This window comes from Pipistrellus hanaki, assembly GCF_964339955.1.
Source record: "Pipistrellus hanaki genome assembly, chromosome: 3".
In the NCBI taxonomy this organism is placed as follows: Eukaryota; Metazoa; Chordata; class Mammalia; order Chiroptera; family Vespertilionidae; genus Pipistrellus; species Pipistrellus hanaki.
In genome coordinates, this window is record NC_140505.1 from 21,782,138 (window position 1) to 22,358,853 (window position 576,716).

Sequence of the window (576,716 nt, forward strand, 5' to 3'; positions counted from 1 at the left end):
TTCAGAAACCCTTAATCAATTGGGTCATACCCCAGGGAGAAAGTCCCCAGTAGCAGGCAGCTGGGAAGAGGCACCCTGACATTCACTGCTTTATGGTCAATATGCAATTACAAAACAAAACTGCAAGATATTGATAGTTTGGTTGAAAGTGGATTCTTAATCCCAAGTCAGATTTCTCATGGAGGAGCACAGTCCTATAAGTCAGCATTTTTGAGTTAGATCAGCTGGGCTATGTGGCCATCCAAACTTATTCAGTGGTAAAGAACTGATCTCAGAGGGCATGTGGTTTCTTAGCATTGCACATTAAATTTATGAAAACAGCATCTTTTTTATAGTTGGTTAAAAATCAAGTCACTGCTCCTTTAAAGGCGCCATTCTCTACCTGTTTCAGCTCTTCTTGGTTCTAGCATCACTCTCTCTTCATCCCTTTAGGCTTAAGGATGTTCTGTAGCTAGTCCCAAATTACTGTACCAATACTTAAAGATGCTATACACCTACACAGAGCATGTGTACAATCTATTTATAGTCTTAATATTTTTATTTGAAAACTAGAGGCCCAGTGCATGAAATTCATGCATTTTGTGGGGAGGAATACCTCAGCCCAGCCTGCACCCTCTCACAGTCAAGGAGCCTTTGGGTGATATCTGATTGATGCAGGGAACAGGCCTAAGCTATCAGTCGGATATCCTTAGCTCTGCCACAGAGGCCGAAAAGGTTCTCGCCACCACCGCTGCACCTGCCAGCCCTGAGCCCGGCTTCTGGCTGAGCGGCGCTCCCTCTGTGGGACTGCACTGACCACCAGGGGGCAGCTCCTGCGTTGAGCGTCTACCCCCTGGTGGTCAGTGCACATCATAGCAACTGGTCATTCTGCTGTTTGGTCAATTTGTATATTAGCCTTTTATTATATAGGATGCCATCTATTATTGGATGCTGACTGATATACCTACAGAGATGTACTCTGTTCAGGATAGCAATGTGATGATCTTAAAACCCAAACCAAAAAAATCAGCTTACCGGACTCCATTGCAGCCAGGAGGGGTCATGTGACATACCTGAGACCAATGAGAGGCAACTAAAAGTTGGGAGGAGTTGGGAGACTTCTGGAAATGTTTCACATGTGTGTGTGTGTGTTTGTGTGTGTGTGTGTGTGTTTTTAATAAAGGATGGCTTGGTTTGCCTCTGTTTCATCAGCCCTTTACTTACCTTCTTCTTTCATGGACAGTGGATGTCATGCCCACATTTTGAGTATAAATATGAAAGCCCACATACTAGGGATGGAGGAGCAGAAAATTGAATTTAGAAACCTTGAGGCATTGACATGGTCCCAGGACCCGCTATGGACTTCCAATTTCCAAATTACTTGCTATATAAGAAAAATAAATACGTTTTTGGAAGAGTCACCATGATTGGGTGACTGTCCCATGCAACATGCAAACTTTAGCATTTTTATCCTGTTCTGCTTGCTTTATTCTGGTTGTTTATGTAATCTTCGTGATTTTCTTCTGCTCCGATGTCTCATGTTTGAAACTGGGTTTTTCCAACCTTTGACAACAATCTTTTCTGCTTTGTATTTCCAGATACCCTGACCTCATACCCACCTAGAAACTAGACCCTTTTATTGACTTTGGAATACTTCCTGATAACCTTTCTTTGCGTTCAGTCCTCTGAAACAACCCCAGAAGTTTAAACGGTAAAAAGAAAATAGTCCATGGCAAGTTTATATTATAGAATTTTCTTTGGAGTTGGAGTCAGACCATGTTGGGTTATTTCTCTATTACTTTCTGCTTTGTGACCAGAGGCAAATTAGTGATATCTCTTAGGGTCAGATTTTGTCATTAGAAAGATTGGATAAATTGGATTACTTATGCAATAGAGTTGCTATGAGATTCAAAATCAAATAAAAATGCTTACCAGTTTAAAAACACACACACAACAACAACCATTCTATAGTCAGCATATTAATTTAGGGATTATTATCATTGGAATCCTGGAGAGTTAGTGCTAGTGCATTGGGTAGGGGCCAGCTATGAGCCTAAAGGAGTCTGGAAACCTTGAGGCATTGACATGGTATTTAGAGGCTTCCAGTAGCAATATAGATATTGCTGTATCATCTGCCAGATTTTAGAATATTCCCTACATCAAGTAAGGCTGTTACATGGGCACTTGATTATTTATTTATTTATTTTACTGTTGAGAAATTATCTAGAGGCACCACTGAAAATGAAGGAACCATAAATAAATTAGTTCAGAAACTGTCTCCTTATTACCAAGATAGGAGGATATGGATATTTGTTGCAAAGCAGTTTGTTTTCTCCTCTGGGGCTGAAAGACTGAAACAATTGGCAGATATTTTCTTTTGTCTAAATCTGGCTTTCTCTCCATTTCATTTGGCATTGTCTCTTTCGACCAGTCATGGATAATTAACCTCCATCTACTAACTCACTAAAGCCCTCTGCAGTATTTCCTCAGAAATTAATTTGAAAATGAATCTCCATCTAGATTTTCCTGCAAATTGCCCACCATGAGGACTTAGCAAAAGGGAATATTGCACATGAACCTAGTATTTCCAGCACCTAAAACAGTCTGGTTCATGTGAAAGGTGGTATGTAAGCAGTTTTAGAGTGTAGTCCTGCAGCTGGACGGCCTGGGTTTGAATCCCATCTCTGCCATTTCTAATTGCCATGACCTTGGGTAAGTTATTTAGTCTTCTCAGCCCTCAATTTTCTTTTCTAAATAAAAAGACTGATAAGAGCACCTCTGTCATAAATTTGTTGTAAGGGTTACATTCCATTATAGGCAAAATGCTTAGAAAAGTCAAGGTAGGAATATGGGCCCAATGTTCTAGATCACATGTGTCAAACACAAGGCCCGCGGGCCAAATCCAGCCCGCCAGGCCTTGTAATGTGGCCCGCACCGCGCTGTCATCACTGCACTCCGCTGCCAGTTTATGACATTGTCAGTTTATGACTGTTCAGTAAACCATTCGGCCCGCGATTTAGGCTGGATTTTAGATTTTGGCCCCTTCTCTGATTGAGTTCGACACCCCTATTCTAGATGATTCAATCATTTAAGAAAAGTGAGAAATTCGATTTCATTGTGATTGTAAATGTTAGGGCTTAATTTAAAAGCCTATACCTCTGTAGATTCACCAAACAGTATATGGTTGAGGACTGAATTCAGCCCTGAGCCCTCTAATTTATGATCTCTGAATTAGAAAAGCCTACATTAGGTGTAAAAATTCATATAATAATTCCCAAGTTATGGGTGCCTCATACTTGGCACAGTTGGCTTGAGCCAGGGCTACACCTAGATCTTGAATGTAATAAGTTGGCAAGGGAAATATGAAAGCAAGCACCCATTATAACAAGGTGCTATTACTGTGCTGACACTTGAAAAATATAATTTTACTACTTTCTCACAATAAAGTGAAGAGTAGTGTGAATTGTGATTTATTATATATTTGGTGTTCATCTTTTTTTCTCCTGTTACATAACTCCTAAAACCTTTGAAATCCCCTAAGTCAGCGTTTTTCAACCGCTGTTCCGCGGCACACTAGTGTGCCGCGAGATGTTGCCTGGTGTGCCGTAGGTGCAGACAAGACAAGAATTTTATAATTTTTCACTATTTTGTTTACTTAATATTTCATAATAAAGTAATTATAAAATACTTTCTTTGTGTTTATTTGATTCCTATTCAAGAGAATTACTTTATATATAGTCAATATAGGCACAGAGCTAAATTTTTTTAACATTTTCTAATGGTGGTGTGCCTCGTGATTTTTTTCATGAAACAAGTGTGCCTTTGCCCAAAAAAGGTTGAAAAACACTGCCCTAAGTGTTGAGAGCCAGAAAGGTGTCTTGTTATGTTAATGAGGTGGCTTTTGGGAAGCACCCAAAGATGGGGGCTAGCTGCCAAGAGAGTCATACATGTGATTAGAGGGTTGGAATTTTTAGTATCCTACCCTACCCCAACTCTGGGGAGGAAAGAGGAGTTGGAGATTTAATTCAATCACCAATAGCAAAGATTTAATAAGTCATGTTTATATAATGAAGCCTCCATTGGAATCTAAAAAAAAAACAGAGTTCAGACAGCTTTTGGACTGGTGAATATGTGACAATGTTAGAAAAGTGGTGCAACCAAAGATGTCACAGAAGCTTTGAACCTTTCCACATTCCTTGCCCCATCCATCTCTTTATCTGGCTGTTGATTCAGATTGTTTAGTATCTTTTGCAATAAATCAGTAATTTAATGAATAAAGGAGTTTCCTGATTTCTGTGAACTATTCTAGTAAATTAATTAAACCCAAAGGAGGAACAAGCTCCGATTTATGGCCAGTTGGGTAGAAGCACAGGTGCAATTGGACTTGCAATTGAAGTCTGAAGGGAGGGGGGCTGTATCAGGGAGGGAAGAGGCAGTCCTGTGGGACTGAGCCTTTAACCTGTGGAATCTGATGCCATCTCTAGGTACACAGTGTCAGAATTTATTTGAATTGTAGGACACCAGCTGGTGTCTGAGAATTAGTGGAATGGGCAATGAAACCCTGCAGACATTGGAATTGGGACTAGAATCCATAGGTGGGCATTGTCATCTTCCTTTACAGATGAGAGAACTGAGAGTCAGAACCGGATTAAGAAACTTGCCCAAGATTGGCAGAATAAGGATTCAAGCTCACATCTATAGGACACCAAACCAAAGCCCATGTTCTTTTTTTTAAAAAATATATTTTATTAATTTTTCACAGAGAGGAAGAGAGAGGGATAGAGTTAGAAACATCGATGAGAGAGAATCATCAATCAGCTGCCTCTTGCACGCCCCCTACTGGGGACGTGCCAGCAACCAAGGTATATGCCCTTGACCAGAATCGAACCCAGGACCTTTCAGTCCACAGGCCGACGCTCTATCCACTGAGCCAAACCGGTTTTGGCAAAGCCCATGTTCTTGATCACTTTAAAAAACTCCTGTCAAGCCAAAGAAATGAAAGTGATGTTCACCGCCGAGACTGGTTTGGCTCAATGGATAGAGCGTCGGCTTGGGGACTGAAAGGTCCCGGTTCGATTCCGGTCAAGGGCATGTACCTTGGTTGCGGGCATATCCCCAGTAGAGGGTGTGCAAGAGGCGGCTGATCGATGACTCTCTCTCATCAATGTTTCTAGCTCTCTATCTCTCTCCCTTCCTCTCTGTACAAAATCAATAAAATATTATATATTAAAAAAAAAAAAGAAAAAAAAAAAAGAAAGTGATGTTCACCACTAAAATATTAGATAAATACCAAAATCTCATTGGCATACCCCAATAGAAAATTATTTCTCAGTCATGAAACAATCAAAAGGATGTATCTATCTGATCAGTAGACATCTATCCAATCATTCAGAGACCTTGATCCTTCTATCTTCAATCTCATCCCTATTTATTTATAATTTCGAAGGAGTAGAGTGTGGAGAGAGGAAATTGAATTAAAGATATTTATGGACAGGACTTGAAAATATGGACATTACTTTCAATAACACACTATGTCTTAGCATCCAATCACATGACAATACAAAGCAAAGGAGGAGTCTCAGACATGTAATCTGTTTATGGCCCAGAAGGAAGAGGAACCTGGTTTGGAAACATCGGGAATCTATGCTACATAGGTTTGGCTGTCAACATTCCAACCTGAGATGTGGTCATTGTTTTAGCCATCTAGATCCAGTGTGTCCTTCCTTGGTAGTGGTAGTGGGGAAGCTGGGGGACTTTTAAAATTAGATGACAGAACTTTAGTATATTTTGTCCATAAGATGATGATAAAGTCTCATAAACAGCTACTTTCTCAAGACCTTGATAAGCTTCCTCTGCACGTGGGCATTACAGAGGCCATTTTGTTCTGGTAGTTTATAGCCTTTAAAAAGTTACGATGTGGACATTCCTTTAAGTCCCATAATCCATCATCAAAAATGGTATGATGTAGTAAAACCCACTTACAAATTGAATTTTAGTGCTCTCCATTATCAGTTCACTAGAGAGAAGAGACAAATAATTTTATGGCATAAGAGTGGCAGACAGATGAGTTCAACAAAAATGAGGCCTGGTATCAGTAGGGGTAAAAAAAATGTGTAGCCTTCAAATTAAGGGTATTTGCTCTCCCTCTTTCTAATTGCATAATCTAGCATCACTCCGGGTCATTCTCTCCTTCTTTTTAGATGAGCAACAGGATATGTCTTCCCCTTTGCCTTTGTTTCTGGCTGTTCCATGTTTGTTTGAGAACAGTGGGTACAGGGACTTTGGAAATAAAAAGTCTTTGCTTCAAGGTATGAACCAATTTCTCACTCTCATTTAAAAGGAAGATATTTTAAGGCACCTAATTTTTCTCTCCCATGAGATTTTTCTTTCTCTTTAAACTCTCCAAAGAAGAATAGCACTTTAGCCTCAATTTATTGGAAAGATTTGTAAATGCATCTGGGATTTGGCTTCTGCACACAATGTCTTTTTTTTTTTTTTAATGCATATGACATTTTCATAGGATATTGTTTGCATGCAGCACTGCTGCTTCGCATTAACTACAGTAGGAAAGAGGGACCGGATGGCTGTTTTATGTAACCTCCATTCTGGGCTTCTGTAAAAAGAAGAAGCGGGTAACAACATAATAGCAATTTATCCTTGGTTTCTATGGTAGGAGTAAGTCCCTACCTAAAAACAGCACATCTGCTCCATCTACTCCAAGCTTGTTATTCCTTAACCTCTAAATACTCTAGCCACTATGCAGGGAAAAAGAATTTAATTAAGAGTCAAGAAAAACAAATGGCATAATCTGTTTAGCAATAGGAAGTAAAGAAATTGCAAGTTCTCTGTGCCTGCAAATCTCATAAGAAACTGTTCTCTGCATCACTTTCAGTCACTAGAGAGAGGTTACAATTCCATCTGAGGTTCCGAGATCTGTGACACCACAATTTCACTATATCCTCTATCAGAAAATCAAGCCACTCACCTACTCCAAAACACCCCGGATATTAAACATCTTTCTCTGCTGCTACCCTTACCCTAAGAAGGTCCAGCACTCTGGCTCCTGGCAATGTTGTAACAGAGTTCACAGAACCCAAGGGGGAAAGTCTACTTCCTCATCCAACAGTTAAATACACTGAGTGGCCAGATTATTATGATCTCTGAATGCATAAGCTGGCCACTCAGTGTATATCTTATATAATAAAAGGCTAATATGCAAATTGTCCTTTTGACTAGGAGTTTGACCAGCAGGCAGGCTGGCCAACCACTCTGTCTCTCCTCCTACTAGCCAAGCTGGCTGGACTCCATCCATGCACGAATTCAGGCACCATGCCTCTAATATATATGATTCATGCTAGAATGGGCTTTCCTTTCCCTGGCTGCCAACACTGCCTTTCTACTCCAGCCCAGCCCCTTTCCACTCAGGTCCCAGAGCCACCTGTTTCCACTCAGCCCCACCTTCCTATGCTGCCCGGAGGCCCTGAGAGACTAGGGGTGGGGCAGAATGCCTGCATCATCACCATGGCAATGACGCAAGCATCCCCTCACCCCCATTACATGGCGCCTGTGTATGCAAAATAACTGCCATCTTTGTTGGCTTAATTTTCATATCACTTCTGATTGGCTGGTGGCATAGCAGAGGTATGGTCAGTTTACATGTTTGTCTATTATTATGTAAGATATAAACTGAGTGGCCCGATTATTATGCATTCCGAGATCATAATAATCTGGCCGCTCAGTGTATACTTTAAACACACCTGCTCCTCCAAGAGACTCTACTCTCTCTCACTCTTAAGAACAACTAGGCTAGGAAGGCTGAAATCAGAGAGCCTGTATGCCCAGGTTCTGGTGAAAGACTCAGTCCCCTTTTACAGACAGCCATCTTCTTGCTGTGTCCTCTGGTGGTAATAAAGACTCCATCTCATGACCCAATTGTCTGCTAAACGTCCCACCTCCAAATATCATCACATTGGAATTAGAGGAATTTGGGGGGAACCAAACTTGCAGTCCGTACAGCAAATTAAAACCACAACGAGATATAAATTTACAACCTGTAGAATAGCTGTAATTGAAAAGTTAAAAACAAAAGAAGTTTTGGCAAAGAAATAGAGAAATGGGAACCCTTCTACCCCTTATACATTGTTACTGGGAATTTAAAATGGTGCAGCTGCTGTGGGAAAAATTTGGCAGTATTTTAAAACACTAAGCATAAAACTATTATTTGACCCAGCAATGACCCACCTTGGTATATACCCCACCCCTAAGTTGAAAACAAGCACTCAAAGAAAATATTCCTATATGGATATTCAAAGCATCATAATTCACAATAGACAGAAGTGGTAACAACCCAAATCTCCATAAGTGGATGAATGGATAAACAAAATATGCTACATACACAAAATGGAATGTTATCCAGCCATAAAAAGAAATGAAGTTCCTATACCTGTTGCCACACAGATAAAATTTAAAAACACTATGTTCAGTGCAAGAGGTTAGACACAGAAGGCAACATATTGTATAATTCCATTTATATAAAATACATGATAGGTAAATCCATAGAAACAGAATTCACAGTGCTGGCTGCCAGGTGCTCTGGGTAGGAGTAATGAGACTTGATGTTTTAATGAGTATGGAGTTTGATTTGGAGTTAATGAAAACATTTTGTAACTAAACAGAGTTGGTGGTAGCACAATATTAATGTTAGAAATACTACTAAATCATAAGTTTTTAAATAGTTAATTTTATGTTATGCAAATTTTACCTTGATAGAAATAAGATAAGCTCTGTACATACTCTTGAATCCATGGGAATATCCATTCTGCTGACATATGACCAGAGCTCCTGGCACTTAAACTGTGTATTCTCTCACTTTGCCCTGTGTTATAGACTGAATGCTTGTGTCTCCACAGAATTTATGTGTTAAAATTCTAACCCCCAATATCATGGTTTTAGTAGTTAATGCAGTCATGGAAGAGGACCTTGAATAAAAAGTACTATTCTGGCCGAAACTGGTTTGGCTTAGTAGATAGAACGTCAGCCTGCAGACTGAAAGGTCCCAGGTTCGATTCCGGATAAGGGCATATCATATATCGGGTCTAGTAATAATTAATGTCGTTTTTTAAACATTTGTTTAAAATCTTGCTTGGTGTTGACTTGTATTGACATAACCTTCAAACACGTGGTATCTACAGAAGGTGTGAAGTGCAATTAACAAGTTTTGCTTGAAAAAGTTTGTGTTTGGTTTGGTTTTTGTTGCAAAACTAGGGCTAAGAAGATGGCGGATGAAGAGCATATTCGGCACTGCATGCTTTACGAGTTCCAATTAGGAAGAAAAGCAAGTGAGGCTGCAAAAAACATCTGTAGTGCTCTTGGTCAAGATGCAGTTAGCGCCAGAAAATGCCAGCACTGGTTTGAGAAATTTCGCAAGGGAAATTTTTCTTTAGATGACAAGAGTGGTCGAGGCCGTGTGTCCAATTTTGATCAAGAAGCTCTTCAAGCTCTTTTGGTGCAAAATCCTCAAATTACCCAACAAAAAACAATTTCCAATCAATTGCGTGCACTTGGGAAAGTCCAAAAGTTTGGAAAATGGGTTCCTCATGAGTTGACCGACAACAACCGTAATCAAAGAGTCACAATTTGCAGTTCGCTCCTCTCTCGTCAAAACCGTTTGCCGTTTTTAGAGCAAATTGTTACTGGAGATGAAGAATGGGTGCTGTATGTTAATTTGAAAAGGCGGCCTCAATGGTTGGACAAAAATGAGGCTCCGCAGCCCACGCCAAAACCTGACTTGCATGCGAAAAAAGTGATGTTGTGTGTTTGATGGAATTTTAAAGGAATTCTTATTATGAACTTTTACCATCTACCCAAACCATTACAAGTGCAGTGTATAGTGCCCAATTGGAAAGGTTAGCCCAAGCTTTAAGAGAAAAAGAACCCGCGCTGATTAATCGGAAGGGCGTAATTCTTCACCACGATAACGCACGACCGCATACTGCAAGAATCACTGCTGAAAAACTGCTCCAGTTCTCCCTCAACCTGCATATTCTCCTGATATTGCCCCTTCTGATTACCATTTGTTTCGTTCTTTGCAAAACTTTCTTCTTGGAAAAAAATTTAATAATGAAGAATGCCTCAAAAATGCATTGACCGAATTTTTTGCATCAAAATCACAATAATTTTACAACAGAGGGATTAAAATGCTTCCTGAGCATTGGGCACAAGTAGTAGAAAACAACGGCAACTATATTGTTGATTAAATTTTGTTGTATTGTTTAAATAAATTCGATTTAAAAAAGTATTAGAAAACGACATTAATTATTACTAGACCTAATACCTTGGTTGTGGGCACATCTCCAATAGGAGGTGTGCAGGAGACAGCTGATTGATGTTTCTAATTCTCATCTCTTTCCCTTCCTCTCTGTAAAAAATCAATAAAATATGTATTTTTTTAAGTGCTCTTCTGGGCTCTCTTGCACTCCCTGGTCTCTCCACCATGTGAGGATCGAGGAGAAAGAGAAACTCAGAAAAAAAGCTCTCAGCAGAACTCAACCATGCTGGCACCTTACCTCAGATACAGCTTCTAAACTATGAGAAATACATGGTGGCTGTTGATAAACCACTTGACTCAGTCTACAGTGTTCTGTTATAGCAGTCAGAATAGACCAAGACACCTGCTGATTCACCGCCATCCTACCAGTCTCAGTCTCCCTGGAGAAATGCACCAGGTGCAAGAGGCTAAATTATCTGCTCAGTTTTACAAACATGATCCATCACTGACCTAGTCTACAGGCTGTGGGCATGCTAGAGGCAGGACAGTTCAGCAATGCCATTGGTTGCCAAATCGGTTCACAATGATAAGTAGCTAAAGATAGCCAGAGTAGGCATAATGTTTCTAAATAGAAATGGGATACACTTGCAAGTGGGCATGAAGCAGAATGTGGCAGCTCCCCAGAAAGACACCAGATGGGTGGTTTACACACAGCTGCTGTTGCTGAAGGGAGAGACTTGCTGATTACCATAGAGATGGGGGCATTGAGGATTTATTTGGGGAGAACATTTCAAGGGCATAAAGAATGTAAATAGTCATTTTCCACCCATAACTCAACAAAGCGATAACAACATCAGATTTGGGGTGATGGAGTGGAAATTAAAATCTGATAAAATGCATAGCTTTTAGCTTTGGGAAGATTGGAATGTCAAACACTGAGAATCCCACAGTGCTGAGCACGCCCCTAAGGTAATGACTGACACCACTGTAGAATCTGAAAGGGCTTGAGACAGAAGTTTACATGCTAGAGCTAGTATTGCATTGTTTTAAACATGTGGAACAGACTATTTAAATTAGTCACTTTCAAGCTATCTTTATTATGTCAGGCCCATCTTTCTCTCCAAACTTTTAGGGGGGACCTTTGCATCATCCAGTAGGGGGAGGAGCCAAGTCTACACCTGTCCTCTGCCTTCCACTATAGCACATGTGTCAAACACAAGGCCCGTGGGCCAAATCCAGCCCGCCAGGCCTTGCAATGTGGCCCGCACCGCGCTGTCATGACTGCACTCCGCTGTCAGTTTATGACATTGTCAGTTTATGACTGTTCAGTAAACCATTTGGCCCGCGATTTAGGCTGGATTTTAGATTTTGGCCCCTTCTCTGATTGAGTTCGACACCCCTACACTATAGCATCTACCGAGATGCAACTCACTACATCTGATCTTTGTTCACCTGTAAATTTTGTTTAGACTATTAGCAACTCCATGGATTCTGTAATATACTTAAAATTACATCAGCCTAAACAGTGTGATATAATTTGTGTGTTAATTAAAACTATATTATAGGGTAGGCGGTTGCTTTGTTCTGGAACTCACACTCCTATCATTGTAGGCTGGCACACTATAGGGGTAACTTCTTTTGTTTAAACTGAAAAAAAGTATAGTGTTGACTTTATGCCAGGCACTGGGCTACATGCTTTGAGCACACTAAGTTATTTTAACACATGAATTATAAATATAGATACTTCAGCTAACTTCATCTGCCATCAATATCAGAGACTTAGGAATTAGCATGATGGGTTTTCATAGATAAGGCTAGTGCTATTCAAAATGTGTGGTGTGGCTAGAATCTTGTAGAGACACCCTCATTTTCCATGGGAAGTTCTTTTCTACAGAATAACATGGAGACTTGATCTCTGCATAGTCCCATCACCAGCTTTAGGATCTGAGGATTCTGATTGTGATACTCTACAGATAAGAATCCCTTCTTTCGAATATTATTCCACCTGCAGTAAATGAGCTTTTAATCTAGGATTGGTTTTATGTGACTTAAGGACAGAAAGCTGAAATTCAGCATACTGCTTTATGTCTACTTGCTAACAAATGTGTAGTTAGTAAATGTCTGAGTGACTTGTTTTTACTATAATCTCATAACAGGATACAGCTCGCTGTTACTCAGCTCAAACTTTTTGGTGACTACCATTACCTACTGGAAAAAAAACCAATCTGGCTTTAGGAGCATCACAATACCAGATCTATAGCTGGCTTCCAGCATGGACCCAGACAAGAGTTCGATAAAGGCCTGGGAAGGGGTGGGAGTGTGGAGGAGGGACTCAATGGGGAGGGGGGGACATCAGTAATACTTTCAACAATAAAGACATATTTTAAAAAATGAATAATCTTCACACCATCTGTTGCTATATTCTCTCACCACAACCGTGAGATTGCCTAGGGCCCTCTGCTTCTCAGAATTCTAGCATCGCCTGTCTCAGACACATGGGCAATGATTCCACAGCACCCCATGGGCATGTGGGACCTTATTTGTAGAGGTTTTTTCATTCTTCCTCACTATAGTGGCAGGAGCGGTGCTGCTATGCTTGCTGCTTTCTCATGGTCTGGGGGGAATGGTCATTTCTCCTTTAACAGCTTTTAGCCTCCGATGCCCTGAACAACCTCTGTGAAGCTACTACTACCCCATCCCCACCTTCAGTGTGGTAACCAAATTCTGAGATGGTCCCATGATCTCTGACTCCTGGTACTCAGCTCACAGATCAAGGTTGGTTTGTGCAACCCAGAGAAACACAACAAAATTAATGGTATGTCCCTTCCATGATTTGGTAATAAAAGACACAGTGGCTTCCATTTTGGTTTTCTTTCTCATGTCCATGGCTGGGCCATAAGAAGCATCAAGAGAAAAAATAAATTACCTATAATGCAAGTGTGGGAGAGTCTTGACCCCAAGGGAAGTATTGTAAAGTGACATTTTTTTTTTGAAAAGCCACCCAGGGAGCCTGCTGGTTAGGGACCCCTTAAGATCCAATATTTATCCAGATGGAACAAATTAGAAATCCAGGTGCCTGATGGCCATTCTCACAATATTTTCCCTTTTCCCAAAAAGAGAGATTATCTGAGTGGCAGAAATATAACAAATTTATTAATTCGCAAACTCACTAATTATTGTGCTGCCCACAAGTAGCCCAAAGTTTTCAGATGTGTGGGAAGGTTGGGTGGTAGCATTAGGATCTTAGAATTAGGGTTGGGATTAGGGACAAGTGCTATTGTGTCATGGGAAGAGTTCTTGCCCTTATGGGTTCCTGGCCTGGGTCTGGTCATTTACTGTATGACATTGTGAAAGTCATAGAGACTCTGCAAATCTTAGCTTTATTATATGCAAAATATAAATAATAATCCATGCTCTCCATACTCCATAGAGTTTTTAGGAGAATAAAATGAGTTAACATTACATGAAAGTGTTTTGGGTAAACTATAAAATGTCATATAACTATGAAGGATTATTATTACTCACCCTTACCAATTCAAAAAGCCCAAATGTAAATTTATAAATTAAAAAGTCATTATGTGCTAAAAATATTGTCCCAAATCTAATTAAATTAGAACAATGGTTCATTTATCAATTTATATGCTAAGTATCCAAATAGCAATGCTATGGAATGTAACTAATGAACAGGAACAGTCCAAAATAATAGGTTCGTTATATAGCTACAGCAACTACCTATATGTTAGCCAAGTTTTAATAACAATCATATTTAGAAATAGTTTTTGGAAAGACTGGAAATCAGTGCTTTAGTAACACCTGTATTGCTTGAATCCCTTATAAACTGTGAAAATGCTTACAACTGCTTAATAGTTTCCACAGTGTTTTTAATGCATTTTCTCATTTGATTATCATAAAATAATTTGAAGCTAACTAAAATGCTTGTCCCAATTGTACACATAAGGAAAGAAACTGAGCTTTAGGTAGTTTGAATATCATTCCAAAGTCATACAATTATCATGTACTATTACTACACCTGGAGTGCACATCCAGGTTTTTTCACTTACATTTCCATATACTTTCTAATATACCACAGGTACGGTGAACTCTATGCAGGGGCAATCTTGACTGTACAGCTTCTCTTCCCACCCCTGGCCTCTCAAGCAAATATACAATCATCATCCCCTTTCTCAGCAAATTAGCATGAATGATCACTTTATTTTGGCCCCAGGGGAAATATCCACTAAGTCCCCTTTGTCCATCTCTGAGCTGGATGGATACCTTTGCAAATCACACTTACTTCTTTCCTTTGTTTCTTTTTAACAGAAGTGAAACTTTCTAGTGTCCCCAATCTTTGTATACAAGTACTCTTGTATTCCATGGGGACTTGTGTGAAAATGAATTTAGCTTCAGGAGCTCTGAGGAGCTGTGGGCCCTGATTTGCACACAAAAAAATATAGTTGGAGATGGCAAAAGTGATTCTGCACACATACAATGAGACCAAAGAGGGTAGGTAGCAAGGAATACATTCTTGCCATCTATCTCCTTGAGGGACTCACTTACAAGGAGAGGAGCTGAACTTCCTTTTCCTTTCTTTCTTAGTTTTAATGATGTGGTATATTTTAATATGTGCATTTTTAACAGCATGCCCTTCTTCAAGCCTCCCCTTGAATCTCTTTGAAGGTTTAAATTTGGAGACTGCTGATTCTACTGGGGTATTTTCCTCACTGCATCAGCCAAGTGGTGAGTTAGGAGGTTCGTGGTGTGTTGACATGCACTGAGGTCCCGCACTAGCTTCCCTGGCGTGGGTTTTATCCCCCTAATTGTGAGTATAATCAGGAAATAACATCATGGGCCCTCTTCTTCCTTATTTCTCTTTTGTTGCTTTTTAAGAAAGAAAAGAAATATAGCTTCAGTGATTCTATTTACTCCACACAATAGAGATAAAGCCCATGGGCGACACAGCAGATTTCTTCAGAGAATATAATGGGCTGCGAGTAGAAGGTGCTGCTGGAGGCATTTATTTCTGGCAAACAATTTTTCATTTGATAAAGGATAGGCAGCAATGGAAATAAGTGAATATATTCACATGAGGCTTTTAAAAAAAATAATGATTGGAGGATTATGCTCCTGAAAGAGTGGGTATTCATTTTGTGGGACAGCAAGGGGATTTGGGAGGTGTTGAATAAACACACACACACACACACACACACACACACACACACACACGACCAGCAGTCCTAAACTTAAAAATGAACCTCTGAGACGCCATTTATTTGGAACAAGTTTTCAGAGAAACAATTTTTGCTCCACAGCATGGTCAGATGGCTTGCCCAAATCATAAAGGCCTATTTAGCCTACAGGTTCTTAAACACTATGTTCTTTAAGAATTGTAATAGTCCTAGCTGGGTAGCTCACTTTGTTAATGTTCTGTCCTTATATGTGAAGGCTATAGGTTTGGTCCTGGTCATTGTACATACAAGAATCAAATAGTGAATGCATAAATAAGAAGAACAACAAATTGATGAGTTTTTTGTTTGTTTGTTTTTAATTTCTCTCTCTTTTCCTTCCTCTCTCAAATATAAATAAACTAGAGGCCTGGTGCATAAAAATTCATGCACCCAGGGGCAGGAGGGTCCCTCAGCTGGGCCTTTACCCTGTCGCAGTCTGGGACCCTTTGGGGGATGTCCACCTGCCTGCTTAGGCCCGCTGCCCAGGGGGTTGGGCCTGTGCTCACAGTCAGCCATCCCTCTGGCAGTCCAGAAGCCCTCAGAAGATGGCTTAGACTCCCTTACCACAGGAAGCAGGCATAAGCTGCAGTAGAACATCCTTAGTGCTGCCAGGAAGTCGGGAGTGGTTCCCGCCATCATCACTGCTCTCCCAGCTGTCAGCCTGGCTTGTGGCTGAGCAAGATCCCCTGTGTGAGCCAACTGACCACCAAGGGGCAGCTCCTGCATTGAGGGTCTTCCCCCTGGTGGTCAGTGCATATCATAGCAATCAGTTGTTCTGGTAATTCCATCATTAGGGTCATTTTGCATATTACCCTTTTATTAATTGGATATATATTTTAAATGTAATATATTAAAAATTTTCCTTAATGTCCCTAAGGGAAAATGACCAGCTTTCTAAGTTTGGAAGTCCTTGTTTTTGTTTTGTTTATTTGTTTGTTTTTAGAGATTTAAAAGCACAAGTAGTGCTTGACAAATTTTGTATTCAAATTCAATTTATTCCAATAAATTCTTATTGGACCATATGTCATTATAAATTGGGCTTAGCCTGTCCTCCCATCTCCATGATTCTCAGCTCAGACTTCAACCAAGGCCGGTTTCAGGTGGATGTCAGGAAAAGGTATACGACTTCATAGATATGGATGCTATGTTCATTGTGAGGACTTTTTGTCTCATTTTAGACCTTTCCAGGTCCCAAGATGGTTCCTAACATCAGGTTCCCTTGGACAAGAAGGTACTGTTTTATGTGTCCCTATGCCTTTCCCCTGGGTTGATACCATCCTGCACTTGCATTATAGGCTATTTACTTTCCTCTGTCTGAGCTGTGCGGCCCAGCCATTGAAGAGTACTCTCTCGGTTCGTGTCCTAGTTAGTTATCTGAAGTATATTCATCAGCTGCCTGACTTAGTTGTACCAATGCCACCATGAAGCTCTTCACTTATCTCCTAAGGTAAAGTGAGCATCTGGGCTGCATCCTTTATTCGTCTCCTGCAGATGCCTACCTCCTCTGTATCAAGACTGGAGACCCCAACAGGGATTTCAGGAAGATCAGAGACATGTCATGCATTTAGCCTGAAGGTCATTTCTAATTCTAGCTCATCCACACGTGATTAGCTCACCTATAGCCCAGGAAATGATCAGTCCTCAGTTCCTTAGGATTCAATTAGGTAGACCTCTACCCAGCCCAGAGCATTTAAAATAATCTTTATTATGAATTAACAGAGATTATTTTAATCAAAGGGGGAGGTGGTAATTTCTTCAAAGAAGATAGACATCATGAGGCTCTAGCAGGACATTGATGTGAAGTGTGACCAAATCTTATTAACCAATGTCACTCCAATAAATTTAATAAAGTTAAATAAAACAGAAGCATGACTGTAGCTAAAGCATCACTCTGTAAATAAACACAGGTCTCAGTCTGAGGGGAAAACATTCAGTTGTGTTCACAAGACAGAGCTTCTAAACATGATTGACCCCAAGCTAGCAACCAGTCAGATTGTGAGTCTAAGTATCTGTTTCCTCTCAAATCTGTCAAAAGTCCCTCAGAATCTCACAGTGAGAGTGAAAGTAAATGTAAATGTGCTTTTAAAAAGTGAGAACTGGGATATAAATATCAAGCGTTGTTGTTTATACTTAAATCTAGTTCTACAGCTTCAATGAAATCCACTGATATATTTTGCCATCCACAGTTACAGCTTTTTTTATATATCACTTTATATATGTGGCTGTGTGTCCAAAAGCAGACATAAACATATTCATAAAGAAAGATGGCTGTGATTGTGGTTATAAATGAGCTTTTAGCTATTTTTTCTCCCTACTGCAGATGACTGTGTTTTTAAACCCTCTAGTGAGCTATGTTTTGCCTTAAAAAGCTGGTGATCCAAAAATAAGGCTTGGGCTGAGTCATCAAGCCCCGGGCTAGGGAAGAGATGTGGTGGAGGAGGAGGCAAGGAGGTTATTTTAGCAAAGAGGCACTGAGCAAAGTGGGACGACTTTCTCCCCAGGATTGGCAACCCATGGCCCACAGGTTAAATTCACACCTCTGCCTGTTAGTAAATAAACTTTTATTGGAACACAGCCACATTCATTCATTTGGCTATTGTCCATGGCTGCTTTTGCGCCACAATGGCAGAGTAATTGCAACAAAAACTAAATTTGGTCTGAAAACCTAAAATATTGATCATCTGGTGCTTCAGAAAAAAATTCATGGATCCTTGTTTTGTTCTAATATCTACAAACTTGTCATATTTCTTACATTTTTCTATATTTCAATTTATCTTAACAGCATAGCATTCTATGAAGCAATTGTGGTTTGTGTCTTTATGCCCTATTTTCTGGTGAGAAAAATGAAGCTCAGAGAAGCCATATGCCCCAATTCCATCATCTAGAAGTAGCCAGGAGGGACTTGAACTAAAATTTCTCAATGTTAGTCTGATCTTCTGTGCATCCTCCACCATGCCAACTTCTGAGTGGGAGCCTTCCTATGGGGTCTGCTTGAAGATGAATACTCTATCTATCTATCATCTATCATCTATATGTCTATCTACCTATATGTCATCGATCTATTCAGGTTTATGGATGTATGTAGAGATGAAGAATTAAAATTCAATTTATTAGACCTGCCTTCCTTAAACAAAACACTCAATTAAATTAGATTATAAAAAACATTGGGGGGAAATGGGAACATCTGTAATACTGTTAACAATAAAAAAATGAAACTAACCCGAAAATAACCCCTGACCCGCACATTTTGATGAATCAACATATTAAAGGACACACCTGACAAACTAATGAATATTCTGTTAAGACCCTCCCCTGAGACCTCATCTAGGATTCCTGCTGGCTAAAGAGAGACCGAAAGCATAAAAAAAAAGGACCTACAGTGTACTTAAACTAGAGCATGCCCATGTCTTGTATTACTGTTCTTGCTCCTAAACTTCATGGGTTACCACAAGACTTGCAGTCAGGGAGCAGCGGGTAGTGGCAGCTCATCCCAGGCTTGCCCCCTGGACCTGTCTCCAAGGCCCCCCTTTTCTCTGACTTCACAGGAGCTCACTTCTGTCACTGTGACTTTAGTTTCTCAGTGAGGTAAAGCAGCCTCACCTAGGCTCTTTCCTGTTGCTTCTTCTACAATAAGCCCTTTCTTTGTTTAACTGTCCCAGGCTTTAATAAACATACTGTCAATTTTTTTCAATAATAAAAGAAAACAACAACAAAAAATAATACACAAAACAAAAACAAAAAAACCCACACTGGTTTGGAATCCCACTTTCTTGTTCTGCCCCTAGCAAGCTAAGGGATTTGGGACAAATCACTTAAATCTTATGGGTCTGGGTTCTCCATTTGCAATATAAGTTGATAAGTGAAAAGCAAATCTCTAAATCAATGACAACACAAACTTTCTGCAAATTATGTCTTTCCTTCCCAAACCACAAATTGTAACATTTCTAGACAGTCCCAGGTAGCATCAGCAGGCCGAGGTACCCTACCATGGCAGGTGAGTAGTAGAGATGGCTGGGAGACAGCTGACAGCAAGAGGGAGACAGTGGTCCTAAGTTCTTCTGTCCCTGGCTTTGTATATTCCTCCCTGGAGTCCTCTCACCATAACTCCTGCTTGTCCCTTCCATTTCCTGGAAAACTGCAACTCTGCAAAGAGTCTGGCGAGGGGGCTGGTGTCTGTGTAAAAAAGAAACAGAGAACAGCCAATTATTTTGTTACCAAAGAGTCTTTCTTTTCCCCCCTGTTAGTGGAAAGTGCTATTTTTAAGTCCCCGTCAGCCTGCAAGTGCATGTGCAGCAATTGCCCTGAACACATTTGAATAAATGTCCCGGGCATCCTTCTGTGATGTGGTGCAGAACGGCAACTTTGTACTTTGCATTTTTATTGTGATGAAGATATTTTCTGACGGTATTTGAATCTCAACAAAAATTTCCCTGAAAACAAGTCATTTCTAGGCCACATATACAGAAGGAAGGTGGCCCAGACCATTACCCTCTTGGACAAATTGGGGAAGGGGAGGTCTGATCTCCATGGAAATAAGCAATCCTAGGCAACTTCTAGAAGTCAGCAACCATTATACTTGCAGCCCCAAATGGTCCCATTCAGTCTCCTGCATTAGAGTCAACCTGGAGACAAAATGTGCAATTTCAAAGTCAGCTTCATTGCCCTGCAATCTTTTTATTTATTCTTCTTCTCTGCACTCTCACCTTTTCGTTTCCCAATGCTAGTTGAATGCGCCTTTGGTTCCAGTCAATAGAAACATTTTATTATGGGGAAATAGTTCCAAGATACTGGAGGAGCTGCAAGTTCAAAGAGGAATGGTAAGGTAACCAGGAGATTTAGCAAGTGCAGGAAACTGCTGTCATCTCTAGAGCTGGAGAAACAGGGAGGAGATGGTGTTAGCAGATCTTAGGAGCCGGTGGAAACTGGGCCTGTGTTATGACTGCACATAGAAGGTGGATCCACAGAGGGGAGTGTGTGAAGGGCGCTGGTACCATGGAGGCAGGAGACAGTTATTTCTAGAGATACAGCTCAAAGCTGAGGGCTGGGGGAGAGAAATTCCCTGGCCTCTTCCTCCCGTCTACTCCCCACTCTCCTGCCAATGACTCCTATGATCTGCATTCAACCTACTAGCAAGAGAGCCTAGAAAATAAAGTTTTTATGGGTCAGCTTCTTGTAATACAAGCCAGAGTAGAAAAAAGTGGTGAATTAATTTGAGGGAAACAGGCATTAAAAAAAAAAGTACTGTGGACAACACGTCACGGTCTATTTCTATTACTCTTAATGAGTCTCCATTGTCCTAGGAAGATTTCCTTCTGCATTTAGGGCATGCCTATGACTGGAGGTGACAGAATGAAACCAGGGAAAACAGATGTGACTGCAGACCTGGATGTAGGCAGTGGATGAGTGTAGTGAAGAGCTGGAGTCACATGGATATGTATGGATGTCTGATAGTAAACACTGGTGGTATTGGTTGAAAAGAAGCTGCACCAGAAATGACAATTAAAGGAGATCCTTGTGATCAGATACTATGGCTGCATTATGGTTCCTGAAGGCCGGCTCATTTTAGGGCTGGATTCCAGCTAGCAGCTAGTGGCTTAAGGAGCAGGCTTCCTGAGGGAGGAATTGGCAAGCTGTGAGCCCAAGGTTTAGGCTCCCATCAATCAGAACAAGACTTAGGCCTTGACCCCTGGCCCAGCAATGCCACCTCTAACATGGTCCTTTACACACAGAACCAACACATTCAAACATCTTAACCTTCAGGTTCACAAAAGCCAGTTTCAAACAGTAAGCTGCCACCCAGGTTGCCTACTTATCCAAATTGTCCCTAACCTATTTTTCATGATCTTCATGTTCTGATTCCAAAAAGATTAGACTATTATACCCACCTCTAGCTATTTCTCTATTCACCTCTGACTGTCTTTCTCTATTGCTCTGACTTAGTCTTCTCTTACTATCTTGGGAAGAACTCCTTACCCTGGCTCCTGATCTTATAGAATGCTCCCTCCACCCCTGCTCTAATTCTTTTCCTCTGCCTGCCACGGCAGCCCTCATTCTGTATGAGGGCACATACTGAAAAGCAGAGAAGCAATGAGTCAAACAGGGATAGGATAGAGTTTCTGTTGAATAGACTGGAAAAATTTGGTAGGGGCCAGGATGAATGAGGTTCCTAATAAGCTCATCCTAGGCCAGTCAGGGAAATGTGGTTGTCAAGAGCTTAACCTGGTACCTCTTTTTGCACATATCACAGATTTTCTCTTTGGCCAGAAACATATGTGCTCCTTTATCTGCCCATAGAAATTCCAAGCGAATCTGCCATCATTTTAAAAATGTGGACCGCTTCCTCTGTTTTCAGAATTTTCTTTGTTGATTTATTTATTTGTTAAGAGACAATAAGTTAGACTTTCTTTCTTTCTTTTTAATATATTTTTATTGATTTTTTACAGAGAGGAAGGGAGAGAGATAGAGAGCTAGAAACATCGATGAGAGAGAAACACCAACCAGCTGCCTTCTGCATACCCCCTACTGGGGATGTGCCCACAACCAATGCACATGCTCTTGACTGGAATCGAACCTGGGACCCTTCAGTCCGCAGACTGATGCTCTACCACTGAGCCAAACCAGTTTCGGCAGGTTAGACTTTCTTATTGCATAACTGTTTCAGCTTTGACCAACCCTCTGACTTCACAAATAATTTAAGCTTTCTAAGTCTCAAATCCTACATCTATAAAGAGATATAATGTTAGTGTATCCCTTATAGGGTTGCTTTGAAAAATTAAATTGAGTTCTATTAAAAATTAATATAATACATATTCAATGAATCATGTCTGATATCATCATCATCATCATCATCATCATCATCAACATCATCATCATCATTGGCTGAGCAGCAGAAATGGTCTTTCTGGCTTTCCACTTCTTTTATACCTCCCACAATAACATTATTAGCTTGGTTTTTTTTGTTTGTTTGTTTTTTTAATATATTTTATTGATTTTTCACAGAGAGGAAGGGAAAAGGATAGAGATCTAGAAACGTCGATGAGAGAGAAACATCGACCAGCTGCCTCCTGCACACCCCCTACCGGGTTCATGCCCTTGACCTGAATCAAACCTGGGACCTTCCAGTCCGCAGGCCGATGCTCTATCCACTGAGCCAAACCTGTTTCAGCTATTAGCTTGTTTTTATGGTTTTTCCTACCAATTGCTATCAGACAAAAGATAGCAGGTACCATATATGTCATATTTTAAGAAATCCTCATTCTCATTGTCCATGGGTAATTATTCCTAAATAATTTATTACTTTTGGGACTAAGTAAACTTCTTGGCCTTCTATCTTTATCTAGAAACATCAGAACCTCCTGGTTCTCCTTCTAGTTAATTCACATTTGGGATTCCTTAAGTTTCACCCTGTAGATGATCTTTTACCCCCTAGGCCTCTATCCTTTTCCTATGAACTCAGCTTCCAAAAATTTTCAAAAAGAATAAAACTTTCCTTTACAGGAGTTTGAAGCTAGGAATGAAGCTATTATTTATAAAAATTTCAAACATGGCTAGTCTTCTGAAACTGGCTGTCAGCTGAGTCACACCATGGTTGATTTCTAGGCACATGTCCTTGGTTTTACCAGATCAGACCTTGGAAATGTGGGTAATGAATTGTCAAAGGAAATATTTGTTTATATCTGGGTAATGTTGCATCTCTTATTGATAGTGGGTTCAGAATCCAGACTCAGTCCAGTGGATTTCTTATTCAGCATACTCACACAAAAATTTTAAACCTCAATATTTTATAAATGATTTTAAATGGATTATAAGGAGAAGAGAATAGAGAGAAATGAAATTTATACTTGTGGCTGTGGCCCGAGTATGATCCTGTAGTTAAGAACTAAGTGGCCATGTGACCTAAATTCAAATTATAACTCCAATTCTTATTAATTGCATTACTTAGAGCAAGTTTCTTAATAGTCCATGCCTAGTTTCCTTAAATGCAAAATAGAGAGAACAGTATCTACTTTATAAGATTCAGAGGATGGTTAGATGAATTAATACATGTTAAATGCTTAGAAAGATTCTTGACTCACTCAGGAAATAAGCAACCTGACATAAATAATCACAGAAACTTTAATGGCATGCAGATATTTGTGGATCCACTGGGGAAACTCATTGGGGGTGCTACTCCATATTCCCCTCATCTTCCTTGAGCCAGTGAGTTAGGCAAGGATATTCTTCTGTTCCTATGGCAGAAACACCAGAGGTCAAGCACAAATTAGCAAGCACACTTAACCCTTGTGTCTTTCTCATCTAGTGACATCTTGTTGGCCAAATATGATAAGTCATGTGAGTAAGCCTAACATCAAGGAACACTGAATTATATTATATCTTTGTTGGAGGGACTGCTGCACAGTTAGATGGCTAAGGACATGGATTTGAAAGGGAGAGAGAATAAAGAATTTTGACCGATAAGTTAGTCTATTGCATTGGCATATATTAAAAGTTTACTTAGTATTATCTATTTACAGCAGTACTATCCCTAGACACTCTTGAAAGAAGATTCTCCTTTCTGACTATTTCCAGTTGATACCCTCTTTGACTTCCTGAGCACTGCCTTTACATGCTCTCACTACTCACTGTTCTGCAGTGACTCTTGATGGCACCCCTCACTTAGGGCCTATACATCATGCCACATGCAGGCTCTCAATAGCAATACAATTCCTCATATCAACTTCTTCCATTATAAAATTTAATTATCTAGAGCCAATTTCTCCTCATTCTGAGGCAGTTGCAGTTTGACAGGGAATCTGAAGAAAATCTGAGTGCTTTGTACAGAAACACTGCAATTAGTACATTTATTATAATAAAGGTCTCTTAAAAGTTTTAATAGAAAATAAGGAGACCATATGATTGGCTTGTAAGTCTAGGGGATCTTTGAAACATGAAACATAAATGCTCTTATCAAAGAATTCCCAAGAGAACATCAAATTGACTTTGATCCTTGTGTAGTGAATGATGACCTCCCAGAGATGTCTCTGTATTAATCTCTGGAACATGTGAATATGTCACCTGATATGGCAAAAGGGACTTTGCAATTGTGAGTAAGAGAAGAATCTCAAGATGGGGAGAATTTTAGATTTTCCTGGTTGGTCCAATGTAATCACAAGGATCTTTCTAAGAGGAAGATTGTAAAGTTAGAGTCAGACAGAAGGCAATGTGATGATGGATGTAAAAGAACACAGAGAGATTGGAAGATGCCACACTACTGGTTTTGAAGATGAAGAATGGGGCCACAGCTAAGAGATGCAGGAAGCCTCTAAAAAGGTAGAAAATACAAGGAAATAGAGTCCTCCCTAGGGTCAGAAAAAACATATCCCCGATGATGTATTTTAGGGCTTCTGACTTTCCAAAGTGCAAGAGAAGAAATATATATTATTTATAACCACTAATTGTGGCAATTTGTTATAGCAGTGATAGGGTACTGAGAACTTTTGGAAAAATGAAACAGGCCATAGTTTATATTCTCATACTACCGTGTTTCCCCGAAAATAAGACATCTTATGAAAATAAGACCTACTTACAGGTTTCCTTCTGAGTGAAATATAAGGCATCCTCCAAAAATAAAGCCCCCCTATGCTAAACATGAGAGATTTGGTCCACTGATTCTGAAAGAAATAGAGTCACAAGAAATTCACCAGGAAATTCAGGAATTGGATTGTTATGATGATGTTCCAGAAGATGATGACATGATTGTCATTGAATAAATGAGTAAATTCTTGATACTTTAGGATTCACAGTTGTCTGGTTTGTGTTGACAACTACCGTACTACCGTACCGTATACAGGTAATAAATTTCCTTTATTTTCATTTAACAATAAATGTGTACCGTATTCTTCTTCATGGAAAAATAAGACCTAGCGCATCTTTGGGAGCAAAAATTAATATAAGACACTATCTTATTTTCGGGGAAACAGGGTAGAGGCCTGGTGCACAAAATATGTGCATGAGGGGGCATGTCTCTCAGCCCAGCCAGCACCCTCTCGATTCTGGAACCTCTTGGGGGATGTCCACAGGGATCGGGCCTAAACCAGCAGTCAGACATCTGTCTCACAATCCAGGACTGCTGGCTCCTAACCACTCACCTGCCTGCCTGCCTGATTGCCCCTTTACCACTTCCGCCTGCCAGCCTGATCACCCCCTAACTGCTCCCCTGCCAACCTGATCACCCCAAACTGCCCTACCCTGCTGGCCCGACCACCCTCAAGCTGTCTTCCCCTGTTGGCCTGGTTGCCCCAAACTACCCTCCCCTGCTGGCCTGGTTGCCCCAACTGCCCTCTCCTGCCAGCCTGGTTGCCCCTAACTGCCTTTTCCTGCTGGCCTAATGGCCCTAAACTGCCGTCCCCTGCAGGCCCAGTTGCTCCCAACTTCCTTCCCCTGCCAGCCTGATCTCTCCTCCAACTGCCCTCCCCTACTGGTCTGATCGCCCACAACTGCCCTCCCCTGCCAGCCATCTTGTGGTGACCATCTTGTGGTGGCCATCTTGTGAAGACATCACTCGAGGGTGTCACAAGATGCCACCTAGGCTTTATTATATAGAATGGTCATAACTAAAACTGGAAAAGCCCATAAATGTTCTCTCTGCTAGGCAATAGTACTTACACTTAGTCACTAAAACTGATACTGTGCTTTGCTAAGACAGACAACTAAGGAACCAAGCATCTGAGATCTCTAGAATTAGCAAGCTAGCTCAAATTCAATTGATTCAAATGTCTGTCTTATGTGTACTTGAACTCAGCCTTTCAACAATTATGCTGCACAGCAGGCCCTAAAGGGCCTGTGTTGTTTCAGGGATTTGTTTCCTGGTTTCTTCTAAATCTAGGGTTTTAGAATCTCTACTTTTATTTATTTATTTATTTTTTTAAATATATATTTGATTGATTTTGTACAGAGAGGAAGGGAGAGAGATAGAGAGTTAGAAACATCGATGAGAGAGAGTCATCGATCAGCCGCTTCTTGCACACCCCCTACTGGGGATATGCCCACAACCAAGGTACATGCCCAAGACCGGAATCGAACCCTGGACCTTTCAGTCCCCAAGCCGAGGCTCTATCCATTCAGCCAAACCGGTTTCGGCTAGAATCTCTACTTTTAGAGCTCAGGGACTTCCCACCACTAAAAGTTCTGTGACTACCTAGGTCTGCTTTATGGATAAGCAATATAAGCAAGCAACAACTTTTAAAGCATGAAAGGTGGGCTCAACCCTGGTACTGGAGAGGATTTGACTAATCGAAAGATAATGGAAAACACAAGTGGCTTAAATAAATGAATGAATTTCTATTTTAAATAAAACAAAAATAATAATTAAAAACAAAAACAAAACTGACACCAGATAAGGAAGGTTGATGTAGTATGGTTAGGAAAGAGAAAGCCTCCGTCTATATTTCTGCTCCACAATCTAGAGCAAAGCTTCATGATTAAGGCTGATTTGTTGTCCAAGTTGATTGGCAGAGGTCCAGCCATTATCTCCATGTTTTTGGCAGGAAGAAGGAAAAATAGGGAATGCAAAAGAGCACACTTCCCAGAAGAATCATCTCCCTTTAATGAGCTTTTCTAGAAAGCCCCCAGGGTTACCACTTTATATTTTATTTGTCACTTCTACCTAGCTTTAAGGGAACTTAGTATAATTAATCTCTCTTTTTTTTTTTTTTTTTTTTGAGAGGAACATTTTCTCAAAGAACATTTTAGTTCCTTCCAGTCTTATTAGAAAAAAGAAAAAAGGGGGCGGGGTAGAATGGATATTGATTAGGCAATAGTTTGCCCATTCACTGCCCAATGTCCATGAGAACTATGTATAGAATATATTCACCACCTCCCTAAAAGAGTTAATTACAAATTCTTATATCTTATATAATTAAATTAGCAAATTATATCCAGCTCAATTTTCAGGACATCTGGGTGATGTGAAGCTCTATCATATTCAGATGTTTCTTCCTTTGAAACGCAAATTCAAAAGCAAGTTATCTTCTTCAAAACAACCATGATAGAGAAGAAATGGGATAATTGCAATACAAGCAAACACACACAAAAAAAACAGAAGATATTAGAATAAGTTTAATCAATTTATCAGTCACTGTTTTATCAATGTTGTTTTTATATCATGTTTTTGTTGTTTTTCTACCATGACTTTATTGTTGTTATATCATGCTGTTATTGTTTATTTATTAGTCAATTTACATACTATATTCATATACAGTTTACTAATTTTCTTTTATCTCTGACACTTCTATTATAGAGAAAGGGGGAATAGCAATATTAAAATATTTCTTCTAATTAATTTCCTTCCAATGTGTAGGAATCCGTGCACCAGGCAAATAGTAATAATAATAGTACCAGCTTCCTCAGTTTCATTCCCATGTGTGTGGAACAAAAACATCCATTCAGAGATCAAATGCTCCCTCTTGTCTTTAATCCAATGTTGCAGAATTAATGTGGTGACTTCAGCTAATAATGAATAAATTGGTCTCCTTAAAATTAAAAAAAAAAAAACACAAAAAACTCTTTGCATTTGGAAAAGTGGAGAATGAGAAACATTGATTCACAGAAATCATCAAATCATTTTCTAAAATAATAGCAAGGACTCCTAGCCATGTCAGTGGAGTATGTAATGAGTTAGTTTACCAGGCAGCCTCAGTTCTGTTCCCTGGGAGGCACTCCCTTCTTCATCATTTCCCTTCTGTTGCCCTTCATCTTGAAGGCTAGAACTCTTGTCAATCCTCATTATCTGTCATAACCACACCTAAAGTAGATACTGGAGAGTACTTGCTTGGGGGGCTGCATATCTCTCATAATCCACTTGCTGCTGTGAAATTTCCAGGCCCAAGAATTGCTTTGAAGGTAGAAAAATCTTAGGCTACTAATGACCAGGTTTAGGTTTATTATGATTATTATCTTGTTTCCTCTAAAGTGTACCACACTCCCAGTCTTTTTGCTTCTGTTCTGTCTTATGCAAAGTAACAGTAGGTTAAAGAGATCTTTCAAGCAGAAAGGGCCTCATCTTTGGCCCCTATGCTCTGCTTAGCCTTGTTTTCTCAAATGAATGGTCACTTACTGGACTCATCTAAGACAATGTACTTGGATAAAATGTAATGCCTTTACTCCTATATTTGTCAGCAGGTTCCTAACATCCAATGAAAGAATATCAGTCTTATAAAAACAGCAATTTATCACCACTACTTATAACTGATTCAGGTTGAGGCACAAAAGCATTTGGCTTTTCAACTCTGTAAGACCTAAATTATGAAACTCCTATTTAACTCAGATTGTAAGATGTGGACAAGAATATCTCCATCTGTGCAGATAGGGTGGCTGGCTCTCATATGAGCTTCTTTCTTTCCTGTAGGACTCTACAGAGAGCAACAAGAATAGGCTAGAATATACCAAAAATTTTAGCTTTTTTTGTTTTGTTTTGTTTTGTTTTTCCTTTTCTTTCCCTTCCATTTCTAACACTTCAATTTTGGTCAGCAGGCAATCTGATTTCCAAGGTACAATAGGCAATAGATTGACAAAATGTTTCCCCACTGTAGTAACAAAGACAATTACAATATCTGAATCCTTAATATCTACCTCTCTATTTCCTCCATTCAGATGAGTCTCCACTGCCCTACTTTTAAGAACCAAAGAACCTAAATCTGTAACAGTTAGAATTTGTTTCAGCCAAACATAGCAGAAAACTCCCAAACACGTGATCTAAACAAGTCAGAGGTTCACTTCTCTCTCACATAAAGTAACTAGGTGGTCTAGGATTGGCGTAGTAGCTCTATAGATTTCCGGAGACTTGGTAGCTCCTACCAACGTTCTCAAGGTGACCTCATTTTCCAAAATGTTTGATGACTCTCCAGCCATCATGTTCAGATTCCAAGCAAGAGAAAGGAGAAGGGAGAAGGGGTGCTGAGCAAAAACTGAAGCCTATCAGCTGAGTCAGCTTGATTTGAAATTCTTTCCTTTGCTTCTTCCAGTGATTGTTATATCACTTTCAGGGATGTCACCATATGGGTTATACTGCATGGGAGCCTGGGAAATGTAGTCCATTAGCTGAGCATATAACCACTCAAAATAAAATTGGAAGAGAAAAAAGAATATTGAGCAGGAATATCAGTCTCTTCCACATTCTCCAGAAATCTGTTGTGCCCTGCCTTATGCTACCAGGAGTGTGACCAATGCCTCATTTGCAATATAGCTGACTGCCAAAAGACTTAAGATAAATATTTCATGGGGATAGAAGTAGGAAACAATGATTATGAGTCATCTACTCCTTAATGCCAACAAATGTCATGTCATTTCCTGACAGCGGTACAATATAAGGAGGTGAAGGAGAGGCTATAATAAGGGCACTTGGCATTAGAGGAGAGAAGAGGATAGAAATGGACCCTAGAGACAATTTCATTAGATTTTCTGGAATGGGCCATCCCACTTCCAGAATCTCTCACAAGGAATTCCCACAGGGCATCTGTTGCAATTGAATCACAGCCCAACTTCTCCTTCCATCTCAATCTGCTTTATTTATTTTTATTTTATTATTTTATTTTGTTTTATTTTATTTTATTTTATTTGTGAAAGTATTTCTGTAGTAAAACTTCCACACACAAATCTAAGTCTTAGGGGAAAACTGACCTGCAATTGCCTATTAGAAAGCAAAGTAGAAAGTGCCTTTCTGGGCCATAGGCTGCCTGGTCCAGAGTCATCCATTTAATGGCAGTCCCTGGGTTTATAGTAACCTCTACTGATAATAGCTCTGGAGGCTACAGCTGACCTCCAAGTTCCATTGTTCCCTTTAATAATCTATAAAGATTGATTGAGACATTTGTGTACCAAATATAATTTTAACATGTATCACCTACTTAGGGAATTGATTTTATAATTTAACTTATTAGAAAGATTATTGAAGCATTTTTTTTTAATTGAAACCACCTTTAAAATCTGTGTATCCTCTGCTCATAGAGAATTACTAATAATGCCCTGTATTCTATGTTATAGGTAACATATAGGTATTTTTTTCATAAAACACACCACGTTGTTCACACTGAAGTTTATCAGCCTTCTAGCACAATAGTATGTTGTTAGTGTGGGAAGAATGTCTGAGATGTCCCCTAAGACCTTGGAGGTAAGAGAAATAAAATTAGCCTTCATGGGTTCAACTAATAAAATCCACACACAATGTTTAGAATTTTAAATGAGTAAATAATTCTGAATCTGTAAGTATGTGACCAGAGGATTTGCATGACCTCCAATTCCACACAAGGTGATCTGGGTCTCAGAGAGGCAGGACAGGGATGCAGTAAATATCTAGTAAACAAAAGCCTAATCATATTGTAATGTGTGGGCATAAAGGGATAATTTGAATCACAGAAAGTATAGCTCAATAAAAAAAAAAATTGGCAGTGTTCTTCCAGCATTGTTCAAGCTAAGAAGACACTGAATCTGCAAAACAACCTTAATTTAATTACTGGAGAAGTGTTCTGTAACACAGGGGAAGAATGATTCACAATGCCATGACCTGGATAAAAATCTCCCAAGCTCTTCACCCGCCTTTGCTCTAATGTTACACTTACTATGCTGTTCCCAGCTGGAGAAATGAGAATGTCTTCCATTGGATCAACATAACTTCCATTGTGCACCAATAAGCTTGCATTCTCCTGATTCACTTTGATTTAAATTTGGTTAGTGTGAGTCAGTGTCCCTGTTTTCATATGACTCTGGGACTATGACTAAATTTGGATCTCCTAAGCACTGTGAATTCACCACCCTAACATCTCCTTGTGAGACAACTTGGAAAACAGCCATCTGGTTTCCAGTTCAAGACCCCTCATCTCTCAATGTGCATAGAGATTTTTTGGAGAGTGTCTGTGTCTGTCTGTTTGACATTTTATGTCCAGGAAATGCTGAAATGCTGAATGTCATTCACAACTTTGGGGATTTGCCCTACGAATCGCTCATAAAAACAAATCCCAGTTAAGTTCCACTTCAGTAGTTGAGTGGAGCTCTCTGGTGCTACCAGCTGAGCTTCTTGTAAAGAAATGACCTTCAAAGAGATGAGTGATTGACCACTCCAGCCTCTCTGAGAGGCTAACACGGCTTGACATCATGACAAAGGTCTCTCCTTATATGGGATGAAACAAATTGCCTGGTGGCTCCCTGATGCATCCATGCCACTCTCAGACCATGGAACATAAGTAGCAGATCTGTTCAATAAATAGCCACAGCTCTGCAGCCTTGCTGCTAACATTACTCTAGGGAGGTGGGGTGATCCATAGTTGGAACCCTAGCAGATACTATGGCAGGTGACAAAGAGCAAAGTGTATAGAAAATAGAGGAGCAAACTCACCACCGCTCTCAAGGTGCTTACAGTGCAGTGGGGAGGGAGATCAGCAGTGAGCCAGTTGCAGCACAATGAGATGAGGGCTGAAATAAAATTTCTACTAAGGGTTCCCAGGGATGAAAGGAAGGAGTACCTGCCCGCTTATGCTGAGATTTAGAGAACAAGTAGGTTTTATTAAGTGAGAAGAAGGTATTTTGGATGCTCTAGGAAGGTGAGCAACATGGCCATGATAAAGCACTTTGGTGTGAGGGAGTGTGGGACATGCCAAAGCCACACATAAGCCATCTGCATTGTAAAGGAAAGATTGCAATGGTCAAAGTATGCTTAGAAATTCACCAGGAGACTGATGTATCATTTCTCTCTAAATCCAAAGGAGATTATTTCTCAATATTGAAAGAAGATTCTGTCTCTCCATTTAAGCAGCAGGTAAAGGAGTTGGCTTGAATTTTGGAGTGATGTTCAATAAAATGTGTTTACCTTCAAACTGTAGGCTTTGCTACACTCACACTGAAAGAGACCAGGAGTGAAGAGCAGAAGCAGGGGGACGGTGGAGCTGGCTGGTTTACAGCTCCCCTCTCTCAGTGTGTCTCAGGACAAATGCTCATCCAGGACAACAAGAGATAGGAACACCATCCATTTAAGTTACTGCTTCCTCTATCTACTCCAGTGTCTATAATGCCAAGACCATATCACTAAATCTCCCTGTGATGTGACCAAAAATAGCCAGTCTGCAGAGTTTACACATGGCCTGAAGGTTGGCAGCTAGGAGCAGAGGGAGAGGATTGTAGAGAGAGGGATTCAGGGAAGTGTCATTTTGTGATGCATCTTGGCTTTGGACATTGTCTTTTAAGGAGTGGGGACCTGAGAAAGGCTCTGTACCATCCTGTTGGAGGGATAGAAGATGCACTGAAGAGGGGGGAAGCAGAGAAATCATTTTGCATGCAGCTAAGAAACCCAAATAAGCAATAATTAAGACAATCACCAGGAATACAAAGGAAATTAACACTTCCAGAAATATTGGGTAGCATATCTGACAGGAAGGGAATTAGGGGCACAAGAGTGGGTTGATTAAATGACTACTAGATTCTTTATTTTAGGATCAGGAGAGATATTGACTCTGAATTAGTTAGAATTCACAGAGGAAACAGATGACCTATCAAATTAGGATAATCTGAGGAAGGTGTGTGTGTGTGTGTGTGTGTGTGTGTATGTGCTGTGTACACAGTGTATAACTACAAAGATACTGGCAGGGTGCAAAGCAAACCATGAAGACTGTGCAATAGGATCTCCCCAAAGCATGCATGAGAGGATTTTTTTGCTGGTCAATCTTGGGGCTAGGTTCAAAGTGACAGGGAAGGGAACCATTATCAGAATCAAGAGGGCAAGTCCTGTGGAGCAGACCACATTGAGAGGAGCATTGTGCTTCTGAGAAGGGATACTGCCAGCCCAAGTTGACCTCCCAGGGAAAGAGCAAATACCCTGAGCTCTCCCTCTCACCTCCCTCTGATATTCTGTCAGGATCCCTATTGGCACCCCCAACTGGAAACCAAGTGCACGTGGGCCTATTGATGTCATCTTTACTGGCAAGTATCCATGGATAGACAGCACAGAGGAAAAGTGTGGAAAAGAAAAAGGAGTAAACTCAAGATCTCCAATCCATGTGCTTTCATATGGATAAGGAGTTAGGGAGGAAGAGCAGGCATGAGGGACAAAATGACACATTTAGTTCCTACAAGGTAAAGATTTGGAGATTCAGATACAGGATCCAAGAAGTGCCAGGAAGTCCACATTGAACAAATACCTAGTATATGTCAGATCCTGCTCTACATGTTTTCTGTCACCTCCTTCATTTAAGTCTTATTGCTTACTATGCCTCAAAGATGCACAATCATCTCCATTTTATAGGGAAGGAAGTTGGGGCTTGAGGAAAATGTGATAATTCTAAAATCACAGCACTTAGTATTAAGAGGCAGGATCTGAATCCAGCCCTGCCTGGCTCAGAACAATGTGCTATTTCCCACCTGAAAGTTAATTAAAGTGGCTCAAGAAACAAGAGAGGATAGAAGCTCTAATGTCCCACTTCAGTGCCTGCAATTATCCAGACGATTTACAAACCATTCACACACTTCATCTCCACATTAGGATCAATGTCTGTTTTCTATGGCTTTTCCTATAGTGGTTCATTTACCCACCAGTTCCCTGTAGACTTGGGAGGCCTGTGTGATTATGATATTTGGGGTTTCTGAAACTTTGGGGTCCAATTATAACAGAGGAAGTAAGAAGGCAGAGATGGGGTGAAATGAAAGAAATGGCCTTGTGACAAGCATCCTGCAGAGAGAACAGAGCACAGCCCTGGGCTGGCAGGCAAGGTTAGGATCTTGCAGATGGCTTTGTATTCTTGGCACCCATGCAGTGTCTCCTCTCGATGCCAGTGGCTACGGCAAGTGGCAAGGTGACCTGCATGTTCCTTGGAGCTGATCCTTCATGAGGCAGAAACCCAGACTCGATGGTAAACAGATGTTCGGCATATGCTTTGCTTGCTCTATCAGCCTGTGGAGGGGCGGAGGACCAGTTCCAATTCTATCTGGCTACTAGTTATGATCCTTCCTAAATGTTTTTTTTCTCCTCAGATTAAAAACTTAATGGTTTCAGTTAAGCAACTCTCTGTTCTCTTTCACTTACTTTCTTACCTATTTCTTCCTTTACCCTCCTTTTCTCCCTCCCACATCCTTACCCTACCCTCTCCCTGCTTTGTCTCTTCCTTTTCTCTCTCTTCTTCTTTTTTCCCTTCCTCTTTTTCCTGTTTCCCATTTTCATCTCACTCTATTTGACTTACTGGGTCAGCGCAATAAAATATATAGATATATAATATAAAATATATAATATTCCAAGCACTTTGCCCAAACCCACTGAATTTCTCAGTTCTTTGGGCACCTGAGAAAGGAGAATGCAGATTACTGTCCCTAGCTGGCAGCCCCAGGCTGCAGAGACTGGCAATGAGGGTAGCTGAATTAAATAATTTGTAAACCAAAAAGACAGAGACTGTAAGCTTTCAGAGGTTAGGAATATCACTCCAGTAAGGAGAAACTGCAAGGACAATAGAGACTCCTGGGAGGATATAAAAAGGGTTTAGCATCAGGGAACAGCATCAGTTAGGCACTGGGAGATCACTCTATGGTCCATAGACTCTTGACAGTGGCAGCCATAGGACCTCCTATGGCTTGCTGAGAGGATTTCCTGCTCAGTCATAAAACTTAAGGCATGTTAGGTAGCCAGCAAACCTGGGGTGGAAGGTGCTAGTATCCCAGTGGCAGGGTGGTGGTGAGTGAGGGCTAAGTTCTTTGGGGGCCCTGAGAGCTGGCAAGCTGAAAACTGAAGCTGGTGCATTGCTGGGCTTCACATGCCCACCTGAGAAGGACTATGTTATCCAGGGAGATGGGCAAGGTAAATAGGTTCCATAGCCACATTTAACTAGGAATGATCAGTTTCTATTTGCAGCCTATACATTTGGCATTTGGAGTAGCATTTTCTCTTCATTGCGCTTCTTAATATTTCATTGTGGTGAAAGTGCTTGTCCATAGTTCAGATAGTCTCAGGAGTGCAGAGATAGGAGTGAGGAACACTCCCTGGTAATAGTCCATGAAACCAATCACCTAGAGAAATGCATGCCACACAGTTACTGATTAGGATGTTAGACACTTCCTGAATGTTTAAGGAGGAAGAGAAGAGAAAGGTCTCTCTTCCTTAAACTGTAAACCTCTTGTATAAAATGCAACCCTTTTTCAAAATATAATTTCCAAACCAGTTTAGTGGGTTTGGGTGTGTAAGAAGAGAATTTCTAGAAAAATCAACATTGCTAGATTGGTTCATTTATTATCTACCACCTTACACCAGATGTTCACTTTGCAGACAGTATTTAAGATCCAGGAACAAATGGAAGTCAACTTTCTCCCGGGAAGCTACAAGTCACGAGTCCTTTGTCATTGGAAATTATATGCAAGCACATTTTGTTCTCAGCCACACAAGTAAGATGTGGTATGTTCCTGACACTTAATATTTTTCTCATGTCAGCCAGGTTGCAGAATATAGGTTGTTCTACCCCATTACCCTTACTACTTTCAGTCTCACAGGGTTTTGTCTGTGAAGATATATTTGACAAGCCTCCCAACAGGTGTCACAGAATCTCACCCTCTGAATGGCTAGATCTCTTGCCTGGTTTGAGAGAAGGTCCTTCCTGGCCTACATCTGACAGCCCTTGTCAGATGATGATTCCAGATTGAATGCCGAGGGTGCTGGAACAGAAACCAGAATGCCTCTGATGATCTGCAAGAGAAGCCCGCTCCCTCTCTGTGCTCAGCCAGGTGACTATGAGCTTTTACATGTTTCTCCCCACGTCCTACTCCCTCCAGTCTGGCATCCTCACAGCCATGCCTCTCATAAATACACACTTGATAGATCAGAGGCCTTCACTAGAGCTGTACTTGTCTTGGCTCATACTTACCTCATTTCTGACTTCTCCCCATAAGTTTCTCAGTCCTGACTTCTGTCTTCCCAGAGCTCAATCCATCCATCTAGGCTGTCCTCCCAGCCTTTTTCCCATATTTCATATATCCAGACTCTTGCTTCTCTTTCAAAATGTTCCTGTGTATTACTTTCCCAATGCTACAGCAACAAATCACCACAAATTTAGCTAAAGACAACACACATGTATTATGTCTTAGTTCTGTAGGTTCGAAGTCCAGCACAAGTTTCATTGGCTGAAATTGCAACGCTGGCAGGAATGAGTGCCTGTCCTAAGGTTCCAAGGAAGAATCTGCTTCCCTGCATTTTCCAGCTTCTAGAGACACCCACACCCCTTGGCTCAGGGCTGCCTCCTGACTCTGCAAAGTGAGCAATGGCAGGTTGTGCCCTCCTCACCTCACATTGCTCCTACCTTGCTTGGTCATCATGTCTCATTCGCTGCCTCATTCCTCCACTTTTAAGACGTATATGATTTCACTCCGTCCACCTGAATAGTCCAGGGAAATTTCCCCAGCTAAAGTTTCTTATTTTAATGACATCTGCAAAGTCTCTTTTTCCATGTAAACTAACATATATGCACAGTGTCAGGGATTCAGATGTAAACATTTTTGGGGTGCCTGACATTATTATGCATATCACACCCTTCCTGACCCCATTCCCTCTGATTTTTTTTATATACCTAACATTAATTTGATATACTACTTCATGATCAGGAATAAATGGAGATTTATATCTTCCCGCAAGACACACACACACACACACACACACACACACACACACACACACATTGTGCTTCTCTTTTAGCTGCTGCTTTCAATCCTTAGCCCTGGGTAGTCTATCATGTGAACGTCTGAGGTATTATGGTGGTCCCCATCCCCCAAGGAGGTGTCATTTCTGTTTGGGGTAAACGAATGTTCTAGCTCTTCATACAGCAATGAATCTGCTAGTGCTGCCTGAAGTCAGATATGTATCTCACAAAACCTTTTTCACAAAATATAGTTTTGGGGTCCAGAGTGAGCGCCATAACCTGGCCTGAGCAGCATCACTGGGAACCAAGTCATGCTATTTGCCTGCTCCAAGTGCCTGCTGCAGGAAGTCACTAGAGCAAAGGAGTTTTCCCATATGCCATTCATTTGGAAGGAAGAATAAATGGTCCTGCACTTTGCTCCTCCTCTGGTAGGTTAAGTTCCCTGAGGGTAAAGGAAGGTAGATGTTATTCATCTTACTACATTTCAAAAATAGGTGCATGTGCATACACACACACACACACACACACACACACACACACACACGCTCATTCATACAAACCTGTACCTCTGTAAACATACACATGCACATGCCATGGGAGTGACACAGCAATGAGCACAAGCCACTCACATTTGGTAAATTTAGGACCACCTTCTCCTTTTCTGCCCCAAGTATCTTGGAGAGAGCATGCACAGACTGGGAAGCAATGGGGCGGGGGTGTAAAAAGTGTGAACCTTTGAAGAAAGTTTACAGACAAGGTGAGGCTATTGATTGCTGCATGAAGGGAAAATGAAGAAGGATGTGACACATTTGGCAATATTGATCCAACCTATTAGCAACAGTGGCAGGTCACTCTATCCTTCCAAATTCTCTCTAAATTCTATGCAAGTATGTTTGTTGCATGGAACTGTGTGTGTGTGTGTGTGTGTGTGTGTGTGTGTGTGTGTGTGAGACAGAGAGAGTATGGGAAAGAGAAAGAGCTACTGAGAGGCATATTTACAATGAGATAGACTAAGCATTGATCAGCTTTAAACCAGGAAAACAGGTAGTTCAGTGTGGACCTGCCAAGATGTTAAGGTCATAAAGTTTTGATAACTTTAATTGAAGAATAAGTTGTAGTCTATATAAACAGTATAAAGAGACAGAGCAATCTTTCAGGGACATAGATATTGGCCTTCACAGCTAGATATCAGGAGCTTCTGAAGTCTCTGTTCTTTCCCTCAACAACTGCCAGACAAGAACATTCACCATTAGAGATTCACTGTGGGAAGGGGAATGGGCTTCACCTTTGCAGAAAGGTCCTGTTTTTAGAAAAGAAATAGTATATCATGGTTGATACACTTAGTTTTTCTGTGGTATTAATGTTATCAGAGCTGTTTTTAAATGAGAAGTGAGAAGGTAGAGATTTTGGACAATGAGAAATAGATAGTGATGATTGCAGAGAGAATGAGGAAAGAGAAAGATAGAATAGGAGGCTGGCTAGGAAACTAGATTAGAATAAAAGCTTTGTAATAAAGATCAGGATTTGTGTCTTGGTTCTGCCTCCTGCAAGCTATATCTGATAACAAATGCTTTAAGCTCCCGGAGACGTTGCTATGTCACTCCTTGTCCTGAAAATTAGAGACAGAGCAGAGCACTGGATTGTTGTGAAGGTTAGAATTAATGTTTATAAAGTACAGTGCCTGTGCCTTGCAATGCCAAGTAACTAGCTGTTCCTGTCCTGGAGAGGGGATACTTAGAATCTTAACTCATGTTCATGCTGTGAGCTCTAAAAGCCAGGTGGGAAGTTGGGAATGTTGAGGCTGGGTGAAAGGCCTTACATAATGGAGGGTGCCACACAGTCTCCTCTTTCTCCTGCAGTCTCCAAAAGAGCCTTCAGAGATGGCAAGAAAATTCTGACCCCATTTTTAAGAAGAAACATGAGCCAAGACAAGAAATCACACAAATGATTTCTCCCCCCTTTTTCCAGAGTCATTCATTGTTTCCCTCCACTCGATCCTTCCCAATCACCATGGAAATATGCTGCTATTTATCCATCTCAAAAATAATTTCTCTTGACATTTATTTCTTTTCCACTTTCTTTCTCATTATTATGCTCCTTTTTGCAACAAAACTCTTAAAAAAGAATTGTTTATCATGCTGTAAGAAATCTTCTCCATGAGAGCCATTCCCATTAGGTGTTTGTCCCTACCATTTCATTGCATAGCTCTTGTAAAGGGCATCAATAACTTCCATGTTTTGAAATCTAAGAGTCTGTTCTCAGCTCCCATCTCACTTGATACATCAACTGCATTGGATACAGTTGCTCACACCCTCTCCCTTGATAGATGTTTTTCTCTTGGCTGCCAGGATTCCATGCTTTCTGCTGTCCTGCCTGTCCTATATAATAAAAACCTAGGTGATGTGTGACATCGTCACAAGATTACTGTCCCATGTTATAAGAAGATGGCCACCACAAGATGGCTGCCACAAGATGGCCGCCCCAAATCATCATAAGATGGTCGCTACAAGATGGCCACCACAAGATAGCTGGCAGGAGAGGGCAGTTGTGGGTGATCAGGCTGGTAGGGGAGGGCAGTTAGGGGGTGACCAGGCCTGTAGGGGAGGGCAGCTGGGGATAACAAGGACTACAGGGGAGGGAAGTTGGGGGTGACCAGGCCTGAAAGGAAGGACAGTTGGGTGTGAACAAGCAGTCAGGGGAGAGTGGTTAGGGGCAACCAGGCTGTAGGGGAGGGAATTAGGGGCCATCAGGCCAGCAGGGAAGGGTAGTTGGGAGTGACCAGGTCAGCAGGAGAGGACAGTTGGGGGCAACCAGGCTGGCAGAGGAAGGCAGTTGGGGGTGATTGGGCCAGCAGGGGAGTGGTTAGGGGAGTGATCAACCAGGCAGACAGGCAGGCAAGAGGTTAGGAGCCAGCAGTTCTGGACTGTGAGAGGGATGTTTGACTGCCGGGGGATCAGGCCTAAACCGACAGTTGGACATTCCTCTTTCCAAGGAGTCCCAGATTGGAAAGGGTGCAGGCCAGGCTGAGGGGCACCCCCCATGCACGAATGTCATACACCAGGCCTCTAGTTTGTGTATATTTACTTGTAGCCTTCTTTGCTAGTTCTTTCTCTTTTCCCAAACTTCTTAATGATGTAATCCTTGGGTTCAGTTATTTGTACTTAGCTTCTCACTATTTAGTTTCATTCCTTAAAGATCTTATCTAGCCTCAGGCTTTATACATCATCTTTGCTGGTGATTCTCCACCTCCTCTCATACCCCAGATCCATTCTGCTTCAGACTTTGTCCTGCTTTGTGTCTCAGAAGGCTGACTCCTGCAGTCTATATTCCCAGGTTCACTTCTTACTAGATGGCTTCTGACTGGCTGATAGGAGGTAACTGCAGGAAATGGAGTTTTCTATAGCTCTACTTTTCACTGGTTTCAGGCACACTGTTCCCTTCCTGTTTCTCTTTTAGGACTAGTTTTAATGGTTTGCCATCTTTGCTGCTCCCTTGATGCCCACCACCCCTTGTAAATCCCTTTAGTCCTGCCAAAACCTCAGTAAATAGCTCCTTTATTAAATCCTTTCTAGCAAAGGGTTTTTAATGTGTCACCGTTTTCTGCAGGAACTTTTCTAATAACTTCTGAATCTAGACCTCTAGCTCAGGCTTCTCTCCTAAACTCCAGATCCATATACCAAATGACATACTTCAAAATTTCATTTGGATGTCTCATAGTTACTTCAAATTTAACATGTTTCCTTTTTCACTTTATTATCTAATATTGACCCCAAATCTGCTGATTTTATTGTTTTTCCATCTCAGCTGAGACATCCTTAAAGATGCTAATCTCCATATTGCTGGAATCAGCTTTAATTCCTCTTCTCTTGCATCCCTTAAGCTAAATGCAGAATATGGATGATTTTCTTTCCACTCCAATTACTCCTACCTCATGTCAACCCACCATTCTCTTTCACTTGGATACTTTGATAGTTTCATCAGATTGTGTCTCCCTGCTTCTGCTCCTGCCTCTTTACAATCTATTGTCAACATGACAGCCAGAGTCATCCTTTTAAAAAGCAAGGTCAGGGTGTATCACTCCTCTGCTTAAAAGCCTGCATTGACTCCCCATTTTCCATCAAGTAAGAGCCGAGGTCCCTACAACAGTCTAAGAGGCCCTTCATAACTCAAATGCCCATTGTGCTCTGACATCACTTTATTCCAGCCACTCCAGCCACTCTGGCACCTGTTATTTTTCAAATGTCCCAGGTAAGGTCTAGTTTTTGAGGCGTTTACACTGCCCAGATACTCTGCCTAGTATTTTTTACTCTGATATTTGTTTGGTTAACTCCTCCACTTTCTTCAAGTTTTTAAAATCAAATATCACCTTCTCAAAAAATCTGAGGCCAACCTGATCAACATATTTACAATCACCAAGCAGCTTCCTCCCACGTTACCAGTGTACCTTCATTATACCTTTTTCTCCTCAAAGAACTTATACTTCTTAGCAAACAGTATAATTTTCTTTCTATTAGGTTTGTTTTTATATTTTTTTACAAATTGTAATTTTTATAATTTATAATAATACTTTTACATATCTGCCTGTTTTGTTCATTAAAATAGTGTTTGGGGCATAAAAGATATTGTACAAAAATTTTTTTAATAAATAAAAGATAAATGAATTGGAAAAGTTTATTAAAGGCAGATCTGCCCCAAGGAGCCTGATCTTCTCCCACCCTTGTGTTTCCTCAGCTTTACTATGTACTCACATGCAGTATAAACTTAACTACATACTCTATGTACAATATAGTCCTCAACACCAGAGCAATCTGCTTAAGGGGTAGAATCTATAGTCAGACTAAAAGAGTCTAGATCTCAGTCACATTACTCACTTGCTTTGTGACTGGATAAGTTAACCTCTCTAACATTCATTTTGGTCATCCATAAAATGAAGTAACTGTGCTAAGGCCTAGGGTTATCATGAGGAATAAATCAGAAATATGCAGATGCATGCACACACATGTTGCAGTTAGCAGAGTACCTGGATCAGAGTAAATATTATGAAGTATACAGAGGAGAAATGTTGCAAGTGTGGAAGTTGTAATTCCATCCTGTACACATTACTAGGCTTCTAAAGATGAGGTAATCATATCTAAACCTTAAAGTCACACCATTTCTTTGATACTTGACCCTTAGAAGTTATTTCTGGGATCAGCAAATATCTTCCAAACAGTTTAAATAATTTATAAAGCTCTGTTCTTGGAGATCATCCATTTATTCTCTTCTTAGCCAGGGAAATAGGAACAGTTGTTTAAGTTCTAAGACAATTCTTCCTATATCCTGAGACATTTTGAATGTATTGAAAAGAATTTTAAGTTAAGCAGTTTCTCTCCCACAGAACCAACAGTGGACTTTGGTCAGCTGCTCTAAATGTGGGTTGTGGTCCATGATGAACCCTAAACATCTTGGTATCCATTGGTTCTGTGGTCCTAATACATTCCATCCACATGCTGGTTACTCCAGTACTGGGCTTTGCCTTGAACCAGGGCTGAGTGATGGAGTCTGGATACCTGCCTAACTCTTGCAAGTGCCTCTATTGGGCATCCTGCTCTCTTAAAGTCCTAATACAGGCTAGACTGTTTTCCAAATGAGGAGTCCACACTGAACCACCACCACTATCTTTTCCTGAGAGCCCTGTGGCAGCACCTTAGACATACTATATAACAGTTCCATTATGGGTTATTGTTTATGACCTGTGACACTGAGACTGGTATTTAGAACTTAACCCAAGCCCCAAACTTTCCTCTCTTACCCTCTTTCCTGCTCATATTCAACATCCACTTAGATTGGATTAAGAAAGAAGGGATGGGTACCCACTGATCATGCCAATCTGAAAAAGACATTTAAAAAGCACTGCAGTAAGTAGATATTGTGATGTCAATTAATTCAGGTTTCCACAGGGACTTATTATGTAACTGGTGAAATGTTAATTTGTCCTGACTTTCAGAGCGTGCTCAAAAGTAAATTAAAATTAAAAATTATAAATTAAATACTTGCATGTTGCAAGTGCAAATCTAAGATAAATCAGATGCTAGTCCTCTGAAATTGGCATTCAAAATCTAAATTCCAAATTAGGATAGAGCATGTCATAATTCTGTTTACTAAGCTTCCTTCACAGCATGAAGTTGGCTTCAAATAGTATAAAGCAATTATTAGGTAAATCTTTCCTGAATGTTTAATTGAAATATTAATTGAATAAGTTTCCAAATAAATACTTCACCAAATAAATGCCATAGTACAGATAATGTATAAACGTTTAAAGAAAATGAATTTGAATGGCCTGAGATCACTTTTCCATTTACATTGCCCACAGGTCTGTCCAGTGTTATTTTCACCATGCCCAGGGGTAAGAAGTGTTCCCAAGTTGAAGCCCATATCTTCCACTGTACTAGTTAAAAATGTAAAGGGCTGGCCCCATCTGACACTACCAAATCAGAAGAAAAATCTAGGAACCTACATTTTAACAAGTAACCATAGTTATTCTTAGGAAGACTCCTAATATCAAGGGTAATTTAATTAATAAGTAAAGGGCTATTAAAGGTAAAGGAAGAGGGAAGAGAAATGAATGAATGTGCATGAATGAATGAATGACAAAATCTGAAATGCCACTTTTCTTTCTGGTAGACAGGTTTAAGTAGTGTTCTTCCCTTCCAGGTGAATCACTGCTCCCCCTCCCCCTTTTAATTCCCCCCTGCAATTGGAGTGGACCTCATTCTGGGGTGTGGAAGTTACTTAGCCAGGGGCAGTGGCAGTTCTCATCAAGCAGCCCTTGGACTCTCATTTATCTCTCCTGGTAATTAATTCTAATATAGCTTCATTTAATACAAAGGAGAGAAAGCCTTTAGGGCACGGTTTTACAAGATATTGCAAAGCCTAATTGAAATTCTTCACCTTATTTTGAAAAACAACCTTTCCCAAAAGGATTTAGAAATATTTGAAAGTGATAAAAAGGCAGTTTAACAAAACTAGCTTTTGGCTGTGGGATGTTCCCAAGATGAGTTCCTGTCTATAGAAGTATTTTTTAATTCCCTAACTATCTTAACATGGGCTAAAGAATCATGCTAAGTGCTGGGCCTCGGATTACAGATTTTCATAAAATTAGAGCCTGGCTAAAATTACCCAACCTTTCACATGATGCTCACTATAGACAGGCACTATTCTGGGCACTCTGAAGTCCCTAAATTCTTTTTATAGGCATGAAACATAAAGCACATGAAGGGTAACTAATTCCCACCAAAGACAGAGAGGAGGTTAAGCCAGGATGTGAATGAGGGTAATTTACCCTTAACTACTACACTGCCTCACCCTCAGAGACTCTCCCCACTCACTTAGTTTCCAAGTGAATAAATCAAATCCAAGGCCATGTGTTGGAGTGCAAGGTCACATGATCAGGAAGCAGCTGAGGAGAAGTAACATTGGGCTCCCCAGTTCATCTTACAGCTTTGCCCCTGTGGACACAGGAGCACAGGATTCCAAAGGTGGAAAGCAAAGCCTGGAGCTCACTGAGTTTTGCTCCTCCCTTCTCATGTCCACTGTTCTTCTTTCTTGGACAGTGAAGTGGTTCTAGTTTTCAGCTGAGTGAGAAGGGAGAAAGGCCTTTTCTTTAGACATTTTCTGAATTTCTCAAGGCATATCTAAGGACCAACCCTTTGGTTGCTTCTATCTAGCATTAAAACAACTTTTCCCCCTTGGCTTAGAAAAACTGTCCATGAGATCCTTCTCATATATTTGGGAAATGCCCACTCCACTAATTAAGGAACTAGAAACTCACCAGTGGGGACTGCCTACGTCACTTTCTCTCAATCAGGTTTTGCTGGAACCATCCTTTTCTCAGCTTCTGACAGCAGGAAGGTGACTGTCAGAAGCTGACCAGTCACCAAAGTTGCTTTCTGAGGCTTTCTCCACCCCAGCACTGTGCGCCAAGCCTTACAGTCCTCATGGCTCCCAGATACCTAGCAAACTCAGATGATTTCACTCCCTGTAATGTGTCTGTCCTTTCACTTTTAATTTATTAGAATGAGATCCTCATACTTTCCGTTGGATTTTGAACATAATATTCTTTGAGCTTTTGCTAAGGCCCTCCTATAAGACTGTCAAGTTTAATTCCTTACAGCTAATAGCAAAGTCATCAGCTAGAAAGTCACCAAATATTTCTTCATTTCAAGAGAAGTCATCTAGCTTATTAACCATAGCTGGTTATTTGTGTCATAAAAGAATTCCAAACATTTTACCATCTATACAGTATTTATTTATTGCTTTAGGTCAAGTCTTATTGCTAAGAACTCCAAAGACCTTCCCATCCTCTTTAGTGTAAAGTGACTTTTGCTGGGGATGAATGTTGCTTTAAAAATAATGAGCTGTCAAATGGAGCTTAGAAATCATTTAGTTATGTAGAAATTTTCACTGCAACAGCTATCCAAATTCAAGAAACACTTCTTTGATATGCAAATGCATTTAGTTAATTCCAGCCTTATACTTTGCCCTTTTCCAGAGATGAATTCTTATCTTTGTCTCTCCTCACTCTATACACTTTCTTGGGTAATCTCATTCAACAATGACCTCATCATGCACCTGGGCGTTATATCACCTCCAGATGCTGATAACATCCAAATATATATCTTTAACCCAAGTTCTTTCCTTAGCTTCAATCTCATATGTTTTACTGCCTATTTGACATCGTCACATGGATGTGCCTCATTCCCTTCAAAACTTATCGGCCCCAACCTGTTTATCTTCCTTTATTTCTTATCCTGATGAAACTATCTAATCACCCAGTTCAGTAAACCTGAGAATTGTATGGTATTTCCTTCCACTTGCCCATACCAGAACAATTACTGACTGTATTGAAAAATGTTGAATGGTTACTGCACATCTACTTTCTCTTCTTCAATTTCTAGAAAACTCATAATTTTGTTCAGATCCCCCCACACACAGCATACTTGCTTTCAGGAAAGTGAATCCCATTATATTGTGGAAGCTTGTTTGTGATGTTTGTTCTTCTATCATTTGCTTAAAAAAATCTCCCTAAATGATTCATCAAGTCTTATCAATATCTAATGTTCATCTTCCCATCATCATCTTCATTCCAGCTTTCACCATTCTTTCCTTGATTAATAAAACAATCTTTGTAACTGGTGCTGCTCTCTCGAACCTCAATGTATAGCAATGCTGGGGGAGTAATTATTTGGAGGAGGTAGGGGAGCGGGGAGGGAGACAGAAGGTAGAGGGAGGAGAAAGGAAAAGAAAAAGAAGAGGGGAAATCTGCTTATATCAGACTCCTGTTCAAAATCTCTCCAGAATTTTGTTTATTCTTATTTATTTTTTAGCCACCACTTAAAGCAAAATCACTTTATGATTTACATTTATTTGGAAAGCATTAAAAAAAAGTGGAATTAGAGAAAGATGAAGGGAAAAGCATTGTTACAGGTCAAGACAGAGGTTGAGACAGAAGGCCAGAGACCAGAAGGCACAGTAGTCCCTTTGAATGCCTCTGGTCCAACTTGAGTAAGTCTCTCAATCAGAATGTGTCGACATAGGCTAAGGCATATTGGCCCACAGGGTTATTTTCAAGGTCAAGATCAAAGCCTGTTCTAATCTAAAGCTTGCTGCCAACATTGAAGACTTAGGGGGTACTTAGCATCTTATTCTTTCCATGAGCTCCCTAAAAGTGGACCATGCAAGTCAAATCATCCAGAACAAACAGAATGCCAGAGAAATATAAGAGTTGAAGATACATGGGTTGGCCAAATGATAAAATTGTATTGCCTATAGAAAATTGGTAGTCCTTAATATATTATTTAACTTGATTCATGATAGTACCCTATACATTTTTTCAGTAATAATGGACACTTTTTGTTTTAGTTTCCTAGCACCTCAATAACCACCTACCCCTTTCTTTGAATAATCACTCCTTCCTGTTACTATCAAATTATCAACAGGAGTTTCCATGTTCATACAGAATCCTGATGCCCAGCCTTTATAGTTTCTGTAAATTGTTTCAGAGATGCATCTCTGACTCAAGTTGGGGCAATTAGAGGACCTCCTTGGAACTTTTGAACTAGAACCAAGAGAGTGAATCAGTCTCTATTTAGACATCTAAACTGTATTTGGTAAAGCTGTGAGAGGAAGAGATACAGATGATACAGATAGAAATATATAGAGATGAGATATATTGAGAAATTCAGAGAAAACATGAAATGAGAAGGTATAGAAATGCCTTTCAGGGATTAAGTTTTAGCCTTTTATTTTTCATTTTTTTAAAAATGTTACCATAGTTAAAAGTTGCTTGTTTTTTTGTTTTGTTTTTTTACTGAAAATTTTGGATAAAGAATCAAACTCAATTTATGGCACTCCATTTCCCCCCTTCTTTTTAATTTTTCCTTTTTTTTCCCCCCCACAACCTCTTCCTCCCCCCCCCCTTTTTTTTTTCTTCCTGATTATAGTTACTCTAACACCTGGACACATTACTAATCTTAGGATCACTGAGGTACGACAGTTCCTTATAATAAACTAGTTGCCTGGTGCATAAAATTCGTGCATGGGGGAGGGGGAGAGGGGTGTTGCTCAGCCTGGCATGCACCCTCTCTAATCCGGGGATGTCCGACTGCCGGTTTGGTTTAGGTCTGATCCTATAGTGATAGGGCTTAAATTGGCAGTCAGATACCCCTCTCACAATCCGGGACTGGTGGCTCCTAACTAGGATCACCAGCATGTCTTTCTTTATTTTTATTTCTTTAATTATTTTAGGACAAAAGTCTATGATTTTTAATTAAAACTGAAAAACTGTCAGGGACAAGAATGACAGAGGACCCATCCTAGGTGGATGGTATCCTGGGGATGGGGAGTGGGGAACACTGTTGACACAGTTGTCAGAATACAAATGGGGTCTGTGGATTGAACCTTAATACCATTTGAATGGAGGTTTCCTTACGTGGTTGGGTGGAAAATTGTTATGTAGGAGTGTCTACTTTTGGGAAATACACAAGAGAGTATCCAGGCATCCTGTCATGTGTAGAGCATGCTCTTAAACATCTCAGAAAGGGGGAGAATCCAAGATGGTTGCTCGGGTAGACACCTAGCCGCAGCCGCACGCAACTATTTCAATAAAATACAACTAAAATATAAAATAGACATTACCCAGAACTACAGGAAAGTCAACTGACTGGAAATTCTACAACGAGAAGCAAGGAGAAAACCAGAAGGAAGCGTGGAGGAGCTGTAAAAGCCCAAGGTACGGAGACACGCAGCGCGCGCGGAGAGGACGGAGCCGGAGAGGAGGGAGGCCGAGTGCCTGGCTGGCGTTCCCTAGCAGGAAGGAGATAAACACTCCGACTGTGCTGGGCCCCCAACTGCTCTGAACCCCCGTTCTAGGCCAGACCCCAGGGACCCAGGCTCATCCAGAGGGAGCTGGGCTGTAAGGCGGTACCCGGGGAAGCCGCGAAAGGAGGTCCCAGAGGCGCGCACACTGCGCGCAGAGAAGGGCCGGCCGGCTGTGCCGTAGGACTGCCCTGGCGGGAAGGAGACAGGGGCTCCAGACTGCTCTGAACGCCACCTCCAACTCCACTTCCAACTGAACTGAACCCCAGTTTCGGGCCCATTGCGGGAGAGCTTACACTGTTTGGTAGCAGGCGAAAATCGAGGGCACCTTTCTCTCAGAGGTGCTTGCAACAAGTACTGAAGGACCCTGAGACTCAGGAGTCACATAAGGCGGGGCTGACGGAAGCCGAGGCTGTAGGCTCCACCCTTAAACCCCGCCCCATCAGGAAAGCTGCCTGCGAAGATGCCTAAACCAAATAGATCACAAACGAAAGAAATGGAGGACAAAAAGCGACTGGATATAGAGTTCAAAACCACACTTATAAGGTTTTTCAAGAGACTCCTAGAAAAGGCCGATAAAATAAATGAGACCTATGAGGATATGAAAAGGGATCAACAAGAAATAAAGAATACATTGTCTGAAATAAAAAAATATTATACAGAGTCCTAAAAACAGAATAGAAGATCGCAAGAATCAAGTCAAAGATTTGGAACATAAAGAGCCAGAAGACACTCCTCTGCAGAAGGTAGAAGGCAAGAGAATCCAGAAAATTGAAGATAATGTAAGAAACCTCTGGGACAACTTCAAACGATCCAACATCAGAATCATGGGGGTCCCAGAAGATGAGAGAGAGCAAGATATCGAAAACATACTGAAAGAAATAGTGACAGAAAACTTCCCCCACCTGGGGAAAGAATTGGACTTACAAGTCCAGGAAGCACACAGAACTCCAAATAAGAGGAATCCAAAGAGGACCACACCAAGACAAATCATAATTAAGATTCCAAGAGCAAAGGACAAAGAGAGAATATTAAAAGCAGCAAGAGCTAAGCAGGTGGTTACCTATAAAGGAGCACCTATACGATTGTCAGCTGATTTCTCAACAGAAACCATGCAGGCCAGACGGGAATGGCAAGAAATATTCAAGGTGATGAATAGCAAGAACCTACAGCCAAAAATACTCTACCCAGCAAAGCTATCACTCAGAATCGAAGGTCAGATAAAGAGCTTCACTAATAAAAAAAAACTAAAGGAGTTCATCACCACCAAACCAGAATTATATGAATTGCTGAAGGGGGTTCTTTCAGAAGAGAAAGTAAATAAAGATAAAAATTATGAACAACAAATACGTAACTATCAACAAGTGAATCTAAAAACCAAGGAAATTAAAAAAAAAAATCTGATGAACAATATTAACTGTTGAATATAATAGAATCAGAGGTATGGAAGGGGAGTGAACTGATGATTCTTGGGGAAAAGGGGAGAAGGGAATGTGGGAAGAGACTGAACATAAACTGTGCACCTATGGATGAGGACAATGGGGAGTGGGGAAAGGGCAGAGGGTGGGGTGGGAAGGGGGGGGGGAAAGGAGCACTTGTAATAATATGAACAATAAAAATTTATTTAAAAAAAAAAAACATCTCAGAAAAAGACTGGGGGAAATGGGCATATATGTGTATAAATGCACACACTCACACAGAGACTAATCCTGCTTTTTTTTTAATTTTAATTTAATTTTATTGATTTTTTACAGAGAGGAAGGGAGAGGGAGAGAGAGTTAGAAACGTCGATGAGAGCGAAACATCGAGCAGCTGCCTCTTGCACACCCCCTACCGGGGATGTGCCCACAACCAATGTACATGCCCTTGACCGGAATCGAACCTGGGACCTTTCAGTCCACAGACTGACGCTCTACCACTAAGCCAAACAGGTTTCGACTAATCTTGCTATTTTCGACTCCACTTTGTGCACCTGTCTACTTGCTAAGATCCATAACTCCAGAATCAAGGCTTGCAGAGCTTCCTTGGCCATTGGGCCACAGCCAGGGTGCAGGAACCCTGAGATAGCCCTTGGGCACAGTCCCAGCTGAGGTCCAACAGGTGTCACTCTTTTCTTGTTTCTGCTCCAGTATTTGAACTGGGGTCTGTTTCACGACGTGTTCCATTGGGGCTTTGGCATTTCTGTGCTTCCTGGTGGTGACTGGCTGTGTGGGATGGCCAAGCTGGTGCTCCAGGGGCTGCCGATTCCCTGAGCCTGAGAAGACCGTGTGGTAAAATATGGAGAAAAGATTGTGTCCTAAGCACATTCAGGCTGTCCCATTTCAACCTTAAGGAATCAACAGCACCCATGACATATGGTGTCTTTCAATGGAAACACAGAGAGCACTGCCCTGAGCATGCACTGTGCTGGCTCACAGGGGCCCACAGATCAACAGCAATGGCCACTTGCAGGTGACGCCGTGAAGCTGTGATGCCGAGGCGACACCGAGGCGATGCCAGGGGTGAGTTCGGCTGCCAAGGCCACGTCCTGGCCCAAGTCCAGGCCTATACCCCACAATGAGTCCTGCGGTCAGGCACCGACAGGCACTTGGAGAATGGACATAGCAATGTAGGTACCACCGCAGTTTCTTTCTTTCTCTTTCTTTCTTTCTTTCTTTCTTTCTTTCTTTCTTTCTTTCTTTCTTTCTTTCTTTCTTTCTTTCTTCCTTTCTTCCTTCCTTCCTTCCTTCCTTCCTTCCTTCCTTTCTTTCTTTCTTTCTTTCTTTCTTTCTTTCTTTCTTTCTTTCTTTCTTTCTCTCTCTCTCTCTCTCTCTCTCTCTCTCTCTCTCTCTCTCTCTCTCTCTTTCTTCCTTCCTTTCTTTCTTTTTCTTAATATATTTTATTGATTTTTTACAAAGAGGAAGAGAGAGGGATAGAGAGAGACATCGATGAGAGAGAATCATCGATCATCTGCTTCTGCACACCCCTTACTAGGGATGTGTCCACAACCAAGGTACATGCCCCTGACCGGAATCAAACAAGGGACCTTTCACTCCACAGGCTGATGCTCTATCCACTGAGCCAAACCGGTTTTCAGCTGCCACAGTTTCTTGATGCACGTTTAAACCATCCACGTTCTTCCGGAAAGAAGGGCTTTTTCTCTAACTCTGGATGGCCGTGCTTCCCCAGCAGCACCCGAGGACTTGGGACCTACCTGGTACCCAGCCTCACTGATCCCGCAGGCCCCTGCCCCAACAGCTCTGTACCTTTATGGCTCTCCACACAGCCTGCTGGTGCCATCAGCACAGTCCGTCCAGCATGGTCTGTCTATCTGCACGGTCCCCCAAGGCCGCCCAGCCACACGTGCTTGGGCCACTCCCACCCAGATCTGCTTTCCTGCTCCTGGAGACAGGCCTAGTGCACTTGTGAAACAACAGCCTGGACAGGTCATCCATCTGGTCATGATGGCCCTAGTCTATTATTAGTATGATAATTGTCCTCTTCCTTCTTCTCCACCCCCTCCTTCTTGCTTAGGCTATTTCTAGTTGGCATTTACAACACTTGATGCCAAAATAGTGCCAACTAATATACCAATCTCTTCTCTCACCATTTAATTCTGTGCAGCCCATGCCCTGGCCTATGAGGCTATAGTTCTGTAGATGTCCCCAGCTAGCTAATGAAGCTGATTTCCCCTCATGCCTCTATCCATATCTTAGCCCACAATTTCTCTTAAGTTCTTTTCCTGGAAGTCCCATGTCCCCATTTGTCACTTTACTTCTGAAATCCTTTATTATACCTCTGGCTCAAGTTCTCAGACCATGTTCTCACATTACCCTGTGAATAGCTCTCCCATCATTCTTAAGACACTCCACGATAAATGCTATGCTGTGCCACTCACTCAGATGCTCAAGTCTTTGTAGGGCACAGGATTCCTTAAATCTCTCTTTCTCCAGATCCTCAAAATGCACCCATTTGATAAATGAATGAATCAATCAATTGATAAAAAATGTTATATAGCAACCTGAGAGCATTTTACAACCTAGCAAATTAGCAAAAAACATTTAAAACCAATAAATAAAAGATGGTCAGATCCCTGGAAATCTAGCATACACAGTATACTGTTGGTGACATTGCAAATTGATACTTCCTTTTTGAAAATCAATATATAATGTACATGAAGTGCCATAAAAATGTTCACATCTTCAGTTCAAAATGAAAATGTTTCCTAAGGAAACAATTCTGTAAAGTAACAAAAAAGGCATAAATATATATTATAATAACAAAAAAGAGAAATTGTCCCCAAAATTATTGTTCATCAAGGTGATAAAATATTAGTTATATAAAATAAGAAATGAAAGCTAGAAATAAGGAAATTTTTATTATATATTAAAATTTAAAGAGCAAAATTACAAAAGAGAAACTCATAATGGCTTTAAATGTTTTGAGCATAGTTTTTAAGCTTAGAAAGTAAATAGGAAAAAAAATATTAAATTTTTGAGTAATGGGACTACCATATTGTAGTCTCTTTATCAAAATTCTATTAGAATTAAAAATTTTGTTATCCAATATTTGTTAGCCAGGGGGAAATTTTAGTTCTGTGCTCCATGCTGTGAGTTATGCCAAGTAATTCCTGTAAGACATTCTTCTAGATAAGGTATGGGTACAGCTACCTAAAAAATCCCTGACACAAGGAATTCAGTACATTCAATTGAGAACCATTATATCAACACAGTCCCAGTCCCAAATTTGCATAATGATTTATGGGCATTTACCCTAACAATTGTGTGCAGGACTCTGAAGCAGCTGTTCACAAGTTCGGCTTTGGCTTCCCTAACAAGAGGCAGACAGCTGTGGTTAATAAAAAACAATTGCTAATAGATAATTCTAATTTAGCCTTGAAGTGCATTTTAATATCCTCAGTATGGAGTAACTTAACTACAGATCTAGCACCTCATGCCTGCTTCACCCCTTGCTCTCCTCAGACTTTGTCGTCCTGGCTGGACACTGTAGGGAGATAGTTCCAGCAGGAAATCTGAGAGCATGGTGTATGGAAGGGGGCTGGATTCTGTTCTGGATGATGGCAATAAAAATATAAACCCAATAATAGTAGCGTTTATAAGGAGTCAGGACGGAGAGAACCAGCATCAGAATAGAGCTGTGATCATTATATTGCTGATTATCTCTTCTTCACGGTTCCACCAGCCTAAAACATTAAGAGCCTGCTAAAACAATAAGGCCCTCCTAAAACATGAAGGCCTTCCTTATGGGCCTTTTAGAAAATGAATGTCACTCAAGAACACAAGTAGGAAGCCAACAGACCCTGGGAAAGTGTGAAGACAGCCTAGGCACAGGAACCGAGTTCCTACCCTTTCGTTGTGGAATGGATTATCCTCTTTGGACCTTAGTTTGTTCCTCTATTAGGGAAAAAGTTTGAAAGATCTCAGAGGTTCCTTCCAGCTTTGTGATTCTCTAAGTAGCAGCTGGGATTGGTATAATTTTAATCAAGACAGACCGTCTTTAGGTTAGCTGAAATTCATTTAGGGTGTATTTGTGGTTGATGAAGCCTTTGGTTCTTTCTTCTGAGTTTGAGTGCAAATTTGGGATGACAATGGGGCTGAAATTAGAAACTAGGTAATTGATTAACTGTGTAAATATTTTTAATATATTGCAAGCTTTAGTTCATATAGCACAACTTAATTGGATTTGCCCTAAAGTCCTTCAATTAAAATAGTGCAGAAACTAGCATTTTCAAGATAAAGTGGAACCTTGACCAAACTCCAAGAAAACAAAATGGTAAGTTTTTTAAAGGTTAATGCCATTTTTCTAATCAAAGCAATAATAGAGCTGGAGAGGCTATTTTCTTTATAGAGTGTACAAGAGAATTTTGACATTTTTGTCCCAAGGTTCCCTGAGACTCAGAAATTCAGGGAAGACATGAACTGTCTTTGAAACCATTGGTAGAGTAGGACCACCTTTGACAGAGGTTGTGACTCAGTCTACTTATCTCGCATTAGCACAGATCACAAGGATCTGCACAGCCTGGCCCTCACCTCCTCTCCACCCTTATGCTTGCTTCTCAGGGTTTCTTGTCCTTTTCCATCACGATGTCCTGAATCCCCTGCCTTTTCTTGTGCTCATCTCTTGGACTGAATTGGTATTTCTTTCCAGACCTCACCCTCCTACCTTTTCCCTGCCTGTGAAACTTCTTCCTCCCAATCCTTTGAGAGCCAGGTCATCTGACTATGTCCCAGTAAACCTCCTACTTCTACTGCTTATTATTTGGGTAACTTGAGCCCAGTCTTTTAGATAAAGGACTCACATTCTAGTGAATGACAAAGACATGGGTCAGCTGTGAGCTGATTCTTCAAAGATGCAGAGGAGTTTGCCACTTGCAAACAAGTAAATGGCATTCTAAGAAAAGGCAAGAACATGGATAAGACATGGAGGTGTGGAAAGAATGGAAAAGTTCACATAACACACTGACCATAACACAAGATTAGGGGAGGAAGAATGGATTTAGAGATGAGAAGGGAAAGTAGGCAGGAAGCAGAGAATGAGGGACCTTTTGTGGCATACTAAGTTTTAAATACCTTTAAGAAATGAAAATACGTTGAAGGAGTCTATTCTGAAGAGCCCTCAGTTACTGCTCCTAGCTCTGTAATATTTGGAGGGAGGTTTTCTGCTTAAAAATTCTCACTCCAATATGGCACTGATTCTGCTGTTTTTCTTTGGGGACAATTGATGCATGTTCAGGTAACTGTTCATCTTGGTTTCCCTGGAACAGTCCTAATTTGACCTGATATCCTGTTTTAATTATCAATGGTGCTCCCCTTTTATTCTCAAAAGTGTGCCAGATTGGCACTGCATTTTACTCTCATCACCTCAAGAGTGTATATATGAAGAAATTCAAAATTATTCTTTAAAAGGTTAATGGCATAATTTTGAAAATGAAGTCAGAATCATTCCTACAAGAAGCTAAGAGATATCCGATCACTGAAGGTTATGCCTAGAAGGATGATTACATGGTAGAGAGAGAGATGAGTAGCATAGGGCAGTGTTTCCCAACCTTCTCTCATGATGAGAATCACCTGGTGGAGTTGTTAAAACACAGATTCCTGAATCCCAACTAAGAAGTGCTAAACTAGGATTTTTGGGAACATATAGGTAAAATTGTATACTTAACTAGTGCTCTAAGACAGATGTTATATACAGAGCACTAAGTTAGGTATGCAATTTTACCTATATGCTCTCAAAAATCCTAGTTTAGCACTTCTTAGTTGGGATTCAGGAATCTGTGTTTTAACAACTCCACCAGGTGATTCTCATCATGAGAGAAGGTTGGGAAACACTGGCATAGGGGGTTCAGGAAGAGTGTGTAGTCAAACTCATAGTGCTCAGATGCTGGCCATATGCATGCTTTCCTGTGTGTCCTTGGCTTAAGTATTTAACCTCTCTGTGCTATAATTTCTCACCTGTAAAATGAGGAAGACATTAGTAGAGTTACCTTAACTTCCCCCGTGAGGCTTATAAGAATTAACATCCGTAAAATGCTTTGAAAAGCTTTACATGGAACATGAAGATGATAGATGTCAGTATTTATTATCAGCTTGGTAGCTGAATGTGGTTTTACCATGGATGAGATACAATATATTTTGGTACTGCTGATCCTCTCTGAGTAGCCCGCTCTGCACAGATCTATCTGGGATATCACTTAAAAAAACAAAAACAAAAACAAAAAAAAACAACCTATCAGGACCCTTATAATTATTTGCCTGAAGTTTTCAAGTAAGCAAATAAACAAAGACAAAGATCTCTTTAGAAATAAAACTTCATTAGGGAGAATGGAAGAAGAATACTTTATCACATTACTAAACTTGTTTCTTGGTACCCTGTCTTCCCCACTAGGAGGCTTCATTGAGCACAAGGACTGTTTTACCCAATTTCATATATTTGTACCTGACCCCATAATAAGAACTGAGTATGTATTTTTTTGAGAGATATTAAAATTATTTTCCAACTAAAACAAAGCTGTATGCTGAAACATAGCTGTTAGGCCATGATACAATGGCTTTTATGGTTCACGTTTTTTGAGCTTCCTCACACTGCATTCGGTAGGTCTTGACCTATAGTAGCTGACATTCTTTTGTTGGGAGACATAGAACAGACCAAGTTAGCAGTCTGTATAGGAAACTTTAAGCACCGAGCCTAGAGTAAAGTTAAGGTTAGATTTTAGTTGGAGAAAGATAGAAAACAGCAGCAATGTACTTGGCAGATAGGGAGAGATTATTTTTAAAGATGACATTAACTCTGCAACCCAAGGTTTTATTTTTTCCTTTAGAGGCAGTAGATTGAGCGGTTATAAAACCCAAAGGCTGGGAACAGGCTCCTGGGCTCTCATCCCGGTACTGGCACTGATTGGCTCTGAGCCCTGGAGGAAGTATTTGTCTCAGCCGGGCCACTAGAACCCAGAGCATAAGGCACATGGCTGTGTGCTCATGCTATACAAGGGAGAGCAATCCACTGAAACCTGAATAAAGGAAAAGGGAAGTGAGACAGGGACAGAGACCAAATCCAAGGCACTGTGGGAAAGGGCTGATCACAGCTCCTTGACACTCTGATTTCTCAGCCTTGCTAATCCTTTCAAAGCAACACTGTGAAATTACTCCCAGAGGGTAGAAAAGACCTTATCTGAAGATTATCTTCCATTGATCCAAGTCCACTCCTATGGGAGTTAACTCCCTTGAGCCTCTAGCTTGCTTATGCAGTGTTGACCAGCAGATTTCACTTTACCCCTTAGAGGCCACAGGGAACTCCAGATAGGAGCTGAGAGACAGGTAGCAGATGGAGGCAGGAATGCTCAGAGCACCTGGAAGGGCTGGAGAAGTTTCTACAGGTGATTCCTTGGCCTCCAGGTCTGGAAACAACAGCATCTGTGACCTGGTTCTGCAATGCTGAGAGCCATGATGGCCATTGCCAGAGCAGTTCTCCTCGGCCAGGGCTGGGATCTCCAGTGATGCACTGGCCGAATCCAGTGCATTGCCTGACCCCTATGCGCCTCAGCATCCTCACCTTTAAAATGGGAATCACAACTACTTCCCTCCCTCACAGGCTATTGTGATGATTGGGTAAGTTACTACATGAAAGGTACTGAGGACAATGCCTGGCACACAGGAAACATCACGAAGTATTAGCTATCAGTATTGCTAGAAAAGTTTTGCCAGTTCTTATGGATATCCAATTCTGCCCTTTCCTGGCAGCCTAGTCTTTTATGTTTCTGCTTAGGAATATACACTGAGTAGGCAGATTATTATGATCTCTGAATGCATAATAATCTGGCCACTTAGTGTATATCCTATAGAATAAAAGGCTAATATGCAAATTGTCCCCTCGACCAGGAGTTCGACCAGCAGGCAGGCTGGGCAACCACCCATGTCCCCTCCCCCTGGCCAGGCTGGCTGGACCTCACCCATGCATGAATTCATGAACTGGGCCTCTAATATATAAATATAGTATATATATACACTGAGTGACCAGATTATTATGTGTTCAGAGATCATAATAATCTAGTCACTCAGTATATTCAAAGGTGGAGCTATAAGGAATAAATTGGGTATGAAATGATGTCTCAAGCACTCATGCCCTGTGTCTTGCGCCTGTCATACCAATTGATATGAAGTTCAAGAAAGAGGCAGAGACAAAGCAAGTCCCACCAAATACCTATCAAACTCATCTCCGACTTGGTCCCAAGGATGCTCTGGGAACAGTGAATAAAGCCCACATGTTCTCATCTGGGCAGATACACTCGTGAGCCTGACTGGTCTTTCTCCAATGGAGTCACTGTTGTTCAGAGAAGTATCTACTAGAACTTCTAAGCCAGCGGTGAAAGTGCAGTAAGAGCTTAAAGCAGACCCCCCATACTTGGAGGCTCTCTGGGCAAATCTAGTTTGCAGGGCTGTTCTGTTTGAACTTCACAATGTCAGTAAAAGTATTTCAATTTGAGCTTTCAGTAGTGAGTCCCCAACAAGAGGCTAGCAAGGAGCTGCTATCTGTCCCAATCAGTAGAAGTGAAGATTTAAATTCATTGAAACCAACATTTTAAACCATAAATCCTCCATAAAAGTCTTTACTTCCTACTTTTCTTTAAAAAGAAACCAGAAGTTAGATAACCTTGGGCCTGAAGTACCACTTCAGGTGACATTAATGAGCTGGAGCAGAATAGTGACTTTCCAATTCAGACAGAACATATTCACCATTGTCCTCACCACTCCATATTGCCTCACCTGGCCAGTGTCAACATAAAAAATAAAAAGGCCTTTCAAAATGAAAGAAAAACAAGCATTTATTTGAGGCATTTATTTGAGGCCAATAACAATAACTATTCAGGAATCATTAATTCATGCTGAAGCCCAAGTAATGTTCAAAATACGAGAAAAAAGGCCGTGGGTATTTCTGAGAAATACAATTATATCAATAGAAGGAAGGCATTTCTACAGGTGCAGATAACCTCACAAAGTGATGTTAACTTTAAACAATGATTTTAATTTTCAGTCCAGGAATGATAATAATTTCTTTCTTTCTATCTCTGTACACAGTGCTTGGGAAAGAAATGCTGCCTTAGGCCCAAAGCCCTGAGGTTATTCTCTGGTTTAACATTCTGAGGTTTGAGGTATATGACAGTTAGTTCCTCTGGCATGGCAGCTCTGACTCCATTCTTAAGTGGCCCCGTTTATTATTTTTTGACACTGGTTTCACTCCTCTATATTGCTTTTTATTACAGACATTTCAGTTTTCAACCCTGGACCTAAACCTTTCTGGGATAGGCTGGACATTTATCATGGAAACATAGGATCTTGGCCTGAAAAGGCATTTGGAAGATGACTTGGTCAAATCCCTGTGGCCCCCCACACGCCCCCAAACTTGCTCATTAAATATTCATTTGGTTTGGTTTCCTAAAAGTGGGATGGCTTTTTGAACTTGTTAACATTGTCATACATTTTCTTTGTTAATAAAAAAACAAGACATTGAGAATGGAATGATGGAATAGGAAAATAAAGAAAACAGGCACATGATTACACTGGAAATTTCGATATTATGTGTGGCAGGCACTACAGAAATGGCTTACTAAACTCCATGCAAACTGAAGGAAGTTTTACTTCAGTTTAGAAGCTAGAGATGTAAATTGCATGTTTCTCAGACTCTTGTAAACATAACCTCTTGCCTGCCTGTCTGCCCGCTTGATCACTCTCCTAACCACTCCCCTGCTGGCCCAGCTTGAAGTCTGGAAGGTAGAAATGGCAGTGGGGGTGCTGGTGCTGCCTCTCCCTCTGCAGTGTCTAGGGACAGCAGCACAGTTGTTGAGTCACTAAAGGAGTGACCCAGGGTACATGTGTGTTTGGTCTATGCTGTGTACAAAGCATGGTGTTGCTGGTCTGACGGCAGCGGAAGGGGTGGGTCCTGAGCCAGCCATGCTAGTGGCAGCTTCCCCATCTAACAGTGGATTCTTCAAACTTCCAGTGTGCGTGTTTTATAAAAGTGGCTGCCTTTTTTTATAAGTACTGCAGGCATCATTTTAAATTCAACTTATGTTAAAATAATTTTTGTTTCATATATATTTGTAATACAGAGAGATTCTATGTACTTACCTTTGTCTTGGTTTCAAGCACCTTGACTTTATTCAGATGTTCTGTGTTTTACTTGTACTCGTGTGTGTGTGTGTGTGTGTGTGTGTGTGTGTGTGTAGAACTATGCAACTTTATCACATATGTAGCTGCATGTACCCATCACTATAGTCAAGGTCAAAGTACAGAACCCTGCCTGCTGCACAAGAATTCCTCATATTGCCTTTTTATAACTATAACCACAACCACTTCCCTCCCAACCTCCTATCTAGTTTCTAATTCCTGCAGTCACTAATATGTTCTCCAGTTCCATAATATGACTTCAAGAACGCTTAATATGAATAGTATCATACAGTATTTAGTTTTGAGAAGTTATTTTTTCACTCAACATAATGCTCTACTAATTTATCTGAATTGTTGTGTATATCAGTAGTTCATTCCCTTTTCTCCTCTGCTGTGGCATGAATGTCCAAATTTTAACTATTCATCCTTTGAAGACATGTGGGTCATTTCCAGTGTTGATTATTATAAGCAAAGCTGCTGGAACATTCATATATAGATTTCTGTGTAAATGTAAGTTTCCATTTCTCTGGGATAAAAGCCTTGGGGTGTAATGACTGGTTCATATGGGAATTGCATATTGAGTTTTATAAGAAACTGCCAATCTGTTTTCCAGAGTGGCTGTACCAATTTCCTTCCTGCCAGTTTCTCTGCACACTTGCCAGCATTTGGTATTATCATTTCAAAAATAATTTAGCCATTCTTATGAGTGTGTACAGCAAGTATGTCAAACTCAAGGCCCGAAGGCCGCATGTGGCCCACAACAAATATTTTTACGGCCCAGCCAATATAACGGTATGTAAGAAATGATTTAATAAAAATTTAATAACTTAATTTTTACAGTATCCTATAATATCCTGTAATTATTAATAACAAACTAAAACATTCACTAATGACTGATTACTATAATTGTGTTGCATTCATTTCCCTTATGCACAGGCACACCATTTCTCTCCACTAATACTAGCAACAAATATTTTAGCAGCCGATTGCCATGTCATTAGTCTTGTGCTGCCTTGTTTGGTCTATGCAACAGGAAATATTTCACTTTTGAAGAAAAAGAAAAATGGGCTTATTAGCATTATGCTTATTAATGTGTGCAGTTATTCAGTGTCTGCTAAGTTAATGTTCAAGAAAAATATTAATTTTTGTTAAAATGTTCTATTATTTTGTTAACAATTACATTTATTTCAGCCCTTTGTATTCAGCAAGTCTCAATTGAAATAAACCTAAATTTCCATGAAAATTGAAGCTTTTGTTTTCTTTGCAGCCCACATAAACTTAAACCTTGTTTATTTGGCTTGTGTTAACCTTTGAGTTTGACATGCTTGGTGTACAGGTATCTTATTGTGCAGTAAGATTATTTGATTTTGTGTCAATTTATATAGCAGCACATTATAATTTCAGTGATGTATAGAATGTTTTATATCATTATGTTCAGAATTTATATCCCCTAGTATAGAGTTTTATTTCCATAGCAATTTTTTACACATTTTATCACATTTAATTACTACTTCATGGCTTCTAATTATCACCATTCTCTTTTCTATATGAGTAAATGGAGAAAGTGGGAATAAATAAATTATGCAACATCACTTAGAGAAATAAAAATATGTTTTTTGAGCAACTAGTATATGCTAAGCACATTATATCATTTTATTTGATTGGGCCAATGCTACTGCAAGTATACTAGTATTCCTCTTTGAAAGGGGTAGGAAAACTGGTACTTCTAGATGTAGTATGTGACTGAAATGAAATTGTTATACATTTTCTTTGTCAAGAAAATACAGAGAGACAGATATAAAGAAAAATAAATCCACATATTAGCTATAAACTATAGATAATGTTGTTAATATATTATACATAATATATATCTGTATATAATGTCTCTAATAAGGTAAGTCTACTACAAATTTATATATTTATTTTCACAAATTTCATGCACTGAGCCTCATATATATATGTATATATATGAGCCTCATATATCGTATATATGTATATACGAGGCTCAGTGCACGAAATTTGTGAATGAGGGTATTCCTCAGCCTGGCCTGTGTCCTCTTATAATCCGGAACTCCTTGGGTAGGGCCCCTAGGCCTGTCCGGCCATCAGGGCCTATTGAAATTTTCCTCCCCCGCTCCCCTAAGCTGGCAACTGGCCCTGCCCCCACTACTGCCACTGCTTGCCATCTGTGTGGTGCTGCCCCCAGCCCCTGCCACTGGTCACCACCCTCTGAGAGTGACCAGTGTGGGGCAATCGCTTGGCCATCCTAGGCCTCCCTCAGCGGGGTGATTGCTGGCCAGACCCACACACCTGCACAGTGTCGCTGGCCAGTTACCTGAGCCTCCCTCTGTGGGGCAACATATCATGTGGCTCCCAGATCAATCATTCTACAGAGGGAAGCCCCACCCACTCGCCATAGTGCTGCCAGCCAAGTGACCTGGGCCTCCCTCTGCAGGGTGATTGATTGGCTTGCAGAGGGAGGCCCTGTCCACCCACCACAGGCCACTGGCTGATAACCTGGGCTATCCTCTTTGCGGGGATCGTGGGGCAATGGTGGGGTTCCCCCAATCAATCACATCGCACCCACCTTGGCTGGCGAGGTGTCAGTGCGTGTTATAGAATGGTCATCCAGGAGGTCATGCAGATAGTCAGTCGTTCTGCTGTTTGGTTGTTCCGTCCATTTGTATATTATACTTTTATAATTATAGATATTTATGGAAGGTACTACAGAATGGCTCACTAGCTCTATTTGAACTCCATACCCAAGACCTTTTCTGCTATGCTATATTGCTAGGCTAGCAAATGAAAAAGCTAAGACTAGAACCTCAGTATCTGATGCCATGCCTGGTATGCTCACCACCACAGCATTATCACCTCTCCTTTTAACTTGAGAAGATAAAACAAACAAATGAACTCACGAACAAAACAACACCAAAGTGAAAGTCTCAGGGGATATTCTAGTATTTTATTTCAATTGAGTGAAGTGTTTTCACTGGAATGTTCCATTGTTTACATCTCTTGGGCGCACACTGTCTCCCAGTTCAAGGCTTTACAATAGGATTAGTGGACATCTCAGGGAGCCTTTGTTTGACTGCACCTCATCACTTCACACAGTCTAGGACGCTGGGAGTGAACTAGAAGACTGAACTGAGAATAGGGGGCTTTAGGTTCAAGAATTAATCAGGCTTGGGCAAATCACATGACCACATTTTTAAAGTGCAACAGTTGAACCAGAGCATCTTCCAGGTCCCTTCCAACTTTGTCATTGACTTTAGTTTGTGTTTTGATTGTATCACTTGCTCTATTTTTGAGCCTTCAATAAACAAGGATGAGTTGGAAAGCATCAGCATCCAGGTCTTTTCAAGGCTTCCAATGCCTTGGACCCATCTCAGAGATTAGATGTTCAGAGAAGTAAAAATCTAGCTTTGCATATATAAAACAATCTGATTATTTCCTATAGAATATGATTTTAAACAAAAGCACATATAAGCAAGTGCATTCTCAGGTCAAGATTTAAAATAAACAAAGATAAAGCAGTATAACACCAATCTGGTATTTCAGTTCTAATTATGAGAAGTGACTTCCCCTGAGATGGCTAACATGGTACTGGTTAGGAAGATTAATTTGCTGCTTATCTGCATCAGACTTGTCCATGACACATGAGCTGGATGGGAAAGCAGACAGGGAGTCTGTAAATGGGACTCTATAATACAATACTGTTTGTCCCCCATAATCTTTCCTGGTTTTCTCATTCTCTCTGTCCTTCACCAAGGGACAGAGGCAGGGATTCAGAAGAGCATTTAATTACCAGCCTCATCTATGTCATGCCACTACAATGATCCTATATAATAAAGAGCTAATACACTAATTAATCTGAGCAGTGGAATGACAGTCCGTCTGACAACCTTCCGACAAAGCCCGGGGCTGTGAGAGCCAGCCAAAGCTGAGAGGGGCTGCGAGGGCCCAGCCCCTTGCACAAATTTTGTGCATCGGGCCTCTAGTTAATAAATAATTGTGAGAGCTACAACTTGTTTTGCCAACATGGAACTTTCCAGAGTCAGTTTTTATCCAATCATTGTCACATCTCTTAATTAGGGGGCCGACATCTGTTGAATGATAAGCCTTAATTTGAAAGCACATGGTGAAAAATTAAACCAAGCCTTAGCTGGCCTTCACTTCTTACAATAATGTTCCAGCCAAGTGGGACTTGGAGATCATTTGGTGTAACACATTCATCTCAGAGACAAGTAAATGGAGGTTCAGAGACTGACAGCTGATTAGCAGGAAAGCCAGGCTGGATGGAGATCAGGATTCTCAGCTGCACTATATCTCTGAATCTCACTGCATTTGATGCTGGGGCAGCTGCTAACGCCAGGGCTGCTGTAATGGAACAGTCTGCTTCGGTTTTGTCTTGTTTGTGGCAATGAGATGGTGGTGCTTTGGGACAGTAAATGGGGTTGGTTGTAGGGGGAGATTTACCTATTAACTCCTCCGATCCTAAGTCATCAGATCCTAATTATTAGCAAATGGCAACATAGTAAAACTGCAGAGGTGTGTCTCCATCTCTGGCCCAGCTGTGATTTTCAAAGTTCCAGATATAATATTTTAAAAATATGGATCAAAATAATGATTCTACCACCTGGGACTCCTTCTGTTTAGTGTGCAAAGTCAAGATAACTCTAAGAAAAAATACATTGGAATTATATCATGGGTTGCCTACTAGGGAGAAAATTTGTCCAGACACAGCACCTCAAGTGGTTTGGAATCTTGTTAAGATTGTTGCTTCTAACATATGGGACAAAATTAAAACAATTTACGACAGGCTAGGGTTGGGCGGCATAATAAAACAGTAAAACACTGGAAATGCACAGGAGTGAGGAATATGACTGTGTTGCTCATGGTTTTATTTCTAGGACCCAGTATCGTTCCTGGCATGTGGTAAGCCCTTATTAAATACAATAGTCCATCTAATCTAAGATAGTATTGCTGTAAAAAAAAAAACAAAAAACATTATATTTCGTACCCTTAAGAAAAATTACAGTATCGATTGAACACGTCTTACCAATGTCAGAGATGTTAACATTAAAAAAAAAACAAAAAAAACCCCAAACATATCTTAAAATCAACAAGATGCAGTATTTGTGAAAGAATAAATGAATGTCACCCAGGTTAGAATTCTGGGGCAGTAGCTCACTGCACATGTAACCATGAGCAAATCATTTAAAGTTTCATTATCTTCAAATTAGAAACAAACAAACAAAAATACAACCACAGCCACATTGTTTTTCATAATGATTAAAATGCTATATAATTTGTGATAAGCATTTTGTAAACTCAAAGTTTTAATAATCTAAGTTTCAAAATTTACTTATATGCAACAGCTTGATAGAAAAGGATTTGTGTGAAGAAAACATCATAAAAGTCTTATTGGAAATTGCAGGACAGGTATTGTGTTTTGAATAATGGAGACAATTTGGACCAGTAGGGCATTTTCACATTGCTTTTAATTGTCAATAGGTACAACTCTTTGGTGAAAGCCAAAGGCCAACAAATCGCTTCTAACCCAGCAGAAGTAGGCAACTCTGGAGCAGACATAAACATTCTACTCCAGGGCTGACCTTCTTGGGTGAGTTCTGTGTCACCGATGTTGACAATCCCAGTTAGCTGAAGTTCCAAACAAAACAATGCAGGTGGTAATGTGGCTTACAACATTAAATGATTCTTTCTAATTACATATGCTTTAGATCATTAATATGTGTCCCAAGAACTTGTCTGCTCTTAAAAATAATGAATGTAAACTGGAGAGCAAAGAATTATGGGAAACTAAAAACATTTTACAAAATGTGTGTTTTTTGTGTGTTTCCGTGAATAATAATTCTGTTTTAGCAAATTAGTAAACAGGAAAGTGTCTTTTAAAACCTGGTCTTAAATTGTGTCAAGATATGTATTAACAGAGATCTCTTTGTATCCTCCTCTACTAAATAAACAGTGAAAAATAAGTAAGAAATATTATTTTGAAGGCATTTTCCTGTCTAGGGTACCTGTGAGCGTTTACCTAGTCCTGAGGAGAACTGAGCCTTAATCTTCATACATGACTGGAGAAATGTTCCTTCTGCTCCCTGTACTCAGGAAAGAGGTAAAATAAACATCCAAAAATATAGATTTCTCCCAAGCCACTTTTCCTTTTCTAGCAATTATCCTTTCTGGAAGCATTTTAGTTTTGCTTGACACAGTGATGTAGTCCAAGGACAATTCAGGAAAAACTGGCATTAGTACTATTTAATGAGTAGGCATTGAATTCATAATGTGGTGCCGCCCCCTTTTATTCACCTGACATTTGAGATGAGGAGTGCAATGCAGTAATCTCTGCCATGGAGTTTCCCCCAAGAAGAATCATGGGGGTTTTACATCCACAAGCCCTCTACTCCTGAGAAACAATCCAGAGAAGAATTGGCCAGTGAGGTTCTCTAGAGTTGCCAGTTCCTATTTCCTCTGCCATGGCTTTTGTCCTGTTTTTCCTGTTTCCTTAGCTGTGTGACTAGCATATCTGTCTCTAGCATGGTCCTTGGAAGGCACCCCTCTGCCATCATTCTAACCATCTGCCATTCTCAGGCCCATAGGACCTTGCTTGCCTCCTCCTGGGTCTCATCTCTCTTTCCTTTTCCATCACAGCCATGTTGCACGAAACAGTGGTGAGAGAAGACTATCTCCCCACTTGGTTATGCTAGAGGCATGTTTGTTTCCTAGAGCTACTGTAACAAATTACCATAAACTGAGATTTATTCTGTCATAGTTTTGAAGGCAAGAAGTTCAAAATCAAGGTATTAGTAATAGCTATGCTCCTTCTGGAGGCTCCAGAGGAGAATCCTTTCTTGCATCTTCCAGCTTCTGCTGGTGCCAGGTGTTCTTGGCTTGTGGCTGCATAACTAATTTCTGACTTCTCCTGTACCTCTCCTCTATGTGTTTCTCTTATAAAGACACTTGCCTTCAGATTAGGGTCTACCCAGATAATTCAGGAGGATCTCACCTTGAAATCTGTAGCTTAATTACATCTGCAAAAACCCTTTTTACAAATAAGGTCACCCCCACAGGTTCTGGGGAGTAAGACATGGACATGTCTTTAAAGGGTTGGGGCATGATTTAACCTACCAAAAGGCATAAAAAGTTTTTGTTTGTTTGTTTGTTTGTTTAAATATCTAACATTTCCATTGTGGTAACTATAATTTGGCTCATTTTTTAGTTTCCCACAATTAAGGTGTAACAAGTATTGAATTACAAGTTGGCAACAACTTGTAAATATAAGTAAAAACAAATTGTGCCTTACTGAAACATATTTTTCTCAACTTGACCTCTTTTCAGAAAGGTGCTGTATTAGGTATGACAGAATGCTTCATCTGATATCATTTGATATGTGACCATGATCTGAGGATCAGGGAATGGGTACTGCATTGGGCATAGATACAATATACCTGCTGGCCCACCCACTTGAGGATGAGAAAGAAATTCCACAACTATTACCAAATCCAATGTCTGTAGCTGTATCTAAAGAGGCCTGTGGGAACCATCTGTACTTTTGATCTTGGCTATCTTGAGGCTAACTGAAAAATCTCTCTGCTATCTTCATTATTCTCCAAAATATTAGCTCCTCGGGTCATATAAAACGTTTTCTTTACACTTATCTCAAAAAATTTAGCATACTTTCTCTTTCTAAATCCAGTGTCCTGCTGCTCCCCTGCCTCTAAGACTCACCTCTGGAATGCACATTGTAAGAAAGTAACCTTTATCAGTAATTCTGTTCCCACACTTCTGGTTAACAGTCCCTATATTTGTGGATCACCAGAAATTCTAAATATTACTTAAAAATGCATGCTGATTTCTTATTCTAGACCTTTTGAATTAGAAGAATAAGCTGAGGCCACAGGACCTCTGTCTTTAAAAACTCTTTATAATCCATTAATGAATTTGACTATTATTTATGGGCCATAATCAACATCCCTTGGGGAGAATAAGTACAACTAATGGGAAATAAAAACAAAATATTTAGAATGCCTCGACTTGGAGTTGGCAGGAGAACTCCAGTAATGTGAAATCTAAATTTAAACTTCAAATCTTTTTAATGAAAAGAAACTTCAAGTCATATTTGTTTCAGATTCCTAGAAAAGGATTGCTCTGGGGAGAGATTTCTACCATACTCGCTATTAACTTTTTATTTAAAGAGCATTTTATATTTTTCAGAGACACTTCACATTAGGTGGTTCCACAAGGGACTTATCTGCAGACAATATAGATTTTTTTCATAAAAGTGAGATCAACAAAAGAAAGGCTCAGGAATAGACAACTTATTTGGAAACAAGCACTCAATCTCATTTTCTCACCTTAAACATTTTATGTTTACCTTGACCTACCCATTAAGAATTGATGTTAGTCCACTTGTGTGGCTCAGTGGTTGAACATCCATCTATGCATGAGGAGGCACAGTTTGATTCCTGGTCAGGGCTCATGCCCACATTGCAGGCTCAGCGCCCAGTAGGGGGCTTGCAGGAGGCAGCCTATCAGTGATTCTGTTTCATCATTAATGTTTCTTTCTATCTCCTTCTTTCTTCCTCTCTCTGAAATCATTTTTTATTTTATTTTTAAAGATGTTTTAAGACTTAATGTTAAAAAACAAGTTCTCCCAAATTTCCAACATTGTCTTAAGTCTGGAGTCATTCTTGCCACATCTTGCATCTGGGGATCTCCTGATACAAGATTCACAGTTTGCTCAGCATTACACTATTTATTTAGAAGATTATTTCCTCCATTGATTTTAATTTTTTGCAGAAGATTCTCTCTCTCTCTCTCTCTCTCTCTCTCTCTCTCTCTCTCTCTCTCTCTCTCTCTTTCTCACTCTCTCCCTCTCACTCTCTCTCCCTCCCTTTCCTTCTTCCTCTCACTTTTTCCTTCTACCTTTCTTAACTCTGTTCCCCTTCTTTTTCTTTCTCATTGCTGTTTAAGTTTCAAATAATGTTTTTCCTTTATTGCCTTAAAGTTGAAATACAAACTTATTTCACTTTCTGGATGAAGGGTATATGGATTAATTTACCACTTGCTAAAGCCTGGAGCTTTCATAATAAAAATGAGAAGTACATAATGTGAATCCACAGGAAATATTTTATAATTCAACTGTTCTTCTGAAAGTCAAAACCTACTAGCAATGAAAATCACCAGAAGACAATTTTTTTTGTTGTCAGCTGAGAATCCACTTCCTCCTTGTTTTAAATCTCCCTCGAACTACTGGAAATGAAATTCAGAGGTGTCTATTTCCATTAAACATCTCTTACTGAAGACTGTTGACTTTCAGAACTGATTCAGTTCCTGCTGCTCCATGAATTGTTATGACCAAGGCAGCCCACAGTGACCACTGAGTGTTTACCCTGGGTTCCTTATTTCTTCCCTGTTCATTCATCTTTCCAAAGTTTTCATAATCTCCCAGAAGAAAGGAGTATGTCTCAGCAGAGATAGCTACAGTGCAGTAAAAGAACTCTGGATTTGGAGTCCAAAGTCTTGAAGAAAGCAGAAAATGTGTTGTGAAAGTTGCTTCCCATGGTTTCCAAGATTTTGTTCACTTTTTTATTTTTCTGCACCAATCAGATGAAAAATAAAACAAAACACCACACACAAAGAAAATAAGAGTTTACAGAAGGTTTTGAACAGGGAAATGAGCCAATAAATATTTAAATGGAGATTTGAAACCATCTTTGTCAGCTAGCTGGTTCTGTCATTAATGAGCCTCATAAATTTTTAACACATGTTCTTTTTTTTAAGAAAGTGTGTGTGTGTGTGTGTGTGTGTGTGTGTGTGTGTGTTTAAATTTAATATATATATATATATATATATATATATATATATATATATATATATATATATATATATCAGAGAGGAATAGAGAGGGAGACAGAGATAGAAATGTCATCAATGACAGAGAATCATTGATGGGCTGCCTCCTGCACCTGCCCTACTAAGAATCAAGTCTGAAACCTGGGCAAGTGCCCTGATCAGGAATTGAATTGTGACCTCCTAGTTCATAGATCCATGCTCAACCTATAAGCCACACGGGCTGGATAACACATGTTCTTTTATATTTGCATTAGAAATATGATTTTTAACTGTTTGAAATTATATTTGGCAATTTTGGATGTCATACTGAGATGTCCAATTGGCTTACATTCTATAGCTAATTAAACTTAGTTGCCTGAGAGTTGCCCCTCCTGGGTTATTTAGGCCTAAACTTGTCTTGACTTCTAAGATGAATCCTCAGAGGCAATGAGAGTATGTTTTTGTTGCCTCTCAATCCTTTTCCTTCCTTCTTTCCTTCCTCCCTTCCTTCCTTCCTTCCTTCCTTCCTTCCTTCCTTCCTTCCTTCCTTCCTTCCTTCCTTCCTTCCTTCCTTCTAAACTCTGTATTTGTCTTTGCTTCTGGTACTTGGCTGCAATGGGCCCATGTTCTGATGTGCTCATTGTTGCACTGGTGGCAATAATAACTGGTGAGTGGGTTGGTTTTTATGGTTTGATCATTAGGTAAACTCTGTCAGATAGACACAGGTTCTAGTCATACAGAGAATTTTGTTTCTTCAATTGATTTTTGTTGTTGTTGTATAGTGTTTGCCTCTTAGCTTCTTATTTTTATGTATTATGGAGTGGCTATATCCCTGAGTAATGTTAACAAAAGTATTCCTTTTCAGTACTTTAAAAAGGTAAAAAAAAAAAAAAAAAAAAAGGTGTGAAATAGTTATTTTCAGCTGCAAAGTCATGTCATGTATGTAAAGAGTATCACAGGTCTGTTAAAATGCTTGCATATGATGGTTGTCACCTACCTCCTAGTTCTTTCTGTAAATTAGAGGTTTCATACTTTGCTAAAAGTTGTAATTAGCATACATGAATGAGAAGCTATTAGAAGCAATAATAGCATAGAGGTGCAACTTAACATGCAAGGTCATTAGATGTGTTTTTTGTTTTCTTAGGTGAAAAAAGAGGATAGCTTTGTTTAAAATTAAGTGACTGATTTTTTTAAAATGTGAAAGAGGATAGTGAAGAACAAAATATGAATTCCTTTTGCAGAAGGGTTTTTTATTTTTCTTAAACTTTTTGTAAATAAGGAATCTGAAAAGAAGCAACAAAATGTGTTAACATTTTGCCAATGGTGGTTTACTTTTGATACACTTATTCAAAGACTTTTTAAAAGAGCTATGAATTCTTTAGTATCAAATAGCATATGGATGCAAAACTACAACTGGGTTTTCTCTCTGTTAAAATGACAAATCTGTCTTGGAATATTGTTTTTTTTTTCTCCTTTACTTTCTATGATACCTGGTGAGAAAACTGGGTTAGTACCTATTGAAAGCAGAGGCTTAAAGTAGGGATTGGCAAACTATGGCCTGTGAGCTAACTCCAGTTCTTCAACATCTCTGTAAATAATGTTTTATTAGAATAGAATCACACACATTTATTTGCATATTGATTATGATGCTTTTGCACTACAACAACAGAATCAAATAGTTGCAACTTAGATTCTCAAAGTCTAATATATTTATAATATGGCCCATTAGAGAAAGTTTCCTGACCCCTGGTTTAAAGCTTCCAATCCTTCTAGGTAGTAAGAAAGGTTATTTCCTGGATGACCAAGAACCGTAAGGAAGAGATATTCTATATAATAAAGAGGTAATATGCAAATTGACTGTCACACCCTCACACAAGATGACCACCTCCATGTGATCACAAGATGGCCATCATAAGATGGCTGGCAGGTGAGGGCAGTAGTGGGTGATCAGGCCAGCAGGGCTGGGCATTTGTGGGTGATTAGGCCAGCAGATGAGGGCAGTTGGGGGGAATTGGGCCTGCAGGGGAGGGAGGGTAGTTGGGGGGCACCAGGCCTGCAGGGGAGGGCAGTTGGGGGTGGCCAGGATGGCAGGGGAGGGTAGTTATGGGCAACAGGGCCAGCAGGGGAGGGCAGTTGCAGACAACTGGGCTGGCAGGGGAGCAGTTAGGTGTTGATTAGGTTGGCAGGGGAGTGGTTAGGGGGTGATCAGGCTAGAAGGCAGAAGTGGTTAGGGTCAATCAGGCAGGCAGGCAAGTGGTTGGGAGCCAGCAGTCCCAAGTTGTGAGAAGGATATCCAACTGCCCAGGAATTGGGCCTAAACCAGCAGTCAGTCATCCCCTGAGGGTACAAGATTAGAGAGGGTGCAGGCTGGGCTGGGAGATAGCACCCCTCCTCCCCCAGTGTACAAATTTCATGCACTGGACCTCTAGTATATATATATATATATATATATATATATATATATATATATATATATATATATATAAACCCAATTTATAGACATTGCAGATAAAATGAAGAGATAAATATCTTGGGTTTGATTCCTTAGCCTCAAATTAGAAGAAAACAAAAATAATGAAAAAAAAATCTCTAAAAGAGTAGAAAATATTCCATTTTTCAGGACCAAAGTTAATGTTCTGGGCTTACAATTGCTTAACAGCACAGGACTCTAGATTTGCTGACAGTATTAAAAGGTTGTTAGAAAGTGTAAATGAAGACTTCTTACCACTACAATGTAAGTGAATTAGACTCAAACACAATGAGGTCAGCTTTGTTGTGATCAAGAGTAATCTTTAGAGATTATGGTCAAAGGGGCAACTTAAGAAAAATATCCAAACCATAAAAATAGACCAAAGGATCTGAATGTTGTTTCAGTGTATTTCTGCCGGATTTCTGGCAGGCTCCTCTGTGGATTGCCTGGCTCTCCACATCAGAGATCTGTACTATGACTACAGGTCAAACACAGCAGAATAAATAAAATTTACAGAAGAGTCATGCTCATTTTTTTTTCTATGGTTACTTTCATTAGTAGAGATGAGTAGTACACCAGAGATCATATGGCTTACAAAGCCCAAAATATTTACTATCTGGTTCTTTATAGAAAAAGTGTGCCAAGTTTTCCTCTTGAAAAATTATTTCTTTGTTTAACTTGTTATTTACTATTGACTAGGGTAGTTTACAACTCTGTAAATATAGATAATAACTTAAAAAAAAACAACTTATAACATTGCAAATGATTCTTGACTAATAGGAATGTAAATACAAGTTGTTTGGTAGAGATGCAAAAGATTTCTGTATAACATGAAAGATAATTCTGCAAATTTGAGTTTTATTGCACTGTAGGAAATTACTTTTCTAGAGAAGTTAGCCATTTCATCCAAGCATCAGCCACTATAAATTCCTCACTCTCTCTAATTCTCTGTGAAGAGCCTTGCCATTTTGTTGGTTGATTTCTCATTAATTATTTGATAATGCTATTAGGTGGTCACTTTAAAATAGAAGATGATTAATATGTAATATATATACATTACATATTAATATATATTATATATATAACAATATATATAATATATATTATATAGATGTTGTTTTCAGAGGAAATATTGATCAAATCTTTATGATGTACTTATGATATCAACATTATTATTGATCATAAAAATGTAAGTTGAAACCACACAAGAGAAAGAATTTCACAGTCATCAATGTTGGTAATCAGTAAAGTCTGGTGATATTAAGTTTTGGGTAATTGATGGAATACTATACTTATTCATCATTTATGTACATTAGTGATACCACACTTTAATTAACAAGATGAACTTATTAGTAAATAGGAAATTGCAGATGAACAATGGTAGACTCTTTTTCCAGGTATAATCCCTAAAAAACCTGTGCAAATGTGCATCAGGACACATGTGCAAGTATGCTCATATTAGCACTATTTCTGGTATCAAGCAAACAAATCTAGATAGAAAATGTCTACCAACAGCAGAAAAAACAACAACTCATAGTATATGCATATAACATAAAAACAAATGGATTTAGCTACATGCAATAATATGAAAGAATACTACATTATAGCTGCATGCAATAATATGAAAGAAAACTACCCTTGTCAATAGTAAATAACAAGTCAATACAGGCTTGAGTTTAAAAAAAAAAAGTCAAGAAAAAATATATACACTCTGGTGGTATTTATATAAATTTAAAGATGGTCCAAAACTACAATAAAGTATTTAGAAATATTAACATATAATCCTATGTAATAAAAGAGTAATATGCAAATTGACCTTATCTCCATTATATCAACAAGCCATACCCATCAGCCAATCAGGCACAAGTATGCAAATTAACCTAACCAAGATGGCTACAGACATGAAGTGAGCTAGAGGCCTGGGGTTCCCTGGCAGTGGAGGAAGCCAAACTTACCCAAGCACTCTGGTGGGCCTTGGACTCCATTCAAGGCTACAAAGTTTCAATTATAGAAAATAAATAAATTCCAACAAAAATGGCTGTGGCCCCAGAGCAAGCAGGAGGCTTAGGTTTCCCTGGAGATGGAGAAAAACAAGTTCCTGGCCTGCCCTGGTCTCCACTGAAGGCTACAAAGTTTCATTTATAGAATACAAATAAATCCCAGATACCAGGGCCTCCATTTGGGTCTCCAGAGGGCGTGACTGGCCTGCAAACCACCACAGGCCCCTAGCCCAGGCCGCCCCACACCCCAAGGGAACCCCCACCCTGATCTAGGACACCCTTCAGGATAAATCAGCTGACCCCCACTTATGCACCAGGCCTCTACCCTATCTAATAAAAGAGTAATATGCAAATTGAGTATCACTCCAACACCCAAGATGGCTGCCCCCATGTGGTCAAAGATGGCTGCCTCCATGTGGACACAAGATGGCCAGCAGGAGAGGGCAGTTGGGAGGGACCCAGTCTGCAGGGGAGGGCAGTTAGGGGTGACTAGGCCATCAGAAGAGGGAAGTTGGGGGCGACTAGTCATGCAGGGAAGGGCACTTTAAGGGGACCCAGGCCTGCAGGGGAGTGCATTGGGGGGGAGGGGGGTTAACCAGGCCTGCAGGGGAGGGCAGTTAGGGACAATCAGGCTGGCAAGGGAGCAGTTAGGCATCAATCAGGCTGGCAGAGTACTGCTTAGGGGGTGATTGGCTGGCAGGCAGAAGTGATTAGGGGCAATCAGGAAGGTAGGCAGGTGAGCAGTTGGGAGTTAGCAGTCCTGGATTGTGAGAGGGATGTTCAACTGCCTAAATAGGCAGTCAGATATCCCTTGAGGAGTCCCAGTTTAGAGAGGGTGCAGGCTGGGCTGAGGGACAGCCCCCTCCCCCCCCCCCCCCCCCTGCACATATTTCATGTACCAGGCCTCTAGTAAAAGTATAAAAAGCAAGGGTATCTAATATAAAATTTAAGATACAGGCTACTTCTGGAGTAGAAAAAGTTTAGAATCTAGGAGAGACTATTGAGAACTATAAACAATCATGTTTTCTTTCTTAAACTTGATGGCAAATAATTGGGAGTTTTAATTATAGTTATTATTTAAATCTTGCAAATTTCCTTTTAATATCCTCAACGTTTAACAAAACGAAATTTTAGGAAACAGTCTTCAGGACAACTAAGATGTACTATAAAAATAAGGAATTTGAGGTGGGAAGAAATTCATGTATTAGCCAAGATTCTTTAGGTTGCAAATAAACAATAGTAAAGAAGAAAAAAAAAGTTTGAACAAAAAGGGAAATGTATTGGCTTAAAAAAACATAAAGTCTAGGGCCATAGCCATAGCTTGTGGAGGAGGACCGGATGGGCAGTGGGAGTGTGGTCAAACTATGTCATCAGATCCTGATTTCTCTGAGCTCTGCTTCCTTTTTTCTGGATCCATCATGAGATACCTTTACTTCAGCAGATGGTTGCATCAGCTTCTATTACCACATTTTCTAAATTCATTCCTTCAAGAGCAGTGGGAAAAAAAAAAAAAATATATATATATATATATATATATATATATATATATATATATATGCCTAATTTACTAGTCCTAGCAAGAATTTATGCTGTGTCACATTGGCTCAAGTTTGGATCATGTGACCATCTTTAAGTGGCCACTAGTCAGGGCCTACAGAGTGTTCTGATTGGCTGAAGCCAAACAACATGTTCACTTCTTAAGCTTGATCTGGAATGAACTTCATTGGGCCTGCATAACCAGGAACAGAGAAGAGATAATTGTCAGAAAGAAATTAGGATTCTTTTTCCAAAGGAAGGCAAATCCAACCTGGTGACCAAAATTAAAATATCTAACCAGCCATAGAATCTAACTCATTCTCTCAGTGAGCTTAACCAGAAAAACCTAATGCTGCTTAACTGAAAGAAGGATAAATGGCCCAGAAGATGAGCACTGGTCCATGCCCTGGTTTCCCAGGAAGCTGAGCCTAAAGCAGAGGCTTTCAATTCATTAGGGTACTTCATAGAACAACAGAGAGGCTTAAGGAAGGCTTAAGGAGAATGAAGCAGGGAAAGAGGGAGAGGCAATCCAAACTACATTGATGAAAATTGTCACCAGGAACACAATCTGTGGCTTTTCCTTGGTGGAGGACCATCCTCCACAATGTGCTATAAATTGCCTAGGTCACACAAGCAATGGGGCTGAGCAGAGAAGCCTGGAAATGGGGAGCAAGAGATAACGGCCATAGGGGTAAAGTGAGATGCTGCTGTACCTGTATGGCTGCTACAACACCAGCTAGAATAAAGATCAGGTGAGACAGAGCAGATCTGATATTAATCATTGAGTAGGGAGACTTATGGGCACAGAATTCATGAGTACTTACTTTACACCATAGAGTTCCTCATAGTCTGGCAGCCCAGGGTCAAAGTTCCCTTCCCTGCAGTGATCTCTATCAATAGGATTTCCTCTCTCCTGCCTCTGATGGTTCAGGCCTCCATCAGTTCAGTTGTTGTCTCTCCTACTCTGTCTGGTGGTGCACTGGGAAGGATTGGGAGGGGAGGCATCTGCTCTTAATTACATCTCCTGCTTGCAAATGATCTGCTAAATTGATTGCCTAACACCTGAAATAAATTTCAGCAAGTACTCAACATCAAGCCCAGGTTCTTGTGCGACCCCTCTCACTTTGCCCTAACCCCAAAACTAAGAGCAAAAGTGGGGAGCCAGGGGGAAATGAGGACCATATAGGGGGAATAGTAAAAGATTGAAGGCTTTGGGGTAATTCCACTGAAGGAAGCAGAGAGCACTTCTAGAATATGTGACTTGCAGATGTTCTGGAGAATGGTATTCACAATAAAGGGACTGTTTTCCTGTTGTGTGAATTGTTATAGCTCCTGAAGGTTAACTTTTCATGTAGCATTCTGCACTGCTCTGATGTGTAATTGGTTTCTGGGAGGTCAACAGTGTCATGAAAAAAGCCCATTTGAAAAAAAAATCAATCGGAAACATTAAAGTGGAAATAATTCCATGCTTAGCTACAGAAACTACAAAAACACATTTCATTGATGAAAAGCTTTTAAAAAAATAATATAAGCCTTCATTTCCAAATCCATAAAATGAGGGGGTTGGATTAGGTGATCTTGAAGGTCATTTGTTTGTCTTGGTTGCTAGGAAGCTTAAAACTCGAGTTGCTATAGATTTTAAAGAGGAGTTTGGGGTTTGAGTTTATGTCCCTATGGCTCTTTTTTTGTTCTGTCCCTTTCACCTTCTTAGTCTGTGCTAACAGTATATATTATATGGGTCTCTCTGTTTGTGGTGAGCTGTTGCAAATCCCTCTGATAAGCCTACAAAACCTGTAAGATCTCTTCTATTTCTGATACTCTGTGATTCTAATAACCCCTACTCTCGTTTTTCCCATATGGAAAATAAAAGGAATAAGGACTGCAGCTTTGCCCAAATGCTGACTCTTGGGTACACTGAAGCATTGATGTAAATAACAATTACGAAAGGTTTCAAGGTGCTCCGTGCCAGAGAGCTCAGACTTTGACTCTGGAGTCAGAGCTCTGACCTTGACTGAGACAATCCTGGAATGCCCAAGCAATTCCTCTGTCTGCCTTTCATCATTACCTAGACTCCCTCCCGAAGCACCAGTTCCAGCTCTGCTACCTACTATGAGGTTTAGTCACACAAGGTATGTGTAACTTGCTTACACTCAGCCTCCTACATCATTGACAGGAAGACATCTGGGGCACTGAGGTATTTCTAGCCGGAGTCTATTCAGACCCCTCAGGGAAGTCAGGCAGGTTTAGCAGCAGCACACTGAGTCACCTCTCAGGATAGCCAGGTCCTTTCTGGGTGCTCTCTCTCCATTTCAGAGCAGATCACCTCAGTAAGAGGCTAGAAAAGTACAAAGAGATTTCACTTGGCCCAACTCCTTGACTCTGCCTTTCCTGTCATTCTCCCTTTGCCACTGTGCTATTTTATCTGCCTCCGTGGACCTGAACTCTTTTTTGGAACATCCTGCTTTAGTTGCTGTCCTTGAGTTTTCCTTTGTTTTCTTTTCCTTTAGTCTATATTTTTTTCTTCTCTTATCAAATGCCTTTTTCCCTTCAGGAATAACTTACATGCTACTTTATATTCTACAGCTTAGGCCCATATTTATAAACAGGGGAAGTGACTTTCATACATTCTCCTTTGAGCTTATTGTGGTGGTTTGGAAGAAATGAGCTAGATCTGCAACTTATCACACATATAAATCCTGGGCTTGTGCCTTTCAGAGATGGTTATTGGTCTTTGTGACTGTACAGTTTGAAGGCTCCACATTAATACACCTTTTCTTCTTGCCACCTCAGGTGGAAAATCCATTTTTGGCTACAATTGTGAGCTGGAGGCATAAAATCCTCAGCAGGGTCCTGGCAGGCATATCCTCATTGGCCCTGATAAATTGGTGCGTGTGTGTGTGTGTGTGTGTATGTGTGTGTGTGTGTGTGTGTGTGTGTGTGTGTGTGTGTGTTGGGGGAGTAGGGGTCACTCTCTACACAGACATCAGATGAGGGAGAGTAAGCTGTGCAGATAAAGGATGGAAAACCAACATTTTCATGCCTCTAATATGTACCAGATGCCTTCCTATGGTCATCAGTTGTCATTTTATTCTAACAACCAACTAGGAAATTATTGTTAAACCATTATATGGATGAATAAACTAGGGGTGTAGGAGATAAGGCCTTTCTCAAGGTCATGCTGCCAGTAGGTGGTCTAGCCAGGATTATTACCCAGGTTTGTCTGACTGTAAAGCCAATGCACTTTTACCCAGCACTGTGCAAAATGCTTTACATATATTCTTTCAAGTAATATAATAACCCTTTAAGGGTTGATAACATCCCTCTAAGATGGGCATTCACATTCACAATTTACAAATAAGAAAACAGAGACTCAGAAATGTTCACTCAAAACTTGCTCTCTATAAAGTAGAAGAAGGCACTCCTACCCAATCTTGCTTCAGAGTGCACCTCTGTAAGTACCTCACTCAACAGCCAAAGCACTTAATCCCAAGGAGAGTGGCACAATGTGTTCAACACCGGAGGCAGGTTTGGGCCTGAAGCAGAGAAGACTTCTCAGACATCCTGTGTGGCTTCCATCAATACCTACTTAAGCCTCAGGGAGTTTCCCAGACAAACAGTGTGCTGCTCTGCCCAGGACAGGCACCATTTGCCCTGCACACCCACTTCCCTCAGCTCTGGGTGTGCCGCTCTGCTGGGGCAGCTGCACCATTAGCTGCCCATATGGCGGAGCTGCAGCCCACTTATGCATAAAGAATGCACCAAAGAACCTGACAAAGGAAGCAGCTTTGCTGAAAGTGGATGATTCTATTTGGAAACCAAAGCAGGGGGCCAGGAGTCCTGCCATCACTACACAGCAGGCCCAGCCAACCCTGGCAGCAGGAACCAATTACCAGGGGACATATTGGCTAACTTTGATGCATAAGAATTGCTAACCAGATTTTCAGTCATCTTCCACTCCCCTCAAGCAAAACAGCTCAACCAGCACCCCTACTCTGAAGTAGGACATATCTATGGAGACGGAAGCAAATAGAAAAACTCACACAACTATGCTGGGCTCCTCCTGATGGACTAGAATTTCTATTTTAGGATGGAACCTCTTCTTCTCCTGTTACCTCATTCCCCTGTAAGTGTTGCACTCCCCTCCACTACTTTGTGTTTATTCAATTTTCTTCAAAGAAGCAATGGCAAAACCATAAAGCACATGCTGGATTAAAAAAAATATTGGGAATGAGGGAACCAGCCTAAGAGTGGGCTTTGCCATGGGGGCCTTTTCAGAGGCCCAGCCCTGAGAGTAAAGGAGTTACCAAGTAAAGGAGCTCAGAAATCCCTGTGTAACTCAGAAGGAAGCCTGGATATCTGGGAAATTGTGAAGCACACATTAACATTTTCCCAACATGGCAAACGGTCTGGCTTTAAGATGGGCTGCCTGTAGTTCATCCTCATATGAACTGGGCCTATGCTCATAGCTCTGTCCAGGGGGAGTCAGCTCTGAGTGAGAGCAGGAAGTGTTTCCTCCTGTGTAAAGGAAGGAACAGTGGTGACAGTGAAAAGGAATGAGTGGACAGGGAAAAGGCTGGGCTTTGGGCATGTGGAGATGGGGAAACAGGAGGGCTCATACATACTAGTAAGCTCCAGGCATTCTTAGCTGCTAAGCTTCAGTGTTAACTGAGTAAGGGGATGGATCTCAAAATAATGGTGTGTTTTGATCTTAGAGTGAAGCCTGCATTTATGGAAAACTAGAGGCCCGGTGCACAAAATTCATGCACAGGGCAGGGTTCCCTCAGCCCAGCCTACACCCTCTCCAATGTGGGACCCTGGCAGTGGGACATCCCTTTCACAATCCTGGACCACTGGCTCCTAATCGGTCACCTGCCTGCCTGTCTGATGGCACCCTCCCCTCTTCTGGCCTGGTTGCCCCTAACTGCCCACCCCACTTGGTCACCCCACACAGCCTGCTGTTCAGTCATTTGGTTGTCCCTCACTAACCTCCCTGCAGGCCTGGTTGTATGCAGCCATCTTGTGAGGGTATAAAGGTTAATTTGCATATTACATCTTTATTATATAGGGTATCCTGTCCCTTGGGATAATATGCTGTTTCTCAAAGACACAATGAAACTTGACTGGTAACAAAAGGGGAAAGAAAAAAAGAATAAGATAAAAAAAAAGTAACTGCTTGGGAACCTATGAGAAATATATTCACAGTTTTCCACAGGGAGGCCCTAAGATATATTACAGGAGGTCATGTTTATTCCCAAATCAGCAATCTTTAAGGTGGGGGATGCCCCTGAAACAAAAACAGCCTGACATTTGAAACTGAGGAAAGTGTTCTTTTCACAAATGCATAACTCCCTGTCTCCCAGGTGGGCCTGGTCAATAAGAAGCCCATTATCCCTCCCAGTTGGGGACCACCACAAGAGGAGCACCAGCCAAGGGCTCCAGGTGGGAACTCAGACAGAGCTTCCAAAGAGCAGGCTCATATATGGATATTAATTTCAGGTGCCCGTACACCATACTTAATTAGTAGTTCAGAGGATCAGACTTATGAAGTTATGATTACTTCCACAATCGAGTATGACAGAAAAGAACTCATGTAACAAGCCTCAAAAGGCCATACTGCTTCCACTTGATTCTGTTGGGGAAGCTCTCCCTCTCAGAACCCAGGGACTATTCTGTAAGAAGCTCGAGCCACTTGGAGATGCCATGCGTAGGTATTTCAAGACTTCAATTAATGCCAGCCTAGGTACCAGACATGTGAGTAAGGAAGACCCTGTTGATTCCAAACCCCAGCTATAAAGGCAGTCTAGCAAAAGACTAAGACATCACAAAGTAAAGACAAGACATTCCTGCTGTACTTTGTCTGAACTTCTGTGCTCTTCTGAGCACAATAAAATGGTTATTGTTTTATGTCATTAAGTTAGGGGTAGTTAGCTATTTAACAATAATAACTGGGGACACTTACTGACATTAACATAGTCAATTCACAACAGTATGTATTCCTTTAGAGACCATGTGCTGTATATTCTAAGTATTAAAAACTAATTGGGCATTAGAAATTTGCTTGAAAACTGAGGAAGAGAAGATTGGTAGTCTCAAGGGGTATTTTCTAGCCACTGTGATAGGGTATAATGACACATCTTCCTTCTCTATTTCAGGTCAACAGTCCTATTTTCATATTTTGAGGAAATACTAAGAGTTAGGTACTGTACTAAATACTGAGTATATAAATATGAATTATAGAAATCATATTTGCTAGTTTTTATTTTAGAAGAGGATATAGACATATAAACTAACACAACAAAATATATTAAAGTCTATGAGAGATGTAGGAGCAAGGTGCAATAGTGACCACTGAGCTGAATCTGGAGGATAAATAGGTGTCTGTGAAAAAAAGGCACAGAGGTTACTTTTTGCAGAGAGAACTATATACACAAGACATGGAGGAAGAAAAATCACATCGTATGTATAAAGAGCCATAGATCTTTGGTTCTTCATTGTGTAAATTGTAAATATGGGGAACAGGGGAGAAGGCCATGCAAGGAATCTGTGAAGTGCCTAGATGCTTGGTTTCACAATGAGGATGACTCAAACCCAGGGAATATTTACAATTAGAAAATGATTTGGTCAAATTGTGCTTTAGATGCATCACTCTGGTGATTGTATCAATGATGTAACTCAGAGGGCAAGTATCTAGTCATGGAAACTCACTAGGTAGTCATTTCCAAAGTCCCAGAGAAAACTACAAAAGACTAAATATGAATATTGATACTGAGGAATTGAGGAAAAGAATAGATTCCAGAATATTTTGTAGGTAAAATCTTTAGGATTTTGTAATCAATTAGATGTAGGTTGAAGATTAGAGAAGGATCAATATTGTGAGCTTGAGGTGCTTATGAAATACCTAAATGGAAATGCTCAGAAGAATTTAAATATTTTAATCCAAAGACAAGGGAAATGAAAATTTGGAAATTATGTAAAAAGTTACAAAAGTAGATAAACTCTCCCAAGAAAAGTATGTGGAATAAAGACAATAATAAAGAAAACTTGCCATGCCATGGAATACTACATAACCATGAAGATGAATATTACAGCCACTTGTAACAAAACAGCTAACTCTTATAAAACTAAGAGAAAATACAAGTATTGGAAAATACACAATATAAACAATACAAAGTTAAATATTCCAAAAAATCAGAAAATTGATGAAGAATACATATAGGTGAGTAAAACTGCAATGCATAGAAAGAGAATAACAAATAAAATAATCAGAATAGTGGAGCCCCAAGTGGGTAAGAGAGATGCCATTGTGGACAGATACACAGCGCCTCCAATGGTAACACTCTATCTCTTAAGATGGTTGAAGCCTTCACAGATATTAACACTTATAGCTCCATGTATATTACAGATGTTGTTTTTGAATATTTGAAATAATTTATACTAATATTTTTAAATGAACCAAAATGTCACTAGGAGATAAGGAAATCAAGATAGGAAATATAAATTACTCTTTTAAGCAGCTTGACTGGGGTTTAGATTACAAGAAGATATAAAATTGAGAATGCATTTAGTATCAGAGTGATATGAGTGTGTAGATTCAAGGGACTGGGCATTTAGGAAAGAGAACAATGAGTGACTCAGTGATCCTGGAAAATCTAAGAAGAGGAATATATATATTAGAGGCCTGGTGCACAAAATTCATGCATGGGATGTGTGTCCCTCAGCCTAGCCTGCACCCTCTCCAATCTGGGATACTTCTCACAATCCAGGACTGCTGGCTCCCAACTGTTTGTCTGCTTACCTTCCTGATTGCCCCTAACCACTTCTGCCTGCAAGCCTGATCACCCCTAAGCACTCGTTGCCTGATTGATGCCTAACTGTTCCTCTGACAGCCTGATTTCCCCTAACTGCCCTCCCCTGCAGGCCCAGTCACCCCTAACTGCCCTCCCCTGAAGGCCTGGTCACACCTAACTACCCTCCCCTGCACGCCTGGTCACCCTTAACGGCCCTCCCCCACCAACTGCTCTCCTCTACAGGCCTGGTCCCCCCCAACTGCTCTACCTTACTGGCCTGATCACCCACAAATGCTCTCCCCTGCTGACCATCTTGTGGTGGCCATCTTGTGTCCACATGGAGGCAGCCATCTTGTGTGTTGGAGTGATGGTCAATTTTCATATTACTCTTTTATTAGATAGGATAGAGGCCTGGTGCATGAGTGGAGGCTGGCTGGTTGTCCTGAAGGGTGTCTCAGATCAGAGTAGGGATTCCCTTGGAGTGTGGGGTGGCCTGGGCGAGGGGCCTGTGGTGGTTTGCAGGCCAGCCACGCCCCATGTTGACCCCAGTGGAGGCCCTGGTACCTGGGATTTATTTAGCTTCTATAATTGAAACTTTGTAGCCTTGAGTGGAGGCCAGGGCCAGCAGAGCGAGCAGGAAGCTTGGCTTCCTCCATCATTGGGGGCAACCCAAGCCTCTGGCTGCCTCTGCCATCTTTGCTGGATTAATTTGCATACTTTATTCTGATTGGCTGGTGGGCATGGCTTGTGGGTGTAGCAGAGGTATGGTCAATTTGCATGTTTCTCTTTTATTAGATAGGATATATATTTCAACATTACCAATTGGCCCAGGGAACATTCTGTTTTTAAATAGATTAATTTTCAGAAGGAAACCTTTTTCTGGGATAGCACCTCAGGTGTCCCTCTACCATCCTTCCAGTAGTCATTTGTGTAACCATGACCTCTGAGCCCCCCAGCATGAGGTATGCCTGAGTACACAGAATGAGAGTGACAGACACTCTACTGAAATCAGGCAAAAATTTTTTTTCTCAAAGACTTCAGGGAAAAAACATAAACCATTGGTAGGCGATCATATTACCAAATTAAGTATTACTGTATTACACAATTAAAAACTATATATATATACAATATATATATATATATATATATATATATATATATATATATATATATATTTCAGAGAGGAAAGGATAAAGAGAGAGATATAAACATCAGTGATGAAAGAGAATAATTGAAAGCCTGTCTTCTGCAGGACCCCACTGGGAATTGAGTCTCCAACCCAGGCATGTGCCCTGACTGGGAATTGAACCATGACCCATGACCTCCTGGTTCATAGGCAGATGCTCAACCACTGAGCCATATCAGCAGGGTCAAATGCACAAATTTACTTGAGACTTTGACTAATCTAAGTCATGCTGAAATGATGACATTTTGGCTTTAAGTTTCCAATTTCTTCTTGCTAGGATGTTGGGAATAGTCATCTCACTGTAAATGACTTGGAGTTCCACTTCTATTTCTGCTTCCTTATGAGATTATTTGTCATCTGCCCCTGACCTTGTCATAGATGGCAGACTCCACTACTCTTATTAGCTATCCAGTCATTGTATTATAGAAGCTTTCCCAGGTTCAGTTGGGGAGCAACTACTTTGTACCTTTGGCTTCTTTTCTTAATTAGTTAAGGTTAATACTAATTTTATTCTCTGGACCCCATTTACTGTTCTCTCTTGGTTTCTTGGTTTCTTTTAACTATAGTTTGCAAAAGCATAAAATGCTCAGTCTTCCTTGTGTTTGAGCCCAAAGCTCACCTATGTATGCCCATATCTGGAAATCTTGAATTATTGGCTTAGTGGTCAGGTTACAAAAATAAAAGAAAGAAAAAAAGGAAGATTAACCACCATTTTTATTTTGGAAAACACCACCAGCCACTTGAGGTTTGAAGGTAAGCCCCTAAAAAGATGGATTGGAATAAGACCAAAAAATAGCTGCAAGAGGTAGTTAATCCTCTTAGCATAAAATGAGAGTTATACTTATGGTATAAAGGCATAAGCCCCTAGCAGACTAACCCACCCCACAGATGACTATGAACATTGGACAAAATGTAAATATCAACCCCAAAAAAGCCCTGGAGAATAAACCAAAGCAGAGAGCTTTTGAAAGTGAAATGAAAAGCAGTTGTCCTTCTACACTGAAGAACAAAGGAAAAGGCAGTCATCGTTCCAGCCACAGAAAAGTGAAGAGGGAACCCTGGGAATTAGAAAGCTGCAAAAGAGAGCCCCACATTATGTAAATTAACTTTATCTGAGTTTCTGGGTATCCCCTGGCAAGTGCACAGTGAGCACACTCAAAACAGCTTTTAGCCAAGGCTAAGAGATGCAATCTAAGCTCTGAGCAGAGCCCACCGAGAAAGGGGGTAAATCAAAATCTAATTAGATTAGTTGTTTGCTAATGTCTATGTCTATGTCTATGTCTATGTCTATGTCTATGTCTATGACTATGCCTATATCCTAATACATAAAAACCCAGGGTCCATAATGACCAAAGGCTCTACTGAATACAGGAAGTCAGTCCCGCAGTCAGTGATGGGTTGCCTTGATGACCCAACACTGACTGCCACCACTGTGGGCATAGAAACTCAGCACTGACTGCTGAGGGGGCTATGTATCAGGCCTGAAGAGAGGCCTAGAGTGAAAGGCAGGGTCTCATTTGTAGCCTCCATGGCAGCTGTTGATCAGCCCTTGCTTCTCTCTTTCTCTCTGGGCTTTGCCAGCAGCCAAGCCTCTCTTTCTCTCTGGGGTGATAATCAGCCCTACTTCTCTGATCAGGCCCAGAGATAGGCCTGGAGACACTGATTGGCATAGAAACTGACCAATCAGAACCAAATCTGGGTGAACTTCAAAGGCAGAACATAAGGTGGGGGCTGAGAAAGGGTTTTAAGGGCAACAGCTGTTTGGTGTAAGGTGTAAGAAAGTGGTACCATTTTTTAATGACCAGTGTGGCAGTATAGTGCATATGGCTGGCTACCAGTCCAGATATAAGGATTATTATTTTTATTTTTGTCTGCCAAGAGCATCTCCTCCTGCTGAAAAAGGCCCCCCCATTTAAGCAATTATATCCTATATAATCTATCAATACTAAAAAAATAAGGTAATATGCTAATTAGACTGGGTCGACTAGCAATCTTCCAGATGTTCAACTTCCTTCCAGATAAAGCCATGGTGGTGGCAGCTGAGGCAGAGGCAGTTAGGACAGCAGGGGAGGGCAGTTGGAAGTGAGATAAGGCCAGCTGGGAAGGTTACTTGGGGCAATTAGGCAGGCAGAGGCAGTTAGGGGCTATTAGGCAGGCAGGCTGGTGAGTGGAGCCAACAGTCCCAGATTGCGAGAGGTATGTCTGACTGCCTGTGGGATTTGGTCTAAACCAGCAGTTGGACAACCCCCAAGGGGTCCCTGATTGGAGACAGTGCAGTCTGGGCTGAGGGATGAGGGACCCCTCCCCCGCCCGCCACCATGCATTAATTTCATGCGCTGGCCACTAATATATATATATATATATATATATATATACACACACACACACACACACACACACACACACACACACACACACTGACTGGCCAGATTATTATAACCACCTGACATTTGTAGGCAAATTAGCCATACACTACATTGTATGGGATATAGAAGCCAGAGGCTTGTTTGAACACCTTTACTGTCTGCAGTTACCAAGATAAAATATCTCCAATTTGCACAGGAACACAAGGATTGGACAGTCGAGCATTGGAAAAAAGTCATGAGGTCTGATGAATCACGTTTCCAGTTGCATCATGCAGATGGCAGAGTGAGAATTTTGTGGAAACAGCATGAAAGCATGCACCCCACATGCATGAGTCCAACCCTTCAAGCTGGTGGGGGCAGTGTTATGGTGGGGCATGTTTCCTGGCATGATTTGGGCCCCTTAATTCATGTGGAACATCGTCTAAATAGCACAAGGTAGCACAACATACTTTGTTGTTGATTAAGTTCATCCTACTATGTTGATGGTGTATCCCAATGGAGTGGCTTCTTCCAACAAGACAATGTGCATGACACAGTGCTTGGAATGTGCAAGAGTGGTTTCAAGAACATGAGGTAGACTTTACCTTGCTTAGCTGGCCCCCACAATCACCAGATCTCCATCCAATTGAGCATTTATGGGACGAAGTTAAAAGAGCCATCAAGCAGCTGGTTCCACAACTATCAAATCTCACAGAACTGGACAGTGCTATTCATCAGGCATGGTGTCAGATTCCTCACATCACTTTTCCACATCTCATGAAGTCAATGCCAAGAAGAATCGCTGCAGTATTGAAGGCAAAATGTGGCCCAAAAAAGTACTGATGGGGTGTTCATAATAATCTGGCCACTCTGTGTGTGTGTGTGTGTGTCTGTGTGTGTGTGTGTGTGTGTGTGTGTGTACAAAATCTTCAAGAAAAAAAATAACAGAATCCAAAGTTACCATAAATAACTTTCATAATGCCCAGCACACTGTAAAATTTATCTCGAAGGAACTAAGAAAATAGGACCCAGTCTCAAGGGAAAAACGTGGAACAGAGGCCAGTTTTGCGAAGACCCACTTATTGGAATTATCTGATAAGGGTTTTTAAAGCACTGTTACACATGTCCAGTTAGATAAAGGCAAATACACTTGTACTGAATACAAAACAGGGACTCTTAGCAAAGAGATAGAAAATACACAAGAGAATCAAATGGAAATTCTAGAATTGAAAAATAAAACATTATTCTACTACATATGCATTTGAATCATAAAACAACAAATAAAACAAACCTGACAGCACCAATCCCCTGGATGTAGCATCTTTAATACAGTGCTAATGGTGTTGCAAACTGTGCAACCACACTGGCAGTTTCTTAAGTGATGCATAAACCAATCATACGGACTCGTCATTTTGCTATGAGGTATTTACAGAAAGTAAATAAAAACATCTTTCCATATAAAGACTTGTACACAAATGTTTCAGCAGCTTTATTTGTAATAGTTCTGAACTGGAAAAAACACAAGTGTTTATCATGAGGTGAGTGGGTAGACAGGTGTGGTGCATCCATGCCATGGGCTACTACTCATTAATAAAAAGGGATATGTGTGGGTGAATCTCAAAATTATTACACTGAGAGAAGCCAGACACAAAAGAGGAACACACACTAGTAAATACCATGATTCTATTTATATAAAATTTAATAAAATTCTAGAAAATGCAAACTAATCTATAATGACTGTTCATGTAGGGATTGCATTTGGCTGGAGAGGGAGAGAGGTTAGATTGCAAAAAAGCATGAGGAAATGTTCATGGGTGTTGTAAACATTCTTCATTTTGGTTGTGGCAGTGGTTTCACTGTGTATGCAATTGTTGAAACTCATTGAATTGTCTACTTTAAATGAATCCAGTTTGGTTCATGTGAAGTAAACGAACGGATGTTAAAGCAGGAGTCAGTTAGAGGAAGGCAGAGAAAAGAGGCAGGTTAAAATCGTGGAAAGCCAGTGGAGTCCAGCAGGCAATGAAGGCTATCACTTCTTGAGATCAGACATGTGTAATATTCAGTCAGAACCCATTTGGCTTCCTGCAACATAACCCCATTCCATCTTCTACAAAACTTCTTTAATTCTCAGAAATGCACAACAGTCTGTGAGTGGCTTTTCATAAGAATTAAGGACAGGGACTTAGCCATACATATGGCTTGATGGAGTATAGAAAGCATGAAAAAAGGCAAAGAAAGAAGCCATAAACTGGGTCTTTCAGCAGAAACTGGAGCTTGGGGACAAAGGTTACCAGGCAAATATAACACCCTCAAGGTGGAAGGGATCACAATGAGGCATTGGTCTTTCCATGAGATTTGGACTGGAGATTTGAGTATCCCAATCTTTTTTTTAAATATATTTTATTGATATTTTTACAGAGAGGAGGAAGGGAGAGATAGCGAGCTAGAAACGTCGATGAGAGAGAAACATCGACCAGCTGCCTCTTGCACGCCCCCTACTGGGGATGTGCCTGCAACCAAGGTACATGCCCTTGACCAGAATCGAACCTGGGACCTTTCAGTACGCAGACTGACACTCTGCCACTGAGCCAAACCGGTTTCGGCTGTATCCCAATCTTAAAGAGCAGCATATGTCCAGCTAATAATCTGGGTGATATCAATAAAAACTCTGCATGTTAAACTTTCCCTTTGGACATCTCTGTGTATGGATATGAATGCAGAACCCCTCTGTTTTCATGATAGTAATCCTTATCAGTGGGACACATTAGAATTTCCTCTTTAAAAATCCCAACCCAATTCAGCTAAGTCATTATCTCCAGGTACGTGTTGTTTAAATTGCTCTAAGGAAGTCAGCACTGGCCTCTGGGCCACAGAGAAAGGCTGCATGGTTCACATTTTTATCCAGATGTGACTGACTATTTTAACTATGCAGGTTTCTGACCCCACTGGAACCACACATCTCAGTGGCAAGCTGGCTAAATCTTCTGGTGACACAGCCTCAGTCACCCCCTGATAAGAAACTAGGCTTTAACACAGAAATCCAGGGGCAGAGAAAAGACTTCCAGGTATGCCAGAAAGCTAGTCTGTAAGCAACAAAGTTACTCAGTTTTTATAAAGTGCTCCTTGGAACTTTACTCTGAAACGGTCTCTCTTTTGAATTCTGAGCAAGGAACAGAAAGGTCAGCCTTCTCAATGTGCCAGCTCTGCAGCTGCTGTCCTTATTTTTAAAAAAATGACTTTACACACTTTCAACTTCCAACTCCTCTCTGTCCACAAAATGAACCATACAGATACCTGGAATGAGATATTGATGGAAGGAAAACAGAAAGAACACATGTGAAATAATGTACAATAACCATCTACATTTTTTACAATTGAATTTAATTTTTAAATTTGTAAAATTAAAGAGAACTATTATTCATTTTGGAAAAAAGATAGTGTGTGTTTTTAATCTTTATATTTTATATGATCCTAAGATAGATATAATAAATATATTTTTTCTTAGCTAACACTACTTTGATTCTTTCTACATATCAAGTATTGTTCTAACATTTTATATACACTGAGTGGCCAGATTATTATGATCTCTGAACGCATAATAATCTGGCCACTCAGTGTATACACTATATAATAAAAGGTTAATATGCAAATTGTTCCCTCCAGCAGGCAGGCCGACTAACTGCCCATGTCCTCTCCCCCTGGCCAGGCTGACTGGTCCCCACCCATGCATGAATTCATGCACCAGGCCTCTAATATATATATATATATATATATATATATATATATATATATATATATATATATATATAATCTCGAGTAGCCAGATTATTATGTGTTCAGAGATCATAATAATCTGGCCATTCAGTGTATATTAAGTGGTGTAATCATCATAGCTCCATGAGTTATGTAGTACTTTTATCCTTATTTTACACAAAGGAAACTGAGACATAAAGAGCTTAACCAACTTTCCAAAGATCACACATGTATTAGGTGGAGGAGCAGAGGGTTCAGTCCCATCATCTGGATCCACAGACATTGCTCTCTCTCTAAATCACTATGCTTTGTTCACTCTCAGGGCTTTGAACACTTCTTCTCTATCTATTATTCCTCCCGGAGCATGTTTTCCATGTAGTGGAATTTGAAAATGGCCATAGAAATAGCTGGAGTTATTCATTAATTTTAACTGACTACAGTGTATATTATAGAGATAATATTATTAAACATACATTTTGTTACATTGTCCAGTGTCCCCATGACTTGACAATAAGTTATCTAAAAAAACAAAACAAGCCGAAACTGGTTTGGCTCAGTGGATAGAGTGTCAGTCTGCATACTCAAGGGTCCCAGGTTTGATTCCGGTTAAGGGCATGTACATTGGTTACGGGCACATCCCTGGTGGGGGGGGTGTGCAGAAGAGAGCTGGTCGATGTATCTCTCTCATCGATGTTTCTAGCTCTCAATCCCTCTCCCTTCCTCTTTGAGAAAAATCAATAAAATATATTTAAAAAGTAAATAAAATTAAAAACAAAACAAAAAACTAAGCAATATAGATCATCAAAGCTCAAGAATAAGGAAAATTTTTGTTCAACAGTAAAAAGAAAACACTTGTGCACTGTGTATTTTCCTAAGCTCTTATATTTTCGCTTGAGCCACCAAGAAACTCAGAACTTAATTTCTAAACCAACATTTTAAATTATGGACACTTTTGCCATTTTTCTTTCTTATTGGCCCTCCTTTCTCATTTTTTCTGTTTTTCATTGATCTGACTTTTTATCTTATCTATTTCACTGAATTCACATATATTTCATGTTGCTTTAGATCAAGGTAATTCAAGGTATTAAGCATAAAAATGGAAATACTTATTTTTAAAAGAAATTATAGAAGACTTAAAGCCTTTAGGTTTAATAGAAAGAAATATTGTTATTAAATATTAAATTGAAAAAAAAAATCTAAAGCCATAGACAGTCTCTTCTTAAGGATTTCTTCTCTCTTCATATTTCTCTCCCCATTTTCCTTTGTACCATTTACTCCTTTCCTTATTCCTTCCTCCTGTTAAAAATAACACAACTATTTTACTGTTGCACACTCTTTGCATGTGTGTGCAATATCTTCAGCATAAGATCTTTATATATAAAAACCCAAGCCACTGTTAGACCATTTGACCAGTCCCTATGACATGCACTGACCACCAGGGGGCAGACTCTCAATGCAGGAGCTTCCTCCTGGTGGTCAGTGCACTCCCACAGGGGAAGCATTGCTCAGCTGACTGAAGGGTGCCAGACCCAGGCTCCTGGCTTTGCTATCCTCTCTCACAAACACTCACCTGTGCATCCCTCCCCCATCCATACCTGGACCATGATCAGAACTAGCATTGGAACGACTGAGAATGAGCCCACAGCTGCTTCTCCGTCATGGGCGTGCTGGTATCATCTTAGGACTGGTGGGTGGAGATGGCAATGGAGTGGCAGGGAGCTTACCAAGCAGCAGCGGGTAGGTGGCAGCAGGCAGCAGGCGGCAGGCACAGGGGGGTGGGGTGAGGATGAGCAGGAGTGGCATAGTGCCAGATCTGGGCTCAAGCTCCTCCCTGCTGCCTGCAGCTTCACACACTACTACTTCCCTTGGGGGATGTTGAACTGCTGGTTTCGGCCTGATCCCCACAGGCCACGCAGAGCAACCCTACTGTGCATGAATCCATGCACCGGGCCTCTAGTGTGTATGTGTGTGTGTGTGTGTGTGTGTGTGTGTGTGTGTGTGTGTAAAATTAATCTTTTACTAATATATGGTAAATATTTTCCAGGTTGCCACTGTTTTATAATGTTTTTTAACTTTGACTTGTAAGAAATCAATGGTATTCTTTCTTTCATGGTTTTCAGATTTATTTTTTATGGTTAGAAAGGTCTTTCATACTGCAATTATATAAGGAAACCCATCTATATTTACTTCCATCTTTTTACTTTCAGATCTTTAGTGAATCTGCCACTAATTTTTTTCTAAAGGATAACAGTTGTGTTTACATCATTTGAATGATATATCATCCACTCACTGCTACATTTGTCATCCACAAAATCTTCATTTATATTAGGGTCTAAGTTTTGCTAGTGCATTACAATGATTGATCTATTTATCCATGTATTACTGGCCAATATAAATATAAAATTTCAGTATGCTTAAATTACTGGTAAATATTATTTTACCATTTTATTCATCTTTTTAAAAGACAATACGGTTATTCTTGCATGTTACTTTTAAAATATAATTTTATCAAGTCCCCCTGAAACCCATGTTATTTTTTGACTGAAATAGAAAATTTATAGATTAATTTAGAGAATCTGTATAAAGAAATTTACATTAGTGAACTTTCTTATTTTGACATTTATGTCTATTTTGTCAATATTATTTTTATTGTTACTGAATTTTATTACAATTTAACATGTTTTCTGTAACAACCAAAGTAGTGTAAACATTTAGTAAAATAAGCAAATTAATCTCCCTCCAGTTCATTCAAATCCCTAGAGTACTGTAAAAACAATGTTGTATGTAGCTTTCTGTGCCTATGGACATTCCAAATCAAAGCTTATATACATCTATACATGCATGCTATACCCATTACTCAGCAGTTTGATTTTTTCATTTAACAGTGAGATTTATAGACTTCTCTTCAGACCAGTAGATCTAACTTCTTGTTTCCTATACCTGTCTGGGTGCATCATAGTTGATTTGATATTTTCTCTGCTGATGGACCTTCAAGTTTCTTTGTTTGTTTTTATTTTTTTATATTTTTCCAATGTTATTACATTTTCAATTCTAGTTTACATTCAATATTTTTAAAAATATATTTTATTGAATTTTTACAGAGAGGAAAGGAGAGGGATAGAGAGTCAGAAACATCGATGAGAGAGAGAGACATCGATCAGCTGCCTCCTGCACACCCCACTGGGATATGCCTGAAACCAAGGTACATGCCCTTGACCAGAATCAAACCTAGGACCCTTCAGTCCACAGGCTGACGTTCTATCCACTGAGCCAAACAGGTTTCGGCACATTCAATATTATTTTGTATTTGTTTCAGGTGTACAGCATAGTGGTTAGATTCACTATTATTTTATGATCTTTAGTAGAATTTAAAGTTTTTATATATTAGTCATCTATATTCCTTATTAACTTAATTCCAAGATACTTCACCTACTTTTGATGTTGCCATGCTAAATGGCATCTTATTTTTCTATTATATGGATATCTGCTTTTGCATATTAATTTTGTAACCAGCCTCCTTATTAAACTTTGTTCTAGATATTAATATTTGAATAACTATTGCCAGGGTGTTATCCACATCTGAAAGGGTTCAGGAATCTGGAGAATGGGCTGCGAGTAAATTAAATAAACTAGACATGAAATATAAATTTGGGAGGCGTTTGCGGGGAGCCGAGGAGGCTTAGCTTTTAGTAGCTGAGTTCTCCAAGTCTCTAGATCCCTCACTTTTTATTAACACATTTTGTCCTATAGCAAAGCAGATATACATATCAAAGGTAAGATTTGATTATCAGGTTGGAGGAAATGCCCTCAGATGTCTGGCTGCAGGCAATAATACATGCAGATTTTTAGGTTTGGGGAAATGCTTTCAGCTATCCCAGCAGCAGGTAATATGATACGGCCCTGCTGAAGCCTCAAGTTCCATTAACCTTTTGATGAAATTCTTGCATTATTATGACATGCTGGAATTAGGCTCCAGCAAACTATCATGAATTTTCTAGGTACACCATCACATCATCTGCAAATAGGAACTTTCTCTCTAACAATTGTATTTATTTCTCTTCTCCATACATTAGATAACATTTCAGAATGTTATTAAAGTTGTGTTGATAATAGATGCCTTTATCTTGCTTCTAACTTTAGTGGAGAACTCTATTGTATTTTCATCAAGTCTGACACTGGCTTTTGTATGTTAAATCATGTCAAGAAAATATTTTAATATCATTAATACTTTTTTCTTAATCCCTTTTTCTTTTTTATTCAGTTTCTTTTTTATTAGTAAAAGCATTAGGTTTTATTAAGTGTTTTTGAAATATCTCTTGAAATAATACATTATTATTTCCTTTTACTTGTGCAATATAGTTGTTTCATAGCTGTCTTGACTTAGTGGTAAAACCTTGGCTAAAGCCAATCAGTTCCCTTTCTTGAGCAGCTAAGTTCACATCCCCACCATCTTCCATGGTGGCTTTCACACTCTGGTCCACCATATGCCTGCCCTAATCATCCTAGGCCAGGCACCTGACACCCAGGCACAGTCCTTAAACTCCAGCCATATGAGATTATTCAAAGTAGCCAATCCTAAACCTGCTTGCCCTGCCTTACTCCTCCTTCTACAAGAAGTCACAATAAAGACACTTGCCACAGCCCCTCAGCCTCTGCCTCCTGACCAAGCCTGAGCTCCCCCTATAGCCAGGGAGTATGCTGTATTCTCCCAGGGAACTATAGGTAATAAAACTATAAAGCTTGTTCTGGTCTCTCTCTTCATCTTCATTCAACTTCACCATACCTCATCCCAGGTAATAGGGTAAAAATAACATATTGACACGTTGAATAGTATTGATAGATAGTATGATAGTCAAACCTTGACATTCTTTGATGTAATATATTAATCTTCTAATATGCTTTGTGATTCTACACACCAGTGTTTTATTTTAGAGTGTTAGATTTTTATAATAAGTGCACAGCAATATGCTAGATTGATATGTGTAATAAGGGAAACAAGTCACAATCAACAATCAACCCAAAAGAACTTCTTCCTGTTGCAGATTGGACTGTTAAAATGTCATGTTGAAAACATTAATCATCTGTGGTCTCATAAAATAAATGTCATTCTGCCATCAGGGACAGTTTGGAAAAAGCACAGGACATGTGAGGGGTCCTTCTCATCCTTCATCCATTGCCTTCTGACTTAGGAGAGACCATAAATAGTTTACACATTCTGAGGAAATCTTTAAAAATACAAGGGTCAACTTAGAGAGATATGAGGCTATCCAGAAAGTGCCACTCAGGTCTTTCAGAGAGTGCAGTCAAGTTCAGCCAGAACTATGGGACAGAGCTCCTTATAGGAGAAGAAAATAATTTCTCCTAACTCCACAAATAAGTCCCATCTTCAGCTTTAGCCTCAAAGAGGCACTTATATCTTCCAAGGTCATGTTCTTATTCTCTCCTGAATTCTGTGTGAGCTCTTCAGTGAAACAATTGTTCTTTTATGTCTCTGCCTTCATAGCCTTTCCTGAGAAATTGATTTTTAGGATACCCAAAAAAATTCTTATATGCCTTCTTTGGACAAGTACCCATGTGAAAATGAAAAAAAAATAAAACTCAAACTGCAAGTCAGAAGAACCAAATTGTGTTTCTGGCTCTGGGAATTGCTACCTGAGTGACCTTGGACTTTGTCAGTCTCTTGAGCTGGCCTAAGTATGCTCACTTATTCAATGAAGGTATATTTCACTAATTCAAGCAGAAAACATTTTCTGAGTATCTTAAGTGTGTCAAACACAATAAAAATACTGGGAAAATGAAGGTGAAGATCCAGTCCTGACCTCCAGGCAGCTCATGGTGTTTTGCTATAGTATCGTCACTATAAGTAGCTAGATATTAACACAAAAGGAAACAAAGGAAATCAACATGGTTAAGCATGATCAACTGAGGGGCATGAGCCTGCTTATTTCACCAAGAAATTATAGTTTCACACAGTTTCCAGGGAACCACCATTAGTTCCCGAAGATCACTGGGAGAAGGAATAGAAAGATAAAGAGGGAGGTAAAACATGCATAATAGAAGTCAGAATGGGGTTGGGGGGATAGGATGGATGCTTGACTACAGAGGCCTGTCAATCTAATTTGGGAAAGGGGTCAATTGGCCAGGGGCCATCAGAAGCCCGAAAAAGCATGGGAAGTTGACTAGTTATTTTAAAAAAGCTCCTGGTCCTTCCCCAAAACTGAAGTAATATAATCCCAGAGGAAGCAAACAAACAAAAAAAAAAGAGCTTTCTCTCACTAGGTGACCTGTGCTGGCCCCATGAGTTCACGTGTTCTCTCTCCATAGCCATGTGACCTTAGCAGCTGTGGGACAGATATCTGAGGGGGACTCCAAATTCAAGCTCCAGGCAGGAGTCTGAGTACAGCTCAGCTACAGATGAAAGATGGGAACACAGCTACGCTAGCTAGATGGTGAGAAAGGTTGAACTGGACTAAACTTCAACATGGCACAGAAACTCTGGACACTGGTCTTTGTTTTAGCCTTGATGAAGATAAGTTTGGACTTTTTCCATGGCTGGATGGATGGAGATTGGACATTGGAAATCCAGGGACACTGGGAGCCTTCTGTTTCCACCTGAATAAATCTTGCCACACCACAATCTCCCATGCATGGGTCAGTGGAATGCTTCCCTTTCTGTCCCATGAAAGAACAGAATTTCCACAGATAACACATTATAGTTGAGATCAGGGTAATGATTTGCTTTTGGAAGAGCATACAAGAATTCAGAATAGATAATCCCCAAAGACCCTTTATTTAGGTGTAACTTTCAAAAATATTTTACAGAGGGTAATGGATTTCACTGCCAAGTCCAAAGGTATGCCAGCATTTATGCATCAGCCTTCTACCAGCTCTGCCTAAATGGTCATAGCTAACACTGTTATTTACCTCTGTTTCCTCTTTGTCAACAGTGCTCAGTTGTTCAGCTGACAATGTACCAGGTCTCTCTGGTTTCTCTCTCTCTCTCTCTCTCTCTCTCTCTCTCTCTCTCTCTCTCTCTCTCTCTCAACCAATTCTTATATTAGGACAAAGTCTATGAAGAGCTAATATCTGGGGTTGAACTAGCCATTTGACATTACAGAATTGTCAAGAAAATCTCACATATATCCACCAGCTCTAGACCAGAGCTGCTGTACTAATCTAGAAATCACCTGCCTGTAGATTTATTATTAAGTACAAAATACATGTGTCATATGGTTTGTCACTCTTAGTCAAATTTTCTGTTTTAGGTTACTTAATGCATTCCTAATTCATACAATGATATAATAATTTTTGCCACTGGATTTCCTATTTTTGAGCAAGAGAACTTTATACAAAGTGAAGATTGTAACAGTCTTTCAGCCATTCCTAGCTCAGAGGTTCCCTTGGGATGGAATACTTGGATGATTAAGCTTCTTTAAAATCAGTATAAGAGAACTCCTTTTCCTTTCTAGGAAGCAAGCCATTCTGGCAAATTTTCCAATCCAGAAATATTCTAGAGGTGTGGTTCTGTTACATTCTATGAAAATGTGATGTCAGAGACCATCCTCCTCGTTGTTCACAGGTGGGATTTCCAGGCTCAGCCAGGAACAAAGGTGGTATAGCAGGACATAGTTCTTTGTCCCCCTCATTGTCCCTTTCATCTTCTCATTTCTGTCCTATTTAGACCTTGTGGAAAAGATATCATCTGAAATAATAGCATGTTTACAGCTATGCTGATAGATGGTAAATATCCTACAAAAATTTTTAAGTGTGTATTACTCAAAATGTAGAAGATCTGTAAGTAACAAGATAAGTTGGGTGAAATCTTCTTCAGGATATTGGGTTGATAGAAATTGGATAAGCCATAAAAACTATGCTCGAATTACCCAAAACATAATGCTTATAATTTATGATATGAAGGGGGTGAGATGGGGGGAATACAATAGGTTTCAGGGGATAAGGGATTTACATACAACAGGGAATTGTTATTGGGAAGGGGGGAATCAAATCCCGGGTTCGATTCCGGTCAAGGGCATGTACCTTGGTTGCGGTCACATCCCCAGTGGGGGTGGTGCAAGAGGCAGCTGATCGATGTCTCTCTCATCTATGTTTCTGACTCTCTATCCCTCTCTCTTCTTCTCTGTAAAAAATCAATAAAATATATTTAAAAAAATAAAAAATAAAAAAAAAACCAGACTCAAAACAAATATGACACCACAGCTGAAGATACAGGGTCCTATACAGAAATCAGCATAATTGTCTCAGAGGTTAAAAAATGCAGTTGAGAGGCAAGTTGCAAGGTGGTGTATGACATGAAAGTCCTGAAACTTCAGTTACTGCTTGCTCTGGAGTAGTTTTTTGGCAGATTAGAAACTGCTGAGAAAGCGTGTACTACAGTATTGACCACCTGGCAGAAAAAGAATGAAAGGACTCCCAGTTTTTGATGAGGTTAGAAATATTTTTAGATATGACATTGGAGAGGAGGGATGTCATGAGGTGAAATAAATTTTATGAGCTTTAAGCAAGTGCTGGTGGAAATTCTGTAAATCCCAGCTCTCCTAACCAACCTTATGCATTTTGAGAGAGCTAAAGGATCCAGCCTGTTAGTTCAATGTTTTTATTGATTTTTTAAATATATTTTATTAATTTTTCACAGAGAGGAAGAGAAAGAGATAGTTAGAAACATCAATAAGAGAGAATCATCGATCAGCTGCCTCTTGCACACCCCCTACTGGGGATGTGCCCTCAACCAAGGTACATGCCCTTGCCCGGAATCGAACCCGGAACCTTTCAGTCCACAGGCTGACGCTCTATCCACTGAGCTAAACCATTCCGGCCTGTTAGTTTAATTGACTCAGGTGGAAGAGAAGAATGAGAAGCAGCCCACAGTCAGGGAAACAAGCAGCCTGGGGTGCCTGGATTGAGGGGAGAGACAGAGAAAATTGTAAAGGAGCCAATTTACAAGTTTCCCCCCTCATGAATAAAGAGTGATTTCTAGGCATATTCATCAATTTACCTCACCATCTTTGACTTCTAAGTGAGTGAGAAAGCACTATAGGCAGTTGGTGTTGTGGAAATATTCAGAATCCAAGTGCAGTCAGACAAAGGGCCTGGGACACATGTGAGAACTAGCCAATCTCAAGGAGCTCTCTGCTTTGCTCCATGTGTCTGCGCCAAGGCCATTCCATCCAAAGGGAATTCAGTCCTTTCTCCATGAAGATAGTAGTGCCACATATGAACAGAGGAGGTGGTATGCAAAGCCATGCTGGACAGCAAACATTAAGTATTTGCACATACCAATTATCTAAGAATGATGTTATTTAGCTACATTCAATGGGTACCCTATGGTCCAAGCCTGGAAAACTATCTTATCTGGTTCTTTCCTTCCATTTACTTTCATAAAAATACTGCATCTAATAAAATCCTTGCGGGTTTATGTTTGTTTGCTTGCTTGCTTTATTAATTTGTGGTTGATTTTTTTTTTTTTTTTTAGAGCGGAATGAGGAGAGGGAAAGAGAAAGAAATATTGATGTGTTAGCTTCCTGCATGCCCTCTACTGGCAACCCAGGCATGTGCCTTAATTGAGACTAGAACCACCAATTTTTTGGTGCACTGGATGACATTCCACCAGGTGAGCACCCAGCTAGAAATAAAATCACTGCCTGTTTAACCTGACCTAGTATCTGCTTCTCAGAAGACCCAGACTACTATATCCTCTAATTTATACAGGGATTTTCTGGAACATGCATTCTCAATGCAGATTATATCAACCCCAAAGAAATGAAAATTGGTTCTTGGGTGCACAATAAAACTTTGATATTATCATTGTTTGTGGGCCACAGTACATAAAGAATTATACTGTATATGGCAGTAAAATTTCATGGAGGAGGGGCAATTAAGAAAAAAAAATCTTTGGGGGGCAATAATTAAAAACCATTGAGAAGTTGTTCTAGATGAATCATTCTGTCAAAAAGCAATAATTTCAGAGCTCAAGTCAAGGATCTCTTTGAAAATTGCATTACAGCCAAGCCTTTGAATCAGCATGCCTCTCTAATTGTGAAGCATGGATTAAAACTGGTTCTCAACCTGTCTAATGCCACGACCCTTTAATACAGTTCCTCATGTTGTGATGACCCCCAACCTTAAAATTATTTTTGTTGCTACTTCATAACTGTAATTTTGCTACTGTTATGAATCGCAATGTAAATATCTGTATTTTCCAATGGTCTTAGGTGACCCACAGAGTGAGAACCACTGGATTAAATGATACTGAACAGATAACTATGACTGACTCATATAGCCTACTTCAAGTTCAGGAGGTTTTAGAAATTCAGTGAGTATCTTATGGTTCTCAACATTAGACCTAAGTATTAAGAACTTCCTGACATTTGTATTCCACTCATCATTCCCAGACACTTCTCACTACAATGCTCTAGAGAGCTCTCCTTTGCTGGAGATCAGCACAATCCCATGTCAGAAACAATTGTCATCTGGTTAGCCAGCAGTACCTTGAAAAACTATTGGTAGACAATTCTCTCTGGAGGTTTTGCACTTCAGTATATCTGTGATAAGGAATGGACAGCTTTTTCTAGACAATCTTAAAAGGCTGCTTGCAGAACAAATAGCCTTTGAAGAAAGAAATAGTGTCTCCTTCCAAGGAAAAGGGAGTATTATATAGCATGTGTATGCTATGTTTATAAATTTTAAAACTTCATTTTTTAAAAAGAAGGGTGGGAAGGTAAAAGAGAAAATGAAGAATTTCTTCTCAATATACAGAGAAAAGTTGGCATTACTTTTGTTGGAAGAAAGTCTAATAATCCAAGAGAGACAGATCTGGTTTAATGCCATCTTCTCACCCACATCTATGTATTATTATTTGTTCCTACATTTTCTTGCAGCTCTTTGAGACCTAATAACATCAACTCTCTTTTATTCAGTCTGTCAAGGGAAGACAGAAAGCAGGGATGATTAGCAGCAACCAGAGAGGGGATTCTGGAGGCTCCCCTTTATCCCTGTGGCCACTGCAGCACAGTCCTGCATCCTCATGAATCCTGCCACAGGAAGCCATGGGTGCTCACTGATGGGCGTGCCACCTCCTATAAAGAAAGCTCTTTTTCAGTCATAGTGGACTGGTGTCTCCATTATCCCTCCTTGGCTGTCTGCCAGTTGCATAGAGAACGATATCTCCTGGACATGTATATTCAGTGTTTATTTGAACAAGCTGATGTTTCTTGGTTAAAATGTAACCCCTCACTCATCAGACTCTTCCTCGGCCTCCAAAGCTTTCTTCGGGTGTAAACCTTCCGACCATTATTCACTGGGCCTTGTGCCTGAGGATAAAGAGTTCCCTTCTTAAATATTGACTTCATACAAAAGCCAAAGCCCTTGGTATAACTTCAGAGCCCTTCATCATCCATCCTCAATTTATAATTTCAGCTTTACCCAACTCATCTGACCATTCAGTTTTACCAGGCTAATACCAGCTGCCTGACTTCCCAATGTGTGTTTTTTTTTTTTAGATCTTTATTTTTGCTTTTTTGCTTTCTCCTCTACCAAGAATATAGTCCCTTTATATTGTCATTCACTTGGAAAATTTCTACTCATCCATCTACACCTGATATTCTTAGCTCTCTCCCAGATCCAAAGAGCAAACCTCTTGTCCTTCAGGTTCTCACAGAATCTTGTACCTATATATGGACTATCATATTCCCTTCTAACTTGTGGTTTATTTGTCTTCTTATATCTCTAGACTTCGTGATTTGCAAAGGAAAATTATTTGTTCATCCCTGTGTTCCCAATAGCCAATCCCATAGTCGCTGTTCTCAAAATTGTTGGTGAATAAATAAACGATTTCTTCTGCCAGGTTTTCAAATACTGTGAGTGTGCATCCATGAGTGGAGTTGTGATTTTTTTAGGGGGAGGGTGTTAAAATATCTTCCACTATGACTTAATTGTTCTGTTCTTATGTTCTATTTAAGAAAACAAGTGACAAAAAAGAAAACAAATGACTGTAAATGTGAGCAAATAAATAAATTCATGTAAGTATATGACATTTCATCAACAATCAAATATACATTGAAACCTTATTTGAGGACAGCTCTGTATTTGACACTGGGGAGACACATACCTTGCCAAGAAAGAGAAGGAGCATATGGTCTAAGTGGGGCAATAAAGCTTAGACAACTTAGACCTGTATTTATTTTGGTTAATTAAGACTAATAATGGGTCTGATTTACATTAGATTGCGGTAGTGCCTTTCAGTAAGTGCATTGGTTCAGGGATAGAAGATATCAACATGCACAGGAATACCAAGAGAAAATCAAGGAGGAAAGCAGGGCCAGAGCTGCTCCCTGAACGACCTTCCCATGTGCCTGTGTGCAGACCCCTGAGTGCGCCCATGCTTCAGAAGGAGAGCAAGCCTTTGTTTTCTCTATGAGATGTTGCCTTTAGCATATCAAGGATTACTTATGCTCAGCAAATTGATTCTCTATAGCAGGTTGTTTCTTAACCTCAGCACTATTGACATGTTAGACGAGGTAATTCATATATATATATATACATATATATATATATATATATATATATATATATATATATATATATATATGTGTGTGTGTGTGTGTGTGTGTGTGTGTGTGTGTGTGTGTGTGTTTTATTGATTTTTTACAGAGAGGAATAGAAAGTTAGAAACATCAATGAGAGAGAATCATCAATCAGCTGCCTCTTGCACACTCCCTACTGGGATGTGCCCGCGACCAAGATACATGCCCTTGACTGGAATCGAACCTGGGACTTTTCAGTCCGCAGGCCGACACTCTATCCACTGAGCCAAACCAGTTTCAGCAGATGAGGTAATTCTTTGCTATGGAAACAGTCCTGTGCATTTAGAATGTTTACCAGCATCTTTGGTTTCTATCTACTAAACGACATGGCAACCTATCCCCTGCCCCAACCATGACAACCAAAGGTGTCTCCAAACATTGCTAATTATAATCTGGGGGACAGAACCTCTAAGGGTTCACATAGTAAATGTGATTCAGACTTGCTTCATAGGAGCATTCTTATGTTTTTGTTAGGGTACTTTAAGAGAGAGAGAAAGACAGAGAAATCACATGGGGTACCAGGAAAACAACTCCTGAAGATCAGTGTTTTTGCTTTGTTTTGTAAATGGCTAATATTAGGAAAATACACACTATTCACTATCCATTTCCTAGTGTTTATTACTTAGCCAAGATGAATTGATAATACTCCAATGATATGAAATTGGTGCCCAAGGCCATTGAATATGACACTGAATTAAGCTTTGGAAATATTCCTAGCAACACATTTAATTAACTAGGATACTTAGTTTATATTAAATCCACATCAACTAATATTAAAAACATATATATTGAGGCTTAACAGCTTCAGGAGGGCTCAGCGTATGATTGTGGTGTTATTCAGTTTCAATATACAGGTTCATTGAATCTCTCTAAATTGAGCATTGGGGACTGGAACATTACCACTGATTTGGAAAGCAAAGTGGGGAAAATTAAATTCTTGTGTAACAATGTTTATTTTCCTGAGCAATGTTTGTAATGTGCTATAAAAAGATATTGGGTGACTTTGCTTTATTGCTTGTGTATTCTTCTTTCTACCTCAAAATATTTGGGCCTCACCAGTTTGTGTAAATATAATACAACAACAATGATTTTATCACTATGATATTTACTGTAACCATCCCCATTTATAGAAGGAAATCTTGACCCTCTGGCAAACGTTAGCTTAATGTCCAAGATATTCACCAAGCTACCCTTTGTTTAACCTGAGCTTGGAGGAAGCAAAATAGACCAGGATCTGGAAGCAATTTATTCCTGCCTAACTGAGATGAGGTAGGTATTAATAGTGGGATTTGAGAGATAACCATGACAGTGAAGATGATAGTAGTTGCACAGAAATGGCAAAAGAAGGTTCACTTAAAGTTTCATCTATAAATATGATAGATTATGTTGTATAAATACAATGTAATCCGATGCATAAGGTTCAATTTCATGGTATAAACCCTCTTACAACAGAATTCTTTAACATTTTGCTTAACTGTATAACTTTAGGTATCTTATCACATATGTTGTCATCAACTGCTCAGTAATAGTTTCTTGTGTGTTAGTTATGTTGTCCCTAAAACATTATAAAATTCCAAATGACTGACTTATAGAGGGAAGCAGAGCTGATGAAAAAGGAAATCTCAGCCACCAAATTCCTTTCTAAGCTTCATGCTTCATTACCAGGAATCTATTGATCTGCACCATGAGAATTTCCATGAACTTCCCACCTCAACAAATGGGCCTCACAGTTGCTACTGGAGTCTCATTCTTCAGCCTATGCTGGTTATAAAGCCCCACTTCTTGGTCTGTACCCACCTGCCTCAATCTGAGAATGTCAAAATACTTCGATTTAGCAAAGACCTGACATCCTTCTCCACACTCACTCCCATCAGTATCTCTCTCCAACTCTCTCCATGGATGACAGCAGGACAATTTCCTAGACCTAGACCATTCTTAAGACTCTGACAAACTACAGTTATTTTTAAAAACAACAACGGCAGTTGTGGGATTTTTCTGCTGATTATAAAAGACAAAACATTTTTTTGTGTCAATAAATTCCTATGAACCACAAGACTTACCTGCATTTATTTTCCAGAGTGATGCTGCCACTTCCCTACACATGAATTGGTTCTGAGTCAGTAGACTCTGAATAGGATCAATTCAGCTATGTGCAGGCTTGGCTGCTTCACCAACATATCCAAACATGTAAGCATCTTTTTCCTTGTCTGTCAATCAGAAGAGAGGACCTGGACACACTTATATTTCTTTATTTCCCCTTTTTAAAAATAGAATTAATCAATACTTTAGATTTAATGTGATTTGAGTGTGCTGGCAGAAAAGTGGAGAAGGAAAAGCAGAAAAAAAGGAGGAATATTAAAGGCATTTAACAAAACAAACAAACAAAAATTACATCCTAACAAATAAGACAAATGTGCCCAATGTGGGATTCTGAGAGGTTCCTCTCCATTTAAAATCTGGTTTTAGCCAAGACTCATCTCTGTTATTTATTTCTTCAACTTGATGTGTTTTTTTTTTTTTTACCTTTGTATAGAAATCAAAATAGCCACCTTATCAAGTGGAGTCATAGTTTTACCTTTCAGCTCTGGTTCTCTGATGCAAAGCTCAGTAAAAAGTGGTGCCCTCAATCTTTGTCCCTGAAACATGCTTTAGAATGAGCCCTGGAGTCGAGACAACACCGGACAGAAAGGTGGGATTACTGAGAGTGGAACAGGTTCATGGATGGGGACAGCCCATAGGAAAAGCTGCAGAGCAGGTAGGTAGTGTCTCTCACTTTCTCTGCCCACCTTTCCTTTTCACTCTCCAAAATATATTACACCATCCCATGACCTTCAGATGCTCACAGTTCTAACAAAATGGGAAGCTCCAGGCAGGATGTGCTGTTTGCATCCTGACAGGATTTCATGCTGGAAGGGTAGTCATTTTACTGTTGGTGGCCGACTAATAATCCCATCTCATGGGTTGCTAGAAGCAGAGCTTCCACTTCTGCCCTCTCTCTCACTAAAAGGGACCTCAAGACTTCACACACAAAAAAGATGATTCACATATGACAGGCACAAATATCTCTCTTTTCTCTCCTCTCAATTAATCTAATTTCCTAGGCATGAACATTGGGTTTATTCAAACAAGCAATATGCACTCAAAGACGGAGACAGAAAACTACCATCAAAAGAGGTGCATTTAATTTTCTGTGCCCATTTCAACACCCACTCATTGGAACTAGGAAAAGTCAATTAAAAGGGAAATTCCTTTTATAAAGTGAAAGAACGTGACCTTGAATTTGACTAGATGGTGCACTACAGTACCCTGTATATGCCAGGTCATTTCAGGCTTCTGTGTGTTCTTTCTGGAAGATTCCCCCACCTTTAGCCACCCAGTGAAAGGATAAGCATCTACATGTCTTCTAGGCCACTAAGTCTGAGAGCACAAAAAGGCTTACACACTAGTAACTGGGCAGGAGTTTATGTCTGGCCAGGAGCAGATTTACAACCTTGCTTTCCCATGTCCTATCACTGTACCTCTTAACCCCATCCTCTATTGTTGTAGGTGAGGCCTGGCTGAATCCCAGTTTCTACAGAAAAAATATTGTCCACTTCTGACAGGAAAGTATTCCTCTGTAGGTGTTGGCTGGCAGGGTCCCTCAGCACTGACTAGTCTGCAGAGCATTAGTGCCTAAGAGACCTTGGAGGTCCCTTCTGTGCTGGCACAGAGTCCTTTCTCTCTGTTCCTCCTTCACTCTTATTTCCCTCTGGGTGATGTCCTTACCATGGAGCTGCTCCGAGACTACCAAGACCAGCCCCCAAACTCCTTTCTCTAGGTCCCATGAACTGAGTTCCCCTCTCCTCTATAGCTTTGATTAAGGTAGATGCTGTCTGCCTATAGTTGTGTCTCCCCCAACTATGACCATGAGCTTTAGAAAATAATATTATTCATTCTTGTATATATCTAACAGACTGCCTCACATTTCCATTCGGGTATCTAACAGAACTCTCAAAGGTAACATGTACAACATTGAACTCCTGACTTTCTTCCCAAATGTTGCTTAATTCAATAAGTGAAAGCCCTCTTCTCCAGCTGCTCAGGCCAACAGCTCTAGAGCCATCCCTGACTCTGATTATTCTTGCATAACCCATGTTCAGTACAAGGGAAATTACCATCTGTTCAATCTTTAAAATACTAACAGAATCTGATCACTTCTCAGGGCCTCCAACACAACCACCGAGCTCAAGTCACCACCATCTTTTGCCTGGGCTATTTCACTAGCCTTTAAAATAAACCCTATAACATTTGCCCCTGAAGTCTATAATCCATGGTGCAGGCTATAGAGAGCCAGATGACAGTCTACAAATAACTATGTGCCTATCTGCTCTCCAGAACTTGTGAATGAGACCTCATGTGGAGTAAGATATAAAATTGAGCTAAGGATCTAGAAATAAAAAATCGTGGATTATCAGGAATGCCCTAAAACCCAATGAGAAGTGTTTTTGTTGTTGTTTTTAATAGAAGTTACCCAGAGGAGAGACATAGGGAGAAGAAATTGTGATGTGAAGACCAAGGCAGAGATTTAAGAGTTACAACCACAAAAAGGCAATAGCCACCAGAATCTAAAAGAGGAAATGATAACCCTAGAATCTTCAGAGGAAGTGCAGCTCTGATTACACCTTGACACCAGACTTCTGACCTCAAGAACTAAGATAATACCTTTCTGTTCTTTTTAGCCACCAAATCTGTGGAATTTATTTTGGCAGCACTAAATAAACAAACAGAGCCCAAGGGACACCTTGCAGTATCAGGCCATGTATTCTCTGCCAATGTCCTCCATCCCAACCTTAAAGGTATTTTTCATCAAGCTTCCTTTTTCAGAGGTTGAGAAAAATTCATTCTTTAAGAGAGCCCAGTATTCACTATATATAGCAGTGACAGGTGCTTTCTACCCCTTTCCACAGGCAACATCAGCATTGGCATGGGTACCAGCTGCATATCAGCTATTCAAAGAGCAGGCCAACCATGGCAGCCAGAGAGTGACAAGACCAGCCTCAGATGTTTCAGAGGCAATGCCAGCAGTGCAGACACAGTAAATGGCAGGGCAAAGGGCATTGGTGTGGCAACAGGATAAGGGCAGCAGGCTTTGCTCCAGTGATTCTGCTGGTGATACTCATGTCATTGCATGTGCTTCTTGAAGATGTTTCCTCAGGTTGTGCAGACCAGGAAACTAGGGGAACCAAGGATTTCACTCTGCATGCACAAAGCCCTTTATTTTATTTATTTATTTATTTATTTTATTTGAACTGAACAAAAACTTGGGGAAAATGATAGAAACGCTTTTTGTTTTGTTTATTTGTTTTTGCTTATTTTTGTTTCAAACTTATTTTTTTTAAGGCTTTTTAAGGCCTTATTTTTGGATGGAAAAAAAAAAAAAACAGATAGCTTGAGATACTCAGAATCAAGCTACCATTTGGTTGTGCTGTTGTTCTGGGTCAATTAAAAATTTAATACTAAAGTTGAGTACATTGCCAAAACCGGTTTGGCTCAGCCGTAGAGCTTTGGTCTGTGGACTGAAAGGTCCCAGGTTCGATTCTGGTCAAGGGCACGTACGTTGGTTGCGGGCACATCCTCGTTTAGGGGGTGTGCAAGAGGCAGCTAGTCAATGTTTCTCTCATTGACATTTCTAGCTCTCTCTCTCTCTCCCTTTCTCTCTGTAAAAAATCAATAAAATATATTTAAAAAAATAAAATTGAGTACATTTTTGACATTTAGCAGAAATCCTAAATTTCCACTTGGAAAAGATAACACTGACTTCCAGAGACAACGACATAGGATACATCTATTATGGCCAAATTAGGAGACTTTTTTGTTGTGAATCTGATTGCACAATTTTGCTCATTAATCTAAAGGTGAAAATGCATTTGGAAGGAAAGATTTAAAAAAATATTAACTGCAAATGATGTGCAACTTTTAGCAGAGAACACACAATCAAACATGCCTATATATTGCTCATTTTTAAACCTCTGAGTAGGGAGTGGAGGGAGGAAGGGTAGGAAACTACCATGTTGAAATTATTCTATGTTGTAGTCTTAGTGCATAGTAGCCTTGCTTTTCAGGTCATTAGTTTACTTTATTCTCACCACAATCTACATGGTTGGCTACCTATCACTTGTTTTACAGTTTAAAAACAAAACCAACCAAACAAACAAAAAAACAGGAAGAGGTTCAGTATCTTATTCAAAGTCATGTAGTTTATAAATGAGCGGAAACATTTTGAAATAAGCTGCAATCACATATAACTTCCCTTCAACTTGGATGCAGATGGACCTTCTATGGAACATCAGGGGAAATATGAGTTTCTCCTAAGGAGTCTTATTTAAGTTATCTCTATAGGAAGTACTTTTTCACAGATGGGATGACCTGTCATTGTTATTGAGCAAACACCAGCAGCATCTACTCCCAGAGAAATGTCTGTGGGAGCTGAGAATGTGTCAGCTTCCTTCCTTAACACCATTCCCAACAGGGTTCTTCATCAACCTGCCAATAAAACCACTTATGGAGATCCCTGCTGTTTTAGGACATTTTGTCCAGGACACTTTGGTCATTTGCATTCCTGGAAGTGAAATCTGAGACCTCCCTCTCACCAATTGTGCCTTAATATGGGCTTTTTCTGATGCTTGCATAGTACCACATTTACTCATGTTTTAACTCATTCAATACCTGTGACAATTCTAAGGCATATATGAGTATTTTCACTTTTCAGGTTAGTAAACTGAAATCCGGAGAATTTTAGTAATTTTCACAGAGTGTCATAAATAATAAAGAGTAGAGATAGGACTTGAGCTCATGTCTTTGATCTTCATTATGGTCTCCTTCCCTGTATTTATCCATAAAATGCCTGAGGCCCTCAAATATTATAGCAACATTGGAATGTAGGCACAGTATTCTGTAGAGGACCCTACAAGCTATCCAAAAGGAAAATGAGGAGGGCACACATCTTATGGGGCCAAGTTCAGTGCTAGACCTTGCGACCTATTCATTCCTTCACAATATTTGAGCCTACTTTTACTCACTGCCAAATTAAATAACTCTAAAACTGAGTAATCCCAATTATTTTCTATAGTTCCCCAACAGAAACCTGTATTGGCTGTGAAATGGGAGTTCAGATCTTTTCTTTTGACTTTTCATCAGAAGATGTCCAGTACCCTGGGAACTGAGAATCCTGTCTCACACTCCTCAAATCTGAAGGTATCTATATGTCTCCATACTTCCCTATTTACAACGTATTAGATCCTTTATATGTTTTTATATATATATTAAGCCTATCTTATTAATAAGGACTGAGAATCCCTAGAGAATAAGCTAAGGACCCATTGTTCTAACTCTATGTTGAAAAGTAGCTTCTCCATTAAATGGCAAATCCTACAGCTCAGAGGCTGAATAGTACAGCACTTAAAAAAGACTTCCAGCTGGTTACATTTAAGGGGCTGGGAAAAAGGCCATTCCCAGAATATCTACTGGCCTGAGGCTGTGATATATTTTTGCTTGATATTGAATTGGAAACATTTCACTTGTTCTCTATTCCTGCCCCATGGGATTTGTCCTTGTGGAAGCTGGCAGGTAAGCATGAAAGTGACCATGGCTGCAGTGCCCTGCCATAATGATTCCGCCAAACTATCATTTGTTCCTTATCATGGCCAGACAGGGAAGGCCTCCTGCTCAACCCCCTGTCTGAGGATAAACATACAAGACCAAAGGCTGTTTTTCTACATGATTCTATAATCACAAACTCTTTCCCCAGAAAGGGTTGCAGGAATGGGAAAGAACCATCCCACCAGGGCAGAGCAGAGCAGGTTTGACTGTCTCTTCAATACCTCTTTAGGATTCAATACCTCCGACCACCCATAGCTGCAGTCTTTCTCAGCTCCCTCACGTGGCTCTGTCTGTCTCCTCCCATGGTTCCTTCTTTTCCACTTCCTCCTTTTTTTATCCTCACCTGAAGGTATGTTTTTATTGATTTTTAGAGAGATAGGAAGGGAGTGAAAGAGCAAGAAAGAAAGAAATATGGATGTGAGAAAGAAACATTGATAGGTTTCCTCCTGTATGCTTCCAGACTGGGGATCAAATCAGAAACCTAGGTATGTGTCTTGATCAGGCAGAAATCAAACCCACAAACTTTTGGTATATGGAACATGCTCTAACCAACCAAGACACCCAGACATGGCTACTCCTTCTTTTTATGACTTTGATGTTAGACTTTCTTGACTTTCAGAATTTTAATCTCTGCTTATATTTTTTTAATCTCTTTTTCTCAAAAAATTATTGAGGTAGAAATAGTTCTTTCTTCTCTCCCAAATATAGCTGCTTTTGATCAGTGTCTTATTTTTAAAAAGATAATAAGAACTGAAACGATTTATGATGCAAAGTTTTGCTATTAGTGTTTCCTACTGACTCATTTGTCTGTATGTATCTGACCCTTACTTTAGCAGTAACCATAATGATGTGTTTATCTATGTTGATAACTCCAAAGTCTGGATGTCTAATTCTGACCACCTTTGTCAGCTTCAAAATCTTTGTTGTACCATTTCCCTAACATGTCGAGTTGTATATCATGCTTTTATTATTAACTGTCACAAAGGGAAGTTCCAAGAAAACATCCAGTGAATTGGTTCTGATACCAACAAAGACTGATGACAACCAGACGAGAAAGAAAGGCTAATTATCTCTGAAAAGGAAAAGCATCTCGAATTTCATACTCTGAGGGCTAATGTAAACTCCAGTCATTTCAAACTGGTGTCCATTGTACAGGGGCCCACGTAGTTAGGGACAGAGGATTAAGTGGCAAGAGTTCTTAGTATCAAGAAGATACCAGGTGCCTTGGCTGGTGTTGCTCAGTGATAAAAGCATCCACCTGCACACCAAAAGTTTGCAGATTTGATTCCTGGTCAAGGGCACATACCTGGGTTGCAGGCTCCATCTCTGGCCTTAGTCGAGGAGCATGTGGGAGAAACACATCTGTCTCTCTCTCTCTCTCTCTCTCTCTCTCTCTCTCTCTCTCTCTCTCTCTCTTTGTCTCTCTCATACTCCCTACACTCTCTCCCTTCTACTGTCTCTAAAAATCAATACCAAAAAATGGTCATAAATTTCTACTACCATTTTCTCAGACAACTCAACTGGAAAGTTTGTTAGGTTTGACTTTCCATCTTTCCCTTCCTTATACCTAAGCTGTCATTAAATCCTAATAATTATGCCTCCATGTTATTGATTAGTACCTTTACTATCACCCTTAAGTCTTTTTGCAGCCATGCTAGCTAAACTCCTGTTGTTTCAACAGATCAATAATCCCCTTAACAGTTTCTCTTTCTCCAGGTTCTTTCTCATCAATTCAGTCTGTATAGTACAGATTAATTTTCTTAAAATATAAAAAATCTCCATATATTTTTACCATACACTCCCTTTTTAAACAATCCTCAAGGACTTTGCATTATCTATAGAATAAAGTCCAAATTATTTTTAAAAATATATGTATTTTTTATTGATTTTTTACCGGGAGGAAGAGAGAGGGATAGAGAGCCAGAAACATCAATGAAAGAGAATCATCAATCAGCTGCCTCCTGCACACACCCCCAACGGGGATGTGCCAGCAACCACGGCACATGCCCCTGACCAGAATCGAACCCAGGACCCTTCAGTCTGCAGGCCGATGCTCCATCCACTGAGCCAAACCGGTTTAGGCAAATCCAAATTCTTGAACTCACCTTTCAAGCCATTCCATCATCTGGTCCCCATGAAATTTTCTCTCACTCAGTCTTAACCAAACTATTTCCATTGAGATTGGTCTATCTACTATAAGTCAGTCCTGATAATTTTCAACCTACAACTTCTGTCCATGCTGTGCCCATTGCTCCAGCAGTGTTTCCTTACCTGTACTCTTCTTCATTGTACTCCCATCAACCTACCTCACCAAGGTCATTAACCATCCCAGCCCACAAGGAGCTTTCCTAGCATTTGCTGCTTATTCTCTATTTTGGTTCTTTTTATGTCCACTTCTCTAGTTAATTAATATTCCATGTTTTCATACTGTATCCTGGTAGCTGAACATCAATGGGGATACTATTTGTGTTAATAGATTTTACCTGAGCATGTACCTCCACAAAAGGTGAATAATAAATATTCTCTCAATTAATAAATCTTCTTAATGATGTCTGCAAACAGTTATGCCTGTTATTACACTGAATACATGCAATACATTAGTCCACATGTGTCAAACACAAGGCCCACGGGCCAAATCCAGCCCGCCAGGCCTTGCAATGTGGCCCGCACCGCGCTGTCATCACTGCACTCCGCTGTCAGTTTATGACATTGTCAGTTTATGACTGTTCAGTAAACCATTCGGCCCGCGATTTAGGCTGGATTTTAGATTTTGGCCCCTTCTCTGATTGAGTTCGACACCCCTACATTAGTCAGTTCTATTTTTCTTATACACAGGACATACTTGAAGCTGCATTCCTTTTGGCGGGAATGAATTTGTGTGGATGCATTTACACAGCTTCATGACATTTTCCCCTGAGACTAATAAAGTGACTTTGTGAGATGGCCTCCCAAGGTCATAACTTACCAAAAGAGGTTTTAATTTCTATAGCGATAACGAAACATAAAGGACTTTGAACTGGCATCTTTGACCTATTTAACAAAATGTACTAACCATCAGGGGCATAAGGGTCCCACTTCAGTTTGGTACAGTTATTTTCAATATAAATCAGTCCAATGGATATAAACGAACTCATATTGGGGCATTCAAGCCTATAGATACACATCTCTCTTTCTACCCCAGTCCTATCTTATTATATTCCACCTAAGAGTTTGATCCCCAAATTTATATAGATTCTTGAGATCCTGAACACCTAAATGTGATATTCTTTTATGAGGTATGGCAATAAGTAACATATTTTTTCTCTGTCTTAGTTCTGAACAAATTAGGCAGTTAGTCAAAGGGAAATAACTGCCAGATAGTCACCTTTTTACTGATAAAGTCTAGATGGAAAGATATGACTTCCATAGGTGGGCATTTAATTTCCCTAATATTTTAGCTTGAATCAGGCCAACTTACACATCTGGCAATGGCCATGCTAGGCCAGGGTAGCCACACCCACACCCCTGGGAGAGCAGAGAACATCCTTGAAAGGCAACAGCAGATGGAATACAGGAGGAGATGAAGCGAGCAAGGTAACTGCTTCTTCCCAAAGTGTCAAGTCAGATTAGTCACTCTATCTCCCCAGAGGCAGAGATGTGAAGGAGCAGGAAGAATCCAGGAACATTATACTCCCTAAGCTTTCCCTCATGGAAGGGAACATCAGGTGTGGGGAAGAGACACCACACTCCACATCAAGAGATATTCTTGTGCCAGCCCCAAATTGGCCACAGTGAGATTCGGAATACTTCTAAGTTACTTTTTCCTCATCTCTCCAGCAATTTGTTACTCACCTAATCAAGGTTGAAGCAACATTCAATCTAGGATAAGAGTTCTAAAGAGAACATAAGTACTGGATTCCAAAATGGGGACTAAACAAAACATTAATGATACAACTGTTCCATTCCAATTTCTGGAAAGCAGCTTAAGCAAACACTGGAAGTAGCTCAATGATATCACTTAAAATTTGAATCCTGCACTCATGTATGCAGAGCAGCAGAGGGTTGGTGGGCACTAATTTTAAGGAGTGAAGTTATACTATCTTGCTGTTTCAACTTCAGGCTGTGACTTAGTGCTAGATAAGGATTTTAAGTTTATCATCTAAAGGCTAAAGTTTTCTAAATTAGTTATAGTAAGTAAGAAATAGAGTATGGATAACTATTTGTTCATTTTTAATCATCTATATGCTCATATATCCTGCCACAAATGTGGACTTTTTATTCTTAGAGACTGAGCCCCTTTGAAGTGGCAAACATTGTGCTGGAGGATATATCTATATTAATTCACTTAATCTTTATAAGAAAACTCATGAAAAATGGGGACAATTTCCAACTAGCATCATTAAGGAATTCCATCAAAGTCACAGAGCTAGCATGTTCTGGAGTTAGGACTTAGGCAAAAGTCATACTGGTCCCCAAACCTGCTTTTTTCCCCACTAAGTGAGACTCCAACCCCTAGAATATATGAGAGAGGGGTTGGCTATTTGAATCCCACCTTGTTTTTAATCTAATGAATCAAGCAGGTCTGGTCACTTCCTGTTAGAGTCCAATTTCTTTTTGTGTAAAATACCTGCTTCACTGGACTGTGGTGAGGAATAAAGGAACCTATTTATGTGAAAGTGTGATTGAAATTATAAAGAAGAGATTCTATTAATTTTCTTCACTTCTTGATCCATGCCTTGGGGATTTGGTCTGCTTGGCAAAGTCACTAGGGCTTAACCTTCGTTCTCTATTGGACCTTATCACCTCACTCCTATTTGTTCTTTACTTCCAGCTCTGTGTGCCCCGCTCTTCTCATTTTTCTTTATTTCTTCTCTTGGTGTTGGCAAAGGAGGTCGGGATAGACTTGGCAATTGACAAATGTTTGACATATGGAGGTAGTGAGTGAAAGCAAAGATTCAGTATAAACAAATGACTTTAACTTTCCTGTGGGAAGCAGGTGATGTGGGCAGTGGGAGATCAGATTGGGAAATAACTCAGGGAGATATGACACCCAGGGTAATGAATCCATTGTCCTTATATGGATAAAGCAAATGTGAAATTGCTCTTGCCTTGGGTGTTGGTCAAGTTACTCCTACGCTTGCCTTTCTCTTTGCTTGTGGGTGCATTTCCTTGGATTAATTTATTTTCCAGTGGGGTCTTAAATAACATGTTTCTGATCCTAAAAGCCCAGGAGAGAAAGAATTCATTTTGAAAGAAAAAGAACCCATGCAATAATAAATACAAAATGCCAGGATTTCAACAACAAAATGCCTACTGAATAGCACTAGGGAAGCAATGTCATCTAGGGAAACTGGAAATTTCCCTGAGAGGAGGCCAAGGACCTGAGCGTGAAGCAAGAGGGACCATGAGGCAGGTGGCATGGAACTTCCCAGCAGCACAGGCTCAAGTGCAAAGAAAAGACTATGAGTTGAAAACCTTAAAATCAGAGAGTTCCTAAATAGCTGAGCTTGAGTTTCCTGCCTGCTTGGTGGCATGAAAGTTGTGAGCCTACATTAAACTGATATTTTAATTTAAAAAATGGAATATTTTTTGCACACCTGAGTTTGAGAAGTGAGATTCCTATCCACTACATGATCAAATTGAAAAATCAAAAGTCTCACAATGATTTTAAAATGGAAATGAACTTATATGAATATAGTTGTTTTTCCCAATATGAAAAGAAAATCAATTTTTATGTAAATGAAGGCAGGGATGAAAAAAAATTGCTTTAAGACAGAAAACTCCCAAATATGGTTGTAAACAAGGCAGGTATTGAGAGTGGTAGCTGGGGTTTTTTTCCAGGAAGTTTAGCTTGATCCAATTTTGCCCAGTTACTGGGTTCACCCTATGTTTTCTCACCTTGGGGTTAGGCTGCATAATGGAGCAAAAAGGCCTCTGGGGTGGCAGCAAAATGAGCTTGGATCTATGAGCTGCTCTAACCTAAGGACCAGCAAGACATGGTTTAGGTTAATTCTCTTCCAGCAACTGTACCTCAAGGGGACTACAGAAACAGGCCATTCCAGTGGGCGGGATATTTCCTCACTGGTGTTGTTTAGAATTACTGGTGCATGGATAATAATGAGCTGACTGACTGTTATTCCACTTTTATTGTTTGCAAGTTATTTCCAGATAACGTACTTTGTAACTGCCCACCCATGGAGAGGGAGGATCAGAGCATTCCCTATGTCCCTTCTCCATCCAGCACCTGCTGGGTAGTGTTTTTCAGTTCCTCAAATCTGCAATTTTTCTTTTTCTCATCAACATTTAAAGGTTTGTCTGTTTCTCCCCTATTTTCCTGCTGGTCCGGGATTGATAACAAACCAGGACTGTGTTGGGTTACCAGCAAACACATGATCTTGCAAATTGGCAGGAAAGGGGCATGCTTTAACCTGCCAAATGGTGAGTGTTATTGAAAGATGTAAAATACTCCATGACTTTGATAATGTGGAGAAATGGCTTGACAGGAGCTCTAACTGCCAGCCAGACAGAGAAAGTGACAGCTGATCCATTAGCTTCCTTAGTTTCCAGGCATGAAGGCTCTTGTTGGTCCCCTGTGGCTTATTCAGAATCTGGCCTGAAGTATTAATTTGCAACCTGCTAAAAGCACTGTGAACTTGGATAAATATCAATAAATACAAGTCAACTTGTTTTGAAAATGCTCTTTTCCTTATTTTGTTGATTTCCCTCTGATGGGTATAGTATTTCCTAAGAGCTCTGATGGCTGTATCTTTCTATAATTCCTCATGCATGACATTCCCTAGCCCTGTGGCCATGACAACCCTGAGTGCTTAGGGGCAGCACACTTAAGCCTGAGCTGCCGAGGCTACAGAGAATAGGACTGAAGTAGTCCAAGGACAGAAAACCTCAAAGGTGAGCAATCTCATATCAGCTACAACCACTATTCACCTTTTCTCTGGCCTACCCCTGACTTTGGAAATGACTTCCTCAGGGGAAGAGAAGATGAAGGGACCCACTCAGAGGGAAATACTCCCTCTCATCTTAGGAAATAAGTCTGAGCTACCATGGGAACTTGGAATACCAGGATTTTCTGTGGAATTTAACTGATAAAAAACTTTTTGAGCACTGAACTATTAAGATCTCCAGGATTGCCGAAACCGGTTTAGCTCAAGTGGATAGAGTATCGGCCTGTGGACTGAAGGGTCCCGGGTTTGATTCCTGTCAAGGGCATGTACCTTGGTTGTGGGCACATCCCCAGTAGGGGGCGTGTTCAGGAGGCAGCTGATCAATGTTTCTCCCTCATCGATGTTTCTAGCTCTTTATCCCTCTCTCTTCCTCTCTGTAAAATAAATAAATAAATAAATAAAATCTATATATCTATATCTATATCTATATCTATATCTATATCTATATCTATATCTATATCTATATCTATATCTATATCTATCTATATAGATAGGATGCTATCCAGGATGCTATCCTTTAAAGAACAAACAGTTGTTTGGGGCAAGTCTTTATAGGCAAAGAATCTTTAAACAAGATAGAAAGCTTTTATTGACCTGCCATGAGGTGGCAGGCACCATATTGGGAAAAGAATGAACATGATGGACAAGATCCCTGCTTACATGAAGCTTATATTCTAGTGCAGAAGACAGTTCTACAGGCCATTAACTACAAATGTGATGCACAGTTGAAAACAGAAGCTACAACAGTATTTGGTAGCGCATATTGTTGAAGAGAATCTTGACCTTGTTAGAAAAATCAAGAAAAATAATGTCCCTCACGTGGAAGCATGAGGTAGAGGAGCAAAGGGATCTAAAGCAGATATCCTGCTGCTGCCAGAGGCCAGGCTTGCCTGGGCCAACTGCTGGCCTGTCCAGATTAGGGTGCTACTTTCATTGTATGTAACTTCAACCTGAGATGCCTCTGTTGATACCCACACATTCCCATTTATAAGAGGCACCTGCATCTAATTCAACCCAGAGCAGTGCCAACTCTCACAAGATCATAAAGCAGTGTTTCCCAAACTTCTCTCATGATGAGAATCACCTGGTGGAGTTGTTAAAATACAGATTCCTGAATCCCAACTAAGAAGTGCTAAACTAGAATTTTTGGGAACATATAGTGCTCTAAGCTTGTCAGGCTTGCCCACTAGACAATAAAATAAGCTCAGAGCACTAGTTAACTATACAATTTTACCTATATGTTCCCAAAAATTCTAGTTTAGCACTTCTTAGTTGGGATTCAGGAATCTGTATTTTAACAACTCCACCAGGTGATTCTCATCATGAGAGAAGTTTGGGAAACACTGATCTAAAGGGTAGAGGCTGAAGGAAACCAACTGCCTACAAACTAATTTTTCAAAAAAAAAATCACTGTAAGCCAAGTTTGCTGTATTGTTTCAAACAAAGTGTTCCATTAATCCATGGCAGATGATTAAGGAAGGACAGAATCCTAGAATGTCAGAGTCCAAGGGGTCTTTAGGGAGAATTTAGCCTAGTAGTTCTCCCCTGGTTCAGGTTGCCAGGCAAAAATATTTCCCAAATCTTAAATCTGTCAGTGTGAATTATTCAAAATGGTTGGATTTCCTGCTAATTCTTATCACCTCCCCATCCACCCACCCGCTGCCCCACCCCAGTTCTGAAACATTTGGGGTGCTGTGGGGAAGGAGTATGGCATTTTACATAGAATATGATCCTCAGTAGATTCCACATGTTTCAGGTAGTTTCCTCCACCCCTGCTCCCCTGAAGTACATAGGGGAGCTGATCTAAGCTGGTTTCTCATTTTATAGACTGTCCAGAACAAGAGAGGTTAAGTGACTGACGCACTTGCTTTAGTAGTAAAGCTGGAACTGGAGTACAAGCTCATAATATTTTATTATTTTCCATTCTTTGGGATCTTAAAGCAGGATTAGCTTTGAGGGCTGCCACTTCCTGCCCCTGCCAGGCTTAATTGCCAGTTTATGTTTCTAGTCACAGCAGCCAACAAATGGTATATGTACCCTTGTCCTCTGGAGTGGCCTAGACCCAGGTACAGGAAGGACATGTCCCTCAAATCCTGGCTTGCCTTAATGCTGCCAAAGCCATGGGTCTTTACAGCTGAGGTGGTGGAGGGGCTCTGCCTCAGTCTCAGGAGTCCCTCAGTGCAGACATGCACACAGGACAAGCCTTGCAAGTCTGGCTGTGCAAACAGGGAAAAGAGACAACCTCTTGGCCTTTCAGAAAGAACACTGGAGCAGAACTGAAGACACCAGCAACAAGGTCGGTCACTTTTCTGAAACAGGATGTCAGTGAAGGACCCCTTTTCTTTTGACCTGCTTTATGAGGAAATGTCAGAGACTGGAAAAAGCCAAGAGTATGCAAGGGGAATGTGACATCACCCTTCATACTTTCAACTCAGTATTCAATTCAAAAACAATTTGCACTTTAAAGAAGAAGATATTTCCCAAGTAAAGAAGAAGTCTTAAATCTGTCAGTGTGAATTATTCAAAATGGATGGATTTTTCTACTAATTTTTAGTTACCATCACCCCATTCCCTATCCCTTACACTAGGGAAATCAGGATACATCGGGGGCAGAAAAGGCAGATTTGTGGGTGCATCACTATGAAGGATCCCAGTAGCCTAAGAACCTGTGTGAATTCTCCCAAAACCCAGAATAAAGAATAAAAGTCTGAGAAGAGAGGAGGATAGAAAAGAAACACAGGGCAGAAGGCAGCAGGGCTGTAAACAGATATTGTTTCCAAGACTTCCATGAGTACCAAAATCCACAAATTTCAAGTCTCATACAAAATGGCATAGGTTTTACATATAACCTATGCACATGCTTCTATGTACATAAAATAGTCTCTCATCCTATCTAATAAAAAAGAAACATGCAAATTGACCATACCTCTACTATGCCCACAAGCCACTCCCACCAGCCAACCAGGAGCAAGTATGCAAATTAACCCAACAAATATGGCAGCAGCCATGGAGCTAGAGCCAGCCAGAGGCTTGGGTTGCCCCTGGCAATGGAGGAAGACAAGCTTCCAGCCCACCCTGGCCTTCCCTGGCCTCTGCTCAAGGCTACAAAGTTTCAATTATAGAAGATAAATAAATCCCAGATACTAGGACTCTGGGGGGCATGGCTAGACTGAAAATCACCACAGGCCCCTTGCCCAGGCTGTCCCATGTCCCAAGGGAACCCCTACCCTGATCTGGGATTCCATTAAGGGCAAACCAGCTGGCCCCCACACCCACCCGTGCACTTGGCCTCTATCCTATCTAATAAAAGAGCAATATGCAAATTGACTATCACTCCAACACACAAGATGGCTGCCTCCATGTGGCCAAAGATGGCTTCCCCCATGTGGACACAAGATGGCCACCACAAGATGGCCAGCAGGGGGAGGACAGCTGGGAGAAACCAGTCCTGCAAGGGAGGGCAGTTGGGGGCAATCAAGCCTGCAGGGGAGGTCAGTTAGGGATAACCAGGCCTATAGGGGAGGGCAGTTAGGGGCAATCAGGCTGCCAGGGGAGAAGTTAGGCATCAATCAGGCTGGCAGGGGAGTGGTTAGGAGGTGATCAGGATGTCAGGAAGAAGCGGTTTGGGGCAATCAGGAAGGAGGCAGGTGAGCAGTTGGGAGCCAGCAGTCCTGAATTGAGAGAGGAATGTCTGACTGCCCGTTGGACATCCCTCAAGGATTTCCAGATTGGAGATGGTGCAGGCTGGGCTGAGGAACACATAAACCCCATGCACAAATTTATATACCAGGCCTCTAGTTTACTTATAATACAAAAAAAAAAAAAAAGGTACATACTATGTAAATAGTTATTATACTGTATTGTTTAGGGAATAATTACCAATAAAAAATCTGTACATGTTCAGCAAAGTCACAACCATCATAGACCCATTCACACATTAAACGTCAGCAACAACATAGCATTGTTTTCTAATATTTTTGATTCATGGTTCATTAAACTCATGGATATGGAACATTTGCATAGTTTGCCTGAGGCTCTTATAGTGTCCAAATTATCTAAAAAGTCCTACTCTGGTCAGTGATTTAAGGGAGGAGGTCAGGAAATTATGGCCCAGAGCACAAATCTGGTTAACCAACTTTTTTGTACAACTTACAAAGTTTTTACATTTTTAAAGGTTGAAAAATATCATAATGTATCATGATATGTGAAAATGATATGGAATTCACATTTCAGACTTCATAAATAAAGTTTTATTGAGCACAGCACTTATGTATTGAATGTTGCTGTTTTGTTTTTTTGTGCTGTAACAGCAGAACTAAGGAGTTGCCAAGAGACTGAATGAGCCATGCATTATATTTACTATCTGATAAAAAAAGTTTGATAGAAAAAAGTTTTGTGGCCTCTGATTTAGGGGTTGAAAGTAAGAGAAAAGGTATAATGGGAGGATTTGTCTCCACCTCTCCTTAGCAAATCCTTCATGTCCAAGTCTGTGTGTCTTCTTTCATGTCACCAATATCAAACTCTGTTCTACATGCTCCTTCCAACTGACAAGAGGTGGTGACATCAAATTTTACTACTGAAATGAAACAGAAAAGAAGGCTGCCCTAATGCTTATAGAAAGATTAAGCCCTCCATCTCAGAATCAGGAAACAGCCCAACCTGCACAGGAGAAAGTCTTAGCAGGCCAATGAATTTGAGTAGACCCACTGACTAATTAACTCCACTTCATCTCCAGTTCTGACCCCCTAACCAATCCTCAAATCATCCACAAACTTCTAGATTAGGACTCCCATAACACATGGTTTAGATGACATCAAGTAGAATTGGATGAGCATGGGATTGGAAAAAAAGAAGATACACATTGATAATAACTCTCTCTGTGTCCTTGAAAAATAAAACCTGCAATTATAATTGATATTCTTTGTTGAATGTTCACTAGGTCATTTATTATCCCATAAGAACCCTATAAAACAAAAAGTATCAGGAATCTCCCTTTAGAGATAAGAAAGCAGACTGAATCATTGACTCCACTGCCCAAAGTCACTTCCCTAATAAGTGATGGAATCCAGGTTAATTCTATTCTGAGGACGACACTCTTATTATGATTAAAAAAAAAATGCTTCCTCTCTGCTCCTCAGTATCTTTATCTACAAAATGATGTTGTATTAAATTTACTTCAAGACTCTGTCAGCAAAATAAATTTGATTTGGTCACTTAGGTAGAAAAGCATCAAGGTGTATGTATTTCCTGCAGGTTGAAAAAGTCTACATAGGCCCTAGGCAAAGAACAATAACTTAGACACTGTTGCTGCCTTTACAGAAATTTTAGTCTATTTTAAACTGGGTTTCTCCCTCTCTGTTGAATTGAGATTTCAGAGAATTTTCTGGAATAAATGCAATAGAAAGAAGATGTTTATTTGAAAGCAAGTGAAAAGATTCATGAAAGAATAGATTATTCTAAAATTCTACTTCTCCTCACTCAAAGAATATGGTCAGTCCTGTGTATTTTCTGAGCTTTCAGTTGGATATCATGCCAGATAGGACTGGATCTTATTAGGAACACAGAAAACCAGAAACAAAGAAAGGAGGGGCCAAGTAGTAAATGACAAGGAAAGCAAAGGCACCAGGGCCCAGGTAGGGAGCTGGTCTTGGAGAACCAAGCTTAATTGGACACAGATGAAGACAATATCTTGCTGTTGTTTTTTTTTTTTAAAAAAAGTAATATTCATGTACCTATTCATTCAACAAACAATTAAGCATCTATTAGGTATCAGATATATGCCTAGGAACTAGGCAGATTGTTTTATAAAGCATGCTTCAGGCGTTGTTATATTTTACTAGAGGGGGTGGTTGTATATTTATTTCAACTTTCAATACATATTTGTTGAATGGTTGCTGTGTCTAATAAACTATAAATGACAAATGCAGAGAGACGATTTTTTTATTTCAACACTTGTTTTACCCCTTCCTTCCTTTCTATTGCAACAATCTTTAAAAAGTCAATTTACAGTCTCTCTGGAGATAGTAAAATTGGTGCATGCTCTTATGTTGAGCAAAATACAGAAGAAGCTTTAAGGTGCAGTCACTTGGCCATGTAGACTCATTACCCTTAATATGTGTCTCTTCCTAAGAGCAGGGAGCCTTGGCAACCAGGAGGGCAAAGGCCACCCCTCTAATGTGAAGGTACTGTCCCTGTGGTGTCCAGGACCTTTTTACTCTTTCATCTTCCCCTAGCCTTACCCACATTCCTGGGAATTAGTTCCTGTTTCTGAGTGCATCCTTCCCAGAAATCAAATTCTTAGTAATGTCCAACATGGAAAATAAATAAATGAGAATGTCTTGCACCTTGAAACATTAAGAATGTACTAAAAATTGGTGGAGATAAAAAGGACAATGAAAGAAATACACCTTTGAAACTGCAGTCTTTCATTTCTATATCTTGCAAAAAATTATAGAATATTTTAATTTTATAGAAATAAATGTAACTTTCCATGGGCAGATAACTGTAGAGTATGTACTATGAATTTCACTATAAACAACTGTCAAACAGAACTTTCTGCAATGATGAAAATGTGTTATTATGTCTGTAGTGGCTATTAAACACTTGAAATGTAGCTAGTCCAACTAAGGAACACATTTTTAAGTTTATTTAATTTTATTTAATCTATAGCTGCGTGGGGCTATTGGTCACTGTATTGAACAATGCATGTTCAGAGGGTACACATTAGACAAACACATACCAGGCACCAAAATTTTGGCTAAGGCTTCTAAACTTCAATACATCCTTCTGCTTGAGATATAACATGCAAATTCAAATAGGTAAAAGCCATGGAGGTAAGAAATTTTATTCTTTTTGAGGGCAAACAATAGTCCCTAATTGCTCTTTCCCCATTTAAGAATGAATAGCACTAAAAAGAAAAAGAAAAAGAAAAAACACATTGCACCCAAGAACATATCTTGAGACATAAAAGGGTGAACTCATATTTTTCATCATTTAGTTCAGGAAACAAAAATATATTTTTAAATCTGTTGCTTCTTGTTGCTTAGATTCTCAATAATACTCAAGAATAGAAACAATCTAAAAAGGGAAGTTGAAAGATTAGTTTTTGAGACAACAAATTGAGATGGAAAAACAGGTAGTTGGAAACCAGGAAGAGATTAAAAAAAGTTATTAGAGAAAATAAGAAAAAAATATAGACAATTGAAATGCAATAATAGATCTGAAATCTGCATCAGAAGTCCCAGAAGACAGAATCAATATTAGGGGGGAAAAATCAAAGGAACAATCTGGAGGATGAGTCTTCAAAACTCCACTCAAGTGCAAATAAAATGTAAAAAATGCAGAGAAGCAAACAACTAAACTCAAGGTTAATCAATGGAACAGAAACAATAATCAGGTACATCATCAGAGAAAAATATTCATGAATATGATGACACACCCAAGACACAGAATAACAGAGGTCATTTAAAGGCAGTAAATGACCAGTGAAAAGAATCCAAGGACCAGATTGTTATCTATACTAATAAAAGGGTAATATGCTAATTAGACCAGGAGATCTTCCAGGAGACCTTCTGGAAATCCTTCTGGATAAAGCCATGGTGGCCGGGCTGAGGCAGAAGCAGTTAAGGGTGATCAGGCCAGGAGGGGAGGGTAGTGGGGGTGAGCAGGCTGGTGGGGTAGGGCCAGTTGGAGGCAAACAGGCTGGCAGGCAAAGTGGTTAAGGGCGATCAGGCAGGCAGGCAGGTGAGTGGCTAGGAGCCAGCAGTCCTGGATTGCAAGAGGGATGTCCCAGATTGGAGAGGGTTCAGGCTGGGCTGAGGGACAACCCCCACCCCCTCTGTGCACAAATTTTGTGCACAGGGCCACTAGTATCCTAATAACAAGTTTGCACTTCAAATATTGTTCAATGCCTCCAAGAATTTTCAGACAAACCTATCTCTCTTCCATCAAACCCCCAACCAGTGAATGGTCTATGAAGGAATAACAAAGGTTAATATTTCTGTAAAGTACCTTCATATCACACTTGATATTTAACTGTGTAGGTGCATATCCTGGCCACGGAGCTTTCGCTCATCTCCAATCTTTTACTGGGTATGTGGACCAGAATCATTTTCAAAATAATAAATGTTTTAAAATTAAATTTACTGAGGTAATTGAAATAGTAATATGTTTGAAAAGGTATGAATGTTTTTTTTTTTCTCATTACCGAGTATTTGATCAATAATATCAGTTTTTCCCATATTTGAATATGAATGATAGTGCCTCTCCAGCATTTTTTCACAGATTATTCAAGGTAATTATATTTTTGAACACTTCATGAAACTACATTTTTAACATTATTCAGAAATTGGTTTAAAATTGGCTATAATTTTTCATAGTTACATCTTTTATGACTGTTAAACTTTTATGTTTCATGATAAAACTAGATAGAAGACTCTTAAAGTCTAATCCTTTGTTTTAATATCACTTAGAGTCCACACTTAGTAAAAGCTTAATAATAATATTAATATACCTTGATAACCTGCATTTTCAAAGTACGAAGCACTGCAAGACATAGAATTCTGTTTATATTCATTTTTTTCCCCCCATGAAAGTTCCGAATTTGTTAGTTCTGGTACTGCAACTCCTTTACATTAGTGACAATCCCTAAGCACTTTTTAAGCTGTCTCCATGATTTGCACAGATCCCACCTCCTGAACCTCAGAAAACAGGAGCTATTATAGCCAGGCCTGGCCAGTCCTCACCTGAACACTTTATAAAAATATAAAGAGTGTGTGTGTGTGTGTGTGTGTGTGTGTGTGTGTGTGTGTGTGTGTGTTGGCTGGAGGTGGGGACAAGGGGAGACATCTGTAATACTTTCAACAATAAAGATAAATTATATATATGTAGAAACTTTGCTGGGGCTGGCTATTAACAGCCAACTTGTCTTCCTGCCCTGCTGTCCCCATGAAGACATCCTGTCTGCAGTGTGCAACAAGCAGAGAGGCATATGGATGAAGAAAGCTGGGGGAGGGCCTTGAGTGCCACCCCTCTGAGCCCAGGCCTGGCTTCTCGATGGGAATTTCTTCTTCTCAGTCCTGATGCTCAAGAAGTTCTCTTTTTGATTATGTTTATTTGAATTATAGAGGCCTGGTGCACAAAATTTATTTCACCCGGTTTCCAGCACTGGCTTCTCTCTGGCACCCGGGACCCAGGCTTCCCTCTCAGCTCTGGCTTAGCCCAGAAGGAGGCTCAGAAGGACATCTGTTCTAATGAGTGTATTATGCTTTTATTATTATAGATATTTCTGCCACTGAAAGAGTCCTGACTAGAAATTCCATAAATAAGTTAAATTGAAAAAGAGTATCATAAATTCAGATTAAGTTTTTTGTTAGTTGGTTAGAAAGATGTACCTTTATTGTTGTTGTTTAATTTACTATTTATTCTACTAGGTACATAGCACTGCATTTTCATGTTATTTTATAATTGTATATATAGACATCTCTCTTGATAACCCATTTCTGCGAAGCCAATTATTCCAATGCTATGTGGCTCAAAATGATCATTTTATTTTATCTCATAATATAACGGGTCAGAAATTCAGACAGGGCTTGCTGAGCAAATCCTTTGTTCTGTGTGGTATCCATGGAGGCACTTGGTAGTATTCCACTGGCAGCTGGTCTGGTCTGGCAAGTCCAGACAGTTTCGCTCCCATGTCTGAACTTCAGGGGGATGATGGGAAGGTTGGACTCTTCTGAGCTTATTTGTATCCCTATATTTTGTTTTGTTTTGTTTTTGTTTTTTATCAGAAAATTGCATGGATTGTTCTTTTCCTTTGCCAGTGGGAGTGGAGTTCTTAGAGTACTATTGGAATAAGAATTTTCGGTGGCCCCCACAGGAAGATGGGATGTGGTAGAAAGCTTTATTTGCATGGAATTATATCCCTCAGTTTGCAAAGTCCAGAGTGCTCACATTTGCAGAGTCCTTTTCAGAAGAGCAGTCCAACTCTCATGGGGTGGCCCAGAGCCTCTGTGAGAGAAAGGAACTGGGAACTGCCCGTCTGTGAGATCTGGACCCTAAACAGGCATTGTATTGTGACTGGTATTTCCAGTAATCAAAGCCAACTCAGATTCAAGAAGACGGACAATGTCAAAGAATCAGTGTCCTTGTTTATCTTTTGTACCTAGTTGAGCAGCTTGAGAGCAAGAAATGTGCCTTATTGATCTATACATCCCTAAATCAAAAATCAGGCCAGAAACCTAAATAGGAAAGCTAGAGAATGGCAGACAGAATTTGGATTTTAGCATCCATGAAAAGCTGTCCCAGTTTTGGACTGCCCACCTCTCAACTTTTGTTACATAAAGAACAACTGAGTGTTTAAAATACTGTCAATTAAAAAAATCTGACTAACTTGTCTTTCTCTACATCAGATCTCAGAATACAGTTGAACAATGTTCACAGTAGGATTTTTCTTGGAGAGGGTTAAGAGGGTGAAACAATTTTGTTCTAAAGCATGCTGATTTCTAAAATTCATATTAGGGAGATTAAATACTGCTTAAATTTTTAGATAAAAAATTAAGAAAACATGTCTTTGGTTGTATTCTTAGAAAAACTTAAAGGTAACCATTATAAAATTTATATTTATTTAAATTTTTAAAATTTACTTATAAGTCAGAGAATATAAGGGTAACATCTGTGCTGAAACCGGTTTGGCCCAGTGGATAGAGTGTCAACCTGTGGACTGAAAGGTCCTAGGTTTGATTCCAGTCAAGGGCATTACCTTGATTGCAGGCACATCCCCAGTAGGGTGTGTGCAAGAGGCAGCAGATTGGTGTTTCTCTCTCATTGATGTTTCTAACTCTCTATATCTCTCTCTTCCTCTCTGTAAAAAATCAATAAAACATATGTATTAAAAAAAAAAAGGAAACATCTGCATTCACCTCTGTTTGGTCAGCTCAGAAGATGGAGGAGTTGATGAAGAATCCTATCTAATAAAGAGGGAATATGCTAATTGACCCTTACACCATTACAAAGATGGTGGTATTCACAGCCAATAAGGAGGAAACATACTCATTGACTGCCCCACCCTCAAAGATGTCAGTGCCCACAGCCAATAAAGAGGGAATATGCTAATTGACTGCCATGCTTTCAAAGAAAGCAGCACCCACAGTCAATAAGGTGGGAATATGCTAATTGATTGTCACATCCTTGAAGATGGGAGCACCCACAGCTACAAGATGGTGGCACACAGTCCCCTCAGCCCCACCAGGGCAGAGGGTGCATGGCAAGGCCGGGCCCACCCAGAGGCCTGGATGCTCCACTTCTGAATGGGCCCGGCCACTCCACAAGCCTCTGGAATGCCCCAGTCCCCTCAGACTCCCAGCCACCCAGGGCCAGCCCGAGGCACAGGCAAGCCTCAGATTGTGGCTGCCCAGCTGCCCAGGGCCACATGAGACTTAGGGTAACCAGGGCTGGCTAAGGCTTGTGCTGCTGGCAGTGGCAGCAGCAGAGATGTGATGGGATGTTGCCTTCCCCTGATCACCAGGTCATCTCCTGCCCCTGAAGACTCCTGGACTGTGAGAGGGGGCAGGCTGGCCTGAGGGATCCCCATCTCCCCGCCATCTCCAATGCATGAATTTTCATGCACCAGGCCTCTAGTTTTTTATAAATGAGGGGAAGGGCTACAGAAAAGATGCTCCTGCAAGCCCATGGTAGCCCATTGGTTTAAAGCCACTGTAAGCTGAGTAATTCACCTGCCACACTTTTAGGATCATCACTATATCATATACAGTGTCCTCAGAACTGCTGCTTCCTAGGAAAAGATGCCAGATATAACATGCACATAGGCAAGGGGGAGAAGGCTATAGCTGATGTAGAATCTGTGGAGGATAGTTTCTTTCTCCATTTCATTGGAAATATACCTGGTACATTTACTGTAGGTTAAACCCTCTTATTGTTGGTTAGTGATTACAAACATTTTGGAGCCATGTGCATTCTTCTGGGTTTCTCTTTGGGGTGCATAAAGCACTCTCAGGTCCTGACTTGGCAATGTCTCCTTTCTTTGCCTCCTAGTACTCAGCTGTATAGTGGTACTCTAAGACCTCTGCAGCTGGATGGGAGTAGGGTTGTCACAAGGACCATGTTGTGGAGGATGCTGGAACCTGCCAAAAAGCCTCCCTTTCTCTCATTCATTTTTAAGAGACTCTGGCCAAATTCAGTGGGCATGTGTTTGCTATGGTTTTGTTAATTACTTCTCACCATCTATCCTCTGTATTCCGTGTCTGATGGCCATCATGTTTCCAAGACGACAATCACATTCTGCCCAGCAACAAATAGAGGGAGGTAACCACTTCTGTGCCTTCAGCCTCTTATAGAAATCACATTAGCTACTTTTAGAGGAGGATTAATGAGGTCTATCTAATTTTCTTTTGCCAAAGTTACTATATTTAACAGACTTTCCTCACAGAAAGAGTACATGGATGATGGGTAGCTTTCTGCAAATGTGCAAAGAATTAACTCATTGTTCCAGACATTACAAAAATGATTAAAGCCTTAGATACTTAGGGTATTGCTGACTCTTATTGATGGCTTTAACTGGCTTGGAATACTTCACAAAGTATCAGAGAAAACATGACAAGTTTTTTTTTTTTGTTTTATTTCGTTTTGTTTTTTGTTTTTTTTGTTTTTTTTGCAAACAGCAGAACACATTGGTCTTCGATCAAATAGAAAGCCTTCATTTGTATATTTGAGAACTTCACATTACTCTAGCACAGCTCTGTTGGCCCCTCAGCACAATTAGCAAATGCATTTCTAATTAGAACTTTAATTTTGTTACAGTCAAACACATCTTTCTCCCTAACATCTAGATTGATTCTGAACTGTATTTCTAGCCTCTGAAATACATTGAAATAAGACCTACAATAGCACTGAATGTTACCCACAAAATAAACCTCTTTTGTATATTAACTTGAGCGTTGACAAAAGATTCTAAGTCAGCTCCTGTAGGTGGCCATTACCCACCTGTCCTAGGGCAGTCCTTGCTAGGACATTGTTTGTTTACCAGCAGCTTTGTGCCCACTGAGGCAGATCCTGCAGTTCTTGCATCATTCTAGTATCTTGGCTTCTGAGCATCTTGGTGAAGCTCACCATCCTGCCAATATGGACCTGAGCAGACATCTGCCATCTTCCCTGTCACAAGCTTTTGTGGAATTGGTCCTCTAAGTCCCAGGGGCAAAACTCTGAAACACATAGAGAAGTCAGAAGTAAAATTGCAGCAGCATCCAATCTTCTGGAACAATTTTGTGGCTGTTTTGGGAAGCTGGTGCCCCTCTTTGAGTGGCACTCTGTCTCCTTGGAGCTGCTTCTTGGTGCCTCCCATCAGGTTCTGTGCTTCATGCTGTTTTCTGCCTTCCTGTCCTACATAATCTCCTGTGTATCCAATCTCGGTTCTCAGCCTTGCTCAGCTCCTGCTCAGTCTGGGCCTGACAAGTCACCTAGTCCCCTGCTTCCGGCTCCAGAGTCACCTGAAGTAGGCCTCCTTTTTGGTGTCCTCCCTCAAGTACCAGCCAAGGAGTCAGGCCCACCCCAGAGAGCTCACCCGTTATCTGGTCCAGATCTTGAAATGTTTTTTTACCTGGTGACTGGGTCCTAGTCCCTCACTTTCCAGCCTCCCCCTGGGAACTTTGACCTGCTATGAGATCTTTTTTCAAATATCCATTTCAAATATCCATTTCAAATATCCATATGCCTTACCACTGAATAGAACATTTTTCCTAAGGATACTTGAGTCTGAAAGGGCTTCTGGAAACTGCACAATAGCCCTTCAAGCAATTCTTACTGTAACAAGCCCTTGTCATCCCATCAATCTCTTTCATCTCTGCCCAGACTCTGCTGCTTCCTCATTGTGGCTGAGATGTGATGCTGAGGTCCCTGGGTGCCCAGGAGGGCACCTGAGAGGTGTTGACTCTCATCATGCCAAGGCAGACCAGCAACAGGGACCAGAGGTTATCTCAGCATCCCCTTTCTTTTATCTTTCTTTAAAAAAAATATATATTTGATTGATTTTTTTTACAAAGAGAAAGGGAAAAGGATAAAGTGTTAGAAACATTGATGAGAGAGAAACATCAATCAGCTGTCTTCTGCACACCCCCCACTGGGGATGTGCCCGCAACCAAGGTACATGCCCTTGACCAGACTCGAACCTAGGACCCTTGAGTCCACAGGCCGATGCTCTATCCACTGAGCCAAACCAGTTTTGGCAGCACCCCTTTCTTAAAAGAGCTTGCGCATTTCTAAAAATGTGTACACTTGGAATAGGAAGTTAGGCTCCAGGAGAGTTGAGCTATTCCTCTCAGTTTGTTTTGCAGAGAAAATGGGGCTCCTCCATTTGAAGTTTGTTTGTTTGTTTTTTTTGTTTGTTTGTTTGTTTGTTGGTCATATCCAGGGGATAGTGAGCAGCCTGGCTGGAATGAAGTGAGCAGAGCAGGGACCTTATGGAGCATCCCATTCCGATCCTACATGGTTTGGGCAGGGACAGCGAGGCTAGAGAGGCCTTTCCCAGAGTCTCAGAGTTGGTAGCAGAACTGAATACAGAACTCTGAGCCTTTTTATAAACCTTGCAGGCAGGTGGTACCTCACAGGTGTCCCCAGTTTAGGTGACACTGGTCAAGTGCCATTCTCATCTTGTCTTTTTTAGACTAGTATAAATGGCTTCAGAAATTTCTGAAATCTCATATACTTTTCTCTTTCCTGAAGCTGATTTTGCCTGAATTCTACTTTCTCACCCCCTTTCTTTTCTCCCCCAACAATAGAACCTTTATGTGGCTACAGCATTTTTGCAATTGCAGCCCCTTCCTCCCCACTCCGGTCCATGAAGTAGAAACTAATTCAGTGCCGTTATATTCCTAGGCAACATTGTTATCATCCGATATGCCAATGTGATAATGGGCAGTTTGCCAATCTTGTCAGTTTTAGAAACAAATTGGCGTAAGTAATCACCTAAACATCTTCTTCCAAGGAACTTTTCTTTCCCTCAGAGGAGACGGCACCTATTATTTCTCCTGTGAAGAACAGAGAAAATATTTCCCCTGCTAAGTGATACAAGGGATTTGTTTGTTTGAAGCCTTCACAGGCCTTCCGTTTAAATAAAGCTCCTTTTTTAATAAATGAAAATTCAATGCACGCTCAGAAGATTTCAGTGTTGTCAAATATTCGATTTAAACTCTTCCTGTTATTTACATTCTCCATCCTAACAACCATTATTACACAAGAGATATTTTTTTCCCCCCGCTGAGAGCATTCATGCGACAACGACATGGTGCTGGTGTTATTGCCAGAGCAATTCTTGTCTCCTGTATGCTGTGTTCCTTATCTCATGGTGCCCTTTGACCCCCCAGCACAAGTGGGCATCTTCCACCAGAGCAGACAGCATCTCACAAGTCAGTCTGATTTGAAGGGGGTTGATTGGAGTCAGGCCCAAAAGTCCAAGGGTAGGAAAAGCTCCAGGTGCTCTCACTGCAGCTTCTGATAGGACAAGTGACCATTCCTGCCTATTCTGTGTCTCATACGGGCATTTCCTAGTGTACCTAAAACCACACTAAAGAATGCTGACCCCTTCCTTCTCAAGGGCTCGCTGGTGTGTGCTGTTTCTGACTCCAGCCGGGGAGCAGTGTCAGAACTCTGTTGGGGCTGCGGCAGGCAGTAATGGGATGACTGTTGGAAATGATGGATGGCACTCCAGATCTGCCTTTCCGGTGGCACGTACGCAGCAGAATAGGTGACTGTCGCTGTGACTGGAATGAGACTTTTCTTCCTGCTGCTCTTGAGCTGCACGTTGATTTGATCTTGGATTCAATGTTCTTTCTCCCATTGTTTTGTTGAAATTATTTGTCATATTTGGTTATAAAATTATGTGGCTTTCTCACTGTAAGCTGAAACCAGAGACATTCTGGACAATTGCCTGTTCTAGAAAATTAAGAATAATGAGTCAGAGCCAGCTCCTATGAGAGGTAAATGGAGACAGGTGGTAAGGGCATTTAGTACAATGCCAGAAACCCTCTGGACATCTTTCAGAGTTTATGATCGTGCAATATTCTGGCGAAGTACTTGCAAACTCCATTTATGATGCAGGTGACATCAGTGCTACCTTCATGTGATCAAATCATCTTAATTTTTCTGAGTCATTTTAATTCTCTTAATAATCTTTCAGAAGAAGGTATTACCCAAGAGTAAAAATGCATAGTCCCTTTCTTTTATATCTCACTGACTTCTTATTTTATACATGAACTGGATCCATCCAGTCCTTACCCACCCCTTCGTTTTACCCAAAAAACCTCGGCCCAGACAGGAGGAGGTAGCTTGCTTAATAAAAGCCCAAATATCTCTCCTGGCAGAGCACACCTAAAATTCCATCTTCCTAAACTTCAGCTCCCTTCTTGCTACTGCAACTTGCTTCCTAATTCATAGAGTTTCATGATTATTTCTTTAACTTCTTCAGATAACTGAACCAAAACTGTTTTTTTTTTGTTTTTTGTTTTGTTTTTTTTAATGTGTGCAGGCCATATAAGCACAGGTCTCCTTTTATCCCCAACGGTCAATACCATCAAGGTCCCATCCACCACAGATGAGAAAATGCACAGGAAGAGGGTTGTGAAATAAGACTGGCTGACTCAGGAAGCCAGCCAGGAGTGCAGCACACATCTCTTTAAGGGAGGAGTCCATAGTATGTGATACCAAGACTGAGGTGCAATAAACATGATTTCTATCTAGGGACCAAGTTCCATGATTGGGGACCAAGGAGCCAGGTTCTGGGCAGAGCAGTCAGTAACTAGACACACATTGAGAGCTATACAGAGAGACTGAAGCCTAATATTGTTTGAGTAACTAGTCCAAACTAGACAGAACTCTCATTGGCTCGGGAAGTGGGTCAGGTGGAACTCCTCAATCTATCATGTCCCTAACAGGGCAGGGCAGGAGTAAGCCAGCTCCAACCCCACTGGAACTCACTCATCCACCCCCAGAGATGAGGCTTCTGGCTGTGCACCAACACATTACCTGCACCTCTAGCATCCATGAAGTGGAGAGCATGAATCATAGGGCAGACTTCTGAGAAAACATATAGGGGATATTCTAAACAGCTAACAAAGAACTCTTCAGGGTGCCAAGGGGCAGATATATTTTGAGTTTTGGGTGCTTTGGTCTTCACATTTATTTGCAGTCAGCTGACTTGCTGGAGTGGGGGGCTCACATGCTGATTTATGTAGTGAGTTTGGCTCCAGCTCACAATGTTTATGAGTCAGCAATGTCTGTCTGACATTTATTACCACTCAAGCAGACTGGCAGTCATAAATCCAGCTTCATTTTTACAGTTAAATGGCTACTATCATGGAACAAAGGAACAAGGGGGAATAACCCACAGCTGTGCCATTCATCCTGCATCTTATGAAAAAATAGAACAAAGTGTAGGAATGAATAGGTCATATTGCAATAGATCCATATTTATGTGCATACATGCATGGATACTATGTACAAATACCAGATAAAAACATATGCTGAATTCTGTTCTCCATGTAGGAAATATGTTGAGGAGCCCCAGGTCATATCCTGCCATGTTAGAGCAAAAGAGATCTCAAGCTCTCCTCACTAGCTCCAAGTGTGGGTCCTTGTCCTAAGCAAAAGCCCCACAGGCTGATTGAGCTATCAGGGCGAAAATGTCTCAGGGAGCGGGAACTGGTCGAGCTGCTGAGCCTGGATTGGAGGTCGGGGAGTGCAGAGGAAATGAGACTGAGTCTTGATAGAGGGGCTGCTTGGGAATTTACAATGTCAGCAGCTGGAACATTCTGGGCCCTGTTTTGCTGGGAAGCTATACTAGCAGTAACTCTCTCCCAGGTAAAATTCTATGTTCTCATGTAGTTTTAAAAGTGAGAATGATCAAAATAAAAGAGACGGGCAAGGAAGTCTTAAAGATCCCTCCAGCTCTCACATTGAATTAATTCTTTTTTATATTGCAAGAATATTAGCTATTGGATCATAGAAAAGGAGAATAAGAAATGCATACAGTTAATTTCTTTAATTTTTACAACTCTATAAGAAAGATATCATCAGCCCACGTTAAACAATGAAAAACAAAAGCTCAATAAACGTACATAACTTGCCCAAGATCATAGAGCAAATAAATGACAGAACCATATTCCAGATCCAGCATTTTAAAAAAATATCCTGTATCATTTACCCTATAGCATATCCTTTGTCTGGAATTTTGTATTCCATCCATAATTACTAAATTAATTTATGCATACATGATAAACATAACACATACAACCTCATTTACAGTATTTGTTAACAACTGGATTACCAGAATTGCATAAAGTAATAAATTGATTTTGTTTTTGTTTTGTTTTTCCCCCTTTCAGGGATACCTACCTCTATTCTCAGAAAAACTTTGGCTGACAAAGATATTTGCAAAGGGAAATGACTTATTCTCTGAAAATTCAAGCAATAAGTCAGGTAATAAAAGTAGGGACTATATTCTGTCTTGCATTCAACATCTATAGAGATAAGGCCCTTTAGGAACCATGACACGTATTCTTATACAAAAATATATAAGGGCTGAGTTCAAGTCCACCCAGAGACAGGCCCATTATTAATCTGAAAATATGGGCAGTTTCTGAACCAGTGAGTGACTGAAAAAAACTCAAGTATTTAATTTATTTATACCTCAACACTATCTAAGAAGTCAATAGCTGGTGCAATCACCCAGGTGGAAAACCCACTTTATTACATACCCACATGGGCAGCTTGCAAAGGGTACTTGATTAACTTTCATTACAATTAAACTCTCTACATCTAAAGGACACTGAGAATTGGTAGCTCATATAAAAGAGGTAGGAGATGAGTTTGTAATTGGCCTTAAATTAAATGGTAAAAAGAAGAAAATGAAGACAAAGCCTTTAAAAAGCATATCTAGTCAAAATTAGGTTGGCTTTTTAGAAAAGCTGTATCCAACATGGAAAATATTACCATACATGGACTGTAGTTTCTGCTACTAGCCACTTTTTTAATAGCAGCATGCTCCAGTTAAGCAGAAAGAGTGGTGGAGAAAGAGGACAAGCCACTTTAAAGTTCTAAACATATGGTCCTCGTAGCCAAATCATCATGGAAGCCACGAAGTAAGTCTAACAAGAGACAAGAAGAATTAATTAAAAAGAAGAAAGAAGGGGAATTTTAAGCTAGTTATTAATGCTTCTAAACCCAGTGTGGACATGTAGAGGGCAGGGGCTGTCTCTTCTCTGCAGGTATCTCCCTGATGTTCAGACAGTTCTGGATAGAAAAAGAGCTGCTCTGGATTCTCTTCCTTGCAAGGTGACCTCCCTTTATCCCATTATTATCAAGCTCAACCAAAGAGATCATATTTTTGACAAGAAAGAAAAACGCCCCTATTACCTGTCTTACACATATGCAACATTAATAATTTTCTTGGCACTAATATTTGGGAAGGCTAATCACATCCTCCCATTCTGAGTTTCTTGGAGATTACATACTGCCAGAGTAGCGAACTAATGGGACATGGGGTTGATCCAACATGGCAACTCTTTGGATTCTTAGTACCAAAATCATTAGCACTAATGCTGTTATGTACAGATTAATACTCCACCATCTGAAGACAATTTCAAGAAATATGAGCACATACACTAAGATATTGCTTTCAAAGTAGAACATATGGTCACCAAGTTGCCACCATAAGGAAACTTCTTGCTCATCATTTGTGGTCTTACACTCAGAACTTTTAATCATTTGAAGGGTAACAATTCAAGTAAAAATGTGCTGAGAGTTCTCAAAAATAGCAAGAATAAAAGAGGGGATTCAATATTGTATATAACAATTTCACTTTTTTTGGCATAAATTTAGCAGCCAAATGTACTACATTGTACATTACTCAAACTTTCTGAAGTTAAGTCAGCCTTTGCTAATCCTACTGACCATCTATGGAATGAGGGAACTTGAGCCTAGACTTGAAACAACCACAGTTGAGGTGAAAGTTTGACACATGACAATAGTTTGACTGTAACCTGTTAATGATAGCTGAAGGTGAAGGGGCAGGTAAGATTAGATCTTTTTCCCTTCAGTCATATAATTTGAAGATTATGGAATGCGAATTTTAAAGGTCAGAATAAATTGCTAATTAAGTTGAGGTATTTAAAATTAGCAAATAAAAATGCAGTTCAGAACAGTGACTAAGGAATAATTAATCATATGGGGGGAAATGACAGAGAAGTAGAGCCAGCAGTAAAATTATTTTTTAGCTAGTTGTTATAGAGCCTTCATATGCCATTATTAAGAACTATTAGACATTAATTCTTTTCTCCTTCGGCTATATCTTAAACACACACACACACAACAGTGTTCAACATCATTATAGGAATACACAAATCAAGGCAAAATCAAGGTAGATAGTCATCTGTAAAACTCCTCTTGAAGGTATTTAGAATATATATATATATATATATATATATATATATATATATATATTCTTAAACCCACTCTAATTGATTTCAAATATAAATCACAAAAGCCAATTTTTGGCATTTTAACTGTTACAATGCAAATCTATACACTCCCAACAGACACACCTTTTAGGATATCTCCTTTAACATCTGCTTAAGAAAACATTTTGCCTCCAGGTACTTTTTTTCCCCCTTAGAAACTACACTTGGGTTTGATCCTCTCAATCCATGCTCAGGATTTCATTTGACCTTAAGATATTTGCATATTAAACTTAAAAACCAATTGATCAACATGGATATTACAATGAAATATTCAGAGAGTTAATTTGACATGCATATCTTCAACTAGAAAACAAAGACAGCATTTTTATAGCACTTGACATTTATTACTTAGCTCATCCACACCACATACCTATGAGGTAGTTTAGCATGACTTTAGTATGAATAAATTAGGTAAGAAGCAGAAAAAAAGATCTGTTCTCACAAAAGAACAGCAATTCTGGTCACAAAAGAACAACAATCAATTTTTTTTTTTTTTTTTTTGTATAAGCTGGTTAAACAAGCAATGCATATTTAGTGTGGATGGAATGTAGAGAGGGTGGTTATTTTATTTCCCGACAATTTAGAAATGTTCTAATATGCTGTGCTCACAGTGGCCTGCCAAAAATACCTCACTTAAAAGATCAGCTTTGCAGGAGGTGTGCCCTCCCTCAATCCCCAGGGCTCAAATTTCCCTATGGGAGTATTTGCATTTTTTCATCTATTTCATATTTTTCTTCTCTTAGTCTGATAAGTCTAATAAAGTCACTTGAATAGAAAGGTATAAAGACTCTTGCAGTTCCAATTTATGTCTATATGTCATGTAAGAGGCAGACGAAAAACAAATCTTATTGGTCTTTGTAGTCAAGCAATCGCAGATGAGGGTTTTATTGCCACTTTGATCCGCAGGAGGGATCACTGCAGTCATCTCCACTTAGCAGATTGCTTTATGATCACATTTATTAGTGCACTTGGCTGTGAAGACTATGTATAAAGAAAACTCATTAATTTGGGTTTCACAGCCATGGCCTGTGTGGCCACTGGCATCAGTGCTAACCCGAAGCTCACCTCTGTGCTTGAAGGAGAACTCGTTAGAAAGTTAAGTGAATTGCATGACCGGGACTGTAGGAGTATATTATCTCTGTAAGAAGACATAGGCTATTTCAACCACTTAGCAAGGGTTTCTTTAAACACAAAAATTTTTACTCTACTATAAGGATGCCGTTAGGCTTGTGTGTTAGGTTCATTTTGAATGCGTAGTAGTGGGTCAGTGTAGTTGCCGTTCTCACATGTACTCTGGAACTTTAAATATTGAACATTTGGGTTCACCTCTAGTTCTCCCGCATTGAGGTTTTTACAGGAAATCCTTGGACCTGACTTCGTCTCTCCTGGAATCTCTGCTGAAACTCGTCGGCCCTGCCAGAGAAGCTCCACAGGGTCAGGTCTGCAAGGCGCTCTCTGCGCCAGCTTTAATTTGGCTCTTTGAAAACATTTACCTCTCACTCCCATTCGTTCATAGTGAAAGTGAAATGCAAGACACTGCCTAATGAAACAAATATAACCACCACAAGATAAAAGGACAATAATGACGACAAACAGCTAGCTTCCCACACAAGGGTGTTTCCATTTAAGAGGGCCCAAAATATAAAAATATTCACAGGCTCTTCCTCTTTAAAGCTGAGCACGTCACCTCTATGGTTTGCTGGAATGGTAACTTCCCTTCTCTGTACAGGCAAAAATAAGGAAGGAGATTTCAAAACAAACAAAGTCTCGTCTCTGGCAGGGTATTCACTTTCATTTGACAGGTTGCCAAGGAGCAATGGCACTTAGATGAGGGATTCTGAAATAATCAGGTTATTATATCTGGAAGCTGATTTATCAAGGTTGGCAGAGACTCTCTGTAAAGCAAACGAGATCTATGTTCATAGACTCGTCTGCAGTATATTGGGTTATTAAAAACAAAAACAAAAACAAAAACACCTGAGGGCATGAGCTCACTCACTAAACACAAAGAGAAACAAAGACTTTTTTCTTTTTTTTTTACTTGGACAGTTGCTTATGTTACAGCAGAGTTGACAAATAAAGCTTCATTTTACACATTTGAACAGAAGTCATCATAGGAGGTTTGCAGTTTGGTTGTGTGCTTTCCAAAACAGCAAAATGAAGGTTCCCCCATCAAACCTTCCTTCTTTCCAACAGGGCAGCTGTGGCTGGGGTGGCTGTTCTTTCTGTAGTCATGGACACTGGCCACCGTGGTCCCTCCTGAGTGGGTCCTCCTCCAGGAAACGGTGCCAAATCTCAAATAAGGACACTGTGCAGTTTTTAAGTCATTTCATTTATTGCTCACTGAGTTGTAACCGCCTTGGCTCTCTGTGGAAAAACAATAGGTGACAGAAAACCTGACACCAGCAGATCAATTGCCTGTGGTCATAGCATACAAAGGGCAGCCCCAGCCAGACATTGAGAAGCTTCAGGAGTAAAAGCTAAAAGCCCGGCTTTGCAATCAGCCTGCAGATCACCAAATCCAGTCTGATGGAGAAGATGGAACCTGGAGAACGAGCCTTGTAATTTGCACTCAGAGACACTCTGTTCCCCAGCAGAGTAACAGGGTTCCAGTCTGTCATACTGGCCACTGGTGTTTTTCCCAAAGTGATGGAATCTTGGCTCAGTGAGAGCACTTCAGTGAGAAACAGAGGAATAGGGGACCTCATTATATCCAAGGCTGTCATTCTTCAGAATTCGCCCACTTATTTCCAAATCACAGTACCCCACATCGAAGCCCATAAGTCAGGCCAACTTCATAAGAAATATTCATTTACTTCTCTGCTGTCCTGGGATTTATAATTCTTCTTTTGGATGCCTTTGGGAAAACATTTCATCAAGGTCAACTGCTGTGAAGACATTTTTTGCCTAAGAGGATCATCATGCAGGCAAACTAATTCTTTTCCTAAGCTATTATTTTGGCAGCTTGCAAAGAGGATTTGGCTTAACCTTGAGAAACTTTTTTTTTTTTTTTTAGTGATCAGAAAACAGAGATGATGATTTTTCTTTTGTTTACCCTCCTCATTCTCGCTGTTCAGATGCAAGGCTGGTTCACACTTTGTAAGGTGAGATGAGAAGGACCAGTGATTCCTTCCCCTTGAGGGCATGTTGCCACAGTCATGTTCCACATGATGAAAAAATAGTGTTTCTTTCTTGATAGAGGTGCTTTACATAACAATCATCCAGGATTTAATAGAATAATTTTATATGTTAAAGAAATCTAGAATAAACTGGAGATTTACATTTTTCCATTGTCTTTAAGTTTAAATGATGCTCTCACTGTTTTGTATAGGATTATAATTTAGAACATGTGCTAAATATATTATCCAAAAAGAATTGAAAAATCCATCCAAACATCACAACTTACCACAAAATTAAAAATAAATAAATAAAGCTCATTTACTTTCCAAAACTGAGAATAGTCACATGTTAATCTGTGAATCCTCATAAGAAATGTTCATTGTTCAAGAAAGATTTCTCCTCTGGTGGTTGATAAGCAATTCTCCATGGCAGAGAAATCCTGATATTTTTTCTCATCTTGATTGATGTTTTCACTATTTATTCTTCAGGCTATAAAACAGAAGAGAACATAGTCTTACCTTCTTTCTTAATTACATATTTCTCTCTCTTCTCTCTCTCTCTCCCTCTCTCCCTCTCTCTCTTATTTCCTTTCTCCCTCCCTTCCTTTCTATCCCCTACCCCCACGTCACTTTATCCATCAAATTAAAAATAAAGCTGAATTTATATAAATCCTTTAAGTTCTAAATAATCTGTGTACATAATAATTCAATTACTAATGTCATCTCCATGTGTGTAGAAAAAAAAAATATATCTTTGTAATGTCAATCCAGACACTAACTTCATTCTGAAAGTAGTTAAAATGAAAATAATAATTTAGTGTTTATTTATGACATATTGCATATACCAATCATAAATTTCAGGTATCACTATTTATAGAAACCTCTTGTTGGGAGGGGAGAGCAACTTAGTAGCATTTAGATTTCAAATTATTATAAACTTCATTCTCTATTCATCAAGAATTTTCTCTGTTAGGTAAATAGAAAAATATTTCTGGTTTTATTGTCAAGAAGTATTGATATAAATCAAATAGATAACTAATTTTTAAAGGTTTGTTAGTTTTGTTTTGCTTTATGGTAAACAGATACTACCATTGATTGCATGCCTACTATATGTCAAGAATTTCCCATTTATTTTACATGTTAATTTAATCCCCACGCTGCCTTTTATATGGATATTATTTCTCCCCATTTTAAAGGTGAAAACAGTGAGATTTAAACTGACTATGTTAATGGCACAAGGTCATAGGGCTATTCAGGGATAAGAGCTGAACTCTGGGAAAGATCAGAATCAGAAGGCAAAGAGCTTGTTGACATAAGTGTAAAGTTTCCCTCATTATATTGGTGGTGTCCTCTGGCTGCATCAAGACTGCCAAACAGTATGTTGTAATAGTTGATTATTAACCCTAAAGCAATATTCTGGGGAGGGAGGGTGCAAATGTTCTTGAGCAGATCAGAATCCCTGTGTAGACATGCCTCCCTCATCACTAAGATCTAAATATCTTAGTGTAAAGCTGCTAAATGAAAATTCACAAGTGACTAAGGAAAATTCTATCACTAACATGGAAGCACACAGCTTGTCTTGAAATGTTATTTTCCAAAACATAAAAAAAACACATATGCTGAATAGAGTAGGTCTTAATAAAATATTCTTAAGAGACAAATAAGAATTTGGATATTATTGGTATAATGTAGACCAAAAGAAAACAGAGACATTATTTTTTAATTAGCTTTGAAAGTTTGCCTCAGAATGACCCTAGCAATCACAGCTACTTTTACATAATTATACAACAAAACTTCCTATTTTAGAATCTCATAATCAGTTCCTGCTACCATGACCTCTGAAAATTCTATAGTTGTTGCCACATGAATTCATGTGACATAAAGTTGGGAAGTTCTCACTAGACAAACAAATATGATCTCATTTTTATAACCTGAAAAGATAAATATTTTTTCAGATTAAAATGAGCTTGAAGTGCAGTACCCCATGTAATAATAAGAAGACCAACATCCGTGGCTGAGAAGTCTTCAGTCATAATGACATCTTTAGAGGAAACCAGAAGAGAGTTGTTTATTTAACTTCCAGTACAAGTGTTCTATTAAGAACTTAATTTCATAATGAGAAAGAACATCACACCCTTCCTTTTTATGATCAATAAAACTATCCAGGTCCTTTCTGAACACATTGAAGTAATAACAAATTAAAATGCTTTCAATTCCAAGTAGCTTTCATAATTATTCATCCATTTCTGATATTGCTGGAAAGCCTCCTTCATGTTATAATTTGTATCCTATTTGACACAAAAGAACATGGAAAATTTTATTGCTATTAATATGGAGCCACCCAAACCAAGAAGAAACTTCTTTTTCATCTGAAAGATAAGCTGCGTAATTCATGTATTTTTAGAAATTTCTTTAAATAGAAAATTGAAGAAAGGCATAAGAAAAAAATTATTATATAGTTTTCATCTTTGGTGAAAATAGTCTTTGTTTTCAGAATGCTTTAAATTTGATTTGAGTTGAAGAGATAATTTCCATTTAATTGTACACATACCATGTACACTCATAGAGCTCACTTTATTTTCTTTTTCTTTTTTTAGATTCATTTTTATTGTTGACACTATTACAGATGTCCCCATTTCCCCCACCTTTGCCCAGTTCTACCCAGCCTCTAACTCCCCCTTATTTTCAACACATATCTGGAAAACATACCCTCTGTTTCACTTAAAAAAAAAAAAGTAACAAAATTATGAGGGACTTTTCTCGGGGTCATGGAGTGCAGTGAGAAAACCTTAGAACAATTTGGATGGGTACCTCCACCTCCACCTTCGAAAAGAAGTTTCCATGTCAGAGAACTGTAAAAAGTTTTCATGTCTAACTTTGTGAGTTCTAGCCCAAAGGGCTCCTGCCATACAGAGGGATGTGAAGGCCTTGCAAGACATGTATTGCATTTCAGGACTCCAACCCAAATGAGAATCACAATTGCAGGACCAGTTAAATGAAAAGGCTTCTCTTTTTACTAGTCACTTCTTCCCCCATTCTGACTTAGAAGGTTCAGGGAGAGGAGATGCTATAAACTGTGTATCAGATAGTAGTCTTGTGTAGATTGGTAAGAACTTCTTAATACCTAAAAAGGAGTGTTAAATACCCTGTTTCCCCGAAAATAAGACAGTGTCTTATACTAATTTTTGCTCCCAAAGATTATTTTCGGAGGATGTCTTATTTTCAGGGAAACACGGTACTACAACTAAGCTTTTCTCACCATTAAAAATTACCAGACATTTTTTTAAAGTGAAGGGATTAAGAAGTACAAATTTGTATTAAAAATAGTTTGGGGAATGTAAAGTACAGCATAGGGAATATAATCAATAATATAGTAATAACTATGTATGGTGCGATGTGGGTACTAAACTGGGGGATCATTTCATAAATTATATAAATGTCTGACCACTATGCTATACTCATGAAATGAATATAAAATACTACTAAATGTCAACTGCACTTGAAAATAAATTTAAGAAATCTGAGTAAACCCAATGGTTACATTAACTACTGAAACACTGGGTGTATTCATTAGAATTAAATAAAGAAAATAAAATAAAAATGACCTGAAATGTATTCAGTCTTTTTTTTTTTTTTTAATTTTTTTTTATTAAATTATTATCTGTGTACATATTTTAACATTGCCCCCCCCCATACATACCCTCCCTCCCCAGAGTTTTGTGTCCATTGGTTGTACTTATATGCATGTATACAAGTCCTTTGGTTGATCTCTTATCTCCCCCAGATCTCCCTACTCTCCCCGCTGTAATTTTACAGTCTACTTGTTGCTTTACTGTCTCTATATCTATCTTTTGGTTTGTCAGTTTATAATGTTTTTTAATATCCATAAATGAGTGAGGCCATGTGGTATTTCTCTTTCATTGACAGGCTTATTTCACTCAGCATGATGTTCTCTAGTTCTATCCAGGTTGCTGCAAATGATGAGAATTCCTTCTTTTTTATGGCAGCATAGTATTCCATTGTGTAGATGTACCATAGTTTTTGGATCCAATCATCTGCTGACGGGCACCTAGGCAGGTATTCAGTCTTTTTGAAATATTACCAAGGTATGGGAGGGGGGGTGGATAAAGCATCTGACCAAGCATGTCTGAAGGTGGTGACTAGAGAAAAATCTACTGATTCATTTGTCCCATGCTAAATTTATACTGTGATACACCAATTAAAAAGCAAAGCAGAAAATCCTCAGCCATTATCAAGTCTCATTTCTGATAGCCAGGGAACAAGTTTACAGTGACATGAGAAATTATATTGTGGACTATGGCTTATAGGCAATGATATGGCCAGGACTTGTCACACCCCCCACCCCCTTAAGCACTCTAAGCTCCATCACAGAATTACTTGAGGTTTTGCCCTGCTCCCACGTGCTTTTATGGTTTGCAGAGGCTCTTCCTTCTGCCTGAAACTCATCCCCCAATGCTTTACTTGCCCAGCTTTACACATCCAGCTTAGTGAAATCATACTTCCTTATGATATCCTTTCCTGAACTCTGGCCCAACATTTAAAATATATTTGTAAATTTTTTTTTGAACAGCCACTTAGAAATAGAGAACAAAACTTGAAGGATATATCCGAGCTACAGGAAGTGATACCCAGTAAACTGTTGCGCCTAAGACAGGAATGACTGATAGCTAGGGAGCAAGTTTACAGTGACATGAAAAATGAAATTGTGGACAATGGCTTATAGGCAATGATATGGCCAGACTTGTTAGATAAAAGAGGGGTTATGTCCCCAGACATTTTTCACAAATATGTTGCTGAACAGTCTGGCAGGGGAATTGGGGGTAGGGAGAAGAGAAAGGGGAGAAGAGAAAGAGGATGTGGGAACAGGGGGTGAGGCATGGAGACAGTAGAACCAGAAACAAGGCTTTATTGTGTGCATGATGTTATTGCTCAATGATGTCCAAATCTTTGATAAAAGTCTAAATAAATAAGATACTTGAAAATGTTAATTATTAGTGGAAGTCTATGTAGTCTGACTGATAAGAGGGAGGGAAGCATTCAAAGTTATAGGAGAGAAAGATGCAGGAAGACCATAAGACATTGGGAGATACAAACATAGGCGGGGCTTTGAATTCCAACAGACTATTAAAAACTTTGCTGGGAGTCCTATGCCAATCCAAGGTAACTGGAAGTGGGATGGAGTTCAGCCAACATCTCTAACATATGGGTAATATAAGATGAATTTACTCAAATCCTTCTGAGGAAAACAAATCCTGTCTGCCATAACCATTGAATGAAGAAATAATATAAGAAAATTCAGGCTGATTCAAAGAACAATCAAATATTGTGAACATTCAAGAAACCAAATATTCAAAAGCATAGAATATTTCAAATGAATGCAACTCTATCACTTCATAATAAATGTAGAGTAAGAAAAAAGCCTTCTCTCCTCCATATAGGATTTGCATTGTTTATATGCAAATTAGTGTTCCTGATATGCTTGAAAACAATTTATTTCCTTAAGAAGGCAAACATTCTCTTTATAATCTTGTTTACACTATTCATTTGCTTTGCAAAGCATTTTTCATAAAACTGCAAAATAATGAAATGTTAGAGGCAGAAGGAAACCCAGGGATCACAGGGAAGTCCAAAATCCTCACTTTACATATAAGAAACTTGATAAAGGCCCTGACACATTATATCCCCTCAGCATGCCAACACCTATACCCTCACACCTGAGCCCCTTTGTCTGGAGGATTCCATTTTTCCCACCTTGGGGTTCTAGTCACAGCTGAGGAAAATGCAAACAAATCAAAGAATATCAGTCTCCTAGACAGATGCAAGAGAGTGCAGTCCCCCTGTTCAATGCACTTATAGAACTGGAGGTCTGCTGGTTTCAGAGCATCCACTATCATTTTATCTCCTGCAGGAAAGCTTTGCTGATTTCCTCGTCTTTCTATCCTGTCCTATTTAGGATCCCATCCCCAGTGCTTTCCTCTATTATTTTTCCAGCCACATCATATTGACATCTTTTGTTTACTGACCATCTCCCCTTTAAAAAAGCCTGGGCCTGTGTCTTCGTCTGTGTATTCAGTTCTTGCATGAGGCCTGACACAGAATCAATGCATAACCTTCCCCAAATAAACACAGAAAGAAAAGTAGAGAGGAATTCTATTGCCATATTGGGAAGAAGCCTAACTCCCAGATACTCACAGTCCTCATTTCCTGTTCTATCCTGGGCAAGTCCATTCTCATCCTGCATTTTCAGAGAACAAAAACAAATAAGTTTTCAAAGGATCGTGACCTCTATTATTATCTTCTACTCTTCTTATAACCTATCTATCTATCTATCTATCTATCTATCTATCTATCTATCTATCTATATAAAAGGCCAGCAACCAGAATGGTGGGATGACCAGAACAACCAATGGCTATGACACACTGTGGCAGCCAACCAGCCTGATCTGGGCCTGGATTGGGGGCAGGGCCATCCAGCCACCCATAGCCTCTCCTCCCCACTGGCTCAGCCCCATAGGCCCCCATCGGGTCAGGCAGGCCAGACCCACCCATGCACAAATTTGTGCACTGGGCCTCTAGTAAAAAGATAAAGAGGTGATGATGTAAAGTTAGAAAACTTGGCTTTAAACTCCAACACCAATTGTTACTAGCTCTATATCCATGTACATTATTTATAATTTCACTTAGTCTCAGTTTATCCATGTGTAAAACAAATACATCAATAATTATCTTCTACAAAGGAGAGTGTCATGAGGCTAAATGAGATAATGTACATGAATGTGGCAAGTAAACTACAGGAAAGCCATCACAATCAGTGGGGGCTTTCCTCTCCTCACCTTTTGTCTGTCCTGTGAGAAAGAATTCCAACAAATTACAGAAGCAGTGTTGAGGCAAAGCAAGTTAATTATTAAGAATATACTTGGCATAAAGCACAAGCAGGCAACTAAGCTAATCTGAGTGCCCCACTTGGTAGATGTTCAAGGGTTTTATAGTTTTCCCCTCTATAGGTTTCAATGTCCCCCTTTTACAATGTTGTGGCTTTTCTCAGAATTTATGAAAATATCTGGTGACTAATCTTGGCAAGTCCCTAGACTGCTGACTTCTTTGTTCAGTGGGTAAGAAAAACTCGCCTTTTTCTCCCTTTCCCCTTCTCCTTCCCTAACAGCTATATGCCTATCTAACATTCCTCCTTCAAGTGAAACCATCCAAATGCTTTTGGGGTTTTTGTTATTTGTCCCTAGACTTCATTTGTCCTTGGGTTTAGCTGCACAAATGACTTTAATTGGGTCTTTGTTCTCTATTTTCCCAGGCCAGGGAGATGTAAGCTATGCATTGTCTGTATAAACCATTTGCTCTAGAATATCCTTGGTTGGGGACAATAAGCTCTTATGATTCACAAGCTAGTTATAAGTTACCCAAGCTGCTTGGCTTTAATTTTCTTGTCTCAGTTTCTTCATTTCTCTTGCCAATAATTTTTCCTAGCTTCTTACTATCCTGCTACATAACCACAAAAAATTTAGAGGTTCTTATGATATTATCCTTTCTCTTAATCACTTGAAAGGAAATTATCTAAGGACTAACCATGAATCACTTCATTAACATAAACTACCTGGGCCCACCATGAATAACAAAGATACTCCAAGCAGTTCAGGACTTTCACCCAAAGACATGAGACAAAAACCAGATGAAGTCTTTATTATATACAGCTATTTAAGAAAAATTTCTTTCAAGTGATTAAGATGGGACTAGCAATGCTGTAAAGACCCGCCATGGAATTAGAGGGATTAGACTCTAGCCTAATAGTAATAGCTTACCTCTGGAGAGGGGGGAAAGGATGGAGAAAGCCAATGATTCAATTGATCAGGCCTAAGTACCAAAATCCCAATCAAAATGCTGGACAATGAAGCACGATTGAGCTTTCTGCTCGGTGAACATATCAATGTACCTGGAGAGTGAGTGGTGCTTCCTGACTCTACAAGAAGAGGGCATGGAAACTCTGTACTTAGGGTTCTCCCAGGCCCCTCCCCATGCATTTTATCTAATCCTGATTTCTACCTATTGTAATAAAGCTATAATAATAAGTCTAGCACTATCCTGAATGTCACAATTCCTTCTAATACATTGTTGAACTTGAATGAGAAACCTGGAATTTATAGCCACTTGGTCAGATATATAGATAGCTTGGAATCCCAAAAGATTGTAACTGGTGTCTAAAGGAGGATGATCTTAGAAAGAACTGTGCCCTTATCTGTTAAAGTCTATTAACTCCAGGAAGTTAGTGCCAAATTGCATTGCATTATTGCAGTAGCAAACCTATCTGCTTCTGCTTCTGTGGCAGTGGACAGAGCCCACCACTAGTTCCATGTGGCGCAGGCACTGGGAAGGCTCAAGATGCTAGACCAGGAACTTCTCTGCAGTGTAGCATATGGCAGAAGCAGTTCAGTAGTGAGTGTCAGAGAGTGAGTTTTACCATCAGATGCTGAGCCCCAAACCCCAAAGCTCTGTGGCTATTATCTTAGTTTCCTCCTCTATAAGATGGGAATGATGTAACAATAACACAGATTTCAAATGGCTGTTATAAAATTAAATAAGTTGATACATGAAATTATCACATACCTTATACATATGGGACAAAAAATAAATGCTGCATTTTATTATTACTAGTATTAGAATTATTTACTCATCACCTGCCCTCTGCTTCAGGCAAAGTCAATTATGTCTGGTGCCCAGCTGGCTTGCTAGTGGTAAAAATACAACTGACATGATAATACAATTTTTATAATAAATTATTTGACAATTATTATCAAAACCCCAAAACATTATGTGATGGATTGAATAAACTCAGAATCAGCATTAAATTAGTATCTATAGAGTGTCGGCTATCAGACTGAAGGATCCCAGGTTCAATTCAGGTCAAGGGCATGTACCTTGGTTACAGGTTCCCCGGCCCTGGTAGGGGTGCATGCAGGAGGCAACCAATTGATGTGTCTCTCTCACATTGATGTTTCTCTCTGTCTCACCCTTTCCCTTCCATTTTATCTAGAAAGCAATGGAAAATATCCTCAGATGAACATTAACAAAAAAACAAAAAACAAAAACATTTAACATGTAGGCCTGGATTTACCACAAACTGGCTACACTATAAGTGTCATTTCATTTTCCCAAGCCTCAATGTCCTCATCTATTTAACGAAGAGATAGACCATGTCATTCCCTGGGCCCCTTCACCTCTGACATGCTGAAACCCTGTAGCTGGGCCAAGGTCACTGAAACAGAGATAGACACAATCCTTTAAGTCTTTCAATTCCAAGTTCAGCAGTTTTATGTCAGCCCCATCTCAATTATTATAAACTCCAAAATGACAAATTGACACACAGAGAGGATTCTATACTTTCTTTTTTCCCCTTTTACCCTTCAGGCTCAGAGCTCATGTTCTAACTAGAACTATAAACACAGCCAAACTTTCAGCAGATGTCCAGATCCACTCCTGAAAGCTATCAACACCTATTTTTCAAAGAGTCAAACTCTGTGTTATAAATGTGTTGATTGGTCAATGAAAGGATTAAGAAAGTCAGCATGTCCTCAAGGGAAAATTTCTGAGAGATGATGGTTTGGTGCAACATCCTTCAGGGCATCCAACTCTGGACCAAAACAAAACAAGACACATACTACAAAGGGCAATAATGTCCGCAGTGTCTGTGGTAGGTAAACTCAATGATGTGGAGACAATTCAGTCACATCTAGGAATCATCTTAGTAAAAATTGACTGTGATGTCTCACTTTAAAGAACTCTACCTTCCACAGTTTCCCAGTAGGACATTTATGATACAGTGTGAAGTATACTGCATTGGCATGGAGTCTGGGATCCTGGGGTCAGTTGACACAACCTGAGTCATATAATTAATAAAAATGACTATCTATCTGAGCCCCAGGTCCCTAGTCTCTAATTTGAGCATAAGATATCTGCTGGATATGATTTTTGTGAGGAATAAATGGGTTGTGAACCCCTTTGTACATGGTAAAAGGAGTGGCAAAGCTATTGAAATATAAATAATTACAATGATAACTTTATATATTGATATGACTTTGTTAATCTTTAAAGGCTATTTTATGTATTTTAATTGAGATAATGTAGTGGGAATAATATACTAGCTAACTACAACATCATCATTGGTTTGTTTATGTGAAAAGTCTCTGTTACCATGGACTTTCAAATTGTCCATGGATTTGACTCTAATATACTTAAGCTCTTGGAAATAAGATGTGTGTAAGGCTGGGGCTGATGAAAACTTGGCCTAAACTATGAAGGGCAATGAATGGAGTAGTGGAGTGAAAGAAAGGAACAGAAGAATCCACCAGGAGGATTTGCATTTATGTATGGGAGGGGCTGTTGAAATATATTTCCATGTCACAACTTGGTCTTTATCAGCATTAATGAACTTTGTGATTTAGCTGAGGAGATTTTCAATCTTTGGTTAAGGTGCCATTTTGTTTTTTTCTTGCTATTATGTTAGCTAGGAAGTTAGACATGAGTGGCTGGGGTGGGATCTGCCCTGAGGTCCTGACAGGTGTCAGACCAACATCGCCTTCAGACCCCTTCACTATGGGCAGCCCAGCAGCCAGCAGACCACCAATGGGCAAGTTCAGAACCATCTGGTTCTTGGCGTGAGCACATAGGAAAATGACATGACCTCAATGTGACCTTACTAGGGCTCTGGGCTAATTCTAATAAAATTTGCATTACAATTTTGATCCCCCTCCCCATGAGGTTTTCTGTATGCACTATGGGCAAGAGTATGCTCAGAAGAAATATGGTTATATAACACTTTTCTGTCAGTCATCCCTGGATGCAAATGAAAATCTCTATCTAGAAAATTCCTCATTTAAACCATATAACCCAGAAGCTCAGGGCCACTGTTTCTCTGGACTGCCCTGCTCCTCACTGGGAGTGTATTTGCAATAAATCTCACTTGGCTTTACTTTCATTTTTGTTGGCCTTAAAATCTTTTCTGTGTCGCTGAGGAGAACCGAGGTCCCAATCAGTAACATTTAGAATAAACTGCAGGAGTAATAAATTGTAGGAAGAACTGTTAAACAGAAAGGAAGCAAGGCTTGATTTTTGAAAATTCTCAGTCTCTCTGGAACAACAGAAGATGCTAAAATTAAGGCACAGCTTCTAACTATTACCAGGAAAAGGTGATCTAGAGATAAAGCTAACCAAGACTGCATCACTCTGACATTATAAAGGCAAAAGGATCAGACTGTTCCTAGGTTCCACACAGGAGTCTTTAAAGAGATTAAGGGTGTCCCTGGATGGAACAATAAGGCTTCTAAGAAGTGTAAGGGCCTTGTCCTTTAGCCTTCTTAACAGGACCCAAAGCCAGAGTAAGTGTGGGTGTGACTCTTTTTCGTGGTGCAGTGAACACCAATAAGATTCACAGAAATTCTGGAGATTTTGAGAAAATTATCTACTCCTTTCAGTCTAAAATGATAAAATGATATCTGAAAGGAATAGAAACAGCACAAAATGAAAAGAGGCCGGTAGACCCAGAAATTCTACTGACAGGAAGCAGGCCAAGTGAAGTATTTTGGTGTAAAAATGTGCCAACTTTCATGAAAAAGGAAAGATGACTCTGAGGGCAGACCAAGATGAGCTGCTTCTGAGATGGCTAAGAAGCATCCTCGTTGCCATGCCATGGTGTGATGCTCACCTCTTAAGTGTGTGGGCCTGATCTAGAGAATTATTTCCTACAAATGCAATATGAATAGTATTATTTCAGGATGAAGTTATAAAAGCTGTGATTTTCATCTTGTCCCCACACTGTTTCTTGGCCCTGGCTTGCTTGCACAGGTAATTGTGAGCTGCCCAAGCTCTTAAATGCTTCTTCCAGTGACCGACAAACTCATTAGTCAACAGAGCCAAATATCAACAGTACAACGATTGAAATTTCCTTTGAGAGCCAAAATTTTTAAACTTAAACTTCTAATGCCACTTCTTCAAAATAGACTCGCCCAGGCCATGGTGTTTTGTGGAAGAGCCACACTCAAGGGGCCAAAGAGCCACATGTGGCTTGTGAGCCACAGTTTGCCGACCACGGCTCTAACCAATAGTTTGTGAGGAAGAGAGACTCTGATTCCAACAACTTACAAGGAACCAGATCTGCCAATAATGATCTGAATGAAATTAGAAGCAGATTCACTCCTCCTGTAGCCTTGACTGAAGCCCTGGGAGAAACCTGGAGCCAGAGAGCACAGTTAAGTCCTATCTGGATTCTGTGAGGCAATAAATGTAGGTGTTTTGACCCACCAAATCTAAGTATAATTTGTTAAGCAACAGTAGATAAGTAATGAATAGCATTGTGCATTGAATTGGGTCTACCCAACCCCACAATTTATGTATATGTGAAATTCTAACATCCAGGACCTCAGAATGTGACCTTCTTTGGAAATAGAGTTGCTACAGATGTTAAGATGAAGTCAAACTGCAGTAGGGTGGGTCTTTAACCCAATATGACCAGTGTCCTTATAAAAAGGGAAATTTAGACACAAATATAAGTATACAGGGAGAATGCCTTGAGAGGACCGGGGTTATGCTTGCCATAAGCCAAGAACTATCAGAAGCTGGAAGAGAGTCATGGGACAGATGCTGCCCTAAAAGGATCTGGGAACATGGTTCTGCCCACACCTTAATCTCAGTCTTCCAGTCTCCAAAACAAATTGTGGCTGTTCAAGCCACTCAGTTGTGGCACTTTGTTGTGGCAGCCCTAGGAAATGAATAGTTATTAAATGGGAGATAAAGTGCTATTATGGAGTATCAAGCAGGAGAAAAACAACCAAAGAATTATTTACTCTGATCCCAATAGTCTCCTGAAATGCCAAGACACCCTTACCAAAGCCTAGGGGCAGAGGTGGGGGGGGGGGGGGGGAGAGGGGAAATCTGTGTCCCTATTCAAATGCCATCACCACCATGTCAGGAAGATATAGGGCCAAGTCAATGATTCATCCAGGTGGGCATGCCCCTTGCATCATGACCTCCTTCACACACCTCAAAAGGTAAGTGGGGAGAGTAAGCAAAGCAGAGCAAACCCCAAGGCACAGTACAAAGGAAGGTCAATGGAAGAAGAATCTGTGTGCCTCTCACCTCCTAAATAGATTTGCTCCTTAAACACACACACACACACACACACACAACTAACTCCCTTTTGTGTAAATTAATTTACAGCACTAGGTGACCCATTTAAAGAATCACAAAGTGAATCATTTTAACATGAAAAAAATCATCTTCTAATGTACCTCTTACACAAGGTCACGCTCTGTGGAGAAATACCCTCCTACTCAGCTCCAAATGTAACAGAGTGGTCTCCCAGGTGTCAAGAACCATCAAGTTTCAAACTCTATACATATTCACTTTTAATTATTAGACAAAAAGAAATTGATTATGGAAAGTCCAGGGCTGAAATGCAGACACTCTGATTAAAATTCATGCTGACTGCTCTCATCTAGTGCTGGCAAGTCCTGCTGGGGAAGAAAATCCTTTTTTTGTTGTTGACTTTTTTAATACTGGAGAAGAAAGAATGCAGAACGGAATTGCATTCCAATGGTCCTCAGAGGGAAGCATGGATTCCTGAGGCAGCATGATTATCTGCTTCCAGCCCGTGACCTTTACTCCTTGATGATTGACAGAGAGAGAAGGAAGAAGGAAGCAGGGGCTCTCCAAGGCTCGTAGGAGCTGCAAGTGCTAGGAAGTCCTCTGCTCCCAGCTGATTGCTACAGAAATGTAGGCTGTGTGCAGAGCATAGAGCCACACTAAAATGTGGCTCACTACTACTGCTTCTGCCAGGTCCTCAGAACAAACTCAGTCACATCCTGCCACTGGGGCCTTGTCTGAGTAGAGAACATTTAAAAAAATAGTTTTTAATGATTTTTTACAGAGAGTAAGGAAGAGGGATAGAGAATTAGAAACATCAATGGGAGAGAAACATCGATCAGCTGCCTCCAGCACCCCCGCCCCCAACTGGGGATGTGCCCACAACCAAGGTACATGCCCTTGACTAGAATTGAACCTGGGACCTTTTGGTCCACAGGACAATGCTCTATCCACTGAGCCAAACCAGTCAGGGCTAGAGGACACATTTTAAAAACATTTCACACACACACACACACATACACACACACAAACTAACATGAAAAACTATGAAAATGTGATCATGACAAAGAGTGACATTTCTCAAGGTGCATCCTTTGTGGTATTTTGATTAACTCCCATGTGTAAATAATAAAACATCCTATGTTACTAAACAGAAAACCCAGGTTAGACAGCTGCTTTGGCCATCTAAATGGAACTCTATCTAGCCCCTGTGTGTCACCTGTTTTCCCACAGTTTGTGGGTGTGATCCAACTGGGTGTCAGAAAAATGGTCTCTAGTGATCTTCTGGCACTCCTAACGCTTAACTCCTGTGACTATACAAACCCCCACAGTTTTATTGCTGATCTCTTGGCCTCTCACACTGGTCCCTCACTTCCTGACCAAAATCCAGAGTTTAAGAAGCAGAAATTCCCTGTATGGCAGCCATTCCTGGTTACATGACAGTATTGAAGATGGCCATTTGGAAAGAAAGGAAAGCACAATGTGGTGAAAAGGACATGTGTAGATCTTGGGCCAGACAGATCAGCATTTGAAGTTAAGCCTTGCCATTTGCAGATCATGTGACTTTGGAAATTGTTGCAGCTTTCTCAAGCCAGTCACCTCATCTGACTGGGGATGTTAACATTTACCCCTTAAGAGCAAAGCACTACTATCCTGTACCAAGGGCACAGCAGAAAACCTAAGTATCAAAACCATGCCTTATATTTTAATAAAGAAACACCAGCAATGAATAAGAATAAATAAACTACCAGGTATGTTGGAAGGTATTAAGGAATATGAAGAAAAATAATCAGGTTAGGGGATATGACAAATGTGACAATAGGAGGTGCAATTTTTAAGAGTTGTCAGAAAACACACCATTTGCATGTAGTAAAAAAAAAAAAAAAGTCACCAGTCAACATGGTTGTTGGGGAAAGAGCGGGTAGGGAAACAATAAGTACAAATTTTCAGAGGCAAGGACCCCCTAGAGAGCTCCAAGGAGTAGCATCAGTGAGGCTGGAACTGAGGGAAGAAAGAAGGAAAGAAGTGGGAGGAGGGCCAAGCGGTAACTGGAGTGGGAAGGTTTAGTGTGGGTAGGGCCCTGCAGTTATTGTGCAGGCTTAGATTTTTATGGTGAACAAGATGGAAAACCATTAGTATGTTTGCATCAAGGAGCAACCTGATTGTGCAGGATTCAGTGAATTAAAAGATGAAGACAAAGATGAAGAAGAGGAGCAAGGGAGGGGTGGGGAGGTGAGGAGGAGGAAAAGGAAAGGGCAGGAGAAATGATATAAATGGACAGGTACTTTAAAAATGCTATTTTGAAGTCCTTTTCATACTCCCCAAGACTCTTCCCATTTGCCCAAGTCTGATTTTTGTGTATGATTTTGGATAGAAATGTTTATGTTTCCTGAATCGACATCATGAAACTTAAATAATGGGGAAAAAATATGGGATCAAAGCATGATGTTCTACTAGAGACTCTGAGGATTTCTGTGGCTGACTGCCACCTTGCTGGGTTAAGGAAGTCAGATAATGTTTCACCATTCATCCATCATCAGTTGTCGAGAGATAAGAGTGCTCTTGAACAGCATCTGCAAAGTCACTCCACACATCTGCATGGAGAGTACAAGGATGTGTTCTCCCAAATGAACAGAGAAAAATAAAGACAGGGAAGGATGTGACTAATAGAGTTACGTGTCCATTTGGTGAGGAATTCATTTTGCAATCTCATGATCTTGTATTAATTTCATTAATCTCTGGCTGTTGTTTTTTGTGTTTGTTTTTTTCTTTGCTGATTTCTGCTACATATTGAAAGGTCAAAAGAGATACAGAGATACATACAAGAGATACAACTTCACAAATATAAGACTTGAGGTGGTTGGCAGACTCCAAAGGTTACAGAAGTGTCTCCTGGGGAAGAAAGGCTCACAGCTTCCTGGATTGCCTCAGGACCACTATAGTCACAGTGAGGCTGTCCATTGCTCCAGGCTGAGAGGAAAGATGAAAAAAAAAAAAAGGCATTGTCTAAGGCAGTTGGTGCATTATTTTAGGAGAACTGCATGCAGCTCAATAAGGCTGATGCAATTTGTCATTTGCAAAAACTTATTTTTCCCCCCAAACCAGTGTCTTTTCAGGCAGTCTTTAGCTTAGGCAATTTCTCCACTGTCTAGGTGCAAGCCAGAAACCTGGGAATCAAAGACACCTCACACACAATTGGTGATCAAGTGATGTTAATTCTACTTCTCACACTTCTGAGTTTCTGCAGTTCCAGTGTCACTGTGATAGGTCATAAAATAAGTTGTTCCAACTTCTCTCTCTGTTTCTTATCACATTTCTGATAAAGCCACTCATTTATTTGGAGGGGGAAGGGGGGACCTGATGAATCCCCTTCTCTACTCAAACTTCCCAATGTCCTCTTGTTGCCTAAATCCCTTCAGTTTACACATTATACTGTGCCATTTGGCTAGTAGACATCTCTGCTATTGTTTCACAGTACCTTCCCTTTTCACTTTCTCATTATCCAAACCAAAATGCATCTACACTTCAGCCATATGGAGCATGGAGTTCCCCTAAAATGCACCAACTGCCTTAGGCAAAGCCTTTGTTTAATCTGCCCTCTCAGCCTGGGGTGCTGGCTTCACTGCTGTGAATGTGCCTCACAGACCTGCACCTACAGGGAGTGTAGTCAAGCAAGGGTGCCACCTGCTGAGCTCTGCCTGCTCCTTAGAGCTCCTCCCAGACCATGACTTTAGGAGCCGAGATGCAAAGGCACATCTTTCTTGGAAGGCATGGCATTCTGAGGCAGACAATGGTGTCATCTCTCAATAGCCCTACACAGTAGTCAAGAGACTTCCACCAAACTTCCCTTCCTGCCCTGCTTCACTCTGGGTCAGACGTGTGGTCTGACAGCTTGACCAGTTTCTCTTGAATCCCTCTACATTTTCTCCCACAATTTACCCTAATAATGTTCTTGTACAGTGAATCTTCTCTTAGCACCTGTCTCTCAGAGGACTAGGTCCCAAACTAACACAGTGACCATATGGTGAAAGCCTACTTTTTTTTTGATACTAGAGGCCTGGTGCATGAAAATTCATGCACTGAACAGGGGAGAGGGGGTCTCGTCAGCCTGGCCTGCCCCCTCTCACAATCTAGGAGCCCTCAGGAGTGGGAGGCGACCCGGCAATCAGGGTAAGGCGATGCTCCCATCATACTTCTGCTGCTGCCACTGGCGGTGGCACAAGCCTTGGCCGACCCTGCTTATCTGAACCTCAGGCAGCCCTGGGCAGCTGGGCAGCCACAATCTGAGGCTTGCCTGTGCCTCAGGCCAGCCCTGAGCGGCTAGGAGGCTAAGGGAAGGTCTGGCTGCACCATGCACCTGCCGCTCCCCGACTCCAGGCAGGGCTGAAAGGACTGGGGGACTCTGGTGGAGCTGAGGAGACTGGGTGATGCCATCTTGTGGCTACAGGCACTGCCATCTTGTGGCTGTAGGCACCACCATATTTGTGACAGTATGACAGTCAATTTGCATATTTCCTCTTTATTAGATAGGATGTCACTCCTCCACATGTACCTTAAGACCCCTAGCTAAAACATGATAATATAACTAATAATAGTAGTATATTATAACTAATAATAGCACTATTCATATTAGAGATGTCCACTGTGTCCTATATAAAATATAATCACACTTTCTATTACACTGCATTTGCTCATCATAGTGATAGTGTCTCACACAGCATCTCTGCACCCATAAAGCTGAGCACAGGTGTTGGCCCACAACAAAAATAGTCCATCAGTTACTAGAAAAAGCACATAGTACATGCTCAATAAATATATGTTGAAAGAATGAATGAGTAATATTTACTAAGTAAATGAATGCACAAATGAATGGCACACATGTGTGGAGAGAGGTGATAGAAATCAAAGGTCATAAATACCAGGAAGAAAGAGAAAAATGTTTTCTTTCCTTGAAGAAATAACGGATAATGAACAAATTCTAACAGGTAAGCACTGAAAAAAAAAAAAAAGATAAAATTTCCCTATAGACATTTCAAATAATAGTATAATTGTAAATCAAGTATTTGATTTTTTTTTTAATTTTGTTATGTTGGACTGCTTTAGTGATAATGCTGTCATTAATTGTTATACAGTAGAAAATGCATTGGTTCTAGCCTGAAGGTTCAATAAAGGTGAATTTGTTGTGGGGAATATACAAGTTATCTCTGAATGGGAAAGACATGAATTGGCAGAAGAGACTCTACAAGAAAAACATCACTCATATTTTAAAATATGTTTTTATTGATTTCAGAGAGAGAAAGGGAGAGGGAGAGATGGAAATGTCAATGAGAGATATTAGCTCCCTTCTACACAACTCCTCCTGGGGATTGATCCTGCAACCCAGGCATGTGCCCTGACCTGGAATCAAACCGTGACCTCCTGGTTCACCGGTTGATAATCAACCACTGAACCACACCAGCCAGCTGGGCAGTCACCCACATTTTAAATGTTATTACAGTAAAACTGTTGCCAAGAGCAAGATACTTTTCATGGATACTATAGTTTGCCCTCTACCAGTCATTTATTTAGGGTGATGCTATATTTTAAGAAATGTTATTTAATCCACGATGTATCTTCATTTGCAATTTCTCATTTTAAGAAATGAAAGTTGGTTATAATAAAGTTTAAAATCTTGGGCTCCAATCCCAGTATTTCTCTTTGCTAACAGTGTGACTTTGAACAAGGAACATAAGCTGCCAGAGCAGTGATCTCCTATAAAAGGAGAAAAATAATAAAACTTGCCATACAGTGTTTGTGAAGACCGAATGAGATAATAAATGTGCATGCCATGAGAACAGCGGCTGACACACAATCGTTGCTCAATAAATGCTGGCTGAATCGACAGCCAGGGTTGTAGTAGCATCTAATGCATTTTAAGTGTCTGAGATGAATTTACAACTTGGTATTTCTCCAAAATTAAAATCTAGTTGGAAAGGTTTCCCATAATAACCCTCTCTTGCTCTTGCTGAACCCACTCATTCTTTCGGGCTGCATTCCCTACTCCATATTTGAGAATGGCTCTTCTTTTGCAGGCTCTGAGAAATGTCCCCAACATAGATTCCAGTGTGTAAGTCATCCTGCCACCAATTAAGCTGCTGCTACTATGGCAGAGCTTAGTCCACCCTCAGGCCTCACAGTGTAGCCTTCCGTAGGCATGTGCAGTTATAAAGCTGTACAGAGTGCTTAGCTTTCTGTCCTTTTTCATGTTGCTTTCTTCTCCCATTCATGCTCCTACTCTTCAAATCCTCACATCCTCTTCCTCTTCACCTTCCAAATATCTGTCCCCTGGAAAGGATCCAATGAACTATTTGCATTCAGAATCTTTCAATAAACTGAACTAATATTTATGGGACTCGTACTTTCACCAGGCACCATGTTTGGTCTTGTCAGAAATGTTATATTCTTTAAAAGATAGTGTATTAGGACATATAAATAAACATAAACAAAATCTATTTGGAGAAGTTGAGCAAGCAGGTTGACTTGTCCCTGTGGAAGGAAGATGAATCTTCCCAGGCTAAGTGTATCAACAGCAAAGACAACCACAGGTTCTGCTGATGTCCAAGAAGACCCTGCCTGTGAATATAGGTAAAGGTAGTGGCTTTAATATATGCCCACAGGAGCTTAGTTCCATCCCAAACCTTACTTAGTGTTTTTGCATATGACTCCTTTGTAACAAATAGAAAAAAGTAGACTTAACAGTGTGTGACTTTGGAAACTTGACTGTGTCTTCCTTCTTGTTCTTTCTCTTGTGTTAATCACTCTAGAAGAAGTTAGCTACCACCCCATGAGGAGAAAGCCGTGTGCTGAGGAGCAGAGGCCTCCTGCCAATAGCCATGGAAGTGGGCCATCTTGAAAGCATGAGCTTCAGCCCCAGTCAAGCTCCTGGATGACTGCAACCCCAGAAGAGCCATGGCATCATTCCTTATTCATAGAAAACGTGGAATAGCAAGTATTTTTGTTTGTTTGTTTTAAGCTATTTAGTTTTGAGATAATTTGGTACATAGGAATGGATAGTTACTAGCAGTACAGAGGAAACATGGATGTTGTAATGTTTTGGAGTTAACTTAGAAGTCACATTGTGTTTAAAGCTGCTGCATCTGTTATGCCATCGACTTTGGAACCTGGAAATGGTATAAAAAAGAACTTTTAAAAAAATGCAAAGCTATGTTGACTCTTATTTTAAGACAGTATGTGAGTCTTGGCCACAGGTACCTTTGAGGACCAAAATAATGGCATCTTACATTCACATAGCATTTCATGCCTGATGTCATTTGTTCCTCATAACAATCCCACTGGGAAAGTAGGAAAATTATTATTCTATATTTCATAGGTGATAAAAGTGAATTGCCCAAGGTTTCATAGATAATGATATGGGCAATTTAGGACCCCTGAATTTCAACTGAACATAATTTATTTTATATTGTACTCTCTACATAAATATATTCCCAAGCCAATGACTATGTTAGTGAATAAAGGAGTTAAATATTTATAGTTTATTATTGATAATTCTGTGCCAAGAAGTGTACCAGATATTTTACATACTTTACTTAATTATCCAATGACATAACTCTTATTAATAACAGTTTTCAGATGAGGACTCTTGAGAGAGAGGAAAAATAATAAGAAACTAAGAAAATCACAAGAAAATATCAAAGTCACTATCATTCAATATTAGTATTCCTGTCCCTAAAATTCTTGAAGCTATAACTTGACATGATATAAATCGGGATCATTCCTAAGTTTTGCCTAGAGTACCTTAATAATTTCTTAATTTTTTGTCTCTCTTTTGCTTTTCCAATCTGCTGCCAGAACGATAATTCTAAAATCACTTCAATGTGACTCCACTACCTATAGGATAAGAACCCTCTCTCTCTCTCTCTCCACTCCAGACTCTTTTCTAAATATATAAATCAGCCTTTACTAATGGTGGTATCACTTCCTAGAAAAACTTTCTTACCTTTCCTGTGTATCTACTCATCAACAATTCAAATCAAGTACCACCTCTTCCAGGAAGTCTTCTCACAGGCTAAGTTGGTGCACCCATAGCATGCCCTGCTTTCCTCTGACATGGCATTTCCCATCTTATATTAAAAGTATCTGTCTTTCATTGTTTCTAATACTAGAATGCCTTATTGTCCCTAATATTAGAAAGCAATGTATTCCTGCTGTGCATTGGCTCCCTCAGGCACTGAAAATATAGCAGTGAACAAATCCAGAAAGTCCTGGGCTCTCTGTCATTTTTTGAGATCATGGATGAATAGGTGGAAGATAGATATAAGTAAGTAAGTAAGTAAGTAAGTAAGTAAATAAATAAATAAATAAATATCATGTAAATATATACTTGGTAGAGAATTAAAGTAGGATGATGTGACAAATAATACTTAGGAGATATTTAAGCTGAGTGTTGATTGACAAAAAAATGTTAGACATGTGGTGATTGGTGGAAAATAATCAGAAAGAGATTCCAGGTAGTGTAAAACCATGAGTTATGGTCAAAAAATGTTTGGTTGTTTGAAAATCAGAGCAAAGGCCAGTCAGTATTCCTGGAGCAGAGTCAGATTGGCTTGAGCTGACACAAAGAGATGAGTAAAGGTCAGCTCTCACAGGACTGTGAGTAGCATGAGAAGTTTGGATTCTCTTCTGACCACAGTGGGAAACTTTCGGAGGATTTTCAGTGGAGAAGAATAAAATATGGAGTATATTTTTAAAAGCTCTTTCTGGCTGTTGTGTGAGGGAGGGCATATAGAAAAGCAAATGAGTCCACAGGGGGCTAGTGAGGAGGCTGCTGCAGGGAGTCCAGAAAAGATAGAGATCAGAGACTTGGACTAGGGTGCTGATAAAGGAGATGGAGAAATGAGGAGCGGTTTGAAATATGTAAAGGCAGAGTCTAATCTATCAGAGGCAGGACTTGCTGATAGATTAGATGTGGAAATGGAGTGAAGGAAAGGAATCAAGATTAACTTCTAGACTTTTGCCTTGAGCAACTGTATAAATGATAGTGCAGCTTAAAATACGGTAGATTCAGGGAGAAGGTATTGAAAGTTCTTGGAAGGAAGTCAAGTGTTCTCTTTTTAATTATGCTAAATTAGATATGTGTTTTGGACATCTTAATAGGGAGTCTGGAGTTCCAGGGGAGAAGTCAGGGTTGAATATATATATATTATGGATGTGTATAAATGGATAGATAGATCGATAGAATATATTTGGATGAGATTATCTTCTGGAAAGTGTGCTGACAGAAAAGAATAGAGCACCAGAAATGGACTTTATAAGGCCCTTTGTGACCAAGCATTTTTTATAACCTTTCTAGGCAGAAATTGTAGAGAAGGTGTTGGGGCTGGGCAAGGACTTGATGCCTGTTCTAAGTTTTATAAATTTTTTCCTTGAGATGGGTCCCACTAACTCCTATCCTGGTGTCAGCTTCCTGCAACAGCCAATATTAGTGCCACCTAATAAGTTTCCAGCTTTACCCATTCACAAAGTGGCAAAGCTATTTTCTTTAGAATGTTCTTCCATAACCCTGTCACACTTTAAATATCTATACATCTAAAGTAAAAGAGACAATTTCACCAAGGGAAATTGGACATTTTATTATACCTTGTTGTCCTCGACAAATTATGTAAATAATAATGCTTCTGATCACAGATGTTCCATTTTCCATAACACCTCTGTAATAAAGCCCTAAGCCATATCACCAACAGATTTTTTTCCTTTTTCCTTTTGCTTATCAATGAGAAAATAAATTTCATCTTTCCCCTCAAATTAATCTCAGTGTGCAAAAAAATAATGTATGTTCTCGGTTGTATTTTAATTTTTTAATATTTTGGATATAGTTCATTCAGAGGTGGGTATTAATTATCCTACACATGAGTCTAGAATATTTTCATTAAAGGCATATGATTCAGTGAAAAAAAATGGTTTTTCATTTAAAATTTTACATGTTCCTAAAGCAAAGAGATTCCAAATGCTATTCATTAATAAAACAAGTTCATCTTCCTGAGAGAATTAGAAACATCTAAGTAGCTCTATCCTTGAGACACAAAAATGACTCAGCACTTAATGCTTTAGTCTTTCATTTGGCATTTCAATGTTCTGTCTTATATCATTGTTAGCAGCTTTATGGGTGTACTGTGGTGGTTTTGTAGCATGCTAACATGACGAGGCTGAGCAACATTTCCTAGAATTCTCTTCCCTGTTTTTGGTTTTGTCTTTTTACACTTGGAATAGCAGTGTTTTTGTATCTTACACACCTGATTCCCTTGCAGAATGCTCATTTCACTGAGCTGAAGGTGGTTTACTGTCAGAGGTTCCAGCTCACATTCATGAATTTGAGCTTGTTCTTGCTCTTTCCTGCTATATATCCATTTCTCTGTCCAACATCCTGTTCTGCAGGCTTCCAGCTCCAGCATCAGATGCAGTGCTTTAGACAGTGCTTAACCAGTGCCCACAACTACCTAATGTCAAATGTCGTGCTTCTCTGTCTCTGCCCTTTCTCTCCTTTAAAGGATATATATAGTCCCCAGACTCTAGCTTTCACTTACATAGCTGACTCAAAAGTCGCCATTTTAAGCCATAGCTTATATCTGCATTCCAGGCCCATTTCCAACTATCTACAGCACACCCAATGGCACTTTGCTGAAGTGTCATTATTTCAAAAGCAATGTGTCTAAAAGTCAACTTACTAAGGTCCCTGCTAGTCTCTAACAGTATTCCTGCCATCTCCCAGGCAGGAGAAAGGCAGGAATCCTTGACTCTTTCCTTGTTGTCCTATCAGTAATGACTGTCAAATGGTTCTTCTGAGCCCTAGAGAATAACATGGGCCAGAAAGGAAGTTCAGTGGGTGGCACTCAACTTTGTTTAGATTTATGTTTTTTTCTCGATTTTCACACACTATTTATTTTAAAAGAGGGTTCTGCAGTGAAAATTTGAGCTCTCTTGCAAAATCCTTTCCTCTCTGCATGTCACATGTCACCCTCTGCCCTTCTCACTGTGGTCATCTGTGGGCTGCAGGACACTCTCCTTCATTCATGGAGAACAATGGTAAGAAACTCCCTCACTTCATTCTTGTCCCAGCCATCATGTGATCATCATGGTCTTGAAACACCAGCAAGGCTCTCCTGGCCAAAATCAACTGACACCTCCTAGTTGACAAACCCTTTAGACTTTTTTAGTCATCTTTCTACTTGACTCTTTCCGGTATTCAGTTACTCTGCTCTGTGCCTTCCTTTTTGAAATGTATTTATTTTTTACTTCTGAAGTACTTATCTGTCTTGTACATCTCCTATTTAGAAAAAAAAAATAAAATGTCATTACAAGAAAAAGTTCTGACTTCTCTTTCTTTGTCACCCTGTGTGTGACACATGCATAAGTATATATGAATGCGTTTATTCTCAATTTTTCCCATATGCTCTCCTTAAATTATCTCATATTCTCTTCTCATTCACTTAAATAATCTCCCATGAGATGATGACTCCTGAGTCTACACCTCCAACCATCATCTATTTTGTTAACTCTAGCCCATAGAACTAAATGCCCATTGGCACCTTTATCTGAATGTTCCCAGACCCCTTACATTGACCTACCTCAAATGGAACTCACCCTTGCTCCCCAGCCAAGATTTATCTCACCAAGTATATTTTTCTCATTATTTATGTCTGTACTAATCTCTCCCTTCTCTCATTTTTGCATAATGTTATGTAAAATCACTTGCATTTATTTAAGTGTTCTATTATGCTTATCTCTTAATTTAGTCTCTTAATTTAAACTCTAGGCTTCTTGAAGGTAAGGATCATACCATTCGCTGGTCCTATATCCTTGCAATATCTGGATTTCAGCTAGGCACAGCATGAAATTAAATAATTTTCAAGAATTGGAGCTCTACAAGAGGAGGACACGCCAGGAAATCATATCCATCTGCATGTAAATTCAATTGTAACAGACACACATAATTCATCTTCTTCCGTGAACACTATTAATAGAAATAATTTTAAAGCAAAATACCTATTACAAAGGCAATGTTCTAAACTAAATTTTAAAAAATATTACTTAGAACTGTCTTAAGAAATTTCTTCAACTTTAGGGTTCTGTAAGACTTGATAATATATCTATCTCCATCTTCAACTCTCTAAGGCCAGATGATAAGGACATTATTTATTAGACTACAGTGGCTCTGTCTCTAAAGATAGCTGATTCTTGACTCTGAAAACAAGCCAGAAACTGGAGTAGTTTGGGAAGCTGGTAAGTAGAAGCTAGAAGCAGGACTTTCAACTCCTTCTTTTGATCCCTAAGGTCAGGATCACCCATAGGGGTTGCTATTAACCTTCTACCAAGTGGCAAGTGGTAGAGGGAGGAAGAGTCCTTTGCACATTTTCATCCCAGACTCTCAGAGATCATACATCAGCTATTTAATAACCTTTCTCTGAGGAAAAGTAATAATGAAGCTACTTATTTACTGTCGGTCCTCCAAAAGGATAACAATGGGTAACTCAAGTGGTCCATACATCTATAATTATTCCAAAATATCTGAAATAAATGATTTATGAGCACTAAGCTAAAAAGCCAAAAAAAAAATCACAGAGGAAAAAAGTATGATGGTAAGGGAGCCTAGAAATATTTTTTGTGTGTGTAAGAATATATTTAACTTGTCCAGCTAGTGTGGCTCAGTTGAGGATCGTCCCAGGAACTATCCAATTCCTGGTCAGAGTACATGCCCAGGTTGTGGGCTCCAACCCCATTAGAGGGCATCCAGGAGGCAGCAGATCAATGTTTCTAACTCCTTCTCCTTCTCCCTTCCTCTCCCTGAAATAAATATAAACAGTTTTGTTTTGTTTTGTTTTTTAAAAAACAAAACAAAACATTTAACTTATAGAGTTTTACATTTTCCCTTGTCTTTTTATAAATCCACTAGAGGCCCGGAGCATGAAATATGTACACCGGGGCAGGAGATGTCCCTCAGCCCAGCCTGCATCATCTCCAATCTGGAAGCCCACAGAGATTGGGCCTAAACTGGCAGTCAGACATCCCTCTCACAATCTGAGACTGCTAACTCCTAACCACTCACCTGCCTGCCTGATTGTCCCTAACCACTTTGCCTGCCAGCCTGATAGTCCCCTAACCACTCCCCTGCTAGCCTGATTGATGCCTAACTGCTCTCTTGCTGGCATGATTGTACCCAACTGCCTTTCCCTGTGGGGCTGGGGAACTCCATCTGGATGAGGAAGGGCTGAGGGGATTGGGGACTGAGGTTGGATGAGGTGGGGCTGAGGAGATTGGGGAACGCTGGCTAGATGAGGCACATGGTGCCTGCCATCCCCCAGCAGAGCTGAGGGGACCTGGAGACTTCAGCTGGATGAGGCAGGGCTGAGAGGACTAGGCACTGCCATCTTGTGGCTATGGGTGCCACCATCTTTGTGAGGGCATGGCAGTCAATTAGCATATTACCCTTTTTTGGCTGTGGGTGCCACCATCTAGTGAGGGCATGAGAGTCATTTAGCATATTCCCTCTTTATTAGATAGGATAGTATATGGAAGTGGGTGTTATTTCTTCAAGTTTGTCTGACTCTGGGCCTAACGAGGCTAAGCTCAATCTTGCCAGTCCCAGCCTCCCCTTGATGCCTTCTCTGTCCCACTTAATGACGTCCTTTATATTTCTGCCTCAGCACCTGCCATTTAAATCTCTCACAGGCAAGATTCTGATAGTTGTAATTATCTCTGGGATTTTTATGGGAAAGTAGGCAAAGTAAATTTTTTCTCTGTGAAAGAATACTTTTGACAATTTGCTGGCAATTATGTATGGGAAGAAGGTTATCACTTTGAGAAGAGAAATCAATTCCCTGAAATCACATCATAAGGCAGGCCAGGTATTACAGCCTGTCACATTCTCTCATGGAAATGGAAAAGTTACTAACAATTAGCAGAGAACATTTTTGAATGATATTCACAATTTTCATTGACTTTAATCACTCTAATCCTGTGTTGGCATCAATTCTAATTAAAGAGTGGAGGGAAAAAAGACTATTAATTGTTGAGCATTTATTGTGGATGAGATATTTTAATAAAAAGATCCAGAAATAAGCCTACTTCAAGGTTAAAAGAGAAATTACCTGCATGGATAGTAAAACAATCTGTGTTAGGACAACAAATCCATTCTTGTTACGAATATCTGACCCCTATGGAGCAAATCATTTACTGTCAATTCCTAAAACCATTCACTAAAGAAAGTATTATAAACATGAAGATACAAAGAATAATTAATTTTCAACAGAATTTGGACAGGCTAATGTCTCTAACTTTCATTCTTGATAAAAATGTTAGGTACTCTTAATATAATTTTTAATCCAGGCTTCTTCCTATGCTTAATAACAATAAAATATCCTATCAGGTGTTATCAGATTTAAATAATCATACATAACTAAAAGGGATCTACAAATAGAACCCAGAAAAATAAAGTTTTGAGTGAAGAAAGTAGTTTTCTTTAGGAAAAGACTTAGAAGGCCAAAGCTCCCATGACTGCATTCAACAAAACTTCCTGCTCATAAGAAGGTGACTTTCTGTTCATACCTGACTTCCTCCTGAGTCTGTCTTCTTTTCCTTTCTTAAGTCAGGTTCCAGGCTACTTTGGGCACTAAGAGCTGTACCTGGAGCCCACATTCCTAGTGACAGGTCCTTGCTGTGCCACTACGCACTCCACATCACTGACAGCTGCTTAGAGTGCTCCTGACCTTCATCACTGAGTTAAACCACCAACAATCTCTCTTGCAATTTGAATGGACCAAATAATTGAACGATCACTCTCTGGAATCACAAAACTTCAATGTTTAGGCATTTAAAAATTACATGAGCACTTTAAGAATGGAATATTAATTTGTCATTCTCTACTAAGTGATTTAGAACTTAGCATATGGTAGGGCACTCAATAATTTGCTAAACTATTGACCCAATCAATAAACATCCTGGTTTTCCTTTACTGTGACTTGTTGCTTCACTGAAAACCTCCAGGTCATGAGTGGATCAAATTTTAACCACAGAAATGAATTCTTTAGATTCACTATAGAAATACCATTTGCATATTCTAGAAGGTTGGCTAATTCATTACTTGTTAATGTATTTCTTGGTAGTTAAATTTAAAATAAAAAATGCCCATCCAATGGACACATATATTGAAAAAGCACTGATAAATATTTTACTTCTACTGATGTTTTCCTGCAATACTGGTGTGAGAGAGCCTGACTCCTTTCTCTTCAGATTTAGAAAGGGAACAACAAATATTGCAACTACATTTACTGACTATAATGAATCGCTCATATTATATTTTGATTATAGGAGGCACACTTTTACCTTCAAGATTCTTACATAATATGGACTAACAAAATTATGACATCTATTTATAAGACTAAAAAATAGAAACCTACATGGTTGGCTTCCAAACCTTGTAAGTATGGAGGCTGCTGAAAAATCTGAAGCTCGTTCCTAGTCATATGCCTTTAAAACTTAAAGCTGGATTTAACGTGAGAGAAACTTTAGAACACCCAGTAAAACCATCTACAACAGAGACTTAAATGTCCTTTAGCATACAGACATTCAAGGACAATAGATTCTAATTTAGTAAGTTGTCTGCTCACGCAAATATTAGCTATATGTAAGTTTATCTTATTTAGCACCAGAAAAATGTTATAAAATGCAATCTATTATTTGAACTTCATCCATTATCAAGGAAATAAAATCAGAGGTCTGAAACTCATCTACATAAAGCTAGTATAAACTCTTTTAGTAAGAACAAAAAAAAGTTTGGTGGTGATGGTTTTAGAAATCAAAAAGAGTAAAGTGCACATGTTATCCCATTTGGTGTCTTTAGAAGAAAGGGCACTTAAAAAAAGGAAGAGAACAGATAGATATAGCTCTAGAGAGCATAATAGCACCAGAGGCAGGAGGTAGAACTTTGAACTAATTGTGTCCTGAGCTTGAAATATCACCCACATTTTTGAAAGATAGCTTTATAGATTGTATCTGACTACTCAGCACGAGTAGACTGGGCTTTTTCTGTGACCCTAAAATCTATAGAAAAATCACATATTTCCTATTTGCTGTTAAGGACTATTAAGACTATAATGATGCTTATATAAATTTACTAGAGACCCGGTGCATGAAATTCATGCACAGGAGGGGGTGTCCCTCAGCCCAGCCTGCACTCTCTCCAATCTGGGACTCCTCAAGGGATGCCCCACTGCCCATGGGATCAGGCCTAAACGGGCAGCCAGACATCCCTCTCACAATCCAGGACTGCTGGATCCCAACTGCTCGCTTGCCTACCTTCCTGATTGTCCCTAACTGCTTCTGCCTGCCAGCCTGATCACCCCCTAACCACTCCCCTGCCAGCCTGATTGATGCCTAACTGCTCCCCTGCCAGCCTGTTTGCCCCTAACTACCCTCCCCTGCAGGCCTGTTTCCCCACAGGCCTGCAGGCTTGATTGCCCCCAACTGCCCTACCTTCAGGCCTGGTCCCTCCCAATAGCCCTTCCCTGCTGGCCATCTTGTGGTGGCCATCTTGTGTCCACATGGGGACAGAATCTTTGACCACATTGGGGCAGCCATATTATGTGTTGGAGTGATGGTCAATCTGCATATTACTCTCTTATTAGATAGGATAGAGGCCTGGTGCATGCATGTGGGCCAGCTGGTTTGCCCTGAAGCGTGTCCCAGATCAGGGTAGAGGTTCCCTTGGGGTGTAGGATGGTCTGGGCGAGGGGTCTGTGGTTATCTGCAGGCCAGCCAAACCCCCCAGCGACCCAAGCAGAGGCCCTGGTGTCTGGGATTTATTTATCTTCTACAATTGAAATTTTATAGCCTGGAGAAGAGCCAAACCTCTGCTCCAGGCTATAAAATTCTGTTGGGTTTTATTTATCTTCTGTAATTGAAACTTTATAACTTAAAGTGGAGGCCTGGGCTAGCCAGGGTGTGTGGAAAGCTTTCCTTCCTCCATTGCAGGGGAAAATTCAAGCCTCCCTCCTGTTCTCTCTGTGGCCACAGCCATCTTGGTTGGGTTAATTTGCATTCTCGCTCCTGATTGGCTGGTGGCCATGGCTTGTGGTTGATTTGCATATTACATTTTTATTAGATAGGATTATTCTGACTAAGGTCCAGATTATGGTTCCATCTGGCTAGTCTTTTTTTTGTTATTTAATATATTTTATTGATTTTTTACAGAGAGGAAGGGAGAAGGATAGAGAGTTAGAAACATTGATCAGAGAGAAACATTGATCAGTTGCTTCCTGCACACCTCCTACTGGGGATGTGCCTGCAACCAAGGTACATGCCCTTGACCGGAATCAAACCTGGGACCTTTTAGTCCGAAAGCCTATGCTCTATCCACTGAGCCAAACTGGTTAGGGCTCCATCTGGCTAGTCTTAACACAATATAGAATAGTCTTAATAATATTAGTGCAAAGAAGAAAAAAAATACAAATCCTCAAAATGTTTATAGTTAAAACTGAAATAACAGTGATTAACATTTAAAGAGGTGTTATCCTTATCCATGGAGAGTATTTATTTTTTTGAGAATACCCTTCCAATTAAAGACTGAGCATTTATCAAATGTTCTGACTCAAAGTTAGATTTAATTAATTAGTATTGAGATTTGTCTGACTCTGGTATGAGCAGAAGTATATAGATGCCAGAGTAAAAAGGATACACATGCTTTTAAAATGGTAAAGTGTAAAATGCAAATGGGGAAGAAAAATGAGTTCTATGTAATCAGAATGCTTAAGCAATTCTATCCAGGGATTTGCAAAGAATATTGGGAGAATAATTTTAGAAAAGTCAATCAACAGCATGTTTTATTTTATTTTATTTATTTTCAAGGTTCATAAATCATGGTCTTTGGAAAGTAATGTGCTAGCTATAGGTATATGAAAAAATACAACTGGTAATCAGAGATCTGGATAAAGTGAGAAGCCTGGATAGGAATCAGGGTGTAAAGACCATATGTAATTGGGAGCATTCAGAAAGTGTTTTTTTTGGCATTGCAAGACTGAATATCAAGCTTGAAGCTGTTATATAATATGAGGACTTGGAGCAAAATGAGGATAGTCTTTGGATAGGCTTGTCTTTATATCCCACTGCTGGTTAATAAAATTTTGGGTTCTAAACCCTGAGAAGGCCTAAAGTTTGTGAAAGTTCAGAAGCCCAAACTTTGAACAAGAAACTAGAGTTTGTTATGAAAAATTCTGGGTAAATCCTGTAGAAGAACTAGTGGGACAGCAGAAGTATTGTTACCTCAACAGTCATCTAACCATTCCTCCAGGCCCATTTCAAGTTTAATTTCATTAATATAGAATGATAATTAACAGTTAAAGAGGAAAAACTTCATGTCCAGTACTGTCTAAGCAATTTAATGCATTTGTTGGTCTTAAAACTCAATCCTCATCATAGTCAATTTTGATAAGAATTTTTATAATCTGTTATACTTTACTAATATGAAGACTAAGCCACAGAGAGGTCTTTAAGTTGCATGTTCAAGGTCACACAGTTACAAGATAGAGCCATGATCAAACCCTGATGGTTTCATTTCAAAACCACTTTATTGCACTCATCCTCAGTAACCACTACTGATGGGCCTAACCAGATGCAATTTCTTCTTCCTCTGAACTCCAGTGGCATTTTATCCCTCTGATTCTTATCATATACCATGTTGATTTTAACTATAATTACTTGACTACTTGTTGTAAATCCTCAACTGGATTATAAACTTGTTAAGAGCTATACTTATCTTTGTATCGCCTTCTGTTGTCCCCAAGGCCTATCTTTTTTTTTCTAGTTGCACTTTTTTTTTGTTTTGTTTGGTTAATCCTAATCCAAGGATATTTTCCGCATTGATTTTTTTTATTTTTTAAGAGAGAGTGGAAGGAAGGGGGAGAGACAGACAGAGAAACATTGATGTGAAAGAGACACAGTGATTGTTTGCCTCTTGCATGTGCCATAACTGGGACCAGGAATCAAGCCTGTAACCAAGGTTCCAGCAAACAAAGTATGTGCTATTGACCTGAATCAAACCTGTGACCCTTCAGTTTGCAGGTCAATGCTTGAACCAATGAGCAAAAGTGGCTATGGCCCCAAGGTCAGTTTTAATGCCCTATACATAGAAGATGCTGAATAGATTTTAGTTCTGGGACTGCATTATATGGGCTGATTTGTGCACTCACACAACTACCACATCCACATTATGACAATTCCAGCTAAAATGGACCCACTCAATCTTTTCTCCTACCACAAAAAGAGGTGGTAGAAAGCTGGATTGAGTAACACAGCTAAGGGCATGTTTTCATTCTCATCATATCTCCTCCTCCTATTTTTCCAACAAAATTGACCTATATTAAGTGAGGTCCTCCTTTATTTAATTCTATTATAGGCCCAGTGCACGAATTTGTGCAAGGGTGGGGTCTGGCTGGCCCAGCCCAATGGGGGCCCATCGGGCCCGGCCAGTGGAGGGGAGGGGACTGGGAGGTTGTCTAGCTGGCCCCATCCCTGACCAGGGTTTTGGGGGCTGATTGGTTGGCTGTCTCAGTGCATCTCATAGCCACCGTTTGTTCTGATCATTCTGGTTGTTCTACTGTACTGGTCATTGGGTATATATATATATATATATATATATATATATATATATATATATTCCTTCGCAGTCCATGTTCCATGATGATTTTTAAGAGATTAGGCAAATGATGGGAAAATTCAATATTCTACTAAAGTTTGGTTGGAGTAAAAGTCAATGGCAGCTAAATATAGTTTATAAATAACCATACTCTAATTTCTAGTAAACCCTGGTTAAATGTGTGAGAAGGGATTGCAGCAGACCCAGAATAAGTGCAAGTGCAGAAGCCTGGACTATTCAGGTGAGGGCCAAGTCTCCTCTAGAACCTTGCTAACTACGTCTTATCCTTGTTGGCCTGAGAAGACACCAGAATTTGTGTTCTGTATTCACAATATGCAATAAAGTTAGAATAAGTTTTTTCTCTACTTCCTCCTTATTCAATCAGTTTTACCCCTCTTGCCCCAAGAATTAAGCATTTGGAAAGTCCTTGGTCTTTTTTTTTTTAAGGACAGAATAAAAGGCCTCCAGGACCTTTCTCCTCTTATAGAACCTAATTGTTAAAATGGTCGAAAAGAACTGGGCCACCCAGAAATAGAGAAGTAAACACTAAAGAAGTATTTCACAGTAAATCTTCTGCCAGCTGGAAAATATAAAAGTTTAGGAAGCTAAACATCAAAGTCATAACATAAGCGAATGGTAGAATTGATAAGAGACTTTACTACATATTCCAACTCCCTGTCAAATGAAGATGTCGAAGCTCAGTGGAGGGGAAAGAAAGAACTGATACATGCCACAATGTGAATGAATCCCTAAAACATTATGTTGAGAAAAAGAATGCAGTAGGAGAAGAATTCACATTGTATTATTGTAGTAAGTTCGATACAGGCAAAATTAAGCTATGGTGACAGAAATCAGAAACTGTTTGCCTGGGATGGGGGGGATTGACTGCAAAGGGGCACAAGGGAATTTTGATGGTTGTGAAATGTTCTCTATTTTAATTGGGCTGGTAGCTACCTGGTGTATAAACTGTCAGAACCCAACACACTATATACCTGAAACCCATGCATTTTATTGCATTTCAATAGGTGAATTTTCAAATAATGTTTTAAAGTGGTTAAAAGCCACACAGGGTGTGAGACGCAGGACTGACCCTGGAGCTCTGGTTGTCTGACTCTCAACAAGACTTATTTGGCTCCAACATCCTCCCTCCAGTTTTTTTCTCTTTCTTGATGCACTTTTCAGCACCAAGTCAGTTAGTGATTGGTCCTGATGACTGTCTGAAGCAGCATAACAAAGAACTGAGAGGTTTCAATGGGCCTACAGTTAAATCTGGGACATTAAATTATCAGCTCAGAACCACTCTGGAGACAGCCATGACTCATACAAATTTCAAGCAAGACAAAATAATGATTACAAGTCCCCCAAGAAGGAGGTGGGTAGAAAATGAGTGGGCTAAGGAATATTAGATGTCATCAGTAATTCTAGAAATAATATGACAGAATGAAGGTGCTTCCCATTTAGTTCTTTCCAAGCCTGCCAAAGGCCTAATTTATTCACATATTGTAATTATAATGTCTCCCTAGGTATGGCATATATAGAAAAAGCATGCAAGTAAGACTGGGAAAAATAGAGCTGTTAGAATTGCCTGTGCATTAGTGCTATATATAGAGAGATATAGGTTTGTTTTGTTGTTGTTTTTCTGTCTTTTCTGGAATTCTTCTCCCTAAAGGCCACAGTCTCTTTCATTTGAGAAGTTGGTCTCTTTTTCATCAGAGGCCTTTCACCAAAAGGGAGGGCTCTTGACCATAGTAGACTAGAATGTACAATACTATTAAAAATAGGGCTAAAAAAAGAACAACCTTTAACCACAGGCTTTGCCACATTCTCATCTTTGTGCTGCTATAGGCACCCTATTTACAGTGTCTAAGAATGCCCTGTGCTAGAAATATTTGGTGACACTCCATGGTCTCTGCTTTCTAGAAGAGCTATTTTATTTTGCACAGCTAGAATCATAAAATGAGACAAGCAAAGCAGTTTCCTTGGATTCTAGATTTTACTCTTTATTCCAAACCTTTCTAAGCAGTTTAACAAATGATTATTAATTAAAGAGAAATGACCTGAGATAGTTGGGGAAAAGACAGCTCTATTATATTTTCAATACTATCTTATGTTCTGCTCATCTCAAAACTTTACTGAACTTTTCTACTTTTCAGAAAAGAAAACTTTCTCATAAAAAAAAATAGCACAATTTCAAAATTCCAAACCCTTTGGTTATGAAATTTTTTCTTTAGTGCCAGTAAATCATATTGAAAATTTCACTAAAAGCATCTATATTTTCAGCCTTTGAAGTATATTCATTGATTCATTGTTGTTGTTCTTGTTTTCTTGTTTCTTGGAGTTTTAAGTAACTTATTTATCCTAAGTACAGAAGGTTCTTAATGGTTGGCATATCTCCCCAAACAGTCTCCCATCCAAGTACTAACCAGGCCTGACCCTGCTTAGCTTCCGAGATCAGGTGGTATGGCCGTAGACAGCCCAAAACAGTCTCAATTATTACTGTGTACCCCTCAGATAACTATTATTCTGAATGAAGGAACAGAATTCCAAGATATTTAAAGCAAATATATTTTAGCCCTGAAAATTAGTCTAAACATTCATTTCAATCACTTCACAAATAAATGAACATAATGGGAAACTGAATAATATGAAGGCTTTGTCTAGAGGATTCACTGAGTTGAAGAGAAAATCTATATAAAAAAATAATGGATACAATTTAAGGCTTCCCATCAAAGGAAAAAGCAAATTTAGCAATTGCTGCTAAGTTCTGATCAGTCTGATTAATTCTCTTAAACACCTGTGTGTCATTCTCAACCAACTGAAGCATCAAAGTAAGTAATGACAACTTTTATATCCTTTATTCTAGGTAATATACTGTCCTAAGGCTTGAAGTGTTCCCTAATCTCAAATTTAAGTATATTACGTGGGAAATTGTCATTAGTCTATGGTTTGTACTCATCTACCTTTAAATTTCATTTTAATCATTTGTACTAATTGACAGACTAGCTCCCCTGGAAACACTGAAGAATCTACTAATAGGCAATTGCTTTAGATGACAGTGTGATCATTTGCATTTCTAAACCCTTAGTCTCATTAGCTACTTAATATTTCTCTTTAAGAATGGAGCAAAATTTGACTGCCATTTTCCTGTTTATGACATTTGCAAAAAAAAAAAAAAAAAAAGGAAAAAAAATCATAATTGCTACCAGTAAAGAGCACATACTACTAGATATGATATCACTTTCAAAGCATTTTAATGTGTTCCTGTACTCCACTCAAACAGAAGTTCCATCCCATACATAGCAGTGGTGGCACTATTATCATCATCACCATCTTCTTCATCAGCATCATCACAATCATTGTCATTGGGATAGGCATGATCAGAAGTTGTCTAAAGGGATATTTGTGGAATAAGTCAAGTAGGTTTTAAACTGTAATACTTTCTTCAGGCTTCCCTAAAAAAAGAGCATAAACTGCATAGCTTAAAACAATAGAAATGTACCAGCCTGTGTGGCTCAGTTGAGTATTGTTCCGTGCACCAAAAGGATTCCCAATCAGGTCACATGTTCAGGTTACAGGTTTGATCCCCAGTGGGGGGTATGCAAAAGGCAGCCAATCAATGTTTCTCTCCATCTCCCTTCCTCCCTCTCTAAAATCAATATAAAAACATTTTTTTTCAAAAACCAGGAATTTATCCTCTCTCAATTTTAGAGAACAGAAGTCTGAAATCAAGGTGTCAGCAGGACACATTCTCAAAAAGCTCCAGAGGAAAATCAATCATTGCCTCTTCCAGACCCTGCTGGCTCCTGGTGTTCTTGGTTTGTGAAAACATAACCCCAATCTCTACCTACATCTTCACATGGCCTTCTTCTCTGTGCATCCCATTCTCCCTTTCCTTTCTCTCATAAAGAAACCAAGCATTGGATTTAGGGCCCACAATAAATCCAGAATAAGTCCATCTTGATATTCTTAACTATATCTGCAAAGACCCTATTTACAAATGAGATCACATTCTGAGGTTCTGGCTGGATATAATGTATTGGGACACACCGTAGTTCTAATAAAATGGTGAAAGCTAATTAAGGAGCTGTTTTAAGGATTTTAAAACTGAATTCACACTTCTAGGAATATATCCCAAGAAACTAGAAACACCAATCAGAAAGGATATATGCACCCCTATGTTCATAGCAGCACAATCTACAATAGCCAGAATTTGGAAACAGCCTAGGTGCCCGTCAGTAGATGATTGGATCCAAAAACTATGGTACATCTACACAATGGAATACTATGCTGCCATAAAGAAGAAGGAATTCTCATCATTTGCAGCAACCTGGGTGGAATTGGAGAGCATCATGCTGAGTGAAATAAGCCAATCAACGAAAGAGAAACACCACATGACCTCACACATCGGTGGATGATAAAGATCTTTATAAACTGATGAACCAAGAGACAGATATAGAGAAAGTAAAGCAACAGGCAGACTGTCAAATTACAGTGGGGAGGGTAGGGATATCAGGGGGAGATAATAGATCAACCGAAGGACTTGTATAAATGCATATAAGTACAACCAATGGACATAAAACTATGGGGAGGGAGGGGATGTGTGGGAGGGAGGGAGGGGGGCAATAAAAAAAATCAAGAAAATATGTAAAAAATAAATAAAAAATAAAAAAAAATAAAATAAAATCTTTGAAAAAAAAAAAAAGAGTACTAAGATCATGAAGAAGGCATGGAAAATAGATGCACATTTGCCCTGTTCTTGTCATCACTATTCACTTATCTATAAGGAAACTGAGACTTAAGAAGGTTTGTCAGTGCCCAAGATCAGCCAGTGGCAAAGTTATACTAAAATAAAAACTACTGACTTAAAAGTCAGTGTTCTTTGCACTATGTGTTTTAATAATATTTACTCATCTCAACACTTTTACTGGGAATTATTAGTAAAAATATAAATATACAACATTGAACATTGCTGACACCTTAATACTTAAGTTGTTTTAATTGGTCAGATTAGTTAAGAACCATTTCAGTGGCTGATTTCCGTTTTCATCCCTAATAGCATAATTGGCAAAATACTAACCTTTCACCTGAGAACAAAATAAAAGCTGGATAAAGTTTAAAGAAAACATTTTGGAAGCTTTGAAGTGTATAGCTGATGTTGGTAAGGAAAGTATTGATAGTAAGAAAGAAGGCTATTTCATGGTGACAAAAAGTGCCAATTTGGAATACATAAAAACATACTATATTTATAATCATCTAATAATATATCTTTAATATTATATATATGTTAAATAGAATTAAGAGGTCACTTAGGCAAATCCATATTTATAGTTAGAATATTTTAACTGCCTCTGTCTCTCATGGATGTCATACACAGATAAAAAAATCAATAAGGGCATAGGAAATTTGAGCAATATTAAGAAACTTAATATAATTTATATATAGAGCCATTTACCTAATTATTGAAAAAGACACTTAAAAAACGAATATAGGATATTACCAAAATTGACCATATGCTGGGAGCACAGAGCAGGTCTACACAAATTTCAAAGGATTGAATTCATTTAGAATATGGCCTTTAATCAGAGTAGAATCAGCACAAAAATATAAATATAAAAATCTCCCCAATATTCTAAGTTAACCCTGAGTAAAAGAGAAATCACAGTAAGAATTGTATATAATAAAGAGGTAATACGTAAACTGACCCTCATGCCCTCACATCACAAGATAGCCACCCCTACATCATCACATGATGGCTACCACAAGATGGCCGCCTGCATATTGTCACAAGATGGCCAGCATGGTTGGGCAGATGGGGGTGATTAGGCTAGCAGGGGAGGGCAGTTGTGGGGGAGCAGGCCTGGAAGGGAGGGCAGTTGGGGGTGATTGGGTCAATAGGGGAGCAGTTAAGGGTTAATCATGCCAGCAGGGGAGCAGTTAGGTGTCAATCAGGCCAGCAGGGGAGCAGTTAGGGGAATATCAGGTTGGCAGGCAGAGTGGTTAGGGGAAATCAGGCAGGCAAGCAGTCCCAAACTGTGAGAAGGATGTCTGACTGCTAGTTTAAACCCAATCCCTGCAGATTGGGACTAAACCAGCAGTCGGACATCCCTCAAGGGTTGCCAGATTGGAGAAGGTGCAGGCTGGGCTGAGGGGCACTCTTCCCCCATCCTGTGCACAAATTTGTGCACTGGGCCTCTAGTAAATAAATAATGATGAAAATACCACATATTAAAACTTCTAGGATATAAAAAAAAGATGACTTGCAGAATATAGCAAAAGCAATTTGTACTGGCACATTGAGAGCCTTAAATGCATATATTAGAAAAACAGAAATATTAAAAAATTTAATAACCTATACTTTGATGTTAACAAGCTAGGGGGGGAATGCAAATTAAATCCAAAGGGAGTAGGGTGAAGATAATTTTAAAATGGTAGAAAGTAACTGTACATAGAGAAAATCACCAAACCCAACACTCATTCAACAAAAGCAAATAAATGTTGAAATATTTCTAACAAAACTGATCAACAGACAAGAAAAGAAATATACAATGTCAGGAATGAAAAACATCTTCCAGACAAAAATAAAATTAGAGTATATCATGAACAACTTTATATATGTCAAGACACTTTAAAATGTAGATAAATAGGCAAACTCATTGAAAAATAACATATTCAAACTGACCCAAGAATAAATAGAAAATTTGAACAGTGTTCTATTAAAGAAATTAAAATTCTAGTAAAGATATTTCCATATGATAAATTCCAGGTCCAGATGGATACTTCAGTTAATTCTTCCTAATATTATACTTAAGAAATAATAGCAATTTACCTCAAACTAAATCAGAAATAGAGAGAAGGTCTCTCAACTTGTTTAAGGCTGTCCGCATATATTTTGATACTAAACTGGACAAGAATGTTACAAAAAAAATTATGGAATGATGTAGCTCATAAACAAGGACACACACACACACACACACACACACACACACACACACAAATATCTAAACTAGGTATGAGGGCAGATGAAAGAAGCGTGTGGGACAAGGCTATTAAAATTATTTTCTTCATATTTCCCTCATTTCACTCTTCAGAGGGAGAGCAGCCTTGTGCTTGAGGTAGAAAAAAAAAGTGTTTATTGGAAAGAAGATTGCACAGTAGGAGAAGTACCCTTCTGAAGTCACATATAATTATTAAATCCCACCAGGGAAGTACTAAAAATTCATCATAGTTCTCTCTATTGGCAGTCTTTCATGCCATGCCTGTGTGGTAACTAACTGAAATGAAAGAAGCAGAAGCATGAGTCACACTGCAAGATTCAGTCCCTGATCTTCCATATGTTGGCAAGGTGCTGTTGGGTAATTTGCTTTGTCTCTCTGATCCTTAGTGCCCTCATAGAAACCAATGGGTCAATAGTATTTACTAAGGTGGTTAGGTGGATTAAATGAGATAATAGGTGTGAAAATGGCTGGCATGTAAATTCTGGCAAGTAAAGTTTTATATGTGCACATAGCACATTTCATAGACAGAAATTTTCCCAAAGCTGGAGATACTGTCTGCATTAGTTATTTACATGATTTATGACACTCAAAATCACTGTCTACCATTTTACATTACAAATATTTAATAGATTACATAATAAATTAATATTATCCATAGTAAGAGTAACAAATAAATGACTCTAACAGATTACCATTTATTGTTGCAGCTACTTGCAATGTCCTGGTGTGTAGATTAGATGCATATTAATTAGATTTTATATGGTGCCTCTTACAAAGTTAGAGAGATGATGAATAGCCTATTTGGAGGAGGAGGGGACGGCAGTGTCCAATAATCAATCTAAACACTCAAGGTACTCTATAACAAATCAGAGGGAAAATTTTTTTGCAGAATTCCCTGGATAAAAGTACTCTAGGGTGGATCAGAGTAAAGTGAGTCATGCAAGTGGCTTTGACTCCCAAGACAGCACAACACGGATGATGAGACTGAGAATCAGTAACCAAATCTAGGCTTACATTTCCTCAGGTGACCTGTGTCTTTAAAATATCCTTGCAAAGAAATGTCCTTGCCTGGAAGGCACCTTCCTTGCATGCCTGCATGAAAAATTGCTACTGGTACTTTAAAATCACACATTCATTCCATCAAAAATGTTTATGAACCCCTTAATAGGCATGAAGTGCTGTGCTAGGCACCAGGGTTCTGATGGTGAGCAGCATCAGACTATGACTTCAACCCTATTTGTCAACTTCTGCATCAACATCCCTATAAACTTGCCCTGGTTGCTCTCTTCCTAGTACTCAAAGCTCTAAATTGTCTATGTGGTATTAGAGAAGAATCTGTGTGTTTACATGGCTATCCCCCTTTCCAACCCCCCGCATGGCAGACAGCTCCACAAGAGGCAGACCTGTGTTAATTCATCTTTTATTTCCCAGTGCACACCTCGAAGTCTGACACATAGTGGAGCTCAATAAATGTTTATAAAATACATCATTTATTATTTATGAAGCCTTGGTACAGTCAAGTCTGTTAAATGATTCTGCTGATAAATAGGAGAGAAATGAAAACAATTACACTCAGGAAAATTATACAGTTTTGAGATATTCTTTGTGTATTTTTTCTGTTTTGTTAGATTTTATTAGCAGCCCTAGCAGCTACTTTAAAACTGCCCTCAAAGCTAACACCATTCACTTTTAAAGAGATGCAAAGTATAAATACAGGTGAAATTATGCCTGATTAGCTTTTTTAGGTTGAAAATCAGGAGACTTTCTTTTAAAATAATGAAATAAGCTTCCATTTAATTGGAAATACTTAGCATAAGATTTGCTAAGTTTTTATACTAATTAACAACATTCATCTAGAAATGGAAAGTGGTAGAAGGCATTCATAGATTTTGACATAACACCAAAGTCTGGCACATCCTTCAAACAGAGATAACATTGTTTATTTAAAAACCCTTAGAATAGATATAAATGTTTTCTCAAGTTAATAAAAAAATGTGGTGACCTGTCCTTGAAAATGAAAGAAGAAAGCCTCTCATTATGTGTGCCCCCAGAAGAGAAAAAGCCATTCTTCAAATAGCACTAAGCAGACTTGGGAGGCTTCTGCAGAAACACTATGAAGGGAACTTAGGAGATAAAGAGATGCAGTTTAAATGCAGAAACAATCAAAATGGTTAGCCTTTAACCATCATCTAAAAACCACAAACAAAAGCACTAAAGAGTGAAAGTATGAAAGTACCTACTTGGTCTGATGTTTAGATCCTTTCAGGTGGGCGTGATACTGTTCTATTGAGTTTAGAGAGACACTGCAGATGGTACATCTGTAATTACGCCTCAGACCTGTGGACAACAGACAGACCACATTAGCTGCTTCCTTGTCTTCAACCACCTGAATGAATTCTAGAATCTCCCAAGGTTCAGGGGCAGAATATCTTAGCCGTTATCTGGTCCATCCCACCAACAACATTTTGATCCCTCTTTCCTGAGCCCAGTCAACAAGTCTCGTAGCAGAAGGATAACTGTGAATATGGTAGAAGATGCCTGCTCCATTTATGGGTGGCTGACATTATTAAAACATATTTTTTTTATAAAATGGTTCTGGAAATTTTGTAACATAAGAGATGGAGATAGAGATGATAAGCTGTCTTATCTGCATGAAATTTGAGACTCCAGAGAATACCTGTCTCAATTCCTTCTCCACAATTACTCCAATAGCAGAGTCAGAAAACAACTTACACATCATTCACTTGGGTTCTTCTTATATTCAGAGGGATCATATATTAATTGATTTCACAAGAAAGCTTACTTCCCACGAGAGTTTAAAAGAAAATTATCTGTTTATTTCCTTATTTATTCATTTAATTAGTTCATTAATAAAGGATCAATTTTGGACCAGGCACTGGGGAATTCTAAGATGAATGAGATGCTCTCTGTTTCCAAAGAGGTTATTAAAATCCTCATTCCTTTGTAATATTGACTCGTCTAGAGTCAACATGTTAGAAAGCAGCTTCAACAAAACAACTTTAAACATTTGCCACAGCTCAGAGACCCACAATTGAACACATTCCTTCTGATGGTGTGTCCCAGCAGAGCAGAGAGAAAAGGAAACTAAGAGTTAAGATCTGAAACTTCATATTTAAATTCTGGCTCCAATCATTCCTGGTTGTATGATCTAGTGGAAGTCATATAATTTCTTCTTAGCTTCAGTTTCCTTCAATTGCAAGTTGAAGACAAGACCATCCATATCACAAGGTTGTTATAAGAATTAACTGAATAAGATATATTAAAATTCATTGTTAACACATTGTTAACTGGCTTGGCTTAGTAACTAGAGCATTGGCCTATAGACTGAAGGGTCCTGGGTTTGATTCTGATCAAGGGCACACATTGTTCGAAGAACTTTATGACCTAATATCTGGGTACAATTATACAAATTATTTGACTTCTCTGTACTTCTGTTTTCTTATATGATTGTGGGAGGACTAAGAAAAACATGTGAAAGAATGACTGACACATAACAAGTGATCAATATAAATTAGCTATTATTATGATTTCAAAGAGGTGTTAAAATGGAACTATTTCTGTCCCAATGTCCAGATGAAGCCCTTAGTTGAAGTGCTAAGACATAGATGCTAACTTCACCCACATTACTAAAGTGAATATGAGGGCCAGAATTCAGGACATCCAAAGGAAGTGATCAAGAACCAGTTTCCAGTTCCAAGCTGATCATTCACCACCAGTCTAAAAAAAGAGATAGAAAGAAAGAAATAGAGAGTTTCTAAAAGGAAGCTATACAAGTACTATGAGTTTTACTTATCCTTCTCCATGTGAGCTGTGGGAAGAGTTCTCTCTCACCTGAAACCTATGGGAAAATAAATAGCTAATCACAATGGCATCGAAACCACTGATGTCTGGGACCTTTTTGGGAAGTACTAATCTAAGGGACTCAACTTTACAGGTACAGACTGATTCAGATGAAATAGACAGCTATTGGCTCTATTCCCTAGGCTTACACAATGACTCCCAAACTTCCTTGTGTGGATACAGCCTCCAGTTATGGTGCTAAAATGTAGATTCTCAGGCACAACTTCTGGCTAAAATGTAGATTCTCAGGCAAAACTTCTGGAGATTCTGATTCTATAAATTTTGGATATGGCCTGGGAATATATAAGAAGTTTCAGACTAGTAACTCCAAACCTCAACATACACACACACTTTAACAAGTACTGCCCTCAGAGACTCATATGCCTTTTGGTAAGCTGAATTTGTCAGAACAATAGCTCTTAAAATGTTATTCTATAAAAAAGAGCTGTGCTTAAATCACTTTTGAATTTCACAGGTATGCATGATTAAGAAAGTTACCACAGTCCCCAAACCCAGAGACTGTAAGTTATCACAACCAGCATGCATATGAGTTGTTTAAATCCTCATCTCCCCTTTTGTGCATGAAATCAGAATATGAAAGCCAGCTTCAGACTTTCTCATTCCACAGATCTCCATCAATCCTCTCATAATAAATGGTAACTATATTTTATACAAGTCCCCTTCTGACTACAGACTAATCAAAGGTCTCTTCATAACAAATGGAGGTCCAGTTTGGCAGCAGGCATAAATATTTATGTTTAAAAACAGGCACTTTTAAGACCACCAACAAATCTAAAAAATATTCTGATCTCTTACTTTCCATTAAAGTTTTCATGCTCTGCAGCCAAACAGAGGCGTGGGCAGGAAATATTTGGCACTTTATTGCAATGCAAACTACAGGGAGTATAAACTAGAAAGGCCGTGCGTATAAACAAGAATAAAGGCAGCAAAGGAGCAGAGGAGTCCTCCCCCACACATGACACAGTGTCCTTGGTGGGAACTTAGGGCTTTATTAATGCTCAGTTGAAAGCCAAATACTTTGGAATTATACAGCTCTTTCTTCCTCAGAGAACCAGAGTCTTATTAAACAAAAATGCTAACTTTTCTACTTAATTCATTTTCAGTGCAATACCATCTTAAGAGTATCCATAAAACCTCTGCAGACGTAAAGCTTATTTCTGTAGAATTGTCAATATGTGTTAGAAAATATAGTTCCTGCCTGCAAGGGACTGACAGTCCAGTTCGAGAGGAAATATATGAATACAAATATCAATAGTGTTAGGTAGATCATAACAAGTACCACAGTCTGGATGAGTAGAGTGTCCCAGAAACTAGGGGAGAAAATTGTTTCTAACACAGAGTTGGAGAAAGCTTTCTGAAGATGCATCACTTTTGTATTTATATTCCCGAGTACAGTATGTATGGTCCTGGAAGGTTGAGCAGTATGTGACTATTCTGTCTTTTCAAGTCTAGCAAAGTTAGACTTCAGATGTCCCTGAAACTTTAGATGTATCCATTCTGCATTAAAGAAACATCATTATGACTTTATTACCATGCCAGTTATTTTGCTGAATGCCAAGAATGTAGGAGAGAATAAAAGAGGCAGAATAAAATTATTTCTGGAGCGAGTCAGGTAGGAACACAAGAAACAAGTAAAGAAAGAAAAACATAATTAAAGATTGTGAAAGTGTCATACAGAATTTAAACAGAATAATGAGAAAAAATCAGAGAAGAAGGGTGATTTTTGGTAGCTCGGTCAAGAGTTCTCTGAGATGTATGATATGAAACCAAGGGAATGAGAATTAAGCTGTGATTGAAGAACTAGTTTAAGAGTTGTCCAGGAAAGGTAAACAGAAAACATAGAGAGGTAGGAGTAGAAATCAGCTGTGACTGTTCAAGAAACAAAATGTGGTGAAAAAAAGAAACTAAACCAAACAAAACTGTCAAGTCAGAATTCTATATCCAGCCAAAACATCCTTCAAAATGGAAAGTGGAATAAGAATATTTTCAATAAAAAGGAAAGAGAACAACCCTAGCTGGTTTGGCTCAGTGGATAGTGTCAACCTGTGGACTGAAGGGTCCTAAGTTCAATTCTGGTCAAGAGCACATACGTGCATTATGGGCTTGATCCCCATTGCGGGAGGTTCAGGAGGCAACCAATCAATGATTCTCTCTCATCATTGATGTTTCTATCTCTCATTTCGTCTCCCTTCCTCTCTGAAATTAATAAATATATTTTAAAAATTAAAAAACACACACAATTAAGAGAACAGTTTTCCAGCAGACCCACATCACAGAAAGGCTTATGAAGTCCTTTAGATGGGAGGCAAAAAAACACACACAAGACTTAAATTCCTATATACAGGAAAAGATAAAGAACACCATAAATGATCAATATGTGGATATCTATATTTTTATTCTTCTAAATTTATTTGAAGAAAATGAACAATTTAAACTGTAACATTATATTGTGAATACATGACAACAATAACATAAGAATGAATAGGAGTAGGACAACACTATTGATTGATCATTATCTTTTTCATAAAATGGTAAAGAGTACTCTAAATAGACAGTGGTCATTTCAGGATGCATACTCTATTCCACTAGAAACAAATACAAGGACATAAAGCTATGGAGCCTATAGAGAAAATTAAATAGGATGGTAAAATTATTTTGATTAACTAAAAAAAAAAAAAAGCAAAAAAGGAGCTCTAGACCCAGAGGCTATCATTGAAGAATTCTGTCAAACATTAAAGGATTGCATACTATCAACTTATGCAAATCCTTTCAGTGAAGAGATGAGAAAGAAATACTTCCATACTTATTTTTGAGCCAGTATAACACTAACAAAAAGAATTAACAGACTCCAAAAGTAAATACAATTATAAACCAATATTTATCATAAGCATGACATAAAAATCCTTTAAAATTTAGCAAATCATCCCTAGCTGGTTTGGCTCAGTGGATACAGTGGCAGCCTGTAGAATAAAGGATCCTGGGTTTGATTCTGGGTTACTGGCTTGATCCCTAGTAGGGGGTGTGCAGGAGGCAGTAGACTAGTGATTCTCTCTCATCATTGATGTTGGTATCTCTCCCTCTTACTTCCTCTCTGAAATCAGTAAAAATATATTTTTTAAAAATTAGCAAATTAGAAACACAAGATAGATACAGACATGCATGTATATATGTATATACACATTTACACATTCATTATGATATATGTATATATGTATACAAATATCATAATCAAGTTTATTTGTTCCAAGAGAGAAGATTGGCTTAACAGTTAAAACTCAAATTATATAATTCACTATATTAACAGACAAAATGAGAAAATAATATAATTTTAATAGCTGCAGAAAAGATCATTTGACATATTTCAACATCCATTCATGATCAAAATTCTCAACAAACTGGAAAAGAACTTTCTTATTTTAATAAAGAGCACCCATGAAAAACTTATAGCTAATGTTATATTAAATGGTAAAATAGTGAACAGTTTCCTAAGATAAGGAAAAAGCTAAGAATGTCACTCTTATCAGTTCTGCTTAGTATTGCACTGGAGATTCTAGGCAGTGCAATAGAAAAGGATGTTTTCAGATTGGAAATAAAGAAGCAAAATTGTTTGTATTTGTAAAAGATATGATTGCTTATATAGAAGATCCTATAGGACCTGTAAAATAGCCACTAAAATAAACAAATTTAGTAAAGTCACAATACACAAGGCCAATAGAAAAAAAATCAATTGTATCTTTAAATAGCTACAAAGAACTGGAAAATTAAAAAAATAAATAAATCCAGCATAATAGTATTAGAATATTATTGAATAAATTTATCAATTAATATAATAAAATATCTATGAATAAATTTATAAGTTATACAAGACTGAAAACCAGAAAACATTGTTGAGAGAAATTAAGATAAAAAAATATATGCCATATTTATGAGCTAAAAAAAAAATCACTATTGTTAAGATATGAGCTGTTGTATTGATTCAATGAAAACTCAATAAAAATTTCAACAGGCTCTTTGTAGAATTACGCAAGTGATTTGTTAGATTTATGTGGAAATTGAAGTAACTAGGATGGCCAAAACCATTTTGAAAAAGAGAATAGTTTAGGGACTCATACTTGAGGACTTTAAAGTTTGCTATAAAATTTGATATAATCATAAAAGTATTACTTACATTAGCAAAAGAATGGAAAATATTCTATCAATGGAACAAAATTGAGAGTCCAGAACTAGACCTACACATAAAGGTCAATCCTATATAATAAAGAGTAATATGCCAATTTGTCTGTTGCAGTGTCCGAGTCAGAACCAGTCAATGGGTTGCACATGCCCAGGAGCTGGGGGGTGGGGACAGGGGCAGGGACTTCCGCTCCCCAGGCCTGTCCAGTGCTAATCCCACCCAGCACTGAGGTGAAGCTGCTTGCCTGCATCCTTAGCCACAGATGTGATGCTATCTGCCTGTGTCCCTGACCTGGGATATGGCACTGCCTGTGTGTGTCCCCTGCCCCTACGCAGAGCTGCTTGGGCTTTGCAACCCAAGGAGGAAACCAAGAGAGGAGAGCTGTGGATTCCCAGCACTTTAGTAACTTGAAAACAGCTCCGCTTGGCATGCAAGGCGGCTGTACATTCAGCTGAGAAGTGAGGGGGCTGAACACCACCATCGCTGGGCTCTGGTCAGTCTGGGGCCTGAGCGTCCACCACGAGAAGGAAAAAATAGAGGGAGGAGTTCTGAGGAAGGGAGGACAATCGAAGGAAATGTGTCTAGACTTTCCCCAGCCCTCTCCCTCTTTCCACTGCCTAAAAAGCCCCAGACCTGGCCACAGTTCTGTCTCCACCTTTTAGTCCCCTGTTCTCCAAACACAGAGGAAAGAAATAAGGAAGGAGTTTGTGCTGCCTCCAGAGAGTATCTATATACCTGATCAGCCGGTCACCTCCCACAGAGGAAGGCCAGACTGAGGCTTAGGCCTGCTCCCTATGGGGCCCACAGGTTGAGAACCGCTGCTGTAGAACCTAAGACCATTGGAGAACACAGATATTTACATTATGATTCATAACAGTAGCAAACTTGCAGCTATGGAGTAGCAACAAAAATAGTTTTATGGCTGGAGGTCACCACAACATGAGGAACTGTATTAAAGGGTCGTGGCATTAGAAAGGTTGAGAACCACTGTTCTACTCATTAATAAACCACCATTAAGAAGACAAAAAATTAAAAAGGTGAAGAGATTAAGACAAAAAGAGAAGAAAACAAAAAGTTAAGTCACATCCTAGAAAAAACTATTTGAGATACATATATTTTATACAGGCCTTGTGTCTAGAATATACAATTAACTCCTATAAATCAACTAAAAATGACAAACAACCCAATTTTTCCAAAGGACAAAATACTTGATCAGATATGTCATAAAAAAGATACCAAAAAATGATCAATAAGCACATGAAAAGGTATTCAACATCATTTGTCACTCACCAGGGAAATAAAAATTAAAAAAGCAATTAAATACTATCTCACCTTCTACAACTACTACTTTCAAAATAAAACAAAAATGTCAAATGCAAATCACTATGTGGGAAATAATCTAATACTCACACACCTGAGAAGACTGTAAAATGGCAAAACTACTTGGGAGAACTGTCCATTTCTTATAGAGTTAAACATATTTTTCCCTATGACTCAGAAATTCTATTCCTAGACATTTACTTGAAGAATGAAAACTCAAAAGAATCTAAATGTCCATCAGTACAAGAATTGACAAGCAACTTAAGATGTATTTGTACAATAGAATAAAATATGGAAATTTAAAAGAATCTACTGAGTTATGCAACTACATAAATTATTCTCAAAAACATATAGGCAAAAAATTCAGATACAAAGATCCCATACTGTGTGACTTTATTCATATAAAGTTCAAGAACAGCAAAGCTATCCTGCAATAACAGAACTTCAGAACATTCTAGGGGTGGAGACTGACTGGAAGGGAATATGAGACAATTTTCCAGAGTGATGTAACTATTCTATATCTTGATTCGGATGATAGTCACAGGGTATATTCATTGATCAAAATTTATCAGATTATATAATTTCACATTTTTTAAAAGTTAGATGGATCTGATTCTACACAGAAATCTCAGCAAAATAGAGTCAGTTAGTCCCAACACATTCTATTGTAAATTACTAAAATGTAAACATCATATTCATATTTATGCTTTTATAACCTTGCAACACAAAGAAGTATTTACATATGGTTTGTGTAATAATGCTTACTAAAGCTGAAATCATTTTGAAAGATGATTAATAATATAAAATTAAAAACAAGAGATATTTGGTTTTGAATTATTTCTTTCCCTTCCATTTTTTAAACATTCATTAATCAACATGTCTTGTGAATGAATTGGTTCTCTTCCAGTTTTTAAAAAAAATAAGCTAATACTTTTATATGCCATGTATCAGCACTTTATCCATTTAATTATTTACTCTTCACAATATCCTATGAGTGGACACTATCATTATCCTGATTTAAAGATGAGACTTACTTAAAACCACAGAGCTATTTTAAATCCATATATTCTGCTCAGAAACCAATGCTCTAACCACTATTCATAGTATTTCCTCTGACAGGTGACTAGAAATAGTAACAGAAATAAGAAAGGCTCCTCAGAGCTCATCTAAATTTCAGGCCTCCGCCCAGTTGATTGTGATTCAGTATCTAGAAATCTAAAACAGAATCTAGAAATCTGCATTTTCTAAAGCTCCCTAAGGTACAAGTTTTGGATAAACCATTAGTCTAGCCCAAAACCCCATAAGAAACACAAATTTTCCCCCCAATCAGAATAGTTTGGATTTGCTTATATTAGGTGGCTATTATTTTAGAATATGATTGAACTCTGCCCACTGGCCCAAGTTCTGCTTTTTTTGCACAGGTTTATTCACATCTTTTCAAATACATCAAATACCTGAAGAAAGTTATCCCACCCCCTGAGGCTCTGTTTACCAGGCTGAAAGTCCACTGGCATTTTGAGAGGGTTGTTCATTTTAATATAGGCTCACGTTCCCTGTGTCATCTCTATTATACATTTTAGATGGGGATTTTCTATTTGTCATCAACATATAGCTGGAAGTAGAAGAGAGTCGTCACAACTTTGTGCATCATTAATTCTATCAATACCTTTAAATCAGTGTGTGTGTGTAGTGTGTGTGTGTGTGTGTGTATTTGTGTATGCTCACGCACGTGTGTGTGCATGTGCCTGGCGACCCTGACCCACGTAATCTACACTCATATTGAACTTGCTATCAGTAAATTCTAAGTCTTTTCTACATAAGTTTCTGCTAAGCCAAATCTTCATTTATTCATTTTGATTGGTTGGTAGTGGCTGCCAGGGTGCTATGAAAATAATATGAGTCCTCATTCCAGAATATAAAGATTGCCATCATCTGCTAGCCAAGTTTGTCATTGATGAGGGGTGGAATGCCAGTGGCATGCTTTTCATGTCTCTGTCATTCCAGTTATAGCATGTCAACATAAATCATAGAAAAGTCAAGGCAAGGAAAACTCTGGTAAACCAGGGTGTCATCAACATATAGGTGGTAGTAAAGTCATAGAGATGGTTAGATCATCTACAGAAATGGTGGTAGGTAAAGAGGAGAGAGCATGGAGGAGAGTAGAGGAACAGTTTGTACTCCATGATATCAGAGTATTGCTGATATGCTATCTCCCATTGATGCCTCTGGTAGGAGCCAGGCCCATGGGCATCTCCATCTCCCACTGGATCTCCACCTTCAGTGGAAACCTGGGGCAGATGTGGGTGTGAGAATCTCTTGCCACACCACAACCTATCCTGCAGTCAGCTGTAGTCACAGTCTCTAATTTGTCCTCATGGGTTTCATCCAGTGTGAAATCCCAGTCACTAGTGGCATCTGTCCACAGCTAGGAAGACAGGCTTTGGAGTCAAGCCAGACGCTTCAGAGGTGGGCAGGCATCCTGTGGAGTGGAAGTCCAGCAGAATTCTGAGCATGGCCCGTGTACAGCTGAACTCAGTGCTGGGCGCGCTGAAGACCTGAGTTATTATAGCCCACAAGAGGCAGAAGTCCCACTCATATTGGTGTCCAGATGAAGTCCTTATCCAGGTGTCCAGACTTGTGATTTGAGACATCCTGGGCATTCCTGTTATATCCCATTGCCTCAGTCTTGACATAGCATTTGACATAACTGTCCTGGCTGACAGTGACTCCATATTGATTCAAGGTGTTAACAAAGTTCACTCTGCTCTCACTCTATACAATATTCATTATAGACTTTGTACTTCTCTGACCAAACACTAATTGATAGAGGTGGTATTGAGGACACTGAGAGAAAAAAAGCTTTTCTAGAAGTATGAAGAAATCATTATCATATTTAATCCTAAAAACTTTCTAATGAATATTATTATCCCATTTCACAGATGAGAAAACTATGTTTCAAAGACATTAAAGTCATAGAACTAGTAAGTGGAAAAAGCCAGATATGAATCTACTTATTTCTGATTTTAAAGCAAGTAGCCTTAATAACTATACTTGGGATCTTAAAGGAAGAAAAAATGGGAGTAAAGAAAGGAAAGTAGTCAAAACCAGTTTGGCTCAGCAGTAGAGCATTGGTCTGCAGGCTGAAAGGTCCCAGGTTCAATTCCAATCAAGGGCATGTACATTGGTTGTGGGCACATCTCCAGTAGGGGGTGTGCAAAAGGCAGCTGGTTGATGTTTCTCTCTCATTGACATTTCTAGCTCTCTATTTCTCTCCCTTCCTCTCTGTAAAAAATCAATAAAATATATTTTTTTAAAAGAAAGGAAAGTAAAAGAATCATGCTTTCAAAAAAAAAAAAAAAAACAACCCTTAATTTGAAACTAATATGTAAAACAAACAAGCATAGCTGCTCTACTTTAAATGGGGATGAGTTGGAGGTCTCAAACTCCAGTCAGTTTCACATCAAACTATAATCATAGCATTTATGGCACCCAAAGTAAGGGACCTTACTTAGGCAGAGTTTGGAAACCCTGTTTTTAGTCATGTTACTCATTATAAGAATAATAATGAGGCATGTTGGTATGTTCAGTCTTAGACTGTACTGTGGAATATCTCTTCCCTGTAAGTTTAAACTAAGAAAACTTCACTAAGATCAGGGTTTGCTACAGTCCCAGTTAGAGGAGTGCCTGTATTACTCCATACTACAGCCATCACAGTGTACAGGATGTTTACCAGTAAATGCTAGATCTTCTGAGTTCATCCCACTGCTTGCAGGCATAAACCACAGGGTACCAAACAGTCAATTAAACAAAGAACATGCATTTTCTAAGACAATCCTTTCTCTATTCAAATAGCATAAATGCAAAGCTTTGAAAATGGAATCAGAAAGTGAATGGCTTTGCATCTTCAAAATTTCCAAACAAAACCTGGAGCTATGAAATAAATTTATTCTCAGTAATTAAAAGACAATTTTAGCCATGTTGGCTGCCTGACCCAACAAAGGACTGGAAAATTGTTACCCTACTGTGAAGATTCAGAAGGGACAGAGGAGTTCATGCTAAATATTTAAAGAGCTGCTTCATTGGAAGGTTTAGATGTGTTTTTATATGGCAGAGAATCAATGATACATTTCAATTCTTTGAGCAAATCAGCCCCCATATAACCTTGAATGTATCCTCAGAGGTTATCCCTATAAATATTATTTCTATTAGCAAGCTGCAAACAACCAAAATAATTGAAATGGTTTTAGTTTTGACTTCTGTGACTTGAACTGAATGCTAAGAAAATAAATAAATAAATAAATAATAAACATACTCTGAAGCAATTTTTTATTTGAATTGTACTCAAGTGGCTTTCAACCATATATTAAACAACAACATGTGGGCAAAATAGCTTCTTCCTGTCCTGGATGCTGATGTCATACAAATGAAAATTCATGGAACAGGAAATGTATTTTTTCCTTTGGGTCCCATGGCAGTGCCACAGATCTCAGTGGATTTAGGCAACTAATAACGTAGCAGAGCATTTTGTTTTGTTTTGTTTTAGGGTAAAATGTTTTCATAAAATGTGTGCTTTTTCACAACACAATTTTTTATTACAGATTGTTTTCTGCACAGTGTAGAGTGTACTTCAGCCCGATTATGACATCAAGTTAAACAGTGGGTTAAATTAAAGCTCAAATCGTCCCCAGGGTTAGTAGAAAGCAGAGTGCAGAATAGAAGAGAGGCTTTTCTCTTCTCCTCTCTCCCTCTCTCTGCCCTGCAGTGGTGTCTATTTCAAGCTATATCTCATTTTTCTTTTTCTCAAGAGCTAGGGATCATAGGCTGCTATGATTTCCCTACAGAATTGTCAGTAATCATGATAGGTCCACAGCTGTCAAAAAGTTGTAGTATTGGCTTTTTATCTGCATTAGCTGAGGACACAGTAATTGTCAGCTTTGTTAGAAGTCCAAATACATCTTTAGCAAACTTGCTTTGGAGCTGTACCAGCTGCCTGGTCAGTCAAAGGGCCCCAGGAAGGAAAAGAAGAATTGGTGTTACTTTTCAAGAGACCTCATCCAAGAAGGATTCCAAGTTGAAATATGAACAGCAATAAAGTCATCATTGTCAATATCTCCTTTTAATCTATTTATAAATGAGATTGTATCCTTTCCCTCTTTTTTCTCTCTGTCATTTACACACAAGCAGGCCATTAGGTACGTGACTGTAATCTTTGGTGTCCTTCTGGTTCCTTTGTTAATGCCCTTAGCTGGTTTGTAGACATCTATCTCATTCGCCCAGGTCTTTATCCTGCTTTCACCAGAGAGTCCACCATACCCTGTAAGTCATGGCTATCTGCTGCTTCCCTGAAGCATTGACCTTTTAATAGGGATGTTTGATGCTAACAGCTTTCAACACTAGAAGAAAACAACTTTTAAGGTGGTATTTTAGGTTTGACTATATGGGTCGGAGAGAGCTTTCCGAGAGTGGCCTTCCAGTCACCAGTGCATCATAGCTTCCTGCGCTGCCTCTTCCTGGCCAGCTTGACACAGACACCCTGACCTCTGGAGCCCCACTGTCACTTGCATAAAAGTGACCTTTCTCTGGGACACAAGGCAGGAGACCTCCCTATTTACCATCATCATAGCAGTCATATCTATTTACAAAAATATGCCTGATCTTGTGTGATTTCCAACATGAAAGAGAATAGCAGAATTCAAGTTACAGATAAGAGAAATAGTTGATTTTAGAAAAAAATTACACAAAATCTAGAAAATGACTGTGACTCAATAATTATCAAATCTATTGGGGACTGAAAATATGGGAAACAAAAGACATGAAAGAATGAAGTACTGATCATTTGCAGGAGGAGGAACTTGTATTTTTTCCTCTTTCATTTGACTCTTGTTATTAACCCTTGGGTGTCTTCATTTCTAATCTGTAAAATGGAGATAATAATTGTATCTATCTCAAACAGGGATGAGGGGGATAAGGACACATATGTAATACCTTAATCAATAAAGAAAAAAAAAGAGTTTATATGAAAATCAAGAGTTAATATAAGTCAGCGATTTTAAAACATGCAATACCTGACTAGTCAGGGGCACTGATGTCTTTTCCTTTAGATGGTCATATTAAAAAAAAAAAATGACAACAGCCAACACAATAGCCATCTGGTATGAATGAATCAAAATTATATCTCTTTTCTTTTTTTGTGAGGCTGGCAAACAAATCTAATATACTTTTTGGTGTGCCACAATATTTTAGTAATTAGTTTATGGGTGCCATGAGATAAAAAAGGTTGAAAATTGCTGATATAGGTGAACAACTTCGAAAAGAACCAAAACAGCTCAATAAATGCAAACTACGATTGTTATTTTAATCACAGTTATTCTTTGCTTTGGATAAAAATAAAGACCAAGCTCCTGAGTGGGAGGTTTTATAATTTAATATTCTAGAAAAAGTTCTCCTTTCTAGCATCCTGAGGCATATTTAAATATTCCTGGCAAGTTGCCTCCTCCACAGATGCTATTTGTACACATCTTTTTTGACAAGTCCAATGCTTCTTTCTATAACCAATCATCTTATATATTTACTTGGCATAGAGTTAAATTAAAAATTATTTCTATTCTTTATTTTTTAAAATTTTTGAAAACATGGAAGATGTGACATTTTTCATCAACTGTTTGTAAGAAAGCAGTTGATACAGTAAATTTCAATATATTTCCCTACTTTGTTTTTAAATTGAGTGATTGAGGTTATTGAATAGGTAATTAGCTAAGTTCATAAATTAGATAAAAAAGGAAAAAGCAGAAGAGTATATTAGAAGTCATGTAATTATATTTTTAAAAAATTTTGGTTAATCCTCATCCAAGGATATTTTTCATTAATTTTTAGAGAGATTGGAAGGGAGGGGGAGAGACAGAGAGAGAAACATCAATGTGTCCCCTGGGGATTGAGCCTGCAACCAAGGTACATGCCCTTGACCAGAATCAAACCTGGGACCCTTCAGTCTGTGGGCCAATGTTCTACCCACTGAGCAAAACTGGCTAGGGTAATTATTTTTATACTTCTTTATTGTTGGAAGTATTACATATGTCCCCCTTTTCCTCCCCCATTGGCACCCTCAAGCCCGCCCCTGTCCCCCACCCCAATATTTTATTTTTAATTTTTAAGAAGCATACTCAAGGATCCATCAGAAGACATGTTTTTTTGTGTTCTTTTTCTGTTTTTTCCTTAGTAACCTCTGTTAACAATACCATTTGTTCTCTAGGGTCCTTACAATTACTGTTGCTACCACCCTAGTTTAAACTCTCATAATTTTCCATCTGAGTGATTGCAATTTGTCTCTACACCTGTTTCCCTGCTTCTGGTCTTATTCCCCTGCTTTAGACAATTCTCAACACAGCAGTCAGTGATTCTGTTAACACTGCAGTCCAACAGCTTCCCATTACACTCTGATTGAAAGCCAAAGTCATCACAGTGGCCTTGAACTGCCACACTGTCTGGACCTCTCTCGTCACCTCTCCCATTGCCTCAACTCTCTCTAATCCCTCCGTTGCACTCTCCTGCCTGAGGGCCTTGCCCAGCTATTCCCTCTGCTCATCCTCAATTCTGTGCATGGCTTGCCTTCAGCTCACTCACTTCTTCATTCAAATGTCACCTTCTCTGTGAGACCTTTCTTGACTGCTCTACTTATCCCACTTTCTATCTTTCCTTCTCTCATCTTTCCTCACAGTATTAACAGCTAACATAGTATAGATTTTACTTTTTAAAACAATTTTCTAAAATGCTGAATTCAAATCTAACATTCAAAAAGGCATATTTTTTTATTTCTGTTAATCAAGATCCGAGGAGTGACTGGCACATAGAGGTACTCAGTAAATATTTAAGAGGATAAATGAATGAGCCAGTGCAATGAACAATTATTAAAAGATAATACAGGTAAGCTGAACTCTAAAAAAATATATTTAACCTTTAGAGAAATATCTATATGGCTTTTCTTTTTGGTTATCTGAATGGAAAAGCTCATTGAACTATTATTTGAATTTCATGATTATTTAAAACTAATATTAGTTGGTGAGGCAGGAAAGGTTTCAGGAGTAAGTATAGTGCCTCTCTTCCCACCCCCCGACCCAAGATTCTAACGTGCCATTCCAAAAGGAAGTACGTGAAGAGACAAAGAGTATGTGTATTTTTAAAACTTTCTGAGTTTTATGGTATAAAATTAAACCATAAATTGGGGGAAAAGAAAGCATACAATTCAGTTTTTTTAATTATGCCAATTTTCATATGCTTATGTTGAACATGAAAGTAAAGCACAGTGTATATTTTTAAAATGTATAGTGAATTTTTTTGAAATTCTGTGTGAACATATATAGGAAAATAAATAAAAGATTAGACCAGAAATCCAGTGAGATAAAATCTGATAAGCTACAAAAGACACTTTGATGTTCCAACTGATGGTTTCTAGGCATAACTATAACCAGGCATGTGAATTTTTGCAGGATTTTTCCTGTTCAGACAATACAAATGACTGATCTCAGTCAATAGTTTCAATTTGTTGGAAAAATTTGATTGGAAAATAGTAAATTCAATAATAACTAGTAAATAGACAGTCAAATCAATCAATAGTTTTAAATTTAGGATTTTCTGAACTCTTACAAATATCTAACATCGACCTCTATTCTGAATATTTCTAAAATAAATTCTTATGGTCACAGATTCACCCACTACAATTTCTTTCATCTTCCCCTCATTAATTTCAAGTGCATTTTAATTTTCAAACATTCTGGCCTCCTGTACTACTTGATTATAGCCCTGGAGAACAGGAAATGTCTAATTCATTTATGTATTTCCAATGTAGAGATGGTACATGGTAGGTATTCAGTTTAGGTTAATCAGCAGGACTCTGTCCAATATAACACACAAATATATATACACACAAGCATGTACAATACATATATATATACACATACACACCTACATGTATAGATGTAAATGTTTTCTACACTGTCTTTCTGGAAGTGAAATTGAAAAAAGTCATCAAATAAGGGCTTCCTTAGTATAAGGGGTCTTCTCTATTAAAGGTTCTAAGATAGTATTCCCTTTGGTAAAAACATTGTCTTAAGGAAATGTCAGCTTGCTTTGAACCTAAGAATTGGTATATACAAAGAGCTGTGTAAGTATGTGGCTTTGTGGTCCACTAAGTATGGCTTTGTGGTCCACTAAGTCTATGCCTCAAGGCGGGTAGGAGAGTGGGTTGAAGATGTCCAGAAGGAAGATGTATAAGGAAGGCAATTGTTTGAACACATGCTGTATAAGGGGAAGGTGTGGAAGGAGATGGGATCCCTATTACTTAGTCCAACTGAGCCTTTAGTTCCCCGCATCAATGCGTCCTTCTGTCTGGCCTTCCTCACAATGCTATCCTCTGGGTCCTTAGACAGTGATTGCCTCTATTAGTCTCACAGAGTTCTTCACTTGGTCCTGAACTATTCAAACTATAGTACAATTTGATTTTTCCTATGTTTGCATCTCCCCATTTAAACTAAAAGCTTCTTTAAAGCAACAATGGCACCCTAAGGCAGTCATCCTTTTATCTATCCCAACCCTGCAAAGATTCCTGCTCATCGAGCTGCTCATTAAACAGCTGAATAATTAAACATGTCTGTCTGTATATAGTATGTATGAGGGGGTGCAGGTTAGGCTCTTAACATAGGCCAATCAGACCTATTATCAGTCCTTTGAAGTTGGTCAAACCACACATATTGGTAAAATAGCAGTCAGATTTCCCCCCTATGGATTCTTCTTAATTTTCTTCTTACCTATCCTCACTTTCTGGATTCCTTGATAGATATTTGATTCAAGACCCTCTTGTATGCCACCCTTCCAAAAATTTCTTACAGCTTTGGACCTTGGCTTCCCTCAAATTTCAAGCCCTTTCAGTTCATCCAGCTACCTGTGAGGAGGCACTCCATGTTCCTGCCAAGCCAACAGAGTCCCAATTCAGAGGGTCACAGAATTTGCTCTGTTAATGGCCAGATCTAGGCCCATGTCCCTTTATTATATCCTGACATAGACACCCAGTTCCAAGGTAAGGCAGCACCTCTGAACTTCATTATTAGAAGAGTAATTAATGCTCCCAATTTTTAACAGAGTCCAATTGGTAAACTCTATATAGCTTGTTTAAAGAATGAAAACAAATAAAAGTACCTTCCAATAATGCCAACCCTTGAAAACAAATGAAACTACAAAGAATCCTCCAACAAATCCCCATTGATTACTGAATCCAGTGCTTGGAAAGCTTCAAAATGTCCAAAAAACTAAGAAATTATCCACAGAAGCACACAAGAATAAATGTAAAGAATACCAAAGATATTTGTTACATGCTCAGTGAATACCTGTGTATATACTTGTATTTTATCTTAGGTCAAACAGGCAAACCTTTGTAAGCACCTCATACCTTACGTAGTAGACACTATTACAAAGCAAAAATGGGTTGTGTGAGGCAGCTATACAGGGCCAAAGTTTATCCCACTAGAGGATAGCCAAAGAAAATCACACAAAAATAGCCTAATCAAGTGGATGATCCACCAAATCATATACATTATTTTCATTACATCTGTCTGGAAGGCTTGATTGCTAGTTGAAGCACTTAAGGCAAAATGAGTCGCCTGCCTCATTTGGATGAAAGCAGGAACAATTTCTTTCATAAATAGCGTGAATATAATTTAATTCTGTTATCTTTTCTGCTTGAGAAAAGTGCCTGGATTTCACACAGAAAAAAGAATTTGATGTTTGTATATTTTCCATGTTTTCCTTGAAACTGTAAATAAGAAAAAGATGATGCCTCAAAAATGCCTCATGCATTTTTGAATATTTGGGCCCTTGATTCAAATTTTCAGACTCTATAAACAGCAAAAAGGAGTGATAAGAAATGTGCAATCAAGAAAGAAGGGTGCATGTGAAAACTACACTGAACTTTATTCCTTCATTCAAACTGAATAACCAGATTTGCCCTTTTTCATTATTCGGCTGGTCTTAATTCATGTGTATTATGGCTGCTACAGAGAGTTCTCTTTATTACTTTATAAAAAAAATATACAATTATCATTTTCAAAATGATCCAAGGTGGCATCTGCCCTTCCTTTGAGTTCTGAGAATAGTGATCTGTGCTTAATTGAAAAGTTCCTTCTGCAAATGCAGAAGTTGCGCAATCTTTTGCTACAGAGAGTCACTTAAAAGTAGCTTTAATGGACCGTGTAATAGCTTATTTGGCTGTGCTCTTTTATTTTAGCATAATAGCATAAATATTCCATTCAAATGTTGAAAAATTATTCAAAGCAAAAATACAGGCCCAGCATGTCAGCTACAGCATTATTTGGGTTGTGGTCCATTTAAAACTACATCGATGTGTCAACATTAATTGTGTGTGCCCAGACATTTACATATTATCTGTAGGATTTATCTGATCTCTGAAATTCACACTTTAACTTATTGTCTGGGGCATGTAATCACATTTAGAATAACATTATTCTGTCCTACACCAGATCAATGTAGGATTTCCTTTCAGATAAAACATTTGTTTGAGTTTCATTATTCTGGGCAGTAGTAAAGAATATCAATAAAGGTAAAAAGTTTCAAATGTTTAAATGGTTCTCAAAAGAGGTGAAAAATAAAATTTGACTATTATATATTTTAGTATTGCAGATAAGCAGTTTAAGTGTCACACTACATTAGACAAAGTACGGTCTGGAATTCTCCCTGCCCATAGAGAGCTGATTTTTCAGCAAGACTTTTTATGATCAGACCTCACTGCCATGGTTGAAAGGCAGAGGTTGTCCACTTAAGGGGAAGTACTTGGACTTCCTGTTCAAATACTGGTGAACTCAAGGCTCCACTCACAGCACCATTACTTAATGTCATAAGGCACTGAGGCCCAGTATCCTGCTTTGCAGGAAGAAAGATTACACCGTTCACTTATTGTGAAGAAATGAAGTTGGCAATATATGCAGAGTACTCAGCACAGTTCATGACATATTATGGATTCTCAGTAAATTCTCATTCATATTCTCTCTCTTCCTTCCTCTCATGAGTATGTGCATGCTAAATTATAGCCACTACTGCTCTGGGCAATATCATAGACCCAAAGACTCCTTTGTGTGTCAACAGAAATAGAGGCAAGAAATGCAGGTTCTATGCCAAATTAGTTACTTTGTGACATCCACAGAAAATTTATAATTCCATATCTCTGGCAACTCAGGCTCCTCTATTGCCACCTCTTCTCCCCCCCCACCAACACACACACACACACACACACACACACACACACACACACACACACAATATCTATTCCTTATACATTGGCATTCCTCCAGTTTCTGTGCTTGGCCCACTTTCTTCTTGCTTTTATTTTATCACCAATCTTATCCACGCAAGAACTTTAGCTCCCATCTCCAGGCTGATGGTCTGAAGTCCACATACCCAGTCCTGGCGTCACCCTAAGCTCCAGATTCTCACATTCCATGGCTGACTGGCATGTTCATCTGAGTGACCTGCAAGTACCTCAAACTTGAATATGTCCAAATGTGTCTTCACTGCCTTAACCTACTCAATTCTCTGATCTCCCCATAAACATGTTTCTTTTATTTCACATGTTCTTGTTGATATATTTCTATTCAAAAGTTTTCTATGCTAGAAATTCTTCACCTGCCAATTTAAATTGGTTAAATTAGCTTTGCTCTCTTCCCAATGTTCCTACATTCACTATGGGTTTACATTCCCTCCCATGTTATTCCCACCCCACACCTTTAATCGTGTTTCCAGTTTCATATCTAATCATGTATTAAGTGTAAATCTTATCTGTTATCTTGGATTTCCTGAGCTGGCCAGTTTCCTGGACTGGATGCCACCACCAGGAGCCAGAAAGCCACTTGGCCTTGCTGAGAATGCTAGGCCAGGTCTATGCACTGAATTGCTTCTCCTTTGGCCATTTCTGGACTTTCTGAATGAGACATCCCTCTGTAGGTCATGAGATCTGACATCCCAAGCAGCCTCCAAAGGGATGACACAACCTGGAAGCTTGGGAGAAGTAGCTTTCCAAAGAAAAAATCAGAGATGGGATTAATCTGGACAAAGAAATGTTCCCTTCTTCCTACCTCCAATGGGCTCATTTAAGGTTGGTCTCCTCAATACAGACAGTCCAGAAGCATTTACATATTGAGTGACATCCCTGTTGAGTTGCCTTCTGTGACTCTTCACAGCTCATCATGAAGCAGCAGCCCATACAATAATGCATCACTTTTTATGGCTTCATATCCTTCTTTGCAGCCCCTCCATTTTTTCTCACTTCTGCTACCCTTTGTTTGCACCTAGCAATCAAAGAATCAGTATTTAATCCTCACCTCAAGTTCTATGTTTTTTTACAAAATTCAGAACTAACAAAACTTCTAAAAATGACTTTATGCAACTTTAAATAGAAGTCTCTTTACAATAAGTAAGAACCCTTGACTCATTTTCCTTTTCCTGCATCAAATATTAAAGGAAAATAAAATAAATATTTATAGTGTAAAAGCCTGATGTAAGAAAGCGACAATAATTTTACAAAAGTTTGCTTTAGGTAGTTTAGGAGCCAGAATGAATGAGGAAACATAGTAGATCTCACAAGTGAATAATAATTGAATGTAAATTTACCAAGAAAAAAATTTCTTAGCTATTACTAGACCCTGAGGTTTGGGAGGAGTTTGTCATGATGAACTTTACAGAAGGGTCATAAAATAATGTAATGGATCATATCTATTATAATATGTTTTAGAGGCCTGGTGCATGAAATTCATGCATGAGTAGGGTCCTTAGGCCTGGCTGGCAGGACCATCAATTGTGGAGGGGCCCCCGCTGGCACCCGCCTGGGACAGCCTGGTGCCATCTGCTGGCCAGCCCTGTCCCCTGCCACTGCCACCAGTCACCTCCCTCTGTGGGGCAACTGGTAGGGTGATTGGGGGGCCCTGCTGGCACCCACCTTGGCTGGCCTGGGGCCTTTCGGCTGGGAGCAGCTCCTACATTGAGCATCTGCCCCCTGATGGTAAGAGTGCATCATAGTGATCGGTCATTCCACAGGTCATTCCGCTGTGATCAATTTGTCTATTAGACTTTTATTATATAGGATATATTTTATAAACCATTTTTAAAAATACACAGAGTTTTCCAATATTAGAATTTTGGGAAAGGCAATGGCAAGATTTTCAGACAATGGTTGTAAAGCTTTGATGTACACAGGAGGTTTCTTAAAAACACACATTTCAGAGTCCCATTCCACACCCATGAATCAGAATTTTTAAAGCTAGGGTCTAGGCAGGTGTATTTTTAATAGGATGAACCTAGTGCACATCAAAGTTTGAATATTGGCAATTTTCAACAGTTCAAACTAAATGTTATCTAGAAAACTCTTACAATCTTGGTAGTAGAGGTAGTTTCTAGGTAAGAATAGATTCATTTTAAGTGTTATCATAGAATGCTGGATCACTACAATAAACACCATCATTTGGATTTCAGGAATTATATATGCAACTAAAGTAAAATGGAAAATTGTGGATCAGTTGAATATTGTTTGAACAAATATTTGTGAACACCCTTTATTGTTACAAAGCCTTGGTTAAGGATTAGCATTAGGATGTAGAATGTGGAATACTTAAAGTGGAAGCAAAGTTCCTAAGCAACATCAATAAGCTTACAGAAAAAAGCCACACAACAAAAGATCATATCACTAAGGGCAAGATGCTGTACAATAACTAACGCTATACCCACAGACACAAATTGCTTCCTGAATAAGTAATTCACTGAGGAAGTCCAAACAATTGTCTCTTCTAAAAGGAAGTTGCCATCCCATAAATAGTTTTGCTGTAGACAATTGTTGTGAAATTGGATAACAGATCATGTATCATAGAAACAAACAATTGAAACCTATATAATTTTATTAACCAATAAATTTAATTTAAAAATGAAACAAATCAGGCACAACTCAAATAAGACCACTGAAATATTCTCTCAAATGCTGCCTGCGCTGAGCCTTTAGAGCAGTGGTTGTCAACATTTTTAATGCTGTGACCCTTTAATACAGTTCCTCATGTTGTGATGACCCCCAACCATAAAATTATTTTCATTGCTACTTCATAACTGTAATTTTGCTACTGTTATGAATCATAATGTAAATATCTGTGTTTTCTGATGGTCTTAGGGGACTCTGACAGCTGTTCTCAACCTGTTGTGACCCACAGGGGAGAACTGCCTCTGTAGAGCCTAAGACCATCGGAAAACATAGATATTTACACTACGATTCATTAACAGTAACATAATTACAGTTAAGAAGTAGCAACAAAAAGAATTTTATGGTTAGGGGTCACCACAATATAAGGAACTGTATTAAAGGGTCGCAGAATTAAAATGGTTGACAACCACTGCTTTAGAGTATATGATTGAGACAGTTCAAAGTTGAATCCCCATTGCCTTCTACACATTAACCTACCAGCACTATGTTTCTACTGTGTGTGTGTGTGTGTGTGTGTGTGTGTGTGTGTGCTTTGTTTTTCAAATCCTCACTCAAGGATATGTTTATTAATTTCAGAGAGAGAAAGGGAGTGAGAAACATTGATGAGAGAGAGAGAGAGAAACATCCATTGGCTGCCTCTTGAATGCTCCAGTTGTGTGCCCTGATTAGAAATGGAACCTGCAATCTTTTGGCTGGACGACACTCCATCTGGCCAGATCTGTGTGTGTGTGTGTTTTAACAAGCCTAACAACCATTAGAATAGCGCCAGCTTAATCTGACTTTTCATATTCAATAATTAGAGATATTTTAAAATATCGGTCCAATTAGAAGAAAAAGAAATAAATTCTTTGACCCGGGGTATCCAGGACAAAGGCAGAGGAGGCACTATTTTCTTTCATAACAGAGAGTCCCACAAGAGCCTCTGGCATTTATCTCCTAGATCACAGCGTTAAGAGGCTAAATGCTCACAAACAATTCTGTCAGAGGGTCTGGGGAAAAAGCAGGTATAAATAATATTTTCTGACACCAAATATATTTCATAGTGTCTAACTGAAACTCCAAACTTTAAAAATGAAACCATGGTTTAAATATATTTTAAGAGGACGCATCTTCTGTTGACAGAAAGTCAGCTACTACTTAGGACAAAGTTTTTAATTGTCCTTTAATACTTTTAAATCCAAGTTAGGAACTCATTTGTTTAGTATAAAAATTGAAATTGTGTTACCCTTTTTATTGAGCACGTTACAATTTTCTTGCAACTAGAAAAAGACAAAAAGTACATGTTTTTGAGGTCAGGTCACACTAAAGATGGAGAAAGAGAAGTCAGGGTCTGGCTCACTCAGCCCAACCAGGTGTTACTCTGAACAACAGCTTCTTTCTTCGTGTCCCTACTTGATATTACTATTTGAGTAGGATCTTAGTTTGGCTATCTCCAGAAGTGACTGATTCAAGGAATGAGTGCAGGTTTATTCTGGAGGCAGTTTCAGGAAACACTAAGGAGGGGGTGGGAAATTAGACAGGTAAGGAAAGCCATTAAGGAAGGGCTTGTTTTCTAATAAGTGAGCTTAAATAAGGCTGAATCCCACTGGGGACTCCACCAGTGAGTGTAATGTTACAGAGAAATCCCATCTGAGGAAGGAGGGAGAAAAGCTTTTATACACCCATCACTGAGGGTAGGTTGCTAGAGGATGGAGCAGAGTATTAATTCTCTGATGCTTCCAGCCTTCCATGGGGACAGCAAAGTGGGTTCTGGTGACCAGAGAAAAACCCTCAGGCAAAGAGATGCTGGTGGCAACAGTGTTAAGTCAAGTTGGAGTGTGGTGGGATCAATGGAGACCATGCTTACCACCAACAGCCCAGTCCTTGAATTATGAGTCAAAAATTTCATTCTCAGAATTGAAATCCAGCCTCTTACCAGTAACCCAAGACACTTCTATGCATTTTTTCAGAGCAAATCACTTACTCAAAAGGAAAATGCACAGTAGAAACATCTGGCTCCATAAATGTTAAGCCATCGGCCAAACAAAACCCCAGGGTTTTGGGATTGTTGGACACGAAATATAAATCTAGATTTTTATCACTAGCTGTATAGAGTTCTGAGAGGTCCTGAGACGTGAAAGTGTCTCAGCTCATTTAGGAATGTAGCAGGCTACAAATTGCTAGAGGGCAGGATACTGACCCATCTTGTGATGATTTCACTTCTGCCTCTCTCGATCCTGAAGGGTCACAACAGAGGCAAACTTTAAAGTGAAAAATAAAAGTCTATGTGTTTAGAGCAACAAGAGAGTTGATGTTGGAGCAAAGGATGATATGGGAAACATGTCAAAAAGCTCCCTTCTTTTCCATCCTTCCCCAGAGCAAGGCAGAGCTGATGGACTCGGAGCACAGAACCAGGATACAGTGAGGTCTTTCCTGCCAAGGGGTAGGCAATCTGCTACCTGATGAACATCACTTTTCTTCCTATTAAAGAACACCTTTATAGCTCAGGAGCCTTCTAAATCCCTCCTATGCCATCTAAATCCCATTTACTAGCAAAGCAAGGATTGTGTTCAAAGCAAACACAATTTCAGATTTTGAGATGCTCCCAATATGAAATATATCGTACATTATAACATAAATTATCCAACCAACAATTCCTTACCCCCAATCACTTGCTTACAGATTTTATTAAGTTCTTGATTTGGCCACTTGGTTTTCTATTGCTTCTATTTGAATCATCCCATTACAAATGGCCCTGATAGGTTATAATTCTGCAACTATAGTACCTAATACCATCTATATGCAAACAGGCACCAAAATGTTGAGACAGATCTGTTTATATTTTAGTGGAATTTTCAGACAAGCCTTTTTGTTGCTCAAGCTCCTTTTAAGCCTGTGCTGCGCATTTTTCAGCAGAGGCATTTGATTATATATCCCCTGCTGTTTATTCATTTCCAATGCATCGTAGACCATTTGGAATACCAGCAAAGTTTTGGAGGAATTATTTATAGTCTAATACGTATTAGCAATGTGAGCTATTCCACAAAATTGAGACCTGAGCCATTTACTAGAGAAGTGATATCACCATTTCTGGTCTTAGTAATTCCAGTCTAATAAGAATGGGTGATGTACTGCAAAGGACAGTGAACTGGGTGGGAAGGGAAGACACTGTTATTATAGTCTCAGCTCTACCAGACAGGGATTGAGGGACCTTGGGAAGGTTACTGAAGACCAGGCACAGTCTTGTACTTGTGAGAAAGGTCTGCACACACCAGATCCTCTGATCTGGAAAAACAAACAAAAACAAACAAACAAAACAAAACACCACACAGATGCTGAAATATTTAGGCAAGGCCTGAATTTGCTCCATTAAAGGGTCAATGCAGACACACACACAAAAAACCTCAAGATGGTCCAATTGATACATAATTCTGAAAGAAAATAACTGGGATCATGATGCAATTCCACGAGCTGGTGCTGTGAAGTGAGTCCAGATCTGAGCAGCTGGTAATCTGTAAAGATCCATGGGTTCAGAGTTAAAGCAGGTAATAAGCACAGCGGAAACCAGTGATTCATCCTGGTAGTATCAGGCAGAGCTGGGAATTTGTCCCAGCTTTGGAGTCAAAGGAATCAGCAATAATAATATTATGTGACATCATTAAGCTAATGGCATCGATTCCTGGGCCCTTTTGTACCACATCTCTAAGTGATCCACAGGCCTCAGCTTCAAGATCACTGGGAAATAGAGTGGAGAATCGGGAAAATTTTGCATGTGTCCTCTTTGGATTTTTCCCCTCTGTAGAATGACTGATCTCTAATAGTCATTTAGGGCCTAAAATATAATTATCATAATGATTTTTTGATGCTATCTATGAATTGTTCAACATAGGTCAAATCATATTGTGAAAAAGCTTACCCATGGCTCAGTTACATAAGTTCTACACACCAGCTACTAGGTCAGAGAATTTACTTAACGAGCATTATAAATATTGAATCTTTCATTCAATATTCACAAAAGTAGAAATTCCTCTCCCATTTGATCAGAATAGCAGTTCTCATAAGCTTAGTAATAAGAGTTAGTTCAAAGTATGTAGCATGTTTAAGTTGCACATTAGCAAAACATAAAAACATACTAGAAAACTCAGTTGATAAATGACCTGGTAATTCTTTCCAGGAATCAATTACTATTACTTATAATTTGAAATCTATAATAATAAAAGGGTAATATGCTAATTAGACTGGACATCATTCTGGATGTCAATCCAGACATCCTTTCAGACGAAGATGGCAGCTGGAGCTAAGCCCAGGTCCCGGGTGCTGGAGCAAAATCCGGGTCCCAGAAGCTGGTGCCAGCAGCTGGAGGAAGGAAGACTTACTCTTGCATGAATTTCATGCATGGGGCCTCTAGTATATAAAATGTAAAGAAAACAAAATAGTTTATTTCAGACATTTAGATTTTACATTTGTATCTGCCCAAAGAAAACAGTGAGTCCTCTTTGATCTTTTCTTTTCTTTTCTTACTTTCAACAATAAAAATAAATTTAATAAAATAAGATAAGATAGAACTGATGATTTAAAAAATCAAACAGTGAAGAAAATAAGTATGTATATATGGTACATGATTAAGAGATATAAGGAAGAATCATTGCCTCTAAATGCCCGTCTTCTCAAACACTAAGAGATCATTCCGAGGCTGAGGTTGCATTCTCAGAAGAACCAGGTATGACTGATGTTGGGTTATGGAGAGGTAGGAACACCGGCCCAAGTATCAGTTTTACTCTAAACAATGGTACTAACTGAATCACCTTGCACTTCTCTTGAGTTTTGTACTAAAGAGGGTGCTTAAGGCTAGCTCAAAGGTTATATGCTTCTAAGAAGTTATATAGCATTAACACTTAATTTAACAAACATCTATTGCCTCCCTCTTATGTGTCAAACACCTAGACAAATAAAACATCATATGAGGCCTCAGGGAGCCTTCTGTGTAGCTGGGGAACTAGCAAGGACATTGCTCATCCGTGAGCAGAATGAAGACTGGAGAAGGCAGTCTTCTGCTCACCCCTGAGAAGAATGAAGACTAGAGAGGATGCTATGACAACAGAGGAAAGGTCACTTGATATAACAGAGGAAGCCAGCCAGAGATTAGCAACAGGTCATCAGAGTGCATGCCTTCAGAGCAGGCCCAATGGGGCAGCATGTGGCACTAGGACACTATGCCATAACAGCCAGAGCCCAGGCTCAGAGGTTGCTCTGGTCTAATTCCATTACTACTCTAAGCATTCTTCTTAAAAAACAAGACTGATATTATTTTCTTTGAAAGGAGGGTGTGAGGATTAACATGAGATAATGTATTGGAAAATGCCTAACATAACCATGTTAGCTATTTTCATTTTCACTGATATGCAAGTTATTCATAATCAGAGCCACAAAGCCAAGAAGACTAACAGGGCCTCGATAATCCTGGCTGGAAGAAGTGGTCATCACTAGCCTGAAGATCCCCAGGTCTATCTGTCTTATGACTCATTGAACTCTAAGGGTGCAAGGGCCACATCAAACATTCCAGCAACGACCAATAAACAACATTTACTAGTATCTTGGTTGCTGGAGATCCATCACACAGGTGTGAGACATGTAGAGTCCACAGGGACCACTGACATCACATTGACCCTAAGATGAAATAAATGACCCTTTCTTCTCCAAGTTTCAGCCTTGCAGTAATAAACTAAAGAAATAAAGTCCCTACTTGATCCACCCAAGCAACTTCAGTGCTGACTCCACTGGGAGAGGCTTTCTGTGAGTGGTGGGTGGCCCTTTGTCACCTATAGACACTCGAGAAACACCAGTTTACCAGGCTCTCATCAATGACCCCAGAGCAGATTCCTTTTGGGAAGGGTTGGGCCTGCTAACCCTTGCTCACACTCATTTGTCTTGCTTGTGCTCCCAGAATCCTATGCTTTCCTATTGGTGTTTTGCAAGGATCTGTATATATGTCTGCTATAGATTGTGTTCCCCCAAAACTCATTTGAAATTTTAATTCCCAGTGTGACTGTATTTGGAGCTGGGTCTTTGGAGTTAACTGAGGTTAAATGAGGTAATAAAAGTGGGGTTCTAATCCAATAGAATTTGTAGTCTTATTAGAGGAAGAGAGAGAAATCTCCATCTTTCTCTCCATGAGCTCACACTAAGGAAAGGCTGTGTGGAGAAATAGCAAAAAGGTAGCCATCTGCAGACCAGAGTGAGTGTCCAATCATGCTGGCTCTTGAACTTAGGCTTCTAGTCGCCAGAACTGTAAAAAAATAATTTTTGTTGTTTAAGCTACCCAGTCTGTAATATTTTGTTCAGACAAAGATGACTAAGACAGCTGTTCCCTTCCTTACCAAATTATGAAACTTTTTAAGGATAAAGATGTTGGCTTACTTGCTTTTGTTGCCTAGCTTCTAGTTGGATACTTGACACCTTTAATACTTAAGGTGTATCCAACACACCTTTAATAGTTAAAAAAATATTTGTGAATAAGGAAATATTTAATCAAATGGTTAGCTATAAATATATTTCAAAGTACTCATAGATTCTTCTCAGATTTTAATATACATTATCTTTCTGTCTTCCTCAGGATAAAGAGGCTGAACCACATAAAAATGATTCTATCCTTAGAGGGAGACTTTCATGTCTCACCCCATTGCTAAAGAAGAAAAGCAGCAAGAATGGTCAGTGAGTCAACTGACAAATATTGACTGTACTTCCCAAGGACCAGGCACTGACTCAACCACTGAGGATATAACCACGAAGACAATAAACAAGAGTACTTGCCCCAAGAAACTTCTTTTTGGATGGACATAAACATATAGTAAACATGTAGTGGGGAAAACAAGATAATTTCAAATACTGCCAAGTGCTCTGAAGAAGTTGAAATAAGGTAATGTGGTAGAGCATGATGGAGAGGGGGCTGCCTTACTCAGAGTTTTGAGAAACATCTCTCTGAAAAGCCTACATTGAGTTGCAACTTAAATGTTGAGAGAGGACAGCTATGTGAAGATCTGGAGAACAGAATCCCAAGCAGAAGAAATCAAATTCAAAGTCTCTGATGATGGAACACACTTGATTTTGTCCTGCGAAAAGAAAATCAGCAACTGAAACACAGTGAACGAGCGAAGAGTTGGGAGAGAGAGGGCAGCAAAGGCAGGAGCCAGATCACGTGGTCCTTGCAGGCTCTGAAGACAAATATAAATTTTATTTATTTACAATGGGGAGTCATTAGAGGTATTTTAGAGAGGTATTTAATCATCCAATTGACTCTTTAGAAGCATGACTGACTGTGTGCTGAAGATGAAGAACATTGAGGAGGCTGTGGCATGGTCTGAGAGAGAATAGAGTGGCTTAAACAAGAATGGTCATGGTAGATGTGATTAAAAATGGTCGAATTATGGCTATATATTTGAGAGTAGAGAAACTGGATTTATGAATGGATTAGATGTGGGATTAGCCAGGAAGTGAATCAATGGGAATCGAAGACCCTGATCAAAGTTTTTGGCATGAGTAACTGCATGGATGTGATAGCATTTACAGTGACAAGGTGGGAAAGAAATGCTGGCAATGGCTGCTGTGTGTGTGTGTGTGGGGGGGTGATTGATCATTTGAGACATTTAAGCTTAAAATACTTATTAGACACTAAGTGCAGATGTAAAATAGGCAGCTCGATATATCAATCTAGCATTTAGGGAAGAGGTCAGAGCTAGATAAATAAATCTGTCAGTCATAAGCATCAAGACAGTATTGGAAACCATGGATCTGAGTAAGAATACCAAGAGAGAATATGTATGTGGGAAAACAGTAGATGACAAGGACAAGGCACTGGGGCACTTCAATTTCTAGAATCAGATATGCAAGAGGCCAGTCAAAGAAACTAGTCCTTAAAGGGCTACTAGTGAGGAGGAAAGCCAGGTAAAGTGTGGTATCTCAGAAACCAATAGGAAATAGCAATGTTCCCAATGAGTAAAATGAAGAACTGACAAAATAGGAATCTGTAGTTGATTTCTAGGAATAACAGCATTATAAGAGATTTTAGAACTCAAATGAGGAAAGTGAAGGGGAAAATTCCCCAAGGATATACAGCTCATCTGAGTAAAGGGCCAAGACTAGTTTCCAAGATCAAACTAGTCTGCTGCCAGTCCTGCGTTTTTGACCTGTCCCACAACATCACCCTCTCTGCTACTGTGCCTGCCTAGAGTAGTAATCATACAAAGCATTTAGGGGAACAGGCAGAGCTGGTTGTTTAAGGATCTATTTCTGGTTGACCTTTGTACAACACATTGTCTTAAAGCAACCAGATCTTTATCCTACTGGTGGGAGGGTTAAGTCTCTATGACTGAAGGAAAACATCCATGTGTCTTTAGAGTTAAGAGAGCAAAGCTTCAGATAGCTAATAGGAGATGGATAAAGATGGACAAGAACCAATTAGGATTCAACTGTAGAAATAAAAGAAATGCTGGGACAATGTGGGGTAGTCTGGACAGAGCCATTTACAACTGCAGCCCTCCACTGAAAGGTCACCATAGACTGGGTTTTAAATTTGGGGAAAATCCTAAACCGGTATGGCTCAGTGGATAGAGTGTCAGCCTGCAGACTGAAGAGTCCCGGGTTCGATTCCGGTCAAGGGCATGTACCTTGGTTGAGGGCACATACCCAATAGGGGGCGTAGAGGCAGCTGATCAATGACTCTCTCTCATTGATGTTTCTAATTCTCTATCTCTTTCTCTTCTTCTCTGTATAATATCAATAAAGTATATTTTAAAAAAATAAAAATAAATAAAAATAAAATAAATTTGGGGAAAAGGTGTAGACAATGAGGAGCTATGGGAGTACCCATGTGATGAATTAAATTTCCACCCAAAGTTTAGGACATATGACCCTGTGAAGCTTTTTCTGGTAACCCCACTCTGAAGTAGCTGTTCTCTTTGCAGTTTTCACAAATAATTATATTTAAAATCTCATTGTTCTTATCTGCCTCTGCATCTAACTTCCCTAGTGAACTGTGCTTGGTCTAGCAGATATTCAGGAAGATATTGAACCAATCAATAATAAAAAATAAAAAAACTAATGAGTCAGGAGATTTGAAGTTTGGGTTGTCCTTGAAAACCTGAGACATATATTCCCCCTAAGAATACTGCTGTGAAATATTCTGTCAGAGAGGCTGAGATTTTCAAGGGCATTAAGCACACTAAGAATGTATCACCACATTATGTAACTGGAACATTTTGAAACCAGATATATCTGTAGCATAGTCAAACATTAGAATCTAATATTTAAAAAAGAATCGAATATTTAGATAAACAAAGAAAAATAAGAATATATACATACAAAAATAAGAATATATACATACAAAAGTGTGTGTGTATATACAATATATATATATATATATATATGAGTATGTGTACATTGTATGTTTATAATTTATAATGTATTCATTGTTTTACTATCTTTATGGATCAGGAAGACAATATACACTCCTAAAATTAATATCCAATAACATTTCTTAATAATATTATATTTCAATGTATAATTTGAATTATAAGTTTTCTACCATTTAAAACATTTCAATTATATATAAGCAGGGAATATAATTAAAACATCTTATACCTATGAGATTGAAATGCTTTCCAAGCTGATTTTTCATATTTGAATGATTTCAACTTGCTCAATTGACTTTAAATCCAATGAAAGAAGCATCTTTTCTTTTATATAGCAATAATCACTCTCTGTTAAACAATAGGTCTGTTAATAAGGCTTTGCCATTGACAATAGCCCTATTTCTTAAAGACTTCTTTGAGAGGATGGAAAAGGAGGTAAAAGTGAACCCTTAAGTACAGACAGGAGGCTTAGGAATTTACTATTTGAAGGTCTCAATTTTGTACCTGCAAGTAGAAAGGAAAGCCACCCATGAAGAGAGAATGTGGTGGAAATAATGAGGAGTCTTCAAACAAGTGTCAGCTTTGAATTGTTTGTTCTGAGAGAATAAAAAAGAAATATCATGTAGGGATGCATAAGAGGACTAGGTTCTGAGTGAAAAGCTAAGGAAGGATTTTGTTAATTCATCCAAAGTTCTGGTAATTTCCCCCATTGGAGTCTCAGCATTATGATCACAGCAAAAGGACTGAACACTGAAGATGTATGGCTTCAGGTTACAGCCTGTCTGAGAGGGCTTAACACAGGGGGAAAGGGACCTGAGGGTACTAATCAGAGATATACTGAAGACAGGGAGACACATTGAAGAATGAATAAATAAAGACAGAAAAGTGTTGATAAGATGGTAATATATGGACCAAAGGTCTAAAGGTCATAACACTGAAGAGTAACATTTTCAGAAGACTTATTATGCACCAACTATTGTGCTAAGCATCCCATATACATTATTTGATTTCATAAGAACTTTATGAAGTATGCAGTAAGACTATCTCCATTATAAGCTCAGAGAAATAAATTTTCCAATGTTATACGGCTAGCAATGACTTCCTAGCTGAAGCTAGGAAGACTGATCTCTTTATTATATTATAAAAACACTAGAGGCCTGGTGCTCAAAATTCGTGCATGGAGAAGGATGTCCCTCAACCCAAGCTGCACCCTCTCCAATCTGGACTCCCAGTGAGATCAGGCCTAAATGGACAGTCGGACATCCCTCTCACAATCCAGGATTGCTGTCTCCCAACTGCTTGCCTTCCTGCCTTCCTGATTGCCCCTAATCATTTCTTCCTGCCAGCCTGATCACACCCTGACCACTCCCTGCCAGCCTGATTGATGCCTAACTGTTCTCCTGCCAGCCTTTTGCCCTCAACTTCCCTCCTCTGCCGGCCTGGACACCCCTAACTGCCCTCCCCTTCAGGCTTGATTGCCCCCAACTGCCCTCCTTTGCAGGCCTGGACACCCCTAACTGCCCTCCCCTGCTGGCCATCTTGTGGTGGCCATTTTGTATTCACATGGGGGCAGGATCTTTGACCACATGGAGGCATCCATCTTGTGTTGGAGTGATGGTCAATCTGCATATTACTCTTTTATTAGATAAAATAGAAGTCTGGTGCATGAGTGGGGGCCAGTTGGCTTTCCCTGAAGGGTGTCCCGGATCAGGGTGGGGGTTCCCTTGGGGCGTGAGATGGCCTGGGTGAGGAGCCTGTGGTGGTTTGCAGGCCAGCCTTGCCCCCCAGTGACCCAAGCAGAGGCCCTGGTAGTTGGGATTTATTTATCTTCTACAATTGAAACTTTGTAGCCTGGAGCGGAGCCAAGTCTTCTGCTCACTCCATGGCAGCAGCCATTTCTATTGGGATTTTTTTTTTTTTTCCTTCTCTAATTGAAACTTTGTAGTCTTAAGCAGAGGCCAAGGCAGGCCAGGGCAGGTGGAAAGCTTGGCTTCCTCCATCATCTGGGGAAACCCCTAGCCTCCTGCTCTCTCCAGGTCCATGGATGCCACCATTTCTGTTGGGATTTATCTATGTTTTATAATGGAAACGTTGTAGCCTCAAGTGGAGGCCTGGGCTGGCCAGGGTATGCAGAAAGCTTGGCTTCCTCCATTGCCAAAGAAACCCAATCCTGCTCTCTCTGTGGCCACAGCCATCTTTGTTGGGTTAATTTGCATACTTGCTCCTGACTGGCTTCTTGGTGTGGCTTGTGGGCATGGCTTTGGGTGTAGCAGAGTGATGGTTAATTTGCATATTACTCTTTTATTAGATAGGATATGAAGAACTGTTATAGTAGAATTAAGACATTATTTTAAGATTAGAATGCTGTGAACTAGGTATAGAATTTTGAATGGAAACAATCAACTGTTGGAAGGGTGAAAGGTCTAGACCAGTGTTTTTCAACCTTTTTTGGGCAAAGGCACACTTGTTTCATGAAAAAAATCACGAGGCACACCACCATTAGAAAATGTTAAAAAAATTTAACTCTGTGCCTATATTGACTATATATAAAGTAATTCTCTTGAATAGGAATCAAATAAACACAAAGAAAGTATTTTATAATTACTTTATTATGAAATATTAAGTAAACAAAATAGTGAAAAATTATAAAATTCTTGTCTTGTCTGCACCTACGGCACACCAGGCAACATCTCGGGGCACACTAGTGTGCCGTGGAACAGCGGTTGAAAAACGCTGGTCTAGACGTTAATAGTTGGATGGTATCAAAATTAAAAAAATGTGATTATTAATTTGGAGCAGAGAGGTGAGAATTTGGCAATGGCATTAATAAACTAGGAGGATGTCCATATTGCTTCTGGGTGCTTTGAAATTTAAAGAGGATTAAAAGAAAGAGCAACCACAATGGCAAATGCCAACACAATACTATCCTATATATACACTATACTCTGTTATGTTACACTTTACACTATTCTATACTATACATAATCATTACTACTTTGGATTTAAATATATGGTTATCATGCAATGGATATTAAGACTGTATTTCTATGGAAGTTCCTATATAGATATTATAATATTTACTTGAGAGAATCTTACTTTGTTTCCTTTTCAAACTTAGTTCTCTCTACTATCTCTCAGAAATCTTATTTTCAACACCCACTTAATGATTTTTTTTTTACTCCATATGCAAAGGTTCAAATCACTCATGTTGGTTCCTCCATTTGGAATGTCCAAACTTCAACTGCATTTATGCAAATTCTCTTTTGACTGGAACAAGTTCTACTTTCTACACAGTTTTTCTTCTTTCTCCAAACAGAAGTATGTGTTACTTGTTCTGAAATATCCCCAACACATTTATTTGTATTTCAAATGCTCATCCTGCCTCTCCAAAATTAGAAAAATAACAGCTAACTATCATGAGAACATATTCCCCACAAGGCTTAGAACAGATTCATTTAAGTGGATTATCTTCTCTAAACCTCTGTAGAAGGTAATTGGTATGAGTTTTGTTTTATAGATGAATAAACTGAGGTTCATAGAAATTAAATTACTTGGCTAAGCTCCACAACCAAACAGTAGGAGACCCAGTATTCAAACACACGTATCGTGGTACCTACTATCAATCCTGTGCTTAACCCTTGTACAAAACTACATTGATAGATTTATATTTCATAAATCTTATGAGCTTCCTAAAGAGTAAATATTAGAGGTTAAAATCTGAGTCTGTATTTCCTTGAGTGTATATGACAGTGCTTTTCTCATAGCAGAATCTATAAAGATACTGAATGAAAGGATAAGTGAATCTGGCTTATAAGATTTAACAAGAAAAAACATTGTTTCTAAGCATATAAATAATTGTGCAAGAAGATAAATTATCAGAAGAAAAGAAGCTTAGAAAGTGAGGAATAATAGGCAGTGGTAGAGTGGAAGGAAAATGAGGATATAAGTGGTATGTGTACCATAAATATTAAAGACATCTGAGCTATATATACCAGTGTTACAATAGCATCATTAACCCCTCATTCCATACATTTTGTGAATATGTTTGTAGATATATTCAGGAAGTCTTTTTCATATTGTTAAGAATTTAATTTTTAAAATTTATTTTACCTGTTTCATTTCCTTAACAATAACAATCTTTCAATGGCATATTTTCCCCCAAAATAAAAAAAGGTAATCTATACATAATTTGTGTTAAGTCAACACCTTTATTTTCCAAAATTAGGTGTTTTACCAAAACTGATGGTGGTTCTAGGTTGCCTGATAGCAAAAGAAGGCAATGAAACATAATTTAACAGTAACTTTGTTCTTTTAGAAGATGCCTTGTATACATAGGTATGTACAAATATTCATATGTATACACATGCTATTAAATGCACATATGATCACTGTATGTAACTCTGGGTATTTGGAGCTTATTCTCAAAACTGTTTTGCATAGATATCATTGAACAGCATTGTAAAGCAAAAATGTAATGTGACTTACATGCTACACATATAATTTAAATTTTCTAAAAGCCACAGTAAAAAAAATAAAGCAAAACATGAAATAATTTTAATAATGTTTTATTTATATCATATATATATATAATAGTATAATTTCAACATATGATCAATATAAAATATAAATAGGAGATGTACATTAGTTTTTCATGTCAGGTGTTCAAAATCTGCTGTGTAGTTTATACTCACAGGTCCTCTTCATTCAAACTAGTAACATTTCAAGTGTCCAATAGCCACATGTAGCCAATGGCTATCACACTAGATAGTACTATACTGGAATGTTAAACCTGTAATAGCACACTGGGTTGTGTACTTCATAAGAATGCTTTTACAAATTAGACCCTGACCGTCAGAAATATAGAATGACTTGTTTAATTTCACTCAGTTCTAATGCAAGATATTTTCAGTTCCTCTTTCTGGCCTGTTCCCCTAATGTTTCATGTTTAATGGAATTATCCTATATAATAAAAGCGTAATATGCATATTGACCCTAACAGCAGAACAACCAGGAACAATCAGTCACTATGATGTGTACTGACCACCAGAAGGTTGATAGTCAACACAGAGGTTGCCCCCTGGTGGTCAGTGCACTTCCACAAGGGGAGCTCCACTCAGCCAGAAGTCGGCTCACAGCAGCCCTAAGGATGCCCGACTAATGACTTACCCCCGCTTCCCCAGGGCTAAGCCATTATTTAGACATATCCTAAGGACTCCCAGGCTGCCAGAGGGATATCTGACTGCCAGCTTAGGCCCAATTCCCCATGAAGCAGGCCTAAGCCATCAGTCAGACATCCTCCAAGTGGATCCAGACTGTGAGAGGGCACAGGACAGGCTGAAGTGAGGGAGCACAGGCCCCCTGACTGCACGAATTTTCATGCACCGGGCCTCTAGTAAGAAGATAATTTGTATCAGAATCAAATCATAGTCTTAAACCTCTTGACATAGAAGGAACATAATGGTACCATGAAGTCCAAATCTTTCATTTCACAAATTAAGAAACTGAGAAAGAGGAACTCACTTGGGTATTTTGAGAGTGTTTCATGCTCCAAGCTTTGAGATCTAAAGCTCTGGCTGGGAGCTGCCTTTATTCCTGAACCCAAGAATAAGCTGGCATCCTAACCCTGAGGTATGGCAATTAATTTCTCAGTTTAATATGAATCCTCTATCTTCAAATATACAGACTAAACCTCTTAAGTAAATATTGGCCTGCAGACATTTTATGTCTACACATAAGATCCAAACTATTTCTTCATTTGGAACTAGATTTCTGCTCACATCCAGTTCTTTCCAAATAAAATTACCACAGGGAACCCTTTCTTGATTCATCCAGCTAGTAAGTAGACTCAAGAGTTTCTGTGGTTTCATATATAGTCATGTCTAATGTTTGAACAGCCTGGACTGCAGATTCTTAAATATCAGTTTTACACATCTCAATTTTAGATGCAAGAATTGCTCGAAACAACAGAAGTGTATTGTTTTACAGTTTGGAGGCTAGAAGTCAGAAATTAAAGTTTCAACAATTCCCACTCCTTCTAAAGGCTCTCAGGGAGAATTCATCCTTAGTTCTTCCAGCTGCTGGTGGTGCCTAGCATTCTTTGGATGTGGCTTACATGGCACCAACCTTTGCTTTGTCTTCACATGGATTATCTCTCTGTGTTTCTGATGTGTTTTGTTTTGTTTTTTTCCTTTCCTGTCTCTTCAAAGAACATTCTTCATTGAATTTAGGGTCCATCCTATCCAGAATAATTTCATTTCAAATTCTTACCTTAACTACATCTGCAAAGACCCTTATCCCAAATGAGGCACAAGTCTGTGGTTCTGGTGAACAAATCTTCTGGGGTGGCTATCCAATCCACCACAATAATGCATTGTTTTATTTTATTCTCTCCTATTTCTGCGGTAGTATTGTTTTTACATAATAATTTGGTAATAAGCAGTAGAATATAACATGGCTTTAAAAAAATCTATAAAATTCTTTGACTAGAATGATTTAGGAACTCTCTAGATGGAACATCATCTAAAGGGTTTGTTTAAATATCAGATAAAAGGCCATTAGATTTAAGATTTAAATGCCATTATATTGAATAATTTTGATTTCTTTTTTGGCCCACCAGCAGTTAGAGATGCATGAAAAAGACCTTATTGATTTAGCATCTAAGCACAGTATGCATGAATTTGTGTCTTATCCCCTTATGTAGCTAAGGAGAAATATTTTCTATTTGCTTTCACCTCTAAAAATTGTATTTCATAGCCCAGAAACACTCCTAACAGCACCTACTGAAAAATTATTTCCACATTCTTAAGTTCATCAAGAAATTTAAAAGTAAGCCAAAGTGATAACCTTATGCAGTAAGTAGTCATAGTACACACAATTAAGATTCTCTAGAAGTTCTAATTCTGTAGGTGGGGAGTTGGACAGGAAATATACAGTTTGCAGGTAAAGGTTTCCTGTCTAGGGAAATTGTTCAGCCTGGTGATCTTAATTAAGCTCAATTACGTTCTCTGCATTCATAATACCTTGTGATCACTTTACAACAAACAAACAAACAAACAAAAACCCTCAAACATCAATAAACTTACACAATTCACTTGTGTGTAAAAGCATCTAAGGAATAGAGCCATCCACACAGTGATAGAAAAGATACCAATGCATGATTTATTTTGCAATCTAGCTTCTTGCAGGGTCTAATGAGTCCATTACCCACATCCCTTCAGCACCTTGCGCATCATTTGCAGTATATTAATTTGAACACATTTATAGGGTTTTCCCAGTGATAGTTCTAGAGTCTAGTCATATGTCTTTATTCCATCTCACCATTTAGATGGTAGATAATCTTCTCAGAGGGAAGGGCTGCAATTTCTCAGTGGTCTACGATCAGCTACTTATATGGATAACTCAATTTTAAGAAGAAAAAAAAAAGCTGATGAACAATAGAATGTACCTAGGTTTTCCCTCCAAACCTGTATAAAGCATTTCCATTTGTATGATTTCTGAGAGGTCAACTTAGCCAAAGCACTAACAAGTAAAAGGTAGCTTGGGAAATCAATCAATTTGAATCATTGCTTTGACCACAATGTGAAACAAATGATGAGGCTGGTAGGGAAAATTTCAGCACCGTTTCCTTCTACCTTATTACAAAAGGCCCGGTGCACGAAATTCATAAACTTGGGGGACAGGGTCCCTCAGCACGGCATGCACCCTCTCACTGTCTGGGACCTCTCAGGGGATGTCCCCCTGGGAACCAGGCCTAAGCCAAAAGTCAGACATCCTTCTCGAAGTCTGGGAACCCTTGCTCTTTACCGCCCGCCTGCAGCAGAGGCAGCAGAGGTCCCCACCACTGCCACTGTGCTCACCAGCCTTGAGCAGCCTTCTGCCTGAGTAGTGCTGCCCTTGTGAGAGTGCACCAACCATCAGGGGGCAGCTCCTGCATTGAGTGTCTGCCCCCTGGTGGTCAGTGTGCATAATAGCGATCAGTTGTTTGCAGGTCATCCTGCTGCTCTGTTGATTTGCATATTAGGGTTTTATTACATAGGATAGGCATCCTTTCCTGCCCCCTACCATCCCCTGCTGCCTCTTGTGCTCTCTGTGACCCCTTTCTCTTTAAAGAACGCCCCATCCCACCACACACAGACACACTCACACACTTCAGCCCAGCACTAACGTGTACTTAGAGGCTCAATTCCAGGCTATCCCATCCTCTGACTTCAACAATCAAAACCTAGTTCCCTGGTAGTAAAGCTACTAAATATTTACTTAAAGCGATTCCCACTAAGAGAGTGGCTGCAGTGTTCCAGACAGAGCACCAGACTTCAGTTTGGAAGTACTGGATATGCGCCCTTGCTCATTTACTAATTCTGTGTCCTTAAAAATCACTTTGCATCTTCCAGAGACCTCCTGATTAAGGTTGGCATCGTGGCCATGGAAAGGCTCTTGAAAACATTTACTATTGTAGAGTATGTGACTAATAGATTTTACCTTTGTGCATGTTTTCTGAAAAGGAGAGTTTATTTAGTTAGTTAATGTTTGAAACAGTGTTTCCCAAGGTGTGGTACGTGTACTCCCAGGGGTACAGGAAGAGTTTGGTGTGGGTATGCATTGCACCGGAGTTTGGTGGGGATATGCACTGCACCATGCTTAGCAGCACCTAATTCTACGATCTCATGAGTACGAGGGGTACTCAGCGTTACGAAAATTATATAGAAGGGGTACACATATGTCAAAAGTTTGGGAAACACTGGAATGGAGGAAAGACTGAGGGTTGATACAACAGGAAAAGTGTCAGAAGCTCTTTTATTAAGATTATATACTTATAAGCTTTTCTTTCTTTTTTGCATGTGTTTTTGTTGGTGATCCTCACCAAAGGATATTTTTCCATTGATTTTTAGAGAGAGTGGGAGGGAGAGGGAGAGACAGAGATAGGGAAACATTAATGTGAGAGAGACACATCAATTCTTTGCTGCCTGCACACGCCCTGACCAGGAAAAGGATTGAGCCTGCAATCCAGGTATGTGTCCTTGAGCAGAATTGAACCCAGGATACCTCAGTCCATGGGCTGATGCTCTATCCACTGAGCCAAGCCAGCTAGGGCTAAGCTTTCCTCTTTCTTTCTTTCTTCCTTTCTTTCTTTCTTTCTTTCTTTCTTTCTTTCTTTCTTCCTTCCTTTCTTTCTTTCTTCCTTTTTTCTTTCTTGGTACCTCTCAGAGGATGTAAGATATGTTGTACACAACAGGGAGAAAGTTGTCCAGCAATAACAATGGACAGTTTTCCAGAGGAACCTGTGATTATTCAAATGTACTTCTCAATATGTCATTGCTTTCTCAATTGATAGGTTTGACAACATTCCTTAGTAGAAATTTGAGTGTGCAAACACATAGACACAGGGACACACACACACATACTTTGTATGCCATTTATTCTCAAGGAACAGACTTGTGATCACAGAACTGATTGCAATTGAAAAATCAACTCCCCCAGGAAGTCAGGGTTTGAAGTATGCTGTATGTCAGAGATGCTTGAAAAACCAAAGACTTGCCTCAAGCCCTGCACATATCCATCATTTTTTAAAAGCCAGTGTTCAATTTATTCTGACAAACACAATAAAAACTCCTTAAAATGTTTCTTTGTTGGTGATGGTGGTTTTTTTTTTTTTTTCCTGGTGTTCAGAAGGTCAGCTTTAAATGCCTTCACATTTCTTCAGTTGGCTTCCATTATTCTTTCAGAAAAATAACTTTTAAAAGGAGGATAATTTGCTATGCTTTCAAAAGTTTCTGGGGCTATAAGAGGAGAAAAATAGGGAGGGAGGGGGTCACAAGTGACACAGCCCAGAGGAGCTCATAATGAAATAGTGGGGCTTTGAGTAGCAACAGGAAACCACTGACAATGGATCAATGGATAAAGAAGAGTTTGTGTCTCAGACAATCAAGCAACGGTCCAACGGATGCTTTGGGAGCATTGAGGAATCTTTTATGAGGGTTTAGGGCCCTAGGATCAATTTTAATTTCACTAAATTCATAAGATGCAATGGCAAAGTTTTTAAAATGAAAACCTTTTGTCTTTTTAACAAACACCTCTCTCTAGAGAGAGGCACAGTACTTTTCCGAGCTGAGAGCTGCTAAATGCAGAACTAGGTATCCTTAAAAAGTAATTGCTTCTTTGGTTAAGGCTCAAATGGGTAGTTCTTGAAAAGAAATAACCACCTTCAAAAGTTCCAAATAAAGGAAAACACTCTGAGTCTCAAATATAAAAATAATAAAATAGCTTTAAAAAAAAAAAAAAAACCAACCCAGCAATTCCCATGAGGATACACAAAACTGGTGAAATGTCTTCTCTGTCTTGAAACTACATTTCTCACAGCCAAATTGCAAGTGTTGGAGAAGGGGTCAGAACGAACACTAGAGTAATATGATCGCAAACTATAACATAAAATTATTTTCAGATTATTTTCAGAATGGAACCAATTTTCAGGAGACAATAAAAGTCAACAGTTATCATGAGAATTGCTGAACACCACAGAATTAATAGCAACGAGGCTGACTCAGACTTGAAGAGGCTGACATCCCAGGAAAGGTGTGATTTCTGCATTCCAGTCTCTGAATCAACCATGGTCTGAATCAAGTACTTAAAACAAAATGTTAACATGCATTTCCTTAAAACTATACACCCATCACTCCCTGTATCCCCTAAAGAGAAAAGGACTAATGGGACTCAGAGAATTATTCAACTTAAACTTTAGAAACATACCATCCCAGTGCCATATTAAAATAATGATTATGTAGGTAATTTCCTTTAATAGAAACTATGTGCAAAATAGCCACTGAGTCAATTCAGGCCACAATGATATCCCTGGGCAAATGACATTTTAAAAAATACGTTTCTATTGACTTTTTTTAGAGAGAGAAAGGGACAAGGATTGAGAGATAGAAATATCAATGAGAAAGAAACATGGATGGAGATGTCTTCTCCAAGACCCCCACTGAAGATCAAGCCTGCAACTTAGGCATGTGCTCTGACCAGGAATTGAACCTGTGACCTCTTGGTGCATGGTCTATAGTTAACCACTGAGCAACACTGGCTGGGCAACTGACTACTTTTAAGAACATCTGAGCCACTCATGTGGCTTATATGGAGGGATCCTTTCTTTCTAGAGTCACCAAGATTCCAATCCCTGTGTGGCCAGTGAATGGAATAGTGCATATACATTATGATGCTGTAACTTAGGGGGCTTTGGGAAGACATTTATGCCAACAACAACAGAAAATCCTCAATTTGTCTTTACTTGGTACTTAGTTAAAGGAAGATAGAGTCTTCCATTGAACGGCTAAAGTAAGGATTAAAAAGCCCATCTGTTAGGAGAGGGAAAACCCTGAAATCCCTTCTACAGAATAAGTAACTGGTTATCAGACATGCAAATATATGTGTTATAAGGAATGAAGGGTGGAGAGTTAGAGGCAGGAGGATTTGGTACTGCAGGAGAGGCTCTGTAAGGGTGGGAAAAGCAGCAGAAGAAACAAGTCAGAACATTAAAATTAAATTCCACCCACTTCTCAATTTTGTAGTTTCAGGCTTATACCTAGATGTGAAAACCTTGGAAAAAATGTCTGCCCCTTTGGAGAAAATTGAGCATAAACAAGGTCAGCAATGAATATGTACACTGTTTGGATCTCTATCAAGTAGGAAAAAAAAACAACCCACTGTGTAAATGTATAAGGTTGTATTTGGAGGAATAAAAATGATAATGACTAGAAGGCCCATTATAAATATTAAGTGCACAGAAATAACGCTTAATGAGTTCAGTCCATTACATAGCTGTGACCACTAATATATAACTATTAAGTCTTTCGAATAATTATCCTTAGTCACACTAAGTTCTCTCTACTCCTGCAGTTCACTCTATGCTAACACCCCAGGGCATCTACTCCTGCCATCTAATTCCCAGGTCTATGACAGGTGCCTGGCCCTGCTGCTTCTTAAGCTGATCTCATGACTGCAAAGGAGCCAGCTTGAGCAGCAATTCTCGAGCTTCAGAATTGCCACCATTCTAGGTCATAGAGGCTTCTCTAATAACTCTTCATAGAGGGGGAATGAAAAGGCAAAACCCTGCTTCTCTGAGGTTCAGCCAAGGCAAAGTTGAGTTTTCCCAAATAACTTTTTCTATGGAAAATAAAGAGAGGGAGGGGAAAAGCAAAAAAAGGCAAGGATACACACACATACACACAAACACACACACACACACACACACACACACACACACACACACACACACACACACACACAAAGCTGTGTCTATGTTCTTGCTTGCCTGCATCTAATCATCATAGCTTTGAGGGCATTGTATTTAGCTCAGTATAATATATTGTAAATACATTGCTATACAATAGAAAGATCCAGGGGAGGACTCAAAAAAGAAAGGAGTTTTTTAAAAAGGGAAAAATATGAGGGCTAAAACAAGTCACTCCTTCCCCTGTGCTCTTTCTCTTATACTCATTTTAATGTTTACAGAGAATGTGAAGGCTAGGGGATGATTCAGAGGACTCCAATCATTGAACATATTAATTGATACTTGATAAATGCAGCTGTGAAATGCACTAACCATGACTCCATCCTGGTGGCACAGAGGAAGCCATCATTCTACAAGTTACCTTGCTTTGTATGGTGCTATCTTAGAGATGAATACTCAAGTCCTATCAATGATCAATTAACAACAACAACAAAAACCCTCCTTTTAAAATATCTAAGATTGGTTTATTGCCCAGTAATTTTAAAAATATATCAAAGGTGAGTATTGATAGTTTTTGGAAGTTTTTCTTTGGAAAAAAAAAGGTTTTGTCAACTTAGTTCACTTAGGTTTAAAAAGGATAGCATATGTTGACAGCAGGAACAACAGAACAGAGTACACAGGACTTGATTGAAAATCCACAAACTTTTCAGATCAAATTTTAGAAAATATTTTAAAATAACTAACATTAGCTCAATACCAATAAGAATCATTCTGTAAATGTGCTACATATTTCCAATGTCTCTAGAGATCTTTGTGTAGGTGGCCGATAAAATAACCTATCTGAGAAGAAAAATAGATACAAGGTTAGTAATGGGAAATATTGGCATTAAAAACCCTACTAAAGTAAAGAGGGGATGGTTGGTGCTTTGATGTTCCAATTTAGTAGGAAATGATTGTTAAAAACAAACAACAACAACAAAAAAAACAGGCCCTGAACCAATTGGCATATGCTGAGGCCCAGGTCATCAAACCCAGACTTAAATACAGTTTCAGCTCTCCTGGAAATGGAATCTTAAACCAACCCATCAGGCATAACCTGGTCAGCACTAGTTAGGTAATCTGCTTGATAAACCTCTGCCATTCCCTAAAGAAAAGCAACCTGCAAAACTTAATTGCCTATTTGCCTAGTATAACTTCCTTATTCCTGCTCCCTTTTGCCTATAAAATCTCTTGCCTTGTATATCTCTTTGGAGCACCTTTTTTTTTTTTTTTTTGCTAGATGGGATGCTGCCCGATTCATGAATCATTGAATAAAGCCAATACGATCTTTAAAATTTGCCCAGTTGAATTCGTTCACCAAAGCTAAACTTTACGTGGAAAAACATGTATTTTGCTTAGCTGAATTTTCAAATATTATTCAGAGATAGAAATGGGGTAAAAGATCAGGAATTTTTACATATTTTAAACATCTCAATAGTTTGCTCAGAAATATTTTTAATACAGTGTTGGTGATATTATTCTTTTTAAAAAATATTTTTAACTGAATTCAGAGAGAAGAAGGAAGAGGGAGGTAGGGATAGAAACATCAATGTTGAGGGAATATTGATTGGCTGCCTCCTGCATGTCTCCTACCAGGGATCCAGCCCCCCTCCCCCCCCCCCCCGCCGCCCCCGAAAATTGAACCATGACTTCCTGCCTCATTCATGGTGGATGCATAACCACTGAGCAAACTGGCTGGGTTATTCATTTTTCTTTAATGACTTCCAATTTTGGGGATCTCAGATAGCCAAAGTTAATCAGGTAACAGTGAAGTGAACCAATTTCCTGCTCCTAAGATGGTATTTTGCTCTTTATTTAATTGAAATGTAAGCTATTAAAGGTATTTTGGCCTGGAAAATTAGGCATGGAATTAAGGTTGCAAATTTGGTAAGTGAAATTCAAATGCCTTGTTAAATTTTATTCTGGAATAAACAACAAATAATTTTAATATGTGCATGTCCCCATATGGGATACTTGCACATGTAAGTTAGAAGTGAGTGTTCTCTGAGCTTCAGATTTCACTGATCACCTGTATTTTACCTGACAATCCCAGGAGCCAAAACTACCTCATACAATCCACTGTATTAGTGGGTGAACATTCAATAAGATAGGGTATTACACAATAATTACCCTGGACTATCATAGACAAGTAGGGGAAAATTTAAACATTAAGACTTATTAATGTGGCTGAGAGGGACAGTACATGTGTACAATTAACATGGCTTGCAGGAGACGAAAGGAAGTGAATACTTTAGTGTATTAAGCTGTCTTATCCTTACTTGACAAAACAAGATCAGCCTTTTAAGACAAATATATCTAGTTAACTCCATTTAGTACCAAGTGAAAGACTTTCCTTCTAAACCTGACACAAAAGCATGTACTTCCTTCATGAGAAAAACCTAGCAAGTTGTGGCAATTTTAGACTCTCTCAGAAAATTGTTAGAGAGGGCTATTAATATTCTCTTCATTTCCCCATCTAAAGGAGAGCTGAGCTAAAATAAGAGGATTGGAGGCAATGCCTATAATATACTAAGAGATTTAGAGGGAGAGCATTGCTGTGCATATGTTTGGTAGGAGTACAAATGATTTCCATCCTGATGGCTCTGGAAACCTCACATCCAAACCCTATTTCATTAGAGAAAAATGACTGTCCTACTTTCTTGAAAGATATTAAAAGGCACCAACATCTTCTCTGGGTTTAAAAAAAAAAGGTGTGGATGAGCAATGTCAAATCTTATCTACTTGCTCTTGTGTTAGACTCCTTGTGAGTGTGTAACTGTCAGGGCAGAAGTGTAGAAATGTTGGGACTTGCCTGGAAATGCCCTTGAGATCATGCTCTATTTTGAGCCATGAAGTGCAGGTGTGAATTTCTTGGCAGCTTTAGAATTCCTGTCCATTTCTTCATGGCTGGTTTCCCAGTTTGTTTAACCAAGAACATAACCCACACACTAAATTGGAACTGATTGCAAGCACTCCAGAAGCACCTTGCCTTCTGTTTTCATTAGGAAATGGGAAAAAAAAAAAAAAAAGGAGGCTGAAAACACTGCCTCATGATGAGTAACAACAGAGGAGATGCATTAACTGTTTCTATACTGAGAGATACTCTACTGCAAAAACTAATCTGTATTTAATACTTGGAAAGCCATTGTCCTTTGGAATGACATCAGTGACCACTGCTTCCTTGAGACAAACAAGATGGGGAATAGTCCATGGATCACTTATTCACGAAACAAATGCTTCTTCAGTACCTGTCAAGTGCCAGGCAGTGGGTTGTGTTAACAATACAGTGTTGGAACAAATGTACAAAGTTCCTGCTGTCACAGAGCTTTCAGTATAGAGGGAAGATACATGTAGATGGGTGACTGGATGGAGTGTAAACGAAGGTTGACTTTTTAGAGGTGAATTTGGGGAGGAACGTAGGAACAGATCCCAAAATCCTTTCCAACAATATTAAGTTGAAACTTTCTCTTAAGGGCAACACTGAGATTATGGATGATTTTAACCAAGGTAATGGTAATGATATTAGTATTTTACAAAAATTTAGTTGGTTGCCAACAGCAGAGGAATGATGAGCTACAGGGCATAGTGGGAATTTGAAAATAAAAGTTGAAAACATTCTTCTTTAATATATATATTTTATTGATTTTGTTTTTAACAGAGAGGAAGGGAGAGGGATAGAGAGCCAGAAATATAGATGAGAAACACTGACCAGCTGCCTCCTGCAGGCCCCCTACCAGGGATCTGCCTGCAACCAATGTACATGCCCTTGACTGGAATCGAACCTGGGACCTTTCAGTACATAGACCGACACTCTATCCACAGATCCAAACTGGTTTTGGCTGAAAAATATTCTTGAGAAAAAGTTGCTAGGTGAAATGAAAAGGTGGGAAAATCATTCAAAGTAAGCAAGAAAACTATTGTCCAGATCTAATATCATTATTTAAAAGGGAGAGGGGGGAGAAACCAGGAAGTCCTTCAGAAGTGGCTGAGGCAGAAAATTGATAAGATGAGCCTCAAGCATCTTATTGTGCCAGTAACAAAGTTCAAGTATAACAAAACAAAAATAACAGTATTTGGATTATATCAAAGAGACACAGGAGCTAAGTTAAGGAGTTCTAAATGGCAAAATCTAGAATAATTGGAACAACAAAATAAATATATCTATGAATTAATATAGATATAAATACTAATTATATAAATAAAGACAAGAGACAAATCTTCCATACAGAAGAATTCCTAATAATGTATATAAATACTCCATTCCCCAAAAGGTAGAAGATGACTTCCTGCTCCTTAAATATGAGCAATGCAGAGACACTTCCTCCCAAACTGTACAGCATGACCAACATGATCATGAGCCAGGTGTAAAGGTTAACATCAACAGTGTGAAGTCATTTCGATACTGTATACATTTAATATGATGTGTTGAAAAACCCATCATTCTACTCAAATCACAAAGATACCACCGATTGGGGGCATTCTCCAAAATATCTAATAAGTATCCTCAAAACTGTCAAGATAATAAAAACCAAGAAAAGTCACAGCTAAGAAAAGCCTAAGAAGACATGATTAATAATTATACTGTAGTATGACATTCTGAAACAGAAAAAGGACACTGAAGAAGCATGAATAAATTATGGACTTTTATTAAAAAATAATTGTCTCATTAACTGTGGCAAATGTACTTTATATATATAAGGTATCTATCTATATAAAAGCATAAGTGACCTATCTATATAAAAGCATATGAACGGACAATTACATGACTTGCTGGTAGCCATGACATGCACTGACCACCAGGGGGCAGACACTCAATGCAGGAGTAGTCAGTGCACTCCCAAAGCCAACCTCCCATGGTCCCGCCCCCTGGCTGGTACCAAGTGGAACTGGGCAAGATGGCCCTAATAGGCCCCAATCACTGGCCAGGCCAAGGAACCCTACAGTGCATGAATTTGTACACTAGGCCTCTAGTTAATAAAGAGAGAAACTGAATGTGGTATATATGAAAGCTCTCTGCACTATCTCGAACAATCTGCTATAACAAAACCTATTCTAAAGGTGAAACTATCTACACCCCAAGCACATGGATTCACAGTTAAGTATTCCTCTGTGGTTCAGATTGACCTAGATGGAAACTAGATAGAAAAATAAAATGCTAGAAGAGACATAGTGCATGACCCAATCCATGACCTTCATTTTATAGAGAGGAAACTGAAGCTCACAGAGTCATCCAGGTCCCACAGCTACTTAATGACAGAGACAGGACCCAACGCTAGGATTTCACTCTGAGTCCACTTTACTAAATCTTAAAGATTTACCAGGATTTGGGGAGATTGTAGTTTCCCCTTAAAGGGTTTATACTGAGCAATAGATATCCTGCTTTCACATGTTATGGCAAAAGAAATCAAGACTCTTATTTACAAAACAGCAGTGCTTGATAACTCATTTCAAATCATTTAACAGTTTGCCAGCTGGTATCTGTGAAAAGCTATGCTGCCACTTACTTCCCTGGTCCAATAGCTATTTCAGTAAATGTATCATTATTTGTCATATGTTGTAAAAGTAGACGCTAAATTCAAGTTATTGCATATTTTTGTTCATTATTCAGGTCTAAGAACCCACTTAGCTAATGTAGACGTCATACACACCTTCTGAGTAAGAGATCTGTTTTGGTAAATAACGTTTTTATTGGCAGCACATCACCAGCCTCTATATTTCCAAAGAAACCTTTATTTTTATTGCTACATTTTGAGTGTGTGTGTGTGTGTGTGTGTGTGTGTGTTAATTAAAGTGGTTTTACCAACAAAGTTCCCCATTTCCTACAAGGAAAGATATGTAAATCATTTGGGGATTTTAAATACATCCTTTAAATAATGTTAAAATGCTTGCATTTCCTACTAGCATAGAACTTTCCTGAAGGCAAGGACCATCCCTTCTCCATGATTGCATCCCCAGCATCAAGTACAATGTCTATAACATAGCAATCACCCAGTAAGTATTTGTTGAAAGGGTGAATAAATGCGGAGAACTTTCTTTCCTGTGACCTCTATAGGATTGAATTTCTCTAGTTTCATGTAGCCGTTTTGGAAATTATATATAATTTCAGTTTCAACGGGAAGAAAGCCATACAAAGTTTCAGACAGAATTTATCAGGATGCCTGATGCTCCCTTTCTTGCCTCAACCTCAACTCTAAAATCCCCATTTTCTTGGGTTAACATCCACATGAGATGACAATTGAGAGCAGCAGAATCTATTTGAAAAGTAGATCAAATTTATAAAAGGGACTACACTTTTATTTGTTTCTTTCTTTCCCATATCTCTATATACAAGACACACCACAGATCATCAAGTAAAAAGCTTTCCACAGCATCTCATTGGCTACAGCAACACAATGCCTGTGGACTTCTTGAAGACAAAAGAATGTCTTCTTTTATGTTGCAGGACAATGTCAGCTTTATATCTCAAGGTTTGTCACAATGGCTATTCCCTGGTAAGTGCTCATTAAATATTAGTCAAAATAAGATAGTGAACAAAAACATCGGTAGGTATGCCCTACTTTGGGTAAACCTGACATTTGTTTGGTATACTTTAATCATAGCTCACAGTCACCTTGTAGAATCCCATCTACTGCAGAAAATTGGGTCTATCAGTAGCAGTTTTAAAATAAAAGACATTTATGTCTACTTTCTCTGCATGGAGTTAAAGCTGTAATTTTAGAAACAAACAAACAAAAAAAGAGTTTCCCATTTGTTACAAGATAGATTTCTTCTGATTTTGCATCTCTTTGCAAACATCCCCTATTTTGTCAAATGATTACATGTCACTAACAAAGCCCACAGCTATTTAAGAGCCAACATAGCAGATATGTTTTCCTAGGACCTTAGGAAAATACTGTGCTGAGCTCTTGCAAAATACTATCCTAGTTCTTGAGCTTAAACTAAATAATAGAGACCTTCAATCAATACCGATAAAACCTGAGAGCCCCGAGGAAGAAAGATGAATTGTTCAGCAGCTTCACATAATATTGTCAGCTGCCTCAACGTAGCCAAAATTGGCAACTAAAAACAGTTGAGTGGGAGTTGGGTGGGTATGTTTTTATGTTGCTTTTGCCCTTTCCTTGGTCAATATTTCACAAGGAAGGATACTGCTTCCAGTATAAAATTCAGGGCAGTTTCCAATGTATTAGCCAACTCTAAAACAAGAAATCCAAGTTGGTTTCCAGTTCTCTATTTAATGAGTGCACTGGAGATGCATAAATGGAAGCAGAGTGTGTGTTTCCATTTTAAAAGCCGCACTCATCCTTTCTGGAACCTAGTCAGTGATGATGAAGAGTTAACCAAGCTTTTTTAGACAGTGTTCCATTTATTAGCTTCATTAATAACAATAATGGGCAAAAGCCTGTCTCGGTTGAAGAAAAAATTGCCACAGGATGTAAATAAACCATTGTGCATGTTCATCAACTGCATTCCTTGTTGGATTTGAGACCAAACAAAAATTTAAGTTATTACTCCTATTACTCATTAAATTTATATTTTGCTCTTAGTGTTCCTAAGACCTTGCCAAGGTGTCTTTGAGAATTTGAATGTCCTGGTTCCTTTTCATTTTGTTGGGGGGTGGGGAGGGGGTATGTGGAACAGTGTTGTACCCCTCCCCCTAGGCTGCCTCAGTCCCCTCCAGGCTGTCACATAGGCCTCTGCATCAATTCTACCTGGTTTCCTGGCCTCTTGAACCTGCCCACTCCAATCCATCACCCAGTAATCCCCCTAAAACACAGATGAGACAGGTCATCTCCTTACTCAAAAAACAAATGTCAGTGGCTATCAAATAAAGTTCAGCTTTGCTTGACATGCAAGGCTATTTATAATCTGGTTCTAATTTGTTTCCCCAGCTTTGTCTACTTACACATCTAACTCCACTGAACAAAATTGCCAATTACGTTCACACTTTTTCTCATTTCTTCAGGCTCTTAGTCATGCTCATTTCTCTGCCCTAAAACATCTAGTTGAACTACCACTAATTCCAGGTTGGAAATAATTTTTTCTCTATTTTTAGTTCCCAAAGCATTGTATTGGGATGACTCCTCAGTCCCCACCCCACCCCCCCCCTTTTTTTTTTCATATTTTGTATTTTATTTATTTCAAAGGTATGATCTTATTCTTCCCTGCTCTGGACTTTAAACTCTTTAAAATTAGAGGATGAGTCATAGACATTTTAATTTTCTATATGACTTAAAAAAATAGAGCTGGGCGTGTAATAGGTATTTAGTAAATGTGGATGAATGAATGAAATAAGAAATGAAAATTATCTCTTCTATCTCACACTATTTTCCCACTCCAATGATATGACAGGAACATGAGCCATTTAAGCAGTGTAATCAGTTAACCCAAAGTGTGGGCTCTGAAGATCAGAGTGAGTCTATATGAAGCAGCTGAGGTGTCAAAACACATTAAAAATAATAATGCAAAAATAACCAGGTGAAATCTAAGCTGAGCGTTTTCTTCTGGCACCTCCTCCCCTACATTCCATTTAGAATTGTGTTCTATAATCATCATATCTACTTAAAGGTCCTATTTTCTACTCATTCTTAACTAGATAAAATGCACACGACTTTCAGAGATAGAAAATATCAGTATAAGGAATGGACTAATTCTTTTTTAACTTATTAAATGTAATAAAAAATACACCTTACTTGACATATTCATCTTTTTATCAACTATCCAACATTAGGAAATGTTCAATCATCTGCTCAAGACTGATAACCCTGACTCTAACATAGATATTGGAGAATCTTAAGTTATTACTCATATTACTCTCTTAGAGTAAATCAATAGTTAACAGAAGTGAAAGCATTCAAATCACTGAGCATTCATTCAAGACCTTTTATACTGTAGGTGATAAAAGAAGACTTGGGCCATCCCCTCAAAATACTTTGACAAGACCAATACCGATAATACCTAATGCCTAACCCTGATGGGATCCACACTTCAGAAGGCTGTTCCAGTATCTGGGCATGTAGCATGGACAGGCTCTGCCTCCACATGGAAGGAGCCTTTGGAGGACCTGTTGTCAAGGGTCTTTGGAGGACCAACTGTCCACCAAATTCTGTTAAATTCACATCCAATTTTGTTCTCATTTTGTTCCCTTTACTTACACCCTCATTGCTACTACTTTCTTTAATTAATTACCTTTCAATAACCTCCCTGTCTCATGCCTAGTGCCCTTCTATTCAAGCCTTCACATTATGTCTGTATGTAGAGACTTCTTTCAAAAATAGAATACCAACATGTAATATTCCTGCTAAAAATCTATAAATCACTCCTAATAGCCTTCAGGATTGAATGAAAGTATTCAGCTCCCACCATGATCCTACTCTTTGTCTCTTCAGATACCTCTCCAATTATTCTCAAACCTGTCACTAAGATCCAGCCACACTAGACAGCTCCTGGAAGGGCCTACTGTCCCCTGCCCCAGGCATTTTCATAGGCTCTGTCCTCAACTTGCACCTTTGTCCCACTCAGCTGCCTACCCAGTGTCTTCTAGTTGTTCTTTAAGGCTCACCCAACTCCTTTAATTTCCAACTATGGGAATTCCACTTCATCTTGACACCTTTGCATCTCCAGACTTGACTAATCTGGCTCTTTTACTTGCCCAGTTATACAAACCTTACCCAATGGTTGGAATCCTCTGTTCTGAAAGAAAGTCTTCAGTGGATATTTGGTAGGCCCATTTTCCTGAGTAAACTGTCCCTAACATGACTGAATGCATTCTAATTGATTGTAGTGGTTTTTAAACGTCCCCATAGTTTCTGATAATTATCTCTTCAAAGGTAGAGTTTAATTTCTTACCACTCCTTTGATAGAGACTGGATTTGACGTTAGCTGATGGAATACGATGGAAGTGATGCAAAGTGACCTTCAAGGATTTAAGAAAAGATAGCTTCCACATGATGCTTTGTTGGATGGCTTGCCCTGTGAGAAGCCAGCCTCTGCCTCACAAGCACATTCAAACCCCAGGGAGAGGCCCATGAGGAGGAAAGCTAAGGTCTCCTACCAACAGACAGTCCTGAGAGTGAGCCACATTTTCTTCCTACTTTTATTTTTATTTGACTTTTAAAATTTGCATACCGTTCTCTCCTTTGTGTACAGTTATACAGGTTTTGATAAGCACGGCTACATAGCTGCCATCATATCAAGGCACAGGCAAGTTTCACTACCCCTCCAATTCCCTCTTATTGCCCTTTTGTAGTCCCCTACCACCTCTTATTACCCCCTCTGCCCCCCCTACCAACAAACAGTGCCACAACCACTAATCTGTTTTCCAGAATGGAATCACCTTGAAAAGTGGGACTGCAGCTGAGGCCCATATCTCAGCCGCATTGTTATGAGAAAGCTCAAGCCAGAATTACCTAGCCAAGCCAAGTCCAAATTCCCCTACAGAACCTGCAAGACATAAGTAAATAAAGATAAAAATTATGAACAACAAATACGTAACTATCAACAAGTGAATCTAAAAACCAAGGAAATTAAAAAAAAAATCTGATGAACAATATTAACTGTTGAATATAATAGAATCAGAGGTATGGAAGGGGAGTGAACTGATGATTCTTGGGGAAAAGGGAAGAGGGGAATGTGGGAAGAGACTGAACATAAACTGTGCACCTATGGATGAGGACAATGGGGAGTGGGGAAAGGGCAGAGGGTGGGGTGGGAAGGGGGGGGGGAAAGGAACACTTGTAATAATATGAACAATAAAAATTTATTTTAAAAAAAAATAGCTAAGACATAATAAATGTCTAGTGTGTTTTTCAGCCCACTAAGTTTTGAGGTAATTGTTATAAAGCAACAGTGGCTCTGGCTTCCTCTGAAAACTATTCATTTTTATCCTAAAAATTCCACTGGTCTTGAAGCAGATCCAGTGCCCAAGTCCCCCTGCACAGGAAACTTAGGTTAACTGAAGGTACAAGAGTGTCACTGAATAATATGACTCTGCTGTGTACTGCCTGAGAAATACACAAAGGCTAAACTAAAATAAGTGGAAGAAAATATGAGATGCCAATCCACTATCATCTGAAAGTCCACAGCAGAAATAATTTAGGAAGTATAAATCTCTGACTCCAGCATTATGCTTATTTTGAAGGAAGGCTGATCATTCTGACTCACATACTACTTTTTATGATTTGAAGTCCCAGATAAGCTTCCTGGAAATTAATTCCCATTCCTGCTAATAAAGGCAGAAGTTGTATTATAGAGGGAGTAATAAATCCAGTGGAATCTCTAAAAGCTGAACTTGGCTTCTCAATCCCAAACCCTCTGAATAGTCAAAATAATTTCTTTGCATTTCTATATTCACTCCAGCTAAGATGAAATCATAAATGTGGAGAAAACTCCTTTATTAAAGGTAGGTAGTGTACTTTGTAAAAAAAAAATCATTCCAATAAAATACAATTGACTATGCCTATTCAATGCTTGAGTTCAAACCAACTTTTATACTAAAATATATAAGCTCCCAAACTCAACTATTTAAAAGAAAAGAGTTAATTATCAGAATTCTAATTAGTCAATAATCAGTCACTGGAGTTTAGAATTAGTACACATATAATTCAGATCACACCATAATTTAGAAGGGGACAGTCACTTCATTTCTCTGGGCTTCAGAATCCTGCTTTGTAAAATGAAGGGGCATAAAGGATATATTCACCCCTATGTTCTTAGCAGCATAATTGATAATAGCTAAGGTTTGTAAACAGCCTAAGTGCCCATCAGCAGATGAGTGGATTAAAAAACTGGTACATCTACACAATAAAATACTACACTGCTGTGAAAGGGAAGGGACTCCTACCATTTGCAACAGCATGATGGAACTGGAGAACATTATGCTAAGTGAAATAAGTCAGTCAGAGAAAGATAAATATCACATGATCTCACTCATTTGTGGAATATAATGCATAACATAAACTGATGAACAAAATCAGATCCAGAGACAGAGAAGCATTGATCAGAATGTTAAACCTCAAAGGGAAGGTAGGGGAAGGCTTTCGGAGGGGGGCGCGGGGGGTGGGGGCGGTAAGGACACATATGTAATTCCTTAATCAATAAAGAAAAAAAGAAAGGGCATAATTCAATAATGTTCAATGTTCTTTCTAACACTATCAGTTTATGATACTCAGAAACACGACATTTTCAAAACTGTTTGTTTGCCTATGTCTTCAAATGAGAATTATACCAGAATAGTCTAGCTTAGAGATTTTCAACCTTTTTCATTTCATGGCACACATAAAGTAATTAATAAAATTATGCTACACACAAAAAATGATACATTATTTTACCAATCTGACATAAAAGGTCTAATTTTGATTGATTTACAAAAATAATAATAATATTTAACTACCCTTTTTTACTCCAAATTTTTTTTTTAAATGATGTATATAAAGATTTCAGAATTGACCAAGAATTAACCAATCAGATGTAACCTTATTATGTGATGTGACCAATAAGATACAACTTCATTATATACTAGAGGCCGGGTGCACAAAATTTGTACATACAGAGGGTGTCCATCAGTCTAGCCTGCACCCTCTCCAATCTGAGTCCCCTCAAGGGATGTCTGACTGCCTGTTTAGGCCCCTTTCAAGGATTGCTAACTCCCAACTGCTCCCCTGACTGCTTTCCTGATTGCTCCTAGCCACTTCTGCCTGCCAGCTTGATTGATGCCTAACTGATCTCCTGCCAGCCTGTTTGCCCCTAACTGCCCTACCCTGCAGGCCTGGACACCCCTAGCTTCCCTCCCCTGCAGGCCTGGGTCCCCCCCAACTGCCCTTCCCTGCTGGCCCAGTCGCCCCCAACTTCCCTCCACTGCAGGTTTGGTCCCTCCCAACGGCCCTCCCTTGCAGGCCTGGTCCCTTCCAACTGCCCTCCGCTGCTGGCCATCTTGTGGAAGTCTTCTTGTGTCCACATGGGGGCAGCCATCTTTGACCATATGGGGGCAGCCATATTGTGTGTTGGAGTGACAGTCAATTTGCATATCACTCTTTTATTAGATAGGATAGAGGCCTGGTGCATGGGGGGGTAGGGGGGGGGCAGCTGATTTGCCCTGAAGTTTGCCATGGATCAGGGAAGGGATCCCCTTGGGTCATGGGGCGGCCTGGGCAAGGGGCCTGTGGTGGTTTGCAGGCCAGCCACACTCCCTGGCAACCCAGGCAGAGGCTCTGGTATCTGGGATTTATTTATCTTCTATAATTGAAACTTTATAGCCTGAGCAGAGGCCATGCCTGGCCAGGGTGGGCATTAATCTTTGTTTCCTCCATTGCCAGAGAAACCCAAGCCTCCTGCTTGTTCTGTGGCCGCAGCCATCTTGGTTGGGTTAATTTGCATACTTGCTCTGATTGGCTGCTGGTTGTGGCTTGCGGGAGTAGCATAGGTACGGTCAATTTGCATGTTTATCTTTTATTAGTGTAGATTTGTGTTCAAGACAATGCATTCGCACTGGAAAGCTATTGTTGTCTTAGATATTGCCATTTTTTTATTTGACAATGTCAGGAAAAAGAGGTCAGTGCCCCCAACTAAATGTCAGGTATTGCATGTTCCAAAAATTCTTGCAGAACACCAGTTGAAAATCACTGGTCTAATTTCCTCAAAAACAATAAAATGCCTGCATTGTTTCAATCTTAAAACATTTAAAAGAATTTAAAAAAATAATAATTATAATAAAAGTCTGAAAGATAAATCTTTCTTTTCCACCTAGCTATAATTTCATAATTTACACTGTCATTGTTTCTAACTAAGAAACTGCCTTATATTTGCTGACAAGAAGAATTTAAACTCTAAAACAAACCTCTAAAGTACTTCTGACCATTAAATTTTATAGTTACATAATTCAACAACTTCCTTTTGTTTTTTACATTGGATTTTTATGCTCAGAAAGAGATGACATTTTTTTTGTCAAATTAAAACTTGGAAGTACACACAAATACCATCTGTTTTTTGCAATGAATAATACTAACATTGAATCAGCAACCAGATTCTGCATATTAATATCTATTTAGATCAATTCCATTTAAAATTATTTGTTCTCTTATAAGAATAATTTTTATTTGACCTGTACCTTAAGCAAAGGTTCTATATTTTCTAATGGCTAACTAGTGTGAATACAAAAAAAAATACAAAAGTGTAACTTTTTGTGCATTGAAGTTATGTACAAATAACAGGTAAAAAGTTATGTGGGAGTTACATGATTTAAAGTAAATATATAAAAATCAACTACATTTCCTATATATCAGTAACAAACATATACAAATGAAATTTCTAAACTATAACACACTAGTGTTAAAGGACATAAGATACTTGAAGAAAATTTAACAAATATGATTAAAACATTTATACTGACAATTACAGAGCATTACTGATATAATTAAAAATAAATAGAGATATAGGATATTTGTGGATTGAAAACTCATTATTATGAAGAATTTAAATAAATTATCTCCAAATTGATCTATATATATTGTATATCATCCCATTCAATATCCAAATAGATTTGCTATATAGAAATTGGAAAGCTAACTATATGATTTATATAAATATGCAAAAGATTTAGGACAATCAAATAATCTTTGGATAGAAGAACAATTCTGGAAAAATTGCATTACCTAATATCAAGACTGTGTAATGCTAAAAAGAATCAATACAACATAGCACTGGCATAAAGATAGACAAAGAAATCAATGAAACACAATAGATTGTATAGAAAGAGACTCATACATAATCAATAGATTTTTAATAAAGATACCAAGCAATGCAAAGAGGAAAAGAAAACATTTTCAACAAACTTGCTGAATGTGAAAACAAAATAAATTTCAAACCCTACCTGAAATAATATATAAAACTTAATGTGGGAGGAGGGTGGATGAAAGAATGTGAAGGGATTAGCCAAGGAATATACATGCATAACCTATAGACACAGATAACAGTGTGGTGTTGGCCAGAGGGAGGGAGTGGAGAAGGGGCTAGGGCTGAGTGGAAGTGGGCAAAGGAGGGAAGGGGGAAAAAGGATATTTGTAATAGTGTAAACCAATAAAATAAAGTTTAAAAAACTAATTTGAGATATGTCATAATCATATATGTAAAAGCAAAAATAATAAAACTCATAGAAGAGAACATATAAAATGCCTTTGATCCTAGACAAAGATTTTTTAGATGGGGCACGTAAACAATAATCACAAGAGAAATAAGGAGATAAAGTAGGCTTCCATAATTTAAATGTCTGCTCACCATATATTCTTTAAGAAAATAAAGAGCCAAGTCACCATCTAGGAAAAAAATATTAGCAATGCATATATCTGACAAAGAATTATATTGATAATATGTGAAAATCTTCTACTTACTACTCAATAATAAAAAAGGCAAACAAACAAATTTTGAAAAATAAAGACAAAAGACATGAATAAATACCTCTCAGTGGAATAGAGACAAACGACCAATAAGCACACTTTAAAAGTGCTTCACATGTTGGTCAATATGGAAACACAAATTAAAGCAATAATTAAATACTCTCCTATGCTCAGGAGAGTGGCTAAAGTATAAAGACTGACGAATAGAAATGTTGGTGAGAATATGGAATGCATAAAGAGTAGTTTCCTCTTATCTGTAGGAAATAATGTTCCAAGAACCTCCAGTGGGTGCGTACAACCACAGGTAGCACCTACACACACACACAACCCTAGATGTATGTACATACCTATGATAAAGTTTAATTATAAATTAGGCAAAATAAGAGGTTAACAACAATCCAACCTAATAAAAGAGAAACATGCAAATTAATCACACCTTCACTATGCCAAAAGCCCCGCCCACCAACCAATCAGGGTGAGTATGCAAATTAACCCAACCAAGGTGGTGGTTAATTTGCATATCCAGGCCAGGGCAAAGACTGAAGACAGCATACAAAGAAGCCAAGCACTGTAGAGAGCGAAGCTGTGGAGAAGCAAGCAAGCGGGGCAGCTGGGAAGGAAGGAAGGCAGGCAGGGCAGCAATCGCAGCAGGAAGCCCTTTTGCAGGAATTTTCCTGCAAAGGGCATCTAGTAAGTAATAATAAAATTAAACAATTAGAACAATATACTGTAATAAAAGTTATGCAAAAGGCTTTGAGGCCATTATTAAGTAAAATAAGGGTTACTTGAATGCAAGCACTGTGATACCACAATAGTCGATCTGATAACCTAGATGGCTATGAAGTGACTAAGGGGCTGGGGAGCATACACAGGATGGACATGCTAAACAAAGAGATGAGTCACGTCCCAGTCAGGACTGAGCAGGATTGCACAAGATTCCATCATGGTACTCAGGGGAGCGCGCAATTTAAAACTTATGAATTGTTTCTGGAATCTTCCATTTAATGTTTTCAGACCATGGCTTACTATGGGTAACTGAAACCAGGGAAAGTGAAACTGTGGATAAGGGGAAACTACTGTTTGTTTCAAGAATGCAAAATAATGAAGCTACTTTGAAAAAAAAAATTTGACAGTTTCTTATATAGTTAAAAACACCCAACTTATGGCCCACAAATTCTACTCCTAGGGATTTACCAAGAAAAATAAAAGGAATGTTCATGAAAGTTTTATTCTAAATAGTACCCCCCAAAAAACATCAAGAGGAGAATGGATATTAAAACTGTGGAATTTGGGAATTGGGATAGAATATACTCTGTAATAAAGAGAAAATGGATACTCTGCTTTATATGCACCAAGTGGATACATTTCAAAAACAATAAGCTATGCAAAAGATGTTAGGTACACACACACACACACACAAAAAAAAAAATACATACTTTCTGCTTCCATATCAATGAGGTTTTAGAATAGGCAAAACCAATCTATGGTGAAAAAATCAGAAAAGTGGTTCCCTGAAGTGGGAGGCTAAGATTGACTGGAAAGGGGCACTTGGAGATTTTCTCAAGTTGGAGAAGCTGTGTACCTTGACAGGGGTATGATTACACAGGTGTTTGCATTGTTAAAACTCACTGAACTGTAACACTTAATGAATGCCTTCTCATTTGACAATATGTAAAATATACATTTTTTAAATTAGAGAAATATAATAAACAATTCCCTGTAAAAATTATTTAGTCAGGATCCTTTTAGAAATGAAAATGATTGCCATATTAAGAATGTAGAATTTTAGGTGACTTTTAAATTTTGGAGTTTTTTTGTTTATTTGTTTGTTTGGTTTTTTTTTTTGTTTGTTTGTTTTGGGGGGTGGGTGGTTATTTATTCAGCAATTATTGAGTACCTACTATGTGGCTGTCACATTTCTAGGTGTTTTGACCACATCAGTGAGCAAAACAGATTGAAATGCCTACTTTCAAGTTGATAAAAATCTATAGGGGAAAGTAGGGTTAAAATAGATTATTAGGAAAACCATAATACACAAGTAAATGTATTGTTTAAAAAATTGAGACACACTGAGAAAGAAAGTCTCTGATAGTGCCATATGATGTCCAACTGCTTGAAACCATTTTCTAAAAAGTTATGGTTATGCCTTTATTAACTGGTTAGCACTTTTGTCCTGATTAATTGATTAGTCATGTATTAGAAACACTCCAGAAACAGGGATGTGTGTGTGTGTGTGTGTGTGTGTGTGTGTGTGTGTTAAAATGTGCTGAGTTATCATCATTGTTTTATTCCTCAAGCTTTTGTAATATTTAATGCCTGAATAAATATATATCAAGATGTCACCTGGGGTAGGTGAGAGGGTTGGTTTCAAGGACACTGTGTTCAATGCTAATTGCATTTCATGTGGTACCAAGTCACAGTCACATTGAGTTTCCAAGTCAAAGTGCAGCTCTTTTTGTCTTCTCTATAAAAGGTAACAGAATTCAGGCACCCAAGTCATTAAGCTGTGGTTGTACATAAAAGAAGCAGCTCTGATAATTCAAAATTGACAAGAAGAATATGTTCTAGGAATAACTTTTCTCTAAGTCATACTATCTGGCACAGAACACGCATAAAGCCCTTGTTTTCTCCTTCAGTGCCCTGCCGTGAAAGAGTGACTGAGCCAGCTTGTTATCTGCCAGGAACAGTGAGTGGTGGGCAGGCCTTCAGCTATGGAGAGACTCAGACTGAGAACATAAGAAATCCCCCAATGAAAAGCAGTAACAACAGCAATGGAAAAGTTTCTGCAATGAGATTATTCAACATAGAAAAAACACTAAGGTCCATGTTACTTTTCTTCAGCTAGAAAACATACACAAAAGTAAAGTATTGTTTGCTCTTCTTTGTCATTTTTAAATACATATCTTGGAATAATCAGTTCCTACACTAATGGACTTCCAACCTTAAATACATGCAGCAACAGAGGATTCAGAATAACATGCTTATTTGCCAGCTAACTGTTTCTCTTTCCCTGCCTCTTTGCCTACACATATATAATTCTGCTCAGACAGAATTCTGCTGAAATGCTATCCACATTCTAGTTCCAAATGAAGTCCCTTTCCTTGGGGGAGTGTTCCTTACCAGCATCATTAGAAGTGCCCTGTCCCGCCTTTCAGCTCACACAGCATGACTTCTGCTCCACTTACTTGGTCTAGAATTGTAATGGATTATTTCCTGACTACAATTATCCCTCTTGGAGGCTCATAGCGTGGTTGGGGGATAATCAGAATTGTAGGCTTTACACACAGAACCCAATTTCAATCTAGGTTACATTTGGAAAATTGATTTGTAAATGTTATTACAGCTATGACCATGCCCTAGCCAATCCATATAAGCTTATCACACCCAAACAATATCTGACGTATATGGTCAATAGCACTCTTCACATATATAATGTTTCACATATATGTGATTGTGTTCTACACTGTCAACATTAAGCTGATTAAAAATGTTTAGGTGATCAAAAATGCTTAAATGGTTATTGATAATGAAATATTCTATAAAGCTCCACAGTTTGGTATATGGCCTCCTAAGAAATCCACTGGACTAGTCTTTACCCTACAGCTTCCAGGTTTCTGCCCAACAGCTGCTGGGAAAACTTAAATGAACTTTGAATGTTGTATGGCTTCCATCAATTAAGAAAATACCTGTCAAAATGGGGTGGGATAGCTGGTATTGACTATAACATGGCATGCAGCAACAACTTGCATCAGTTTCCAGGATATTTCTATTAAAGGGACTTGGGTTTGCTTTAAGCCATCAAAGGAAGTCATTGTATTGTCCTGTTTGGGCCGAATTCATAATAGCACAAAAGTTTAAAATAAGATCATGCTATTTGGCTTTTTTAGCATCTTCTCTCATACTGCTCATATACAAAGTATTCATTAGAGAAGGTGTTTAAATAAAAAGTAGAAGAAAAAATATCTGGTTTATGGATGGGTGACTTTGATCTGCAAAATAGTCAATAAAAATAGGGAAATAAACTCTGAAACAAAGGAGATCACAAAAATTGAGCTAATTTTCTGCTCATTTCCTTTTTCTCCTATTCCTTTGGATGAGCCTACTTAGTAAGAATAATCATGCCAATTTGTGAAAACAAACCTTTCTCTGAAAGCCCAGTTCTGGGGTAGAAATTAGTTTCTCTTACCTCTTAGTTCCCCCATGTCCAGAGTTGTCCCAAGTTGTTCTAATAAAGCAACTCTTGCCGCATTCTTTTTGTGTTTCTTCCCATCATAATGTTGCTGGGCCATCAGGGGATTATTAAACCAGGCTGCACAGAGCCCACAATATCTGTCTGAATCTCTTCTTTGATAGGGCGATGTGACCACCGGAGCAGTGTCCACCCTGGGAGGCTTAAGTGAGCTCAGGGGGGTTGCTGTGGAGGCAAACAACCAGAGAGAAGTACAAGACAGGTTAGTACACTTGTCCTCAGTCTCTGAAGGTGGAAGAATCTCATGATCATTGTAAAGCTCAAAAATCCAAGAGTTCTTTGAAAGAAAAATAATCTATGCCAGCCTTTGTTTTTGAACTTGGGATACAACTGAAAATTCTGATAGTTCAGGATATGATTCCTTCAAAAGAAAGAAATATTTTTTTAATAAACTCTTGAGATAGGGAGTGATCTGCTAATCAAATTGAAGCAAACTCTGAAACAAATGTTGAATGGTCATCGAATGAATGAACGAATGAATGAATGAATGAATGAGATATTTGTGTCATAAGTAGAAATCACCAATAAATAAATGATTTGCCCAAGTGATAGCAAATATCTCAGTGATATGGACTGTACCAATTGACAAAGTCATGCTAATTTTACTCTAAGTTACTTCTGTTTACTGTGACATGTTATTTTCAACTTATACCTGCTAACATTGATGTTGAAAATACATTTTTAATACCAAAAGACACCACCAAGCACGCATTGCTTCTCTAAACTGAAAAGGCAATTATCGCTATTTTGAGATTCCATTCCCAATTATTAATTTAACACATTCCATTGTGAACTATAGTTATTTTTGTTCCAGAAAAAAATGAACCCAACTTGATGTTTACTAAGATAAAAAAAAAATAATAATAACAACTTCTTAATGCCTTACACCATGCATGTTGCTTTTAGCTTCAAAATAACATATCATATTATTATCTCTGGTGATGAATTTCAGAGGCACCAAATGATTTACTGAAGGTGAGATAACCAGTTACGGTAAAGGTAGGACTCCAAACCAAATCCTTTGTTTCCAAAACCAAAATGTTCCTTTTGCTACCCCTAAGGACTCTTTTCATACTTCTTATTAAGCAAAGAGATTTGTTTTTTCTAGACTTCAGTCATCTATTTTATATTTAATTTAATTTAATTAAGGGGAAAATTTCTGTTCCAAATATTTTGATGAAGACAAAGAAATGTAAATTGTCACATAGCCCAGCAGTTATAATGTCATGCAGGAGTACTTTCTGCTTGTTCTTCCCCTCTGTGATTTGGAGGGCAGCTGAATGCCATTCAAGGAAAAGCTCAAATATGGAAGCTCAATAAAAAGATAAGCAACCATTTAATTAACCCTCCAAGCTTTCAAGTAACTTTTGTGTAAACTTATATTTTTTAGATTAAATAACTGATATAGAAATAAATATTTGCTAAATGACACTTTAATTCAAGAAATGCCTACAGTGGAACAATATCTCAAGAAAGTATTTTCCTCTCTACTCAGAGATTTCATCAGGCAAGAATGTTTTAACCAGCTTGGATGAAACCATGGTATTATTCTCTAAGAGAAATAAGGACTTAGAAAAATAATACTTCTTTTAAAAGTTCATTGCCAGATTTAGTCATAAATCACGATGTGAAACTAAAGCTCAAATGTGGGCCTTGCCATCCTGGCAGTCACCCAGGGTCATTCTGCTGTGACTTAGAAATTCTAATAAGAAGCTACAAATATGCAGTTGACCTGCATGGGAAAGGACTTCTATCCACTTTCCTGAAGAAAATTGGATATTGCTTCCAAAGTTTCTTGCATCCTTATCAATTTTTGAGGATTTATAGCTGCCTGTTGTTTTTGATGACAACAGAAAACATATAAAATGTTTGCAATCTGAATGAATTTTGATTCTTGAAGCACAATTTACTTCCCTCTAAACTGGACCCTAAAAAAAACAGTTCAGAGTCAAATTTATCAATTGATACTTTATGCACCATATTCTAGCAGGAGTGATGCACAATAGAATATTTGTCAAATAAGATAATCTTATCTTGCATTTAAGAGTGTAATTTGATGCTGTGTCTGTTCTAGAGCTTCTCCTCTTTAATAATTCTGTCCTCTGTATAGCCCCAAAACTTAATTTTCTTATGCTTTGTTTCCAACTGTCTTCACCAATCTCAATTCAGTTTATATTTCATATAAAGGCAAACTAAGCAGTATGAGGGGAATGAAAAGATCTTTGAATCAAAAAATCTTTGAGTTGGACTCCTCCACCACTGAGCTGTGTGGCACACATGCCAATCTACCAAGAAGTAGGAGTGGCCTATTTCTGTGTATTTCAGAGAGGGCAAATATGCACATCATTCTAGAAAGCTTACTTTCACACAGGAAGCCATCTACTCTGCTATTATTATTATTATTATTATTATTATTATTATTATGGCATCTAGACATCACTCCAAGCTTCAGCCTGGTACCACACCCTAGTTTGCCTACGATTGAGAAGGTTCCCAGGATGTGGATCTTTCAAGTGCTATTCCTGGGCAAACGGGAATGAGTTGGTCACCCAGGTTCTGGGTCAGACCTGATTTAACATCACCATGGAGAAAAAGGAGCTAGTGAAAAGTTTGGCAACAATTGTTCAAGAGCCTAGAGCAGGTGTACTAGAACAGAGAGGACCCACCAATAGATTTCAAAGCTTCACTTGTCAGATCACCAAGTGGGTGTCCTTAGTGAGATTAGGGGGTAACACAGTCAACAGACAATGGGATTCTCACCTACCCATCTATCTTCTGAACCAGGGACATGGGGTACCCTTCAACTCCCACATCTAGGTCTTCTACTAACATTTTCTTCTCTCTCTCTCTCTCTCTCTCTCTCTCTCTCTCTCTCTCTCTCTCTCTCTCTCTCATTTTCTAGGTTTTAGGATAATGAAAATTATCCCATTCTCAAAAAAGATTTGGGAACTTCTGAAATAGTTTAAGGAATTTACTCATTTAAAAAGATGAGGTTTTCTCACCTAAGGTATTCATATCCATAATGCAAATTAATCTAAGTTGTGTGATATTCTTTATTCTGAAATTAATACATTATATCTAGTTCATGTATTTTCTTTAGTTTCCCCCAAATTCCATTTGATCAATGAGGTAGCTTGAAGTTCAGGGGGATCAATCAATTAGTATTAAGCCCCCTAATAAAAAGGAGCAAAGGAAATAGCAAAGACCAGATCTTGGGATTTGAAGACCAATACTGTATTTCAATGTCAACTGGTTTCTTATAATGCTCAGGAAGCAATAGGCCGAGTAAACATACAGATAAACCGTAGAGTCAGACATATTTTCTAGGCTTCAACACCTGTACTCAGTGGGGATTACTTGGAAATATGCACTGTTTCTAAAATAATTTTTCTGATTTCTAGTCCCTCTGATAAACTGCCCTCTCCTCCTCTTTTTTTTCCTACCCTAAATCAAAATAACAATGACAGTAAGAATTCTTCAGCAAGTATCACTGTTTTTTCTGCAAATGCTGTTAAGAGTCCAATTTGACTGGGTCAGCCATTGCTGGCCTGAGGAGACAGCTGTCAATGTAGATTGACAACTCAGTTTCCAAGCAGGCCCGAGTTTCCTGTAGGAAAACGCTCAACGCAAACTGTGCAAAGTCTTGGCTCAAAGCAGATTTTCTTTGTACCTCTCACAGAGGAGGTGTAGATGGCAGATACTCAACAAGCACATGAAAAAATAGATGAAAAACAAAGACTAGTGAATTTCAGTAAATATATCAACTCAGGGGATTTTTATGTTTTAATAAATAACTTATGAAAGCTAAATTTTAAATCTTTAATGATTTCATTAAACTTAATTTAAAGGATTAAAAATAAATTAGATGAGCCCAAACTGCATGGCTTAGTGGTTAAGCATTGACTTATGAACCAGTAGGTCACAGTTTGATTCCCTCTCAGGGCACATGCCTGGGTTGCTGGCTTGATCCCAAGTGGGGGGCGTGCAGGAAGCAGCCAATCAAGAGTTCCCTCTAATCAATGATGTTTCCATCTCTCTCTCCCTCTCCCTTTCTACCTGAATTTAATAAAAATATATTTTTAAACAAAGAAAAATAAATTAGATGATAAATTAAATATATTGTGTATATTTATATTCTGAAATATCAGGCAGTAATAAGGAAATCTGTGGGGGCTTTTTTGTTTGTTTGTTTTTTTAATGTTTGGGATATAAAGTAAACTCAAAGATATGGTTTAGCCCTGGAAAGTATGGCTCAATTGATTGAGCATTGTCCCATGCACTGAAGGATTGCTGGTTCAATTCCCAGGCAGGGCACATGCCTGGGTGCAGCCTTGATCCCCAGTCAGAGTGGCCAATTGGTGTTTTGCTCTTGCATCAATGTTTTTCTCTCCCTTCCTCTGCCTTCTGCTCTTTCTAAAAATTAGGAAAAACTATTTTTAAAATGATATTGTTTATTATTATATGTAGGGTATAAACCAAATTACTTATTATTAAATTATACAAACACATGCAACTATACATAAAGATGAGAAGGTTATAAATGAAAATCTTAGCAACAATTGTTTCTAAGCTGTGGATTCTGGGTGATTTGTTTTATACTCATAGATATATACTCATTGCTGCAGAGGGAGAACATTTATATTTTATCACTTATACATGGGCCATATTTCATGCTAACTTATTTTAGTGCAAAGTCTAGACAACACTGCTTAGGGGACTTGTGGTGCCACAACTAGGTCTTAAATTAAATCTCAGAAGATTTTATTTGCAATGATTTATTTATTAATTTATTATTGATTTGGGGGAGAAATGGGCTGGAAAAAATGCTGGCTTAGTCAGAATATGATGTGAAAGACCCTATTACATCTCCTACTTTTCCAAAAGATACAGGAAAAGCCATTTCTCCACTGTATAGCAGATCCAAAAATGGCTCTAATTATTCTGATAAAATAAAGAATCTCTCTTCCCTCTTATATGATATGCTTGGAAGTGAATTCTGTTATCCAAGGCTCTAAGGGGGGGAAGGGGGAGGGGAGAGCATGTGCTAATTTTTTCTATGCCATGAAGGAAATTAAATCAATTTTCCCGTGCTCCAAAGTATGAGCCATTAAACACTACCAGAAAGTAAACAAAGATGAGATGACCTAGCGGAAACATCATCCCAACTCAATTTTGCATCAACATTCTAAATATAATCAACCCATTAACAGGAATTGCTTTCTCACTCTCACTAAATACATATATCATCAGTCTTCATTAATATAGTATTCATAGATCATTGATTTTCATTAATATAGAATAATTCCCTCTAGTTTCAGCCACTGATTAGATTCTAAACATCTTAAGTATGCCTGTTTTCTGCAGAATCCTAATCTTTGAAAACAGGCCATTAAACAGAATTTTAGAACAGATAAAAGTCCTTTTCTAGCTTTCTCATTTTTTATGGGAAATATTTCAATATTCCATTTTTAATATCTTCTGGTTCTATTTATTTGTTTACTTTTTTAAAAATTTGAAGTAATTTTAAATTTGCTGAAAAGATGCAAGAAGAGTGCAAGGAATTTATCTGTACTCTTCCCTCAGGGTCTCAGATTGTTAACACTTTGCCATATGTGCTTCATCATTCTCTCTGTCTCTCCTATCAACTTTTATACACACACATAGAGAGAGTTAATGTATAAAAGAACCCAAAGGCTATTCTGCTCTTCATTTTTCTATTCATTGAAAACAGCGAGACAGAATGTAAGGTTCACAAGGATAAGGAAATTTATCTGTTTTGTTCACTGATGTATCCCAGGTGCTCAGAATGAGCCTGGCACATAGCATGTGCTAAAAACAACACACACACACACACACACACACACACACACACACACACACACACACACCCCTCTTGTTGAATGAGGGGCGCAGTTAATTTTCCCAAAAGCTATCTATGCACCCTGCACCCTGACTTGTTTGGTTCAGTGGAAAAAGCATTGGCATGCAGACTGAAAGGTCCCAGGTTTGATTCCAGTCAAGGGCTTGTACCATGGTTGCAGGCCCATCCCCAGTAGAAGGTGTGCTGGAGGCAGCTGATCAATGTTTCTCTCCCATAGATGTTTCTGACTCTTTATCCCTATTCCTTTCTCTCTATAAAAAATCAATAAAAATATATTTAAAAAAACAAAAAAAAAGATAAAAGTTATCTATGTAAGAGAATGAATCACGGTTTGCATTAGGACATTCAGCAAGTATGATGTGATAGAGTTCTTTCTGTCTCTTTAAAACAGCTGTTGCATTATGGGTATACAGACATACCTCATTTTATTGCACTTTGCTTTATTTCACTTCACAAATGTTGTGTGTGTGTGTGTTTTTTTTTTACAAATGGAAGGCAAGACCCTTCACCAGCAAAAGATTGCTTCACATTTTATTGCAATACTTGTTTTAGTACAGTGCTCTGAAACTGAAGTACAATATCTCTGAGCTTTGTCTATAATTTGTTCATGGCATTCTGTCTTCAAACAATGCTCAGTGCTTTACTCCCTCTGAGTTCAGGTTCAAAATATTTGGCTATGGCCAAACAGTTCCCAAACTCTGCACAGAAGTGCACTGAAATGATACAATGAATATACAGGAGGTCCATAAAATACTTTAAAATTCTGATGAAAGAATAGCTACATCTCTCTGACACCATGGGAACCACTATCTCCAGGTAGTTGAGTTTCAATATGAGATGCTCCAGTGAGTTAATTTTCCTGTGAAGCTGGATTATTGAAGGCTGCTGTGTTATTCCAATTCATCCAACCAATAAATGAGGAACAGGAAATAAAGGGGACAGTGTCCAATCTAATTTCAAGATTTGATAAATTGGGCAGTGTCCAATATGATTGCTTAAGAAGAAAATACAAATTTTTTTTCAGCATATGTGTACTATTTTTTCAGATGGCTGCTGTTATTAACACATACTGGTAAATACTTATTAAGTTGTCTGGACACTAACAGTAATGACCTCATACTATTATAGGATGTTTGAGCAAGAATCCAGGGCCTGCTAACTGGGTGCTCCTAGAAATGCCTTTCCCCATAAACCTCAGACAAGAAGCAGAGCTTCAGAAGGGCAGAGTGGGTTTCCCTGACAGGGACTCATGACTCACTGCCACCCCGGTGCCCGCCCCAGCAGATGTCATCCTTAGACTAGTGAGCTGGAGGGCATCACCCAGATCACAGGCAGTACTGAGGGTGGCTGGTGAGCTGAAACCTGGGATCTGATACTAGCTTTTGTTCTTTTCATTCTGCCTTTATTTCCTGATTTCACTTAATCCAGGGATGGGGATGATTTACTACTTATCCAGCAGCATCAGCTATTCAACTAGAGAGCCAGCTTCCCGGACCATTTCTTACAGCCTATGAATATTTATAGAAGATTCAAAGATGAGAAGAGTGATCAGTGTCAGAAGCTCTGCGGAAGATAAAGTGCAGGCTGGGTTTAGACGAAGACAGAGAGAAAAGGTGGCCTTTTGCCCTGGGCTGGAATGAAGCTGAAACTTTGGAAGTAATTTTAGGGAAGTTAGTCCCTGAGTAAAATGTTTGCATCTATACTTTTCTTCACCATCAGCCAGAGTACCTCCACCAAAAAGGGATCTCCTGATTACTCCATTTAATCTCAGTTGTGAGTTACCATAAACATATATCCATGAAAATAACATTGGCCTTAATAACCCATAGTCCAAACCAGGCAGCATGGCTCAGTGTTTGAGCATCAATCTATGAACCAGGAAGTCACAGTTTGATTCCTGATTAGGGCACATTCCTGGATTGTGGGCTCGATCCCTAGTGCTGGAGGCAGCTGATTAGTGATTCTCATCACTGAGGTATCTAACTTTCTCTCCCTCTTCTAAAATCAATAGAAATATTTAAAAAATAACCCATAGTCTGCAAGTTATAAAAAAAAATCCCTCTATTTTGTATTTAAAACAATGAATATTAGCTATGCACATATTTTGCATAGGTCTATTTATATTTAATCTAGAAATAAAGTACTTTATATATTAACTGTCACTTAGAAACGGCTAAATCTGAAGGTTTGAAGCTATTCTGAGTCAACTCAACGAAACCTCAAAGCAGCTCTAAAACTTCTTGAGGTCAGATTGTGAGACAGGTGGAGCATCATGTGAGCTGCCTCCCAACACTTGGATCAAGAGAATCCTGAGTATCAAATACCAATGCAATAATGTTTTCCTGAGAGTTTAAAGACCATTGCCTTACACCACTGCTTCTCATATTGAGCAATGAGGTTGGTGGGCAGAGGATGATTGCAAACAAGGAAATAGTTTTGGGCTAGATAAGACTTTGCAGAAACGTGTAAGAAAATCATTAGATTAACTCAGTTCCTGGGGGAACAGAAGCTTTCCCAGGGTCTGAATCATGTAGATGTTTCATCCGTAATCATTAGCTAAACTAGGACTTGACCATAATTTGCACACTTCATTGCCAAGCAGACACCGCTAAAGGGAGAGCATGAGAAAGAATATAAATTATTTCTATTGGATAATTTTTAGAACAAGGGTGGTATTAACAGCCAACAAGGATGGCACTCCAGGCTTTCTTGGTCAGTGTGTGCCACAGACCAGCTTCCACATCACCTGGAATTTATTAAAGATGAAAAGCTCAGGTCCAGCCCTCCACCATTGGATGAGAATCTATATTTGTGATCACTTAAATTGCTTTATATGCAAAATAAATTTCAAAAGCACTGAAATTAGGATTCAGTGGTTCTCATTCCTGGTTGAGGGTTATATTGAGCTGGGAGAGATTAAACACTTATGGATTCTAGTCCCTACCTCGGGCCAATTAAATCAGAATCCCATGGCATGGAGCTGAGCAATGTTAACTTTTAAGGCTCTGCAGGTACTTCTAGTGTGTATATAGTGTTGGAAACCATGGGACTGAAAAGATACCATCTGTGATAGATCTCACTTTTATGTCAATCTTGCCAAGTCTCTATGTTTTCATGTTTTATTTCTTCAATTGTATGTGCTGCCACAGTAGGCATACAGCACCACCCCAGCCCTCATGGAGCTTGAAATCTGGAATGAAAATATTTTAAATAGTTTCACAGAACTACTTTATTATGTTGTATTAATTCTATAGAAGATTGTGTGCTTCCTATAAAAATCATGAGACAATAGTTCTAGAGAAAATAACTCAGGTTTTAAAATAAAATCAAAACAAAACTCAGGGTTTTTAACTATATCGATGTTTCCTACATTAAAATGGGGCTAATGGTTCAACCTCATACCTTTGCTGTGAGGATTAAAATTTCTTGCTTGGTAAAACTTATTACCCAATCCTGGTCACAGAGAAGTCTAAGACTAGAATCCAGATATTCTAACTCCTCTCCTTTGTTTTTCCACTGTCCTACACACATTAGTTCTGCCTTGGTAAGAGGAAGTCAAAAAAGCTCATCTACTGGTAGTGAAATGTTCAAGTAGCTAGTCATAAGTCTGCAGTTACTATAGCAAACAGATGTGTTGTAGAATAAAGGAAGTACATAGAAGAGCCAGAGAGATGGCTTGAGGAAGAAAGATGTATGAGCAATGGTTAAAGAATTTGAAAATACTTAGCCAGAAGAAAGGAAGCAAAAATATGACTTAATAACACTGAGATACACAGAGGATTATGGAGTTTGGACTGATGGCAAGCTCTTTTCCAAAGTCGCTAACCGCAGGAAACAGACTACTAAGCTTAAAACGGAAGGCCTCTAAAAGAGAGGGAGTTAAAGGGTTCTGGTGCATGATGCTGAGACACGATTACTGCCCCTGATAAGGTTTGTAGAATGTGAGCATTATCAATACCTAGTGGTGGAACGGGAAGCACTTAAACCACACCAGAAGCTGGAACTTAGAATTAAATGAAATTTTACTGGAACAGTGAGATGGATAAGATGTTAAGTCAGGAGTCTGAATTTCTATGTATAACTCATTCTACATCTCAGTCTCATGATAAAACATAACTTTAAAAAAAGTAACATTATTGAAGATTAAATCATCATAACTAATCAAATGTATGGACATGTTTCTGACTTATTTTGATTAAAAATAATCTGGCATTTGCATTAAGATCAACTAAAATATTCATGTACATGCCAGAGCCAATTCTTTCCTCCCTGCCCAAAAGCACTCTTGTTTTATTATATTTACTAACTGAAAATGAAAGGTCCAGATATTGAGATTTCATCTGTTCTGTTGACTAAAAAGCAAAATAAAGATGCCAATGATTAGCTCTTTGCACTAATCAAGATATAATTACAGAGAGAATTCATGAGTACTCCATTAACCCCCATCTCCTGCTTCTCAGTTAAGTGGTCTCAACAGGTAGCATAGGACAGCAATCATGCCTGCAATTGGCTGAGACCCCTGGCTTCCAAAGACCTTCATATCTTTCAGCTTTGAGGATGGTACTCAGAATTCCCAGATCATGTCTTTAGTCAATATCACTAACAATACCAATGGCTTTCTCCAAAAGGAATTGCCAAGGCTTAGTTGGGGCCCTTTAATCTCACCTTGGCAATTAATAATGCATCAAAATGGCCATAAATCCTCTTGAAAACATTGGATAGATTTATAATGAGAGCCATAAACTAGTGTGTGTTCAGCAGACAATTGAAGAAAGTCACGTAGCAGAAAATCCTACACAACAGACACAGTTTCTCTGACAGCTGGAAGTAGACTAAGAAAACATGAAATGTCATCTTTCTGTGTTACCTGACAATTTATATAGCAGAAGTGGCTATTGATAAATTACTTAGTGGCTTTATTTTCCTATAGGCTTACTTCATAAAATAAGTGTTTCCATTGAATTCCATACTGAAAGCTAAGCCCTGAGGTCTGGTTTTTCTCTACCCTCCGGAGAGAATGAACAATGCTCTTATTCTGGGCTTTCTGAGAGACAAAGGGACCTGAATGTTTAAAGAGGATGTGCCTGATATTAAGATAATAATTGCTCTTAGGGCCTGGAAAAAAAGAGAGAGTTGTAAGAATGGATAAAGACCTATGCATCTTAAAACCTGTATGTCTAAGTTGGGGCCTTGAATGTCTACAATAGGGCTTTGGCCTTATCTTCCATAGCCTAGCTTGGCAGAAAGGAGATGAGACCATCCATGGGAGTCCCTGACCTGAAGGAATAGGACTGCCCGCACAGGAAGAAGGTGAGTGAGATCCATTCTGAGTAAGCCCTGGCTTCACTGCCAGTCTGTGGACACAGCACACAACACCATCTGGGTGGTCATAAAGTAGTCAGAGTGCATAGGCTGAGAGGCTTCTTGGAGGATACCTAATGCCTCCAGGCCTTTGTATTACTCAAAAGATGGATAGGGTAGCCAGAGAATGACTGAGACTGGCCTTCTAACCAATCATCAGGGCTAGAGGACAGATGCAATCTAAATTGATTCAAAATATAAATATACATGATACTGTACTCAAGTGTTATCCAATAATTCATACTTCTTGCATCTGGTTATTAGAGAAATCAAACTAAGCATTAAGCAAGCTTTTAAGGCTGATGTTTATATAGATATTTCAAAAGATGAGAATGAAGTTTGGGACACTGACTGCCAATTATTTTAGGTGGGACGTTTACTTTACAAGTGCCTTTTCAATTTCATAGACTAGACAGTTTTAAGGTTTTTATTTTTAATAGATGGCAAGAATTATTGCCAGAAAAACTCTCACTGTTTGTTTGTTGTTTTTTTTCTGAATAGCAATGCATTCTGTGTACAGATTCTAAGTCTTAACTACATCTCCTATTGACAGCCTCAAAGGAAGCACAGGAAATTGATTTTTTTTTATTTTTCTACTATATTCCTTCATTAAAAAATATATTAAAGAACACTCTAAAATAAAGGGATAACTACATCATAACGCTTTCTGAAATTCTTAACTATCTTACTCCACTATTTGATCACCCAAAAGAGAAAAATTAGTTTATGGTATTTAAAAGGATTTGTGAAAGTCTCCTATGTGTGTGGTTGGCAAACTGCAGTTTGCAAGCCACATGCCGCTCTTTGGCCCCTTGTGTGTGGCTCTTCCACAAAATACCATGGCCTGAGTGAGTCTATTTTGAAGAAGTGGCATGAGAAGAAGTTTAAGTTTAAAAAATGTGTCTCTCAAAAGAAATTTCAATCGTTGTACTGTTGATATTTGGCTCTGTTGACTAATGAGTTTGCCGAACACTCACCTAGGTATTAGCTTCATTGTTAAAATCTTTCATTCTACCCAGTCATTGATTCTTTGTTTTATTGATCATCAAATATAAAATAAGACAGTAGCCTTGACCTAATCATTGTCCAAAGCCTCTTTTGGTCCACTTTACAGAAGCAGTGACCAAAAAAATTAGTTCACATTGTTAATTCACCTCAACTCTTTCACTGTAAAATAGTCAAGACCCAGATTGATGTGGTTTCTTCTGACAGTGTGACACTATGGAAACCCTACTGCAACAGAAGTCTCTTTGCCACCAGGCAGTTGTGTCCCCTTGGGTAAATGATTTCACCTCTCTAGGCCTCAGTTTCATCACTGGGAAAACCAGATAATTAAAATAATGATTGGTAAACACCTTCTGGCTTGCAATTCTATGACTCTGTTCCTTATTCTATTTATAAGCATTTAAAAAGCCAAAGACATTGATCTAGAGATGACGCCTTAAAACAGGCCAACTTTCCCGATTTCAAAGGAAATGCATCACTATGAAGAGCTACCCGTTTGATAAACTATTGCTTGCATCTATTAAAATAAGTATCTAGACAGATCATGCCTGGCAAACCAAATAACCTGAATCAGATGATAGAGCTGCCATGGCATATAAAAATCTTATATGCAAATACAAGTTGTTGATTGAACCTGAAGCACATGTATTATTCAAAATTTGAATTTATGTAACTTTCAAACAAATATTTATTCATTCAACAGAAAACTCAAATAAGCAATTCTGTGTGACATAGAAATTTATAGAAAAGTTCTGAAGCTCTGTTTATTTCATCTTCCGAAGGAAGGAAAAAAGAAAACAAACAAGATTTTAGAAGAGAAATATACAATAAACGCACTTACACAGAAGACAAGCAGAGTTGACAAGAGCATTGCTTATCTTTTTCTTTTCCCACATTGTTCACTATTGCTACAAATGAGAAATGCTTGATTTAAGGTTTCTAAATATCTGTCATTGTTGTTTTATTGCTTCAGTATCTTTGCGAGAACCCGGGGGTTTGAATGGTACTGTTCATTAGGCAAGCAAAAATCTATGGATCATTTTATGAAGCATTATTTATCACCATCTAGAAATCAAGGCAAGGTCCTAGAATGTACAATCAGAAGCCCTGGGTTCAAGCTCCAATTATATATTTTACTATGTAACATCAAACAAGTTACTTTACTCTGCAGGGTCTCAGTTACTTCATCAGTAAAAGAGACATAATACTTTATACTTTGTGTTATGATGATTAAATTAAATAATAAATGTGATGTTTCTGATACCAAATCTTTATAATTATCAGTTATGATAATTGATTTTATTATTAGGTTACATTCAGTCTACTCAATTACAGTTTTACCACATACCAGAATCTTTAAAATATTATGCATTTTTATTTCATTGTTGAGAGATGAACAGACTTTTTAAAACTTATTTTTTATCAATATAATAAATATAAACTTAATTTTGCTATGTAGACAGTCAATTCTTATTACTCACCGTGGGTATTTCTGTAAAGTCTCCAAGAACACAAATTGCAAACACTGAACTATTGCTTTTGGGGAAGTTCAAGGTTTAGGTTCCTGTAAGCCTATGGTCACCACATTTTAATCAGTTGATCAATATAAAAGCTTGTTTTATATGTTCTTCTGTTTAAAGACACTTCATTTAATATGTTTGATTCAAAGCCAACAACACTATAACTCATGCCTGGAACCAGCTTGTTTTCCCTGTAAGGCACATCAATACTTCTTGGAACTTCGGAATACTTCAGCACTATCCTTGGGAGCCATTTAAAATGGCAAAATCACCAACAAAAAACACAAAAAATTTAAAAACCTGATACTAAATAGATTACAAAAAGGGCACTGTCCACAGTACAAGAGCTGAAAGAAAAAGAGTCAACCTTGTCAACCTCAGCTGAGAACCTGCAAACAGAGCAGCTCAAGATCTGCACCACTTTGCACATAACAACAAATGACCATGGAAGTGCCATGAGTACTGATTCTGTGGTTACAAATAAATTCCAGTAAGTAAATTCACAAATATAGAATCTGCAAATAATGAGGATCTACTCTATGTGTGTATGTGTACACTTGCACACGTTAAGATACAATAATATACTCATTCAACTCAATCATATGGCAGGCACTATATTATGCATTTTACTTATATCTTCTCCTTTATTATAATAATTACTAGAGGCCCAGTGCACAAAATTCATGCACAGGTAGGGTCCCTAGGCCTGGCCAGTGATCAGGGCCAATCAGGTCTGCTGCCTCTCCTTCCCTCATTTCCTCAGTGCCATGTCCCTCTCCCTCCCCCACCGCTGGTTGCCCAGCATGTTCTGTGCTATCCCCTGGTGGTCAGCGCACATCATAGTGAGCGATTGAACTCCCAGTCTCCCAGTTGAACTCCCAAGGAGATACTTTACTTATTAGCCATACACACACACACACACACACACACACACACACACTGTATTTTCCAGCGTATAAGACGAGTTTTGTAACGAAAAAAAGTCAACCAAAAATCGGGGGCAAAAGACCAAAATTGCACAAAAATTACCTGCAGATCTTGACGGCGAAGTAAGTCTTTTCTTTGAAGTGGGGGGTAGTCTTATACAGCGAATATAGGCCTAAACCTATGTTTTAACTGTAAAATTAGGGGGTCATCTTATACATCGGAAAATACGGTGTGTGTGTGTGTGTGTGTGTGTGTGTGTGTGTGTGTGCATATATATATATATATATATATATATATATATATAGTAAATACCCATAAATTTAAAATATGAATTTGAGGGTGGAAGAGTTAAAATAACTTATAAAGTTTCTAGAGATATAACCAGAATTTAAAACTAGGTCTGATTTTAGAGCTTATGTTCATACTGTACATTATTCCGTATTTTACCTATTTTATCAGGAGAAAATGAGTTTGTTAAAGTCAACCAAATGAACAGGCATGACACTTCCTGTAAAAATGAAGAACAACTACCTTTGAACACCCTATTTAACTAAAATTTAAGTAACCAAGATAACTTAATTTGAAAATAAGACTATAGATATGTAAATATCCATCATTATTCTAATGCATGCTTCCAATTTTTACTCATCCAACAAATAGTTATTAAATGCCTACTATGTGCCAGTAAGTGTTCTATGTGTAGTCATCAACTGAGAGATGGTGGTGTGATGTCTTAGCAACTGACCTCAGAACTGCCCACTATCCATCTTCTAGCATCATTAAAATGTTAAAACCTACATACCTCTAAGGCAAGTTCAAACTCATAGGGATCAAAAATGAAAGAAAAGGTACTGCTGGGAATTATATAAAGGTGAATGCTCAATATCCAGTTTTGTTAAGAATGATAGAAGTATTCATAAAAGTTTGTATGTGAAACAGTAATTTTAAAAGACAGTATACCAACCAGATAGATTAGACTATCCTGAAATAAGAAACACCACCAAAATATCACAACAAAGGCATCTTTCTTGTCTTGCAGTCTAATGTAGGTTGAATGGCTCTCTGCTGTCTTCTTGGCTAGTCTTAAAATAATGCAAATTATACCTAAACACAATCATTGTGAAGTCTGGGGAATGTAGAAAGCAAATGAGCTTCAGATGAGCAATGTCTCTGCCACAGACAAATGTTCTTGTTAATCATAAATATAGTACATAACCATTTAGATTATGGGTAATCTTAAATTTTTTTGATTAGTAGTACACAATGAGGAATATCTGTAATTTAAAGCTTCTTTCCCCTTAGGCTTCAAATTTCTTTTAAATAATTTATGTTCTCTTCAAAAATATTATTAAGAACAGTTAAATGAAATTTTCTTTTAGGATGTTCTTTAATGTTTGGAATAAGAATTCAATCTCATTCTTATTCCAACTATCTTATTTTTATGGGTTTATTAAAAAGAAAGAAGAAAGAAAGAAAGAAAGAAAGAAAGAAAGAAAGAAAGAAAGAAAGAAAATCATTAGCCAGCAAGAATGATATTGAGGTCTCTGACCTTTATCAGTTGCAATCAGTTAAATGAAGGTGGCTTATGTACTGTGTTGAAATTATTCCCCCAGAATTTGTGTCCAGTTGAAATTTCAGAATGTGAACTTATTTGGAAATAAGGTCTTTGCAGACATAATTAGTTGAACAAAGTTGACTCATACTGGATTAGTTCCGAACCTGATCTAGTAACTGGTGTTTATAGAGCACACACTGAGACACTGGGAAGATCAGTGTCAAGGAAAGCGGAGGTTGAAGTGATACAGTTAGAATGCCAAGGAAAGGGCCATTGGGAGGTAGCAAGACATGAGGAAGAATTCTTCCCTAGAGCCCTCAGAGGAGTATGACCCTGCCCACACCTTGAGCAAAGATGTCTAGCCTCCAGACTGTGAAAGAATTTCTATTGTTTTCAGCAACCCACAGTTTATGAGATTTTATGGCTGCAGCCCTGGGAAAGTAATACAGATTGGATCTCAGACTTCAAATAAGAACTAAAAATCAGGAGATACTGCCCAGCTGGTCTGGCTCAGTGGAGAGTGTAGACCCATGCACCAAGAGAATGCTAGTTTGATTCCCAGTAGTAGAGGGTATGCAGGTGGCTGCTGATAGTAGTTCCTTCTCATTATTGATTTTTCTTTCTATCTCTCTCCCACACCCTTACTCTCTCTATAAAATCAATAAAAACATATATATATATATATATATATATATATATATATATATATATATATTTTTTTTTTCTATCAGTAGATATAAGCATATTAAGATTATGGCAAAATCTGGTTATAATTTCCTCTATTTAGTTTTCATAAATGTTTTGAATTTTAGGCCTTCTTGAGACATTTGCTATCACTCAAATCTTGTAGCTTCTCTGGAGGGCCTCTACATGCTTAACAAGGGAGAGCCACTGAGTATTCCTCATTTTCTACTTCCCCAATGTACATCTTTCTAACTTTCCTCTGTGTCCAGTCTCATCTATATACAAATCCCTATCTCAGTGCCACCCCAGCTACTCAAAGGTAATAGCCCTGGAAAATGTTTCCATTTTATATGTGCACCCATACCCCTGCCATTCTCTCCTGCTGCCTCTCCCTCGAGATCATTCATAATCTAGATTAGGAGTCGACAAACCTTTTATATAAGGGACTATGTAGCAAATATTTTAGGCTTTGTGGACTGTACGCTCCTTGACACAACTACTCAACTCTGCCATTGTAGCACAAAAGCAGCTTAAATGGAATGCAAACAAATGCATGTAACAGTGTTCCAATAAAACTTTATTTATGGACACAAAATTATGAGTTTTATATGTTTTTTATATGTCACAAAACATTCCTCTTCTAATTGTTTTTAACAATCTAAAAACATAAAAACGATTTTTGGCTTTCTGACATACAACATAGCCAGCATTAGGTCAAATTTAGTCCTCAGGCACGATTTTGCTAAGTGTACCCTGTTCTAGATGACTCAAGTGGGGTTCTCAGGTGGGGTCAGTCTTGCCCCCCACGAAACATTTGACAATGTCTGGAGACATGTTTTATCATTAAAACGAGTGGGGTTCTCCTGACATCTAATGAGAAGCAAGGGATACTGCTAATCATCACGTGATACCCAAGACAGCTCCCCGCACCCCAATGAAGAATTATCCAGTCAAAAATATCAATACTACTGAGATTAGAAAACTTGATCTAGATATAGGATTCCTATGAGATATTGAGAACTTCCCCATAAGTTATGTAGTTAGGCCTTATATAAAACCTCTCTTCATAAATTATTCTCAGAACTTTCCAAGTGCAGTTATTTTATTTTTAATATATTTTTATTGATTTCAATGATGACAGAAGAGGGAGAGAGTAAGAAGCATCAATGATAAGAAAGGATCATTAATTGGCTACCTCCTGCATGACCCCTACTGGGTATCAAGCCTGTAACACAGGCATGTGACCTTGACTGGAATTAAACATGGGACCCTTCAGTCTTCAGGCTGGCCAAACCAGCTAGGGCAAAGTGTAGTTATTTTAACAGTTCTTCAGTATACTCTTGTATTTGTAGATCTTCATGGTGTGCTGTGCATTGTAGTCAGGTGCATATGTTCCCTCCTCCTACATGGTAATCCTGAGAAGTGCAAGGGCGTCTTATCCACCTCTGTATTCCCACATCACAGGATGTTTGTTGAGAGGAACTGAGCTAAGAAAATAATGAAAATAATGAAAGGAAATCCTCAGCCTATGAACTCTCTTAAAGCAGGTGCCAGGTAAGGGAACTGTAAAAGCTGCTTCTATCCCTGACAGTGGATATTTGCTGTCCTGGGTGGTCAACTGGCAACAAGACGCCATGCTGGATGTGGCATGAACTAGCTTTGGCCAGAAAGCCTGCAGCTGATTGAGGCTCCATGCAGTGAGAAGTGCCACTGCAGGGGTGGGGAACCTTTTTTCTGCCCAGGGCCATTTGGCTATTTATAACATCATTCTCAGGCCAAACAAAATTATCAACTTAAAAATTATCCTACTATATTTAGTCGGACATTTAATTAACTCACCCTAAGGCCTTGGCAGGGCCAAACCAAATGATTTTGCAGGTTTTAGGAGGCCCATAGGCCAGATGTTTCCTGCCCCCGATTTAAAGCCAGATAGGACTTCCTGCACCACTCCTAGAGGAGTTGAATGGTAGTCAGCTGTTGAACTTGGAGTCAGAAGCTAGAAGGTGTATGGCATTACATGAGGCAGGGAAGTTGAGGTCACAGAGATGACATGTATTTGGCAGAATACCTAACTGAATTTGCTCAGCCTTGCTTCCATCTGACATACCCAATGCCCCTGGGAATCCTGACTCAGCTCCCTCCCAAACTTCTGATTTTCACTCAATCAAGAGTTTGCTCTTCCTTTCTCACAGCTCCTCTCTGTCCCTACCCTATGCTTCTGCACTGATTATGCTTCCCCCTCCTATGCTTTCTGATATCAGCTTGTCCACACCTGGATGTCCAGGCCAACACGTTTCTGGTTCCCTCCCGGCACACAGCCAAGCCCCCGGCACACAATGCAAAGCCTTAGGGGCGAGCCTCTCAGGCACTCAGACCATTTCTCCCATCTTCCAACCTAACTTCTGCTCAACTCTGATCTCCTGCTCACTCCTATTAGCTGCCACCTGTCTCCCCTCTCTGCCCAGTCGCACTGGATTAATGTCTCATTTGGCAGATTTCCATGGCTGTTTCCATTCTTCTTCTCCCCAAGGTTTCTGAGACCTTGTACCCTGTCCTATGCTACTAAATGGCACTTATCCTCAGGCAGGAAGGGAACAGCAGGTTACATTCCCCTGTCACTGTCTGTGAGGAAGAAGAACATGGCAGTCCGGCTGTGTACAGAATGTGGCAGAAGAATCAGGGTGGAGATGAGGAGCACTTACAGACCATTGGGGAAAGGGGACTCACCCAATGGGAGCCACCTTGTACAATAGGCAATATAATACTTCATATACAGCACAGAGTTCAGAGCAGAGTAAATAAAAATAGCTGAATTTCCTAAGTGGTCCAGGGCTAATTTTTACTGAACTCTGACTATATGGCACTGTGATAAGCACTTTGCATTTATGAATCAGGTGGTGCAATCATCATGGAAGTCATTTGATATAAGTAATGGCATTATACCCATTGTACAGATTAGGAAAAGGAGGTCCAGGCAAGTGAAGTCCTCAGCTAATAAATAGTGGGGCCCAGATAGGTCTGACTTCACAGCCCACACTGTATTAACTGCGATTTCTAGTAGGCAGGAGGGACTCCAGAGATTGGTTGCGACTTGAACTGAACCTTGGAGGATGGAAGGTGTTTAAATCCACAACAAGAAGAGGAAAAGGCATGTTGGATATAGGATACCGGCAGGAAAGGTACTGTGGGCCTCTGGTACATTTGAGAGTGTGTATTGAGAAGGCAGAGGAAACAGGGTTGGAGAGCTAACTTGTGCAGCTCCTGTGAACTAGAAAGACTAACGAGTCTGGATATCACAGGAAACAGTCACCAAAAATGTTGCACAGCACAATCATAAGTTGTGTTTGAGGAATAAGAGTATCACACAAGATATACTTCTTGCCCCTCAGGTGACCCCCTGACAACAGTTACATCAGTGTTCCCTGCGTGGAATTTGTGCTTTGCCAAGGGGAAGTGTGTGAAATACACATGAAGCAGTACCCTATTTGGCCAAATATTTACTTAGGTCATCGTATTAGTTTTCGATAGCCGTGATAACAAATTACCACAAATTTAGTTCCTTATAATAACACAATTTTATTGTGTTGCTATTTTAGACATCAGGAATCTTAATTCCATATGCAACCTTAATTCCTCTCCCCATGCAACACATATTCACAGGTTCTGGGGATTAGGATGTGGAGATTTTTAGATGTCACTGTTTGGTCCCCTACAGTCAGTGATCTTGCCTTTGGGGATCCATCAAAGACAGATCTAAATATGACCTTACAGGTCAACCAGGCAGCCACTTGGAAAAAACCACAGCTCAGTGCACAGGAGCCCAGAAAAGCAACCATGAAGTGCACAACCTTAGGGCTCTGTCCTCTCCACTCTGTTGGAAGTACTCACCTTCACCCAGAGTCGGCTCCCTGTGAGCAGTCTCTGGGGCTAATCCCAGCTTAAAGGAACAAGATTGGAGCACCCTGACCTCTGAAGTTTGGCATTAAGCTTCTAGCTCTCTTATCCCTTAGGTTTATACTCTGATAACAGCCTCTTCCATTTTCCTGATATCTATATCCTTTTCTGGGCCCTCATTATGGTGTCTGGTTCCTAGTTTTACCCTCTAGAAAATGACTTACTCTGGTGTCTACTTGCCAGGCCCCAGATCCATAATCCTGCCCCCAGCTTTGGTGGCTGTCTCTTCCTCCTGACAGGTTTTCTTTTCTTTTCTTTTCTTTAAAATATATTTTATTGATTTTTTACAGAGAGGAAGGGAGAGGGATAGAGAGCTAGAAACATTGATGAGAGAGAAACATCAATCAGTTGTCTCCTGCACACCTCCTACTGGAGATGTGCCCGAAACCAAGGCATGTGCCCTTGACCAAAATCGAACCCGGAAACCTTGAGTCCACAGGCCGACACTCTGTCCATTGAGCTAAACCAGTTTCAGCCTGACAGGTTTTCTTAATGCCAGAACTTGTTTGTCTCCTCAGCTCCATGGCCATCCCCTGCCCCTGAATTCACAGTCTTTGTTCCCCATACCCACCAGCACCGCCTCTCTAATGGGCAGGGGCAACTCCAGTGCCAGGCTCACCTCAGTTTATAGAAATGATCCCAGAAAGATTTGTCTCAAAGGAATCACAACAGAATGTCCTGATGTGCTATTCCCAAGGCAGTGTGTGAACAGCCCATGTTAATCAGGAAGTCAGAGGCTCTAACAGAGGAAAGGAGCCACAGCCCTTATTAACTCATTTATCAAATGCTCAGAGCATCTTCTAATTTTTTTTCTTTTTTTAATATTGTATATGTTCCTTCTCTTCCCCCCACCACCACTTTTGCCCTCCTTCACCCAGCCCCTACTTCTCAAAAGTGCTTTTACATCTATTGTTTTTTCTGATAAGGGTCAGTGAGATCATGTCATCCACCATTAGAATTAAATGACAGATAAGAAACCTGGGGTTGAAAAAGATAACAGAGCTACTAAAGATTATATAACTAGGCAGAGTTAGAGCTTGAATTCCTGCTTCCTGACACTTTCCTCCCCACCCCCCATCAGTATTATTTCTGCTATATTATGTCAGTGGTCAAGCCTATGGACTCTGGAGGGGAATCTCAGGGTTAGGAGGAATTTAATGACATCCAGGCTAACTATACAACTTAGGGACTTTAAATGTCATGTATGTTAATTATCCAGGAACCCCCTCAGAAAATGCCCTGCCAAGTGTTAGCAGCTCCCACAGCCACACATTTTACCTTTAAGTATCTCTGAATATTTATAAATCCTCCCTTATCGTGAGCTTAGATCTAATTCCCTCGTTTTCTACTCATTCATTGGTTATATTTGTGGCATTTACGGCAAGCACATACATACATTTGCACACACACTCACACTCACATACACACACACACACACACACACACACACACACAGTCACACACTCACACAACATGAATATTTCTCATGACAGCCTTCCAAATGATTTACCTCTGAGGAATCATTTTTCCATGCTTAACAACCTTTGCTTCCTTCACTCTTCCTCCAATGAGAGGATTTTCACGCTCCTTATTGTCTGGCCTCTGGCCTTTGGCCTCTGAGTCTCCCCTCAATGCTCCTCGTAATGACTATGGCAACCTCACTCTGACCTCTGATCTTGGCAAGCGCTCCATGCTGAGGTCTGCTGACCCTGAAAGAACACAATGAGTCCAGAGTCCTCCCCCTGCTCTCATCTCACAGCAGGATCTGGAATAGCATGAACTAGAACAGAGATTCTGAAACACACTAACCAAGAACTGAAACTGGTTTTTGTTCCAGTGACTCAGGAATTGTTGTAAACACGTACCCACCTGGAGAAGACAACTAAAATGACAGCTAATTCTGCAGGAGAGCCAGCTGATGCATGAGTCCCAGGCACCCTGAGCCGGAGGAAAGGTAATGCTTTACAGGCACCAATTGCTCACCCTCAACACATGGAATAGCTAGAAGAAGCAATGAGTCGTGCTTCAATTATTCCTGCCCAGAAAACACTACAGTTCAGAGAGCCCATTATTCATGGAGGGGCAGCTTAAGCGGCACACCTGAGCAGGAGAATTGCTTCGCTCTGGATCTTGATTCACTTTCTTGAGCTTTATATGTGTTTTTTTTTTCCCCTTTTGTTTTCATTATAGAGGTAATTTGAAGCCAGGCTGGTTGATTAGGCAGAGCAGTTCCTAGAAAGTGCACAGGGCAGCCACAGATCAGAGGGTGAAGTCTTTCAGGAACTGCTGCTGGGCTGGGCTGGGCTGCAGGAATCATGATAGGAAAAGAGCTAAAGGGGCTGCACGGAAGCTCAGGAAGCCTGAGGCCTCTGGGTACCATTTCTGGTGCCTCTTGGTCCTTATCCTGTACTTGTAGTGACTGAATCTGTGCTTGAGACCAAGCCCTCACCTATAGCCTAGGTCTGGGAATCAGGGTTTTGACATGTTCTTTATGCTTGGTTATCAGCCCAGTGCTCTTAAATAAGGATGCCCTGCAATGCTTGTAACATCTCTTCCTTTCCCTAGAACAGCGATCGGCACACTGTGGCTTGCGAGCTACATGTGGCTCTTTGGCCCCTTGAGTGTGGCTCTTCCACAAAATACCATGTACCCTAATTAAGTTAATAACAATGTCCCTACCTACATAGTTTAAGTTTAAAAAATGTGGCTCTCAAAAGAAATTTCAATCCTTGTACTGTTGATATTTGGCTCTGTTGACTAATGAGTTTGCCGACCACTGCCCTAAACCATGCAACGGCAGCCAGGACCTTGCTTCCTCCTGCCAGACCTTCCTGATGCTGGTGCCCTGCCTGAGCCTCTGCAGGACCGCCATATCCAGACTCTCCATTGCTAGGTTCTACCCTCCTTAGCAAGCCCTCAAACCCTATCCTGTGCCACATCTCCCTAGCCTACCCTCTGCTTATACTTTTACCTAAGGACTCACCTCTCTTTATCACGATATACCGCTTCCTTTGCTCACTGCCAGCAGCTGGGTTGACACTAACCCAAGCCAAAGGACCAATTCCACTTCCCAAACCCTTCAGGTCTATCGGATGTTGCCACTTTTCAAGACCCTTTCTGCTCGAAGCATCATTAGAAGAAAATGGGTGAGAAGATAAGCTTTAGAACAGTGATGTGCAGCCTGGGAACTCTGAGCAAGGGGGATGCTGTTTCCCACAGCCCCGCACACAGGGAGTGCTCTTCCACCCACCCCACCCCCATCCCCTACTTGCCTATCCAGCAACCTGATTTCTGCCACAGTGAGGACTGGGCCAGTTCTATGGACGCCAAAGCAAAGGAACTACATAAAGATTTTAGCTTAAGTGCTTTTGATTTTTCTTTTGAAATATTGATGGCAACTAACAAATTACAGCCAAGTTCTATTTACAGCTCTGAGGGTATTTGAATCCAGGAAAACACACTTGCACTTGGCGATCTTGAGGATATATTTAAATTCACAAAGAACTATTTTTGCCACGTGGGGATTTTTTTCTATAGAAATAATGACTCTCCATTTGCTACTTAATGTGATAAACAATGACACAGCTTCTCTTCCATCTCTACCTCTAAACTTAAATTTAATAGCAATCCTCTGCTGAGGCAGAGAGAACAAATGATCTAGTTGCTCATTCATGGAAAACAGAAACATTTTCCAGGGACTGTTTCTTTGAGGTGTCTATTTTAAGATATTTGAAGGGGTGTAGGTTACAAGGTGAGCATCCAAACTTTGGAAGAGCAAGAATCAGGAATTTCAATCAAGGGGTTGCTTATCAAATGCTCATACACAGAGTATGTCCCCAAATAGGCTGAGCTTGTCACCAGATTTCATGTTTCACAACCCTATCCTATAGCTGAATGTCAAAGCCACCTTTGCAAAAACAGTATCCTTTTGTTAGACTAAGTAGAAAAATACAGTGAAAAGATTTCTTGCTATTCTCCAAGTAAAAGAAGATCTTTCTCCTAAGAAAAACAATGCTGAGGGAAAAAGCCAAGTATTGTTTTATACAGTCTCCAAATTGCAAAATACCATTTAAAAAAGAATTACACCCACGATTTATGCACGACTCATTAGACAGCAGGGTAAAATGAACTGCTAAATTTTAATTGCATTGAAAGAATAGACATCATGAAATACGCCCCCAACTTCTTGGGATTACAACCTATTCTAGTTAACATCTTCACCATAATGTACGCCTTGTTCAAATAGCCTACCTTGATTAAATTAAAACAGTATTTTTAGTTTTGTGCTTTGACAGGCTCCTAAAAAAATATTTAGTTAAGCAATTTGAAGGCCAAATGCTATCAATATGTAAGTTTTTTATTGTGAAAGTTAATAGGTTTAAATCTCAAAAAAAGAGATGAAATGTTGTCATTTGTTAGAGCATTGATGGGTCTTGTATGCTCATTGAATAAGCCAGATGAGAAAGGGGGGAAAAACATGTGATTTTATTCAATTGTGAAGGAAAAAAAATACAAAAATGAACGTACAAAAATAAAAACTCATTCATGCAGGCAATAGATTGGTGGTAACCAGAGGAGGAGGAGAGAGAGGGTGAAATGGGTAAAGGCAGTCAAAGGTGCAGAGACAGATAGAAACTAGACCTTAGGTGATGAGCACCTGGAATTCATGTAATGTTAAAACCAAAGTTCCCTCAGTAATTAAATAAATAATAATGGATTATTTGATTTATAGCAAATAGCCTGGCTGGTGCGGCTCAGTAGTTGAGCAGCAACCTGTTCACCAAGAGGTCATGGTTCGATTCCCTGTCAGGGCACATGCCTGGGTTGTGGGCTCAATCTTCACTAGCGGGGCATGCAGGAGGCAACCAATCAATGATTCTCTCTCATCACTGATGTTTCTCTCGCTCCCCTCTCCCTTCCTCTCTAAAATCAATAAAAACTGTATTTTTCAAAATTGTGGCAAATAATATTTAACATCTGAAAATAAGGACTTAAGATTTATATTTAAAACACCTTATTTTAAATAGAAAATTTCTTTAAAAAATAACAAACAAAAAAAAACAACTTAGCTGTCTGCAAACAAAAATGTTTTTCGTAACTGCAGATTTCCTCTTCCCTGCAGGATACCCCGCACCAACAGGCCTGGAAGGGATTGTACCCGCTACACCCAGCACACGCTCCGTTACCATACTGATTGCAGACAGAAGCTAGGGAAGAACAGTGTTCTCTGCATAATAGATACAATATCTTACATAACATATAATAAGTACGACAGACAACAGCTTGCAGGAGGTACTCAGCCTTTCAGGAATTGCAAGCTGCCAGATCACAGATCTAAAGGAGCCAGGTTCAGAAGGAGCACCTGCTATTGGACTTCACGGCCCATGACAGTCAGCTCTGCCAGGGGTACCTGCCCCCTCCCTTTAGCTTTGGAAGGACATCTGCTTATGAATCTCCGATTCTGGCAGCCACCCCTGAAGAGGGAGCAGAATGAAGGAGACAGGCATGCTGCTTGAACTCTAGCGTCTCCCCTCGATTACTTGCATCACACACATACCTGTAGCCTTTAGCGGAGTTTTCTCTCCTAGCAACAGCTTTAACCTTTTGGCATGGATTTTGCCTTGATAATGGGAGTCGGCCACCACCGCTGAGGTAAAAGACATGTTGCAGAGTGTGCAGCACTTGTTCTTATCCACCATATCAGCACCACTTCCCTGCCAGGGGAGGAAAAAAGAAAAAAAGATAACATTAGAGAGAAGCCCAAGTCCTGAGATGTCTTTATTCCCATTCCATTCTGTGGCAGATGAAACTGGCCACAGACTTTCTTATGGAAATGTCTCGTTTTTGCTCTGCAATCTCTTGGTGCTTCAAGATTAAGCATCAAAACTTAACTCAGTTCCTGACTTCACCCCACATTTATTTCTTGGCTGCCACTGCCAGGCACTGAGAATATAGGACAAATGTTCAGATAGGAATTACCAGGAGCAAAAGGAGCCCACAATTAGGCGAGAACATATTGTGTCTGGCTGCCGTGAGGAAAACAGCCTCTAATTGCACCATTATACTCATTAAAATAGGTAAAATATCAGAGTTCGGGTGACCTGAATTATTTAGCAGAAATTATCATTTGACATTCAGCTCTTCCTTTGACCAATTTTAGCATCACCAGGCTCCAGGGCCATGTGTTCAAAGGGAATGTTTAAGATTTATTTAAGAACTTGAACATTTTTCATAATTAATTTGTGTACCTATAAGCGCCGGTGACCGTGCTGGCAGAATTTTCTATGTGCGTTTGTGTAATTTTTCCTTTTCTTCACAAACGTGATTAAATGCCACACACCCAAAAACTGAAATCCAGCTTGATTTTTATTTTTTTGTAAGATTTGATGAAAATGAAACGTGAATCAGAAAGAAAAAAAAAAGAAATCCTTTGTCGGCCCATGTGACCAGGCTATTGTACACACACCATCAATTGCCTATATTTTGCCAGGGGAACATTAATCCATTGGCTCCCCTCCTGCCTCGTTGGAAATTGAGGGTAAAGTGGACTCTCAGATAAGGAGTTAATCTATTCCTTAATGGAACAGCAATAGCAAAGCATCTCTTTGTTTGCGCAGGCCCTGGGTGAGTCTCCGGCCCCACAACAGGACCTTCTCTTAGTTCTAGCCAGCCCAGGGAGTGCAATTTAAAATGGCATGGGGAGAAGGATTAGGGTGAGGAAGGGATGCAGACAGGGAATTATACTGTGTATTTTTTTTGCATAATAATAAGATGTCCAGACTGCTGGAGAGAGTATTGCCTTGCAAATTATATGGCAGAAGCCAAAACCAGTTTGGCTCAGTGGATAGAGCATCGGCCTGGGGACTGAAAGGTCTCAGGTTCCATTCAGGTCAAGGGCATGCACCTTGGTTGTGGGCACATCCCCAGTAGGGGGTGTGCAAGAGGCAGCTGATGGATGATTCTCTCTCATCGATGTTTCTAACTCTCTATCCCTCTCCCTTCCTCTCTATAAAAAAAAAAAAAAAAAAAAAAAAAAAAATCAAAATATTTTTTAAAAATTATGTTGCAGAAAACTAGCTCTTCCTTCTTTAAGACTTTAGTCTGTAATTTCTGTGATAATTAGCCTTAGTTCTTAGGAGGGGTGGTGTGTGGTGGTTGAAGAGGGTGTGAGTGTGTGTGTGGCAGGCGGGGGGGCGGGAGGTGGTGGTGGAGAGCATATGTGTTCCAGGGGCTGGCTTGAAGTTCAGGGGAGGAGGGGAAGTGAGAGACTTCAAAAGGGAATCTGTGTGATTTGGAGTTACAAAGGTATACCTACTGCAATTTATTCTCTTGATCTTAGAATATTAAACATCAGAGTGTCACCTTTTAGTATAGTTAATGAATCAGATGTGAGGGAAGGTACTGCTGGGGGTTTGGGGGTGGCCAGTGAGAGAAAATGGATCCTGTGGAGAGAGAAGGGCTCCCCCAAATGTCCTCTCCTGGAAAGAGACTCACCTTAGGGCAGGACACCTGGATGGTCACTGAGAGCTGTGCCCACTGAGCATGACTTTGCTGAGCATTTCAAGTCAAGATGTTTTGAGTTTTTCTCCCATTGGAAAAAAAAAAGCCATAAACATTTTTATATCCTTGGGTGGTCTACAGTGAAGACTGACTAGGCCAGGCAGGAACGGGGAGAGTTGGCTTCTCCTCACCTACCTCTCCCACCAAGCACTAGAGCTGACACATAACCCGTGGAGGGGGCAGAGCCCAGGAATGCCCAGAAATAACAAATTGTGGTGTTGCTAAGGGGTCAAGACCAGTAAACGAGGAGGTGATAGGCCAGGAGGAATGAAAGATACTTTCCTATTATGTGCTATGTGTTAGAAGGTATCAGTGCTACATTTTTTTATTTAATAAAATTAAAAATAATGGAATAAAGGTTGTTAAAATGAAAGGAGCAGCTTGAATTATCAATTTTTGATCTATTTATGCATGATATGCCTCAAGGTATATAATTTTTCTTAAAATGAAACACAAGATCATAAGCCAAAGTTTAACCCACCATCGATATCTATGGGAATTTGCACATCCTTGCTGCTACTTCCAATGAAAGTACAGCCAAACGTGGCGGCAGGAAGCAGTCCTTCTCTAATGAAAGGCCAGAAACCCAGAAATAGGGTTTGGTATCATGATGTGAAGCATACTCAGAATTAATTTCCAGGGCAAAGAATTGGCCTTAATGTGGATGTTTTATGTCATTGATTCATTCAACACATTTTTAAGAAACCACTAAATATTAGATTCCGTACTAGATAAAAACGGCACTGCTCTCTGTTACCAAGGACGTTGAGACCAGGAGACTTGGAGAAGTCAGAGCAAAAATAAAAATAAAAGTATTATAATCAAGGAAACAGAGTCTTCTCTTGGACTTACATCCTCATAATTCTAAGGTTAAAAGACCATTAAGATAAGTCTATCTGTGTGGAGGTTTTTTTCTTCAAACCTTTCCCATGCCTGAAATGCTTTTATTCATCACTTTTTTGTCTAATTCAGTCTTTTCAAAATTTGTCTTCATGGCGCAGTTTAGTCATCATTTCCTGAAGGTGAAGATTCTTCTGACCTCTCTACTGTTCTGCAGAAGTAAGCATTGACCTTGTGGTCTTCTATCTGCCCTGTACATAATTCTTTTACCATAGAACACTAATACATTTATTTGTTTCCATATTTGTTTCCCTCGTGAGCCTATAAAATTCTTTGAAGATCAAAAAAATAATCTCACTGATATTAAAGCCCCAACACTTAGCACAATGCTTGCCAGACAGGGGGACCTTTAGTTGTTTACTGAATGAATGGAGTTCTGAATTGTTTTATGAAGTTAATAATTTGAATGACATAAGTAAAAAATGAAAACAGATAACACATGGGGGTCTTGTTATTATCCAAATTCTTTCAGACTGACAGGAAGATAACTAAAAAGAAAAAAAAATAGGCATCAACAATTTATTCCTAACCTGAGGGTTTAAGTAAGAAATTTTTCTCCTAAATTTGTTAGTTTCATCATAGTTTTAATATATATTCCTAGATTTCTGCTTACCTCGGCAATATTATTCCCATCGTCATATAGGAGAGTCAAATAATAATAGAAAAGGAGAACCAATCATTATGAAAGTAGATACCATGGGATGTAGTTATGCCATAATTATAAATGAGGGACCAAGAAAGTTTGGGTACTTGACAGTAGAAGGCCCTGATGCCTTGAGAAGTTAGGTGGCACTGAGGCCAATAGGACATGCTTACGGGATATTTTATTAAAGGAGCAGATTGTAAATATCACCTCTTCTGACTACTTTAATGATCTTCGTGAAAAAAAAAACTACTTAGGAAAAAAATCTAAATATAAACCAAGTGCCTGCAAAGAGAAAGAATTTAATTGTGCCTTCTTCCTTATGTACAATAAATTCCCAATCAATGGTTCTTTGCAAATATATATAATATCTATATTGAAGTCTCCCACTGTACCCAGAGCAATGTTGATAGGTTGTCCAGGGGAGAACTCCATAAAGTTTGATTAACTGACTTCAATGAATACATTTAAAGTTTCTGGCTTAAAAAGTTGAGAATGGCCCCAAGGTATCAAGTAAATGAAGAAGAAAACTAAGATTGTCTTAAAATATGGATTTCATACTAGAGGCAATAAGTAAGTCAGACTTTTTTAGTGCAATGTCCACATTTCTGAAAAATGTATATATTTGTAGAGTATCCTAAGTCTGCTTAGTAAAAGCATTTTTGCAAAGCTAAGAAGTTTTTAGAAGAATTCAATCACAGTGAAAAACCCTAGATGATTCTGCCCAGAAATCTAATCCAAGAAGGCCTTTCACTTTAAGATTTCTAAAATTTAATTTAAATAATTGCCTTCATTTTCTTATACTTTAGATAAATATAAAAAGTCTAAGAGAGAGACTTTCATTTCCAGTATTTCAGAGTAAGGCCTTCTCTGAAACTGCTCCCCAGCAAACAACCATAACTAGTAAAAATTACTTCTTAAAAAATAAACAATTCTTTTAAGTCTCTGGAAATTTTCCTAAGAGCAAATGGCAAATTAAGGAATATTTGTTTAATAAAATATACTAAATTTCGGTAAGAACTGCAGCTACAACTATCTATCTCCCCAGCAGCCCTCAGTTCCACATGATGGTTGGGTGGGGTCAAGAAAATAGAGCTCCTTGACCCATCAGCTCCCAGTTAAGGGAAAACATGAAGGAAAGGCCATCTAAATTAATCACATTACCTTCATTTCTAAGTTGAAAAAGCTAAATTCTTGGTAATGTAGCCATAGAATCAAGTACTCTCTCCTTCTACTCACCCTCATGTATAAGACAGAAGCTCTATCCTAAGCACAGCAGGCTAAGAATACTGTAACTCTGATTGCCATTGCCTCAGCACACATGCTTATCTGTCCCTGCCAGGACAGATAAGCTGAGAAGACCAGAGGCTGCCACCTCTGCCCAGCTAATAAAGCTGGGGTTTCACTCTGAGAGAGTCATGCCACTGTCCCTGTCCCTAGCTCTATGAAGAGGTTTTATTTTTCAATAAGACCAGATAAAGAAAAGTAAGTCCATAAGAACAGAGAGCTCATAAACTCTCCCCAAAGGAACTGACTTTATTTGAAATAGAGTCCAGGGGTGCTCTAAAAACCAATGGAGATTTTGATGGTAACTAATTAAGACAAAGCAGATAGCTCCCTTAAAGCAATAAGCTAAACCATAGGCCAGCTAGTTTACCAGAGAGGACCAGGAAAAAAAGACAGCTAACGACAGCCATTCTGGAGTCAGAACTTCAAAGATTTGCCTCAAAAGCTAACCCTACAAAAAGAAATTAATTTAATTAGATCAGACTATGGAGCATTTATATCCTAGAGCACTGACGAAAACAACTGAGCAGTTATCTAGCAATTAGTAATACCTACATTCTAGGTATGATTCCAGCAGAGAGAGGCAATTTAACAGGGGAGACCAGAAAAAGAAACAAAGGAAATCTTTTAAAACCTTTAGTTGTCACACAGTGACTGTGCACATTCCTAAGGCTGCTCCTCTGAGCAATGATATGGGTAGCTGCCCATTATTAAGGAAATGATGATTAAAATAGTTTAGCCAAGACATTGGTCAAAGAAATGAGCAAACAAAAACAATCCCTGGAGGATGAAGGAATAAAAATACAGCACTGCTACAATGTATTACCTAAATATCCAGTTTCAACAATAGCAGCAAACTTAAAAATATGAAAACAGAAAAAAAAAAAGAAAAAGAAAAGTGTAATCACTAAACAGAAGAAAGGGGGGAGGGGCAGATACTTGTTTTAACTGGCAAAGACTTCGAAACAATATCAGAAACTTCAAAGAATAAGTGTGTTCAAAGAATTAAAAGAAGTCATGTTTAAATAAGTAATGTATTGTACGGTGCCAATACATTATCAAATAGAGAATATCAATAAATAAAAAATTAAATCAAAGTTCTGGAGTTAAAAATATAATAATTGAAATAAAAAATTCACTAGAGAGTGCCATTGATAGATTTCAATTTACAGAAAAAAGAATTAGTAACTTAAAAATAGATCAATAGAGATTATGTAACTGAAAAAATAGAGGAAAAAGGAATGAAGAAAATTAAATTGTCAAAGAAATGTGGGACATCATTAAGAACACCATATGCATAATATGGGAGTATCAGAGGTGAATGAAAGAAAAAGGAGCAGCAAACAATATTTACAGAGTTAATGACTGAAAACTTCCCAAATATTTAGAAAACATTTATCCACACATCCAATATTTTAAATAAATTCAAGTAGGATAAGCGCAAATGATCCACACCCAGCTATATCATGGTTGAAATACTGACAACCAAAAGCAAAGAGAAAATTCTGAAGCACCCAGAGAAAAACAACTCATTAAATTCAAGAGAACAAGATAAGATTAACAGCTGATTTTTCATTAGAAACAATGGTGGCCAGAAGTTAATGGGATGATATATTCAAAATGCTGAAAGGAAAAATATATAAACTAAGAATCTTATATTCAGCAACCTTATATTTAAATAAAAAAAAAAGTGAAATAAAGACATTTAGAGATTTCTTTTAGACTCAGAGTAATTGTTGCTAGTAATTGTTCATGTAAGATCTTACCTGAACTTCTAAAAGAAGTTCTTTATGCTGAAAACAAGTGACACCAGACAGTAATTTGAATCTCATTAAAGCAAACAAAACCAAAAAGCACCAGTAAAAATAATTATATAATTATAAAAAACAGAATATAGGCATATGTCTTCTTTCTTCCCTTAACTAATTTACAAAGTATAGGTATGAAATCATATGTAAATATTTGTATAGTTGGGCCAATGACATATAGAAAAATATAAGGTATTTGACACTAATAGCACAAAGGATGTAGGTGACAGCAAAATTGTACTTAAGTAAGAAAATGGCACCAGATTCTAATTCTAATTCACAGAAAAAAAAATTATGAGAACCATAAAGGATCAATAAAGTTAACACACATTAAATATATATTGGTCTTGCCGAGACCGGTTTGGCTCAATGGATAGAGCGTCGGCTTGGGGACTGAAGGGTCCCGGGTTCGATTCCGGTCAAGGGCATGTACCTTGGTTGCGGGCACATCCCCAGTAGGGGGTGTGCAAGAGGCAGCTGATCGATGACTCTCTCTCATCGATGTTTCTAACTCTCTATCTCTCTCCCTTCCTCTCTGTACAAAATCAATAAAAAAAAATATATATATATATTTAAATATATATTGGTCTTATTTCTTTTATAAACTTCTTTAGAAGATAAAATTATGTAAAAGTAATTATAACAATATATTGTTGAATTGTAACATACAGATGGAAAATGTACAACAATATTAGCACAAAAGGAGGAAAGATAGAAGACAGCTATACAGGAATAATATTTCTATATCTTGCTTAAATTAAGCTAATTAAATCTTAAGTAAATTTTGATAGGTTGAAAATTATATGGTAAGCTCCAGAACAACCACTAAAGAAATAATTTTAAAATAATATAAGGAAAAATCACTAAAGAAATTAAAATGTTATAATACAAAATATCCTCTCAATTCAACATATAATTGCATTGGAGAAATAAGAAACAAAAAAGACAAGATTCATTTAAAAAATAAAAGTAAAATGGTATACATAAATCTAACTGTAAAAATAATAACACTAAATATGAAAGTATTATAGAATATAATCAAAATTGAAATGGTAAGGCTGGATAAAAAAGTGATCAATCCATATATTGCATATAAGGAGATACTTTAAATTCAATGATACATATGGGTTGAAATGAAAAGATATAAACATACACCATGTAAACAGCATCCATAAGAAAGCCATAGTAGCAATGCTAATATCAGATAAAATAAAATATTAAAACAAAATTTATTGCAAGGGATAAAAGGGAGAATTTTATAATATTGAAGTGCCAACTCTTCATGAAAATATAACAATCATATACATGCATGCAGTTACAAATATATGAAGCAAAATCTAACAGAATGGAAGGGAAAACTAGGTAATTCTATAGATGTCTATTGAAACTAGTTAAGACATCTCTTTTCTTTGATTTTCTTATCAACCTTCTGCATAATTGTTCTACCTATTATTGAAAGTGCAGTATCAAAGTCTCCAACTCTTATTATTAAAAATTACACAAATTAAAAAATGAACTAAGGATCTAAATAGACATTTTTAAAAATAAAAAAGATATACAAATGGCCAATAACAACCTGAAAAAAAATGCTAGATATCATTAACCATCAGAAAAAAATGCAAATCAAATCACAGCAAGCTACCACTTCATAACCCTAAGATAGCCAGAACAAAAACAACAAAAATGGTTAGTAATAAAAAGTATTAGCAAGAGTGTGGAGAATTAGCAATACTTCTGGTGAGAATGTAAAATAGCACAGCAACATTGGAAAACCATCTGCCAGTTCATCCAAACTTTAAACATGGTGTTATCATATGATCTAGCAATTTCACTTCTAGGTACAATCTTCATTATTCACACACATATGAGTTTACCTGCTTGCAAATATTTATTTGTAACCCCAAATCAATACCATGTCATTTTTCTGGTCATTTATGGTATGGATACATACAAAGGACAAAAAAAAGAATGAGTCATCTGGCACTCCCATTCCCAGCTGAGGTTGAGCAAGGCCATGGTCTGCCTAGTTTCATCTCTTGGAATGTAAATAGTGTCTTTTCATGGTCTACTTCATGCCACGTTTTTGCTGTTTGTACTTTTCCTTGGTGATTTTGCTGCTTAAAATTACTCCCAAGGGTAATGCTAAGCTGCTGTCTAGTGTTCTGAAGCACAAGAAGATTGTGATGGACTTTAAAAAGAAAATACGTATGGTAAATAAGCTTCATTCAGGCATGAGAAATAGATATGTTGGCTATGAATTAAATGTTAATCACCTCACAATACTGTACTTCTAGAATAAAAAGGAGGAAATTCCAGATGTGTCTGTGAGACCACTCAGAAAATGCTAAAGATGTCAATAGCACATGATGAAACTATGAAGTGGCAAAATTTGTGGATTCATGAGATAATGACTGATAAGAAAAAGCATCCTTGAAAGGTTAAAAGCCAGTGACATTTACCATATTAACTAGAGTCAAGAAAATGTTAAACCCCTTTCAGCTAGTGTTTTATTATAAAGAAATACTACATGTAATCAATTATTTGTAAGAAGTATATATTAAATAAGACATCTTTAAGTGGAAACACGCATCAAACAAGGTTATATATTGATTGGTTGGCAAAAGTCTTGTAACCAGCGGCTTCAGAACTTAACCCTATATTTCCTCGAGGAGCAATGGCTCAGTATTTGCTAATTCAGTATTTACTTAGAGTCTGGTATTTAATTTTGAATGGCTCAGTATTTGCTAATTGGTGACTTTATAGAACATAAATATCATAAAATGGGAATCAAATGTATATTTCATTTGAGAGAAATAAAAATACATGTTCATATAAAAAACAGGTACATAAATATTCATAGCTGTATATTTCATAATAACCCAAAAGTAAAAAAACAACCAATTTATCCACATTTTATTTACCTGAAGGCTAGGTAAATAAAATGTGCCATACACATACAACTGCCTATTATCAGTAATAAAAAAATAAAGTACTGATGAATTCCATAGCACAAATGAACCTTGAAAATGTTATACTAAGTGAAAGAAGGTAATCATGAAAGACTATATATTATAAGGTTCCATTACGTGAAATTTTTAATGTAAAAAAATCTATAAAGACAGAAAGTAGATTAGTGATTGTCTAAAAATAGAGGGATGAGAAGGGAGAGGTCAGGGCAAATGAGGAGCAACTTCTAACAGGTACAGGGTTTCTTTTTTGGTGATGATAAATTTATTATGGTGATGGATATACAACTCTGTGAATAAAACTTGAACACTTTAAATATGTAAACTGCATGATACAAGTACTATGTTTCAATAAAGCTGTTATAGAAAAAGCCTAAGAGATGCATTTAAACGATTTATTGATAGAAAGCCCAAAGAAATACTAAAATTTGAAACATAAATTTAATTTTCTTTTCTTAAGATCTTATACTTGGAAGCCAAAGCCATTACATAAAGGAAAAAATAAGGATAATTATTTTGCTTATGTTGTCTCCTTGTAGTATATAAAATTCCTCTGAGCACTAACTGGATATCTTTGAAATTCAGATAACTGGCTAAAGACGTTTCATTGTTATACTGGAACCCTAACTGCAGCCACTACTGAGCTACACCTAAAGGCAAGAGACACCTCATTCCTATTGCTAGAAGCAGAAATAACTGTATCTATTAGCACATACCTGGTAGTAAGTTTAAATGTTCAATCAATGCAACCAATTATTGTGTTATGCATGTTGTCTGGTATTTAATTTTGAAAAGATGCAGCAGGCAGGAAAGAATTCTCCTCTCCTCTACCGCTGCAATGGGAACAAAAGACCTACAGGATTGCTTCCTGACTGAGTACAGGTCCTGAGCAATCGTGTCTCCCATTGTCCTCTTTCACATAGCCTGTTCTACTCCATCCTAGATAACGAGAAAGCTATCAAAGACTACTACAGTCAGGACACAAGGACTCAGGGACAAATTTGAAGAGGCTTCAATGGGAAAGCCTCTGATGAAAGATGGGAAATGTTGAACTTCAAAAGAGATAGTAATTGTGATTGGCAAAACCTATTAAATGCATTTGTTCACAAGGATATTTCTTAAAATCCTATTTGGTCACCTTTGTAGATTAATAGTGAACCAGTTCCTTAATTGAAAAATTGGTAAATAAAAGGAAAGAATGAAGCAATTGTTCTGCCTTTTCTAAAATAAAATAAAAAATAAAAAAACTGCCGCACAGAATACCAATTAGTAAATGAGGAACTATGCTTGTTCAAAAATATTCCAATTAATCAATGAAAAATAAATAATAGAATAAAACAATTATTTAACCTCCAGTGAATTACTGGCTTTAAGGCATTGAGTATAAATACCTCTTAACATCACAAAAGGAGAGACATTCAGATATCATGTGCCTTTGGATAAAAGAACTCAACACCACTCACTGTCTGGCCAATGCATCCATATCAAATCCTATCAAGTTTCTGGATCCATATGCCAACTTGGAGGGAATAGAAAAAACAGAGACATGTGTTGAGTAGGACCAGAAATACATAACCAGCAAAACCTACACTTTAGAAAACTCTATAGGGCAAATGGCCCCAAGTTCTTCTACAGGTATGTTATAAAGAAGACAGTGGAGAAAGAATCTGCAAAGTCAAATAGATAACATTATACATAAAGTTTTTAAAAATTGGGCAAGACTAACCTATGATTACTGGGAGGCATACTTTATCATAAAACTACACACACACACACACACAAAAAAAAAAAAAAAAAACAGGCAAGAAAACTTCTGAAAAGGCAGGATAGTGGTTTCTTTTGGTGAAACAAAGAGGATGCAGATAAGGATGGAGCAAATAGAGGAGGTCCTGAGATGATGGCAAAGACATATTCTCTTGACCTGGGTAGGGTTACAAGAGTGTTTGCCTTAGAATTCATTAAGTGATGGACCTATTTTTTTTAATTTTGTGTCTGTGTTTTACTTTTTAATAAAAGGTTAAATAAAAAAAGATGAATTTCCTGTTTAAAATGCACCTGACTAGCAGCCCTAACTATCTCCCTAAGTATGACTCTAAAATATTAATGAAGACTGAAAAAGATGAAAACACACTAAAAATTAATTTTATAGACTGTCTGATGCCTGAAGTTAAAGTGAATTCCTACCTGCTATAAAGTATGAGGAGTTCAACTGAGGTAAGCCCTTAAAGTAGAATAATAATAGAATTTCCCTTCCAGTGTAGTTGGGAGGATTAAATCAATTTATATGTGAAAAGTATTTAGAATGGTGCCTGACTTAGAACAAAAGGAATATAATGAAAAACATAAGCTGATGAACAAAAACAGATCCAGAGACAGAGAAGCATCGATCAGACCATCAAACCTCAGAGGGAAGATAGGGGAGGGTGGAGGTAAGGGGGAGAGATCAACCAAAGGACTAATACGCATGCATATAAGCTTAACCAATGGACACAGACACCATGGGGGTGAGGGAAAGAGTGGGGGAGTTGGGGGGGACAATGGGGGAATAAGGACACATATGTAATACCTTAATAATAATAATAATAAAAAGAAAAGAATAGGCCTTTGTTTTTATCACATGCTTACCCAGGCTTGCTTGTCAAAAAAAAAAAAAAAAAGAAAGAAAGAGACTCTTGAAACAAAAACTAAAATGACACTATCTGCCTCACCACTGTCCTTTCCCCAGACCAGATTTGTAGGAGGGGGTGGGGGCAGGGGACTGAACAGCTATCCTTTATCTATCATATTGTTCCCGAACTGATATAACATTGATTGCCTATCATCCTTCCACATCCATTCTGCGACATTCATTCCTAGTTGTCATCTGGGCAGATAAATGCAATTGATCCACTATACACTGGTGAATGTAGCTTCCCGTCTCATCAAAAGCAATGGGCCACAGAGACAGAGACAGATAAAGCTGCAGTGGCTCAGCACCCTGGGAATCACAGCTTTAACACGAGGCTCTGACTCCTAATTTTGGAAACGAGGCAGCAAAGGTACAAAAGGATGGCACCAGAAAAACAGAGCTTGACTGTCAAGTGGAACTTGAGGAAACTAGGAATTGGTCAGAAGCTGTGCAAATCAAGCCACAACTAATAATAGCTCTAATGAAGGGATTGAGGATTAGCCAGTCAGATACCAGGAGAAGTCATCATTTCTCAAATTTATTTATAAAATTAGAGGCCCGGTGCACAAAATTTGTGCATGGGGGAGAGGGGTTCCTCCTCAGCCCAGTGTGCACCCTCTCCAATTCAGGGCCCCTTGGGGGATGTCCGACTGCCGGTTTAAACTTGATCCCAGGGGTCAGACCTAAACCAGCAGTCGGACATCCCTCTCATAATTCGGGACCACTGGTTCCTAACTGCCCCACATGCCGGCCTGGTTGCCCTTCACTGCACCCCCGCAGGCCTGGTCACCCCATGCAGCCTGCTGCTCGGTTGTTTGGTCTTCCCTAACTAACACCCTGCCAGCCTTGTCACCCCATACAGCCTGCTATTCTGTCTTTACTGTGAGGACATCCTAACCAATTTGCATATTACCCTTTTATTAGTATAGATTGCTACAAACTTAACCACTGGAAGTTGGGGGGAAATTTTCTAAATTTCTTCTGCAAGGAAAAAAGGTCATAGTAGAGAGGTGAAATCATTTTAAAAATTAAAAATGAGAAGTGATTTAGCCTAATATAAGAAAATATTATAAAACGCTAATTTTTAAAGTGGGTTTCTGCTATAGAAAGTTGCAAGTTAATAAAACAAAATTAGAGCAGAAACAGTCAAACAATACTTTCAAATTAATATGTAATAAAGGGGAATTTCAAGTCAGTGAGGAAAATGACATTATCCAATAAATAGAATTAAAAGATTGAATAACAATTGGAGGAAAATAATAAAGTCATAAAATAACTAGAACATATAGAAATATTTATATAATCTTAGGAGGTGTTAAACTTTTAAAGCATAAAATGAGAAGCAATTCAATACAGAAAAAAAAATACATGTACTCCATTACATAAACTTTAATGTACTCTGTATCAAGAAACATATGAAGACATTTAAAAGCAAATGGCAAATAAAATTAACCATATATATTTTTAATGCTTATCTATATAAGCAGCACTTGTAAAACACTAAAAGAAAACTAATCACCCTCTCCCAATTTAAGTAGAAAACATAAAATAAAAATGTATAGAAGAAATATACATGTTCAATAAAAAATATGAAAAATATCTATTTTTACCACTAATCTAAGAAGCATACAAATTTTAATGAATTATTATTTTACTCATAGAATTGGAAGCTTTTGAAAAAAAGTACCTAGTATTATGAAAGTTGAACAGAAATGAGCATTCTAAATCTCTGTTGTGAGAAAGATGCAGCCCTTATGAAGAGAGATTTGATAAGGTGTATAAAAAACCTTACATACATTTCCTTGTGGACCCAGAAATTTCATTTCTGAATATTTATCCTATGGGAAGTATCAGAAATTTGAGTAAATACATACAAGGTTATTTGGCTGATTACAACAGCAAAATGAATGTTTATTAAAAATATCAAAGGAAAATTCTTGAACAAAATGTGGTATTTAGGTATAAAAATAATATTTAATGAAACATGGTATATTACATATTAGTGGGAGAAAAATAGTCATTAAATAAAAACAAAGCTATTAAAACCATGACAGGTGATATTAAAGGACATGGAATTTGATTCCTGAGGCTAGACTCATTCATTTGATATTTTTAAACAGGTATTTATAGTGTGTCAACTGTGCACTGGGGACAGTGCAAGGAACGACCCAGGTGATAACCCCTGTCATAGAACATACCTGATCATTGGGAAAGCTGGTAATAATTAATAAGTAAGTGAAATATATATTGTATTTGTCATAATTGCCAAAGAGGAGAAAAAAAATAAAAGGGAAATAAGAAGTCTGTGGGAAGATATGTGTGAAATTTTAATGTGATCCAAAAAGCCTTGAGGAAGGTACTTTTGAATAAAGACTTGAAGAAGTAAAGAACTGCTCACACACATATCTGGAGGAAGAGCATTCTAAGTACTGGAAACAGCCACTAGAAAGACACTGAGCATGAGGGTGACCAATGTGTTCATAGATTAATTAGCAAGAAGAACTGTGTAGCAGTAGGTCAGGAGACAACGGGAGGCATGGTGTAAACCATGCAGGACCTGGTAAGTCATAGTAAAGACACTGGCTTTTACGATGATGAGATGCAGAGGATCTACAGGCAACAACCAGCACAGTCTACACACACTCACACACACACACACACACACACACACACACACACATATTTAAATATATGTAAATATACATTTGCATACATATGCATGGGTTTTATTTATTCATATATTCCTAAGGTAGGGGAGGGAAGAAGAGTGAAACAAACTAGAAAGGCATGACTCTAAATATTTAAAAGTTTATATATGTACATTTACATAAAATTAAACTTCTCTTGGCTTTTTATAAATTGTCTAAACACTCCATATTTACTATGCATTCCTTTTTAATTAAAAAAAAAAGTTTGAAAAACATATTAAAATATTTTAAAAAGAAAGAATGAGCAAATCTCTATTCCCACTATTTTGGAAGTTGAGAGTTAAAAGGAGAGAGATCAGGCAATTTCAGATGAGATTCCTTTTCAGCTCTCTGGGAAGAAACCCAGCAAAGATGAGGCAGATCTACAGGGATGTGTCTAGAAAGCGGAGCCACCAGCATGAGACGCCTCAATAACCTGGGTCCCCTGCGGTCAATTTCCACATCTATTTAAACTTCCCAAAAAGCTGCAAGTCTAGCAACACCCTGACCTGACAAGGCATGAAAGGAAACTGCCAAGGCAGCAAGAAGAGGCTTGCTTTCTGCCCAAATCTTCAAATGCACGTGGTTGCATGTCTTTACCGCTCCAAATGCCACTTCCACTCCTCAACTACCTACAGAGAAAACAATCAGAAACAGGAACTTTTTACACCAGTTCCCACAGCTGTCTCTATCATCACACACTAGGAAACTAAAGAACAAACAAAAAAATCAATGGAGGCCCTGGCTGGTGTTGCTCAGTCGGTTTTAGTGCATACGCTAATACATCATGGGCTTGAGTCCTAGGTGATCCCCTTTTGTTTAATCTCTCTCTCTCTCCCTCTCTCTCTCTCTCTCTCTCTCTCTCTCTCTCTCTCTCTCTCTCTCTCTCTCTCTCTCTCTCTCTCTCCTTTCCTCTCTCTTTTCAATTTTTAAATTGTAGTACCCAGGTCTGCAGGATCAGCATCACTGGAGAACTTGCTGCAAATTCCCAGGCCCCCACCTAAGAGATGCTGCATCAGAAATTCTTCCCATAGGACCAAGTGCTCTAGGGGATTCTGCCCTATCCAAAGGATGCCCTAAATATACTGCAGGAGTTGGTTCCTTGGACTCTTCCTGCCTTTACTTAAGGGAAAGTCAGTTTGATTGAGGGCACATCTTCATTACTGTTTTTTGCTCTCTGGAGGTTTCCACAGGCTGGGTCTCTTCAACATATCAACACCTAGCAGGCTCATTTACTTTGCTAGCTGGCTAGACTGGCCTGGGGTGGGGTCAATTACAATTTCTCTAGTGTGGGATGCAGATAGACCGCATGCAGATCTATTTTTCCCTCTGATTCTCTCAACTACAAGCATACCTATCAGGGTGAAGTTGTTTCGCTGATAAATTAATCTCTGTAGATATAAAACACTGTCTTTCTACCACAAGTTCTGAGTAATTTCTTTTTAACCAGGAGACCAGCTGAAACATTCTGTATCTCTTTTATAATCCTGTAATTTTATCTTTGATTGCTCAGTAATACCATCTTTTCTCAGTAGGGTGGAATCATGCTTTTGCTATTAAATCTTGCACACACTGAAGGCCCTTGAGTCCCAGTTTGAAGAGGCCAGATGGAAGGTATTCTGAGATTCTCATTTACCATTTAAATGTACTTGGTCTCTGATGCAGACTGTATAAAAAGGTCAGAACAAATCATATTCACTAGCTTTTCTGTGTCAGTTCAACTACGCAATCTATACCACCCCCCCCCCAAAAAAAAAAAATACCTTCTAGTGGGAAATATGCAAAATATAACATTCGATAATAATGTGTATTCCTTGAAAAAAATCCCATAGTTAGAATTTCAGGCACTCTTTCAACATTAAACAGGAATCAAATTTAGCAGAGTAAGCTTACTGTGTGTATGTTCCTTCTTATTTAGTTTTTAAATAAATCTTTTATTTTGGAATAATTTTAAATGTACAGAAAAGTTGTGACAATAGTACAGAGTCCCCAGATTCCCTGCATTCAGCTTCCCCTAATGGATCATCTTATATAACCATGATGCATTCTTAAAAACAAGAAATTAATATTACTATGACCTAAACCCCAGACTCTATTCAGATTTTGCCAGTTTTTCTATTTATATTCTTTTTCTGTGCCAGGATCCATTTCAGGATAGCATACTGCATTTAGTATTTTGATTCTTAGTTCTCTTTTGTTCATTCCTGCCAGCTTCTGGATTGGAACTTCATATAGAATAGACACTTATAAATAGCTATTAATGAACTAGCACAACAGCCTATGATAGCATTTCTGCCTTAAACATAAAGAAACCCTTTATGCAATCCACCAGCCTGCCTCAGAAGGTGGGCTGGCCTTACCAGACTTTGGCTCCCTCCTAGGTAGGACTGGAGTTGGAGCAAGAAATCCATTTGGGATCCAAATGAACTGGACAATCTAAACAAGCCCTCCTGATTCCTATTCCTGAAGATACAAGTAAGCCGGTGTATTGTAGGCCAATTCTTTGTAACAATACTTTCCAGATGGCCAAATGACAAATGGTTTAGAAAACTATAATCATTCATTATTGAAAAAAATTACTATGTAGTATGAAGAAATTCTAGGCAAAGATGGGAAAAACAGAAATTGTCCATGAGATAATTATTCAAGGAGATAGAATCCTCTTAATAACAATTACTTATAATTACTTATTCGCCAGCTTCCCACCCTTTTTCACACTTGATTGACCTCCACAGAGGTGAGAGAGAGGTACAAACAAAAACCTATAGACAAAAGTTAAGTTTGCAAACAGCCTGTCCAGACAAAGGTTCCCAAGTGTGCTCTATAGATAAGGTTTCTAGGGATACAAAAAAATAAAATAAAATAAAAATAAAAATGGCTTCCTGGGTGGAAACAATTGTCTCTCACGTTCCTATAAATTCATGTTCCATTTCCAATGATATTCGTCATGTGGCATTGACCTGAAATCCCAGGGACTCTTACAAGTGGAAGAAACAAGTATCCAAGACTGATTCTTGAAGAGACTTAAAAACACTGACCACCCAGATGAGAAAAGGTTCAAGCCCATAAAACTGGGGCTCTTCTTAAATTCATTACACCAAAGTGACATTTTTCCTTTTTTCAATTCATAAGTTTACATGAGTTGTTAAGATTTGAATAAAAAACACATTAGAGAAAGCAACAGGAAATATGCAACTGAAGACAACAAGTTGTATGGAGAAGTTCTCAAAGCTTTTTCATGTGCAAAGAACACAAACCCCCATACTTCTCAGCAGCCCCTGCCCTTCCCCCGGGTACTTCTGACTTGGCATTAAAACTTGGAGACAGTTCTGGTCTGTCCTCTTTAGTAGGACCAGACAACCATCTATGTAATCTGCTTCCCAAGAGTTTGGGTCAACAATGGACTTGGCTTTCTCTAATTCCAAAGTAATAAAAGATGCCTGCCTCTGAACAATCTAACAAAATTCTTGGCCATGTTACTGAGTTTCAGAATTTGTTTGAAAACACCAGCACCATTAATGATACAATTGAAAGCAATCTCACTCAAGTGATCCTTGTCACCAGTGACTGTACAATCAGTCCTGTTACTGAGTATGAATGGTTCTAGGATTTGTGTACCACTCAGGGCAAGTGTCCTGAAACTTTTCTTAATAAATTTATTTTTAATTTATAGAAGGTGTTATGACTGCTCTGGGTTAATACAAGTGTTGGTCTGAGGTCAGAAGCCCTTGCATCATCCCCCCCCTCCATCCTGTCATCATCTATTTGAGTTACAGGCAAAGGATGACAGGGAGTGTGACATCAATGGCCCGGCTAGGTCACCAGCCTGATAAAATTTCAGAATCATCGGGTAGACTCTTTTAGAAGTCCCTGTCTCCTAACAGCTTAATCTGAAAGAGGGAAAGGGGGTGGAGAGAGAGGCTCAGAGGCAGAATAACAAATGTTATCAGGAAGCTATTTTTAAGCCTAAAGGTGACCCTGAGGGTAGAGGTTTTCTGAACCATAGAGCTTCATCTTAGAGCTGAATCATGTGTCTGCATTTTAGAGCTTTCAGCTAAAAGCGTCTTAGTAGGAAGAACATTTGTATTTATAATTAGATAAATACACAGTTGGATCACAAATATCTTAAAGCCACTCTGCACCTCTCTTCTTATGCATTGAATAATTTTTGTAGCACTATCTGCTTTTCTTTATAAAGAAAATGTGTCCTTAAATAAAATGGCATCAAATATGATAAAGCCATATTTAAATTATTATTAAAAACTTAATAATCACTTTTTTCCTGTGATCCACAAAATTAAACTATGTGATGAAACCCCAAGGGGAAAAGCCAGACTTGGAATACCAACAACAACCCTCCTGCACATGAACAGGAGCTAACTATGGGAAATACAATAGTCTGAATTAAACACCAGTGAAATGACGAGAATCTACAAACAGAAGAAAACTGACAGGTGGAAGCAAACTCCAGTTACCTATCTCTACCTATCATAAGCTAGTCTTCTACCTATCATAAGCTAGTCTTCCGGTCCCCAACATACACAGTCTTAGCATAAGAAGTATAACTGGTTTAAAAAGTAAGAATCCAACTGAAATTCAGGATTGTAGCCCTCAAAGCATTGCCTGTGAATACTAAGGACCTAGAAGCCATCTCAGACAGGCAAGAAAAAGAGGGGAGAATGAACATCCATATTTGAGTTCCCAAAGAGACCTCTCCATGGGAATCATATTGTAAAGATTGCTTAGGTACAACTACAAAGGCTTCTATTGATTCTCTACCTTAGGTACATCATGGAAGATTAATGGACCAGATGGAAATCTAACCAGCTTTTATATTATTTCTCTAGTGAAAAAAAGGCTCCAAATTTCAGGCAATGGATTTACCAATGAATTATTGGAACACAATACTTTTGTACATTGGCCACTATTGAGGGGGGCAGGGAATATATATATATATATATTTTACCTTTGTCTTGAAGGTAGATGCTGCTGATGGGAAGGACTGTGCTGAAATGTTCTGAAAATGTCAATGCAATCCGCTGAGTAACTGCCATCCCACCGCCACATGCAACACTGCCTTCTCAAGTCTCGTGATAAGCAACCCTGCACCTTGCACCCAGCTAAGATGGTTTTCCTAAAACCATCCTGCTTAGTTGGCATTTCAGTGTTTTCCTGTCCTCTGGACTATTTCCTCTGCACTCTGGTCTCTCTATACAAAAGGCACCCCCCAATGCTCTCCTTCTCGACTACCCAGCAGAGTTGCCCTGGCGATAGACAATCACATGAAAGCAGGCAGGCTGATCACACTCCAGGACTGCATTTGGTAAAATAATCCAAATAGGATGGGGAGTGGTGGGGATGACAAAACCATTCAAGCAGCCAGATGTGCTATCTATGGTGGGCCCAAGCCTCAAAGGAAGTCAGGATAAAAAATTATTTTCTTGGTTTTCAATAAGATCTGAAGCTTATTAACTTGCACATAGGTATTGTGCTCCGTCAGCCTTCTAAAAAAAAGTTTGATTTGTTCCAACCTGTTTTTGTAGATCAGGACATCACTGGACAGTGTTTTAAGATGACATCTGGCTTTTCAGCTGTCTGACTTGGCTTCAGATATTTATTCATCATCTACTATATGACAGGTAACAAAGACATATAAAGGTACAGATTATTACCTTCAGGAGCTCACGGTGAAAGGAGAAAGAATGCCATATAACTGGGTCAGTCGGTCTCAATGTGCTTGATATGTTCTAAGTCAGTGGTTCTCAACCTTTCTAATGCCATGACCCTTTAGTGTAGTTCCTCATGTTGTGGTGACCCCCAACCATAAAATTATTTTCGTTGCTACTTCATAACTGTAATTTTGCTACTGTTAATGAATCGTAATGTAAATATCTATGTTTTCCGATGGTCTTAGGAGATCCTACTAGCGGTTCTCAACCTAAGATCATAAGAAAACACAGATATTTACATTACGATTCATAACAGTAGCAAAATCACACTTATGAAGTAGCAACGAAAATAATTTTATGGTTGTGGGTCACCACAACATGAGGAACTGCATGAAAGGGTCCCGGCATGAGGAAGGTTGAGAACCACTGCTCTAAATAGACAAAGGGAGGCCCAGCCTTCTTAAAGGAGAAATATTCAAACTGGGTTTTGAAGGGTGATCAAGATTTTGCCAAGCATGAGAGACACAGGATATGAGAAAGGAGACAGCAGAGTTTGGAGAAGGGGGGAAATGCAGAGTGGTGTACTTGAAGGGAGGAGATGGAGTGAACAGGGAGCAGAAACCAGGACCCAAAGAGGCTCAAGACCTGAAGTGAGGGGGTGATCTGATATTCTTAGCTCCCTATGCTCATCTATAAAGCAGTTTATTAATGGAAGGATCGGAAATCAATATTATAGTTCCTGTTCTACTCTATGTTTTCCACCAAAAAAGCTGGAGTGACGGCTCCTTTTCCACCTCTCCGCGACTCGCAAGTGGACCACTTCTCCATAGAAAAGCTGCCTCATTAGGAGCCACGCCTCAGGGAGCGCACTCAAGAAGGAAGTCATTTCGGAATTACCAGACATTCGAGTTGCACTTCCTGAGACACCTGCAAGTGTATTTATTCCTGCTAAGTCACCTGGCAGCAAATTAAAAGCACAGGTTTTTCAATTAATTGTAAAGTGGCAATCGGGATGTGGGGAGAGCGATATGGAAGAGGTAGAGGAATTCATGTCTCCTGATGGCCTTGTTCATGCATTCTCCAAAGAGGCAGAGAGGACCTGATTAGAAACAAAGCCAAGGTAATGTCTTTCCTGAGGCGCTTCTTAAAGGGGTGGAGGTGGGGGTCTTTTGTTCTATTTTCTATCTGTATGTTTGGATTAGTCAGAATGCTCTAAGGTGCTGGGTATACACATCTTGCGATAGCATTATTAGTGTGATGCAACAGACACTTCTAAATGGGGTGCAAGGGACAGTTGCTTAAAAGCACCAGGCTTAGCCTTTTCTGATCCCGAGTGGCAATCACAGGGGAGGACCCATCAAACCACCCACTGGGACGCTATACTCTGGGGCTATGTGCACTGAGGAACTATTTTAAGATAGTGATTTCATTTCCACCTATTGTCAGAGTCAGTTTGCATTTAAAGAAACAGGGAAAGTAAGAGATAAGAGAAGGATTTTGGCCTGGCTGGTGGGCTCAGTGGTTGAACATTTAACCAGAAACACAAAGGTTGCCAGTTCAATTCCCGGTCATGGCACATGCCCAGGTGGTGAGCTCAATCCCTGGTGGGGTGGCTATGCAAGAGGCAGGAGGCAGCCAATCAGTGATGTTTTTCTCATCAATGTTTTTCTAACCCTCTCTCTTCCTTTCTCTCTAAAATTTCATAAAAACATATTTTAAAAAGAGAAGCGTTTTGTAAAAATTAGGAAATATTCTTCTGAATATGTCTTATACACAAATATATATTTTATAATTTTCATCATTATACCATCTAAGCCAGGATTCTCCAATTTACACTCTGCTTTGCCTCTTTTATTTTCTCAACAGATACTCATCACTGGTGCTTTCCTAGATCAATCTTTTACCTGATTTCCATTACCCCATGTTGTTTGACAGAGTTCATTATCTCAAATAATACCCTGGCTAAGTATGACAGGCTAGCACTTTCAGAAATCAAGCCTTTCCTATTTCCCTAATTAGAATAACATTCTTGCACAGACAACCCAGATGCACCTGCTTTTGTGCAACTCTGATGGCTAATCATGTTGCCTTTAGTTGGTCAAAGATGTTTTGTGCTTAAGCAGATGGACTCAGGGAAAAACTGCTCCAGATGTGTTTTTTTCATTCTGTCAGCCACATCAAGTGCAAGGGACAAATGGTTTCGAAAAACGGAGCCAACTGTCAATTATTCAGTAACTGATTAAATAGACAGTCAATTATATAAACCTCTTGTTCCTCAATTTTCTCTCTCTTGACTTTTGGCCTTTCCACCCTCTTACTGCAGATAGCCCTTGAATCAGAGCACAGACAACCCTAGGAGTGAAAATGGGAGTCAGGCAACAATCTCATAGTTAGCTGCTCTGTGCCCCAACAGCCTTGATTATCCACAATTGGCTGAGATTGTATTTTAGGTCAGAGGTTGACCAAGTATGGCTACAGCCCAAATCTGACCCACTGCATACTTTTTTTAAAAAATAGTTTTATTGATTTTTAGAGAGAGAGGATGGGAGAGCACATGCAAGAGAGAAACATCTATCAGTTGCTTCCTGCGCACCCCCTACCGGGAAGCATACCCACAACCTGGGCATGTGCCCTGACCAGGAATCAAAGTGGCAACCTTTTAATGCCTGGGAAAGTGCTCAACCAGCTAAGCCACACCGGCCAGGGCACTGCTTGATTTTTGAAAACTAAGTCTATTGGATCACGGTGCTCATTTGCTGTGTTATCAATGGCTGCTTTTGCACTGCCACAGCAGAACTGAGTAGCTACAGCAGAAACTGTGTGTCTCACAAATCCCCAAATACTTACCTTCTGGCCCTTTACAGAAGCAATTTTCTAACCCTTGCCTCAAGTGCCTGGACGAGTGAGCCCAGCTTCTGGGAGCAGGTTCTGATGAAGGTGGAGGCCTTACATTCTCTAGCTCATGAGCCCAGGTGACATACTGGCCCCCAGTAGGACCATCACAAGTGTCAAGGACACCCTAAGTGATCAGAAATGTAGAAAAATATACTTTGGACAGATGCTTTTAACTGCAAGTAAAAGAAAACACAAAATGAGCTGGTATAAAGATTTTGTTTTCATAGAAAAAGTTGAGAAGTAAATTAACTCCAGGGTTGGTTTTGTTATTGTCTTGCCTATTCAACAAATACTTAGATTCTTTGTATCTTTGTGGACTGCTGTGCTTCCTCTGTCTCATTTGTGCTCTAGGCTAACTCCCCTTAAGGCTCTGAGAAGCCTTCTCAAACTCTAGTCACTTCATGCTGACACAATAATGTCCTGCAGCGATAGAACAATCTTTCTTTATGTCTATTTTTAAGATTGAGTAAAACTATTCCCATAAGTGCCAGGCCCACCCTTAGCTATCTTGCCCTGTATCTCAGTAGCCATTATGGTGACTGACAAGGACACAGGACCAATGCTTACTCAGATCATGATGCAGTCCTTCATGCTGAGATGGATATCTCACTCCCTGGAGTTTATGGCTTAGCTGAGAAGGATGAATATGTGAAAAAATTGGGGCTCTGCCAGAAGGAAAATGGGGAGGGAGGATGGATGTTGAGTAGGCAACCAACAATGTCTGTTATAGATTGACATGAATCTCCTTTTCACTGGAAAACTAAGTCACAAGTTACATCCAATAATTGACTAGCAAGTTGTACTCTATGTATGAAGCATAGACCATATTAGAGAATACTTTATATTTTAAAAATAAAACAGCTCCATGAAAACTATCACTATAAATTTGAGTACATCCTTTTCTCTCCCTGGATCTCACAAAGTTAAGACAAGATGAAAATCCCTTCCAGGTCTCAGATACAAAAACCATTACTAATTCAAAACCTTGGATAATGGAACAGGGGGTGTTTGAATAAATATCTTCTTTTTATGTTTTTATATTTATAAGCTGCATTTTTACATACAGAATACGAGCTAACTTTTTTAAAAATTTAAATACCAAAAGGCAAAATATGGAATGGGAATTGGTGCTAGCAGAAATTAAGGAAAACATTAAAGACCAAGGTAAGGAGGCATGGAGAAATGCAAGCCATGTGTTCCTGGAGAGTTGCTGGTAAAAAAAAAAAAAAAAAAAAAAAACCTAAAAACTGAGTCCTTAGCTCTCTCTCATTTGAAACAAGAAGAAAAACGCAGTAAGTTATAAAACTGACAATGTCCATGAGATAAAATCGCAATACATGTTTAGGAGAAGCATAGCTTTGCTTGATATTTAGATAACAGATAAATTCCACTCATGTCTCCCAATAAGGAGGCTATTATAATAAACTAGTAGCCCTGTGCACAAATCCGTGCACCAGCAGCTCTCTGCAGGGCCTGGCCACTCCGCAGCTGCTGTCCAGAGGCTCTCCGTGGCAGCAAGCATTCCACCAGGCCACTCACACTGCCCACTCTCAGTGGATACTCCCTCTCCCCTAGGACTGAGGGGCTCCTGTGGGGCTGAGAGGACTGGGTGCCACCACCTTATGGCTATGGGCGCCACCATCTTTGTGACAGAGTGATGGTTAATTTACATATTACCCTTTTATTAGATAGGATAATATCCTTAGCAAAAACCTTTTAAAGTTGATATATAGTCAAAATGAGGTATCCTTAGCAAAAACCTTTTAAAGTTGATATATAGTCAAAATGAGGCTAACCACTAAAACAAACAAACCCTCATATTTCAATGCATTACACCAGGGGTCTTCAAACTACGGCCCGCGGGCCACATGCGGCCCGCAGAGGAGTCTGACATGCGGCCCGCAGAGGAGTCTGATCCTGCCCGCCAGGTTTTTTGGGCAGTGAGCGCAGCCGAGGTGTTACAGTAGGAATTAGTAGTTCATATAGTCCGGCCCTCCAGCTCTCTGAGGGACCGTGATCTGGCCCCCACTTTAAAAAGTTTGAGGACCCCTGCATTACACAGTAAAACTTTATTTCTTGCTCACATAACATCCAGTACTAGTGTTTCAGGTCAGTGGGTGTCCATGATCTTTCCATTTTATGGGTTCAACCTTTTTTAGGGACTCAGTGCCATCTGCATTCAGGTAAGTAGTATTTCTACATCTTGGCACTATTGACATTTTAGAACAATATTTTGTTGTGGAGGCCATCCTGTGCATTGTAGGTTGTTTAGAAGCAGTATAGGTCATTACTCACTAGATGATGGAAGTATGATGACCAAAAATGCCTTCAAAAACTGCCTGGGGATAAAATTGCTTCTCTTTGAAAACTGCTGAGTTATAGGATGGGGAAAGAAAGAGATGAGAAAGCACATCTCCTTTTTTTGTTGATGGATAATTTACATATAGAAATGGACAGATCTTAAGTGTTCAGTTCAATGAGTTTTGACAATTACACCTGTGAAATAATCACCATCCAAAACAAGATGTGAACAATTTCTCTTCTCCAGAAAATATCTAGTGCTCTTCTCTGGTCAATTCATCATCTCCTCCTAGGCAACTGCTTTCTAATTCTATTACCATAGATTAGCTTTGTCTATTTTTGGACTTTATGTAAATGGAATTACACAATATGCATCCTTTTGTCTTTGTCTTCTTTTGCTCAATACAATATTTTGAAACTCACTCATGTTGTTGCATAAATCAGTAGTTCTTTCCTTAGTGTTACTAAACACTATTGCATTATATGACTAAACCACAAAAATCTTTATTAACAGTTGCATACATTCCATTGGTGAGAACTAGTATTAGGACCCATATAAATGTAGGAAGGGCTAGAAGTGATGTCTTTAGCTGGGCAGACACTTGTCAGTGACAGTTCTGCACTCTGGAAAGTAAAGCATAAATCTTTTGGAGGACAGTTAATTATCTCTGTCATATCTAGCATCTACATGGGAGATCTACATATTGCTTCTGACCTCTAGCCTAGAAGAGGTCAAAGCTCTTATAGTACATGGAAGGACAAAACATATATAATAAGTTTTGAAATGTAGTCTGAAAAACTATCAGCTCTATAAACATTTTTACTAGTCAGCCATGTTAAATAACAAAATAAACGCCTATTGCAGTTAATTATCCACATGTTCTGACAAAGTACTAAAGAGCCAATCAATATTCAAAGCAATAAAGAACTTGCAGCTACCTCATATGAATCCATTTTTGTACATCTTTTCTTGAAGCCTCAATATTTTAAAAATAAATTACTTGGCATTGATTAGAACATTATTGATTAGGTATAAAGAGTAATCTGTTTAAATTACCATATTATATTTAAAATCTGCAGACTTGTGATTCACAAAGGACTCACTTTAAATTTCATATATGAGTACATTTGTTTTAACTTAAAGTAAAAAGAAAAAATAGAATTCGTAATCATAGAAATGTAAATTGAATATTTATCACAGGCATCCATGAGTGGAAGCCTGTATTCATAAATTCATAAATATTTTCAGAACAAAATCTCTCCCAGACCAAAGGGATAGCATCTTAAAAACATATTGATAAAACAGCATTCTTTTCTGTTTGAGGAATGCTGAAAGGTAAAACAAACCAGCATCCTCTGCTTTATATTTACTAATCACCTAACATGTACAAAAACTCAATAAAAGTACATAAAAAAAAAACTGGTTGAAGATAAGTTGATATAATTATATTGCTCATTTCTAAAGTTGGACATATCTATTAGGTTTGCATCACATACAAATAGAAAGTTTTTGTGTATGTACATGAATATGCCATCATATGATGATCTTTTTTATTTGCCTAACCCAGCGGTTGGCAAACTCATTAGTCAACAGAGACAAATATCAACAGTACAACGACTGGAATTTCTTTGAGAGCCAAATTTTTTTAAACTTAAACTTATTCTAACGCCACTTCTTCAAAATAGACTCGCCCAGGCATAGTATTTTGTGGAAGAGCCACAATCAAGGGGCCAAAGTGCCGCATTTGGCGCCACAGTGTGCCGACCACAGGCCTAACCTGACACATTTCCAATGCTTAATTCTTTATTGCCTTTAAAATACTTGGTTGTACTCATTGTATATGTGGATTTTATAGAAATGTGTGTTGCCTCAAAGAGTTCAGACCTCAGTATATACATGGAGGGTCTGATTGCTGTAGGCCTGGAAAGGGTCTCATAAGGATCTAGGGCAATTCTAAGGAGAACAGTCTCTCCTCCACTCCCAAATCAAAGAAAGGGCAAACATATCTGGTTCAGGGACAAAGGGCCCTGATAAAGTGCCTGCAACTGGAAGATCAGATCCAGTGCAGGTACTGGGAGGCAAGCAGGCCAAGAAAACAAGAGAGAGCATGTTCAGGCAGATGGGTGGCATCAGACAGAGCCAGACAACACACAGGGGTTCTGGAGCTACAGCCCCCAGAAGTCAAAGCAGAAAACTGGTGCCTGCATTAGGACAGTTGTTCCATGGGGAACAGGGTTCAAGCATGGGTCTGGATTTATGTTCAGGACTCATATGCCCAAGAGGCATGGAGACTGGCACGAATGTTTTCCTATCCTACAATGATAGCTAAGTCACTGATAAAGAACTGGGGCAGAGGAAGAGGCCAGTTTAACAGCTATCCAAAGTAACCGAAGGTCCAGAGTCTTAAAGCAGGTGTGGTTAATGCTGGTTTCAAGAGATGAAGCTCTGGTCAGTGTGATTCAGTGACTAGAGTGTCAGCCTGTGCATCCAAGGGTTTTGTATGGGAGGCAATCAATCAATATATCTCTATCACATCAATGTATCTCCCTTCCTCCTTTCCCCCACCCCCTGCCTTCTTTCCACTCTTTCTGAAAATCAATAGAAAATAATATCCTCAGGTGATGATTTTAAAAACAAGAGAGAGAGAAAGATGTAGGATAAAGCTTAATCATCTCTTCCCCCCCAAAAAAGGGCTTGGGGACAGCATTGCCCCTCTTGCTTCAGCTGCAGGAAGAAGAGCAGTGCAGAGGTTGGGAACCAGGGACACCTGGCAGGCACAGGCTGAGCGTGACCTCCTGCTCTTAACACACTTCAAGTAGATGTACATTCTTTTATGAGAATGTCTTTGTGAATAATAAAGACTCTGGTATATTTCACTTCCATCTTAAAATGCCTTGCAACTTTATTGTGTTGTTTTAAAAGTTGCTGCCAGAAAGAGAGTAACTGCAACTAATTGGCAATGCATGCCTAGTCATAATGTTAATTCACAGGACTTGTGTTAATAATCTAATACACTTCAAAGTGACTCTTGCATATTCTACTGAATTAACTAGAGTTGTTCAGGGGACTCTTAACAAGTTGCTGAAATGCAGAAGCTTTTGGCTTTGTTGGGCAGTCATAACCTATTACAAGTTGTGTCAAGGCAATTACAGGGGCAGGCAAAAGAGAATTGCTACTCTTTTGGAGCCTGAGGCACTACTTTCAGATTTCATTATGAGTGACATAGTCATGCAATCCATCAAATTATTATAGGGGGCTCCATTTTAAGAAATATTAGTTAATGAAAGGCAACCTTAGGACATGTCAAAATTAGCAGGATATTATTTGCCTCAATAAAGGATTTTCTATTTACTCAACTATCATTCATTCATTCATTCATTCATCCAACAAATGTTTCCTGAGCCATTCTATGAGTAAGGGACCATACTATAAATAAGACATGATCCTTGTCCTGAAGGAGCTGATACCCCTGAAGGCACATATTAACAGTTAGCTACATCCAGTAGATGACAGGTTAAAAACAAGATGCTACAAGCATTAAAATAATGGAAATGACATTTTCTGCTGGAAATTCAAAGAAAGCTTCACAAAGAGGAGAGTACCCTCACTGACACTTAGATAGAACAAGATTTTAACAGTTAGTGATAGCAAGTAGGAAAGATTGAGAACAGAAAACTATAAGGCATGCAAAGACTGAGGACAGAAAACTATAAGGCATGCTCATGGCACAACAAAGGGATCATTTCTTCTGGGTGTGATATTTGAACAAAATGGTGGGAGTTGGAAATAGAGTCGTAAAGGTAAACTAAATCTGAATCAAGAAGAACCATTAATGTCAGGATAAGAAATATGAGATGGATTTGTTAGGAGCCAGGAAGCTATCTGCAAAGAAAATAATAGAATTAATGCTTATTTAATGACAGTGACATTTGCTTCTGAAACGCTGATCATCAAGTAAGGGAAAGAACATTGAGAGCAGCAATATCAGATAAAAATACATCACTGTAGTTTGGTGGAGAAGTAACAGGAGCTCAACCCCTGTAGAGTTATGCACGGAGTATACTTAGCAGTAATGTCACCTGCAGTTGCCTGGATGGGGCTCAGTTGTGCTACACAAGAAAATTATGGTGCTGCCCAAATCAAGCATACATGGTCAATTGGGGCTTCAAACAGGAGGTGGCTCTTCCTTCCAAAATAGAGTTTCATCACTAGCCTTAGGGCAGATGCTGACACACACAACAGGTGAATGGAACAGAACCTGCTGATGCCATTGCAAGAGCTAAGAAAAGGCAGTCGTCAAAGATACATTTTACATGGAACCAAACCAAGTCCAAGTTACTGATGATGAGAGTCTGGAGTAAGGAAGTATTGGACATTCCAAAGCAGACCAGACTCTTTGGGGCAAGAGCAGGGGGAGCCTCAGATAAGAAGCTGTAGAATGACTTCCTTAGCATTGCCAGTGAAGGTTACGCCTCAATTCCTTAGTGGATGGAAAGGACCCTTCTCAAGTCAGGATTCCTGTGTTCAGAAAGTGTGTTGTTTGGACGCAGGGCAAGTTAAATGGTATAGTGTGGTAGAGTTCCACGTTCCAAGGCTGATACTTTGGTATCTTCAAGAACAATGAGTTATGGCTTTCAGCTTAGATATATGAAGAAGAGCTGAGTACAACGGAATGTTTGAGTTTGGGGAACTGGAAGAACAGATCCTAGTAGTGGGGGAGGGGAAATTATTTCAGTAAGATGATGGTCTCAGTTGAAAACATGTTGAGTTGGGGTAGGAAATCCAGAGTAAGATACAAGCATTGAAAAGACAGAATGAGAGATCACCAGAAAGGTCAGGGCACAGGGACAACCATTTCTCAAAAAAAACTACAAACCACTAAAAAGATGATCTTAAAACAATTGTCAGTTTACATACAACTTTCTAGAACTATCTTAAAAATTTTAAATGAGGTATAGCTTTAATTATCTTACTGTTATATTTGATATTAAATCACAGGTGCTTTTACACATTTTTAGAGTAATAAATAGAAAAACAAAACAAAACAAAAAAAACACAACACTATTCTTTTTAAATAATTGTGAATTTCTGATATGTCCCTTATCTCCCTTGTACAAAACACCATTTGTTTGTTTTCCAAATCTACACTCAAATTAAAAAGACAAACAAATGTAACACATACCTACACAAACTTTTTTTCTTTTTTTTATTAAATTATTATCTGTGTACATATTTTACCATTGCTCCCCCCTCTCATACATCCCCTCCTTCCCCAGAGTTTTCTGTCCACTGGTTGTACTTATATGCATGTATACAAGTCCTTCGGTTGATCTCTTATCTCCCCCAGATCTCCCTCCCTTCCCCGCTATAATTTGACAGTCTGCTTGTTGTTTTACTGTCTCTATATCTATCTTTTGGTTCATCAGTTTATAATGTTCTTTATTATTCTAAACCAGGAAAACACTAGTTCTTTATATCACTGGAATATTCCACTTTACAAAGACAGAGACTTTGTCCACTGCATCCTCAATGCCTAGAACAGTATTCTTACCTGTTCAAAACTGCCCTGAACAGTGAGAGACATTTAGGATCCCTCGTCATCTCCTGCTCAATGCCAATAGATCCCATTGTAACAACCAAAACACTCTCAGCCGTTTTAATGGCCCCTAAGAGACAGTAGCCCATTTTAAGATGTCTAATGTGTAGTTAATTATTGACATCTACTAGTGAATCACAACCCATTTCTTGAGACTTTGCAAATTAAAATAAAATCTGGAATATTTCAGTATAGACTCTGATGGTTTTCACATGAAGAAAAATTACCCATTGCTAAGAAAATGTCCAGTGTCCCAGTGAAAAGATTCTGAGTTTGAAAGGAGACAAAAAAGAGTAAGGGTACTCTGCCAACATGCTCTAACACAGCGTTTTTCAACCGCTGTTCCGCGGCACACTAGTGTGCCGCGAGATGTTGCCTGGTGTGCCGTAGGTGCAGACAAGACAAGAATTTTATAATTTTTCACTATTTTGTTTACTTAATATTTCATAATAAAGTAATTATAAAATACTTTCTTTGTGTTTATTTGATTCCTATTCAAGAGAATTACTTTATATATAGTCAATATAGGCACAGAGTTAAATTTTTTAACATTTTCTAATGGTGGTGTGCCTCGTGATTTTTTTCATGAAACAAGTGTGCCTTTGCCCAAAAAAGGTTGAAAAACACTGCTCTAACATTCCAGAAGACCAGGGAATCTAGTGTATCCCTTGAGAAAAAGCCAGCAGTCTACTCTCCCCACCCCCTATCAAAAAGCTGTCTAAGTCTACAGTGAAAGTCAAAGGGGAAATAAGATTCACATTACAATTTAGAGAATTTATCCCAAACACAACTATTCCTTTTTCCCAAAAGCCAACATTAAAAGTCCTCAACCAAAAGAAATCTACATTGTGCAGTATTTAAGAAAATTTTAAAACATTAACATAATAATTAAATTTTTTGCAATGTTCTTCTCCTTGAATTTTGCAACAAATATTTTTGTCTTTGGAATTGAATAAATGTGCAAAAATTTTAAAAATACCCTAAACACACCATGTGAGTTCTATGTCAATTTTTATTGAATATAATATGATACAACCAGTTTCTGTTATGATCCAAAATTATAGAGCCTATTGAGTTTGATTTTTGAAGAAAAACTGTTTCTTGGGAGAAGGCCCATGACTGGATGACTAAAGACCCAGTCTGTGGCATGGGCTGACTCAGCTTTTAACTGACAGAGCATGTGACAATCTGAATTGCTCACTAAATCTGATGTTCTAGGCCATTGGATGGCAAACTCATTAGTCAACAGAGCCAAATATCAACAGTACAATGATTTAAATTTCTTTTGAGAGCCAAATTTTTAAACTTAAACTTCTTCTAATGCCACTTCTTCAAAATAGATTCGCCCAGGCTGTGGTATTTTATGGAAGAGCCACACTCAAGGGGCCAAAGAGCTGCATATGGCTCCAAAGCCGCAGTTTGCCAACCACAGTTCTAGGCAGAAACTCTAGCTTATCATTGCTCAACACTCCACATTTAATATATAATAGCCAAATCGTCACATTGTATAAATGGAACCACAGTAAGGAATTTTTGGTGTTAATAAATCTGCAAATGAAGATACTAAACACCCAGTGTTTGGCACAGAGCTTGGCACATATTTGAAGTTTTGAGATATTTATTATTAGCCTTAGCTGGTTTGGTTCATGGGATAGAGCACCATGGGATAGACTGAAGGGTCCCAGGTTTGATTCTCGTCAAGGGCATGTGCCTGGTTGCAGGCTCAATCCCCAGTAGGGGGTGTGCTGGAGGCAGGTAATCAATGATTCTCTCTCATCACTGATGTTTCTCTCTCTCTCCCCCTCTCCCTGCCTCTCTGAATCAATAAAAAATATTTTTTATAAATAAAAGAATAAAAGAGATGACCTTATTAGTCATATGGAAATGTTAAGTTATATTTAATATGCTCTGCTATTAGAAGACAAGATAATGTTCCATACATTTTTTAAAGATTTCCATCAAAATTTTTAAATATTCATTTTTTATGTCCTCAAGAGTAATGGCCAGTTATCTGAAAAAAAGACTCTCACCTAGGACAGTCTATTTTAGACAGTGCCAGATATGTTTTAAGCATTACTAAAATACAGGATATGAGTATTACTTCTTCTAGTGTACTAGAAACTTGATTAAAAAAAAATGTTTGAGAGATGATTTCAAAAGTTAAACCCAATGCAAATCTTGAGGAAATTAATTTGAATTTAAAGCCATTTTTCTGGCTCTCCTCACAAATGGACATGCAACCACCCATCATAATTTGCGAAGAGTGGTGCTCAGTGAATGTGATAATCCTCTTAGAGCAGTGAGTTAGTGCCTCTTTGGTAAAACACTGCAAACAAAGACACAGGGGCATTTAACCACCGCAAAGCTGAGTGCCAGAACAGCATTCCTAGACAGGAGCTTGGAAATCATTTTCCTTTCACAGATAAAGACACAGGCACAGAGAGTCTGAGTGAATTGTCCTAGGTCACACAGTGAGTTCATAACTGGGATAAAACTGGAAATTGGGTCTTCTAACAACCCAAGAATCCCAGATGGATTATGGAGGAACATATATAGAAAAGGTGAGAAGAACAACAGTGCATATGGTGATACCACAATGCAGAGCAGCAGGTACACAATAAAGCATCCACCTTCTGACCGTTCTAGGGGTGTCGAACTCAATCAGAGAAGGGGCCAAAATCTAAAATCCAGCCTAAATCGCGGGCCGAATGGTTTACTGAACAGTCATAAACTGACAATGTCATAAACTGACAGCGGAGTGCAGTGATGACAGCGCGGTGCGGGCCACATTGCAAGGCCTGGCGGGCTGGATTTGGCCCGCGGGCCTTGTGTTTGACACATGTGGTTCAGACCGATAATTCATTAGGTGGGATGAGGGAGAGTCTGGCTCACCTCACCGGAGCTCCTAGTGGCTTCAGGTACATGAAGAAGAGGCACCACAAGCAGACATTTGCTGGCTGAGGGCCTGAATCCACGAAAATGTACAAGGCCTCCTGCTGAAAAGGAGGACACCCCTCTACCCTTTGCTGGCCTGCTGCAATGAACCCACCATGAAAATGCATGAGACATAGAGAAAGAGAGTCTGTTGACCATGGTATACCAATAACAAGGAGCAAACTTCAGTGAGAAAACGGTGAGTGGGTACTTTCCCTGAAATTTGGGTAATACCCAGAAGCCTTTGCTTTCCTGGCATTGCTATTTTTTTCTTTGAGCAGTCAGTCTTAGCTAACCATCTCAAAGTAGCATCCTACCATTCTCATTAGTAAACTTCACTTGTGTACCATCTTTGAGAAAAGTATAGTACAAGCACTGGGGATACAAAATGAAAGGCACAATTCTTGCTTAGGAGGAATGTATAGTCAACTTAGAGGAAAACGGTAAAAACAGAAGTCATCAAAAAATGCTGAAGTATTTTACAAGAGCATAACAAGTTTAGAGGAGTAAAGGGGGCAGACCACAAGTACAGGGAGAGATGGGAGGTAGTTGTATAACCAAGGGAAAGATCATGAAGAAATGGGTTTTGCAATTTAGAAGGATCCTCTGCCAGTTGTGTGAGAAATGAGTAGGAGTGATGAAAGACAGGACATGGAAACCATGCAGCAAACAGGTCAGAGAGGCCAAACAGATACAGCAGATGGGATGGACTTATGAACTAAAAGGAGGGGGTGAAAACAAGAATGAGTCCAGGGTTGTCTTGCTTGGGGCCCCATTTGCCAAAACTGGAAACAATAGGGAATAGGTTTAGTTCTGACATAAATAGTGCCTATGGGACTTGCAGATGCAGGAATCCTTAAATCTTTAGCTACATAGGTCCAGGAGTAGAAAGAAGTTCTGAATGTGGGTAGACAGAGTGGTGACAGGAGCCATGGGAGCAAATGAAAAATAGAAGATATATATGGAGATGGGAGAGATGGGAGCCCAGAATGGGATTTCTAAATCTATCAGAATTTAAGAATTTAATGAAGCAAATCATAGAAAGAAGAATAGAAAGAAGTCAGAAAAATAGAAGAAAAGTCATAGAATCCAAGAGGACAAGTGTGTGTGTGTGTGTGTGTGTGTGTGTGTGTGTGTGTGTGAGTGTGTGTGTGTGTATGTGTGTGCCTGTTTAATAATATAGGAGTAGTCATTGATATCATATTCTAAGATGAGATGAGAAAAAACTAAAAAGTCCTATTGACACTGGTCATTAGCAGGTCATTAATAACCTTGGCCACATTTCAGCAGTGCCCAATGGCCATGTGGGTGGGAGGTAAATAAGATGAGAACCCAGTATAAACTTGTTCATGGAAAGCAGTGAAGCTGGGAGACCTCTGGTTATATACCTGTATCAAAAACATGGACACAGATTATAAATATACCTTTCTATATAGAGATAGAGATTGTGGAGAACAGCACCAAGTTTCAGCCTTGTAACTTTCAAACTGCATGATATTAAGCAAGTTATTTAATCTATCTTGTCCTCAGCTTAATTTCTTTTTAATGGAGACAATAGAGAATAACAGTATTCACCTCAAAGAGTTATATGCAACATTTAGCTTAGAGTCTGATGCACTAGATGCACTTCGTCATTAACATTTGTAATATTAATATTATTAATGCTAGTAATTAATATTACTACAGTTAGGGCATTGAAGGTGCTAGCAAAAAGACTGGTCTGAGAGAGTGCTAAGAAAAACAAAGGAAAAGGGTAAGTGTTGAATGGGTTGAGAAGAAAAGAGGTGAAGGGTTGGAGCTATAAATAGGTAAGAAGAAGGTATCCCAGGAGTTAGCAGTTGGAAACCTAGAGGAATAGGATGTTATGATTAGAAGTGTGCATACCACATTGTACTACAGAAGAAGTTGAGTGCCAGGTGAATAACAAAGGACTAGGATGAAGAAAATAATAGGGAGATGAATTAAAAGTAAGACAGATGTTATTCATTTACTCTCAAACAAATATTCCTTGAGAAATGACTGCGTGTTATTTGGGAAGCTGGAGACATACCTTCAAAAGAATTGAAACCTGCTGCAAAGCTTTGAGGTTAGGGGGCAAATGGGTTGTCCCCACAAATGGAAGTTATTCAAGGTGGTGGCTGGACAGCAGCAGGAAGACAAGCCTCAGTGATCCCAGAGCAGTCAGGATAAGACCATAGATTACAACTTAATGCAAGCTATAGGCTGATATATGTGGATGCAGTGAGCCTAGAATTAGGAGGGAATTTTGCATGAGGGTGGAAAAGTGGAAAAAGCAAGCAGGAACGGGGCATGAGCTAACAGCACTTCTAGGCCCCATGGCAAGGGGAACCAGCAGTGTTCGTGGGGGCAGGAACGTGCCTTCCATGTGGAGAGAGAGCTTTCAGGTAAGTGAAGGAGATGAAGGATGTGCTCTGAGTATAGAGCTGTTCATTTGCCCCGAGGGTGGGGGAGGGGGCAGTACTGCTTGCTTTTTCCACTTTTCCACCCTCATGCATCAAGGACATGTGAGGGCATCAAGAGTCTAAGTGTGAGGCACACCTGTATTCATAGTTCCGTTTGTGATATTTTGCTACTATGCCACTGACCAAAGAAAATTGGTCAAACCCTGAGTCAGGTTGGGATGATAATACCAAAGGGCAGGATATATGGAGGTGGACGCAATCCAGGGCCTTTACTGCAATCAGTTCTCCATCACTGAAGATGTTAATTTGAAATCCTCTCAAATCTGTTCACCCCTCCTAATCTGCACTTCCTTTGCCCTAATCCCTACTCCCCTAGAGCTCTACAATAGGATCCTAACAGGGCTACTCACATCCCCTCTGGGATCTCCTTCAATTTTTTCCCCTACACTGCAACAGTGATTTTTAAATGCCAAATCTGATCATCTATGTCTCCTGGTTTACATTCTTCAGTGAGTTTTCATTGCATTTTAAACACAAAAACTCCTTTCAATAGCTTTTAAATAGAGTCCTCAATCATACCTATCAGGTTACATCTGTTGTTCCAGTTTCATTGTTAATAGTGTTCTTTCACTCTCAGAAGTGTCCCAGTTTGGATGATAAATTACATCCTCACCCTTCCCCTAAAAACCTCAGTGGTCTGGCTCCTACTTAGTGCTCCTTCTAGCCTTTCTACTGCCACCTCTGCTTTGTCCTGATCCAGCCATGCTCACCTGCCTTCTATCTCTCCTCAAACATTCATAAATACTCTTCCCTCTTTCTTCTTTACTTCTTTCCCCAGTTGATGCCTATGCACCTTATAAATCACTAGGTGCCATCATTTAGGAATCACTGCTCAGGAAAACCTTCCTTCAGTTCCCAGCTAGGACACCTCTCTTAGCACCATGCCCCCTCATCCATAGTACTTTTCAGAGGTGCCATTTTCAACTGAGGGCAGAGACGTTATCTTCACTGGGCTTTGCTCACCACTTGCTCTACATCAGGAATAGGCACAAAACTCTGATTCATGTATTGCATAGGTTAATAATTACTGTATTAAACATAAAGACATATTTGAAATTAAAAACAATCCACTGATCTAGTTTATTGATGGATCATAGAGTTGGTTTCCAGAGACTAATTAAGTCACATGCTTTTAAAATTGGAAAGCAACAGTTAGTCCAGGAAGGAAACAATTTGGGAATGTGATCTGTCCAAGGTCACTCAGCCTTTCTGGAAGTCCAGGTGAAGTAAAGTGCATATAAGGACTATAGCTTTTCTATTTTATTTCTAGATGACAAGACTTGCATTTCAGGTGACAAGATTCGCACTGAGTAACCTTAAAAATCCCTTCCAGGCTCAGGTAGTCTTTGGATACTTCTTAACCTCACCTTTGCCTGGTAGGTTTCTATGTTTTCCCCTTCTCCCTCCCTTTCTTCTCTTTCCCTCTTTTTTGTCTCATTAGCTAGAAAGCAAAGAACTACTGCCTAGGATGGTACATCACAATGCATACACAAAAAGGCACAGTCTGTATGAAGAGAGGAATGTGTAGGAAAGACACACTAAAGACACACTTTTATTGGTGTTCAGAAAATTTCAGGTCATGGTTCTATCCTGACATTTTCCATCCCGCATTACAATGGATATAATGGATAATGAGAGATCAAACAAACTAATTTGTCAATTCTAGGATGTGACACAATGACCATTCTTTTCCAGGGTTGCTAATGCCAACTAGTGACCTTCTAAGATTATGAACTGAAATGTGAAGAGAAAATTTAATAAGAAAAGGTCAACCATCACTCAATACAGCAATGAAACAAGATTTTTTTCCTTTTACAATAAAATATCAAAAATTAAAAAAACAGTGTCTTATGATACATATTCAGTGCATTTAGCCCAAACTATAATGACTATTTAAATTATATGGAGGATATTTGCTGAGCTCTTGAGTATCTGAAATTATAGACATTCCTTTAAAGGTCATCTATAAAACCAAGTTAATAACTTTGAAGAAAAATGCCTTTTCCCACCAGGAATTCACAATAAAAATAATTTTGTTTTCTGCATAATTTTTCTTTTAAATGTGGTTGGCAAAAAGACAAAGCTAATAGATAAATTATACATAATTGCAAGATGATTTGGCTATCCAGTGTCACAGATCAATAGGAACGTTCCTGTTGTAATCAAGTAATAGCCTGTACCATGTTCACTCACATATGCTTCCATAGAGAGTTTCAATGAGGCTTTAAGAATGGCACGCTTAAACAGCCACATTTTTATTATCTATTGTGGTCACTGTGCCATGACTGACTAATATCACCCATGAGCAAGAGGGTACAACCGCAGCACTTTGCATGTGGCTTAAGTCATGCATGCTGTTCCCAAGGTCTAACTCTCTTCTGGCTAGACTTAAATACTGGGACTGGATAAGGGCCAAGTAATGACAAGACATAGGTGTTCCTCCAAGCAAAGCTCAGATGTACAAATGTCAACACCATATTTTTCACTCTTTGTATTAGTTTAGGTTCCTTAAAACAAGAATTTTATTGAACACTGCAGTATTTTTCTCTCAATTGTTCTAGTTCTTTGTCAATTACTTCAGGCTTCTGCAGAAAATGTATTTGTCAGCAGCATTTAGTCCTGAAATATAGAGCATTGAATTTCCCCCATCTCATTCTAATCAGACTGGCAAGTGTTTTCCCCCTTTCAAATAAAGACTCACCATCATGGGTCCATTAAAAAAGAGGAAGAAGTAGCAACAGTTACTGAGCATCCATCCCTCACCAGGCTCTGTGCTCCCTACTTGACATTTACATTATCACATTTATTCTTCACAGCAGTCCTGGCACATATTAGTGGTTGCCACCATTTTTCAGAAGAGGAAACTCAGTCTTAGAAAAGTCAAGAAACTTGACCAAAGACACCAGCTAGTAGGAGTTGGAGGCCAGATTCAATTGCAGGAAAGTTCTCAAAATCTATGCCTTTTCCTTACCTTACACCCAATTGAGTGTAATGTAAGGCACCACAGCATCTGACCCCTCTGATTTTTAATCCGTGTATAACGCCATCCACTCTCAGTGGAAAAGAAAAGGACATGGTTAGGATGACCCAATGAACATTACCCAGCCCACTATAGGCTCTGAGTGAAAATTCCTTGAGTCATTCCCATAAAGGATGCTTTATAGGAACTCAGCATTACAATGCCACCAACATATTGAAATGGCTGAGCCAGGAGTAAAAGTGTGTTCTTAAAAATAAAGAAATGCAGCCGAGACCAGTTTGGCTCAGTGGATAGAGTGTTGGCCTAAGGACTGAAAGGTCCCAGGTTTGATTTCAGTCAAGGTATGTACCTTGGTTGCAGCACATCCCCAGTGGGGGATGTGCAGGAGGCAGCTGGTCGATGTTTCTCTCTCATCGATGTTTCTAACTCTCTATCCCTCTTCTTTCTTCTCTGTAAAAAATCAATAAAATATATTTTAAAAAATAGAGAAATACAGTTCCTCAAAGACTGCCACAAGGAGGTGGCAAAATGAAAAGGGCACTAGAATTAGATGACCTCAGTTTTGATTCTGTGTCAGTTTCTACTGCTCTCTGAACCCTCCTTATCTCACCTGAAAGTAGACACGTGATAAAATTTTCTGAGAATGAGTTAAGAGCATATATGCAGAGCACCCAGTGTTGTCTGTGATACAGGGCAGGTGCATAAAATAGGTTTGCCAGATCCAAGTTCAAAGAGACATTTTACTTCCAATTAGTAGAACTCAGTGCATCCTCTCTGTTTTTCAAATGTATCTTTGCAAGGCTTTCTGGTGTTTATCGGGAGACATCCATCATTGTCTCAGCATTACCTGCACCAAATCCAGGTCACATACAGTTATAAATGTATCTTGTAGTCTAAGGTCACAACCCTTCGCTGGTTCTAAGGCAAAAAGAAAAAAAATTAGATATTCCTACAAGAATACATCAAGCTACACAAAGCCAAACAGGCACAAGGCAGAATGTAGTGAAGGAAACAAACTTCTTTGTTCTACAAGAATAACATTGTGAGCATGAGGAAGGCCCAGAGGTTACTAAAAAGAAACAGAATGGGCATACGGGGTCACTTAATGGGAAGACAGCAGGCATGATTTATGGCATAGCTGTATGAGAGTAAAGACTCAGTGTGCTATGTAGGACAAGGGAAGAAAGGAAGGCAAGATTCTCTCACACCCCTCCCTGCAGCCAGGGAAGAGATGAAGATAAATGGACCCAGATACATAAGGGAAGATATTTTATTAAAAAGGAGTAATATTTTTTTTTTCAGGAATGATTTTGGACTTAAGAGAAAAACAAACATGTTTTGTGAAATTCTAGCACATTAACCAAGAAATCTATCAGGGGGACAAAAGTTTTTTTTTGTGTGTGTTTTTTTTTTTTGTTTTTTTTTTAGACAGAAAAGATGTGCTTGAGATACAGACACCTCAAAAGAGAAAAGATAGCAGAAAGGAAAGTGAAAAGCTGAAAACCCAGCTGCCACAGGGCTAGTGAGTCATCAAATGGTGCTAAGAAGCTCCTGTGCATCCCTGCTAGCCAAACACACCCCCCCACCCCACCCCCCACCCCCGGCTGCCCCTCAAAAGAAAACACAACATGTAAACTAACATTTCAGAGCTGGAGTTATAAAGTCATTATCATGGAACAAATGGCTCTTTTGAAGTCTATAGTCAACAGAAATCTTTTATTTAAACTCCCCTAAACAAAATATATATCCCGATTCATTTTAAGAGCTCATTAAGTGAAAGACATATGCTAAGGAAATTGACCTACACTCTTCTAAGTCTTAAATCATCCGATAGACATGCTCCATCTCTTTACCCCTGAGTCAGCACCAAAGTGTCCTTTAGAAGAGAATGTCCTGAGTGTCGCGTGAAAGAGGGCTGGGGTTGAGAAGGACATCTACCCTATTAGCTCCACATCAACCCTTGTACTAACAGCCTTGATTTGTGGTAAAATAGGGTCAAGCCCCAAGGACAGACAGGAGAAAGGAGGCAGTGATGCGTGGCAGAGAGAGTAAATAAGCAAGCAGGATTTTGCAGGGGGAAGATGGAGTTAGAATGTCTAGTTCTTGTTCTTGATCAGAAGTAATTGCTGGAGAGAACAGATTGTGCTATGAGAATACACTCTCCAAAAACCCGCCTCTCCCTTCCACAGGGTTTTCCTATTAGAGGAGGGCCCACAAAAGGCCAAGAACCTGGTAAAGATTCTATGAAAACTGTTCATATCCCTCATATTTTCTTGAACAAATCCAATTTCACAAGATACTCTTTTAACAAAGGCATTTTGATAGGTATGTATCTCAAGTATAATTTCATGGAAATGCTCTACAAGACTTTCCATACAGATGATCATTTTATTAAAATTATTTTTTGAAATCATAATTGTTTTAAAGAAAACATAACAGGACAACAACTTATTATGAAAATATGGACAATCATTTAGGAAATCCCGGTGTGTGAAGTGTTAAGGACACAAAGATAAATAAGGTAAAGACCTGTCCTCATAAAATCTAAAATGGTGTTCCTTGGGTCCTACCATCTCTGCCTTTTAAACTAAGAAAACCCAAGATGGCTGAAGTCCCATGTCCACATCTAAGCTGCTTAACCCTTTAAATAACCCCAGTTATCCTATTGGAAGCATGTATCTGACCACTGCCAGCATCTGCATCCCTCTCTGGAAACCCTCCTGCTGGCTTAGCCCAGGGAGCCAGGGGCTAGTACTATCTTCACCACATCCCCCGACTAAGTGACTGCCTTGAGCTCCCTAACTCACTGCTCTGGCTTGGGCATCAGCGCACCTGTAGGTATCTCTAGCCTGTGCCTCTGTGGGATCCGCTTCCTGGGCTGGCCCCAGGCATGGCCTCACTCTCTTTCAGAGAAGTAGAAACACTTGACTGAGTAGAAGCTCTGAGGACTAAAATCCACCAGTCCATTCTCCCTAATTCCTCCCTACCTCTGGGCTGGTGTCAATTCATATTTACCCAACTTCAGTCCTGCTCAGCCTAGGTCAACATGGAATAATCTGGAGAAAGGGTTTTCCCTTGCTTCCTTGCTTCCTTGCCTTAGATCTTTCTGCTCTCTGGGTCATGGCCTTAAAAAAATGAAGGTTGTCATGGCTGCAGGAGGAGGCAGCAACCATCTGATCCTGCAAGTTCTAAACCTGGAAGTCATTCAAAAACTATCTTCTCCTTCACACCAATTATTCAGTGCATCTGTTTTTACCTGCTTAATAATCTCTCACATCTATTTCTTTCTCATTTTTCACTGCTGCCACGACCCTCTTCAAAGATCATACTCTTTCAGTGAACTACTGAAAGCCTGATACTTGACACTTCATCTCTACTCTTTTTTCATTAATTCACTCTCTGTATCTCACATCATTGCCTATTTCCATCTCTGAATACTAGCCATGTTGGCTTTCTTTTATTCCTAAGTGTGCCATGATCTCCTTAACTGTAGAGGCTTTGCACATGATGTTCCCTTTGCCTGGAACCCCTGTCTCCCTTTACCTCTTTAACTACTCATTCTTTACTGATCTTCAGACTAAGCTTAAGAATCAGGAAGCCTCTCTGACCCCAAAAGACCTTATGATTCCCCATTCTATGCTTTTCCATTCCTTATGCTTTCCCACTCCTTTCCTTTATTTGTATATTCATGACCCTTAAAAACTAACACCCATATCTCCCACTATCCTGTAAACACTTGCAAACAGAAACTATATCTATTTCATTCACTATTAAATTCTAAGCAATCACCACAGTACCTGACTCTGAGAAGGCAATCAATTAATATTTCTTTTTTTAATATATATTTTATTGATTTTTTACAAAGAGGAAGGGAGAGAGATAGAGAGCTAGAAACATCGATGAGAGAGAAACATCGACCAGCTGCCTCTTGCACACCCCCTACCGGGGATGTGCCCGCAACCAACGTACATGCCCCTGACCGGAATCGAACCTGGGACCCCCTCAGTCCGCAGACTGACGCTCTACCACTGAGCCAAATCAGTTTTGGCCAATTAATATTTCTTAAAGAAAAAAATAAACGAATGAAGACTATATAGTAATACAGAGCGCAGGTTTTAGAGACAAACTCTATTGTGTTTGAATCTTGGCTATATCATTTACAAGGTGTGGAATTTTAGGTAAGATACTTGACGCAAGCTTCAGTCTTCACATCTTTTTAAATGGAAGAAATACAGATTCCTACTTGCATTCATAAAATTCAAATGAAATATCTAACCAGTATTTAATATATGGCCTGTTACATAAAAAGGACTTAATAACTGGCCCGCTAAGAGAATATATCCAATAATATGACAATAATAGAATAATGGAGTTATAGAGAATAGGATGGTGGTGACAGGCTTTCAGTAATCAAAGTCCCACAATACCAACTTCACTACTAAAAAATTACTTTCATAGCTGTCTTTTTGGGGAATTATTTCCTCTCTTCTAGATCAGATTCTGTATAGAGGTAACAAGTGTGATATATATTTCAGTATGAATGAGCTTCAGAACAGAGTCCCAATCTCAAGACCTGGTCTCAGGCCTAGAAACTCACATACAGCTGCAATGCCAGACAACACACTGAGTCAATGAGCTCTGTTTTCTTCATTTGGATTATCACTAATGTATCTGTTTAACAAAGGTTTTTATTCCACTTTTGGGTACAAATTGGAGAGGAAACATTAGCCTTTCCAAGAGATAGTATTGATGTGTAGTGACAAGAAAGAATATTCTCAATCATAGCTAACCCAGAAAACGCAGGAGTTGGAGTTCTCGTAAATTGAGTCTGATGTGTAGGTGGTGGAAGAAACAAAACATCCTCATTGTCCCCTCAGTTTTTCAGGCTTCAAGCTAATTCTTACAACATAACCTGTTCATAAATTTCAAACTATCTGCATTGAAAGAAACAAAGCAGAAAGCAACAGTGCCAGTTCCTGCTCAGGGGTTTGGAACAATGCTTCCTATTGAGCAAAACCTTCAACCTGCTTGACACTCATTGACTAAAACTAGCAAAAAACAGAGGACAAGGCAGCTTTAAATTCCAGGTGTCCTGAAGGGTCATTCCTGTGAGCAGGGCAACCCACACCTAGAGGAGTGATAACGTCCCTCTTCACATAGGCGTCAGCAGACGTTTTTGGGTGAGCAAATTTGGAGAGTAAATTCAGGGGTGGGCAAAATAAGTTTAAGGTGTAATGCAAGTAATACAATAATTAATAAGTAATAGGAATATAACAATAAACTCTTTCTTGTACTCACAACTGTCTACCTGCATTTACCCACCCTGTATTTTAGGCTTTGAGAGACTTTGAGTCTCTGCTGCCACTACTTAACTCTGCCGTTGTGGAGAAAGGAGCCACAGATGACACGTAAAGAACTGAGTGTGGCCCTGACTGGTTTGGCTCAGTGGCTAGAGCATCAGCCTGTGGACTCAAAGGTCCCAGGTTTGATTCTGGTCAAGGGCATGTACCTTGGTTGCAGGCACATGCCCAGTAGGGGGTGAGCAGGTGGCAGCTGATGTATGTTTCTCTTTCATCGATGTTCTAACTCTCTATCCCTCTCCCTTCCTCTCTGTAAAAAATCAATAAAATATATTTTGAGAGAAAAAAAAACAAGAACTGAGTGTGGCTGTGTTCCAATAGGGCTGTGTTTATAGACATTAAAATTTGAATTTCATGAAATAGATGCATCACAATCTATATTATTCCTCTTTTGAATTTTTTCCTTTAAACATTTAAAAATGTAGAAGCCCTTCCTAGCTTACAAACCTTGCAAAGTTCCGTGAAATAACACTTCACATATGTCTATAATTGCAGCTTCACACACAGGAAGCTTTGCTTGAGCCCTTCACTGCTCAGAGAAGCAGACCGGGCAGTGATGATAGGCCCTGATTAAAGCCACAGCAATTAAGGTTTAGAAAGTCCAAGTGAAAGCAGCTCTGCATCAGAGCCAGGGCCAGAGCCCACTTCCAGCTCTGAGTGCACAGCGGGGAGGTGAAATGCACAGCTTTTGAGGGTAAATGCACCTTCATTTGACAAAATTACTATTGACGAAGTAAATGTCAGTATTATGCACATTATAGGTCTGTACTCTGTTCACCATCCCAACCTCAACTTTTGCCTTCACGTCTGTGCTGGGTGAACACTGTCCCCTTACAATGTATGTCCACCTCCGACATAGAACCTTATTTGGAAACAGGGTCTTTGTCGGTTTATTAGTTATGATGAGGCCAATAGACATATGGAGTTAGGACCCATTTTGCAATGGGTCCTAACTCCACTGACCGGCATCCTTAGATAAAGAGGGGAGAACATGCAGAAGGACATGTGAGGGCAGGCTGGCTGCAGCTACAGGCCAAGGTTCGCCCAGGATTGCCAGTGACCACCAGCAGCGAGGAGAGAAGCATGGGCCTGTCCAATCAGAGCCTGCGGAGGGAGTCCCTGCCTACACCTTGATTTCAGATTCATAGCCTCCAGGACTGGGCGATAATAAAATTCTGTAGTGTGAAGCCACCCGATTTGTAGTAATTTGTTACAGCAGCCCTAGGAAACTAACATAGCTGCCCCCACTAGCACTTTATACTCTAGAAAGAACTTTGAATTTTATGTCCCTAAAGACATCACTCATGTTGACACCCCACTCAGAAGAGCCCTTTCTCACTGTTCTTTTTATTGATTTTTATTTTTATTTTATTGATTTTTTTACAGAAAGGAAGAGAGAGGGATAGAGAGTTAGAAACAACAATGAGAGAGAATCATCGATCAGCTGCCTCTTGCACACCCCCTACTGGGGATGTGCCCGCAACCAAGGTACATGCCCTTGACTGGAACAAACCTGGGACCTTTCAGTCCGCAGGCTGATGCTCTATCTACTGAGCTAAACTGTTTTCTGCTCTCACTGTTCTTCATTTGGCTCACCTATACCTGTCCTTCAAGAATCTGCTTGGTGTCCCTTTCTCTTGGAAACCTTGCCCTATCCTACCAGAAAGGCTGGAAACCCCTCCTAGTGCCCAAGTGGTCACCTAGGCCTGTCTGCAGCAGCACTTATTAAAATACCCATACACATATGAGATCCTGATTTCTGTTGAAGAAAGTTCCAAGTCTTTTCACCTTTGTACCCCCAGCACATGAAACAGGTAGAAAGTCAGAGTTTTCTACCTGTTTCATGGCGTGGCATGGTGGGTGAGTTGGCAGTCCCAGAGGAAATTCCTTTTTGTTTTGCTTTATATTTCCCCAGCCTTGTGTGTATGCCACTTAACAGCTGTGTGACCAGAGTCCAGCTACCTACCCTCTATTTCAGCTTGCTTCTCTGAGGGCTGCCTTGAAGAAAAGTTGGGAGAATTAAATGTGTTAATGTATGCAAGCATTTAAAATGTAGGGAAGTGCCTGATCAGTGACAGCTACTATTATTTTTCTGACCAGAACAACAGTTCTCTAAGGTCTGGACCCAGCCATGGCTGCAATGCCTAAAAATCAGATACCATTTCAAGATATGTGGAAGAAGCCTGGGAATAGGATTTAAGGAAGCAGGGAGAGCCCTAACCTCAGGCCTGACCCATTTGGACAAGGCATAGTTCTTCTCTCGGCTCCCCCCACCCCCCACCTTGGTAATAAGAGTGGGGAGGGGAGTGTTGATTACACCGAGTCCTCCCAACCTGAAATCCTGGCTGTTTGGGTATCTGTGAAAATAATATTGCAGTTTCTCAAGCTATGCTAAACACTTCAGGCCTAAGGGAAATCAGGTAAATATATGTAGCCCTGATAAGCCTGATCACACTAACCAAATGTCAAGTTCTCCACTTACAAGGAATTATATTAACTCCAGGAAAAAAAACAAACACCATTTGCTTGATACTGACTAGAGATCTGGATTGGCAGTTAGTTATCTTTCCAGAACAAAATAAATAAAAGTAACCTAAATCACCTTTATACTTAAAAGTACTATTTCCCAAACAGATGGGTTTTTTTCTTTCAAAGCACGTGACCCATGGGTAAGAAGATGATAAAAAGAGCTGTTGGTGAAAGACTGAGATTATCAACGCACTAGAGGATTTCTGAAGCCCGTTCTTGGCTCGAATGCTCAGCGGATTACTGAAAGTTGCTCCAAAGCAATCAACTATAACAATTTATTTCACGTGTAATTTTACTCTGTGGCATCCAGGGGAAGATGTCTTGCTCTAAAATTTCAAGGGGGAAAAAAATAGAAGACCCAAAGGATGATTCTAAAAAGTAAAAGCATATGAAGGGGGGATTTTAAAAGCTAGGAATGCCAGGACAGCAGACAAAAATAAATTTAAGTTTTTAAACAACAATAGCAACAAAAAAGGTCAACTGACCTGGAGTAGAAATGGTAATAGGACTTAGCAATAACAATAGGCCCTCCCATTTATCTACATGTCAATGTGCAGTTACTATGTATTCCAGAGGGCTAAGAAGGGGGATGGGAAGGATGGCTGCCATTGCTCACCAGCCCCATCCATTTCAGGAATCACCGAGGGCTCAAGGTCCTTTAGAGGTCAGGGTCTGGAAAGTCAGCAATAAGTTTTCTCTTTTTAGAAGCCTCTCACTTTGTGGGGGATCAGGGCAGCCAGGAAACTGCTCTCAGTCCTGTGACACTGGCATGCAAGCCCGTCCCAGCCCCTGGAAGCAGGGCAGATGGGAGCAGGGGCAGAAATGGAGAAGCAGGTGAAGAAAGCATTACATCCTTCCAAGAACACAGGGTGCTGGTGGAAAGAGGATCAATATTAATAATAAAACACACAGAAAGCACTTTGAAAACAAAGTACTAAATAAATGAGTTACCTCAGTTAGGCCTTATAACAAACTTGTACATTAGGTATTATTGTTATCCCATTTTACAAACCAACCAAATGAGCAGAAGAAAGGTTATTTATTCAAAGCTTGCTAAAGCAAAGAATCAGTCGCTATCCGCGTATTTGGAGAAGATTCAAAGGCAAGCAGAAAAGTGGGAAAGCTTTATGATGGATAAAAGGAGAGGCTCTGGTGTGGGGAGCTGTAGGTGGGTTAACTAGAAGAGGACATCCTATGTGATTGGTTAGGATGCATATGTGGCTTTTTCTGGTTGGCCCAAAGGGGGAAGTGAGGACAAAAATTAGGGAAGCTCAAGGGTAGTCATCAACCCCTGTCCATTTGGGGACTATTGTTACCAAGGTCATTGTTTGGCTTCCCTGGGTGGTAAGCAGAGACAGTGGTCAGAATTCCTGTAAGTCTTATTTAGGCAGACTTTCTGGGAAGGTTACTATGTGTTAAAGGCTTGGTTTTCTGGACAAAGTTCTGTTTTTATATATGGCCTTGCCTTTGACCATCTATATATTCAGTCTCCTAATACTTAGGTATGAGTCTGTACAAAACAAAGTTTTTCCAAATAATTAGCAACACTGACTCTCAGAGCCCTGGAGCGGGCAGGGTGTGACCTCTGCACTTCATCTGTACACCAGAATGCCTCGTAGAAATCATATATTCACCTATGAAATATACACATAGCCCAATAAAAGCACCAATCATTTCTTTCAAAAGTAAGATCAGTATATTGTATTTCCTGTTTACTGATTTGCTTTCACACTAATTAATAAGTTATAAGAAAAATGATTTAATAAACAAAAGGTAGATCAAAGTTTTCAAAATACAGATACATCAAAGAAAAAAGCCCTCAAATCCTTTCAAGTACTTCTTGCTCTAAAACTCAAATATATTTTACTCCATAAACTGACCTCAAGGTTGCTGGCAGAACCAGAGCTCGAGTGGGTGAATTATGGGTCTGACAGAGTGGCAACACCATGTCTTAGAGGAGCACAGCTTGAGTCCAGTGCCCCCTTCCTGTCTGTCTGGCCAAACCCTCCCCAGGAGCTTAGATAAAAGTGCAACATTCATGGTCAGAATTTGAATGAATACAGCTCATTGTCAAGTATCCCTGCACTCACTGTCTCTGACTATTGGGATAAGATACTAAATGGCTATTGAGTGAAGAAATACAGACCTCGTTGCTGGATAACTTTGAAGGGGAAAAAAAAAAGAAAAGAAAAAGAAAAAACTAATTCTGTCTCTCTTCTAATAGATACCTGATGGAAAGCATGACTCCAGTGTAGCTAAAGATATCATAGACCTGGCTTAGGCCGACTCTCCTGTGATTTCATACATCCTTGGGATAGAATGCTCCTGCCTTCTTTTCTCACTCCTATGGCCTCCATCCAGTACAATCCATTCAAGCCCAAAGACCCCCAACACAAATGCCAACTCTTGAATAACACCTCCCCTGGTCAGGTTGCCCTGGCATAATCACTTGTCTTTTGTTTCCATGAGATTTTGAGAAGAATGTTAAGAAACACCTACACGGTGGCATTTTAGCTATTTTTTTTATATACAATGTTAATCTCCCTCACTATATCATGAGTTTCTTTTGTACAAGTCTGTGTCTTATTTACCTCTCCTTCCCCAGTGCCTGACATGTAACAAGGCACCTCGTACCTATTCTTTCATTTCATATTCAAAAGCCCAGTGAGAAAGTATGGTTATTATAGTGGTATTGAGGAAATTGAGGCTGACATAGATCAATTACCTGTCCAAGGTCATAAAGCTGAGCACTGGGTCCCACATCTTAGCACTTCCACAGTTTTCATAGCATCCTTTCCTTCCAATAAGCTCTAAAATCTGCTTCACTGAGGCAGAAAAGAACACTCCACAGTGTTCCAGACTACCAGTACCTGTGTCTGAGCAGTTCACTTTGTGATGCTAACAGGCATGCTTGGAATTTGTTAACAACACCAGCCCTAGTGCTCACTACCTTTGGTCATATGCCATTCTCACTCTCTCTTTTCTTCCCTGTGAAGAATATACAAGTACAGCTTTTGTCAAGTTTGTTCAGTGATCATGTATTAATTTTTAATAAAGAAAAAAACACTGGCATCTATGTGGCAGCAAAGAAAACAGGATCACAAGCTGAGTAGGTATAAATTCTATGCCTGCAGCCTCCTCAGGACTCAAGGGGTAAGGAATTTCTGTGTTCAATCGTCAGTATTTCTCATGGCTATGACTATGTCTCTCATTGTTGGTGGAACTGCAAATTGGTGCAGCCACTATGGAAAACAGTATGGAAATGCCTCAGAAAACTAAAAATAGAGCAACCCAGCAATTCCACTTCTTGGTATTTATCCAAAGAAAATGAAACCGCTAGTTTAAAAACATATATGGACACCTATATTCATTGCAGTATTACTAGTAATAGCCAAAATATGAAAGCAACCTATGTGTCCATTGATAGATGAATGGATTGAATGGATAAATAAGATGTGTATGTATATATATATATATATATATATATATATATATATGTGTGTGTGTGTGTGTGTGTGTGTACATATATATATATACATGTATATGTATGCATGTATATATACATATACATATATTATTATATATATGTAATATATACATATATATTAGAATATTACTCATTAATAAAAATAATTAAATTCTGCCATTTGCAACAACAAGGATGGATGTAGAGGATATTATGTTAAGTGAAACAAGTCATACAGAGACAGGAAAATACCACATGATTCCACTTATACATGGAATTTTTCTTAGAAAATCAAAACAAATGAACAAACAAAACAGACACATAGAAATGAAGAACTAATGGTTGCCAGAGGGGGAGGGATAGAAGGATAAATAAAAAAGGTGAAGGGAACAGAGTCAATAATAGTGTGATAACTTTGCATAAGAACAGATGGATACTAGACTTAGTGTGGTGTTCACATGTAATAAGATATGTAAATGTTGAATCACTATGTTGTACACTTAAAACTTATCTAATATGGTATGTTAGCTATACGTTAACCTAAAAAAAGCAGCTCAAAAAATTATATTCTACTTATTAGGAAAAGGAAGCCCTGCTAGGAATAGTTATTTCAAAAATCTTTGCCTAGACTTGGCTGAAGTAAACCCTTTGTTCTGACCTTATTCCCTCTAAGCAACTTCCTGATTATCATTTGTTTTCTTCTGTAAATGTTCACTCAAGGAGAGGGGGTATGATAAAAAAAACAAACAAAAACACACACACACACACACACACACACACACACACACACACTGAGTATTTTTTATTTGCAAGATACATACAGTCCTCATTATCAATGAACAAATTGGCATTCTGTTTTACGTACCAAAGAGAAAGTAAAATATGTAAAAAGCAAAGTATCTGCTATTCTAGCAGATTTGCCTCTTAGGTCATGTCCCCTTCTCTTTGTCTTCTGATGTCTCCTATCTCTCTCACCCAGCCCCTCTCTGTACTGGCACTTCTGTGCATTTTTTAGGGACCCCTGCCTGGTCCCAGCACAGTATCATCAAAAAGTCCTCTATTACCACATTGGCAAGTTCTGGCAGGAAAAAGAGAAGTCTTGCTTACATGTAATATTTTTTTATAATCTTAATGAGAACTGTTTCTACTAACTCAGCTTCCCCACTAAGCTGGATGTGGCTACAATTCCTTGATCTGCAAAGTTCTTAGGAAACACAACAAATTGTCTAAGGATATCACAAGGTGCCAGATACTCACATTTTCTGACCGAAGCCTCTTGGCAGGACACCCACCGTCCCTAGGGTGAAGCATGTAGTACAGTCGGACTTTGCTTGCATGTTTTCGACTCTGGGAAGGAAAAGCAAAAGCAGATACTGAAAAGGAGAAGGCATTTTAAATCCTTGAAAACACAGCCAGTGACTGCAAATGCCATGAAGCACTTTTATTAGAAAACACTTTTGCGCTGAAACCAGTTTGTCTCAATGGATAGAGCATCAGCCTGTGGACTGGAGGGTCCCAGGTTCGATTCTGGTCAAGGGCATGTACCATGGTTGTGGGCACATCCCCAGTGGGGGGTGTGCAGGGGGCAGCTGATCGATGATTCTCTCACATCGATGTTTCTAACTCTCTATCCCTCTCTCTTCCTCTCTGTAAAAAAAAATCAATAAAGTATATTTAAAAAAAAAGAAAGAAAGAAAGAAAGAAAAACACTTTTGCATGCTCCTGTGAGTTAAGTGGGATAAAGCTCAGATAGCTCAAGTGACCTGCCCAAGGTCATAAAGCCAAATTAATGTGAGGATTAGAAAACACACTTAATGATGAAAGGTAAGAGCTTTGGGATCTTTTAGCTTGGAATGGTTAATACATTTAATTGTCCTCAAAATCAGAACAGGTTAATAGAAGGAATAATACAGGGCTCAACTATGATAAAGACCCAGGTTCTCTTCTTTCTCACTCCTGTGCCCTGCCCTGAGGAGCTGGGAGCCATGCCCCTGGGAGTCAGACACCACAGCAATCTCCAACAGAAGCCATCTCCTCAGTTTCCATACCTGAACCTCAATAACAAGCTATCACAAAGCTTCCCAATGTCAGATGTCATGAGCAAACAAAAAATATCATCTGTTCATCTGAGGTCTGGTCACAGCTCTAGGTCCATGTCTGCAGCACACCCAGTGGACAAAGCAAGCCTGTCTTCCTGCAGGATTCGCAGGGCTATCGAGTTCTGCCTGCTGATGAGTCCACGCTCAGCCTGGAGAAGCTGACCCTTCTTTAGCCTCATCTTTCCTCTACTCTTCTATTCAACTGAGACTCCACCCCAAGTCCCCTCAATTTTAAAGAACATTGCAGTTCTGACTTCCAAGTTGCTCACTGAGGCAGGAAGGTGGAGTTAAAAGAATAGTAAAGAAACGGTCAAGACAGACCACATATACATTGTTGGTCATATATATATATATATATATATATATATATATATATATATATATATATATATATATAAAGCCAGCAACCGTAATGCCCTAATGACAGAAAAACCAGTAGCTATGATGCCCACTGCAGCCAGAGAACCAGCCCAATCAGGGGGTGGGGCCAAGTGGCCAAACTCCTGCAGCCCCTCCCCCCAGCCAGCCCCACTCCCTATGAGCCCCCACCAACCAAATTGGCTGACAGCCCCTTCCCCCAGCCAACCCTGCCCCTGACTGCTGTCCCTATCCCAATTTGGAGGTGGGCCTTACCAGCCAATGGCCCACAGCCACTCCCCACAGCTGGTCTGTCCCTGAACAGTGCCCTGATCAGGGTGGATCAGCCAGCCAACCTTCAGCTGTCTCCTCCTCCTCACAGGCCTGGCCCTGATCCACTGAATTTGTGTACCGACTCTCTAGTAAGATTATAATGGTACTGAAAAACCCCTGTCACCCAATGGCATCATAGCCATGCATTACTCCTGTGCTTGTGGTGATACTGCTATAAACAAACCTGCTGCACTGCTAGTCTATAAAAGTATAGTAATACAATTATGCTACTGATTTATGTATTTACTATACGATGCTTTTTACTGTTAAGTTAGAATGTAATCTTTCCACATGTAAAAAAGTTCGCTGGAAAAGAGTATACTGTTATGCCAGCTGCAGCCTCATACATCTATTATTTGATGAATCTCTTGATTGCATCATTTTCTCTTGTGCTTCATTGAATCTTGTGCAGTTTGGACTGTTACACACTGTATGGCTTGTAGTCCAAGAGCAATAGGCTATACCAAATAGCCTAGGTGTGTAGTAGGCTCTACCATCTAGGTTTGTGTAAGTGAACTCCATGACATTTGCACAACAATGGAATCACCTAAGGAAGCATTTCTCAGAATGTAGCCCCATTGTTCAGCTGAGTGTGACTGTTTGGGAAGTTCAAAACCCCACTTCTGGCTCTACCACTTTCAAACTGTGTGATGACAAACAAAGCACTTATTCTAATTTGTTTATAGCCAAAATGAGACTCATTGCTTCCATGTACAAAATGAGCATAATAATATTTCTTAGGGTTGCCATGAGAACCAAATAAGACATGCATTGAAAAATTGCAGTCTACATAATGCTAAAGATTTTAACACTGATTGCACCAATCCCTACCTTTGGTTCTACCATAGTCTCTATAATGTGATTTTTTTCTAATTTATATTTATTGTTGAAAGCATTACTGATATCCCAACCTCCCCTCCCACCCCCCCAATTGACTGCCTCCATCCCATCTCCCCTGTGTCTGTGTCCATGGGCTATGCATATATGCATATAAATTCTTTGGTTAATCTCTTCTCCCCTCCTCCTCCATTCCCTCTGAGATTCGTCAGTCTGTTCTATGCTTCTATATCTCTGGATCTATTTTGCTTATCGGTTTATTTTGTTCATTAGATTCTACTTATATGTGTAATCTATAATGTGAATTTGCCTTGAATTAATTTCTACCTAATTCTAATCCTCCATCCGCTTCTTTTATCAGATATTATTTCTGCTTTTCCAGGCCTCAGCTCCACTTTGCCCTTCCTGACAGTTGAGTTCCAGTCAATCTCCTGGATGATGGCTTGTCTTCATTGATTAGTCACACAGCAAATTGCATCTTGTTTACAAGATATATTGTAAATCCTTCCTGTCTGGTTTTACTCATTAATCACTTTTTAAATTCTTTTTTATGCTTAGAGCAAGAACACTGTGCTTGTAAACAGCCCCTGAATACTTTGAAGGCCTTTAAGTGGGTTTAAAAGTGCTATTGTAACATGAAAAATATGTAGAAGTACTGAAGTTTGATTTTGTAATACATTTGTGTCCATTTCTAGGATGCATAGTAAATTTCTTTATTTTAATTGAATTTTTTTTTGAGAGAGAAAAAGGGAGAAAGAAACATCAATGCGAGAAGGAAACATCTATCAGTTGCTCACCTGCCTCCCATACACATTCTGATGGGGAACGGAGCTCATAGAGTATGTGCCCTGGCTGGGAATTGAACTCATAATCCTTCGTTGTATGGGGTGGTGCTCAACCAACTGAGCCACACTGGCCAGAGCTAGGATGCATAGTAATTTTAAAGGCAGGCTTATCTGGAAGATTAGTAAGACAGAGAAATAGAGACCTATGTGAACCTGTGTTATATGATTTCAACTCTACTGATCAGTCTCCACATTTCTGAGAATGACTAGCACAAACTGATATTTGTTCTTTTTGCAGATAAATATGTTAACTACTAAAATATGTACTCATTGTCTACAGCTGTGTATACCTTTTGTAAGAAGGGGTAGAGGTAACATTAGGAACATACTGCTATAGACAAAATCATTTTTAAAAAGAACGTTAAGAAAACCAACAAGCTGCTGACTGTGGCCACAGAGTCTGGGCTGGTGAAAAGCACAGCAGACAGGTAATTGGTGGAAAGACAAAGTGATAATAATGAGAACTCAAATATGGCTGAAGTGGGTTTTCAATTTTTCATTTGTTACCATAGAAAAATTTCTTATCACAGTTCCTACATCATCAATCTATTCAAAGCCCTGGATTCCCAGAGAATAAAACTGTGGCAAAATTGGAAATCTCATAATGCAGCCTTTCTGTGGCTTTTTTTTTTCTCTTTCTTTTCTTCTCTTTCCTAAAATATTACCCTTATTTTATAAAGACTCTTCCCAGCAAAGGCAGAGTTCACTGGGTTATTTAATTGCAGTTTAATAAACTAGCAAGAACTTGTTAACTGAGAAGAAATAGAAATAAATAGTAAACTCTGCTATGAAGCCATGCTATGAGGAGAGATGTTGGGGTTTAAGGAATATTATCAAATGTTACCAAATGCTGTTCATAAATGCTGGTTTGTCTCCATCAGCTCCCCCAGCTCCAGCTCTGATGGAGGGAGGACTGACTCTCCTGTAGGTAGTACTTTTGCCCTTGTGTGTGGGTGAAGAGAAACAGCCTCGGCAAGCACCACCTGGTTTTGGACTGATACTGCTGGTGTGGCCCTTTTTTGTGGTCACCTCTTTCCCCTTCCACTGTTTTGCCAGGCTGCCTGGGCTGGATCCAATGCCTCCCATGCACCAGCCAACCCTGACTTAGTACTGGAAGTAAAAACTTCAAGGACAATGAGGAGGCATGTGGAGTGACCCTCCCAGTCAGTCTGATTCACACCCAAAGCCATTTCCTAAGGATACTGGTTGAGAAAGGGAAAGAGGTTCCCAGCAGAATGTTCTGGGGCACTCAGGGCCTGCCCAGCCTCAGGACTGGGGTGTCTTCGGCACCATTCTTCAGCAGGGTGCAGCAGCTGAGCCTTCTTTCTTCCCCGTGGCTCACTCGCTTCTTTCTCCTGGCAGGACACTCTGAGTCACCTACAATGGCTTCCTTCCCCTGGCTGTTCTCAACCACTGAACTAACTCAACTGCTTGACAGTTGGCATGGTAATCTCACTTCCTTCCATTTATTCTAAAAATAAAACCTTCCCCACAGAAAGGTAAAATTAAATTTGAGCAAAGATGTCAATTTTAGTATGATCTAAAAACAAACAAAAATAATGGGAGCCCTAGCTGGTTTTGCTCAGTGGCTAGAGTGTTGGCCTGTGGACTGAAGAGTTCAGGGTTCAATTCTGGTGAAGGGTACATGCCCAGGTTGCCGGCTCAATCCCCACCCAATAGGAGGCGTGCAGGAGGCAACTGATCAATGATTCTCTCTCATTATTGTTTCTCTCTCTCTCCCTCTCCCTTCCTTTCCGAAATCAATAAAAATCTATTTTTAAAAAGATAAATGAATAAGTAATGGTAAACAATTGCGCCTTTGACAAACACCCCCAGAAAGCCGTAATGTGCAGTTGGAAATTGAAAAAAGACATTCTTTCTACATAATGAATGTTGAATGAAAAATGCTAAACTCAATAGTACTCATATACTGTCATTGAAACTATACAAAAAATCATTAGTATATCAATAAGGGGTGGGGGAAACATGATTTATTGGGGTAGAGGAAATATGGCTAGTTTTAATTTTTTCTATAAGTTTACCTTTATTATAACAATAACTTCGCAATGTTCGAGCCATTGTAACTCCTCATTAAGTACTATACTTTTTACTCACAATGATTGTAATTAGTAAAAAACATCAAGGAGCTGGAATGCTTTTCACATGTACAGTACTAGTATAATTAACCACATTTCCATCTTCCTTTATAAATGCCTTAATGTTTAAAACACACATTTTTATTGCAATACTTGGTAATTCAATACATGTCCTTAAACCAAAGCAATGCATGTTAAATCAAAGTTTAAAACTTTATTTTGGTAAAAACAAATATGTCAGGGTAAAAATGTGTACTTTTCCCAGGCATTCTTGAGTTTCTGGTTACCTCGAAATTTCTTCCCTGAAGTTATAGGTTCTGATTGGCATTTCTCTGTCTCTCAAAGGGAGGGTGGGGATAAAAGGGAGAGATCAACCAAAGGATTTATGTGCACACATATGAGCCAAACCAATAGTCAAGGACAATAGGGGGGGTGGGGACATCAATGGGGGAGGGTGAGGGATTGGAATGGGGGGGTTGAGGACAAATATGTGATACCTTAATCAATAAAGAAATTAATTTTTTTTAAATGTGTACTTTTCACAATGTGGTCACTTTTGCTTTTGGTGTCTAAATTGAGACTAGGAGGCTGGGTGATAAACACTATCCAGACAACAAAATTGAGAAGGCCTGGAAAAAATCTACTTCTGAAACTGGCTCACGCCACATAAATAAACATACACAACAAATCCTTACAACTTTTTCGAAGATTTATTAATACTTAAAATTTGCACTGTTTCTAAAACAGATATGCTGCCAACTGGAAGAAACATTAAGGGGGGGGGGGGGGAGTGTCCTGCATGTTAAATGTATATATTGCAGTTTCAGGAGGGAAAAGGACAATTACTCTAACTAAGAGAAGGCATGAAAAAGAAATTATAATCTTTCAATAGCACTGAGAGTCAGTCCCAGCTCTTTCTTTTTTTTTTTTTTGCATTAATATTTGCATTTTAAGCAAAAGTCATTACTTTCATTCAAATCACATCAGCTTTAAGCTTCCCAGATAGGCTGAAAATTACCAACTCTTCCATTTTAATTAGAGCTCTTGCCCCCGATGGCTGGCATTGTGCGGGGGCAGACCTATCTGCAGATTGGTTTTTTGCTGAAACAATCTCTTGGCACTCAAAGAACTAGTCTAAAGTGGAAATTCAGGCCAGCCTTCTCTTGGGAGGGGAGGGGGGAGACGAGACAAACCTCTATTTCAGATGTACTGCTGTGAAAGAAGAGGGCGAACCACATGGAAATAGAATGGCTTTGTGCTTCCCTTAAATAGACATCTTCCATTATCACATATAACTTAAAAAAAAAATCGCAACTCAAATTTGCTTCCAAGGCTCCTGAATTTGGTCTCATAAAATGTGGAGAGAAAGCGACTTTGTAGTTGTATAATGCTCCAAACAGCCTTTAAAATTTTTTCACATTTACCATCTCATTTTCTCCTCAAGTCACAGTTGTGAGGCTGGCAAGGGAGGTGTTATTTCAAATAAGCTTTAAGATCCATTCCTGATATCCTAGTTAAGTCTTCACCATCTTATTTCATCATAGATATCTAATTATGCCTCCTTTAGAAACCCACTAAAATAAGCTAGGGACTATAAGAAAAAGTCTGAAACAGCCTGATAATTACAGAAGAGTGGTTCTCACATGCTACCAATTTCTGGGTATCTCCACCTAAAATGTTTGATGTATTTCCGCTCATTCTAGGGTGAGGACTACAAATACCAAGAGTCTGACATCCAAGACTTCCCGAGAATGACTGACTGATGAGAGAGAGGGTTTCCATCTCTCAGGAAGAAGGGGAAGGTGCCCTGGAAGAGCCCAACTTCACACTCCAAGGTTGAGAGGAGCCAGAGCTGAGCCTCAGACAAGCCATAGCACAACTTCGCTAGGAAGTCGAGGTTATATACATATAAAGGAAGAGAGTGGTGGGGATTCCTCTGATGAGTGGGATTCTTTCCCAGAGTAATGTAACTTTCCTGAGTTCCACAGGAGGGAAGTTGGATACAGAAACCTAGAGTGGATGATGGAGCAATTAAAAACCCAGGAAGGGAAAACTGGGCCCTAGAGGAAGGCTTTACCAACACAGAGAAGGAAGAAATAAAACTCCTCTGCTGGAACTCCCCAAGGCCCCAAGTTCCAGGTCTCCTATCCGGGCTGCTGGGCCACTAAAATGGTCTATACCCAAGGACCACAGATAAAATTGGATGAGAAGATACTCAGAAGATTCTATGAGAAGATCCAAGGCCAATCCACACACACTGGGAACATGTGGCAGGCCTACATAATACATTTCTGTTCTGCCAAGGATGAGGGGCACCTATGAAAAAACTCTGCAATGCAAAACAGGACTTTGAAAAAATTCTCAAGGAGCAGACATCAGAGATTATTTTCATTGCAAAATATTTACTAGAAAAATAGGAGAAAGTTTCAAATGGTACATGTTTTATGTCATTCATTTAAGAAAATCCAAACTGAGAATACAAGTTAAAAGACGAGATAAGACAACTTATTAAGATGAAGATGTCTGTCCGAGTTAATAAAGTAAGGACATTAAACATATAATAGCTTAAATTTTGAAGGTATTTCATGAAAGTTCAAAATCAGAATCAACACAGCAAATCACTGTGAAAGTCAAGGTAGAGACACGTTCTACCATGTAGAAGATTAGGATAAAAAAGGAAGGAGGGGAAATGATACTGGAGATCTTGTATACAAAAGACCAGAACAAATATAATGTGGCAATAGTGGCAGAGTAAACAGACACAGAAATTCCCAAAATAAACCTGATACTTTACAACCAAAAAGAATCTAGAAAAATATATCTAACTTTGTGATCTAAAAGTTTCCTAAACAACAAAGCCAAAGAAGCAAAACTAATAGCTATAATTTTTTTTTAAAAAGTGTTTTTAATCTGAAATACATATGCTTATGGAAAATAATACAATAACCAATAAATAATAATATAAGAAAAACTCTGTTTTGCATATTCACAACTGTACACCTACTTTTGCTCCACCCTGTGTGTAAGAGGCAAATTACAAAATAGGAAAAATATTTACAATACATAAAAAATAGTTTAATACCTTTAAGAGAAAGAGTGTTCTAACAAATTTATAAGGCAAAAAATATTAAAATATGAAAAGGATATAAATAGGAATTGCAGACATGGAAATAGCTAAAAGATACATAAAAAGTTCATCCAAATTCTACCTTGTAATTTTTAAACTAAAAAATGTATACATTTTCACCTCTTAAAATAGCACAGATTTTCAAAATATAATCTATGTTGGTGAAGATACAGAAAAACAAAACAAAACCAAGACTCTTGTATGTAGTTAATTGGCATATAAATTGACACCAGTTTCCTGGATGAAAATTTTGCAATATATATTCAACAGGCAAAAACTTGTTTGAGCTGACAATCCTACTTCTATGAATTTATATTAAGAAAGCAATCGGAGGCATGTATTGCCATATGTTTATATTAGTGAAAATGAGAAAATAAGTTAAGTGTCCTAAATGAGATAGTTAAATATTATGAGATAGCTATATGATAGATTACCAAGCTGCCATTAACAAGCATACTAATAAAATTCAATGACATAAAAAATATCTATAAAATAATACTAAGAAAAAACCTCCATTTCAAACCAGACTATAAATGATGCCAAAATTTCTAAATATGTCTATTCATAGATGTAGAAACAGTCTGGGAAGAAACACACCAAAAGATGAACACCATTTATCATGGGTCACAGGTCACTTTAATTTTTCTTACGTATACTGTTTTTGGGTTTTCCAGTTCCTTAAGAGACATATTATTCCAGTAATTAGAGAAAAATATTAAAATCTTAAAAATCAATCCCTTTCAACATTAATGATTTACCAATCTATCCGAAACCGGTTTGACACAGTGGATAGAGCATTGGCCTGCAGACTGAAAGGTCCCAGGTACGATTTTGGTCAAGGGCATGTACCTTGGTTGTGGGCATATCCTCAGTAGGGGGTGTGCAAAAGGCAGCTGATTGATGTTTCTCTCTCATCAATGTTTCTAACTCTCTATCCCTCTCTCTTCCTCTCTGTAAAAAAATCAATAAAATATATATATTTTTTAAAAATTATTTACCAATTTAATTGTCCTTTCTTAAGTAGAGGAAAATAAATCTCAGAAAGACCAAGGAACTTGCTCACAATCCCACAACTTATAAATTCTCAGAGAAGAGGAATTATATGTTTGTTCATTGTCATGTCCCTATTACCTATTACCATGCCTGATACATAGTAGGTAAAGGTTTGTTGATTGAGTAACTAAATACATGAATAAGAGAAAGAGGCAATCCCAGAACAAGACCAAGATCTTTGATTAATTAAACCAATTGTCTGAAAGTATTGTGCCCATAATGGTTATAGATTCCCTTCCATTCTAAATATAAAATCAAGCCCAACACCCAACTATTTCCACTTCTATACCCCACTGTTGCAGTACAAGTCAGAGAAACAGGGAGCCTGCAGACCAGAGAGAATTCTAAGAAACAACTGCAGGCATTTTGCAGAGTGTGCACACTGCAGGAAAAACTCTCAGCAGGTGAACTCATGAAGACTAAGCACGGAGCATAAACTCTGAAGGAACTGAAAAATTGCTGCCACTGGTATGAAATTCAAGATCCAAAGAGAACCACATTGCTGCAGACACAGTGGCACAAGCAGATCCAGCTTTTAAGGAATGGGTTTGGAACAAGCAGAGTCAGTTCCTCCCATGCTTCTAAGAACCTGACTCACCAAATGCTAGTTTGGTCATATATTTTAATCTGTTTTCAGATTATGTAGGCTGTTGGATTAGGATATTATATATCTTACTTTTAATTATAGGATCTTGGGCATTTGCACTGTTGGAGACTGCACTGTGTTCTTCCAAATTCATAGAAGTCCAATCCTAAATTTTACTGAATTTTGGGATAGGGCCATGCAGTTAGGCATCAATTAAGGCTGAATGGGTCAGAAGGGTGGGGCCCTAATCCAATAGTATCAGTGTCCTTTTATGACAAGGATGAAACACCAGCCATATCTTCCTCTTTCCACATGCACAGAGTTAAAGGCCTTGTGAGCACAGAGCAAGAAGGTGGCCATCTGTAAGCCAGGAAGAGAGTTTCACCAGAACCAAACCTGCTGGCATGTTGATCCTAGACATCTGCTCTCCAAAATTGTGATAAATAAATGTCTGTTGTTCAAGACACCATTCTGTGGTAGGTTGCTGTGGCAGCCAAGCCAAGACATGTGCCACCCTCTAAACTAAATGCTCTCTTGGGTTTTCTTCTATACACAATAAGAAGTCCATTTTTCAAAAGCAAAAATAATAGCCTTAAAGTTTCTAAAACTGTGTCACTTCATTTTTTTTCTAAGACATTTACAAAAGGGCATTTGAAATGAGAAATGCTTATCTTAAACAAGTATTAGGAAAAAATAAATTTTCTTTGTAGAAAAAAGTATTTGGCGCAAATGTGCAGTATTCATGACTGTGTAAACACATTTACACTAAATCAGTACTTCCGTCTGTCTACACAAATGACTACATCAATGCACTGCGATCTTAAATCAAAGTCCTGCGACTCAGAAAGTTATATTGCCACCAAAGCACGGAGGAAACATTTTCCTGTGGTGTGAGGACAGAGCTGACTATGTCTCCACAATATCTGAGCATTTAAAGCAGAATCACATGAGAAATAAGAGAACACTGAAGACCAAATCATGTCATATACCTCATCTAGGCCTCTCTTTTACTGTTTGGGGGCAGGGGGACAAAAATGATTATTTCCCCAGAAGCCCCTCGTAAAGAAGTTAAAGTTAGAGATGTGTGAAAAATAAAGCCCATGTGATCAGTAACTGAAGTCAGAGAAAACTGGATGATTTGAAGCAACCAAGCTATCAAATCCTCCTGGGCTACGGTTGCCCAAGGTCTCTTGGTTTCTTTTATAAAATTCATGTCTGGAATAAAAAAAAAATTGTAAAAACATCACTGTGTGAAGTCTTCCAGGATTAACCCCGCCACTGCTGTGGGCAAACATAGCGCAGATTCCACTTGTTTGTTTGAGGGAGGTTTAGTCTGTGGAGAAAACAAGGTTAACAAGAGTCCCTGTCCTTGTGATATGAATGACCAGACAAGCAAGGCAGGACAATCCCCCAGAAAACCACATAAGGACAACAGCAGCAGCAAGGCTCACACGTGACCTCTTTACTCTGTATGTATTTTCCTATTAAATTCTCTTTTGACCCCATTATTTTAATAGCATGTACTATATAATTATTCTCAAATTAAACTCCATTCTTATGACTAAAATCTCAATGTCTTGTTATCTTAATAATATTGATCCATCCCCCACAAAGTACTTTTAAGAGTTCTACACAGAGCCACTCCTCTATGAGCAGAAGCTTTTTTTATTCTGTAGTCTTTGTTTCTTTGTTTTATAGTTTGCTTTGCCTTTGCCTTTGCTTTTAGTGTCAAAATCATTCTAATACCGATGTCAAGGAGCTTACCTCCCACTTCACACCATGTTTCCTTCTAGGAGTTTTATGGTTTCAGATTTTACATTCAGATCTTTAATCCATTTTGAGTAGATTTTTGTGTATGGCCATGGTCAGCAAACTGCGGTTCGAGAGCCACATGTGGCTCTTTGGCCCATTGAGTGTGGCTCTACCACAAAATACCATGACCTGGGTGAGTTTATTTTGAGGAAGTGGCATTAGATGAAGTTTAAGTTTTAAAAATTTGACTCTCAAATAAATTTCAATCGTACTGTTAATATTTGGCTCTTTTGACTAATGAGTTTGCCGACCACTGGTGTATGGCATAAGACAGGGATCCAGTTTCCCCAATACCGTTTATTGAAGAGAATGTTCTTTCCCCATTGTATATTTTTGCCTCCTTTGTCATACATTAGTTGACCATATATAGGTGGGTAGTTCTGAGCTCTCTATTCTGTTCACGCTGTTTTGATAACTGTAGCTTTGTAATATATCAGGAAGTATGATGACTCAAGCTTCATTCTTCTTTCTCAAGATTGCTTTGGCTATTCAGCATCTCTTCTGGTTCCACACAAATTGTAGAATTGTATATTCTATTTCTGTGAGAAAATGCCTTTGAAATTTTGATAGCAATTATATTGAACTTTTAGATTACTTTGAATAGTAAGGACATTTTAACAATATAAATTTTCCAATCCATGAGCATGGAATATTTCCCAATTTTTCGAGTCTTCATCAATTTCTTTTATCAGTATAGTATAGTTTTAAGTATACAGACCTTTCATCTCCTTGGTTAAATTTATTCCTATATATTTTGGATGCAATTATAAATGGGATTGTTTTCTCATTTCTATTTCTGATATTCATTGTTAGTGTGTAGAAGTGCAACTTATTTTTATATGTTGATTTGTGTCCTGCAACTTTACTAAATGTATTAGTCTTAACATTTTTTTTGTGAAGTCTTTAAGGTATCTTATTTATGATATTATGTCATTGCAAATAGAAGTAGTTTTACTTCTTTTCCAATTTGGATGTCTTGTATTTCTTAGCCTCATCTAAGTACTTTGGCTAGGACTTCTAATACTATGTTGAATAAAAATAGTGAGAGTGGGCATGTACATGGGTTTCTTTTTTTGAACCCCAGCCCTGGTCAGGGGTGTGTGTGTGTGTGTGTGTGTGTGTGTGTGTGTGTGTGTGCCAATTAATCATTAGGTCGCAACTCACTCTCTCTCTCTCTCTCTCTCTCTCTCTCTCTCTCTCTCTCTCTCTCTTTCTCCCTCTCTCTCTCTCTCTCTCTCTCGCTCTCCCCTCCTTCCTTCTCTCCCCCTCCTAAAAGATCAATGGGGAAAAAATCCTCAGGTGAGGATTAACAACAACAACAAAAAGATAGTAAGAGTGTGCATCCTTGTCTTGCTCCTGATCTAGAGGAAAGCTTTCAGTGTTTCACCATTGAGTGTTATACTAGCAGTGGGTTTGTCTTATATCACCTTTATTTTTTTATTGATGTCAGAGAGGAAGGGAGAGGTGGGGAGAGAGATAGAAACATTTTTTATGAGAGAGAATCCCTGATCGGCTGCCTCCTGCACACCTTTACTATGTTGAGGTACATTCCCTCTATAGTCACTTTTCTAAAAGTGTTTTTTGCTTATTTTTTTTTATCATGAATGGATACAGAATGTTGCATAATACTTTTTCTGCATATATTGAGACTTTTATGTGTTTTTTATCATTCATTTTGTTAATGTGGTAAATCTCATTGATTTGCAGGTGCTGAACCATCCTTTCATGTGTTGTTGAATTTGGTTTGAATTTGAGAGATTTAGGGTATAATTTTCTTTTCTTGTAGTGCCCTTGTCTGATTTTGATATTAGGGTACTGGCCTTGTAAAATGAGTTTGAGAGTATTTTCTGCTCTTCAATTTTTTGGAAGAGTTTGAGAAGCATTGGTATTAATTCTTTTTTTAATGTTTCATGGAACTCACCAGTGAATTCAGCTAGTTCTGGACTTTTCTTTGTTGGGTGGTCTTTGATTACTGATTCAATGCCTTACATGTAAGTAGAATGTTTAGATTTACTATTTTTTATGTTCAGTTTTAATAGGTTACATATTTCTATGAATTTATTCAATTTTTGAGTATCTAATTTGATGGCATCTAATTATTCATAGTGGTCCCTTTTGATCCTTTGATCCTTTATATCTGTGCAGTGTTAGTTACAATGTCTGCTCTTTTATCTATAATTTCATTTTTGTGTCCTCTTTTCTTCTTGGTAAGTCTAGATAAAGATTTGTCTATTTTGTTTATCCTTTCAAAATACCAGCTTTTACTTTTATTGATCTTTTCTATTTTCTTTATTTGATTTATTTCCACTTCTACTAAGTAGATATTTTCTTCCTCCTACTAATATTTCTGAGAAACAAAGAAAACTGTCAAAAATAAATAAAAGGCAACTTCCCTGGCCAATATAGCTCAGTTGGTTAGAGCAGTGTTTCCCAACCTTCTCTCATGATGAGAATCACCTGGTGGAGTTGTTAAAACACAGATTCCTGAATCCCAACTAAGAAGTGCTAAACTAGAATTTTTGGGAACATATAGGTAAAATTGTATACTTAACTAGTGCTCTAAGACAGATTTTATATACAGAGCACTAAGTTAGGTATGCAATTTTACCTATATGTTCTCAAAAATTCTAGTTTAGCACTTCTTAGTTGGGATTCAGGAATCTGTGTTTTAACAACTCCACCAGGTGATTCTCATCATGAGAGAAGGTTGGGAAACACTGGGTTAGAGCATCATCTTGTGCACCGAAAGGTCATGGGCTCAATTCCCAGTTAGGGCATGTACCCAGGTTGCGTGTTTGATCCCCAGTCAAGACGCTGCAAACAGGAGGCAACTGATTGATATTCTTCTCTTTCTCTCCCTCTCCCTACCTCTCTCTCTCTAAAATCAATAAAAGCATGTCCTCAAATGAGGATTATATATATAAATAAATACATAAATAAGGCAATTATAAAATGAGAAAAAAAATTGAAAGTAGTATCTGATAAGAAGTTAATATCCAAAATATGTATAGAATTCATATAACTCAATAACAACAAAAAGTCTGACTAAAAATTGGCAACGAAATTGTATACACATATTTCCAGAGAAGACATACAAATGGCCAATGTGTACATGGAAAGGTGCTCAACATTACTAATAAGCAGGCAATGCAAATGAAAACCACAATGAGATATTACCTCACACCTGTTATAATGACGATCATAAAAGAGTCAAGATATAGCAAGTATGGGCAAGGATATGGAGGAAATTGAATGCTTGTCCATTGTTGGTGAGAAGGTGATTCTTCAAAAAAAATTTTTAAAAATAGAACTTTCATATAATCTAGGAATCCCACTTCTGGACATACATCCAAGGAAAATTAAAATAGGATATCAAAGAGGTATTTGCACTCCCATGTTTATTGCAGCATAATGCACAATAGCAAAGATATAAAACAACCTGAGTGTCCATCAGTGGATAAATGGATAAAGAAGGTATATTATATGTATAGGATGGAATATTATTCAGCCATGAAAATAAAGGAAATCCTGCAATTTGAGACACATTGATAGACCTTGAGGGCATTAAGCCAAGTGAGATAAGCCAGATAAAAACAAATACTGCATGGTATCACTTATTCACAGAACAGATAAGTAAAATAAATGAATGAAGAGTAGAACTCACATAAAATGGAATAGGAAAGTGGTTTCCAGTGAATGGAGTAGAGGAAAGTAAGGCAAGATTGATAAAGGCTGGTAAACTTTCAGCTATAAGATGAATAAGATCTGATGATCTAATGTAAAAAGTGGTGATGATAGTTGCGAATTGTATAATTGAAGTTTGAGAGAGAGGAGAATAGAACTTAAATGTTCTCACACACCAAACAATAAATATGATAAACATGTGATGGATGTGTTAATCAACTAGATAAGGAAATCCTTTCCCAATGTATAAGCATACTGAATCGCCACAACGTATACTTTAAATATCTTACAAAGTACTTGTGAAGTATATGTTGATAAAGCTGAAGTAAATGAATAAATAAATATCCAAGTGACTCAGATTCTAGAAGATAACTCCAATAGACCTTAAACTCTTTAAACACAGCAATCTTTTTTTTTTTTTAAGAAATGGACTAACAAAACAAACAAAAGCAGTAGAACATCTGCCTAATGAAAGAGATTCTTCAACTTACAAAAAAATTATATTTCTAAAGTCAGTTTCCTCTGGTAAACTCAATATGTGACTTTACTTTCAAAGATTTTTATATCCACTCTATTTTCAAGAATACTTCTAAGTACACATAACTTTTTAAAAAGTAATAAGCGAATATATTAGGAACATTTCTTGGTGTGAAATAATATACCCAGTATAGCATCCATTTCTGCATAGCCAGCTGTTTTCCTAAATTTGAACTAGATTTTTGCATGCAAAATTAGCCGGTGACCTGGGCAGGGCTGGAAATCCTCACTGTTGGTGAAATCAGGAGGTCCAGCCTCTATGCCAGTAGAAAAATAGGCTAGTAGCTTTGTTTCACTCAGTGACAAGAAAACATAAATATTTTCCATTGAATTCTTAGAGTCAAGTACCCAGAAGCATGTTTCATTTTCCCAGCTCTATTTGTTTGGTTTAATACCATCTACAGACCTTCAGGGGAAGCATGCTCACAGCTGCCAGCTACAATTCTGCTGTAACCTGCAGCTCCACCGCCACCTGCTTTTCAGCTTATCTGTTTACCTGCTCAAAATCCCAGATTTTAGTCTTTCTACAGGTTACTTTGAACGGATAGTGTGATTATAGAAAAGTTGGGAATTTCTGAAATAATCCTCCTCCTTGGCCAGGTGGTTCAGAAGGCTCACATGTTCAGCAGAAAGTTGTTTTAATCAATAAATGCTCACCAGATGTTCCCTGAGTCCCCATGTCACTCCTTCCCCTGAACCACAGAAACCAGAGAGAAACCTAGCTGAAAGGAGCCAGAAGTTTACCTTTCCAGGTGCTATGAAATGTTGGGGTCAGCAGAGAGGAGAGTGCAGGAATCCAGGGCCCCGCCACATTGCCTGCCCCTCTGCATACAGACCAGATCTGGGTAATTCTTTTCCCCTTCATTTTTATCAAAGTTTGGTCCCTGGACCACCTGATTCAGAATCTAGAAAGTTTAAAAGAAAGGTTTCAGACCTAATAATAAGAATTGCTAAGGGTGGGAATTAGGTTTTCTACCAGCTCCCTAAGTGCTTAGAAGGCAAGTGGATTTTTAAAAACCAAGGCTTTACTTTCTTTTTGTTCCTTTCCCCTGGCCTCTATGACTGCCAAGCTCAGATGAAAAGAAAAAAGTCCACTAGGAGAGTGATTTCCAGCTTCAGCTGGACTGCATTTCAATGTGAGGCAAAGTCAGGAAGAACCAGTCTCAAGGCCAATCTCCTAGGGACCTGCTAATAGCAAGCTGAGAAGGGGAGAGCTTGCAAGAAGCCTGTTTAGGCAGAGGCAATGCTCTGACACCTCTCAGCTCTCAACTTCTATGACTGCCTCCTTTCATTGCTCACAATCTTTCATCTCACCCCCCTCCCAACTTCCATTCTCCTCTTTCTTACCTCCTTCAAAACATTCCCCTTAGATGTCCTTCTGCCCTACTCAAACTCAATACTTCCAAAGAGAAGCCATTATATTTCCCCGTTACAATGTTCCTGTCTTTGTCCGGAATATCAGAATTCTTGCAGGCAACTGTGCACAAAACCAAGTGAAGCAAACATAGTGAAGTATGCAACCAACAATTTTAAATGAGGATGATAAATATATTTAAGAAGTTGAGGAGATATTACCAATATGAAACGAAAATGTAGAATTATAAAAAAAAGAAAATTAGATAGTAAGATTATATACCATGACCATAAAAGATTTGTTGCTTTAACAGATGAAAATTAAGCAATGTAATATACCAAATTCATGAATGTTGAGCCATGGTTCAAGTCTATTTTCTTTTGATGTTCAGAAAAAAATACATCTTGTTTGTTTTAAATAAAAACATATGCCCACACAAAAACCTCACATGGATGTTTATAACAGCTTTGTTCACAATTTCCAAAATGTAGAAGCAACTGGGATGTCCTTCGGTGGGTAAATGGATAAACTATGGATACATTCAAACAATAGAATATTATTCAATGCTAAAAAGAAAAGAGGTAGCAAGCAATGAAAAGACATGGAGAAAAATTAAATGCATATTACTAAGTGAAGGAAGCCAATCTGAAAATGCTACAGACTGCATGATTCCAACTATATGACATTCTGGAAAAGGCAAAACTATGGAGACATTAAAAACATGAGTGGTTGCTAGGGGTTAGAAAGAGGCAGGGATAAATAGGCAGAGCACAGGGGATTTTTCAGGGAATGAAAATAGTATTTATAAATTATAATATCAGATATATATATATATATATATATATATATATATATATATATATATCATTATACACCTGTCCAAACCCATTCCCCTAAGATGATTATGATATATCAATGTAGGTTCATCAATTGGAACAAACGTGCCATTTTGGTTTTGGATGTTGATAATGAGGAAGGGTATTTATGAGGTGGGGCAGAGTATACATGGGAAATCTCTGTATATCCCTCTCAATTTTTCTGTAAACCTAAAACTGCTCTTAACAAAAAGAAAAGTCTATTAAGTAAAAATATTTAAGTAGATGCCAAGACCCATAAATAAAATTAACAAACTGAATACAACTTTGTGGGTTTGTGTGTGGTTTTTTTTTTTAATTATACTATGATCAGTAATGGATTATCAAAAAGTACAAGCATGGTACAACATAAAAAATATCAATGTTATTTATCACATTAATAGGCTAAAAGAATAAAAACAATATTCTCAACCACTGCAGAAAAATCATATGATATAGTCCAGCACCTATTTATACATTTTAAAAACTTAGTAAACTAAGGAAAGATAGAAATATTCTTACCTCCCCATGGATCATATGAAAAATTGACAATAATCATCACACTTAATGAAAAAAAAATGTATTTTATTCCTTTAAATACTAGTAATAATGGAAGTATGACCATAGTCACTGTTGCTATTGAATGTAGCACTGGAGTTTATCACTATCACCATAAAGAAAGAAAAGGAGAAGTAAGAATAAGATGGGAAGAGCTGAAACTCATTGTTTGCAAACAATGGAAACATTTATCTAGAAAAGTTGATAGAATTAACAGACAGACTATTAGAATTGATAGCTGAGTTTTGTCACTTTGATGGGCATGAAGATGCATTACCCAGATCCCCTTCAGTGGAGAACTTGTTGTCCCCTGCTAGGAGTACAGGCAGCAGACAGCCTTCAGCTGGCAACCCTTTTGGGGATCCCTTCTGCTACACAAAGCTGCCTTGCCCAAGGTCAAGTCCTTCTCAAGGTATGGGGAGAAAGGTATCTAAGTAAATAAATAATGGGAAAGGCACCTGACATATACCATTTTTGAGAATGCATTATGAACTTTGAGTGTGAATAACTTATCCCTCTGCACCAGAAGTGAAATCTAATTTAACTTGTACATACAGGTTATGTAACATGTATAGCACCAGGATTTGAACCCAGTTTTCTGACACGAAAGGCTGAAGTGTGAAGGATAATTTCCCATTACCATTATAAGATTACAAAATAATATAAAATATTTCTATCTCTATATGTGATTCTTGGGACACATGTAAGTCTTCTGTTATGTACTTAAATATAATAACCCTTCTATGTCTAGTCTATGAATTCTTCCCCAGTTGCTCCAGACACTAATATCATCTTATTCTGATCTGTTAATAGCCTTTACCGTATATTTTAGCCTCTTTATTATTTTTATTTAAGAAATTAATAAAATACTGCCTAGACTATTTCATGCATAGCTAATAACTTCCCAGCCTATCTCATGTAGCCCCAAACTACAACCACTTTGGCAAAGGGCAACATATGATTCTTCTATAGTCTCACAAGGCAGGATTTACAGCAGGTGTCCCAAAATAATGCTTGTTGATCTGAAGTTATTATATATATATATATATATATATATATATATATATATATATATATATTAAAGAGCTAATATAAAAATGGTAGTCAAACTCTCACGCCGTATTGGCTCAGACACTCAGCACTGGAAGAGAATGGGAACCAACCAGCCAGGCATAAATGAGCTTGTGAGAGAGGAATAAGGACCAACCAGACTGCAGCCCAGGAGAGGGACCAACCGCCTACCCAGTGGTCCTAGGTGCCAGCAGCTACACCTGCACCTGTGACCCACGAGAGGGACAAGCCACCTGCCCCATGGTCCCAGGCACCAGAACCTGCCTGGGAGAGGGACTAGCCTACCGTCCATGGTTCCCTGTAGCTGCAACGGGCCTTGGGTGAAACCAGCCTGGGTCCTATGGCTGGCCAGAGGGGGGGAAGCCAGAGTCCCAGGTGCCTGTGACTGGCAGGAGGAGGAAATCTTGGGTCCTGGGTGCGAGGTGAGGCAAAGACAGTTAGGGGCAATCAAGCAGGCAGGGAGGTGAGTGGTTAGGACCCAGCAGTCCCAGATTTCAAAAAGCAGTCGGATATCCCCCGAAGGGTCCTGCATTGGAGAGGGTGCAAGCTGGGCTGAGGGATCCCTTCTCGCCCCTCAACCCCCTCATGCACGAATTCTGTACACCAGGCCTCTAATACATATATATATTAATACATTGTATTAATTAAACTGAAGTTAAAGCAAAGAAAACAGAACTGTCATCAAATTTAGTTCTGCTTGTCTTTCTCAAACACATGGTCAGAATTCTATAATTTCTTCCTTATCCTTATCTTTTCTGACAATCTAATTTTGATTCAGAATCTTTTCTCAGAAGTCAGCCCACAGATAAATATGCATATGTAAAGTTAGCCCCAAACTACTGAGCTTCGCTTAACCAGTGTAATCATGCATTCTGACTGGTAATTTCCTCATGGAGGATTTAGCACAGTCTTCATCCTAATGTGATTGGGCACACATGGTTATGCAGCACCATGCACAACCCTCTCCCTCCTGCCACCTGCTTTTAACTACATTTCAACTCAGTATGCCCCACTTTTTTTCACCTGCTGACTGATTTGCTGTTTCATATAAATGTACTAAAACTTTGAAAACTGATGAATAAGGGTGGGAAAATTAGGACTATTATTTTTTAAAGGATGGAGGGCTTAGTCTTCTCCAGCTCCTCGACAGCCCACTGTAGTTGTTTCTAGCTTACATGACAAAACACAGCAGCCAAGGGGAGGTGAGGCTGTTGGTTCCTTTCCTCTCTGATGAATTAAGAATCCAGCAGAAATTAGTGCCTTAGACATAACCATCTGTTCTCCTCCATGCAGTCCTTTCTTCTGGACTTTAACAAGGGGTGATGTGTTGATTCTACGTTGTATTTAAATCCAATTCCTGGTGTTTCAAATCGTGTTCCTCTCAGCTGAGAATAAATTTATGGAACTAGGCCAAGATAAGGGAGGAAGTTAACTAATGTTGGTATTCCATTAATTTTCCAGTTTTCTTTTACTACGTGGAACCAACTCTCAAAAAAAAAAAAAAAAAAAAACTGTGATATTTCAACTATGAGATAATTTAATCAGCCACTGATTATGGCAGGTAGATAGTATGTGCAACTACATGACAATCATTCATTCATTTATTCTTCAAAAGCTTGACGCATATTATATTTGGACAAGAGTCAAAAACCACCAGCAGAAGTCATCTGATACATAGATTACTTTAGTTAAGTTATTGCTACAAAAACAAGTGCATCACAACAAAACATAGCCAGATGTACTTTCCAATTATTCTCTTGTGAATTCTCAACATCATCTTCTATTCATTTATTCTTCCCATTCCGTCTTTGTGCCCCAATTCAATCTACTATTAATCTTCAGTCTGACATTCTTGACCTTCTTTGGCTTTAGTGTGTCTAAAGCACTCCCCATCCTCTGGGCCCTACTATGGATGTACATGAACACAGATTACACTAACAGAATAAAGTTGCAGTCACATTCCACCAAAGGCTATTCTAGGTTCAAGGATGAGTAGGTAGAATGTAATTTTGCAATCTGTTGCAAAGATTAAAGCAGAACAGAAGGTTGGAATCTGTTTTAAGTAAAAAGATAGGTTCAACACCCCAAAACTAGTTTCATGAGAGGTGCTGTTTAAACACTAATGAAGGAACATACTGCTGGAGGAGGTAATCAAGAGGACATGACCGAAAGTTGACCCTCCAGCAGTCAGAGGCTCCTCATCCCCTCCTCTGTCCTTTGGAATGTATACTCTGCCTTCTGTTACCAGAGTGGGAGGTATTTCAATGATATAGACTTGAGACCATCTGTACAGAATATGAAACTGCACACAGCTAAGGCCTCAATACAAACTTTTAAGGTTCTCATGAGGATGGGTGCAGAGATCTATTCCTCTTACAGCCACCCAAAACAAGCCTCGTAAATTCCTTTTTTATTAAGCCAACCACATACCCCATATGGAGTGTTCTGCTTCTTTCTTCTATTCCTCCTTGCCCTGCACAAATACCGTGTTTTCCCCAAAATAAGACATCCTCCGAAAATAAGACCTAGCACATCTTTGGGAGCAAAAATTAATTTTGGGGGAAACAGGGTAGGACCAGATAAAGACAACTCAATGAAAGAGAATTACAGGCCAATATCCCTCATGAACATAAATGCCAAAATCCTCAACAAAATTCTAGCAAATCGGCTCCAGCAGAGCATCACAAAGATCATACACCATGACCAAGTAGGATTTATTCCAGGAATGCAAGGATGATACAAAATCCGCAAATCAATAAATGTGATACATCACATAAACAAATTGAAAGATAAAAATTATATAGTCATATCAATTGATGCAGAAAAAGCATTTGATAAAATCCAACACCCTTTCCTGATAAAAACTCTCAACAAGGTGGGAGTACAAGGATCATACCTTAACATAATAAAAGCTATATATGATAAACCCACAGACAACATAATACTCAATGGGCAAAAACTAAAACCATTCCCTCTAAGAACAGGAACAAGACAGGGATGCCCACTATTGCCACTCCTCTTTGACATAGTACTGGAAGTACTAGCCATCGCAATAAGACAAGAAGAGGAAATAAAAGGCATCCAAATTGGAAAAGAAGAAGTAAAGTTATCCTTATTTGCAGATGACATGATATTGTACATAAAAAACCCAAAAGACTCCATTAAAAAACTAATTGACTTAATAAATGAATTTGGCAATGTAGCAGGATACAAAATTAATGCCAAGAAATCTATGGTAGCCGAGACTGGTTTGGCTCAGTGGATAGAGCATCAGTCTGGGGACTGAGAGGTCCCAGGTTCGATTCCAGTCAAGGGCATGTACCTTGGTTGCGGGCACATCCCCGGTAGGGGGTGTGCAAGAGGCAGCTGATCGATGTTTCTAGCTCTCTATCTTTCTCCCTCCCACTCTGTAAAAAAATCAATAAAATATATTTTTTTTTAAAAAGAAAAAAAAAAGAAATCTATGGCATTTCTATACACCAACAGCGAACTTATAGAAACAGAGACTAAAAAAGCAATCCCATTTACCATTGCACCAAAAAAATTAAGATACCTAGGAATAAACTTAACTAAGGAAGTAAAGGACCTGTATGCGGAAAACTACATGACACTGAAAAAGAGATAGAGGAAGATGTAAACAGATGGAAGAACATACCATGTTCATGGATAGGTAGAATCAACATCATCAAAATGTCCATACTTCCCAAAGCAATCTATAGGTTCAATGCACTCCCCATTAAAATACCAACGGCATATTTCACTGACCTAGAAAGAACTCTCCAAAAATTCATTTGGAATAACAAAAGACCCCGAATAGCCACAGCAATCCTGAGAAAGAAGAGTAAAGTAGGAGGGATCTCAATACCAGACTTCAAGCTGTATTACAAAGCCACTGTTCTCAAAACAGCCTGGTACTGGCACAAGAACAGACAGATAGATCAATGGAATAGAATCGAGAACCCAGATATCAACCCAAATCACTATGCTCAATTAATATTTGACAAAGGAGGCACAAATATACAATGGAGTCAAGAAAGTCTCTTCAATAAATGGTGTTGGGAAAATTGGACAGATACATGCAAAAGAATGAAACTAGATCACCAACTTACACCATACACAAAAATAAACTCAAAATGGATACAGGACTTAAACATAAGACAGGAAACCATAAAAATACTAGAGGCATCCACAGGCAGCAAAATCTCAGACATATGCCAAAAGAACTTCTTCACTGATATTGCCCCTAGGGCAATGGAAGCTAAAGAGAAAATAAACAAATGGGACTACATCAAAATAAAAAGCTTTTTTACAGCAAAAGAAACCATCAGCAAAACAAGAAGAAAGCCCACTGTATGGGAGAACATATTTGCAAATGTTATCACTGATAAAGGTTTAATCTCCAACATCTACAGACAGTTTATACGATTAAATAAAAGGAAGATGAATGATCCAATTAAAAAATGGGCAATGGACCTAAATAGAATATTTTCAAAAGAAGACAGCAGGAAGGCTAAGAGGTACACAAAAACATGCTCAAAGTCACTAATTATCCGAGATATGAAAATCAAAACAACAATGCATGCGGTACCATCTCACACCTGTCAGAATGGCCAACATCAACAAATCAACAAACGACAAGTGTTGACAAGGTTGCGGAGAAAATGGAACTCTTGTGCACTGCTGGTGGGAATGCAGACTGGTGCAACCACTGTGGAAAACAGTATGGAGTTTCCTCAAAAATCTGAAAATGGAACTCCCATTTGACCCAGTAATCCCACTCCTAGGAATATATCCCAAGAAACTAGAAACACCAATCAGAAAAGATATATGCACCCCTGTGTTCATAGCAGCAAAAAACCACAATAGCTAGAATCTGGAAACAGCCTAGGTGCCTGTCAGCAGATGATTGGATCAAAAAACTATGGTACATCTACACAATGGAATACTATGCTGCCATAAAAAAAGAAGGAATTCTCATCATTTGCAGCAACCTGGATAGGACTAGAGAACATCATGCTGAGTGAAATAAGCCAGTCAATGAAAGAGAAATACCACATGACCTCACTCATTTATGGATATTAAAGAACATTATAAACTGATGAACCAAAAGACAGATATAAAGACAGTAAAGCAACAAGCAGACTGTCAAATTACAGCCAGGAGGGTAGGGAGATCTGGGGGAGATAAGAGATCAACCGAAAGACTTGTATACATGCATATAAGTACAACCAATGGACACAAAACTCTGGGGAGGGAGGGTATGTATGGGGGGGGGGCAATGTTAAAATATGTACACAGATAATAATTTAATAAAAATAAATAAATAAATGAATAAATAAATAAGAAAATCATTTAATATCAGTTACTAAAGAATAGAAGAGAACTTTCTCAAGTTGATAAAAGGAATCTGTAAAAATTTTAAGCTAACATTGTACTTTATGATAAAAATCTGGATGTTTTCTCAGAAATGTATTATGCAAGTATATTCACTCTCACATAATCTGTGCAATATTGTACTAAAAGCAGTGTAATAAAGCTATATAGGAAATAAAATTCATCTAGATTGTAAAGTAAAAGACTAAATATACAAATGGACAATGGCCAGACCATATATAATTCAGGACTCTGACCAACACCTGTAGCAACCAGCCCTGGAAGTCAACTTGCTATCTGCAAGTGACCAGTCCATAAAGTCAAACTGCTTTTTGTAGCAACCAGTCCAAGACACCAAACAGCAATGCCGGTAGCAATAGCCCAAAAGGAAGAGGGCATGATTAATAATCGAAACTCCCCTAATTTTTTCCAATGATTCCAACTTAGGACCAACTGGAGAAAGTCAAATACTCATCCTAAACCAATCATATAGAATGTCCACTCCTAGTTAACCCATCTACAGTTTTCTCATTGCCAAAAGAATCCAATCGGGCACTTCTGAATCCCTACCTTTTCCCAACTATAAAGCCTTCCCACTCCTCTGTCTGCCTTTGAGTCTCTGCCAACTGCATGGGATGGGGCTGACTCCCTCACTAAAGGACTCTGTTACTAAGGGAGTCAAGCTCTAAATAAATAGCCTTTGTTTATTTTCATGTAGTAGTCTTCATAGCCTTCGTTTATTTTCATGTAGTAGTCTTCATTGCATTCCACATGACAAAGAAATAATACACAAGCAACATGACTGTATGTCTAGAAAATACTATAGAATCTTTTTTTAAAGGTTGTAGAACTAATATTGAATTAGTAATAGTGCAGGATATAAGACTGATATTTAAAAATCAGTTATATACATATTAGCAGTAAAAAAATCAGAAACTGATCCTTAATGCACTATTTATAATGGATCAAAAGTATGAGGTACTTTGGGATAAATCTGACAAAATATGTGCTAGACCTATACAATAAAAATGATAATACATTGTTGAGTAAAATTAAATGACTTAAGTAAATAAAGAGATGTATTGCATTCATGTATCACAAGACTCAACATTTTAAATATGTCAATTCTCTTATAAATTATCCATAGATTTAGTAATATTGTAATTAAAATATGTGTAGCCTTTTTATTTGTAAAATAAAAGGGATACTGAAGGGTAAAGGGAGTCAAATACACAGTGATGAAAGATAATTTGCCCTTGGGGGTGGCACACAATGCAATATGTATCATAGAAATGTACACTTGGAACCTATATAATCTTATTAACCAATGTCACCCCAATAATTTACTTTTTTAATATATTTTTATTGATTTTTTACATAGAGGAAAGGAGAGAGATAGAGAGCTAGAAACGTCGATGAGAGAGAAACATTGACCAGCTGCCTCTTTCACAACCCCTACCGGGGATGTGCTCACAACCAAGGTACATGCCCTTGACCGGAATCGAACCCAGGACCTTTCAGTCTATAGACCGATGCTCTACCACTGAGCCAAACCGGTTTCGGCGTCACCCCAATAATTTAATAAAAGGGGGAAAAAGAGGACCTGTAAAGGGACACAGAAAACTTTGGGGACAGATAGATATGTTCTCTAGCTGAATTGTTCTGATGGTTTTACAGGTGTATACATGCACTGAAACTTATCAACATGTACATTTTTTTAAAAAAAAAAGGCACTTTAGTGCATATCAATTATGCTTCAATAAAGCTATTTAAAAAATGACTCCTGTGTCAGGCAAGAAATGACACATCTTTCCCAGAATGGTCCTCAGGTAATTACTAGTAAAAATAGCACAAGAAAATTTAGGCCATTCATTTATTTATTGCACAAGGATCAATGCATGCCATCTTATTAGGAAAGATGAAGTAAGTGTTGAATATCCTTTACCCCACCAAATTCACTTTCCCACCTCCACCTTTCTATGGACCTCAAGATGCTGAGCTGGATGAACTTTCCCACCAGGCTTTTGCCTTCTGGCCTTTGGTAAAGTTCAGCCTACACAAGGCACACAGGCAAGACCAGCTTCATGGGTATGTGTCCTGAAATAAAGAATGTTAATAGAAAATTTGAGATATAGTAATGCTAGCAGATTGGAGGACAATCGCTTTTAAAAAGAGAGTTTATTACTTAATTCCCACGAGAAGATTCCCACTACACCGTGGCGGCCACCCAGGGTATCACCTGGGTTGGTCCTGAGGTAGAAGGAGAGGAAGCAAGGACAAGCGCCTTTATTGTGGTTTCCACTGTAGGAGTGGGTGAGGTAGTGTAAGCAGGCTTAAGATTGGCTGGGCCCATGGGGTTGTCCCTAGCTGTCTGATTAAGACGACTCCTCTCAAGGTGGGGTTTAGGGGAGGACAGGGGCAGGGAGCCAAGGAGAGGTGATGCAGGCATTTCCCCAAGTTGTCCAGCTCAGAGCTTGTCCAGCATATGCATGTAGGGCACATAGTGAAGCATCAAGTTTACAAAGCTGGACATACGGTTAATAGAGTGTACAACCCATACAATGACATGGGCCACAGCACACAGAAAGGTCTAACACTCAGTTTAATACTCTCCTATTACCCTTCTGAGATTCTTAATAATTGTTGAATAAAGTCCCATATATTAGGCACTGGTCCTGCATAGAAGAGCAGGCAAAGAATTTAGGGTACCTATTCCTGTGTCTGTCCACTCTCTCCCTGCTCGGCCATGCTTTTCCAGTACCTTCCTTTGCTCCTCCATCAAAGGCTATGGCTCCTGACACATCCTTTCTCCCTCCCCCAGCTGCTCCAGCTCCCCCAGCTCCCAAGGACTAATGGCTCCTGTCTCCTGGGTGGTAAATTGCTATTGTGGTAAACACAAGGAGGTTTTCTACTCCTTGCTGGTTTTCCTAAGCACTTGTCTCACTTCAGCAAAACATTTTTCATTAACTCTCTTCAGCCACTCATTGTGTGTGCCCTGCTTCCAGCCTGGGCCCTGCCAGAACCCCATGGTAAATGGATGTGCAGGAGGAAGACAGGGAAGAGGCAAGCACATGCAAAGAGCTGAAGAGAAGTACAGGTTTGGTAGGCTCCCAAACCATATTACAGACTAAAAGGCAGTGTGGAAGTTAAAAGGCACTAGGAGTTTCTAAGTCCTTCAGCCTAGGAAAACCCAGCCTTTCCAAAGCAGAGGGTAGAGTCTGAAAACAAATAACTACAGAAACTCAGAGGGTAATGCAAAATTTACAGAGTGATTTCACATATAGTAGCCTTTCTCCTCTGGTCCGCCCAGAATCCTGAGGCTCAGAGAGGTTGAGCAAACTGCTGAGGTCACACAGGCCCCTCATCTTGGCTTATGGCTGAGTGGGGACATCTTCTACTCCCATTTCCCCCCTCTTCAGCCCTCTGTGGTGTGTAAGCTCCTTGAGGGCAAAGACTGGTATGAATTGCTCATTGACTCTCCAGAATTCAGAACGCCTGGCACACAGAGCTTTCGATAATATTTACTGACCAACTGCTGACTCCTGAGGCCAATACTTCCTTCACCCTACTGCACAGTATGTCCCCACTCTCTGGCTTCTGTTTTATAACCTACAGATAGGGAAACTGTAAAAGGACAGGCCTATTCTTCAGCATCACCTGGCTGGTCCATCTATCAGGTCATTGTGAGCATCAGTGGCTTAACTGGGAGGGTCACTGCACAGCAAAGGAGAGAAGTCTCCAGGTCAAGGTGGGTTACTTCAAAATGCACTAGTGCTGCTACTCAGCCAAGGTATGCAGTGAGCTCACCTTCTCTGGAATTATGGAGAAAGTCCAGGCTGGGTTTAGTTATGGCAGTAAAACAAGTCTGGATGGGCTCTGAGGCATAATATTCTTAAATGAATTTTATATTACTTTACCCATAATAAAAAAAATCTGTTTCACTTTCAATTTCTATGCTTCTGTGTTTGAGCTATATTCTATGAGCATAGTATGCTGAATCGTGTAAAATTGCTATTTTTTCAAGCTAAAAAATCATCAAATATTGGCAGTTTGATATGGTTACTTTTATATTTCTTTGGTAATCAGAAAAACATACATCTTGATTTTCGAAAAATCGAAAATTTATGTCCACACAAAAATCTACACAGGGATGTTTATAGCAATTTTATTCATAACTGTCAAAATTTGGAAGCAACCAAGATGTCCTTCAGTAGGTGAATGAACAGATAAACTGTGGTACATCCGACAACAGAATAATAATCAGAGGTAAAGAGAAATGAGCTGTCAAGCCATGAAAAGACATGAGGAAACTTAATCATACTCGATGCTTCTAACTCTATGACATTCTAGAAAAGGCAAAACTATGAAAACAATAAAATTAATCAGTGGTTTCCAGGTTTGGAGGTGGGGATGGGAAGATGAATAAGCATATTATAGAGGATTGTTTTGGCAGAGAATATATTCTGATGAGATTATAATGATTGATATATATCCTTATACATTGTGCAAACTTATAGCATGCACAACACCAAGGGTGAACCCTAAGGTAAAATACAGACTTTAGAGATTATGATGTGTCAATGCATGTTTATCACTGATTAGAAAAATCATTTTGGAGAATAATGTTGATAATGGGAAAGGGTGTTTGTTATAAGCCTAAAACTGTTCTTTTAAAAACATAAGGTCTTTAAAAAATAGCAGACTGTAAACCTTTGTCAGTCCTATATTAGCCACTTTCTTTTATCAATTTTTATAATTCTAATATAATCTAAGCATTGGAAACCTTGCCAATAGCAACCAAGCTATCCTTCAATGTGGATAAAAAAAACAAACAAACTGGATATATCCGTACATAGAATATTATTTGGAGAAAAAAAGAAATGAGCTGTCAAGCCGCCAAAAGATATGGAGGAAACTTAAAGGCATATTAAGTGAAAGAAGCCCATCTGAAATGGCTACATAATATATGATTCCAATTATATAACATTCCGAAAAAGGCAGAACTATGAAGATGGCAAAAAGATCAGTGGCTGCCTCAGGGCTTAGGTGAAGGGGCACCAGGGATGTTCAGGGCAGTGCAACGATTCTTTACATACTGTAATGGTGGATACATGTCATCATACATTTGTGAAAACCCGTAGAATGTACAACACTAAGAGTGAACCCTTGGGTAAACTACAGACTTTGGGTGGTAATGATGTGTCCGTGTAGGTTCATTGATTGTAACAAATGCATCACACTAATGGAAGATGTCAACAATAGGAGAAACTGTGGGGTGAGGGAGTATAAGGGGACTCTCAGTACTTTCTGCTCAATATTTTAAAATATATTTTCTTTATTTTTTACAGAGAGGAAGTGAGAGAGATAGAGTGCTAGAAACATGGATGAGAGAGAAGCATTGACCAGCTGCCTCCTGCACACCCCCTACCAGGGATGTGCCCGCAGCCAATGTCCATGCCCTTGACCGGAATCGAACCTGGGACCTTTCAGTCCGCAGACCGACGCTCTGTCCACCGAACCTAACCGGTTTAGGCTCAATTTTTTTTTATAAACCCAAACTGCTCTAAGGATAAAGGCCATGAATTAAAAATGAAAAAAAAAAAAAGAAGAAAAAAAAAGGCCACCTTGTCTTTGATCTCCAGGTAGAAAGACTAAAGGACAGGTGTGAACAGGGGAGAAAAAGCACAGAAGACGCTGAGTGCATCTAGAGGAAGTGCAGGCTCTGTGTACACAGAAGGGAGCACAGACAACTCCCAAAGACGCGCTCCATCGATTTCCCAATCTGCCTAAGGCTGACCTTCCTTTCCAAATAGCGTGACTTAACAACACCCTTGAAACCTTTTTGTGAATGTGCTGCCTCCTTTCAAGCATCACAAATTTTCCATTTGGGGGTGTTTCTAAAGCTCTGGTGACATCTAATCTTATCTTCAAGTCATGCCTAAAAGTCCAACACTTGAGAACATTTCCAAGTAAAATGAATAGCTTGTGACAAGCAGTGTCCCCAAATGCTTTCAGATCTGCAAATTTGCAAGGACCAAAGCCACTCATTCCTATTTGTGTCATTTTTCTGGCCCTAGGGTCTCTCAAGGTCGAGGGGTCTCCTGGGATATGACATCTATAATTACAATCCATCTGGGTTCCTCTTGTCACCTTCTTTAGGAGAAGTGTGACAGACTTGCCCCTCCATTTGGTATCATGATAGAAGCAAATATTTGTGTGTTTTTTGCCCCAGTTCTATACACTCTTCAAGGACATCTGCAGGCTGCCATCCCTGGAAAACAAAACACGCTTATTTCTCTCCAGTCTCCTGTAATCTCATTCAATTAAACAGAATGTCCATTCTCACCAAAGAAAAAAATTTGGGGAGTTAGTTATCTGTGGGCTGATCTAAGAGAGGTCAAAAGGCCATTTTCGTTTTTTTAGCTTTCACAGAATTACTTAAACTAAAACATAAAGATCATGAAATAAAACCCATTAACCCAATCACGATGGTGCATAATATACCACCATACTAGGATAACGGAACTTTGCCAGCTTTATCAAGAGGGAGGGTACATGGATGAGGAAACTGCCTCAATAGCATGGATGAGAAATAGCTTGTTGATGCCAGAAGCTGAAGAAACTCCATTGGCATTAGAGGCATTTGGGATTTGTCCTAACTCAGACATCGAGTTCTTCAGAAATGTTTTTTTCTCAATACACCACAGAGCATTGCATGTTATGAATATTAACTCAACCTGGGACACCTAGAAGGAAATATGTATACATTATGGTACATTTCACAAAGTGTTTTATCAGCTAAATGACCCCAGGGACTATCTACGGGGGGATCAATCATCAGGCTTGCATAGCAGGCTTCTTCTAGAGGAGGTTATATTGCCTTATTATCAACAAACTAAGGAATGGGAGAAGAGAACTGAGGAAAAAGCACAAGGCCCTTCATCAGGGTGGTACTCTTTGGACCAATAAGGCACACGGTGGCATGGTTCAGACACACACTGTCCCTTGTCTTCTAACTCCCTCTTTCTTTATTACAGGTGTTTCCATCCCAGGTATGTCTCTTCCCCAAATCCTCAGTCCTCTCCTCCTGGGTCTATGTCTCAGCTAGGTACCAGATGTCCAGACGTCATCGCGGAGGTGTTGTGGTATTATGTGACAATGGTTGCGTTAATGGGGACAAGAAGCTACAGAGGGAGTAGGGGGGTGCTCGGGAGATAGTGGAAATGGAATCTTATCTTCCTGAGAGCAGGGAATGAGTAGAGACCCTGGAGGCTCAGAAGAGGGAGAGTAACAGTTGCAGAAATGCAGTCTCAGTGTAGAAACCCAAAACAAAGTCATCGGAAATCCTCTCAGAGTCTCTGTTTCCTAATCTGCTCCTTAGGGTCTCATCAGTAATTCTATTTTAGAATCCTGTCATAATGGCCACCACCTCCCTGACTCTTGTCCAGTCACACGTCTTCTCTGGACTTGACCTTGAAAGCTCTAACCGTGAGTGAAGCTGCATTTCATCTTCCCATCTGACCTGGGGCCGAGCCTAAGAATAGCCACGGCCAATGGTTTGAGCATCCATCCCTACAGTGCACTCCTGCCCTTTGCACCTGACTCGGTAAAACACAAACAGACATTCCCCTTTGGCATCCCAGGCAAGAAGTGAGAGGTGCAAGGTGCCTCGTGAAATACCATGATACCAGACCATAAGAATGCTTTTTAGTGCCTTTCCAGCCAACATAGTTAACTGGAGAATTTACAGTTACAGAAATTCGATTCAGAGTCTTGCTGTCCTGAGGCTGAGAGGAGAATTTAGTATCACACCTGTTTCCTCCCGAGGCGCCCTTTTTGCTCTGACTGGCTGCACTGATACATCAATTGGGAAACTGTTCTTATCAGTGGAGTATTGATTTAAAAGTGTGAGGCTCCGGGACTCGGGGTATAAACTTTCTCCCCAGATTTATTTTATATAATCCATTACATTAATGTTGCATATAAAAATTTCCCTGTACTGTATAATAAATATTATCTGTTCTGCAAATTGCAAACCGATGGCATTCTTGAGCATCCAAAGCGATGTTTTATATTCCACTCACTATCACCACAAGTATCTTAGGGTTTATATAAGACACTGTCTACACTGGATTTTTGTCCCTTCCTATTATAAAATAAACCTGAAAAGCAAAAGGAGTGCTTAAATTTAGATAGATAGATAGATAGATAGATAGATAGATAGATGACAGATAGATATAGATATATGCATTTCTTCTTTGTCTCCCTTTTTTTTTTTTTTTACCCAGTCTTAAGTAGCAACTTGGATGTGCGAGGAGATGGAAAGTTTCATGCTGGGATCCTTCTGCACCAGAACAACTTCAAACTCCACCCCCCACCCCACCCCTCCAGCTGGTTGTCAGGGGCAAGATAATGCAGAGGTTTCCAGGCCTTATTTAACCTGCCCTGAAAGCCAGTTCTGAGCAGACAGGACATATCCACAGTGGGCTGTGCATCTACAGTGGACCGTGCATCCAGTGAAACCAGCACCTACCTAGTGCTGGTTCCAGGTTCCTGGATGCACAATGGAGAGAGGTGATATTGGACTCCACTGCTGTCTGTCTGGCCTAAATGTTATAGTGGCCTCAGTCCCCCCTACCATTTCCCTTCAGAGACATGGCCCCTGTGTAATTTACTCAGATGAGCATTGAAAATGAAAATAAAAATGTTAATATTCCATTTCAGGATGTTTCTTTATGTAGTTTAGCATAGAAGAATAGGAACGTGAAGAATGAGTGCTTAAGTCAGCAATTCACCAAGTTGTCTGCTAACCACAACCCCTGAATTTCACCCAGCCCTTTATCACTGTCTCAGTGGTATTTAAAAAAAAAGAAAAGAAAAAAAAAAAACCAACTCTCAAAACTGCAGACCTACAATTCTGCCTTCAATGCACTAATTAAGAATGGTATCTCTTTCCCTCCATGGTCCCACCCGATGCAGCTGCTGTGGAGACCAGGAGGTGAGGGTGCCTGGATTTGCAAGCTAGAAGCATTTTTCTCAGTATTTCCTTTTGCTTCCTCATCACATCCAATCTGGAATTCCTTTCCATTTCAGCCTGAGGTCACATTGTTTCATCTTTTCCTTTTGGGTATCCAAGAAGCTGTATGAAGTTCTTGGCCAAATAGCCACCTGCTGTGCTTGGAGAGCTGACTGGTGCCTGGGCAGGATTCACCTCCGCACAAAGCCTTCCGCCCCAAACTGGTGTCCCCTTTCCTCTTGAGTTGGCCAGTTCCCCTTGGCCTCCACATCCAGGCTCACTCCTCTCAAGACTGATGCTCTCCAGCACAGTCAGGCTGCACACCATTCCCATGCACTCTACTTCCAAAGTTTAGTGTCATCAGCCTGGAGTCTCCTTTCCCCATGTTTGATGCTGAAGTTGTCCTCACGCTTCACAGTCCGCTCACTTCTCTGTGAATCCAGCCTTGTGATCCCATCACACCCCACATTGCACCCTGCCAAAGCACAGCCTAGCACCTCTCTAGGCATCTGAGTGGCTCTGCCCTAGCACTCAGGGCAACCTGATGTGTATAACAAGCATGTACACCTTCACCTCAGCCCTCCAGGAGTCCCATGCAATCATGGAGACATCACCAACCCCCATTGTATTCTTGTCCTCAGGCTCCATGACTGACACATTTTAAGGGAACAGCACATTCTTGTTGAATTAAAGAGGACACAGTTGAACTCACCTTCCTTGTCACCTGCCACTTCTCAGAGAAAACGGAGAGTATGACTGGATCTAGGAAGGTGGTATTTAGAGAATTTCCTAAATAGCAGGGTCTAGGTATTATAGCTGGGAAAATCCTATAATTTCTCTGAACCTCAATTTCCTCAAAGGACAAGTGCAAAATTGCGATACAGTAGTCTTCCCTAGTCCTTGGTTTCATTTCCCCAGGTTCAGTTACCCATGAACAACTGTACTCTCAAAAATATTAAATGAAAAATTCCAGAAATGAACAATTCATAAGTTTTAAATTGTATGCCGTTCTGAGTAACGTGATGAAATCTCACACAGTCCTGCTCCATCCCACCCTGGACACGAACCATCCCTTGTCCAGCATCTCCTTGCTGTACACATTTCCTTCCCATTAGTCACTTAGCAGTCACCTCTGTTACCAGATTGACTTTCAGTATCAAAGTGCTTGGGTTCACGTAACCCTTATTTTACCTACCAATGACCACAAAATGCAACAGTAGTGATGCTGGTAATCCGGAAATGTCAAAGAGAAGTCATAAAGTACTTTCTTTAAGTAAAGAGTTGAAAGGAAAGGGGGGAAATCATATGCTGAGATTGATAAGATGTGCAATAAGAATAAATAAATCATCTACCCATGAAATGGTGAAGAAGAAATGCATGCTAGTTTAGCTGTTGAACTTCAAACTGTAAAAGTTGCCATCACAGTATGTGGCAAGTGCTTAGCTAAGATGGAAGCAACATTAAGTTTGTGGGTGGAAGACATGAACAGAACATGTGTTCCAATGGACAGCAACGTGTTGTGCCAGGAAGCGTTGACCCCATAGGAAGACTTCAGCATGGGCTCCCTTGAAACAAGTGATGCCAAGTTATTTACTGCAAGTAAGGAAGTTACACAGATTCAAAAATAGGTTTGGACTGAAAAATATAAAAATTACTGGATTTAAAAATGTGAAAATTACAGATTCAATCCCCGGCCCTAATCAAGGAACATGTGAGAGGCAACCAATTGATGTGTCTCTCTCACATCCATGTTTCTCTCTCTGTCTCTCTCTCTCCCCCTTCACCCCTTCCTTCCTCCCTTCCACTCTCTCAATAAACCAATGAGAAAAATATCTTCAGGTTAGGGTTAAAAAAAAAAAAAAAAAAAAAAAAAAAAAACTAAGCCGAAACTGGTTTGGCTCAGTGGATAGAGCATTGGCCTGTGAACTGAAAGGTCCCGGGTTCGATTCCGGTCAAGGGCATGTACCTTGGTTGAGGGCACATACCCAGTGGGGGGTGTGCAAGAGGCAGCTGATTGATGACTCTCTCTCATCGATGTTTCTAACTCTCTATCCCTCTCTCTTCGTCTCTGTAAAAAATCAATAAAAATATATTTTAGATAAATAAATAAATAAATAAATAAATAAATAAATAAATAAATAAATAAAAAACCTTTCTGGAGAAGCTGTCTGCCAGTGAAGAAGCTGCTGCCATACTTCTGCAGGGTTGATAAAGTTGATTCAGATTTGGTGCTATCCACGGATCCAGGCATCCACTTGGGTATTTTAAAACATATCCCCAAAGATAAAAGGGGACTCCTATATCTCTCACTTGAGTCACTAAAAGAATGATGTGAGATGATGCATACAAAGATTGGCCCAGTGCCCGGTCTTGGGTAAATGGAAGCTGTTGCCATAAATAAGATCTGGGGTTGAGAAGCATGTCAGGCTGGGAGTGGTTGATCAATTCCTCATTCCTCATCTTTAACAACCTCCGCTTTGAAAATGGTTTGTTGTTAAATCCACTAGGACAGGATATGGGGTAAGACCCTGGAGTCCAGGCCAAACCCTCCAAGGGTGAGCCAGGTGGGAAACAGTGAGAGTGCCCACAGGCTGCACTGAGGTGAGCTCCTATGGGAGCAGTGTCACTGGTCCAAGCCTTTCACCTTCTCCAGGGACTTGACTAACCTCGAGCCTCACAGCAGGTAAGCAAGAGGACACAGCATACAACAAATCTGGAAAATACCTTTACTTCGGGTGGAGAGATGCACTCTTTGTGCATTCCTCCGGTCTCCTATCAGTCTATGCAAGTCTTTAAAAAACTTTAAGTCCGGCTGAAACCGATTTGGCTCAGTGAATAGAGCGTCAGCCTGCGGACTGAAAGGTACCAGGTTTGATTCAGGTCAAGGGCATGTACCAGTATAGGGTGTTTCAAGAGGCAGCTGATAGATGATTTTCTCTCATCGATGTTTCTAACTCTCTATCCCTCTCTCTTCTTCTCTGTAAAAAATCAATAAGATATATTAAAAAAAAAAAAAACTTTAAGTCCAAGCATGAACAAGGACAGCTACACACAGAGATGTGATCTGCAAGTTAATGCCTCACACATTTCCAGGCAAGAGTTTTCTGGAGGACAAGTTTCCTCGTCTTCCCCCCCGGCAGATATTATCGAGTGAAATGTGTTCCTGCCAACCTGCCTGGTTCTGTCCCAAGGTTCTAATACCTGGCTGCTAAAGTATGACACCCCACAGCAGGCAGGACATCTTATTTTTCAAGCCCTGCTTGCAAGCTATATGAAAAAAAGATGCTGCTAAAAAGGAGAAAAGAACACTTAGAAACTAATAAACATCTCTACCCCATGACTGATTCCACCTTGAAGAGCTGCCTTGCGTTTCCATATGCTGCATAAATCCTCCCTATTTTAAAGACACACAGGTCCCTGTTCATGCTTCTCAGAGCCCAAATCACTTCCAACTTCTGTGGGCTCTGACAGAGGAAAACTTCACTGACAAAGTAGATAATTTGGACTTGCTTTCCCAAAGCAGCACTCGGCTGAGATTAATTTTCTCTTACCTTTACTGCTGTTGCTGCTATTTCTCAATTTTACTTCCTAGGACTTCATCCTGAGTCAACAAAGTGTGTTGTGTGTGTGTGTGTGTGTGTGTGTGTGTGTGTGTGTGTGTGTTTGTTTTATCAGTGAATAAAATAACAACCAAAATTATATGTTTTAGTATGCAAACCTTCCACCATTTCCCTTCCCAGCTTCAGATTTCAGAATTGTTTCTTCATTTAGAGGGGTTTTTTCAGACCAAAGTCTTCTCTATTGATTCAGACAAGAAAATGTTTCTAGTTCACTGTACCTTGAGCATGGAGTCCAGTTTATCTCTTATTGTATCTATAGGTGTGTCTTTTTCCTATTAATAGATGGTTAGATAGCTACATGATAGATGATAGATGATGATGATAGATAGATAGATAGATGATAGATAGATAGATAGATAGATAGATAGATAGATAGATAGATAGGAGACAGATCATCAAAAACTCTGTTTCTATTTCTCTCTCTCTAATGTATATACATAGATAGATATACATTATATCTTTGCCTAACATAAATGGCAGAGAGAAACACAAAGAGTCAGACAAGAAGGAAAACAAGTTTCTTCTTTATTACAGATTTGTAGATTTGTCCCCTTTACCACTGGAACTTACTACTGAGAGCTCTGAGACTCTCCTTTGTGGTTTTCTATTTGAATACACAAATGCAATGAAGCTATTTCAATATTTAAAGGCATAAAAATGTCTTTAACACCAGCAATATACTTAGAAAATAAGTCAATCCTTTTTAAAAAATTAACCTAGTGATTGTCTTAATCCAATAATCAGCTGCTCAGCTTTGGAAATCACTGGCACAAAAGCAATTTTAAAATACTAAGTCCCAAAAGGAGTAATGAAATAGTGGGCTTTGATAGGCAATATAGTTTGAACCAATGTTTCTCAAATATAAATAAAAGAAGAGATTTTCAAGCATCAATGAGAACAACATTCTCAAGGATCTGATTATATCCATGTACCAAGTTTGAGAAACACCATTCCAAACTTGCATAACTGTGTCTATTCTTGCATATGGACACTTCCACAGGCAATGTGTGAGCACTCACCAGGGCTCTCAGAGCTACAAACTTCTCAACCACTAGGGAACCACACAGAGCACTGACTCTTTCCATTTCAAATTCAGGGCATTGAAAATGTCTTTATTTCCTGAAGACACAAATAAATACTTTTTTCATGATGACACACATGACATCAGTACAGGAAAGCAGGATTTTCTGAAGTGTGACCTTGAGCAACTTTAATTTTCAAAAATGTGTTGTCATAATCCGAGCTTTGTTCTATATGCTAAGCAACCACCTCTCTCTCTTTTAATTATTAAATACATTATAATATAGGTCTACTACACAGATAAAAACAAGGACAGCTTTTATATTTTTTTATTGATTTCAGAGAGTAAGGAAGAAGGAGCAATTAATAGGAACATTAATGATGAGAAAGAATCAATGGTTGGCTGCACAGGAGTCATCAGATTCTCAAGGATCTGGGGACTCCTGTCTGAGAAACAGTAGCTTAATAACCAAAGTTATTCTTCTATTAAAAAAAAATATATTTTGTTATCATGGAAAATGACACTATTTCCTCTTTACACCTGAAAAAATATGTATATTATCATTAAATTATCATTTAAAAATTATCATTAAAAAATTTGAAGTCTAAAAGAATTGTTAGAATCCCAAGATTACATCTATGTACCCAGTTTTAGAAACACCATTCCAAATTTACATGCCCCACACTGAAAATCAAGCTTGCAAACTGGGCATGTGCCCTGACTGTGAATCAAATCATGATATTCTGGTTCATTGATCAATGCTCAACCACTGAGCCACACTGGCCAGGCAAGACATTTATTTAAAAATATATTTTATTGATTTTTTACAGAGAGGAAGGGAGAGGGATAGAGAGTTAGAAACATCAATGAGAGAGAATCATTGATCAGCTTCCTCTTGCACATCCCTACTGGGGATATGCCCGCAAACAGGGTACATGCCCTTGACCAGAATCGAACCTGGGACCTTTCAGTCCACAGGCCAACGCTCTATCCACTGAGCCAAACCAGTTTCGGCAAGACATTTTTTTTTTTTTTAATTCTCAAATTTTATTAAATTGAGAAGAAAAAGGAATAAGTTTAACTAAGAATTTAAAGATTTATACTTGGAATATTATAAGATACTGAAAAAAGAAGTTGAAGAAGATACAAATAAGTGGAAGCATATACCATGTTCATGGATCAGAATAATTAACATAATTAAAATGTCCATATTACCAAAGGCAATCTAAAAATTCAATGAAATTCCTATCAATATACCAATGGCATAGTTTACAGAACTAGAAAAAATATTTCAAAAATGTATATGGAATCAAAAAATACTATGAATAATCACAACAATCTTGACAAAAAAAAGCAAAGTTGGAGGAATCATGCTACCTGATATCATACTATGCAATAAGATCATAGTTATCAATACATATGATACTGGCATAAACAGGCATATAGATCAATGGGACAGAATAAAGAACCCAGGAATAAGTCCAGGTCTTAATGGTCAATTAATATTTTGACAAAGGAGGCAAGAATATACAATGGGTTAAAGATAGTTTATTCAATAAATGGTGCTGGAAAAATTGGACAGATATATGAAAAAAAATGAAACTAGACCACCTTCTTACATTACACACAAGAATACACTCAAAATAAATTGAAGACTTAAATGCTAGATTCAAAATCATAAAACTCCTAGAAGAAAACATAGGCAGTAAATCTCAAGCTTTTCTAGTAGAAATATTTTCTCTGATACATCTCCTCAGGCAAAGAAAACAAAAGAAAAATAAAACAAATAGGACTACATCAAACTAAAAGTTTTTGCACAAAAAAAGGAAACCCTCAACAAAAGAAAGACAATCCACTGAATGGCAAAACATATTAGCCAATGGTATCTCTTATAAGAAGTTAACATTCAAAATTTATAAAGAACTTATAAAACTCAACATAAAAAAAAACAATTCAATTAAAAAATGGGCAAAGAATTTGAATAGACGCTTGCTCCAAAAGAAATATAGATGGCCAATAGATATCTGAAAAGCTGCACAATGTCACTAATCATCATAGAAATGCAAATTAAAACCAGAATGAGATATCACCTCACACCTGTCATAATGGCTATTCTAAATAATAAAGAGATAATATGAAAATTGACCATCACTCCAAAACACAAGATGGCCACCCCCATGTGGTCAAAGATGGCCCTCCCCATGTGGACACAAGATGGCCTGCAGGGGAGCACAGTGAGGGGCAATCAGGCCAGCAGGAGAGCAGTTAGGCATTGATCAGGTTGGCAGAGGAGTGGTTAAGGGATAATCAAGCTGGCAGGCAGAAGTGGTTAGGGGCAATCAGGCAGGCAGGCAGGCAAGCAGTTGGGACAAGTAGTCCTAGATTGTGAGAGGGATGTCCGATTGCCCACCAGGATTGGGCCTAAAAAGACAGGCAGTCATCCCTTGAGGGGTCCCAGATTGAAGAGGGTGCAGGCTAGGCTGAAGGACACACACACATGGCATGAATTTTGTGCACCAGGCCTCTAGTATTAATAAATCAACAACTGCTCTGACTGGTTTGGCTCAGTGGATAGAGCATCTGCTGAGGACTGAAGGGTCCCAGCTTTGATTCTGGTCAAGGGCATGTACCTTAGTTGCAGGCACATCTCCAGTAGGGGGTATGCAGGAGGTAACTGATAGATGTTTCTTTTTCATCAATGTTTCTTACTCTCTATCCTTCTCCCTTCCTCTCTGTAAAAAAAAATCAATAAAATATATATTATAAAAGAACAATAAATAAATTAACAACCAACTAATGTTGGCAAGGATGCTGAGAAAAGGGAACCTTCACGCATTGTTGGTAGGAATGCAGATTGGTACAGCCACTGTGGAAAGCAATATGGAGATACCTTAAAAAATAAAAATAAAAAAAGGAACTTCCTTATGACCCAGAAATTCCACTTCTGGGAATTTATCTGAAGAAACAAAAATACTAACCCAAAAGAACATATGCACCCCTATGTTCGTTGCAGCATTTATATATAATAGCCAAGATTTGGAAGCAGCTCAAGTGTCCATCAAAAGATTAGTGGATAAAAAAAAAAATGTAGTATATTTACACAATGGAATAGTACTTGGCCATAAAAAAGAAAACATTACACTTTGCAAGAGCATAGATGGACCTGGGGACCATTATGCTAAGTGAAATAAGTCAGTCAGAGAAAGATAAATACCACATGATTTCACTCATATGTGGAATCTAATCAACAAGAAAGACTAACAAAATAGAAACAGACACATAAAAACAGACTGACAGCTCTCAGAGGGAGGGTAATGCAGAGCTGGGTAAAAAAAAAGGTAAGGTATTAAGAAAGAAAAATACTCATAGACACAAAAGTATATATGATCTTAATAATCACAAAAATCCTATTTCGAGCTTCTATTTACACATTATTCTCAAGTATTTCATTTGTTTGATGTATGATGTTGTGACTTGCAAAATTCATCAGTGACAGAAAGTAAATGACTTTGTTTATAGTTTTTTGAAAAAAAGAATGGAGAAGAATAAGTCAAACTAATTTTTCTTTCTAACTACGTCATCCTAAATCTTCATGATGAATAGCACATACCTACGCTTCTCTAACACTACTTATACCCGTCTCATTTGTATGGTTGTCATTCCTGCTCCTGTCTTAACTCCCCGTCCTAAATGAGTACAAGATCTTTGTCTTTTTCATCTAGGGTTCCCTACAGAGAAGGAAAACAATGCATCTATTATGGTGTAGTTACACAGTATAGATGTTCCAAAAATATGTTGGGAGAATAAATGCAGGCAAACATCAGAGATATCCATCACCATGCTCCTAACTTGGAAGAAAATGCTCAGAAATACCTGCAGGTCACCCACCTCTGAGACAGCTGTACTACTTGGCTGACCCAAATGTAAGAACACTAGCAAGTGTGTCCTTCTATAGACCAGTGTCACAAAAATAAGCTGAAGAGACTTGCAGTTTTCCAGATGAATGTCCCCGGAGGGCCAGATAAGACCCTCATGAATTCTGGAGTTAAGCCTTAAAGTCTGAGCATGCCTGGTGGTGAAACAATCATACTCTAGGTGTTCCATGTTTGTCATAGATTTAAGAGATCACCCTGGACCCTATGACCCAACCCCAACATGGCTCTTTCTTTTTATTAAATGGAGAATGTGCATCTGCCACATTAATATTTTAGCTACAAGACTGCTTTACTGAGCAAACACTTCTTGGTCTTTAAGGTGCTAATGTGGTAAATATTACTTTGCTTTTTTTTTAACTCAGAAAACATTTCAATAAAAATTTAAAATGTCATGAAGACCTAGTGATATCAGATTAACATCAAACTTTGTTTTCTCCTCCATATAATCAGCATGTTGATTAGTCCATAAATACCACCCTCCAGTGTCTTTCCTCGGAGCATGCCAAGCCATTCAGAAGACATTTGGCTTCTTGAAGTGCTTGAGCCAAGGGTACCATGCTCTTTCAATGCCCTCAGCTTATTCAGCATTAGACTTTTAATTTTCTCCTCCAAACATGGTCTTGCCTTCCCAGTACACACAGTCCCAAAGCAAACTGACTTGATTGATTCTTTCCACAGCAACAATAACAGATGAAAAGAGCTTTTAAAATAGGAAAACCTCATTATATATTGTAGATTACTATTATATGGATCTGATAAAGGGCAGGTTAAATCATGTCTCTGGATCATCATAATTATATAGATTGGAAAGCAGACGCAAGGCAGTAACAGCCCATAGGGCAGGGGTTAGACATGTCACTAGCAAAATAACATCCCCCGTGACACTTCCCTTCAAGAAAATATAATGGTTATGTGTTTCTTCTTTAGATCGAAGGAGGCTACTATGGGAGCACCTGAAACAATAAAGGTTTCAACAAAGAATGTTACAGAGCTTTGCAAAGAAAATGTGGTAATGAATATGCAGCTTAAGGGTGAAATTGGGAAGAAAAAAAAAGAGAGAGAGCATATTTTGGCTTCTTATTATGGGATATTTAGGAAACAGCTTGGCAATAAATGTTAACATCTTTTTAATGGCTGGGAATGCAGTTGTATAAAGCTGAAGACTCACCTTGACTCACTGACACAGCTGAGTTTTCAGTTTCATTGCTCATCCCCAAAAGATATGCAACAAATGGCAAAAAAAAAAAAAGAGAGAGAAGTGCTTCACCTCACTGGATAAATGAAGATAGGTGTGAACTACTGTTCCATGGCCACATTATGCATTTTCATCCAGGGGAGGCAATAAGAAAAACAGATGGAAGAGGCAAGCAAGTCAGTAAAGAGAGAGAGAGAGAAAAAATATTAAAATGTAAAAGAGAAGGCCAGAGAAAATAACCTTCAATGGGATTTTTTCTGAATATCAATTAATTTTTTTAAGTGCTCTTTATGATGTCCCTCTAAGTTCAAAGATAATGCAAAAGAAGAAAGAAACTAAAATCACAGCCCTTGTACTCGATGTGATTGTGGTTTAGTTAAAGAGTAATGATTAAGCCTTGGTAAAAGAATAGAAAGAAATACATCATTAAAAACTAAATTATACAGAAATTATATTTGTGCTCATGTGTTTTATGTTTATTAAATTACATTTTCATGAAATTTAATGTAGAAATTGGGTTAGCATTGAATAAATGGATAGATATCCCTGCTTTGGGATAAGATGACTTGGTATTATAAAAATATCAATTCTCTTCAGGTTAATTCTTAAATTTAATGGAATTCCAATAAAATTTCAACTACATTTGTTAATGGATTCAAGCATCTTTATGAAGACAAAAGTATATACTGTAAAAATAGCTAAGTCAACTCTGCAATAGAACAGGAAAGTTATGAGACTTGTCATTCTCACATATTAAGATATAACACCAAGGCCTAGCAATAAACAAAGTATAGGCTGGCCCAGGTAAAAACATAAGAGTTATGGAACAGAATAAAAAGGTCTGATTCAGAATCAAAGAAGATGTGGAAAATTAACATATGGTAAAGATGACATCACAAATTATGAAGAAACAATGGATTCTAGATGGTGATAGGAAAACTCTATGGAGGAAAATCTAAGTGGTCTACCTTATACAATATATAAAGATAAATTCCAGGCAGAGTAAAAGATAATTACAAGTATTAAATTAATAAAATCTAGTATATTTAATTATAATATCAAATATACATTTGATCTATCAATGGGAAGAAATTGTTAATATTGTAAGGCAAAGTTTATTAAATTTATTACATAAATTAACAAATTTAACAAATAAAATTATCAAAGGCCATCATGAACAGATTAATAAGAAGATAATGGAATGGGAGAAGATATTTCCAATGTCTAAATACAACATAGAGTAATAAGGAAATCAAAAAGAAAAATAGAATAGAAAGAAACAAAGTACATGAGCAGAAATGACCAAAAGGAAATGGAAAACAAAAGGATAACTATTAAAAATGTCGTCTAAACCTTAATAATAACCCTTCCAATATAATAAAAGCCTGATATGCTAAGTGTCTGGTCAGCCAGTCATCTGTTCAACCAATCAAGGTATAATATGCTAATAACATGCTAAGGCTTCTCAACTTCTCCTTGTTATGATGTGCACTGGCCACAGGGGGCAGACTCTCCAACTGGTAGGTTAGCTTGCTGCTGGGATCTGGCCAATTGCAACTGAGCAAGATGGGCCAGAAATCCCATGGAGCCCTCTCTTGGTCCCTCTTTGGCTGGCCAACCTCCCTTGCCCCTCCCCAGCCTCAATCATGCACCAGTGAGGTCCCTTAACATGGTCTTGCAATCTGGAACCCCTTGAGGGATGTCAGAGAGCTGGTTTTGGTCCGATACCAGAGATCAGGCCAAGGGACCTCATGGGTAAATGAATTTATGCACGGGGCGTCTAGTTAGAGAATAACAATATCCCAATATCAGATAGATTAGAAAAAAATGAGAAAGACAAACAAAGGCATTTATTTGGTAGAGCTGTGAGTATGAAATCCTCATGTACCAACCCTATTCTGAGCAAGGCTTAGTCAAATAAATTTGGCTTATGATGCACAAGTTCCACTCTCGTGTGTATACCCATATTAGGTAAATTCTCACACAGGTTATTTAGGAAACATGTTTAAGGATATTTTTCACAGCACTGCTTTGGTTAGTCGGGCGCTGGAAGCAATCTAACTATTCACCCCTGAAGTGATGGAAAAAATCAAACTATGACAGATGCTCACTATGGAAGGTGGTGCAGCATTTTGGAGGCAAGAGATTAGATACAGGTGTAGGATGGTTCTTAGAAACATTCTGCTGAATGAAATAGCAAGATAAGAATGAGATTCACATCATAACAACATTTATAAACATTAAAGATACATGTCTACTCTGTGCATAATGACTGCCTTCCAAAGAGTACAATATGGAAAGGCGGGAAATGTACATTTGCAGTGGAAAAACCTAGCAAACACTATCAAAAGCTAGAAGATCAAGATCAGTCAACGTCAGCAGTGATCAGTCATATTGATAACAGTACCCTTCCTATGATGTGACCAGAATAGCATTTTAGCTCTGTGATCTTTCCCTCTAAAAATGCAGAACCTCAGCCTAATAATAATAATAATAATAATAAAAATAATAATAATAATAATAAATCAAACAAATCTCCATTGGGGCCATTCTACTAAATTCCTGACCAGTAATCCTGAAAATTTTCAATGTCATCAAAAACAACAAAGTCTGAGAAATTGTCACAGTCTAGATAGAAGAGCCTCAGAAGACCTAATGGCTAAATGTTGTATAGAATCCAGGGTGGGAACCTCAAACAGAAAAGGACATTTGGCAACATTAAGGAAATCTGAGTCAAGTACAAGCATCACTCTTTAAAATGTATGTTACATAATAATGTATCAATGTTGGTCCATTAGCTCTGACAAATGAACCATACTAATGCAAGATGTGAACAGTAGGGGAAACTGGGTCAGGGTACTTAGAAATGCTGTACTATGTTTTTAACTTTTCAGTAAGTCTAAAACTAAACTAAGTATTATTTCAAATTATACACGTCCACAAAGCAATGCACATGTTAAAGAACTGTATAGAAATAATAAATGCTTGCCTGTGAGAAAGGATGAGCATGAGGAGTAGGCATGAATGGAAAGAAGACCCCAATCTTCTCATGTTATAGAAGGAAGAACTAACCTCTGGAATGGGGTGAGTGACTTAGCTAAGATTGTACTTATCACCCAGGCCTTCTGCCCTGGAGCACACACATCCAAAGCTCTTTTCATAACTCAGGCCTGCTCTGCCTGCTCTGAGGATAAGCTAAGAGGGGATTCACTGCTCAGAAAGAAATGAGAAATTTATCAAGTGAGCCAAAAAAAAAAAAAGAATGAACTTTTCCATGAAGTGGAAAAAGAACATGTTGCTTTGAAGCTTTACATCAGGAGTGGGAAAGCTTTATTCTGCCAGGGGCCATTTGGATATTCATAACATCATTCACGGGCCATACAAAATTCTCAGCATAAAAGTTAGCCTGTGATGGCTAATTAACTCACTCCTAATGCTTTGGAAGGGCCAGACCAAATAATTTTGAGGCCCCACCCCTGCTTTTAGAGCAAGTGATAGTACCCTGAGGGTTCCCCACATTAAACATGGAAGCTTGGCTTTAGGGCCACAGAAAACAGGGCAGGAAAATAAGGTGAACTATTTAGAGCCAAACCTGGAGAAGTTTCATTTTCAGAAAATAGCCTTATTAACAATAAGTTAATAGCTACAAGGAACTAATGAAAGCAGGAATGAGTAGGCTTCATTTCTTGAACCAGAAGACAGGGAAACTTCTCAATTCAGGGGCAAAGTTCATGACTACAAGGCCAGAAAGGGAGAAGGAATATGTGTGGCAGGGATAAAGGAGAATTTTGTTCTATTTTTTCCTATTTTCTTGTATAATATAAAATTTTCAAACTGTTTGTAGGTTTTTAAAGGTAAAGAAAGAAGACCTCTTTCCATATTTGAATTAGTAGAGAGAGGACATAAGAGCCTGACCAGCAGCTGGCATCGTGTTTCCAAAAACCATCCCAGAGGCCAAAGAGAGCTGAAGGACTGGGCAAAGAGCTTTGGCCCAAAAAGGGACACATGGAGACTTCCTGAGTAGGTGCAATTATTTATTTATGTGGTCCTTAGGGAAACTGATGGAATTCAGAGTTAGAAAAATTCTACTCAAGCCGGGACCGGTTTGGCTCAGTGGATAGAGCGTCGGCCTGGGGACTGAAAGGTCCCGGGTTTGATTCCGGTCAAGGGCATGTACCTTGGTTGCGGGCACATCCCCAGTAGGGGGTGTGCAAGAGGCAGCTGATCGATGATTCTCTCTAATCGATGTTTCTAACTCTCTATCCCTCTCTCTTCCTCTCTGTGAAAAATCAATAAAATATATTTTAAAAAAAAAGAAAAAAAAAGAAAAATTCTACTCAAAATTAAATCATCTCAGGAAAAGCCTAAAGAAACCAATTCAATTTTCACACCACAAAGGGGAAGAACACGCTGTCCTCAACACCTTCTCCAAACATCAGAAGACACGTAGGCAAAGACACATGGCTTAGATGAACACAAACCCACTACTTAGGTCATTAGCTTTTAAGAATCCCTGTGTGCTAATATCTTTAAAAAAAAAAAAAAAATCCACAAGCCCAGATGGCTCAGTAACAGCAAGGCCAGAAATGCATATGTCTTCAAGTGGATGCTGGGAATGGAGAGCTGGAAGATAAAGGGTCCCTGTCAATCACCAATCAGTACAGGCCGGGATCTGAAATGCAATGGAAGTGTGCTTCACTAAACAAGTGTTCACAGGGAAAAAGTCTTTTTTCTAACAGAGTTTATTCAAGGCTACCAAGAAGTTATGGGTCAATTCAATAAACATGTCTTTATAAATTAGTGACAATCTACACCACAATTAAATAAAAATGGAGGGCATCATTGCTGCCATTTTTAAAAAATATGTTAAGGAGAAAATTAAATTGTGTCTATATGCAGAGACTATTTCAAACGTGAGTTTCACCTGGGAAGGAGAACTGGGTAACTTAGAAACAAGAATAGGTGAGAGTATACAAAATATACATTGTTTTATACTTTTTGAATTTTGTATCATATGAATTTACTGCCTCTTCAAAGATTGTTAAAATAAAAGGATTAAATATTTTACATTTTTACCCCACTATTTTCTTCTAAGACTTGAAAGAGATAACAATGTATCTACACCTAATGCAAAAGACTAAAATAAATAATTGAGAGAGAATGATTTTAAAATAAAACAGGGGAAGGTAAGTAAAATCCAGAGACAAAGTGAATATGGTAAGTGTGTACACAGAATCCTGTCTAGTAGCGGGACATGGCCATGAACTTGGTGGCTAAAGCAAAGCAGGAAACATGATCAGAGAATCAAGTGACTGTAATGAACTGGCCTTTCAGGAAAGCCACCTTTTCTTGTAAGGGAGGGCAAAGAGAAATTTCTCTCAGACATCCATCTTTCAAAGACCCTGATACCAAAGACATGTCTTCAAACACAGCTCGCAGGTGGAGGACCACTTGGAGATTGCTCTTGGACCGTCTGAGGGAGGAGCAAGCAGGCCATTCACCACCCAACAGCACAGGGCTCAAGGCCTAAGAGATAGGAAGGCTGGGCCCCAAAAATAACAGCACAGAGAAGGAACCCCACAAATCATACACGCCACTTAGTATGTGAACTCCCAACTCCAACTGGAATCTTTGTGCTTCACCAATTAAGACTAGGGAAAAGAGAAAATCCCAATTTGTTAGCATATTATCGCTTATCATGTCACATCCACTCCATAGCTCTGTAATGAAATAGGCATCAACTTGGCGGTAGTCCAGACACATGATTTTCAAAGTTGTTTTAAGGTTCATTTGCCAAGATCACTCCCTCTGGGAATCACATTTCTTTCTCTTTCTTCTCAGTCCCAGCTCCTCATCTTCATCATCCCCAAAGCAGGCCCTAATTGCCAGGGCCCCCGCCTTGTCACACATAGCCAGTGCAGAGACAACGCTGTGTGCTCACCACACCTATTCCACTTTCCTCCTGGCGCCCAGCCAAGCCACATGTCCCATCTCTCATACAGTAAGAAGAAAACATATGATTAGTTCTGCTCAGTGGAATGTGGGTGGGTAAAATGTTGCCATTTTATGTCCAGGTCTAGCCCTTAAAATGTCCTGCACGATCACCCACATCGCCCATCAGTCCTCCAGGAACCAGCTGGATTTTAATACTCACAGCTATGTCAGGAGCTAAGACAGGGGAACATCTGCCAGCTTGGGTCTTAAGGAATTATATGGCACAAAACCCCCCTCTGCTAACTCACATTGGGCTATCCTATGAGCAAGAAATACATTTTTTATTTCTTTTATTTTTATTTCTAAAATGCTGAGTCTGTTTGTTACCACAGTTAGCCTACTTTGTTTTAGAAATTGGGGTTCTCCGTAACATAAAACCTGAATATTTGACACTAGCTTGATAGAGGGATAGTAAATGGGGAGGGAACACATAGAGCAGATCCAGGCTACACAGTGGCAAAATACTGGCAAAACTATTGCCCCTAACACTGTGGAAGATGGATCACCTGCCTTCTGAGTTTATAGTTCTGGAACTGGATGGTTCTGTGCAAGGTGATGGTTATGGTTCTAAAAAGAGCTACAAACGGATGGGGCAAAAAGAACACACAGATGCATGTTTTGTTTTTTGTTTGTTATTTATTATCTGTCAGTGATGTTTGTTCAGCTTTTTTTAATGAAAGAATCAAAGAATCATAATGTGTAACTGGCACATTAGCAGAGGACAATAAAACAAAGTAGTTATTCCTGAAATCTGGGTCTTAGAGAGATGGAAAAGTCAATATGCCAATTTCTTCCAGTCACCAAAACATAAGAGATGTCATTTTAAAAGACATTGTACCTTAAAGACACAGTGAGGCTTTTCAGTTATATGTTGTAGCTCAGGCCTTTAGCAAAATTTAGATTAATGATGTGGTCCTTCCATCTACTTTTAGATAACCTCAAGGAGGCCACCATTAAACTGAAAAATAGAATGAGGTACAGAGGTAAGGAAGCAATAAAATAAACAGCCTTGAAAGTGTGTCTATGAAAGAAATGCATGGTTATGACATGATGGTGCTTTCAGGAAAAAAAAATTAATCAAATTCTATCTTGTTGAGAGAATTATATTACTAAAGCAGTTATGATTTTGGATTAGAAAAGCTTTGAATATGCAGCAAGTCTTAAATCAATCTTGGGCAAGAAGTGGGCTATAAATGCTGGCTGCCTAGGGCCCAAGATCTATTTCAGATGTGGCATGGAGGAGCATGGACAAGGAAGCACAATAGATGTGTACAGATAGAGGATGGAGCCGGGGCTCACTGAAAAAAATAAACAAGAAAGTCCTTCCCAGAGAGGAAGATCAGAATCTATTGGAGGAACTTCCCTGACTTTCCAGAAAGATCATCTACACAATGGGTGCCCTGCAAGATACCAAGTTTGCTATGAGGCAGTGATTACTCTGTCTTCTTGCCTTCCTTTCTCTGAATGGGAAATGTTACCAGTACTGCTCTCAAGTGTACAGGGAGGAGAGGTAATCCTTCTCTTTATTCATAGGTTCCTGAACCTAAATAAATCAAATCCACATTAGTGAGTGGGTAAAAACTTGAAGAATGGATGTGTGTGCCCTATAGGTTGAAGAAAAAAAATGAAATGAGCATTTGGTGACTAAAGGGATAGATGGTGCAGAGATGATCCTATGTGTATGTTCAACCCACTTCATTTCCCCACACATTTCTCAACTTCCCATGCAGTTAGGTGGGACCGTGTAATTGAATTCTAGCCAAGGGAAAGATTTGGCCTGACTCCTAAAAATCCAGTGAAAAACATAATTTGCTCTCAGGAAATGAGAAATCATGACACAGAGCATACTCTACCCACTCATAATCAATAAGCATTGAACACACATACCATCTGACAAATGCTCTTAGCCAAAGTGTAGATTGTCTCAAGTTGACTGTGTTCTTCAGTTTAATGTTATTTACTTCACTGAAGCCTCTCTATGAACCACTCATTTTTATGTTGCAATGAACTATTTTGACTAATAATAACTGATAAAAGGTAAAATGACTAGACCTGCTAAAATAAAACAACAGAATATTTAAGAATAGTTGTAAAATTTATAGATGCTCAAGATTCTTTAATGAAATTATCTAGAAAAAGAGGAAATCAGAAATAGATTGTTAATCAGCTTACCAATAACCCACAACCTTTAGGCCAACTAGAAATAGATTGGAGTCCTCTGACATCATGAATAACAAGAATTGCTTTAGGCTGGACAAATACACCAAAAACTATATTAATAGCATCTGGAAGAAGTTAAGCATGTCATGATTGCAAGAGATTTCTTTAAAATGTGTTTTTATTGATTGTTAGAGACACAGGAATGGAGAGGGAGAGGGAAAGAGAAATGTAAATCAGCTGCCTCCTGCAGGCCCAGGAATCAAGCCTGCAACTCAGACATGTGCCTTGACCGGGAATAAAACTGGTGGCTTCTTGGTACATGGGTCGACACTCAACTACTGACCCACACTGGCTGGGCTACAAGAGATTTAAAAAATACTAAATCAGCAATTTTTACTGTACAGTGTGAAGAAGGTATCATTACAGGAATCCTGCTATAAAGATCTGTTACTGTTCTCACCCAGTTAATACTTCATCTCCAGTAGCACATGCCTGCTCTACCCAGGATAGGTGTGGACCCAATGAGCCCTGACAGTACTCAAGTCCATTTAATGTAGTCCCTGGCAGGACTAATGAGCTGGAGAACCACAAATTGTGTTTATAAACACAATTCTCATACATGGGAAAGGAGGAGTACAGTCTATATGTTTACTCAGTCAGTTAGAAAAAAAAAAGAAAAAGAAAAAGGAAAAGTTGAGAGGAAGGTGTGAGAGACCAAGGGAAAGAAGACATTTAAACCACTAAAGTTCCAGAAAGTTATGACACTTTAATCAGCACATGTTGGGTACCTGAATTTTCACCTTGTCTCTACCTGTAATGTACTTATACCCCATCTGGTAGTAAAGAGACCAGAGAATGCACTTTGCCTATTCTCCTGCATTAAAAAGAAAGCTGGATGAGGCTAAAGTCCTTTTGGAAGGCAATGGAAACAAGTGAAAGAGGAAAACCAAGTTCAGGAGGCCCAATGTGCCTGCTGCTACAAGGGAACAATCCTGGAGTCTGCCATTCCCTGGTGAGCTGATGAGGTTCATTACTTCAGGATTGATATTACTTCAACATTCAGAAATGTGGGAAGGATTTCTCATCAGGTTAGAGAACTGCCTTTCCAATAACTACAAAACCATCACGTATACCTTCAAGGTCAGCTCCCAAGTACAGATTGACTTCTAATGTATACCAATGCATCTTCTGGCCCATCAACGCTTCCATTAAACTTGACCCACTGCTTTCCTCCACTGGTCTAATCCCCAGACTCTTCATAAACCTCCAAGTTTCAATGAACAACAACCATGGCAAAGCTCTATAGTGGGTGCTATGGAAATAAATGAAAAAACTCAATGCATCAATCCTGCCTGCCCTCAGGAAGCTTACAGTCTTTTTCGGAGGTGCCGGGATAACTGAGCCACTGATTTCATGAGAAACAATTAATTTCACACATGGCACAGCAACACAGGGGATGTTAGGCTTTATAAGAAAGGGGCCAGCAAAAGGGGCAGGCACATTTATGGCTGGCTTCATTGGGCCTGCCTAACAAGAGTATTATCTTTTCTTCTAGATCTGCTCATTCACCTGCTTCCTTCAGCTTCACACACACACACACACACACACACAGACACACACACACACACACACACACACACAGATACACACACACGAAAAAAAAATTCCCTGACCTTTTGGGTTCATTTTGCATGGTCTTTCCTGTACAAAGCCTCTTCTTCCTACATGCCACAAATTCACTCTTTCACTCATGCAATCAACACTTTCCCTTTACAAAAATTTATTCTTTAGCACTTGAAACTACAGCAAACTACTCAAGTGGCCTCACTGCCTAACCTCTATAACATTCAGGCATTCTTTTTTTTTTTTCTTTATTGATAAAGGTATTACATACCCAATTGCCCCCCACCCCACTCCCGTTCATGCCCTCACCCCCCTGGTGTCTGCGTCCATTGGTTATGCTTATATGTGTGCATACAAGTCCTTTGGTTGATCTCTCCCCCTCACCACCACCCTACCCTACCTTCCCTCTGAGGTTTGAGCATCTCTGATCAATGCTTCTCTACCATTCAAACATTCTTGTTTTTTTAAATTTTATTTATTTTAGGGAGAGAAGAAGGAAAGGATAGAGAGAGAGAAACGTCAATGAGAGAGAAACATCAAAGGGCTGTCTCCTGCACACCCCCTACTGGAGATCGAGCCTGCAACCTGGGTATGTGCACTGACCAGGCATCAAACGAGTGACCACCTGGTCAATGGGTCAATAATCAACCACTGAGCTACACTGGCCAGGCGCAGGCATTCTTATTTGAAAGCCTGCTTTTCCCCCTCTGTATTTCTGTCTACTTGTTTTATAAATGCAGATTATTCACCCAGTGAGCAAGGTAACATCTAATTATAGTTTCCACCAAAACATTAACACGTTAGCAACGCTTAGCAAGTAGAAGAAAATAATAATGCCTGACATTTCCCTTTTTTTTTCAATCTCAGGAATATATATATATATATATATATATATATATATATATATGAGAATTTTAAAGTATAGCATGAAAGGGTTTGATCCATTAGATATATATTATGTTTTTCTGTCCTATACAAAGGTTCAGCCTTTTAAATGGGGCATGCAGCGATTAGCCATTAACCCATCTGCTATGTTTTTCTCTCCTGCTCTGGAGGACTGACACACTAGTCTCATGGCACAAGTAATATCAAAAGCTGTTCTTTCCACAATACACCTAGACCACAAACAATGGACTATCATTCAGAAATGCTTAATTATACTCTTACTAGAGGCCCAGTGCATGAGATTCGTGCATGCATGGGGGTCCTTCAGCCTGGCCTGCACTCTCTCACAGTCCTGGAGCCCTCAACCGTCAGAGAGCCCTCCCGGGGATGTCCATCAGACATCCTTAGTGCTACCATGGAGGCGGGAGAGGCTCCCACCACCACCAATGCACTCACCAGCTATGACCCCAGCTTCTGGGCTCCTGGCTGAGTGGTGCTCCCCCTGTAGGAGAGCACTGACCACCAGGGGGCAGCTCCTGCGTTGAGTGTCTACCCGTGGTGGTCAGAGCAGGACATAGGGACTGATTGTTCCACTGTTCAGTTGATTTGCATATTACCCTTGTATTATATAGGATGCTCCAAATACCTAAAAAACTCAAAATAAGCCAAACACCCCTTCTCTTTATGCCCTGACCCCACCCTATCTATGCATGCTCCTATTCCCTCCCTTCCCTACACAAATCCTCCAGTCCAGACAACCAAGCCTCCTTGGTGCTTCTTGGAGATACCAAGACCTCTCTTTCCAGCAACCCCTATACCTAACCCATCCATTGAGGCGTAAAAAATTCATGATATTCCCCAAATATTTCTTGACCATAATAGCTCTTAGTGATGACTCACATTTTTGAATTTAGAGTATGTAGCTAATATAAGAAGTTAACAGCACAATGTAGTATATATCAAAAAGCCAAAGAACTAACATTCTGTTTATAACAAAGTAAATCAGCAGGCAGCAGAATTCTACAGATGATGTTCTCAGTATCACACACATATTTATATCACACTAAATTATTTGTGGCTTTTCCTTCTAATGAATTTATAATCTTCTTGGGGGCAGAGACTATTTCTCAGACAGAAATAGTATGAAAACCCCCTGTCATAACTAGCACTAATAGCTCTGGACATGCAGAAAATACACAGTAGCTTGTCAATGATTTGCTCCCTAGGGAAGCTACAAATACTATGTGGTTGAACTGAAGAATAAAATCATTCTAACGCAATACAGCAAGTGATAGAGAATTGAGAATATGCCATTTTCAGTCATTTGAGTGGGACTTTGGACTCATAGAGACCCACTCTGTGTGCAGTTTTAGCAGAGAGGATGTGGTGGAGGGAGGGGAGAGATTAATAGACTAGAGTGTCAGTTCTCAAATGGTCTTTAAAAATTATCTAATGGAAGTCATCCTTTTAGAGATGAAGAAGTCCTTGGAAGTCTCCTAACTGAAACTGGGAGACCAGCTGCATCCCATGAGGTGGCCACAGTCCTGACTGTACCCTTTGCACATGCAAGGCAGCTTTGCAGCAAAAACACACATGCCATTTCTCAGTGAAGGAAGTGCCTCACCTCTCCCAGGAGGCGGGGAGTGAAACATCATTCAAAGTTCCCATCCATGGTTAATGGGAATGCATTTAATGTTGTTTTAATGATGTGGAACATTGTTAATTGCAGATCTATTGTAATTGCTTTCTTTTCTTCTTCTCATCCCTGCTACATGAAACAAATACTAACACATCCTCTAAAAACTTATAAGAGTACAGTGTGGTGACAAGAAAACTTGAGTTCCAATAACCAAACCCTTCACTGAGCAGCTAAGATATTTTTTCTTTTAAAAAATATTTTTGTTTTCTTCAATTTTCTGACATGACTTTTTTTTTTATCCCAGGGAATGACAAAGCAGGGCTGGACATTGTCACTGGGGTATTTTTATAAACAAACACTGACTGTGTATCTATGGCAAACAGGCACAACTCCAGGAATTACAGAAGATCAAATGAATAAGATTCTGTTTCTGTACTCAAGAATCTAGTGAAATGATTAAATATGAACATAAAATGTCTAGTAAAGGGAGAACATAAGGAACTATTAAATAAGCTATGGAATTTTGAAGAGAAGACAAATTTCCTGATTTTGCTCAATTGGGGGAAATCAAAAGAATAAAACCATGTGTGTTTATAAAGCAATATCCACAGAAATTAGAAAGTTCTTAATTTCAAAAAATGGATATTGTCCATAATAGATAATTCTTTAAAATACACACTTACTTCTAACATTCAATTGTCTATTGACAAAAGAATATGCTTTTTTCATAGATGTTAGATTTTTAGTTTTCTCCAAAGAGCAACTTTTATTTGCCTTCAACAAAATATTACTACAACAGAGTTAATAATGAAAAACAATATAATTTTGCATGTTGGCACTTTACAGCTTCCAAAGCATTTGCACAAATACTATTTCAATAGGTTTCACTGGGTTGCCCATAACCCTGAGGGGTACATAAGGTCAGCTTATCGTGATTCTGGGTTTGTAAATGTGCATGTTATTATTATTATTATTTTCATTGTGCACAGAGGATTCTGAGGCTCAGATGAGTTTTATGAGTGACAGTGACAACTAGCATTTGTCAGACAAATAAAAATTTCTGGCTAAGCTATCCAATCTAAAATTACATACACATTATATTACACTTGAAAACTAAATGGTTCTGGGAAAGTTGGAAAGCCACATGCAAAAAAATAAAACTAGATTATACTTTGTCCCCACATATAAAAATGAACTCAAAATGGATCAAAGACCTAAATATAAGACCTGAAACAATAAATGACATAGAAGAAAACATAGGTACTAATCTTGTGGACCTTGGTCTTAGAAAAGTTTTTATGAATTTGACCCTAATGGCAAAGGCAGTAAGGCAAAAATAAATGAATGAAACTATATCAAATTAAAAAGCTTCTACAGCAAAAGAAACTTCCAACAAAACAAAAAGGCAACCAACCTAATGGGAGAAGAATTTGCAAACAACAGCCCTGACAAAGGATTAATATCCAAAATATATAAAGAATTTCTACAACTCAACAACAGACAAACAAACAATCCTATTAAAAAATGGCAAGAGACCTAAACTGAGACTTTTCCCAAGAAGACATACAAATGGCCAACAGATTTACAAAAAGATGTTCAACCTCACTAGCTATTAGGGAAATGCAGCTCAAAACTACAGAGATACTGCTTCAAACCTGTTAGAATGGCTATTATCAATAAGACAAGTAATAACAAGTGCTAGAGAGGCTGTGAAGAAAAGGGAACCCTCATTCACTGCTGGTGGGAATATAAACTGGTACAGCCACAAGGGAAAACAACATGGAGGTTCCTCAAACAATAGGAATAGAATTACTGCCAGAACCAGTTTTGCTCAGTGGATAGAGCGTTGGCCTACGGACTGGAAGGTCCCGAGTTTAATTCCGTTCAAGGGCATATAGGGTCCCTTGGTTGCAGGCACATCCCCAGTGGGGGCTGTGCAGGAGGCAGCTGGTTGATGTTTCTCTCTCATCAATGTTTCTAGCTCTCTATCCCTCTCCCTTCCTCTCTGTAAAAAATCAAAAAATATTTTTTAAAAAAAAGAAGAAGAAGAAGGAGAAGGAGAAGGAGGAGGAGGAGGAGGAGGAGGAGGAGGAGGAGGAGGAAGAGGAGAAGGAGAAGGAGAAGGAGAAGGAGAAGGAGAAGGAGAAGGAGAAGGAGAAGGAGAAGGAGAAGGAGAAGGAGAAGGAGAAGGAGAAGGAGAAGGAGAAGGAGAAGGAGAAGGAGAAGGAGAAGGATAGAATTACCATATGACCCAGCAATCCCTCTTCTGGGTATTTACCCAAAATTTTTGAAAACATTTATTCGCAAAGGTATACGCACCCCTATTTTCACTGCAGCATTTGATTCACAGTAGCCAATACATGGAAACAACCCAAGTGTTTTTTAATAGAGGACTATATAAAGAAAATGTAGTACACATATATAATGGAATACTACTCAGCCATAAGAAAAGTAAAATACAGCCATTTGCAACAACATAGATGGACCTTGAGAATGTTATGCTAAACAAAATGAGTCATTCAGGAAAAGCCAAGAACCACATCATTTCACTCATATGTGGGATATAAAACTGAAAATCACAGACATAGACAACAGTATGGTGATTACCAGAGGGAAGAGGAAAAGAGAATAGGAAAGGGAAAAGAGGACCAAATATATGATGATGGAAGATGATTTGACTTTTGGTGGTGGGAACAAAATACAATATACAGATTATATACCATAAAAATGGACACTTACAACCATATAAACTTATTAATCAGGGTCACCCCAATAAATATAATTTAGAAACAAAAAAAAGAAAGGAAAACCACGTTCCCCCTGGTATATGTTCTCTTTAAAAACAAACATGTCCTGGGCAGCACTAGGCATCTGGGAGCCTAGCTTCCTCTTTTCCTCATGCATGGCCCCTTGTTCCCTCCTCAGACACTGGCCACCCTCTCTTCTCTCATCTTTTCTTCCCAATAGAGCTTCGAAAGGCAGCCATTTGTACTTCCACCCTAAAGAGCCAAAGGCACTGAATTATGTCCTTCAAGAGTATTTTGGCTTTAAAACTTTGTTATAACTCCGCAGGGGAAGTCTTTCAGCTGATAAACACATTTAGGGCAGCAGCCACCAGGTGGAAGGAGTTTGGTCCTGAGCCAGGATGTTGCCATGTTTCCCTGCAGCGAGGAACAAAGGGCCTCAAGCTTATCTTCAGGGTCATTGAAGAAAAGAGAAGCTGGCACTAATGCATCCTGCCTTGTGTCCCTGCAAAGAACTTCAGGGATGAGCAATGACAGGTTTAACGAGCAGAGAAAACCCACTGAGTCTTAAGGGGCCAAGGTACAAAGAAAAGGAAAAAAAAAAACACAATCCAGGAAGCAGCCAGGGGCTGAGAATGATTTCCCCAGCCCTCACTCCCAGTGCCACATCCCCACATTGCTTCTGGCTTGAGCTCAGACTACAAAGGTACAAGCCCTGTGGCTCTTAAAATCTTCCCAACTACAGAAAGGGGAACCCTCAAGTCCTACAACCACAGACCCATGCTACTCTTTCTTCCATTTGGAAACACGGAGTGGGAAAAGCAGTCCTTACCTCGTAATGGGCCACGCGCTGAGATTCAGATATCAGTTGTGCACTGCACACCTTGCAGTAACTGTCTGTAAATAAATCCTGGTCGATATCGGAGGACTTCATCAGGCTAAAGGAGAATCAACAGAAGATAAAAGTGAGTCCACTGCTTTGATGTTTACGTAAGACATTGACTGTGTGAAAAATCCAAAAGCATAGCAACAAACCCCATGATAGCAACAGTGGAGAAGCACACCCTAAACCTTTAGTGTTACCATTTTGAATAACCATAGTATGTGTATAGTTTGTAATTTTCTCATAAATTCCCAATAGGGTTGCCGGTACTGTCAAAAAGGAATTCCAGCTTTAATTTTCTCTGTTTGATAAACCAGACTTACATCTAATGCACTCATTGTCAAGGAATTCTAGACGAGGATATTTTCACATATGGTTTTATATTATCATAAGTTGGCATTTCATACTCCCAACAGTAGAAAATAGGATAAAAGAATTTTGATGCATTCACACACTAGAACATTGGGTGATTCCTAAATCTACATTCAAATCAAATCCTTTTTAAAAGAATATTTAGTGAAATAAAAAGCTCACTGTTGTCAACAAAAGAGGTTTATAAATCAATACCAATTTGAATTTGTTTTCAAATATGAATAGGTACATAGAAACATTCCAGGAAATTTTAACAAAATTTTAACAGCAGTTATCTTTGAGATATTATAGGCAATTGCCTGTGTAATTTACTTTATTTTTAAGTTGTCTACAATAATCATGTAATACAATTTTGCTTTGTCAAGAGCCTTATGATCAATATGAGATCTAATTTTGAGTTTAACTGCTATACTTTGAAAGTTCGAAAAGAAAATCTAACCGATCTCTAACCTATACTTTATAAAATAAGGAGTCCTCACCATTCCTGCTCACTTTTCTACCCATAGGTTGTTAAAATTCATAAGGCCACCTTCATTATTTCATACCACAGTGAAACCACAGAGGTATGTATAAACATAATCATAATCTCAAATTCCAAACCCCAAATCAAAATGCATCCAAGGGTCTAAAGCTTGTGAAAGTGAGTTGGCAGAAAGGTGTCTTATAGCAGCTATAGTATAAATGTTACCACCCTAGAGACTTGCACCAAGGTATCGGAAGGTTTTCCTCTAGCCCACAAATTTGCTTTATTTTACCCCCTACCTGTCAGGCAAAAAGTAAGGAGTGTGCCACACAACCTGTGGTATGGAGAAGCAAGAGAATTTCAGACAATAAGTGGGAACCTTGCAGTTTATCTTATTCCAATGTCCCTTTTTTACATATGAGACTGTCTAAAACAGTGGTTCTCAGCCTTCTACTGTTGCGCAAATATCTTTGTTTTCTGATAGTCTTAGACTCTACAGCAGAACTGCTGGCTCTACAGTAGTGGTTCTCAACCTGTGGGTCGCCTAAGACCATCAGAAAACACAGATATTTACATTACAATTCATAACAGTAGCAAAATTACAGTTATGAAGTAGCAACGAAAATAATTTTATGGTTTGGGGTCACCACAACATGAGGAACTATATTAAAGGGTCACGGCATTAGAAAGATTGAGAACCACTGGTCTAAAAGCACATTGTTGATGCTTGGTGTGGTCATAAATACCACCTAGCTTACATGATTTTAATTTCCATACTCCAGATCCATCTCAGGTTTATATGCTACCCACCACTCATGTGATGTTGGAAAATCCCTATAGGTCTCATTTTCCCTCCTATAAATATTGAGAACATAATATTTTCCATGCCTCCTTAAAGAAATGTGGTGAATATCAAAAGGAGAAATATAAGAAAAGATACTATATAAACAGCCAAATTATCTCTATTTTAAAGGGATTGTTTTTACACTTTTAATAATATATCTATTGATGTTGGTAAGATGTTGGCCATGTCTTTTTTTAATTTTATGAATAAGTTCATTTTCATGGTCCTTGACATATGCTGAACTGTGGGGCTGGGATCCATGGTAAGGCTGTGTGGTGCCTTGTGCCTCTCTGCCTCCTAAAGTTCTATTGATTGTCTCCAGAGACTCCACTTCTAGAGAAACTGAAGTACATTTAGAAGAGCATGTTCCCAAGAGGAGTGAAAGTTGGATCGCAGTTCAATAACATCAAATACAGTGCTTTGTTTCTTGGTCCATCCTGTTCTGGCTTCAGAGAAATAAGACCATTGCTAATGAGATTGGTGCACTCTGTACATTGAACTGCCTCGTGTCAGAGATCTTGTCCCTGGTTTTTTTTCTGTTCTAGAGGCTCATTATGTTCTCTTTTTCTTTGAACATGGAATCTCGGTCTTCAATTTTGAAACCAAATTTGGACTCTTGACTTTGGAACCCCAATTTCCTTAGCAAGTTGCTCTGTAGACTCCATGCCAGGATATGAGTTATTCCCAGTGCCACAATGAGGGCGTGCAACTGGGAGGAAGTATAACTGGTAGGACACTGTCTTCTCTACTTTGAATCTCCTCCACAGAGTGATCTTGGTGTTGACTTGCTTCTACATCCTCCTTGGGTTCTGGCCTTTTCTGAACTTGGTACCTAGTTCTTCAATTCTGAAACCAAATCAGGATTCTGGACTCTTCAATGTCTACTTCTAAAGCAAGCTTTTTCTTGGAAGTATAACCTGAGTGAGGTCTTTGTTGAATGGATCTTCTGTGAACTGAGTACAGCTTCATCCATGACTCGTTGCTATGGTCTTGTTTGGAGAATTGTCTTGGGCTATGTTGGAAGAGTGTCCTGAAGTCTCAGCCTTCAACCAAGAGTGACAAAGTCTTGATTAAAGCAACAAAATGAAATACTGCAGTCCATTTTGAAGGATTTTTGAATCTGTCTAAATAGCTGTGCCACACGAGTAAAGTATCTTCCTGGAATAAAAGGATGCCTGCCTTAACAACTCCAAACTCACTTTCTACTGTGACCTTGGCTGTCATGGCCCATTAGAGCATTTGTATTAAGTGATTTAGCACAACAGTACTTCTGGCTTTTCAATGCCCACAACCATAGGAATGGCAGGTAGTAAAAACCACTGGCTCACATAGCTGAAATGGACATGTTCTTCTGAAAGTATCAGTATTGGCAGACAGCCCAGGAAGCCTAGAGTCCCACACTGAAAGTGCCTGGAGACTCATTATCTCACATGACAACCTGTTCCAGAGAGTCTGGCAACTCTAGTTGTCAGGTACTTTTTAGGTTGCATCGAAATCCCACTGTAGATTTCACTCATTGATTCTGTCTTTGGATATAACACAAAACAATTTTACTCTCCTTTTTTACGAGATATCCTCCATCAAATGTTTGAAGATAGCTCTCTTCTATCTATTCCCAGACTCTGTCCTGTCTTGGTAATCTTGGTCTGTATCTATCTCTATATAGGCCACATTCAAAGGCAGTCCTAAGAACATAATGAAACACTACAGATATGGTCTAAATGGTGCAGAGAATCACAAATTCATATGACTATCCAAAATATCCATTGTCATGTGTAATGGTCTCTATTCACATCCTGGAAAGTAAATGGAGGAGAGGTGCTTTGGTGATGGGAAAATGTAGTACAACATTTTGAAATGCCAAATGGGAGACTTATTAGGTGTAGTTTTGAAGCTAGGCTCCTACAAGTAGCTGTGTTTAAATATTGTGTTCTCTGCTATTTTTAATAAAGAAGTGCACGAAAATAGATTCATGGGTGACCTGGTTAATAGGAATCTACAAACTCACTGCACACTCCTTTCTCATTATACAATCGACTGCAGAAATCAAACACTGTGAAAGCATATTCAAGGTACATGTCGGACCAAGTGGGACCCGTAGGAGTCTGAGTCTTGGTAAAGCAGCTGTGCAGCAGAAATAGCATTAAAGACAGAATATAAAACTTGTGTGCTAAAATAAATATATTCAAAGGAAAAAGAGATGATCATGGATTTTTTTCCTCCGTTTTATATCTATGTTTGCATATAAGAATTTTGATTTAAATAAGCCCATAACAAGGAAGACCCCTCCAAATTTTATAAGACCCAAATGGAATACACAAATAGGTTAAATTCCAGTGGGAGGCAATTAGTGGACAAGTGTCAGCCAGGTTTGTGCATGAGGGCTTTTCTCCAGTAGAAGAGAACTCTCTCTGTGTAGGTCACTTTAAACAGCTAGAAGGACTGATCTATGATTTAAAGAGTGAAATTCCCAAGGGGCAAGGGACTGCCAGTTGACTCCCTCTTCTGGCTTCTTTAGAATAGGATTATCAGCTTCTTTGGCCTTAAGAAGCACAGGTGAGCTGCTAAGCAAAAGGAAAACAAACCTGATTTCCTGGCTTTAATTAGCAGCTAGACCAGAAACAGGGCAGGGCCACTTATTGGTCAGTCCTACTGTCACATCAGAGCCTATGTGTGGTGACCTCCACCCTAAAAACACACTCACTGTGCTACACTCTGAGGCCTTGTGAGATAGTAAGGAGAGAAACAAGAGTGGGGAAGTAGGAGTATGATTTTCTGAATCTGAAACAGACTAAATGAAAGCTTCCTCAGTGTTCCACATCCTAATGCATTCCAAAGCAAACACTGAAGATTTGAATAATCTCTCTAACACTCTTCAGTATTAATAGAGAATAGTGTTACCTGTATGTTAGAAAAAAAAGAAGAAGAAAAAAAAGGAAGAAAGAAAAAAGAAAAAGCCCATAGTGGAGTCAAAGGCAGTATTGGAACAAGAGTCTGATCAGATTTTATTTCGATATCACAGTTCTCTATATAGAGATTTACTTACAGGTATAGCAGTGACAGTGAAAGACTCTGATGTAAAGGTCAGTATAATATATAAAGGAAGCATAGAGGAGAAGAGAATTTGTTTCTTAATAATGATTTTGAGGATCTACAGTATGTGAAGTACAGAGATAACAGAAAGCACAAGTCTTGTCTTCCAAATAATCATGTGCTCTTGAGTGAGAAGAGATACACACACACACACACACACACACACACACACGCACACGCACACACTTACTGAAGGGGCATAGATAGCAAGTGTAATTTGGCCAATAAAACATGCTACAGGATTTGAGAAGACAAGAAGGACTATAAGAAACTCTTCAAAGAGGATCTATAAGAGTTGAACATTTAAAGATGGGTAGAATTAGAGTGGAAGGAAATGGGTTTCAACTCAAAAGCTAATTATTTTTCATGGCACAGAGAAAAGTCTTACCACCAACAGGTATGGGAAGATAAATACAAAGGGGTGTCAGTGGGGCTAATTTAAGATTATGCAACATAAAGTGAGGTGATGGCAAAATGTAAGGGAGAAAAGATACACAAACCCTTGGGACCCAGATGGAAGGAAGAGACACTGGGGGAGAGGTGCCAGGTCCCAAAACTGTTCTAAAGGTGAAAGTAATGGCCTTTCAGCATCTTCAGCTGAAGGGATGGAGCTTTCTTTCTGCTTCTTTCTGCATCTCACAAGCAGATTTCAGGAACATGGCAAAGAGTAATATTCTTCATTCCATTCCATTTCTGATAGTGCTAAAATAGTTTCAGGCTCCAAGATCCCCATACCCATGTAGGGCTCCTTAGAGGAAAAAGACATTAGTTCAAATCCAAGTTGGTAGCTCGCCAACTAGGTTTTGAACAAGTTCATTTCCTCATTTGTGAAACAGGGGAGACATTCTCACAGGACTATTGTGAGGATTGGAATCTATGTAGATTAAACACACACACACATCTAACAAAGACTGTGGCATATGGCATACACTAAAAAACAGATATTACCACCATTATTATAAATATTATTAATGTTGTATTATTATTATTATTCTCATTTTCAGGAGGGATGCTGTAAATATTTAAGCAGAGAAATAAATAGATCCACATTCCCACTAAGGGGGAAGATAACACAGTCGGTGTGCTGAAATCATAGCTTTTATTGCCATCACAGGCCTTCCCTTTTGTATTAACAATATCATCCACACAAAAAAATATGGCTCTTTTCCACTGCATTCCACTGCCAGCTGACACTTGGGCCTTATACTGTAAAGGACCCATGCTTCTTGAGCATTTAAAATCTATTTTTGCTGTCAGTCAGTGCCTATATGGGCAGAGGGGGCAGTTTGATGAGAACTCAATCCCACCTTGTCTCTTGCCCATTAGTGCTCTTCTCACTGTGACCTCCTCCCTGGGGGACACCAGGGGAAGCACACATCACCCCAAATGATGCATCCCAGCTCTCTGGACTCTCAGCCACTCCCTGATATGGCCACAGCAGTCATGCCCCCTCAGAGTGGCATTTCCTTGGCTCCAGTCCCTGTAGAGAGAAGCCCTTGGCTTAGTGATCCCCACCCATGGGTGTCCTGTAATTATAGTAAAATTGGGCATTTCCACTATAAAACTCATCTATAAGATCTAATAACCTACTTTCTACCCACTGCAACCCCCTCCCCTCACTAGCCTTTAAAGATTTGATTTAAGCCCTGGCTAGTTTGCTTAGTGGTTAGAGCATCAGCTTGAGGACCTAAGGCTCTGGAGTTTGATTCTCTGTCAAGGGCATGTACTTGGGTGTGGGTTTGATCCTCAGGCCCAGTTGGAAAGCATGCAGTGGATGTGTCTCTCTCATGAAGATGTTTCTCTCACTCTCTCACTTCTCCTTCCTCCCTTCCACTCTAAAATCAATGGAATTTTTTTTTTTAATTGGATTTAAGACCTATGGCAATTTTAAGCAAAGAGCTGCTTTCACCTTTAGAGTCAGATTTCTGAATTTCCAAACTCACTCCATATGCCTTTGTGAACTCAGTGATACCAGGGATTATGGCTCCTCTAAAGATGCTCCCAACAGTGCTTGACACTCATGACAGCTCCAGACCCAGAAGGAATACAAATTTTATTTGACTATTATCAGAGTGCTGCTCCTGAGACAGGTTTCCTGCTAAGGGCCTAACTGCCTGTTGTAATTCCCTCACAGAGATAGGCAGAGTTGTCAGCCTCATTTTCTAGATGAGAAACTAAGATTTAGGAGTTGTGTCAGTACTTGAGGTCACCCAGATCCTAAGTGGCAGTAAAGTGTCCAAAAAGCAAGCCAGGGTGTGTCTATGCCATCAGTTCAGTCCTCACCCTGGGCTGTCTCCCTGTGATGGAACTCAGCACATGAGCCCTTCAGTCTGTTTCCCTACAGCCTGTCTAGTGAGCACCATAAAAAGTACTTAACATGCCCACCAGAATGGCTCAGTGTTTGAGCATCCACCTACTAACCAGAAGGTCATGGTTCGATTCCCAGTCAGAGCACATGCCTAAGTTGTGGGCTCAGTCCTTGCTAGGGGGTGTGCAGGAGGCAGTCCATCAATGATTCTCTCATCATTGATGTTTCTATCTCTCTCCTTTTCCCACAAATATATATATTTGTGTGTGTGTGTGTGTATATTAGAGGCCCAAGGCATGAAATTTGTGCACAGGGAAGGGAGTGTCCCTCAGCCTAGCCTGCCCCTTCTCCAATCTGGGAGGGTTGCCCGACTGCCCGTTTAGTTCTGAAATGGACAGTCTGACATCCCTCTCACAATCCAGGATTTCTGGCTTCCAACTGCTCACCTACCTGCCATCCTGATTGCCCCTAACCACTTCTGCCTGCCAGCCTGATCACCCCTAACTGCTCCCCTGCCAGCCTGATTGCCTCTAACTTCCCTCCCCTGCAGGCCTGATACCCATCCCACCCCTCCAATTGCCCTCTCCTGTAGGCCTGGTCACCCCTAATTGCCCTTTCCTGCAGGCCTGGCCACCCCTAACTGCCCTTTCCTGCAGGTCTGGTCACCCCCTCTAACTACCCTCCCCTGCAGGCCTGGGTCCCCCCAATTGCCCTTCCCTGCAGGTCCGGTAATCCCCAACTTCCCTTCTCTGCTGGCCTGGTCATCCCTAACTGCCCTCCCCTGCAGTTTGATCACCCCCAACTGCCTTCTCTTACAGGCCTGGTCCCTTCCAACTGCCCTCTTCTACTGGCCATCTGTGGTGACCATCTTGTGTCCACATGGGGGCAGCCATCTTTGACCACCTGGGGACAGCCATCTTGTGTGTTGGAGTGATGGTCAATTTGCATATTACTATTTTATTAGATAATATATATAGATATATAGATATAATATTTAACATGAAAGCAGAGGGCAGACATTCTGCCCATACTTAATCTGCTATGGCCTGGAGCACCCCTACTGCCGAGGCAGAGCCTTGAAAGCTGTTACTGACCTTAGGGCACAGACTCTTCCCGGTTTTCATGTGAACAGAGAAATAAATAGATCCACATCTGGAGTACGCTGTCGCCTTCCCATACAATCTAATCTGTCTTCTGCCTACAGATCCGTGGAACCTGCTTCTTTGTGACCTCACTCACCATCAAAGAGGCACCTACCCCTGCCCTTCCCAAATACCACAGCACCCTCTGTCCTGACCAGCTCCTCTTTATCCACAGTGGGACTCTCCACTCTATGCCCACCCTCACCCTACTAAGGCCACTGCACCTAGCAGCTCTTGTTCTCTGTGTCCACTGAACTTCTGTGTCGTTTCATTCTGACAAGCTGAATGGTAGATTAGAAATGCCACCAGGTAGCCAAAACCGGTTTGGCTCAGTGGGTAGAGTGTCAGCCTACGGACTGAAAGGTCCCAGGTTCGATTCTGGTCAAGGGCATGTACCTGGGTTGCAGCACATCCCCAGTAGGGGGTGGTCAGGAGGCAGCTGATCAATGTTTCTCTCTCATAGATGTTTCTAACTCTCTATCCCTCTCTCTTCCTCTCTGTAAAAAATCAATAAAATATATATTTTTTTAAATTCCACCAGGTAAAAGGAACCATTCCCTGATTATGAAGATGAAACAGATGTGAGGCATATCATTGCTGTTAAAATCCAGCCACATTTAAAAATGGTTAACATCCCAAAGGCTATTGACATTGTTTCAGTTTTGTTTTATCAATACTGGAATGGATCAAACTCTGCTCAGAAGGGGGAAAGGTGAGAGAACCACAGCTGGCCCATTATCAGCAGAGAACAAAGAAACCTTAGTCTACTTCTGTGTGTCCTTTTAGGTTTTTATTCCACTTGCAAAAGGGCCCCTGATCCAGAATTCACCTCTGTGGCCCAACCTTTGCTCCATTACCCTCTCAGGTTGTACGCTGTTTTCCTGGGACAGGCTCAGATGCCTTCCCCTCTAACTCCTGCAGAACAAAAGGAAAAAGCCTTGAGAGACAAACCTGTGGTTTCAGCACACATCTCCACAGCAACCACCCCCACCCCCAACTCAGGTCCAGCAGTTACAGAGGGTGCACTGGAAGCAGGGACCTCCCTGTTCCTTTCACATCTCCCTCCACATGGAGGTGGTGATGCAGGGCTGGGTTGCCATGGCAGCAGACCAAGCAACCTTAGTAGTAAAAAAAATACAAAACATGAGAAGTACTCCAGAAATGAAAGCGTATTGGTCTTCCATGAAATCTTGCCAGAGAGAGAAAGGGGGTGGGGAGCAGCATAGAGGAAGTAAGTGCCCAAAACTTAGCTTTGGGGCCTGAAGACTCCAGCACACACTTTCCTTTCATTCACTATACATCCCATAGGTGGTCAGTCCTGGGAACTTGGAACCTCCTGTGAAGTGGCTGAGTCAGCGTGAAGGCCACATGTGTGACTGGCTTAAAGAATCTTGTTGATTCCCTGTTTCTTGGGATGAGCCCTTTCTTCTGATCTGATGCTGCTTTCCTGGTCCCCGATGTTGTTCAGATAAAGGATTGTGGCAGTCCCGGCCCTTCTCCATACACCCTGCACATGAGGTGTAAGCTCTGCTTTCCAGCCTGAGCTTTGTTTAAAGAGGCATATTGAGAGAGAGAGAGAGAGAGAGAGAGAGAGAGAGAGAGAGAGAGAGAGAGAGAGAGAGAGAGAGAGAGAGAGAGAGAGGAGGTGGGGAGATGACTCTGCATGCCACTCCCTTCTCTGACTTGGCATTGCCAGGAGCTGCATAGCTGACTCACACCACTTGAATAATTGCCTTTAATGGCACCATTTTCTTTGCATGTAAATCCAAGTTCTGTGATTCCTGACTCAGAGGCATCTGCCACTGCTGAGCACATGCCTCACCCACCACACTGGGCCATGGAGCCATATCTGTCAGTTTCATTCACATATGGCACACAGGCTGGTCTGACGACATCTGGCAGGACAGCAGCAAGCATGCCCCCAGCTTGGGCCAACCTCTGTGGGCACACACGCATGCCTCTGCCACCTCCGAGGAGGCGTGTGTGCCTGAGTCCTCGCCACTTCTCCCTCTCTGGCCCCTTCGCCCTTGTCTGAATGTACACATCTGAATTTCAGACTCCCAGGTTTCAGGACACTCCAGCCCCTTAGATTTTTTTTATGGAATTCACCAAATGGCCCCTGTGCAAGTCCAGGCCATTATACAGCTTCACTAGGATCCTCCCACATATTCATTGAATGGATTTTTATTGAGCATTTATTATGTGCTGATCTCACGGAGAAGATTTACATACTGGGATCCAGCATATGCCATTCTACGCAAACACAGACAGGATTCCTGTCTCCTTCTGCACACACATAAACTATTCACACCAGCTAACAGACAATGGTCTGGCTCTCCCACGTGTTGTTCTAGAATCTCCACTTGCCACATGGCCCGGTGGTCCTCACTAAGATTTTAATGTTGAACATGTGCCTGCACCTAACAGCAGAGACTGGGGATGGAGGTGAGCAGAGCTAATGGTATTCCAAATGATGAACACCGTCCTACCTGGGTTCCAAAGGCCCTTTGGAAGCTGCTTTGCGGAGAGCCCTGCAATAAAGCAGCCAGCTCAGCTGAACCAGGCCGACTGACTGGTCTGGGCGGCCTGATGGAGCACTCTTGTCAGGGAAAACACTGTCTACGTTTTGCAAGGTATTCACAAGTAAACTGCCTCCCTCCGCCCTCTCCCCCCTCCCAACAGTCACAGTGGGACAGAGCATTTTCTTCCTCTTTCTGTCCTTTCAGAGGGGTGGCAGGGGTGGTGGGTGGAGAGCTTGAATTTCCCATCGCTTCATCCCTTCAAGTCAGAGCACAAACAGAGCGCCCATCACAAGCGGAAAGCCAGAGGCAGAGAAAACAAAACAATCCCTGGCCCACGAAGAGAAGGAGGGGAGGGAAGGAGGAAGTAGGGGGGAGTAGAACACACTTCTTATGTTTTCTGTAGCTCATTCCATCAAACGAAAGGGCTGTGCACCCGGGTGGAAAAGCCACTCACATCTGGGAGAGCAGGCACCCGCCCTCCCCCACCACTCAAGGGAGGAGTGCCAAGGATGACTCCCGCTCTCCAGTGTGAGAGCGAGAGCTCCCTGTGCCTGCTCAACAAGCTAAAAGATAAGACCTTCCTTTTTAACGGTGGCTACAAGCCTTCGAACACACAGTTTATAAATAAGTATTCCATTACTCTAACTTGTTTACATGATTTATCTTCACAAGACTGCCCCTACCAAACCAGACAGATTGAGGGCAGATTTAAATGCTGCTATCGCATGCGGACTCGGAGGCATCGCGCTGCACCTGTACCCAGCTGCAGAAGAGGCACAGACGAGGCAGACCAAGCTGCTGCAGGGAGAGCCAGGGCTTTTATTTTAATCCATACTCCAAGGCTGCTGCATGGGCTGTCCGTCAGCCAGCAGGCATGCTCAGCTCCATCCTCCACCACAGCTCACTAGCTGGACTTGGCCTCTCTGTGGAACCCTATTTGGTCGACATTTGCCTGCTGTCTTTTCAAAAAATCTGCACAATTGTAAAGTCCATGTATAAGTATCTGGAGTGGCCAAGTTGGGAAGACACAGGAATTAAAAGGCTGCAGAGTTAGGAGCTGCCCATCCACAAACTGACAGGAGCCCATGCTTAGGTCTCCTGGTTCCTGCAATTTTTCAGTCAGAACTTCTTTTCCCAGGGGAATGTTGATGTGAGATCCGGTGCCACCTCTTGCTTCGAGATGCAGCAAGAGGTAGAGAAAATGATGCTAGCTTAGGGATTCAGCTACCAAGAAGATAAACATATAAAGGTATGTGTATTTTGCTCATTAATGATGAAAGGATTAGTAAAAATTAAAATAGCTAACTATCTCAAGTGTTGAGGACGTTGTGTGGACACATAGGGTCTTTCATGCATTTTTAACAGGAGGATGAGTTGAAAGCATTATTACATGACACTAAACAACCCAACAACTGCACTCCTAGTTTACAGGCAAAAATACCCTCACTCGTGTACAATTCTAGGCAGGTAAAGGATGATGACACTAGCATTGTTCTAATAGCCAACCCTATAATCAGCCCCAATAAGTAAAACAAGGTATTTTCATAATGTAAGTGAGTAACAAGTCCAAGTCTGGGGAATTGTTTTCCAGTCCTGTCAAGCTCCCAGTGTTTAAGCTGAATTAAGGTAATGCTACATAAGCCCTGGAATCAGTGGCTTAGTTCACTAGAATGGGTAAACTGAGGTATAGTCACAACATAACTAAGGCATGGCAACACACCAGATTGTGGCTGAATCACAGCAATCTAATATCTACATGTAAGTCAAAGAGTACATACACAAGATGTTTTTTATAAAGTCAAAACAACTACAATAAAAATAGATTCATGTATAGAAGCTACAACTCTTAAAATGTTTGGTACAAAAATGAGGACAGGATTCAAGATGACAATTTCTTAGGAGAGGCAGGATGAAGAGAGAATCACATGACTAAATAGATGCAGGTCGCTGCCAGATCTTAACCTTGCTTTAGAAGATATTATAGGGGTACTTTTTCAGATATTAAGAGAGAGAGAGAGAGAGAGAGAGAGAGAGAGAGAGAGAGAGAGAGAGAGAGAGAGGATGATAGATACCACATATGTATTAATGATGAGAAATTATTTTCTAGAAATGAATTTGCTACACTCTCTATAACAGACATAGTTGTTTTTGTTGTGTGTATGTGTTATTCTTGTTGTTGTTGTGTTATTTTTGCCCCTTTTGCCCAGCCACAAAAGATTGAGCTGAAATTCTTATTCTTTCTTGCACTGTGTCATGTAACTCAGTTCTGGCTAATGGAATGTGGCCAAAAGTCACGTGCACGCTTCTAGGTAGGCCTGGCCCCTAAAAGCCTGCTGCCTGATCAGCTATCTGCTCCTCCTCCTGTAGGTTGGGTACTGATACCCTGGTTAGCTTTGGAACACATGCGTGAATGAAGGAAGGGTCTCTGAAAGTCAGAGTGCCTGAATGACTGCATGGAGTAGAGCCCCATGTCCCCAACCGCCGGTGCCCACTGGACTTTGTGTGCTTGAGAAATGAACTTCTAACACACTAAAAGACTGATTCCAGAGCTTATGTAGCATTACCTTAAGTCAGCTTGAACAGTGGGAGCTTGACAGGGCTGGAAAACAATTCCCCAGAGGTGGACTTTTTATCTCGTTACACCTTTTACATGCTTTGTGAGAAAGCTGGAAAAATCCAGACTTTCCAGGGCCTTGCACTCAAGAGACTGCATTTTAACCTTGCCTCTGTGCTTGGTGCTCTGAGCAATAGCAGTGAGCAATCCAGGCCTCACTGAGAATGCTTACCCAGGGCAGTCCCGAGCTACTCCTCATTTGAACAGAATGTAGAACTTCTTATGACTCTAAAATCAATATATAAAAAATCATGGCATGATTTTAGGACATAGCCTGGGTACCGGTGCAGTGACTCTGAGTCCCTTTTCTAGCATTCTAACCAGGAGTCTTTTTCAAACTCCAGTGGCACCTTCTAGGAAGGCTACTCTACTGCTCTCTAGCTTTGAGCACATCCATCCCACTCACCCGCTGGCACGTTGGTACTGGTGTCTTGTGAAATCTGCTCTGCCATTTGTGAGGGGGTGCACTGAGCAGATGGTCATGACCACTGGGATGCCAGGTAATGAGCAAATGCTTCACATCAGAGTTCCAGGGTCTTGTCACCTTGCCAGAATGACAGCCTGGCTGTCTGGCAATAGCCCTGATGTTGGGAAGAGGCACACATCTCACCAATCCAGGCCTTAACATAGTTACACTTTCGAATCCTTGTCCCGGATCAATTCTTTTCACTGCTCAGCTGAGATGAGCAGGGGTTGGATAGGTTCCAGGAACCATACTGATATCGATTCATTACCTGGCTGAGCAGTTTCTGGCTTTGGGGAAAAGAGTAGGCATATAGGCTGGTGATGCACTTCACCACGCTTCACTCTCCCATCAGTTCTGCTCTAGCCCCACCCCTGCCTCAACCTGGCAGTGAATTGTCAGCCCCTCCATATAACCTGCCCACCTACTAAAACCAGAGTGCCCTGAAATCAATGCTACCTCCCCTGCCTCCCTCCTACCCCCCTTCCCCCACTTGCTTGGAGGGAGGTGGAGCTGCTCAGTAGAAGAGAGCAAGGCCATTGAAGGGCTGGGCAGGAAACAGGGGAACCCACACACTTCGACTGAAAGTGGAGGAGGGATGAAAAGTTGAGACAGAGCAAAAGTAAAGGGACAAGGACTCAGGCAAGCCAGAACTGAGTGGATCAGAGAATGAGACCCCACCTTTCAGTGGTGATGGGAATAAAAAATTGCAACACTAGAAAAGACCTTGGGGATCATCTACCTGGATCTTTCACATTCACAGAAAAGACACCCAGATGATTAGGGGAGTTCTGTACATTCATCTCGGTAGTAAAAGACAAAGTGGGGATACCTAACTCCTACAATAATATTCCTTCTATAGGCTCACTGCCATCCAGAATATTTATTGTCTTCCTTTCAGGAATCATGTTAGGCAAGGAGGAACCAAAGGCAACTGTTTCAACTTGGAGGAAACCAGACACTTGTGGTCTTGACTGGTGGGCACCAGTGATGCAGAGATGCCCAACAAAGAACACCTTCCGAGAGCAGGTCCCAAAGAGGTTGATATCAAGAAGAGGAGCAGACATTTGGGTTGGGGTGTGCCTTGTGTCTTCTGCCACATTCTTGTAGTTTACAAGTGATAATAAAGCCCAGAGACCTGTGCCAATGAAGATAGTCAGGTCAGAGTGAGAAATAAATTTAACTACTGATTTCATCTAAAGCTGAGCACCAGCAAAGCAATTTCTACCACAAGCAACAATTCCTATTCCTCAGCACCCCGAAATAATAAACCATCCTCCCAAGTTGATGGGCTGTGGCTCGCTTAGTGACTGAGTAGCCCGGAACATTAAGATAAGTACCAGGAACCTCTCGTGGGACAGGGAAATGTTTAGGCCAGATGCCCTTTCAAGGAAGGACTGGACTGCTTTACCCCAGCTGCTAGGAGTGGAGTTGGCATTTGAGCGTCAGCTTTCTGGCCCTTCAGGAATGCCCTCTGCTGAGAGAGCCACCTTAACCAATGTGGGATCCACACCAGTGACTGATGAATGAAAGGATGAAGAAGCCCAGCTACACAGCCTGATATGGAACAATTCCAGCAGTCCATCTCACCCCTAGAACTCCCCATGGGGCTGGTCAAGGCTGCATCACCTGCACTGAAGCCCAGTCTCCCAATCGTTCTTCTGCGTCTCCCTGCCAAGGTGTCCATCAGGAGCCACCATGAGCATTGAACTCTGCAGAGTCTGTCTCCTGGCAAACACTCTCTATGACATCTCTTCTCAACCTGCCTCCTCATAAAGCAGACCTCCCACAGCAGCCCCAATATGGACCTCACCTCATCAGAAATTCTGAGACAAGATCAATTCCCAGAGCCTCGGAACTCCTCCAAGAATCCATCAACTTAATCTCAGAGCAACATTTGTGCAGTACCGAGCAAAGAACTGTCTCTGGTGATGCTGTATCCTGAGATCAGCTCTGTGCTATTTAATAATATGCAAGAGAGAGAAATATGCCACTGACTCTCATTCTTTTGATCTGTGGTCCCTAATGTGGTTACAATTACTATCATACCATCTGACTTGAACTGATGATTCTAAGCTTCATAATGTCAAATAAGTCATATTTCAGTAGCACTTCCTACCCATTGCTAAAAATATTGTTTCTTCCCACGCAGCTATTCCTAATGAGATATTTCAAGCCACCTGGTGCCCATGGGAGTTCCTTAGCTAATATGCTATGGAGTCCCACAAAATGAAAACTATACAACAGAACCCCTGTGGATGCTGGTGTTGGGGCACGAGGAGCAGTGACATCACAGGTTATCTTGTCTGACAGTAAAAGATGTGCCTTGGAGATGTCCATGGACCCACTATCAGTGGGTCCAACACAATATATTATGACATGTTTTTGCAGTGAACACTCAGAAGCGGAGCTCGCCCCCAATACTGGCTGGCTTTCTTCCAGGACCTTAGCTGCTCTTAAGAGATTCTGATGAGAACCAGTTTGAAACTTGAACAACTGCTAGAACCCACTGAAATGTAAATGCATAGGGGGGCCAGGCAAGGCCTCCTGTCCAGCCACATTGCCAACTGATTTCATTCCACAGGCACGCTGCACCGCAGCTGACAATGTGCCCTGCTTGCTCTTCCCTTCCAATCTTGTTAAATGCTCCACTCTTTTCTCATCATCACCCCACTAATCCATGTGTTAGGCAACCTCTCCCTGGAGCATTCCCCTTCCTCCTCTCACCCAAGCTGAGTTTGGAGCCCTTTCTAGGTTCTTCTTGCTCCCCATGCACTGCTATATGTAAGAGACAAAATGCCCTGTTGCCATGGCGAGTGTGCTCCCCATGGACTGGCCTTTAGAGGCAGAACTCTCTCTTCTCTGTGCTCGGTACTCAGCACCATTCTAAGCACTTCAGCTAGTGTCGCAGTAGCAAAAATAAAATGCACTGGTGTGGTCAACCATGTCTAAGTAGAACTTTCTCTTTCTATTCTTTGGGTCTTGTTCTCAAAGTTATTAAAGAGAGCCCAGAGGGTGGTTCCAAATGAAACAACTCTAAGAGCACCTCCGGCTATCTCTGGGCTGTCTGGGAAGCAGGGTCTCTTCCAGGGAGAGGCAGGCAGCACGCAGCCACTGTGGAGACATTTCAGTGTCTGAGAGCCCAGGGAGGGCTCCATTCTAATTAGAAAATGAGGCCTTTGTCATTAGGAAGAGGTCAGTATAAAGTCTTCCCTCCACCACCACTAACCCCTCTTTCACACTGGGTCTCAGCTGGGTCAGGAGGAGTCACTAATAGATCATTAAAAACATGCTTTTAAGTAATAGCAGCATCCCAAAGGACCAAGTGAGTTCACCCATTCTTCCTCTTCCCACCAAATGCACCTGTGCTCTGAGCCATCCCCCATCCAAAGGCCTTGTACTGAAAGTCCAGGACAAGGTCCACATAAGTAATATCAGTAGACCACGTGCTCAAATCTGTGTCTCAAGGACTCATCCACTATCACCTGTGGAATGTCTGGGAAAATGCTACTAATATTCATCTTTATAATCAACATTAACATTATAGTTATGGGTTTAATTGTGTCTCACACAAAAGCTCTATTAAAGTGCTAACTCCCAGGACTTGGCAAACGTGGCCTTATTTGGACTTAGGGTCTTTGCCTATGTAATGAAGCTAAGATGAGGTCATTCTGAATTAGGGAGGGCCCTCATCCAATAACTAGTGTCCTTATAAAAAGGAGGAAACTTGGACACAAACAAATGGGGAAGAAGGCCATGTGAAGCAGAAGCAGAGATTGGAGAGATGCATCAATGAGCCAAGGATTGTCAAGGAATACCGGAAGCCAGAAGCAACAAGGAAGGGTCCTCCTCTCTAGCCCTCAGAGAGAGCATGGTCCTGCCAACACCTTGATTTCTCAGAAACTAATATACTGAATGGAGCATTTCATGACACACTTAGTAGTTTCACATAATGACTTTATACAAACCCCACTACAGCCCTGGAAGGTGGTTATGGGGGTACAGAAAGCCCATGTGACATGCCCAAGGAAAGGTCAGTATAAGGTCCACATAACTAGTGTAAATAGAGCAGGTACCCCAGGGACTGGAAATCTATGTCTCCTGACTCCAAATCCAGTCATCATCCCAGAGCTTTTAAATCAAATCTTTGTTTTCGTATTTGCTTTTAAAAATGTCTAATCCTTTTACACATTCCAGTTACCTTCCTTTCCTCCTCCTTGCCAAAAAGAGAAATGATTTGTGGTTCTGACCGAATTCCAGGTCCTGTGGTCAGGCAGGGGAAGCCAGTTGCAGCCACCGCCTGCCCAGTTGTCACAGATCCTGCCTGGGTTGCTGCACTTGATTTACGGGTCAAGAGAAAGCGGTAATTTACAGCCATGTCTTCACCTGCCTGTATCATAAAGGGAGTCCATAAGCAATTAGGCACTTCTAATCACTTAATCCACTTTAAATCTCTGCAAGAGGAAGGTAATAATTATGGAGCTCCAATCTGGCTAGTCCTTGGCTGGTTTTCAGTCAACCAGAGTCCTGCAGAATATTATGAAATACATTTTTGAAAGACTCCTGCAAAATTTCGGCAGCCCTGAAACTCAAGCCTGGTGCAGAAAGGCAAGGCCTGGAAATGACTTGGGTTTCCTTCTACTCCTCTCCTCTGCAGGAAGCTGAGCTGTCTCAAAGCCCCTCACTGAGAGCACCTTGATTATAAATTGGCTCCAGATCCTTCATTTTATCACATGGTGGGTGACCTCTCCAGTTACTGCTCAGCTCCATGTACCCCCTGACAAAGACCCCAAATGTATAATTCACCAGGCACTGCTAGATTGGAGCCCCAGCATGACCCCATGGCCCCTGTGTCCAGCTCACTGCAAAGTGGTGTTTATATTGGAAAAGAAAATGCAACTAGGAAGGAGCTGGGGGAAAAACGAATAACATCCTTGTTTTCCCAAGGAGAAGAAGGCTTACCAAGAACATAGACACTCCCTCTACCCGCTGCACTAAAATTTCTCCTCTAATCTTCCTGAGAAGCAGTAAATTCTAAGTATTTTAGGCTTTTTATCTCCAAATCCTTAGCACGTCTCCAGCCTTCAACACCCACAATGGTTATTCCACAGAAACCCATTATTTATTCAATAGCCGCTGGCTTTATGTATTCAAGTGTCACACCAAGACTGATCCTTGTCTTCTTTCGGGAAAATTTGTGCCTGCAAGTCACCAATACATCCTGGTGATACGAGAGGCTCACATAGAGACCACCTCGAGAATTATTAGCAGAACAGAAATAGGTTGAATGAATTTGTTACTGATGTTGATTTTTGGCTGGTTGGCCAATTTGAGGCCCAACTGGGAAATAAACCCAGCAGGACAATGCACTAGTTTTCAGGATCTGCCCCCTCTTCTTTCCCCTCAGGTTTACAGGCTGTGTATATACTGCACCAGAAAACCAGGACTCACACAACTTGGACTGGAACGATGCAGCAAAAGCCCAACCAATGGACACTGAGTATCCTCTTCCGCCCAGCCCAGGGGCCTCTGAAGAATGCCCAAGGCTATACCCAGTCCTGACATCTGAAAAGTGATGAAGTAGGGGAAATGGGCAAAGAAAACGTAGGCGTCAAATGAAATCATAGTTTACCCTGAATTAGCAACAGAACTTTCAAACTTTCCACAGTGATCCCACCTAGCTTCACCACAGTTTAAACTCACTTGGGGAAGTAAAAGTATCTTTATTTCACACCTGATAGAGCAAAAACTGAGACCTAAGGAAACTGAGTGACTTGTCTCATGTCATATGGTCCATGGCAGGGTCAGGGCAAGAACTCAAGTACTCGTGGCATTGGTGTAGGTGGCAACAATAGGGTTCCTCTAGGAGAAGGTCCACAAGGTGACCTCAGTACTGTAGACTGCATGTGGACGGGACAAACATAGAGATACTGGATGCCCATGTCCTGGGAGAGGGACTGTTTTAGATTCAGTCCTGGTTAACCTGATTGCAGATGCTGAGGGAGGCTCTGAGTTGAATCTCAATCACCAATAGGTATCACATCTCCAGCCCTCACAGCCTCACCTTTCAATGAGTTCAGTTCCCCCATTTCCATGTAACTTGCATTTTCTGCTAAAAGAACCGTGTGGGTACCCTGGACGTGTTCCCAGATCAATACAACAAAACAGCCTCAAATAGAACATTTTAAGCATCTTTATTATTTTCAAAAGCTTTGCTTCTCCAGAGAAAAATACTCTGGTTTTGAGATTCGACACTGCTAATTGCCCACGAAAGAGGACAAAGAGTTAAGCATTATTGATGTGCATCTCCAGGCAGTTACAAACACGCTGCCCTGGGGTCTCTGGTCTCTCCCAGATGCCTGTTTGGTGGCGACTTGGCTGCTTTGGGAAGGTAACGCAGCCTTTGCTGCAGTTGGTGAAATGCTCCATCAGACCTGCAGGCTGTGGTAGCTTCTGAAAAAATCAGCAGCGTCCTGTCATTTGACTGCAGGCAAGACAATTGCTTGCATTCAGGCAAGGCAGCCCTGACAGGGCGAGAACCCCAAGAGACCGCCGGGAGAACGTGGTGAGAACCTGTGTTCCCTGTCCTGAGGAATCTCAAAAAGCCTGTTATGAAATGTTTCACACGCACAAGGCTTCAAGTGTGCTAGGAAAGTTAAAAAAGAAAAAAGAAAAAAAAAACACAAAACCTCAGGTGGAAGGAGACAGTGAGGGTAAAAATGCATTTAGCAAAGAGGGAGCCAAGCATCCATTAGGACCATCCCCAAAAGGAGACAAGGTGTCCAAAGAAGGTCCCAGCCAACTGACTATTGGCCTCCACATGGGGAGGAGGCAGGGCCTTTCCTGTCTGTGAATCCTGATGTTCCCAGGTTGGACTCCGTCCTCTTTTTTTTTTTTTTTTTTTTAATATATTTTATTGATTTTTTTTTACAGAAAGGAAGAGAGAGAGATAGTTAGAAACATCAATGATAGAGAAACATCGATCAGCTGCCTCTTGCACACCCCCTACTGGGGATGTGCCTACAACCAAGGTACTTGCCCTTGACTGGACTCGAACCTGGGACCTTTCAGTCCGCAGACCAATGCTCTATCCACTGAGCCAAACCAGTTTCGGCTGGACTCCGGCCTCTTTAAACCTCAGAGAGAGCAGCTCCACAGTGGCCCTCCTGGGGCATCAGCAGAAGAGCAGGAGGGTCTGCCAACGTCACACTGAAGAGTCTGCGGACCCACCGGCTCTGAGACCTGGGAACTAGCAGCTATTGTGAGCTTTCTTCCGAATGGGCTCCCCAAATCAACTTGTTTTCTCTTCTTACAGCCTCATCCATATGTCTGTCTCCTCTATCTGTTCCCCCAATAGCCCATCCTCCATTCAGCTCCACTTCCAGCCTTCGAGAAAGACAGATTCTCCTTGTTTCTACACGTTCCTCTTGGACATCAAGGAAGAACCAAGGTCGTGGAGCTCAGGTCCAGGAACCCAGGATGCTTGTTCTGCAAGGAGGAAGGATTCCCTGGGCGAGGCTGCAGCCACCTTGGAGCTTCTGGAGGCTGCCTGTCTCTGGATCCCATGATTAAAGTCCTGGGGGTATGATCACCTCCTCAATGTAGGGTTATCAAAACCGCTCTGCTGTTTCTTTTTCATTTCCTTTGATACATGGTGACAACTGTTAAGGAGCAAAGCAGACTATTCCACCTCACTCACCCTTGTCGCCCCAATTTCTAAGAGCGCCCTGCTTCTCTCTGGGCGGGCACTGGGTCAGGAACTGTAGGAGCAGGGACAGCCTGGCCGAAGAGCAGACGCTTGACAGATTGGAACCAAATGGAGTATGTATGAGGATGACCTTGCAGGGAGAGCTTTCCCTTTCAACCTTGTAAGGGTAGAAAGGCTCAGTACTTCATTTTTAAAGAGAAAACTTGAAGTGTAAGTTCAGGTTATTCTGTTGGGCTTTTGAATGCATCCCCCTTTCCTAAGCCCTTATGAGACAGAAACGGAGGAAATCCAGTCACCTTGGAGAAAATAGCCCCCCAGTGTCAGTATCTCCACCTGTAGACTGGGGACTCTTGTATTTGTCCTGCTTTTCACACTGAGTCTTCTGAGACTTAAGCGACATGTTATACATGAAAATGGTCCACAAGCCACAGGGCTCTGCACGACGCCTTGCATTATTCCTGCCTCCCTGAGGTTCTAAGTAAACACAAAGAGAGTTGGGCTGGTTCCCAGAACAATTCAGTTAAAGCAGGGGGCACTGAGGAAAGACAGGGAAGGGGAGGAGCTTGTAGGGCACAGGGTGCTCCAGGGAATTATCACACCCTTCTCTCGGTGAGAAAAGAAGCTCACCCATTCCTCCTCCACACTCTGGAAGCTGTTCCTTCAGGATCCAGGCAGCCAGCTGGCCTTGTGCGCCACTCACTGCTTTCCCAAAGAGCCCCATTCCATTGGCAACTGCAGGAAAAATGTCCTTCCCCTAATATCTTTCATGTTCTCTATAATTGGTCCATGAGGCAAATGAAGGCACCTGCAGGGGTGACTTCTGCCCTGGGAGTTTTCTCTGGCATCACCTCTTTGTGACAGCTTATGTCCATCTACCAGGTATGACAGATCCTGCTTAAGTCAAGTCTAGTGCCTGCAGGGCTCTGGCAAGAAAACCTGAGGTCAGCCCTTCTTGGCCTCCATAGTGCCAACCTGCCCATGGATTATGTGAAATCTATTTCAAAAGTGCACAGGATATGGCCTCTAAGTCCCAGACTTTTCCTCAGAACCACAGGGACCAGGCCACCTCCAGCTGTGAGTAATTGTGAAAATGAAAAGAGGTTTGTTTGCTGGGAGTCTGGATTTAGGTGCCCCTTCTGTCTGCCTCCTCTTGCCATCAGCTGTCCTGGGGAAAAGATGCTAATTTACCCTAGTAAAGGAAAGTGAAACCCAATCCGATGGACTCACTCCAAGGGAAAGGGCTTCAAATGGTAGACAGTGACTCTCAGAGGGAAATGATTCTGTGCCAAGCCACAGCTGGCTGGCCCTAAGACAAAAGGTCACCCTGAAGGCACAAAACCTTCTCTATGTGAAAGTCAGAGTCCACGTCCCCAACACTATACTCATGGCCAGTGTGGCAATGTCTGGTTTTCCATCTTAGTATTCCCAGGAACATAATAAAGTGTATGCAGGAAGGCCCCCTCCAACATCCAAAAGCATAATGATTATTTTCAGTTATTTGGGGGAAATTAATAGAATGGAACATTCTGGGGAAAAGTGGGAGATGAGTTAGGCATGGGTCAAACAGCAGTTATTATATAACAAAGTAGAAAAGGTGTGACTGCTGACTTTGTCATTTGCGAGTTATAGAACTTTGGGTGAGTTATTTAATCTTTGAGCCTCAGTTCCTCATCCATAGAATGGGAATAATAATAACCACATCATATCATTGTGGTGAGGAGAACTAAGAATATAAAGTATCTAAAAGCTTGGTGCATTGTTGAGATTAAATAAATGGTAGCTACTATCATCTTTATTACTAGCCATACTGTTACTGATTGGGGAGGAGGCGTGTATAATTCCTCAACCATCCCTTCTTCTTCACTGTGATTCCTGATCACAAAGACAAAGCCAGTGCCTGCATCATTTCAGCCAGCCCCAAAATATCTGTTTTGGAAAAGACTTCACACCAAGGAGAGCTCAGGGTCCCCTGCAGGTCAGTTATCACTGTTTCTGGCAGATGGCAAGTCATGCCAGGCGGACAAGCTGCTGTCAGGCTGGTGGGCACCACCACATGCTGGCATCACAAGTTGCCAGGTCAGGCCTGCACAGCTGCCTGGAGAGACACAGACAACCCAGCCTGCAGATCTAGAGCGGGTGGAGGTGGGAGGGAGTGTGGGAGGAGAAAGCTAAACCCATCAGCTTCTTCCCAATCTACTCTGGCCATGGCTGACCGCAGGCCACTCTCAGCACACAGCTGCCCTGTTTTCATCATCTTTAACTGGGTAGACATGGCCAGACACTCCAGCAGGAACAGTCTGCTTTTCTGGTTTTCTGAGTACTTTCATTACTTACTCGTAATATATTTATAAGTAATGACATTCTTCTGCCCACCTCTCTCCCACTGGTACAGGAAGGAAGAGGGAGATAAAATGCTCTATGCTTCCCAGGACAAAGAGATAAAAATGATGTATTTATATCTCTTGGGTCCCCCCAAAAAATTGCAAAATGGTTATCCAATCATGCCACCTGTCTCCTAAAGAACACACACCTGACCTGATTACTATCCTGTACCTCAATCATCCTCACTTAGCCCCACGAATGGGGTGAGAAAGAGGATAATTTACCAAATTCACCAGATGGCATTACTCACTCCATCTTTTCTGCTTCCAAAACAACATAATGAGAGAGAGAGGGATAAACATGCTTTTGTGTGTGTGTGTGTGTGTGTGTGTGTGTGTGTGTGTGTGTGTGTGTGTGATTCATGAGGATCTCCTTCCATACTTAGATCAGTGTTTTGCATGGAGTAAGTACTTGACCAATATCTGCTCAATTAAATTGTAGTTTGCATGATATGATACCCGAGGGCTCAAACCTAACTTAAATCTAAAAAGAACTGTTGAATATAATCTGTGAATTCACTGGACTCAAAGTTTCCCCATCTCAGTAAATGCTACCCCTATTTACCCAACTGCTCAGGACAGAAACCTGATATTCTTCCTTGATTGCTCTTTCCTTCCCACTCACATCCAATCTACTAGCAAAACATGCTGCTCCTAACTCAAAAACAGATCCTAAATTTGACAATGTGTTACTATCTTTGGATGTACACCTGGAGCCTAAGCCACCATCACTTCTGACCTGAACTACTACAAAAAATCCCTTACTGTTCCCTCCCCTCCATCTTGACACCTTTTAGTCAATTCTTATGTGGTGAGAATGGTTTTACCAGTCAACCAGACACTGTCATTCCACTGCTTAAAGCCTAGCAAAGCTTCTTAGGCAAGGAGAATAGAATCCAAACTCCTTACCAGTTCCATGAGCCCTATCTGATCTGGATCCTACCTCCCTCTTCAGCTATATCTTCCCCTGCTCTTCTCCTTACCCACCACTCTCTAGCCGTACTCATCTTCCCTCCAGCCACTCAAAAGCACCAAGCTCACACTTGGAATCCTTGTCCACCAGATTTTCACTTGGCTGCCTTCTTCCAAACACGACCAAGCCCCCACCTATGCACCTTCCCACCCATCTCCTGCTGACATTGCTCTCTGCCACATCACTCAGTTTTCTCTGCTTTAGACCACATACAAGTATAGAAAGTGATGTAAGTTCTTTGTTTATGTGCTCACTGTATAACTTCCTGCTTCCCCACCCCTCAAAAAAGTAATCTCTTTAGTTAGAAACTCACTCTGTCTTAAGAATAGCTGTATCCCCAGGGTTTGGACTATCACCAGGTACATAGTCTGTACTGAATTAACATTTATGAGCTCACTGAACTAAGTGACTTGATCTAGTGCTGTCTCCGATACCCAGGTTCTTTCTCACTGAATTCAGTTTTGCACGCTCATGTATATTTATGGATCATTGGGGGAGGGGAAGGAAATAAACTCTCCAGAGACATTATATAAACCCTCAACCTTACGCCTATTCTTACAGTCTAGCAGTTTGCAAATATAAACATTCTCCTCTTACAAAATATTCTAGGTCAGCAGTTAAACATTTTTATCTCTGGACCCCTTTACATACTTAAAAATGTTTGAGAATCCAAAAGTTTTTGTTTATGAGTATTTTGTCTATCAGTATTTACTACAATAGAAACAAAAACTGAGATATTTCAAAACATTTATTAATTCACTTTAAAATAATAATAATAATAATAATAATAATAATAATAATAAACCATTATATGTTACATATATACTATATTCCAAATGCAATGTGGTATTCTAGATAGGATCCTAGAACAGAAAAAAGACATTTGTGAGAAAACTGGTGCAATATAAATAAAGTGTATAGTTTAGTTAATAGTTTTGTTCCAATGATAATTTCTTAGTTTTGAGAAATATACCATGGACATGAAAGATGTTAAAATTAGGGGGGGGAAAGAGATGGTTGTATAATACTCTTTGTACTATGTTTATAACTTTTCTATAAATGTAGTTATTGTTTTATTTTTTAATAATTCTTTAATGTTGAGAGTGTTACATATGTCCCCTTTTTCCCACCACTGACCCCGCTCCAGCCTGCCCCTGCACCTGTCCCCTCCCCTTCTACCCCAGGCTTTCAGCACCCTATTCTCTGTGTCCATGGGTTATGCATATATGCATACAAGGTCTTTGGTTGATTACCTCCCACCCACCTTCCCCACCTCCCCTCTGAGATTTTGCACTCTGTTCCATGCTTCATGTCTCTGGACCCACTCCACTCCATTCATCGGTTTATTTTGTTACTTAGATTCCATATATGAGTGTGATTATGTGATACTTGTCTTTCTCTGACTGGCTTATTTCGTTTAGCATGATACTCTCCAGGTCCCTCCATGCTATTTCAAAGGGTAAGATATTCTTCTTTTTTACTGCTCATAGTATTCCATAGTATACTAGTAAATGTATCACAGCTTTTTTATCCACTCACCTACTGATGGGCACTTGGGCTGTTTCACAATCTTAGCTATTGTAAATTGTGCTGCTATAAATATAGGGGTGCATATATTCTTTCTGATTGGTGCTTTGGGTTTCTTAGGCTGTATTTCTATAAGTGTGATCACTGGGTCAAATGGCAATTCAATATTTAATTTTTTGAGGAAACTCCATATTGTTTTCCATTATGGTTGCATCAGTCTGCATTCCCACCAGCAGTGTACTAGGGTTTTCTTTTCCCCATATCCTCACTAGCACTTGTCATTTGTTGACTTGTTGATGGTAGCCATTTTGACAGGTGTGAGGTGATACCTCATTGTTGTTTTAATTTTCAGCTTTCTGATGATAAGTGACTTTGAGCATGTTTTCATATGTCTCTTGGCCTTCTGTATGTCCTCTTTGGAGAAGTGTCTATTTAGGTCCTTTGCTATGAATGTAAAGTTATTTTTATTTTTTAATAATATTTTATAATGTTTTATTTTTATTTTTTATCTTTATTGTTGAAATTATTATATAGAACCTTCTTTTTCCCCCATTAACCTCTTCCAAACTGCTCCCATCTCCCTTACCCCATCCCCAGGCCCTCACCACCCCATTGTCTGTGTCTACTGGTTAGGCATATATGCATACAAGTTCATGGTTGATCTCTCCCCTCTTTTTCCCCCTCCCCCACCTTCCCTCTGAGGTTCAAAAGTCTGTTCATGCTTCTATGTTTCTGAATCTATTTTTGATCATCAATTTATTTGGTTCATTAAATTCCACATATAAGTGAGATCCTGTCATACTTATCTCTTTCTCTGACTGGCTTATTTTGCTCAACATAATACTCTCCAGGTCCATCCACACTGTTGCAAATGATAAGAGTTCTTTCTTTTAATTGCCACATAGTATTTCATTGTGCAAATGATAAAACTTTCTATCCACTCATCTGCTGATGGGTACTTAGGCTGTTTCCAAATCTTGCTATTGTAAATTGTGCTGCTATGATCATAGAGGTGCATATATTCTTTCTGATGAGTGTTTTGGGTTTCTTAGGATATATTTCTAGGAGTGGAATGACTGGGTCAAAATGGAAGTTCCATTTTTAATTTTTTGAGGAAACTCCATACTGTTTTCCACAGTGGCTGCACCATTTTGCATTCCCACCGACAGTGTATTAGGGTTTCCTTTTCTCCACAACCTAGCCAACACTTGTCATTTGTTGATTTATTGATGATAGCCATTCTAACAGGTGATATCTCACTATTGTTTTGATTTGCATCTCTCAGATATTTTTTCTTTGACACTGCCAAAATTTGACAACAGGTTGCTTCTTAAGGGTTAGTTGCAGTATGAATGTGAAACCTCAGTAAATTTTTTATAAGCTGTTTATATTAAACTCTGTTGGCTTATCTTTCATTTTAGATCGTTCTTCTATCAATCAATTTTATAACAATATGTATTGATCATTTGAAAAACATTTCACTGAATTATGTAGATCATCCAAATGTTAACACATTCCATTATACAGGATAAAATAAACACATTCATTATATCAACCCTCTTCACAAAAGTCTTTAAAATATGGAAAGTTATCAAGTTCACTGTAATAGACACAAATTTTCCAAAAGTTAATTTGCTCTTGAATGCTTGAATTTTATCACTGGACAAAAATTACAGTCTGTTTTAGTACTTGAAATGTCAGGCTCATTTCATCCAATTTTAAGAAAATGACTCTCAAATATTTAATTCTGAATGGCCAGGGTTTGGTTACCAGGCATTTTTTTTTCCTAGTAAAAATAATGCTCCATAGGGAAAATTCTAGGTCAGCTCACAACGCAGCTTTTCCTCGAGATAAGATCTGTACGACACTATGAAACAGAAGTTCTTTGTGGCTTTTTCCCACTTTATCACACAGGATAGTTTTAAAAAGTGTACACAAAGACTGACATTTAATAAATAACTTCCAAAACGTTGCCTAGGAACTAAGTGTAATTGGCAATTTTTGTTTTGTTTTTATTACTACAAGCATGTGGTGGTTGTACTGCCTTCTTCTACGATTTGGTGTCATTGCCTTGATTTGGGCTAAGGAGCCAGCAGCTGTAACCATCTTTGCTTTTGCTTCACTGTCCAAGGTAAAAAAGGCAAATATCACCTTCATATTATTATGAAAATAATTTTGACCTCACAGACTTCCTACAAGGACCTTAGAAAACTCCAGTGGTTTGGGGAACACATTTTGTGAACCACTGTCCTAAATTATTTGCCAATATGATATGCCAAAATGCAAACATTTATTGAGCACCTACTGTAAGTATACCTAGTTCTAATTTCCTGTGGCTATGGAGGTTAAGACGGCACAAAAGAAAGGCAATGTCCTTCTATTGTTTATGTAACTGTTTAAAATATAGTTACATAAACAACACATAAATAAAAGAACCCTGAGGAGTATGAGAAAATGTCAGTGATATCAAACCAGAGATTATAATGAGAATTCAAAGTGCTTAGGCAATACCAACTGTGGACCTGCAGGAGGCAGGGAGATTAGGTAGGCGGGAATTCTAGAGGTCAGACCTTTGACAGAGTGGCTCAAGCTTCCAGATTTCTCCTCCCACCTCACTCCCAGCCACCAACCTAATGTGAATTCTGAAGACCCCAGCCTCAGCCCAAAGACTATGGGGTAGAACTGTCTGGAAGTTAAAACAAAAGAGAAAAGAAAGGCAAAAGATACTTGCCAGATACCAGGGGTGGTCAATTTCTTCTTTGGGTGAGAGAAAAAGATAAAGGAAATACTGTGATGTGTTCTAAGAGGGCTAATTATTGAAAAAAAGATAGTCGATTTAATGGATGATCAACATTCAAGGACAGGTAGGGCATTTTTGAGATAGAGTCTATGCCACCTGAATACTGTACCAGCAATATCTGAAACTCCAACTGCTAATTTGAGCACAGTGGCATTCATGGTTTTTCTTCATCCCCTGCTGTTTGTATTCATTTCAAATGACACTAGACTTCAAAAATTGGCCACCAGCCCACTTAACTTAGGCTCTTTATAAACGGTTTGTCCAGACCAAAAGCGGCTTGAGTCTGCATTATTTTCTGACAAGCTGTGGTGTTTTACCCTGCAGAGCCACGATGTCCTGAATCTTAATGGTGCCCAGCAGAGTCTATCCCTGTAGGTATGGGCTTGTCTGTTGGCCACTTTGATGACCCTGGTGACAAATGACTCAAATTCCCTCTAGCTCTCAGTTGCTAGAGTTAGATGATTCCTAACTGAGGGCTAGAAACACCTTCAGCAGAGATAAAAATTATTTCTCTTCCAGCAAATCCACAAGGTCAGGAAGCGCAGGATTCCATTAGAGAGCCAAAGGCACTCGATGGAATCAGAACCACCTGGCATGGAGGGTGCAGCATTTTCCTGAACAGAATTGACCAGTGAGAAATACTGGTGGCAATAAAACTAATCTTTCAGGTCTGCCCACCATTTACATGGATAGCTCTAACCTTCCAGTATTTGGTGCTATCATGATGCTCACCACCACCTTTTAAAGAGGATTTTGCCTAGTTATCCCTCCCACAATACTCCCATGTTCTGAATAGTGCATGAGCCCCAGTAAGTCTTAGTCCACACAGGTTGTGTGAGACAGAATGGGAGGTACAATGAAGTCTAAATCATTCTGTTACTATCTCATTTGTATTTGTCTCAATTCTCTAAATAGATGATGGGTCTTTAGAAAGGATATGCTGAGTGACAAAGGAATTTAGAAATATTAAGTATAATTCTGAGAAGAAAGAATTAACTGCTAGTGTAGATGTCCTGGGATGGTTCATGGAAGAACTGAGGAATCAATATAAGGTGGGCAGAATTGGGAACAGAAGACAAAGGGAAGAGGGTGTTCCAGGTGAGGGAGGACATTACAGGCCACGGCATGGGAAGAAATGCTTGTACTGTATATTATGTGTACCGCTGCAGTAGGAATGCGAGGCTAAAGCATGGAAATTAGCGAAGATAATGTAAGAGAAGTAGGTTGAGATCATAACATAAGGGAAATTGAATGTCAGATTGCTAGGCACAGGGGAAACAAAGTTGATTAAGACTACTGCAGCCCAGCAGGGTTCATACAAGGGAAAGGAGTAGCACAGACAAGGAGACATCAACCCTGAAGACTTCATGTTTGAGCATCTTGGTACAAAGGACATCGTATTTCCACAGGCAGACATTGGGAGGATGGGCAGAGAAGCACTTTCCAAAGACAGGGAACAGCATAAGCAGAGGCCTGAAAGCTTGGAACAGTATTTTGTATTCAGAAGCCCATAAGCACTGAATATATGGCTGAAAGGGAATGTAAGGGAGGTGTGGGAGCTGCTGCTCTAGATGTGGGCAGGTGCCACGTCTGGTCAGTTGGCAGTTTCTAAGGAACACTTCAAAGAGCACAAGGAATTCACAAAGAACCTTGGGAGTTACAATTGTACAGGGAGAACAAATGGGAATGATGAATAAGCAGGTTCCCACCTTCCTTCAACCAGATGAGCTCCGCTCTGAAGAAAGAGTTTTCCACTGCAATCATCATAAGTTTGAAGATTCCTGATATTGGTGTTAGTCATTAAAAATTTCAGCAGCAAAGGACAGCAGTGATCAGGAAGTCGCCAGGGCAATACCAGAAGCCAGGTCGCCTGGTGGAAGGGAGGCAAGTAAAGAGATTACCACTCAGTTCAAACGGGAGTTGATCAAGACTGGACTAGGACTATTTTTAAAAAGAAGAAAACAAAAATAAAAAAATGTATCTAAGAGACAATGTCAAGAAATGATTCACTGGGACTTAAAGGATAATCACACATGAGGAACCAACTGGAGATTCCACTGCACATCAACTAAAATGATTACAACTGAAAAGGCTGACAATACCAAATTTGGGGAGGAGACAGTCTTCCAAACTCTCATCCATTGCTACTAAGAGTGAAAATGGTACATTAAATTTGGAAAACTGTTTAACAATTACTGTTAACATGAAATAGATGCCTACTCTATGACTCAACTATTTCACTCTTAGATATTTACCCAAGAGAAATGAAAACATATACCGCCCCCCTAAGACCCATGAAACAATGTGCATAATAACTTTGCTCATGAAAGTAAAAAATACAGGAAATATTTCTTATGTTCTTCAACAGAAAAATGAACAAGCACCTGTTGGTATATTCATACAATGGAATAAAACTCAACAATAAAAAGAATTGGATTACCAAAATAAGAACAAGCTCAAAAAAAACACACATATGTGTAGCAAAAGAAGCTAGACATAAAGGAATACAAAATACATGATTCCATTTATATGAAGTTCATGACCAGGCAAGACTACTCTGTATGAGAGACATCCACAATGGTTGCCTCTGTGGAAAGGGAGTTACTTACTACAAAAGGGCAGGAGCAAATATTCAGTGGTGGTAATTATGCTGTATTTTTTATTTGGGTGAGAGTTACACAGTGTAAACACTTTTCAAATTCATTGAACTCTACGCTTAAGATTTATGCATTTTATTGTGTGCTTCAAAATATATTTCAATGATATTTTTCACATGAGGAACCTGGAGAAAGGGGAAGAAAACATGACTTAAGAGTTCAACTGGACCTAACTGGTTTGGCACAGTGGATAGAGCGTAGGGCTGAGGACTGAAGGGTCCCAGGTTCGATTCCAGTCAAGGGCATGTACCTTGGTTGTGGGCACATCCCCAGGCAGCTGATCAATGTTTCTCTCTCATCAATGTTTCTAACTCTCTACTCCTCTCCATTCCTCTCAGTAAAATGAATAATATATATATATATATATATATATATATATATATATATATATATATTAAGAGTTCAACTAGACAGATAGGAAGAATAAATTTGCCATTAATAAAATAAGGAAAACAATGAAGGGTGAGATGGTTCTCATTTTCATCTCTTTTAAAGCTAGTCTTTAAACTTTGAAATATTTGGGGGTTTTTTTCTTTTTCCTTCTCCTAGATTTAAGCTTCCTTGTTCCTCCTCAGAACAAGGACTTGAGCAGAATAAACCCTCAGTCACTGGATGTTGCCTTGCCATTGAGATCAACTGGTGATTTTTTTCTCTTCCCTCTGGATCCTAAGACTGGCAGGTTTAATAAATAAGTGTATGAATGCTTTATTGAATGACGACAGGTCAAAGTATTATTCTTGAGAATATGGCTTCATTTCTGTGGTGTTAGATCCAATGTCTTGACCCAGATGAATGATTAATCACTAGAATTTAGGCTCCACAAAAGGCCATCAATAGAGATGATAAAGGACTTCCCAGACCCCTCTGCTCACATTAACTATTCCATACATGAAGAATTCACCTTAGTTCTCAAGGTACCAGTAAACTCCACTCATTAGAAAGTCCTTCTCCTTACAGCTTCTCTTCTGTTCTCATTCACCATGCTCATCTGCCTGACCTTTGTCTTCTTTGTCAACTTGATCAAACACATAATTGTGCAAGTGCTTTGGCCAGTTACCTGTAAGATAGCTGTGCTTATGATCAGTGTTGAAGCATGTGATGTCCTGTCATCCTCATATCATTAAGATACATTTGGCTTGGACCTAACTTAATTGATAGAGCTATGAGGGTTGAGGGGGACTTCTGTCATTCAAAAAAGCCCTTGTAATTGCCCTTGACCTCAAATTAAACTCTATGTAAATACTGTTTTCTCTCCAGCTGGGCCAGGGCTGCTGGACTGCCTTGCCATTCCTGACCTCAGCAACTTCAAAAAGATTGTGTTTCAGGGAAATTGGATTTATGCAAAATACCCAGTGAAGTCACATGACAACTTGCAAGGCCTCCTGCCTTAGAAGCTGCAGGGAAAGCCATCCCAAGTAGCTCTCGCTGACAGGGAGGGTCACCCTCTACCCTCATCAGAGAATGGAGAGACTTAACCAGTGACACCAATCCACAGAAAGGAAACTGCAACTTATTCCTTTTTCTTTCCACACCTCAAGCAGTACCTGCATGGAAACCCAAATCTTCAATCTTCTACAATCCATGAGAGTGGTAGTGGGACGGTCTAGCAACATATATTCACATATATCTTAGGGATTCTGAGTTTATTGTCAGACAAAGAGAAGTACAGACTTGGCAACTGCCTTCAGTGGGCTTTTAACTTAAGCAAAACAACTCTGATTAAGAGTGGAAACTCAAGATAAGCTGGAGTAACTGTGCTATCTGTCTGTACATATCTTATCAGATGTCAAAGCAAGTTGTGTGTTCACATGAGAGATGCACCAACTGCAGTGGCATTGCGGGGGGTGGGAGGGAGGCAGAGGTTACCCTGAAATATAATGAAGCTTCTAGATAACTGTGAGCAGCCAGGTGAAGTCACGAGAGTTAAGCAGAGTAAGAGGCAAGGAGAGATCATGCATTTCACATTTTAATGTAGTGATTTCATGGGAGCTCATTCTTCCATATCTCACAGATCTATTTTTCAGCCTTACTACTCAACAACTTTAAAATACAGAAAAAGATGTTGAGATTAGTATGAGGGAAGAGACTTCTAATTCTTTTTACTAAGGAGTTACAAAATTATGTGTGATATAGCAAAAAGAATAAAGGCTTTATGATCATTTGGATCAAGGACTAATCCCCACAGCTAATTCTACTAGCTGTGCCTGGGGCAAGTCACAGATCATTTCAGCCTCAGTTTCCACAAATTAAAATATGGATAATAATACTTGTTTATATACAGTGTTTGGTAATGACTTCTGCCACAAAAGGATTTTTCCTATGTATCTTCAAATCCAAAATCATCATCATCATCATCATCATCATCATCATCATCACTGGCATGGTTTTAATACCATCCTGAGGTGAAGCAGGGGATCCATCAAATGACAGGCAACTGAACTGAACCCAGATATGAGCCATATTCACCAGGGTCATTGTCACACTTTGCCCTCTACCCTAAATTTATAGATATAATTAATTCATTGACTAGAACAGATATATTTTCATTTATTACAATATCCAATACCACCTTAGGTCCTTTCAAAAGATATGATATTCCTTTCCATTGTGGCATCTCTTAATGCTTGCTGCCAGGACCACACATGAAGCTCTGTGAAGAGCCATGGTTGATAGTGACGCAGCCCTAGAGATGTGAGTGGGTCACACCAAACATTAGGACAATGACTCCCAAATTTTTCTATTCTATGAAGAATTCTGGCAGAGAACACAGTCCATATACTACAGTGCCTCTCAAATTACTGGGAGGAGTTCTAGCTTTATCCCAAACTGTCACAGATTTTCATGAGCAACTACTTACTTGCTTAAAATTGAAGATGCAGCCAGCGAGGTTCTAACCCTGTCCTCATCAAGCCTACATTCTAGAGGAGAGTGGTGACTACAATATAACAGGACAAAAAAAATCTAATAGGGCAGTGTGTGATGCTATGTGAGCTCTAAATCATTAAACCCATACTTGGAAGGCCAGGGAGGACTTCTTAAAGGAAGAGGTAGAAAAAAGACCCAAAGAGAATCCAGTCTCAGGTACCCTCACTGTCTCAAAGAAGCCCTTCCTGATTACTCCTCCCAGTCTAAATTAGGTCCATCTCACACTCTCTTATAGTCTATGTTCCTTCCCCTACTTATCATCATTCATATTTACATATTCATATTTAACATTGGCCTCAGATTGAATACATTACCAAAACCTTACATACCTGAACCTTATGAGGGGAGGGACCATGTCATTTTTGTATACCAACACATGCAGGACTGGGCACATGCTAAGTCTCTACATGTATGTGTTGGATGAATGAGGACTCAGACGACTGTTCCAGGCAGAGGAAACAGCAGCGCCAAGAATGGAGGGTTGAAAACAGTTGAGGCATTCAAGAGATAGATAGCCATCCCGGTGATCCAGTGATCATTGGGGGACAAGAATAGCAGCAAGAGATGAGCCTGAGGAAAAGGCAGTGAACAAACCACACAGTGTCATGTAAGCCTTATGAAAAAGTTTGGTGTCTATCACAAAGACAATATGTACTTTTGGAGAACTTTACAGAGGAAAGCAAGATGATCATATTTGTATTACTCTTATTAGAGTGAAGAAAATGCTTAGAAAGAACCAAGATTAGAAGTGGGAAAAGTGGTTAAAAGTATGTATGTAAATCCATGGGAAAGATTATGGTCGGCCTCTCTAGAAATAGAAAAGAATTTGGAAAAAAATAGAGGTACAAAAAAAAAAATCAGTAATAAGTATAGGCTGCTGTGTTAAGGATCCTTTGAAAGATGTAGTTGAAGGAAAAGGAAGAGTCAAGAAGTATGTCCCGGCATTTGGCTTGAATGTTAGTGCCATTCACATTGACAGGGAACAACCCAAAAGAGGTAGAAGGTGAGGCTGAGAGGAGGGAATGTAGGAGATGGGTTCAATTTACAACTGCGTAAGTTTAAATTTCTATAGCACTTTCAAGTGGAAATACCCAGTTGATAACTGAACATACCATAGTAAAGCAACTCAGAGCAAGAAATAAAATGGAGATACAGATTTGAAGAAAATCCATACAGTGATGGTCATTGAAACAGAGGACTAGAACAAATTTCCCCCAAAATTAATTCAAACGGTATACTTTAATGAGATACCAAGTATGGAAGGCCTTGGAAAAATCATTAATTTATGTCAGAACTCCAAGTAAAGCTATCTATCATGAATACTCGTGATCTAGAATTGATGTAAAGCAGGGGTGGGGAATGTCTGGCCCATGGGCCATGTAGGTCTGGCCCTGCCAAGGCACTAGGATAAGTTATTTAAATGTTTGACCAAATATTACAGGCTAACTTTTAAGTTGATAATTTTGTATGGCTCACTAATGATATTATAAATATCCAAATGCCCCTTGGCAGAAAAAAAAGTTCCTCGCCCTTGATGCAAAGATTATATACACACACAGAGGGACACTTACATTTTTATCACAGCATTTACCTATATGAAATAAGCAATCCTAAAGTCCCAGAAAATGGGTATGTATTTTAGTCAGATTTCATTCATCGTTGTATCTATGGTATCTTTTACAATGAGCAGCACATAAAAGATGCCGAAGCAATGTCTGTGGACAGCATTGAATTGAATGCCCTGATTAAATGACCTTCTAAATTCCTTTCTCAGTACAGTAAATGAATGCATCTGACTTCTGCCTAGATGAAATAAAGCAGAGTTTTGTGTTTCAGGCCCAGAAAATCACACTTCATCCTAGAAAAGCATTTGCCCATTTGCCAGTATCCTTAAAGTCATCAGAAAATGGCCTATGTTGAGATTGATTTTTCCATTGAGAGTTTCCCCTTCTCACAACTGCACTAGATATATAAGTGCAGATTGCGCACATTACTAGAACCTTACATACCTGAGAGCGCTTGTATTTCAGGTCCTCACTGTGGGTGGGAAAGGGTGATTCTAATGGTTGAGAGAATGGCTGGGGCATCTTAGTGGCAAGGGCAAGAGAAGTCAAGTGTCACATTCCCTTGTAGTCTGGGTACCTACTGCTACACACAGCAGCCATGAGCTGGTGATGATATCCTGATCCCTGGTCTGCATTATGTGTCTCTGTGACTACAGTGGGGTCATGACTTGTCAAAGTGACTGGACTTTTTACGCACTGTGATGGTACAGGTTGAATTTGAACAAGCATGGAGAAAGCCCCTAGCATGCTAGAAGATGGGTGTAAAAAGCCTACCAAATTTGATTTCTCAAAAACTATATGTCACAACATATCAAAAACTAAAAACGCACTGAAGCTGGTTTAGATTATATGAAATTCCAATATTTATGAAGTACCAAGTTCCTAAAAATATAAAGTTCTGAACACTTTTATTAAACCGCTTATTGAAATTCTCTTTCTATTTGGGAAGTTGGTTCTTTAAATAAAAGACTGACATTGTGCACAGCACAGAATTTTATTGAATGAATCCCAAACAGGACCAGACAAAGATGTAAAAGTAAATCTTATTGGCAAATTCAGATACAATATTCCCCTAAAACTGTCCTTTTGTGTGCGGATATCTTTTGGCAAAGGCAAGGGCTGAAAGAATCAACCTTTTGCTGAATTCACAAGTTCTGGATGATTCCTAGCAAGATTGAAAAATGCCACTTTCTCCCACTTCTGAGCTTCATATAACATTTTGCACGACAAAGCCCAAGACAAAAAGGAAGTTGTGAGTGCAGAATTAAATGTGGCTATACAGGCCAAGACTGATATTGCTCAGAAAATGTCGTCTTCGAACACAATCTTCCACACAATCCTGTCTGCAGAGCCATGGGTAAGTTCTGATGACTTTAAGAGACACATAATGCAGACCAGGGTGTCCGAAGTACAGAACTGCACTGCCCAAGGCTGAGTAGCCTTCTAGGCAGGATGTGAATTCAGTGCCCAAGGGAATGCTGTCAGTGACCCAGGCCTGCTCCCTCCCAGGTCCACAGAGGATGAACAATGAACACTGACCCAGCATCTTTTCCATGCTGATCCCCCCAGCTGGGTGATTTAAATGCATGGTTCATCACTCCCCAACAATTGTCCTAGGGGGGTTACATCATTCTCATTTTACTGGGACTCAAATAGAAACTGGAACTCAGAAAATTAGTCACATACTGTCCCACAGCCTCAGTTTATAAAGCCGAGACTCGAGCCCAGACTTTCTGATTCCATCTTATGATGTTTTCTCTGCCCCAGGCAGAATGTAGAAGTCTGAGCCCGAAAAGATGTCCTTCCTTCTCCTACCATTTGCTGAACATCAGTCTGATTTTCCCAACCCTTTTTTGGATTTTACAATGCCAAACCAACTCACTTTACAGTTTCTCAAAAGGATATAAAGCCATGAAGCAAGGGAATCCCGTCTAATAAGAATAATATGCAAATTGACTATCACTCCAACACACAAGATGGCTACCCCCATGTGGTCAAAGATGGCGGCCCCCATGTGGACACAAGATGGCCACCACAAGATGGCCTACAAGGGAGGGAAATTGGGGGTGATCAAGCCTGCAGGAGAGGAGAGTTAGGGGTGACCAGGCCAGCAGGGAAAGGGAAGTTGGGGGTGACCAGGACTGCAGGGAAGGGCAGTTGGGGGAGACCAGGCCTGCAGGGGAGAGCAGTTAGGGGCAATCAGGCTAACAGGAGAGTGGTTAGGGGGTGATCAGACTGGCAGGCAGAAGTGGTTAGGGGCAATCAGGAAGGCAGGAAGGCAAGCAGTTGGGAGCCAGCAGTCCTGGAGTGTGAGAGGGATATCCCAGATTGGAGAGGGTGCAGGCTGGGCTGAGGAACACAACCCCCCATGCACTAATTTCATGCACTGGGCCTCTAGTCCATATATATATATATATATATATATATATATATATATATATATATATATAGTTAAGTGACTGACCGTATATCCATCCAACCTACTGACCAATAAACCAGCTGGTACATATGATGCACACTGGCAATTTAAATAAATGTTGACTCGCACATGCACAATATAAAGCTCTTGGAAGAATATTTTGAAATCTCCCATGAAATGATTTGTAATGAATCTATTATTGAAGCTTTAGAAATAGTATATCTATAGATAATATTAAAAATATATCTAAACGTGCAATTATTTGTCTTAAATTAATGAGCATGTTCATAAATTAAATGAAGAAATTTTGGATATATGCAATGGTGGAGATTTTCACACCTATTTGAGTGATGATTCCATCGATTCAATGAATGCTGCTAAAAACAAAAGTTTCCCCATTGAATTTCTTAGTAGTATTACTACTTTGGGAATGCCATGTCAAATTAAAAAGTAAGTACAATCATCATGCTACTGAGAAATCTTAATAGTAAATGGTCTTTGTAATGGTATTAGATAGATTTGTTATCAAAAGATTCAACCTAATATAATCGAAGCTGAATTCACAAGCTCTGGATGACTGAACAAGATCTGCGGAAGGTTGTTCTGATTCTAAGAATCAATTTGTCCCTCTCTGACACTGGCCTCCCATTTACATTAATTCAAAGACAGTTTCCCGTGATGCCAGCATTTGAGATGACTATTAACAAATCACAAGGACAAACTTTAGCCGGGACCGGTTTGGCTCAGTGGATAGAGTGTTGGCCTGTGGACTGAAAGGTCCCGGGTTCGATTCCGGTCAAGGGCATGTACCTTGGTTGCGGGCACATCCCCTGTGGGGGGTGTGCAAGAGGCGGCTGGTCGATGTTTCTCTCTCATTGACGTTTCTAACTCTCTGTCCCTTTCAATTCCTCTCTGTGTAAAATCAATAAAATATATTAAAAAAAAAAAAAGGACGAACTTTAGACAGAGTAGGAATATTCCTACCTGAAGCCGTTTTTGCACATGGTCAGTTATAGTTTGCTTTCTCTCGAGTTCGAAGAGTGTGTGACATTAAAGTTAAAGTTGTAAACACTCTGTCACAAGAGAAATTCATCAAGCACTCTGAAAGTGTTTTCACTCTTAATGTAGTATAGACAGAGATATTAGAATAAGTTCAATCAATTTATCAGTCATTGTTTTTTAGCAATGTTGTTTTAATATCATGTCTTTGTTGTTGTTATATCATGTTGTTATTGTTTATTTACTAATCAATTTATATATTATTTTCATATACATTTTACTAATTTTCTAATAGCGATATTAAAATATTTCTCCCAATTTCCTTTCAATGTGCACAAATTCCGTTCACTGGGCCACTAGTGGATATAATAAAGCCTCAGCTCTCAGAGCCACTTTAGTTATGCCAAGTTCCAAGCCAGCTTGGTGTTCCTGAAAGCAGGGATCAGCAATTCCATCCCATGTCATCCCCAGAACATGGCATTCTCAGCATATAACCCTGCCAACACTGGCCTTCCGGGGACCCTAGAAAGAAAGTGATCCCCTACAGCTCTCTGCAATTCAAATCCAGGGCTTGGTGTATGCAGACATGCTGTCTGTGGCCATGCTTCCTTGTTTTGTCCTATGTCTCTCCTTCCTGCTTTTAAGGGTTGGTGGGCACCACAGGATACAGGGCTGTCAGGGCTGTGTGCATTGGGGTTCTGCACACAAGGCTGGTGTCCCAGGGCTGGGAAGCCTCAAGTGCCCCATTGCGAGCAGATCCATTTCCACTAATAGCTGGTGGATGTGCATTCTGAGCCCACTGGCACCCCAGGCACATTTCCAACCGACGATGTTGCACACACAGGAATTCATCCGAATCCAGCAGAAATCACTTAGCTTAATAACGCTGCCCTGATTTAATTTTAACTTTTCATAAAGCATGAGAGATGAGTGGGGTGTGCTTAGTGTTTTATGGATTACTGATGAGTCTGGGCTCACATCTGGCAGTTTTATCTTTTTTTTTTTTTTTTTTTACAACTTCCAAAAAGAAGGGGGTTGGGAAAGGAAGTGGATGGGTAATTAAGAGGAGGGCAACACCTGCAAAATGAGCAACCAAAATGCTCTACTGTGGCAAGTGGGAGTGTTTTGATTCTCTCTGATGTGTAAGTAGCTGGCAAGAGCCTGGGGAGTCCAGAGATAATGGCCTTGGTTAATGGATTCAGTGCTGTGGGTGCAGGGATCCAACAGGAAAAGCACTGCACACACACACACACACACACACACACACACACATACACACACACACCTGCTCACACATGCACACATTCACGCACACACACAGGGCACACATACAGTGAAACAATATTATACTTGCTTTCCCTTGTCTGCATTCAGGCAGCCCCTCAGGGCACAGTAAGCCCAATGACTACCCACAGGGTGACTAGGCTTGCAAGCACTAGATGAAAGCAGATGTTCTAGCAGTCATCCTTAACTCTTCCCTTTCTCCTACTCAACTTCCCCAGCTCTTCGTCACCCCTACAGCTGTGCTGCCAGAGGCACCAGCGCCTCACCAGCAGTATGACAACAGTCTCCTCCTCTTGTCCTCTCTGGCCCCCTACTCCATTTTCAAAGGAGCAAAGAAGTGATTCTGATAAACATAAGTCCTTTGCTCGGGCCTCTCCAATGGCTTCTCATTTCAGAGTTAACACCAAAGTCCTTGCAGTGGCTGCAAAGCCTCTGTGCTCGGCAGGATCTGCACCCTCCCTGCACTTTGCCTCTGTCCAAATCTCCTGCTCTTCTACCCTTGCTCCTTATTCGCAGCCACAACTGGCTTCTTCACTGTTTCTTAAACACATGGGCATGCCTCACCCCAGGGCCTTTGCACTTGTTTCCTGTGGAAGGCTCTTCCCAGAGATCCCCATGGCTCATTCTCTCACTTCCTTTGAGTTTCTGTTCAAATGTCACCTAACCATCATATGTAGGATTGCAATTCCCTCCTGCTACCTTTCTCCTAGCATTGCCAATCTTTCTTACCTTGTTTAATTTTTCCACCCCGCACATATCATTGTATAAAATACTATAGAATTTTCTCATTCATTTTTCTTGTTTATCACCACCAAACCAACAGCAAGCTCCACAACAGCCATGATTACTGTCCTTGGCTATACCCCAGAGGCTAGCATGATGGCTGGCACAAATAAATCATTACCATAGTTGTATATGTTATTATATTTTAATATATTTGCTGAATAAAAATGAACAAATGATTTGTTCTGATTTGCAATTATATGCATATAAAATAATCCAGTTAAGTTTACATTTATAAATCTCCTGTATTCAAAATAACAAAATCAGACAAAAATGAAGAGGGCTACGAGATACCAGGAAACCTGGGAACAAAACGGCTGTGGCTCACAGCAGCTTGGAAACCTCCACAGGAGGAGCGAGTCTCCGCCTCTGCACCTGCAGCTGCTGGTAGCCGGGAACTCTGCCTGCAGGAGCAATGAGCTCTCTGCTCCAGAACCATGAGTGCACGTCTCCGGAGCCTGCACAGTCTGAGGGTTTACCTAAGGTTTTCTCAGAACACAACACCTTCCTGCCCAGCGACCAGTCAGGAAAGCTCAGTAATCACAGACTGCGCTTTGGCATCATGAGGACTCATCAGGCCCAGGACAAGAAAGCAGAGGAAAGGAAATGTTTGAGTTAGAATTATTAAGGCAGAAGAGAGTGCAGGATCATCTGCCCCTTATCCTGCCCACCCCATCTTCAAACTAAGATCATCACAAACCCTAAAGCTAGATGGCGAGCTCTAAAGCTTAATGCTTATCTTTGTAAGCTCTTGAGAAACGTCTGTCTCTCCCTCCCCATTGCTACCTACGCAGGTGCACTAGTCATCCTCCCTGACTGTTGGCTCTGCTTCGCCCACTCCATCCTGCAGACCAGACTTGGGGCTTTACATACCATCACTCTTGTGTAAATGCCCTAACAGAGTCTACAGATGTACCTATTTCACCAAACTGCAGCTCCTGCCTGACCTGCAGGGCAGGCTTTGCCTCTACCTGTCTACCCCCACAGCCATGTGGCCCTGCCTGAACTCTCTAGTTTGGATACCATTCTTCATCCCATCCCACTTCACATGCTTATTTTCATGCTTGTCCCCACCTCTGCTCACTGACGTTTGGGCTAGTGCCTTTCACTGAAGGCCCTCCTGTTAGCCATTCAAATACTAGTCAAGCTTCTAGAAGACCTGGTTCAACCTTCCTCTTCACCAAGAAATTCTACTTCTCTTCTGAAACTTTAAATAACATCTGGTCTGCATAACACCACTGCCCTATACCATATACAGGGTGTCCCCAAAAAAATGTATGTATGTACACACGTTGAATAATTATAAAGACAATGTTTATTAAAATACATTTCATTTTCCAGAACTGAGCTATCGGCTGTTAAAGTGTGTATACATTTTGGGGAGACACCTTGCATTATGTCATTGGTAGGACACACATAAGCAACCTCATAAGTATTTGCTGATTTATTTTCATTCCTCTGCTTTCTTGTCCTGGCCCCAGTGAGTCCCCATGATGCCAAGTGCAGTCCACATGTGATGATTGAGCTTTCTTGGCCCTGGCCCCCGGGAAGTGTTGTGTCCTGAGAAAACCATTGGGTAATTGCCTTTGTAGGATATCTAGAGGATTCTTTTTCCTGTGGGGAAGGAACACAATATTGGGCTTTGGTGTAAGGCAGACTTAGACTAAAATCTCCAGCCTGCCACTTACTATGCCTGTATTTGGCTAAATGACTTAACTGCGTTTAGTCCTGATTTCATTCTCTGGAAAAGAAGAATAAAAGTATATACCTCCCTGGGTTGCTATAAGGACAAGATGAGGACTCTGCCCCCATCACCTCAGCGTCCAGGATAGTAACTGACACATGGCTCTCCTCAATAACAGAAAATGTGACTGAAAAACGTGGGAATAGCCCTTGTGTAATCCTCTGTGTGGCAAATTATAAATAACCAGAGCTGCTGCCAGCAGCCTTATTCTTTACCAAATGGAAGAATAATGCACCACCTCTCCCTGAAAAAGTCCTCCAGCACCTGGCGGCCATTGGCAGGACACCTCTGCACCTCTCCTGGCTGAGACGGCGCAGGCCCATTAGCTCCTTCTTACTGATCTCATTCTCTAATCTTCTCATCACCATCCTTGAGGGCCTTTCCAATTCCACACAAGATAAAAATTAAGAAAGCAGGTTCATTCTAGAAGGGAAGAGGATCCTTCCTTAGAAATGAATTCTTTTTTTTTTAATAGCATATTTTATTGATTCTTTACAGAGAGGAAGGGAGAGAGTTAGAGAGCTAGAAACGTCGATGAGAGAGAAACATCGACCAGCTGCCTCCTGCACACCCCCTACTGGGGATGTGCCCGCAACCAACATCCATGCCCTTGACCGGAATCGAACCCGGGACCTTTCAGTCCGCAGACTGATGCTCTACCGCTGAGCCAAACCGGTTTCGGCAGAAATGAATTCTTTATTTCATCTGTGTCTTTCATGCGCTACTAAAAGAACTTGGTTTCATTTTTTCTTTATGTATCACATGTCCTCCTCCCAGGCTGAGGATGGATTCTTAGAGCTACACATTTCTGGCATGTATTTGTCGCTCAAATGCCAGGCACATGATAGATGCTGAAAAAATAATTGTTGAGTAACTGAATGAACATGCCAATTGATTAACTCAAGTCAATTTTATAACTGTGAATCTTAAAAATTAGTGGCAGAAGTGAGTCTAAATTTTGGTCTTAAAAATAAAGCAGAGACTTGCTTTCTTGTTTAAGAAAGATGATACAGGAGCAAACAACTGTCTTAAACCCCTCTCTTCAAGAAGGGGTTTCTGTGGGCTGGGCCATCTGCCAGTTTTGTATGGTTATTCAGATATACATGTCACCCTTCCCTCTCTTCACCAGCTCCCCTAGTTTTAAAGCAAGCCATCAGAACTCTCCATGACCTTCCAAGAGGTTGGTTGATGAGGGAGAAGGTTTACTTGAAAGGTTCTCCATCACAAGGGAAATCAAAGTTTTGAAGGAAGTATATTATTATTACTCCACTGTCACGTGAAGATGGAGCTTATGTCCTAATGCCCCACAGAGACACCAGGCAAGAATTTTACACCATTTGCTTAAGGGTGATATGGGCAGGTAAAAAGGATAAAAAAGAGACACCTCCCTCTTCTTTGAGAGTACAAACACAATTAGAATTAACTGGAAGCATTCGATAAAACACCATATTTCTCCAAATTTGTAAGCTGAAATAGCAAAAACATTAATTTGCAACAGACAAGGAATTTTCAAAACCTCCATGGTTCTACAGAGAAGGATCAGGAAGAGCAGAAACAAAGGGGCTGATGGGGCGGGGGAGCCATGAACAGGGGGTTCCCGACCAGGAAATGGGCCAATAAGTGACTACATCGCCAACAGTGAACTTGGTCTTCACAAGGATGACAAAACCCGCCAGCAGCCTGCCAGCCGGCCTGGGAGAACAGTGAGGCGTGGACTAACCCATTCTCTACACTCACTTTCCGTCAGCCCTTCTCCTCTGCAGTGGAAACCTGCCCTTCCCTGGGTGGCCCAGTTCCCTTGCACTCTTCCCGCGCCTCCCTTAATGAAGCATTTGGCTCAGGAAAAGATTTGTTCCACTGCCTCCCGAGAAGTCCAAAATGATAAAGAGGACTCCCGAGTCACCACTCCTAAATAATATGTGTTTTTCAGCTCAGATTAAAACCTAATGTGAATGAAAGTCATCTCAATTTTGGGCTTCCAGGGAAAATATGTGACATGATTTATAAAGCAGAATAGGATATGTTAAATCAGGGCCAACTTGGGCAATTTTGGAAGTCTGGTCACTGCAGTAGTCAGCCCAAGGGCGGGGGAGATTTCTACTTGCAAGCAGAGGGTGACTTTAGGGACCTATGGAGTCACACTAACTGAGCTGCGGCTTTCACAGCTCCACTCTCCACCCTGCCTCCATGCTCAGGTGCATCCATGCTCACCCGTGTATATGCTTACACATGTGCACACACATTCAGCAGGGAGGCCATTGCTTAGGGCAGGAAAGGCACCCCACATTGGGGATCCTGAAAGGAGTGCCCCTCAAAGCACCCAAAAGCTCTCCAGCTTGGAGAGAGGAGCAGAGAGGCTCTCCAGGGGCCAGTGGAAGCATCCTTCCTTCAGACACAAGTCCTGTCACAGGATGTGGCTGTTGCTAGGTAACAGTGGTTCTCCCCACCACCACCACCACCACCACTCTTCCAGAATACAGCCCCCCAAGCCTTCTTGCCCTGAAGGAGGAAGGCTGAATAACCTATTAAATGCCTCCAGTGTGTTTCCCTATGCCCCTTCTTGGAAAGGCAGGCTTCTGGCCTCCATTTTATCGGGCTGGTGGGGGTGCAAAGAGTGACAGAATGGTGGAAAGGCAACGGTGGCAGCTGGTGCTCCCTCCAGCAGCCCTCACCTGTGCCCCCGGGATAATGCCAGAGTGAACTATATGTAACATTCCTGCTGCCTCAAATCACAGACTATTGTCAAAGAACTAGATTTGAATTTGAGCAGAGGGGAACCGCTAGTTGGCTGTGGGGGGCCAGTCAAGGGGATTTTGCTTGTGTTTATTTTTTGTCAGCTGTTTTAGACGTTAAAGGGGGTTTTGCTATTCCAGAACACAGAGAGCCAGAGCGATCAGAAGAGGCCAGCCGGCTGAACTCTCTGTGGACCAGGACAGCAGAAATCGTGGCCTCCAGGATTTTAAATAATCAGGGGCTGTCAGTACCAATAAACCTCAATCTCTGAAGTCCTGAGAGGTTAAAAAAAAATCCTCCATGCAAGGTGACAAGGAGATTTAGATGAAGAATCGTTCGGCGGGGGGGGGAAGGGCCGGCTGCAGCTTGAGGGATGTGTTGCCTTAGGCCCATCAGAGAAACCCCATGTCACCTGACTGGCAACTCAAGTCCCAAATCTGCCTCCCCTGGATGCATCAGCACATGTGCTCAGAAAAGATAATGTTAATGTCGCTCCGTGTTTGTCTTTCTGTCTACAAAAATGCCCACTTATCAGCGTGTAATGGCTCTCCGAAATAAAGCTATTTTAGAACATTATCCAAAATGCAAATGAGTCACTGAAAGCTGTTGCTACGACCTTTCCCTGTTGCTGGGTAGATGTTTCCAAATCAACAGCGGCCTTCCTGGTGGCCTAACTCAGGCAGGGTACCCTGAGATAGCAGAGGTGTTGAGTGATCGACCCCTAACCTTGGCTTAGGAAGTGGCAGACCCCCAAATGATCCACAGATTTTTGAAGAGCCAACTCCCTCATTTTACAGGGCAGTCCCTGCGCTCTTATTAGGCACATGGTTTCTCATTGAGAGGTTTTTTTCCTGGGTCTCCCGGTTTCTAATGAGAAAGCCAGGTCACCTAGCATCTTGTGACAAAGAAAGCCCATGCAGAGAACCGCTGCCTGGGAGATCCAGGTATGCAGAACTGATCAAACAAGGTCCCCCAACAAAGTAATCCGAGAAGGTCTGAAACTAGTACAACTTCACCAGGAGTTAGGAAATGGGACCTTTTAGAGACCACCAGTCATCCCACTGTTTTACAAATGTTATTGTTTGTGATTATGTTAATTCCACTTTGACAATCTGAGAATTTCACCCTCAGACAGTTGTGAAAGGGGGCAAGTTGTTTACTATTGTAGTATTAGAGTAAGCCAGGCTTATATGAAGGCATTTAACTCTCACCACAAACCTACTGTTCCTACCTTCAGGCAAGGAAAAAGGTGAAGACAGTTAATGACAATGTGGGAATTGAACTGTACTTTTTCATATCAAAGGTTCTTTCCTCATAGGAACACACACCCAACATGCCTTTTCTTCTTTTCCACCGCCACCCCAGACACTATCCTTTATGAAAGTCTCAGACTCGCTGGCAGCATTTTCATATTTCCCTTGATCCAAGAATCCCAGAACTAAGAGCCCTCTTGTACTGTTTCATGTCTCAAACTCCCTAAGGTTCCTCTCTCTTCCTCAGTGTCTTCATCCATTAAATGGGATGATCTTACCTAACTTGGAGGCACAATAGTGGTGTGGGTAAGGGCATGGATTGTGAAGTGCCTGGTTATGTGAGACCTTGGGCAGTTTATTCAAATCTGTGCCTTACTTTCCCTCAATTATAGGATGAATTCTTAATAGTATCTATCCCATAGGGTGGTTGGAAAGATTATAAGAGAATAGCACATAGTTCTTAAATGTCATCATTGTCATCATTGTCATTAAAGACTAGTTTTAAGAATCAAAAGTAACCTAGGTGCAAAAAGGTACCAATGCCTCTCTAATTGGCCTCCACCATTAATGCCCTAATCAAAGTCACCATTACTTTATGCCTGGACTATTGTATAAACCTTTTATCTCTCTGATTCCTGAATCCCATCTCTCCAATATCTCTTTCATGACACTAGGGACTCAGTCATTAATTTATATCATTCTTCTGATTGAAAACCTTTACTATCTATCAGCTGCTTATTGGATAAAGTCCAAACTCCTTGTTATAGCCTACAGGGCTGTTCATCAATGAATCTGCCTCTTCAGGTTCCTCTTTCATCACACTACTCCCATCTGCCTGGAATGGCCTTTCCATTTCATGTGCAAGAACCACTCGCTGCACAATATTCTCCACACAACTCTACTGAGCTCTTCCTCTTCCCAACTCAACCTACACTGTTTACATATCTGCCTCTTCTAATAGACTGAGTGGTAAAGACTGGGACAGTGTGTCAGGCTTTCTCATCTTCCCCCCTGCTGAGCATGGTGGCTGACACTGAGTAGATGTTCCGTAAGTATCTGCGGAGTGAAGAGTCATCTCTCTCAATGACTTAGACTAAGCTGGTTCAATGTCAACACGTTCTTATCACTGGGGGGGGGGGGGGGGGGGGAATCAAGGATATGTCAACTAAATAGCCCTCTGCCTTAACCTGGGTATGCTTTTAGCCAAATCTCTGTATCAGCAAAGTGGAATTCTGACTAGAAATCTCTGGAGCTCAGGATCACATGAAAAGCCTAAGATATCCTTTCTTTCCTCCCCAGCCCTATTCTATCTCTCCAGAATCCAAAAGGAACATTTCATTTAGTATAACAGTACTCACACTCTGTTGGCATACCAATTAACACCAATTAATCATCTTCATTAGGTGTGATAATGACTGAGAAAGATTAGTTTCAACAAAATATTCTGTGCCTATATCAACTATGCTGGTGGCTCATGAGATTAACTCACCTAAAATCAAATCCTCACCAAACTACCCCTGCTCCACTGGAGATCTGTCACTAAACTTCTGGGTTGTGTCAAAGAAGCAAAAATACCCAGCTGGGGAAGCATCCAGATGTAGAGATCTGACCTAAACAATCATCACAAAATTAATTGATGTCCTCCCAAAGCAAGAATTCTTTGCAACCATGGCAGCCCCTGAAATACAAAACATCCATCAATTACAATTCCTGAGTCCCTTAGGAGACAGTAAAGATGAATCATAGAGTGCACCTATTCGGGAGTAGTTTCCAGTCCAATGAGGACCAAGCTCCTTACTTGCTGGAGGCCTCTCTCACAGCCTTTCTGGTCTCTGATATTGGCATCTACGGCTTTCCTGTTGTCCGGGCCAAAATCCTTGCAATTGTTCTTGATTCCTTGCCTTCTCCCATATATCACAATCTACTCATGAAAAATAAAGTTTAAAATACATACCGAGTATGACCACTTTCTCGTTGATTCCACCCTGACCCAGGCCACCTAGACTACCACAACAGCCTCTAAACAAGTCTTCTGCTTCCAACCTTCCCTGCCTTCAGTCTATTCTAAACACAAGATCCAGACTGAATATTTTAAAAAGTAAATATTCTCATATCACTCTTCTGCTCAAAATCCTCATTGTCTCCCTCAGTCCTTAAAATGGCCTGCAAGCTCCTATGTGATGTCCCCCATTATTTCTCTGACTTCATTCCCTATGCCTCTCTCTCCTTCTCACACTACAACAATACTGGCCTCCAGTTTCTGAAACACATCAAGCACACTACCATCTCAGGACCTTTGCACAAGTCTCTGCATAAATGTAACCCTCTTCAGGAGACCAAACTACTTAAAATTGCAACCCAATTCCACTCCCCCTACCTTAGCATTTCAAATCCCTACTTTGCTCTTTTTTTAAAAAAAATTTCATAACCTTCTAACATTTTATAGAATTACTTATGTGCTGTTTCTAGTATTCATTATCAGTTTTCCCCAGGTAGAATGTAAACTCAATGAGAGCAGAAGTCTTTGATTTATTCATTAATTTACCCAAGGTACAGAGAATGTGTCTGGCATATAATAGGTTCTCAATCACTATTTTACTATTAGATAGTAAGAGAAGTACATAGAAGTGACTATGAGTATCTTTTAGGAACAGGAGAAGAAAGATCAGAGAAGGTTCCATACAGAAAATTACATTTGAACTGAACCATGAAAGATGGTTAGGACTTGAATCTCTAGAGTTGTGGGAAGGGCATGTATGTGGATTGTCTCTTGGGCCAATAGAGGGCCTGTAGAAAAGACTTGGGGTGGTTCAGTTAGACACAAGGCAGGCAATGGGCAGGGAGGTGGTAGAGAAGTGGGTTGAAAGAGTCAATTGGAACCACAGCCTCCAGGGCCAGGAAGAGGATTCTGTTGATAAAAGTGGCTAAGGATTCACTGATGAGTTGGAAGTATCCTTTCCCTTCAGCCACATCTGCCTTACAGAAACACAAACTATGATTATTTTGCAAAGCATCATCAACCTTCACAAACTGATTACAAAGGTACTTCCTTTGTCATCTTTCTTTCCATCCCCACATCTGCCAGCTCATGCAACCTTCCCATCCCAGGCCTGGGCTCCTTTTCCTTCTTTTCCTTCCTAAACACTAAGGTAGAGCAACTTTTCCTTGCACTTGCACTTGTAGCCTTCTCTGGTAACCAGCCAGTGACTCATCAACCCCTCCTCTGCACATTCATTGCACCTTCCTCCACCCCACTGAACCCTTCCTTGTTCTCTGGGCACTTGATGTGTATCTATCTCATCTACATTGCATATAACCTGTGGGCAGGACCAATGCCTTGACCCTCCTTTCTGTCCTTGACACAGTTATAAGCACATAAAAGGTGGCACATTTAAATGTCTGTATCCAGGTGTTCTTCCAGAACCAGCCTGACCCAGTGCAGCATCTGTAATGAGTGCACCTACCACGCCCAGCTGCTAAGATCATCACTTGGCATTCTCTTGAAGAACAGAACCTTTGAGAAAGTGATGGTGGTACAGGTACTAGTAAAGGGTTGATTGGGCCCTAGTTGGTTTGGCTCAGTGGATACAGTGTTGGCCTGTGGACTGAAGGGTCCCAGGTTCAATTCTGGTCAGGGGCACATGCCCAGGTTGTGGGCTTGATCCCAAGTAGGGGGCTTGCAGGAGGCAGCCAATCAATGATTCTCTCTCATCATTGATGTTTCTCTCTCCCTCTACCATCCTCTCTGAAATCAATAAAAATATTTTAATTAAATAAAATTAAAATAAATAAATAAATAAATAAATAGTTGGTTGGTTGGTTTTTAAGTGAATGGGTATAATGTATACTGGAAAGACCCCACCCCCTCCTTTGAAGTGGGAGTGAATGTCAGCAATCACCTTAGTAGTTTCCTACTTGGAGGTTGGAATGATCCACCCACTAAATCTTCCTTCCAATTGGGGACCCACAGCCATGCCTGACACCCTCAGAGAAGAATGCTCCCCTAAGCTAACACAGTGTGTTTTTCTTATACTTTCCCTTAAGTTCCACCCCCAGGTGAAAATTACACAAGTCCACTTTACATTTGGCATTTGTTCCTATACTCCTTCCCGTGGCAGCCAAGCATACCTAATTTAAACACAGCTTTATGATGCTTAAATTTTTGCACATGAATGGTTTTTAGCTACCGGAACTTTTGTTTAGGGCTTTTATCTGCTCAGTCACCCAAGACTTTCCCTCATTCTAACTCTTAGCCTGAGCCAACTGAACTAAAGGACATACATAGCTTATCTTAGTAGGCAAAACCAGAGAAGTGGTGGTGTCTGTATTTGTAACTCAATTGAAGAAATGTCCCCTCCTTCCCATTTTTCTACTGTATTTTTCATTTGTGCTGCTCAAAATGTCAGGAGCGGGGCAGGAGAAAGTGCCAAGAAAAAGAACACATACTTGCCAAACCTGTGTGCACTGAATTTGCACCTATCTCTGGAACCCCACAGCATCTAAGGAAGGTATCAGAACAGCCAGAATGAAGTCAAGTTATTACTTCTCAGTCACACCACGCTCTGTTCCTGTCCTTTAGGTTCTAGCTCTCCAGAGGAACTCAAGTTTATGCCTGAGCAAACATAACTGACCCCTTGGTTCCCTCTCCAACTGTCACCTGAACATACAGCCTTTGCCCAGATGTGTATACTTGATACAGATGTATTCCTGGATCTGAATCTTGCCTCTGCTCAACCCCATCTCCTCAGGTGTGATGACTGTGGGTATAAGAACATGAAACACTGAGGGGGACACTAAGGAGCATGTAAACTTGTGGTTTCAAACAAGGGAATAGGGTTTTTGGTTTTTTTTGTATGTTTTTTTTTAAAAAAAAAAAAAAAAAAAAAAAAAAAACAACTAATGAGAATGCACCTGAAAAGTATTCAATACAAAGCAGCACATTGGTGCTTGCAGCACCCACACCGGCAATGAAAATGCTATTACCACTGTGGTACGGCAGTCCCAGAAAACTAATACAATTGTTAAGAGATTCTCTCTAGAACTGTTAAGAAATCCCCATGAATTTATCAAAGGTATCTTGTCACATTTTATGCTCTAGAAGCCTGGTGCTAATAAAGCTGCCCTCTTGTTGGACTGTGAGCTTTGGTGACAAGGACTAATTTAGTCAGCACTACCCAGGCATAGCTGATACTTGGTAAAGTAATTTTTTCTATTGTTGGAAACTCTATTGTACAACTTCTTTTTACCTAATTCAAAAAAAAAAGAAAAAGAAAGAAATGGAGAAAGAAAGAAAGAAAGAAAGAAAGAAAGAAAGAAAGAAAGAAAGAAAGAAAGAAGAAGAGAAAGGAGAACACATGTGTTTGAACATATTCAGATTTTTTTACTAATGTCTAATTGTAAGAGTGAGTGAGTGTGTGTGTGTGTGTGCATGTGTGTGTGTGTGTGTAGGGAGAGAGAGAGAGAGAGAGAGAGAGAGAGAGAGAGAGAGAGAGAGAGAGAAGAAGAAGAAGAAGAAGAAGAAGAAGAAGAAGAAGAGGAGGAGGAGGAGGAGGAGGAGGAGGAGGAGGAGGAGGAGGAGGAGGAGGAGGAGGGGGAGGGGGAGGAGGAGGGGGAGAAGGAGGAGGAGGAGGAGGAAGGAGAATGGGAAGGGGAAGAAGAGAAAATTCTCTCCCAAGACTTTCAGTGGGTGGCAGGGGGGAAAAAATCAGCATCATGCCAGCTTTATAGCTGATGTTTGGTACTATTTATAGAGCTGGCCATGGCTGTGTCAGATCTTTAAAAGAAGCAAAGCATCTGGGCACGTCCCAAGGTAGAGGAAGAGCCCAAGTCACAACACAAGACACAGAGAAAGGCCGCATCTTTACAAAAGTCACAATTTACATTTGTTAAACATAATCTCATGCCTCTGAGGATTTTAGGAAACCTGATTCTGGCACCAAGTGTCATGAAAGAATAACACAATAGCCATTGTATTTTCAAATTGAAAAGAGTTCTGAGGTGAATGAATAAGTGACTTCTGGCAGCAGAGAACACACAGTATCTCCTCAGCCAAGGGCCTCACAGTGGCCAGTGGCCATCAATAGCCAGTCATGAGAGGCAGCCTCACTGAGTAAGTCTGCAACTGCCCCAGGATGTGTGCAGCAAGACCAAAGTCAGAGTCAAACCTGCTCGAAGCTACTCACATGAAGGCAGGCAGCAACCACTCACAGCACCATCTCACAGAGGCAAAATTAAAGGATGAATTAAAGAAAAATATTAAAACTTATATAACACACTAGTAGCTCTTTTGCATGAATCGTGTGCCAGTAGCTCTCTACAGGGCCTGGCCTCTCTGTGCCTGCTGCCCAGAGGCTCTCCGGGACTCAGATGCTCTCCACAGCCCAGAAGCCCATCCACAGCTGGGTGCAAAATGCTTGCCTCATCACTGTGGTGATGAGGCAAGCATTCCACCAAGCCTCTCACGCTGCCCCCTCTCAGCAGAACTGGGGTTCTCCAGAGGGGCTGAGAGGACTGGGTGCTATTTTGTGGCTATGGTCACCACCATCTTTGTGATGGAGTGATGGTTAATTTGCATATTACCCTTTTATTAGATAGGATGGAACATCTGCACAAGAAGAAAAAAAAAATCACTATTTCTACAATATTTCATAGACTTAAAGCAAGTGTGTCCTACTTGAAGCAAAACCAACATATTTTTAAACTCCAGATTTTGAAAACATACATATCAAAATTGATGTTCAATATATGAAAAGAAAATAAACTCTGCCTCTGCTTTGACCACCAGGGAAAGCCCAGCATCCAGCCCAAGACCCAGAATGGTGCATGTCCTCAAAAGGTATTTGTTGAAAAATTAATTCTACATGTTAAACACTAGCTCCATCAATATCCTTAATGTATTATAGAAAGAGCCCCATTCTTCAACATGCTTGGTGTGGCAGGTGAGATGCTTCTATCACACTGCCCAGGCTTGGGGACAATTGTGTCCTATGAGATTCCTCAGCCCCCAGCCCCAATGTCTCTGCAAATGTTTCCTACATTGTCCATGGTATGTCCAGCCCCAGTGTTCTATGAGCATCATATATGATAGGCTGCTGTTTATCTTCAGAAACCTCTTCCTGGCCTGGCAATGACAACTGCAAGCAGGAGGGCAGCAGATGCCAGTGGCTTTGGGGGTGAGTGACTAACATGTGGGTCATTACCATGTCTGTGGATCTCTGGACAGAAAACAAACCAAGCAGGCCCTCTACTGTGTGCCCAGCACAGTAGAGGGCCTGCTTGGCACTGTCTTCACACCCACTTCTGCCTCTTCATTCCATAATATTCGTTTGTTCACTTATTTTTCTGGCTTTTATTAAACTTACTAGAGGCCTGGTGCACAAAATTCATGCATAAGTAGGATCCCTAGGCCTGGCTGGCGATCAGAGCCAATTGGGGCCTTCCTTCTGTGAGGTTCTCCCTCCTCCCAACGGGTGGGCGGAGTTATGACATTACTGGCATCTGTCACAGAGACATCCCCAAGACATTGAACCACCAATTAGCGCGTGCCAACGTTTCCTGGAGCCCAACCCTGCGTGTTCCACCCTGGGTCCAACCCTCTCCTGTTCCTCCCCTTAAAAAGACCCCCAGGTCAGCCCACATGTTGCTTGTCCTCCATGTCCAGGAGGCAGCCCGGCTGGGTCCCTCTCCTCTCCCAACTCCTTCAATTATGATTTCTCTACCTCCACAATGAGTCCCGTTCATTACTGGGGAATTAATTTTACTTTAAAATGCCTTGGTGGTCAGTTTCCTGCGCCTCAAACCTTACACCTTCTCCAGACGCCAGCTGCCAGCCAGGGCCTTCCTCCCCTTGCTGCTGGCTGCCAGCTGACAGGCTGGGGCCTTCCTTCATTCCACACCACCCCCTGGTGGTCAGCATACATCATAGCGAGCAGTCGAACTCCTGGTCTCCTGGTGGAACTCCCAAGAGGACAATTTGTATATTAGGCTTTTAGATAGATGGTAGATTAGATAGATAGATAGATAGATAGATAGATAGATAGATAGATAGATAGATAGATATGATAGATATGATAGATAGATTGGGGTGATATTGATTAATAAAATTATATAAGTTTACAATTTTATACAGGTGTGTTCACCACCCCAAGTCAAGTCTCCTTCCATCACCATTTATACCTCTTCTATCTTCCCCCACCCCACCCCCATTTTCCCTTTTGTAATCACAATACTGTTATCTGTTGCCTCTGTTTATGAGGTGGTCCTGTGTCTTTGTTTAATCACTTCACCTTTTTCATCCAAAATATTTGTTGCACTCCCCCCCGCCCCATGTTCAGGAAGGGGTAAGAGGAGGACCCATACAAAGTCATTAACAAGCTTCCAGAGAATCCACACTAGGCCTGGTCTATAGAGAAATACTTCCTAACCATGGCAAGAACCTGATATATACAGGCTACTGGATCTCATGTCTTTCTATAACTTTTACCATTATAATAAAGGCTCACTATGAAATATTTGTAAGCCACAGGTGCAATATAAAGATAAAAACAAAATGTGTCCATAACCTCATCATCCAGAGAGAATCCTATTGAAATTTTGGCATATTTTATTCATTTTTGCCTATATCTCTATATAGATATAGATCATTCATTAGCCAGTTTAGAAAATACTTCACATATAGCTCATGAGCATTATCTCATGCCATTAACACTGTTCAGGATTTTTATATGGCTGCCTACTATTCTCTGTATGAATATACCATAATTTACTCACCTAGTTCTCTCCTACCTCAGAAAGTTGATTCCAGTGTTTCAGATAATAGCACTACCATGAACAATTTTACACACACATTTCCCCACACTTCTGATTGTTTCAATGGAATAGAATCCTAGAAGCAAATTTTTTTAAAGTACAGAAACCTCCAAAATCAGTTTCCAAAAAGGTTACACCAATTATAGTTGTACTAATAGGACATGATACTGCATTTCAATGACAAGTCATTTTTAACCAACAATAATTTTGTAGCTGGGAAAATGACATCTCATTTAAATTATCATTATTATTATTATTATTATTATTATTATCCTATCTAATAAAAATGGAATATGCTAATTGACTGTCATGCCCTCACAAAGATGGCAGCACCCACAGCTAATAAGGAGGGAATATGCTAATTGCCTGCCATGCCTTTAAAGATAATGGCGCCCACAGCCAACAAGATGGTGGTACCCAGTCACCTCAGCTTCGCTGGGGTGGCAGGCTCATGGCACGGCCAGGCCAGACCCAAGGCAGGTACAGCTACTCCATGCATCGCCTTTGGAGTCCCCCAGTCCCCTCAACCCCAGCCACCCAGGGCCAGCCCAAGGCACAGGCAACACTCAGATGGTGGCTGCCCAGCCAACACCCGAGGTGCAGGCAAGCCTCAGATAGCAGCTTTCCAGTTGCCCAGGGCTGCCCAAGGCTCAGGTATCCAGGGCTAGCCAAGGCTTGCATTGCCGGCAGTGGCAGCAGCAGAGGTGTGATGGGGACATTGCCTTCCCCTGATCACCAGGTCACCTCCTGCCCTTGAGGGCTCCCAGACTATGAAAGGGGGCAGGCCAGGCTGAGGGACCTTCCCCTCTCCTCCCTCCACTCCCCCTCGCACTCCAGTGCATGAATTTTCATGCATCTGGCCTCTAGTTATTATTATATTATTAAATTGTTATTGGTGTTAAGCACTAGAATTTTTCACCCCTGCATCACATCATAGGGCCTCCCTATATGGTAGCCCTCTCATCCTCACCCTACACAGGGAGAAACTGAGTTCCAATTAAATGGCTTGTACATGGTCAAACAAGGATCTTCCAGAGCCAGGATCACTGCCTGATTCCAAAGCCCCATCCACCTAACTATTCTACTGTGTTGACCATTCACAGAGTCAAACATTTTTTAAAACATAGTTATATTGATTTTAGAAAGGAAGGGAGAGAAAGATAGAAACATCAATGGTGAGAGAGAATCATTGATTGGCTGCCTCCTGTATGCCCCCTCCTGGGGATGGAGCCCACAACCCAGGCATGTGCCCTTGATTGCAATCGAACCCAGGACCCTTCAGTCCCCAAGCCGACGCTCTATCCATTGAGCAAAACCAGCTAGGCCAAACATTTTTCCATGTGGTTTTTAGCTGTCGTATTTATCTTTCCCTGAACTGTAGTAAATTTATTTTTGTGTAGAAAAACAGCCCTAAGCATTTTGGGTGTTTTGACACTCCACACATGTACTAAGATTCACACATCATCCCCCTAACTCCTCCTTGCCTCAATCCAATCCAAACAACCGCCCCTCTTCCCCCACACAGCGAGTGACACAGCTTCTCCCCCCGATATTGCAAAGAGTTTAAATGGCTTCACCTAAGCTCTCTTGAGATTACTCTAAAAGCCCTGCAACTTAACTTCCATTTGGTTAGGGAATATCCATTCATGATCAAAGAAGCAGTACTTAGGATCAACTGTATGGGGCCCGATAGCATAGACCAGCATGAAAACACAGCTCTCACAAGGGCCATTCTATTGGATCAAACATTTCTTTCCTGTAAGAGGCAGAGCAATAAGTCCATTGTGTTCTGTCCAAACAGAGATAGGAGTATCTGTTGACCAGATAGTTCCTGGAACAATGTCACAGTTAAGTGCAGAGCCAGGCTAGCACCCACCCATAACAGTCACTCCTCAGAAACCCAAGAAAGTGTGTGCCCCCGCCCGCCATGGGCAGAATCCTCTCGAAGGACGAGCTCCCTGAAAGCTCTGCCAAGGGCAGTCAGAGAGCCCTGCACTGACAGCTGACAGGGAGGCAGGGAGTTTCTTTCCTTCGAAGTCACCTGCTCGCCCAGGAATTCATGCCGCAGAAAAGTTCTGCAGGATCATAAACCAGCCTTGCGCTGCCTCAGAGCTCACTCTGCAACTCGCAGTGATCATCTGCTTGATTCAGCTCAGGTTAGGGAGATGGATAGGATTTCCCCACAAATCACTTGATTAGTATGAGAGATCTATGCTCCTGCTGTTCTAAGCATTGCAGAGATGTCTGGTTCCCTTTAAATCTCTCTCAGTATTATGGTTCTTGCAGCTTTCAGAGTTTCCTCCCCAGATTTATTTTTTGAAGGCGCTGCACTATTTGGCAGTGCTACACTGTTCCTCTCTGGTACTGTGACCAGCAATATTTTGGGAGGAAGCTCTTGAGCTCCATAACTGGGGAACAGGAATTCTGACCTTTTTATTTATCACTCTGGGATCCCCTCAGCAGGGAATCCCTGGCCTGGGATTCCTCACCCTAGCCCCCTACCTGGTCCATCTGGTTCATCCTTAGAGAGAAACCATCCTACTATCCCATCATCACCTTGTATTACTTCCCAGACCCTTGAGCACTTACAATATTACAGACTCTACACTGGATACTTTACAGCTAATCCTCCACCTAATCTCTACAACAAATCTGTGAGATGGGTATCATTAGATATTTTAAACTGAGGAAATTGAGGTTTGGAGCAGCCACACAGACTGTCTGAGCCAGGTCTGCAGAGGTAGCTTGTGTGAGATGAACTCTGGGTCCCTATATCTCTGTGTTTTTATCTTCTTTATTTTATCTCAAAAAGATCACCAGGAATAAGATTTGGGGGAAAGATGGGGGAGTTCCTCTTCCTTGATCAGCCCTGAACCACAAACTCTTCATTGCCTTCATCACTCCCACCAACTGCCTCGTTCCCTAAGTGAGATCAGCACGTTAGACCCTTGGCAATCCATGAAGGGTTCCCTCTCAGGAAAGACTGATAGCTGCAGGAGCTAATCACCTGTCTAGTCACACCCAGCTCTGTACAAAGTTCCACCCCTTCCTGGGCTGGGCTGACAGTGCATTGATGTAAACCTTGCCATGTTTTCTGAAGTCCCCTGGGCAAACCCTCCACTTCCTCCAGCTTCATTTACCATCTTCTGATGCTCTCAGTCCCCACACAGCACAGTCTCAGCGTCATCTTACAGTAAAAAATAAAGAGAGGAATTTTCCTGTCATTCTCCCTCCTTCCACATAGGAAGATGGAAACAAAAATGGCTTTAGAAGGAGAGGACAAAAGTGCAATGAGCAGCCCTAAGTACCCCCAACCCCAGATCAATGGGTTCTCACCCCTTACCAACTGTCTTAATTCTAAGGTGGATTGTCAGTAATTCCAGGCAAGTGATTCAGTTTCTTCAAAATATAATTGTACAAAAAAAAAATTGTAACTGTGTGTGACAGATGACAACTAAACTTAGTGTGGTAATCATTTCATATATATATATATATATATATATATATATATATATATATATATTCATTATGTTGTACATCTGAAACTATTGTACCTCAATTTAAATATATATATATATATATATATATATATATATATATATATATATATATATATACATACACATACATATGTACCTGGTTAGGCAGCTCCAGGCATGTGGAATCTGAAACTATTTTTTTTAAAACTTTCAATCCATACCCTCATCATGGCCTTATTATTCAGTCATAATTCTTAAGAATTTACAGGGTCCCTTTCACAGTGAAAAGCTCAAGTGAATGCATCAGCACAAAACTTTTAATTTTGATTTAAGGACTCTGACCTCTTTCCATCATTGTCTCCCATCCCTCTCCTCCTATACTTAGCGGGCATCTATTCCCACAGCCCAGGGGCCAAGATTATTCTCCTCCTCTTTCAGAGATCTTGGTCTTACTTTCTAGTCACTGAGAAAAGGAAGCCAAAGGAAAGAATCCCCACTCAGATTCCCACCCATCCCACCACACCCACCCACCCACCTGCTTTTCCCTCCAGCTAAAGCCATGCCCACCCCTCCTCACTGGGTCCCACTCCCTTCTTCCCTCAAAGCTTCTCTCCAGCAGTGCTCACCTCCTACTGCAGCCTCACCTTTGTGCTCTCCTGACTGCACCATTTCCATCAGCACAAAAGCATCCTGTGATTTTCCCATTTTAAGGACAAAATACTTGCTTTGACCCAATATGCCCCTGTTAACTTTTCATTTCTTTGTACCCTTTTACAATCACACTTCTCCATAAACGTGTTTACTTGAGCTATTACCAATGACTCTCTTCCAGTCCGCTCCAACAAGGCTCTCACCTCCCACTCATCCAAAATGCTCTTATCAACTCACAATGGCCTTCATGTTGCTAACATTCAATTCTCAGTTCTCACCTTACTTCAAACATTAGCAGTATCTGATCCAGCTGATCACTCCCTTCTTCTTGAAAATCACTTCACTTAGTTTCTGAGGCAATTCTCTCTTGCTTCATCTCTTATCTCATGAGTTACTCCTTCTCCATCTCCTTTGCTGGTCCATCTTCATGTCCTAGACTCAAGGTCAGTAAACATGGCCCATGAGCCAGGTGCCTCTTTATATAAATAAAGTTTTGCTGAACACGGCCACACTCATTCATGTATATGTTATTTAGGGCTGCTTTTGTACTAATTGAGTAAATTTGAGGGTTGCAGCAAAGACCGTAAGGCTCACAAACTCTAAAATATTTACTACCTGGCTCTTTAAGAAAAAGTTTGCCAATCCTATCCTTGATCTATAAATATTGGAGTTCCCAGAACTCAGACTTTATACATCTTGTCTATCTGCACCCACTCTCTAGGTGATCTCATCTGGTCCCATACTTGAAATATTATCAATACACTCACAGCTCCCAAGATTTTCCTCTAGCACAGACCTCTTCTCTGAAATCCAGACCCATAACACCCCTGGCTAAAGGACATTTCTTTTAGAGGTCTAACCTCTCGCAAAACAAATTCCTCATGTCTTATTTTTCCCCAGTGCTTCTACCACAAACATTTCCATCTCATGTCAGAAAACAGGAAAACAGTCCTTGAACCCTCTTTTTCTCTTAAACCTCACATTCAACCCATCAGCAAATCTTGCTGGTTCCACCTTCAAAGTATACCCAGAATCTGACCACTCCACACCCTTCCACTGATACCACCCTATCCCAACCAACCGCCCTCTCCTGCCAGGATCACTGTCTCCTGGCTGGCCTCCTGTCTCCAGGTGGCCCTCCTACAGCTCTCAACACATGCAGCAGCCAGAGTGATCTGGATGAATAAGAGACTATGTTACTCCTTTGCTCAACACTTCCCCATGGTTGGAGGGAGCTCACTCTGGCCTCATTGCTGCACCTGACACCTCAAGCGTCTCTAGCTTCAGGGCTGGCATGAATAGACTGCTCTTCCCCCAACCATCCACAGGGACCACCCCACTGCCCTCAGTTTCTGCCCGACACTTCATACTGGGGCCCTCCTGGACACAGCCTGTCCACAAATGCTCCCCATCCTCTGGCTCTGCTTTGGTTTCCACATTTCACCTATTGGCCCTCCTACATATTTACTTATTTGTTTGCCATCTGTCTCCCCCAACTAGAATGTAAGCTCTAAGAGGACAGGGACTGCTCAGCTTGGTCCACTTCTCTATTCCAAAACTTTAGAGTGTTTGTCGGGTCTCAATCTTTTGAGCAATCAGAAAAAGAACACATAAAATTTCAGAAGCTCGTGTCCCTGTGAAGAAAACTGAAGGATGGGGAAGAGAAGCACATCATTTCCATCATGGAGAAAGCAGAGGTCGGTGCTCAAAGCTGTCACGCACAGCCCTGGAACCAGCAGTATCCTTCCCTGACCTGTCCCAAAGAATGGACAAGTGACAAGGGGACTGCTTATCAGCATCTCCTCAAATCTCCCTGCAGAGACTCCTGGGAGTTAAGAGGGTGCAGAAAGGACAAATGGAGAGAGGCTGCTCTGCAGGCGGATGGAGCCTCATTCTCTCCCTTACCCCTCACCCCGACCCCAGCCCTGCCACCCAACTTGGACCAGAAGGAGTGAATGGATGGGGGTAGAGCAGACAGCAAGCCAGCTGTGGAATCTGACACCTACCAGCAGTGTCACCCATGAGCTTTAAATTCTCTGTGCCTCAGTTTCCTCTCTTTAATATGAGGGTGATGATCAAATGTTTTTCTGGGGGAAAAAGATTAGTATCTTTATTTCCTTTCTTACTTGGGCCTTAACACATTTAAAAGTCTATAGTTTATAAAGAGGTTCTGCTGAAGTTTTTCCATGTACTGTAAGTTGCTACTTCATTTCCAAACACCCTTCTTGAGTTCCTCACCTGCTCCTCATTCTACTCCCATTTTTTTTTTCTTTTCCTTTTTATCTCATAGCTTACTCATTCTGAAAATCCCAAGTTGCAGGCAGGCAGGGGAGGTTCTGGCAGAAGAGGAACCACTCCAACCCTCCTGTCCTTCTCCCTGAGTGCTACAGGGCAACTTCATCAGCAGCAGAAACAAACCCGCAAGAGGCACGAGAGAGAATCCATATGAGGACCCACAACCCATCTCCTCCTCCCCCATCCTTCGCCCCTTCATAGCCACATTGTCCTTTGCTCACTAAAGGAAGCAAAGCCTGAAGGACAGGACACCCAAGACATCTCTCCCTGTCTTCCCCCTGACGGAGCCTAAGGCTCCTCAGCTCCCCATGGCACATGCTGGCCCTTGGATTGAGACCGCCACTCACATCAAGGATAGCCTCCTTCCACCCAAATCGGCCTCATCCTTCGGTGCTTGGAGCTCAGGACCAGCTGCCTCCAAGAGTCTTCTGAGACCATTCGCACCCTCATGGATATCCACGCTTCTCAGCACTTACTTGAGCTTCATGCTGGGACTCAGAGGCATTCACCTTTGAAATGGAGGTCATCCAGTGTGTGCTACTGCTTACTCCTCAAGTACCCACCAAGGCCACCTGGGGGCGAGGTCCCGCCCCTCCTTCACTCAGGACAACCCGTAGGTCAGCAAGAAACCCTTGCTGAGTATGAGCTTGGGCAGCATTTGCAGGCAGAAAATTTGGCTCATTCCACGGTAGCCCCTCGCCAATTGCCTGTACAGACTGAGGCGAGTGGCTTTGACTTTCAAAGTGTCAATTTCCTCCTTTGCAAAATAAGGATAACAGCTTCCCTACCCACCTCCGAGGCTTGTGGACACACACACACACACAAACACACACATACAAACATGCGTTATTATTAAATTAAATAGAGCAGCAAATCAGCCACTCGGCTCACAAGGCTGGCCCATCCACTTTTCCCAATTAAGCCTGTGAAAGCCCCAAGGACGTGCCCATCAGAGCTGCCACCTGCCCTGTCGTGGGAAGGCACCCCAGAGCCCCCACGTGGCCCCAGCGCACATCATGGAGCCAGCCAGCTGTGACTTCCATGGAGATCAGGACTCCCGAGCTGCCTGGAGTTTACGCAACCAGAAAAACCGCAACTGGAAGCAAATGCATTCCGGAAAAGCGACAATAAATGACACACTTGGTCAGGAGGCAGAATCCTGAGGTCGCCTCTGGAGAGCCTTCAGCACCCAAAGCCACTCCTCTCAATGTGATAGCTGTCAGTGCCTTCATTTGTCTCAATTACCAAGCGAATTAAGCAGAAGGCCTGGCTTTCGGGAAAGAGGGGCTGGTGGCCGGCTCCACACCCTCCAGGTGGAAGTCTGCCAGCCCAGCCCTCCTCAGCAGCAGGAGGAACCCTGGCCCACTCTGGAAAGGGCGCAGGCTCTGACACCAAAGTTCCCTGTTATCTCGTTCTGCCTGCCCAAGTCAGAGCTTCTCTGAGCCTAACTTCCCCACTTGTGAAATTAGCAGCTGTATGTGATCTGTGCAAACACACCACCTGAAGTGCTAAACTAGGTCTGACCAGGTGCAGGTAGGTGGCAAGGCCTGGGGATGAGGGGGGGAGGAAGGAACGAGGATGCAGCAATCCCTGGTCACCATTCCCTACGCAGAGATCCTGTGCCCTCAACACCTGAAGCAGACACAGCCCTCACAGATGCAGGTTGCTCGCGCCACATTTCCTGCTCGCACTGATCTATCTCACCCAACATGGAGAACACCTGCCCCTGCCCGGTATGCCCTCCAGTGAGCAACATAGCGCGTGGCACATTGCTACACGCATACTCACTGCTTAAACATTTGTAGTTTGAATAGCTGATTTAAAGAGCATGTTTTGTTTTTTTCTGATTTGCAAAATAATACATTTACTGGAGGAAATTGGACAAATAGTTTAACAAAATAAAAAATCTCTTGTTTCCTAAAACCCAGAGATAGCCACTGTTATCACCTGATAAATTGTATTCCATTCTATTTTTCATAACTGTATACATCTGTGGGTTTTTTCTTTTTATAAAATTGCATGTATATCCTATTTACTTTTAAAGCTTTATCTACTTACTGTATATGGTTAGCATTTTCCCATATTCTTATATATTATTCAATGTAATTTTAATAGCTTCCTTGATTTCCATTTTACAGATGAGCTACATTAAATTTAATTAATCCCTCCATACAATGTTTTGTTATGATGCATAATGCTGAAAGGGGTATGTATCCTCGATCAGAGCTATTTTGCACATCTCTGATCATTTCCTGCGGAAAAATTCCTAGAAGAGCAATTGCTTACTGGTTCAAAGGCTATATTTTTGAGACATGCCTCCCATATTTGCAAATTCTCCTCCCACCAGCTAAGTGTAAAAATGTCCCTTTTTTTTTTCAGCACTCTTAACGATGCTGGATATTATCGTTTTCAATTTTGGTAATCTGGTAGATGGATGATGATATCTTGGGGGTTTTTTGCATTTATATTTTAATTATTAGTGAAGGTGGATACTTTTGCATATTTTTCAGGGCATTTCTGTTTCAGTTTTCTGTTTCTACCCACTTATCTATTAGAGGACAGACTGATTGCTTAAATATTTTATGAACAAGGGAATAGTGCTCAGCCTGCTTTGATGACCCTGTCCCCCTTGGGTACCAGTCCCCTCCACAAGGCATTGATGCTCATGTCTAATGCACCTCCTTTTCCTGCCTCTTAAACCCATTGCTCTCATGCTGTCTTGGGGATGAGGGACACTGCGCCATCTTCCACCTAACAGTGAGAACTTCTTCACCTGTCAGCTTCTCCTCCAGGGAATGATAATTTCTCTTCATTTTTGCTTAATCTAGTGTACTTGGATGCTGTCCCCTCCTCTCCTTCCAAAATCAACATCTACCTCCTGGGCCCTCAGAAGATCACTTCTCACCTGGCCAGCAGCAAATTACTTCAGCATCCGCCTCTCCATCCCAGGCTTGCCCCTCCCAAACCTCACCCCCACTCTCCATTTCTTCCTAAATGCAAATGGGACTGTGTCTCTTTCTGCCTAAAACCTTTCTGCTCCTCAGTTTGGCCAACTGGTCCCTCAACATCTCTTCCCACCCCACCCCCAAAACACAACTCAGGTGCTTAGACACAGCAACCCAAGGATCAATCATCGTGCTCTGAGTTGCAGTGCTGTTTCATGCTTCTGAGCCTTGTAAACATGGCTACTCCCCTTCCCACCTCTCCCCCATGCTCCTGATGGGATCCTATCTATTTTTCGAGTCCATCAGATGTTCCTCTCCAGGAGGCCTCCTCTGACCATGCCAAGTGTTACCATGTAGACCCTGCAACCAAGACATACTACTGTCATGCTACCACACCTTATTGTATTCTAGTGCAGTCTGCGTGCCAAGATTGAGGGCAGAAGGGTGAAGTCCGCTGAGTGTCATTCTGAATGGAAAGGACACAGTGGGGGCACCCTGGGCTGGCCAGCCCATCGAACATATTTCTGTGGTTCATGAGGTCCTTGGTCTTCCACTGGCAGGCTCCCCAGTACCTTGCTTTCCTGTCCTTTCTCCTCTCTCTCCTTCATCTTTGCCAGCTCTCTCCTTCCTTCAAGCCTGTCTCACATCGTAGGCAGCCCAGCCCCTGATGCCCACTGTGTCCTTTTCCCTTTTATCTCGGCCAGTCCTTGGACAGACATTGCACTGGGCTGCCTCTGGCGCTAGTGGTCTTTCCACACAGATTCCTGCAGGAGAAAGATCACACCTACCGTGGCTGACAGACACCCTAATGCTTTCCTTGGTGCTGGGCACAGCAAACAGCTCAGGATGCCCTCGTTAGCACAAAGGCATGCCAGCAGGCTGCAGGAGTGGAAAGCTCATGCCCTCCTCCTGGGCACTCCCTGCTGACCCCTAACTAGTCCAGTGTAAACCTCGGTGTTTTCTTCCTCCTTCTCAGTGACTACACACAGGAACTTACTAATTGTGCATTCATTTTGTGGGACCCATCTCATCCGTTCATCTTGATTTCTATATGGCTCAAACCACCGGCAGACAAAGCCCTCCACAGCCTCTGCCCCGTTCTCCTGAGTGGAAGGTCCTGCTTTCATCCGAAACCACTGGCTGGATGGCAGCACTCCACTCCTTTCCCCACCACGAGCAGCGCCTGGCCCTGAGCTAACCCATCCCTCCAGAGGCTCCCCTAACACTCCATCCATGGGGCTCCACGCACCTCCAGGAGACATGTGCGCCCAGAAATAAATCAAGTCTGGCTGGAAGATATATAGGATTTCAGCCCCACGTTGGAGAAGCTGCTCTCAGAAATGAGAATCTGCATGAAATTGAAAATTCTGTTTTGTTTTGTAAAGGTGACTGCTGAAGCGTCTTATCCGGAGCTGGGGCGTGCTGTGCACCTCTTTTATTTCACGTATCCCGTGAGGAGCCTCTTACCTTTGTGAGATTCAGATTAAACAAGGATTGATTTTATTCATATCTCCCAGCTGCACCTCATCCCTTCCTCTCGGCTCCAGCTTCTGGCATGCATTCAGCCGCCCCTGGCCCTGCAGCAGCCCCTTCCCAGCCACTGACTGGGAACTCCAGAGTTTACTGTGTAAATCAGGGGAGCTGGAGTTGAGTGTGCAGCGTTCGTAATGAGCACTCAATAAATACTGCTTAGCTGCAGGTGTCCCTGTCTCTGCCATTTGGTGAGAGAGAAATTAGGAGCCCAGAAAAAGCAAACCATCTATTCAATTTGTGAACAAGAAAAGAAAAAAAATGAGCTACAAAACAAATGACACTGACTTGGGAGATGGAGGTCCCAGCTCTGCCATCGGGTAACTGTGTGATTACACCAGGGACTGTTACCTCTCTGTTGCCACGTCTGGAAATGAAAGATTAGACCTGATGAGAGATCCTCGAGCTCTAGGTAGAGCCTGCCAGTCAATGCAGCCCCCTGGAGGGCAGTGCAGGTGGGCTGCACCCCTTCCCCACTCATCCCAGGGACTGTGATTCTCAGCCACTTTGACAGCCCAAGAGCAAAGGTGAAGTTTCAGAGAAATAAAAAAGGACCTCAAGGGGGGAAAGGGTGGGGGGAGAATCCCTAGATTAGACAGCCCCTGCCTCTGGCCTCCCCACAGCCCTCTGCTGCCTCCTCCAGCTCCATCTCCACTTCCTAAAGATCATCCCAGAGACTCCCCAAGCTTCCCTTTTTAACAACTCCTGCTGATGGAAAATTCTTCCTCATACCTAATCTAAGTCCATCTGCTGCAATTTCTGTCTATTTTCACTCGCTCAATCCTAACTGGAGATGGAGAACAGCTGGTCGCCATCCTCCATATAACATCCCCTCCGAAACCAAAATCAGTTATTACATCACCCCTCAGCCTGTTTTTCTGCCGGTCTAACATCCACCACTCCTTCGACCCGCCTTCATGGATTCTAGCTCTGAAGCATCGCTGAGCACCGTGGCCCGCGTTGGAGGATGCTTGGCCAGCTCTACGTCCTTCCGAAGCTGTAGCATCCCAGCGGCATATAGGACTCAGGTGACAAAATCCAGGGAGAAGGTCAGGCAAAGCAGAAAGGGCTCAACTAGTCCAAGCCCCTTGCTTTCCATGTGGGAACTGAAAGACAGAGCAAGGAAGTGCAGCAACCAAGGTCAAATCTGAGGGACCATGCTCCAGGGGCTGGACCCCAAACACTGCCATCACAGTGCCTGAGCGGCTGCAGCGTGTCCTTGACGTGGGAGAGAGGATTCGCCAAAACTGAAAAGCAGAGCTCAGACACTCCCTATCCAAACTCCGTCTTTCCAATCCCACCAGCAGATGTGAAACTCCACCATGAACAGCTTTAACTTCCATCAAGAACCCAAATACCTCTGCTGGTGGCAACACTGCTTAACTGTTCACACCTGAGTATGAATAAGTAGATTTGATTCTTTCCAACTCTTGAGAGAGAGATTTGGGGGTGAGATGAGAATAAAAGACAAAGAAACTGGAAAAATGACAAACAAGTTTCACTGCTTGCTAACGCTTTCAAGGTCAATCCTATGCTTGGGTGCTGAGAGTAGTCAGGACAAAGGAGCCAGCAAGGCTGTGCCCTGTGGGAATCCCTTGCACCCTACAGACCTGTCTGTGTGTGGAAACTCCTGCCCTGCCGGTCTCATGGAGGGAGCTGCACCATCCCAGGTGCTCTGTGAGGTCTGCGTAGAACTGAACGTGGAGAAAGGATTACCTCATTGCTCCCTCAGGGCCGACCCACTGTGCCTCCCAGAATTCCTGAGTCGCCCAGTTACCCGGTTAACCGTTTCAGATGTCAGGTGAGCAGGGTCTAAATGGAATCTCACCCCCTAGGGTGCCCTGAAGTGACAGGAAGGAAGAGCCAGAGGGAATGAAGAAAGGAAGGTATACAGGGTGTCCCCCCAAAAATGTACACATACTTGAACAGCTGATAGCTCCATTGATGTTTGTTTCTTTTCGGATTTAACTCATTGGAATTCATAATTCAAAGTGCATATGCATTTTGTGGGGACACCAAGTATTTGTGATTAAACACGATTGTGCGGGTACCTGCTTCAATAGCTCCCACATGGGGAGGGAGAAAGGTATAAGGAAAAGTCAATCCGGGGAACTATGTGCTAATGATTTTCCCAAGTGAAGACTGAAGGGGAAATGGCAGAGTGTGGGGAATGCATTTCAGAGCCCTCACCCTCTCCTGAATAAACTGAAGCCTCATGCTCCAGCCTCTTCACCTCTCAGGGGTGCTCCGGGCGGTTCCCAACCTCCAGACATACACCCCCCTTCCACAGAATAACCCGGGGAGTTCACACACACACCAAAGCAAACAGAGACATGTGGACAGCATTTACAAAAACACCTAACACAGTCAACGTCTTATTTGATTTCTCCCAAACCACAAAATTAAATTTTAAAATAGAAATCTAAACGGCTTTCTTCTGATATATAAAAAAAAAAAAATCTACTATGTTTCCAATCCTATTTCAGGGGACAGTTTTCCTCAACAGCAAGATCAGCACAAAATGACAAGATCAAAGCAGGTTGGCAAAGGGATTACTTACTGATGTGTTTGTGATGAAAGGGGATGACAGAAAGGAGGTGGGATGGAGGGAACAGAAATATAAGGAAGGGACTTCTCCTAGCCCGGTAAATCACCCAGGGCTTGGGAAAACAGAAAGAGGTGACCCCTTCACAGCACAACGGTTAAATGAGAGAAATCCTAGTTGGCCAACTGGAGAGAGAAGATGCTAGATCTATGGAGGACGCCTATCCAGGGTCCTGGCTAAAGTGACCATGTTTGATGAAATAACAACTAACAGATTTAACTTCCCAAACACTCACTGGGCTCTCCATACACAAGCAGGTGCCTACTTCACAACAACTGGCCAGCCTAACACCAACCCCAGCAATGAAACTCTCCAAGCTGGGTCACACAGAGGGGCTGGATCTAGGTGTCACCCAAGGTGAAGTTACAATGATGGCATTTCTGCGTTTTTGTCAATTATTCTCCAGCTCCTATGATGCTTTTTTTAGCCTGGAGTTGTTATTTTAATGATCTCTGATCCAAATGGGGAACTAAAAGGGAAGAGAAATGAGGGGGAAGGAGAGGGAGGCGAGGCAAGCGCTCCAGTGTGTCCCACTTGTGCCTCTGCTCCCTGCCCCCAGCTGCCTTTTCCTCTCTCTGCATGAGTCACCATCCAGAAGCTGCTTTAAAAACCCTACTTTTAATGTCCTCTGTCATGAAGGGAACCCAGCAGATCAGCCTCAATGGAGAGGGACCCCAATTTGGTTACCTGTTCCTTCTTCTAGACACCTCGCAAACTCAAAAGTATTTTCTAGTTTTGCAGCTGTCTTCATGGAAACCAAGGTGGCCCCTTTTAAAAGCTCCCACCTGCTGGGTGCTGCCACTCTTGGGCTCTCTGAGAGTCACCTGCCCCAGACAGACCACAGGGGAGGGGGAGGGGGCCGATTATAACCGGCAGCCGATAAAGGGCCAGCATCCACGCCAGGCCCCTGAACACAGCGGCATTAGAACGGCGTTAGAAATTGTGGGACCGCAAGTTTGTTTTGTTTACTGTCAGGCACCATGTGCAGAAAAGAGAGCCGACTATATCTTGCTCAGGAAAAAGAAAAAAAAAAAAAAAAAAAGGGCAGCTTTAAAAAAAAAAAAAAAAAAAATCATTGTGGGAAGAGCTTTGACAATAACAACTCCCACCCAAAATAGCTGCCTCAAGGAGGTGGCGGAAAACCTGTTGTAGAGGTTAGAGAAAATACAAATTAAAAAGTGAAAGTGATTCATGGAGCCAGAGGGGAGGCTGTCACTCGCACCTCAGCAGCAGGCAGCAGCGAAAGGCGTCACAGGGAAAAGGTGTCACTGGAGACTCCCTCCCAGAAAGTTCACTTCCTGCCAGGACTGGGGACCAAGTTCCCCAGCTTCAGGTCTAGGAGAGAAATCAGAGGCAGACAATTCACCTGCATTCCCCAAAGCCTTAGGGACATGGCAGACCGAGCCCAGACGAGGAGCTTCCTGGGAGCTTCGGGGTACCCAGCAGGTCAGAGGACATACCTGGGGGAAGGATGTGGGGCATTCAGATAGGAAGTTCATTCAAGACCAAGCACCTCACCTTCTCCCCTGTGGGTGCCTGGCTTCCTAGGAGGCCCGCCTACCTACAACCTCCATTGGCAGAAGCTCCGATGCTCCGGGAACGGAGTTTTCCCAGGTCTAACAGGGGGTCTGAGCACAGTGAGGCCTGGTGGTCCCAGGATCAGAAAGCACTAGGGTGCCACAAGGCTGAACCAGCTGCTGCCATGCTGAGCTTGCTACTCCAAGAGCAGTCATGGAAGCAGTGTGGTTGGTGGCTCCAGCAACTGCTGGGCCACAAAGGTTCGTACCTGCCCACCTGAACGGTGCCTACCCCAGGACCTGCCCCTCCCACCAGCCTCCACTCCCAGATCTGCGGGCAGGCTTAGCACTGAATAGCCCTTCTCCCATAAGGGTGGGAACGCCAGGTGAAATGTAGTTCTATCCCCTTCATTTCGGTACACCCCCAAGCCTGGAAAGTCTTCCAGAGTTTTCGGGAGCTAATCAATTAAGTCATTTCTCTCCTCTGAGAACTGCTTTGCTGTTTTCTCACCAAGTTGTGTGACACACAGACACCCACCAGGTCAAACAGGAGGACACCCACACCCCAGGAAATGTCTCCTTCCCCCTCAATAAAATCAGCGGAGACAGAGTGGGCAAGGTGGGTAAGAGGTAGGAAGGAGACAGAAGTTCCAGGACCCAGGGTGAAGGTCACAACAGTTGAGGGGAGGCAGGTGAAGGTAATGGAGAGGGGGCTGATCCCATGGCGAGGAAAACCCAGCCAACCAATCACGTTTCTCTGAAACAGCCTCCCAGGGCTGGGTCCACCAGGAAGCCCTACCTCTTGGAGGTCCAACTCCCTGCTGGTCTTTGGGGATCACGGAATCTCTTTGGGGACAACACCTTCACCCAATAAACCTGAGTCTACACCCAGCCCCACACCAGAGCTATCTCCACCGACGTGAGCGCCGCTAATTGAGAGTAGTAAACACACCCCGTTCTAGACGGCGCAGAAGTTTCCCACATTGTCAGCTCGTGTCCCTCCCGACCCGAGACGGTGGTGGTTTCCCCCCACCTTGGCCACCTCTCCTCGCCTAAACTTTTCTTTCTGCATTCCCCATGCAGAGGCTGCGCTGCGAGCCCTGGGCAGGGAGGCACAGGGGGCAGCCCCCGGGGGCCGGGGACGGGGACGCAGGCAGGAGGTACCTTTTCCGCGGAGCAGGGGCCGGTGCCCGGAGGCTCGCTGCCCTGCCTGCCGAGCCGGGGAGGACGCTGCCGGAATGAAGCACGCTGAGGATTACGCGTTCCTGCCTCTGCGACCAGACCTTTCAGCGGCTCCGACCGACTGTGCTAGCGATGCACTTAGCAATTATCTGCTGGCGCCGGCGCCCCGCCCCCCGCTCCTGCCATTGGCTCTGCCGGCCCGGGCAGGACTGCATTGGCTTCCTGCGACCTCACTCATGGCTCTGGCTCCTACTATTATCTAAGCCATCAAAGGGAATAATTCTATGTTTCATTGACAACCTGTAAGGCTTTCCTCCGGCCCCGGTGCGGAGGCAGGACCGGGAGCCCAGGAGCCCGGAGGAGGAGGGCAGAGTAGCAAAGTGGGGGGTGGGGGGAGAAGCAGAGCTCGGGAAGGGGTGGGGAGAGGAGGAGAGGGAGAGAGGGAGTGAGGGAGAGAGAGAGAGAGATGGAGCTATCAAGCAATCAGATTTTTTGCTCGAGCATTTTAACTTCCACAAAACAGAGTCCATAGCAACAATTTTCTGGCCTTATTCCTCCCCTCCTCCCCCGCCGCCCCAAACAGTGCGTGTTCCTGAGAGCAGAGGGAAATACTGTATAACGCGGGGTTTCGCCTGTGTCAGACACGCTTTGGGAAGCAAAGCAAGGTAAAGGCTGAAGGAATGTAGGGGTGTTGTTCCTGGGGCCACCCTGGAGGGCATGTGAAGGTCATGTTAGATTGCATGGGGGACCTAGGATGCACCTTCCTCTTTCTCTCCCCCCCCCCCCCCCCCCCCGGAGTTCACCCTTCCGTTCCTTCTCTCACGCTTCACCTAAGCCCCCGACCTGAGGACCACAGTTTTCCTGTGCAGCCTGTGCAGCCTCAGCCTGTTCTTAACCCGGTGAAAGTCTGGGATTCCTCACTGTTCTCCCTGGGAGGCCCAGAGAGGTGGGCGTTCCGGAGCGAATAATTCCACTGGGACCCTCATTTCTACTTACTCTGACCAGGCTTCAGCAGCAAAGCTAGGGAGCAGAGGGAATGGGGACAGCCTAAATGTTTTTCCTTGTTCAACAAGGAATCATAAAACACAAGTTTTTACATCCCACCCCACCCCCCTTAATGTATTTTTTCACCATATAAGAGGGACATTATTTGGTAACTGAATTTTTTAATGGAAAAAAAGGAATTTAAAAGGAGTCTTTCAAAGGAATCTTGAAATATCAAGTTTCAGGTAAGTCCGATTAAACTAACCTTTCACCCTTCTCCTATTGGGACCTGCACATCCTCGAGTCCCGGCTGTGGTCCCAGGTCCTCCCCGCTGGCCTTGAACAACTGCAATTCTTGTCACTGCCTGCATCCTTGTAAGCAAGGGGCATGTTCTCTCTGCCTTGTCCAGCGAGCTTCTGCTTCCTGCATACACACCTGGCCTCCCTAAATGCATTGCAAGCTCTGTGTATCTTTATCACTCCACCAACAGCACCTAGCCCTCAAACAGTGGGCTGACTACTAAAACCCAATTCAAAGCATGAACTGTGCAGGGCTCTGAGCCTCATGGAATTATCATTCTGCTGTGATGCTCAGCCAGCTGGGCAGCGGAGAGAGAGGCCCACCCTGGAGCCAGGGAGGTAAAAATTCAGGACTAAGCACTGTGCCTGCTGCAGCTCGGAAGTCCCTCCGAGCTCCTGGTGCCTTGTTCTCCCTGGAAAATGAAGCTGCTCTTCCCTCAGTGCCATCCTTCTCCCTCACGCATCTGAAGAACATAAAACATTATGTGAGGCATATACTTGAAAAAAAAAAAAAAAAAAAAAACAACCAAGTCCCTTCCATCATGGCTTTCCAAATATCACCATGGCTAATGAAAGTGACCATATATTAGGAATAAAAAAATAAATAAATAAAATTAAAAAAAAACTAGAAATAAGGGATGTAGCAAAATATGTGTTTCTATTTCATTCATTTGTCTAGCCTAGGGGAAGTTCTTACAAAGATATAATGGTAAAATTAAACTCAGCTGCTCATTTAAAATTGACACCATGCCAGTCATGTCCGGACATGGTGTAAAAACCATAGGTAACATTGTTCTGATGTGAGCAGTGAGATTTCTTCCACTTCAAGGGAAAACAGCCTTCACACTTGGACCTTTGTCCCCTCTAGAAAAAAGGAAGTAGAAGAAAGATAAACTAAATTGTAAGGATGCTCTTGAGCACCTATCAAAGGTTCAGTTGGCATCAAGGGAGAAAGGAAAGCATTTCAAGTGAGTTTCTGAAATGCTTTGTCTAAAACAGCATCTTGTTATATAAACTTTTTGCCTTCTGAAGATGAGAGAGAAAGAGAGCTGCAAACAGTTGTTTATGGCAGTGCCTTTTAAGCTGCCTGGTCATAAAATATTCTCTTTGAGAGAAGGATGGTGCCTTTGTGTCCCATAGATCATTTGCTTAATTCTGAGCGTTCGAGAAAGCAGACTAAGTATGTAGATTCCGCTGGCACTTGCACTTGTATTAAATATCAGCTCCCTACAATTTAAATTCATTGGAGTATGAAATATACCAAATTCCATTTTGTGGGCATTACCCTGGTAAAGTAGACCATTTTGATTGAACAACAATTTTAGTGAATGAGCCGTCTGAAAGGCTTAAGGGGGGGTCATGTTTTATTTTGAGTAATTAAGGAAAGAATGGGGGGAGTATTAAAACACAAATTAAATAGCGGCCACTGGAACTGCCATCTTTCTTGAACGTAACCTCGTGCTGCCACAAGTTACCCCGACCTGCAGTGGGAGGCTGGAGAAACCCCATGTTTACTCTTCTGTTTATACCATTTTCTCAGTTATCATTTATTTATGCCAAATTCTGTTCCTAAAAGGGAGAAGGAGGAGAATAAATCTAGTCAATGCCAAGAAAGAAGGAAATGTGTGAAAACAGGAGGGGGGAAAGAGGGCGACTTTCAACACTACATCTTTGCTGACTGAGTTGAGCCACACAGCACCATTTCAGTGAAAAGATGATATTAGCAGGGTTTCTTAAAAGCAGCACCAGACGAATGAAAGATTTTTCAGAACACTTCTCCCAAGTAGAGAGACTTGAAGGAACATCCTCACGGTTTTCTGTTCTTAGCTGATGGCTGTTGTGAAACTTTATGTGATCTAATTCCCTCCCCCTCCGCCCACCTACTCCACCCCTCGAGTCAAACCTGTGGAGCCAGTGACATTTCCACTAAGTACAAGAGGGGATTGTGGTTGCCAGGAAGGTGTCAGTCACCATGAACCATTTTTCATGATTTCATTAATTACTAATGAGTCTTCAGTAAGTTGGCATTAAAACAGACAGGGTTTCATGAGGTTTGAACACAGTAAGGAGTGTTTTATTATTTAAAATACCCTGCTAAATAAAAGCAGGTGGTTTTCTTGGTTCAGATCATGGTTATATTTATTAGTGAGCCAGAGTTGTGAATAACCTGAAAAGAAAAAGACAGAGACAGACAAACAGGTATTTGCAAGTCTAAATTGTCCACCCAAATTCTGTTAAATTATTTATAGGAAATATGGAGCTGGCCCTGGCCCGTGTAGCTCTGTGGTAGAGCATTGGCCTGCACACCCAAAGGTCATGGGTTCGATTCCTGGTCAAGGACATATACCTGGGTTGCAAGTTTGTCTCCCCACTCCTGTCCCCCGTTAGTGTGGGACAGCAACCAATCCATGTGGCTCTCTCACATCAATGTTTAATCTCTCTCTCTCTCTCTCTCTCTCTCTCTCTCTCTCTCTCTCCCCCTCCCCCATCTTCTTCCTTTCCACTCTCTCTAAAATTCAATAGAAAAAATTTCCTCGAGTTAGAATTAACAAAAAAGAAAGAAAGAAACATAGACTTGAAAGCTATCATTAAATATTGCCCAGCAATGCACCAGTTGACAAAAGTTGGAGAACTGAATTAAGGTCAGCATGCTTTTCTGAGGCTGGCTGATCACATGTGGCATGAAGCACCTGCAGAATAAAGGTCTGCACACACAAATACAATTGTTGGACCCCCTGCCTGCCAGGACTAGTGTCCTAACATAAAAGTCTTCTTGAAAGGACTCAATAAACATGTTTACAAAACCTGCCACCCATCATTTTCTCACTTATAAATCAAAGTAATAATTATTATTTCCAAGGCTATTGAAACAATAATGTGAAATCAACCTACAAAGGACTATACAAATGCCCTTCCACTTGATATTAAGCAACCATGCCTTCCTTGGCATGGATCAACATAATGTGACCTATAACCACTTCACTCCACTAGTCCAGGATGTCAGATCACCTCTCAGAGTGGGACCAGAAAATGCTCAGAGGGGCAGAAAAGATGCTCCAGACACAGGGCACAGCTTCAGAAAATGACGTTTCACTTCCTGTTGCCTAAGGAAATTCTCAACCTGTCTGATCTATGCATGCCATTTGCTCCTGGGGTGCAAATGTGTCATCAAAGTGATCTGCTACAAGTCAAAATTTTTTAAAGTATGCATATTTTATTGTTAAAGTCATGCCAAGTTTGTATGCTACAGCAAAAATAAATCTATATTTGTTTTAGTACATGAGTTAAAAAATGATTTGCCCCAAATATCTGTGTAGCTCTGAGTTTCCAGCAAGATGATCCAAATTTATGAATAGTCTGAGGTTTGAGAAACACAGGCCTCAATAAAGTCTGTAGTCGCCCTCTGCCTCATTTCCAGAGTTAGGTGAAATCTGGCTTCATCCCAACTGTCTAACCTCTTTCAACCTCATCCTCATGACCCGAGTCCCATCACAGCCCTCCTGTGAGCATGCTCATCTGAGCCTCCTGACCTTCCCCCAGCTGCTCTAGTTTCTCCCTCGCACCCTGCCTTCTCCTGATGAGATTGCAGCCATCCTTCAGGACCCAGATTCATCTCTCCTTTCCTCACTACACCTGTTTACCCAGTGTTTCAATTTTACTGTGCGCCACACAAGTTAAAATCAGTTGCTTTTTTTGTTTGTATTTTATTATTGTTTCCATGTGGCCATTTTCATATCTGCTACTATATGTTAAATTTATTTGTTATTTTTAATACCACCACCACCCAATACTAACACCCTCAAGTCCACAGTGATGCCCACAGCAGTTAGTACTGGACAAACAGAAATCCCAACAATGAACAGTTAATGACAAAGTGGACAGATGTACTTCATGCATAGCTGGAGGAAATGGACTGCTTTAACCAAAAGATGGACACTTCAGGTAACATCTAGATGGCCATTTAGTCCAATGTTCATCCTGACCTGTTTGAAATGATCTGGAGAGAATGAAATGTCCCATCTTGGTCTCTTAAGCCATCCACACCCGTATTGCACTTAGGATCAGTGGAGAGCAAATAGCTAAAATCATTGCAATGGTGGCAGGACCTGATTGTCCCTCTCTCCAGCTCTCTTATTTTTCTACCAGCCAGGAAAGGAAGCCTTGATAAGGTCATAAATGCTGTTTTAGCATAAGAATGCATCTAAGGCCGAAACTGGTTTGGCTCAGTGGATAGAGCTTTAACCTGCGGACTGAAAGGTCCCAGGTTCCATTCCAGTCAAGGGCATGTACCTTGGTTGCGGGCACATCCCCAGTAGGGGACTTGCAAGAGGCAGCTGATCAATGATTCTCTCTCATCGATGTTTCTGACTCTCTATCCCTCTCTCTTCCTCTCTGTAAAAAATCAATAAAATATATTTTTTTAAAAAAAGAATGCATCTAAGTTACCCAAGAAAACAATCAACAACAATAACAAAACAAACACACACACACACACAAAAAAAAAATCCACCCACTAATCGGTCATGAAGAAGTATTTTAAGAATATTAAGTATATATCCCCCTTGACAATGATGGGGTGGGTACTGCAGCAGGGAGGCCAGAGTAGAGAAACTGAAGGGAGTATAATTGAAAAGAAAGACAAGGGAGAGAAGGAACTCCTAGACTCTCATCTAAGGTGGTCAATGTTATGACTAAAAGGTTATTGATGAAAAAAGCAAATTAATATTTTTATAGACTCCTCTGCATTCTACATATGCTGTGGATTGGCTAATAGTAAGAGTGCTTTCTGGCTGAGAATGGAAATCTTTCTAAGCACAGGAGGTAACTACCAGTTTACATTATAATGCAACAGGGGTAAATAAGTGATGTGGCAATAGCCCAAAATTGTTAAGGGGAGATGAGATTATGTCCAGTGCATTCTCTTTAGGATAGCTTCAAGAGTCTTGAAAGGCAGCTCTTAAGAATAACTCATTCTCCAAGGGTTTACTGATGCAAGTTATCTTCCCCTTTTCTCTTGGAAGTCACCTTAATAAGCTATTTATCTCAAAGTTTGAGATACAAAAATGTGTTAAGTGGAAATTAATTACATGTAATAATTGTGGGCTTTGGTTATCTAAATATCTGCTTTAGACTTAGAGATTTGGCTTACCCCTTCCCCTCATGCTCAGGATTGCTAAGGGATCTCTCCCAGCACCTGGACATAGATTCCTGCCTCTTCTGCAGCAGACATGTGTCAGTTTCCTGTGTAAAACTCCCAGAACACCAGCTTCTGTTGGTTTCTGTCTGCCAGGACGCTCTTTTCTTTGCTGGTAGAGCTCTGAGCTTTTAAACCTATGTTCTTGGCAAAGGCTCTGGACTGCTATTCCCAAAAGGGATTTCATCGGGTACCCCTAAGCCACAAGCCTCCAATAACAGCAACAAAAATCTCTTTCCTCCTCAATGAGAGATGCCTCTATTTTACTCTCTAGTTTGTTAAGGGAACCAGACTCTTTCTTTTGACTTCATTTCTGATCATAAGACCACAAGGGCCTATTTTCAACAAGTTCTTTTCATATGTGATAAATAGGCAAGAAGCGATTAGTGCTGAATCCCATCGAGACAGGGTAGAGGATCTGGCTTTGTCCTGCAGGATATGACAGATGGACTAGCTATGAAGAAACAGTCTTGGGGTCTGGACTGGAGACCAGAGCTTGCTCTCCAGGGGATCTTAGGAAGACCCTCTCCTCCTGTAGGAATACTGTAGTTTCAATGAAGGTCTTCCAAAAGGAGAGGCTTCCATGTTCCCTCAAGTTTCCCTCTGATCTCTAACTCTGTTTCTTCTGATCCTCTCCTTCCTTTCTCTCCTCTCTTCCCTTCCTTAGGAGTCTGCTTCTATTTTCAATTTCCTTTTCAATTTTCAATATAAGGCCCTCATGATAAACACTCCTAAAAGTGTCTTCTTCCTTTTATAATTCAACCCATACTGATCATTGAGCCACTTAGAGGAAAAGAGACCTGAAAATGTAACCAAATAGAATAAGTAAAATTCCATCTCTTTTCCTAGATTGCCTAGAGGGGGCGGGGGAGAGGGAGAAAATACTTAGTCTTGAAAAGATTTCAGGCTTAAAGTGTTGTGAGGCCAAAGTGATGGAAAGCCATAGTATAATGGCTCTGTTGAGCATTTTATTGATTTTTCTCAGGAGTTGGGATGAGGGGTTATTCTCAGATAACCTCAGCAAATGATTCCTTGGGGCTAAAATTCATTAAAATCAGTCCCATTTCGAAGCATACTCAGCTAGAAAGTATAAATGTCTAAGGAAGTTGGAGGATCAAACAGAGTAGATGAAGGGAAAATAAAGAATGATGGGGCCAACATTTCAGCTTAAATCTTCTTAACATTAGTTTTACAAAATGTCTGAGCAAAGAAGTTTCAGAATCTAACTCTGCTTTTGACCTATTAAAGAACTGTTAAGAAGAGCTTAAGCTTCCAGAGGGAAGCTTTGAAATTGACACATGTTCCTTAAGACAATCTCCACAGTCCAAGACATTGAAGTAATGGTTATGCCAATGTTTTTATAGCAATGTTTTAATGCAAAGTGGTCTTTAATCTTTTTTTTTTTTTTTTTGAGGTTTCCTTTCAAGGTACTGCTCAGCTCCTGTGATCTATAGCTTTTATGAATGGTGTTCCTTTCATGGTTCTTTCCTTTTGGATCCATTGAGGGCAGCCTTTGTGTAAGGAAACATGGTTCTTCTACCCTTATAATGGACACAGGACAATGACCCTGTCTGTGAGAACAAGAGCACAGGTATTGCAGATTCATAAGTGAAAGTTCTAATAAAGCTCATAATCAGTTTTGTAGAGAAGCCCAGCTGAAATTCTCCGTCTGGACTGGTCAGGAAAATATTTCCTGAGATTATGAGTAAATGTAGAGTTTCCTCAAGACTAGGCTAGGAAAGTACTGGTGGACTCATCACCCTGATATTAAAAGTCTTGAGAGGTAAATGGTCTTAAATAAAGTTTTATCAAAGACCCCTGACCAATAAAACATTCTAGGAACCAAGAAGATTAATAGAAAGAATGTTTCTTGTTCAAGACAAAACAATTATGGAAGCAGAGGAATCTAAAAGAGCAGTTTCTTGGCCTTACCAGAGCAGGGAGCCTGGTATACACTAAGGGTCCATAATATTTGTTAAATGAATGAGTAGGTGGAGGGTTGTTCAGTAACTTAAACCTCTGGTTCATTTAACTTGGCTTTTCATTTCCTGGATAGAAAATTATATGTTTGCAGGAAAAAGTAATTTCCTTTCTTGACTTCACATTTAATGATTAGAAATGCCTCCTAAACTTCACATCTTTGTAAGTTACTATACATACAGTGAACTTTACACAAAGCTAGCCTCAACTTTTCTAATTTATCTTCTCCAACATCTTCACCAAATTTTGAGGAGTCCCTAACACTCCCCAAACTACCTCTGGATGGTGGGTTATTGCCACAACCTGCATGGCGAGGTTCAGGATCTGAAGAATGAAAATGCTATACAAGAAATAAAAATTTGGAAGGCATGAGAGGCCAGATAGAAACCTCTTTCAAGAAGAGGCTCACCAGTACTGGGTCTCCTCTGCTTTTTATTGACTCTGAATACACATTTTCCCTTTAACAATGCATACAGGCAGATCAAAGATAAAGTTTGCTATACAATGTAAAGATTATCAGGTTGGAAAATTTCCTGAAGCCATTGCAATCACAGCAAGTCTTGTGCTGATATTCAGCCCAGCTGAATATCAAAGTTCATTGGCCTTCCAATGTCTCTTTTGCACTTTTATACTAATTGCTGTTTGCTTTAGCCTCCAGAAGGATATATCCTATATAATAAAAGCCTAATATGCTAAGTGCCCGATTGCCCATTCAACTAATCAAAGTGTAATATGCTAATGATATGCTAAGGCTGCTCAACCACTTGCTATGACATGCACTGACCACCAGGGGGCAGACAATCCAACTGGTAGGTTAGCTTGCTGCTGGAGTTCAGCTGATTTGGACTGAGCAAGATTGGCTGTATATGCCCTGGAGCTCTCTATAGTCTTTCCCCAGCTGGCCAACCTCTCACATCCTTCCCCTGCCCCAATCATCACCAGTGGGGTCCCTTGGCCGGGCCTGTGCCCTCTCACAATCCCAGGACCCCTCGGGGAATGTCAGAGAGCCAGTTTTGGCCTAATTCAGCAGGCCAGTCTGAGGGACCCCACTGGTGCATGAATTTGTGCACCGGACCTCTAGTGTGATTAACAAAAGACTTTCCTAAGTTGTCTCAATGCTAACCCTTTACATCTCAGCACTCCTAAGGTCATTAGTGCTAATGATGGATTAGTGAGAAATTCTAGTTTATGGAACTCATTATAAAATACAATGTGTTTGTATTAGTCAGTTTGGGCTGCAGTAACAAAATACCATAGATAGTAATGATATCCTTTTCTTGGGGTGCAGAGGACAATGTATTAAGGGAATAAATCAGTAAATACAATTTGATACTTTAAATAATTATCAAACTTATTTTAATCTCACCAAATTTGATCCAACCAAATAGTTTTTTTAAAAAAGAAAATTGCCAAAACCAATTTGGCTCAGTAGATAGAGTGTCGGCCTGAGGACTGAAAGGTCCTGGGTTCGATTCCAGTCAAGGGCATGTACCTTGGTTGCAGGCACATCCCCAGGGGATGTGCAGGAGACAGCTGATTGATGTCTCTCTCTCTCATTGATGTTTCTAACTCTCTATCCCTCTCCCTTCCTCTCTGTAAAAAAATCAATAAAAATATATTTTTTTAAAGGGGAAAAAAAGAAAATTATTTCAAGAAAATTTATGTCTCAATATTCATTCCTCTAATCAAAAGTCTTCAAGATCATAAAACTGATTCTAGCATTATAGGAAAATATGTCAATTTAGCATCAATTGTCCTTAGTTATTTTTAAAAATTGAATATAGAATAGAAACTGTTGGAAACAAGTAAAACAATATTTTGAAAAAAATTCCTTAAGAATGCATTAATAAATAAGAATGTCTTAGATACTTACATAAATAGTTTAAAATGACTGAAAAAATTAAACATACTACAAGCAAGTTAGAAATTTTAAATTTTACCTAAAATTTAGTAATTAATTAAAACCAAAAATTAATAAATTAGAAAACTAAAATGAAAGAACTAATATATAATTAGAAAACTAAAATGAAAGAACTAATATATAATTTAATGATTCTTTGACAGAAGCAAACAATAAAATTAATAAACTGCTAACTTACCCAATCAAGCAAAAGAGAGAAGCACAATTATTCAAAATAAAAAATGATCAGAATAAAATAACAACAAAGAATAACTTAAATAATTGAAGGAGATTATTTTGTTCAAGTTTATGCAAATAAATTTGAAATCCAGGCCCACTGAAAATTATAAAACTAAAATGTAAAATAGATGAGATAGTAAATTCAAGCAAAATAGTTATCATAAAATAAACAGAAAAAAATTGTCACTGAGCTGCCAGTCTAGCTGGCTGTGCAGAGGAAAACTACCACAGACCTAGAGAAAAGATAGATTTGATGTCATTAAATCTGACCCAACGCATAAAAAACAGAAGGAAATCATCTAAATCTTTCTACAAAAGAAAAAACAATACTGAAAACAAAATCTGAAAAGAGCACATATACAAAACATAGGTTAAGTTCACTTACGAATATCAAAGCAAAAATTTTTTAAATATATTTTTATTGATCTCAGAGAAGGGAGAAGGAAAGAGAGAGAAATATCAATAATGAGAGAGAAACATTGATTGGCTATTTCCTGCATGCCCCACACTAAGGATCAAACCTACAACCCAGCCATGTACCCTGACTGGGAATTGAACCGTGACCTCCTGATTCATAGGTAAATGCTTAACCACTGAGCCACGCTGACCAGGTGCAAAAATTTTAAATAAAATGCAATACACAAAGTAGTACATTAAAAGAATAATGTACCATAACTATGTGAATTTTACTAAAGAAATAAAATGATTCAATATTAGAAAATTGATTAACATAATTTTCATATAATTGCCATATCAAAATAGATCAAACTACCACAAATCAAACTACAAGCAAATAGACACCTGTCTTTTCTGTTTGTTGCTATATTCCCCATGATTACAATATTTCCTGGGACATATAATAGGTGCTCAATTGTTTAATGAATCAAACAAATGAGAAAGTATCATACGATAATCTCCATAGTTTCAAAGTATAAAATTCCTATTATGTATTTGCATATATCCATATATAAATATCACAAAGACAGGTCAAAAATAAAATAAGCATATCTAACATAACTATATTTATTTAACATTTTTCTGGAGACACTAGCCTATATAATTATATGAAAGAAAGAAGAGGTATAAAAGAAGAACCATTATTATTGGTGATGATATTGTATACTTAGAAAACATAAGAGAATAAAGTAACAAATAATACAGATTTTAAAATGAATAAAGATAGCTGAGGATATCATTACTATACCAAACTAAATAATTGTTGTATAAGTAAAAATAACAATTAGTTGGAAGATACAATGAAATAATGGTAACAGTAAAATGAAAATACTTAGAAAAATACATTAAAAATGTGTGATATCTATGTGATTAAAACTTTTAAATGCATTGAGGAACACAAATGAACAATTTAATAAATAATGAACATGACATGTTCTCAAACAGAAGTATACAACATCATAAAGATGTCAATTCTCCCCTAAATTAATCTATAAAATAATGCAATCCACAGTATTTGGGGAAAAGGGTTACACAGAAAAACATATTAGGGTTCTATTTTTATAATAAAAAATAAATAAGTAATAAAAATGATAGACATTTTTAAAAAGTAGAGCCCCATCAAGTATTAAAATATACTTAAACTATAAGAATTAAAAGAATATTATATTGTTTCTTGACTAGACAGACCAGTTAATGACTCCAAATAGGGAGGCCAGAAGCAGATTAAATTCATATAATAAAGGGGCTTTTCAAATCAAAGGAGTGTACATGGATTATTTTATAAATGGTACTGGGAAAACTGGATTGCCACTTTAAAAAATTTAACTATGTCCTTTAGTGCATATTGTACATAAAATAAAGTTCAGATGGATCAAAAAAATTTAAAGAATAATGAAAATGCTAAAAGTAACTAACGTATACTATGAGGAGATTTTGTATTAGAATTTTTACTAGGGAAAGTGTTACTAAGTATAATGCACAATCCAAACACAATGAAGAGGGGAAAAAAACACACATTTGCTCACAACAATAGAAAATTTTCTGCCGGGCCAGTGGGGTAGGGGGAAATACCAAAACCAAGACCAGATGGCAAGTAACAAAATAGAGAAAATATTTGCCAATAATAGTACAGATAAAACAACTAAAGTACTTAATATATAAAGTTTTCTTATAAATCAACAACAGAAAAGGACAGAAACAGTGGGGGGGACGAAGGGGGAGCAAAAGAATATCTATTTCTACAAAGATTCCTGAACATAAGAATGTTCAACCTGACTCTGAATGTAGATGATATATTTTTAACCTACCATAATTTCACCTAGCCTAAACATTTTTTAAAACGTGGATATTGCTATGTGTTGTCAAAGTGTGGGAAACAGGTTTACCACTGGTGCTACAAAAAGTTGGCAATATTTACAAAATGTAAGACACATGCTCTTTGTGCCTATAATTTCACTTCTGGGAATTTATACCACAGATATATTCCCACATGTGTTAAATGATGTATGTGCAAAGATATTTATCACAGCATTGTTTGAAGTAGCAAAAGAGAGGACATAACCCAAATGTGTTAAATAAATTCCAGTACTTGCAGACAATAAAAGACTATGCAGCCATTTACAAAGCATTTAAAAAGAAAGAAGCAATTCAACAGGACCTAAGCAATCCCCAAGGTATGGTATGTTGCTAAATAATAAAGGAAGGATAAAGGACAACAAGAATAGTGTGCTGACATTTTCATGACACAGAAAGAAAAGAGGAGCACATATTTACATGTATATGTGCTTGTCTGTCTGCACCCAGGATACCCTGAGAAGGCACATAGGGACCTGCTGGCAGTAAGCCCATGAAGGCAGGGAACTCTCATCTCCCTGAAATGGAAAACATTTTATAGGTCTACAGTCTATACCTTTTATACTGCTTTGATTTTGTATCATATGCATATATTGTTTTTAAAATAAAATAATGTTGCCCAGCTGGCCTGGCTAAGTGGTTAAGCATTGACCTATGAACCAGGAGGTCAAAGTTCAATACCGGGTCAGGGCACATGCCCGGTTCTTTCTATCCCCAGTAGGGGGCATGCAGGAGGCAGCCAATCAATGATTCTCTCTTATCACTGATGTTTCTATCGCTCTCTCTCCCTCTCCCTTCCTCTCTGAAATCAATAAAAATATTTTTAAACTAAAATAATGTTTAAAGTCCTTTGCTTTTTCTTTAATGAGACTATATTGTTTACAACTAATAAAAAAATGATTAATATAGGGAGAAAACAGGGTTTAAAAGGCAAATAGCATTAGGGAGATATGGCCAAGGACTAGAAAAGCAAATGTTTTTCACCTTTTCTTCTTTTCATCCACACAACAACTCTTCAAAAAAAAAAAAAAATATTTAAATGAGGGTTTTTTTTACCATAACAACTGTATCTCTGTGAGCACAGATTGGTGCCCCTCCCCTCCGGCCTCCATTTCTGCCTTTTTATAATGAGATCCATGGACTAGATGCTCTCCAAGGTCTCTCTAGCTCCAGAACTCTATAAAACATCACTCTGATCTTTCCCTGAGGTCATTTTATTAACTTGCTTCAGCATTAGCACACAAATTAGGGATTACCAGCTGCTAACTACTGCATGAAACTTCCTCTTCATTTAAATAAAATGGTTCCCTTCTCAACCTTTCTCATAAAGCCAAGTTTATGATTTGAACAGATTCTGTGTATCTCTTTTTAATTAACCAAGTTTGTATTTATATAATCCCAATTTACGCCATTGTCTGTTTTCTATGAGCCAGTGTTTCCTGTAGTTCAAACAATGCCTAACTGAAATTTAGAAGATGGTGAACTTTATGTCTAAATAGGCATATAAAGTACTTTCTGCTTGCAGTTGTTGTTTTTTAAGACAAGACCATACTCAGGAAATAATTTTTCACTTTCAAAGAACTCTCTGCTCTGTTCTCTGAATAGCCCTGTGGCTCTAGCTGGGTTTCTCTTCGAGACCCAGGACCAACCCTCACCAGAGGGGTTTCTAGAAACTGAGTCAGGTAGCCAGAGGATGCAATACGCAACTCCTTGAGCCCTTTTTCATTTCTTCCTGGGTAAATTTTGCCTTTCGATAATTTCTAGTAGAGCATTGGTGCCTTATTTTCTGCTTGGCTGATAAGCTTGAGGGAGTGTTAGTTAAATCACTTGACCAAAAATATTTTTGAGCAGGGGTAGAACATAGACTTGTTTTTTCAAAAAAGATTACTTGGATTCAAATCTCTGTTCAATGACTTGATAGTTGTGACAGTGACAAGACAAATTTCTCTCAGGCTATTAGAGCCTCTACTTTCTTATTGATAACATGAAAACACAACACCTACCTTGCAAGGTGTGTGCAGATTATTTTAAAAATATATAATACAAGAAACAGGTAATGTGTGTAATATATAAAGTACATATTACATATATAACCTATATGTACGTTATATTATATATAATATATATTAGTGTAAGGGGTAAAAGCATGAACTTTTACTTACTTTTTACTTAATGACTCAACCTCAGCTTCCATTTCAATCAAATGGACATGAGTGGGTCCTAACACACAGTGTTGTTGGAAGGGTTAAATGACTGAACACACATAAAGCACTTCCAGCCTGGACAAAGGCTGTCTAATGTCACTGTATGGCCAGGTCCCAGTGACACAGTCATTCTCTGTAAGTGATATGCATTATGGCTGTTATTCATTCCTTTCAGTGACTGCCCAGAGCACACATGCAGAGGTGTAGTGGGATTTTAGAATAAATTCCATGGATTTCGCACAATACATCCAAGAGAAAATAACACATAGCCCGTGAAGGTTGAGTGGTTACTTGGATTCAAATCCCTTTTCAGAGAGAAGCTGGAGTTCAGAGAGAATATCAGCAGTAGTCACTCTTTCTGCTCTCTAAACTGAGATGGCCTCAATGCCTGGCTTTGTATTTTCCGAAGATGGCAAAGGCCTTCTTCAGAGAGGAGGAGGTGACAACACAATGGCTGAGGAAGGTGTAGTACTGGGAGTGGAGAAACATGGGTTCTACCAGCAACATCATCACCCCACCAATTCCTAGCTCTGTTTCCCTACTTATTTAATGAAGATTTATCTAGTTTTAGGACAGTGTACAATGCAATGACTCTCCAAAAAAAATCTTATTTTTGAATTGATTCCAAGTTCTTCTCCTATAAAGGGAGAGTGGGAGGTAGGACTGGAGCAAGAGAGAATAAAGACAAAAAAGAATGATGGTGCATATGGAAGTGAGAGTCAGAGAGGATCTTTCTCCTGGGCCTCAAGAAAAGAATTCCATTGATCCTGGGAAAATTCCCCAAAGTTTTATCCAGGAAAACTCACTGCAGGTTTGCGGAATCAGCATATCTGGAAAAAAAAAAAAAAAAAAAAAAAAAAAAAACAGAGCTAATGGGCCACATTCAAGTCCTGTGAGCTTCGAGGCTGCTGCACCAATAGGTTTGAGGGCAAACAGCTCAGTCGAGTCCTGATTGATTCAGCAGTCACGCCAATGGGCATTCAGCTTATAAAGAAGCATCTGTTTGTGATCAGCAATCCCACCCTGTCAAGACAGAGAGGATGAACAGATGCAGCTGACTGCGTGGTCCCTGGTACACGACTCCAGACCCGGCCAGGAGCCCTTTATTGCCTGAAAATTAGCATTTAATAGTCCTGATGCTCAATCTCAGGATTCAGCTGTGAAATTACTAAAGCCATTACCAGGGGCCAGAGTAGTTAGTTGTGTTTAAAATGTCAGTGTGGCCAAGACCAGTTTGGCTCAGTGGATAGAGCGTTGGCCTGCGGACTGAAAGGTCCCAGGTTCAATTTCGGTCAAGGGCATGTACCTTGGTTGCGGGCACATCCCCAGTGGGAGGCGTGCAAGAGGCAGCTGATCGATGATTCTCTCTCATCAATGTTTCTAACTCTCTATCTCTCTCTTACTCTCTATAAAAAATGAATAAAATATATTTTTAAAAATAATAATAAAAATAAAATGTCAGTGCGCTTTTCCTGACATTACCTTCTCCCTTCCCACCATCCCTTCCAATTAGAGGTCCTGATATTTATTAATGTTTCACAAGGGCAAGAAGTCATCCTTCAGTACTGGAATCAGGGACCTTGTAACACCCATGAAGTCAACTACAACTTTGCCCTGTACCTAGGGAAATAAGCCAGCATCAGAAATGGGGCAGGAGTTGGGACCTGGGTAACACACATGTGAGTTCTGAAGCAGGTACTAACTCCTTCTCCCAGATGGTCACCCATGTCCTGCCAAAGGGGAAGTGGGAAGTGTATTAACACTTGGAATTCACAACGAAGGAGCTTGAAACACTGGACAAAGGCAATCGAACACTGAGAATTCACAATGATAGACTAGGGAAATATTTAGGAATGTGCTTGAAACACTATGAATACATGGTCATAGAGTCTTAATACCTGTTGGAGAAGACAAAGGGGCCCATCAGGAGAGAGAAAGAGCCTGGGAAGAGCATGTGGGAAGACCCACCAATCAATGTCTCTAAAAGCAAAAGAGAATACCAAATGAGAATTATCTGCTATTGGCAAATGTTTGCAAGGATGTACCCCTTTGTGTTCTAAAAATCTGAGAATAAATTGGTAGTTAGCTCATACCCACTGTTCTTCCCGCAGCCCCTTGCATCTAGCTGGAGCCATGTGACATGTTCTCATCAGTGGACTATGAGCAGAAGTGGTAGGTATCAACTGTGAGCTGAGGAGATCAAGAGTGGCTTGTCTTCTCCAGCTTCCTTTCCCTTTCTTCCAGATCAGAGGACCCAGTGCAGGCCTCTGAGGACATGAGGAGGGTGGGTCCACAATATGCAAAGAGCCTGAATCCCTAATAACTACGAAGAACTGAGCTCCCCTACTCTCAACTCTAGGCAGTAAACTGAGCAAAAAATAAACCTTTCACCTGCTAAGCCACTGCGATTTTAAGTTTTTTTTGTTACAATTAGCATTAATTGCTTTGACAAAATGACATACTCAGAATTACAGACAAAAATATTGAACATGGATATATATATAAAATAAAAACTTGAAATATATCTAAATGCAGCCTAGCACCAGGAATGCGCAGGGCCTTTTCAAGGATGCAGATAATCCTTTCCTCTAATATTTACAAGGTAAACTAAGATTGTCATTAGAGTATTGAATTTGACAGTAAAATAGTCAAGTTTTCAGATTAATTTAAATTGGCTAATTGAAATAAGTGAATATTCAAGAAAATTTAATTGTACTGGACAAAAAGCTGTTCCTAAAGTATTAACTAAAATTTCTATTGGCAGTTCATCTCCTGGTAAAAGTGCTTAAGATGCAATGAACTTAAAGCAGTCTTATTTTTTGTGCAAAAAAATGAAAATTTAAAGTCATCAAGACTGCATTATAAAAATTTTCCAAACGCCTCCTAATTAAATTTAAAAAAAAAGGTGGGGATAGTGGAGTAATATAATGTAAGGAAAAATATCCTGAAAGTAAATTACATCTAGAAATTTTTTACTTTGAAAAGTAATTTTTATTTGTAATGCTAACAGCAAGACAACCAGTAAAAATACACATTGTGCCAAAATAAGCCAAAGGAAAATCGTTTGGGCAAAAATAAAAAGGATCCCAAGTAAAATTTATAGAAAAGATTCCTTTATTAACTTTTGGTCGAGAATATGTTTGTATATTTTCAGAAAAGAACTCCCATGACTATGTGGATTCCTGAGGCAGAGAGGAGTTGACAGGCGGGTCTGCTCCAACCACAAAGACAAGAGAAGAAACAGTCCAGAGAAAGAAGATGCTGACTATGCCTGTGCATCACTGCAGGTTGCCCAGGACCAAACCAGAAAGGGTCAGACCTGCATTGCCACCATTTTTCCACCATCCAGATATCATTGCTGACATGTACACAGGAGGAGCTGTTTGACATTGAAACTGGGACTCAGAACTGTTGGACATTGAAATTGGGACTCAAACATCTTATATGTTTATTTCTGGTCTGCAGATGCAAGATTTTTTAAAGAAAAGAAACCGGATTGGGGGGTTGGGGGAAGGTGCCTGAAACCCATCATTGTGGGTTTGTGGACAGGGACTCTGGAAGACTGGTCAACCTTAAAAATGCTCTAAAGGTCAGAGCTAATCACTCATTGTTTAGTTGAGACATTGGTAGCAAAGCAGCTTCCACTTGTTAGTATTATGTAAATTTTTGCTGATTAGCTAGTATTGGAATTGCCTGCCTAAAGGATATGGGTGTATCCCATAACCTTAATAAAAGGAATAGCAGAGCCAGAGGTGGGGTGTAGTGCTCCCTCTAGAGGTGGCCTCCTGCCTGGCCCCCAATATTCCCACATTAAAAAACAAAACAAAACAAAAACAAACAAAAAAACCCTTGAAATTATACACAAGTAGGTTAAAACAGTGCTTAATGACATGGGGATATGACACAAAGTTAAGTAAATGTAGCTCTTTTTTTTTTTTTTTTCACTGCAGAGTCTAGAAACTAAAAAGTAATTGTAAAATAACTCAAGTGCTTTCTTTAGAGTCTTTGAAGGGGATTTATAGATCACAGAATTATTTTTTAAATTCCCCCTTTCTCTTCTGTCCAACTCTTCTTACCAAGCAGCCGCTCACATACTCATCTCTTCAAAAAATTTTGCATAAACTCTTCCCCATCAGCCTACTTACCTCTACTTCTTCCTTTCCTTCTTTTTCCCCAATACTGCACCCAAACCTACAGGGCACAAAAAGATGGATGAACAGAATGGAAGCAAAGACTGGTAACAGTCATATGTCAACAATGTTCACCTATCACTCACACTTTTGGCAGAAGGAACTTCCTTTTTCTACATTTTCCAACATCAGAATCTTGCTCACCTCTTCCTCAGGGTCAAAGGGAATTCATGGTTAACCTCCTAAAGGCCTCAGGCATGACATGAAAACAAAATAGGTCAAATTTATATTAAAATGAATAATAAAAGTTCTCTTATTTTTTAAAAAATAATTTTTTGGCAATCATTTCCCTACCTACACTGGAAGGATGCCCTGGGTCTGAGTTATACCAGCTTCTGGAGCTAAAGTAAGTGGCAGAGTTGTGTCATTTACCATATGGCTTTATCTTGAAAATGTAAAGACATAGGAAAGGAACTGATGGGATGATATTGGTGTTACACCCAGACTTCGTGATCCCCAAGGACCACCAGGGAGCCAAGTTCGATGCAATAAACAAAAGAGCCTCTTCCATGCTTAGCATGAGCTCTGTCCCACTCACACCGACAGCATGGCGGAAGAGAGAGCGAATTTCTCCAAGACCTGGGGTTTTACTCCGGTGGTGATGTCACTGCTTTGGCTGACCCTGATTGGTTGGGTGAGGGCTAGGGTCCCATTACACGAAATAGAGGATAACTCAGCCCTGCCCCACAGTGAAGTCCGGAGTTTATCCTCGCCCTGCTCTGCCCTCTCAATTGGATTCTTTTTCAGGGAAGGAAGATACATCCTAGATAAAAGGATATTGAAGCAATTAAAGAAAATGTATATTTAAAGTGAGAGAATAAGAAAAAAAACATTAGTAGAGGGGGCTATAAATGCCTAGACAACCTTGGTTGGGTTCGAGAGAGTGAAATAGTTGATCATGGATACAATACTGGACCAACTACCAAAAATTATTCATTAAAAATTGCTTAAACTTTCATTGGGTCTCATATGCATTCAGGTTTAGGAAAATGGCAACGGGTTTTTGGTCATGAGCAAGCAATAGTATCGTCTTCCTTTTGGATACTGGATGGCAAGAACTATTTTCTGGAAGACAACCAACCTAATAAAGAACTCTGCCTTTCCCAACTCCCCAGATGGTAGCTAGAGGCACACCCTATGGGACACCCCATTTCCCTAAGAAGAACATTGTCCACTATAAAGTTTTCTGTATGTTTTTCATATACATGGTGATCTAGCCAGCGGAAGAGCAAACACACAAAAATACTAAAAGTGTTTACTTTTGTGTGATGGGATTAAGGGTGAAATTGTTTCCTTTATATTCTCTGAATTCCCTATGATACAAATAAATTATTTCATACAAAGAACAAAATAAACATTATTTATATAATAAAATCTCTGTAATCCTATTGTAAGTGAACATCTCCTGAATAGCATCAAAGAGAATTCAGATTTTTTTTTTTTCTCAAATGAGTTAAGAAGAGCGAAGTTTATTTCAGGTATTATAAAGCCACTGATTTTTAGAGCTTCCCGGCATCCCTGGGAAGCAGAAAGTTAGTGGCTATCACCCCATTTTAGAGATGAATATCAGGGTCAGAAAGGCACCTCATGTTTTAATGAAAGAATTCCAACTGGAATCCCAAGCATTAACTTGGAGCTTAAGGTGCCCTGACTAGAGCTGACTGAAAGAGGGAGTTTCCCTATCTGCAACTTACATACATACACACAAATCTCATATACACACATGAGCTGACAGCTATACATGCCCAACAGTCTGTATCTGAGACTCAAACAGGAGTAAAGAAGAAACTGTGTGACACCAACATGATATTCATGCTCCTCTTAGTTCCTCTTCAAGAGAGAGTAAGTGAGGAGTAGGAGGGGATCTCATCTTTAGATGGTAAATGCCAGAAGCTTGGGGCAGGGCCACCCTAGTCCATTCACTGTTTCATTACATTAGTTGCATGACATTTTTATAAGACTGCATGTCTTAACAAGTCAAGAACTCATCCTCAGACACTAATAAATAATAAAATGCCTTCCTACGGTAGGTACCTTCACCTATTTCTAATCACTGTGGCTAGTGAAAATGTGTTTTTCCTCAACATAAGTGAGATGGGTTAAGAATATGTCACTATGTGCCCTGGCCAGTTTGGCTCACTGGATAGAGCGTCAGCCTGAGGACTGAAGGGTCCCAGGTTTGATTCCGGTCAAGGGCATGTACCTTGCTTGCGAGCACATACCCAGTAGGGACTATGCAGGAGGCAGCTGATGGATATTTCTCTCTCATCAATGTTTCTAACTCTCTATCCCTCTCCCTTCCTCTCTGTAAAAAATCAATAATATATATATTTAAAAAAAAAAAAGAATGTGTCACTTTGAAAAAAAGATGGCCCAGTATTTATACATAAAAAAGGCAGATTTCCAGTTACCTCAGCCTTCCCACATGTTCTGGGCACCCATTCAGAGCTCATAACTGATCCCATTAGCTGGGCTTTCACAGATGATAAGTGTGAATTACTTCAGTAATAAAACTCCAGTCTGTGTCAGCCGGAGAGGGTAATTACTAACATCTCATAGGATATGTATTTTGCCCATATTTTACATTTTTGCACAGTGGGGGATCCTTTTCAATGTTGACCCATCTGAAAGGCATTTAATCCCACCAAGAGAATATGGGTCCCGGAGCAGACACAGAGAGACCTCAAAAAGGCAAAAAGAAAAGAGCTGTAAACTGAGGCTTACAGAGGAAAGCAACAGGCATTTCATAGAGAGCACTATGGGAAAGCCATGTTTCACCTTCATTGACAATGACTCCACCTACTTTGAGCTACATACAGCTACAAGAACTAGGATTCTTTCTAACTGGTAAACACATAGTTTGCACAATTTCAACAGGATAATGTGAAATAAAGCAAGTGATAAGATACTGAAGATCAATAGAGCTTGATATTTTTTAATATGTTTTTATTGATTTCAGAGAGAGGAAAAGAGAGGGAGAAAGAGAGAGAAGCATGAAAGATGAGAGAGAATTATTGACAGGTTGCATTCTGCATGCCCCCTACTGGGGATCAAGCCCACAACCTGGGTATGTGCCCTGACTGGAAATTAATTGGACTGTGACCTCCTGGTTCATGGGTTGATGCTCAACCACTGAGCAATACTGGCCAGGCAAAAGAGCCTGGGTTTTAAAAGAGGAAAACTCCGGGGCGGAGCTTAAAGATGGCGACCGAACAGATGGACTTGTTCTGACCCCGGTCCCAAAACAGATAGAAGCAACACTGAGTCGCTCAGGGAATGTTGATTAGCAGCTAAGGGGCAGCGGATCACTCTAGGAAGGTAAGGAAGTGTCCGCTGGACAGGTTTTCCTGACCAAGCGGCCAGCACTCCCGACTTCTCCCGGAGCTCCGGGCTCGGCGCAAAGGCGGCGCCACCCTACCAGGAAGGGAGCAGCTTTTCTGAGGCCTGGAAAACCCACAGCCGAGGAGTCCATCGAGCACCTGTGGTGCCCCGATGGGAGCAAGCCCGTGGATTCAAGGAAGCTCTTCAACCACCCACAGAAAGGTCAGAGTTTGAGTGGCTAGGCTGAGAGCTCAGGCTGCGGTAGCCCCATTGCTCCCGCGAGGCCCCGCCCCCAGTGCTGCCCTGAGCGCCACGGCCCCACCTATTGATATATTGTAGCACCAGAGCGCTGCGAGGCCCCGCCCCCCGGTGCGGCCCTGAGCGCAGCGGCCTGGTGCGCCGCGAGGCCCCGCCCCCAGTGCGGCCCTGAGCGCTGAGGCCCCAGAGCGCCGCCCCCAGTGCGGCCTGGAAAGCCGCGGCCCCGCCTATATTGTAGCCCAGGAGAGCTGCGAGGGCCCGCCCCCAGAGAGAAAGAAGGCCAGAGCAACCAAAGACTGGGAGGTCAAACCGGTAACACTGACACCTAAGGGCTGAAGTACAAACTGCCTTTTTTTTTTTTTCTTTTTTCTTTTTCTTTTTCTTTTAATTAATCAAAAATAAATGGACACAAATAACTAAGATATAGCCTACCTAAAATTAAGGACTACCTTACAAAACTGAGGTGCAGTGGAATGCTGGGAACTGCAAGACTCTCTGGTCCAAGAACCAGGCATACCAAATACAATAACAGAGGAAGTGATTGAACATTACTGGACAATTTTATGCTAATTTTACTATTCTTTATTTTATTTTCATTTTTTACATTTTTTATTTAATTTTCATTTTTTACATCTTTTACTTCAGAAACGATTTTTTTTCTTTTTTCCTTACTTGATTTTACCTTTTCAATTATTACATTTTTCAATCTCTATCATCACTATTACTACTGCTATTTTGCAATTTTTTTTTTTTCTTTTCCTCTCCAGTACCATTTTACTTCGTCTTTATTTTACATTGGGAGTAACCTTCATTCTATTTTAATCTCTACTATAGCATCATTCAACCCTATCTCAATTCGACCTTTACCCCATCACTCTCTTACTAAACTTTAACCTTTTAGTCTCCAGTTTATCCTATCCCTTTCCGGCTTTAGTTTTTCCTCTATTCTTTCTGTATACCCCCTGCTAAAGCTCTCACTATACTCATAGACCTAAGTTCCAACCCCTGATACAAGTGTATAAATACCACTCTCTGCACTATATTAACTAGTTAAAAAAAAACCAAACAAACAAAAAAAAAACGGTTCTACTTTCTATCCTTTTCTCATTGTTTGAGTGAAGGTTGATTATTGTGAATATTTATGCTTTTCGGTGAAATTGTTATGCTTATTCCTGTGTTGTTATTGTTGCTTTGTATTTTTTTTTAAATCCTCTGTTTTTTGTTTGTTTCTTTGACTTCTGTATATCATAACCTTACTTAATAATAGTGGATATTGTATTGTAGTTTGTATTAATCTCCAAGTATTGTTACCGGCATTGGCTGGGCTCAGTGGTTGATCTATGGCAATTTTCTCCACATATATATAGTTTGTTTCCCATTTTTTTAGTTTGCTTCTTTTCTCTCTCTCTCTCTCTCTCTCCCTCTCTCTCTCTCTCTCCCTCTCTCTTCTTTTTCTCCCTGTTTTCCAACTTCATTTTGTCATTACTTTATTTCTTCTTTGACTTTTTTCTTTATTTTATTTTTACCTTCCTTCCTTCCTTCTCTCCTATACCCTAATTTGCCTATCGCTAGGGGTTACCTTTATTAGAGGTTATTAATATTGTAAATACATTTCTGTTAAGTGCCTCTCGTGTTGTACCTGGTAGTGTTGTATTTTGCACCTATAAATTAACGCAAGAGAAAGAACACCACATAACCAGACATCCTGAAAAGAGATACCATGGGAAGACAAAGAAACACCCCACAAATGAAAGAAAAGCAGGCATCACCAGAAAAGGAAGTAAACGAGCCAGAGGCAAGCAGCCTACCAGAGCAAGAGTTCAGAATAATGATTATAGGTTGGCTAAAAAGAATGGAAGAGAAATTTGACAATAACCAAGAAGAAATGAGGAAGAACCATCAGGAATTGAGGAAGAACCAAGAAGAAATGAAAAATGACATCGCTACCATGAAGAACTCAATAGAAAGCATCAAGAGTAGACTAGATGAAGCAGAGGACCGCATCAGTGAGCTAGAAGACAAGATGGAAAAAAATACCCAATTAGAGCAGCTTCTAGAAAAAAAGATTAAAAAGCAGGAGGAGAGCCTACGGGAGCTTTGGGACATTACAAAACAAAATAATATTCGAATAATAGGGGTTCCAGAAGGAAAGGAAACTGAGGTAGACGTGGAAAAAGTATTTCAAGAAATAATGACAGAAAACTTTCCTGAGATAGAGAAGAAAAAACCCACACAAATCCAAGATGCTCGCAGAGTCCCAAGCAAAATGAATCCCAGAAGACAGACGCCAAGGCACATTATAATTAAAGTGGCAAACAACAATGACAAAGTAAGAATCTTAAAAGCAGCCAGAGAGAGACAGAAAGTTACTTACAAAGGAACCCCCATCAGACTAGCAACTGATTTCTCAACAGAAACATATCAGGCCAGAAGAGAATGGGATGAAATATACAAAGTCATGCAAAGGAAGGGTTTGAATCCAAGAATACTGTACCCAGCAAGACTATCAATCAAAATTGAAGGGGAAATCAGGAGCTTCACAGACAAAAAAAGACTGAAGGAATTTATCTCCACCAAACCAGCAATGCAAGAAATGCTAAAGGGTCTACTGTAAAAATAAAGAAATAGGAATTGAAGAAGGAACATGGGTATAGAATAAAAATGCCATCAAATGAGTACCTATCAATAATAACCTTAAATGTAAATGGATTAAATGCTCCAATCAAAAGACATAGGGTGTCAGATTGGATAAGAAAACAAGACCCTTACATCTGTTGCCTACAAGAAACCCACCTCAGAAAAAAAGATGCACACAGACTGAGGGTGAAGGGATGGAAAAAATGTTTTCCAGGCAAATGGAAAGGAAAGAAAAGCTGGGGTAGCAATACTTATATCTGACAAATTAGATCTCAGAGTGAAGGACATAACAAGAGATAATGAAGGCCACTTCATAATACTAAAGGGTACAATCCAACAAGAAGAAATAACCCTGGTAAATATATATGCACCCAATACAGGAGCACCCAAATACATAAAAAAAACTGCTGGAGGACATTAAGGGAGAGATTAATAGCAATACAATCATAGTAGGAGATTTTAATACCCCACTGTCACCCTTCGACAAATCATCTAAACAAAAAATCAGCAAAGAAATATCAATCCTAAACGACTCACTAGACCAGATGGAATTAATTGACATCTTTAGAACATTCCACCCCAAAGCCACAGAATATACATTCTTCTCAAGTGCACATGGGACATTCTCAAAGATAGACCACATTTTGGGACATAGGCAAAGTCTCTTCAAATTCAAGAAGATAGAAATCATATCAAGCATCTTCTCAGATCATAGTGGCATAAAACTGGAAATTAATTACAATAAAAATAATCCAAAGAAATCAAACACATGGAGACTAAACAACATGCTATTAAACAAGGACTGGGTTACCAGAGAAATCAAGGAAGAAATTAAAAACATCCTGGCAACAAATGACAATGAAAACACAACAATCCAAAATCTATGGGACACAGCAAAAGCAGTTTTGAGAGGGAAGTTCATATCCTTACAAGCCTATTGCAAAAAACTAGAAAAAATGGTAACAGATGAACTAACTCTACAACTCAAAGAGTTAGAAAAAGAGCAACAAGAAAAGCCCAGTGTAAGCAGAAGGAAGGAAATAACAAAAATCAGAGCACAGATAAATGACATAGAGACCAAAGAAACAATACATAAGATCAACAAAACCAAGAGCTGGTTCTTCGAAAGGATAAACAAGATTGATGGACCTCTAGCCAGGCTAACCAAGAAACAAAGAGAGAGGACCCAAATAAACAAAATCAGAAATGAAAGAGGTGAAATAACAACAGACCCCACCGAAATACAACAGATTGTTACAAAATACTACGAACAACTCTACTCCAACAAACTAAACAACCTGGAGGAAATGGACATATTCCTAGAAAAATACAAACTGCCAAAACTCAATCAGGAAGACTCTAAAAATCTCAATAGACCAGTGACGTGGGAAGAAATTGAAACAGTCATCAAAAAGCTTCCAGCAAACAAAAGCCCAGGGCCAGATGGCTTCACAGGAGAGTTTTACCAAACATTCAAGGAAGAACTAAAACCTATCCTCCTCAGACTATTCCAAAAAATCCAAGAGGAAGGAACACTTCCAAACTCCTTCTATGAAGCCAGCATCACCCTAATACCAAAACCAGATAAAGACAACTCAATGAAAGAGAATTACAGGCCAATATCCCTCATGAACATAGATGCCAAAATCCTCAACAAAATTCTAGCAAATCGACTCCAGAAGAACATCACAAAGATCATACACCATGACCAAGTAGGATTTATTCCAGGAATGCAAGGATGGTACAATATCCGCAAATCAATAAACGTGATACATCACATAAACAAATTGAAAGATAAAAATCATATAGTCACATCAATTGACGCAGAAAAAGCATTTGACAAAATCCAACACCCTTTCCTGTTAAAAACTCTTAAAAAGGTGGGAGTACAAGGATCATACCTCAACATAATAAAAGCTATATATGATAAACCCACAGCCAACATTATACTCAATGGGCAAAAACTAAAACCATTCCCTCTAAGAACAGGAACAAGACAGGGATGCCCACTCTCGCCACTCCTGTTTGACATAGTACTGGAAGTACTAGCCATTGCAATTAGACAAGAGGAGGAAATAAAAGGCATCCAAATTGGAAAAGAAGAAGTAAAGTTATCCTTATTTGCAGATGACATGATATTGTACATAAAAAACCCAAAAGACTCCATTAAAAAACTAATTGACTTAATAAATGAATTTGGCAACGTAGCAGGATATAAAATTAATGCCAAGAAATCCATGGCATTTCTATACACCAACAGTGAAACTACAGAAACAGAGGCTAAAAAAGCAATTCCATTCACCATCACACCAAAAAAATTAAGATACCTAGGAATAAATTTAACTAAAGAAATAAAGGACCTATTTGCGGAAAACTACACGACACTGAAAAAAGAGATAGAGGAAGATGTAAGGAGATGGAAGAACATACCATGTTCATGGATTGGTAGAATCAACATCATCAAAATGTCCATACTTCCTAAAGCAATCTATAGGTTCAATGCACTCCCCATTAAAATACCAACGACATATTTCACTGACCTAGAAAGAACTCTCCAAAAGTTCATTTGGAACAATAAAAGACCCCGAATAGCCACAGCAATTCTGAGAAAGAAGAGTAAAGTAGGAGGGATCTCAATACCAGACTTCAAACTATATTACAAAGCCACTGTTCTCAAAACAGCCTGGTACTGGCACAAGAACAGACAAATAGATCAATGGAATAGAATTGAGAACCCAGATATCAACCCAAATCACTATGCTCAATTAATATTTGACAAAGGAGGCACGAATATACAATGGAGTCAAGACAGTCTCTTCAATAAATGGTGTTGGGAAAATTGGACAGACACATGCAAAAGTATGAAACTAGATCACCAACTTACACCATTCACAAAGATAAACTCAAAATGGATACAGGACTTAAACATCAGACGGGAAACCATAAAAATACTAGAAGCATCCACAGGTAGCAAAATCTCAGACGTATGCCAAAATAACTTCTTCACTGATACTGCCCCTAGGGCAATGGAAGCTAAAGAGAAAATAAACAAATGGGACTACTTCAAAATAAAAAGCTTTTTTACAGCAAAAGAAACCATCAATAAAACAACAAGAAAGCCCACGGTGTGGGAGATCATATTTGCAAATATTACCACTGATAAAGGTTTAATCTCCAACATTTACAGACAGCTTATACAACTAAATAAAAGGAAGATGAATGATCCAATTAAAAAATGGGCAATGGACCTAAACAGAATATTTTCAAAAGAAGACAGAAGGAAGGCCAAAAGGCACATGAAAACATGCTCAAAGTCACTAATTATCCGAGAGGTGCAAATCAAAACAACAATGCGGTACCATCTCACACCTGTCAGAATGGCCAACATCAACAAATCAACAAACGACAAGTGTTGGCGAGGTTGCGGAGAAAAAGGAACCCTCGTGCACTGCTGGTGGGAATGCAGACTGGTGCAACCACTGTGGAGAACAGTGTGGAGTTTCCTCAAAAAACTGAAAATGGAACTCCCATTTGACCTAGTAATCCCACTTCTAGGAATATATCCCAAGAAACTAGAAACACCAATCAGAAAGGATATATGCACCCCTATGTTCATAGCAGCACAATCTACAATAGCCAGAATTTGGAAACAGCCTAGGTGCCCGTCAGCAGATGATTGGATCCAAAAACAATGGTACATCTACACAATGGAATACTATGCTGCCATAAAGAAGAAGGAATTCTCATCATTTGCAGCAACCTGGATGGAATTGGAGAGCATCATGCTGAGTGAAATAAGCCAATCAATGAAAGAGAAACACCACATGACCTCACACATCGGTGGATGATAAAGATCTTTATAAACTGATGAACCAAGAGACAGATATAGAGAAAGTAAAGCAACAGGCAGACTGTCAAATTACAGTGGGGAGGGTAGGGATATCAGGGGGAGATAATAGATCAACCGAAGGACTTGTATAAATGCATATAAGTACAACCAATGGACATAAAACTATGGGGAGGGAGGGGATGTGTGGGAGGGAGGGAGGGGGGCAATAAAAAAAAACACAAGAAAATATGTAAAAATAAATAAATAAATAAATAAAAAGTAAATAAAAATAAAAAAAAATAAAAAATAAAAATAAATAAATAAATAAATAAATAAATAAATAATTAATTAAATAAATAAAAGAGGAAAACTCCGAACTGGATGTGAATGATTATTGCACTAGATACAAAAACCTAACAGTGTCATCCATCTTTGTGAAGAAGACCAGAAGGTTAATATTAAGAATTTAGGGTAAAAGTGACTTAGATTTTTCAGTTAATCCTTTTGTTGTCTTCATAAAAGCAAAGAAAGGGGGAGGGGTAATAACCTTAGTCATTGTTCTGAACCAATATTTAAACCAGGGTGTGTTATTGGCAACTGTAGACAATAATATTATAACCATTCATTGAGTATTACAATGGGCTGGTCACTGTGAGAGCTAATTTCAAATATTGTCACTGAGCTGTTCAGCCACACTGCAATCAATGTAGGCATGATAAGTCTCATTTTTTTCTTTCTTTTGAATGATTGGGGTGATACTAGCTAACAGAATTATACAGGTTTCAGGTGCACAATTTCATAACACACCATCTGTACACTGTATTGTGTGTTCCCCACCCCAAGTCAACTTTCTGTCCATCACCATTTATCCCTCCCTTCTAATCTCCTCCCACAATTACCACACTGCTGTCCATGTCCATGAGGTTTTTTTCTTTTTTGCTCAATTCCTCCACTCCCCCCACTAAGTCTCCCAACTCCCCTTCCCCCACACATATCAGGCTGCTCTATATGAGTCATTCTCTATTTTGCTTTAGTTCATTTTGTTCATTAAATTCCACATATAAGTGAAATCATATTGTACTTGTCTTTCTCTGACTGGCTTACTTCACTTAGCATAATGCTCTCCAGGTCCATTCATGTTGTCACAAAGAAATGTCACTTTACAGAGCAGTAAACTGAGGCTCAGAGAAGATATGTGATACTGTATTATAAACACCAAATACAGAAAAAAATATAAAGAAAAATGGCCCCATAATCAAATTCCTACTGTTATTTTAATCATTTTCTCTGCATTTGTATTATTAAAGTTTTAACAAAATTTAAATACTCCATCTGGTATTTTGTGCCTTGTTTTCTCATTTCTTCCCATTATTAAATATTCTTTGAGAAAATTATTTTTAATGAATGAACTGCTTAACATTCTTTAGTTGTACCATCAATTATTTAACCAACCCCCTATTGTTGTATTTTCTAATATCTTTTCTATTATACTAATGACTGAAATAAATACTTCTGAACATAAATCTTATGTAAAAATTTGATTATAGCCTTAGGATAAAATCCTAAAAGTAAAACTACTAGCTCAAAGTGTATGAACATTTTAAGGCTGTTGATACACAAATTGCTGGATTACCCTCCAGAAGGTTTGCACCAATTTCCATCCCCACCAGCAAAAACAGATGAAAACAACTTTTCCCTACATCCTTAGCAGCCAATTTTGTGAGAGTTTTTTAACTTTCCACCAATGAAATGAGCAAAAAATTTTACAGATTTATGACTTGCATTTACTTAATGGATAGTGCAATTGAAGATCTTTTCCCATTTATTGAGCATAAGTTTCTGTTCTATTGTGAATATCCAATCACATCCTCTACCCATTTATTTACATATGAAAAAAATAGAGACTCATGAGTTAAGAACCTGCCAAAGACCAGTAAGTGCTGGAGGCAGCGTCCAAACCTAAGTTTGCCAGATGCCCATTTTAGCAGCATCCACTATAGTCTTTTCTCAGTATCCAGTTCCCCTGGAGTCACCTCCTCCAGCATGTTCACAATAAGGCATTCTCTTCTCATCGAACTCTCTACTTCTGCCTTCTGGAAACAAGTAGCTCCCAGGGGCCGTGGCAGACCAGTGTCCGAGCCTCTACAGCAGTTAAAGGAGAGGGAAAAGGTGAGATTGAGGCTTTATTTGTGCCACGCATCCTGCCTCTTCTATCACTTGTAGTCAAGCTGCTAAAATGTCTCCTCACCATGCACACTGTTCAGGCTTCTGCATTAGTTATGAGACATAGAAAAGAGCAGGAAATCTATCTCCTTAATTGTAACTCAGCTGGGTTCCCTGGAACCTTTCCACCTCAGCAAAGGGAGCCCTGCTTTGCAGTCCTGCAATCCAGTCATTAAGCCAAGGTACCTGTCCCTTCCGTTAGATCATGCTGTCCAACCAAGACTGCAGCTGGCAGCTAGTGGAGGTCCCCTGGTTGAGATTTACATTTAGGGCACTCAACAGCACACACTCCCTCCACCTAGCTACCCACCAGGATGAAGGCTGGGGGCATGAGTCAGCAGGGATGGAGCTTTAGGAGCACACACAAATATAGCCTGGGTTCACTCCTTAGGCAGCACTGACTTTACCGCCAACTCTCCCACAAGAGCCAAGCCCATGCATTTGCTCAGGTGCTGCAGCCACAGAGAACTCAAGCTGTTTCCCTTGTATTCCGCTGCCTCCCAGGCTCTTCCCTGCGGCCTCAGGAAGAAATTTCATCAGAAGAATATCAATCTGTTGATATGGGTCCCGACAGCCTTTCTGAACAGAATACCAAAGCTGCAAGCCTGCTCTCTGTCTCCAGCAGCACATCTCACTACTGCCTCCGGGCTTGATTTCCCTGACGCTATTGACCTGAGCCTTGGGCTGAACTTCAAGGTTCTGGGGTCTCAGCCAGAGTAGGAGGTGTGCAAAGGCAGTGTGTGCACAGGGGAGGGTTGGAGACAGGCAGAAAAAAATAAAGGAAAACTGGAGGGAAGGCAGCAATGCCTCCAGCAGCCCTGCTGTGGTTGTTACTTTTGAAACTTCATTTCTCCTCCTGCCTCTGACCATTCCGTATTCCTGAGAGTCTTGTTGCCCTCCATTTCACAAATTGACCTGAATGCTCACAGACAGGCTGACAGGCTGGGCCCATCACCTGCTGCTGCTGTTATCACAGCATCTCTTCAAGGGCTTCCATTTCCTCTATCCACTTTCTACTTTTTGCCCTACTCATAAGTCCGTGAGTCCTACGTGAGTACCTGGGATACTAAAAGTTGTCCTGGGGGTTGGAGGAGCAGTGTGTATGAAGGGTAGTGAGTAATATAACCACAAAGTAGAAAAAACTGGGCTAAGAAAGATAAACATGTTTCTTTACTGCAGGACTTCCCAGAGCCTATAATTGGAAATGTTTAGATTATGAATTCCCAAGGTGGGGGAAAGGAATAGCAGAGTTCTCTAACTTATTTTACAAGAAAGCATATTTTCAAGGCACTCGGCTTCAGAGACTTAGTTTGTGAAATGTCCCTGTTGGCATAAAAACTGGCCTGAGGTCTGGGGAGGAATCGGAGAAAGTGGGCAACACTACATGATTAGTGGGACAGAGCATCCCCTTTTAGAGAAGCAAGGTACCTGGGCCTTTCAGGACCCTGACACCACAGCACTGTTCTGGAAGGAGTTACTATGTGTTTTAAAGGAAGGACGGGGGTGGGGGGGGGGGGAGAGAAAAAAATAGACTCTCATAAAGGTGTGTGTGCATGAGGTGAGTATCTAGAGAGGACAGGGGACAACAAAAGGAAGGTGGGGCGACTGAAGATGTGGCACAATGACTCAACTGCCTCTTGAGATGTGTCCAGAGACCCCCCATCCCCTCATATCTCAGCCTTGGGAAGATTGGGAGTGGGGAGTGAGAGGAGAGCTAGAGAAAATGAAAGACGGAGGGTTTGCTCCAAAGTTTAAGTTTTATTTTTAATTATGTTTAAGTGAATGCATGGCAGTGAAGCATTTTTATGCCTTTTCATTTATTTCAACCAGTACTTACTGAGTGACTATCAAGGGGCCAGCACCGAGTCAGGGACTACGAGAAATAAGAACATGAAACCCAGTTGTCTCTTTCAAAGTGTTAGCAGCATTAGAGAAGTGACAAGACCACATGGACCAGTGATTAGTGAACAGAGGAGACTTCACCAGGAACAAAGAGGGAGGAGTGCGATGTCAGTGGCAGCACAGTCAGAGGATGAGGGCTGTGTGAAGGGAGACTGGAGGCAGAGAGCCTTGGAGGGCTGACATTTATAAAGACGTTTGGAGGAGGGGAGGGCATTCCTGCAGGAGGACGTTCAAGAGGCACCCCTCAGCAACTCAGTCTGTCAGGATGTCTGCATGGACCACCTGGGGAGTGGTTGGAGGGGGGCTGAGATGTCAGGTGAGTGTTGTCATCCAAAGACCCCTGGGAAAGATTCTGGCCATTATCACAGAGTTAGTGAGGAGCCAAGGAAGGGATTCTAAGAGGGATTCCAGAGGAAGTATGAAGAGAGCCCAGGGGAGTGAGCAGATTAGAAGTCTATTTCTGGACCCTTTGGGGTCCAGAAGACCCCAATGAAGATGTGGGTGTACAGCTGAGGAAAGGGATTGGAGTTTGGGTTGAGGGATAGGAGTAAAGCGGTATAGACAGCAAAAAGAAAAGGCAATTAGGGCTGGAAGCCCAGCTGGGCCAAATATTTAACCTTTCTATACTTCGGTTTATTCATTTGTAAATGTGGGGAAAAGGTTTCTTATTCTCACATTGTAAGAATGAAATAAAATAATCTGTGACAAGCTCTCGACATGGCCTGGCAGATACACTCAATGACATCAGCTCTAACTGCTGTCACTAGTTCTAGAGAGACAGGGTGGAGGCCAGGTCACACTGACAAAGTAAAGTCTTGTCTAAAATGAATAAAGACATCAAAGTTCATTGACAACATATTTTCCTTGATGCCACATTTATGGAACTATGGGTTTAGCACAAATTCAGTCATCCCTGACTGGGGAAAGAATTGGTTCTAAAGCCATAAGGAGAGTGTGAAGTAGCTTCAACCATGAGGAGATTAGGAAAACAGGAGCAGGGAGCCAAGTAGGTTATTAGGATGGCAGGGCTGCCAAGGGTGAGCCCAGAGAGAGCAGAGGCTTTGGGAACCTCAATGGGCATGAAGAAGAAAGAAGAAGACAAGGCATCCAAAAGAGCTGTCAGGAAAAGAAGGAAACTAAAAAATAAAAATCACTCTCATATAATCAAAAGAGGCAAATTTCAGTGAGTAATAGGAGCTTCAAATTATCCATGGACAATAGAGAGAATGAGAACCAAGCCAAGAAAGATTATGGAGGGTACAATTGTAAGTGCCTTGGTGCCAGAGGAGGCAACGTCTGTAGGGTGCAGAGATAGAAGAGAATTACATGGGTATGGGAACTCCATGGCCACTGCAGAATTAGAGGCTAGGAACACAGAACATGTTTTAAGGAAAGATGGCTCAGACTGGAAGCATTAGAAGATGGCTGAACTAAAGAAACAGTAAATTCAGGTGGCATTTGTGCCTTTGTTTATGTTGGTGGAAAGGAGAAGAGCCAGTGTCTTCAGAAGAAGAGAATCAAAATGGCAGCCTCAACAAGATTCCAAGGTAGAAAGAAAGGGATGAAATCTAAGACTCCCTAAGGTAAGAACTCTTCTTTCTCTGCACTCCAGGAAAGAGTTTAAGAGTAGCGGGCAAGGAAGAAAATACTGAGGGAGTAGGAAGAGAAGCAGAAGCAGCCTACATCTTCCAGGTTCATTTTGGTAAGCTGAGTCATTTACCTAAGAGGCCCGGTGAGGGGAGGAAGCTGAGACTTGAAGAGAATGGAAAAAAAAATTAGCAGGGCTGCTACAGGAAAGGAAAATGAACACAAAGAAAGAAGTTCAAGTCTGACTTAATATGGTTTCTGCAGTAGCAGGTCCTGAGATAACAATTTGCAAGTAGTATATATAGAAGATAACCCAGGAAGTGTGTGAGGAGTGGAGAATTGAGACAGGCAAGGGAGAAAAACTAGTAAAAGGCACAATAATTGGTCACTGCTCTAGGAAAGGGAGCTGCAATTTGGTGAGAGTGGGTGCACTCTGGGTGCACTTGGTGAGAGTGGGTAAAGCCACTTCAGCATGTTCTCACCAAGAGAGCAAGAAGCTAGGGTACCCATCCAGCAGCTTCCTTCCCTCATTGGTTGAGGTTGTCCCCTGGGGGTGTTAAATTATTTGCATTTAGTGTATCCCCAATACTCGTGTAAATAGAGAAATTCCTCAGGCAGAGATACCTAGAGCTTGAGGTGAGAAACCATGGTAGTCAGAATTCTAAAATAGTCCCCAAGAATTCTACCTCCTGATGCACACATCCTATCTATTCCCATCTCCTTGCACATGACCTAGAATATGAATATAATGGATATTATTTGAAGGATTAAGTTACATTATGTAGCACAGAGGTATGTATATGTACTTAAGGTCCCTGACCAGTTGAATCTGCATTCATAAAAATAAACATTATCCTGTTGGTGCTGACTTAATTAGTTAAGTCCTTGAAAAAGACAAGAAGTAGCAGTAGATACTCTTCTATTGGCTTGAAAAAACAAACTGCCATGTTCTGGAGAGGGTCGCATGGCAGCCTCCAGGAGCTAAGAGTGACCTCCAGTCAACAACCAGCAAGAAAATGGGGCTTCAGTCCTGCAACCACAAGGAATTAGATTCTGCCAACAACCAATAAGTTTGGAAGAGGAACCCAAGCCTCAGAGGAGATCATAATCCCAGCTGACACCTTGACTGCAGCCTGAAAGATCCTGAGCAGAGGACCCAACTCAACTATGCTGACCCAAGGCCTACAGAAACTGTAAGATAATTAATGTATGTTGCTTTAAGCTGCTACACTTGTGATAATTTGTTGTGCAGTCATGGAAAACTGATGCAGAAATCATCAACACATATAAGACATGTCGACTAAAGCTGTAGGTGATGATCAGGGTGGGATAAGAGGAGATGGATGGAGCACCTCCAGCTTCCTTTCTCATTCTGAGGTCACCTCTAGACCTAAAGGCTCAAATCCAAATTCAAACACAGTAAGAGGCAGCATGAGTCTCTCCTCTCCAGGGATCAGCTGATCCATGGAGAGGATATGAATTCCTCTGGGCTCTGAAGCTGTTAAGGGTCTAGAGACTAGAAAAGGCACAGGACTCAGAGCTGAAGGCCCTGCCAGGCTTGGATATGGAGCTGTTCTGAGGCTGCCGCAGTTGCCAGGCACAAGCCAAGTAATTTGCCTCTGTCTCTCTTTGACTTCTCCTATTACTCTTCGCATCTGGGTCATGATGAGAAGCACTGACTTAATTCTTCTCTTTGCAGCTGGACATACTGCATTTCCCCCTGTTGGGTGGCAGATGCTTGCACTCCCCTTTGCAACTTTGGCTGCTCAGCCCTCACTTTGCCTGCTACTCAGTAAAGTGGAAATGAAAGCCAACAGAGGCAATTTTTACAAGCAGACTAAGAAAAGGTATTTGAAATTCAACACAATTCCACATTTAGATGTCTGGGATCCCCCACATGGCTAGACTCTGCGCTTAATCATTTTGAAGTGTAGCTCTGAACGCATTATCGCAGACTTTCCTTATCTAATTGAGGCTCTTACATCTAATGCAAAAGTTCAATGAAAATTGACGTTCGGAAGGTTAACCAGAAGCATTATTCTGTTCTAGGCTGTGCTTTCTGTCTGTTTTTATGTGGTGAGTTACCGAAGGAAAGGGTCTGTCTAGGTCTGAATTTTACAGATTTATAAATTAAGTTTTATTGGTTCATCTAAGAATGAGCACATATTTGGGGATGAATGTGTACTAATCAAGTTCACAAGGCACTGGCAGGTAATTCTTACAATGGGAGAGGCATACCCAGCAGAATAACCTATTCAGTTCAAATTACTCAGGTTTAATTTTTGGTAGATAGGTTCACCTTCCCCAAAACAAACTTAAAATTCTGCTCAGCACATATCTTCTGAGTCCTTATGTGTAAGGCACCAAGCCAGGGGCTCTGGTCATGTCCTTGAGAAGCCTCCTTGCACATACATATGATTTAATTAAGAACATGTGATAAGAAAGGTGCAGAAAATCTGCTAGGGAGTGCTGGCGAGGGGGGGATCCTTCCAGTAGTGGTGGGGGTTGTAAGGAGGGAACCAGGAAAAAACCAAGGGAGGCAGCATTTGAGCTGGGTCTTTTTTAACATTTTTTTCTTTATTGATTAAGGTATTACATATGTGTCCTTATCTCCCCATTGCCTCCCCATCCCTTCCCCTCATGCCCTCACCCCCCTGGTGTCTGTGTCCATTGGTTAGATTTATATGCATGCATATACATTCTTTGATTGATCTCTCCCCATTACTCCCGCCCTCCCCTACCTTCCCTCTAAGGTTTGATAGTATGATTAATGCTTCTCTGTCTCTAGATTTGTTTATGTTTACCAGTTTATGTTGTTCATTATATTCCATAAAATGAGTGAGATCCTGTGATATTTATCTTTCTCTGACAGGCTTATTTCACTTAGCATCATGCTCTCCAGTTCCATCCCTGCTGTCAAAAATGGTAATAATTCCTTCTTTTTTACTGCAGCATAGTATTCCATTGTGTAGATATACCACAGTTCTTTCATCCACTCATCTGCTGATGGGCACTTAGGTTGTTTCCAAATCATAGCTGTTGTAAATTGTTCTGCTATGAACATAGGGGTGCATGTATCATTTCTGATTGATGTTTCTAGTTTCTTGGGATATATTCCTAGAAGTTGGATCACTGGATCAAATGGGAGTTCCATTTTTAGTTTTTTTAGGAAACTCCATACTGTTCTCCACAGTGGCTGTTCTAGTCTGCATTCCCACCAGCAGTGCATGAGGGTTCCTTTTTCTCAGCATCCTCACCAGAACTTGTCCTTTGTTGATTTATTAATGACAACTATTCTGACAAGTGTGAGATGGTATTGCATTGTCATTTTGATTTGCATGTCTCAGATAATTAGTAACTTTGAGCATGTTTTCATATGTCTCTTGGCCTTCCTTATTACCTCTTTCAAACAGTATCAATTTAGGTCCATTGCCCTTTTTTTTTTTTTTTTATTTGAGCTTGGTCTTGTAGGAAATATGAAGGGTTGTATCCAAGAGTGTAGGAATGATCATCCCAAGGAGAGCAATAGGTGAGCAAAGACACAGAGGATGGAAAACGAGTAATGAACATGTTTGGTGTACTGCAGGGGACAACACTGGAAAGAAAGAAGGACCAGGTTGTGCTTCCTGATCTCAGAACCCATGGAGATGGAGCTCTTAAGGAATGTGTCAATCAATATAGGAGAGCTTAATGAAGTCCCCTTTTCCAGAGTATGGAGCTTTCTGTCTACATAATCAGTACTGGCTGCTCAAAATTGTCTTCCACCAATTGGGGGAGACACCTTGCCATGCTGCAGTCTGCCTCTAATTCTTTCGTAGTCATTAAAGTCTTCTGCTATTGTAATAGGACTGGTGATGGCCCATGATAGTGTAGCTTATTTTGCATTACTTACTCTCTACATTGGTGTCTTCCTGACAGCATTCTCGGGAGTGCCCAGGGTCTTGGTGAGAGCCTTAGGACTCTCTATTCTATCCAGCATCACAGAGACCAATTGCTCCTTCAGGATGAGTCCCTTTCTCTTTAATTTTTGTCAAGATTTGATTTGCTCCCACAGCACAGAGTGACATTTCTTGATGTTACCTCCATCCTCAGAGGTTACCCTGAAGGCTTCCATATTCCCTGCCCACTGCACTGAGGCTGGGGCTAGGGCTGGGGCTGGAGAGGACATGGGGTGAACTGAAGGTGGAAATCTGGCCTCTGGGGCCATTTCAGTGAGCTATGTGAGTCTCTGCTGCAGAGACCAGATATGAGAAATGGCAGAGGACATGTCCACACCATCTGATTGTCCAGAGTTCCAGAAAAGCCTAAACCTTGTGTTTAATGATACATATTGTGGCTAGAAAGGCAAGTTCTAGAATCAAACAGAATCAGCCTCAAACCCACGCTCTATTACTTAACAGATATATCACCTTGGACAGGCTATTTAATCCAAGCCTCAGTTTCCTTGTGTGTAAAGTGGAAATAAAGACCATCCTTGCCTCCCAGGGTTGTTGTGGAGATGAGGTCTGTACAACAGCTAGAACAGCACCTGCCCTATTAATATATATATATATATATATATATATATATATATATATTTATCATCATTACCACAGACCTCTGGGGGCTTGCCTGGGTGATACATGAAAATTTCCCACCAGCAATAGGAGCTAGCAAGTCATTTCCTCAGTTTTTTAGGAGACTGCAGTAATTTCCCATTTGGCCTCCCTTTTTACTGTGTCTCACCATGTAGCACCATCAGGCAGTGCCACACAACAGTTGTGAAGCCCAAAGGAACTCGCTAAAGCTCCAGGTGACTGACCAGGTCCTGACTTCCACATTGCTGACCCACGTGGAACAGGAGAAATCCCGACTCCTGGCCATCTGGGGCCCAACAGGGGAAGATGCCCAGTTTCATTGTCGCTGATGGTAAACGGCAGGATAGCAACTTGTGTTTCTGAGCTTCCAGAGACAACAGGCCCAGTGACGTGATGTGCTGGAGAAGATGCCCACCACTTGTATGAGTCTATGGCTAAATCTTCAGGAACTGTGCTAGCTGCTTGGCATTCATTGGTAGCATTTGGATGTGTCATGGGGAAAATACTAATACCACAAAAATCAGCAGCTGTTACCAATCAAGGTTCCTTCCCACCACCCCCATGAATTGAGCACGTACCAGTAAGAAAGGGCAAGATCTTTCTCACTCTCACCCTGCCTCGGTTGCATCTAACTGTCCTCTTTCGTGGCATACCGATCTGCAGAGGACTGAATCTCAAGTCGTCCTGAAATAAACTATCAGAGCAGACCAATGGGAATCGCCTGAGATGGAGACAGAGTGCTCCTCTGGGCCAATGTGAACATCAGCTCTTTCCATTCACTCACCAGCATTCCTTCTCAGAAAGAAGTTAATCAGCAGGAATTTAGCTACAGTAAGTGCCCTTTTTCACAGATCCACACCTTTCTTGGGTTCAGTAACCCTCCATCAACTAGGATCTGAAAACATTCAATGAAAAATTCCAGAAATAAACAATTTATGAATTTTACATGATGCGCTGTTCTGAGTAGTGTGATGAAATATCACATCGTCCCTCGCTGGGATGTGAATCACCACTTTGTCCCGTGTCTCCATACTGCAGATTCTCCCTGCCTGATAGTCACTGAGAAGTCGCCCTGATATCAGATCAGCTGTCACAGTATCACAGAGCTCATGTTCAAGTGACATTAATTTTACTTAATAGCTCCAGAGCACAAGAGAAGTGATACTGGCAATTTAGATATGCCAACAAGAAGCAGTAAAGTGCTTCCTTTAAGTGAAAAGTTTGAAAGTTCTCAATAAGGAAAGAGAAAAAAATCATATGCTGACGTTGCTAAGATCTACAGTAAGAACAAATCTTCTGTCCATGAAATTGCCTCATTTATAAGTTAAACTATATCATAAGTATGTGTGTATAGGAGAAAACAGTCTATCTAGGATTTGGGACTATCCATGGATAAAAGGAGACTACTGTTCAAGGACTCATCACCCCCTATAAGCAGTGAAAGATCTTCCTCCCAATTCTCTGAGGTGCAGGTGTATCAAGTGGATCTCTTTCTTATTTGGTCTAATTTCAGTTGTAGTGATGACAATACTTGCAGAGATGTTCTTATATCTGAGAAAGATGTTAATGTTAATTGTGTTAGTAGTAACAATTGCTCCAATTTCTTGAGCACTTACTCTGTGCTCAAAACAGTAAAGTGTTTTATAGGCATTATCTTATTTACCTCTTAAGTAAGTACTATTATAATCCCCATTTCACATGTGAGGAACCTGAGACATAAAGAAGATGCAACTTGTGCAAGCACATACAGCTAACCTGTGGTAGAGACAATATTCAAGTGCAGCAGTCTAGCCCAGGGCTCACGCACTTCAATATCACCTCATTTCTGCTCTTGCTAGCATCCCTGCAGGCATTCTGCAGGAGGGCTTTCTGAAGTGTGGATTACAGCAGTAGCCACCAACTGCTGGTGCAAACCAGCTGGCAAAAGAGGGGAATCTTCGGGTAAATACGTGGAATGAGCACACCCATCTACGTCTGCTTCCTCCTGAAATGGCAGTAATGTTGTAATAACAAAGGAGTAAACCCACAAATACAATGAGAGGAGAAGAAACTGTAGCTGAAGAGACATATCAGCAAAATTCTACAAGCCAGGGAGTGGGAGGAAGAATGATAATTGCTATGCAGGACAGACAATGCTGAACAGCTAATCAGTCCACCTGAAAGACCCTGGAGTCCCAGAATGAAGGTGTTGAGTTCTGGTGGGGAAGGAAGGGCAAAAAGAGAAACTGAAATAGAACTGTCCAAGAGCTTCTGCACAGTCAAGAAATTGCTCCTTATCTCCATCAGCTCAGGCTGCCAAAACAAATACTATAAATTAAATTGCTTCAACATTTATTTCTCACAATTCTGGAGAACCCCAAGATCAAGGTGCTGAACAATTCTGTGTCTGGTGTGAGCTCTTCTGCAGATGGCTGCCTTCTCCTCTATCCTCACATGGCAGGAGAGAGGGGAGAAAGCTCTCTGGTATCTCTCCTCTCCTCATAAAGGCACGTGATGCCAACGTGCGGATTCCACCTTATTACTTCATCTAACCCTAATTGCCTCCCAAAGGCCTCTACCTCCACACACCGCATGTGGGATCATGGCTTCAGCATACAGATTGCCGCAAGCTACCTAGACGATGAGTTTCAGCAATAAATAAATACCTGCATATAGACATACAACTAAAAGAAAGAGGAAAGGGGGAATTACACCAAGAAATAGAAAGACTGGATCTAGGAAGCCATAGATACATCAGAGAAACAGTGAGAAGAAGCCCACAATGGCAATCAGGGGCCATACCTAAAGAAGAAACCAGAAAAGCAGAAAGTGTCAGCAGAAAGATATCCAGGAATAAGAGTAGAACTAATTAAACACACACACACACACACACACACACACACACAGTGGGGTTATGTTCTAATCAAAGAAAAAAAATAACTGAAGGGAGAAAAAATACTGTGCAAGAGCAAAAATATACTATAGTATATTACATAGCTTAGCAGTGAATAATATATCCATAAGCCTAATAATATAACAAGCAACTACTAGTTTAACCAATCTGTGTGATATAACTATATTAAGAAGATCAAAGAAACATGCAACATGCCAGTAGAAAGAGTAAAAAATTTAAATCCTCAACCCATTTTATTCCTACCTCTGGGCTCTTACTCTGGCAGTTCCCTAGGCAGGACATGTCCACTTCCTTATTTTATTCAAGTCTCTGCTTAAATGTCACTTCTTTTGTTCAAGATATCTAAAATAATTATCCCCCAATCCATAGCACTCTTATCATCTTACTCAGCTTTGCTTTCCTTACAACATTTCCTAACCACATGTAATATAAACTTATAGAGTAGTGCTTGCCACATAGTAGATAGCTAATTAAGTTTAATAAAATAATAAATGAATCATCATGATGGGAAATCAATGTCTGTCATAGCTTGAGTTTCCCCAGAAATAGGCCCTGAGACAAGGGTTAATGCAAAAGTTTATTTGGAGTGGTTACCAAGGGGCTGGGGGAAGGGTATAAAAGAAAGATGTTGTTCAATGTGTATAGAGTTTCTGTTTGAGATGATGAAAAAATCCTAGAAATGAGTAGTGATGATGTTTATACAACAATGTGAATGTACTAATTGCTGCTGAATTGCACACTTAAAACTAGTTAAAGTGATAAATTTTATGTTATGTATATTTACTACAATAAAAAATGGTGTGTGTGTGTGTGTGTGTGTGTGTGTGGTGTGTTGGTGGTTTTTTGTTTTTTAAAGAGTTTACCTAGGAGATACAGAAAATACCATAGAGAGTATGTAGGATAGGGCCACCAATAAGCATGTACTACCAGAACCCACTTGGAGCAACTAGATCTTACATGCATAGGAATACTCTGGGGAATGGTGCAGTGCATGCCTCAGAGTTAGTCTATCAACAGGAGGAAGTGAAGGGATTTATATTGCAAGTCGCATTAGGGTGGGGGCTACTTCCAGGGGAATTCCTCAGTACTTCCAGCCCGCCCTTGTCACAGCAAAGCAGACTTTGCAGAAAGTCCTCAGGCACACCCCCATTGGCCCTTAGCAGCCGCACAGCTTCACTGCAGTGAAGCACGGACAAATCTGTAACAATGCCTAAAATTGAGAATGTACACAGGTTACTCAGAAACATGGATCCGATGCCACAAGACATAGCCAGAGAGTCAAGAGGCAGAACTGGAGAGCAGACTGAGAAATGGGAAGGACGTTGCTTGATTTTGTCATAAATTATCCTAATTGTGTGAAGTATTATTTCTCTTTGAAACTATGTCCATGTCTTATTTGGGGGGGGGAAAGAAAAGATGAATTTTAAATGAGTATGAATATCACCAGGAAGTCATCCCACACTGATTTGGTTCTAATTTTTCATGAGAAAATGTCATGAAATGATTAACCAGCCCTGTGGAAAAGGAATTCAGTGAATGTTAATTGAGCAGAACTGTAGCCAAACACACGGGAAGTCAGTAAGCAGTTGAATTCAATTCTGAAAACTTTTTGTTAAGTTCTTAGTATGTGCCAGATATTTTGCCTCATGTTAGCAAAGTGAAGAGGTAAGATCCTTGAACTGGGGTGAATAATGTCCGTCCAAAGTCCATGTCCACCCGAAACCTTAAAATGTGACCTTATTTGGAAATTGGATCTTTCCAAAAATAACTAGTTAAGTTGAGAAGGGGTCCTACTGAAGTAGGGTGGGCCCTGAGTCCTATGACTGGTGTCCTTATAGGACGACCATGGGAAGACACAGAGAGCAGAAGGCCATGTGAAGGTGGATGCAGAGAGTGGAGTGATGTGGTGTGCCAAGAAACACCAAGGATTGTCCATGACCACTGTTTCTAGGAGAAAGGCATGGGACAGATCCTTCCCTGGATCCTTCAGAGGAGCATGGCCCAGCCATCACCTTGATTTCAGACTTCTGATCCCCAGAACAATGAGAAGATTAATTTATATTGTGTTAAGCCACCAATTTGTGGTCATTTGTTATGGCAGCCCTAGAAAGCTACTACAACCTGGTTCTCAAAAGTTTGTGATCTGCCAAAATTGGTTTGGCTCAATGGATAGAGCATCGGCCTGCGGGCTGAAAGGTCCCAGGTTCGATTCCAGTCAAAGGCATGTACTTTGGTTGCAGGCACATCCCCAGTAGGAGGTGTGCAAGCTGATCGATGATTCTCTCTCATTGATGTTTCTAACTCTCTATCCCTCTCTGTAAAAAAAAAAATTAATAAAATATATATTTTTTTAAGTTTGTGATCTGTGGAGGTGGCCTTAGAGTGAGAATATGCATCGGTCACTCCCCTTTTTCTCCTTCCTGCTGGTTGGAATATGAGCCCAGTGGGCTGAGCTAAAACAGCCAGCCTGGACCATGAACAGAAGCTGTATGTGGAGGGAGATGGGTCAGCCAGGTAAAGGGCTCCGGCAGCCATGCCAGCCCAGAACTGAGTTCAAATGTGACTGTGAAATAAGCGCCTAAGTTGTTTATACTACTGTTATTTTGGGTTTCCTGTCACTTGCTGCTAAGCATAACCCTAATTCATGTTGTGGGATAGATTTACCAATGAAAATGTGCAATTCAGTTAGATAAATTCTATGAGAGAGACAAGCCATGATTGGACCACAAAGGAATGAATGATTAACTTACCCTGGGGAGATCAGGGAAGGCTTCTCCATAAAAGCAACTGCAACTGGATTTAAGAGCATGAGAAAGGGTTTGCCAGGCAGCCAGCATATAGTTGATAAGTAGGCTTTTCAGAGAGACGTAGATGGAGTGAAAGAACGGTTCCATGGCATCACCTGTGGTTCTGCATGGGTGAAGTATGGGACACAAGGCAGACAATGACCAGGCTGAAGAGGAAAACGAAGGCAAGGTGATGAAAAACTCAGAATGCCATTCTTGGATCCTCACGCTTCCCCATGCCACAAAGAGGAGCCATCAATGGTGTGTAGCATTGGAATAATATTCAGCATTAACATTTTAGAAAGATTATTTGACTAAGGTGTGGATGGCTTGGAAGAAACAAAGAGGGAGTCAAAGAGACCAGTTAAAAGGCAATGGTTACTTAAGGTTACTTAGTTTGGTGACGACAAAGGTCAATATGAATTCAGGGACCTTGAGGGGCAGAAAGGAAGAAACAACTTTAAAACACAACATAGGTGGCACACCAAAATATGACGGGTTCAATTCCTGGTCAGGGAACATATCCAGATTGCAGGTTCAACCCCCCAGTCAGGGTACAGGGTGCATTCAGGAGGCAACTGATCTATGTTTCTCTCTCACCTCTCACCTCTCTCTCTCTCTCTCTCTCTCTCTCTCTCTCTCTCTCTCTCTCTCTCTCTCTTTCTTCTCCTTCTTCTTCTTCTTCTTCTTCTTCTTCTTCTTCTTCTTCTTCTTCTTCTTCTTCTCTCTCTCTCTCTCTCTCTCTCTCTCTCTCTCTCTTCTTCTCTCTAAAATCATTAAAATAAAAAGGTGTGTTTTTTAAAAAATAAAATACAATTTAGGTGGCTAAACTGATTTGCTATGGAATATGAGAAAAGAAAGAGTCCTGGTCAACCCACTCTGCTAACTAGAGTGAACATGAGTTGATCATCATTATCTGGGACAAGGAGCACAGTTCAAGGGCCAGGGGTGGAGATGAATGATGGAATGTTAATGGCCAATCTGGCTCCAGTTCATACTTCTGAATTTTGAAGACTGACTGCACTCTCCATTTCCAAGAGGGCTCCTTGGTAGGACAGCAGTCAGAGGGTGATGAGAGGAGAGGGAAGGATGTGCCCTACCTGTATGGTTTGTTTCCCACCAAGGCTGTACCCTAGCCATAGCAATAAATAAGAACAGCCTGATGTATGTAACCCCTTTAGAAATAGCCCCAACCGGTCAGTATCCCTTCTCAGACCCCTGAGTCCCAGCTCTATGGGTTCTGCTCCAAACTCCTGAGGTTTTAGCACAAGGCTAGCCGTACTGTCTATGTGTGGTCTGAATCTCAGCTCTCTGGAGCCCTCCTTAGAGCTTCTCAGTTCTCTAAACCCCACCCCTGTTCATTCCCCTTTAGTGTGGTAGCTGCTTCCAGCAGTAGCCTTAAGAGCCTTCTTTTAGCCTCTTCTTTGTGCCTTTCATCCTCTAATGCCTTCTCACCAACATCCTAAACTAAATTCACTCTAATAAGTACTGCATCCTCACTGATACAGTTGGTGGTACCCAGAGCAGTCTCAGGAAATAGACCACCTAGAAGATAAGATTCTAGGAGTCTTGGGTCACTTCCCTAGCTTCCTGGGAAGCAGCCAGGTGGGGCTGTTGGGGAAAGGCTGATTAGTCTGGAGTTAGGAAGGGGAGGTTTGTGTGCCCTCAGCATGTGTGTCACAGTTAATCCCTCAGGGGCGGTGGGAGGTGATAAGAGAAACCGGCTGAGCATGAAATGTTAAGGAGCCCCAATGTTTAGGAGGCAGACAGAAGAAGACCTCAGAGGAGGGAGCGAACTAAAACACAAGGATTTGAATTAGGAGAAAAATCAGTGAAATGTAATGTTTCCTCCCTGAGAGAGAAGAGTTTTGAGAGAGAAACGTGGCCCTTATACAAAAGCTACAAAAATGACTAAAAAGCAAACAGTAGACTCAGCAGCAGCCACGCTGACCTTGTTGAGGATCCTTCCCACAGAGTGGAGGACACAGAGGGCAATGCGAGAAGTTTAAGGAGCTACTGGGAAATGAGACAAGGCAGACAGAGCTGAGCTGGAGGGCCAAAGGAGAGTGTTTCTATTTTTACCTGAGGGTGACTTGAGCTTCTTCAAAAGCTGTGGGAAGGAGCCAATAGAAAGTGCAGCTGACCGGCAGGAGGCAAATGGAAGAGTGAGGTGAGCTGAAAGATAAGCCTGCAGCAGCCAGTAGACAACTTCCTTGTGGGCTACTCAGTCTCCCAACAAAGATTTCAGAGTCTAAGACGAGCCAGGCACTGTTCTAGATGCTGGGGATCCCAGTAAATAAACGAGGTAAGTATCAGGGGCTGAAAACTAGGTGGCAAAAGGGGGTTTGGGGTGTGAAATCTAAAGCAAAACCTCAGGTTTCTGGGGAAAAGGGCAGTAGGTTTAGAAAGCTGACTCTTGCCTTATCTACCTTCCCCCTGGCACGTTATTTCCTGAGTGAGGCAAAGAGACTATTCTCACCTTGTGACTGGATGGTTATGTACCAGTCAAGGATGCGGAATTTACCTTGGGGTCACCCGCCTTAGAAAGAGAGGCACAGAGCACTTGCTTGCGAGTTCCAAAATCTCCTTGCTGTGGCCTTGGGCTCCGCAGCCCCTGGGATGATTTGGGCCATTCTTTTGACTTTATAATGCATGGCAGCTTTCTTTTGCACTGGGTACTGTCACTGTAATCATAACTGATTACTGTAATTACAAAGATGACACACTAGACACATCTTAAAGGAAGGCAACAACTAAAGCATGAATCCAGAACTGCAGGCAACGCTGAAAGATTGTCTCGCACAGCACAGTACTGTCAGGTAGAGAAGGTTAAATGAGTAGCACAGCCCCTCCTGGTCTCCATGGTTCCAATCCCTCTCCCTTCCAACCCACTTGCTCAACTTGCCATCTCCCATTTAAAAACTGAGATGTACAAAGGTTGGCTCCTCGCCCATCTCTCCAGCAGCCTCCCGTGGGAAACCCTTCTAGCACTCTATACTCCAGCCCCATGGAATGACCTGCCCTAACCTGTTGTGTCCAGCTCTCTCTTGCGTGCTGATCTTCTTCCACTGTCTGAAACACTTTTCCACCATGTTTAGCCAACTTCTACCTACCCTTTCAGGCTAACCCCAAGCCTCACCTCCCCAAATAATCATCATAATAGAACCTGTCACTAATTGCTCTCCACTTTATTCTGGGCACTTTGCAAACAGTTTCTTTAATACTGGCAACAACATTGCACAACAGATATTGAAATAGGGCCAAATGAAGCTCTTTTCCTTACCAACCACTCGGGGAAAATCTAGCAAATAAAACACAGGTCCTGAATCAAAAATCACTTGGGGACTTACTAAAATACAGATTTCTGCTGAAACTGGTTTGGCTCAGCAGTAGAGCGTTGGTCTGTGGACTGAAAGGTCCCAGGTACGATTCCGGTCAAGGGCATGTACATTGGTTGTGGGCACATCCCCGGTTGGGGGTGTGCAAGAGGCAGCTGGTCGATGTTTCTCTCTCATCAATGTTTCTAGCTCTCTATCTCTCTCCGTTCCTCTCTGTAAGAAAAATCAATAAAATATATTTTTTAAAAAATAATAATAAAATAAAATAAAATACAGATTCCTGGACCCTACACATATCCACAGATTCACTGATTAACTTAAGCCTTGACCTGTTCTTATTTATAACTGCAGGAAGTCAGGAAAGAAGTGAGAGTTCTCATCATGATGACGCCAGCATCATTCATTTATAAGAAATAAAATCAGAGCTATAGTTTTGGCAATTATAAATATCAATCTCCAAATTAGTGTGTTAGAAATACCCATTTCTTTATTCTCTTTCAGTCTGGTTTTTAAGTCCTTATCCTTCTAGGATAGCAAGAAAGTGCCCCTCTATTTCACCTCACCCTCATTCCATTTCTAACATCACTTCAGAGAGCTCAGCTTTAGGAGATGCTTGACGATTCTGCAAGGGACACCAGTAACACTCTATCATGGTCAGTCCTAGATCCACATTGGCCATAGTCACAGTGGACTCTTGGAGATCTGAGTTTTGCCTCTCAAATGCTGTCTTCAGGGCATGGGAATCTTTGCTGAGGATAAGAAACCCTCCATCCTTTTCTTAGTTGACGGTCCATCTCCAGGAAGCTGCCACAGTTGGAGGTGCTTGATCCCGCTAGCAGGGTCCTCCAACCATCTCCCCTCCCCCAATCTCTTGAAATATTTTTCTTCTCTCTCCCCTCTATTCACAGCTCTCCTTTATCTCTCCATGTCTCTCCCTCACCCATGACAACTAATATAATTTTGCAGGTTTGGGAGAAAACAAAAGCCTGGAACAAAAGTCATGTGGGTGCAGAGTTCACTCTTACTTCTCCTGGAGGGCCATCAGTCATTGAAACCAGAGCCTACTGTTGTGTGGCAATGATGCAGTGGATGGCAGAGAAGGAAAAAAATGTGGACTATCTAGAATACTAGCAGCACAGACCTTACAATGCAGGGAAAAACCCTCCTGAAAATGTATAATTATTTTAGATAAGGGTGACAGATCCCAAGATAAAGGAAGAGGGAAAAGAAATGAAAGGTGAAGGATTCTAAAAGAGAAAAGTAGAGGAATCTATACAGATCAACGAATGCCTACAGACCAACAACAACAAAAAAATCAAGAAAAAAATTGGACAAAAATACTTGATGGAAGAAGAAACATAAATAGCCAATAAAGATAAGGAAAGATGTTGGACAGGGCATTGCAAATTAAAACCACAGAGAGGTACTGATACATATTGACCTAAATAGAAAAATGGTCATATCAAGTGTGGCTCAGAGAATGCAGAGAAATGAAAATTCTTGGTAGAAGTCGAATGTGTTACAATCACTTTGGAAAACAATTTGGCATTATCTAAAAAATCTGACTATATGAATGCCTAATATCCAGAAATTTCACTCCCAAGTTCACACTGTAGAGCCATGGTGCTAAATCAGCAGTGGTACACAAGGTTTTGACCTTGCAGAGACTCTGCAAGGTCAAAACCATTTTCATTATAATGCTGATTAGACATGATTTGCTATTTTCACTCTGTATTCTTCACTATTATACATTCATAGTAAGAAAAAGCAATTGCCATTATTACTTAAGAATGTCCTTAAAGTAGAAAGTGTTATTCTTTTTATTAAATCTCAATTCTTTATAAACATCTCTTCAATATTTTATATAAGAAATGTACCTGAAACCCATCAGCTTCATATTGAAGTATGAAGTTTGTCTTGAGAAAAAGTCCCTGAACAGTTGTTTGAATTATGAGCTAAATTGGCCAACTTTTCCTACAGACAATTTTTATTTGAAACAAATACTGACAGATAAATCTGGTTACTCAGACTTGAATATTTGGGAGACATTTTCTCAAAAATGAATAAAGTGATCCTTTTACCTTAGAGACAACTAACATCATTTGCAGCCAATGTTAAAATTCAACTTTTCATGTAAAAACTGGAATTTTTAAAAACCTGTATCCATCTCCCTGAGTTTGACAACTTCCCAATATATAATGACTTTTTAAATGAGATCAGTAGTGATATTAATGAATGTGATTTCCTGATACCCTATCTAATAAAAGAGTAATATGTAAATTGACCATCACTCCAAGACACAAGATGGCAGCCACAAGATGGCCTGCAGGGGAGGGCAGTTGTTGGCAGTTGTGGGTGATCAGGAAAGCAGGGAGGGCAGTTGGCAGTTGGGGGTGACCAGGCCAGCAGAAGAGGATAGATAGGGGAGATCAGGTCAGCAGTGGAAGGAGTTGGCGGGGGGGGGGGGAACCAGGACTGCAGGGGAGGGCAGTTGGGGAGGACTAGGCCTGCAGGGGAGGACAGTTGGGGGCAATTGGGTTGGCCGAAGAGCAGTTAGGCTTCAATCAGGCTGGCAGGGCATTGGTTAGGGGATGATTAGGCAGAGGGAGGCAGGCGAGCAGTTGGGAGCCAGCAGTCCTGGATTGTGAAAGGGATGTCCGACTTCCTGTTTAAGTTGGGATCGGGCCTAAATGAGTAGTTGGACATTCCTTAAGGGGCCCCAGATTGGGGAGGGTGCAGCCTGGGCTGAGGGGCACCGCCCTCCCCGTGCATGAATTTCATGCACCGGGCCTCTAGTGTCATAAAAAATGTGTAACTATTTATAATATCTGCATAACTGAATGAACAGATTCCAAATGAACAATAACAATGTTGCAAAATTATACATGAGTAAAAGATGCACTCAAAGTACAAGAAAGACAAATAAATTTTAATATACAAGAGTAAGAAAAGGTCATTGATATGGTTTCAGATTTCATATTTCAACTAACCTTTAAGAAATAGCCTTTTGTCAAGTTTTGGTATAATATCAGAGAAGAATATCCACAATTATCTGAAAAGGCTATTAAAATATCACCACCTTTTTCAACTACATATTTGAATGAGAGCAGATTTCCTTCACATATGTCAACCAAAACAACAACTAATTGTATATTGTAGAAACAGAGATAAGGAGCCAGGTGTCTGCTATTAAAGATATTTTTCTAATGTAAAACAATTGCCATTCTTTAATATTTATTTTTATTTTGGAAAATATAGTTATTTTCATAAAGGTATATTATGTATATCGACACATAATGGGATTATTACTTCTATTATTTCTAGAGCAAAATTGGTTCACAGCAAAATTTAAAAAAAAAAAAAAAAAGGTATAGAGATTATCCAATATAATAAAAGGCTAAAATGCAATTTGTACCCTTGGGAGTTTGACCAACCGGGAATTCAACCGCTGACTATGATGTGCACTGACCACCAGGGATCGGCACAGAACAAAGGAAGGTCCCCGCTGGCAGCCAGCATCCTAGGGAAGGGAGACCCCGATCCACCCTGATTGCTGGCCAGGCCTAGGGACCCTACCCCTGCACTAATTTTATTCACTGGACCTCTAGTATAGACAATAAAACTCATGAAAAGCTAAGTCAACTTTGAAAATGAAGAATAAAGTGGAAAGACTTGCCCAACTAAATATACTATCAAATCATGGTAATAAAAATAGTATAGAACATGCAAGAACAAACACAGTGTGAAGGAAGAGAAAAATAAGCTAAGACAGAGCCCTGTGGATACACAGAAATTTTATAACTCCACAAATTAAACTGGAGCAGGCTGTTAATACAAGATGATGGGAAAATTCACTCACTAAATTAAGAAAAAAAAGCATAAGATTAAAAATTAATGAATTTTATAATATTGAAACTAAAGATTTTTGTACAATAAAAGTTAACTAACAGCAAAATGGAAAGAGATATTTATAGCATCTAAAACTTATAAGGGACTAATACCAAAAATCTTTAAAGAACTCTCATGAATCAAAAAATCAACAAGAAAAAGTCAGAAGCCCCAAAAGAAAATGATCAATAACCACCGTCAGTTCACAACAGGGAAATCATGAAAGTGCAACAAGCATGTAAAGAGATGCTCATGTTGATTAGTGACTAGAAAAATGCAAATTAAATAACTAGGCTCCATCATGTAACATTGACCAACTTGACAAAAAATAGAAAACTGAATAATGCCAGTGATATTCAAGGATATGGGGATATGGGAACCCCCGTGCAGTGCTAGTGAGAAGTGGGCGGGTGCAGCCATTCTGGGGACCATTCTGGAAGTGCATAGATTAAGCACTGAGATTAAGTACTCTTTGGCCCATTAACTTTTCTCTTGGGTAGAGTCACAGAGGAATTCTCAGGGGTATGCCCAGGAGGCTGTTTATTGCAGCATTGGTTGTAGGGGAGGGTTGGAGCCAATCTAAGTGTCCATTTCTGGGGGAAGGATGAAATTAATATGGTGGATACACATGATGTAATACTCTGCAGCAGTTATAAGTATCAGAATTACACAGACCAACAGGAAGAGATGTTGCAAACATATTGTTGCATTTAAACAAAGAGGAGGAACAACCCAATTTTATTTATGTACATTAAAATACTGCACACAATACATAATCTATAACACAAATAAAAATGAATGAATACATATCAAGTGCATTTGAAAGATTTCCTAAGGGATGTGAGGAAAGGGGAATGAGAATATAAACCAATAAATAATAAGGCATAGAAACAAGATAGGTGGCAGGCAGGAACATATGATAAGATACCCTGAAATGAGGAGCAGGAATTTGGAAATCAGTCTGGCCCCATGTGGCTTAGTGGTTGAGTGTCAATCTATGAACCATGAAGGCGACTCAATCCCCATTAGACGGTGTGCAGGAGGCAGCCAATTGATGATTCTCTCTCATCATTAATGTTCTATCTCTCCATCCCTTCCTCTCTGAAACCAATTATATATATATATATATATATATATATATATATATATATATATATATATATATATATATATTTTTTTTTTTTTTTTTTTTTTTTTAAGGAATCATAACTTAGCTGCCTGGGGCACTCCATGAGTACCTGCCCAAAAGGTCTCACCTACTGGGATGTGGCAAGAAGGCAAAGGAACTGCTCCAGAGATCCTGTACCACTGACCTATCTTCCAATGAAGAGCTGGTTAAACCATATGCATTTGAATGGGAGAAATAATAAAGATATGGTATGTTAGTCACCATTATCTAGAGCAGTGGTCAGCAAACTCATTAGTCAATAGAGCGACAAATCGCGGCTCATGAGCCATATGTGGCTCGCAAGCTGCAGTTTTCCAACCACTGCTCTAGAGAAACAGAACCAGCAGGTGATGTGTGTGTGTGTGTGTGTGTGTGTGTGTGTGTGTGTGGATAGATGGATGATAGATAGAGATGATAGATAGATAGATAGATAGATAGATAGATAGATAGATAGATAGATGAATGTATTTCATCTATGTACATGGAAAGAAAGGGATGCATTCAAGGAATTGGCTCATACTATTGGTAGGGCTGGCAAGTTTGAAACCCATAGGGCAGGCCAGCAGGAGTTGATGCAGCAATCATGACAGAATTTCTTCTTTCTCTGGGAAACCTGTTTTGCTTTTAAGGCCTTCCAACTGACTGCATGAGGCCACCTACATTATCAAGAAAAATCTCCTTTACTTAAAGTCAACTGATTGCAGATCAGTTGACTAAAAATCCCACAAAAATGTCTTCACAACACCTAGGTTCATGTTTGATTGAATAAGCAGATGCTACAGACTAGCCAATCTACCTACCACAGATGACATCCAGATCACAGGGGAATAGTCTTGGGCATAGATTCATGATCAACAATTGGGCACTTAGGAATATCTGCACACAAATACCATCCAGGGAAAAGAATGATATCAGTCCCTCTCTCTTTCTTTGCCTGTCATCTCCCCTCCTCATTCCCAGCATAGCCCTATCAAACAGGTTGTAGTATTATTCTTATTTTACAAATGAGGATACGTGTTCAGAGTGCTAATTTGCATAACCTGCCCGAAGCCATTCAAGTGTGATCTGGAGACAGCCTGATTCCTTCCACAACCGTCACCGTGCTTCCAACATAACATACCTTCCTAAGCCCCATCCTCCGATCACGGTAACTGCTTCTTCCTGAGCTTTCATGGTAACGGTGATAGCTTTGACCTTTCCAAACTGTGTTACTCAGTTACCTGTCTTCCCCACCCAAATCCAAAATCCTTGTGTGTTTGTTGCCTCATCTGATTCTGGCATACACACAGTATAAAAACAACAGTGCCTGGTAGTCCCCTTTTCTAGAAGAGACTGAGATGCAAAGAGATGGGGGAGCTCAGTGTTCTCATTTCTGTGTTGACCCTACTTGTCTGGGCACAGCTCAGGGCGGACCCCTGACCCTGTTGGATCCTCTCATGGAAATTTGAACCTGAATGAATAGAGGGTCCCAGCACTAACAGTGACCAGGGGCCTGCTTTGTGGAAGTGCTCAAACAGCAGTTCTACTGACCCCGCTGCTCGAGATGTCCAAAGCTGCCCCTCCCTGCTTTCCCAAGGCTGAGTTGTAAGCAATCCTCTCAATTCCCTACCCTGAATTCATAAAGTGAAGGTTAAACTGTTAAAGTGCAGCGCCCCAAGATGCAATGGCTCAAACAAAGTAGACATTTATTCCTTGCAAAGTAACAGTCCACTGGGACAGCACAGTTCTACACAGTCATTCATTGTCCCTGACTGCCAGCGGCTCTGTCATCTTCAGCACCATGTGCCTTCCAGTCACCCCAGTGAAGCTATGCCAGCCAGAGGGAAGAGGGGAAGATGTGCCAGAATGAACCTTTGTGGCCTTAGCTGCTGGGCCTAGGCGTGGCATGTGAAACTCCTGCCCATGCTCATTTGGCAAGAACTTGGACACACGGTGACACCTGGCTGGGAGGGTGGGGCTGGGAAATGTTGTCTGAGCAGCCACCTCCTGCTTCAACTCCATTTCTATGGAAGAAGGCAAGAATAGCTTTGGTGGACACTAGCAGACTCCAACTATTATAAGTTTCCAATAACTCCCCCCTCCCTTCCCCCAAACAAGTCAGAATGTTTCCATTGCTTACAGTCAAAAGAAATTTCCTCGACTTAATAGGTGCCCTATATCTCTGGATAGTAAATGGTTCATTGGTTGATTCTTTATAATGTCCACCTGGAAGCTGTGGGAGAGCAACCTAGACTAATTCTGATCTACCTAGGTCAGAAAAGGACAGAGATCTCTAAGTTTCATCCAATCTAAGCCTGGGGCTCAAGGGTCGGTGAGAATCTGACCTACATGGGGAGCTAACCCCAGACAGAAGGCAGATCCTGCCAGACAGAAGGGGCCCCAGTGCCAAAGCCTTATCAAGCTGGCCCAGTGCTGTGTATAAAGTAGGCAACATGAGGAACCAGGGCACATTTGGGGGTTCCACCGCTTACACACAGACCTCACAGAAGTGACCAGGTGTACCTAAGGTCTTGGTTTAGGAGCCGTCTCCTAAGAAAAGAATCCAAACAGGTAAATAAAAAGGTGGTACCTGTCCTAAGCACCCATGAATATGACCCTTCCTGAGGCTGGCCCAAAGTCCTGCAGAAACGGACCCCCAAAATACATTCACAGTTACTTTATAAACAACTATTACCTCTGCTTCTGAAAGAAGACTGAGCTCTCCCAGGCTGGAGGGATCCAAAACACACCCAGGCTGTTTGGGACAAATGCACACTGACCACTCACCCGGGGGCTGCCAGCCACCTGCCTCACTGAGGAATGCCACCTACTCCCGCCCCTCACCTGCTCTCTTTTGGAAGAGCCCCTGTTGGCTCTGTACAAAAGGGGGTATTTATAGGTCACATGTGATGAGCCGGGAAATTTTAAGTCACATATAGGAAAATGAGAAGGAAAAGATCTGCATGGCTGAAGGACAGTGATCCCATATGTCGGTGAGAAGACACTGGAAGACGTTTCTCGCTAATCTGTAGGTGTGCATTACACATAATCCTTTATCCGTGGCTCACACATACATCATCTTGTTTGATTCTCAAAGCAACCCTGTGAGTTAAGCCAGCCAGGTGGTTTTATTCCATTGTCTGCATAAGAAAACTGAGGGAATCTTCTCATACATAATACTATTTTCCTGTGTTTCTTAATGCTGGTTTTAGTTCTGATGAACCAGCATTACCGTTAGACATAAGAGCAACAATAGTCATCATAATGGGCACATGTAAGAGGCCAGGCATTCTGCCTTCACCAGCATTTAAACCCCCGATGAGAGAGAGGCACTAAGTGGTATTGCCATTTGACAGACAAGAAAACAGGCTCAGAACCACTGGGAGGAAGGTTATCCAGATCTTGCGATATAAAATCTGAACTTCTCAGCATCACAATATCTCAAGGCTGGTGGTGGTTTCAAAACCGAATTCTTCCACCTGCCTCAAGCCAGAGAGCAGTTGCAGGGATTCGAGGAGACAATTTCACCACCTCCCTCTCAAGGCTGCTCTCTCGGGCCCTGTAGATTCTAAATCGTAATTGTGGGAACTAGGCAAGCGTGGAAAATCCCCACAGATTCATCTGTAACAAAAGCCTCCGGATAGGCCTGAACCTCATCCTCCCAGTTACACACAGCACGTAGGGACCCTGCGCACACTTCGCATTAGTAAGAATGCCACAACCTAAATTAATTTAAAATAAAATCAGGCGAAGCATGGATTAGTAGCTGGCCTCCTTAGGGAGCTCTTCTGGCTGCACGAGATCTCACTCCGGGGCCCTGCCTGGGCTTCCGCGGTGACAGGATTGCCAAATGGCAGGTGCGTGTCCTCGGTGTCTGGCCCCATGGCCAAGGATCCTCAAAGCGGTGAGTGGATTAAGAGTAAACATCCGTGTAACACATCAATTTCACTTAAAAGAAGCCCAGGTCTCCAAAGCAGACAATCCCTCAGGAGCACCTCTTTAAAATAGCTCCCCAGTCCGAATGGATGGCCCAAGTTCGACCATTGTCAAGCACCCAAACCAGAAAATAACTCTCTGTCTTAGACAGGGAGTAAGAAATCTCCCCAAGATAATGTTTGCCTAAGAAGCTGTGTGTTTACTTGGTCCCGACAGCCGCTCATTTCATTTGTCAGATTTCAATTAGCCTCTGTCACACACCGTCTGCCCCTCCCCGCCCAACAGGGTTTGTGTGACACTGACGGCTAGGACCAGGGATTGATCTCTGGGCTCTCTCACCCTGGCTCCCGCCTGCTTGCTGGGACCCTCCTCCCTCACAACAAGCGGCAAAACCTAATTGCTCTTTGTTCAATGTCTATACTACTTTTCCATTTTTCAGTAGTGCTCAGAAGATTTTCAGTGGCCAAGTACCCTAATTTTTTAAATGCTATTATCAGGGATGTGAAGCCGTCCACGCTTGTTGGGAATGCCACTGCAACCGCCTGTCGCATTTTGAATTTTTCTCATTGGCTCAGAAAAGATGCCATTTCGGTGGGGAGTCCAGGACAAGTCCTTGTGCGGAGCTCATTCTCTGTGCGCTGAATGGCCCACAGGGAGGACGGTAAACGTGCCTCGGGGAGAAGATTGCAGCAGCGGGGTGATGTGCATGAGAAACTTCGCTGAGAATTGTAATATAGGAGAAGGAATGTTGGGATATTGCTAGGGTTCAAAGTTTGGCAGGATTTACGGGCTGAAGCTTAAAGTGTATGCAGATGTCACGTAAGATAAATTTACAAACACAATAAAGCATTTCTTAACAATTAGCTGAACGATCCATTTTGATGATGCCAAACACACAAGCCCTATATAGCACTACCAGTAAGTTTTGCCTTAAAACCTGCAATTGAAAAATAAAATATTTAGTCTTAGGGGCTTCAATTTGGTTTAATATAGTGTCTGGGTTTCTTTCCTATTTCATTCCCCGATCAACTATGGCATGGTCAGCAAACAGCTCATGAGTCACATGCAGCTCTTTAGCCCCTTGAGTGTGGCTCTTCCATAATATACCACAGCCTGGGCGAGTCTATTTTGAAGAAGTGTCATTAGAAGAAGTTTAAGTTTAAAAAATTTGGCTCTCAAAAGAAATTTTAATCATTGTACTGTTGATATTTGGATTTGTTGACTAATGAGTTTGTCGACCACTGACTATGGGAAAGTGGGGGAGACATTTGACCTCATTTCAGTGATCCAAAAGGCTGGGGCAGAAACAAGAGGGGTGGCAGGGCAGAGAGGCAAGAAACCTAAATTTCAACATGTATGCAGTTTCTTGTAAAATATCTGACTTTACAGATACTAGGACACCTTGCAACTTAGTGGAAATCCTAAATGCTGTTTTAAAGATATATTTTGCACTATTATTAATTACTTTGCAAACAACAGTTGATTCATTGAGGACCAATATACTGAGTTGCAGCCAAGTGGGTTACCAGTGGACACCTCTTGCTTACACCGTATTAATAACAAGGCCAAATGCCAGGCAAGAGGCCGGGACTCCAATTCAAGGCCTGCATTCCCGTCTCAGCTCTCCCACTCACAATTTGTGCAACCTTGAAGGAATGTCTTCCCTTCTCTTGACCTCATTTTTCTTGTATGAGATAGTAAAGCTAGGCTACCTATGGCTTATAAGGTCTGTGGTTGTTAGTGATGTTAGATTTGGGGGTAACACAGTAGTGGACACTGTTGGGGTTCCACCAAATTCTGTTGGACCCCTGCACTCCCTCTGTGCATCCCCCTCCCTGCATTGGTGGGCCATGTATAGTGTTGGGGGGAATTTACATCTCCTCCCACTTAGCCAATAGCTGACTTGGGAGTGAGAGTGCAGCAACCTTCCCTGAGTCAGGACAAACTCTGAGGAGTAATTCCTACTCCAGAGCTCCACTGTAGGGTGGCTGAGGTTGGCCCCTCACATGGCTTCTCTTTCCCCCCTCTCCCCCACTCTCTTTCCAGTTTCTCCTTGGAGCATTTCCTTTATTTCTGGGGAACCTGACTTAAAATGCACATCTAGTAGGGTAGCAAAATTAATCACAGTAGTAGTAGTAGTAGTAGTAGTAGTAAAAAGCTTGCTGCATCTGAGGTGCTCCATTATTGGAAAGCAAAGCTGTGAGCATCTAAAATAAATAGACACACAGAATCGTGGCACGGCAGAGTCCCTGAATCTCCAGGTGGGAGGATGAGAGGATGTTCTTAGGGGTCACTCACTCAGTTTTAAACTCTTCTGCCTTCCAAGTGGTCCCTAAGAAGCATCTATATGCCTTGGGTTCCATAAGCCAACAAATTGAGGGGGCGGGGTAAGAAATAGTGCATTGGAGAGTAAATCTAAAGGCTGATGGTAGACAGAAACCACAGAGGAAAAAAGGTGCTCAAAGCCAATGGTCAGTGTTGGCTGAGTGAAGAAGAGGATGTATCCAGGAAGCAGAATATTATGTCATTTCTTCATCAAAGGCCCAGGTCAAGAGGGTGTTGAATAGCAAATGAGTTACCCCCCTTTGTGGCCTACCTTCTCATTCCTCCTTCTTCCCCTCTTCCTATATCCTTCCTTTCCTAGGCAAGTATAAGCCATTACATGTCAAGTAGCCCATCACACCCTGTAAATGTGGAGCACAACCTGCCCACAGGCTTGTGGTCCAGGCAGGACTAGGAGGATGTGCACTGGTGTATTGTGGGTGGTGCACATCTCTCAGTTACAAGGAAGGAGTCTCATGATTATATCTAGGGGGTTAGAAACCTCCTCCAAGAGAAGGATCTTGAGGTACATCTTGGAAAATGTACCTCAAGACAGCAACAGGAGGAGAGAGAGGGACCTTCCAGAAACAGCAGGGCTGCCCAGAGAGGAATGCCCTACAGCCAGTGTGCATGGGTGGGAGAGACCAGGGAGAGGGAGGGATCCAGAGTGGAGAGCTGCAGAGGCATCAGCATGGAGGGCCTTCAGTTCCCAGCGAGGGGGTTGAGCTGTATCCTGCAGGCAGTGAGCAGGGATGGATGGGATTGCCCTTCAAATACCTTCAAGGTCACTCCTCTGTCTCTGTGTCCCTCAGCCTCCAAATCCAGGGGAATTTATTCTCCTTCCCAGGGATGGTGCCAAAGGCAGAGGCTGCTAATTTAAACTGCCATTGAGCTCTGTTGCAGGGCCCTGAAGTAACTTAATGAATAGGACGGCGATAACCTGTTCCTCACAAAAGAAGGAATTAGGAACTCATTTGTATCGGTGACAGGGAAGAAAGAAAACAGCAATCTCTCCAGCCAGATCACAGAGATACCAGCCCCTGCTTCATGGAGTCTTAATTAGATCTCTGCGCCTTTGTTTTCATTTTGTGTTTGCCTTTCTAAAAAAAATAAAGGAAGCCTCGCCATCCCCTCTCGCCACAGGAGCACATATTTGATGGAAGGAGTACAGATGATGAGGCTGCGTCCTCAGGACTTGCAGGGGCTGAGGAGGGAGGGAAAGGCAGAATCTGCTCTGCCTGAGGCATGTGAATAATTACTTTTCCTAATGAACTTCCCTTCTAGAAGCTCCGCTACCTGCCAAGGAGGCTTCACCTGCTGCATGAAGCTGAACCAAGGTGATTTCTGGCAGGGAAGGCGGTGGGTTAGCGTGAACAGCAGACGGAAGTTGGAACCACAGTAAGCTGTATGAGAAGAGATTTCCTGCGGGTCTTTTCCACGTGTGTCGGTTTTTTCTTCCTTGAGTGAAAACGTGCACAACTCAGGACATTCCAGAGAGAGAGACCGGAGAAGGGAGGGCAATGCCAGGGACAGGGGCCAGAGTCAAGAGAACTGGGTCCTGGCCTCAGATCGGCTGTGAACTAGCTGTGTGTCGTTGGGGAGTCATTTTATCTCACCGAGTTTCTGTTGACTCATGAGGAAAACACTAAAATCGGGTGTAGGGCCCCATCCACTCCTAATAAGCTTTAAGGCTGTGAAGAAAGGATGACACCCTGGAGGTCAAGGTGGAGGCAGGGAGAGAGGTCTGAAGAGGAAGGACAGAACGACATGCATATATGTTGGGGCTCTCCACTACCTAAGGTGACATCCAAAAAAAATGCAAAATATTTCACCCGAGACTCTCAAAGACACCTAAGCCAGCTGGGACCAGATGTCTCCCGGGAGCCCCGCCTTCCACTCTGGAGTTGGTTTTGTGCCAGGGAGACTCTGCATCGTAGTCTCAGCTGACTTAGAACAAGCCTGGCTGAATTCGCAGCCTCATCAATCTTCCCCAGAGAAAGACACTCGCTGACTCGTCACTGAGCACCCACTCTGGGCCAGGCGCTGCGCTCCCCCACAGGTAAGAGCAAAGTAAGGTTGGTCGCTGCCCTACAGCTCACAGTCCTCGGTCTGCAGGCTCCTTGGCAAGTGAGGTTGGCAATAATCCCCGTTCCCAGGTTATACAGCCACTAGGATTTAAGGTGTAAAACTAACCAACTCACAAAAGACTTAAAAGGGGAGATAGAGTGGGGCTGTTAAAAAAGAAGTGAAATATATAGTTATACATTTGCAATGTATTTTTTTAAAAACCGATTTCAGCAGATACAGAATCAGTGACAAAAGTGATGATGTCCAATGAGGAGTTGTAGCACATGTGAGTGAGGGGCACCCTCAGGACTTAGAACCTCCTGGCAGGATTTCTGGGAGGGACCTTGATGAGGTGCACAGCTCTGAGCATAGCTGTTCCTATTGGTGGAGAAAATCATCAGTTCAATGTGCAAGTTCCCCTGATGGCCAGAGAGATGGGACAGGAGATGAAATAAGCATATGGACAGAAACAGAGCAGAAAGGGGCAAAAGGAGAGAAACTTTCTACTTATTAGGGGATGGGGCTGTAATCAGGATAGAAACAATGCTGTCAAATACAAGCAATGAGCCTGGCCACCATGGCTCAATGGCTGAGCATCTACCTATAAATCAGGAGGTCTCGGTTCAATTCCCAGTCAGAGCACATGCCCGAATTACAGGCTTGGTCCCAGGTGTGGGGCATGTAGGAGGCAGCCAATCAATGATTCCTTTCATCATTGATGTTTCTCTCTCTCCATCTCCCTCTCCCTTCCTCTCTGAAATCAATAATATATATATATATTTAAATCTGAGCAATGTATGTTGATAAGGTCTTTGCAGAAATAAGAACCTGATGACAACCCCCTGAGCATCCCCAGGAATCGTGGGAGATTAGATTTCCAGATCTCCATAGATCATTCAGGGAGGGTGGTAGTTGTCCAGTAGAGATGTGGAAAGATTTCATGTCCTGGGAGCTCTACCTTCCGGCCAGGCCCTGACTGACTCTGAGAGGGAAGTCTCAAATCTCTGACATGATCTTCAAAGACCCCTTTCCCGTCAGCTGCCTTCAGGGCACAAGGATGTGTGTACTGGGGGAACTCTTTGAAGTTCTGTTTTGATGAGTGGTCAACCAGTTGTGTAATTAGAAATAAACATACAGCACCAAAAAGAAGTACAGTGGTGCCTCACACAACGAACTTAATTCGTTCCAGGAGCAAGCTTGTTATGCGAAAAGTTCGTTATGTGAAACGCGTTTTCCCATAACAATACATGTTAAAAAAAATAATTCGTTCTGTAGCATAAAATATGCTAAGATGACATAAAAAAAATATGCTAAGATTACATATTTTTATTTAGATACATCTAAAAACATAATTTTTTTTAAAAAAAACACATTTTTTTAATTTTAAGACAGACTAAGTAGAGTCTACTGAATCTTGCACATCTTCATCCATTTTCTGCTTTTTGGCCGATGGTTTCATGAAAAACCTGTCCAAAGTTCGCTGTGCGAGGCGTTCGTTATGCGAGGCACCACTGTATTGACTTGGATCTATGTGGTCATTCATTCTAGAAACAAGTAATTAATTGTGAGGGATTCTAAAAACTTTAATAATAGCTTAACGTATTTCTCACTAAACAGAGGTTGTCCAACCATCCATCAAAGTTAAACCTGTGGCTCACAGAAGGGCCTTTTCCTTCTGCAGCATGGGCCCCACAGGAGGAACTATGTGAGTTTAAATGTGTGTGTTTCCATACGGAGATAGAAGGGTGGGTGCTGGGAGCAGATCCTTATGCAGACGAGCTGGTGTGTGTGTAGAAGCAGTCCAGCCCCTCCCCTCACGCTTCTGCACACACCAATTTGTCTGCATATAGGTCTGTTCCCAGAACCCACCCTTCCTCCCACACACCTTGCCTGGTCCACAAGTGCCACTCAGTCTTTATTAGATGGCAGCTCCTTTATGATGTCTTCCTGGCCTTTCCCACACAGAGGGGGTGGCGCCCTCCTCTAGGTTTGAGTGACCTTACCCAGTCTCCCTTAGACCATCTGGACATGCAAATAATTTTCACCAACTCTGACAGTCTCCAACTGGACCCTGAGTGCTTCAAGAATGGGGTCATATCCTGTTCATCTCCAACTGGAGTAGTAGGCAATCCTATATAATAAAAGCCTAATGTGCAAATTGACTGAACAGTGGAACAATGAGTGAAACTACAGGTTGCTATGATGCACACTGACTACCAGGGGGCAGACATTCAACACAGGAGCTGCCCCTCCTCCCTGCAGGCTCCTGCTAGTGGCCCCATAGAAGGAGGTGACCAGCTGTGGTGGTGGAGAGCAGGTCCAGCAAGCAGATGGCACCAGGTCAACAAGGCAGGTGTCAGCCGGGCCCTCCTTCTTCCGATTGCCACTTAGGTCATCCCTCAGATCATCCCTGATGGCTGGCCAGGCCTAGGGACCCTATCCGTGCACAAATTTCATGCACAGAGCCTCTAGTAAGAAATAAAAGATTTTAAAACCAACTGGCAAACGCCGCATGCATCTGCTAGAACAGGGCAGGAGTTTCTGATGGAGAGACAGCCTGCAGAGCAGGATGGCTGAAAGAGATCCCAGAGACTGTAGGCCAGGCCAGGAGCCCATCAGACACAATACATGGACAGGGAAGTCTGCCATCAAGGAACTGCTGCTACTGGGAAATGCAGGGTCTGCTCCCATCCTCTGCTGCTTTTTAGACTCTGCTCCTTGCTTTTTTCTGCACCCCTGGCAGCTCATTCATTCCTAAGTACCATGTCAAAAATCCCAACAGCAGTTCCAACTCATGAAATCACCACCTGTCAGAGCCAGAGGGACTTAAGGATCCTCTGGGCTAGAGGCTTCATACTGAGTTACTCAGGGGGCCTTCTGGGTGAGGTACGGATGCCCAGGAGCCACCTGCTTGCACACTTTTGGAAGCCGCTCTGCATAGGCAAGGCTCCGGGCCACCCCAACCCACCCCCTTTTCATTTAAAGGAGTTTTACTTTTGATTTGGTTGGTAATAACTATAAATATGGCTTCAACATGAAACAGCATAGTTTAAAATGATTCTGCCAGTGAAACAAGAAGGAAGACCTTGAGGGCTAGAAAAGGAAGGTAGTGTATCCAAGGTAAGATTAGTAAATGGCAGATCATGGACTAAAGTTCAGCTTTGCAGGTCCCCACTTCCAGAACCCCTCTTCCCATCCCCTGGCCTCTGGTGGCAGCAATAAGGGAACTCCCCGCCCCGCTGTCCTACAGGACTCTCAGCAAAGCTCACCTTTTGAAGCCACTAAGTTAATACCCAGAGGCTTTGGGAGCTGGTAATCTTGGCTCTTTCCATCTTCAGGAAGAGCTGACTATAGAAATGTCTCCTCTGTAGTCTACCACGTGACCATTTAACCACACTGCTCCTCAACTCAGAAGTTCTTAAGTGCACCATCACCCCAAGGTCGGGAGGAGATGAACCCAGGAACGGGGCAGGGCTGGTCTGGAACAGAGGACCTGTGTGAGTCAGAGGCTGCAGGTCAGCATCTCTAAAAGTAATTTCTCCCGCCTACCCTTTGCCATCGCCTTCTGATATGACGCAAGGCCCTGGCACCGTGGACCATCAGAACTATACAGGCCCTGGCAGGGACTGTAACAAGCTCCTCCCCAAAGGCTCAGTGTCTGTGAGGTGGGACCGAGCAAGCTCCTGGTTGGTCTAAACATTTCAGGGATATGGACGAAGAGTGTAAGAGGGTCATGACAACCAGAACGGTGATGCAGTCAAAAGCCTGGCATCAAGTGAGTGTCTTGGGTATTGTGATTTTGTGGAATTTATTTAGTGGATGCAGGACCCAGCCAGTTACCAGGAATACAGTGAGTGAGGTTTCGGACTCCTATCCAAAAATAATAAATACTGTACATAGATGAGCCAACCCCAACAATATTATAAACATAAAGTATGATAACCCCATTTTACAGATGAAGAAATTGAGTCCCTCAAAAAAAAAAAAGATGATGCCATATGTGCGGGGACACAAAATGCATTCAAACCCAGGTGATTTGCCTCCGGAGCTACAGAACAGACCAAAAAACAGCCACAGTGTAACCATCCATTGGATGAAGGGATCTTTCTGATGGTGGGCATGGGGGGAGGGTGGCAGACTATTGGGTCACAGTTATAGATCCAGGGATCTATAATGGGAAAGTGGGGACTGTCCCATCCTACAAAACCCCTCTCAACAAACATCCAATCACCACAGAAAAAATTATTCACCATCTATTGTCTGTGGCCAGGCACTGTGTTAGAAACTGCCTGTACTGTGAGGGGCACCCCTGCCACAGTCTGCATTCACGGGAAAGTCTGAGCACCTGTGTGTGTCTCACACCAGTGACCCCCTCATAGAAGAGATTCCAACAATGACAGACGTCATTCTCAGCCCTGAATTTCGCAGCATGATTTCACTTTGCTTCCTATATCCACGTCTCCCTAAATTCTCCTGTACTCTGAGCTGCCCCCTGGACTCGGTCTCCTATTAACTCAGTCTCCTCCTGTTGCCCACTTGACCGGAGGCTCTGCCCCAGTCCCATGACCTGACCAGCTACTGTGGGCAAACACACAGCCTGGACCAGCCCAGTCAGAAGTGCTCCTGAATGTCTGCCACCAATAGGGCACCCTCACAAACCAGGAGGCTGAGGAGGAAAGGCTTGTAAGTGTGGGATCCCCAAAGAGCCAGGGGGGAGCATGTTAATATACTGACCAGCTTGTATCCATTCATTCATGCAACAACAAATATTGTTCTTTGGTTTGGGGGGATATTTTTCTGTTGATTTTTAGAAAGAGGGGAAGGGAGAAGGAGAGACACAGAGAGAGAAACATCGATGTGAGAGAGACACATTAATTAGTAGCCTCTTGCACACACCCCAACCAGAGCTGGCTATTGGGCCTGAAACCAAGATAGGTGTTTTTGACCAGAACCGAACCCAGGACCCTTCACTATCCACTGAGCCAAACCAGCTAGGGCTAACAACAAATATGTATTGAGTGGTGACTATGAGCCAGGCACTGTTCTAGCCACTTGGAATACATCACTGAATAAAATAAATGAAGATAACCGCCTTTCAGAGCTTCAATCTAGGGGGAAGAGAAAAATCAATAATACCATAACAAATAGATACCTATAGCATATGCATGCCTGGTGATAGGTGCTATGGGGAAAAAAGAAAAGGTAGAGCAGGATAATGGGAATGGGGGTGCCAACAGGACAGGAGGCTTAGGACCCAGCCTCAATGGGGTGGTCAGGGTGGACCCAATGAAAAGATGAGATTTGAGCGAAAATCTGAACAAGGTAAAGAGGAAGTTAACTAAGGAGCTATTGGGGGACAGGGCATTCAGGCAGAGGGAACAAAGTGAGAAAGGGCATCGCCAACCAGGAGGGTGCCTGGCGTGTTCAGGTACAACAAGCTGAGATGTGCTGGCAAGCGTTTTGGATGTTCCCTCCCAGCTCCTTCCAGCTTCTCAGCGAAATAGGGTGGGGGAGGAGTTGTCTGTGGTTTTGCTTAAAGTCTCAGAACCTATTGACAGCGTTAAGTGAGGGCTCATTGCACTTCTGAATCCTTAGGCAGAGTATCTTACCAAGGTGGCATCCTATTCATATTATTCCACAGAAACCATTGCTCGGGCAAGTCTACAGAAGCGTTATTTGGCCAGACTCCTTGATCTGCAAGGCAACTGTGAGCAGCAGGCATCTGTCCAGCCAGGAGCCCAGACCCTGACCTGTGTGGGCTGAGCTAATGCTGCCCCACCCCCTGGCATGTGTTTCCAAGCACATTTTCCTTCCCAGCTGCCCCTCCCCTGTTGGGTACTTGACCAAGGGTCTTTTAGGTGACCTCTGCCTCTGGTCTGAGAGGCTCTTTGTGGTCTTCTGAGTCATGCAGCTCAGAGTCCCAGGAGAGGAGTAGAAGCACTGCTAGAAGGCTTCAGCTAGGGAGCAGTGAGTTGTGATCAGGTTGACCTGGTGGTGGGGACCAAGAAAATGGGAGGGAGTGGGGAACTGTCATCTTCATTGTTTAGTTTCCCTTTACCTGTGAACTCATCACCTTTGCATGAGATTTCAAACCGTATAACATAAAAGGAAATAAACTGACCGAGACCTCAAAAAAATAACACACTGATGAAAAAATGTCTGCATAGAGAAAGTGTGTGCTCACCAAACTACTGTTTAATGCTCATCATCATAAGAGTTTTCTGACTTGTTTCTTTGCATTTTCTATTGTCTTTTAGGCTGAAAGTAAAAGATAAAAAAAGGAATTTCAGTATCTCCATAGCTCTCTATGTCTTCTCAAATATGATACCACCTTACTTTTGTTGGGAAATCGTTTCTGAGAATAATTACCCACAATTAGAAAAGAAAGCAGCCCGAAGACAGTGTCAGGATTTGGCAGATTGTCTTGGTGGAAGGCTGAGCGTGTGCCTGGGCGAGCTGGGAAGGACAGAGCTACACAAAACCCATGCAGACCCCATCATTGCACCAATGACAGAAAACCCATTCATTCTCCACTTTCTGAGTTACTTAAAAACAAGGCAACACTGCAATATTAACTATGTCCCAGAGAAAGAAATAATTGCACAAATGCTCTTCAACTGTATCTGTCTATCCAGTTGTTTCTTTCACCTCTGCTTTCCACATTCTCTCCAAAAATCCTATCATTATTTTTACCTGATCCATTATAATAAGAATCCATTGAAAGGGTTAAAGACTTCTTGTTTCAGCTTCTTTTTCTAAATAGAAAAGGCAGTAAACAACACCAAGAATGTATCCTGAGCATACATTCTCTCTAATGCATTAACAAAAGTAATCAGTATAGATTATATTTGTCAAGAAACGTAATTCTTTCAAGCCACACGTCTGATCTGGGCAATGGGCAATGGGCAGTAAAGAGCCCCTTTACCAGGCAAAAACTGCCACCTTGTGGAATAAGATGGAACTGCATCCATCTATCTAAGAAAAGCCTTATCCACATGCAGACTTTCACCACAAAGGCATTCTTGAGACAAAATCCAAAGGTCAAAATACAGCTAGAAGCCCCACTAAACAATGATCAGCGAGAAGATAACCCCATCTCCCTTTCAATCAGCTTTGACCACCAAGGTGATAACTAGACTAAGAAAGGGTCTGAGTTTAAAAATCAAATCAAGCCCCTGATGCCAAGTCCCCCTGTCCTAGAGAGGCCAGCCCTCTAGAGAAAGAACTATCAGGAGAAGGGAAATTACAGCTCACCTATGTCTCTCTCTCTCTCTCTCTCTCTCTCTCTCTCTCTCTCTCTCTCTCTCTCTCTCTCTCTCTTTCTCTTTCTCTCTCTTAAGTCAAAAGGTAAAGAGAAAGCTACAGGAGGACAGAGATTTCTCACTTTAGTGCTGTCCTTGAAATAAGAGTTATGCGACAAGAACATTCCAAGTGCATGGTGACAAGAGCACTGGTCAGGTGACTTAACCATAACCCTTGCCCTCAAACACAGGCAAATAGTCCACCACTACTGCTTTCCTCACCAATCAGCAATGCCAAACCAGACACTTCCTCTCCCGGGACATATGCTCTCATCAGGCTGGGAAGAAGGGGATTGTTTTGTTTTGTTAATTTTCAACTTTTTTTTTTTTTTCATTTCAAACAAAGATATTAAAAGACTAGACCAATGAAACCAGAATGCCTTCCACTTAAATTCATTGCTTTATTAGGGTCTAGTTTATCCTTCCTGAATTTCTTCTTTGTAAAAATAAACACATACTACAGGATGGGGCACAAGCAGATTTACAGCTATTTACATGAAAAATACAATACAATAATTAATTCTATATAATAAAGAGGTAATATGCAAATTAACCCTCACACCCTCAGAAGATGGCAGCCTATGACCAGGCCAGCAGGCAAGCCCCATACTACAGGATGGGGCACAAGCAGATTTACAGCTATTTACATGAAAAATACAATACAATAATTAATTCTATATAATAAAGAGGTAATATGCAAATTAACCCTCACACCCTCAGAAGATGGCAGCCTATGACCAGGCCAGCAGTCATGACCAATGACTGAACAAGCAGGGAAGGGAGGGAGGGGGGCAGTTAGGTGTGACCAGGCTGGCGGGGGGGGGGGGGGGGGGGGGGGGGATGTAGCTGGGGGTGACCAGGCCAGCATGGGGGCTGTTGGGGGCGATTAGGCTAACAGGAGGGGCAGTAAAGGGTGACTAGGCTGGGGAGGGGGCAGTTGGGGGCAACCAGGCCAGCAGAGGGGGACAGTTGGGTGACCAGGCAGGCAGGCAGATGAGCAATTAGGAGCCAGTGAGAGGGATGTCCGACTGCCAGTTTAGGCCTAGTCCCCAAGGGATCCCAGATTGGAGAGGTTGCAGGTTGGGCTGAGGGGATGAACTCCCCCCTGCCCTTGTGCACAAATTTTGTACACCGGGCCTCTAATAAATAACACAAGAATAAACTCTGCATTTCATGTACTCACCACTGTGAACCTACTTTGCCCAACCCTGTATATATTTTAGCTTCCCCAAGTTTCTTACACAGAAATTAACAAACAAAATAAATGTAACTGTTTTTGCAGTTTGTTTTTTCTTTAATATATTCTAAAAATGACTCCATATCAGTTTCTGGAAGTCTCCCTCAGGGTGCCTGGTGGTAACAGTGTTCTATTGTGTGAATACTGATTCAACCAGTCTCTTACAGACAGACTCCATTACCATCACCTACAATAAATTAACTTAAATGTATTGTTTTAAATTTGGGGAAATACATTTTCAGGAGGATTTTCTAGAAGTGGGATTCCTGCCTATTTCTGTTTGCTGTTTCCCAATTCCCTATCCATAACGACCAACCCATTTGGCACACTCACCAGCACAGTTTGCGAGTATCGTTCCCCACAACCTTGCCAATGAGATGCTGTTAGCCTTTGGATTTTTGCCAAATTCACAGGTAGAAATGAATGTGGTTTTTAATTTGCATTCTTTGCAGTGAAGTTGAACATCCTTTAGAAGATTAGGAGTCACTTACATAATGTTTTTCTGTGAGCTGTTAGCTCATTATCTGTTCATTTTTCTATTGGGTTTTTGATCTTCTATACCTTGGAATTCCTAAGTGTTCTTAGGGGGATGAGTTTAGTATCTAGGAAATAAATTGTAAACATTTTCTCCGAATTTATGATGGCACCTAATACAGTATTAGTAACTGTGGCTGCCATTCTGTACATTACATCCCAGAGCTTTTTTGTAACTGAAAGCTTGTGCCTTTTGACTATTTAGCACGTCTCCCACCCCCCACCTCCAGCAACCACTCATCTGTTTTTCTATATGATAACTATTTAAGCAACAGCTTTACCGAGATATAATTCATACTTTGGAGTATACAATCTGCTGGGTTTTAGTATATCCACAGAGTTTTACAACTATCATCACTATCTAATTCCAGAACAGATGGACTTGCCTATTCTGGACATTTCATTTAAATGGAATTATATAATATATATATATGGTCTTTTGTGTCTTGCTTCTTTCATATACCATAATGTTTAAAATATTTGTCCATGTTGCAGCATACATTCATCAGTTACATTTGTTTTTATTTTCAAAATAATATTCCTTTGTATAAATATACAACCCATTTTGTTTATCTACTGATATAAAGTTAATTTGTATATCAGGACCCACAAAATACAAGCCTCCCCCATTGGCCCATGTCATTAATATAAACCTAGGTCACTGATGGGAAACACCTGTCAAGGAAACCTACAACTCAGGTTAGCTAGCTTACTTTACCCTAGAACAGTGGTCAGCAAACTCATTAGTCAACAGAGCAGTAAACCACAGCTATGGCTCGCAAGCCGCAGTTTGCTGACCACTGCTCTAGAAAATAGGACCTGCTGGCCTTATAAGGAAATCCCCACCCTCCCAGCCAGTCATGCCCTGTGACTGCCTTGTCTCTCCCAACGCTCTATCAAACTCACTCCTGCCCCGAATCCCTCAGGAACAGTGTCCCACCGCTTGTAAGGCACTGTACTCTCCCATCCCCTGTGTTATTTTCCCAGAATATAGGACATCTAAATTGTTTTAGTTTTGTCATTTGACACTGATCATTAGTTAATGGACATTTGGGTTGTTTCCACTTTTTGGCTATAATGAATAATGGTCCTGTGACTATTCATGCACTAATTTCTGTGTGGACATATGTTTTCAATTCTCTCGAGTGGAATCCTATTTCAAATTCTAGTAGTGGGGTTCTTGAGTCGTATAACTCTTTGTTTAAATTTTTGAGGAAGTGCCAAGCTGTTTTATAAAGTGGCTACATAATTTCATACTCTTACCATCAATACCTGAGGATCCCTCTCTCTCCACATCCTCACTCAACATTTCTTATTATCTATCTCTTGGATGATGGTCATCCTAGTAGGTGTGAAATGGTATGTCACTGTGGTTTTGATTAGCATTTCCCTAATGACTAATGATAGGCAACATATTTTTATGTGCTCATTGCCCCATCTACCCCTTTTCTATCTTCTTTGGAGAAGTTTCTATTCAAATCCTGCATCCATTTTTAAGTGAAATATTTGTCTTTTTATTGTTGAGAAATAAAACTTCCTTATATATTCTGGATACTATTCACTTATCAGATATGTAAATTGCAAATATTTTCTCCCATTCTGTGAGTTGCCTTGGTACTTTCTTAAAGATGTCATTTGAAGTACAAAAGTGTTTCATTTTAATTAAGTCCAAATTCATCTATTTTTACTGTTCCTGTTGCTTGTGCTTTAAGTGTCATATCTAAGAAACATGTGCCCAGTTCAAGCTCATGAAGGTTATGCATATGTTTCCTCTAAAACCTTTATGATTTTAGGTCTTACATTTAGGTCATGATTAATTGTGAGCTGATTTTTGTGTATAATGTAAGTAAAAGGTCCAACTGTATTCTTTTGCATGTAGATATGCAATTTCTTAGTTCCATTGATTTAAAATACTGTTTTTTCTCCCTCATTGAACTATCATGGTATCCTTGTCAGAAATCAATTGACCATAAATACATGGGTTTATTTATAGACACTTAGTTATATTTTCCTAATCTATATGTCTATACTTATGCAACTGTCACACTGCTTTAAGTAGTGTTTTAGTGCATTTAGAAATACAGAAATGTGAGTCCTCCAACTTTTTCTTTTTCAAAATTGTTTTGACTATTCTGGATCTCTTGTATATCCATATGAATCTGAGAATCATCTTATTTAATACTGCAAAAAAAAGTGAGCTAGGATTTTGATAGGGATTGTGTTCAATCTGTAGGTCAAGTTCAGAAGTGTTACCAACTTAACAGTATTAAGTCTTCCAATCCATGAATATGGGATATAAAAAAATTCTCATTTAAGTATACATATATTGGATGGGGTGTTGAGTTGTGCTTTTCCTAGCTTTATGATATCATTTTTATGGAGATGGGTTTGCTGTGTCTTATAATGCTCTGTGGTTTCTATAGAAGCCTTAATTTTTACCTTCTACTTTCTTCTTTCCCTTTCCCATCAAACCTCTAAGGAACACCTGCCTCTTCTAAGTCTCTTGCCAGAATTGGTGCTTTCCCAAGACTGCCACCTCTGGTCCTCTACAGTTTCATATCCTTCTCTTTTGATTCCCCAGTGGCAAGGTATCTGATCACATGATTGTTTTCATATTTCCGCCTAAGGTTTATCTCTCACTTTCTAAGAGTAATTTTATCTGAGTTCTTTAGACACAAGGACATAGATGCACAGTCTCCACTCTCCATTGCAGTAAGGGCCAGACTGACTCCCTTGGTTTCAGATGTCTCTTCCTTATTTGCACATACACTGAAGTTTGTCATGTTCCCTTTTAGTTACGTTGCAGACATGGGTCATAGGTGATGTAGTTTTTGCAGAACATGTGCAAAGATTTTAACGTGGGCAACCATCATTATCCTAAGAGTATTGGGAAGTTCTTCAGGCTGACTTCTAAAAACTCCTTTTTACTTCAAACTTTTTCTGAAAATTTTAAACTTGGCTTCACTTATAACAATGTGTTGAGTGATAAAGAGGAAAGCTACATAGAGTGATTGAACTCACCCATTCCCTAACTCAGAGAAAGAGATGCTTTCTGTGTGCCGAACACTGCAGACTCCAAAGATTCCACAGGAACCCTATGTCTCTTCTCTCCTGCCTTCTTCTACCCCACAGTCCTCCAAAAATTATCCTTTCATAAAGATATTGGTACCCTTATGTTCATGGCAGCATTATTTACAATAGCCAAGATAAGGCAATAACTTCAGTGTCCTTCAATAGATGACTAGGTAAAGAGGATGTGGTACACATATAAATGGAATATGATTCAGCCATAATAAAACAGGTAGTGCTGCCATTTGCAACAACATGGATGGATCTTGAGAATATCATGCTAAAAGAAATGTCAGGTGAAAAAAAATAAGAACCATAGGATATCACTCAGATGTGGAATCCTATCTAATAAAAGAGAAACATGCAAATTGACCATACCTCCACTAAACCCACCAGCCACTCAGAGCGAGTATGCAAATTAACCCAATTAAGATAGTGGTGGCCATGGAGCTGGAGCAAGCAGGAGGCTTGGGTTGCCCCTGGAGATGGAGGAAGCCAAGCTTCCTGCCCGCCCTGGCTGTCCCTGGCCTCCACACAAGGCTACAAAGTTTCAATTATAGAAGATAAATAAATCCCAGGTACCTGCTTCCAGTCAGCCCTGGCGTTCACTCAAGGAGGTGCTTAAAAAAAAAAAAAAAAAAAAAAAAAAAAAGGAGGGGCTGGGAGCTTGGGTTGCAGGGGGGCATGGCCAGCCTGTAAACAGCCCTCAGGCCCTCACCCAGACTGGCCACACCCCCATGGGATGAGGATCCCCACTGGGGGGCTTGGTCAGCCTGCAAATAGCCATCAGCCCCTCACCCAGGCTGGCCATGCCCCCCAGCAGGGACCCTCACCTCATGGGGACATGGCCGGCCTGCAAACCACCACAGGCCCTTCTCCCAGGCCACCACCCCATGCCCCAAGGGAACCCCCATCTTGATCCAGGACACCTTCAGGACAAACCATCCAGCCCCCATCCATGCACCAGGCTTCTATCTATTCTAATAAAAGGGTAATATGCTAATTAGATTGGGAGACCTTCCAGGAGACCTTCTGGACATTCTTCTGGACAAAGCCATGGTGGTGGGGCTGAGGTAGAGGCGGTTGGAGGCCAAGAGGGGAGGGCAGTTGAGGGTGATTAGGCTGGTGGGGGGGGGTGGGGCAGTTGGGGGTGAGCAGGCCATCAGTGGCGATCAGTTGGAGGTTATCAGGACAGCAGGGGGGCCGGGAAGGGGGGTATTTGGGGGCAAGCAGGCCAGCAGGCAGAGTAGTTAGGAGCAATCAGGCAGGCAAGCAGTTAGTAGCCAGCAGTCCCAGATTGTGAGAGGTATGTCCAACTGTTGGTTTAGGCCCGATCCCTGTAAACTGGCAGTAGGACATCCTTTGAGGGGTCCCAAATTGGAACAGGCCCCTCCCCCACCCCCATGTACGAATTTTGTGAACCAGGCCACTAGTGTAAAATAAAAAGCAACAAATAAAAAAACAAATTCGTAGACACAGACAATAGTATGGTGGTTACCAAGTGAGAAGTGTGGTAGAGGGAGAATAAAGGAGCTATAAAACGTCAAATATATGGCGTTAGAAGGAGTCTAAACTTTGGGTGGTGAACACACAGTGAAATTTACAGATGATGTACTGTAAAGTTAGACACCTGAAACTTATTTACTGTTATTAACCAATGTTACCCCAATAAATTTAATTAAAATCAAATAATAATAACAATGATAATTTACCCCTCTTTATAAGTGAGAGAACAAGTTCTGCAGACAGTAGAAGTCAAATGAGTATACAGTCCAGTGAATCAATACTGAAGTCAGAACATTTAGATTCCTGCTTTTCTTCTCACTATCCCCTCCTCATCATCAAGTTACATGTCCTGGTGAAAGTCATTTCTTTCTCTGAACTCATTCTCTCATATATAAAACAGTAATCTTACCTCAGGAGATCCTATAAAGTTCTTTTGAAGCATGAAGGTGTTCTGAAAAGTAGAAAATGTCATAAAAATGTGAATAATGTTTATACACGCCCGAGACAAACAAGCCAGAGATATATAAGTATTATCCTATCACACACTTTAACAAGATTAGTGACCAACCTGAACAGAGGGTCATTCTAGGCATTGGCGAAAGAACACAAGAGGGCGAAGGAATGAAGAAATAATTATCTTCACTATTGACTTGAACATCATCTGGGAATACTCTGAAAGTACCATGAAAATGTATATATTGGGTTGGAGTTGCAAAACCCTAAATTAGATTCATAATAGTTTCCTCAGGCAACAGACAATTTCGTACCCAGCCATTTGGGGACCAAACTGAGAACAAAGACAGCTGCACTTGGCATCTTTAAAAAGATTTTTATCACATCTTCTCCTTCCCATCTTTATTTACTCTAAGAATAGAAACCAGGAATTGGAAAAGGCTACAGCCTCTTCTCTGGTTCTTGGCTTGCTCGCCCTTTTCTGGGTCCTAAACAAATGAACAGAGAGAGTAGTTTTTTATAGAATTCTGAGAAAGAAGCTCCAAAAGTTGCTCAGTCTCAGGGTGGCTCCTTGAGGGCTTTATCCACCCTGTTGTTTATGATCTGATTTGCAAAGTGACAGCCTGAAGCTTCTAACCCTGGCCTCTCTATAGGTCTTTGAGGCCACCAGGGAATACACCACCTTCTCTGAACCCTAGGCCCCCTGATTTGACATTGAGTTGTGATTTAGTGTCTCTGATACATCTCCTCTGGAAAAAAACTCAATACCTAATTTATGCCCAGGTATTTTAACTAGTCCCCTTCTCTGCTATCATCTTAGGATGTTCACAACTGAGATTCTATGTTTTATGATATAGTATGGGTATACTAGCTATACGGAATATACATATTTAGTAGACACAGTTAGCTACTATTTCTTTCTCTTCCTTCCTAATGTTATGTAATAAAGAGGTAATATGCAAATTGACCATCACTCCAACACACAAGATGGCTGCCCCCATGAGGACACAAGATTGTCACCACAAGATGGCAAACAGGGGAGGGCAGTTGGGAGGGAGCAGTCCTAAAAGGGAGGTCACTTGGGGGCAACCAGGCCTGAAGGGGAAGGCAGTTGGGGGGAACTAGGCCTGCAGGGGAGGGCAGGGAGGACCAGGCCTGCAGGGGAGAGCAGTTGGCGGAGACTAGGCCTGCAGGGGAGGACAGTTAGGGTTGACCAGGCTGGCAAAGGATGGCAGTTAAGGGTTACCATGCCAGCAGGGGAGGGCAGTTAGGGGTGACCAGACCTGCAGGGGAGGGAAGTTAGAGGCAATCAGGCTGGCAGGGAGCAGTTAGGCATCAATCAGGCTGGCAGGGGAGTGGTTACGGGGTAATCAGGCTGGTAGGCAGAAGCAGTTAGGGGAAATCAGGTAGGCAGGCAGGCAAGCAGTTGGGATCCAGCAGACCTGGATTGTAAGAGGGATGTCCCAGATTGGAGAGGGTGCAGGCTGAACTGAGACACACACACCCCCCCACTCTCGTGCATGAATTTCATCCACCAGGCCTCTAGGAGAACATATTTTGTTTAAGTATCTATTCTTAATTCAGAGTAATGGGATCCCAATCCCAGGGGTAAATACTACTTAGTCTGAGCTCATTTTATTCATTCCATTCCCTGATCAATGATTGGATTAACAATAGACACATGGTTTAATTCTGGCCAATATGATGGGATATCTGTTGAAGAACTTCTAAGAAGGAATTTATCATTTCCAAGAAAGAGATAAAGGAGATGCAAGGCCTGGAACTGCCCCAGCCATTGTGCTCCAGCCTGAGAATGAAGCCAGACCTCTTGTTGTGTGAAATAATAAATTTTCTTTTGATTAAGCCAGTTATGTCAGATTTTCTGCTCTCTCCACTGAAAACATATATATATATATATATATATATATATATATATATATATATATATATATATATATATAAGAGCCTAAGTGACAATTCGATCATTAGACCAGTAACTATGATGCGCACTGACCACCAGGGTGAAGATGCTCTGACTAATAGGTTAGCTTTCTGCTGGGGTCCAGTTGATTGGGACTGGGTGAATTGGGCTGAACATGCCCTAGATGAATCCATGCCCCTGGTAGTTTTGGCCCAATCCCCACAGGCCAGACCAAGGGACCCCACCGGTGCATGGTTGGGGGAGGGACCAAGGAAGGGCTGTAGGACATGTCTAGCCCGTCTTACCCAGACTTGATCAGGGCCGATTGAGACTGGTTGGCTGGGGAGGGACCCCATCAGTGTATGAATCTATAATAAAATAATGTAACATAAGCAATTTGTTTTAGGATTTCCACACACATTCTTCCATACTCATGAAGTGTACCTCCATATCATTCAAAACTTCGAGAGTAAAAATGCTCATGTGGTAGAAGGGAGTAATTTTTATATACTGAAGATTTCCCCCACAACCCTGTCATACCACAAGGTATGCAAATTTTGTGCAAAAATAACTGTATTACACACTTAGGAACTATTAAAAGAAGTTTTCGCTCAAAGGGGTATACTTTGAATGTTTAATAGTCCAAGAAAGTAAAAACTATGCCTTTGACTTATTCTAGATACTAGCTTCTTCGCAAAGGGTAGACATTACCACAGCTAACAGCTCTTGCCTAGTTTATAAAGAAGAAACCAAATTGAGTCTGTGTCATCAGCCACTCTGTGTGCCTTTTCTAAATAGTTACTTCATGTTTGCTACCATAGCCAATTATTCTACCAGCAAACCTGAGGGTGCTGTCTCACTGGAGATAAAAAGAAGCTAAATGTGAGGGCTGTTTAGCTCCTTAAATACCACCAGAGAACCTGATAATAAAATAAAACTAAGCTTATTTTTTAAGACACTGCCATAAGGAAGAACATCACTTTGACTGAGGGTTAGCCATGTCTCAGAAGGAAATAGATGTGGCTATTTATAGGGCTTTGGTGTCTCAGCCCAGGCGGTCAAGTTGGGTCTTTCAAGTCAGGGAACTGATTGGGAAGCTTTTCTGATAAAATAACTTAGGAATGATGGATACAGAAATCAAGAATCCTGAAGCAAGTCTTAATATGTAAACTCTCCCTTGGTAAGTGAGTGGTGCGCCCAGGTGAGCAGACAATTGTCTCCAATAAAAGAGAACAGCAAAGTTATTTATAAGCTTGCATTATATTTCTTAAGGAAGTTTTCCTATAACAAAGGACTTAGTCATGTTGACACAGCTGGTCTCAGTGTTGTCACAGAAGATCGTGTGTCTCAGGGAGCAAGAGAGAAAGATTTGGAATTAGAGGTGAAGAGATGCAAGCATCTCCTCTCACGTTGCCCAAAATTTCTGTCCGAAAAGTGGCTTTATTTTGTCTTCTTTATAGAGACACTCCTTAGATGATTTCTTAATGAGCTCTAACTATATACAAGAGTCCATGCCAGGTGTTTTGTACCAAATCATGACCCATGCCTAAGTGACCTTAGGTAAGTCACAATTACTCTGAGCCTTCATTTCCACAGCTTGAAAATCAAATGAATAATACATTCAGAGGTGGAACCACCTGATGAGTGCAAAATGGTACCTGCAATTGCCCAATAAATATGTTGGAAGTTTTATCTTCCTTCAAGGAATTTGGAAATTTTTTAGAGAAGAAAGAATAGCATAATTGACAGATTAATAGCAAAATATGAGACTCCACAAGACAACAAATGCCAAGTGGGTCAAGTAAGAACTAGAAACAATAAACCACAGAGGTTGTGGTTTGCTGGAACCACCAGAAAAGGCTCCACAGTGGAGGCAGGTGCCAAGGCCAGACTGGAGAGATGCTTTGTTTTTCTTTTCTGACTCCTACTAAGAAGAGTCCAAGGTAGCATTTACTTCAGTCCCAAAACTCAATAGTTACAATTACTACCCAGGTGTGATCATGAGATGCCCTATTTCCCCTCAGGGTTTCACTGTAACAAAGACCACCATATCTAAGCATATCCTTTGTAAGTAAGTGAATGAAAAAGTAAAATTCCTACTCTTTATCCCTCAACACAGTTCTATCCCGAATCCTCACTGAAGAGCTGTGGGTGGTGTGTCCAAACAAGAACTCATGAAGATGCCTTACTCCCTTGAAGCCATTGAACCCAGAGAAGGTTAACTGATAGTCAAGATCTCTCATTTCTGTGTCCCACTCTGGCCTCTCTGAGTCCCCAGAACTAAAGGTGCCCTCAGAGATTAGGTATCCCAAGTCTAAAATAGAGAAGGAAACAAACATTTTCAACCTCAGATATCACAGAAACGTTCTCCTATCAAAAGGTCCATCTCTCTCTTGAGCATCCCAGCTTGCTATATCTGCATCAAGAAGCAAACAACAGAGGAGAAACAAAGACATTTGCTCTCTCTGCCCCAGGAGACATAACAGTACCACTCCTCTTTATCTTTCTGTGACTCTAAGGACACCAATACTCCCTAAACTACTATGAGTCTGGGCTCCAACTCAGGACCGTGCCTATAGCCTGAGTGAAATAGCACCCCAATGTTTTGGTCAATCTAAACCTCTGAGTAATACAGTTATGACCTCATAATTTTAAACTGGATTGGAATTCAAAGAGACCTGCAGCAGGAATAGGAATCCCAGACACACCAGGCATGATGGCTCCACTGCTTATCCTTTGCCTCAGTTTAGTACAGGTGCCTTTTCATTAACCCTCTTAGATACATCTGCAAATTCAAAATGAACTACAGATAAACCTTTTCCAGATTATTCTCGTGGGGGCCGGGAGAGCAGCAAGAGTAGAGCTACCCAGAGAGTAGAGTAGGAGGAGGCAGTGGTGCACATGGTATAATGAGGGGGGAAAGAGGAGAGTGAAGAGGAAGAGTATGCTAAGTGATATAATAGTCCATTTAAACTTCAGAATAACTTCGAAGGGTAAATATTGTTAGTCCCCATTGGAAGAAGCCATTGAATAATTTTTTCCAAGAACACAGTTAATAAAGGACAGATCCAAAATACAATAATTCACACAGTTTCCAAAGTACTTTCCCCCACATACTATTTCTCAAACTGGTGATTTGAGGAGCACTTCACTGGTTTTACCATATATTTGTGCATTTAACTGTGTTTATATTTAATATATGTCACATATATTATATTTAAGAGATAATATTTCTTCAATAGATGGAAAACCATTTATGGATCAATTATCATAAGTAGAAGATAACTCTGAAGATGAGATAATGAAATAATGTTATTGCTTTCTAGCTAGATACTATTATCTGCCTAATGAGCCAAGCCTCAGGCCTCCTCTTCCAATTTTTTAGCAGAAAAATTAGCCAATATCAGACAGATGTCAGAGGTGTCAAAATGAGGGCTTCCCCTTGAGGTAATTGGAAGGATGAGCAGGGAATTAAACAATGAACAGTTTCCTCATTATGTTATCCAATTTAATGCCATGTCTGTCCACCTCCTAAAATTGTCTCCAGTAACACCAGGCGTAACATCCTATACTAGAGGGAAGCTTGTTATTTATCATGCTGCTTTTGAGTATGGGAGAGGGCTGTTTCTGACTACCACCCAAACACACACCACAAGCACAGCAAAGTGGGAAGTCTTGGAGATCAAAGAGTGTGTCCTGGGTCTGGCCTGGAGCCAGCTCCAGCAGGCTAATAGGGGATGCTTGCCAAAAGAATAAATAAAACTGTTACCTGGCAAAAGTATTACCTGGAGGACTGTTTCTGAAAGAAAGTTTACACACTATGTACCATGTGTTGGCCCTGTAATTAAATGGTATTAAATTATTTAACTCTGACAAAAACACTATGGAGAAGATACTATATTTGCCCTTTTTACAGAAGGGGAAACTGAGACAAAGAAAGGTCACACGGCCAGTCAATGTCAGAGACAGGATTCACCCCAGGCCATCTAACACCAGTATCCATGCTCTTCACCATGACACTCATCTGCACACTAATACATGACCTATTTTTTTCAGAAAAAGAGTTCATATCGGTCAACCCATGCATACGCAGTTGAACTTGTCCTACAAACTTGTGTGCCCAGCTGTCCCTAAAAAAAAAGAGTCTATTGTTATAGGCGTGTTTCATGCTTTGAAGCAAATGTGTATATCACAATGGCTTCAGATATGCTATTTCCAGAGGTGACTATCACAAAAGGGTACTATTTACAACATGTCCAATACTGTGGGGAAAACAGAAGAGGAATAAATTAGCCAGGACTTCCCCTGATGAAGCTGATGGTCTAGTGGAGAGATTTGACTCATGTACCAGATTAAGACCCTCTATAACTATGTGTAGTACAGATGGTCAGGAGCCTAGGAATTCCAGAGAGAGATACCCATCTACGACCCTGGAGTGGCTGAGAGAGCTTCAAATAAGAAGAGAAACTATATAAAGTTGTCAGAATTGGGGACAACACAAGAAAGAGGAGTGTACAGAGGTGGGACCATGAGTAGTGGTTTACCAACAGTGAGGAGACAGCTGATCTAAGGAGAGGAGCACAAGTGTGGAATGTCAACAGGCAGACCCAAAAGAAGCCCACCAGAAAGTGCCTGGGTCAGCAACCTGTGACACGGCCTCTCAAAGTGTCCTCCCAAAATGCCCACAAAGACATAGGAAAAATGACAACCAAAAACAACACTGAAAACTAGACCTGAAGGCTAATCTACTTCCAGTGTCTTGGAAGAATTCCCATTAATTATAAAGCAGATATAGAAAAATGCCCTCGCAGTGTTCTGCTGACAGTAACAAAGTAATCTATCCTCCTAAAAGGATGAGGTTCCTCATCTCTACCTCATTATCTGGCCCCTGCCTAAGAAATATAAGAATGCCAAGTAAGCCCTAACCAGTTTGGCTCAGTGGATAGAGCATTGCTCTGTGGACTCAAGGGTCCCAGATTTGATTCCAGTCAAGGGCATGTACCTTGGTTGCGGGCACATCCCCAGTAGTGAGTGTGCAGGAGGCAGCTGATGGATGTTTCTCTTTCATGAATGTTTCTGGCTCTCTCTCCCTCTCTCTTCCTCTCTGTAAAAAATCAATAAAATATATATATTTTTTAAAAGAATGCCAGGTAAGCTATCTATCGCAATGGCTTCTGCTGTTTTTGGTCAGATGTGATTCTTTAACAAAAATTATTAATGAAATAACAATTACAGATAAAGTGTCCATTGTCGGTGATTACATAGAGTTTTATAAACCAAGAAAATATAATTCAAAGGATTAGAGGTGGTACATGTGCCCAACCAGACAATTCAATTGATTTGGAATTAGTATTGCTAACATTCTAATATAATCTTTTTTTTTTAATATATTTTATTGATTTTGTACAGAGAGGAAGGGAGAGAGATAAAGAGCTAGAAACATCGATGAGAGAGAGTCATTGATCAGCTGCCTCCTGCACACCCCCTACCAGGGATATGCCTGCAACCAAGGTACATGCCCTTGACCGGAATCGAACCCGGGTCCCTTCTGTCCCCAAGCCGATGCTCTATCCATTGAGCCAAACTGGTTTTGGCTAATATAATCTTTTTTAATTTAAATCCTTTATTGTTGAAAGTATTGCATATGTCTCCTTTTTTCCCCCATTGATCTCTCCCTGCCCACTCCCACCCCCCAGCACATGCCCTCACCCACCTACTGCCTGTGTCAATTGGTTATGCTTATATGCCTGCATACCAGTCCTTTGGTTGATCTCTTACTCCCCTCACCCTCCCTTACCTCTTGCACTGGCCTTTTAATTCATCCATTACCTCCCGTTCTATATTTCATCGAAGATTGTAACATCCAGGAGAATATCCTGGGAGATATGACCCTTCAAGTAAAGAAAAAGACAGAGAGTGTGTGCTCTGGGCAGTGGGAATAGAAAGAATTCCATGCCAATCCAGGTGAGCAATCCTGGAAGGACACCTGCAAATATTATGAATTTTATTGCTCAAAAGACTGTTGACCAGTACCTGGAGTAGACAGAAAATGCAGCCAAATGCAATTCTTATCAGATGAACTCTTTTTAAAGCAATAAAGATTAAAAAAAAAAAAAAAAAAAAAGGTAGCAGGAGATCAATGGAAATAAAAAAGCTTAGAATTAGAAAAATAAACTTGAAAAAGTAAACAAAAGTAAAAAATCCTGCCTCTAAAAAATATTTACTATTATAACTGGATAAAAACCTTTAGAAAAGTAACTTATATTCACAGTAGAGATAGAATAAGCTGTGAGAGAAAGATGACAGGATTAGTTAGAGAAGGATTTCAACAAAACTATAAATGCAATGTCAGAATTAAAATTTACTTATAGATAGTGAAGAGCACAAATGCCATTGGAAAAGTAATTAAAATAGTTGGTACCAAGAAAAATCTTAATTAAAACTAATATTGAGAACATAGAGCAAAGAAAAAAACTATGCGAACTAGGAAGCATGTGTGTCAATGACTGTCCATACTTTGCTCAGTGGAGGGCCTTGACCTCTGATTGCTTGTCTCATCACCACCCCTGCCTCGGGTCCCTCAAGGTGAGGAACATCCATCACAAGCAAAGCTTCCATCATACCCACAGTACCTGAAGTTGCTGCCACCAGGCCAGATCCCAAAGGCTGTAGCTCTTTCCTGTACTACGGAACATGGTTGAGGGTGAAGCATCTTGCTTCAGGACATAACATGTGGCTTCCCCAGGGGCTGCTGGAAGATGAGAACCTGGGAATGAGGGGAAGTTAACACCCCACGAGGAGACTGAACAATGAAAGACAAGAAACTATGATGAGAGACAGATCAATTCCTCTCTTTCTGTCCCCCAGCAATGGCTCCAAGGTGCCATGCTTCAAAACTGGAAGGCTCACTCATGACCAAGTTTATGAAGCTCCAGCCAGTTCAATAACTCACCAAATCCTATTTGCTTTTCTCCCTCCTTGCCTCATACTCAGTCTTGCTCCCCTGGGATGGGAGTACACCTTCCCAGGAAGCCTCAGCTCATTAGCTTTGTCTCCAGCTTTGTTTTCTAGGAAACCCAGACTAGAACAAAGACCATGCAGATGAAAGGTGCCAACTACAAGGATTAGTGGGGGGAAAAAGAGACCTTACACACAGACAGATATTTGTATTTCTTATGCAAAAATTAAAGAAACTGTCTCAGAAGCCTTCAACCCAGGAAAAAAAAAAGAAAAAGCATAAAAGTTTGTTACATAAATTGAACAAAAACCAGTTGACTTCATGTTTTTCTACAAAAATGAATGCCAACAGACAGTGTGGCTGCATACATAAATTTCAGAGGGAGAAGCTTGTGTCTCAAGAATTTTTAACAGCCACTTTGTTTTCATGTGTAAAAGACCTCATAGATATGAAAAAAATTTTCAATTTTATACATATTTGAGATATGAAAAATATGAATATAAATGTACATTCCCTACACGTTTACTGAAAATTAACTTGAAGCTCTCACCCATGCTGCTCAGTGGTTAGAGTGTCAGCCCACACACTGAGGGGTCTAGTGTTCAAGTCCCAGTCAAGGGCACATATCTGGGTTGCAGGTTGGATCCCTGGCCCCAGTCAGGGTGTATGCAGGAGGCAACAAGTAAATGTGTTCATCTTACAATGGGATTTCTCTCTCCATCTTTCTATATCTCTCTATCTCTCTCATTCCCACCTCTCCCTCCTTTCCACTTTATAAAAAAAAAAAAAAAAATCAATAAAAAAAAATATCTTTGAGTGAGAAAACCCCCCAAAAAAATTAACTTGAAGATGTATCCTAGCTAACCAATAAATGGATGATTTTTTTTTTAAATGGAACTTCCGATGTGAAAGGATTGTCTTTTTTAATCACTATAAAGACCAACTATTGATAAAATAACAGAAAAGTAGTATAATGAAATGCAGAGAATGTAGAGAAAGAAAGGAGAGTTTCAACATATGTATTCATGCCTCTATGAAATCGTAAGAATATAACAGGCTCAGTATAAAAAGTAATCTATAGTAAACATTAAAGAAGAGAAGGAAGTGTTTACATTTTTTAAAATAGGAGATGATTCTTTTTCTAAAAGGTAAAGCATCACTACATTAGAAAGAAAGTAAAGTCAGATGTGACAAAAATAAATCCTAGTTTTCTTTGAGCAAATCATATAGTAATCTGAATAACTATATCCTTATTTTTATAAAATTAGATTTATTATTAAACCTACCTAACAGTTTTATCACAAGGATAAATTAAATAGCGTATGCTAAAAGTTTTCACAAAATGCTATAAAAATATAAAGAGCCCTGCCCTGGCTCAGTTGGTTGAATATTTTCCTGTACACCAAAAGGTGGCTGGTTCAATTCCGGTCAGAGCACATGCCAAGGTTATGGGTTCGAACCCTGTTGCAGTGCTTGTGGGAGGCAGTGATTGAAGTCTCTCTCTATATATATTTTTCTTTCTCTCTCTTTCTCTCTCTCTAAAATCAATTTATTAAAAATGTAAGGAGTCCTTATTCATAGATGTATTCATATTGCTGCTTTAAGTTGTCCGTCAGGAAATCACAACAGACGTGCCTGCCCTTTCTAGGACTGTCCCTGCTCTTCTACAGTTTTCTTATCTCTATTTATGAATAAGGGGTTTGAAAGTGATGGAATGTCACATAGGAGAAAAATTAATATCCCATTTTTATCCCCAAATATGTAAGTTCTGGGTCTAAAGGAAAAAACTAGCTAGATCACCGCCTTTCTCTCTGAGATACAGAGGGCACAGCTCTTCTCCTAGGTGTCAAGTTCTCCAGGGCCAGCCACATCCTTTTTTATAACTTTATTTTCCACTCTTCCTCCCATGAACACGGAGGCCAGCCCTTTCCAGTCCTCCCTGCACAGGCATGTTCCCACTGGCGCTGCTGGAGCCTGCAGTCCCCTCTGCCACCACTGCCATGACCACTGCAGCAGCTCACAGCTGTGCCACTGCTGCTGCCGGTCTGGAGTCCATGAGCCCAGCACCACTGAGGAGGCGGGCTGCCATTGATGTCACTGTGACCACTAAAAGCAGAATCTGACAAAGGCTTCTCCCACCTTTCACATTCTCACCTCCCGCCACCGCCTCCTACTGGCGGACTGTGCCTGGAAAGCCGCCAGGAAGGACATCTTAGAGTGGGGTTCTCAGATTTCAGCATCTGTGATACAGATGAGTGAGTACTCAACGCCCCAGATGAAGCCAAAAGCATTTTGGTCAAATACCAAATGACCAACTGTTAAAATCAACATTTGACTGAAGTCAAAATAGAATTGTCATAGAATAAACTTCTGAGCTATAGCATCAGTCTGGAATATAATTTTAAAAATAAAGTACTTTGTTGTTATATTAAAAGTTTTAATAGTAAATCTCAAAAGTTTAACATCATGATATAGGAACAATAGTTTGTTAAATAACCCTTCACTTTCAACAAGGTTGCTAGAGGCAGAAAAGCAAGGTATTTGGGAGTATCTTGCTTTTTTTCTCACGCACTTTAATTTTTTCCCTACATACTTTTTACATGTTTTATTCTATATGAATCAAAGATACTCTGTCTTGGGAGTCACAATATATGATTTTTAAAAATATGTTCTTATTTATTTTTAGAGAGGGAATGATAAAGAAATAAAAATACCAATGAGAGAGAAACTTCATCAATTGGCTGACCCCTGCACATTCCCTACTGGGGATTGAGCCCACAACCCAGGCATGTGCCCTGACCTCTTGGCTCCTGGGTCAGGGCTCAACTACTGAGCAACACCAGCTGGGCACAGTATATGATTTTGAAGGTTGTTTCTCCTCATGAAGTTGTATGTTTACTAAGATGACAATCGACGTTAAATTCTTCTTCCCAAATATGAAGAAAGTCCAAATAGTACTTTGTCATAAAATAATTTAAGGCCTAAGTGGAATTAAATGATAAGATTAAATACAGCCTTCCAAAACTTTTTAAGGCCTTGAATGTTAGAATGCCAATCAATTATAATATCATAAATGTCCCGGCCTGCGGGACAACAACGGGGGCCCGCAGGAACCACCTAAGAGAATGAGGCAAACAAGGAACGCGAAAGAATGGGAGCAAGACAAGGTTCTGATCAAGCTCCGATTTTTATTCTCTGAAATGGCTGTATTTATACAGCAGAAACAAAGGGGGGCAGGGTTGCCTATGCAGGGGGGTCTTTGGTATCTGGCAACACAGGATTGGCTAACTGTCAGGGGCGGTGTGACATTCCAAGGTGCAACATTCCAAGGCTGGGCTATCTAGGGGGGGAGGATCAGGAAGGGGAAGTGGCAGGAAGACGCTAAGCAGGAAGATGCTAAGCTGCAGGTTATCTTATCTTCTGGCTAAGCCCTCAGGGCACCACATAACTTCTGCTAGAAGGAACTTAATTCTATTTCCTTAAGACTGAGTTGCTTGCCTCAACTCTGTTGGCTCCCAACACATAAAATTATAATATCATAAAATATGATCTTGTCATTATAAATAATATAAAAATATATTATTCTGCTTTATAGAATTACCTAAATGTTTACAAACGTTTGATATTTCAAAACACATATAAGCATCCTTCCTAAAGTTATGCTACTCACATCCTGTCTCTTAAACTTGGATAAGAATTAGTCTATTCTGTTTATTTAAGAGTTTGAGGTACTGGCAAGGTAGCTCAGTTGGTCAGAGCATCATCTCAATATGCCAAGGTTGCAGGTTTGATCTCCAGTCAGGACATATATAAGAATTAACCATCAATAAGTGAAACAACAAATCAAAGTCTCTATCTCTCCTCCCCGCTCCCTCTCTCAATCAAAAAATATTTTAAAAATATATTTTGTTAGTGTGAAATAATTTTTATATCACACTAACAGCTTTCACAAATAGTATTACAGCATTTTACTAATAGAACATATAAAGTACACAGATCTTTTACTCCAAGTTAAATCTAGAATGCTTACCTTTCTATGAAGGTGAATATTCTCTTGTTAATAATAAATTAAAATTCCATGCCAGGTAAATATGATTAACATTCAATATGCTGTTAATAGTTGTGATCACATTATCATTGATTTCACAAACCCAGAGTTGACAAAATGACTGATGTCAGCATGGAATCACCTGACTTTCCAAAGGCTCCAGTCAAAGCCAAAGAACAGATTTTAGCAGAATGTCAAGGCTTGAAGCTAATCTTTGATGTGTCACAAGCTGTGAGAGTGGTATAGTTTGTCTCTTTAAAAAAAAAAAAAAAAAAAAAAAGGCAGAAAAGCTTTATTTGAGCCCATACCTGCCTGGAATTGGCTGGACTGAACAAGAGCATCTTCCTGATGAAGCCAGGACCATTTCCTTCCCTAAAAAGCAGCTGGGCCCCATGGGAAGAACCTGGCTTTCTTTCAATCCAGCAGGCTACTGCTGGCTGTCCTCAGGTATCTCACAGGCACGTTGGCAGCCCTGGAATCTAGGAGGTCTCCGCTTTCAGTGCACTTGCTCAAATGTTCAAGCCAGGAAAACTTTGTCAGTAGAGTATGAAAGAGGCAGGTATAAAAGACTAAACATTGTGTCTTCAGGAAAGTCCTGATGAAATGGCCTAGCTGGCTGCAAAGATCTGCTCAATACTGCCTTTCCTCTCCTTCCACACTCCACTTAAAAAGCCTCTTCTTTTAATGAGAAGAAATATTGTTGGAAAGCAGTCCTGGGAGGAATCTCAAGAGAAAGGCAAAACAGGATATGATAGATCTGCTGTGAAGGAGCAGTTGAATTTAGGATCTTCTCTTATTTGCATTCGACACTTCATATTCCTCCAGTGTGAGCATGAGAGGACCTTCCATCCTGCTGACCTGCCCTCGGTTGTGCCCTGACCCACCTTGCCCCTGATGCTGAGCCAAGGGCCTCCCCTGAAGGAGTATGGAGGCCCAAGCTAACCTCAGTGAATAGCCCTTCCTTCCTTTCTCTCTGCGAAAACATCAAAAGTGTCTTGAGCAGTCTGTGGACTGAAAGGTCCCAGGTTCGATTCCGGTCAAGGGCATGTGCATTGGTTGTGGGCACATCCCCAGTGGGGGGTGTGCAAGAGGCAGCTGGTCAATGTTTCTCTCTCATCGACGTTTCTAGCTCTCTATATCTCTCCCTTCCTCTCTGTAAAAAATCAATAATATATATATATATATATATATATATATATATATATATATATATATATATATTTTTTTTTTTTTTTTTTTTTTTTTTTAAGTGTCTTGAGTAAGAATGTCACCAGAGGTTTGGATGGAAGAGAACTAAATTGACTTCATTGGCAAATTGGCCTGTAAGCCAAATATAGTCAACTGCTGTGTTTATAGATACCATAAGTTAAGAATGACTTTTACAGTTTTCATATCTAAGAATGTGTTTGAATAGTTTTTTGTGTTTTTTTTAAAGAGAGGAATATTTTATAAGATTTAAAAATTAAATGAAATTCAAATTGCAGTGTTTGTAAGCAAAGGACACTGCCGTGTCCGTCATTAACACATTGTCTGTGGCTGCTTTGACTCTACAACAGGACTGTGTAGTAGTAACAGTGGGTTTTATAACCTGCAAAATAGAAAATATTTACCATCTGTCCTTTTGTGGAAATTTACTGACCGTTAGCCTTAGTGGGGGGGAGGAGGGGCCACTGCTTTATGACTGAGATCAAGTCTTTTAAGCTTCAGTATCATTTATTAGCTGTTACTTAAACCACTCACTTCTTTAGTTATTTGTCATTTCAAGGCCCCCCTTCCCCTCTTTTCAAGTCATGGAGCGCTGATCACTGCAATTTATCCTATGCCAGGGGGTAGCCATGGATAGGCCCAAGTGCCCCACCTTGAGGATGGATGATGATGACAATGGTAGTAATGATGATGTAGAAGAAAGAAATGGAAAAGAAAAATAACGAGACAGCACTTAGAATTTGAGGACATTGTACTAGTCCATCAATCCCGTCAATCCCCACACCACCCCTAGGAGATAGATGTTATCATTGCCCCCATTTAACAGATGAGAAAAACAAAGCTTGGAGAGGTACAATGAATTGCCCAAGGTCACACAAGGAATGGTGGCACTCAGTTATAGTGCATTAATCCATGTCCTGAGCCTGCCTTGTTAGGACTGTGTCAGATTGCCTCCCCATAGCACCTACTGAGCCCAAAAAAAAGCCTTACAAGTTTTTGTTGCAACCATGACTGATTTTGTTCAACCTGACTGCTAAGTCGGTGCCAGATAACATGGGGAGGTGAGTTCAATCGCAGAGAAAGGTGTTCTCAGAACATGATTAAAGGTAAGAAAAAGAAAATGTGGAAGAAAAGATCAGTCATCCACCACAAAGAAACACTCCCAGTGTCAAGTGACCCAATTTCAAAACTGAAAAATCAAACGCAGTAGTTATATTCCGACATGTAGAAGTCAGATGCTTGGGAGGACCTCAGAGTCTTTGCAGGAGGTCTAAGAATTCATCTACACATCAGGAATTAACTTTTGATGAATGAATAATATTCTATATTCATAAATCAATGTTTAATGAATGTAAGTGCTGTAGTAGTTTAGGAAAGAAATTAACTTAAAGGCTATTGAATTATAATGTATTTCTGTCGTTATGCTTCCTCTTTCCAATCAGTACTTTCTGAAATTGGAACAACTGTCATCTTGGATGTCTTCACACTGAAGGTGATTGGGGACTGTGGCTGCATCCTTTGGCCGGGCAGTGGACAAAATGTTTGCAACTGTGCTTTCCTATCAAACTGAGGGTGCATGGCACCAGATTCAGAGTCCTTCCACTCCATGAGTCCTTTGAACTGAATTATCTAGATTTATGTATATCCACAAGCAATGAATATGGAGAAAATGTATTTTGGGTTCCATCCAGAAGCTTATTCTAGAAAGATTGTGTTTCTAGCCAACTATGAAGTGGATACCTGCTAACATAAGCTTTCTATTTTCTAATAATGAATGGCTGCCTCAAGCCTCAGTGAGCTCCCTGTCACAGGGAGAGGTTTTTGTTTTTGTTGTGTGTTTTTTTAATGCTGGATATAACCATTTTTCAGGGTCACCGTGGATGGGATTTTTATCCTGGCAGGGGATTCTGACAACCTCTAAGGTCCATTCTGATTCATTATCTATTCCTCTAAGATAAGGCCCAGGAGAATTTTTCTGAGACTGCCCCAAGGAAAATTTAATAACTCCTAGGCACACAATGGCCCTTGTTCATCATTTACCTGTTGCTGCTCCTGCCTTCCTAGCTTTCCATTAAATTCACAAAGAGTAGGAGACTTGGCTTCTGGGCTGCAATTTAATATGTGCGTAAAAGGGATCTGAGGATCCTGCCATCAAGAGGTCTGCAGTCCAAGGAACAGGGCTGCTTTATTAGTGCCTCATCAATTAAGCAGGAAAACATTCAGGCTCTCAACCCAACTCTGTCTCAAGGACGACAGAGGGTCTTTTGTCTAAGGAAGCAAAAGCGCACTGGGGACAATGCAGCCTCTGTTTCCCATGGGGAAAGAGTGGGGGTATCTTATCTCCCTTAAGCAGCTATTTTCAAGGAAGTAGAAAATGCTCTTGTGAAAGAGGGGGTGGCATACAAGATGACTCTGGGGATTTTTCAAACTCCACATCCTTCCCCACCGAGTTTCTGGGACACCCTACTCTGCAGGAACATACATATCCCTTTTCTTAAGGGATTCTTTTTGTGAAAAAATGTTATGGATAGCAGTGCATTCTATGTCTTGACATGTTGGTACAGAGAGAGTTGAGACAGCTGTGTGTGCTCAGGGATGGGAGGAGACAATGGGAATAGGTGGCATCATGATGCATAGTGAACAGCATGGATTGTAAAGAGATAATGTTAGAAAATGAGGTTGAAGATGATCACGGAGGGTCCCGTGTGCTAGGTTAGCTGCTCCTGTAAGTGTTATAGTGATGATAAAGGATTATGAGAAGGGACATGAGGAAGATGTAGGCCTGTCAACCACCTGTTGGGGGAATATACTTGCATGTCCCACAGGCTTAGGAAGCCAAGGGAAGAAGCTTTGACTGCAGATAATTTGGGTATCACCAGGTATAAGTGGTTGATGGGGACATGGATGTCTGAGACAACCCAAAGGAAGAATATATGAGGGATGTGGAGAAAATCAGGAATCTCTGAGTGAGATCAGAACGTAACAATCAAACAGGCAGAAGAGCCACCAGGAGATTCAGGAGAGCAGGGAGACCCAGAAGCTGAGATGGACATCATCAAAGCAAAGCACCACAGAGCACCTCCGATCTCCCATCCAAGTACCACTTTCTTTTCAGAGAACATGAATGGGAGGGTGACCATTTCTCAGATATCTGTTGCATTCTGGGAACTAACGAGAAAAGCACTGACATGGAGACACGGAATAGTAAAGTGGATGTGGTACTGGTCTTAGTGCCAAAAGGCTGAGTTCTGACCACTGGCCCTTACCCAATGACCTCAGAAAGTCCCTTTATTCCTCTCAGCCTTCATCATCTCAACTGAAAACCCAGGGTGGTGACTGATCTGCTCTCTGATCTCAACTCAAACAAGCTCCCTTTCCATTATTAGTGCGAGTTATCAGTTGTCTCCCAGCCCAGTGGGACGGACAACCATCTCCTCCCTGGTGGCTCAGATGTAGAGATTTAATTTATTATAGGTGTCCAGCTATTTCAAAAATAGAGTACGTCTTTTTCTACCTTCAACCTGCCATGCCTGAGTTATATCTGGCTCCCAGTACTACAATTATAATGCTCTGTTCTTCCTCATCAATGGCAGGAGCATTTTTTTAGACTATTCTTAAAGTTATCTTACATTCTTTTTCTTCTTTTCTATATATATTTTATTGATTTTTCACAGAGAGGAAGGGAGAGGGACAGATAGTTAGAAACATCAATGAGAGAGAAACATCGATTAGCTGCCTCCTGCACACCCCCTACTGGGGGTGTGCCCGCAACCCATGTACATGCCCTTGACTGGAATCGAACCTGGGACCTTTCAGTCCGCAAGCTGACCCTCTATCCACTGAGCCAAACTGGTTTCGGCATATCATACATTCTTAAAAGCCTTGAATCAATCATTAGAATTTCTCCACTCATTTTTTTTTTAATCATTGCAATAGTTTAGGACCCAGGAGAAGAATTTTACCCATGTCTTGGTGAAAGAGGACTTGTTGACATACCAGGGAGACACATTTGTCCCTCCTTTGCCAGGAGTATCAACTCTGTAGCACCAAGATACCCCTTCCCACAGGATACTCCCTCACAAAGCCCTATCCCATGTCACAAGATATTTCAGCCCAAAGCCCCTGACATATGCATCTCAAATTACTTTAGTTTAAAATTTTGGTTTTTTGAAAGGGAGTTAAGATGGAGGAACATCATATTCATCTACTGTGGCCTTTGGGGAGACAAGACACAAAAGAAAGCATGAGACTAATGTGGAGGAGGGTGTGTTTTGAGGTCAGAGGATGCCGTGTTAAGACATGAATATTTGTTATCTCCTAAATATTATTTCCCTAAAGCCATGACTTTCCTTCAAAATAGTTAATGATTTCCAGTCCTGCCATGAAAACAGTAAAATAAATACAACCTTCCAAATGTTAAACTTTCCAGTAATTTGATGCTTGGAGCTGCAGAATAGGGACTAGGCTACCAGAAGGCTTTGCTTCAATTCCCAAGCTCCCAAGAGAGGGGCTAGAGAGGGTTAGAACTCGTTTAAGGAGTGATGGGAGAGTGTGAATAAAAACACTGGCCTTGAGTGATTTAGGGCTGCAGAAATGTTAGAAAAAACATCACTGTCCCAAATCAGCACAAGCACCTCCTTCCCCCTAGCATTTCTCCTAAAACAATGCTTTACTAGTCTTACTAATAAAAATAATGCATGCCTTGCAATCCACTCACAGCCCCTAGCACATCCCAAAGGTTAGCTGTCTGTCTCTGCAGAAGGTGCCAACTCCCTTTTTCCCCTTGAAGGAAGATGCTTCCGTTCAGGTCCAGAATTCCAATGTGCTCATTAGCAGGATGACCCCAGGTTTCAAACTACCTAGTCCAAATTCATCAGTGCAAACTCACAATTTTTTTTTTAATCCTGAATAATGTTAACTTTAGCTATTGTTATTAAACAGGGAACAAAGGGGAAACAGAATGCTGACTCTCAAAAACATAGATAGGAGTGCTTCCTGGTCATAAAAGCATGTTTAAGTTTTTTTAGGGCAGGGCAGCCTCATCTTTTCCACTCTCTCCTCTGACAACTGAGTCCAACCCATAGGTATCTGCAAATCAAAATGTGAAACTTGGCGTTAAATGTTTTCTATTACAGATATTCAACTAACACAGACCAATCCAGTCCCTGTAGCCCTCATGTGAGGATGGCTGAATAGAGTGTAGACTTTCTCAGCTGTTCCTTTCTCACCCAAGGGCAATGATCCTGTCAAAACACTTATTTCCTGAGGGACCACAGACCACTGCAGTTGCCTCTCTGTGCCTATGTCCCCAAGCATGCAGTGAGGACTGCAGGCTCCCAAGGGCTGCAGTGTCATGCAGGTAGAGGTGAGGGTGCCAGGTGAGACTACATTAAGGTTATGTGTAGCCAGCAACCTCTACAGGCTATCAGTCAGTTCATGAGTAAGAAGCCCAGGGGCCTCATTCCCATATTCACCAGGTGACCATGCACAGTGTGCCTGGCACATGGTGGAGACTCAGCAGACATTTCTTCCACTGAGTCACTGCTGCCTTGCAATGGCCCCGTGGTGCCATAGCAGTTGCTGCATATTGTTTAAGTAGATTTGCATGTTATTTTAGCTCTCGTAAACCCTCACTCCCAAGAATGGCAAATTAGATTAAATAGCACAGGCATTTTCAAACACAATGGTTGGGACAGGATGCATACAAAATGCAGAACAGACTTTCAGACCAGTTCCTCTCAACACTTTCTAGATTGGAAATGACAGACTGATAAGGAGGCACTTGTGTAAACAGGAGGAGGAAAAGAAGAGAGGGAGGGAGGGAAGGAAGGAGGGAGGGAAATAAGGAGAGGAGAAGAACAGACTGGAAAAGAAGTAAACAAACATTTTTCATAATTCTCCAAATTTTTCTTTTAAATGAATCTCATGAGCTCTTCACCTTTTCCAAATATTACCATCAGTTTCCTGTTGGCTTTTCACCTGCAAATAGCCTAAAAGGAAGTAGAGGGGTTAAGTTTTTCTCGTCTTTGTACCCTCAGCATATGGCCCAGTGCCTGGCCCAAAGGGCTGGAGTTCACTTTTTTTTATTAAAAACACAAATTTCAGTGAACTTCCACATACATTATCTGAGATTATGATAAATGTGATTGTTGCCCATACTGTCCTTGAACTCTTGCTGCTCCCCTGAAAGCATTTACTGCTGCCAACATTGCCCCGGCAAGAACACACAGCTCCTCAAAGACAAGCTGGAGGGCAGCAGCTGGAATTCAAATCCAAGGCAACCTGGGTAATTAACAGTCATGCTGTGCTGTTTTGATTGCCAACACTTCAAGATCACAGAGCCCAGCCACCTGGGAGTGAAGAAAGCTGAAATTAAAGATACAATTGGCCCAGCCAGGTGTAACTCAGCCATTGAGCGTCAACCCAGGAACCAAGAGGTCACTGGTTCGATTCCCAGTCAGGGCATATGTCCAGGTTGTGGGCTCAATTCCCAGTGGGTAGCAGGCAGGAGGCATCCAATCAATGATTCTCTCTCATCATTGATGTTTCTATCTTTCTCTTCCTCTTCCTTCCTCTCTGAAATCAATAAAAATGTGTGTGTTTTTAAAAGATACAATTGACAAAGACTCAAGAGCTGAATGGTGAACAATTGCAGTCAGAGTGGCTCAGAATTCTCTATAATCAATACAGCTTGCTTATAAGAGAATGGATTTGCCATTTCTCTTCAAGCTAATTTGGTTAACTTTAACTAAATCAGAGAGGGGGGTCCTAGTGAGTACTTTTGAATAAATGGGTTTCCAGACTACTAGACACTGGAGGTAAACTGAGTTTAAGAGATGCATGTTTTATCTACCTACACCCATGAGAATTTGACCCTGCTGATGCTGAGTTTGGTGCAAGAACCAGAGGAGCCCAATGTTTGCAAACATTCCTCTAATGCAGGTGTTTTCATAGGGATAACTAGAAGGTCTTTAGGAAATACTAATGCCTTGTTACCAAACTGTGTGCATTCATTCAACTATTTGCAGAAAAACCCAATCAAACACGAATAGGAGTTTGCAGCAAAGAAAGGAAATGGTGTCAAACACAGAATCACAGGTGACCTATTGTCCTAAGAACTGGCTCCCCCAACCAAAGAATTAAGTATTTTGAAATTTTTTAAAAAGTAGATATGAAAATTCAGGTGCCTTTTATTAATGCAGACATTAAAGAGATTTGCAGAAATGTAAAACAATATTACTCTCTTCACTAAATTGTTTGTTTTGATTTGAAAATTGTTATTTTTTGTGGGGAAAAAAACTTTTTCTACTAACATGTAATGAGCTTATTTTTATTCATCCATAGACACAAAGGTTGTGGGTTTGATCTCTGGTCAGGGCATGTACAAGAGTCAACCAATGAATGTACAAATAAGTGGAAAACAAATCAATCTCTCTCTCTCTCTCTCTCTCTCTCTCTCTCTCTCTCTCTCTCTCTCCCCATCTCTCTCTCTTTCTTTCTCTCTCCTTCCTCTCTCTAAAATCAACTTAAAATAGAAACTCTAACTTATTTGGAATCCAGCTTTGATTTCACAATTCAAATACTTTTGTGTTTTAAAACCATTTTCTCCAAGAGAGATTTAATTTATGATGGCACCCAATGTGCTTCAGAGTGTTTAAGAATGATGGACATCTTAAATATGAATAGTCTATACATTGAACTTATAGATGCAAAAGGACCTTATTAATGACCAGCAGGTCTGCCAGAGCAAGCCTGTAATACAAAGTGAATAAACATTTTTGGAGAGCTGGAAACTAATTCCTACAAGTCTAAAAACATTCTATTGCTAGTTAAGTAAAATCCCAACTACACTATGGTCAAATGCTTTTGTAGCAAGGACATATGGTTTGATGCCATTACATTGGCCTGACATCAGTATAATGTGGACTGGATAAGAGCAGACCAGCAAGTTGGTGAAATTTGACCATTCAGTTTTACTACTATATAAAAGAAAAGAGTGCTATCCTAAAAGCTATAAGCAGTTCAAAGAAGTATTATTAGAAAAGAAATGAGGAGTAAAAATATCCAACTGTATCATGGGGAAGAAAAAAGAATATTTTTCAATTATTTTTTTATTAAATACTAGAGGCCCAAAAGCTGTTCAAAGAAGTATTATTAGAAAAGAAATGAATAAAAATATCCAACTGTATCATGGGAAATAAAAAAATATTTTCCAATTATTTTTTATTAAGTACTAGAGGCCCAGTACACAAAATTTGTGCACTCAAGGGGAGAGGAGCACCTGGCCTGTGCCCTCTTACAGTACGGGAGCCCAGCAATTGAACGCCCCAAAGAGGTAGGCCCTGCCCACCGATCCAGGGCTCCTCAATGGATTGCCCCAAAGAGGTAGGCTGGAGCCAGGGTCCCGACTCTGTGGGGGGTGTGGGGTTGCAGGAACCCTGCCTCTGCTGTGTGCTCAGCCATTTTGTGACAGCATGAGGGCATCACAGCGTGACAGCGTGAGGACCACCTAGGCTTTTATTAGTAAAATAGGTAATAACTGTTTTTATACTATGCTATCTAAAAATGTCATTTTGTGTCCTGAGAGCTTGGCTTTGAAAGCCAGAAAGAATGTTCTCTCTCTCTTTTCCCTACTAAGGGGCCAAAGTTGTTAAGTCTATGTCTAGAAGTAGCTAACTGTCAGGTTGGGGACCTAAGCATTCTTACTGTCTCCAGCTTTCCTAAATTTAGGGATTTGCCTAAATTCAAATCCCTTCCTATCCATTGCCTTTGTAGTGCTGAAAATTACCATCTCAGTATTGCCATCTGCTATCACAGATTAGTGGGTTCATGATTAGAGGTAATTAACAGGGTCAGCCATTCACTTTACAGAACCTATGACTAGAATTAAAATAGAGGATCAGGAATGGGATGTTTTTCAACAGATACTGGTGCAAAATTTCTCTACCATCTGCTCAAATGAAGCTTGCAATTATAACCCCTTTCTCTTCTCCTCTGAGATATAATCTTCACCACCCAGAAGTATCTCCTCTGAATGTAATACCTTGCACTCCTCCAAAACTCCTGCTGACTTCACATTTCACTGCTCCAATGCTCACTCTGTTTCCCTTCTTATTGACAGGACTCACTAAGGATAACATAGAACCCCAATGGCTTCTTTGAGAAAACTTAAAATCTGAAATTGGCTCCTATGATGCCTTTCTTTTCTTACCGAGACTCAGAAACTCTCATAGTCACTCAAGCTTTAGGCCCCTTGCTCCAGCAGGAGTTCTCAATGAATTCAGGAACCCCAAAAACAGCCACCCAAACTACAAAGGCTAATTGAAACAGGCTGAATAGTTTTTTTCACTTAGATGTACTTTGGGGACACCTAGACAGCTATGTGGTACCTCCTGAGCCCCTTTTCCACAATTTAGTCCACAGCCTCCATATGATTACATCTCAAGGCAAATGAAAATCCGAAAAATCTCCTCTGCAAATACTGTTGTTGTTTTTTTTTTAAAGAAATCCCTTTAGCCTCATATTGAGCATATAATGAACTTGTTCCATCTGCCAGAAATACAATTTGCATGAAAATAAGAAAGAGAGACAATGAGAACTAGTGAGTTTTAATATACTAGTGAGTTTTGTGTTACTGTGTTTATGACTAACTTATAGCTGAAATTTTACAATGAAAACCATAAAATATCTATTTGCATCAGTCTATATGTTTATGTAATTATGTATCTACTAGAGGTCTGTTGCACCAATTTGTGCAACAGTGTGGTCCCTTGGCCTGGCCTGCAGAATCAGGCCAAAACTGTCACTCCAACATCCCCCATGGGGTCCTGGTTTGCAAAAGAGTACAGGCTAGACAAGCGACCCCACCAGTGCACTATGGGGGCTGGGGAGAGATGTGGCAGGTTGGCCAGCCAGGGAGGGACCATAGGAAAGCATGTGTGACCTGTCTTGCTCAGTCCCAATCTGCCCAACCCCAGCAGCACACTAACCTACTGGCTTGAGCATCTGCCCCCTCCGTGAACGTCATAGTAAGCAGTTGAGTGGCCTTAGTATATCATTAGCATATTATGCTTCGATTGGTTGAATGGCCAACCAATTGACCAGACACAGCATATTAGGCTTTTATTACATAGGACTAGAGGCCCAGTGCACAAAATTCATGCACAGAAGGAGGGAGGGGGGAGGCACCTCAGCCCAGTCTGGACTCTCTTGCAATCTGGGACCACTGGCTCCTAACTGTTCACCTGCCTACCTACCTGACTGATCACCCCTATCCACTCTGCCTGCCTGCCTGATTGCCCCTAACTGCCTCTGCCTGCCTGCCTGATCATCCCTAACCACATCTGCCTCACCCCCACCACCACAGCTTCATCAGGAAGGTTGTCCAGAATGACATCCAGAAGTCATTCAGCTGTCTGGTCTAATTAGCATATTATGCTTTTATTATTATAGATTATTATAGATGATATTTACCTACTTCCATTTGGTAGGCCAAATTAATTTATGAAACCTCTTAAAAGAGGTCTATTCTAATTGGTTTAGAGAAAGGAGAGCATTTATATAAATAAAGCATTCCTAAAATTCTCAGAAATATAGAAATTAAGCCAAATGTTTTTCAAATTTACATTATTTGAATAAATATTTGGTAAATATGACTAGTTTGATATCATTGATTTAATGAAAACAAGTATATCTTTAGAGTTGTCATCATTAAATATAAACCAGGCATATTTCTTGATCCTGCCTGGTTTACTAACTAGTAAATAAGCTAATAGTATATCTACTAGATGTTTAAACTTATAAAAGTTATAGATTTAAACTAATCAAAATGAGTCATTGTTCTGAAAAAAATTTATTTGAAAATAATTATGTTTTATTATATCTGCCTAAATACAGTCTCCAAAATCTTTTCGGTGACTTCAAAACTCAGAGTTGTGCTAAGTATTCAAAACTCAGAGTTGTGCTAAGTATTAGATAGTCACTAAAGAGCTAAATCATTCCTACTAAAACATTCATTATGAACAGAAGTTTAAGTTTATATACTTGTGACTTATTTTTAAAAAGAAACTAAAGCTATAAATCTATTAATAAACATGATCTTTTCTATCACCAAAAATAAAAACATTTAAAGAAGCATATACCTATAGTAGTTGTGAAATGGGATATATATTCATAAAAATTTTTAATCTGCTACAAAATATGATTTATGGTAGATCACTCATGATTATCTACTTCCTGTTTTTCTCTGTATAATAAGGATTACTAAAGCTTACAAATTATAATCAACACATACAAATGAAACTACTAGAGATAATAAGTGTAAATCAGAACAACTTTGTATGCAAGGAATGTAAGATGTGTTTTTGTTAAGAAAGAAAAAATAATTTTGTCCTAAAATAATTGTTTAGAGATTGTTTAAAGGTTACTCCAGGATGAGAAAAAAATAAAGTACAGGAAAAAAATCTGAATGGATATAGAAAATTATAAAATAAAAAAAGGGAAAATATATAAAAATGAAAAGGTGGTCAAGGTGGCTAAGAGTAAATGGACTTATTTATAAGGTTCTTGGCAGGATTAAAACTTTCAAATATTTGAGGGAAGAAAAGAATTCACTCAAATCTATAGGTACTGCAGATGAAGTGTGATGGCTGAAAGACCAGTTGGAAGCCAAAGACCAGGATTACAGGCTTTATTAGGGGAAAAAGACCTGCCAGGCTGTCTCGCTAGGGGAGAACAGCAACCCATGCAGAGGTGAGCACTCCTTTTGAGTGGAGGAATGGGAAGAAATGGGGGCTTAGGGTATTTGACATGTGCTGATTGGTGGCTTAATGTATGGTCCATATAAAGTGCATAGTCACTCAGGTACTTAGGGACAAGGGCTTAGGGTATTTGGCAGGTGTTAATTGGTGGTTCAATATATAGTTCATATAAGGTGCATGGTTAGGTACTCAGGTATTTCTGGGCTGCAGGTTACATCATACTCCGTCTACCAGTTGGGGGAAGAAAAGATCTAACAATGGCAAGTTCTTGGTTAACCTCAAGAGGTTCTTACAATCTGAGATTCTGTATAGAAGTTCCAGCAAAGCAAACTTGAAAAGGTCTGTACAGTCCATCACTTTTCATGCTACCCTTGTGTAAATAATCATGCCATATTTAATGGGACCAGACTTATTTTGTAAACAAGAATAATCTTACTTTGATTATCTTTGATGAAAAAAGGGTGTGACTGTAAAGAGATTTTATGTTTCAGTAGCATACTATAACACACTCATGTGGGTTATTAGATTCTAGTCTTGTTTTTTTCTTTGAGGTTCTATTACCTACCTAAAATCTAGATGGAATCATGACCTCTTATACATTTTCTTGGTCCTTACCAGATTCTCTATTCTTCTACTTTCATTCAGTATCTGGTTACAACCCTCAAAATGAACATTTTCAAATTTTCTCCCACCCTACTGACTTGGTGTGACTGAACACTGAGACCTGACTGCCCAGATAGTCTTGCAACTGCCCTTTACCCATGGACCTGAAAAAAAGTCCTGCAAACTGAATCTGGTTAAGTTGAAATGAACTTCAAAGGACTGATCACCACAACAAATCATGTATGGGATGCCATCACTAAAGACATTCAAACTGTTGCCATTGTAACTAGCTAGTTTATAAAAGAGGAGGCCAGACATTATAAGCATGGTCATCTGGGCAGCTTTACCAGAAAGCTGCAAGCTTCACACTCCTAAGGGGACAACCAGTCCATTCCCTGCAAATGGCTGGGGGAAAGGGAGAGGTGGATGCACACACAGTGAAAGGTGGGGGGCTGGGAGAAAGTGCTTGCCTATCAGTCTAACCTGGGAAAAAGATAATTGGCTGGGAGGTAGGGAAGGGAGAGGACGGCAGAGCCACTGCAAGGAAGTGAAATCTGAGGGATTAATTGGTTAAGCTCCTAGCTATAACCCTGAGAAAAAGAGTTCTCGCTCTCTTACTTGCTCTTGTGCTCCTATTTCTCACTTGCCCTGTAACCCATGCTAGCCCACCATGTGGCTCTAGAAGATGCACGGCTCATGGCTGTGCAGACTCCATGCACAACGAACTACATCTGGGAGCACAAGCTAAGCTGGCCAGATGCTGGACTGGACTGTGCTTTAGTGTGGAGCCAAGACCCTAGGCAGTGGCATTAATCCTAGCTCTGCTGAAGACAAGACTGGTCTACTTCCCATGGTGGAAGGAGGGAGATGGGACCTTGGAGGGGAACTCCCTTAATTTTACATCAGTAAAGTCTTCCAGGATACTTCATCCTTGTGTGGGGGCTGTTACGCCCAGATTTTGTGATCCCCAAGGACCACCAGGGAGCCGAGTCCGATGCAATAGCAGAAAGCCTGTTCCATGCTAGCACAGGCTCTGTCCCACTTACATGACAGCGGCATGGCGGAAGAGCGTGAACTTCAACAGATCAAGGGGTTTTATAGGGGTGGTGATGTCACTGCTTTGGCTGACCCTGATTGGTTGGGTGAGGGTTAGGGTCCAGTTACAAAATGGAGGATAGCTCCGCCCTGCCCCACAGTACAAAATGGAGTCAGGAGTTAGCCCCGCCCCACCCTGCCTTCTCAGGGGCCTCAGGAAATTCTTGTTCCCACTGCATCCAAGATGTCCACTCTCACCAGTAACAGGTGGGGATACAAAAATACCTCATCAGTAACAAAACTGAAAACCAGGAAGTCCATCATCAATCACTGCCATCCTCATTCCACCATCAAAAAATGCTTTGAACCCCAATGCTTAATCCTCTGGGTTTATAGTCTGCTCCAACCATTAATCTTTGTTTTTTCCTCATTCTAATATTTGTTCCTTTTCCCTTTGAGGAGTGCTCATTTCTCAATTTCTAACCAGGGCCTTCTCTCCATAGCAATAAACCCAGTACCTTGTTTGTGAAACATCTTAGGAAATTTCAAATGGGGAAAATGAAGGGATTAACAGCCTGCCAAAGTGGCATGCAACTTTAAACTAAAAATATCTGAACTAGCAACAACCACAAAATCATTATCTAAATTTAAGGAAAGCCTCCCCAAAGTACAGTTACCAATAACCCTTCTTGAGGAAGTTTCCTGTTCCGGAGAAGACTGGACCTTAACATTGGGAAGTGAGAATTCAACTACCCATTAGCATAAAACAACCAATAGAACCGTCCAGACTTTCCCGTTAAAGTCCTCCCTTTTGTTTGTTAAATTGATATATAAACTTTTATACCTGTATCTTCAGCAACTTACTCAGTACTAAGCCTTCCCACAGTAATAAACTTGTCTCTATTATGCTGTGTGTTGTGAATTAATTCACAGACCCCACATAGAGACCTAAGTGGGAGGAGGATGTTTTTCTCCTAACACAGACATCAATAATTGTTGTCTAAAATTACAAGTCAATGGGGAAGTACATTATAAGCATACTCCCAATTGGTTATGAGGGTAACCAGTAGACACACTCAAAAAAAAAAAAAAAAAAATAGTTACAAAAGATTTTCTGCGGGGAACTGGAATGGGATTAGAAGGGAGAGGTGGAACAGGCCACTTGTTTTTCATCATAAACCTTCCCATAGTATCTGGTTTCTCGGTGTGCACATAATTTACTTTGACTAAAAAGAAAATAAAAGAAATGAATGCAGAGGAGAACCACTGTAATGACTGAGGACAAGGTGTTCACGCCTTTATGTATTTCATTGGGCAGTTTATCCCTCACTGTTCCCTTTCCCTTCAAAGGATGTAGCACAAAACTGTGAGCACAAAACACATCCCCAAGGGCTCACATCTGGGCCAGTGCCCCAGCAGATTATTCAGGGGCTGTGGAAATTAAGACTTCAAATTCTAGACCAAATGTTAAGTGGATATTCAACTGCAAATGTGTCTGCTTTGCATTCTCTCAGGACTGTAGTATTCATGTGCTAATCAGAACTTGCCAAAACAATGTTGATCATTAGGAGCTAAGATCAGAATAAATTGTCAATGCAGAGAAAATTCCAGAAACCAAGAGCAAACACACTTCCCTACCACTTCCAAATCTGTTATGCCTTCCCTTGAACTATCAAAGGATGTGTACACAAGATAAATCTGAGATTGCAAAGCTTCACCTCCACACACAAACCTCTCAGCAGCATTAACCTCCAAAGTCTTGGTGAACTGTAAGCACTGCCCTATTTCATGCATGTGTGTCTTTTTCAAACAAAATGCTAAAACTGAGGATCTATCCCAGAGGGTCCCAAACTTTCTAGGTTCATGGTGCCCTCAGTCTCAGTAATTATTTCCCAGCATTCCAGGCCAAAAGAAGTAACTAACAATTCAGTTTATTAAGTAGTTAGTTCTCATGCAATTTAACACACTTGTGTTTTATTTACTAACTTAATAGCCAGTTGAAAAAAGGATGCACATAAATGGAAAGAAAAACAGTATTTCATGCTCAACCACAGCCACTTACTACTGGGATGTGTGTGATTGGTCAGGTGCTCGTATTGTTGGGCACTGCTTTTAGGTCGAGGCAGGGGGGGAAGCCCAGGGCTGATGCAAGCATCTGCAATGCCCCTGAATCCTGCCCAGACTTCCAATTTTTTTAAATATAACCAAAGAGTCTGGAATATAATTGGTGGGCAGAGTTATGACATTACTGGCACCTGTCACAGAGACATCTCCAAGACATTGAGCCACCAATCAGTGTGTGCCAAAGTGTCCTGGAGCTCACCCCTTCCTGTTCTGCCCTGGGTCCAACCCTCTCCTGTTCCTCCCCTTAAAAGGACCCCCAGACCAGCCACGTGCTGCTGATCCTTCATGTCCAAGAGGCAGCCCGGCTGGGCCTATCCCCCCTCCCAACTCCTTCAATTCTGATTTCTCTACCTCCGTAATGAGTCCCGTTCATTACTGGGGAATAAACTTTACTTTAAAATATCTTGGTGGTCAGTTTCCTGTGCCTCAAATCTTACAACTGCCACACTCATTTCCTGGGTAGAAGTAGTTGATCATTGCATCTGGTCCTGATGCCAGCCAGGGCATCATTCTGTCTGGTTTCATGAAGCTGTGGTCAGTAGAGTCATTCAGCTTTCATCACCTAAGGGCTGAAACACAACCAAGGTCAAGATATCTTTAGCCCTGGTCGGTGTTCCAAGTATTTAGAGCATCAGCCCACCCACAGAAAGGTCTCAGGTTTGATTCCCAATCAAGAAAAAGTGGCCCAGCCCTGGTCAGGGTGTGTGCAGGAGGCAATCAATTGATGTGTCTCTCTCACATACATGTTTCTCTCCTTTCTTTTTGTCTCTCCGCTCCCTCCACTGTCTCTAAAAATTAATGGAAAAAAATATCCTCTAGTGAGGATTCATTTAAAAAAAAAATTAAATGTTATCATTAGTTTGCTTGAAACTCTGTTCTTTAACAAACAAAACTGAGGCTTTATTCTTTTCTTTATTTAAATTCTTTGTTGTTTAAAGTATTGCATAAGTGTCCTTTGTCCCCCACTGACCTCTCCCTGGCAACCCCCCCACCCCATCTGTGTCATTGGTTTTGCTCATATGCATGCATAGAAGTCCTTTGATCTCTTACCCCCTCACCCCCTGCCTTCCTTCATAGGTTGAACAATTTGTTCGATACTTCTATGACTCTGGTTCTATTTTGGTTCCTCAGTTTATGTTGTTCATTATATTTCACAAATGAGTGAGATCATGTGATATTTATCTTTCTCTGACTGGCTTATTTCACTTAGCATAATGCTCTCCAGTTCCATCCATGTTGTTGCAAATGGTAAGAATTTCTTCTTTTTTACCACAGAATACTATTCCATTGTATAGATCTACCACAGGTTTTTAATCCACTCATCTGCTGATGGGCACTTAGGTTGTTTCCAAATCTTAGCTATGGTGAATTGTGCTGCTATGAACATAGGGGTGTATACATCCTTTCTGATTGGTGTTCTGTTTTCTTAGGATATAGTCCTAGAAGTAGGATTACTGGGTCAAATGGAAGTTCCATTTTTAATTTTTTGAGGAAACTCCATACTGTCTTCCACAATGGCTGTACCATCTGCATTCCCACCAGCAGTGAAGGAGGGTTCCTTTTTTTCCGCATCCTCTCCAGCACTTGTCATTTGTTGATTTGTTGATGATAGCTATTCTGACAGGTATGAGATGGTGTCTTATTGTTGTTTTGATTTGCATCTCTCAGATGATTAATGACTTTGAGCATGTTTTCATATGTCTCTCAGCCTTCTGTATGTCCTCTTTGAAAAAGTGTTTACGTAAGTCCTTTGCCCATATTTTGATTGGATTGTTTATTTTCTTTTTGTTAAATTGTATGAGTTCCCTGGAAATATAGGAGATTACACCCTTATCAAAATAACATTATCAAATATGTTCTCCCATGCAGTGGGCTTTCTTGTTGTTTTGTTGACGGTTTCTTTTGCTGTGCAGAAGCTTTTTATTTTGACATAATCCCATTTGTTTATTTCTTCCTTCGTTTCCATTGACCTAGGAGCTGTATGGCAAATATATTGCTATGACAAGTGTTTGCTATTTTGCTGCCTATGGCTTCTTCTAGGATTTTTATGGTTTCCTGTCTTATGTTTAAGTCCTTTATTCATTTTGAGTTTATTTTTGTGTATGGTGTAAGTTGGTGGTCTCATTTTATTATTTTTTTTTTTTTTGCACATATCTGTCCAATTTTTCCAACATCATTTATCGAAGAGACTGTCTTGATTCCATTGTATGTTCTTGCCTCCTTTGTCAAATATCAATTGAGCATAATGGCTTAGGTCAATTTCTGGGTTCTCTGTTCTATTCCATTGGCCTATATGTCTGTTCTTGTGCCAGTACCAGACAGTTTTGAGAATAGTGGCTTTGTAATATAGCTTTATATTTGGTATTGTGAGCCCTCCAACTTTGTTCTCTTTCTCAAGATTGCTGCAGCTATTAGGGTTTTTGTTTTGTTTTGTTTTTTATTCCAGATGAATTTTTGGAGAGTTTGTTCTAGGTCTTTAAAGTATGCTGTTGGAATTTAAATGGGTTGCATTGAATCTATAGATTGCTTTAGGTAGTATGGACATTTTAATGATGTTGATTCTACCAATCATGAACACAGTATATTCTTCCATTTGTTCATGTCTTCCTCTATCTCTTTTTTTCAGCGTTTTATAATTTTCTGAGTACAGGTGCTTTACCTCCTTGGTTAAATCTATTCCTAGGTATCTTAATTTTTTGTTGCAATGGTAAATGGGATTTTTTTTTTTTTTTTTTTTTTTTAGTCTTTCTGTGAGTTCATTATTTGTGTATAAAAAAGCCATAGATTTCTGGGTATTAATTTTGTATCCTGCTACATTGCAGAATTCATTTATTAGTTCTAAAAATTTTCTGATTGAGTCTTAAGGTTTTTCTATGTACAGTATCAAGTCATCTGTGAATAATGACAATTTTACTTCTTTTCCAATTTGGATGCCTTTTATTTCTTCTTCTTGTCTGATCGCTTTGGCTAGCAGTTCCAGTACTATATGGAACAGGAGTGGTGAAAGTGGGCATCCCTGTCTTGTTCCTGTTCTTAGGGGAAATTGTTTTAGTTTTTGCCCATTGAGTATGATATTGGTTGTAGATTTGTCATATAAGGCTTTTATTATGTTAAAGTATGATCCCTCTAGTCCCACTTTGCTGAGAGTTTTTATCAGGAATGGGTGTTGGATTTTGTCAAATGCCTTGTCTGCATTGATGGATATAATTACGTGATTTTTGTCTTTCAATTTGTTTATGTGATGGTTATTGATTTGTGAATATTATATCAGCCTTGCATCTCTGGAATAAATACTACTTGGTCATGGTTTATGATCTTTCTAATGTGCTGCTGGTTCCAATTTGCTAGAATTTTGTTGAGGATTTTAGCATCTATATTCATCAGGGATATTGGCCTATAATTTTCTTTCTTTGTAGTGTCTTTATCTGGTTTTGGGATTAGGGTAATGCTGGCTTCATAGAAAGAGCTTAGAGGTGTTTCTTCCTCTTGAATTTTTGGAACAGTCTGAAAAGAACAGGTTTTAGTTCTTTGAATGTTTGGTAAAACTCCCATGAGAAGCCATCTGGCCCCAGGCTTTTGTTTGCTGGAGGCTTTTTGATGACTGCTTCAATTTCCTCCTTAGTTATCAGCCTTTTGAGATTTTTTTATTCTTCTTGATTGAGTTTTAGAAGGTTATATTTTTTCTAGGAATATGTCCATTACCTCTAGGTTGGTTAGTTTGTTGGAGTAGCCTGAGATTTTATTCTTAAAACAGTTTGACCCAGACCAGAACCTGATGCTTTGAGGGCTTAATGATAAAGGGGGTGGACTTGCATGTGTATAAAGGTGGAAGGGTCTGGTTGAAAAGAAGCAAGTGAGTCATGGTGCTATTGGGCTAAACAAAGCTAGATTGAATTTAGAAGAAAAAAAAAATACATGCAGTTCCTGTGCAGTTACAAGGGGAGATGCCCAGGGGGAAATGAATAATTCTTAGAGGTGGCTTACAGTCTCCCCCTAATGTATTGTGATGCCCATGTGCCTTGGCACTCAGTTTGGGAATTACAGACTACCCCAAGACAAAGGTGGGGAAGACATAGGTTCCTCAAAAGTTGGGAATGTGGTATTAAGTGGCAGATGATGGGAATTGGGGGACTTCACCTTAATACCAAGTAATCAGGAATTTCCAAAAATCTGTACATCTGAATTTTAATGTTAGTAGCAGAAGACCATTACTGCAAAAACTATTGGAGCATTCAAAATGCTTTGTTCTAGAAAGTAAGACATATTAAACATCAAAGAATGTTTAAAGTAGGAGGCATGCTAGAGATAAGATAGTCCAGCTCCTCTATTTTAAAAACAGGGAATAACTAACATTATTTAACTCATACAAGTGTAAGTCATGATCCTAAATGCTTTACTGCATTAACTCACTAATCCACACCACAATCCCATGTGATGCCATGATTATCCTCCCTTTACAGATGAGTAAACTGAAACACAGAGAGTTTAAAAAATTTGCCTGGGATTATACCCAACCACCATGTAGAGAAACTGTCATCAGACTTCAGACCACCTGGCCCCAAAGTCCAAGGAAATAGACCCTGAGAAGATTCTTCACTAGCTATTTGGTCCAGTATGTAATAAGTTGCAAAGTGCTTTCAAATCAAATACCTCCTCTAAAAACATAAAACTGTAAAGGGAGAAGGACAAAGCTTATACCCAATTCCAAGGGGGAAAACTGAAGCTGAGTAGGGTCCAGTCCAAGGTCGAGGTGCTAGTGAGTGAAGGTATGGGGCAAGCTCGGCCTTCTGACTCCAAGTCTAGGGATCAGGCCGCTATACCACCTTTGGGTGATGTTTTCTCTCATATATTCTCTAAGATAATACAAGTGACTTCTTAGAGAAAAATTAAAGGACTACTACTGTTTACTAATCTTCAGGAAGAATAATAAAGGCTTTACATCATTGCCAAGCATTTTTTTTAACTAAAAAAAAATTATTGAAATCAAATTTTTAAAGATTGAGAGGTTTGGAAAGAGAGGTATGAAAGAAAATAAAATCCTGACTTTCCATATAAGAAATCAATAAAGAGACACATCAAGAAATATCAGTACATACACATATTTTGTACAGTGGAGATAAATAACCAAAGACAAGGTTAATGAGTAGTCAAAACTCCAAGGGAGCAACTTTAAAGGTGGGGCAAAAAGAGCAAAGAATTGCTATTTATTTTTATATAAACTTTTGGTACTCTGTAGAGAGTGCCTGGGAAGACACATGGGCATTTCTTTAAATCAGGGGTCCTCAAACTTTTTAAAGTGGGGGCCAGATCACGGTCCCTCAGAGAGCTGGAGGGCCGGACTATATGAACTACTAATTCCTACTGTAACACCTCGGCTGCGCTCACTGCCCAAAAAACCTGGCGGGCCGGATCAGACTCCTCTGTGGGCCGCATGTGGCCCGCGGGCCGTAGTTTGAAGACCCCTGCTTTAAATTGTCAGCTGAATCCAGGGTAGTAGGCAAAGCCACATTCTGGAAACACATTCTGCCAAAAGGCAAAAGTATTGTCAGCTTCACCTTCATTTCTGCCCAGGTGCTGGGGAGTGGATTTTATTACGTAAATACAGCCAAGCACCAGAAATGAATATGACTAGGGCCCACCTAGAAGTGATGATTTACAAAGAAGCTACAAGAATGCACATATTCCCCTTTCCTTGTCCTTTAGTAAAACTTCCTGGTATTTGGGGTATAAAATAAACACTCTGTATGGCTCTGGGTCATTTGCCTAGCATTTTGCTAAGCACTTTACTTCATGAAGTCCTCTCGGCAACCTTTCAGGATGCGTGCTTTCCCTCTTTCTAAAGATAGGGAAACTGGAGCTCGGAGGAGTCCAGTCACTTGGCCAGGGTCCTTCAGCTAAGGAAGACCTGGTTAGCAGATTGTCTGGACCCTAAAAACAAATGTACCCTTCACCACTGTGCAGATTTTACAAAACCTGATCTGTAAAACAATATGCTTCAATCCCAGGAACTAAAGAGAGTTTTCACTGGCAGTCCTGGGGGAAAAAGTTATCTTGCTTGCTATGAAATACAATTGTGACTTTGTAATCACTATTTTCTTTATTTGGAAAATGGTGGAAACAACTGGAATGATAGTGTGAAGAGGTCAGGAGACTGGGCCTTTATTTAACTTGGCTTCTTGTGTAAGCATGCAGTGGAATTTAAGGAGATAAAATGTCACTCAGAACATTTGCAGGGAGAGAAGCTTAGGAAAATAAAAGAAAATAAACATGTATTTAACCCTTCTGGTGCACTACAAGCCTGACCCCATTTCCTCCTCACATCTGCCAGCCGGGTGAGCATTTTCCTGGTTTACAGGTGAGCAAAACCTGCAGCTGGGTTGGAGAGGAACTGCTAACCACCCACAGTGACACGGGTTTGGGATGGGGTTTGACTCTCAATCCTGAGCTCGTTTACCTGACAAACTCCCAGGCCAAAGAAACTCAAAGTACAGACATTACAGAGTGATTATTTGTGCAAATATACAAATTAACAAAACAAGAGAAAAATATCCTGAGACAATTTCTAAATTGTAAGTAAAGGATCAACAACACACAATTTCAAGATCTTGTTTCACATATACACAAAGATGTAAACAAACCCACTCAGGACATTCAGAGGCAGGTCAGTCTGGTCAGAGAGGGCTGTGATCTTTCCATCTCCCAAGAAGCCAAAAGTTTGTTTCTTATATCACCTTAACCAGAAACCAAAATCAGGCCTATTATTGTTTCAAATACATTAAGTAATCAGTTCCTAAAGACAGTGCTTAGATTAAAATACAAAATAACAACAACACTCTGTTAAATATTAATATCAGTCATAAAGCCAAAGCCGGTTTGGCTCAGTGGTGGAGCGTCGGTCTGCGGACTGAGGGGTCCCGGGTTCGATTCTGGTCAAGGGCATGTACCTTGATTGCGGGCACATCCCTGGTGGGGGTGTGCAGGAGGCAGCTGGTCCGTGTTTCTCTCTCATCGACGTTTCTAGCTCTCTATCTCTCTCCCTTTCTCTCTGTTAAAAATCAATAAAATATATATTTTTTAAAAATAATATCAGTCATAAAGACTTTAAAATTTTGTAAATAATTATTACAAAGCATTGCTTTGTATAAAGATAAGTTCTAAAAGAATATTACCAAAAGAAAAGAGGAGGAAAAGGAAAGACGGAAGGAAGGAAGGAAGGAAGGAAGGAAGGAAGGAAGGAAGGAAGGAAGGGAGGGAGGGAGGGAGGGAGGGAGGGAGGGAGGGAGGGAGGGAGGGAGGAAGGAAGGAAGGAAGGAAGGAAGGAAGGAAGGAAGGAAGGAAGGAAGGAAAAAAAAGAGGGAGGGAGGAAGGGATGGAGGAAGGAAGGGAGGAAGAAAGGGAGGAAAGAAGGAAAAGAGGGAGGAAGGGAGATTGCATTCCATTCCTACACAACCTGTCAACAGTAAATGCAGGGCCTTTCTTGGCATTTGCCAGTACAGCCTATCAACCCTTGCTTTTTCTCCAATGGAAATTGACATATGTGTATTCAAATAAATGATGCCACTCAGGTACACAGGGAGAATGTGAAAGTCCCCATGCACATGGACTGACTCAGGACATACAGAAGAGAAATATGGCCAGTGTTGCTCAGTGGTTGAACATCGCCCTATGAATCAGGATATCACAGTTCAATTCCCGTCAGGGCACATGCCTGGGTTGTGGCTCAATCCCCAGTAGGGGGCATGCAGGAGGCAGCCTATCAATGGTCCTCTCTTATCATTAATGTTCCTCTCTCTTTCCCTCCCCTTTCCTCTCTGAAATAAATTTTAAAAAATATTTTAAAAAAATAAATATGAAGTATTCCATGGTGACCTTTACACTGGCACCCAAAAGGCAACTTTTTTACTTACTTTCCTTTCTGCTTTTTAAATTAATACCCACTACACGGGCTTATTTTTAGGATAAACTACTGATTAAATGATTATTAGTATCAGCATTATCATTCATATATCCATTTACCTATTTGCACTCTGTGTAAGGCTGGAAAGCCTGTCCCTCCAACCAAGGGAGCCTGTCCAGATAAGGACATGTATTAGAGCAGACTTGTTCTCATTTCTTAGAATGCAGTCACAACTATTAGAAGACACAAACTTAAGTACATGAATATTAAATCTGAATTCAGCATCTGGCTATTAAAAATAAGTTACTACCATCAACAAATCAACAAATGAGAAGTGCTGGCGAGGATGTGGAGAAAAGGGTAGAAATGCAGACTGGTACAGCCACTATGGAAAACAGTATGGCGTTTCCTCAAAAAACTAAATAGGGAACTACCATTTGACCCAGTGATCCCACTTCTAGGAATATATCCTAAGAATCCCAATCAGAAAGAATATATGAATATTTTCATAGCAGTGCAATTTACAATAGCTAAGATCTGAAAACAGCCCAAGTGCCCATCAGTAGATAAGTGGATAAAAAAAAAAAAATTGTGAAATATTTACACCATGGAATACTATGCAGTTGTAAAAAAAAATAAAAAAAGAAGGATCTCTTACCCTTTGAGACAGCATAGAGAGATGTGGAGAGTATCATGCTAAACAAAATAAGCCAGCCAGAGAAAGACAGATATCACACGATCTCACTCCTGTGTGGAATCTAATGAACAAAATAAAATGATGAACAAAATAGATCCAGAGACATAGAAGCATGGAACAGACTGATGAACCTCAGAGTGAAGATGGAGGTGGGTGGGTATAATCAAAGAACTTTTATGCACATATACATAACTCATGGACACAGTCAATAGTGTGGTGAAGGCCTGGGGAGGAGGAAGTACAGGTTAAAGGGGATAAATGGAGAAAAATAGGTACAGATATTTGTAATACTTTCAACAATAAAAATAATGTTTTTTTTAAATGAGTAAGTTACTACCACATTGAACTTTACATGTTTCTGTTCTGTTCTAATCTTTTTGAAAAATGTACAAGGAGGATTTAAAAAATCAAATTGATGGTGTCTGTTCCTATTCTGTTTCTTCTTGCATTAAAAATTAAATTAAATGTGATTGAAGCACAGGAAGAAGGGAGGGGTGGGTAAAACAGGTGTTACCATTTTAACAAGTGATGTCATATATTTTTAAGCATTCCCTTCCCCCAGAAATCACATGTGAAATAGAATGCTGAATATACCTCTAACAGATACCAGAAGCTTGGACATATACATGCTATTTTATGCAGTCAACTAACCCATATAAACCTTTTCTGTACAATTCTTTTGGTCCTTCGCACTTCCTCCTTGGCAGTAATTGAATTATATTAATTCATCACCAGTAGCAGACTGAATGACATAGAGATTATTTTATCTTTGCATCTCCAGAGTATTCCCTTTTGTGCTTTAGGACATAGCCTCATGATTACTATTTAAACGAATAAGTTAATCAAACATTCAATGAGTATTTAATGAACATCCAATTCTTTGGACAGTCCTGTCTTGACACTGTGGAAGACACAAAGAAATAGGAGAAATAATTTTCTGAATGTAACAATAGATCAGACTCAATAAACAGAACGACAGAGAGGTAACAAGTTATAGTAAAGCCTTCATGTTTAAGGATGAAAAGGAAAACGATAATCCCAAGAGAGTGGCCACCCTGTCCTGTTCCCATCCCAGAACCCTCCACAGTGTCCAGCATGACTGACTGCACCTGGCAGACGTCCAAAGATTGCTTGTGGATTGAATCAATGAATGTAACATAGGCTGTCAGATTTGAACGAGAACTTAGAGCCTATGAAGTCTAACCTCTTCATTTTACAGATAAGAGCTCTTTAGTGGGGTTCCTCCCACTCAGATCATCCTCCCTCGTCTCCATTTGTCAAGACCCAGGTCATACTTCATCTTCTTGGCAAAGTCTCTTCTAACTCTCTCCATGCAAAGTGACCTCATGGTCCTACGAATTCTCAGAAATCTTAGGGTTTTTTTCTTTCTTTCTTCTCCTTCCCCCTTTCTTCTCTTTATTCCTTTCTTCCCTTCTTTTTCTTCTTTTTCTTCCTTCCTTCCTTTCTTTGCTTTCTTCCTTACCTTCTTTCTCCCTTCCTTCCTCCCTTTCCTTCTTCTTCCTTTCTTATACATACTATTCACTTAGAATCTTTTAAATCATGAAACATTCCAAAAATGTAAAAAAGTACCAAAAAATCATCAAACAAAACCAAATATCTACATTTTGCCACACCTGTACCAGCTTCTTTATTTAAACATGTGTCTCAAAAATGCACCTGGGAGGATATATTCCTAGTATAGTGTGGTAGTTACCTCTGAGAAGGGAGGAAATGGGGAAGCAATCAGATGCAGCAAGGTCAGAAGTTGAGAGTTTAGCTATTAAATGCCTTGGAAAAATTAATAACAACAACAACATCCTGGAAACTGGTTCTTGTTCCCCCTGCAGACTACCCTGTACCCCTTTCCCACTTAACAGTCAGACCACACCATTCTCTCTGGCTGGGCACTATGACACAGCTCCTCCACGCTTAAATATTGTCTCAACAATCAGTTTGATTGCAAGCTCCCAGAGGGTAAGGGGCCACATCTTACCCACATTTGTCTTCCACTCAACACAGAGCCATATGGAACACATTGGAGGCTTATTTCATTTTATTAAACCACGCAGTTCCTGTGACTATGGCATATGCCTCATTTTTTTTTATTTTAATAAGGATCTCTCTCTCTCAAACTATTAACTTTGCAGTGTCTTCATTTATCATCTCATTCCACGTCTTCCCAAGAATGTGGTAAGTGTAGCAAGTCAAATTTACATGTGATCTGTAACTTGTTTCCAAGGGACTCCCATTACAATGAGGATGAAAAATTGCTGAAGGCAGTTTTCAACCCCATCTGTACATACCATGCTTTAGGGATTCATTAGACACATTTTCTTTGCTTATTTTGAAGATAAACTATCCCAACGTCTCCTGGTGGGGCAGATGTAATCTTCCCCAGCCGGATTCACTGCAGATGCTTCGTTCCATGATGGAATTGAATGTCTCAAAGGTCAATAACTCTTTCTATCATTTTTCATTAAAGTGCTTGGAGCGGGCAGTTCCTAGAGGAATAATTACTTGGAATCTGGCATATGATTCTTGTTCACCCCAATGAGTTAACCTTGAGCATTTCACTCCAAAGCCAGCCCTTGACAGGTTTTTGTGGGAATTTCACCTCACACCTTGGAACAACTGAAATGTCTTAGGAAAACCACGTTTCCAAAGTGAGAGTTCGAAGGCTGGGTGCAGAGACACAAAGTGCCTGATCACCATGCGTGAGGGTGAGCCGCCGTGCCAGATGGGGACTGGCAGAGGAGGTGGGGGAAGGGAGCAGGAAGCGTGCATGCTTTGTGAAATTGCTCTTGTTTCAAACCTTGATTTCCTATAGGTTCAGGGAGAGTCCAGCAAAGCTGTTATTATTCTGAACTCCAAAGTCTTGTAACACAATCCAGCTTCTAAGCACAACCTCAGTTCAAACCAGACACCTTGAGAGCTCAGCTGTCCTTCCTGGCCAGCAGAACCTCATAGTCCAAATTCAGTTCTTGTGGCCAAAGCTAATGGTCCCACAAGACAAAGGGCAGGAGCATGGGAAGTAGGAGTGAACACAGTTCATGTGATCTCATCATTTCAGGTTGTGCTCAAACTTGACTCATGGGGAGCATTGGGAGGTTCTCTGGCAGAGCCACAGAATCATCTAGATAACTCCTGGAGGAGATTTTGGTCCAGTTGGTCTATTAGTTAAAGTCTCTTTGGTGATCAATAATTAAAATTACTCAGACTAGTGTAAACCAGAAAGAAAACAAAGGAAGAAAGATGGGTTGGCTCAAGTAAGAAAAGGCAACTGAATGACCCAGGCCTGCCAAGGTTAGGAGCCACCCAACCCCACAGCCTCAAGGAACTTTTCTGTAAAGTGGTTTTGCCCAAAGGAAATAAAGTTCCAACCACATGTGTAATTTCAAATTTTCTAGAAGATGCATTTTTAAAAGTAAAAAGAGACAGGAGGAATTAATTTCAATAATATATTGTTAACTTGGTCTTTC

At 40.1% G+C, this 576,716-nt stretch overlaps 1 protein-coding gene across 3 annotated transcripts; it reads right to left on the reverse strand.

Annotated features, from left to right (window-relative positions):
* Positions 1-138,807: 138,807 nt before the first annotated feature.
* Positions 138,808-459,001, reverse strand: ZMAT4 (zinc finger matrin-type 4). Of its 3 annotated transcripts, none has more exons than XM_084879761.1 (8): positions 458,859-458,983; positions 417,212-417,372; positions 386,242-386,347; positions 326,259-326,348; positions 273,826-273,982; positions 247,319-247,546; positions 183,947-184,043; positions 138,808-142,356 (listed from the first exon to the last, which is right to left on the reverse strand). In XM_084879761.1, exons 2-8 carry the CDS (start codon positions 417,301-417,303, stop codon positions 142,341-142,343), a joined length of 786 nt encoding a protein of 261 aa, XP_084735887.1. In that variant the 5' UTR covers positions 417,304-417,372; positions 458,859-458,983; the 3' UTR covers positions 138,808-142,340. The 3 variants fall into 3 exon arrangements, with proteins under 3 accessions (XP_084735887.1, XP_084735888.1, XP_084735886.1); XM_084879760.1 differs by lacking the exon at positions 138,808-142,356 and adding an exon at positions 157,836-158,000; XM_084879762.1 differs by lacking the exon at positions 417,212-417,372 and having other exon boundaries at positions 458,859-459,001.
* Positions 459,002-576,716: the final 117,715 nt, after the last annotated feature.

Coding starts and splice junctions, on each gene's coding strand:
- ZMAT4 (XM_084879760.1), bottom strand. CDS start 417,303: ATGACTAACACCAATATCAGGAATCTTCAAACTTATGATGATTGCAGT. Junction 184,044..247,318: donor GGACATGGGGGAACTAAGAG/GTAAGAGAAACT, acceptor TGTTGTCCACAG/GTCTGAGGCGTAATTACAGA. Junction 158,001..183,946: donor GGATCTAAACATCAGACCAA/GTAGGTACTTTC, acceptor CTTTCCTCTCAG/CCTGGAGCAATGGACAGCCT.